Below are 576,716 nucleotides of genomic sequence, written 5' to 3'. Positions count from 1 at the left end.
TATTTCCAAATATTTTTATTGAATTCAAATTCCATCATCTGCTGTGGCCGGCATTCAAATCTGAATCCCTAGAACTTTAGTTGAGTTTCTGGAGTAATACTCCAATGATAATACCACTAGTTCATCACCTCCCCGATTGGTTCAGCAATATGCATAGGTGAACAAAGGCAAGATGTCGGAGAAGAGCTGGAATTATATCCAGAAACATATCAATGTCCACCAGGAGAGTAGCAATATTTTATTTTACAATCAAGCCTTTATTTTGACTTTCGAAGGTCAGTTTTGTTGCTGCTTTGTAGACACTCCCCAGGTATTCACTATTCTGCAGAAAATCGACCATAACTAATGAATTATTCAGCTTTTACTGCAGAGAATATTACACATTTATATGCAAGCATTGATTCAGATGCCAAAAAAGAGATGAACAGAAACTCACTTTTGCACCTTTGATACCTGGTTCACCATTTGCACCTCTTGGACCCTCTGGCCCCTACAGTAAAGAACACTAATTGATGATTTTTGTTTTGAAACTTAAAGTTGCTATTTATTAGCAGAAGGCATGATAACTGACCAGTATAACCTTACAACGTGACAAAAATGCTTGATTATCGCACGTAAAAAGACATGGTTTCTATTTAGTTTGCGACCTTTTCACTGGCTATCATCATATAATGATGATTGAAGAATATTTGAGTATTTGCCTCGGTCAGTGAGTGAAGGGAGGGTGATAATTCCCTGCATGAGAGCTGGTTTCATGGTCACAGATCATTCAACCTATTCACTAATATATGGTCCAAGATCAGTTTAGTTAAATGCTAAGTCACTGACTATCATCCCTGAGTGCCAGCCTGTCTTGAGTTTGCATCACTCTCAACTATGGATCTAAATGTGCTGCAGTTTTATCCTCCCATATTAAGACTCAAGCACATAATCTAGACTCACCCACGACCACCCCCTTCCCCCCAGTCACCACCCAGTGGCATTATTGTCAGCTGGTCTTTGGATGGGCAAGAAACTGAATTCCATTTACTTGTCCCACATGCTTATGCCAAGCTAGAATCTGCCTGCTCAAGGAGATATTTGCATGGTGGGGATGGGATCCAACAGACAAAAGAACCAGATATGAATCTGAATTTATTGTATGAAACCAGTGAGATGGAGCAAAGTAGCTCTTTATTTGGCCTAAACACAGGAATGGGAGTAGGCCATTTAGCCTGTTGAACCTATTTTGCCACCATTCAACTACATTATGGCTGATTTGCAACCAAACTCTATATATTCCACATGGTCTGCCCATTCAATGGATGCAAGCTATCCACAGTCTCATCTGTTGATTCACTGCTAAATTACTGAGAATATACAATATGTTTACCATTTATATAGATGATCTGGAGGAGGGGGCTGAGTGTAAGGTGACGAAATTTGCTGATGTCACAAAGATAAGTGGAAAAGCAAATTGTGCGGAGGGTGTGGAAAGTCTGCAGAGGGATCTGGATAGGCTGAGTGAGTGGGCGAGGACTTGGCAGATGGAGTATAATGTTAGCAAGTGTGAGGTTATCCACTTTGACAGGAGTAATAGTAGGATTACTATTTAAAGGGCGAAAAGCTGCATCATGCTACGGTGCAGAGGGACCTGGGGGTCTTTGTGCACGAGTCGCAAAAACCCAGTCTGCAGGTGCAGCAGGTGATCAAGAAGGCGAATGGAATGTTGGCCTTTATAGCGAGGGGAATAGAATATAAAAGTAGGGAGGTCTTGCTGCAACTGTACAGGGCATTGGTGAGGCCGCAGCTGGAGTACTGTGTGCAGTTTTGGTCGCCGCACTTGCGCAAGGATATTTTGGCCTTGGAGGGAGTGCAGAGGAGGTTCACTAGGCTGATACCGGAGGTGAGGGGGTTGGACAATGAAGAGAGACTAAATAGACTGGGTCTGTACTCGTTGGAGTTTAGAAGATGAGGGGGGATCTTATAGAGAAGTATAAGATAATGAAAGGGATGGATAGGATAGAGGTAGAGAGATTCTTCCCGCTCAGAAAGGACAACAGGACTAGAGGGCACAGCCTCAAGATAAGGGGGGTGCAGTTTAGAACGGAGTTGAGGAGGAACTTCTTCACTCAAAGGGTGGTGAATCTCTGGAATTCTCTGCCCGTTGAAGTGGTGGAGGCTACCTCGCTAAATATATTTAAGACACGGGTAGATAGGTTTTTGGTAGGCAAGGGAATTAAGGGTTATGGGGAGAAAGCGGGAAAGTGGAACTGAGCCACTTCAGAACAGCCATGATCTCATTGAATGGCGGGGCAGGCTCGAAGGGCTAGATGGCCTACTCCTGCTCCTACTTCTTATGTTCTTATGTTTATGTTATAGATGTGAAACCTACATTGAAAGGAGCAGACTCAAGGGTCTGGATGGCCTTTCCTTGATTCATGTTTCCTCATGATTCTAATCTCTGAATTAGCTACAGAAAAATTGAAATATAGATCACTATACCTTGAAACTAAACGGGCAAATCATTATGGATTACTTACAGTAGGCCCAGTTTGTCCTGGAGGACCTGGCAAGCCATTAAATCCTGGAGTTCCCTGAGTGGAGAAAAAAAACTACTTTAATTTTTGAGAAGTATTATACAGTACATTTCCTTCATGAACACTGCAAACAAACTAGAATCCTCTTCTGTTACGGGTTGCTTCATAATAATGAGTTTAAATGTATATTCCATGCTGTGATGTGCCATATGAAGGACAAATTACGCATTATGAGAGAACTTTAAAAAGCTGTATATAAAGACTGTATTAAAAGCTGAAATTACTGAATGAATAAAGACTGTTTTAATTCAGGAATTTTTCTCTCAATTGTAACTGACAGCGGGTTATGTAATTTTCATTGCAAATCACACCCAACTAAAGCTGAACTGTCACTGAAAGGTTCCTGAGCAAACCATGGGACACCATAATAAAACAATGGTAATGAGCAAAAAGGTTGAGTTCAAACATCTTTTAATTAGAGTAAAAGTAATTGCAATTAGCAGTTCCGGATAATTTAACACCCAGGTATTTCTTTCATCTTACGTCTGCCATACAGATTTGGCTTGGAGGCCTGGAAGTGGAGTCACATACTGTTATGTATTTTCAGCACCATATGGCCTCTTGTGGCTTCAAAAAGATGGGCAGGAACTGAACCATTCCCTATGTAGGATGACAGCAAGAAGACGCATGCTTTACCTACACCTGAAGTGGGAAAAGCTAACTTTCATATCCAGCTAAAGGGTTGAAAACATGTTTTAGGTCCCCACTATAACTTTTGTTTAACCTGCTTAAAGTTTATTTAGTAGTGTCACAAATAGATTTATATTAATACTGCATTGAAGTTACTGTGAAAATCCCCAAGTTGCCACACTCTGGCGCCTGTTTGGGTACGTTGAGGGAGAATTTAGCACAGCCAATGCACCTGACCATATATCTTTCGGACTGTGTGAGGAAACTGGAGCACCCAGAGGAACCCCATGCAGACACGGGGAGAATGTGCTGAATCAGCACAGATTGTGGCCCAAGGCAGGAATCAAATCTGGGTCCTTGGTTCTGAGGCAGTAGTGCTAACCACTTTGCCACCATACTGCAGCTCAGTCTCTGTGCACTCTCACTCCCTCCAATCTCTCTTTCTCAGGATGTAGCCGCTGACCTTCAGTCCTGCTCCCCGAGGCTCTGGTTATGACCCCCAGATCGAGCCTCTCCTGCCAGTTGCACCTCTCCTCTCGATACTGATCCCATCATCCCTCCCTGAGGAGATGCCCTCCCCAATCACTGCTACACTCCTACATACCTGTGCCACACCACCCCCCATCAGCGTACAAGGACCGATCTCCTTTGTTAGGGACAGCATTATGGGGTTGGCACAGTGGTTAGCACTGCTGCCTCACGGCACCAGGCATCTGGGTTCAATTCTGGTCTCGGGACACTGTCTATGTGGAGTTGCATGTTCTCCCCGTGTCTGCATGGCTTTCCTCCGAGTGCTCCGGTTTCTTCCCACAGTCCAAATATGTGCTTGATGGACTGAATGACCTCCTTCTGCACTTTAGGGAGTCTATGATACGCTACTCAGACCTCACTACTTAATCACAAGTAACAGCACTGAGCAGGTAGGGGAGGCCAAGTTTCTGGATGGCTAGCTTATGACACAAGTTGAAATTTACAACACATACCAGCTTACTTGGCAGCATCATCTGAAACACATCATCCAGATAGGTGATATTCCCATCACATAAGAACATAACAATCCCCTGGCCAATGCAGTGAATGCACATTGCCTGCTGGCTGATATAGTATTTTGAATCAGTGTATCAAGAATGTTATCAAATGCACAGCTTGAAATCATTGATATGACAGCTACCAGAGAAAATATTTCAGACACAATTTTCTCAAAGATTAGAGGAAAGCATCTGTCCACATAGGATGTGCTCAAAATGTCAGACTTTTTTCAACTTGAGAAACCTACATAAAGAACACAACTAAGCATTTAAAAAAAGAGTAGGCTGCAAGACGGGAAAATTAATGATTAGCTTGGCTTCTAAAAGGCCTCAGTTTGAAAGTTGAGGACAGTAAGGAGTTCCAAAGCTTTGAAGCAGTGGGAAAGCATTGAATTGAATTATTATTGTCATATGTATTGGGATGCAGTGAAAAGTATTTTTTCTTGCATGCTATACAGGCAAAACATACCATTTATAGAGTGCACACGGGAGAAAGAAAAGAGAGGGTGCAGAATATAATATTGCAGTTATTGATAGGGTATAGAGAAAGATCAGCTTAATATGTGAAAGGACCATTCAGAAGTCTGATGACAGCAAGGAAGGAGCTGTTCTTGAGTCGATTGGTACGTATTTTCGCATCTGTGGTTCTTGATTATGGTGGCTGCTTTCCCGAGGCAGCAAAGTGTAGATTGAATCAACGGATGAGTAGAGTCAATGGAAAGAATACGTTAGGAGTAGGATTTATTAATAATTTTAAATGTGCTTGTTAGTACTGGCTTTCGTGAGACCCTGTTTCATACAGGGCAGGGATTTACTACCCTGTATGAAACAGTGAATCTTGAGATGAAGATATGTGACTCCGTGATGCTGTTACATTTTGTGACTCAAGCTGGGTTGACCTCAGGGCAAACTTTTAATCTCACTTATAATGAAAGAAAACGGATGGAAAAAAATCCACAATTTTCAAGAGAGTTTTCCAGTATGCAGGGATGCAGTGACTGAATGATCACCCTCCCAAGAAGCGAGCACAGGATGAGGTGAGGTTGACATGCCTCCGATGAGGCAGAATCCTACAGGATTTAAGGAAAAGGATGAAAATTGAGGAAGTCACTTTGCTGGGTCATTGAGATGATGGATTGTGGAACCTTCTGCAAGAGTACTGCCTTATGATGGTGTTCTGGATTCACTGGAGGTTTCTCGAGCACGGAGGCCAGGAGGCTGGTGAGCGGTAATGTCAACCCATGGAACGATGGAGAGACAATTTGAATTTCAGCAGTAGTGAACAAGAGATAGGGACAAAAGTGAGCAGTGCTGTGCAGCCAGAAGAAGGTAATAATGGAGCCAGTGAAAAAAGCTTAGCTCGGGGATCAATCTGCGTGACTGAAACAGAGAGCAGGAGTACGAATTATGAATTTTGTTGAAGGCAGCACAGAAATTATGGAAGGACCAGAGAGATAGTAAACAGCACAAAGCAAAATACTTAAAAAGAATGCCACTCACTTTGCTCCCCTTCACACCGGATGCACCAGGAAAACCTCTGGGTCCTCGAGAGCCCTATACGATACAATAAAATCTCGGAATGAAATAAAAACCACCGTGGGTTGAAAAGCAAAAGGCCCAAAATTCTGTGATTACAAATCTGCTGGGGAGAGGGCGGTGGCTGTGAGACTTCTACTCATTCCTCGAAAGCCACTGATCCCATTCCACATTCTGGGAACAGAATCATTTTAGTACTTTTATTTAACCCATACCTGTAATAGGGGCACACCCAGATGGAGCAGTTGATGTGAAATTGGTGTAGCTTCATGCCGCTCTGATATTGAATTACAAACTCTGAAGGTCAGCAGTCAAAGATGAACATGAGGACAAGACTGGCCCTCTAATTCATAATTCTATTCTATTCTCAGCAGCCATGGGGTCCGCTGGACTGAAAGGACAATATAGTCTGTTGAGTTGACAATACTGTCTCTGAACTCTCCAATGGATGCAAAAGGATCATCTGTGAACTTTATTTCCTGCTCAAGGGTTTATTTTAACCCTACCCATTTGGTGCAAACTGAACAGACAAATAATTAAAGTCCATTGGCTAGGTTATATGATGGCACAGTGATTAGCACTGCTGCCTCACAGCGCCAGGGACCTGGGTTTGATTTGGGTCACTGTCTGCATGGAGTCTGCACATTCTCTCTATGGGTTTTCTCTGGGCGCTGTGGTTTCCTCCCATGATCCAAAGATTTGCGAGTTAGGTGGATTAGCCATGCTAAATTGACCCTTAATGTCAGGAAGACTAGCTAGGGTAAATGCATGGGTTTATGGGGGTAAGCCATGGGTGGGATTGTGGTTGGTGCAGACTCAGTGGGCCGAATGGCCTCCTCCTGCACTGTAGGATTCTTTGATTCTGTGACTTATTCACTGACGCCCCTACCAGATGATGCCATTTCTGACTTTGACTGATCAGCTCTTTTGAGTGACCAAATAGTTAGGCTTTCAGTTCCATGGAGAACTCTCACATCTATTACCATCCAATATATGCTTGCTTCTGCCTCGCTGTATATTTGTATGTTATATATTTGAAGTATGATGGCATGATGCTTGGAAGTTCTGTGGGACAAAGGGACCTTGGCATGTTTTTTCATATGTTTCTGAAGACTGAAGGGCACATTAGTAGATGATATCACATACATACCTCACTTCCAGGAGCTCCTCCAATGCCTTGTGGCCCAGGAAAACCACGATTCCCCTGTGTTTAGAAGCAATAGCATGAATTAAGAATGGAAGAGATAGGAGCAGGGTTAGAACTTCTGCTCCTTCAAACTTGTTCCAACCTCAATATGATAATGGCTGAACTTACAGTTGAACTTCACTTTCCTGCCCGTCCCCAATATCCCTCGATTCCCTGAATGTTTATCTCTCTTTCTCAGCCTTAAATATATTCAATGATGAAGAACCCTCAAGCCTCCGAGATTGTGGATTCCAAAGGTTCATAAGATGATGAATGGGATGGATAGGATAGAGGTGGAGAGACTCTTCCCGCTCAGAAAGGACAGTAGGACTAGGGGGCACAGCCTCAAGATAAAGGGGGGGCGGTTTAGAACGGAGTTGAGGAGGAACTTCTTCACTCAAAGGGTGGTGAATCTCTGGAATTCTCTGCCCGTTGAAGTGGTGGAGGCTACCTCGCTAAATATTTTTAAGACGCGGGTTGATGGGTTTTTGATAAGAGAGGGGATTAAGGGTTATGGGGAGAGGGCGGGAATGTGGAACTGAGCCACGACAGATCAGCCATGATCTTATTGAATGGCGGGGCAGGCTCGAAGGGCCAGATGGCCTACTCCTGCTCCTATTTCTTATGTTCTTATAATCCTTTGAGTGAAGACATTTCTTCTCTTCCTGTTCCTGTGCTGCATTGTTCTTTAAATGATCAGCCCTTATACTGAGTATCCCCATGTTCTTGATTCCCCAGCCAGGAATATCACACATCCAGGACAGATCCGACTTTGAGGTATTTAATGTGAACACTGGATGCTTAAACTCAGAAAGAATTTCATTCCTGAATAAGGAAATAACACCCTCACTTTGATTAATGTAACATTCATCAGAAACCTGAAATTAGTTGTGGAATTTTCTCGTCCCCCATCAGGAATTGTAGCTGGAGGGACATGGAAAATGCAAAGTTCCGTTGACATTGAGTGGAATTTTCCTGACTTGGGGTAAGCTTGGCCAGAAAATCCCACCCTGGAAGCCTGCTTTGGAAATGGTGTGTGACCCAGCCATTTGGTTCAGGAAGGTGCCCATTGTGTTCTCTGCTTCCTCTGGTCAACACTGTTCCAAACAACTTGCTCCACTGAATGTTACTTTCCTTCTATAAGGTAGTTACACAAGGGCCAAATATCTTTCCTTATCTCACTCCCAGCCGCTTTTCCTTATGCATGAGGCAAAACACTTAGTATTGCAAGGCTTTTTCACCAGGCAGTAATACTACAATAATTCTCGGGCCTGCTCACCCCTTGTATGTGAATTCTCCGATGTTTCCAGTACAAAAAGAGGCCATTCAGCCCATCATGCTACTGCTGTCTCAAGGTGGGATTTTCCAGCTGCACTTGCCCCAAAACCAGGAAATCGCACCCGAGATTGACGGACCTTTGCACAATCAGTCCCCCCTCTACCCCACCCCGCCTGCCCCCTACAATTCACATGGTGCATGAGACAATAACATTTTGCCGACAGTGTTAAAGCATAAGACGATTTGTGGCGATGAGCTGCACAGGGTCTGGTTTGCCTTTCTCTATCATTACACAGAATCAGCACTGTTATCTGCAGTACTACATGCACTCCAACTGAGATTGACTGACTCAGCAACAATCTGATAAAACCTGGGACATTGAGGATTATTATTCCTCAGCCACTCACGATCTTAATCAGTTACAGAGTGGCCTGCGCTGAGTTCGAAGAGCTCACCCCAGATAGAGGTGAAAGCACATCAATTGTCTCAGTGTCCTGACATAGACGCTAGTAATGCTGAGATTTGACTCGAGCAAGCAACAGGGAGAGCGAATATGGGCCTTTTCTCATCCTGATATATAGGTAACATTACATCAACTGAATATTTAACATCTTTTCTCTATAATTTAGAGGAACATATCAGATAGAATTTGACTTAGTTTACCTACCTTTGGACCCTCCTTCCCAGCCTCTCCAGCTGTACCTTTTTGACCTTTATGGCCCTAGAAGAAGAAAAGTAATTAGTTTAAGAATCGCTTTTCTGGAGCAGGCTCAAGGCACAGTGGGCTGGGGAGCCAAACGAAAGTGCACTGATGGAGAAGCAGAGGGTTGATTAACCTTGTGTCTGAGCACTCAGCGTCAGACGTACTCTTGCGATGGCAGCAATCAGACTTTGCTCCACAAAAACTGGAGGAACAATTGGCGTCACTGCTTTGCCACGATGATGTGCTTCAAGAGTTATAAGATGGAGATGTCAGTGTTGGACTGGGATGGGCACAGTAATAAGTCTAACAACACCAGGTTAAAGTCCAACAGGTTTATTTGGAATCAGGAGTTTTTAGAGCACTGCTCCTTCAGAAAGGAGTACCGCTCTGAAAGCTTGTGATACCAACTAAACCTGTTGGATTTTAACCTGGTGTTGTGAGACTTCTTACAGTGCTTCAGAACTGGCACTCTTTGATGGGACCATGGTGACAACCCAGTTATAGGAGTTTATTTATTTATTAGTGTCACAAGTAGGCTTACATTAATGCTATAATTAAGTTACTGTGAAAGTCCCCTAGTTGCCACACTCTGGTGCCTGTTTGGGTACACAGAAGGAGAATTTAGCATGACCAATGCATCTAACCAGCATGTCTTTCGGACTGTGGGAGGAAACTGGAGTGCCTGGAGGAAACCCACACAGGCACGGGGAGAATTTGGACTCCGCACAGACAGTGAACCCAGCTGGAAATTGAACCTGGTGCTGTGAAGCAGCAGTGCTAACCACTTTGACACCATTCCACCCTAGATCTATCAAAGTGTGTGCAAGTGACAAAACATGCCTCATAAAATTTGACTTTCAATACCCTCACACCATTGAGTGAAAAATCCTTGCATTAAGAAAGCAAAATTAGAGTCAGTCAACACAACGAAACTGGCCTTTAAATATCAGCTTGGTTCAGTTGGCAACATTCTCTGCCTTCAGATGCTCTCAAAGAACTGTGAATATAATTTAGGGTTGCCAGGTCAATGCAGAAGCAAGAGAACACACTACTCGAAGAGGATGGTCATTAAACTGAGGCCCATTCTAGTGGGTAGTAAAGGTTTCATGGCACTACTTGGAGAAGAACAATAAGTCTTCCTGTGCCCTATCCAATAAACCCCACTCTGAAAGAACCAAGAAACAGAACCTTCCCTCAAGGCCTCAAATAGTTGATGAAGGTTTTATAATAGGATAGATTGTTAATGGGCTATGGACAGAGGCAATTCATTTGATCTTCATTTCAGCGCACTTTTTAGGTGGCAGGTTTCAGGGCACCTACAGCAGCCAAAAGACTACAATAATTGCAATGATATAAGTTGGAGTAGTACAATGTAAATAAATTGTTTACCTTAAACCCTAGTAGGCCAGGAGGTCCAGGAGGGCCTGGAGGACAGGATATTTTACACTGAGAAATAGAATAAAGATTCTCTTAGTTATGTTGCACAAAGATATTAGTGTAAAGGAATTAAAATGAAAAAAATGATTGTTTGAGTCAGCAATTTATCTCTCAGAGGGAAGGTATAGGAAATAAATTCTCTTATAAACCGCTTCAACAGGTGGACATTATCCAATCTCCATTCTCTTTATCAATTTACAAAATAGAATGACCCAACAAATCAATAGTGCGATGCCCTGGTAAAGAGAGTTATCCACCGACAACATGATCCACTGACAGAATGATTCAGTGGACTAATGGAGTAATACATTGACAGATAAAGTGATTCACTCCACTGGAGTCATCAACTGACCAACAGAGTGATCCAGTTGATCAATAATTATCCAAGTGACCAGGAGTGCTCCACTTGACCAGTACAGTGATCTAATTGACCAACAGAGTGACCCACTAAAAAAATGGAGCAATGAACTGACAGAAACAGAGGGCCAGATTCTATCAGCACGTTGTGCTCTTTTTCAGGCGCAAAAATTTGGTAAAGTTGGGCATAAGATGAGTAGTGCGATCCGTGCACATCTCCGCACTGGTTCCTCTTTTACCAAGGCCCGAAAATGGCTGTGATCGGGACCGTGCCCAAAACGGGCGCAACAGCCATTTAAAAGCATTTGCATGCATTTAAATTGACTTAATAAGCTGCATGCTCAACTTTACCAGCCCTTGCCCTTTATCACCACGTTTGCCCATCCAAAATCAGCGCAAAACAAATATGCTCCAAGTGAGTCCGATTCAGGCATTCCAGTTAGTAAGGGGGTAAATGCCAAGCATCCGATGACTCTCTGCTTGAGATCAGTGGGGGAGTGGGGGAGAGGAAGGTTTGCTGACACTCTGCCTGAGAGGGAAAGGGGGGGGAAGGGACCTACAATCATAATAAGAACATAAGAAATAGGAGCAGGAGTAGGCCATCTAGCCCTTCGAGCCTGCCCCACCATTCAATAAGATCATGGCTTATCAGAAGTGGATCAGTTCCACTTTCCCGCTTTCTCCCCATATCCCTTAATTCCCTTGTCTGTCGAAAACCTATCTACCCGTGTCTTAAATATATTTAGCGAGGTAGCCTCCACTACGTCAATGGGCAGAGAATTCCAGAGATTCACCACCCTTTGAGTGAAGAAGTTCCTCTTCAACTCAGTTCTAAACTGCACCCCCCACCCCCTTATCTTGAGGCTGTGCCCTCTAGTCCTGCTGTCCTTTCTGAGCAGGAAGCATCTCTGTACCTCTACCCTATCCATCCCTTTCATTATCTTATACGTCTCTATAAGATCCCCCCTCATCCTTCTAAACTCCAATGAGTACAGGCCCAGTCTATTTAGTCTCTCTTCATTGTCCAACCCCCTCATCTCCGGTATCAGCCTAGTGAACCTCCTCTGCACTCCCTCCAAGGCCAAAATATCCTTGCGCAAGTGCGGCGACCAAAACTGCACACAGTACTCCAGTTACGGCCTCACCAGTGCCCTGTACAGTTGCAGCAAGACCTCCCTGCTTTTATATTCTATCCCCCTTGCTATAAAGGCCAGCATCCTATTCGCCTTCTTGATCATTCTGGATGGAGGGGAGGTTGGGGGGATAAAGGGGTCAGTAATGTGGAAGGTGTGGGGCAATGTCTGTGGGAGCCAGGGGGAGGCATTATCTGCCCTAGGAGGGATGTGGCAGGAGAGCAGCATTCGATCATTTATTTTTCTGCACGTGCGCAGTTAGAGGTGCCAATCGGAGCTGCAGGGTTTTGGGCGCATTAAGCCTTGCCCATAGGCTGGTGCAGCGCGATTCACAGTTGCTGATATTTTTCCAGACAGAGTGTGTATGGGGGCACCTGAGAACAGGTTCAAAAGTCAGAAGCACTTCTAGCTTCAAGTCTGCCCAGCACTTCGAATTAAAATGGTAAAAGAGGGCCAAGTGGTTCATTGAGAAAGAGAGAGACTCTCATCAACAAAATAATCCAACAGAGCAGTCGAGTGATCTGAAGACAAATTGAGTGATCCACTGACAGACAGAATGATTCACTATCAATGGAATGAATTGCTCACACATAGTGATCCAACATCAGATTGAACAATTGGAGTAATCCACTGATAGGATGATTTACTGATGATATGATTAATGGGCAGATAAAGAGATCTGCTCACCAGCAGACTGACAAATGAATAATCCACTGATAGAATGGTCCATCTGCCGAACAGGGTGATCAAACTGACTAATAGTGATTCAACTGATCAACAGTGTGATTCAATGACAGATAAAATGATTCTGCATTTATATCAGATGTTTTGTGATGAAAGCTCTTTGCAGCTAATTACGTAGTTTCAATCTGTTGTGACTCTTGCGATTTTGCTCATGCAACAGCCAATTATTGCCCAGCAAATTTCCACAAGAAGCAATGTGATAACACCCAGATAATCTATTCCTTTGTGATGTTGTTTGTGGAAAAATTTTTGCCAGGGTAATTGATTAATCCAACTGACAAATTGGGCAACTCGTGCGTACAAACCTTGTGATCCACTGGCAGATAGACAATGTCACATACAGAGTGAATCGTAGTCAGAGTAATTCATAGGTGGAGGATTCACTGGCCAATCAATTAATTCACCTGACAAGCAGTGACCATCTGACAGATAGAGTGGTCCACCAACCACCAGAATGATCCAACTGACCAATAGAGTGATCCACCAACAAAGGGCAATCCATTGATCAATAGAGTGGATCACTCTGTGCCAGTAGACTACTCTATTAATCAATTGATCACTCTGTTGATCACTAGATCACCCTGTATCAGTGGACTACTCCATTGATCAGTGGATCATTCTGTGCCAGTGGACCAATCTACTGATCAGTTGACCACTCTATTGACCAATGGATCACTATATTAACCAGTGGATCAATCTACTATTAATTGGATCACTTGATTGATCAGTGGACCATTCTATTGGTCAGTGGATCACCCTGTGTCAGTAGACTGCTGATCAAGAGAGTGGCACACTGATCAGTAGAGCAGTCCACTAGCACATAGAGTGATCAAATTGAGCAAAAGGGTAATTCAACTGAAAGAAGCATGATCTAACCAATAAATAGCATGGTCCTGTTATCAACCTCGACCTCGATCCACTTATTCAAAATACAGCATTGCCAGCCTTCACCACAGCTCTCCACCCCATCCCCCACACTGCCCCGACCACACCTCCTGCCATCCTTACCGCCTTACTAAAAGCCCAATCCAAATGAGGGAAACAGCTGCATTCATCCCACTTGCTCATCTTCTACAATTTGGTCATCTCCAAAGTTGAATTCCCCTTCTCTCATTTGACAAGTGAACGTGCAAGCGTGTTGTCAAAGATAATTGGATTCAGAATACATAACAGCAACAACCCCCTTTGCATGAATGGAAGCAATTAACCAGCTAATTTCCATCAATTAAACAGGTTGAATGTACACGTTCTGAGGTGTTCAATGGGTGTAGTTACAGGAAAACAGATATGGGAAGCGATGATGCCTCTTCTATCTCATTTGTACCTTTCTAATGGTATTGTACTCACCCCAGGACTTTCTATAGCTCTAACTTATGAAGAAATAGAACATAAGAACATAAGAACATAAGAAATAGGAGCAGGAGTAGGCCATCTAGCCCTTCGAGCCTGCCCCGCCATTCAATAAGAACATGGCTGATCTGTCGTGGCTCAGTTCCACTTTCCCGCCCTCTCCCCATAACCCTTAATCCCCTCGCTTATCAAAAACCCATCAACCCGCGTCTTAAAAATATTTAGCGAGGCAGCCTCCACCACCTCAACGGGCAGAGAATTCCAGAGATTCACCACCCTTTGAGTGAAGAAGTTCTTCCTCAACTCCGTTCTAAACCGCCCCCCCTTTATCTTGAGGCTGTGCTCCCTAGTCCTACTGTCCTTTCTGAGCGGGAAGAGTCTCTCCACCTCTATCCTATACATCCCATTCATCATCGTATACGTCTCAATGAGATCTCCCCTCATTCTTCTAAACTCTAACGAGTACAAGCCTAGTTTATTCAGCCTCTCCTCATAGCTCAACCCCCTCAACTCCGGCATCAGCCTAGTAAACCTCCTCTGCACTCCCTCCAAGGCCAAAATATCCTTGCGTAAGTACGGCGCCCAAAACTGCACACAGTACTCCAGCTGCGGCCTCACCAATGCCCTATACAGCTGCAGCAAGACCTCCCTACTTTTATATTCAATCCCCCTCGCTATGAAGGCCAGCATCCCATTCACCTTCCTGACCACCTGCTGCACCTGCAAGCTGGCACTTCACACTGGTAAAAGTCAGGACAACGTTAAACACTTGATCTCTACTTAAAACCACTTTAACTACCTTTCTTCATGTCACTAAACATCCTGGTTTCTTAAATAAGTTTCCAGCCCTTTTCAAATATCTTCATTTGACTCCCCGCCAATGGCGTTATGAGCACAAATCTCCACACAGTCCCAATTCTTTGTGCAAGTTTTTTACACAGAGGTTGGCGGATACCTGGAGCTCGCTGTGGGTGGGAGGTAGTGGAAGCAGTCACGATGGTAACTTTTAAGGGGCGTCTTGACGAATACATGCATAGAATGGGAACAGAGGGATGTGTTTCCCGGAAGGGTGGGGGGTTTTAGTTCAGTTGGGCAGCTTGGTCAGTGAAGGTTTGGAGGGATGACGGATCTGTTCCTGTGCTGTAATTTTCTTTGTTTTTTTTGAAATTCTCTTCAGCTGAGTTCAAATTTTAGATATACATTTTCCAGGTACGTTCTGATTTAATTTTGCTAGTTTCATTTTTAAAAACACATCTCCAACTCAGTCCTGCCAAATGATGAAGAAGCTCACCAGAATTTCTATTTGTCAGTGGATCATTCCATTTGTCAGCAGATCACTCTATTGCTCTGTTGGATTATTGATGAGTGTATCTGTCTTTCTCAGTAAATCACTGCCTCTATCAGTTCATCATTCTGTTTGTTCGTGAATCTCTCTGTTCTGGTGGGCAGTTGGATCCTGACATTGTCAGTGGATCACACTGTCTGTGGATAGCTCTCTCTGCTAGGGCATTGCGCTATTGATCTGCTGGGTCACTCCAGTCATGCTCCTTTAGCTGCAGGCTATGAATTTCATGTCTTCCCTTTGATTTGAATTTCTTCCTGGTCAGGCGGTTATCAGTTACATGTGGAAATCTATCACCACGGTCTCCAAACTAAGGTATGTGTTCATATTTAGCAGATATATTATCCACACCATCACAAACATGGCAGCAATGGAAAATGTTGGTCGGGATTGAGGATTTGGGCCCAAAACTAACTTGGAAGGACATGTGCGACCCATTTTCTGAAACAAAATTATTCAAAATGATGGCCTAAATTAAGTAAATGGTGATCATAGAATCCCTGCAACGCAAAAGAAGGCCGTTCGGATCATCGAGCCTGCACCAACAATAATCCCACCCAGGCTCTCTCCCTGTAACCCCAAATATTTACCCCACTAGTTCCCCTGGTACTAAGGGGCAATTTAGCATGGCCTAACCTGCACATTTTTGGACTGTTTGGAGGAAACCGGATCACCCGGAGGAAACCCATGCAGACATGGGGAGAATGTACAAACTCCACATAGACAGTGACCCAAGGCCAGGAATTGAATCCAGGTTTCTGGCACTATGAGGCAGCAGTGCTAACCACTGTGCCACCCTGCTGTCCTCATACACAGCATCACAATTGGGTGCCTAAAGCATCAAGTGATTGACAGACTGAAAGCTTTCTGCATCGATGTTCATCTTTGAATAACCTGTACACTTACCTTAGTATCTCCACGCCCATCTGCTCCTGGAATACCAGGTGGGCCCTTAGGCAAAGGAAAGAAACAGCATTTAACAATTTGCAACATCTGAAGCTTAGTTAACAATCAAATTATTTTCTGCAATTTTATTCCTACTGCAGATTGGATCCATGAACCTCACTGATCTTTTTGCACCTCGCTTAAGTAGGTGAAATGAATGTATTTGGATAGTGAGAGGATGGATTGGGGGGGGTTGAGGGGGTCAGGTTTTTGGGCACCATACAGATGAGATCCCGCTCACACAAAAAAGTTAATGTATATTTCCCATTTAAAAATTGGACCTCCATTTGGGACCCTTCCAAATGGAACCGCCATACAATTAATGATGAATGTATGTCTCAGGTAACTGCAAATGGAAATACCTACAGAAAGAAACATGGAAAAGTTAACACTGAACCTACCTGAGGTCCTGGAGGTCCAGGAATGCCAGATGCTCCTTTTGGTCCAGGGCCACCCTAACATTTAAAATAAAACACAAAGCTTTGATTCAATATTGCCGCAGTAAACACAATAATCTTCATTCTGAAGTTTACCAATAATGGATAGATTCATAGAATCGAATCAGAGAATCCCTACAGTGCAGAAGGAGGCTATTTGGCCCATCAAGTCTGCACCAATCACAATCCCACGCAGGCCCTACCCCCATAACCCAATGCATTTACCTTAGCTAATCTCCCTGAACACTAAGGGGCAATTTAGCATGGCCAATCCATCTATCCCGCACATCTTTGGACTGTGGAAGGAAACCAGAGCACCTGGAGGAAACCCACGCAGAAATGAGGAGGACATGCCAACTTCACACAGAAAATGACCCAAGCCGGAGTTGAACCCGGGTGCCTGGCTCTGTGAGACAATAGTGCTAACCACTGTTGCCCCCGTGCCACCCTATACATATGGTTACTGTCCAAACTATATACAGTGATAAGCCACTTCTGTGCTCTTTAATGACTGAACAACAAAAATCAAACTAGAAGGTAAAAAAAAATGCAATTGGTAAAAAAGACCCATGATAATCTCTGGACGATTACAAAATGTACCAAAAAAAGAAAGAAAAAGACTGACAATGTCATAGAATCCCAACAGTACAGAAGGAGGCCATTCGGCCCATACAGCCTGTACCAACAACAATTCCGCTCAGACACCATCCCCATAACCTCATGTATTTACCCTGCTGATCCCTCTGACACTAAGGGGCAATTTAGCATGGCCAATCATCCTAACCTGCACATCTTTGGACTATGGGAGGAGACCAGATCACCCAGAGGAAACCCACGCAGACATGGGGAAAACATGCAAACTCCACACAGACAATCTGACAATTTGAGAGTGGCTTTTGTGACCTCAGAATGACCCACAGCATTTTACACTCAATTAATTACTTTTGAAGTGAAGTCACCGCTGTTGTGGAGAAAATATAGGCAACAAGTTGTGCACACCAAGCTCAGTGAGTGAGAATGAGCAGATCATCTGTCTGTGCGCTGTTGATTGAGGGGCGACTCCACTGCTCTGCTTCGAAACATGCCATTGAAGCTTTTCTATCTAAGTGAGGGGGCAGAAAGGACCTTGGTCGAACATCTCATGTGAAAGGCAGCAGAGGAGACAAAATCTGTTTGTATTGCATCGCCATGTTGATTCCCTGGGAGCAGACAGCACTGTGAGCTGCTATGTGAAGAAAGCTGTGCAGGTAGCTGAAGGAAGTGAACACTGGAAGATTTCATTCACAGTAAAATTGTGTTAGGAAATAAAATAAAGAGATAACATTGGAACACTGAATCAAAAGAGAGAGAAATAAAAGGGTTGAAAACAAAACACAATTTTTTTAAAAAACCTCCAGAAATCTGAAGGAATGAGATTCCAGGCTTGCAAAATTAATTTTCAGTGATTGTTTAGAATTAATTAAGAATTTTCATGCCATTACAAATTATTTTATGATGTGGAGATGCATTGGACTGGAGAAGTCTCACACCAGGTTAAAGTCCAACAAGTTTATTTGGAATCACAGGCTTTCGGAGTGTTGTCCCTTCATCAGCTGAGTCTGTGGTGTCAATCGTAGCCATGACATGGAGATGCTCGCATTGGACCAGAGTGGGTACATGAAGAAGCCTGACAACACCAGATTAAAATTCAACAGGTTTATTTGGGATCTCAAACTTTCAGAGCACTGCTGCTGATGAAGAAGCAGCGCTCCAACAGCTCATGATTCCAGATAAATCTGTTGGACGTTAGCCTGGTGCTGTGAAATTATTTTATGATGTTGGCCTGTTGAGAGTGGTATAGAAGGTCAACCATATTACAATCACTTCAATCTACTCCACCTCTTAAGGTCAGCTGCTCCAGCACTTTTATACAGTCTCACAACTGTAACCTTAATCTGCTTCAGTTTCTTCTTAATCCTTTGCCCCTCAGCATTGGCAAATGCTGCTCCTGGTTCAGAGATGCTTTTGTGGCTTTCCAAAGGCTTTTATCATTTTTGCCCTTGCTTGGTGAAACTCTCTTCAAACCGTTCCATCTTTTAAACGTCATTCAAAGGACACTTTCTGCTCCCATTTCCAATTTGCTCAGTGCATCCACTGGACTTAGACTTATCACTTCAAAAATCTTGCAAAACTGGCTTTTGGACTCCTTAACTCCATTCTCTACAGCCCATAAATAATACTAATAAAATTAGGAATTATTCAAAGTTATCTGCTTACAGGCTTTCCCGGAAGGCCAGGTTCTCCAGTGAATCCAGGTTCACCAGGTGATCCCTGAAAATTGAGAAGATGGCAAACAATGAAAGCATCGTAATTGAGAAACATTTTGTGAATTCCTTCAGATTAAAGAGGTGTTGAAAGAGCTGTGAAGTAAATGGCTTGTCTCCGTTCCATAGTGCATTATTTAGTCCAGACAACAAAGGTCTCACTCAAGTGTTTCCCACATTATGCTCTTTCATGAAGACCCACCGTATTAATTGTCAGCCATTCAAATGGCCAGCAACAGGCCTTCTCCAGAATCAAGCTCTCACCCCTGCAACTCTACCCAATATCAGTTGCCTCAATCAGTGAGAGTGCCTGACAATGATGGACATCCAAAAAGCCCTCAAGCCAGGGTTTGTTTTCTAGGTTTCCCGCCTGTTGATTGTCCCAACCGCCACTGGTTCAATACCAACGTTGGCAGGATAAGGTCCTGAGTTTGGTATTAATTTCCCGTTAAAGGGCCTCAATTGCAGGCCAGGCAGGAAGACCATCCACAAGCCTTAATCAGGGCAGAGGATGTAAGGCAGTGGAACATCTCCACACCCTGCACCCTCGAGCCTAATTAAATGCAACCCACTCAAAAACTCCAAACTCACCTTGGAAGGATGGGAGGAATCCAAAATTCTGCGGTCTTACAAATTTCTGTCAGAAAATTATGGGACGGAAGAATCAAGTGGTATTCAGATGTAATTTTCAAACTCTCATGACCCACGAGGCCTCATGATGCAGGTTGTCTGACATTGCATTGGGAATGAACAAATTTAAAAACTATCACTACCAGGAATGGAATGTTTGACGTATGAGGAGCATATGAGGACTCTGGATCTGTAGTCAATGGAGTTTAGAAGGATGAGGGGGATCTCATTGAAACTCACATAATACTGAAAGGCCTAGGTAGCATGGACATGGGAAAGATATTTCTATTAGTAGATGAGACTAGAATCTGAGGGCACAGCCTCACAATAAAGGAATGACCCTTTAGAACCGAGATGAGGAGGAATTTCTTCAGCCAGAGGGTGATGAATCTATGGAACTCATTGCCACAGAAGGCTGTGGAAGCCAGGTTTTGAATATATTTAAGATACTCATAGATAACTTCTTGATTTGTAAGGTGATCAAAGGTTACGGGAAAAAGGTGGGACAATGGGGTTGAGAAAATTATCAACCACGATTGAATGGCAGAGCAGACTTGATGAGTCAAATGACCTAATCCTGTTCCTATATCTTATGGTCTTATAATAACAATGCCACAGGATTCAATATACTTTGAATCCTCCAAATGTTAACCTTTGCATTAAACTCAGTTTAATTACTCACAGTTATAGTGTGTATATTCACACTTATATGGAACTTATAGTTTTCCACTGTTCTGAATTCATGTGATTGTATGTCCTTAAAGAAAGTGATCAAATTGAACCCACTTGTTTATGGGTTTGGTTAAAATGACCCCCTGCAATGTCTGCACACGTGCAGTAATAATGTTGGGTTTCAGAGGAAACTGTAGGATCCAGTCTAAGTTCTATCAAGCCTGCTCCTCCATTCAATGAGATCAAGGCTGATCTTCAGCCCTAACTCCACTTTCCCATCTCATTTTTATATTCCTGATTCCCTCAGATTCCAAAAATCAAGTGATCGCAGCCTTAAATATAGTGAATTGCTGGGCATTCAAAATGCTATGGAATAGAGAATTCCAAAGATTTACACCTCGTCTGAAGATAATCGAGACTAAAATCGGGCAGAGCGTAAATCTGACAAGTAACCCAAACCCACCCACTGAGGGAGGTTGAAGTGATCCTCTAGTTCTTATCTACCAATATTTATTGGTTGCTGGACCTGCAAGGAAGAAATCAATTTGCATGAAGCCATGTGATTCATGCAACACTCTTCAATATTACCAGAATGATTCCACAATTTGCTTTCCCATTGCAATCAAAGGAAGTGGGAACAGTTTTGACACTGAAGCTCCAATATTCCCGATTCATCAGGTCCTTATGGTCCCTTGCTAGTAGTCTGGGATCTTAGAGTCAATCCTTAATCTCTATGCAAATCATGTCAATATTAATTAATTAATCTGACATCTAGGACTTATTTCCTTACCGGGAGTCCAACTTTTGCAGGTCCCTGTTGAGAGCAAAGAGGAAAGGCTTTGTTAAGCATAATTTTTTATAATCAAATGTTCAACTGCATTGTCAGAAACATTTGAACTGCAGTCAAGCATACAGTGTGCTAATATACTGTCTGTTGACTTCTTTAGATGTAGTCAGATGATTATGCTCAGACAAAAAATTCACAACTTAATTGTTGCTAGGGTAAGGCCGAGTGTATCCAGAAGCACAGTGCAGTTTCCATGCTGATAGATATACTGTGGACATGATTTTCTCTGTACGGCAGCTACAAGAGAACATGGTGTACCTGTTTATCTTACTCTTAGAGAACTCACTCAAGCATTTTGACACTGTCAATAAAGCAGGATTCAACAGGGGAGGCGATGGCCTAATGGTATTATTGCTAGACTATTAATCCAGAAACTCAGCGAATGTTCTGGGTACCCAGATTTGAATCCTACCATGAAATTTGAATTTAAATTCAATACAAAAAAAATCTGGAATTAAAAATCTACTGATGACTGTGAAATCATTGTTGATTTTTGGAAAAATCCAATGCCCTCTAGGGAAGGAACTCTGCTGTCCTTACCTGGTCTGGCCTACATGTGACACCAGAGCCACAGCAATGTGCTTGACTCTCAACTGGCCTGTGAAATGGCCTCGCATGCCACTCGATTCAAGGACAACTAGCAATGTGCAATAAATGTTGGCCAGCCAGTGACACCCATGTCCCATGGATGAATTTAAAAAAAAGATTTTGGGGAAAATTGGCTGTTGTCAAAGCTCCTCAGTCTTATCCGTTCTTTCCATGGTAGCATGCACAGTTTGATGGTTCCATGCTGGACAGTTTCAAAGTGCAGAATAGAGTGAAAAATGAATTTGAATGTCATTAGTAGACCTAGGACTGAAGTCTCCAGGTCCACTAGCATCTCTCCACCTCCACCCCCCACCACCCACCATGAGTAGTTCACTCCAGTGGGGTTTACTCCTGCTCCCCACTAATGGGGAATGGGCCAACCCCACTGGAGTGAACAGAGCCAATTAAGGCTCCCCCAGAAGGCTAGGGTTAAGTGGGAGTGCTCCCTGGGCAAGGCCTGGCTGGCAGAGTCAAACTGGCTCCCTGGCACTGCCCAAGGGGCAAAGTGGCAGTATCTAAGGGGCACCTTGGCACCGTGCACTGGGCATTGGGCAGTGGGGGGTCAATTGGCCAGTTTGGGGGGGTTGGTCCCACTGCCACTCTGCATTCAGGGTCAGTGGCAAAGGGAGAGGAGGAGGTGATTAGGGCTGGCCATCCAGATGAGGTGAAGGGATCAGGAGGGGCAGGAACACTGGGAGTGAGGGTTGGGGTGATAGGGGCTGGCAATAGTGGAGGAGGGGGGGTGGTTGATGAAGGAGACATCGAGGCTGGCCTGGAGATTTCCAGGAGGCCAGCAATTGGGGGGTGGGGGAGCTCGGTGGGGCAACGATGCAGGGGTCGCCAGCGATTGAGCTGGCCAGCAATCAGGAGCTGGCAGCACGGGGCCACTGCTCATGCACCGATCTTCGCTCTGACAGATCGGAACATGCACAGTTGGCCACTCAGCGCTATGTTACTAGACTCTCCAGTGGGAATAGGCCATGCCCACTGATTTTTAGTGTGAATTTTACTAGAGTACTCTGCAAATGTTCAGAATCTAAAAATCCCATGAAAAAGATTGATGGGACTTACTCCAGTTTTCACACAAATTTGGCACTTAGAATTTTTTAGGAGACTCCCCCCCGCCCCCACTTCTTTGAGGGACCTTATGGCCTTGCTTGTCCCAAAACTGTAAAATCCCAGCCGAGATCAACGGACCTTCCCATGGTTTGCCCCTTTCCATGGCAGGTGGGGTGATAAAATTCCAGTCTCTATGTTTATCTCACAGATCATTTCTGCTTGATCACTGGGAGATAACAGCACTATTTAAATACAAATTGCTGTCACGGAACAAAATTAGGGATACAGTAAAAAAGCAGACAAAGTGGATCCGGCAATCCATTTTTGTTTTTAAAAAAAAGTAGAGGGAACTGGAAGCAAATAATACGGTTCACAGACTTGTGTAAGTCCAATAGCACGTAAACAATCCCAGGGCTACACCAGCTTCTAAAGTGGTTTGGCAGAATATAAATTACATGGTATCTCTTTCCTTTTAATGCTAACTAGAAATGTCAGTCACCTTCAGTTAAATCATCTCACTTCGGCCCTCAGCTGTGTGCAGTCAAAACAATTGTAAAAGCCTTCAATCCAAAATAACATTACAAAGGTTAATACTTACGGGTGGACCTTCTGGACCAGGGATGCCAGGAGGTCCCTTCAAGCAAAAAATCATAAACATATTTTATTATATATTACAGATCACATTCATGCAAATCCCATCAGTTTACCCAATAAAGCAATTGTTGACTCTTATTTTCCCTCTGATTTAGGATAAAGGAGTCACTGTAATGTTACTGGCGCTGTGAGGCAGGAGTGCTAACCACTGTGCTGCCCCTGCTACATAAATGCAGTTAGTTTTTTTTTCAATTTAATAGCCTTACCTCGCTTTAGTCGGCAAGAATTTGTGATTTTCCTGAACCTAGTCCCTTGGTTTACAATTGTTGGAAGCACCTTTTAAGTGTGTGGGCTGGTTCAAGTAGCAAGTCTGACAGCATTTGGCTGGCTCCATTACAGGGATAGAAATGTTCTGATCCTTTGAAATTTCCACAGAGCTGGGCAGCTTTCCAAAATCATAGCTCATAGCACCTACCATGAGGTCAACTTTTGAAAGATAAGTTTAAAATGTCTTATTCACACCCTGTATGCCAAGGTACAACACCCAACTCACCCCTTATGGCCGCTTGTGCTCCTCCATGACAAGATAATGCCCATTCACACTCTGTGGGTCCAAATGCCCCCATGTCAAAATACATACCCTTCACCACCACCTATGGCCTCTCCTGCCTGCCAGTCAAGGAATGCCCACCCAAAAACACCTTATGGCTCTCATGACCTCCATGCCAAGGTATACCCCCCTCAAAGAACCCCAATGGCCATTCATGATTCCCATGCCAAGTTCTGACACTTCCAACGCAGTCACCCATCATACACAGTGCAGAACCAATGAACTCTATAGTAATTAAACAATGTGTTAATGAAGTGTCATTAATTTACAACTTTGGCCTTGGAGGGAGTGCAGAGGAGGTTTACTAGGCTGATACCGGAGTTGAGGGGGTTGAGCTATGAGGAGAGGCTGAATAAACTAGGCTTGTACTCATTAGAGTTTAGAAGAATGAGGGGAGATCTCATTGAGACGTATAAGATGATGAATGGGATGGATAGGATAGAGGTGGAGAGACTCTTCCTGCTCAGAAAGGATAGTAGGACTAGGGGGCACAGCCTCAAGATAAAAGGGGGGCGGTTTAGAACGGAGTTGAGGAGGAACTTCTTCACTCAAAGGGTGGTGAATCTCTGGAATTCTCTGCCCGTTGAAGTGGTGGAGGCTACCTCGCTAAATATTTTTAAGACGCGGGTTGATGGGTTTTTGATAAGAGAGGGGATTAAGGGTTATGGGGAGAGGGCAGGAATGTGGAACTGAGCCACGACAGATCAGCCATGATCTTATTGAATGGCGGGGCAGGCTCGAAGGGCTAGATGGCCTACTCCTGCTCCTATTTCTTATGTTCTTATGTTCCATTTCCAAATTTAATTTTACTATAACACAATAAAAGTGTCAATCATCAAGATCCTTTGATGTTTCAATAACAAACACTGCAAGTACTTGAAGACTCTTACTTTTTGTGTAAACAAACACTGTAGCATTGCTAGTGTATATGTAGCCAGAGCTATGAATACATTTATTTACTGGAGCTCATGGGTTTCAACAGACTAAGAGATTTCTGGGCATTCAGCCAAGTGTTCATAATGAGAAGAAAGCGAATTACTATGGATGCTGGAGTCTGAAACAAAGCAGGATGAAGAGGTCTTCCATTCTCAAAACGCTAGCTCTGCTCCCTCTCCACTAATGCTGTCAGGCTGACAGAGTTTTCCAGCATTTCCTGTTTTCCATTCAGAGTGAGAACGCAGAAATCCATTAAGGTGCTAAAACACTGAAGAACAGATCTGGGTTCAATAAATTAGAGTCAAGGGCTGACAGAGAAAATGGTCACTGAAGAATTGGCTACATGCACGAAGACATGGTTTGGGCACAGTGAAGGTATATTTCCTAGAAAACAAATCACGGCAGCACGGTGGTACAATGGTGAGCACTGCAGCCTCACAACACCAGGAACCTGGGTTCAATTCCAGCCTTGGGTGACTAGCAGTGTGCAGTTTGCATGTTCTCCATGTGTCTGCATGGGTTTCCTCTGAGTACTCTGGTTTCCTCCCACAGTCCAAAGACGTGCAGATTAGATAGATTGTTGAAGGAATCATCCCTTTGGATCCCAAGAAGTGCAGGTTAGATAGATTAGTCATGGTGGATAAATGGGGCTGCGGGGATAGCATGGGAAAAAGGGCCTGGGTGGGATACTCTGTCAGAGAATTGGCACGGACTTGATGGTCTGGATGGCCTTCTTCTGCTATTTAGGGATTCTATGATTCAAATCAGAGCTTCCCGGATGACAACAGGTTTAGAAATTAAGATAAAGTGAGCTTATGTCAGGTAGAAAATACAAATCAGAATCAGGTTGAATATAAAAGTGATAGATAAGGATGTCAGATAGTGGGAGCAGAAAGGAAAGTGGAATTGAGATCACAACTGGAACAGTATTAATCTTATCAGATGGCTGACAGGCTTGAAGGGCTAAATGGCCTACTCCTGCTCCCATGTTTCTAGAAAAGAAGCTATGGTTTTATTTATATACATTATGTGATGGCTGTTTTATTGTAAATGTCAGTACAACCATATGCTTAATCAAAGCCAACTGTAGTTTACTACTATACTTCAGTGTTACATATGTTGTTAGGTTACAGCAGGAAATTGCCTTATGTTGCCAATTAGCAGCTAATACACATGGGAGCATTTTGTTATAATCTTTACCATTCATCTTGACAAGGATTCATCATTTTCTTTTGAAAGAATGAATTTTAGCTTGGCAAGCAATTCTGAAGTTCAGTCTGTCGATGGGGCAAACTGTATTTTCCATTGCAATGTAACAAAATGAAGGAAGGAGGTTGCTTATCATTTGAATAATTGAAAGGTGAGCGATTACAATGAAAGTTATGCCGCTTTCTTGGTTATTGGCTTCTGTTTCTGATAAATTAATGTTTTCCAATTAAAATAAATCGTACTATTTGTTCATCCACTTTTTTTTCTCCTCCTGATTTTTCAAGGAGTGCTATGGTGGCACAGTGGTTAGCACTGCTGCCTCACAGTGCCAGAGGCTTGGGTTCTATTCCCGGCTCGGGTCACTGTCTGCGTGGAGTTTGTACATTCTCCCCGTGTCTGCGTGGGTTTCCTCCAGGTGCTCCAGTTATCTCCCACACTCCAAAGATGTGCAGGTTAGGATGATTGGTCATGCTAAATTGACCCCAGTTTTGGGGGGTGATTGGCAGGGTAGATATGTGGGGTTACGGGGATAGGGTGGGATTGGTGTCAGTGTAGGCTCGATGAGCCGAATGACCTTCTTCTGTGCTATAGGGATTCTGTGATTCTATGAAAGTGACATTCTACTGGAGAAGCAGTTGACCTACTTTGCGATTATGGGTAGTGTGGTGATGTAATTGTTGAAGAACCAATGCATAACACCAATTAATGGCTGGATCCAGACATGATTTCTACTTTCCCTCTTACTGAGTTCCTGATTTCAGCGATGCTGAGCTGTGATTGAAGGTCAAGCACATCTCCCTGCCTGCAGGAGGAGGTAAACTTGAAGGGAGCATCATCACAGCATCTTATTTAATGCTCCTTGTAGCCAGTAATGATCAACATAAGAAGACAATTGAGCAAAGGAATTAAATAGTCTGATGGAAGTCTAGATTAGTCACTCAACGGCATACAAAAATAGCTCAGGAACGACATCCAATTATTCTCCAGCTCTGAAAAATGTCTGACCTTCTCCCCAAGTACTGCCATTGAGTTTCTAAACTTATTAGAATGACAGAATAATTAAGGTCTTTGTGTGTTCCTTTGCAGGGAGGGGATGGCCTCGTGGTATAGTCCAGAAAGTCTGCTAATGTTCTGGAGACCCCGCTTCGAATTCACTATGACAGATAGTGGAATTTAAGTTTAAAATTATTTGTTCGTGTCACAGGTAGACTTACATTAACACTGCAACGAAGTTACTGTGAAAATTTGAAATTAACCTGTCCTTCTCCCTCAATGCTGACACCATAGTTAAGAAAGCCCGCCAACACCTTTTCCTTTCTCAAAAGACGAAGGAAATTTGGCATGTCAGCTATGATTCTCACCAATTTTTCCAGATGCACCCTAGAAAGCATTTTTTCTCATGTATCACAGTTTGGTATGGCTCCTGCTCTGCTCAAGACATTCTATCTTCCACTTCTTCCATTGGGAAAAAGATACAAAGGTCTGAGGTCACGTACAAACCGACTCAAGAGCAGCTTCTTCCCTGCTGCCATCAGACTTTTGAATGGTCCTATCATATATTAAGCTGATCTTTCTCTTCACCCTAGCTATAACTGTAACACTATATTCTGCACTCTCCTTCGCTATGAATGATATGCTTTGTATAGCACACGAGAAACAATACTTTTCAATATATACTAATACATGTGACAATAATAAATCAAATCAATAAAAAATATCTGGAATTAAAAATCTACTGATGACAGTGAAATCATTATCGATTGTCTGGTTCAGTAATGTCCTTTAGAGAAGGAAATCTGCCATCCTTGCTTGGTCAGGCCTACATGTAACTCCAGAGCCACAACAAAGCGGTTGATTCTCAACTCTCTCAGACAACTAGGGATGGACAATAAATGCTGGCCAGCCAGCAATGCCCATGCCTCACGAATGAATAAAAAAAAATTCTTAAACATTCTTACATGGACTTCGTTAACTGAAACTTTGACATTTAAGGGAAAGCTGGATAAACACACCAGGGAAAACCCAGTGAAAGAATATGTTGACGGTGTTAATTGCAGGGAGGTGGGAGATGAGGCAGGGAGGGGCAGCTCATAAGGAGTAAAAACACTGGCATAGACTAGTTGAGTGACGTGACCTGTTTGGGTGCTACAAATACATTGCAATACTTCGTAGTAAGTCTGCATACTGATAATTTATTGTCTACTGGTTCTCTGATGACCAATGAACCAAATAATTTTATAGAACCGTAGGAAGTCATCCGCATGGAAATTTTCCAGACCCACAGTGAATCCCACTCTCATCTGGCTCTCCTATATCTTCCCTTGCCTCCAATGTCTATCAGAATTTCTAATGCCCTCTACTGGCTATGAGCTCCAACAACCCAGTGCATAAAGAAACGTCCTCTCTTAGTGACAATGTTAAACTGATGACCCACAGTCACCAAATTCCCAGCCAAAGTCCCTTTTCCTTTTTAGCTAGTTAAAACATTCATAATTATAAAATTGCTTATTGAGTCCCTTCTTAACATTGGAGACAGTCAAAAGGAGATTGGCCAGACTAATTCCTGGGATGAGATCTTTGTCTTATCAAGAGAGACTAAATAGATTGGGTCTGTAATCTTCAGAGTTTAGCTGAGTGAGAGGTGATCATATTCAAACATATAAGATCCTGAGGGAGTTTCACAGGATAGATGGTCGGATATTTTCACTATTGGGAGCGAAAGAGTCAGTCATTTAAAACTGAGGAGCATAGAAATTTCTTCACACAGAGGGTGGTGAATCTTTGGAATTGGAGATTAGATCACTAGAAGCATTTAAAGTGGAGATGGATAAATATTAGATAGGTCAAGGAATAGAAGGCTATAGGAAAACAGCACAGAAAAGGAGTTGAGGCTAGCATAGATCAGCCATGATTTTGTTAAATGGCAGGGCAGCCTCAAAGGGCCTGGTGGCCTACTCCTCCTTCTATTATAGCGCTCTTAGATTTTTTCTGCTCCACTTGAAATTGTCTCAGCATCTCAGGTGTTTCCAAATAACAATAGTTTTCCTTTCATCTAGAATCCTGAAAAATCCACATTATATACTTTCCATGCTATTAATCATTCTTATGTGGAATTTTATCCATTATAGCTAGCTCAGACATTTAGGAATAAACAGCTGAGATGGACAGCAACAAAGAGGTAATGTCACAGAACTAGGAATCCAGAGGCTCAGAATAATGTCGTTCATTTTGGAATGGAGAACAAAAAAACAGAGTGTTATGTACATGGATAAAAACAGCAGAAAGCTGCAATACAAAGTGACTTTGTGGCACTTGTGCAAGAAACACAGAAAGCTAGTACACAGGTGCAATGGGTAACCAGAAAGGCTAGTGGAATGTTGGCCCTTATTTAAAGGGGGTTGGAGTATAAATACAGGGTATTGGTGACACCACAGTTTTGATTCCCTTATTTAAGGAAAGATATGGGGGCAATTCTCCCATCCCACTGCGCTAATATTTTAGCGATCGGGGTGGGCCGGTCTGGGATGGAAGGAGGTTTGGGGCTGGCCCGTGAATGGATGGGGTAGCTGCAATCGGGGTGTTGGGAGGACAGCAGTGATGATGCCCCAAGCTAGCTAGGATCAAGCTGACCAGCAGACGAGAAACTATCACTTTGGGGCCATTGCTCATGTCTTTCCAGTGTGAATAGATCCTGCCCCCGACACTTAATGATATTCATACTGGTAGCCTCTGCATTGCACAAAGTGTGGGAGATACTTCTCTGAACTCCCACTGAAAAACAGCATGAATTACTCCCATTTTCCTGAGAATTTGACTCCTAGAATTTTTTTGGGAGAATCATCGCCATTATTTCATTGGCGACATATCAGAGAAGATTCATTAGGATGATCCCTGGTATGGAGAGAGTGACTTATGAGGAAAGGTTAAATAGGTTGTGATTCTACTCACTGGAGTTTAGAAGGATGAGAAGTGATCGCACTGAAAGATAACTCTTAAGGGACTCGACAGGGCAAATGCTAAATGGATGTTTCACTCATGGGAGAGGCTAGTAACAGAGGGCATAGTCTCACAATAAATGGGTGTCAATAAGATGAGGAGGAATTTCTTCTTTCTGTGTTACGTGAGTCTTTGGAACTCCTTGCCACAAAGAGCTATGGGGCAGAAACTCTGTGCATACTTAAGGCTCAGATGGATAGATTTTTAATCAATAAGGGAATTAAAGGTTGAGGAGAAAGGGCAGGAAAGTAGACGTGAGGAATGTTGGATCAGCCATGATCCTGTTAAATGGCGGAGCAGGCTCAAGGGACCGAATGACCTACTCCTGTTCCAATTTCTTATGGTCTCTTATGGAATCAAAGCCCACCACAGCAACTGTTGGAATTTAAAGCCAATTAATAAAATCTGCAATTAAAAGCTTGCCTGAGCAATAGTTTATTGTCATAAATACCCACCAATGCCCCTTTGAAAGGATATCTGCCAGCCCTTCCTGGTCTGGCCTACACATGATTCCTGACTTGATGTCCTCTATAATGGCCTAGCAAGCCACTTAATACAAGGCAATTATGATGGGCAACAAATTCTGACCTTGCAGTGATGTCAACATCCCATGGCAGGATAAAAATAAACCTGACAAACATCTTAGATAGGATTCCATATCTACTATTATTGCTATTGGGTAATCACAACTGCCCTCAATAGCACTAGGTGAATGACTGCTCTTGATCTCTCTTCAATGCTCCTGTACTGGAAAGCCAGGATGTATGACTGTCAGATGGGGTCAAGTTCAGTGATGATACTATTCCTCTGCCATAGCCAAATGGTCTCCTGACACCTATAAGCTCAGGCCTGAAAAACTGCCAATTTGGCAAATAGCGAAGGGCTGGTCATACCCTAGGAATCATACCCATTTTCAGAGTAAGTAAGAAAAGAGAAGAAAAGTAGGGAAAGAATGAAATAAGGTCAAACCTTATGAGGGGTCTGAAGAGAATGGATAGAAAGGATATAGCCCCTTTCGAAGAACAGTCAATAATCAGGTGACACAGATTAAAAGTAAATAGCAAAAGGATAAGAAGGGGGAAGAAATGTTTTTCCTCCCAAGGGTGTTGGAGGTATGGAATTCACTGATTGAAAGGGCAATAATGGCACAAACCCTCTTTGCATTTAAAACTTGAAGTGCTGTAACCTCACTGGGCTACGGACAATGAGCTGGACAATGGGATTCAGCTTGATTTCTCCTTTTCGGCCAGCACAAACTTGATGAGTCGAATAGCCTCTTGCTGTGTTGTCCAGGTTTTGCTATATTTTTGTGGGTCTATATTCAATGTTGTCAGATTTCTCGATGTTACTCCTAAGTCTCATGAAACTTACTGGGGTAAGATTTCTGCTTCAGCATTCCAGTCACTTTGCATAGTGCGCATTTCAAGAAATTGTACACCTCCAGGCCACACGTTTCCACCCATTAAAATTTACCGTCTGCTTTCTCTCTCTCTCTCTACACCTGGGAAGCAGAGAATCCCCCACTGTCTTTAATATTGAAAGGACATGAAATGCCTTGGGATATTCAGCCACATTAATGGTGCTTTTTGAGCGTAAATTATTGCTGCAGCATTTCTAGATCCAAATATCATTCCAGTTTCCTTGTTAAAACTTTACAGGAACATAGTTTTGCTGATATTAATTGATAACAGACAAATACATATTCGGAAAGCTGGCATGAGGTCTCAGTCTGAGATTGCTAGGCTGATTCCCATAGTCAAGAGCTGCGAGTTTCTGCGGGACTTTTGCAAATTAATTATTTGTGCCTCTCACAGCACGCATTTAATAGCAGCCTGAAGATCATCAGCTTCCTTGTTTTATATATATATTAAAAAAGCACTGTTCAGCATCTGGTAAATGCAGCAACATGCTGCTGAAATCGTTAATTAGCTTAGCTTCTGGCTACTTTCAACATAAAGACAAAGAAGAATTTTCGTTCGCTCCCCTGCTGTGATTATCAATGATACATCAGGCTGTTATACCGAAGCAGTGATGCCAGAATCACCGCCTGTCCCGAGAACAATGAACCTTTTTCTTAGTGTCTGTCTGTTGCCTGATATTGCGTCTGAGGGTGCCAGGAAGTGGACAGTTTCCAAATGTCTAGCCCCTCCAACTTTTAGTGAGGTCTCCCAGGTGAGGGGCTGTAGCAGGGAGATGGACCTCAGTAAGGGGGGGAGAGAGAGAGAGAGAGAGAGGGAGACAGGATCCCAATCATATAATCATGGTAATCATAGAAGCAGTGCAGAAGAAGACCATTCGGCCCATCAAGTCTGCACCGACAACAATCCAAACCAGGCCCTATCCCCGCAACCCCACATATTTGCCCCACTAATCCCTCTAAACCATGCACCCAGGACCATAAGGAGCAATTTAGCATGGCCAATCAACCTAACCTGCACATCTTTGGAATGTGGGAGGAAACCCACACAGGCATAGGGAGAATGTGCAAACTCCACACAGACAGTGACCCAAGCTGGGAATCGAACCCAAGTTCCTAGAGCTGCGAGGCAACAGTGCTAATCACTGTGCCACAGTGCCACCCGAAGATGGCCAAAACTATCATTGACCTTCAGGATTACATCAGGCATGGGATGACATTGCTGAAACATTCAAGTAAATCATGCTCATTCATTTCCTGGTGGAAAGTGTGCTAAGAGCTTCACTGTGATAAGGGAAGGAACAGATGTAATAACGTCAATGTGGAATTCTGGATATTTTTAGTTATTGCAACATCCAGGAGGCTTACCTTACGAACATCCTTACCTTATAGCATCCCTCTACTAGATTTTATTTACGAGGTTTCTTCCAAATAACTAGAGGCAACATTCTCACACAGATAGTCATGAGAATATGGAATGAGCTCCCATAGGAGGTGATAGAGGTGGGTATAATTATAACATATTAAAGATATTTGGACAGGTGCATGGATAGGAAAGGTTTAGCGGGATATGGAATAAACACAGGCAAATGGGACTCGTTGAGGAAAGCTGCCTGGTATGGACAAATTGGGCCAAAGGGCCTGTTTCCATGTGGTACATCTTGATGACGCTAACTCTAGCTTTGTGATCATTTTAAGGTTAAATAATTGCTACCATTAATCAACAAATTATTAGCATTAGCTGCATCAGCACAATCTCTTCAATTTCAGGACCATGCATGCCATGTCCCATAAGAACATAAGAAATAGGAGCAGGAGTAGGCCATCTAGCCCTTCGAGCCTGCCCCGCCATTCAACAAGATCATGGTTGATCTGAAGTGGATCAGTTCCACTTTTCCACTTTCTCCCCATAACCCTTAATTCCCTTGTCTATCAGAAAACTATCTACCCTTGACTTAAATATATTCAGCGAGGGAGCTTCCACCACTTCAATGGGCAGAGAATTCCAGAGACTCACCACACTTTGAGTGAAGAAGTTCCTCCTCAACTCTGATCTAAACTGTCCCTCCTCCCCTTTTTTTGAGGCTGTGCCCTCTAGTTCTGCTATCCTTTCTAAGCAGGAAGAATCTCTCTACCTCTACCCTATCGAGCCCCTTCATTATCTTGTATGTCTCTATAAGATCCCACCTCAGCCTTCTAAACTCTAACCCATAGAATCAATGAACCCCTTCAGTGCAGAAGGAGGCCATTTGGCCCATTGAGTCTGCACCAACCACAATCTCACCAGGCCCTATTCCCATTGCCCGTCATATTTACCCTACTAATCTCTCTGACACTAGGGTTAATTTAGCATGGTCAATCAACCTAACCTGCACATCTTTGGACTGTGGGAGAAAACCAAACTACCTTGAGGAAACCCACACAGACATGGGGAGAATGTGCAAACTCCACACAGATAGTGACCCAAGGCCAAAATTGGGCCAGGTCAGCAGTGCTAATCACCATGCCACCCATGTTTACCCAATTTTTTGCCTTCCTTGCTTGAAGGTGGTGGCTCATTTTAAGGCTGTAATTCCAGTACTGGAATAGTGCTAGCACCTGTGAAATGGATCTGGTCTATTCTATTTTGAGAGACGTGTCAAAATTAAGTTGGATTTTCTTCTCAATAGCACTTGAACCAGAAAAGTTAATGAGATAGCAATTGGGTACAAGGCTCCTTTGCTGATGGCCGGGATTCTTTGACCTCGCCCATGGCTGGACTTCTCCAGTTCTACTGCAGTGAATGGAGATTTGGCTATGGGCCAAATTCTTTGTTCTCACTGGCAGCAGTGGCGGGGCATAGGACACTGGAGAATTCTGGCTGATATTTTTCCTTCTTTCCCTGAGCACACGGATGCTGGTGTTTCCTGACTGCTTCCCTCAGCACAGAACAACAATATTTTATCAGCTTGCTGTTAAAGAGCAGCATTTCACATCAAACGTAGAATCAAATTCAACAATAAGTCATCTCTGCTGAAATTCCAGATCTCTTAATCATCATCACTACATTGTTTAGTGTCTGTTATTTGAGCTGTGTGAAAAATATGCAACAATTCAGATGTCCATTTTTCAGTTTTTCCTTGGTATCTTTTCTTGAGGTAATTCTCTGCTTCCACCATGTTTTAAGGAGAATGGTGCAAAGACTCACAACCCACTGAGAGTAAAAAAAATCTCCTATACCTGTCTTAAATGAACAACCGCTTATCTTTAAATGGTGAAGCCAGCAGTACAGTGTTCCACACAGTTCTGTCAATCTGTTTCTAATTATGTGTCTGAATTAAGCCAGGCAGGACAACAGGACAATATTCCTTCCTTCAGCCCATTCCACACACTCAGACTCTTGATCAATTGAGTCGACTAACTTGATTAAGCTTTTTGTTTTACTCTTTTGATGAATGGACAAGAAGGTTGATAAGGGTAATGAGGTTGATGTCATGTACATGGAAATCCAAAAAGGTTCAGAAAGCTCCCTTTTGAACAGCACTGTGGCTGTACGAAACGGCAGTTCAAGTGGGTCACCACCACCTTCACAAGGACAATTAGGGATGGCAATAAATGTTGGCCCAGCCAGCCATGCCCACTTAGAATCCCTATAGTGTAGAAGGAGGCCAATCGGCAGATTGAATCTGTACTGACTCTTATCCAGGCTTACCCCATGACTCCCACAGTTTTTACCCACTTATCCCCAAACCTATATATCTTAGGACACTAAGTAGCAATTTAGCATGGCCAATCCACCTAACCTGCACATCTTTGGATTGTGGGAGGAAACTGGAGCACCCAGAGGAAACCCATGCAGACAAGGGGAGAATGCGCAAACTCCACACAGTCACCCAGTGCCAGAATTGAACCCGGGTCCCTAGCGCTATGAGGCAGCAAAGTTAGCCACTGTGCTGTTTCCCATTAGTAATTTTTTTTTAAAATCCTTGTCTGCAGTGTTGAAGCTCATGGGGAAAAAAAGAACAGTGGCAACATGGATATAAGATTGGAGGAGTGACGGAAAACAGGGGATAGAGGTAAACTATTGCTTTGTGGACTGGAAGAGTATATGCAGTGGGGTTTCCGAGATGTGAGGATGAGGACCACTGCTTTTCTTGATGTATATATTAAGACCTAGACTTGAATGGACATGGCACAATTTCAAAATTTGCAGAGGGCACAGAACTCACAAAGCTGAATCATTAAGAGGATAGTGATGGACTTTTGAGAAAACATAGACAGACTGGTGGACATATAACAGATGAAATTTAATACAGGAAATAATACATGTCGGCAGGAAAAATAAGGAGATGTAATATAAAAAATGGGTGCAATTCTAGACGGACTGCAGGAATGGTACGGTAGCAGGACAGTAGCACAGTGGCTAGCACTGCTGCTTCACAATTCCAGAGACCTGGGTTTGATTCCCGGCTTGGGTTACGGTCTGTGTGGAGTTTGCACATTCTCGTTGTGTCTGTGTGGGTTTCCTCCGGGTGCTCTGGTTTCCTCCCACAGTCCAAAGATGTGCGGGTTAGGTTGATTGGCCATGCTAAAATGGCCCCTTAGTGTCCTGAAATGCGTACGTTAGAGGGATTAGTGGGTAAATATGTGGGGATATGGGGTAGGGCCTGGGTGAGATTGTGGTTGGTGCAGGCTCAATGGGCCCAATGGCCTCTTTCTACACTGTAGAGTTTCTATGATCCTATGATTCTAACAGAGATATTGAGGCGCCTATGTGCATCAATTCTTAAAGGTGACAAGGCAGTTTGAGAAGCTGCTTAAAAAGGCATACAGAATCCTTGATTTTATAATGAGACACGCAGAATACTAAAGCAAGGAAGTTATTGCAAATCTTTATACATCACGGGCTTGGCCTCAACTCTAGTTTTGTGTCCAATTCTGGTGCTACACTTCAGGAAAGACATGAAAGCTTTAGAGACCATGCAGAAAATATTTATGAGACTTGTTCCAGGGATAAAGGACTTTAGTTACTTAAACAGATGGCAGAAGCTTGGGTTCTTCTCCTTAGAAAGATTTGAAAGGAGATTTGTCAACAGTGCTCAAAATCATCAGGGGCTCAGACAGACTAGATTGGGAGAAATCATGGCCAGGGTTCTGCTGGGCTAATGGGAGTTCCACCCACTGTTCAAAGAACTAGCAAAGAACCCCTGTCAGTATTGTGGGAACGTCTGAAGGAATCGAGGGCCTTCAGGCATTTAAGTGGCTTTCTCGACAAATGAGGACAAATGAGGCAGTAGAAGTCTTGCCCGCTGAGAGCTGCCAGCCAATCAGAGGCCAGAAGACCATCATACCACCAGCACTTTGAGCAGCAGTGCAAACTTACGACAAGGCACCCACCAGAGGCCTAGGATCATCATGGAACCCCCATCCCAAAGATGGGTGAATTACAGAGTGAGGTGTCATTGGAGAGAATTACAGAGTGAGGTGTCAGAGTTAAGAGCAAGGAGGTGATTTTGAGACACCCATACCTCCCCTCTCAATGCAATATCCCTTGATCAGATCTTCTTTGACAGGGTTTACTGGCTACTGGACACCCTTCTGAGAGTGCAGGAAAGCTATGTTGCCTCTTTACAGCCTCTCAGCCACCATTAAATTGCAGTGGACTCAGGAATAATGGATATCAACTGACTCCTTAATGTTTCTAATTGAAATCCCACCATTGGCAATCAAGAATCCCATTTCAACTCCTTCTAGCTTCTGCCTTTATTTGTGGAGGTTTTGCCAGCGCAGGGAGATTGATGCAGAGCCTCTCACACAATTCAGTGGGCCTGGCTGACATGTTCCCTGCTGCAATGAGTTGCATTAATTTCAGTCCCACATTATGAGAGCAGCCATGTTAGGGATCCTATTTCTATATCTAAATCATTGAGGGTGGATGTCTGTTTGTTGCTTCCACAGAGTAGCAAAGTAAACATTCAGAGCCTATATTCCAATAACACAACAAAGCACAGACAATACTATTTCCTTTGGACTTTCATACAGTAACCTTTTACAAATGTGGTTCTTGATTATTTTTCTTGAGTTTTTCATCACTTACCACTCGACCTTCGGGACCCATTGGTCCAATTGGTCCTGGTCGCCCCTAATTAAAATAAGGACAGCAATGGTGAATCAGTAACACTGGTCCTTGAAAAATGTAAATGATTCAAGATAAATGTTGAAGACCCTGGGCGAAGAAAGGTAGAGTTTTGTAGTGAATCTTTGTAAAGAGGACACAAAAACAGGCAGATACAAGTTTGGAGTCTTGAGAAAACAGGTTAAAGTGTTGCATTAAGTTTTCATTTCAATGCAGCGAAAAGTGTGAGGAGAAACCCAAGCAGTAGAGAATAGAGTCTTTGCAGGTTAGAAGGAACAAACCAGGAAACAGTGTTGAGTGAATAAAAATTGAGAAAACAGACAAAAGCATTTAAGAAGGAGCGAGGTCATGCTTGGGTCAGAGATGAGAGTGACTTTGACAATGAGATGAAAAGATTTTTCTGGCATGTGAGGTGAACATGTGCAGTCTCTACAGATCAGGATGCTACTGAAGTCTAAATTAATCATGAGCTTTATTGAGAGCTAATTGTTATTGAGAGGAATGTTGATTGTTTTAGGGAAAAAAATCCAAGCTTCTGGGAGCTCTCTTAACATGGGAAATGATACGAACTCCATTTAATTTCAGAGGAGATTGTGAAGATCAGGAATGTTAATAGATTAAGAAGGATCCAAGTTGGAATTATCCGTTTAATGAAAAACAGCATACACTATTCATATTGTTAAGATTCATGAAGGAACAGAATGAAATCCATCTAACCAGCACAAAGAAAACTCAAGAACCCTGACACAAGCTTTCTGGGAATGGCCCACGGTACTTACATTTATTCCTGGAAGGCCAGGCTTTCCTGGGTGTCCTGTGAACCCAATATCACCACGCTCCCCTTTCTGACCCTGCATTGGATGAAACGGGCATATGTTATGTAACGGCACTTCAAGAATCATCAAGAGATGAACGCTATTTTTGTTAGAGGGGAACTTGGTACAGGGGTTTGCAGCCCTAGACTGCCTTGAAGCGGCCTTGCCAGCTGCTCCAGTCTTTACATGCTTCCTACATGGCTTCCAGATATACTCTGCCCAAGAGAGAACTCCACCCTCTGGGGTGATCACTTGCTCACAGTTTCCATTGGTCCCTCAAGCGGGATGCGATGAAAGTCTGCAGATGGTATATATATATATAAAACTAGTGTGTTCCTTTATGTTCCAGGAGAATGTTTTAGAGTTCAGCTATTTTTCTACACGTCGTCAGCATGTCTGGGACGAATACAGCTCAGATACTGGAAGAGCAGAATAACTCTCTTTTCAACCATGCAAGTGGCTAAGCAGAGTTAATGGACTTTTGTTTACTTACGTTCTCCTGGGATTTCAGATTATAGTGATTGATAGGGCCATTTACTGTTGTGGTTTACATGCAGTCCTGGATCTATAGAGAAAGAACCAGGCTTTTTGCAGAAAGGAGTAGGAGTTTAGTTGTTCTGGTTGAAATTTGGAGAATTTTGCAGGCTTCTGAAAGCTCTGTATCTCTCTGAAAACTCCAAGGCTGTCTGAATTCATGATAACAAGTATATTTGAGATTGCTTACTATATTTAAAGTGGGTTTAATGTTTGTAAGAAGCATGTTGTTTCCTTGGAATCGAAACAGCAATAAGTTAGAAATTGTTTATCAAAGTTAGAGTGGTTTCTTTTCATGTTTAAAGATTGTCCAACTATTAAGAGTTAAACTGCTACATTTTGTTAGGGTTACACTGGAACTCTGTTATGAACAGAGCTTGTTCTGATAAAAGATCCCTAATTTGTCAGTGGAATTACTCCTGGAGTGAAGCATCCTTTCTTCACATTTGTACCAAAAATGAAAAAATACTGTTGAGGTCAAATCTGGCTTTATAGTGTGTCTTGGGGTTCTGGTCTAAGAACCTAATACAAGTTACCATCTTCTGCTATGTGTTCTGAGAGAGACAGACACAACAATCATTACAACATATTACTTAAATAGACCCAGTGCCATGGATTAATTGTCACCAAGAATATGTACAACCTCCGTACCTCACCGGTAAAATAATTTTTGATGATCTTTCAAACCGGGACTTGTGGATTTTACATGATAGTTTCCAAATAAGTGAATTCATGTGGACATTTTAAACTAAGAATGATAAAAAGGGAGAAGTGAGGCCAATGTAAGGGTAACAAATCATTATTTTCTTTGATAGAGGTCATTAATCTGAAAAATTGGACTGAATTTTCACAGAGTTGGGCAGATTGCGTGGACCTTGAGAAATGGGAGTCAGGGCCCCACTGTGCAAAACAAAAACCAACCTTTCCAAAAGCTTTCTCCTGAGGCGGATGCACTAAGCTGGGAAATGACCAACTTTCTTTTACTCATTTGTGAGATAAGGGTGTCGCTGACTGGGCCAGCATTTATTGCCCATCCTTAGTTGCTCTTGGAGGGCAGTTGAGAGTCAACCACATTGCTGTGGCTCTGGAGTAACATGTATGCCAGACCAGGTAAGGACAGCAGATTTCCTTCCCTAAAGGACATTAGTGAACCAGATGGATTTCTCCAACAATCATTGTCATCAGTAGATTCCTATTTCTAGATATTTTTCATTGAATTTAAATTCCACCATCTGCCGTGGCAGGATTTGAACTCAGGTCCCCAGAACATTAATTGAGTTTCTGGATTAATAGTCCAGCGATAATACCACTAGGCCATCGCCCCCACCACTGTCCCATTAAAACATTACATCGCTACACAGATGCAACTTAACATAGTTTTTATAGCGTGTTTATTAGTGTCACAACTTGGCTTACATTAACACCGCAATGAAGTTACTGTGAAAGTCCCCACACTCTAGCACCTGTTCGGGTACGCTGAGGGAGAATTTAGCACAGTCAATGCACTTACCAGCACATGTTGCAGACCGTGAGGGGAAGTCGGAATACCCAGAGGAAACACACGCAGACACGGAGAGAACGTGCAGACTCCGCACAGCCGGTGGCGCAAGGCTGGGATTGATCCAAGCTCCTTGGCACTGTGAGGCAGCATGCTAACCACCCTACCATCCTAAGTATTTCCAGCATTTCTGTTTTTATTTCAGACTCCCAGCAGCTGGCTGTCATGCAATATTGCTTTAATTTTAAGGATGTGTCAACCAAAAGTGGCACTATCTTTTACATATTAAAGCTATTGCGCCTTCATGCATTTTTTGTTACGCAACCCATTCTGTCACTGTCATGTTTCACTTATTGTGAGCAAGAAGATGCATTGGTATTGACATCATGCACTATAGGGACAGTTTTATCTCCTGCTGTTTAAAATATCTGTGACATCCTATGAATAATTAAGAGGAACAGTAAGTAGCTAATATAAAACTGGGTGCCCCAATACATCGTTCAGCATTTTTTAATTTACTTACTACTAGAGTCACACAGAGTTAACTACGTGAAGCAATGATTGGATTGGAAATCAGAAAGCCTATGCAATCCAAAGCATTATTTTAGTAATTTGAGACTAGACAAATGCTAAATGCAGCAGGCTTTTTTGGAATAGGTGACTTTAGATATGTGGTTCAATTCTCTACACCATTCGATCTTGCTTCTCCCTGTTTTTTATGTTTTCCTGTAGATATAAAGAAATATTGAATGGGATTGTCCGACCTCCTAGCTGTGTGTTTCTCAGTGGTGGGATGCGGCCCGCTGTTCACTGGCGGTGGGATTCTCTGGCCCCATCGCTGTCAATGGGATTTCCCATTGAAGCCACCCCACACCACTGAGAAATCCACAGGCAGGAGTGCACCCGCCGCTAGCAAACAGCCAAAGAATCCCACCTATTATATCTTCTTCAGCAGAATGTGTGCTAATCTCTAATTGCCCTTGAGAAAGTAATGGTGAGCTGCCTTCTTGAACCATTGCAGCTGCTGGGGACTTTGAGCAAATGACTGGGTCTGTAAGAATTGACTGCCTTGTTCAGTCAACAGCTTTGCCATCAGAGCATTATGTAACAAACATAGAAACTAGAAGCAGCAGTGTGCCATTCAGCACTTAGAGCCTGCTCTGCCATTCATTTTGATCATGGCTGATCATCAAATTCCATAGTCTGATTCCCCTCTCCCTCCCTTATCCTTTGCTCCTTTTAGCCCAAGAGCTATATCTAGCTTCATCTTGAAATCAGGCAATGTTTTGGCCTCAGCTACATTCTGTGGTAGTGAATTCTACACATTCACCACTCTGTGGCTGAAGAAACTCTTCCTCACCTCAGTTCTAAAAGGTTTACCCCTTATCCTCAAACTATGATCTATAGTTCTGGACTCCCCCACCACTGGGAACATTCTTTCTGAATCTACCCTGTCGAACCGTGGTAGAATTTGTCAGTTTCTATGAGATCCCCTCTCACTCTTCTCAACTCCAGTAAATATAATCCTAACCAACTTAGTCTCTCCTTATATAACCGACCTGCCATCCCAGGAATCAGCCTGATAAACCTTTGCTCTCCTCCCTCTGTAGCAAGGACATCCTTCCTCAGATAAGGACACCAAAACTGCAAAAGAGAATGGTGGTAAACAAACTAGACGTCTCTTGATTTTTTTTGTTCAGTAAATCACCTCCAGAGCTAGAAAAGCAGGGCACAGAGATTAAAGAGTCCAAGTTTCCAGTTGGAATTCTCATGGAGCACAATGTCTACAGGAATGAAGTCTTGTTAAATTCACCTGCAAATGTATGCATGAAACTGTATTGATAATGAGACACACAAATATACCCAGTGCTTACTGGAATTATTTTGTATGTTTGTGGGGAGATTTTTACAGGAAAGTAGACCGACAGCAATAGTTTTGCATGGTACCTGCTTTCTACATTATGATCAGATTTTGCAGAGTTCAACAACTTACACCAAATGTGCCATTACTCTTTATATAAAACTTCAGGGGGATGGAATTTTCCAGTCATTCTGGTTGGCAGGATTTTCTGGTCACATTGCTAGAGCACCAAATTCACCGGCCTCGTTTACAGCAGCAACAGGCTGTGAATGTCTGGAAAATTCCGGCCCAGATGTTTAATACTGATTTAACAACCTTTATAAACAACTGATACTTACTGGAAGGCCTGTTTTACCAGGAATCCCTGCTTGTCCCTACAAAAACAAAATTAAACATGATTACAATGTTTAAACTGTGGGGGTGATTATCCAACCTTGCCGCGCCTGGCGCGAATCACTCTGATCTCAGAAAATAGCATGTGGGCCCAAAAATCGGTCTCACACCTGGCGCCAAATGGTTCGCAATCATCCTGGCCCCTTTCTATTGGCACAAGCCGGATCATGCCCAGAAAGGGCACGAGGCTGGTTAGCAAGAGATTGACTTGATTTCCGTCTCATTTTCAAGTTCAACACGTAATTGTTTCCCCCCCCCCCACTCCTGGAATATTCCCACATTTCTGGTGGGAGGTCACACAGGCACGCATCAGTGCTGGTCTCCACGTGTGTAAGACAGGTGCAATGGCCCTGCTGGGGGGAATTGGAGGCCATTGAAGCCCTCAGGTGGTCAAGAGCACGGTTGGGCATTGCCCATCTGACAGTGCCTACAGGACATCATGGCAATGCCCACAGGACACAGTGCCAGATCAATAAGAAAGCCAGGTAGTTGAATATTTTATATCGACTCATTATCTAACAAAATATTTATATTTTATAAATTATCCATTTATACTCAGGTCACCAAAGCTCATGCATAGGCAAAGTGCTTCACTTTCATCTCAAACCAAACTGCATGTATTGCCAGCTCCAGAAAACTGTGGGTAATCCACCCTCTGCCACTCATCTTTAAGAAATCTGTCAGGTATCTTTGGACTTAATCGGTTTTGAACACTTACATCAGCTCCAACTTTTCCATCCAGTCCAGGTAGGCCTGGAAGCCCCGGAGATCCTGGAGGACCCGGTAAGCCTGGTGAACCAGGTGGGCCTGGTGGACCTGCCTTTCCAAAGTCAGGCCTTGGACCCCTGAATCCAAAATCAGGCTAAATGAAGAGAAATACATCAATCAGAATTAGTAAAACTCCCATACTTTTAGAAGTTAAGACTTCCCTAAAATCTGCCAGAGCAATTATGCCTCAATTCTACAGGAAGACCAACATTTGCCAGCCTAGACTTGGGGAAATGGTGAACGTTGAGCTTGAAGAAATGCTAAAAATGGCCTAATTTAGTTAGAAGGCTCGTGTCTATTCCATGGGAGTCTTTAAATTTGCCTTAAGAATTTTATCCTAAACTTGTTGAAGACATATGAGGATGGCCTACAATTTTTCAATGTCCAGAACGCATTACAACAACCAATTCCAATAGAAATCTTGAGCAGAAACCTTTGAGATCATGAAATTGGGTAGGTTGGATAAATTTAATTATTCAAGGCCACATTTCATTCTTGTGTTACTCAAAGCCCCGTTTGTTTTATTCTATTCCAATTGAAAGGAGCCAAATTCCACATGTCATTTTTTGAACCAGCTACTGATCATCAAAGTTTTCCTCGATAAGGCGTATGAGGTGGGAATATTAAATTAAGCATTTGCTTTTAAAATTTTTATAGTTTGGAGCAATTTTAGTTTTTCTCATAACTTTTTACATTTACGTCTTTATTTATCTAACCCTGCAGTAAAAAAGAACACGTCCCACGCACTGCGGTGAAGAAATGGATCAAAGTTGTTTCTCTTAAGCAAGCCTGTGGGACACCATGGGGAAGATGCCAGAATTTGTTGCCAACCACTTTGACTGGAGAAAGTAGGGATATACATTCATTGTCAGCTACCATGCAGGGAAAGTTTTCACAAACAAATACACACAGGGCTGGATTTTATGATAAGGTGGAACCAAAAGTGTGTGGTCCATTTGTTCCTTCCCCATTATTGCTTTTATGGTAAACTACATTTAGTTTAGATGTAGAAATGGGTAGCACAGTGGCACAGTGGTTAGCACTGCTGCCTCATAGCGCCAGGGACCTGGGTTCAATTCCAGCCTTGCGACACTGTCCGTGTGGAGTCTGTACATTCTCCGTGTCTGCATGGGTTTCTTGTGGATGCTCCAATTTCCTCCAAAAGATGTGCTGGTTAGGTGCATTGGCCATGCTAAATTCTCCCTCAGTGTACCTGAACAGGCACCAAAGCGTGGCAACAAGGGGATTTTCACAGTGTTAATGTAAGCCTACTTGTGATATTAATGAATAAATAAACTTTAAATTTAAAAGTAGAAGGATTAAAGTGTAGTTCAATTTTTACGTAAATTCCCCTCGAGGTAAAAGAGGACCACAGTGAGGGAATAATGGATCCAAATTTCTTCCGTTCAGACCAGATATAACTTGGTGAAGTGAAGTACACCTGCACTTCTGGCACAGGCTGAAACTGCATATCAGGAAAACTCTACACCCAAGTTCAAAATTCTACAGTTAATTTAATGCACATTAAAATGAACAGTGGAAAAAATAAAATCACCAGCCTGGAAGTGAACAGTTTCCTGAAATGTGCTTGCAGCCTCTGCCAAAGAACGGCTAATTGGGCTGTTGGAGGAGTGACCATGTCTATGTGTCCACCTCCATAAATCTATCAGCAGCTTAGGGAGCAAGAGAGGAGATTGTGGAAAAGGAAACCATATACAGCTTTCAGTCAGTGTATTATTAAATGTTGTCTTAAAAAATAAAAAAAACTTGAATCTTTGTCTAAAATCACCTTTTTACTTTCTTTTCTAATAATATTCTGGAAACAATCTGTGTCAGCATAAATATATGTGTAAATGTATACTTGACACAGGCCTGGCCTAATGACAGGACTTAAAGCTATAGGGATGAAAATTCAGATGAGGCTCATTAAAAAGTGATTTGTGAGATTAGCTTCTGTTTGCAGTTCTCCAATAGTGAGTCAAAAAACTTGGTCAAAGAAAAGAGAGAGGAATTACCAAAGCTCTCTAATGGCCCAAATGTCGGCAGTGAACAGAAGCAACAATAGTCTTTTCGTGCCAGGGTCAGGAAGTCCTCCAGGCATCTGCAGATTAGGCACTGGGAGGGCATCAATGCCAGAAGCATTTTTCCAAGATTAGTGTGAGTAAAGTTTATTTATTAGTGCCACAAGTAGGCTCACATTAACACTGCGATGAATTTACTGTGCAAATCCCCCAGCCGCCACACTCCAGTGCCTAATCAGGTACACTGAGGGAGAATTTAGAATGGCTAATGCACCTAATCAGCACGTATTTTGGACTGTGGGAGAAAAACGGAGCACCTGGAGGAAACCCACGCAGACACGGGGAGAATGTGCAAATTCCACACGGACTGTGACCCAAGCTGGGAATTGAAACCAGGTTCCTGGCTCTGTGAAGTAGCAGTGCAAACCACTATGCCACTGTTGCAAAGCAGAAAAAAAGCAGATCTGGCCAGAAGGGTGCCCTGATTCTTTTTCATTACAATCATAATAACGACACTCACAGCCACCACAACACTGCCATCCTTCACTACCCCTGACCGGTAGCCACTGCACCCTATTCCACTGAACATTTTCCCTCATACTTGTGCACTCAGCCCTCTCATATTTCATTCAGCTACAGATTCCGAACACCTGACAAGGCTTTAGCTTGACACGCTTTAATCTTTCTTTGGGCTGCACACAACAGAAGCGACAACTGCCAGAGGAGTGAGAGCATGTCTGCACCACAGCTCCCTACTTGAAGAACAATGGGAAGGGATACAGATATTGTGACCATTAGCCATGCTGGTGGTGACACCAAGCAGGACATTTATTTTATATATCTAATCCTCCTTGCCTCATTTTAGTTTAGTTTTCCCTCACACCAAAAACTGCTTTTCCTTTCAACATCCATTTCATTTTCTCTGCTCTTCTCAGCCCACAAGCAGAGACTTCTTTAATTATAGAATCACAGAATCCCTGCAGTGCAGAAGAAGGCCATTCAGCCCATCAAGCCTACACTGACAACAATCCCACCCAAGGTCTATCCCCATAACCCCATATATTTACCCTACTAGTCGTCCTGACACTAAGGGGCAATTTAACATGGCCAATCAACCTAACCTGCTCATCTTTGGAATGTAGGAGGAAACCCATGCAGACATGGGGAGAACATGCAAATTCCACAGACAGTGACCCGAGGCAGGAATTGGACCCAACGTCCTTGGTGCTGTAAGACAGCATTGTTAATCACTCTGGCAACATGCAGAGAACATCAATGTCCCTCAGCCAATGAAGGAACTGGAGTATGTGTTGATGACGATGCAAGTCACTTAATCTGACGTCAGAGACTTGACAGCAGACGGACCTTGGAGGTCAGGTTAGACATTGAGCAAGGATATAATTGGACTCACCTGGTACAAACTGAACAATAGCTGTCACAGCTGTCAGCAGAGGCTCCATCATGATGGATGCTGCTGTTTTATTCATGGAGTTAGCCAGGATTGGACAAGATTGCACCCATGCTCTGCAAAAAGCACGATAAGCCTAAAGCTGGACAGCTACCTTGGAACAATTCTGCACAAGCCTCACTATGGAAGCTAAACACCTGGCATTGACCTTCTCGGAGATCTACTCCCACTGGAAATGTCGCCTGGAGGGCATTCTACTTTCCAATGGAAACAAAGACACTCGATTTCCCAGCCTGCAAGGAGGCAAGTGTGCAATGAATCATAGAATCCTACAGTGCAGAAGCAGGCCATCTGGCCCATCGAATTTGCACCAACCACAATTTCACCCAGGCCCTATCCTCACAACCCCATGCATTTACCCCACTAGTCACTAGGGGCAGTTTAGCATGGTCAATCCACCTAATCCCGCACATCTTTGGACTGTGGGAGGAAACCGGAGCACCCAGAGGAAACCCAAGCAGACATGGGGAGAATGTGCAAAACTCAGCACAGACAGTGACCCAAGCCCGGAATCGAACCCAGGTCCCTGGCACTGTGAGACAGTGGTGCTAACCACTGTGCCACTGTGCTGCCTGTAAATATTGGGAGTGGCAAAGCATCAAAATCATTTTAATGAGGTCCCAGTGGAAATTTAATGTGTTAGTGAGGACTGTGCGAAAAGGTAGCATGTGTCCTGGTCCACATACCCATTTTTAGCCATAATCAAATGTTTGGGTCTTTATCCTTTAATCCCTCCATGGCCTTATGCCTCCTTCTCTCATTCACCTCTGAAGTGCTATACAACATTATCCATTACTTCCACCTAACCCTTCCCATTCACATCTGCAAGTCTTTGGCTCTGTGGCCATCTCCTTCAATGTACACTCTGGTGGCTGTGCTTCTAACCACTCAAGTCCCTCGCCCTGAATTTAATTCCTTAAATCACCGTCTGCCTCTACCCTTCGCTGAACCCTATCTCTTTCAGTCAGCTTTGGTCACATTTCTTAACGTTTCATTCTGTGGTAACCACTGATCCCCTCATCTCTGGGAAGAACCTAGGGTTTTTTTTCATATGTTGAAACATATTGACACATCATGAAGGATTGCAAAGTAGTAAAAATACTGTCAGTATTATCGCCATTTCTTTCTTTAAATTCAAACAAAAATAGTTCCACAAAGAAAAAGCGACTAAAACAATGAAACCTGGAATTTTCATTTTCTCCGATCGTCCATTGATTTGTGTATTCACATAAAAGTACTAGGCGTGATATTCTGCTGCAAGCTATATTTGAGTAAATGTTCAAAGAGACCGATTCACGTGATCTTAAACCTAAACTATGTTAAAATATGATAATCAAATGGCAATTCTACAGCACATGCAAGCAACTAGCTAAACTATGCTTGCTAATGGGGATTGTATGAAGGAATTTGCATGCACTCTATTCTATAAATACATGCACAAATCATGATGCAGCATGAACATTTATGTAACACAAACAGGGTCTAACAGCTGGTAAAACGATCAATTGTATCTATTAGAATGAATACCTCGGAATTAGGGATAATCCTCTGAGAGGGGAAAAGAAATTGGAAAAAATGGTTAGTCACATCTTAACAGTGTGAAATATAATTTACCCATTGGGACAAAAATGAGATAAACTTGCAAAAATACAGCAGTGAGGTTGGGAATTGGGAACACGCAACTATTTGGTGAACTCATCCTCCCAAAGGTAAGGTTTCTCCAATGCCCTCCATCCCCACCATTTCCAATTGATCCCTCAGAAAGTTTTAACAGTAATGTTGCACACAGCTCCCTTACTGACAACCTCCAACCTTCAACTTTGGAGATTTATTTCAGGCTAGCTAACAGTGTCTCACAAAGCCATCAGTCATGTGTCTTGCACTTGGTTAAAAAAAACTGCTAGATACAAACATATGAATTAGGACCAGGAGGAGGCCACTTGGTCCCTCGGGCTTGTTCTGCCATTCAATTTGATCATGGCTGATCTCATTGTAACCGTATTGCCACATTCCTGCCTATCATAGAATAGAATCAAATCCCAACAGAAGAAGGCCATTTGGCCCATTGAGTTTGCACCAACCACCATCGCACCCAGGTCCTATTCCCATAACCTGACATATTTAATCCCCCTGCTAATACCACTGACACTAGGGTCAATTTAGCATGGCCAATCAACCTAACCCACACACATTTTGATTGTGGGAGGAAACAGGAGCACCCAGGGGAAACCCACGCAGACACAGGGAGAATGAGCAAACTCTACACAGACAGTCACCCGAGGCCACAATTGAATCCGGTTCCCTGGCCCTGTAAGGCAGCAGCACTAATCACTGTGTCACTGTGCCACCTCTGATAACCTTTCACCCTCTTGTTAATCAAGAATCTATCTAACTCTGCCTCAAACATATTCAAAGACTTGTCTCCACTGTCTCTTGAGAAAGAGAGTTCCAAAGATTCACAAGCCTCAGACGAATGAATTCTCTTCAGCTCTGTGTAAATGACAGATCCCTTACTTTTAAACAGTGACCCCTCGTTCTAAATTCTCCCACAAAAGGAAACATCCTTTTCACATCAACCTAGTCAAGACGCTACAGGATCTTAAAGGTTTCAATCAAGTCAAATCTTACTCATCTAAACTACAGCGGATACAAACCTAATTTCTCCAACCTTTCTTCATAAGCCAACCCACCCATTTCAAGTATTTGTCCAGTAAACCTTCTCCGAAATGCTTTCAATGCATTTATATTTCTCCTTAAATTAGGAGACCAATACTGCACATAGTATTCCAGATGTGGTTTCACTAATGCCCTGTACAATAAACTCCCACTATGCATGCGCAGTGGCTTGCACTGTATTTACAAGAAATATTTGTGGCAGTTTATTGTCCTTGAAAGTTTTCTTACATCCCCTCTTCTTCATTCCACCAAGGGGCTGTGTCCTTGCCAGGATACATTTCACAGAGCAGCTATCGAGCCTTACAGGGCATTAACTGGCTGAGTCACTGCAAGAGAGACTGAGGGCCTTATTTTACCATTTTGATTCTAATTGCTGGGTGGACTATGTTTCATATCAGACTTTTAGACCCACCCCCATATGCACTCTGTCTGAAAAAATATCAGCGATTCCAAATCTTGCTGTAGAAGCCTGTGGGTGGGACTTAACCCACCCGAAATCCTGCAGCTCCAATCAGAACCTCCAACTGCGCATGCGCAGAGAAAAAAGATAGAATGCGGCTCCCCTGCCACATCCCTCCCAAGCCAGACAATGTCTCCCCCTGGGCCTCACAGACATTGCCCCAGCTCCACAACATTACTGACCCTCTTATCCCCCCATCCCGACCGCCACCCAGACTGATTGCAGGCCACTCCTCCCTCACCCTCCCCACTAATCTCAGGCAGAGTGGCAGTGGACCCCCCCCCCATCCCCTCACTGATCACAAGCAGAGTGGCAGCAGAACCCCCCTTCCCGTCACTGATCACAAGCAGAGCAGCAGTGGCCCCCCACCCCTCCTCCTTACTGATCACAGGCAGAGTGGTAGAGGCCCTCTCTTCCCCCTCACTGATCATAAGTAGAGTGACAGCGGACCCCCTTCTCCTCACTGATCACAGACAGAGTGGCAGCAGATCCCCCTATATGCCCCCACTCCATCAATCTCAAGCAGAAAGCCTCGGGCACTCAGCACTTCTCACTAACTGGAGCGCCCAAATCACACTTTTGGAGAGCATATCTGTTTTGCGCCGATTCTAGGTGGGTGAACATGGTAGTAAAGGGGAAATGCTGGTAAAATTGGGCGTGCAGTCTATTAAGTTAATTTAAATATATGCAAAAATATTTAAATGGCCGTCATGCCCATTTCGAGCATGGTCCCGATCGCAGCCACTTCAGGCCTGGGTAAAAGGCGAACCAGCATGGAGGCAGGCGGGGATCGTGCTACTCACCTCACGCCCAACTTTACTAAATTTTCGCACCTGAAAAAGGCACAACCTGATGGTTAAATTGGGCCCTGAGTCTCTCTGTGACTGACTGAGTTAGGATTATAATCGCTGGGTTTTAGAAGAATGAGGAGGGATCTCATAGAAATCTATAAAATTCTAATAGGTTTAGACAGGGTGGATGTAGGAAGGATGTTCCAGACAGTGGGGGAATCCAGAACGAGGGGTCATAACCTAAGGATAAGGGGTAAACTTTTTTGGACTGAAATGAAGAGAAATTTCATCATCCAGGGAGAGCTAAGCCTGAGGAATTTGCTACCACAGAAAGCAGTTGAGGCCAAAACATTGTGGGAGCAATTCTCTGGCCATGCATGTCTAAAATTCCCACCTGATTGTCAATGGTTTTTCACATTTTCCACAACCCATGGGATGGGAGAATTCCGGCCTCTATGTTTTGAAGGAGTTAGGTATAGCTCTTGGGGTGAAGGGGATCAAAGGAAATGTGGGGAAGGCAGAGTCAGGACACTGAATTTGATGAGTAGCCATGATCATAATGAATAGTGGAGTAGACTCGAAGAGCCGAGCGGCCTACATCTGCTCCTATTTTCTCTGTTTCTGTGGCTCAGAAAGAAAGTCACATCCTTCAGATCCTGTTTCATTGATCATTTGTCACAGAGGTGGTGACTCTCAGATACAATCCATACAAAAGACACCTTCACCAGTGAAAAAGGCCAGCTCATATCCACTGACATCTCACTGTGTCCTCAATACCTGCACTAATAGATGACAGTAACTTAGCTGTGTGGAAGCAATGCCCACTGAATTGAAATATTGTGCTTCGAGTAATTGCTTCATCCCAGGGTAAACAAAAAATCCTGTCAGAAAAACCGAAATGAACTGAATCATAACAAGTCATCGTATTAATCAATTGTACATGTTAGCTAAAGCTATATTCATAATCAGGCACAAATTAGTAATATGATGTTCCAACTGTCTTATAACCCTAACATACAAAGAGCAGAAAAGAAAGAAAGTTAGTGAGAGATATAAGTCTCACTGACATATATATATATTGTACAAACAGAGAAGTCTTCAGGAAAAATGATCCATTCTGTTTGTCTGGAATTGAAGACTCACGATAGATCAAAGGTGCAGAAATATTTTTTCCTCTGCTTTGAACATCAAATATTAAATTTAGTTTTTTTTCCAAGATTTCTCTTCTCTGGACAGGAGTTGACATGAACTGAGCTATAAAGCTCTCTCTTTGATACTATTTTTTATTGTAACCATTTTCATTTATAACACGCAGTAGTGCATTTATATTGTGCTACAGAAAAGGCAGCACAGCGGTTAGGATAGAGATGGTTTGGGAGTGAGCCTTTACGCAGTCTGTAAAGCTCCACCAACAAGCTCACCCTTGTGATCGATTTTCATATGTAGCTTTCAGTAGTGAATACTGGCAAGCCTTCAAAGGATACAAGCTACATTGAATCTAAAGCAATTTCCAAATTCTGAAAGGAAGTTTTAATGCCTCTAGTCCATTTGAAAAATAATTGAACACTATCTGATAATTACTGGCGGAATAAAATTGAAGGGAATGTCATCCTCAGTATCAGTTCTCCTGGACCTCTCAGCAGTTAGCTTCAAAGAGGTATTGACAGAGGCCAGGGCCCATGGGGATGGTCTGGGGATTGAAACCAAGGGTACAGGAAAGAAATTAAAGCATCTTATATCATCACTAAAAAGATTTTAGCTGCTGTATTTGCAATCATTTGTGTTTCAGATTGATTAGCAATTAAAAAATATCTTGCAATGTTATGAACAATGCAAATCCACCTTAGTTCAATCAATTTTATCTTCTTATCATGATTCAATGTTTTGTGTGAATCCCAGTCTAATTAGTAAAAAATATTAACTCAGAATTTTTACTGTCCATATCCAGTATATACTACCACAAGAATGAAGAGGAGAACAAAAAAAGAGGGAAACTGAGGAGGAAACAAAAAGAAGCATACAAAGAAAGTCAAAAGGGGGAGAAAGTACATGCAAGCAACAGAGAAAGAAAGATAGGCAAAGGATGGAGGGAGAGAAAAGACCAACAGATTGAGAGGGAAGGCATGCACAAGGATGCAAGCAGAGGGGACAAATGAAGCCAGGAAGTCAAACTCAGAGTGACATACATGAAGAAATAAAGCAAAAAAGGAGAGCAAGAGATGCACACACACAGAACAAAATAGAGACAAGTGTGGGGAGTGGAGACAGAGATATCAAGCAAATGAGCAGAGACAGGCTAATAAATTCACTGAGAAATCAGTGAGGGAGGGAGAAATCAAACCTAGATGTTTTAATAGGGACTGAACTCTTTACTTACCTGTTGTATGGAGAGTTCTGTGCAGGCCTCACGGTGTGCTCGCTGTGGATCACAATGAATCAGCATCCACTGCAGCTCAAACTAAATGAAAGAGAAAACTGTTACAATTCAGACAAAATGGATAGAGTGGTCCTAAAGTGCACTGCTGCTCCAATGAAGCATGTAAAATACTATCACATTTTCTTTTCCATTTGTACATTACCGGACAGTGGGGGCTGAATGTTGTGGCCCCGTTACAGAGGGGGTGGGGCTGGAAAATGAGGCGATCCTTTCAGGAGTCCAATGATTTTGACGGGAGTGGACCATCTCACCGGTGGAAAATACCACCCTCAGTTACTGATGCATGTTATACTGGTGGCGAGGGACATCAGCCAGGGTACCAAATATTTAGACTGATAACAGAAGATGTCTGTACAACAGTCATCATAGTCTGCAGTCCCACATATCCTTTCTGTATCTGTCACAGCTTGGTATGGCTCCTGCTCTGACCAAGACAACAAGAAACTACAAAGGGTCATGAATGTAGCCCAGTCCATCGTGCAAACCAGCTTCCCATCCATTGACTCTGTCTGCTTTTCCTGCTGCCTCGGAAAAGCAGCCAGCATAATCAAGGACCCCTTGCACTCTAGACATGCTCTCTTCCATCTTCCTCAATTGGGAAAAAGACATCAAAGTCTGAGAACATATACCAACTGGCTCAAAAACAGCTTCTTCCCTACTGTCATCAGACTTTTGAATGGATCTACCATGTATTAAGCTGATCTTTTTGTACACCCTATCTGTAACTGCTACACTGTATTCTGCACCCTCTCCTTTCCTTCTCCCCTATGTACTCTAGGCATAGTATAGCCCACAAGAAACAGTACTTTTCACTGTATCACAACACCTGACAAAAGTAAAAATCAAACCAAATATGTTCACTCCTGACAGGAAAATTATTCCAAGAACATGCAGCTGCATACTATTTTTAGCGTTTGGAATAAAATTGCCAGACTACGCAGTTTACTTCAAAGGGTCTATATTTTTCTTCCTTCCATTAAGGTAACAGGTCAAACAAAGCACAATAAAGTTGTCAAACAAGAACTTAAAAGTGATGAGTCCAAATATCAGTCATGTGTTGCTAGTTTTTTCATTAACCTTGTTACTATTCACTTCAATAACCCAGTGAGCATCTTGAAGTGCAGACCTAACTTTTCTTTGAACATTACAGCGCAGTACAGGCCCTTTGGTCCTCGATGAGGGTGACTTACTTACAAGCTCTGGACGAGCACTGTTTCTGTGGCCTATCTGATGATCAAAGGCACATTTTTTCAAAAGAACGAGTAATCCAGTAATACTGCACATTTTATTGAAAAAATCATAAAAATGGAAAATGCTGCACACAACCAGTTTCTGCTTGGAATAATTGAGTTGTTACTAACTCAAAGCAGAGGGGAAAGATGTGTCCCATTGGTGGAAGGATCAGGAATATGTGGACACAAGTCTAAGCGGCAAAAGAAGCACTGGCGACAGCAGGAAAAACCTACTCATATAGCAAGTGATTAGGATCTAGAATGCACTACCCAAGAGAGTGGTAGAGGCAGGTTCAATCAAAGCATTCAAACAAAATTGGTTTATTATCTGAAAAGGAAGAAAGTGTAGGGCTGCAGGAATAAGGCAGAGGAGGGGTACTAAGTAAATTGCTCCCTTGGAGAGCCAGCACAGATACAGGGGGCTGAATGGCCTGTCACCATCATTGTGTTGTTTCACTTGAGGACCTACTTCACCCCTCATTGATCAGATGTTGAGAGATCTTACATACTGGCATCACTTAGCATTCTTAAACCTCTGCAAAGCTTACAGATCTACCAGATTTTCTGAAGCAAACTAATTTGGCGCCTTGCTTCCAAAAACTATTTTCGTTTTCATATTTTTCTTTAGGCTGCTGGAAAACTTTAAATTCTGCAGTAACTCCATAGATCATGCCCTCTCAAATGGTGAGTTTCCAAAGAGCGGTGTCCATAAGTTGGTAGCTGCTTTATTTATTTATTTGCATTAAATTTATCGCAAAAATTGCAGTTTAATCAAATCATGTCAAGTCAGGCAAATACAAGTTATGGCCCATCATCTCAGGTTTAAGCTGAGCAGAAATTCTGGATTCTACTATTTAATTCAGTTTGACAATCAGCATGCCTCATGTTCATTCTCAAGGTAAATATGTCATAGTCACCCTTTAGGCTTCTACACACATTATAATCATGAGTATGAATCCACTGGTCAGTATATGTTGCATCATTGTAACCATTTTTGCAATAAACATAAGAACACAACACAAGGAACAAGAGGCGTAGGCCACCAAGCCCTTTAGTCCTGCCCGCCATTCAGTATGATCATGGCTGACCAATGCCAGTCTCAACTCCTTTCCTGGGCCATTTCCCCAATAGTCGTCTATTCTTTGATCTATCAAATATTTATCCACCTTCACTTTGAATACTTCTGATGATCCAGCCTCCACTATCCTTTAGAGCAGAGAATTCCAGAGATTCATCAACCTCTGCGAGGAGAAATTTCTGCTTCAGTTTTAAGTGACGGGCCCTTTTAGCTACACCCCCTTTCTGGAGACTCTCCCTCTAGTGAAACCATCTTACCATCTACCCTGTCAAACCCCCTCAGGATCTTACATGTTTGGATAAAGTCACCCCCTCACTCCTATAATGTGTTTAGAATTTCACCAGAACCATCAAACCAATGCAAATGTATTAGTATTCGTGATCCACATAGTATACGATTACAATTCTTTGCCAGAGGAAAAAGGTAAAGAATCCTGATTTAGGATTCTTTAGACAGCCCTGATGTCTGCTTCAATTATCAATAAAACATTTTATACAGGAGACTTCAACAGGCTTTAGGACCTTACTCAACAAAGTCAAATAACCTGTTTTAGGTGGACAGAAATTTAGAGTTGGACTCAACATCAACAAAGAGCAGGCATATGCTATCCCACTGTTTAATTAAAAATGCTTTGCACCTATTTTGTGCTGCGTTTAAACCAGGGGGTAGGGGTAGGGGGATTGAATTTAAGAGCCGCAGCGTCATGTTGCAACTGTACAAAACTCTGGTGCGTCCGCACTTGGAGTATTGTGTGCAGTTCTGGTCCCCACATTATAGGAAGGATGTGGAGGCTTTGGAGAGGGTGCAGAGGAGGTTTACCAGGATGTTGCCTGGTATGGAGGGGAGGTCCTATGAGGAGAGACTGAGGGATTTGAGGTTGTTTTCATTAGAAAGAAGGCGGCTGCGAGGGGACCTTATTGAAACATATAAGATGATCAGAGGTTTGGATAGGGTGGACAGTGATAGCCTTTTTCCTCGGATGGAGAAAGCTAGCACGAGGGGGCATGGCTTTAAATTAAGGGGTGGTAGTTATAGGACGGATGTCAGGGGTAGGTTCTTTACCCAGAGGGTGGTGAGGGATTGGAATGCCCTGCCTGCTGCAGTTGTAAATGCGCCTAGTTTGGGGGCGTTTAAGAGATCCGTGGATAGGTTTATGGATGGAAAGGGTTTGGTTTAGGTTAGAGGGTCATTGTTTTTTAACTGGTCGGCGCAACATCGTGGGCCGAAGGGCCTGTTCTGCGCTGTAATGTTCTATGTTCTATGTTCTATGTTCTATCAGTTACTCCAGTAAGCTTGTTAAGCTTGGTCCATTTACTTCTGAGCAGCACAGTCTCAGAGGCAATCTAATAGAGACATATAGAATAATGAAAAGGTTGGAAAATGCATTGCAAAGTGTGCAGAAGAAGTTCACAAGAATGGTCCCATGGATAAGAAACTTCAGTTATGAGGATAGTTTGGAGAGGTTGGGACTGTTAACCTTGGCGAGAAGGCAGCTATGAGAAGATTTGATGGAGGTGTTCAAAGCAGGAAATGGGTGGGGGGGGGAGGTGGCTGACTAGTTCAGCAGAAACTGTTCCTGTTCATAAATGGACCAAGAGCAAGAGGGCACAGATTTAAAGTGATTTGCAAAAGAAGCAAATGTGAGAAAAAATCTTTTTTCACACAGAGGTGGAGTCTGGAAGGCACTGCCTGGAAGTGTGGCAGAGGAGGGTTCATAAGAACATAAGATCATAAGAAATAGGAGCAGGAGAAGGCCATCTAGCCCTTCGAGCCTGCCCCGCCATTCAATAAGATCATGGCTGATCTGAAGTGGATCAGTTCCACTTTCCCGCTTTCTCCCCATAACCCCTAATTCCCCTGTCTATCAGAAACCTATCTACCCGTGACTTAAATATATTTAGCAAGGTAGCCTCCAACATTTCAACGAGCAGAGAATTCTAGAGACTCACCACCCTTTGAGTGAAGAAGTTCCTCCTCAACTCTGATCTAAACTGCTCCCCCCCCTTTATCTTGAGGCAGTGTCCTCTAGTCCTGCTATCCTTTCTAAGGGGGAAGAATCTCTCTACCTCCACCCTATCCATCCCTTTCATTATCTTATACGTCTCTATAAGATCCCGCCTCATCCTTCTAAACTCCAACAAGTACAGGCCCAGTCTATTCAGTCTCTCTTCATAGTCCAACCCCCTCATCTCCGGTCCAGCCCCCTCATTCTCAATCTTCAATTGAGAAACACTGTGTAGGGGTACAGGGAAAAGGCGGGGAAAGGCACTAAGTCATGACACCCATTTGGCGAGCCCGTACATACACAATGGACCAAATGGCTTCATTCTGTGCCTCCTGGCAGATTGGGAAGGTCCAGAGAATGCAAAAGTAGCATTAGTCCAGGTGTCAGGTAACTCTTCACTTTCTGGAACGGTGAGCCTCTGGAGTGCATTGTTGGCTAGTGTCATGTGTTCGGACTCTCTGATTACCTTCAAAACGGAGCTGGGTCAGTGGTTGTCAGGGACAGAGATGTAAAAGATAAATACATTGACAGATATTGAATGCATGGTCAATGGGATGTACTACGCAGGCACCTGAATGAGTCAGAGATGAATTTTATGCTGCAGAATTCATAGGCTTCCTCTAGCCTATCTATGAGATCCAGTACCAAGCTAAAAAGAGGAAATCACTCCAAAGTGGTGGACCACAGTCTTGGCCAATCTATCAACAAATCCCAGAGGGAATCCCTTTCACATGTAAACCATGACTAAGTACATAAATGGCAAATAAGCACGCTGCTCGACATTGAACCTAGATCTTTGAAAGAGGATGGAACTCCACAAAACTCCATCAAGCTGCAAAAAGATGGTTGTTATATAATCAACACAATAAAACTCCTTAAGCTATCGGGCCGAGTATAGGAAGGTGAGATTAGAAAGGGTACCTGGGTGTCCTCAAGCTCATGATGTGGGTATGCCGGCGTTGGACTGGCGTAAACACAGTGAAAAGTCTATATGCTCTGTCTGAGGCCAGAACTCTCCATTCACCTGACGAAGGGGCTAACCCCGAAAGCTTGTGAGTATATTGTCAAATAAATAGGTTGGACTAAAACCTGGTGTTGTCAGACTTTTCACTGTGTCCTCAAGCTGTCATGGACAAGATGGGTCGAATGGCAATCTTCTGAGCTGTAACTTTTCTACGGTTCTATGGAAAAGCTGAGAGTTCAGCCAACAGCTGCTGGGATGTAATACCTGGAATCTGGGAATGAGGACGACTCGTTGTATGTCCCCACCAGGTGTGGTTTCTGCGTGGGGGTGGGGGGGCGCAGTGGTCGATGAGCACATATATGAGGACATCGGCCCAAAACACCACCTTCTCACCTAGACCCAAGCTCACCCCTATAGTACGGGCTGTGGTTGGATGCTGAAAACGGTAGCACGCCTGCTATATTTAAATAGGTAATCAAAAGTCAACTAGCCTTGTTACCAATCAACTGACCCTGACAGTACGCTGAACACACAGTGGAATGGTTGACATGGGCAGTCAAACAGGAATGGGAAGCCCCATTTTTTTTTAAATGCTTCAAGGGACGGGAAGAAAGGGAGGATTCTATCTTTCGGGGATGCCCTTTGCAGATCAGATGCAGCCTTCCACTAAAGATGGAAGCCCATCTTTCTATCCACTTACTGCCTCCAGCCCCTCACTAATCTACCAAAACCCTCCCTACCCAAGGCCCTGGACTTATCCGTTTATTGCACTCCACTGGGCCAGTTTCTACTTCCTCACTACAGTCCCAGCAGCATCCATTTGAGGTGCTGTGGGGATGGATGCAGCTGTAGACCAATCAGATAGGCCAACAGCTCCCGAAGGTGGGACCTCCTCCCCAGTGAAGGGCAAAATTCCCACAGTGACCATGTTTAGCCCATCTGCTGCACTTCACAGCTGTGGCAAGGTGAGCTCTCCACGGTAACATCCAGCCCACCAGGGCCTACGGAATGCACACCAGAAACAGCTAGCCCTGAACAGTCACAATTATCAATGGGGTGGGAACACCAATCTGTGTAGTGTGCTGTATGGCCACACTGCATTTAGTTGGATGGATAATGCCTATGTAACTTATTTGGGGCTTCCAATGCCTTCCAAGACCCTAAAATTGCATTCAAATGCTTTCTGATGATGAATTTGTGACTAACTTTCTTGAATGGAACATGTTCTATTGGCATATTTTTAAAAACTTCTTTCACAGGGTGTGGGTGTCGCTGGCGAGACCAGCATTTGGTGCCCATCGCTAATTGCCCATGAGAATGTGGAACCTTCCCGAACTGCTGCAGTCCCTGTGCTGTAGGTACATCCACAGTGCTGTTAGGAAGGGACTTGCAGGATTTTGGTCCAGCAACTTGAAGGATTGCCACTCATTTGGCAATGGAAACTGGGAACCAAATCTCATTCCGTGACAAGCTCGTCTTGATCCTATTCTGAGCGAGGCAGGCGCACAGCAACTGTTAATGGCTGAGCAGACAGCTGGCTCCTTTCTCTCAAAACTCGCAGGCATGAATTCCTCACTGATGGTTGGGAATCTTCCCACTTGGCCTTCGATAAGCTGACAAACACAATCTGAGCCAGATGGAAAAAAGAATGGGAAGCTTCCCAGTGCTTTTTATTAGTCGATCATGTAATTAAAGCTAATTAAGCTGTCGAGTATAATCAGAAGTTGGGTGTAACGAACAAAGAAAAGTACAGCACAGGAACAGACCCTTTGCCCTCCAAGCCTGTGCCAATCATGATGCTTACCTAAGCTAAAACCGTATGCACTTACAGAGTCCGTATCCTTTCATTCCCATCCTATTCATGTATTTGTCTAGTTGCCCCTTAAATGCCACTATTGTACCTACTCCCACCACCTCCCCGGGCAGCGTGTTCCAGACATTCACCACCCTCTGTGTAAAAAACTTGCCTCGCACATCTCCTCTAAATTTTTCCCCATGCACCTTAAACTTATGTCCCCTAGTACTTGACTTTTCTATCTGGGGAAAGAGCATCTGACTATCCACTCTGTCTATGCCACTCATAATCTTGTAAACCTCCACCAGGTCACCCCTCAACCTCTGTCGTTCCAGTGAGAACAAACCAAGTTTAACTAACCTCTCCTCATAGACAATACCGTCCAGAACAAGGTAGGTGAAGTGGAGTCAGAGCACTCAATGTTGGGCTGAGGAAAATTACTCCAGCACAGATTTTTCAAATAATCTGATTTGAGATTCAACCAAGACAAATGAAATACAAAAATTATCTCACCACTACTGACACTTTTGGGTTTGAATCCAGTCGGCCTATTAGTGTGTCCCCTTCGACGTTGACGATGCCCTTTGGCTTAATGGGCTGGGAAGCTACCCGATGGCAGTCCACAAATAGGCTGACTGTATCCCTCTCCACACCCACCAGGATCTTATGCCAGTCAGTGTCAAAGATTTGAGAGACCCCTCGGAAGATGACTGACTGCAGGTTGCTATCCAGGCCAACTAAATAAAACTCCAAGGACTGGGTGTTGCCGTTCAGCCTCAGGCCTACTTGCTTGTAGCCATTTTCATCCACAATCTGCCACAAGTTCCATACTTTATTAATTGTGTTTTTTACCATCCTGAACGTGGTGACAAAGGAATACTCTTCAGGGAGCCCTCGTGGATAGATGATTCTGGAAGAAATTAAATATTCGATTACACTTGGTCAAGTCAAATCATTTTGGCCTTACAAACTGCTACACTCATTCAGTTAGTGTGATCAATGATTTGGATATTTATCCTTCTCTCCAATTTTGTTGTCCCTCACTATTCTTTTTCTCCTGCTGTCATTAGCTCATGCTGACATGCATTCCAGTATTTATCAAGGCAGTCTTTCTTTGTGTGAATTTTGACAGACTATATGCAAGAACAACATAGTGGCACAGTGGTTGGCACGGCTACCTCATTGCATCAGGGCCCTGGCTTCAATTCCCAGCTTGGATCTGTGTGGAATTTGCACATTTTCCCCATGTCTGCGTGGGTTTCTTCCGGGTATTCTGGTTTCCTGTCACACTCCAAAGATGTGCAGGTTATGTTCATTTACCGTACTAAATTGTCCCTTAGTGTCTTGGGATGCATAGGTTAGAAGGATTAGCAGGGTAAATATGTGGGGTTACAGGGATAAGGTTGGGGTGGGCTTGTTGTCAGTGCAGACTTGATGGGCTGAATGGCCTTCTGCACAGTAGGGATTCTATGATTCAATGGCCTTGGGTGACTGTCTGTATGGAGTTTGCATGTTATCTGTGTGGGTTTGCTCTGGTTTTATTCCCACAGTCCAAAGATGTGAAGGTTAGGTGGATTGGCCATGGTGTACGCACAAGGGTAGGCTGTGTGGGTGGGCCTCGGTAAGATGTCGGTGCAGACTCAGTGGACCGAATGGCTTCATTCTGCACTGTTGGGATTCTACAGTTCTGTATGTTCTCGGGTGATTGTGCTCTTGTCTAATGTTTACATTCTTGCAGTTCTGCCAGAGATCTCTAGATAATGATCACTATCAGGAACGCTAAAGATTTTCTTTCTGCTTGTTAGCCCAGGACCGTGGGATCACTTGATCAATTTCTTTAGAAGCAGAAAGCAGGAAGTCACCCCTTGTACCCTGGCCAATATTTATCTCTCAATCAATGTAAGGGTGAATGTATGGAAGAGGGGGATAGTACGAACACACCAGCATCAGAGTAAAGAGCACATGCTTTTTAGATAGAGTTTAATAGCGTCAATCGCTCTACCTCAAGGATCAGCAGAACTTGTCAGTATGGTTATTTATTCGTTACAAGAACACACGGTCCCCAGCAAGGAGATAATAGCCAAGCTCTTGGGTGAAAGGTTAAATAATAAAAGATTGGAAGTTTTAAACTCTGTTCTGTGTGCTGGCTAGCTAGAACAGTAGTCCATATCTGTGACAAAGCACTGTGTCCAGTTCTGATGAAACACCATCCTGACTCAGAATATTGGCTCTATTCTTTAAGACTTGAATAGCAGGTGAGCTGCAAAGACTTACATTCTAATCAGTATTCTGTAAACTGTGTGTGACTTTATATGCCTTTCTCTGATCAGAACCTTCCACACACCTGACAAAGGAACACCGTTTCTGAAAGCTTGTGGGATTACTATCAAATAAACTGGTTGGACTTAAACCTGGTGTTGTGAGTCTTCTTACTCTATTCGCTCTCCACATACAATGTCAGACCTGCTGGGATTTTCCAGCATTTTCTGTTTTTGTATCCGTGACTTGGTGGGAGAGTTTATTAGAGCTGAGAGCTGTATTAGAAGAGAGTGCTGCTTCAGTGGTTTCTCTGGTGTTTCCCTGAAGTCCACCACAACAATTCAGCAAGTCAGGCATTACAGAATGACATGACTATCTGGTCTTTGACATGTTGCCATCTGTCAGACTTTGCTGTGTGCAGACTGACTGATGCATTTCCTTAATTCCAACAGTAACTATAAATAGGAATCATAGAATCCCTGCAGTGCAGAAGGAGGCCATTTGGCCCATCGAGTCTGCATTGACCACAGTCCCACCCAGGCCCTATCCCATAACCCCAAATATTTATCCTAGCTAGTCCCCCTGACATGAGGGGTCAATTTATCATGGCCAATCCATCTAACCCACAAATCTTTGGAATGCGAGAGGAAACCGGAGCACCCAAATGCAACCCATACAGACACAGGGAGAATGTGCAAACTCCACACAGACAGTGACCCCAGGCCGGGAATCAAACCCAGGTCTCTGGAGTTGTGAGGCAGCAGTGCTAACCACTGTGTCATTGTTCTGCACTTCAATGATTGGAAAGCACTTGGGAATGGCTTAACATTATGATAGGTGCTACATAAATATAGCCATTAAAAAGTGATTATTTTTCCTTTTTTTCAAGAAATTAAACAAGGTTTATCACCAGAAGCTGAAAATATCTCACACGAAGCTTGTTAAATTTACATGCTATCTGCAGCAGCTTGCTAAACTCTATAACTGTGTAGAAGCATTCGCTGTTCAACAGAACTCCCACCCTGACTTTCTTCAGCCCTGGGGAAGGAAGCATCTAGGTTTTTTTCATCACTTATTTCAGGGCAGCGGAGCTGAGATTGGCAGCACAAGGAGGAATGTAATGGTCACATCAGTGAGCATAACTACTGGCTGGAGAGCTGGTGGCGACACTGTTATGGTAATTGCTGGGAGCCCTGATGGGATTAAATCCTGGTCAGGTATCCTATTGCCTGCTAGCCAGTTTGCCGGGCCCTGATTGGCAAATGTACCGCTGCTGAGAGGTACTGCCCAATCAGAGGCCTGCAGCTCTTCAGTATTTAGAGTATTGCGTCCGTCCTGGTCGCCTTACTACCAGAAGGGCGTGGAGACTCTGGAGAGAGTGCAGAGCAAGTTTACCAGGATGTTGCCTGATATGGAAGGACTGGGTTATGAGGAAAGATTGAGCAAATTGGGGCTGTTTTCCCTTGAAAGACTGCGACTGAGGGGGGATCTAATAGAGGTATATAAGATTATGAAGGGTATAGATAGAGTAAACAGAGGTAAGCTATTTCCTATGTTAGAGACATACAGTACGAGGGGCCACGGGCTTAGGGTGAGGGGGGAGTGGTATAACATGGATATTAGAGGGAGATTTTTCACACAGAGGGTAGTGGGGGTATGGAATGCTCTGCCAAGTAAGGTGGTGGAGGCAGGCACGCTGGAGTTGTTTAAGAGTTACTTAGACAGGCACATGAGTGGGTTGGAGATGGGACGATATAGGAGATTGTTTTAAATAAGGTTCATTAGCATTGGGACGTCCCTGGTAATGTAAAAGGATGTGGTATTATATTAATGTTTTTCTCTTCTAATTCATAGGTTTTAAGTCAGTCCGCCTTGTTGTCCAACGAGGGGCATACATGCGATGGGTCGTACTAGGGCTGCTCTTGGATGTTCGAGAGTAGCCTAGTGCTTTATGTCGTTAGTGTGTGCTAAACTGGACCAGATGCTGGGCAACATGACAGCTCAGTGACTATCACTGTTTGCTGTGCAGACACATGGATTTGGGCCGGTGTCTGTGGGAGTTTGCGCATTCTCCCCGTGCTTGCGTGGGTTTTCTCCGGGTGCTCCGGTTTCGTCCCACACCCCAAAGATGTGCTATTAGGTTGATTGGAGGTAATAAATTGTCCCTAAATTAGTTTCCCTCAATGTGGAATGCCATAAACAATAGATAAGGGTCATGGGTGGAGGGGGGACTGGTAATGTTAAAATGGCGGCGCGGGCTTGTTGGGCCGAAGGGCCTGTTTCCCGGGCTGTTTTTGTTCTTTGTTCTTGTTCTTAGTACAGGCAGTGCCTCAAGCAGCAGTGGCCACTGCCAGTTCCGCAGTAGGCCCGAGGGAAAGGGTTATTGTTGGAGCCCTGAAAGGCAGGTAAGTGGAACAGGCCTTGTTGGGGCTGGCACTGAGGCAGGGAGTGGCACTGGGTGCCCAAACAGGAGAGATCCTCACCCTGAGCCACAAGCCCATTAGGCTATACCTAGTGCCTTTCCCACATAGCGTGATCTCCCCCGCATCCCTGTGCTGGGTGAATATCAGCAGCAGCGGACTTGGATTTCTTAAGTGACCACTCAAGGATCCCAATTGCCCTGTGGGTGGGAAGGCCAGCCATCACCCCTCCTGTCCCAGACTTCATTTGGGGAACCTGAAGCCAGAAAAGCAAGAGGATCATAGAATCCCTACAGCGCAGGAGGTGGCCATTCGACCCATCAAGCCTGCACCGACCACAATACCATCCAGCCTCTATTGCAGTAACTGCACATATTCACCCTGCTAATCCCTTGACACTAAGATCAATTTAGCATGGCCAATCAACATAACCTGCACTTTTTTGGAGTGTGGGAGGAAATCAGAGCATGCAGAGGAAACCCCTGCAGACATGGGGAGAACGTGCAAACTCCACACAGACAGTGATCCAAGCCAAGAATCGAATCCAGGTACCTGGTGCTGTGAGGCAGCCGTGCTAACCACTGTGTCACCATGCCGCCAAAATCAACTGGTTATTATTCAGTTTACAATAGGGCAGGAACTGTCACTCACGGACTAATGGCACAGTGATAACCATTGCTGCCTTATAGCGCCAGGGACTGGGGTTCAATTCTCAACTTGGGTCACTGTCTGTGTGGAGTCTGCACGCCTCCCCCATGTCTGTGTGGGTTTCCTCTGAGTGCTCCAGTTTCCTCCCACAGTCCAAAAGACACACTGGTTAGTGCTTTGGCCATGCTAAATTCTCCCTCAGTGTACCCAAACAGGCGCCTGAGTGTGGCGACGAGGGGATTTTCACAATAACTTTATTGCAATGTTAATGTAAGCCTACTTGTCACACTGATAAATCAAACTTTAAACATTATAATGGCATTGTTGTGGGCTTGTCACATAGAGATTAATATTACATGTTCCATAATAGTGAGATTGTCACTCACGAAATAATGTTACACCTCCCACTATCGTGTGATTATTACATATAGTGTCATAGAGTCATAGAGGTTTACAGCATGGAAACAGGTCCTTCGACCCAACTGTCCATACTGCCTTTTTTTTAAAAACCCCTAAGCTAGTCCCAATTGCCTGCAACTGGCCCATATCCCTCCACACCCATTGTACCTATGTAACTACCTAAATGCTTTTTAAAAGACAAAATTGCATCCGCCTCTACTACTATCTCTGGCAGCTTGTTCCAGATACTCACCATCCACCGTGTAAAATAATTGCCCCTCTGGACGCTTTTGTATCTCTCCCCTCTCACCTTAAACCTATGCCCTCCAGTTTTAGACTCCTCTACCTTTGGGAAAAGATATTGACTATCAAGCCTACCTACGTCTCTCATTATTTCATAACCTTTATAAGATCACCCCTAAGCCTCCTATGCTCTAGAAAAGAAAGTCCCTGTCTATTGAGCCTTTCCTTATAACTCAATCCATCAAGTCCCAGTAGCATCCTAGTAAATCTTTTTTGCACCCTTTCTAGTTTAATAATATCCTTTCTACAATAGAGTAACCAGAATTGCACACAGTATTCCAAGTGTGGCCTTACCAATGTCTTGTACAACTAACTTCCAACAAGACATTCCAACTCCTGTATTCAATGTTCTGACCGATGAAACGAAGCATGCCAAATGCCTTCTTCACCATACTGTCCACCTGTGACTCCACTTTCAAGGAGCTATGAATATGTACCCCAAGCAAGGAAGGATCTTCTGGATTGAACATGTGCCCAAGTATATGCAATACAGGAAAATAACCTGTGCCAGTGGTAAGGGCAGGGCTTACCATTAACTGAGTAAGTCTTGCCCTGGTTCAATCTACCAAAATGCATCACCTCACATTTGCCTAAATTAAACTCCATCTGCCATTCGTCAGCCCACTGGCCCATTGATCAATACTGACTAATATTACATGCACTGTAATTGCAACCTGCATTGCAATTTCTGTAATATCAGGTTTTTTATCTCTCACGAACCAATATTATGCTTGCATTAAAATTAGCTCAGTACTAATTTTGCACATTGGAAAAGCAATCACTGGCTCTGGCTACTTAACAGAATGCGCATGGTTCACAAAACCAAAGTGCTTATCTACAAGGCCTGTGTCCTCAACACATTACTGCATGGTAGCAATGGCTGGACAAGCTACACACACCTGTGATACTGACAATACATCACATGAAAAGACAAAGTCACCAATGAAGCAGTCGTATCTGGGACAAACTTGCCAACTATATTAGCTCTAATCAAGCAAGAAAGGATCTTCTGGATTGAGCATGTGCCCAAGTATATGCAATACAGGAAAGTAACCTGTGCCAAGAGGTTGGCAGGGCACCCAAATTACTATCAAAAGACACTCGAAAAACCTCATCATCAATCACCAAAAGTAGAAAACTCTAGCTGACAACTGATGCAAATTGATGACACCAGCTGCAGGAAGGAATTTGCCAACAATGTGACATGTGGTTTCAGAAGCTCCAAAGCTCTGCCATCAAGCTGTCCATGATGTGGAGGTGCCAGCGTTGGTTTGGGGTAACACAGTAAGAAGTCTCACAACACCAGGTAACCTGCTGGACTTTAACCTGGTGTTGTGAGACTTCTTATCAATATGTCAGCAGAGATCACACTGCAACACTGGCAAGGAACAAGTTTATGTGTCACACCTATGATACATTGTGTGTCTTTCCAGCATTGTCTAGCTCAGCCTTCAAAAGAAACGCAGCAGATAGTCCCATCTGACCTCACTAAAGGTCAGAGGCTGCATTCCCATCATCCCTCACAGATGGATGGATGCCAACCAGTCAGTAAAATGAAAACTGAAAGCAAATAGGAATAGAGGCTAATTTTTGAACTGCTCATTATGAAGATGGGCAGTTTAATGGACAGGTTAATGACATGAAAAGGGTCATTGTGCTGTGCAGAGGAAATAGCTAATCTCTGGAATTTGCCCAAAATTACTCCAAGTCCACTACTGTGACTTGAATAAAAGCTACAGAAACCCTTCTCTTCATTGTTACAATCACAGTTGATGTCACTGTTGGACAAGTCAGAACCCAGGATGGAACTTGGCTTGATAGATGCTGACTTTTACTTCTTATTTAAATACATGGTCAGTCACAGGACTGTTGATGAACTTGCAAAAAAAAACTACATGATAAATGATTAACTATAATACGCTGCTCCTTCACCGCAGATATACCTTTACAGATGTACACAGATCTGTAAGGACAGTACAAGTTGCAGTATGTAGCTTGTATGCGAATGTTCTCAGTAAGTACACAGTCCATGTAAACCCACAGGCAAACTGTGGTCATCCACACCACACATTTAAAATTTGTCACAAGCAGGCTTGCATTCACACCTCAATGAAGTTACTGTGAAAATCCCCTAGTTGTCACACTCCAGTGCCTGTTCAGATACACAGAGGGAGAATTTAGCATGGCTAATGTACCTGACCAGCACATCTTTCAGACTCCAAAACCAAGTGACAGATGCCAACCAAAGCAACTTCTGGAGATTTCTCATCAATTCAACTTCCCCCACCCCATCCTGCCCCACTCAAGATGCTTATCACACTGACAGCTAGCAAGTCTCACTAAAACTCTGACTTCCACACAAGGGTTTTCAATTTCTGCTCTCAAAGGACATGTCTTGGAACCTTCTCTGAAACAATGCTTTCTCTCAGATACTTTCACCGAAAATGTACCTCCAGGATTTTAACCCCTCTTTTGGTATTCCTCTGCCCTGGATCACCAGGCTATATTAAGATGTCACAAACCTTTTGATTACTCAGAGACCTGACTTCCTCCTAACTGATTTTAACATCTGCTTTGTACAGCTATCTCTTTAATTCAGAGCCCTTTCTCTGCACCTTGCTTTAATACTGAACAGGACCTTTAAGCTTTGACTTCTCAGTCCTCCTGGAACATTCCTCTTTCCCATTCTCTGGGATTTTCTATTCTTTAGATTGGGACTGGTTTTCTGTCTCTGCGCATTGTCCTGCCTGTTCTGGGAGTGCTTGCTTCTAAGTTACCTGGTTCAAACTGAAACTCAAATGCTCCTGTTTCTCAGTGTGGGCCTCTGGTTGTTAAACAAAAGCTTAGTTTTTTAAAAAACCCTGTGTTTGCTTTAGGGGTCATAAAACATTATTGCAATGCAGGCAAAGTTTAAAGTGAAAGTAAACTATTTTTTAACATGAAGCTAAGTTGAACCTGAGTTTGTTCTTAGCTCACAAACACAGGAACACAAATTAAACCTATACCTTATTTCTAATTTACACAACAGCCAGAATTTTGCACCATCATTTGTTCATGCACTAATGGCGATATGGGCACACAATTTTTTGAAAGGCCAAAAACGAAGAGTCTCAGTGGCAAGATTTCACAACATGGTTGTCCTTTCCCCCTCCATTGGTGTATCACAGTTCATGACCAGCAAGGTTGGGAACCACAGATAAATACTTTACATCTCAATAGTGGGCTCCCCCATTGTATCTTCCCCCTGCTTTTGGATTTTCCCTCTTTCCGATGTTTGCAGCAGGTCTGGAGCAACATGGATCAGGTGACGAGATCGTATCATGGCTAAGCACAATCCCAAATTGGGAGAGGGACATGCCCAGGTAGTGCACTGGCAATGCCCCCTCACCTCCAGCAGGCAGTGCTAGGGTGCTTCCATGGGAGATGTCCATGGGGGATGGTTGCCTGCATCCATTGAGTTGTTTGCCTTGTGCATCAGTGGTTAGCCAATGTTTGTGAAGCAGAGATTCCCATTTGCATGGATGGGGGCTCCATGTCCATTGGGGGTTCTTTGTTTTTGTTTTTAGTGCTGGAGATTGGGGCGCCCCTTTTGAAAGGCCATGTTGAAAGAAATCTGAAAGAGCCTACCCACCAGCATGACGGGTGGGACACACGTTTTATCAAGGTGCTGAACACCACTTTACTCACAAGAGCCAGCACCTTGGGAAAAAAACTGGAAAGTTCCACTGCATACAAATACAAATTACTTAAAATATCTCTATTTCCCAAGCTCATGCATATGCAGTTTTTCCAACACACTTCAAGCAGAAATACAATGGAAAAGCAGATTTAGCTCCCAGGAAATGCTCCAATCAATGCTGTTGTGAAGCAATATTTTGTGTGTAAGTGGGCTGGAAGGAAAGTCTCATTTAACTTGGGTCAATAATGGCACCATAACTCAACTTGAAAAGAGGAATATTTCCAAATAGTAATCTCCAGTGTGGACTTGATTGTAAACACTGGAAAGAAAGATCGTTCTCTATTAATGCATTTTTTTTATCATACCCAGTTAACACGTTGCTGTGTATAACCTTTCTCTTTGAGGATTGTTTCTTTTTTTTTCCTTTTAAAATGAATTGTCAAGGGCCAGGATTGATTGCCGGGAGCTATGTAAATGAAAACTGATCAAAAGAGGCTCAGTGGTTAGTACCTCAGAGCACCAGGGACCCAAATTCGATTCAAGGCTTGGGTCACTGTCTGTGCGGAGTTTGCACGTTCTCCCCACATCTGCGTGGGTTTCCTCCAGGTGCTCTGGTTTCCACCCACAGTCCGAAAGATGTGTCTATTGGATGCATTGACCATGCTAAATTCTCCCTCAGTGTATTTAAATAGGTGGCAGAATGTGGCGACTGGGGGATTTTCACAGTGACTTCATTGTAGTTTTAACGTAAGCCTACTTGTGACAGGAATAAAAAAAAACTTAAAAAGAACCTGAAGACTTACAAACCCTCACAAATTTTTGTCTATTCTTGCATACCTTGTTGGAATTTCAAAGTTTGCCTCTCTATCAAGCCTGAAGGCAATCTGAAGTGGTGTCGATCCTTCCACTCTCCGCACACCGCGCAATGGAATACTATCCAATTGGAATTGCGTAATGAGATCAAATCCTGAGGGTGTAGGGAAACAAAAGAATAACAGATGGGTTTTTAATCAGTAAGTTGCATGTTTCCAATATCACCCTGCCAATTGAACTAAAATGGGTTGTAGAACATACATAAGTAATGTTTGGCATCATAACAAAAGAGTAACCATTACATTAATAGATGCTATAGTGCGTAAATGAAAGCTGTGTGAGCTTGTGGTTACAGAATTATCAGCCATCAGCATTCGCTGCCAAGTCCTCTGATTTGCAAGTTTTTAAAAGCCTTTGAATCACACAGGAAATCTAAAAACCTGCAAATTATGCGACTCCGAATCAAGTAATTCTGTCTTTGCAATGATTATTCATTGTTCATAGAATCATAAAATCCCTACAGTACATAAGGAGGCCATTCGGCCTATCGAGAATTCACCGAGCACAATCCCACCCACGGCTTATCCACATAATCCTCCCCCCTGCATTTACCCTAGCTAGTCTCCCTGACACTAAGGGGCAATTTAGCATGGCCAATCCACCGAATCTTTGGACTGTGTGAGGAGACTGGAGCACCCAGAGGAAACCCACACCGACATGGGGAGAACGTGCAATCTCCAAACAGACAGTGACCCAAGCCGAGAATTGAACACAAGTCCCTGGCATTGTGAGGCAGTAGTGCTAACAGCAGTGCCACCGTGCCACCCCCTCTATATAACACAGTGGCCAGGGCATTGCTCTGAGCCAGCCAGGTTTCTCTAACTTTTGGCAGCAACATTGGGTCCTGGGATCGGTCATGTTGGAAGATTTGAGGCAGACATCAATCCATATTGGAGAATCCAAATGAAACGAAGAGAGGGGAAAGATGCCAGAGCAGACCCCAGCAATGGAGTGAGCGCCTGCACAGTAACTGATAACTTCCCCATTAAGCATTTCTTAATAATCAGGCTTTCAAAGAGATTCAAACTATTTCCATTCTCCCAAAAAAATCCTAAGTGTTGAATTCACTTGAAAACTGGAATCATTCATGCTGTTTTTTACCCAGTGGGCGTTCAGAGAAGAATCACCCACACTCTGTGCACTGCAGAGATCAGTAGCGTATATATCATTATAATTCAATGGATGGGACTTATCCACGGGAGAGGCCGGGAGCATATCGCTGAGTGGGCCTCTGTGCCGATCTCTCAGCAACAAAATCAACACATGTGCCATGCCCCCCACCCCCCCCACTGTCAGCCTCCCACTTGCTGGCCAGCTCAATCGCTGCCCAGCCCCTTAATCCTGCAAAGTCAGCCCTTCCACAGCCCCGCACCCCCCCACCCCCCCATGGTCCGATCGCTGCCCCCACCCAATGATTCCCAGACCAGCCCCGAACTACCATCCTCCCGACCCGCCTGATTTCATAGTCACAAGTCCTCCCAACCATTGCCGCAATCCTGACTACCCCAGCCGGCTGACTCCCCCCACCACAATCACTGGCCTCCCTCCTCCCCCCACCAATCCCATGTACAGAGTGGCAGCGGGACCCTCTACCCCCACCAATTGGCCCACCAGGCCCTGCCCCATAGGCCCTGCCCCCTGGTATCACCCTATGGATGATGGGCAGTGCAAAGCTGCCCTTTGGGTGGCAACCCTCACCACCCAACCCTCTGGAGGACTCCAATTGCCCGCCCTCACTCCATCGGTGTCGGGCCACTAGTTCTCTGAAAATGGGGAGCTACTGTAATCCCTGCTGCAGTGAAACACTCCAGGAGGGGATGGAGAGGTTAGTAGGCCTGCAGACTTCAGTCCCAAACCTGATAACAACATTCTAATGATATAAAATAATAACTTAAATGGTTTTTGCGCCCCGCTGCCCACTTCTGGTACGGAGCTGATGCCACCAGAAATCCAACGCTGGGAGACACAAATAGGGTGTGAACACATGCATGAATCCTGCAAATCAGCTGACGCGAGAATCTCTCGGCCTGCTTCACTAAAAAATTAGCACAGCGGGATGGCAGAATCGCGGCCTAGATGTCTGTCAATATACGCAACTTGAATTGACGCACATGTTCCTCCTTAGATACGAGTCATATGCTCTGTTGCAAGTGCTATTCAGAGCATTTCTGAGCCAGTTTTTTAAAACTTAAAACTTGCCTGGCAAATCATCTTGTCCAATCCTAATATTAGGACACACAGTGCTTTCATCCAGACCATTGTAGTTGAGTCTGTCTTCCACTGCTGGATAAAGGAAAATATAATTAGTCCAAAGAATTGTTCATTAAAGTTAACATCTAGGTACAAATATATGATATTCACATTCAGTGTAATTGTAAAATTAAGAGGCAGAATAGCCATAGAATCCCCACATTGCAAAAGGAGACCATTTGGTCCATTGAGTGTGCACCAAGACTCTGAAAGAGCATCTAACCCAGGTCTACCTCCTGGCTCTATCTAGAAATTTGCAGGTTAGGTGGTATGGCCATGCTAAATTGCCTTACAGTGTCCCAAGATGTGTACATGAGATGGATTAGCCATGAGAAATGTGGGAGGTAATGGGGACAGAGCGGGAGAGAGGGCCTAGCTAAGATATTGTGAGTCAGTGCAGACTCAATGGACCAAATTACCTCTTCTGTACTGTAGGGATTCTATGATTCTATATCAGTAACCTCCCACATTTACCATGGCTGTTCCATTAAACCTCTACAATATTCTGCTTTCTGGTTCAATTGCAGGTAATTAATCATTTAATTGCGCGTTTGGGATGGCACGGTGGCGCAGTGGTTAGCACTGTTGCCTCACAACACCAAGACCCAGGTTTAATTCCAGTCATTGCCAGTGTGGAGTCTGTACATTCTCCCTGTGACTGCATGGATTTCCTCCAGGTGGTCCAGTTTCCTTCCATGCTCTAGAAATGTGCGGGTTAGGTTGATTGGCCATGTAAAATTGCCCCTTGGTGTCAAGGGGGTTAGCAGGGTAAAGTTGGAGGTTACAGGGATAGAGTGTGATTGCATTGGTACAGGCTTGATGGGCTGAAAGTGACCTTCTGCACTGTAGGGTTTCTATGATTTTTCCTTGTGATACTGAAGGACTGCTGCACTGTCAAAGATCTCACCTATGGTATGAGACATTAAACAAGACCCCAATCCACTTACCCACTCAACTGGATGTTAAAGGTTTACTATTTTGAAGAAAAGACATTTATCCTGGTTTGAATGGCTGTATATAAATGCAAATTATTTGTCTCTTTATTTAAATGAAATAGTTTTTTTAAAGAGGCTGAGAGGTGAGAGCAGTGCATATCCTTTGTAATTATTGGTCAAGAGGAATGTTTGTTGTGGAGAACGGAGGGATTATAATTTATGGAAAACTAGATGGGAATTAATGTTCTTTGCAGAAAATGGATGAAAGATTTGTTGAAAACGAGACTGAAATTAAACAAAGAATCTCAATGGGATAAAGTCACCAGCTGGAATTATAAAAAAGTGATTTTTTTTTTGCAGATTCATTAGTGAGAAAAAACTGATTAACAATCCAGATAGTATAGGGAAAGGTGAATTTGATTTGATTTATTATTGTCACATGTATTAACATAGAGTTAAAAAGTATTGCTTCTTGCGCGCTATACAAAGTATACTATCCATAGAGACAGAAATGAGAGAGTGCAGAATGTAGTGTTACAGTCATAGCTAGTGTGTAGAGAAAAATCAACTTAATGCAAGGTACGTCCATTCAAAAGTCTCACAGCAGCAGGGAAGAAACTGTTCTTGAGTTGGTTGGTGCGTGACCTCACACTTTTGTTTCTTTTTCTTGATGGAAGAAGGTGGAAGAGACAATGTCTGGGGTGCATGGGGTCCTTAATTATGCTGGCTGCTTTGCAAGTCGGTGGGAAATGTAGACAGAGTCAATGCACTAGCTTTGACAAAGGGTCATCTGGACTCAAAACGCCAGCTCTTTTCTCTCTTCGCAGATGCTGCCAGACCAGCTGAAATTTTCCAGCTTAGTCTCTTTTGGTTTCAGATTCCAGCATCCATAGCAATTTGCTTTTATGCAGATTACCAGATTGGCCATGGTAAATTGCCCGTTCGTGTCCCAAGATGTGCAGTTTAGGTGGATTAACCATGAGAAATGGGTGGTGTTGTAGGGATAAGATAGGGGAGAGGGCCTGGATAAAATAGTCCATCAGAGGGTCGGTGCGGACTCAATGGGCAGAATAACCTTTTCTGCACTGTCAGGGATTCTATGACATCTTACTTACTGCACAATACTGGAGACCAAAGCACTGTCTGTAAGGTTGCCAGAGTGAAGATACATAATTTCACCAAGAACTCCTGGTTTTTCCTGTTTCAAAGCAAAATTAGAAATAAAATGTCAATGTTCAGAAACCATATATAAGAACATCACAAGACACCTTAGCCTTATAAAGGGAAACATACCTGTAAACAAAAATACCTTCATCATATGGACTTGATGATAAAATATTATTAAAGGAGTTGGCTTAAAGGGAACAAGTTTAGAAAACAACTCTTTAGAAGAGTGGAAGAAAAGCAATTAGAGCTATTTATTATTTGCATCATGATAGCATTACCCACATTACCCCAGCTCATTTGAATCTGATTTAGGGCATGCTTGCAAACAAAGAAAAATAAGTTTGTCGAAAACATTCTCATGAAGAGAATATACATTTTTTTACAATAATGTTTGTGTAATAAATAAATGCTGTATCATTTGAAATTTAATCTACAAGCTACAAAGAGACTCCTATTTTTCATATACTGTTACTTTCTGCAAGATTATGGAGGGCCATGGATTTAGAGCATCTTGGGGCAATTCCCCTCTTTAACTTTCAAATACCAGTAGCCTTGTGAGAACAAACACGACAGAGCATCAGTATTTTATGTGGAGGCAAGGAATTGGATGGAATGACAATATGGTGGATAGGATAAGCCTGTCATTGAGTAGCTATATTCTTTGACAATTGACCAAAAGCATTTATTAAGCATCTCTCCCAGTGGGGTCAATGGGGACAGAAAATAAGCAATTTGTCCATCATTGTATGGTCGATACTTTCAAAGCTTACAATTGCCTTAATTAGGTCTTTATATACCTTCTTGTGTTGTTACACTCAACATCTGTCCAATACAATCAGAAGAGCACTTTCTTTATGAAACTACTGAATATTGTATACAATGCCAAACAATGAATTATTCAATATAGTGTTTCTCTATTTTATGAGCTCATTAAGTCTCTCAACTAATTGACAGTTTTGCAACTTACCGCTGCCATCTATTGTTCTGGAAGTAGCCGATTCCTCGCACTTTATATTTTTAGCTCTTGTATCAATCTGAGCTACTGTACCACAGCAAGGCCAATAAAATTTTAGTGAAGACATAATCTTCCCAATCTTGCGGAGACAGATTTGAAGGTGAGACAACTTTGACGATGGCATCCTGACACTTTCCAGCCTCTGAGTCATGTTGTAGGGCAGGTAACTATCATCAATTAAATGCACTTCTAAAAGCAAATTAATGACACCATTGAGATCTTCCCAACAATGGACATTGAGGCCGAAGCTCAGGACGTACCTACAGGCAGCGTCCCCAGCGTCAGGCTAGTTGGTGCCAGTGAAGCCTCCTTTAATTCTAACATCAAGGATTATTGATGCCAGAGGACCACAGCCGTGGTCAAAGGCCATTGAGTGGATGGACTGCCCCTCAATGACAGCCTAGCAGCTGTGGCCACACTCACTTTTAACAGCTCAAGAATTCTTCAGAGGGTACCTCCATCTTAAGGCAGCCTCGTTGTCTCTCATCTACATCAGCTGCACCCTCCCCTGGTAGGAAAATGTAGAACCAGAGGGCACAATCTCAAACTAAAGGGATGATCCTTTAAGAAGTCACACAACACCAGGTTAAAGTCCAATCAGTTTATTTGATAGTAAACCCACAAGCTTTTGGGGTTTGCCCCTTTGTCAGGTGAATGGAGAGTGGAGACCAGAACTCTCCACTCACCTGATGAAGGGATAAACCCCGAAAGCTTGTGGGTTTACTATCAAATAAACTGGTTGGACCTAGTGTTGTGATACTTCTTACTGTGTTTACCCCAGTCCAATGCCAGCATCTCCACATCATGATCCTTTAAAACAGAGATGAGGAAGAATTTCTTCAGCCAGAGAGTGGTGAACCTGTGGAACTCTTTGCCGCAGGAGGCTGTGGAGGCCAGGTCATTGAGTGTCTTTAAGACAGAGATAGATAAGTTGTTGATTAATAAAAGAATCAGGGGATTAATAAGAGAATATGGGGAAAAGACAAGGGAATGGGGATGAGAAAAGTATCAGCCATGATTGAATGGCGGAGCAGATTCATTGCTCTGAGGGGCCTAATTCTGCTCCTATACCTTATGGTCTTATGGGATTACCAGCTGCCCACAGCCTGAGCATTCTGATTGGCTCACTGCTTGTACAGTCCAGCTGTCACCCCAGAGCCAGCCTCTTGATTAAGAAGATTGCACTTGCAGTTGGCCCTTGGATGCCACTGGGGTACTGACCCATATCATGGTTTCTAAAGCTTATATATCCCAAAAGGAGAAGATTCTCCCCTCAGTGCCCACATCTGGGAGTCCGGATGGTACCTGATCAAGAGTGAACTTTTAACTCAAAGAAAATAGGGTCAAGTGGATGTTTAAAGTCAGAGAAATCTCAGGTCTACAAATAGTCACTTGGGAGTATAGAATTTGAGTGCTGTTAAAAAAGAGACATGCTGTCAAAGCTTTTCACCTTGAACTCAGCAGGACAGTTAAAAAAATGTTGAATTTCAAAGGGAGCAAAAATTTATATTGCATGAGGAAAGGGTACTGATTGTTTGGCAAGGCAATTCTGATTGGTCAAGGCATTGCAATAGAAAATGCACAATTTTCCCTCACGATCTTGTTTAATTCAAAAAAGTTGTAATGTCTGGGCATGTTCTTTCTGCTTGCAAAGGACAGGACACTAAAAATGTTTTGCCTACGATACAGGTGATTAATGTTGTATATGAATTTCAGTGCCAGTCCAATGTCAGATATATGGGCCATATTTCCAAATAATTAGTGGATTGTATAAAACAGCAGTTCCTTTCAGCTGTTCACAATAAGCAGAGTCTTGAACATACTCATGTTAGTATAACGCAGAATAACATTTAACGTTATATATGATTCCAAAATTGGACAGCACTCGCTGGACAATTCTGAGTGTCTTAGGAATTACACTAATGACCAGTTTACGATTATTAATCAGGATCACAGTGAAGTTTAGGCCTGCTAGAAGCTACATCAAGTCATATGCAGAGTTCTGTCTTCTGCATGTTAAAAAAAAGTCCCTGTATTGTGCCTTTTCGAATTAAACAAAAGCATGGAAAGCTGTTGATTCCATTGTTTTCTCTATGGCAAATTGACTTCCAAGCTCTCAGCTCTCTTTGAAATTTGACATTCATGCATCTGTCCTGAAAAATCCATGTTGAAAAACTTCTCTGGCATGTCCTATCCATTCAGTAATGTTCTGACAAATAGGTTTTCTGACACAAACCCTCATATGATTTACACATTCTGCCTTTAATTAAAGTTGGCATGAGGGTGGGTGACCAGCCATGCCAAGGATGTGTGGTGAAATATTAAATATGATAATGAAGTTGCAAGCTTCTAGGTCATAGCTGAGAAGTCTCCCACCCACCCCAACCGTAACCAACTACACCAACAATCTATATTTATACTTAATGCAATGTACATCCCAAAATGTGTTTATCACTGCATCCAACCCTGCCCTGAATCCTGGGGGCCCCTAGAGTTAAAAAAATTCACAGTGTACGGAAGAATCCCAAGTTGTGAGTTTTTCATGAATTTCTGACTGACCTGCTTCAGTTAAGTAACAATTCCCCCATGCAAGGCTCTGTACACTTAAAGTAACACTTCCACATTTTTGAATTCCACATCCCATTAGTCTTTTTGCACCTATGAAATACAGTTTGTTTCAGTGATATCCAAATCGCTTTGCTCCTCCACTATACCTGGTCTCTCACCTCTAAAAAAAATCCTGATTTGTCTTTCTCATATCCAAATTAGTTGGCCTCACACTTACCCACATTGAATGCAACCTGTCATAGTTGTATCCAATTCATTTGGTTATGATCCTTTTAAATTTCCTGCTCCCATCTATGTAACTTGGTGTCTCTAATTTAGAGTAATTTGCAGTTTGGATGTAAACTCTATTCTTTTGTCAAGTCTTTAGTATATTTGCTGTAAAGCTAAAGGCACAGATTGCTGAGGAACACATTCCACCAATTCCAGAACATTTACTTTGCCTCTATTCTTCAACTTTCATAGAATCCCTACAGTGCAGAAGGAGGTCATTTGGCCCATCAAGTCTGCACCAGCTCTCTGACAGATTATTATACCCAAGAACTCTGTCCCACCCATTTCCCATAAACTCCTATACTTAGCATGTTTAATCCATCTAACCTACACGTCTTGGGACAAAAAAGGGTAATTTTACCATGGCTAATCCACCTAACCTGCACATTTTTGGATTATGGGAGAAAGCTGGAGCACCTGGAGGAACCCCACGCAGACATGAGGAGAACATGAAAACTCCAAACAGACAGCCACCCAAGGCTGAAATTGAACCTGGGTCCCTGGTGTGGTGAGGTAGCAATGCTCACCATCGTCCCACCATGCCATCCACATACTGACCCATATAACAAATTCTCCATTGCTGCGTGTTTATTTTTACAATAATCTCTGTGTAGAACCTTATCAAATGTCTCTGGAATTCATGTAGAGAACATCTATAGATTCTTACTTATACACTGTTAGCACCCTCCTCAAAAACTCAACAGGAGTGGTGAGACATGACCTACACTTCATAAATCTATGCTGATCTGTTATTATTTGTCCAAATGCATAGTCATTCTAACAAGTCATAAATTATTAACTATTAATAAAAATAATAAACTATTAATAACAGCACTTTGAGATATATTTATATGAACAAGGATTTAAACTTTCTATGTCGTCCTAAGACCCCATTATACACACATATTCAACCCAGAAACATAAAAGCATGGATACCCCTGTTCCATTTGAGTCCTTGTCAGTATTATTTGTGTTATTCAATGTCCACAATTCATTACTCTCTACCAAATAACTTCTATTTAATAGATAGATGTTTCTCAAAAGGTGATGATGTTTAGTCTTTCCAGATCTTTTTGATTTGATTTATTATTGTCACACATATTAATTTATAGTGAAAAGTATTGTTTCTTATGCACTGTACAAAGCATACCGTACATAGAGAAGGAAAGAAGAGGGTGCAGAATGTAGTGTTACAGTCATAACTAGGTTCTTGATTATGCTGGCTGCTTTGCCAAAGCAGCAGGCACTGTAGACAGAGACACTGCGTAGGAGGTTGGTATGTGTGGGCTTTGTTCATGGCCCTTTGTAGTTCTTTGCAGACTTGGACAGAGCTGGAGCCATACCAAGCTGTGACACAACCAGAAAAAATGCTTTCTACAGTGCAACTGCATCTTCTACCAGCCAGGAAGGCTGATGTGATATATGACTTTAGTGCCAGCTGCTATATGTAAAAGCAGCATGTTTCGGAGGAAAGAAAAGGCAACTTTGTGACTATGGTTTCTAATGTGCTCTTCTAATCACTATTTTCATTATGTCACATTTGGGCCTGTTGCAGGTTAATTGATAGAAATCAATTACTAGGATTAGTTAACAATCCATTATGGTTTCTATATATCTATTCTGCAGCTACCAGTACAGTAGAGGGCAGCTAGCTGGACATGGACTTGTTATCTTTTCACAATTGCTCTGTTCCTGCGTGGTGGCCTACCATCTTTGCCATGACAACTGTCAATATAATATTAGGCATAAATTAAATGCACAAGGTTGCAAATGTCAGCTTCCTACCAATACTTAAAGAAATAGCAGGAGCACATACCAAGTCTTCTGAATCATTCATACAGAGAATTACATTGAGATCCACTGTTCATGACTAAATTCAAAGCCAGCCTCTCATGAAACAGAAGGTAAATGAGACAAAAAAAGATAAAGAAATAGTAATAACAAAAAACATGAAATTAAAAAACAAGCTTCCCGGAAACTAGCGAGACTATTAATAACAGGAAAATCTAATTGTCTGCAGTTTCTATTTTATAAATCAGTTTGATTCAGATGGTTTCATATAGTGATCCAACTCTAGAACTGTTCAGACTCAACCATGAGAGTTAGAAGTGAAAGATCATGACAGAGAAATAGGCCATCAAATCCTGGCAGTCTCAATAGCCGGCTTAACTTCCACTTGAACAAGTATCCCTGATCATACTGATCTGCTCTGTTCCAAAATCCCTTTCTCCCCTTTCCCTTCATCCAACTGTACAATGTAAATGAAAACCTGACAAAGTTTATGCCTCTGGAATTGATCTGAAATTGGTCTACAAACAGAAAGTTGGATTCAATACCAAGTCTATGGTTTCATCCAATCCTACAAAAATCCACCTGCTGTTGTGGAGAACCTTTAAACTTAAGATCGGTGGACTGTGTTGATTTCTTGAAACAGGAATGGAAGAAGTCTTGAGAAGTCGCAATAGTTTAAACACCAGCTTAGAACTGGACTCTTTTAACCTAACTTGCATTTTGCTTTGGGTTCAGATTAAACAGTCTGATCATAAAACATTGTTATTTATGGTCTTATTCCGAATTAGCACACGTCATATTCTTTATTATTTCGCATCCTAACGTTCTATATATTGCCTTTACCGGGTGTCCTTTCTTGTTTTCGATGGTAAATTAAATGTATATTCGATTATGGTGCTTTGTGAATTCGCCCCATATATTCTTTGTTGACAATACCAATTGTGATGGGTGAAAGCATCTCTTAGTCGAAAGATCTTTACGAAAATAGTAAATATTAAATCCTGAAATCCAGCGAACGTTCGTTGAATACGTCTATTTATGTTTCACACAGCATGTTTTCCCGCAATTATATATGAGGTCAAACGTATTAATTGCACTTGATCATCAAAACCGTTATGTAGCATAACCCAAATTGTTAAAATTGTTTGGAGATCCTACCTCGATCCATGGAACAAGCCCAAGCCCATTTTCCTCTCGAACTGGAAAACAGGAAAGCGGGTGAGAAAAAGTACAGCATCAGAAGGCGAGGCTTTGAGAAGCAACTCAGTTGCGCCGTGCAAAGTTGCGGAAGGACTGCAGTCGCAGGGTGATAGTTAGTTGAAGTTTTGCCACGCTGCCCCTGGCAAAAGCTGGGAGCTTAATGCGCCATCCCATTGGCTCTCAGTTTCATTAGGAGACTCGGCTGGCTCCAACTTTTCTCAATAAACTCTCCCTCCTCTGTCCCAACACGTTGAGTACAAAGGTAGCCAAGGGAAGGTTTTAATTTGCTTCCCTTTTATGGTACACTGACAAGGTTATAAAACAGATTCTTCGTCCACCCAGAAACCTAATTTCTGTTTAATGTATGGAAGAAATTTCCTTTTGATCAGAGACTAGGGGAAAATAACATTTGAGTAATTGGTGCATGTTGAAGAATGTAAGTGGAAAGAAAATTAGGTTTGAATAATTCGCAATTAGGTAGGGCATATTAAACTGAAAAAAGAACTAACTGCATTTATATAGAGGGGGTGACATGGTGGCACAATGGTTAACACTGCTGTCTCAGTGCCAGGGACTCAGATTCGATTCAAGATTTGGATCACTGTCTATACATTTTCCCTGTGCCTGCATGGATTTGCACATTCTTCCAATGTCTGTGTGGATTTCCTCTGGGTGCTCTGGTATACTCCCACAGTCCGAAAGATATGCTGGCTAGGTACATTAGTCATGCTAAATTCTCCCTCAGTGTACCCGAATAGACACCGGGGATTTTCACAGTAACTTCATTGCAGTGTTAATGTAAGCCTACTTGTGACACTTACAAATAAACTTTAAACTTTAGCAGGTTTTCCTGATTTCAGGATATCCCAAATTGATCCAGAGACAATTCCCATTAAGGTGGTTGTAGAATTTAAATTCAAACATAGAACACTACAGCACAAACAGGCCCTTCAGCCCACAAGTTGCACCAATCATATCCATTATTACCAGCCATAGAACTATCTGTAACTCCCAATCCCATTAAATCCCATGTACTCATCCAGAAGTCTTTTAAAAGACCCCAGCGAGTTCATCTCTACCACCACTGACGACAGCTGATTCCACTCACTCACCACCCTCTGAGTGAAACTTACCCCTAACATCTCCTCTGTACTTGCTCCCCAGCACCTTAAACCTGTGTCGTCTCGTAGCAACCATTTCAGCCCTGGGAAATAGCCTCCAAGAATCCACCCTATCTATTCCTCTCAACATTTTATAAACCTCTATCAGGTCGCCTCTCAACCTTCGTCTCTCCAGGGAGAAGAGACCTAGCTCCCTCAACCTATCTTCATAAAGCAAGCCTCCTAATCCAGGCAACATCCTTGTAAATCTCCTCTGCACCCTCTCAATAGCTTCCACAACCTTCTAGTAGTGAGGCGAGCAGAACTGCGCACAGTTCTGCGCATAAGTCTGGAATAAATAGTAATGGTAACAGTGAAAGGCCTGGCTTGTTTAAAAAAAATCACTAATCGTCTTCAAAGAAGGAAATCATCCTTACGTGGTCCCAACTACATGTGACTCAAGAGCCATTGTGGTGTAATTGAACCTGAGCTGCTCTCTGAAGTCGTCTAGCATGCCACTCAGTTGCATCGGGAAGGGCAATAAATTCTGGCTTTGTCAGTGATGCTCATGTCCTGTGAATGGATAAGCCAATTGCACCTGAGAGAGAGAGAGAGAGAGAGAGCAGAATGTCTGTTTAACATTTCAACTGAAAGTGACACTCTGATAGTGCAGCACCCGCTCAGCACTGTTGAAGAGATGTCCTGATTTAACATCTTGAATACCTATCAAATAAAGTTGATTGAATTTGAACAATATTAATCTTCTATGCTTTGCAGATTGCTTCCTGTCAATCTGCATACATGACCCCAATCTTCCAGTTGCTTACCATTTTAATTTGCTATTTTGATGAAGTCCCACATTGGAGAATGACTGAGAAGGTTAAAGCAAATGGAATTCAGGGAAACTTGGTGAGATGGATCCAAAACTGGCTTAGTAATAGAACACAAAGGGCAATGATCAAAGGCTGTTTGATTGACTGGATGCCAGTCTCCAGTGGCACACCACAAGGTTCAATACTGTGTCCCTTATTGCTTGTTATATGCATAAATGATAAAGATGATAATGTGGAAAGCATAATAAGCAAATTTGCAGATGACACCAAGATTGATAGGGTGGCTGATAGTAAAGAAGAAAGTCATCGGTTACAGGAAGATCCAGATGGGTTGGTCAGATGGGCAGAACTGTGGCAAGATGGTACTTAATCCTGATAATTGTGAACTGAGACACTTATCCATCACATTTAACCTCTCGGACTCTTTACCTTATGGGAGACCTTCATTTTTAATCTTCCTTCTCCTTCTTCCATCTCCACAGAACATAACCCATCACATCTCCGCCCTCTTGAATTCTGAAGAAGAGTTATTATTGGCTCAAATGTTAACGCTCTTTCTCCCTCTACAGATGCTGCCAGACCTGTTGCGCTTTCCAGCACTTCCTGTTTTTATTTTTGTGAATTTTTTGGGCTTTTCTATGATTTACTGTGGATATAATTTCAACAGTATAGAAGATTATGATGCACTAAAGCTCACTATAGAAAGTCCCAGTAAATGTAGGAGGAAGAGAAGTCTGGGGCAAAGGATTTGGGGAAGAGGGAAAACCCTCATGAAAACCCACCTAATTCACTAATGTTCTTGAGTGAAGGAAAGCTACCACCTGGCCTGTATGTAACTCCAGGCCCACAACAATGTGATCATTATATTTATGATCACTGATCATAAATATAATGAATCCTGACTGAAATATAATAACAAAGAACAAAGAACAACACAGCACGGGAAACAGGCCCTTCAGCCCAACGAGCCCGCGCCGCCGTCCCACTGTCTCAGTGACCTATTCATGATTTTAGTCTACGCCTAATGTGCGAGGATCAGGGAGGTCCAATATAGGGACAATTTGTTACCCAATCAATCAGCCTAAAAGCACATCTTTGGGATGTGGGAGGAAACCGGAGTACCCGGAGGAAACCCACGCAACCATGGGGAGAACGTGCAAACTCCCACAGACACAGGCCCAAATCCATGTGTCCGCACAGCAACAGAGATAGTCTCTGAGCTGTCATGTTGCCCTCGAGATGGTCCAGTTTAAGCACACTAATAATGGGAGGTGGTATATGGATCAGAGAATCTGGATCTGTGAAAATTCATTAAGATATTGTGGTGAATCTCTGGAATTCTCTGCCCGTTGAAGTGGTGGAGGCTACCTCGCTAAATATTTTTAAGACGCGGGTTGATGGGTTTTTGCTAAGAGAGGGGATTAAGGATTATGGGGAGAGGGCGGGAATGTGGAACTGAGCCACGACAGATCAGCCATGATCTTATTGAATGGCGGGGCAGGCTCGAAGGGCCAGATGGCCTACTCCTGCTCCTATTTCTTATGTTCTTATGTTCTTATATTAATGTCAGTAAATAAATTAACCATAAAATCGGTAGCAATGTGCAGATAAGAGCTGGGGTCTCAAGGTAGGCAAAAGGAATCTCTATCAGATTTATCCGACCCAGGAGGGAGAGAGATGTGTTGCAATGTATTCACATTTTGAACAGGTTGGAAATACAATTGAACTAAAAAAAATTGTTTAGAGTGACTGTCCTTATTAAGGCGGTGACTAGCTCAGCCACGCATTATAACAAGCTCGCAGATTTTGGTCCTGATCTGTGTTCAGTTACTTGACCTTATCTGAGTTGGTGCAAGTATCGTGTAATTAACTCATCGTCCATTATAATGAGACATAAGGTCAGCAAAGGAGGTCATTCATGAATGGTCTGTGGCCCGTGAAGAAAAAGAAACATGTGTGACCATCAGGTAGACAGGATCAACGTTAGCAGCAACTTGCCCTCCCATTACCCCTCCTGTAGCTCAACAATGTCACTTTTTGACATCACAATGTGGAATGGTAATTTGTGCGCTGTTCCAGAGGTGGAACTGTATCACAACAAGACTTTAATACTTTCAGGTAATAGGAAATAAAGGAAAAATACTCGCAGAAGGGAAAAGGATGCGGCTACAATAATCTCTTCAAACAAAATGAAGGAGATTGTCATCAACTTCTGGAAGCATAAAGGAGAACATGCCCCTATCTACATCAATGGGGACTAAGTAGAAGGAGTCAAGAGCTTCAAGTTTTTAGGTGTCCAGATCACCAACAACCTGCCCTAGTCCTCCCATGCCAACACTACAGTTAAGAAAGCCCACCAATCCCTCTAACTTTCTCAGAAGACGAAGGAAATTTGGCATGTCAGCTATGACTCTCACCAACTTTTACAGATGCACTACAGGAAGCATTCTTTCTCATTGTATCACAGCTTAGTATGGCTGCTGCTCTGCCCAAGACCGCAAGAAACTACAAAAGGTCATGAATGTAGCCCAATTCATCACGCAAACCAGCCTCCCATCCATTGACTCTGTCTACACTTCCCGCTGACTTGGCAAAGCAGCCAACATAACTGAGGATCCCATACACCCCGGACATTCTCTCTTCCAGCTTCTTCCATCGGGAAAAAGACACGAAAGTCTGAGGTCAGTACCAACCGACTCAAGAACAGCTTCTTCCCTGCTGCTGTCAGACTTTTGAATGGATTTACCTTGCATTAAGTTGATTTTTCTTTGCACCCTAGCTATGACTGTAACACTACATTCTGCACTCTCTTGTTTCCTTCTCTATGAACATTATGCTTGATCTGTATAGTATGTAAGAAACAATACTTTTCACTGTATGTTAATACATGTGACAATAATAAATCAAATCAAATCAGAATTGTAAAAAGTTTTTAGTATGAAAGAAAAGAGGAATTCAACATCATAGAGACAGTTTTATGCAATAAAGGGCAAAAAATTGAAGGCCAATAAGGGAAAATAATATAGGGCAGCATGGAGGCACAATGATTAGCACTGCTGCCTCACAGTGCCAGGGACCCTGCATTAATTCTGGCCTCAGGTCATTGTCTGTGTTGAATTTGCACATTCTCCCCATCTCTGCATGGGTTTCCTCCGGGTGTCCGGTTTTCTCACACAGTCCAAAGATGTGCGGGTTAAGTTGATAGGCCATGCTAAATTGACCATAGTGTTAGGGATTAGCAGGTTAAATACATGGGGTTATGGGAATAGAGTCTGAGTGGGATTGTGGTCGGTGCAGACTCAAGGGGCCAAATGGCCTCCTTCTGCACTGTAAGATTCTATCCATGAAAATACTCTGAAAAATTATTCTTGGCCCCCGTGGGAAATCAAAATCTGTTCAGAAGATCACACAGACCAAGTGATTTCTACAAAGATGTCTATTTTCCACATTATGTGATTTCTGCCCATTCACAAACTCCTCAGCTCCTCCTTGAAGTCACAGAAAGAGTTAACACCTACCACCACAGCCAGCATTGAATTCCAGAGGCTCACTTCTTCCTGGGAAAAGAAGAACCACCAGGCATTGAGATTGACACTGCTCTCACCCAGTATAATTCATGTCCCCTAGTCCTCCCAACTCATTGACCCATCCATCAATAGACAAGCTGTTTAATTATTTTATACATATCTTTCAGGTTTCCTCCAAGCTTAGACCACTGTCATAAATAAACCAAGATCTTTGAGTCTGTAACCAAAAGAGAAAATGCTGGAAAATCTCAGCAGGTATGGCAGCATCTGTAAAGACGGAAAAGAGCTGACATTTCAAGTCTGGATGAACTTTTGTCAAATACCCTTCTTTGACAGAGGGTCATCTGGACTCGAAACATCAGCTCCTTTCCATCCTTACAGATGCTGCCAGACCCTGCTGAAATTTTCCAGCATTTTGTCTTTCAGTTTCAGATTCCAGCACCTACAGTAATTTGCTTGTAGCTTTGAGTCTGGCTGGAATTTTACCAGCTACCAATTCCGGGGGGGGGGGTGGGGGGTGGGGCCAGGGGGGGCTGCGAGGCTCAAGAGCGGCATTCTCCTTTGGCTTTGAGCGGGATCGTATGAGCCTTGAGCGGACATGCTGGTAAAATTCCGTGCCCCGTGTCTTCGTTCCAACTTATTTGTTGACAAGTTTTCAGGGTGACAGAAATACGGTCTCAAACTGAGCTGCTGGTGGAAGAGCTTTTTAAAGCTCCATCAACCTTAGAGTTAAGTGTCCTGGACATTTTCCTCAGGTCCTCCCTGTAATTTTTAAAACAATCGAATTTCTTCAGTGGATTATTGGCATTCTAGACTGTTCATACCATTTCCTGTTATTTTGCTATTTTACCTCCTGCTCCCTTTATTATAGAAAGAAATCCCACAACACCAGTTTAAAGTCTTTGTTGAGACTTTAAACTGGTGTTGTGGGATTTCTTTCTGTTTTACCCCAGTCCAACGCCGGCATCTCCACATCATGACTACCATCGACACCCCTTTATTATAACCAGCAGGTTTGTTCCACATTTATCCTTTGTACTGACATGCCCAGAGCAAAAGAGGACCAGCAGAAGGATGCCACGTAGACCAAGAGGTACTCCGTGATTTCTCGTTTGCTGATGCCTTGCCTCAGGCCTATATTTGAAGAAGTCCCCAATAGGAGCTACATCCAAAGATTTCCAGTGTCACCATAATGAAACATGAAGCCTCCCGACCATTTTATGCTGTTGTATGATATTGCACAAAAGACAGTGTGGTGGTTTGTGGTGACTGACCCTTTCAGAGGACTCAGAAGAGTAAAGATCAACTTGCTTGGAGGACCAATTGGGACTGAGAGTGGGTAATCACTCCAGGGGCGAAGTCCTCTCTTAGAGAGAAGAAATGTTGGGATCTATAAATGGCCCCGTGTCTGCTGGCCTCTGTACAGCTCCATGCAAAACTATATTTGGAAGTGTACATAGGCGAAGCTTACCAATAAAAGTGTTTATGTTAAAACACACAAAATCTCATCAATGAGCCATCCCAACTGCAATATAAAAAACCCATATTAAGTACATTATATGACATGGTGTCATAAAATGAAACTTCAGTTGTGTATCAAGTTAGGTCCTGGAATTACTGTCTCTAAGATCTGGGCCCCTTTCATGCCAAGTCGTCAGAGATTGCTTGTAAACACGTGGACCACTTTTGAAGTAGACAGACACTCTAGCAGTCAGTGTTTTTATCAGAAAATGTTTTTGAATCTTTAAGCACTTTCTATACCTGATCAACCGGTTAAGGACATAATGTGAAGATGCTGGCGTTGGGGTGGGCAGAGTAAGAAGTCTCACAACACCAGGTTAAAGTCCAATAGGTTTGTTTGGAATCATGAACATTTGGAGCGCTGCTCCTTCATCAGGTGAGGACATAAGTTATGGACATAACTGATGGCTCTGTGGAAGCAAGGAGTAATGAACTGCTGCTGCCAGAGGGGCTACCTGTTATTGCAGTTCTTATTAATGTCGATCCTGTGGAAGTGTCTCAGACTATGGAATCCTGATCAATGGTGCACTTTCACAGACTTCAATAAAAACACAAAAGGTATTTATTAATAAGAAAAACTGTACGGAGCCTGGGTCCCTGCATGTCTACTGCCTAAGAGAGGGCTTCACCCCCTGGGCTGATTACTCACTCTTCATCCCAATTGGTGCCCCATGCCAGGTGAATCTTACTCTGCTCTCTTGCCCTTAAAGGGACGATCACCGCGGATGGCAAGGTGATTTGCAGTCAGCAATTCCTCCATTGACTTAACCTGCCAAGAGCTACAAAGCATTTACATGGATTCGGGTAAATTCAGCTGCAAATGAAAGCAGAAACCTATCTCTTCAGAGGTCACAGCTGCCTGTTCCTTTCCTTGTACATGTCCAAGATCTGTGTTCCATGGTAACCACTGTTGATGTTACAATGGGGAGCAAAGTACAGTATTTTTTAAGTTAAGGTACAGACAGTTTAAAAAGACAATAGTTAAGAAAGCCCACCAATGCCTCTACTTTCTCAAGAGGCTAAGGAAATTTGGCAGGTCAGTTGCAACTCTCACTAATTTTTACAGATGCACCAAAGAAAGCATTCTTTCCAGATGTATCACAGCTTGGTATGACTCCCGCTTTGACCAAGATCACAAGAAATTACAAAAGGTTGTGAACATAGCTTAGTCCATCATGCAGACCAGCTTCCCATCCATTGACTCCGTCTATATTTCCATCTGACTTTGAAAAGCAGCCAGCATAATCAAGATCCCATGCACCCCGGACATACTCTTTTCCACATTCTTCTATTGGGAAAAAGATATTAAAATCTGAGATCGCATACCAACCGGCTCCAGAACTGCTTCTTTCCTGCTGCCATCAGACTTTTGAATGGATCTACCTTATATTAAGTTGATCTTTCTTGACATTCCAGCTATGACTGTAACACTATATTCTGCACCCTCTCCTTTCCTTCTTGCCTTGTACTCTATGGATGGGATGTTTTGTCTATAAAGAGCGCAAAAACAATACATTTATTGTATCCCAATACATGTGACAATAATAAATCAAATCAAATAAATTTCCCTCTCAGCAATGGCTTCATTATTAAAACCTTTTGACTTTGCGCTTGGCATTGTGAGTAATTGTTTAAATAATAAAGGGATAATTGAATGATAGCAGCACTTGCAATGCAGGCAAGTCTTCAAGAACTGCATACCAAATTCAAATTGTTTTACATTTGAAGTACAAACTCATCCTTCTGTTAAGGGTTGAATTTGCTATTATCTTAGATCCCCTTTCAATTCACCTTTAATTATTTCTGAAACTTTTATGGGGTGTCTAGAACTTTCTTTTTGCCTTCCACTTATTTGTTTTATATTTCATTTATTTAGATTTTCTTGTAGGTACATGCCTGCTTCACTGATCTTATGTCCCCTCTCACTCACCCACTCCTCCCCTCCCCATGGGTTAGTAATATCTGAGAGCTTGACCAGTGGTGTTGAGAGTTTTTGCAGCTAAATTAGGGGCAGTATGAAGGGCTGCACTAAACCCAGCACGCCCTCTCTTTTTGACAGACACCAGGCAAACTTTACAAATGGAGAAGTGGCTAGAAGAAGACACACAGCCTTCTCTGACACAGCATCAGAAGCCCTGCTCTGAACAGTGAACAAGGCAAGTTCCTGGTCCCCCCAGGACTTAATGCCTCTGCCATCAGTGGAAAAGGGATGCTGAGGGGATTAATGTCAGGAGATTGGCTCTAAGCACATGTCTGTAATGCCAAAAGAAGTTCAATGGCCAATCCAGAGTCGCAAAGTAACAACCTTATCTCTTTCAGATTCATAGAATCATAGAATCCCTGCAGTACAGAAGGAGGCCATTTGGCCCATCAAGCCTACACAAACTACAATCCCATTCTCTGGACTGGAGGGAGGTTTATAGTGGGGTTCCCCAGAGTTCAATTTTGGGATCCTTGCTCTCCTAATGTGTAATAATGGTCTGTAGCTTTCCATACAGGGCATAATTTCAAGAATTGAGGATAACACAAAATTTGGAAGCATTGTGAGATGTGAGGCGGATACTGTAAAACTTATAGATAGGTTGGTGGAATGGGTGGACAAGTGACAGGTGAAATTTAATGCTGAGATGTATGATGTGATTCATTCAGGTAAGGGAAATGCAGAGAGACAATTTAAAATAATGGGTACAATTCTAAAGAAGCAGAGGGATTGGAGCATATATGTGTATAAATTATTGAAGGTGATAGGGATAGGTTGAGAGCAGGTTAAATAAAACATATCACATCCTCAGGTTTTCCAATCATTTTGATTTGGTTTGGTTTATTATTGTCACATGTATTAACATAGAGTGAAAATATTGTTACTTGCGCCTTATACAGACAAAACATACTGTTCATAGAAAAAGAAACGAGAGAGTGCAGAATGTACTATTATAGTCATAGCTAGGGTACAGAGGAAGATCAACTTAATGCAAGGTTAAGTACATTCAAAAGTCTGACAGCAGCAGGAAGGAAGCTGTTCTTGAGTCAGTTGGCACGTGACCTCAGACTTTTGTATCTTTTTCCTGAAGGAAGAACATGGAAGAGAGAACATCCGGGGTGCGTGAGTTCCTTAATTATGCTGGCTGTTTTGCCAAGGCAGCAGGAAGTGCAGGTAGAGTAAATGGAGGCTGGTTTGCATGATGGATTGGGCTACATTCATGACCTTTTGTAGTTTCTTGCGGCCTTGGGCAGAGCAGGAGCCATACCAAGCTGTGAAACAACCAGAAAGAATGCTTTCGATGGTACGTCTGTAAAGGTTGGTGAGAGTTGTAGCTGACAAGCCAAATTTCCTCAGTCTTCTGAGAAATTAGAGGCGTTGGTGGGCTTTTTTAAGTATGTCGGCACGAGGGGACCAGGATAGGTTGTTGGTGATCTAGACATCTGAAAACATAAAGCTCTTGACCCTTTCTATGTCGTTCCCATCATAAGGGATTTGAACAGAGAAAACTGTTACCATTGGTGGAAGAATTGACAAGAGGTATTGTGGCAAAAGATTGAAGGTACTCAGGTCTGTAAGTTGCAGGAGCAGAGACTTTTATTCACAGATATGATTGGGAGGCACAACCTGCTTTGACTGGGTATTAAGCCTGATATAAAGGCTGCATAACATATTTATATCTTTTGGCTTTCAGTCTTACGCAATACAATCCTAAAAAAAAAGCAGACTTATGCAGGCTGCTGTCATAATTCAATTAAGTGAAGGTTGAAACTTGTGGCCAGAAGTTACCACCATTCATGCCAGCAGAATTTTCCTATCCCGCTGTAGTGGACCGAGATTTGGCTGGGCAGCTAATTTTCCGAGCTCACTGTGGTGAGAGTGTGGCGTGAACAGCCGATAAGATCATGCCCTGTGCTTCTTTTCTTTTCACATTTTTGCTTCCCCATTTTGTTAAGGCTATTAAGTTTGTGATTGCTACTTTCCCACACCAACATGCTGAGAAAGGATTCTAATTAAAGGGCTCTTTTAAAGTTATTAATGCTCATAACGACATTTACCAACTTCAAAGCTATTAGTGTTTAACATTGAATTATTTCATTTACCACACTTCAATGGGCACCGATTGAAAGAAATTCATAAAAGAAGCAATGGCGACATGAGGAAAAACCTTCCCACGCAGTGAGTGGTTAAGTTCTATAGCCAGAGAGTGTGTTGGAGGTAGTTCAATCAAGACATTAAAGAAGAGAATTGCAAGAATGTGCAGGGATGTGGGAAGAAAGTGGAGGAATAATACGAGGTAAACTGCTCCTAATGGGCACTGGTGCAGACACAATAGGCCTAATGGTCTCCTTCTGTGCTGTGACAATTCTGTGATTCTATGGTCTCTCAGCTCAGCTATTCATTCCTCACATTTGAATCACCTGTCTGTACAATAGGTCCTCTCACTCTTCTAAATATGAAACATGACCTTCCTGCACTATGGGGGAATACATTTCAATATGGCAGCTGGTGCATTTTGCAGAATGAATATGTGTACATTTCCCACAATATTGGATGTTTAAATATCTTTTTATACAATGGACAATGTGCCATCAAAGTGCTTAGCACATTGAAGTGTGGAGTCACAAACAGCACTGAATGCTTAGAGTTCACGCATATCTTCAGTCTGAAGCCCCTTGTATAATTAATTTTGGGGGCTGAATGTCACTTTATTGATGACCCTAATAGTTGGACAATACAATTATACTTTTTTTTGTATTAGGGAATCAAACAAGATGTGCAACCCTGCCTGTGAATACTTAATAACTTCCTGATAAGTCCATCTGGGTGTCAGGAAGCTTGGGCAGAGCTGAACTGTTTTCTCAATGGACAAATAGTACATCACAGGATGCTTTGACTTGACCCGTGCTCATGCATCGCTTATTAGCATTTGCAAAGATCTGAGGGCAGGTTGTCAATAGTTGTTTTCGACATGCAAATGAGGAGAAATGGCATTAAAAATGACAGGAGTTACACCTCTCCAAACATTGAAAACAAGCATTCCACTCAGTCACTTAAAAATATACTCTGAGATGTTTGAAGATCTTTGTCATCTACCCAAAGGATGAAGCTTCAAGTTTAAAGGTCTGTTGATACCATCCCAACACTACGGGTGACCTCAAGTGAAGATGGAGTATTGCTGCAATGTAATAGTGCTGTACTTTGGAATGGTAGGATAGGGCATAGCTCTGCAACTTTCCACATTAGATCAGTACCTTCATTCAGCCATCCTGGTGAGGAGAAGTAATCAATTTCCATTCGGATAGCATTTGGAAGATCAATGTTCTTATTGATCCTCTAACAAGGGATCGTAGGATGTTTTCTAGTCCACTGAAAACATCAACCATCATTGGTTGCACAGTGGTTAGCACTGCTGCCTCACAGCATCAGGGACCCAGGTTTGATTGCCAACTTAGCTCACCGTCTACGTGGAGTTTGCACATTCTCCCTGTGCCTGCATGGGTTTCCTCTGGGCGCTCCAGTTTCCGCCCACAGCCTCAAAGACTGTGCTGGTTAGGTGCATTGACCCGAACAGGCACCAGGGTGTGGCGACTAGGGGAAATTCACAGTAACTTCATAGCAGCATTAATGTAAGCCAACTTGTGATTAATAAATTAACTTTAACTTAATATTTTGACTGGATCAGTATGGCTTTTAAAAGAAAGAATAATTGTGCATTTATAGAGTGGCTTTCACATCCTCAATCTGCATCAAAGCATCTCATATCTGGCCAATGTATCTCTGCGGCCCAAAATCTACTGCTTTTTCTTTCTATGGACCAATTGTAAATGTTTAGTATCATCACCTCCTTGAACCCTGACTGACGCTTTAGTACAGGTAGCTGTCTTGTGATTCACTGATTTGTCTCAGTTACACATACACAGGCTGTAATGACCTCAGAGAAACCCATGGAGTAGGTTTCTTGGAATATGAGTTCCATGATTGAGGTAATGACTGTCTGCCCAAACAGGAAGCCTTACCTGTACATATATATATATATAGAGGAATGTCAGGGCAATTGACATTTTGGATTCTGACTTTGTACCTGAAGCACTCTTAGGAGTGGAATTGAGTTTGTTATTAAAGGGAATCTGGTGAAGGGACACCAGCCTCTAAGGAGTTAATTCGCAGGCCCCATCTCCTTGTTTCCAGTGGGCACTGCTGGCACTTGCGTAGCTGCTTGTGGTAATATTATGGCACCTGCAATCCATTGTCACAGATGTTGCACCACAAAATTAGTCATTTCTTTCTGCCCACTGCATATGCAAATCTCTACCCTGTAAAGAACAGCAGTTAGAAACTCAGGAGGGCTCTTGTTGTAAGTGATGACAACATTTATTTGAACCATTTTATTTGATGTAAGCTCTGCAAATTCCCAGGAGGTGGAGTGCTTCTGCAAACATTGCTGAAGAATAAATGCACTTGACCTATCCTTCAGTAATGAAGAAACCTCTGTACCTTTTGAATCCTGCAGGAGCTTTCTTATCACATAACACAAGTACAATGGCTTATTTGTTTATTGGTGCTGCTGAGTATCAATAAATACAACATAAAACCCATGAGCCACACATACGGTCCAATTTATAACTTCTTCTGGTGTCAATTAAATTGTAAACATAATAAAATAATTTCTACTCTTTGGATAGCAAAATCTCTAAAACACTGTAAAATAATTGATTGATAAGTTCACAAGAAATATTGACCAGAGAACGTCTCCATTCCATGTTTTATTTTTAAAAATTGATTATCTTGGGTGTCATCTAAATTTTTTTAAGTTTATTTATTATTGTCACAAGTAGGCTTACATCAATCCTGCAATGAAGTTACTATGAAAATCTCCTAGTTGTCACACTCTGGCACCTGTTCGGGTACACTGAGAGAGAATTTAGCATAGCCAATGCACTTAACCAGCATGTCTTTCAGACTGTGAGAGGAAACATAGAGAACGCACCAACTCTGCACAGATATTGACCCAAGCCGGGAATAGAACCCAGATCCCTAGCACTGTGAGGCAGCAAGCACTAACCACTGCGCCACCTTGCTTTGAGGGCAGCATAGTGGCACAGTGGTTTAGGAGTATAGAGGAACAGCAGTCAACCATTAGTTCCACCGAACCCACTCTTCTATTTTTAGCTATGTCAGCTCTATTTTTTTATTCCAATTTCTTGCCCTCTCTCCAAACCCATTAATATGTCTCCTAAGTAATTTATAATTACCTTTCAAACAATTCTGCATCTGTGGCCATACAAGATTCACAATCTCTCACTTTTTTTGTGTTAAACACTGTTTTTTTCTGGAATCAATTTTAGCCAGTTTTATTTAAATCCTAAAATTCTTTTGTCTTCTTTTGGATTTTTCAACAGTTGTTTGCTATCTCTTTTGTCAATTCCCTTCATTTTTATCATCAGCTTAGATTGTTCCTTAATCTCCTCTTCAGAAAGGAGTATAACCTAAATTTACCCAATCTCTCATCATCACTGCCCTCCTCAGCTGAAGTATCATAACAGCAGTAATTAGTATTTCTACAGTGTCCTTAATCTAATAGAACAGCCCAAGATGCGCGACAGGAACATTATCAAACAAAGTTTGACACTGAGCCACACAAGGAGCATTAGAACAGACAATCAAAACCTTGCTCAAAACTTTGAGGAGCATCTTAAAGGTAGAAAGAGGGTCGGTGAGCTTTAGAGGGGGAATTCCAGAACATAAGGTCTCAAAATCGGGAGGCTCAAGAGGCCAGCATTGGAACAACAACTACATTTCAGGGTTGGAACAGATTTCAGAGACATAGAGGGCCAAGGCCATTGAGGGATTTAAAAACAAGATAAGAATCATAGAATCCCTACAGTGTGGAAGGAGGCCACTTGGCCCATGGGGTCTACACCGGCTACAATCCCACCCAGGCCCTATCCCCATAACCCAATTTATTTACTCTTTTAATCCCCTGACACAAAAGGGCAATTTAGCATAGTCAATCCACCTAACCTGCATACCTGTGGACTGTGGGAGTAAACTGGAGCACCTGGAGGAAACCCACACAGACATGAGAAGAATGTGCAAAATTCACACAGACAGCCAAGACTGGAATTGAACCTGAATCCCTGGCACTATGAGGCAGCAGTGCTAACCACTGTGCCACGGTGCCACCCAATAAGAATTTAAAATTGTTTAAAAGGGAGTCATTGTAGGTCAGTGAGCACAGGGGTGATGAGTGAACAGGTTCTAACAAGGACAGCAGAGTTTGGGATGATCTTGGAGAGTAGAATGAGGGACACCAGACTGGAGTGTATTGGAATAGTAAAATCCAAAGGTACCAAGGACATTGATGAGGATTTCAGCACAAAAACAGCTGAGGCAGGGGCAATGTCAGGGTCATACAGAGGTGGAAATAAGCAGTCTTAATGATGATGTGAAATGTGATTGGAAGCTCAGCTCAGCGTCACGTATGACACCAATGAGATGAATAATCTGGTTAAGCCTTGGACAATTCGTGTTTGAGAGGAACAGAGTCTATGACAGACACTAAAGGCAGTGGACGGGAATTTGTGGCTTTGTTCGACCCGAAACCATAAGATCCCCTCCAAGATCAATGGACCTTCACATGGTGCATCCCACATCCTCTCCGAGCCCTTGGTGGGTAAAATTCTGGCCAGTGGCTTGAGTATTCCCAAAATTTAATTGGGATAAATTTCTTCTCATCCAGTGCTGGCTAGTAGACAAACAGTCTGGCAATTTAGAGACCGGGGGAAGCACTGAGAGAGATTGAGGTGAATTGGAGCTGGGTGTTGTCAATTTACATGTGGAAATGTGGGAATCCCAAAAAAAGGCAGGCAATGCTCCAAATGTTGCCAGGCTTTTAAACTGTAGTTATTCTTGCAAAGTAGGGCAGATGTGGCAGCAAACCTATGCACAGCAAGATCCCACAAATAATAATGACAGAAATGGCCATGTGGTCGGCTTCAGTGGTTTTGGTTCAGGGATAAATGCTGGCCAGGCCCTGCTCCAACCAATACCATAGGATTTTGCACTTCTTTTGCATTGGTGTTCTCATTTTAGCATTCTCATTTAAAATACAGCATTGTTTCTTGGTACTGAACAGAACAGGGAGTGCCATATTATGTATTCAAGACTTGTATCTCCTTCTTCTGCTCAACTCTAGGATTCAGACTTGCCCTAAGTGCATTATTATTTAATACAATGATTGACTGGGATGCCTTACTGATATAACATACCTATTCATCCAGTTTGTCAGACTTTAATATAAACTCCAATGTTGGAGGTAAAATATCCACCAGTGCAGTTTCAGTACAGAACAAAATTCTGGATAATTGTACAAATTTGCAGAAGAAAATTGTTCCAGCAACACACATACAATGACTAATTTTTCCCCAAATAAAGCGAATGAGAAAAGAATTGCAATCACAAAATTGGATGAAAGCACAACAGAAATTCAAATGGAAAAACAGACAGAATGAATTGGCAAATATAGCATAAGAATAACTTGTAGCAATGCAGACTTAGCATAATATTCTTCAACTTGTTAATTTATATGTTAATCTCTTTAAAATAAAATCAAAAGGAAAAGAACAAAGAAAATTACAGCACAGGAACAGGCCCTTTATCCCTCCAAGGCTGCACCGACCATGCTGCCCTACTTAACTAAATCCCCCTACCCTTCCGGAGATCATATCCCTCTATTCCCATCCTATTCATGTATTTGTCAAGATGCTCCTTAAAAACCATTACCGTACCTGCTTCCACTACCTCTCCCGGCGTCGAGTTTCAGGCACCACCATCCTCTGTGTAAAAAATCTGCTTGTATGTCTCCTCTAAACCTTACACCTCGCACCTTAAACCTATGCCCCTCCACCCTGGGAAAAGCTTCTGACTATCCACTCTGTCCACGCCTCTCATAATTTTGTACAATTCTATCAGGTTGCCCCTCAATCTCCGTTGTTCCAATGAGAACAAACCAAGTTTCTTTAACCTCTCTTCATAACTAATGCCTGCCATACCAGGCAACATCCTGATAAATCTTTTCTGTACCCTCTCCAAAGCCTCTACACCTTTCTGGTAGTGTGGCGATCAGAATTGAACACTATATTCCAAGAGCGGCCGGACTAAGGTTTTATAAAACTGCAACATGACTTGTCAATTTTTAAACTCAATGCCCTGTCCGATGAGGGCAAGCATGCCATATGCCTTCTTGACTATCCTGTCCACCTGCGTTGCCACTTTCAGTGACCTTTGTATCTGTATACCCAGATCCCTTTGCCTGTCAATACTCTTAAGGATTCTGCCATTTATTGTATATTTCCTATCTTTATTAGACCGTTCAAAATGCATTACCTCAATTTGTCCAAATTAAATTCCATCTGCCATCTCTGCACACAAGTCCTCCAACCGATCTATATCCTGTTGTCTCCTCTGATGGTCCTCGTCGCTATCCACAAACCCACCAACCTTTGTGTCGTCCACAAACCTACGAATCAAACCAGTTACATTTTCTTACAAATCATTTATATATATTACAAACAACAAAGGTCCCAGCACTGATCCCTGAGGGACGCCATTTGTCACAGCCCTCCATTCAGAAATGCACCCTTCCACTGCTACCCTCTGTCTTCTTTGACTGAGCCAGGTTTGTATCCACCTTGCCAGCTCACCTCTGATCCCATACGACTTCATCTTCTGCACCAGTCTGCCATGAGCGTCCTTGTCAAAGGCGTTACTGAAGTCCATGTAGACAACATCCACTGCCCGACCCTCATCAATCATCCTCACCACTTCCTCAAAAAAACTTGTTCAAGTTAGTGAGACACAACCTCCCCTTCACAAAACCATGTTGCCTCTCACTAATATGTCCACTTATTTCCAGGTGAGAATAAATCCTGCCCGAAGAATGCTCTCCAATAATTTCCCTACTAGTGATGTAAGGCTCACTGGCCTGTAATTACCTGGATTATTCTTGTTACCCTTCTTAAACAAAGGAACAACATTGGCTATTCTCCAATCCTCGGGGGCCTCCCCTGTAGCCAATGAGGGTACAAAGATTTCTCTCAAGACCCCAGCAATTTCCTCCCTTGCCTCGCTCAGAATTCTGGGGCATATCCTATCAGGCCCAGCGGACTTGTCTACCTTTACGTTTCTCAAGAACTTAATCTAATTTGATTTATTATTATAACATGTATTGTTATGCTTTGAAAAGTATCGTTTCTTGCACACCATATAGACAAACATAACAAACATTGAGTACATAGAGGAGAAGCAATGTAGAGGGTCTAGGTGCATAGTAAGGGGCTGAGGACACAGTCTTGCGGGTCTTGTGGGAATAATGGTGGAGGAGGTGTTTTTGCCTATCTTTATTCATTGCAGTCTGGATGTTCAGAAGTCTAAGATCTAGTTGCAGAGGGTGAAGCCAAGCCAAGCTTTGGAGTTTGGAGGTGAGTTTCATAGGAATAATGGTGTTAAAGGCTGAGCTGTAGTCAACAAATTGGAGTCTGACATAAGTGTCTTTGTTATTCAGTTACTCCACAGTTGGGTGTAGGATGTTAGGATGACCCAGAGTGAGTGATGTTAATGAGGTGACCTACATAGTCACTTTGCCAGTTTCATGAGCAGAGGTATTCCAATACACTCTATCTGTAAGAGATACAGTGTTTGCACTGTATGGATGGCAGACATCAAGCCATCCATTTTATTCTGCCTTTACCAGTGAGCAACACAGCTGGAGATTAAGTAGCTTTTTTGAGCAAGGGAGACGACAAAACGAAGCAGGTAGCAGGAGGAAATGGGTTTCAAGTGGGGATCTGCTGTCAGAACTGAGAATGGAAAACAGCAGAACAGCCTTATAGAACTTGTCAAAACAAAGAGGAGACGAGAACTGATAAAAGGCATGAGTTAAAAGCAACAGACAAAAGGCTAGCTATGGGTACAAAGTGGGAGCTGAAACAAAAACAAGTCAAGCACAGCATCTGTGCAGAGAAGTGGCAGTTCAATGTTTCAGTCATAACACTTCATCAGGACTCACAAAGTGTTGATGAAGGGTTATGTGCCTGAAACGTTAACTTGTCACATCACTCCACAAATACTGGTGATTTGCTGTGCATTTTGAGCATTTTCTCTTTCTGTCTCAGATTCCCGACATCCGCAGTATTTTGTATAACAGCATCCAAATATGGGAGAGGTGATGACCTCATGGTATTATCGCTGGTCTATTAATCCAGAAACTCAGCTAGTACTTTGGGGACAAGGGTTCGAATCCTGCCAAGGCAGATGGTGGAATTTGAATTCAATAATAAAAAAAAACTGATGACAATGTTGATTGTCAGAGAAAACCCATCTGCTTCACTAGTGTTCCTTAGGGAAGGAAATCTGCCATCATTGTCCAGCCTACATGTGACTCCAGAGCTACAGCAATGTGGTTGACTCTCAACTATTCCCTGACATGGTCAGGTAGGTCATTCAGTTCAAGAGTGACTAGGGATGGGTAATAAATGCTGGCCAGCCAATGACGCCCATGTCCCATGAATGGAAAAATAAGAGTGGTAAAAAGTTGGAAAGAGGTGATAAGGTTGGATGCACACAATGGTCTCCTTTTTGGTCTTCCTGCTATAATACTCTTCCTTAAAAAAGGTATCCATGTGAACAAACAAAAATGTGAACAAAAGTAGGCCATTCGGCACCTGAAGTCTGCTCCGCAATTCATTAAGATCACATCTGACCTGTTTGAGTTCTGAATTCCACATTTCCATAAACCCCCAATAACCTTTCATTCCCTTGTTTAACTTCAATCTGTCTGCCTTACCAACATTCAATGACCCTGCACGCCTTCACCACATTTTGAGGCAGACAGTTCCAAAGATGCATAACTCCCTGAGAGGACAAAGTTCACCTCATCTCTGCCCTAAAAGAGCAACTTCTAATTTTAAATCAGTATCTCCTAACTGTGGCCTCAGCCAAAAGTCCAACTTGTCCAATTTGTCAATACCATTCAGAATCTTATGGAATTCAATCAAGTAACCCCTCAGTCTTCTAAACTCCAATGGAAAGAGCCATTTCCTTCTTCTAAGACAACTTGTTCATTCCGGACATCAGTCCAGTGAAACTGCTCTGAACCCTGAAATACAGAGACCAAAACTGCACACAGTATTAAAGATATGGGGTAGGATTCTCCAAAAAAAAATTCTAAGCGTCAAATTCATGTTAAAACTGGAGTGAATCCAGTTGGTTTCTTTAGCGGGATTTTCAAAATGAATTTCCACACCTGAGCGTCACAGAGTGCCCAAGCACGAATCTCATTGAAAAGCGGAGCCTATTTCTACTGGAGAGGCCAGTAGCATAGTGCTGAGTGGGCCACTGTGCATGTGGTAATCTGTCAGGGCCAAGACTGGCATATGCACAGTTGTCCCGCACTGCCAGCCACCTGATCACTGGACAGTTCGCTGGACAGCCCTGTGACCCTGCAATGCTGGCTGTGCGATCCCCCCACCCCATGATTGCTGGCCTCCCAGACATGTCCGGGCCAGCCTTGACCTCAACCCGCAGTAGTCCTGATCTCCCCACCTCCCCCCCCCAATCACCACTAGTGTTCCGATCCCCCGCAGCAGGCCGACCTTTCCCCGCACTGCGATAGCCATCCCAGATCACTGGTCTCCCTCCCTCAGTCACCACCGAGCGCAGAGTGGCAGTGGGACCTCCCACCCACACCGATTGTCCCCAGAGGCCTTGCCCCATACATGCTCCACCCCTTTCAGTGTCCTTCCTCTCTGGCCCTGCCCAATGCTCGGTGAGCAGTGCCAAAGTGCCCCCTTGGGCAGTGCCACTTTGTCCCTTTGGCAGTGCAAGGGGGCCAGACTGGCATTGCCAAGCTGGCATTGCCCAGGGGGCACTTACCCTTACCCTCAACCTTCTGGGGGTCCTCAATGGCCTCCCTTCACTCCAGCGGGATCGGGCCGCCAGCTCCCTACAAACAGAGAGCTATTGTAAACCCCGCTGGAGTGATACACTCCTGGCAGGTGGGGGAACTCGAGCAGGCCTGGAGACTTAAATCTCACGCACGCTAATTACATGTAAATTCAAATTGAAATAAATTATACAGCTCCATGCCAATTTCTGATGTGGGGCTGATGGCGCCAGAAATCCAGCACTCGGAGGCTAGTGGAGGCTGTGGCGCCTTGTAAGAAGCCCACTAAACGGGCTCCGCTTGAGTCTCCCAGCTTTAGCAGTGCCGTGGGCTGAAAGGATTACTCCGTTGTCTCACTAATGCCTGTATAACTGAAGCATAATATCTTTACTTTCATACCAATTCCTTTCATAATTCAGGAGAGTGTTCCATTCACCTTCTTAATTATTGCTGTCCCTGCATACTAACTTCTCATGACTCAAGCACTGGAACTTCTGGATCCCACGGCATCTCGAATGCTACAGCCATTCTTTGGTTACTTATGTCCCCTTCACAACATACTTTCCTATCTACCTTTGTGTTACCCGCAAATTAAATTATTTTCACCTTTTCTCATCTAAGTCAGTGATATAAGTTGTAAAACATTAAGGCCCCAACACAGACCCCTGTGGGGTTCCAGAAATAAAACATTGATTCATTTCATCTGCGATTTCCTTATAATCTATTATTAACTGCCCATTGTCAATCTCCAGAGGACCAACACTCACTTCACTTACTATTTTCCTTTTTAAATACCTATGGGAAGTCTTGCTGCCTGTTTTACATTTCTAACCTCTTCCTCCCATACTCAAATTTCTTTCCATGGGCTAACCTTCTTGTCATTCTCAGACATTCTTTGGGGATGATGCTACCAAAAAAAATCTAATTCTAAATGAGCATGAAAGCAGAAAAATCTTGTCAATTTTTTGGGCAAGTTACAAATCCAATCTTACCACACTCTGAGGAAAAAAATGAAGCAAGATCTGTTTCCCACCAGCAGGGGGAGGGGGCAGTGCCTAAACTTCCTCGAAAGCTGGAAGATTACAGCAGAGGGTGCCATTACGCAATGTTCTGTGCAATCGATGTGACGTAATACATGTCCCGCCATTGTTACTGTTGTTGATCAGTTAATTTAATTTAAGTACGCATTTAATACTTAGAAGAATTCCAATTTATGCCAGACCACTTTCCCCCAAGCACCGAATTTGTATGCAAATCTAATTCGCTACTCATACAGTCCTCTCTCAATCAAACATTGTCGCCTATCTGCTTAGGTGGTGCCCACAGCGCATCAGTCTTTACCAATAACTGGTTTGGTGGCTCAGTGATTAGTACTGCTGACTCACAACACCAGGGACCTGGGTTCAATTCCCGGCTTGGGTCAGTGTCTGTGCAGAGTCTGCACATTCTCCCTGTGTCTGCATAGATTTCCTCTGTGTGCTCTGGTTTCCTCCCACAGTCCAAAAGGCGTGCTGGTTCATTAAACTGGCCATGCTAATTTCTCCCTCAGTGTACCTGAACAGGTGCCGGAGTGTGGTTTCTCAGGGATTTTCACTGTAACTTCATTGCAGTGCTAATGTAAGCCTACTTGTGACACCAATAATAAATAAACTTCAAATTCTTCCCCAACCTCATTTTTAAATGTATTATAACACCAATCTCTATCTTCTGCCATCCCACTCCCACAATCTCCTTTCTTGACCCCCATCCTGCACAAACCCACCAACATCTGTCTCCTCCTCTCGCACCCTCTCCTTCACTATGGCCCCTCTCACATCTGCTACTCCACAGTTATCCCATTATCTTCACCCTTCCTCACTGCTCAATTTGAAAAATGTCAAATGCATGGATCAATTTCATCTCCCTTGGATCCTGGCCTTACGTTTGCATTCCTTTATTCCTTGAAGCCACTTTAATAGGTGCAAGCGAGAAAATCTTTAGAATGACAATTGATAGTACAACTCAGCTTTAAAATAATAAGCCTGCCTTGGCAATCAAAGCACTGTGTTTCCATGAATGGTGCATATGTAGCAGTTTGCACTGCTGATTAATCAGCATTGTGTATTGTTGAGAGTATTGAAATGGAACCAATACTCCTTTGAGCATTAACTCTATATAAAAAAAATCAGTGTATGAGCTTTTTTTGTTAATCCAATAATGCAAAGGCCTGGGATAACAACAGGGAAATTGTAAACACTTTCTCCGCTGTACAGAAATTTTCTGTAGTTGTCTGTTAGTTGAAGGAAGGCTATTTATTCATCCATGTCTTAAGCATCTTGACAAACTGTCAGTCACTGTTTATGGTACAAATATGTAAAGAATATGTAAAAATTCTCACTAGTTGCACAGACAAATTGAACAATCATAACATAGGATCCCTAAAGTGCAGAAGAAGGCCATTCTGCCCATCGAGCCTGCATCAGCAACAGGTCCTATCCCACATACCAATCCTGCCAATCAACTTATCATGGCCAATCAATCTAACCTGCATGTCTTTGGACTGTGGGAAGAAACCAGAGCATTTGAAGGAAACCCACACAGACACAGGGAGAAAGTGCAAACTCTGCACAGTTACCAAAGGTCAGAATCAAACCTGGGTCCCTGGCGCAGTGAGGCAGCAACACTAATCACTGTACCACTGCCCAAATCTTAGACACATTCCTCAGCAATGTGCATTATAAAATTGACTCTCATACTTCACAGTGATAAGTGTCTCACTAACAAATCTTTTCACTGCTTTTGAGATTTCATTGACTAACTTGCTGAATTTTTCAGTCCAAGTGGCTAGCTCATGTTCTGTTAACAAAACAGGAAACTTTTGACAATTTTAGAAAATGAATCAATACATTATTAATTTATAATTAGCAGAGGAAACATGACTGTGTAAACTGTATTCATTAATCAAGAAAAGATCAATGAACAAAGACATATTCTGCCTGTTCATCATAGAATAGAATCACAGAATGGTTAAAGCATTGAAGGAGACCATTCAGCCCATCATGTCCATGCCAGATTTCTGCAAAAGCAATTCAGGGAGCCCCTCTCCCCAGCTCTTTCACTATAGCATTGCAATTTTTTTCTCTTCCGGTCCCTTATCCATTTTCCTGTTGAATGCTACTATTGCATGTACCTCTATCACGCTTTAAGGCAGTGCATTCTAACTCCTAATCATGTGCTGCATGAAAAAAGATATTCTGATATCCCCAATCTCACCAAATGATTCTGTTACTGTGGTTATATGGTCCACTTAAGATCTTCAATCACATCAGTATCATAAACAGCGACCGACCAACAGTTTGTCAAGATGCTCGAGACATGGATGAATAAGTGGCTTTCCTTCAACTAGTCTTCTTTCACAAAATATCCCCTTACTGCAGAACTGAAAGTTCCTTTGATCAAAAGAGAAAATGCTGGAAAATCTCTGCACATCTGGCAGCATTTTTTCTTGTTTTTAATCCAATTCAATCAAATCAAGTTCAATTCCGAGTTTCAACAAGTTGAGACATTCCCAATCCAAGCTGACAAGACAGGGCTCTCACCTCCTGTCTTGGGCTTGATCTACATGTTCCAAGCTGATTGGAATAGGCATAGCTCCTCCTCCAAGGCTTGATCTCATTTGCATCTTAGCCACTTTTAAAAATTTCTTCAAATGAAGTTAAAATCTAACCTAATGACTTCAACCAAGCACAGCATGTCGATCTGTAAGGGGAAGAAAGAGCTGACATTTTGAGTCCAGACGACCCTTTGTCAAAGCTTTGACAAAGAGTTGTCTGGGCTCGAAACATCAGCTCTTTTCTCTCCTTCCAGATGTTGTCAGGCCTGCTGAGCTTTTCCAGCATTTTCTCTTTTGGTTTCAGATTCCAGCATCCACAGTAATTTGCTTATGAAAGCTGCGTTAACACTTTGTGTGCCAGTCCTACAAACAAGGAGGTTCTTGGGTAATGTTTCTTTCAAATTCTTTCAGAGGATGAAGGCATCACTGGATGGGTAAGCATTTGTTGCCTATCCCTAATTGCTTAAGAGAAAATAGTGGTGAATCTCCTTCTTGAACCGCTGCAGTCCATGTGGACAGCACAGTGGTATAGTGGTTACCATTGCTACCTCATAGCTTCAGGGAACTGGGTTCAATTCTGGCCTTGTGTGACTGTCTATGTGGAGTTTGTACGTTCTCCCGTGCCTGCATGTGTTTCCTCCGAGTGCTCCGGTTTCCTCTTTCAGTCCAAGGATGTGCAGGTTAGGTGGATTGGCCCTGGTAAATGTGTAGGATTATTGGGAAAAGGTGGGTCTGGATAAGAAGCTAAGTTGGTGCAGACTCAATGGGATAACTGGCACCCTTCTAAGTTCCAAAGTTCATGAGATATAAGAGCAGAATTAGGACATTCAGCCCATTGAGTCCACTCCGTCATTCGATCATGGCTGATATTCTCTTCATCTCCATTTTCCTGCCTTCTCCCCATAACCTTTCTACTCATTACCAATTAAAAATCTGTCTAACTCCTCCTTAAATTTACCCACTGTCCCAGCATTCACCACACTTTGGGGTAGTAAATTCCACAGACTCACGATCCTTTGGGAGAAGTAGTTTCTCCTTAACTCTGTTTTAAATTTGCTACCCCTTATCCTAAGACTATAATCTCTCATCCTAGAATGCCCCACCAGCTGAAGCATCACCTCCTCACCTCCTTTATCCATATCTTTTATCATCTTAAATACCTCAATTTGATCTCCCCTCATTCTTCTAAATTCCAGAGAGCAGAGGCCTAAGCTGTTCAATCTCTCTTCGTATGACAAACCCCTCATCTCTGGAATCAATCTAGTGAACCTCCTCTGAACTGTCTCCAACGCCACTACCCAAACGTGCACAATACTCCAGATGCAGCCTCACCAATGCCTTGTATAGTTGCAACAATGCCTTCTTACATTTATTTTCTATTCCTTTAGCTATAAATGCCAACATTCCATTCACTTTCTCTATTATCTGCTGTACCTGCATGCTAATTTTCTGTGACTCGTGAACGAGGGCACCCAGATCCCTCTGCACTGGAGCACCCCAAAGTCTCTCCCCAGTTAGATAATAAGTTACCTTCCCATTTTTGCGACTAAATTGCATGACCTCACACTTATCCAAGTTAAGTTCCACCTGCCACATTTTGGCCCACTCTCCTCATCAATCCATATCCATTTATAAGGTTGCATCTATTTTTATGTATCTGCAAATTTGGCTATAGAGCCTTCTATCCCTGTATCCAAGTCATTAGCATAGATTGTAAATACCTGGAGCCAAGGACTGAACCCTGTGGCACCCCACTGGTTACTTCTTGCCATTCAGAAAAAAAAACATTTATCCTAACAATGTGAGTAGTCTCACAACATGAGGTTAAAGTCCAACAGGGTTGTTTGGTAGCACGAGCTTTCAGAGCGCTGCTCCTTCATCATGTGAGTGGGAGTTGCAGATGCTACGACAATGGATGAATGTTCGGCAAACACCAGGGAGGAGTGCTCCCTTCCAGTCGGGGAACACCTCAGCAGTCACGAGCATTCAGCCTCTGATCTTCTGGTAAGCATTCTCCAAGGCGGCCTTCAAGACACATGACAAAGCAAAATTGCCATCCAGAAATGAATAGCCAAGCTCTGCACACATGAGGACGGGCTCAACTGGGATCTTGGGTTCACAGAATCATAGAATCAGAGAACACTACAGTGCAGAAAGAGGCCCTTTGGCCCATCGAGTCTGCACCGACCACAATCCCATCCAGGCCCTATCCCTACATATTTTACCCACTAATCCCTCTAACCTATGTCACATTATCTGTAATCCCCACAACTTGTCTGGGCTTGCAAAATTTCACTAACTGTCCTGGTTTGAGACAATTCACACCTCTTCAACCTGTGTTTAACCCTCTCTCCACTCACATTGTCTGTACCTGCAAAGACTTGATCACCTATTAAGACTCACATTCCATCCATTATCTTGTAATTGAGCTTGTGTCAATACATGCCCTGCTTGCGAACCCAACTCCCACTCACCTGATGAAGGAAGTGTCCCAAAAGCTCGTGCTACCAAATAAATCTGTTTTACTTTAACCTGGTGTTATGAGACTTCTTACTGTGCCTACACCAGTCCAACACAGGCATCTCCACATCTTGACACTGTAGGGAGTCTATGGATTCTATGGATGTAGTACAGGGAGGGAGGGATTTTGACTATCTTGACCAGTGAAAAAATGGTGATATATTTCCAAGTCAAGATGGAAAGTGGTTTGGAGATGAACTTGCAAAACTTGAATGTGAACATGTTCCCATAGCCAGCAGTATTTAAATAGGGACCTCAAAATAGGTCAGACCTCACGATGATGGGTAGGATTCAAAATGAGTCCTTCTGCAAGGCAGATATTGCATCTTCAAAATAAAATCTGTTCCTGTGGAGTATGAACATTGCCCTGCCCCTCTCTCCTCTACTCATTGATTTTAATGCACATTGTTATATTCCTAAAGAGTTGAGAAGTGATGGTTCAATCAATTCTTTTGAAATTTTGCCAATCTTTGATAACTCATTTAATTACCCTCGCTGGTACATCTATCTTGGAGAACACATTTTAATCAGAATGAATGAATGAACACCTAATTTGCGTAAGAACATTTTGTTTTTCTAAGGGAAGTAGTAATGATAGATTAAATATTAATCTTCAGCAATAAGAAATGGTCATATGCAGAGCTGAACAAAGCATATCAGTAGCCAAGAAGCATAAATCTGCTTTTGGATTTCAAGATCAAGAACGTTCCCTCCATATTAAAGAGGATCACTGATGACTGTTTGCCCACTCACCTTTCAACTTCCCCCTGTTACTAATGGTGGTGTGGTCAGAAAAGGCAGAACAGGAACATAGGAAATAGGAGTGGGCCTTTTAGCCTGCCCAGTCATTCATTATGATTATGGTTGATTATTCAACTCAGTAACCTGTTTGCGAATATTTATTTTTATTTATTAGTCACAAGTAGGCTTACCTTAACGCAGCAATGAAGTTACTGTGAAAATCCCCCAGTCGCCACACTCCAGTGTCCGTTCAGGTACGCTGAGGGAGAATTTTTAGTCCGGCCAATGCACATAACCAGCACATCTTTCGGACTGAGGGGAGAAACCAGAGCACCTGGATGAAACCCATGCAGACACGGGGAGAATGTATAGACTCCGCACAGTGACCCAAGCCAGGAATTGAACCCACGTTTATGGCGCTGTGAGGCAGCAACTGTGCCACTATGCTGCAAATGCATTTCCCCTATATCCGTTGATCTCTTCAGCCCCAAGGAGTTAGAGGTATATCTAACTCCTGCCAAAAAACATACAATGCTTTGGCCTGAACTGCTTTTCGTGTCTTCAGTGATGAATCTTCTGAGACAAGGGTGACCCACCGAAGATACTGCAACTCGTGCCTGTGGGGAATCCTCACAATGCAGCTAAGAGCAGGCACAATGTGTGTATGAGTGTATCCGAGTGACCATCAAACAGTCCTTTGACCTACTCAAGGCAAGATTCTCGTGCCTTGGCAATTCCTGTGAAGTTTTACAGCACATTCCAGCGAGGTCATTATGGTCTGTTGTGCTCTGCGTGAACTAGCATTGTAGATGAGGCAGCCCTTGAACCAGGAGGATATCACCACTCTTCATCCGATGGGAAGAATGCCGAGGATAGGGCTGCCCTGGCAGGACAGCATGATGACCAGGGGAAAGGGGCAGTGAAAAATACAAAAGGAAGACTTGGGATAATTATATTCATAATTTCTTCATGCAGCCATGAAACATGTTGACCAGATAGTGCCTCCATCATATTGTACACCAGTGTCAAGCACCCAGCCGCTCCACATACACTGCAACAGCTGAGGCATTGACCAAACTTAAGCTGCCATTATACTGGAAGCCTTTTGAGGAAGCAATGGTGTAAGTAACAACTGGCAGGGCAGCAAGAAATACATAACAATTTAACATCAGTAACTATGGAATATTTTTATTGAGAACATCCTATCAGATCTTAATATGTGTCAAGTTAAATACCTGGTCCAACCAGCCTGATGTGGAGATGGACTGTTGATCAGGCTGCCCTTTGACCTGGATGACCCTAGCAGTCATCCTTTGGTTACCCGAGGCTTGGAGAGCTTCAAATTGTTGAAGGTCTCATGCAGGACCTCCATACCATTCCGTCCCCCCTACACTCCCTGCACTCCCCTCCACCCCCCCCTCCCCAACCCCCCACCAAACACCACCCCTCCCACCACCACCACCATCACAAGTCACAACTCACCCCAACTCCTGGGGGCACTGAGATCACTGTCAGGGGGGCTGAGGAGCCTCTGTCCACAACTGGAGTACCCTGAGAAGTGCCACCAGGTGGCAGCCAGCTTTGTTTACAAGGCTCACTTGTATGTCACTGCTGACCAGAGAAGAATGAAGAACTGATTGGAATTCCATGCACCTTACCCCTCATCAGCTTGCCACTGCTATGTTGCGCTCATGGATAGGTGATGTTGTGTGGGTCAATACCCACCTCTGATGCCTATTAACCCATCTACAGGATCTGGTTCTCCATGACCAACCAATCGATCAATGAAATCTTGCACACACCAACCATGGTAGCAGTCATAGCTTCCTTTATCATTTGTGCATGGCTGCACATAAATTCTGGAAGATCTACCAGATGTTCCCACAGCCCTTACTGCAACTCCAGCAGGGTTTGTGTGGCTGACACCATAGGCCTACCATCAGTCTGGGGTTCAGCATGTACCTGACCTCCCACAGACTTCGAAAGTATGTTGTCTCAGCTGTCAACTGCTTATGCAAATCTACGATGAACTCACCAGCTTGTCACTCCAAACTTAATTGTGAGCACATACCCACAATGTAGAATCATTTGCCCTGGTGGAGGCTCCAAGAGAATGATGTCACACAGCATCCTCTGAAGGAGTCTCCTCCTCAGACATGGACTGCAGGCATCTGGTCTCAGGCTGTCCATCCATCCTGAGTCCCAAGACCTTCATGAGAGAGCACTAACAGTTAGAGTTTAAGAGCTGCACCCCTCCTCACAGTGCCCAGCCCAGTCCAACCCACCTCATCCCAGCCATGCCTGATGTGGATCTCCAGCTGCCCAGTGGTAAACTCCTCACTTTCTTGGGTTGACACATCACTTGTGCCACTCACAATTGCCTGGCCAACCAATTCCAAGGTTTCCTCCTCTGCCAGTGTCAGTAGTTGGATGTTGGAACTCCTCCATTGCTTTGGAGCTCTCTCAATTGTTGTGAATCCAGTTTGCTTGTCGGCAGAAGAAGAGACATTGTGACTTTCCAAGACCAGTACAACACGCATGGCTGGTGACATTTCGCTGGCTTAGGATGTGGCTTTCTGAATGCCTCCTCCGTATGTCCACTCTTAAGGGACATGGGGGGAGGGGCAAAGATGGATATCTGGCAGTTGTTGAAATGCAACTTGCATCATAAAGCAGCTGATACTGGCAATCCTATCTACCAGTGCCTGGTTGGGCACTCCCATCCCATGTAGCACTCCATCCTGCATTGCCAAGTGCAAGCCACAGTGAGGTGAGCGGTATGGATGCACGCCTGAGAGAGCAGAAGAGGTGATCAGGCTGCACTGCACCCAGGACCGGGGACAGGAGCTGAAAACTAGATCTTTCTGGGAATCCTGCTACTGCTGCTGTTTTCAAAAAAAGTTAATTTACCACGTGAGGCAAGTCATTCGTCAACACTGCGGCAGCAACGGCATTGACACTGACCATATCAGGAGCCAGGTTTGTGTAAGCAAGTTCTGCACACATGAGGATGGCCTCAGCTGGGATCTTGGGTTCATGTCACACTATCTGTAACCCCCATGTCTTGCCTGAACTTGCAATATCTTACTTACTGTCCAGCCTGGAGACAATACACATCTCTTTAAGCCATGCTTAATGCTATCTCCACTCATATTGTCTGCACCTTTAAGACTTGAATAGCAGATTAGCTGTAAAGATTCACATTCTAATCAGTATTCTGTAAACTGTGTGTGCTTTTATATGCCCTGTTTCTGGCCAGAACTCTCCACTCACCTGACGAAGGAACAGCATTCCAAAAGCTTGTGGCGTTTACTATCAAATAAACCTGTTGGACTTTAAACTGGTGTTGTGAGACTTCTTACTGCGTTTACCCCAGTCCAATGCCAGCATCTCCACATCACAGCAAACTACCCAGCCTTCAGGAGAACAGCAACCACAACTCCACACAATCCTGCCAAAGCAACCTTTGCAAGACTTGCCGGATCATTGATACGGATACCATCATCTCACGTGTGAACACCAACCACCAGATACACGGTACATACTCTTGTAACTTGGCCAACATTGTCTCCTGATAAGCTGCAGGAAAGGATGTCCTGAGGCACGGTACATTGGCGAGACCATGCAGACGTTACAACAACGGATGAATGGACATTGCTTGACAATCACCAAGCAGGAGTGTTCCCTTCCTGTCAAGGAATATTTCAGCAGTCAAGGGCATTCAACTTCTGACCTTCAGGTAAGCGTTCTCCAAGGCAGCCTTCAAGACACATGACAATGCAACATCGCCAAGCAAAAATTGATAAACGAGTACCTCATGTGTACAGCCTCAACTGGGATCTTGGGTTTGTGACACATGACATATAACCCCCACGATTTGCATGGGCTTATAAAATCTCACAAAATATCCTGGCTTGCGACAGTTCACACCTCTTTAACCTGTGCTTAACCTCTCTCCACTCGCATTGTCTGTACCTGTGAAGACTTGATTATTGGTGAAGACTCGCACCCAAACCATTATCTTACAATTGCGTCTGTGTCTGCGTATGCTCTGTTTGTTAATCCAACCCTTCACTCACCTGATGAAGCCGCAGTGCTCTGAAAGCTTGTGCTACCAAATAAACCAATTGGACTTTGACCTGTTGCTGTGAGAATTCTTATTGTGCCTACCCCAGTCCATGGCATCTCCATACAATCATAACTGGATTGTATGAACACAGGTAATTGCATTTGGCCATTACAGGGATCGGACCCATAGTCTTGGTGTTATTAGCATCACACTCTAACCAACTGAGCTAACCAAGGTCACTGATTTGACCCACTCACTCTTCTTGATCTTCATTGTGCTCATAATCAATAAGTAAGAAGCTAAGGGGTCCAACAGTGCATATGAGTAACTGATTACCAATTCCATTCATCAAATTAACATGGGGCTTGAAATGTTGCACAAATATTAGCACAATAGCATTTCGTCAATTTGTGTAAGATTGCTTCATCTATTAATTTAACAGAGGCACTAATCTCCCCATGGAAATTACAGAGAGAGGAAGTTCTTCCAAATTCTTGTTTCTAATGAGCCTGATGGCAGCATCATGACAAATTGGTCAGTGAACTTCAATTGTTTCATGCTGGTGAGCTACCCGAGCTTGTTGCCGCTTGTCAGTTGCAGAAGGAGAATGAATGGAATCGGCTAGGAAACTAATCAGTTGGGTCTGGTGGGGTGGGAGGCAATCAGAAAGAGGGAGTAAGCATTCACACTCCTACACCCCCTACAGACAGGTAGCAGACTAAAGACAGGGAATTATAGGCCGGTTAGTTTAACGTCTGTAGTTGGAAAAATGCTTGAATCCATCATCAAAGAAGAAATAGCGAGGCACCTAGAAAAGACTGGTTTGATCGAGCAGACGCAGCACGGATTCGTTAAGGGAAAGTCATGTTTGACGAATTTATTGGATTTCTGTGAGGATGTGACTAGTGCAGTAGACAGAGGGGAACTGGTGAATGTGGTGTTTTTAGATTTCCAAAAGGCATTTGATAAGGTGCCTCATAAAAGGTTGCTACAGAAGGTTAGGGTGCACGGAGTTGGGGGTAAGGTGTTAGCGTGGAAAGAGGATTGGCCGTCTAATAGGAAGCAGAGAATTGGTATCAATGGGGGCTATTCTAGTTGGCGGTTGGTAACTAGTGGAGTGCCGCAGGTCTCGGTGCTGGGGCCTCAACTATTTACCATTTATATAGATGATCTGGAGGAGGGGGCTGACTGTAGAGTGACGAAATTTGCTGATGACACAAAGATGAGTGGAAAAGCAAATTGCGTGGAGGGTCTGGAAAGTCTGCAAAGAGATCTGGATAGGCTGAGCAAGTGGGCGAGGACCTGGCAGATGGAGTATAATGTTAGCAAGTGTGAGGTTATCCACTTTGGCAGAAATAATAGTAGGAGGGATTATTATTTAAAAGGCAAAAAGCTGCAGCATGCTATGGTGCAGAGGGACCTGGGGGTCCTTGTGCACGAGTCGCAAAAACCCAGTCTGCAGGTGCAGCAGGTGGTCAAGAAGGCGAATGGAATGTTGGCCTTTATAGCGAGGGGGATAGAATATAAAAGTAGGGAGGTCTTGCTGCAACTGTACAGGATACTGGTGAGGCTGCAGCTGGAGTACTGTGTGCAGTTTTGGTCGCCGCACTTGCGCAAGGATATATTGGCCTTGGAGGGAGTGCAGAGGAGGTTCACTTGGCTGATACCGGAGATGAGGGGGTTGGCCTATGAAGAGAGACTGAATAGACTAGGTTTGTACTCGTTGGGGTTTAGAAGGATGAGGGGGGATCTTATAAAGAGGTATAAGATAATGAAGGGGATGGATAGGGTAGAGGTAGAGAGATTCTTCCCGCTTAGAAAGGATAGCAGGACTAGAGGACACAGCCTCAAGATAAGGCGGGGGGCAGCTTAGATCAGAGTTGAGGAGGAACTTCTTCACTCAAAGGGTGGTGAATCTCTGGAATTCTCCGCCCGTTGAAGTGGTGGAGACTACCTCACTAAATATATTTAAGTCACGGGTAGATAGGTTTTTGATAGCCAGGGGAATTAAGGGTTATGGGGAGAAAGCGGGAAAGTGGAACAGATCCACTTCAGATCGGCCATGATCTTATTGAATGGCGGGGCAGGCTTGAAGGGCTAGATGGCCTACTCCTGCTCTTATTTCTTATGTTCTTATGCTCTTATCATTATAAATGTAAGAAATAGGAGCAGGAGAATAAAAATAAATTACTGCGGAAGCTGGAATCTGAAACAAGAACAGAAAATGCTGGAAAATCTCAGCATGTCTGACAGCATCTGTGAAAAGAGAACAGATCTAAGGTTTCAATGTTGGCTCTGTTCTCGCTCCACAGTGCTGGAGTGGCGCAGTGACACAGTAGTTAGCACTGCTTCCTACAAAATTAAAGTTAGTTTATTTATTAATGTCATAAATAGGCTTACATTCACACTGCAATGAAGTTTCTGTGAAAATCTCCGAGTCACCACACTCCGGCACTGTTCTACATAGAACATAGAACATTACAGCGCGGAACAGGCCCTTCGGCCCACGATGTTGCGCCGACCAGTTAAAAAACAATGACCCTCTAACCTAAACCAATCCCTTTTCATCCATAAACCTATCCACGGATCTCTTAAACGCCCCCAAACTAGGCGCATTTACAACTGCAGCAGGCAGGGCATTCCAGTCCCTCACCACCCTCTGGGTAAAGAACCTACCCCTGACATCCGTCCTATAACTACCCCCCCTTAATTTAAAGCCATGCCCCCTCGTGCTAGCTTTCTCCATCCGAGGAAAAAGGCTATCACTATCCACCCTATCTAAACCTCTAATCATCTTATATGTTTCAATAAGATCCCCTCTTAGCCGCCTTCTTTCTAGCGAAAACAACCCCAAATCCCTCAGTCTCTCCTCATAGGACCTCCCCTCCATACCTGGCAACATCCTGGTAAACCTCCTCTGCACCCTCTCCAAAGCCTCCACATCCTTCCTATAATGTGGGGACCAGAACTGCACACAATACTCCAAGTGCACTGGTACACTGAGGGAGAATTTAGCATGGCCAATTCACCTAACCTGCACATCTTTGGACCGTGGGAGGAAACTAGAGCACCTGGAGGAAATCCATGCAGATACAGAGAAAACATGCACACCAACAGTGACCCAAGTCGAAAATCAAATGCCAGTCCCTGGAGCTGTGAGGCAACAGTACTAATCACTGTGTCACCGTGCCGCTCCAGAGGCCCTGGATTCGATTCCTGGTTTGGATCACTGTCTGTGTGGAGTTTGCACAGTCTCCACATTACAGCGTGGGTTTCCTCCACGTGCTCCAGTTTCCTCCCACAGTCTAAAGATGTGCGGGTTAGACTGATTTGTCACGCTACATTGCCCTTTACTGGATGCATAGGTTAGAGGGATTAGTCGGGTAAGTATGTGGCGTTTTGCGGATAGGCCCTGGGTGAGATTGTTGTTGATGCAAATTCAATGGGCTGAATGGCCTCCTTCTGCACTCCGGGAATTCTATGATCTTAGGCCTCAATTCCACTTTCCTATCTGAGGCAGCAGTGCTAACCATTGTGCCACCATGCTGCCCAGTGTGGATTGTGCCTTCGCACTCTATCCACTATATCAGATTGGCAGATCACCATTTTACTCCAGTAAAGCCGACACAGCACATTTCAATTTCCAGATCCAGAAGTGCAATCATGGCACATATTTGCTGGAACGGTTTTTGTTTTAGCAGAGCTGACCATTCATTAGCCTTTGGTTTCTAATGATCTACAGGCGTAGGTGCATAGCCAGAGTCATGGTTATTTCTCCCACTTCGATGGTTATGGTCAATGCTATGTACTCATTGTGCACTACTAATAAAGTAATTTACATATCAGTTGGTTTTGCGCACAGTTACTCATGGAAAGGGAGTGGGTGCCCCTCAGATGCTCTCTCAGTTGATTTTTGTACAGTGTGTGTCACTTTGCTGATAGTTTCCATTTGCTTAAGTAGACAGGTTCCATTCTCTATTTTGAAAAACATTGTTTGTCAGTTGACAAAGGAGCAACAGCTAATGCTCACAGACTGGTCAAGTGCCAATCATCACTGGAAAGGGGCCAAATGGGATTACTGCCTAATGGAGTAAACTGACCCTCCACACATTTCACTTGTCAAAATCATGTGGACCTGGAAGTTACAATCTAGAGATACATATGTGAAAACTTAACACCTCTGTGTTCAATTTCTTTGTCCACTGTTTGATTAAGATATTGACCAGTCAAACAGCAAGCTAAAATAATAAAGGAGTTTCAGAAAAATGTGTAATTATTTGTTGGCTAATAGTAACAAGCTATTATTTCAAGGCTGTTGAATCTGTAACTTTATGTGCTGGTTGTAAAAAGTACACTGGGCATCGGGAGTTTGAGGTTAATTTTTATCTACCCTAACTTTTGTCAAGGTCCTTGAGGTTGGAGGGGTAACATGAGATCAAATTTAAAGATTTGAGGTTTTAAGATCCAGTGAGGATGAGGCAATTGATGAACGTGACCTATATAGTCTTTAGGATCACAAGAAATAGGGACAGGAGTTGGCTGTTCGTCCCCTCAAGCCTGCTCTGTCATTCAATAGGATCACAGCAGGCACCATTTCCAATGTTTAAAAAATATTAACTAATAAAGTGGCTCCAGATTCCTTTGTTGCAGAAAAGCAGCTCTTTGTGTAGCACCTTTGTCCAACTTAAAGTCAGCAGCATGTTCAGCTGTGCTTCACACCTTGAAAGAACTACAGAAGTCACCCTTTTTAGCAATAATATCTTTTGGAGCCAAACAGCGAAACAGTACAAGGGGCAATCTGTAACTAGTTCAAGATGTGCCTGTTCTTTGGTAAAACTTATATGTAGTGTTAGATTGAAAATTAAACAATGTCCGTGTGCATGCAAGGCATGGTATAAATATATGCAGCTTTTTTGTAAACATTAGAGTCTACTCCAAAGGCCTTTCTCTGAAGTAGTACTCTCCTTGTGTGTGCTTGAATAAACTAATCATAACCAGTTCAAAGTCTCATGTGGTTGTTTTGTAAGAAATCAGAAATAACAATGCAATGGAAGGAGGAAGCTTCAAAACGGAGACACCTTCTCTCCCACACTGTCAAATTTAAACTAAAAATTGTTTTTTGCAGCCAGGCTGGCTGAGGAATCTGCCTCAGGATGGTTATGATGGCTGCTGCATCTGGCCAAGCAGGCAGGGCTCTGGGCCTGCTTCGAGTGCTATCCCTCAGGCCTGCTGCCAAGAGGCTGCCTCCAAGCAGTTCAACTCAGTGGTGCACCTGTTGAAATCTGGACACTGACTGGAAAATTCCAGCCTGCTTTCTTCAACCGATCTTGAGGAACTTAATCAGCAACCTCTGCAAATAGCCTTGCAGTCCTGACAAACAACTTAGGAAAAATGACCTGGGGTTGGGATGGAGCTGGAAAACTCTAGTGCCTGTCTGCTGCAATTCCTGCACTTGGCCAGAGCTAAAATTTAGAATCCTAGAATTCAATATAGGGTTCTTCATGAATATGGAAACATATATTGGCTATTATAATAGTCAGCTATGAAGGAACTGTGCTTTTTTTTGCACAAATGAAAATAAACAACATCACAAGTCTGTGGTGAACACAACAGGTCCCAGCTGGGATTGAAAGGTTAATGGACCCTCTCTGGGTCTTGCTTTACATAGAGTTGGTATATGAATTCTACCTGGTGGGCTAATTATCAGTCCACAGGGAGCTTTTATTCAATTAACTGGGGAGGTCAATTAATGATTCCTCACGCAGATCATGAGAGTTATCACAGTTATGTGACTGGAAGAATTTGAGACAGGATATCACAAATTTCGAGCAAATATTGATACAGAGCATGAATGCTTAGAACCATCCTAAGAATGAATGACAGCTCCAGATTCTCCTGCCATGGAGTCCCTCTTGAAATGGGCCTTAGTGCCAGCATTAACATCTCTCACTAATGCTTAAGCTTCTGTAACATAGACATTCTGTTTCACTTTGCCCCTCTCAAGGAACAAACTTGCTAAAATATGCTTGGCAAAATGAGGAGTGTGATCCAATGTTACTGCTGCACTGTGCACAATGTTACTGCTGCAGTCAGGTCTGTGCAGTCTCAGATCAGTGACGAGAGTTGCTTGGTGACTGAACACACGACCAGTTAGAATGAGCATTGGATACCTATATATATGTTCTATCTATGGATTGTTGCACATCCAAAACAGCCCTACCACCCCCTCCATAACCACCAACACCCTTGATTATACGAGAACCTGAAGAAAAAAGGCCAAACCAGATTGGGCCAGCGGCAGTGAGAGAGAAGCAACCGAATCAGGGCTGCCTGAGGGTCTTGCTCACTCAGTTCAAGAACCTCACTCCTTGTGACTCTCACCTCCAGATCATTTATTTTTACTTTATATTTGGAAAGCATTTGATCTTGTCAAATTTTAACGGTTGATAGATAACCTCCTGCCTCCAACAAACTTGTAGTGTTCTGTACATATGGATTCACTTCCTCACTGATTACCATGGACCCACATTCCAATCAAACTGCCCACACACAACAGGCTGGATTTTATGGCCTTTCTTGTCCTGAATCCATAAAATCCCACCTGAGATCAACAGACCTTTTCATGGTCCATCCCTTGCCCACTCCACTGCCAGTTTACTGCCCAGCTTCTAACATAAGGACTACGTTGAGAGGAAGGAGGAGGACAGTCAAGCAATTAGAACATGACTTATTGACCAGGACGGTGAGGGTGAGCACTGGTATGACACCCAATTCTGCCTTTGGTTATTAAATGTTTTCAAATTACAGTTGGTGCTGTGTGTAGTTTGATTTAGATTAATAAGGATGCGCCAGAATTTCGTTGAGAGAATAATACTGTTGAGCAATAAGTTAGAAGTTCCTGTACATATTCCCTGGAATTTTACCGTGCCATGGGGAACCGGAGCGGGCAAGGGGCGGACCATGAAGAGGTCTGTTGATCTCAAGTGGGATTTTATGGTTTCAGGGCAAGCAAGGTGGTAAAATGCCGCCCATTGTGTGTGGGCAGTTTGATTGGAATGTGGTCCATGGTAATCAGTGAGGAAATGGATCGATTTGTGCAGGACATTGCAAGTTTGTTGGAGGCAGGAGGTTATCTATCAACAGTTAAAATTTGACAAGATCAAATGCTTTCCAAATATAAAATAAAAATAGCCGCTGATTTAGCTGTGTCAAGCCCTCAGCATGGCTCAGGTCACCCTGCAGCATAGAATCCAATCTTATACTGTCGAAGGAGGCCATTCAGCCCACTGAGTCTGCAGCAGGTGGTATAACTCCTTTTTGAACCTGTTGGTTCTTGCCCAGGTGGGCATGGTGTCACATTGGAATAATATATTGTGCCAGTTGAGTGCCTCCTTGAATGTGCCCTCCATTTTTTTCATGATGACTCACCTTGAATCCAAAGGTACTTCCTGTACATCAGTTTTCCAGCAAGACTTTGTTTGCTTAATGATTTGGTCTCCCAGTGGAGACACAGTACAAAGTCTGTCGGCTGCTCGTTTTTCCTGTGAATTGTAACTGGGACATAAGAACGTTCTGAGCGCTGTACGCAGGAACATTAGCTATTTAGCAATGTGACAGCTCATCTAAATTTTAACTGTGGGTTAAGCACGAAATGTGTCCAAACTTTCCTATTCTCTAACATTTCCGGTGTGACTCATGGTAAGTTAATCAATATTCATCCCTCCCTTTATAGGGACAACTAATGCTCAATCTATGCTGTTACTCCAAATAAATTTATAATTATGCAATCCTTCTTTTCACTGCTACAGTACCCCAGTCAATCAATGCTTGGCTATGTTTGACTCAATCAATAATTTAATCCATTTCTTCCCTTACTGTGTCATTTGGCATCATGTCCCAATTTCTGCTGAAAATTGGTATAAGAAAAACATTGGTCAGGCATTCGCTGGATGATAAAGAGCCATTTAATTCTTATTAACCGTGAATTGGAAACCCTCTCTCTTTTCTCCCCAGGAGCAGAACCAACATTTAAATCTGTAATATTTTAGTTTGTGATAATATTATTGAATAATAATTAATAACAAATAATAATAATTGTAATAATATTTATTGTAATGTTACTTGTAATAATTTAAATCTGTTCAGTGATACCAAATAAACCTGTTGAAATTCAACCTGGTGTTGTGAGACTTCTTAGTGAGACACCTCAGTCCAATGCTGGCATCTCCACATTTTAAATTTGTAAAGCTTGGGGAAAGATGATTGCCTGCTCCCTTCCTGAAGTCACCAGTTGAACATAAATTTTGCAAGCAGAGAAACAGAGATAGGGAGATATGCAGGTCATTGAATAATGAATTAAGTTACAAGTATATTCAGTGGGGAAGTCAAGGTGAGGTTGTGGGGGGTCTCTGATCATTGCATGTAAAGCACGGGTGGAACATCAGGTGATCTATCTCATGGTCCTCGTTCTCTCTTGGAACTTGTTTTTTATTTATCTGTGGGACGTGGGCGTCACTGGCTGGCCAGCATTTATTGCCCATCCCTAGTTGCCCTTGAGAAGGTGCTGGTGAGCTGCCTTCTTGAATCATTGCAATCCATATTCTGTGGGTTGACCACAGTGCCATTTGGGAGAGAATTCCCTGGATTTTGACCCAGCGACTGCAAAGGAACGGCGCTATATTTCCAAGTCAGGATGGTGAGTGGCTTGGAGGGGAACTTGCAGGTGGTGGCGTTCCCATTTATCTGCTGCCTTTGTCCTGCCAGATGGAACACATTTTTGATCGCCGTTGAATCGGAGAGGGATTTTTCAAAATTTTTTTGCCTTGAATTAATCTAAGGATTTTCCAAATTTTGTTAGTGTTCCCAGGATATTACATGGCTGCTGGAAGGTGGAGAGAATCAAGGCTCATGGGACTCAGTTGAATGGGACAGGCTCAAATAAAAGTCTTTTTATGTCCATCTTTCATTGATGGTTGGATAATTCAATCCATGAGAATTGTGCATTTACATGTGGTTGGATTAGCTGCAATTGGCCAGCCAGTAAATGTCTCAACTGTGCTGTGACTGCATAAGGTCGAAATCACCAATATTTGCTATCTGCCAAATTTTCTTTCCTCTAAATAATTAAAAATTCAGACTGCAGCTCCTTTTCTCCTTGCTTGTAACCAGCTACCACCTTGATCAAAACTGTGATGTACCGCAGAATGAATGAGGAGAAACTTTCCTCGAAAGGTCACTAATCTTTGGAATTGTCTATTACAAAGAGCAATGAAGGCTAAACCATTGAATATGTTCAAGACAGAGCAAGGCAGATCTTTGACTCCAGGGATTTATGTCACGAGTGAGCAGTGGAGGTGGTGGGCAGGCAGCAAAATGGAGTTAAGACAACTAACAGATCAGTCACGATCTTACTGAACAATGAACCAGGCTCAATGGGCCAAAAGGTCGATTCTTGCTTCAATTTCTTATTGCCTTCTGAGTGGGAGGAGCTGGGGAAACCAGGGATCTGAGGGAACCCGGTGAGCTGGCTGAGCCTGGGGAGTTAGGGAAATCTGGGGAGGTTGAGAGTCAAGGGGAGCTAGGGGAGCAGGGTGAGCTGAAGGAATCTGGGGAGTCGGGTGAGCTGGGGAGGTAAGGAAATTGGGAGATCCAGGGCCGTTGAGTGAGATGGCTGAAAACTGGGGGAGCCTTGGGAGCTGGGGAACCAGGGGGATAGTCGGGAGGAAAGCCAGCAAGTCCATAGAATCAGAAATGTCAGGTATTCCAGGTGAACCTGGGGAGTTGGGAAGTCAGTGGAGATGGAGAAACTAGGAAGTTGGTGCATGGGAGCAGGGAGAGGAGCTTGGTGGGGAGGTTGCGTTCTTATTTGAATGACAGACGCTGGCTGACATTTAAAGAGTTAAATTATGTATATCTGTATAATAGTCGGGTCATAAATGTTTTAGAATATTAAAAATCCTCACCTGTCATCTAGCTGTAGACTGATCTTAAGGGGTGTGTCTTCACCAAGAGGTGTGGCCTCAGCACCAATGCGCCAAATTGGAAAAGCTCACTGCTCACTCTGTCTTGCTGCAGCAAGAAGAGAAAATTGTCACTGCAGCAAATGGACAAGGTAAGTATGAACGTTTCATTCAATCAGCAGTGAACACTTCAATGCTGACAGATGTTCAGCATCAGCTTTTCAATGCTGAATGCTGTGTCCTTTCCACAGGGAGGATTAAGGAACAATGAGAGGAGAGGACATTGATGGAAGATGGAAATGCTGGATAGCTTTCTATCTGTGACATTAAATGCTTTGCAAAGGGAGATGCTGGAGCCGCTTGACAAAGAGCAGAAAAATCTGTCAGGGAGAGTAATTGGATAAGGCCTGTAATCAGGCTTTGGATCGAAATGCACTTGTGCTGCTTGTTAATTTAAATGATAGCTGCTTGCAGCCCAGCGCAAAACATGTTGTTGCGCATCTCAGCAGGGACTCTAAGTGTTTGCAAGACCAGCGCCACTTACAGTCTAACCTGCAAGACTTAAAGCCAGACGCATTTCTTAAAACAGCTGCCAGAACTACTTAAAGAGGGGTTTGAAAGCAGAAAGAAGGTTTCAGCCTAATGGGTACTCATCAAGACACTGGCAAAGCCTGATGGTTAAAAAAATGATTAACTCTGTATCGGTAAAGAACAGGATATACAGTGAAGAACAGGCACAGGAATGTGTTTGGACAGTGGCTGTCACTATGCCTTGAATAGATATTGATTAAACACAAACCCATGTGTCGTGCTCCTGAGAGAAATACGGCACCCAGAGAGAGCATTCATAACCAAAGAGACAGCAATTTATTAGTGCTTGTCCTGTGAGTACATGACTGAAGGCACAACAGTGCCAACAGGCTCTCTATAAGAATGGGAAACAAAAAACATTGGCAACCTGGGAATAATCACTCGAGAAGAAGCATTAAGATCCCGAGTCTGAGATTCAGAGATACCGGAACAGAACCCATCAGGAGGATGTCTGATCATCTGGCCTTGCCCCAGTAGTACCTAAATCAAAGCCATGAATTTTGATATTTTTATGAAGCTTTTGACATCTTTTGACTACCTTGTGTATAACAAAGTCGGTCAGAAGTTAGATACTTTGGGCCGGATTTTCCAGCAGCATTCAGCCCAAAACCGGAAGATCCCACCCAAGGTCAACTGGGACCTTTGCATGGTCAATCCCATACCTGCTACGATTCCCATGGCAGGCAGAACGGGTACATTATCCACATTGTGTATAATGAAGTAGGTCAGAAGTTAGGTACTTTGTGAACAATGAAGTAGGTCAGAGGTCAGATACTTCGTGTATAATGGAGTAAGAAAATGGTTGAATATAAGCTTTGCCACCTTTTGTTGTGGAGTTTTGATACTTTTGTGGTAACTTGGTAAGGTATATTGACAGAGATTGTTATGCAATAATTTGAGTTTTGAGCATCTTTGTCCATAATATCAGTTGACCCCATTTCTGGGGCAACATTTGGCATCCCTGGGCGGAGCCAATAATCAACAAAGTTGGCCTAGAGCGATATTTAGATCGTGCCAAATCTTAAAGCATTACAGATGTAATTGAACCAGGGCAGGATTTACTCAGTTATTGTAGGGCGTTGGGGAGAGTTACAGAATAAAAAGATCTAGGGGTACATGTTTCTTGCTCCTTGAAAGTGGAGTCACAGGTGGATAGAGTGGTGAAGAAGGCATTTCAGCATGTTTGGTTTTATCAGTCAGAACACTGAATCCAGAAATTGGGATGTCTTGTTGAAGTTGTACAAGACATTGGTAAGGCCACACTTGGAATATTATGTGCAGTTCTGGTTACTCTATTATAGAAAGGATATTATTAAACTAGAAAGAGTGCAGAAAAGATTTATTAGGATGCTACCATGACATGATGGTTTGAGTTTTCGGAAGAGGCTGGATAGACTGGGCCTTTTTTTTCCAGAGCGTAGGAGGCTGAGGGGTGATCTTATAGAGGTCTATAAAATAATGAGGGGCACAAATCAGCGAGATAGTCAACAACTTTTTTGAAAGATAGAGGAGTCTAAAACTAGAGGGCATAGGTTTAAGGTGAGAGGGGAGAGATACAAAAGTGTCCAGAGGGGCAATTTCTTCACACAGAGAATGGTGAGTGTCTGGAACAAGCTGCCAGAGATAGTAGTAGAGGTGGGTACAATTTTGTCTTTTAAAAAGCATTCAGATAGTTACATTGGTAAAATGGGTATAAAGGGATGTGGGCCAAATGCAGGGGTTTAAAAAAATAAAGGGTTTAAAAAATAAAGAGCGGCATGGACAAGTTGAGCTGAAGGGTCTGTTTCTGTGCTGTAAACTTCTATGACTCTATGTCGAGTTTCGTACTCTGGTGATACCTAAGCAGGGGTACAGGACCCATAAAAGTAGATCAGTCAATAAACAAGATTAAACTCTATAATCAGCATTGAAGCGTGCTCAGAGCTTCTTCTGTGAATGCCATGGAGAAACTGGATGGGAAATTAGTGAGGAACATTGGAACTAAGAGCAGGAATAGGCAAATTCAGCCCTTCAAGCCGGTTCCCCATTCAATCAGATCATGGCTGATCTCTCCCTGACCTCTAATCCACCTCCCCACTATTCCCCATATCTCCTTATCCCTCTTTTTGTTAGAAATAAATCGATATCTTCCTTGGAACCATTCAATGATTCAGACTCCACTGCGGAATGGGGCGAGTTCCACAAATTCACTATCCTCTGCAAGAACTAGTTCCTTCTTATCTCAGTTTTAAATCTGCTGCCTCTCAACTTATACCTGTAGCCTCTTCTTTGAGGTTGCCCTATAAGAGGAAACATTTTGTCTACATTTACTTTATCAATCCATCTGTAAAATCTTTATATTCTCTTCACTGTCTGCTTTCCCACTTATTACAGTATCATCCACAAATTTTGCAGATCATAAGTCGTGAGGTCCAAGGACCCTTGTGGAACCCCACTAGTCACCAGCCAGAGAAGGACCCACTTATTCCGATCCTCTGCTTTCTGTCAGTCAGCCAATCCTCAATGCAGTCTATTACTTGATCCCCAGTCTACTGTAATCTCACCTTCGGGATGAGTCTTTTATGCGGCACCTTGTCAAACACCTTTTGCAAGTCCAGATATACCACATCCACAGGTTCCCTACTATCCACCTTGCTGGTTATGTCTTTAAAGAGGTCAAGCAAGTTTATCAAGAATGAGTTACCCTTCATAAAGCCATATTGACAATGATGGATTGAGGTTTTGTCTTTCCAAATACTCGTTCATCTCCTCAATGATTGATTCCAGCAATTTCCCCACCACAGAGGTCAAGCTAACCAACCTGTAATTTCCCACTTTTTGCCTCTCTCCCCTTATGAATAGTGGCGTTACAGTAGCATATTTCCAATCCACCGAGACCTTACCAGAATCCAGGGAATTTGAAATATCACACCCAATGCATCCACTATTTCTGCTGCCACCTCCTTGAATACCCTAGGGTGGAAGCCATCAGGTCCTGGAGACTTATTTGTCTTTAATCCCACCAGTTTATACAATGCCTTCTCCAGAATGATTATTGCACCAAGTTCTCTGCATTAATGACAGATTTTGCAAAATCTTCATTCTGTATCATGAAGACCGAGTTTAAGAGACTATCTTTCTCTTACACAAAGCCCACCATGGAGCTGAACTACCTGACTCCACATCTGGTCACTTGCTGTACCACTGACTAGGTCCAGAAGAAGGGAAAGGTTTTGTTACTGGTCACCTTGTGGAAGGTGGTCAGTGACAAAAGGCTCCTCAGAGAACCCTTTGTGTCAAAAGGGGGTGTGAGAAATGTGTAAAATGGTTAAGGTTGAGCAAGTAATATTGAGATAGTCAGGAATTATCCTCAGGAACTCCAGGAGGAAAATGATGTGAATCTTGATGCTTGAGTGCAATGAGTTTCACAAAAAGTCAGTGTGAGAATTGATGTCCTGGGAGTACCAGAAATCTACTGACCATACAAAGTGTCAAAGGGAGATAGACAAGTTAAAGTCTCTATTCTCAGTCCAAGGGGTATGATGTGCACCTTTGGGGATTGAGGGGTAGATGGGGATAGTGATAAATTGATTTGATTTATTATTGTCAGATGGATTGGGATACAGCGAAAACTAAGGTTTCTTGCACACTATACAGACAAAACATGTCTTTCATAGAGAACATAGAGAACACAGGGGAGAAGAAAAGGAGAAGGTGCAGAATATAGTGTTCCAGTCATAGCCAGGGTGTAGCTATGGTGAAGGATGGAGGTATGGCAGGCGAGTTTGGAAAAAACTAATTAACAATCTGGAAAAGAGCTTGAATTACCTCATTCTGCATGCACATTTAAAACATAATTTGAGGAGAGCTGGAAGCAGAGTTGATAAGGCAAACCTGTATTTGAGTAAGTTGCTGCCTGGCTGTTGCAGACTCTGTATCATTTATCTTGTCTGTGAGTCTGTGCAGTGCCTGTGCCATTGAATTGCATTAGTTAACTGTCTGTGGCATGGTTCTAAAGTTGATTATTTAACGTGTGTAGTTGTAATATTAATATTTGGTTAAGAAAGGAAAAGGATATGTTATTATAAATGGGAAAGGAGTTGTTGAAGAAGTTGCTTTGTTCTAGCAGGCGAGTGGTGATTCTGAGGCAATGAAATGGGAGCACAGTGGCTAGCTCTGCTGCTTCCCAGTGCCAGAGACCTGGGTTCAATTCCCGGCTTGGGTCACTGTCTGTGAGGAGTTTGCTCATTCTCCTCATGTCTGCATGGGTTTCCTCTGGGTACTCTGGTTTCCTCCCACAGTTTGAAAGACATGCTAGTTAATTGCATTGAACTGAACAGGTGCCGACTGTGGCAATTAGGGGAATTTCACAGTAACTTCATTGCAGTGTTAATGTAAGCCTTACTTGTGACTAATAAATAAAAACTTAGAAAAACAATTGGTGACTGTGAAAGATTGATTGTTAAACTTAAAACGTTGTTTATAATTTTTTGACAGTTTACCTTGTTGAGTTTTAATTAAAAATGTTGAAGGATAAAGAATGAAGACTGTCTTGATCTATTTCCTTTGTTTTCTTTGATTATTCTGTTTTCATTTCAGTTCAAAATTGCATGAATGCAAAGTTAAGTGCTTTGGTAATGATGTTTGGGGAAGCTTTCATGAGTGAATGTGTGTCCAATTTGTGTAGATTTTTCTTTGTTGTGCTGCTAGTGTTGTTTTGAAATCATCAGGGAGTTGTGAGCTGAATCATAAGTATGATTTGAAATAGGTAAATGTTTGAAATCTCTTGATCTTGGGTATACTTACTGGCCAGTGCTCAGGATATGTGTGTATGTGTTGTACATGTATATAAATTGGAAATTGGACGTAACTAATTTGAGCTTGCAATAATCCAATTTGAGGACAAATTGTTGAAGGAGTCCATTTGCTCCCTCATTTTGTTCCTTATTTTTAAGGGGCAGCAATAATGTAATTACATTTGAAAACCTCTTCTATTTTTCGACTGGCACAGATTTCACTGTTTTCTGTTTAATTCATTATAAATCTAATTTGCTAATTGAGAAATTGACAAAATACATCTGGACCAAATGAACTCTTTTGGCTCCAAGCCGAATGTATCTTTTTCATTTTGTTTTTTGTTGAAAAGGTAGATCATGAATCACAGACAAGAAGCAAATCTAGCATCTTCAGAATTGTTTCCTACAATATGATGATCAGAACCTTGTGTAGAAAAGTTAACTTGTTCAGACTTATCTGTTATCCTTGAGTTAGTGTTTGTGATTAGTTACAATTAACTTTCATACCACTTGCAGACATGACTGTCTATGATAATTTTATTCATCTTTTAAAACTACCAATGCCTGGATTTAATTGCTCTTGATACCTAATGGATTAATGAAATGAGTGCATAGAATAGCAACTCATATAAATTGGAAAGTTACCTAAAGTTTAAGGGAATAAATGATTTTTTAATTTTTTGATAAATGAAGGGCAATGGAAAGATAGTGCGAATGGGTTTTTGATATATTAAAAAAAACCTTTTTGTTGTTTAAAGGGAGATAAATGAAATGAAAGAGATGCACATCTTATGAGGTCAGATTGGGGTGATTTATATAAAAGCAATATTTGGTGCTGTTTTAATGTTATCTATACTGAGTAAATGTTAATTCAGGTAATGCATCCCTGAATATGTAAAATCTATGGGCTTAATTCTATGCACCAAAGTAATATAGATTAGGAATTAATGACTTAATGTAAGAAAGGATAAGGGCTGTAATGTGTCCATGGGTGAGGTGATCCGTAGGTGGGATGACATGGTGGCACAGTGATTAACATTGCTGCCTCACAGCACCAGGGACCCAGGTTTGATTCCTGGCTTGGGTCACCACCTGTGCACAGTCTGCATGTTCTTTATGTGGGTTTCCTCTGTGTGCCTCCCACAGTCCAAAAGACATGCTGGTTATGCATTGGTAATGCTAAATTCGCCTTCAGTGTGTCAGAGCAAATGCAGGAGTGTGGTGACTAGAGGATATTCACAATAACTTTATTGCAGTGTTAATATAATCCTACTTGTGACACTAGATTTCGGTTTTTTTTAAGTTTATGTATTAAAGTTAAATCGGGGAAGTGTCAATGAAGTTGCACAGAAAACATTAAGTTATCTGGGATAATGGATTGGAAATCAAAATTTCAGAAGAGGAATAAAACGCAGAATTAGCATAGATCATGCTATTCATGAACTAGGATGGCCAAGAACAATGATGAGCTAATGGAGGAGTTTCCTCTACAATTTGTTGAGCTGGCGTAAATTCAAGTGATTATTTACCAACATTGAGCCAATTAAGCTTTAAAGAACACAGTGTGTTTATGCCAATAGGAGACAAAAAGTTTAAGCTAAATTTATTGGGAATGTAAGTGGATTAAATGAACATAAAAACATGTTAAAGGCTAGGATCATATGCAATATTTATTTCTAAAAGGAAGGAACAAATGTTGTCTTGGACAGTATTAGTTAATAGAAATAATAGTTTAATATTATATGTGTAATGGAATGGCTGATAGTAATTGGACTTGGATTCAGATACAGAGCTGGAGCAAGTTATGAGAGGGCTATGACTTTGGGTAGTGACCAGACAAATGTAGGAGACCCTATTGATATTGCCACCCTCTGCCTAAAAGTCCCAAGTTCCAGCCACGATAAGTAAGATTGAATTAGTAAATGTCCACAAAGAGGAAGATACCACCATTAATATTACTGAGGAAATCAAATAAGATCTAGAGAAATACATTGAAGTATGAAGCCAATATCACTTTTCTCCCAGAACACCTACAGTGAAAAAAAACTAATAAAAGTTCACAGATATATGAAAACATTGCACATTGGACCAAGGGCAATAGGAAATAAATTGAGGCCATAAAATAAACCAGCTGTTGGGGCACAAACATTCAGATACATCCTTGGATAAGAATTATCTCTCAGATTGTAATCATTATAATTACTCTGACCCACCAAACGTATAATCCAATCATGTTTAAGTGTTGGATTAAAGAAATGGAAAGTAAACTGGAGATAGAATTGTTCATAAGGGAAAAGAGAGTGAATGTTAGACATGGACTTGGATACATACTTGTGTGAGAGATATAGTTATGATCCAATTTTCCAACACTCTACACATCCAAGGTGGGGTGGGTGGGGGGGGAGGGTTTAGGGAATGCTGTAGCCTGATTGTATCCATTGGCATCAGCAAATCCTGATGGTTAAAAATGGCTAACTCTGTATCAGCAAAGAACAGGATATGCAGCAGGAGCTGATTGGACAGAGATATGTCTTGAACTGACAGTGATTGAACACAGATCTCTTTATGTCATGATCCTGAGGGAAATACGAGACTCTCCCACCACCACCGCCCCCCGCCCTCCCCAACCACACCCGAGATAGATATGACTTTCTGAGCATCCGTGATTTATTGGTGTCTGTTCTGGGAGTACATGAGTTTATTTTATTTGTTCATGGGATGTGGGCATCACTGGCTGGCCATTTAGTGAGAGTAACATTTATTGACCATCCTCAAGGGCTTAAGAGTCCACCATGTTTCTGTGGATCTGCTGTCACATATAGGTCAAACCTGGTCAGGGCAACAGATTTCCTTCCCTAAAGAGAAGGCCAATCAACATAAAAACAATGGTTTCATGGTCACCTTTAGACTTTTTAATTTCAGGGGTGGGATTCTCCAGCCTCACTCACCCCAAAACCAGAGAATCCTGCCCGAGGTCAATGGACCTTCGCATGATCTGCCCCCAACCCATTGCAATTTCTGTTGCGGGTGGAATGGGAGAACTCCTCCCCCTTTCACCCAGATTATTACTGAATTCAAATTTCACCATCTGCCTTCGTGGGATTTGAACCTGGGCCAACGGCACAGTTAAGTCCATAAAGGGTGACTGGTATCTTCCAACTAATCATCTTTTCTCATATCCCATTTCCCCCTCATTCCACCATCTCTTCTGATTATTCTTTCAAATACCTAAGAACTGCTACCTGGTCAGGGATAGGTGCAGGAATCTAAGGGACTGAAGAAGAAGAAATACCACAACTGAGCCTGATACTTGCAGCTACCACTTAGATACACAGAGACATTGTGATAACTTTAAAGATTGGCATCGAGATGGAATCAGCACATAGTGAAATGGTGGGTATAAGTAGGCTGCAGCCACAGCAGCCAGGGGAAAGGGCCGCATGGGTGCCAGGTCCCCAGAGGGCAAGTTTTACCAAAGGAAATCTGCCATCCTTGCCACAGCAATGTGGTTGACTCTCAACTGTCTGCAGGCAACTAGGGATGGGCAATAAATGCTGGCCAGCCAGCAACATCCATGTCCCACATATAAATAAAAAAAACAGCTGTCATCTTCTCCGGTCTGGATGGGTCCAGGCACAAAGAAATTCAGGGCCCTGATCACCATGATAGCCATGAGCAGCTTGAGCCTTGCACTGATCTGAGGTTGCAGGTTTAGCTGCAAGAGGTGGCAGAGTCCTGTGCATACCTCTTTCCTAAAGATGTTGCGCACCTCTTCCTGGTTTAGGTGGAGGTAAGAGAGGTGCTGCTGCGAGATCCCAGATGGATAAAGCCTCACACTGATACTCCTCCTCCTCTTCATCTTACCTCTCGGAGCAGCTTTTCCTATATTGTGATTCTCTTACTCCATCTCCCACTCCAACGGCATTGCAACTATGGTTTCCAGGACTGGAAGGAAGTAAGTGGTCTGACCAGAATCCCTGCAATTCCGAAAAAGGCACCACCTCCTGTCAACTTGACCAAAAGCAATCAACTCTTCAAACCACCAAACACTTCCACATATTCCAATAAATTCCGTAGACATTAATAAGCAATAAAATTGCAAGACCATCTCCAATAGTAGAGGCACTAACCATTTTTCCTTGACATTCAACATTATTATCATCACTGTATACGAGAGGACACAGTGCTACAGTGGTTTTGCTACGAGAGGACACAGATTTAAGGTGCGGGGAGGGAGGTTCAGAAGTGATGTTAGGGGTAAGTTTTTCACTCAGAGGGTGGTGAGTGAATGGAATCGGCTGCCGTCAGTGGTGGTGGAGGCGAACTCGCTGGGGTCTTTTAAAAGACTTCTGGATGAGTATATGGGGTTTAATGAGATTGAGGGTTATAGATAGGTCTGTAGGTTGGTAGGTGTTGATGTGATCGGCACAACTCGTGGGCCGAAGGGCCTGTTTGTGCTGTAGTGTTCTATGTTCTATGTTCTATGTATCCCCATTATCAACATCCTAGGGGTTACCATTGACCAGAAACTTAACTGGACCAACCAGAGAAAGACTATAGCTACAAGAGTGGGTCAGAGGCTGGGAATTCTGCGGAGACTAACTCACCCCCAGAGCTTAACCACCATCTGTGAGACAGTCAAGAGTGTGATGAAATACCCTCCTCTTACCTGGACGAGTACAGCTCCACTAACACTAAAAAACCTTGCCATGATCCAGGACAAAGCAACCCACTTGACTGATAGCCCATTCACCATCTTCAACATCCCCTCCCTCCTTGGTGACAGTAGTGAGTACCATCTACAAGATGCACTGCAACAACAAAGTCTCCTTCAACAGCATCTTCCAAATTTGGGACCTCTCCCACCTAGAAGGACAAGGGCAGCACTACCACCTGCAATTTCCCTTTCAAGCCACACACCATCCTGACCTGGAAATATATCACCGTTGCTATGTCAAATTCCTGGCACTCCCTCCCTATTGAAACTGTGGGTGTACCTACACCACAAGGACTGCAGCTGTTTAAGAAGGAGGCTTGCCACCACCTTCTCAAGGACAATGAAAGGTGGGAAATGAATGCTGGTCTAACCAGTAATGCCCACACCCTGTGAAACAATAAAAAAATTACCCTTTGTGGGAAAGTCTGAAGAGTGGTGTGACAACAGACAACTGCAGGACTTGACAGGGAATAGAAAATGATGATAAATTCCAGAGTTCATTAACAATATTGTAGACATTTAACATGCAAATTAAGCTGTATTTGCAAATGAGTAGTCACTCATTTTCCATTTTACATCTTCAAGCTTTTTCTTCAATATATTGATTTTGTACATTTTAAAATTTTCACTACTGTGTAAAAAAAAGTTAAAGTAATACAGCTTGTCAGACAAGGTTAATTAGATTGAGTCCTGAATTAGTATAATTAGTATTGCTCCTTAGAGGGAAATAATTATCAGTTTTATTCTGGGCTCTCCCACCCTCTCTTGACTTATGCGCAGAGGAGAAAGACAATTTTCATAAGCAGGCTCTTGTCATTCAACGAATGCTTGGTGTCTTTTATGTGATGTGAATGGCACAGCATGCTACAAGATGTATATTTACTTTATTTTCGTATTTTGGGTCAGAGGATACATTGGGTACCCACCTTGCTTCTTGTTCACTTTAATGGTGACACCACATTGCCAGCTTGTTACATTGAAACAACGAGCAAGAGTAGGCCCTTTGGCCCTTTGTGCCTGCTGCACCATTCATTATGGTGCAGCTGATCATCAAATTCAATATCCTAATCCCACTGGAAAATCTCAGCAGGTCTGGCAGCATCTGTAAGGAGAGAAAAGAGCTGACATTTCGAATCCAGATGACCCTTTGTCAAAGGACATCTGGACTTGAAATGTCAGCTCTTTCCTCTCCTAACAGATGCTGTCAGACCTGCTGAGATTTTCCAGCGTTTTCTCTTTTGGTTTTAGATTCCAGTATCTGCAGTAATTTGCTTTTACCCTGATCCCACCTTTTCCCTGTATCCCTGATCCCTTCAGCCCCAAGAGCTATATCTAATTTCAAACCAAGAAGTAACCAGCTGGTAAAATGTAGGGTTTATCAAAATTAACGCTCGACTTCTTCCCACTGCCAGCCAAATTTCTTAGGAATGATCAGGCAGTTGGATCTGGACTGTGCAGTCTGGCAGTGGGGAAACAATGGAGCCTGATAAGCAGCCAAATCAGCAAGACTTTACTTCAATTTTATCATTTCCTTTGTTGCACCGGGGGTTCATAGAGGACCAACACAAATAAGGTGAGGATTTGTAGCAGGATTTTTCTGAAACTAATAAGCATTGGGTTCTACTGCGCTTACAATCAGGTAGGCTTGGGACTCAGTGTCGAAGGTTGAGACCTTTAGAAGCATTGCAGAATGCAAGGCTGTGGTGACGATGTATCTCCTTGGTCCACCTCAGCAGACATAGGCAATGCAGCAGGCACAAAAGGCATTCTTCCACGAAGGGTACAAAGCTAAATGAGCGCTCTGCTCTCAAAGATTGACTCCTGCAGGGCAATATGGTGGCACAGTGGTTAGCACTGCTGCCTTACAGTGCCAAGGTCCCAATTCTGGCCTCAGGTCACTCTGTGTGGAGTTTGCACATTCTCTCCATATCTGTGTGTGTTTCCTCCAGGTGCTCTGGTTTCCTCCCACAGTCCAAAGATGTGCAGGTTAGGTTGACTGGCCATGCTGAATTGACCCTAATGTCAGGGGGGTTAGCAGGGTAAATGTGTGCAGTTGCAGGAACAGGCCTGGGTGGGTTTGTGGTCGGTATAGACTCAATGGTTCGGATGCCCCCCCTTCTGTATTGTAGGGATTCTATGAGAAGGGTGGGAGAGAGATAATGCATTCGCTACAAGGAAAGGGAGAGGCAGACGAGTAACAATAACACATGGCACAATATACGTGAGGAGGGTGCCTTTCTCCATTTGTGTGACTACAGCAATGAAGTGGTGTTAGTACATTGCAGGAGCAGAATCAAGGGAGCTTTATTGTGCATCTTACTGTTGTACACTAGGGAATGTTTGGAAGTAATAAGTGGCCATCTTGATCAGGAAGAAATTAATTGCCCAGTTATACTATAATTGACTTTGACTACAACAGCTACAGGAAGGGATCTGCAAAGGTCATTGTTTAAAATAAGAGGTCAGTCGATAAATAAGGAGAATTTTTTCTCTCAGAAGGCTGTGATTCTTTGGAACTCTTTTTGTCAAAAGGCAATGGAACTTTGAATATTTTTAACGCAGAGTGCATAGATTCTTGATAGCAAGAGTATGAAAGATTATAAGGGGAATGTGGAGCTGAGGTTATCAGATCACCATGGGCTTATTAAATGCTGGAGCAGGCTCCAAGGGCTGAATGGCCTGCTTCTGCTCCTAACCCGTATATTTCTATGTTTGAATGCATGTAATTTTTAGAAAAATATTAATGAAGGGTCCCAAATCTTAGCAGGTTCAGTGTCTAAATCACATGGTACACTTTGTTGCTTCCTTAATCTGAGAGTAGCATCCCAAAAATGGAAACAAAGAATTTGGAAACCTTACTTAGACTGGTTCATATGTGATTTCAGACCTACAGCAATGGGCTCTCAGTTCAAGGTTAATTAGGGATGGGCAGCAAATGTTGGCCTCGCTGGTAATGCCCACTCAGATGGAAGTATAAAGGCAGCTAAATCACTTTCCACAAGCCATTAAATCACTTCAAATTTCCATCATGATTCCATGGCAAGTGGTCATTCACCTTTGTCACTGCAGGGGGCATTCTGTGGCTCACTGTGCAAGCTGGCCCTGGGTCATTCCCAATACATGAGCACCATAAAAGACATGCAAGGCTACCATCCTGCTATTATACACATCACTTATCTTGAAATGTCAATTTTAGATTCGACATGCATATACTGATGACATCAAGATCTATTTCATCATCACCTCTCTATTTCATCAAGACCCCCTGCTCTCATTAAATTGTCTGATTACTTACTCTGTTGCCAATATTGAAAGAGCACAGATTTCCCCCAACTATACACTGGGAAGACTGAAGCCATTGTTTTCACAATAGGGAGATGTTGGCCTGGTGGTAGTATCATTAGACTATTAATCCAGAAACTCGGGACCCGGCCCGGGTTTGAATCCTGCCAAGGCAGATAATGGAATTTGAATTTAATAAATAAAAATCTGGAATTAAGAATCTACTGATGACGTTAAAAAACTTGTTGGAAAAACCCCATCAGGTTTATTAATGTTCTTTAGGGAATGAAATCTGCCATCCTTACCTGGTCTGGCCTCCATGTGACTCCAGAGCCACAGCAAGGTGGTTAATTCTCAACTGCCCTTGGGCAACTATGGATGGGTAATAAATACTGGCCTAGCCAGCGATGGCTCTGTTCCACAAATGAATTTAAAGAAAAGATCCTGTCACATACTCCGTTCCCTAATGTTGTCCATTTAAGTGGTCAGCTCATTTTAACAGCAAAGATGAAAGCATTGAAAGGTTGACCCATGGTGGGTTACTTAACCAATTCACTGAGTGTTATCACAGAGGTGTTGCAGGGGCTGTGCTTGTGGAACAGATGAGAAAGTTATTTACTCTTTTGCCTAATGGCCTTTGATCCTTTGATGCTTTATTGGAATTCTTCGATGAATCTACCAACCTCTCCACCAATCCATTGGTGGAAGAATGGTAAGGTGCAGTTCCGATGTGCTCTATGCCAGAATTTCCGAGGGAGTCCACAAATTCCCTTGGCATGAACTGAGTCCCGTTATCGCTAACTAATTGCTCCAGTTTGCCAAACAGTGTAAACACCTCATCTAATTATTCTATTGTCTTTTCAGTAGTCGGTGACTTCATCATTATGGTTTTGGGCCATTTGGAATGTGTATCCATTAGGATAGGAAACATATATCCCTCCATTGGTCCCACAAAGTCAAGTTGAACTCTTTGCAAAAGTTGTGTCTGCCAATTCCAAAAATAAAGAGGTGGAGTATTTTGCATCCTAGCAGAAGACTGACACTGCCCGACTCTTTCTTCAATCTGTGAGTCTAGACCTAGCCATCTGGAATAACTCTTGCAAGTTCTTTCATGACTTTCATGACTCCTGGATGTCCTTAGTGATGTTGGCCCAGTATACAAGCATGGAGCAATGATCCCTCTATCCAACTCCATAAGCATGGAGAAATGAATCCTCTAATCCTCCATAGCAGTCCTCTGTTTTGTACCGTGAATTCAAGTTTCCTTGTTTGATGGAGCTTGAATTCCAGATTCCTCCTCTGTTTATCCAGTGGCATTCCACCTTTTAATTCCTTTCAAAATCATGTCCATGACCAATACAGTCCAGGATGGAAGAAAGGAAGAACCTTCCAAATGCCTCAATGACGTCACCACATAATGATATAAATAGGGTGGCACGGTGACACAGTGGTTAACACTGCTGCCCCACAGCGCCAGGGACATGGGTTTGATTCCTGGCTTACATCACTATCTGTACGGAGTCTGCACGTTCTCCCTGTGTCTGTGCAGATTTCCTTTGGGTCCTCCAGTTCCCTCCTACAGTCCGAAAGACGTGTTGGTTAGACACATTGGCCATGCTACATTCTTTCATAAGAACATAAGAAATAGGAGCAGGAGTAGGCCATCTAGCCCTTCGAGCCTGCCCCGCCATTCAATAAGATCATGGCTGATCTGTCGTGGCTCAGTTCCACATTCCCGCCCTCCCCCCATAACCGTTAATCCCCTCGCTTATCAAAAACCCATCAACCCGCGTCTTAAAAATATTTAGCGAGGCAGCCTCCACCACCTCAACGGGCAGAGAATTCCAGAGATTCACCACCCTTTGAGTGAAGAAGTTCCTCCTCAACTCCGTTCTAAACTGCCCCCCCTTTATCTTGAGGCTGTGCCCCCTAGTCCTACTGTCCTTTCTGAGCGGGAAGAGTCTCTCCACCTCTATCCTATCCATCCCATTCATCATCTTATACGTACCTGAACAGGCACTGGAGTGTGGCGACCAGAGGGTTTTCATTTCATTGCAGTATTAATGTAATCCTACTTGTGACATGAATAAATGAACTGAAAAACACATTAGACAGATATGCATTGGTCTGCAATACATAACACCGAGCTACCGGGTCCGTCCATCTGCCTGGCAACTGTCTGAGCTTGAATCAGACTGCTTACAAATTTGACGTCATATTGACCCAGATTCAAGCTTTCCACACATATACCATATCATCACTAAGAGTGGCTAATTCCACCTCCATAAAGTTGCCAGATTGTGACCTCGCTTCAACTCATCTGCTGTTGAAACGCTCATTCGTGACTTTGTAACTCTCGTCTTGACTATTTGAATAGACTTCTGGGTGGACTTCCAACTCTCCATAAATTAAGCTTACCAAAATCTCTGCTGCCCATATCCTAACTTGTACAAGCTTCTATTAAACCATCATCCCTGCACTCACTGACCTACACTGGCTCCTGGTTGAGCAACATCACGATTTTTGAAATTCTCACCCTTGTTTGAAAATTGCTCATGACCTTGCTTTCTCCCTATCCCTAGAGACTAAAAACCTTGCAACAATCCTAGTTAACTGCCAGGCCTTTTGAATATCCCAGAATTTAATCATTTCACCATTGGCAATTGTGGCTTCAGCTACTGAGAGCCTGAGTTCTGAAATTCTCTCCCTGTACCTCTTTGTCTCTACCCCACCTTTTCCTTAAAACCTCACTCTTTGAATTTTTATCATCCGCCCTTATTCCACTTTATACATTGTTGGGGTCAAATTTGGTTTGGTCGCATTCTTTTGCAGTTCCTTGGGATGGTTTTAATAGGTGAAAGATGTACAATGCATCTCATTATCTGGGAGAGAGAAACTGCACCAAAAATTGTTAAATACATTCCATTAAGCAGATTACTACAATTTGGGTTAATTGTTAAACCTGGACTACATTATTGTGTATGGTTCAAAAGTGAATGACTCAGATTTTAGATCAGAAAAAATGCAGTACAATTATATAGACTGTTTTATGTCAGCTATATTTTGGGATTTGGAAGCAATCTTTTTTGAAGTTACCAATCCTATTCCATTGGCAATAGAAAAAAATCAATAAAAAATCTATTATTCCTTATTTTGCCATGTGTTCAGTTCTGGAAAAGGCCACTAACATAGATAACCGAGTCCACTTCACGTTCCTTCTTAAAAGATGACCAGCTAAACATAGTATTGATTTTGATTTGATTTGATTTGATTTATTATTGTCATATGTATTAACAAACAGTGAAAAGTATTGTTTCTTGTGTGCTATACAGACAAAACATACCATTCATAGAGAAGAAAATGAGAGAGTGCATTGTCACATGTATTTAGCATACGGTGACAAGTTTTTTTTTGCACATCATACAGTCAAAGCATACCATACATAGGGAAGGAAAGGAGAGACTGCAGGATGTAATGTTACAGTCATAACTAGGGTGGAGAGAAAGATCAGTTTAATGCAACGTAAGCCCATTCAAAAGTCTGACAGCAGCAGGGAGGTCTATGTATTGTTCTGAATATCTGATTCATAATTCTATGTTTCAGACTATAACTTCAGGTTTTGGGAATTAAAATGTTAACTGTATGATAATTTAAGAAGCTGGTGTGCATCTAAGATAAATACAGAATTTTAGCAGTGAGCCCCTTTAAGGGGCAAGGGTTTGGATGGTCATTTGGCCAATTGGGCTGAAGTGTGCGAATCCTGGGGCATTTTTTAATTTATTCCTGGAACATGGATGTTCCTGACTGGCCAGTATTCATTGCACAAGCCTAGTTGCCCTTGAACTGAGTGGTTTGCGAGGACATTTCGGAAGGCAGTTGAAAGTCAACCACATTGAGGTGGCTCTGGAGTCACATGTAAGCCAGACCACGTAAAGATGGCCGATTTCCTTTCCTGAAGAATATTAGTGAACCAGATGGGTTTTTCCGACAATTGACACTGGTTTCATGGTCATCAATAGATTCTTAATTCCAGGTATTATAGAATTCAAATTCCACCATTTGCTGTGGTGAGAATTGATCCTGGGGCCACAGAACATTAGCTGAGTTTCTGTATTCATAGTTGAGTAACAATGCCATTAGGCCATCGCCTCACCGCTGAGTGTGGTCTCACCTGGGCAATCTGGAGACTGGAGTTGAAGTAATCGGTAGCATCTTTATTACTCTCTGTAAATTGTTATTCCCATTAGTAAATAGCTGTTTAGTTACTCCTCTCGGTGGTTGCCACTCTTTCCAAGATATTACACAAATCCAACAAGCTTGAGCTATTTTCACCTAAAAAATAACTTGCGTTTATCTTACAAGTCTGAGTTAGAAGTATAAACACCGAAGTGAGGAAGCCCCATCTCTGGACCTGTAGTGGAACTAGGGTGGCTATCGTTATTTCAATAGAATAAGATAACGCTAGCAATTCTGGGAAAGAGAGTCAGAAAGCACCATTATAGATATAAATTATTCATATAGAGTTGTGTTGAAGGTAAAAATAAGGAATTTGCATTTCTGTGTGGTACATTTATTTAAAATTTAAAGTAGATTTTATTAATGTCACAAATAGGCTTACACTAACACTGCAATGAAGTTCCTGTGAAAATCCAAGAGTTACCACACTGAGCTGCCTATTCAGGTACACTGAAGGAGAATTTAGTGTGGCCAATGCCCTAACCAACACGTCTTTCAGACTGTGGGAGGAATCCGGAGAACATGGAGGAAACCCACACAGGCATGGGAAAACCATGCTGACTTCACACAGTGATCCAAGCCAGCAATCGAACTCAGGTCCCTGACGCTCTGAAGCAGTAGTAATAGCCATTGGTTCACCATACCACCCATCTCTCAAATATGTCAGATTGTCAAAGAGATGTAATATAGGAGTCAGAAGGTTCCTTTGATTAATTTATCTGTGTCTTTCTCACACGAGGCGATGCAGTTTTTGGTCAGATGTAGGCCGCAGCTCCCTGAGTTGGGGAGCAAAAGGAGATGAATGCCAGTTAGGCCTGCACCATAAGCAGAGAAAATATGAACTTTATCATTCACAGCATGGAATGTAGGTGGTCCTTGAGCTCAGTTTGAAATATGTAAAGGGAAAGAATCTGGATGTTTTGTCTAGCTTGAAGCTAGAAATCTGCAGTGTCCTCACTGTGAACAATACTTAGCCTTATGACAGAAAACAACCAATTGAACAATTAGCTTAGCAGATCTGTACTGAGGACATGCTGTGGAAAAGCAGTATGCGTATATCCAAACCTGGACAAAGATTCCTTGGATGTGATATTATTAAGAGTACCTTCAGGATCACTTACCTAAAAGCTAATGGAGTATTGCTGGAGTAGTGAATATAAATTAAAATGAATGCTAGAGGGCTTCAGCATACTTTTGGGTTGGCTCCAGGAAAAGTGAATGAACCTTCAAGAATTTGTAATGTAATGTTGGGGGCCGGGTTGGGGGTGGGGAGAGGGGGGCAATTAAAAAGCAGAAATGAATTTATAACCTGTGTCTTTACAAACTATTGCATGAAGTTAGTCGCATCTACAATTTTTAACATACAATAAAGTTTGTATAAAAGTATGAAATCTTATGCACAATATATTTTCATTAATCACTGGATATCTGAATTTCTCTTTAAACACTGACAGTCCCTATTGGGATTGTAAAAGTGTGCATCCATTCCTTTATCAATGGTCATCAGTAAATTTATTTTACAAGCATTCGACAATTCTGCACCTCAGATTCTTCACTGTTAAACTGATCTTCAGCTTCAGCTTTCTTCAACACTAATTAGTCAATAGTATCCTTAGAATGTTGTAACTTTTGGGTAGACAATTAGCCATGGTGGCCAATAACTGAGAGCTCTTCTTACATCTTCAGTTGGCCAGTCATCCATTTTAGTTTGCCTAATGTGACCAGCCCCTAATTAACCAGTTCTAACGTCAGATACTGACAGTCTCAATGTCAGATACTGGCAGTTTAAGTCTGATTTTGCTATTTTCACTCTGGATATACAAATACGTGACCTTTTTTGTCCCCCCCCACCAGCACCACCCCCCCCCCCCCCCCCACCCCGGTTACCCAATGTACAATATTTCTACATGATCATATCTGTACAGTCTACAATTATATGATAGTGACTTTTCAACACCATTGTTAATAAAACAATAGTTCTGTTTGTTGATCGCTCGACTGCCCTGGCTTTCTTCTGTTCTGGCAACTCAGTATCAACATTTTAATATTGTAACTCAGGTGGTGGGCAATACCCACTGAGTCATCATTTATGTCTCAATAGCTTGGAGTAACAGGACTCCATTGCTATATTTAGACTGTTGCACCTGAGGGAGTCTGTGTAGTTGTGCAGTACTTTCAGTTCTATTTTGGCAGTCAGAGCCAGTACTCAGCATCAAAAAAAGGAAATGCAAAGGGTCATCCAAACTTCAACCACTGGCTCTATTCTCTCCCCACAGATGCTGTCAGACCTGCTGCGATTTTCCAGCATTCTCTGTTCTTGTTTCAGATTCCAGCATCTGCAGTAGTTGCTTTCATCCCAGTACTTAGCATGTTCGCAAGAAAATTAGGCACCTCAAACATTGATTGTACTGTCCACGGGTGTTGTCGTCTGACCTGCTGCGTGCTTATCGAATGTTTCTTTTCAGATTTCCAATGTTTTACTGCAAAAGAAAGAACTTATAAAGCACACTGCATGACTTTAGTAAATTCAGACCACATACAGTGGCCCTTTCACGGTGGGTATAGGAGGGCATGGTGGTACGATGGTTAGCTCTGTTGTCTCACAGCATTAGGGACTTGGGTTCAATTCCCGGCTTGGGTCACTGTCTGTGTGGAGTTTGCATGTTCTTCCTGTGACTGTGTGGGTTTCCTCTGGATGCTCTGGTTTACTCCCACAATCCAAAAGATATGCTGGTTTCATGCATTGGCCATGCTAAATTCTCCCTCACTGTACCTGAACAGGCGCTGGAGTGTGGCAACAAAAGGACTTTCCCAGTAACTTTATTGCAGTGTTAATGTAAGCCTACTTGTGACACTAATAATAAATAAATAAATCTTTCAGATGAAATAATAAATTAACACCCTCTCAGGTGAAGCTAAAAGATCCATGCATTTATTTGCAATTCTTCCTGAGCTCCTGGACAATATTTATTCTTCAACCGACAATATCAATAATAAACAAAAAACAATGTTGCATTACTGTTTGGGGGAGTTTTCTGTGTGGAAATGGGCTGTGATGTTTGCTATACATTGGAAAAAGGAGATATAGATATATTTCTGAATTCAGGTTAAAGGGAAACGGGGGGCAGGTAGGAATGTGATTTGAGATCAGGGAGAGATCAGCCATGATCTGACTGACTGGCAAAGGAGGCTTGAAGGGTTGAAGTTGCTGACTTCTACTTCTAATTCGGAGAGGCTGGTTAGGTACATTGGCCATGCTAAATTCTCCTTCAGTATACCTGAGTGTGGCGACTGGGGGATTTTCACAGTAACTTCATTGCAGTGTTAATGTAAGCCTACGTGTGACTTATAAACTTTAATTCCTATGCTTCTCCCCTGCTGCCATCAGATTTTTGAATGGATCTACCTCATATTAAGTTGATCTTTCCCTACACTCTAGTTATAACTCTAACACTACATTCTGCACCCTCTCCTTTCCTTCCCTATCTAGGCTTTGTTGAAATAGCATGCAAGAGATAATATGTTTCACTGTATACTAATACGTTATTAGTGATATTAAGAGATTCCTTTATGCAGGCTCGAAGGGCTAGATGGCCTACTCCTGCTCCTATTTCTTATGTTCTTATGTTAATGATTTGGATGAGCATATAGAAGGCATGGTTAGTAAGTTTGCAGATGACACCAAGACTGGTGGCATAACCTCACAAGAGGTTATTGCAGAAGGTAAGGGAGCATGGAGTTGGGGGTAGGGTGTTAGCGTGGATAGAGGATTGGTTGTCAAATAGGAGACAGAGAGTGGGGGTTAATAGGTGCTATTCGGATTGGCGGTTGGTGACTAGTGGAGTGCCCCAGGGGTCGGTGCTGGGGCCTCAGCTATTTACCATTTATATAGATGATCTGGAGGAGGGAACCGAGTGTATGGTGTCGAAATTTGCTGATGACACCAAGATTGGTGGAAAGGCAAATTGCGCGGAGGGTGTGGAGAGTCTGCAGAAGGATCTAGATAGGCTGGGCGAATGGGCCAGGAAATGGCAAATGGAATTTAATGTTGGCAAGTGCGAGGTGGTCCACTTTGGTAGGAATAATGGTAGGAAGGACTATTACTTACGTGGTGAAAAACTGCAGCAGGCGACGGTGCAGAGGGACCTCGGGGTCCTTGTGCATGAGTCGCAAAAACCCAGCCTGCAGGTGCAGCAGGTGGTCAGGAAGGCTAATGGGATGCTGGCCTTCATAGCGAGGGGGATTGAATATAAAAGTAGGGAGGTCTTGCTGCAGCTGTATAGGGCATTGGTGAGGCCGCAGCTGGAGTAGTGTGTGCAGTTTTGGTCACCGTATTTACGCAAGGATATTTTGGCCTTGGAGGGAGTGCAGAGAAGGTTTACTAGGCTGATTCCGGAGTTGAGGGGGTTGAGCTATGAGGAGAGGCTGAATAAACTAGGCTTGTACTCGTTAGAGTTTAGAAGAATGAGGGGAGATCTCATTGAGACACATAAGATGATGAATGGGATGGATAGGATAGAGGTGGAGAGGCTCTTCCCGCTCAGAAAGGACAGTAGGACTAGGGGGCACAGCCTCAAGATAAAGGGGTGCGGTTTAGAATGGAGTTGAGGAGGAACTTCTTCACTCAAAGGGTGGTGAATCTCTGGAATTTTCTGCCCGTTGAAGTGATGGAGGCTGCCTCGCTAAATATTTTTAAGACGCGGGTTGATGGGTTTTTGATAAGAGAGGGGATTAAGGGTTATGGGGAGAGGGCAGGAATGTGGAACTGAGACACGACAGATCAGCCATGATCTTATTGAATGGCGGGGCAGGCTCAAAGGGCTGGATGGCCTACTTCTGCTCCTATTTCTTATGTTCTTATGTTCTTATAATGGAAGGTGAAGAAAATTATCTCCAATTGCAACAGGATCTTGATCAGTTGGGCCAATGGGCTGACGAATGGCAGAATGGAGTTTAATTTAGATAAATGTGAGGTGATGCATTTTGGTAGATTGAACCAGGGTAGGACTTACTCAATTAATGGTAGGGCATTGGGGAGAGTTACAGAACAAAGAGATCTAGGGGTACATGTTCATAGCTCCTTAAAAGTGGAGTCACAGGCGGACAGAGTGGTGAAGAAGGCATTTAGCATGCTTGGTTTCATTGGTCAGAATGTAGGTCATAGGTGTTGGGGTGTCTTGTTGAAGTTGTATAAAACATTGGTAAGGCCACACTTGAAATAGTGTGTACAGTTCTGGTCTCCTTATTTTGGAAAATATGTTATTAAACTAGAAAGAGTGCAGAAAAGATTACTAGGATGCTCCTGGGACTTGATGGTTTGAGTTATAAGGAGAGGCTGGATAGACTGGGATTTTTTTCTCTGGAGCATAGGAGGGTGAGGGGTGATCTTATAGAGGTCTGTAAAATAATGAGGGGCATAGATAAGGTAGATAGTCAATATCTTTTCCCAAAGTTAGGGGAATCTAAAACTAGAGGGCATAAGTCTAAGATGAGAGGGGAGAGATGCAAAAGTATCCAGAGGGGCAATTTTTTTCACACAGAGGGTGCTGAGTGTCTGGAACAAGCTGCCAAAGGTAGTAGTAGAGACAGGTACAAGTTTATCTTTTAAAGGGTTTAGATAGTTACATGGGTATGATGGGTATCGAGAGATATGGGCCAAATGCAGGCAATTGGGATGAGCTTAGGGGTTTAAAAATAGGGCAGCATGGACAAGTTGGGCCGAAGGGCCTGTTTCCATGCTGCATACCTCTATGACTCTGTGACAATAATAAATCAAAAAATGTGTTCCAAGACTGCACTTGCAACATGTTTTGGTGGTCCTGGAGGGCTTTGGTTCCTGTGGATGGATGGGGGAAAGTGTTATGTAAATGTCATTCTCTCCCGTTTTGCTGCTATCCTACTCCTCCACGTTGACATGTCAAGTGGAAGCAATGCCTGGAAGGGACACAGCTTTGTGTGTGTGTGCGCGGCACCGACATGGAATGAACGCAGAGATACCTGGCAGCCAGCAAGGAATGCGAGGAACTCCGGGTGCTGGTGCAGTTGGCCGCCCTTTCTCTTCACTTTCTCATTAATTTTTTTTGGTTGCTGGGTTTTTTTTAGTTGTTGCTGTGACTGACGTGACGTCAGCAGCCCAGAAGTGATTTCCTCCACAACAATCTTCAGTATCCAGAGAGACAGGAGGATATCAGCGATATACAGAGAGAGAGAGAGACACACACACACACACATTCTGGAGGAGGCAAGATGTGAAAAAAAAATCTATATTCTGCAAAAAAAAGCAAAACCATGGCAACAGGAACATTAACCAACTAAGGGAGAAATAATAAAAGGAGAGAGCAAATCTTCCCTTTGGAAGAAGAGAAACTGCAGATCTCTGGGAACAGGTAGGAGGCATAGTAGTGATATATAATATATAGTAATTTCTACCACGTGTTAACAGGGAAATATACATCTGTGCCATGAATTGACACATTAAGAAAGCAAGATCATCACTGAACGAAGTTTTCACTGTGCAAAATGTGGGGTGTCAGGTTTGAGGTCAATCTGGAGAGACGTTTAAATGATATGGGAACAGCAGCAGCGGTGATTTCAGTGTAACCTGGAGCTGGCTGTACTCAGTGGCGTTGTTTGTTGTGCTGCGGGTTCGGCTACAGTGTAGGCGAATGGCACAGTATCAGCTCACGGAACAGATAAAGGAGCAAGGCTGCACGGTGATACTATGAAACGATTTGACTTTGGGCATTTTAATCTGTGCGTCTGTTTGCAATTCACAGTTCCAGTGATATATACATGCAGAATCCGAAAGCGTACAGGGAGAGAGAGAGGAGATAGCAAAAAAAAACAAGTCGGTGAAGCAGTTTGAGTAAAGTCATGTTTTATCACAGTCAGAGCTATCAAGTGTTTTTTTTTAAAGTTACGCGTTTAAATCATCTGGGCTGAGAATGTAAGTTAAAACGTAGAGGGACCCAGTGAGCTTTCCACAGAACAAAAAAGATTGAGGTTAAATATCAGCAGCGTCTCCCTGTGTTTAGATTATTTTTCTCCACAGCCTGGGATATGTATTCTTTCCTGATTGCTGATTTTTTAAAAAAATTGCAAGTTGCATATACATTGAATATATATTCACAGAATGATGAGAGATGTCTTAGGAGCATGTCTATGGTATCATTCAGACCACGTACCGTGCATCAAAACATGCCTTTAATATTTACGTCGTCCGTTTCGATCTTCTTCGCACGTAGTATATTAGCCTGTGATTCTTAAACTAAATATATGTTTATCATTATCTTGTCAATTTGTGCAATGCTTGGATATGCACATAATGCAATATGTATTATATATTTTATCAGTACATGCACATACTTATTAATGTGTTTGTGCATGTATATATGTATTTACATACATGCGTTTTTATTTATGGGCATATGCATTATCTCTGACATGTCTCCAAATGTCTGTATATGCGTATGTAAACATGGTATAAATGTATATGTGAGTATATGTTTTTCTATGGATGCATGGTTTTGTGTTAGGTGTAAATGAGTATGTACATGTGTGCTTGCATATATGGGTATATATATGTGTGGAAGCATATATATGCATGTGTGTATATATACAGTTTATATGCTGTTACATGTTAATGTGGCTTTATGCATCTTTGTATTTATAGGCATATATGTGCAAACATATGAATGTTTCTGTGTAAAAATGTACATGTGCAAACGTACGCATGCTTCTGTGTACAAATGCAAATGCATGAATGTTTCTGTGTACTAATGTATATGCACATTTGTATCTGCACGTGTACATATCTACTCTGTTTATATGTATGTATATACAAATGTATACACTCTTTAGGTCTATATATACATGTAGATACATCCATGTAAGATTTATATTTTGACTGAGAAACCCAACCACAGCATTGAGATGATCCTTGTTTCTGCCCTCATTATTATCTGCAGGGTGGCAAGCAACCAGAAAAACACAAAATAGTGACTCGATGCAGCTTAACTGGAGTGCTTGCCATTTCACTGTTGCATCTGTACTCTGTATTCGAGCAAAATTCGAACCTTTTTTCATTTCTTGTGATCTCCTAATGTTTACATGCCGTAAGTCACAAGTTCACAAATATCCTTTGCTCTGTTTTTCAAATGGATAACAGTAAAAGATGAGTCCCCCCCGCAACCCCGACATTGTTCCGTGAAAATAAAACAAGGCAGCCATGCTGCATCCACACTGAGCTCATCAAATACAGCATCACAGTTCAGCAACTCTATCTCAGTTCAGGATGTACTTGATTTGTACATTGATATTGATTCATTGTAAGAAAAATTGGACCCAAACTAATACACTTTCAGCGCTGTGCAATATGTTTCTTATTTGTTATGTGTTTTTATTCAACACCTTAAATTATTCATGATGTTGCTACCACTACCTGACAACAGAGGTCAAAATATTTTTTGAGGGCTTTTGAGATGATCTCAATAGCTACTTAAGGTGTTCCTTTTTAATTCTCATGACTACTTTATCAGGTGTTGCAGTCATATAGTAACATGATTTTCTGCATTTATGTTGATTTTTCTTTTTATCTTCTTTAAGCAAGTAGCACAAATAACAAGGACTGTATAATTAAACTTAATATCTTTTTTAACACGTCATTTATAAACAAGTTGTTTTTGTTCATTTATTATGAAAAATATCTCCCATATTCTGTTTCTGAAGTGATTTTTTAAAAAAAATATTTGCAATTACACAAACATGTCAATGCATTTAAAAAAAACTAGACCAGGAGTCTAATTTTGTCTTCATACTCTTTGGCGTTGACCTGGAGTGGATCAACCCACATTTCTTGGATTTTATGATAACACAGGGAGGTGATGAATGAGTCCTTTAATTTTTATATATTTTCTTCATAAAACATGAGTTAAAATTTGGGAGAAATTAGTAAGCTACAAACAGTCAGGAGCTGGAGTGGCATCAACACAAACTTAACTTATTAGGACATCACTCCTGTATGTAAGCTTCCCAGTTGATTATAAGTATTAACATTTTCCAAAACAAAACTTCTCATCCTCAATTCAAATGAAGATCGACTTTAAGTTGCCAGTATTTTTTAATAAATGTAAATAAGGTGAAAGAGGAGGTTAGTGAGAGAAGGAAAGAGAGTGATTGACTGATGTGCGGATGGTATACATTGGAGTGGTGGTAGCAGCAGCTTGAGAGAGAGATGTAGAGATGTTGCTGTCTGATGCGTGACTGGAGTCCAACAACTCCTGACCTCAGTGATTGACAGATTGGCAGACCACAACAGCCGCACAGCTGAAAGGGTGGTCCAACTGCTGATAAGACCAAAACCCAGCTTGCCCCCACACCCTCTAACTCTGACCACGACAATTGGGCAATCTAGATCTGTCTGATTACTGCTAATGTTTCAGTAGTGTGTGAGTGGCTTTACTTTCAGTGCTGATGGAGTGCTCCACCACCCACACCCACCCTCCCCTGTACCCTCTTTCTGTGTTGCTGGGGGAGCTTAGTGTCTCCCAATGGTCAGGTAAAGGGGCTGGGATGCCACAGCTGCTTTGATATTCAAGCTCATAGAATCATAGAAGGCCTAGGAGGCCATTTGGCCCATCGAGCCTGCACCGACAACAATCCCACGCAGATCCTATCCTTGTAACCCCACAAATTTCCCCTGCTAGTCCCCTTGATACTAAAGGGCAATTTAACATTTCCAATCCACCTAACCCACACATCTTTGGATTGTGGGAGGAAACCAGAGCATGGCGAGGTGACCCACGCAGACACGGGGAAAATGTGCAGACTCCGCACAGACAGTTATCCAAGGCAGGAATCGAACCCGGGTCCCTGGAGCTGTGAGGTAGCAGTGCTAACCACTGTGCCACCGTGCCAGCCATGCGCAGCACCATTCACTTTCCTGCTGGTACTCCAATCACAGGTTGTTTCTCTGCCGTGTTTGCTGCTGATAGGCTCAGCAAACATGGGAGAGAAACAGCTTGTGATTGGAGCAATAGCTCCACAATTTTGTCAGCGAGGGCAATTTTTATTGTATTGGTCACCCTTATGATTGAGTTTTTTGGAGGCTTTCAAGGGCAAATTTGTCCTCTGTCTCCATGTCTTTTGAACCTGATGTCCAAGCGTGCAACCAATAATAGTTCACCTAAATTCTGTATTTTGAGCTGCTATTCTGAATTAAGATTGTCTGATCATAGAATCCCAACAGTGTGGAAGGAGGCCATTCAGCCTGTCGAGCCTGTACTAATAATAGTTCCACCCAGGAAATTCCAACTTTCAGGAGTTCAATCTCCAGTTTGCAATTTTACTTTGTTCCAGTGGGAATTCTTGGTTAATTTGATTCCTTTAAATGCAGATAAACACAGCGTTCAGATTATTAGCCCCGTGTGACTGTGGCTGAAAATACTTTCTCAAATAACAAGTCGATTTGGAAGGGCAGGTTTTGTAATTGTACGACAAGCTGTTTGCTACATAAGTGGACATAAAAAGAACATTTCCTTTATCCCAAGCAGTTGTGCTTAACCGGAATTCTGTCATTGCAACATGATGGCAAGCCCTCGTAGGGGGTAGAAAAAAACTACATGTGTCAGTCTTTGAAAAACAAATCTTGAAACTGGTAGAATCCTTTAATCTGTTGCGTTTGGCTACCATTTGCTGTGTGACATGCTTAAGAATTTGCTTGAAGAAGCAGAGAGTCAGAAATGGATCCCTCATGAAGCTTTTATGTTCAAAATTTTATTTATTGATAGAATGTTGAATTTGTGGTGGAGCGGTGGTTGAGTGCAGATCCAAGCGTGCAGAGCTGTGGTTAAGCATGGCTCCGGTAATGGGCTTCTGCTCAGTCGGCACCCAGGGAGTCAAGGAATGAGGTGGCGTTGATCATTGTCCTCCCTTGTATGTAGTTTTATTCAAATGAACAATTCTGCTGATTTTCCTCTGCCGAGATGTTGTTGTTGTGCATTGCGGCTATAACACTGGCAACGAGATAATTTGGGACTACAGTTGCCAGCTCCTGGTATTGGGAGGTGGGCGGAGGCAGGATTGAGGTCTTGTCTTCAGTGTTTAAAAAGAAAATCTCTGCAGCAACAGCAAGAAATAAAAATGCCACTCTTTGAGAAATCGATCCTTTTGACTCAGAAACTGAACACTGGGTTCAGTACGTTGAAAGACTTCACTATTTATTCACCAGTAATATTCATAGAGGTTTATAGCATGGAAACAGGCCCTTTAGCCCAATTTGTCCATGCAGCCTTTTTTTTAAACCCCTAATGAACTTACAGGGAAGGATAAGCGAAAAGTTATTCTGCTTAGAATATATAGTCCCCAGATTTATAATCTCATTAGAAACTTAACATTCTCAGTAGCTCCAAATACTTTTAACCAGCTTGTAACATTGGTAAAGATTCATTATACTCCCAAACCATTTATCATCATGCAGCATTATATGTTTAACTCTGCTATAAGAGGGCCAGGGGAGACAATTATGGCATAAGCAACAAGCGTATAGTGGAGCCATGCAAATTTGGATCATTGCTGAGTGATATGCTGTGAGACAGATCAGTTTGCGGCATGAATAATTAAACCGGCAGAAAAAATCTGCTGGCACAGAATAAGATTTCCCTGGAGAAGGTCATGGAAGTAGCTCGGGCAATTGTGAGTTGAGAGGGAGAGATGCCCTCAAGTTAGAGTGAATGCAGGCAGGTCAAGTGAATTGCAATGGTGCAAAATCTTTGCAAATCGGGGTGCTAGTTTTGAGTGCGCAGAAGAGATAGAGCTGAAACTCACTGAACAAGGCAGGGGGCAGGAAAAAAATGGGCCAACAACCCAGAAATTCTGATGAATGCTATGGGTGTGGGGAAGGTCATCCTAGGAAAAATGTAAATTCTGGGATTCAATCTGTTTAAGTGGCAAACAGAGCGGCCACATCTGACTTAGGTACTGAGCCAAACAGAATACATCTGACAACCGAAAAAAGCTTGGACTCTAGTGGATAATCTAGAATGTGATTTGGAAGAGGAATCTAAGATTTACTAATTGATAATGTCTCTTATCGCAATGGTACCCCTGGTAAACGGGTGGCCATTAAGTATGGAAGTAGTTACTGATGCTTCTCCTACCATCATAGTGGAGTAGACATTTAAATACCTTTGGTATTTAAGTTCAGCCCCTAAAGTCAAACATACGACAGCTAAATTGGCCGCATATTTGGGGGAAACCCTAAAAACTTTGGGAACCGCATCTGTGCCAGTAATTAGTCAGCACCAGATGGCTCAACCACCCATCATTGTTACAAAAGGCCAGTCAGTGGTCTAGTCTCATGGGATAAGATTGGTTATGACAAATAAAACTGAATTGGCTAGAGATCTTCAGTGTAACTGATGGCAGTTTACAAGAAGTTTTGAGAAAATATCCCAAGGTCTTTCAAAATGAATTAAGCAGAACTTGCACCTGTAGGACTGGCCTGGCCAACCTTGGGCATGGTTGCATGTGGATTTCCCAGATTCTTCTGTGTGCACTATATACTTAATTATTGTTGATGCCCATTCCAAGTGATATTCATGAAATGAGAACAACAATGTCATCCACAACAGTTGAAAAACTACAGCAAACCTTTGCTATGTATAGCCTGCCCGAAGTTTTCATCTCCCGCAGAACTGCTGAATGAGAGGTGTTTCCAGATCAGATTTGACCTGGTGTTTCTCAATTTAGCAGGGAAGGTAGAGAGAGGCAAAATAGAGTGCACAAAAGAGTTAACACAATTCTGTTAATGGTGGTATGTCCTTTGAGATAAATGACTTAATATTCATCCAGAACTTTAAGGTTGTTCCAGTTTGAGTCCCTGGGAAGATCATAACAAAAACAAGCCCCATATCCAGTCCCGTTAACTTCCAAGGAAGAGAAGTAAGGAAACATGTCGACCACATGAGGAAGAAGCTTCTTCCCAGGGTGGAAGAGTCAATGATGAGGGGGCATAGGTTTAAGGTGCGAGGGACAAGGTTTAAAGTATGAGACAAGTTTTTTCACATGGATGGTGATGGGTGCCTGGAACTCAGTGACGTGGGAGGCAGATACAATAGTGACTTCTCAGGGGCAAATGCGTGAATAGGATAGGAATAGAGGGATGTGGTCCCCGGAAGGGTAGGGGGATTTGGTTCTGAGGGGCAGCATGATCGGTGCATGTTTACAGGACCAAAGGACCTGTTCCTGTGCCTTAATTTTCTTTTTTCTTTGAAGAGAGAAACCATAAAAAATAAAAACTAACACAGTACCAGAACAGCAGGCTGATTCAGCAGCACCTACCAGCATTCCCCCAATAGTGCCAAATTCACTTGGGCCAGTTGCTTCAAAGGGAGGGTCCCCTGGTGTTTCAGTGAGAGCTAGAGCGGATGTGTGCACGATCACATCTCCTCAAATTGCAAACCACCCAACTGCTGCTCATGACATTGCTACCTCAACTGAGGCAGAGCCAGCCAGTGAGCTGAGATGTTCTCAGAGAACTTGGAAGCCTCCTGATAGACTGAAATTATAAAACTGTATTGTATTAGCCCCGCCAGTTCCTCATTTCTTTTTTTTTAATTGTCTGTTGTTGCAAATCGTTGTCTGGATGAACATAACCAAAATCTAACTACAAACACTTCCTTCTGACGTATCAAGGGAAGCACTAGAAATTGTCTATGGGAGATGGGGTAGAATAAAAAGGATATGTGACTCCTGGCAGTTGACCAAGATGAGGCGCTTCAATGTATAATGAAAATCAGCAGTGGTTATGTTAGATCTTTCCCTCTTTGATCTTCCAAGATAGTTTTGAAGATCAAGTTTGGAAATATTTTTATGAAAACTAAATACTGCGGATGCTGGAGTATTTCAAACAAATACAGAAAATGCTGGAAAATCCCAGCAGTTCTGGCAGCACAGTAGAGAGAGAACAGAGCCAATGTTTCGAGTCTGAATGACCCTTTGTCAGAGGTCTGTTAGAGCTCTGACAAAGGGTCATCCAGGCTCAAAATGTTGGCTCTATTCTCTCCACAGATGCTGTCAGAGCTGCTGAGATTTTCCAGCATTTTCTGTATTTGTTTGAAATATTTTGGTACGCACATAAAGGCAGAATTGAGTTGGTAGACGAAGACCGCCTGAGGCAGCACTGTTATTTCGATTAAAAAAAAAATCTGATGCGAGAACTATCATCGTTGCATGCCCTTCTGTCGTGAATTTAGAGATCGGGTTGGTTTGGTGTGGACTTGAAGGGGTGTCACTCTGTGTCAGAACGCTGACTTGGATGGATGTGAACTGTGAAGCATGCTGGAATCTCAGCTGTTTTGCTTGTGGCAATGTTACACCACTGATGGTGCTATGCTATTGTGAGTGACACTGCACAGCTGAATTAATATATAGGGGACAACACTGTCAGGACTATGCTACAAGGTTGTAACACATTGGAGCATTGAGATGACTATCAATATCACTTCAAACTCAAGTTCTGTGAAATCCAAGGAACACATTCTTTGAAATAAGAAGAAACACAGCAGTGTTTTATTTTGCTGCAGGTACTGATTTTAGTGATGCTACAGTTGTAAAACGGGTGGCACTGTGGTATTGTCACTGGGCTAGTAATCTAGAGACCAAGGGTAATGCTCTGGGGACCCAGGTTCAAATCCTACCTCTTGGTTCACCTACGTCTTTTAAGGAAAGAAATCTGCCGTTCTTACCCGGTTTGGCCTGCATGACTCCAGACCCAAAGCAAGGTGGTTGACTTTTTGGGCGAATGGGATCAAACGTTATGGGGAGAAAGCAGGATTCGGCTATTGAGTTGGACGATCAGCCATGATTGTGATGAATGGTGGAGCAGGCGCGAAGAGCCAAATGGCCTCCCCCTGCTCCTATCTTCCATGTTTCTATGTACCGCTGAGGTAGGGGAGTACAATTTTATGTTCAAGTCTGCCTGTTTTCTAATTTGCATGTTTGCCACACTGTTTTGTGTTGTTGTGGGCAGTCAATTCCTACAACTGTCTGTTTAGTTGAACTTCACTTGAGAAATTATGAGCATTAAGCTAGATTGACACCTCAGTGCAGGATCAGGAAGTGCTACATTGTCATAGTTGCTGTCTTTCAAATAGGATGGCATGTCTGCTTGTGCAAGTCGTGAGAGACACCATTGCACTATTGAAAGAAGAAAAGGTGAGTTCTCTTTAACATTTTTTTAGTGGCAGTTACATCAGGACAGGAACTTGGTATTCCCTAAAATGGTGATTAAAGATCAGCATGTGATTGTGTTATAGAATGATCATTCATCGACTTCAGGGACAGTGTTTTTTAAATTTGACTTTGTATTGTCGCATGTATTGGGATACAGGGAAAAATATTGCTTCATGTGGGGTATACAGACAAAGCATGCCACTCATACAATACATAGGGGAGAAGGAAAGGAGAGAGTGCAGAATATAGTGTTGCAGTTACAGGTAAGGTGTAGAGAAGTACACTAAATATATGGTAGGTCCATTCAAAAGTCTGATGGCAGCTGGGAAGATGTGTTCTTGAGTCAGTTGGTACATGACCTCAGACTTTTGTGTATTTATCAAACAAGGTGGAAGAGATTATGTCCAAGGTGCATAGGGTTCTTGATTATGCTGGTTACTTTCCCAAGGCAGTGGAAAGTGTAGACGGAGTCAGTTGGATGGGAAGCTGGTTTGTGTGGTGGAATGGGCTATGTTCACATCTCTTTGTAGTTTCTTGTGGTTTTGGCCAGAACATGAGCCATAACGATCTTGAAGGACTGAATGAATGTTTGTTGCTTTGGATAATTTAATATTTTGCCCTCAATCAATACCACCAAAATAGATCCATTTTAATATTTCCTCATTGTTGTTTAGGGAATCTTAATGTGTGTAAATTGGCCATGTTTGCCTACATAACAGTGAATGCACTTTGAAGCACTTTACTTAAATCACTTTTACACCATCATACGATGTTAAAAAAAACTGTAAATCTTCTCCAGCCACTGTCTCAATAGCCCAGGTTAATGCAGTTTGGGAGATTGGAGATTTCTACAACCTTTCCTGAGGAGATGAGATGAATTGGTGGCGGCCGAGAGAAGGATAGTAGAAGATTCAATGAAATTGCTTCTTGTGACAGAGCCACTACAGATAGTTTAGACTGAGATCATTGGCTTGAGTTCAAGTTACTTTGCATGCACTGACTTGACTGCACAAGTCTGGGAGTAAAGCTGCACATTTAGTGTAAAATATAGTTTAGGTTTCAAGCATGATGTATAGCAGGACTATAGAATAGACATTGTAGATTAGTACTACAAGGGTTAGCTTCTCCTGTTTTCAGTACTCAGCTCACTGCCAAGCGCCAATGTTTTCTTATTTTGATTAAATTCTGTCAGAGATGTGATGAACCCGTCTCTTCTTCAACAGTACTTATTTTTCAAGTAGAATTGTGTGATGTGGCAGGTTAAAACACTTTTCTTGCTGTAGTGGAACCTTGGTGCAGGAAACTGATGTGAATATGGCTTGCTTATCTGCACCCAGTACTGAGGGTTAAAAACCCTTTTGGATTGTCTGGGGGTGTTTGGATTGGGGCAAGAATATCCTGAGAATTGATGACGACTACCCAGGACATCTTCAGCTTTTAAATTTCTTGCTTCCACACATGCTCTTCCTGCTTTGTTGCTTGCTGGCTACGACCACAGAGAGATATATAGGTGGCATTGAAAAGAGACCTCTGTTTAGTGATGGCAGGAGGCACCACCTGCTCCTATCAGCCTCAAATAATCGATTTCTACTTGGGGATTACCAGAAAGTGTGTGTGTGTGTTCTGTCATTTGGTGTGGGTGTGTGCTGTTTAGGTGTGGCTGTGTGTGTGTGTGTGTGTGTGTGTGTGTGTGTGTGTGTGTGTGTGTGTGTGTGTGTGTAGTTTGTGCTGAAAAAGGCCATTTGGCCCATCAAGCCTGCACTGACTCTCTGACAGGACATCTTGCCCAGTTCTAACAACCCCCTCCCCACCCCATACCCTTAATTCCACACATTTATCCTGTTAATCCCCCCACCTACACAATATGGACATTAAAGGGCAATTTAGCATGGCCAAGCCACCTTACCTGCACGTTTTTACTTTGTGGGAGGAAACCAGAGCGCCCGGAGGAAACACACACAGACATGGGGAGAACGTGCAAACTCCACACAGATAATGTGGACAAGGCTGGAATCGAACCTGGCTCCCTGGTGCTGTGAGGTGGCAGTGCTAACCAGTGTGCCACCATGCTGCCCATTATGTTATTCTGTGAAAATTCTCCTTTTGTGAATATGAACTGCAGTAATGTTTTATCAAATTATTGGCACTGAGCTTTGTTTAGAAAGACTTGACAAGAGTCCCAAACATTAATCCAGTACCCTGCATGTGGCTGGTTCAATTCAGGTCTGTCTCTGCTGGTTGGTTTTGATACGGATCTGGTGCGGCTTGATTTCCAGTTCAAAATTGTCACCAACTGACATCACCAGAGTTCAAGATGACCCTTAAAAAGAGGTTTCGGGACTAACTTGCACATTCATTCCAAGAATAACGGTACGAATGGTTGCTGCCTGTGCTATACGATTCCATGATTCTATTTGAAATGGGCAGTTGAATGTGTTTTCCAAGATCCTTGCTGTGTTTTTTTAGGGAGATGTTCACTGAAAGCCCAGGCTGATTCTATCTGTGATGCTCACCCACAATTGTCATCTAACCCAACACTTCATCTGTTGCAGCCCATATAGGATTGGAACATTTGCTGGAGGGGTGTGCAAATTTACCAACGTGCTTGGCCCGAGGGCCACCATAACATCTTTTTAAGCAGTCAGGAGTGGGAGAATGAAATACTTAGGCAGGTACATGTGATGATGTTGTAGGATCACCCACTTGGTAATTATTTTTAAAAAAGAAGCTAAACCATCCACCTTCTAAATAATGTGCTGAGTTATCAATATTGCAAGATGATGTTGTCACTGCTGAGCTGGTTCGTACAATTATTACCTGAGCAAGATGGACGAGGAATATGCCACTTTTGATTCCAGTTGAGATGGCTAAGTTCAGCACATCCAACACACTATGGATGCAATCTAATTCCTCCCATCCCCCTGTTCGGGAGCAGCCTGGGATGCTGTGGGAATGGGCTGTGGAATCAGGGAAGGTGCAGGGTGGAGTATCATTGCCTCTTGGCTCCTCCTCCCCTACCCATGAGAGCTGGATTATGCCAGGGCAGGGGAGGTTGAGGTGGTCTTACTGCCTGTAGCCCAACTGAAGTTCATAAGAGGTCAATTAATGGCCAGATAAGGGCCTCATCCGCCACTATGGGTAGTCTAACAGAGCGTGTGCGTGTGATGGGAGGGGAGGGAGGAGGGGTGTTGGCTGCTTGCAGGCTTGGTGGGGTCCTTATGATCGGATTGGACTCACCACACATCCTCTGGCTAAGGCCTGCCTGATTGACGGATTCGGGCGAGCTCCACAAACTGACCGGTACTCCAGCGTGCCCTGACTCAGCCTTGGCTGTAATCCCAGCTGTGGCCACCCTGTCCCAGTGGCACTGCTGGGACTGAATAGCTGCTGGCCCTCCCATTAGCCAGTCACTCTTTAGAGGTGGAAGCTTCACCTTAAAAGGGGTGGAAGCAGCCTCAACAGCAGGCATTTAACTGCCTGATTGCCATTGAAATCCATTGCGGCTCTTGGCAATGGCCCTGGCAGGGCTGGCCCTGGCATCCAACGCCGGCATCTCCACATCGTGACTATCATCGACACCGCAAACTGCTGGCTCCAAGTGGAGAGGATCTCCAAGAAGACCGTGCATATCGACACAGACATCAAGTTTTCACAAAGATGCAAGAAAGCAGAAAGTCCAACGCCTGGCATTCCAGACAGTGGAAAAGCCCATTGTTATGGCCTATTAAATCCAGTCCTACAATTAACATGATTATTAGATATTCAGAATTAAAATGCTGACATGGTCCCTCTTGCACCCAATTACTATCCATTTAACTCTACAGAAAGCGTTTTTCAGCTTGGGACACCAGCTAGGGAGAATACTATCTTCACGTGATTAACCTGGACAGTTGCTGCAGGCTGTAAGTTTAACAGATAAGAGACACTTTAGAAATGCAAGGCCTCGCACCTACAGGCTGAGCAGAAGAGAAAATAAAGAAGAGAAATAGAGTAAGAAGACTCACAACACCAGGTTTAAGTCCAACCAGTTTATTTGATAGTAATCCCACAAGCTTTCAGAAACGGTGCTCCTTTGTCAGGTGTGTGGAAGGTTCTGATCAGAGAAAGACATATAAAGACACACACAGTTTACAGAATACTGATTAGAATGCAAGTCTTTGCAGCTAACCTGCTATTCAAGTCTTAAAGATGCAGACAATGTGAGCGGAGACAGCATTAGCATAGGTTAGAGAGATGTGTATTGTCTCCAGACAGGACAGTAAGTGAGATTTTTACAAGCCCAGGCAAGTCATAGGGGTTACAGACAGTGCGACATAAACCCCAGATCCCAGTTGAGGCCGTTCTCATATGTGCGGAACTTGGCTATCAGTCTCTGCCCAGCGACTCTGCGCTGTCGTGTGTCTTGAAGGCCGCCTTGGAGAACGCTTACCCGAAGATCAGAGACCGAATGCCCGTGACTGCTGAAGTGTTCGCCAACAGGGAGGGAACAGATCCAGACCCCTATCACAGCCCCTCCCCCACCCACTCCCAACTGGAGAGCATTGGAGAATGGAATACACGTTGGGGGTGTTTAAAGGAGTACGATCGGAACCACCCCACTTTCATTCTGCCATTTATAATTCAGGCCATGGGTGAGGCTGCCACAAAAGGCAGGAAGAATCTTATCCATTGGAACAAACTCACAGTCTTTTGTCATCAGCAGCAGTGCAATATAAATTTACCAAAACCGGTGGGGAAACGCCTGACCTGTGAGATTCCCAGCAGCCAAACTGAGGCAGGAGCTGCTGACTCCCCATTGTAAGTGTTCAGTGAAAGAACATTGGAAACCAAGCCAAAGCCCAAAGGTCCCCAGCTGCTGCCTTCTGTTCTCTTCTGTCTGCTGGCCAGGCAGTGTGTTTAGTTGCTGCTGGCAGGAGTTAGAGTGTCAAAAATATTAGTAAGTCTCTCCAGTTGAGATCCTCATGCCTTCCACGTTCCTAGTTCTTTGATCCTTGTGGGCCTCTCCCCTTCCTGGTATATGTTGGAAGTCCCTGGCTGGAATTTTCCCGTCCCGAATCAGATTGGAATGGAGCCTGGCTAGCCAAAGAAAATGGCGTCAGGGGCTTGCATGCTGGGCTGTCACCTTAGTTTCTGATGGTTTTCCTGAGGATGAGAGGAGGAAAGGCGCAGGTGCGGATGGAAAAGTGAAGGCATCTGCCACGATCATTGGGTGACTGGAGGTCATCAGAGGGTTCGTTAAGAGTTTGTCTTCCCAGCTCGTGGGATTTTCACTGGTGAAGTTCACCCAGTTCCAGTCTGACAGGAACAGGGATCACCGCTCTGAAACAGTTTCTTTTCATGCAGAGAAATGGAAGTTTGGATGAAAAGTAATGACATTTTGGGAACTGATTTTCTCATATCCTATATAAAAGCAAATTACTGTGGATGCTGGAATCTGAAACCAAAAGAGAAAACGCTAGAAAATCTCAGTAGATCTGACAGCATCTGTAAGGAGAGAAAAGAGTTGACGTTTCGAGTCCGGATGAACGCTTGACCTCCTGAGATTTTCCAGCGTTTTCTCTTTTAGTTTCTCATATCCTATCCTGGGCTTCCAATTCTGTTTGCCCTAGCTACGGCAGACAAGAAGATCTTCCTATATTTTTAACAGTACGCATGGCACCCATAGCAATGGCTACTGGTTACTACAATAAGGCCCCCTTCCCTAGTGTCCCACCTGCTTTACTGTCCCCCAGTCCTTGGCCATTAATTGGGCAGTAGACCTGTTTCTACAGTCATTCGAACCCCAACTTTGTGAAAGCTGCACTACACAGCATGCTGGCATCAGGAATGGGTTCATGACTCTAAGTCAAAACTGCCTCCTAATTATTTACTTCAGTGGAAAAATCCAGCCCCTTGTACCAACACGATGGAATTTGCAGACATTTTATGCTAGTCCCAAACTGAGACAGCACCAACTCGTTCATGAAGAACGAGCACATTATACTGATATGTGGACAACTTGATAATTAAAATAAAGGTTTCAGATCTCATCACCGGGATGATCTGTGATTCTAATGCCATATGAAAGCATGTGGTAAATTCAAAACCCAAGGAAGGCAGCAAAATATAATGGCACTTCTGAGCGCTGCAATATTTAGATATAGCAAACAAGTTTATTCTACGATTTTAGTCTTTAAAGGGCCCCAGCCAGTGCTCCAGGGTCATTTTGCAAACAACTGGGGAAGAAACATTGTAAGAACATTGAAATTGTACTTAAAGTATTGGAGATGATGAAAAATTGGGTGCTGGATTCGATGGGCAAGTTGAATTGAGAATGTCATATGATGAAACTCCAGGAATTTGTGCAGACTTGAGTTGCTGAACCTAATATTGTGCTGTTCAAAGTGCCAGTGGAATCACTGGCCAATTAAAAGTGTTGTTGTTACTATTTATCAAAAGTCCAAGATAAAGACTAGGATATTCCACATCAACTGCAAGAGACGAGCCAATCAAAAGTCCACTGACTTTCAACGGAACCACTGGATCCTCGCTATAATAAAGCTTTGAAATTTTTCATTCTTATATTGTCTGAATTTGGGTCAAAATAGTTAAGAACGTTAAACATGGGAGCATGGGTCATGTGGGCTCTCGAGCCTGCTCTGCCATTCAACCAATTCCTTGACTGATCTTCAGCCAAAACTTTACTTTCCCACTTAATTCCCATTACTGATGATTCACTTTGAACCCAAGAACCTGTCAATTGTGTCCTTGCCTGTAATCTACCACTAAATACCCACACCTCTCTGGGGCAGGGAATTCCAAAGATTCACAACCTAAGTAAAGAAATTTCTACTGAATTTGGTCCCAACTGACTTATCTCCTATCCTGAGGGTGTGCTTCCTACTTCTAGTCTTTCTAGTCAAGGAAAAAAGCCACTCAACAGCTACCTATCCAATCCTCTCAGAAGCCAATGAGTGTAATTTTACAGCTCCCGCATAGCTTTGAAGGGGATGGGGGGGATGTAAAATGTAATGTGTGGCCTGTCTGCCAACTACTTGCCACCCCTGATCTGCCCCCCATTTTAAAAGGAGAGATGGGCATGTTTGGTGGCCCGCCCACAGATTTTCAAGTGGCCGATCGTTAATTACTTAAGGATATTATCCAACCTCCTATAGCTATTTTATACATGGCAGAAGAAGCTCAATCCAAGGAGGTAGCCCAGAAGCGTTTGCTGCAAGGACTAGTGTGCCTCCTTTGCTCCTTTGAGTCTCCTGTGCCCATTGGAGACACCCGTCCCACCCAAGCCATGTCTCCCTTTAACCCTCCACTATGTCATCCATCCCCATGCCCCTCCACCTACTCAGCATCTCAAACCCAATAAGGTGGCATAGAGGTTAGCATTGCTGCCTCACAGCGCTAGGGACCCAGGTTCACTTCCGGCCTCGGGTGTGGAGTTTGTGTTTTCTCCTGTGTCTGCATGGGTTTCCACCGGGAGCTCCGATTTACTCCCAGAGTCCAAAAGTGTGCAGGTTACATTGATTGGCCATGCTAAATTGGTCCGAGCGTCAGGGGGCTTAGTAGGGTAAATGTGCGGAGTACGGGAATAGGGCCTGGGTGGGATTGTGGTCAGTGCAGTCGCAGTAGGCCGAATAGCCTCCTCCTTTACGATAGGGATTTTATGATTCAGTCTCCTCACTATGATCACTTGAGCTTGCAGGCTAAGTCTCGCTGATACCCCAAGGCTTACCTTCAGTCTAGCTTCCATAACGACCCTTGGGATTGGCTGTAGCCCCACTTGTGGCCACCACTCAAACCTGGTGCTTAAGGGACTATTGAGCTGCTGATCATTTGTTTGGCTTAATGCTCTCAAAGGTAAGAATTCCCACCTGGCTGAGACAGTCATTGCCTCGCCAAATGTTAACTGGAAGAAAACCAAACCATCCGTAAAACCCTGCCCTATGTGGCTCAATGTAATTGCCCCCGCCATTAACATAAACTCCAGAGAGTAAAGGCCTATCCTATTCAAAGATATCTTGAATTCGAGGGAAGCTCTTTCTGAATCAAAAACGACACATCATTTGCAATCTGAGAAGTTTGCTCAGCAAAAGACAGTTGCAAGCAAATACAAAACTCTTAAATGATGAAGGATCACCAATTACTTTCTGCAGTGGTTGTAGTATCATAAATTGACAATGCAGAAGGAGACCACTTGGCCCATCGAACCTGCACTGACCACAATCCCATCCAGGTCCCATTCCCGTAACCCCATGTATTTACAATTCTAATCCCCCTAATAAGGGGCAATTTGGCATGGCCAATCAACCTAACCTGCACAACTTTGGACTATGGGAGGAAAGCAGGGCACTAGGTGGAAATCCACGCAAACACTGGGAGGACATGCAAACTCCACACAGTCACCCGAGGCTAGAATTGAACTCAGCTCCTTGGCACTGTGAGGCAGCAATGTTAACCACTGTGCTACGTGCCACCTGGTTGACATGCATCATTAACTGTATCTCGGCGTCTCCCTCGCCCCCAGGTTAAGACCTTCGTGTGTGATGCAGTAAACTGAACATGTTGCTGCTGCCTGAACAGAATGTTGCTCTACCAAATCAAAGAGAGCAGCTGTGTTCTCAATGTTGGACTGAGAAAACAGATATTAATGTTTCCAGGATTTGTCAGGCTTAACATTAATCTTGGAATTGGTGCTTTGCTCTTTAGTTGTTAGGTTTGATTGGGTTAAACCTGAAAAGAAGGCGGCTTACTGGTAATGCAAGCCACCACTGAGCTTGAAAGAGATACAACATAACTTCGGAAGATGCACAGGATTTGAGATTCTGACAATGTGTTTGAATCACGCTGTGTTGCATTAACTGACTGCTGTTGCATTAGAATGCTGAGTGTATTAAAGATACAATTTTTATCCTGTAGTGTGCTTCACATTGATTAACTATCACTTGGTAAACTTCCAGCAATTGCATTACATTTATTAATCCTTCAGGTTAGGCACCATTTAATGTTGAATTAATGGGCGTGACTGTACAACTTGGCCTTTGCACAAATGCAGAGATTTACTAAAATTATATCAGGAATGCAACGTGGATGAAACTAGTGGAACTGGGATTGATCTCCGTAGAGCAGAGAACAGGGGAGGTGAACATTGTGTTATGGGCCCACCTAAAATATCATGGTCATTTTTCCCCAAGAGCAGTCACAAACTACATCACTAATTATTCCTTTTTCATTACACAATACCCAGTCTAGGATGGCCTATTCTCCAATTGGTTCCTCAACATTTTGGCCCAGAAAGCCACCCTGTATATACTTTACTTCTCTACTGTACAATGACTAATTTGATTTGTCCAATCTGTATGCAGATTAAAGTCACCCATGATTACAGATGTTCCTTTATTGCGTATGGCTCTAATTTCCTTTTTAATGCCTGATTTGATTTATTATTGTCGCGTATTAACATACAGTGAAAAGTATTGTTTCTTGCGCTATATAGACAAAACAGCGTTCATAGAGAAGGAAATGAGAGACTGCAGAATGTAGTGTTACAGTCATAGCTAGGGTGTAGAAAAGGATCAACTTAATGCAAGGTAAGTCCATTCAAAAGTCTGATAGCAGCAGGGAAGAAGCGGTTCTTGAGTCGGTCGGTACATGACCTCAGACTTTTGTAGCTTTTTCCCGAAGGAAGAAGGTGGAAGAGAGAATGTCCAGGGTGTGTGGAGTCCATTATTATGTTGGCTGCTTTGCCGAGGCAGCGGGAAGTTTAGACAAAGTCAATGGATGGGAGGTTGGTTTGCGTGATGGATTGGGCTACATTCATGACCTTTTGTAGTTCCTGGTGGTCTTGAGCAGAGCAGAAGCCATACCAAGCTGTGATACACCCAGAAAGAATGCTTTCTATGGTGCATCTGTAAAAGTTGGTGAGAGTCGTGTCTGACATGCCAAATTTCCTTTGTCTTCAGAGGAAGTAGAGCGTTGGTAGGCTTCCTGAACTATAGTGACGGCATGGGGGGACCAGGACAAGTTGTTGGTGATGTAGACACCTAAAAACTTGAAATTCTCGACCCTTTCCACTTCGTCCCCATCGATGTAGATAAAGGTATGTTCTCCTTTACGCTTCCTCAAGTCGATGACAATCTCCTTCGTTTTGTTGCCATTGAGGGAGAGGTTATTGTTGCCACACCAGTTCACCAGATTCTCTATCTCATTTCTGTACTCTGTCTCATCATTGCTTGAGATCTGACCCACTACGGTGGTGTTGTCAGCAAGCTTGAAAATCGAATTGGAGGGGAATTTGGCTGCACAGTCATAGGTGTATAAGGTGGGCGCAGAAGATGTATCAGTTGGGGGCTGAGAACACAGCCTTGTGGGGCACCGGTGTTGAGGATGATCGTGGAGGAGGTGTTGTTGCCTGTCCTTACTGATTGTGGTCTGTGAGTTAAGAAGTTCAGGATTCAGTCACAGAGGGAAGTGTTGAGGCCCAGGCCACAGAGTTTGGAGATGAGTTTCATGGGAATAATAGTGTTGAAGGCTGAGTTGTAGTCAATAAATAGGAGTCTGACGTAGATGTCCTTGTTATTGAGGTGTTCCAGGTTGAGTGCAGGGCCAAGGAAATGGCGTCTGCTGTGGACCTGTTGCGACGGTAGGCAAACTGTAGTGGATCCAGGTAGTCCGGGAGGTTGGAATTGATGCCACGACTAATCTTTCGAAGCACTTCATGATGATGGACATCAGAGCCACTGGCCGATAGTCATTAAGGCACGGTGCTTGGTTTTTCTTAGGTACCGGGATGCTGGTCGTCGTCTTGAAGCAGATAGGGACCTCAGTTTGTCGTAAAGAAAGGCTGAAGATGCCTGTAAATACCTCTGGCAGCTGACCCGTGCAGGAGCTGAGTACTCATCTGGCTACCCCATCCAGGCCCGTCGCTTTCCATGGGTTGACTTTCAAGAAAGCTGCCCTGACATGTACAATGGTGATCCCGGATATAGGTTCATCTAGGGCTTCCAGGGTGGAGGGGACGCTCTTGTTGACCTCTTGCTCAAAACGGGCATAGAATGCATTGAGCTCATCAGGTGTATTGGAGCCGGCAATTGTACATGCCTTCATCTTGTAGCCTGTTATGTCTTGCAGACCTTGCCATAGTTGGGAGGGGTTTGGTATGGCTAACCTGGGACTCTAGCTTGGTCCGGTATTGTCTTTTGGCATCTTTGATGGATCTCCTTAGATCATATCTGGCTTTCTTGTACAAGTCAGTGCCGCTTGACTTGAACACTTCAGACCTGAACTTTAGCAAGCACTGGATATCCCTGTTCAGTAAGAAGTCTCACAAAACCAGTTCTGATCAGAACTCCCACTCATCTGACGAAGGGGCAAACCCCAAAAGCTAGTGGCATTTACTACCAAATAAACTTGTGAGACTTCTTACTGTGTTTACCCCAGTCCAATGCCGACATTTCCACATCATATCCCTGTTCATCCATAGTTTTCAATTGGGGAACACGCGGATTTGCTTCTTTGGTGCTTATTCTTCTACACACTTACTAATGAAGTCAGTTACTGTAGTGGCGTACTCATTCAGGCCATTTGCAGAATTTTAAAATACTGACCAGTCCACTGACCCCAAGCAGCCCCGTACGAGATCATCTGATTCCTCAGACCAACATTGCATGACTCTGATGGATTCTCCCCCTTCAGTAAGCTGGGAGAAGGCGCACAGCCTTGTGGCCTGATTTGCCAAAGTGTGGGCGTGCGATAGAGCGATAGGCATGCTTCATATTTGTGTAGAAGTGATTTAGGATGTTTGGGCCTCTGGTGGAGCAGGAGACGTGTTGGTGGTAACTTGGCAGTTTGCTCTTGAGCTTGGCCTGATTGAAATCCCCAGCCACGATGAACAAGGCCTCGGGATGTTTTGTCTCATTATTCGTGGTGGTGTATATTTCATCCAGCACGATCTTCATGTCTGCATGGTGTGGGATGTAAACTGCCACTCCCAACGTCACTACCACTGTTTGCGGTTCTATATACAACCCTCACTAAGGTTTCTTGCCCCTTAGTTTTTCTCAGCTCTGCCCACACGGATTCCTCATCGTCACAGCTAGTATCTTTCTTCACTATTGTGTTAATTTTCCCTTTAACCAGAAATGCAATTCCATTGCCTTTTTCTTTTTATCTGTCTTCCCTAATTACTGAATACCCTTGGTCATGATGCAGTCATGTCTCTATAATCCCGATTATATCATACTCGTTTACAAATAGGATTCATTTTTCAGTGGGATTCATGTTTTTTTTCGGTTTTAATCACCTGACCTCTTCAATCCCACCATGAAGAGGTTAAATTCAAGGCAATTCTTTTTCATTTTAATATGTTTGTACACTCCAATATATCGAGCTCATTCATTGGCTCGGTTCTGAGCCAGTCAGCCTACAGACAGGGAAGGGTTTGCATTAAATTCCACACCCTATGGTTTAGGGAGGCATACTCCAGTTGGCTTCAATGGCCTTGGGCTAGAGGAGAGGAACAATTAACCAGGGTTCCTGCTCTTGACTGCTATCCAGTGACCCATGTTATCAAGGCCACAATTAAGAACATGACTGGGCACGGACATTCTCCACTGCAACAGAATAGCCTGCGAACAAATTCCATTCTTGTGATGAATGGCCATTTGCATGACGTTCCCTTTGGCAATGGCATCTGTGACCATATGCAAGAATGAGTTGGCATGGAGAACCTGATTAGTTAGATATAAGTATGCTTTCAATGCTGTTAATAGAGAAGATGCAGCTTTGCTTCAGTGGTTAGTTGTTTTTCCCCATTATTTTAATATTAGTCTGCATACTCACCCCCCTGACGGTACCACACCACTCCCCCCCCCCCCCCACCCCCGCCCCATCCTCCTAATTCTGATGGGTTGCTTTCTCCATTCTCATTTTGTAGCAGAGTTTCTCGATTTTCCAGGTGAGTCTGAAGAGCAGCCAATCTAATTTTTTTTTCTTTCATGGAATGTGACTGTCCTAGCAAGCATTTGTTGCCTGTTGAGCTGAGGGAAGGGAGTGGTTAAGTTTACTGGGAGTCGCATGTAGGTGAGACTGGGTAAGGACAGCAGATTTCCTTCTCTAAAGGGCATTAGTGAAACAGATTTTTTTTTTCTAGACAGTCGAAGTCATGGTCACCTTCATTGGCACTAGCGTTTATATTCCAGATTTTGTTAATTCAATTTAGATTCCACCAGCTGTTGCAGTGGAATGTCAACCTGTGTCCCATTAGTCAGGGCTTCTGATTTCCCGGTCCAGTGACTTTTCTGCGAAGCCACCATCTCTCCTCAAAAGCTAAATGAGCAACAAGAGAAATTTGATTTGTTCTTGCGACAAAGGCAGCTATTCTTTTTGTTTAGCAGATATAAATGACTGACTGGGTGTACCAGACGCACATGAACATTGGAATGGGAATAAGCCATGACACTGCTCTGCCCTTCATGAACATGGCTGACCTGCACTTCATTTGCTTGCTTCATCTCGTTAATAGTTAGTTCAATGACAACTTGATTAATTTTGATTTGCAGTCTACTTAGATGTTTTTCCAATGCCAGTTCTCCTGAAAACATTGATCCCTTACTGAGACACAGCTCCACAGACGCCAGCTTTACGTGCTTCAGCACCTTTTGTCTGGCCCGCTATTGTTGTTAGCACACTATGTGTTGTAGAGTCATAGAGGTTTACAGATGGAAACAGGCTCTTTGGCCCAACTTGTCCATGCCGCCCGGTTTTTCCCACAAAGCTATTCCCAATTGCCCGTGTTTGGCCCAAATCCATCTTACCCACGTAACTGTCTAAATGCTTTTAAAAGATGAAATTGTACCCCCTACTACTGCCTCTGGCAGCTTGTTCCAGACATTCACCTCTCTGGACCCTTTTGTATCTTTCACCTTAAACCTATGCCCTCTAGTTTCAGACTCCCCTACTTTTGGGAAAAGATGTTGACTATCTAGCCGATCTATGCCCCTCATTATTTTATCGATCTCTATAAGATGACACCTAAAGCTCTAGATTTTCTCTTGTTGGAGTTGATCATTGCCCTTGTCTGGCACAATGTTACTTGCCAGTTGTCAGCTCAAGCTTGTATATTGTCGGGGCCTTGGTGCAATTGGGCACGGACTGCTTCAGTATCTGTGGAGTAACAGATGCTGCTGAATATTGTGCAGTCATCTGAAGTATTCAAAGAAAGAGGGAAGTATTCAAAGAAAGAAGGTGCAGACTTTCTCACCCAGGCTTCCGTTTTCTGACCAACCTTGGGAACTGGGGGTACATCAATGCTCCTGCATTCATCAAAAGTAGATAACTCAGAGAACATCAGGATTAGCACATCTGTAGTGAGTTCACAACTGGTTAAAAACACAAACGTACCACCTAATGGCTGTATTGAGTTTGGCCCAAATCTAGGCAAAAGAGCTGAACTCAAGAGATGACATGAGAGTAACTGCCCCTAACATCAAGACAGCATCAAAGAATCCTAGTAAGATTGAAGTCAATATGAATTGGGTCGGAGGGGGAACTCTCCATTGGTTGTAGTCATACCTAGCACAAAGGAACATGATTGCTGGGGGTCAGTAATTTCATTCCCAGACAGGGGTTCCTCTCGATGGTGTCCTGGGTTCAACAACTTTCTATTGACTCATTAATAGCTTTCATTTCATCATAGAGTGAAATGGTTTGATTTGAATTGATTTATTATTGTCCCATGTTGGGGTACAGTGAAAAGTATTGTTCCTTGCGTTCTATACAGACAAAATATACCATTCATAAAATACATTGGGGCGAAGGAAAGGAGAGGGTGCAGAATAAAGTATTACAGTCATAGCCAGGGTGTAGGGAAAGATCACTTTAGTATATGGGGGAATTCATGCAAAAGTCTGATGACAGCAGGGAAGAATCTGTTCTTGAGTCGGTTAGTATGTGATCTTAGACTTATGTATCTTTTTCCCAATGGATAAAGATGGAAGAGAGAATGTCTGGGGTGTGTGAGGTCCTTGATAATGCTGGCTGTTTTACTGAGGCAGCGGGAAGTATAGACAGAGTCAATGGATGGGATGCTGGTTTGCATGATGGACTAGGCCACGTTCAGTGCAGCAGTTCAAAATGGTGGCTTACCATCACTTTCACGAGGGCAATTAGGGATTGGCAATAAATGCTGGCCCTGGTCACCAACACCCACATTTCGTGAAAGAATAAATAAGGTAAAAAGTTTCTTCAATAGGTTATGTCGTTTGGACCTTGCACTGTGGACGGAATCAAACCCTGGTATGATTTCCGTGAGCTTTTAACAATGGTCAAATGCTGATGAAAGACATCGTCACTGCCCATTGATGAATAATGACCACCTGGATGCCCTATGGGAATGTAAATGGCGTCAATGGATCTATAAAGCAGCTAGAGATTAACAGTTTTTCAGGAGGAGAAAGGTGGGATAATTTGGACCCGAAAAGAAAAGGAAATGATGTAGTATAGAAGCCGGCTGTATTGAAGCTTTTAATTGCAATTCCACAGATATATGCTGGGATTTTATGTCCTCGCTCGGGCGAACCTTGTAAAATCCTATCCGAGGCCAATGTAGAACTCCGTTCTGCAAGCCTCGCCCGCCCTGATTGCGGGGAGGGTGTGGCAGTAAAATTCCAGTTATGGAGTGTGATGATACTTTAAGAAATGTATTTTAACCATGTTTCTCTGCAGGATGTTATGTGTTGTCTGTGACTGGTGTCCTTTAGTGTTACTGAAGCAGTATAATTGAGACCATGTTTATTTTTAATCCGACCAATGCAATGTTCTAGGGTTTTGATGTGTTCCCTAAGATTGCTGAGTGGAGTTTGATTGGGGTTGATGTGCAGGTTATGTCATGTGACTGAAGACAGCCTTTCTTCCTCAGAGCAGAGATGAAACTCATGAGAGGACTCTGAGAACAAAGAAAAGTACAGCACACAAACAGGCCTTTCAGCTCTCCAAGCCTGTGCTGGTCATGATGCCCTAGCTAAACATTTTAAAAAAACCTTCTGCCCTTACTTGGTCTATATCCCTCTATTCTCTCTCTATTCATCTGTCCATCCAGATGCCTCTTAAATGTTGCTAATCTGCCCGCTTCCACCACCTCTGCTGACAGCAGGCGCCCACCACTCTCTGCATGAAAAACTTCCACGCACATCACCTTTAAACTTCTCCGCCCTCTTCTTAAACCTGTGCCCCCTTCAATTGACATTCCAATCCTTGAAAAAGTCTCTGACTATTCACCCTGTCTCTGCCTGTAGACCTCTATCAGGTCTCCCCTCAGCCTCTGTCTTTCCAGTAAAAACAATTCTGATTAATTCAGCCTCTCCTCATAACCAACATCCTCGAGACCAGGCAACATCCTGGCGAACCTTCTTTGCACTGTCTCCAAAACTTCCACATCCTTCTGGTAGTGTGATGGCGTGTGCTGCACGCAATACTCCAAAGGCAGCCTAACCAAGCTTTTATATAGCTGCAACCTCTAAATGAAATGTTGGTCACCTTTATATTTTAATCCCTCATTACTCCAGTCCGGTGTTGAATTTGGTGTTAGTTTTTCTGCGAGTTAGTAAAAGTGGTACCTGATCTCAATACATCAGAAGCGCGAAGTGGAATGAGGGGGGTATAATCCTGTCAAAAGTAATAACTTATTCTCCTAGCCCCATCATTCAGCCTGATAGATATTGTAGATTTCTTCATCAGTCCAGTGTTTTATTGGTAGCTATCGATGATATTTTAAAAATCTTATGAAGTCTTCACGACTTGACTCCCTGTTATTGCAGATTTGCCACATTTTTTGTACACACTGTTCCCCATCATAGATTTCTGTATCCTGTTACATAAATTTTTGCAAAGATATAGCTATGTGAACCTGGCACAATACTGCACAATCTGCCCATCAGAATACTCAGAAATCCTTCAAACATCTTTCTGACGTAATGTTCATCTGCCACTTGTTTTCTTAGAAACTGAATTTTTCAACGTGCAAAACTGTAGAATCATAGAATCCCGACAGTGCAGAAGGAGGCCATTCAATCCATCGAGTCTGCACTGACAACAATCCCACAAGGCCCCATCCTCATAACCCCACATATTTCCTCCACTAATCCCTCCAACTTTTGCATCCCGAATCACTAAGGGGCAATTTAGCATGGCCAATCAGCCTAACCCACACATCTTTGGAATGTGGGAGGAAACCGTGGCACTCAGAGGAAATCCGTGGAGGCATGGGGAGAAAGTGCAAACTCCACACAGACAGTGACCCAAGCTGGGAATCGAACCCAGGCCTCTCAAGCTGTGAGACAGCAGTGTTAGCTTTTGTGCCACTGTGCCACCATTGTGTTTTACACAACAACGTGATTAAATTGATCAATTTAATTCTGGTTTCCATATTTTGATATCATTAGGGTTTTAATGAATGATCTATCTCAAACCCTGAGCTTTGACCTGGTATTTTTGCCCAGAGATGTGATTCTGAATTTTGATTGGGTAATTTGGGCCCTTGTATTACGCATAATTTGCCAGGTTGCATTACCATTTTTTAGTATGTTGTACTAATGAAATACGCCAGCAATTTCTCTCTCAAACATTTGAAGAAAAGCTACAAATCAATATTCAAAATCGATCTGTCTTTCATCCATTCTCGTTCTGAGAGTTGGCTGCACTGGGAGCAATCTTCCTCCATTGATTTCTATTCTCCACTACCTTCACTGCCTGTCTCATAGGCCAGTCTATGTTCTGATATTATACATCCGTGCCATTTTAGGTCTTTGTTGTGTATTGTTTTCCACATATTTTGCCTTGCATTACTTTTTTTTGCCAAATAGTTCCCTCCTGTTTGCACTGCATGCCCAAAATATGTGAGTTTCCTTATATCATTGCTTCAAACAAGTTTCTGTTATCATGGAGCTTTCTTGAGCATCCACTCTTTTTTTTGTTTGCTTGGCACTCCATGGTGCATGTGTGATCGTGTTATACATATTTATGTTCCAGGGGAATGTTTAAAAATTCAGCTTTTTTTTCTACAGAGAGTCAGTATGTCTGGAGGGAATGTAGCTCAGATGCTGGGAGAACAGGATCATTACTCATTTTTGCCATGTGGTGTTTACTTAGGATAGAGTCAGTGGATTTTTGTTTATAGATGAAGATTTTCCCTGGGGGTTTTAATTATCATATGACCCTGTGAATCAACTTAAGGTGATTAATGGGAGGAGCTAGGTCTGCCTGAGAGAAACAGCTTGTTAGTTCTGACTGAGGTACTACACGGTTTTCTGAAAATCATTTTCTCTGTGAAAGCTTCAAGACATTTGTTAGTCATGATGTGGGTATGCCGGTGTTGGACTGGCGTAAACACAGTAAAAAGTCTGACAACACCAGGTTTTAGTCCAACCGATTTATTTGATAATAGACTCACAAGCTTTCGGGGTTAGTCCCTAGCTCCCTAGACGAAGGGACTAACCCCGAAAGCTTGTGAGTCTATTATCAAATAAATCGGTTGGACGAAAACCTGGTGTTGTCAGACTTTTTACTACATTTGTTAGAGCAAGTATATTTATGGGTACTAACTGTATTTAAAGTGCTTTTTTTAAGTCTGTAAGAGGAATATTGCTTATTTGGAACTGAAACTGACATATTGGAAAGTGAAGTTGTTCCCTTTCATTTTTAAGCGTTGTTCAACCGTTAAGCTGCTTCATCTATTAGAGTACTGTGTTATTAAATTAAGTTTATTTTACTATTAAACATCCTTAATTTGTCAGTGGAATTACTCCTGAAGTACAGCATTCTATCCTCCCATTTATGCCAAAATAGTAATATTGTTGGGATCTAATCTGATTTCCTAATGTAATTTGTGGTTCTGGCCTGGAACTCTTATACATGCAATATCCTTTCATTTCAGATGTTATTTGAGCCTTGTCATCCTTTTCAATGATCCCGGTTTCACAGGACAGTGGGACGCAAGGTGGAACAAGGGCTTTCAGATTTTTTTATTATAATTGAAATGCTGTGGTTGCTCCATACTCTTTTAAATGAGCCCACAACACCATGCCCCTTGTTTAATCAAGCTTGAATTTCTTTAGTAAACTGTGCATCTTCCACGATGAGTGACCCAAGGTAGCAAAGCTTAATTCCGTTAATCAGAATCTTGGAAGATGTCCATTCATCCCCATCACCTTTTAGCTTGTCAACATTGATCTGGCGACTGTGTTTCCAGTTAGCTTGAGCAAAATGATTGAGCTGTAGCTCGCCCTCTGAGTTAGTGAGCAGAATATCATCACCATATTGAAGATTCAACAGTGCCTGTCAATCAGTATCTCATCTTTTTATCCATCAAGTATCCTCTCAACTGTTTTTGCTCAGATGTTGATAAAAATGGGGAGAGGACAAACCTCTGTCCAATACCCTTTTTGACTCTTTGCCATTTTGAGAAGTGCCACAACTTTGGTCCGAGTTTGCTACTTACGATAGGGCTAAGTGATTATTCCATGTGTAACACTGACGACCACAGATTTTTGTGTGAGGCCGAATCTCTACTGTAGTTCCTGTCTTGTGATCGACAAAGTTCAGAAGCTTGGAGGGAACTAAATATTTTCCACTTCATAACTAAGTTATTTTTCAGTTGAATTTTGAACAGCAGCCTCTGATTGTCACAACTGATATTTAGGGAATGAAAAGTATAAATATTTTACTTACAAAAAGCAGTCGGAGAGAGTAGCTCACTTCATTTAATTTGTTGCTTTTTTTAGGAAAGAAAATGAGCTCAAAATCAAAACTACATCATCTTGATCGTGATTATAATGTCTAGATTTTACATGTTTTTTAGTTGCAGCAGAGTTTGAGAGGGAGAAAGATGAAAGGCAAGTGAGTGCCAAATGCACACAAAGTGATAGATCCAGGAGTTAACATAAAACACCCAATTCAGGATGTGGAGATCCTTCAGAGACGCGCTAGAAAATATTATTGAAGCATGCAGGGATCTGGGTGAAACAGGATGACTTTTCCCCCATTTTTTGTGCATTTAATAGGATTGAAATTAACATTTGTGTTACCATCTGAATATAACCAATGCATCCACATTAAAGTAAGTACTTTTTAATTCTGTACAGCTACCTAAGCTCAGTGCACCAACTTTTAAAATAAGGATGCTTGGGCTGGTTTAACATTCTTCTTACACTCATGCTCGAAGCATCGCTTCCTAACATCTGCTTAGTAAATCATGGCAAGAACAGTCAGCAAGCAGCTTTTGCAAGCACTGGTTAAGTGAATCCTTGTCATTAAAGTTAGCCCATGAAGTCTTTTAAGGGCAATTTGGACATCTCTGATGCCATTTAAAGGCAGTTGGTACGTCTGAAAGAGGAGCTGTACTTTGACTGCTATGATCCATCTATCTACTTGAAAAATGTCAAAAGGAGCTGTTTGTGAGGGCCCGGAGATTCTCGGATGTTGCACTGGGAATCTCGATGAGAAAGTCCACAGGAATGAGGTGTTATCCTTGCCAAGGGCCAAAGATTGTCAATGGTAACAGTGCGACAGCAAGTGAAGGAATAGGTTGAAGTAATGCATCTAGTGCGTGGGTGAAGGAGAGCTGGTATGCTTTCTGTTTCTGTATGATAGTTTCCTCTTTAGTTTCAGCTTACAGGAACTTTACTGCAGTCTTAATGTAAGCCTTACTTGTGACGAATAATAAACTTGAAACTTTAAAACTGTACACTGCTGGCTGGTGGCGACGTGATAGAGGGTCAAATGTGTCAGTCTCTCCCTATCGATACATTGCCTTTCCTTCAGCAAGTCATCAACTGTGTTCCCCTGTGACCAAGCATGGAGACTAGCCACTCTCTCAAAATGGCAAAGAGTCAAAACAGGCATTTGGCAGAAGTTTGTCCTCTCCCCATTTTTATCAACATCTGAGCAAAAAACGGTTGAGGGGATACTTGATGGATAAAAAGATATTGATTGCCTGGTACTGTTGAATCTTCAATATGGTGATGATGTTATTCTGCTCACTAACTCAGAGGTGGAGCTACGGCGATTGGTGATTCGTTTTGCTCAAACCTAGTAGCTCGACTGGCTGGGAGACATCAGCGGAGGCCATGTAACAGGCTCCCCACTGGGCGCCACGGTCTCCATGTGATCCTGACCACCAGAATTCCAGCATCATCAGCTCTGCGCCAGTTTAAATTTGCATTTTACACTGATTTAAATCCTATTAGTGGGCCTGAGACTGAAATTCCCCCCTCCCCCCATCAGAAGTGGTTCACTCCAGCCGGGTTGACAACAGTTCCCCACTAACGGGGAGCTGGCGACCCAACCACGCAGGAGGCCAGGTAAGAGGAGGGGGTGTGCTCCCTGGGCATTGTCAGCCCGGCTGTGCCAACCTGGCCTCCTGGCATTGCCCAAGGGGCAAAGTGGTACTGCCGACTGGGCATCGAGCAGTGCCAAGGCGTGGGGCCAGAGGGAGCCCAGCCTACTGGGGATTGTGGGGAGATGGGTGGAGGTGCTGGGTCCTGCTGCCTCTCTGCCACTCTGCAGTTGGGATTGGTGACAGAGGGAGAGAAGGGAGCTGGCCATTGGGACGGGTGTGCGTGGTGGCCTGCTGGGCGGTCGGGCCTGCAGGGAGTGGGTGGTTATCAGGACTGCTGGGGGAGGAGGTGAGGACTGCAGCGGGCGGCAGGGGTTGGTGCTCCGTTATGATAGATTGATGCATGCACAGTGGCCCACTCAGCGCCGTGCTGCCAGCCTTCCCAGCGGGATTGGGCCATCCCCACTGATTTTTAGCATGATTCAGGCCAGCGTACTCTGCAGCATTCAGAGTGTGGGAGATTCATTTTGAAAATCTCGCTAAAAATAAAGTGGGATTTACTCCAGTTTTTGCAGAAATTTGGCACTTAGAATTTTTTGGGAAGAATTCGGGCCTTGGTCCTTCATGGTTCAGGCTAAAACTTCTGAGGAGATTGAACCCAAGACACGGTGAGTGGGAGTTTCTGTCTGCACTCGCCCCAAAACCAGAAAATCCTGTCTGAAATCAACAGGCTCACGCATGGTTCCTCCTCCTCCTCCCCCCGCCCCCCCAACCCCCCCGCCCCTGCCCCCTGCAGCACGTGGTCAACCTCTGGCACTCAAACTCTCAACTATAACTACATAGCTCCAGTGCCTTGTGAACACCTTGGGAGAGTTGAAGGTGAAAGTAGAAAAGCCTGACAAAGAAATCTGGAGTCAAGCCTAGAGATGTAAATATGTCATCTTTCTGGCAACTAAATCCTGCAACTAAACTGGTGCCAAATAGGGGGCTTTGAATTCCTTCCTGGGGAAATCCAGAGGGTGACCCTGATGTGTGGGCAGCTGTAGGTCTCCATAAGTTTTTTCTCAGATATGCATCCTGGACAGGAACGTAGGATTGATCACCAACCATGGCACAAACCATCACCACACCAGACGAAGGCTGTTAAAGAGAAAGACAGAATCCCAGACTTATTACAGCACAGGAAGCCATTCAGCCTACTGTGTCTCCACATGACCATCTGCTGCAGCACCATAAGTAACACACAGGAGAAGAATTAAGCCACTCAGCCTATCGAGTCTGCTCCGCCATTCAATCATGGCTGATATTTTTTTCATCCCCATTTCCTGCCTTTTCCCCATAACCCCTGATCCCCTTATTAATCAAGAACCTATCTATCTCTGTCTTAAAGAGAGTCAATGACCTGGCCTCCACAGACTTCATTAGGAAAGAGTTCCACGGATTCACCACTCTCTGGCTGAAGAAATTCCTTCTCATCACTGTTTTAAAGGATCGTCCCTTTAGCCTGAGGTTGTGCTCTCTGGTTCTAGTTTTTCTTTTTAGTGGAAACATCCTCTCCACATCCACTCTATCCATGCCCCATAGTACCCTGTAAGTTTCAATAAGATCCTGCTCATCCTTCTAAACTCCGATGAATACAGGCCCAGAATCCTCAACCGTTCCACATATGACAAGCTCTTCATTCCAGGGACCATTCTTGTGAACCTCCCTTTCCAAGGCCAGCACATCCCAGCTAGAATCCCGCACTACAGCATCGGCAGTACTGTGTGTGTGGCTCTTAAGGTCATCGTGGCCATGTCACTTTCCAGGCTACAACAGCTGCAATAAGCAACACTATCCAGTTTGCAGTTCCCTGCTGTATCAAGTGTACAATGTCATCCAGAATGAAGAACTTCATTTCAGTCAGAGCAAATGAAGCAGAACAAGAGTTTTGCAAGGATTGCAGTTTTCCCAAGAGCACACAGAATAATTAACTGCACACACATTACATTGCGGGCCCCACATTGAGACCTGGATATATACACGGACAGGCAGGAATTGTCAATTTGCGTGTGACAAGAGCATTAGGCATGACAGTGTCCTTCCTGATGAAGTCAAGGCCCACTCATTCTCTTATTGCTCATTCTTCGGATATGTCACGGAGGGGCAGCACAGTGGTTAGCACTGCTGCCTCATAGTGCCAAGGGCCCGGATTCAGTTCAGGCCTCGAGTCACTATCTGTGTGGATTTTACACATTCTCCCCATGCCCGAGTGGGTTTCTTCCGCGTGCTTCGATTTCCTCCCACAGGCCAGGATTAGGTTGATTGGCCGTGTTAAATTGACCCTCAATGTCAAGGGGATTAGCAGGGTAAATGTGAGGGGTCATGGGAATAGGGCCTGAGTGGGATTGTGGTAGGTGCAGACTTGATTGGCCGAATGGCCTCCTTCTGCACTGTTGGTAACCTCTGATTCCATGTCTTGTTGCAAAGGGCCTTTGAGACGGTGGTAATGCTCAGCCGCCTCCTTGAGTAGTTTTGATACGTCTGAGTGGCTTGATGAGACAAGTTAAGAGTTCACAATGTTCGCACGGAATCAGAGTCATGTGATGGCCAGATTGGGCAATGATGAGGATTCTTCCCCAAGGAGCTTCATGGTCACTTGTTAATTCTTTTATTTCCAGATTTAAATTGAATTCAAATTCTCAAGGCGCCATGGTTGTTGGCATTCTCTGGATTATTGGTCAATGCCTCGAATTACTAATCCCAACCACCATGACATTTCCAGAGTTGGAAGTCTCCTCAATAACCTGCTCCTTGCATTCAGGCCCTTAAGTTTGCCCTCAGGTTGCTGCTTTGGGTGGGAGTAACCCATGTACAGACTACGCACAGCTCCTGTCAGGAGCCCGTGCACAGAAACTGAGTGTTTCTATCAGAGTGATGCCTTCAAACAGAATTATGTCTTCACCTGATCTCTCTCTGAATGAAAAGTCAGAACTCAGAAACTAAGGGTTGTCTGCTTGGTTCATTCTGGAGGAGTTCTACTGGGCAGGCCTAACAATGTAGTGCAGTGAAGTAAGACTTGAACTTTGGTCAATAAATTAGCAGAGGCTTATTGGTAGAATAACTAGGCACATTACAGAGCAAGGAGGCAGGCCTTAACTCCACAGGCCCAAAACTCCGACTCCTGGAATAAACCCAGACAAGTCAAAATGATTGGACTTCTGACTGGACCAGCAGGTCATATGGTCCTTTCAGGGGAACACCCTTTAAACCATCCCTCCTATGCAACATCCCTCCTATATAAACAACAGATAAATAATTACATTAATTATGCAAATGTGGTAGGGTGTCAAATAGAGTCCATTACAAGTCCAGTCTGCTTGGCGATTTCTGAACTCATAGGGAGTGATAAAGTTCCTGGGCAGGCCTCCCTCTCACTGGAGCAATCTCATGCTGGATGGATTTATAGCCAGTGACGAACTGCTTGGGCCAGCGCCCTCTTCACTTGCCGACATCGCCAAGGTTGTTTCTCTTGCTAAGGGAAGCACATCACTCCCACTCACATCGAATGGTGGCAACGTTACCTGCACAACAATTCTTGACCGCTCATATGGAGCAATAATCTCTCGTCTCCCTTTAAATGACTGACATGTTTCCAAATTCTATTTCCTTGAGCATTGATGACTTACGACACCAGCCAAGTCTTTTCATAGAATCCCTACACTGCAGAAGGAGGCCATTTGGCCCATCAAGCCTGCACGGACAACAATCCTTCCTGTGCCCTGTCCCCTTAACCCCATGTATTTATGCTGCCAATTCCCCTGACTAAGGGGCAATTTAGCATGGCCAATCAACCTAACCCGCACATCTTTTCCACAACTTTTCCCGGGATCCGCAATGGACCTCTCCCAAAGCTCCTTGTGAAAACCAGGTTGTCCAACCTGAAAGCTCTCCAGGTTGCTTGAATCATGGTCTGCCTTCTGGGCTCACTTCTTTATCTCAACACTCTCCACTAAGTTTGGAAATATGAGCTCCAAAGGCATCTACCCTTCAACAGTTCAGCAGGGGACAACCCCGTGGTTGCATGAGGGGGCCATCCAGTCAGCCATCAGAACTGTGGTTTGCAGTGAGCCTGGACGACTGTTTTTTCATCAATGTCTTTAAGGTCTGAACTGCTTTCTCTGTCAACCCATTGGATGTTGGATGATAAGGTACTGTTTCAACACACCAAACTCCATTTGAAACTCGACACCAGGACCTCCCGCAACCTGTGGATGGCAAACGTCTGGTGTAACTTTTCTATCATCACCATTGAGGCTGTAGATCTCATCACTTGCCCCTTCATCCATTTTGAATGGGCGCTGACAATGATACTGGGCAAAGCACCTAGAAGGGGTCCCACAAAATCAATATGGATCCTCACCCATGCCAACCAGAACACTCCTATGGGTATAACTGGGATGACAGGGGAATTGTTGCTGCAGCTGATAGCATGGCTTAACTACACTCTGTGTCCTTGTCCAGATCCTGGCTATCAGATGTAGCTGCGTGCCAGCGTCTTCATCTTGGTCATGCCAGGGTGGCCTGCATGTAATCCCTGTAGCAAGACCACCCTGTATGGCGAAGGGAATGACCACCCTCACTCCTCACTCCAACCCTCTACCTTGTATACTTAACTCCTCAGCTTGGCTTTGAGAGGGTCAAAACCATTCAGACTTTTCATTAGTCCAACCGTGAAGGACCATTCTTTTTACCTTCACCAGTACTGGGTCTCACTGCATCCACATCTGGATATATGTATGTATGTATTTATTTATTAGTCAGAAGTAAGGCTTGCATTAACACTGCAATGAAGTTACTGTGAAATTCCCTGAGTCACCACAGTCCAGCGCTTATTAGAGTCAATGCACCTAACCTACACGACTCTCAGAATGTGGGAGGAAACTGGAGCACGGGGAGAAAACCCACACAGACAAAGGGAGAATGTACAGACCCCACACAGACGGGACCCAAGCTGGGAATCGAACACGGGTCCGTGGTGCTCTGAAGTAGCAGTGCTTAAACACTATGCTACCGTGCCTCTGGGTGGAAATCAGCAGTCTATCCAAAAAGTTCAGGGCGTGTCTGATTTATTGTGGCAGTGCCAGTGGTGAATCACTCTGGGACAAGGGCAGGCTTCTGCTTTTGAAATGTGAGTACTGGGTGTGTGCTGGAATCAGTACTGATAGACTGCTAACGGCAATGCCCAATGCTGGACTCTGTCTTTATCCTCCTCGAACAAGCCCAATAGTAATATGTGGTCTGTTGTGAAATGCGCCCATATATGTACTGGTGAATTCTTTTCATCACATACACCAGCGCCAAACACTCATTTTCAACCTGGGAGTAGCCTCTCTCTGCATCTGCCAAGGCCCTGGAAGCGAAGGTAATCAGCAGCTCCATTCCACCTCCCATTCTGTGTGACAGCTCTCACGCCATCTGATGACGCATCACACATCAACACTTCTTTTCAGGTCGAAAGGCACCAACTGGTCTGAAGATTGCAGGGTGATTTTGATTAATTTGAACGCCTCTCTCTGGGGCTCCTTTCAATACTATTGTTGATATTTTTCAGCAGCTGAAGTAAAGGTGCTAATAGTATTCATAGAATCCCTACTGTGCAGAAGTAGGCCAATCAGCCCATCAATCTGCACTGACCATCCAGGTCCTATTCCCATAACCTCACATATTTACCCTGCTAATCCCCTGACACTAGAGTCATTTAACATGGTCAGCCAACCTAACCGGCACATCTTTGGGCTGTGGGAGGAAACCCACGCAGATACGGAGAGAACATGCAAACTCTACACAGACAGTGACCCAAACCAGGAATCAAACCCGGGACTCTGGTGCTGTGAGGCAGCAGTGCTAAACAATGTGCCATTATGCCGCCCAATTGACAGACTGGGTGTGAAACTCCCATAATAATCTACCATGCCCAAGTAAAGCTTCAGCTCAAACATGATGCGAGGCACTGGTACACCTTTGATTGCTTTGACTTTGTCCACTAAAGGGTGCAATCCTTAAAGATCAGCCTTGAAACCCAGGCTCGTGACATTAGAAGCCTGAAAGTTACACTTCACTCATTTGAACTTTATTCCTCGAGGTTTGTCAAATGATCTTCTTGGAACATCCCTATGACCAACACATTATAAGGTATACCAATACCTGAGATATACCCTGCAGCAAACCCTTCATGGTTCACTGGAAAATGGCACAAGCTGATGAAATGCCAAAGGGCAACCAGGTGTACTGGTAGACACCCTTGTGAGTATTTATCGTTACCTATTTGCTTGAGTCTTCATTCAGCTCCAACTGTTGGTACGCGTGCCTTATGTTGAGTATGGTAAATCTTTCTCCTCCTGCTAACTTTGTGTATTCATCCTTAATTGGCATAGTGGCACAGTGGCACAGTGGTTAGCACTATGTCTTCACAACACCGGAGACCCAGTTCCAATTCCTGGTTGGGTCACTGTCTGCGCAGAGTCTGCATCGTCTCCTCGTGTCTGCATGGGTTTCCTCTGGATGCTCTGGTTTCCACCCACAGTCCAAAAGATGTGCTGGTTAGATATGTTGGCTATGCCAAGTTCTCCTTCAGTGTACCCAAATAGGCATTGGATATGACGACTAGGGGATTTTCACAGTAACTTAATTTGCAGTGCTCGTGTAAGCCTACTTGTGACACTAAAAAAAAAACTTAGGTTTGCGGTTAATTTGTGGTCTCTGCAGATGGGAGCAATTTTGTTTGGCTTCACCATGGGAGCAATGGGGGACACCCACTCTGAGAATTATTATTCCCAAGTCTTCTAACTTCTTTAGCTCCACTTTCATTTGTCCATGCAAAGCATAGGGCACTTACCAAGCTCAAAAAAAAATTTGTGAGTGAAGTCCAAATTAACATAGATCTTGGTTTTGATGCACTGCATTTTCCCCAGTTCTTTCCAAAAGACTTCTTGGTATTTCATTAAAACCTCTTGGAAACTATTGTCGGTTATGCTGAAGATCTCCAGCTAATTTTGTTTTAACTGAATTAATCAATCTTGTCCCAATAGGCTAGGCCTCTGGCCCTTCACAAAGATGATAAATAGGGTGAGCCAGTACATCATGGGCGCAGATGTTGTTCCCAATATTTTAAAGACTCTGCTATACACGTAGCTAACCTCACCAAGCTGTCTTTCAACTTTATGTCCGGGGAACTGCTCTTCAAATATTTATACGTATGCCCTCCAATCACATTGGCTTAAGCTCTAGTGTCTACTTCCATGGAGAGTGGAATTTAAACAAAAGCTTGGTAGTTAACTGTTTCCTGCTGAATTTTCCATGACACTGCCTTTCACCGATCAGAGGTGGCTTGCCAACCAGTCTCTCCCGTCTTCTCCTACAATATAGTTGTTGCATTGACCCTGATGAGTTCAAAGACTAAAAGATTTGACAGCATGTCTCTACTTTACAGCAATACTCAAGTTCTGTACTACCTAGCGGCTTACTTTTATTAATCCTACTATATGGATTACTCAGTAACTTATTGTAAAGCTCGAAGTTGCAATGTCAACCTATCAATTCTCTCTCCACATCGATCTCTGTTCATCTGTTGATGGCAGCAGCATCCCAGAGTTGATGGGTTACAGATGGGATCCTGGAGGCATTTGGAGTATCGGTCCTACTGAAGGCCGTTGGCTGTAGGAACACCATTGCCTATAGAAACTGTGTCCAATCCTAAGAGGCCAAGTCTTCAATAACTTTGCATTCCGGTAACTAATCAGCATGATAATGAATCAATTTGAAGCAAGTGTGACATTTATTGCTATGGTTTGATCACGGAAAGTGACTTGCATTCAAAATCAATGCTTTTAGTTAAATTATTTCTGCTTTGGGTACTACTTAATGTATGTTCTTGGCTTATAGCCATGCTTCCTATTGGAGTAATGAAATGTGAACTGCAAAATGGCTCGGGAGTTGTATTCTGCATTGTCACAGTAAAATATATTGGGGTTAACAGATGTACGCCTTGATTTATATTTATGCAAGCAAATGCTTAATGAGACATTTTAATAGAACCAATGCAGCAAAATGAGTGATGTGAAGCAACGTTTTTAGTGATAGTGTGCTGATTGTTTGTTGATTGAAATTGTAAAGGTTTCAGTAAAAAGTTCAGAATCCTCTGGTATATTTACTGTGTTGGCATGAGTCATATAGACCAGGAAGATCATCATTGTAACGTAGCTCAAGCAGACTTCATTATCAAGGTTCCTCTTTCCATCCGATTCTCCTTTTATTTATTATTTTGCCTCCTGAGATGTTGATGCTCTTGCAATATCTTTTTTTTGCAGCAATTATTGAGTTATTTCAGAGTATCTACAAAAGCAGGAAAGCCATGTTGGCATTGTAGTTGAAGTTGTGTAGGTTTGGGTTCTTTTAATTGGAGCAGAGAAGGCTGAGGGGTGACCTGGTTGAGCTGTACAAGATTATGAGAGGCATGGACAGAGTGGTTAAGGAGCAGTTGTTTCTCTTGAGTTGAAGAGGGACATAGGTTTAGAACATAGAACATAGAACATTACAGCGCAGAACAGGCCCTTCGGCCCACGATGTTGCGCCGACCAGTTAAAAAACAATGACCCTCTAACCGAAACCAAACCCTTACCATCCATAAACCTATCCACGGATCTCTTAAACGCCCCCAAACTAGGTGCATTTACAACTGCAGCAGGCAGAGCATTCCAATCCCTCACCACCCTCTGGGTAAAGAACCTACCCCTGACATCCGTCCTATAACTACCACCCCTTAATTTAAAGCTATGCCCCCTCGTGCTAGCTTTCTCCATCCAAGGAAAAAGGCTATCACTGTCCACCCTTTCTAAACCTCTAATCATCTTATATGTTTCAATAAGGTCTCCTCGTAGCCGCCTTCTTTCTAACGAAAACAACCTCAAATCCCTCAGTCTCTCCTCATAGGACCTCCAAAGCTGAGGGGCAGGAGGTTCATGGGGGATTTGTGGAAAATCTTTTTTACCCAGAGGGTGTAGAAGGTCTGGAATGCGCTGCCTGGAAGGGTGATAGAGGCGGGTTGCCTCACATCCTTCAAAAAGTACCTGGATGAGCACTTGGCACGTCATAACATTCAGGGCTATGGGCCAAGTGCTGGTAAATGGGATTAGGTGGGAGGTCTGGTGTTTCTCACATGTGAGGGCAGACTCAATGGTCTGAAGAGCCTCCTCTGCACTATCAAAGCCATTGGTAATTGTCCAGTTTTGTCTTAACGGTGTGAATGTCAACTTCTTTTCTCTCAATTATTTCTCTTGGATTAATTCCTCACAAAACCATATATCCAAGGCCTTGGTGCCTCACTGTCATCACTGGGCCGAAGCTCAAACTCGAACCCCGTTGATGCTGCAATGTGCAGTTGTGTGGAGTGGCAGCAAGAAGGTTTGCAACTGTCCCTGGGACTCTTTCCACAGGTGGGGGAGTGGGGGGTTATTGATCAGCTCGGAAATGTTTTAGCTTTCGGAAGTCAGAAAGTCCGTTTTTGTTATATGTTGCTTCATTGAGTGGACCAAAGCCGAATGGAACACTTCTTCAATACTGCTTCAGAGAGTCAGCCAAGATTATGAGCTCGGATTTCTGGAGTGAGGCTTGCAGCCAATGCCTTATGCTTCAGACTTCTGCAAAGCTGAAAGCCTGTTCTTTCAGAACCCACCAAATTAATTTAACCCTGAACTGCCCAGGACCTTTATCAATGGCTTTGCCAGTAAAAAGCGATTAGAAAAAGCACGCTGTACACTCACCGGTGCCAATCACAGTTCCGTGCAGCTGATGGAACACTGAATTTCATTTGAAAAAAGAAAATTTCCTGTCTGAGAAAACGGTAGGCACTGCAGTGTTAGGTTCTTGGAAAAGGATTGGTGACAACCAGAGTAGCAATGCAAATGAGAGTCCACCATGTATGTTTCAAAAACGTTACCATCGATTTTGGGCAAGTTTAAATCCATCTCGATGTGTCAACTGCCCCAGCATAACAAAACTGACATCTCTTAACCTGATTTATTAGACTTTATGGTTGCTTTTCTGACAGAAAAAGTGCTTCTATCCAGAGCTAGTAATTGTGAGCAAAAGGTAGCTTTCATTTAACAGTGCCCAGTTGAGAGAAAAGAAACATCCGTCTATTATTTTGTGTTCTATTGGCCTTCCATGATCAAGATTAAAGCGGGGGGGGGGGGGGCAGAAAGGAAAATAGATGTCACGCCACAAAATTGCAATCTGAAACTGAGCTGACCTATTTTGTCATTATGATACAAAGGTCAGCAAGTGACAAGGTTGCACTGTCTGTTTCTTGGCTTGCTAGTGTTCAGTTAGATCTGTTTTGTCTGTGCAGATTCATTAACAACAATGTTACAAAGCTATTTCTGGAACACTTCTGAAAGAAACGGCTCTGGAAGCTTTAATGACTATTTACTGTACTACAGATGATTTCATTGAGTCTAGAACTAGGGGCCAGAGTTTGAGGATAAAGGGTTAACCTTTTCGAAACTGAGGTGAAGAGATATTTCTTAACCAGGGGCTGGTGAATGTGTGGCATTCACTGCCACTGAATGTAGTCGAGGCCAAAACGTGTCTGATTTCAGAAGAAATTAGATGTAGCTCTTGTGACTAAAGGGATCAAGGGGTATGGGAGGAAGGGGGATCAGCTTATTGAATTTGATGATCAGCCATGATCAAGATGAGTGGCGGAGCAAGCTCGAAGGGCCAAAAGGCCTACCCCTGCTTCTAGTTTTTATATTTCTGTGTTCCAACCAGTAAGGGAATTGTGATTCTGGATGATCAACCTCCGTTGTTATAATTCATGCAGGTAACTAGATAAACTGGATTATGAAACATATCTTCAAATGTACCTGCTCGCCATACTTCCTGGAATTCTCCGACCTTGCCCGCAACTAGATTCTCCCATTCCGCTGCTGTGATTGGAGATGTGGCTGAGTGCCAAATTCACCATTCTGTCTGACAGCCACAGCAGGGTGTGTGACAGCAGAGAATTCCGGCCAAAGCCTTGTCTTCAAGTGACACTCCCAAATATTGCTATAATTGCATTTGGGCATGCACAGACAATGCATATACATTTGGGCATGCATAGACAATGGAGCAATGTTGGGCAACCTTGGCTAACGAATGGGCCTCGTGAGCGGCCCTCCATTTCAGTGGGCCACAAGATCGAAATCGGGCGTGTCCACTAACTATGACTCATGAATACCGATGACTGGGAAACTATTGTCGATTGTCAGAAAGACCCATCTGGTTCACTCACTTCCTTTAAGAAATCTGCCATCCTTACCTGGTCTGGCCTGTAGAGTCACAGCAATGTTGTTGACTCTCAACTACCCTTGGGCAACTTGGGATGGGCAATAAATGCTGGCCAGTCAGTGATGCCCATGACCCATGAACAGATAAAAAAAATTTAATGCATGCTGAATATTTCATGTTATAGAAAATTATTCATATATGAATAAAATCGTCATCAACATAAATTGGTAAAAATGAAACAAACATTTGTGCTTGATTGGAGGCAGAGCGCAGGGCTCTTACAGTCAGTGTTGTTTGCAATTAGCAAGTGCCTCACTTCACTTGCCCTTGCTTGACGTGTGTATTGTTTCAGTCAAACCAGTGGGAAAAATGCTACACGGATGGAAACCGGCAGAATGTAGCAACCCTGTGCATGGGCAACAATCAAGAAAATGTCTCATGGCCCACAGTCAGAGCCCTTATAGGCGGCATATGACCACCTGAAATGCAGGTTGCCCGCCACTGCCACAGAGCCATTACTTCATCCAGCTCAATAGGAGGCACTGCGACTCATCAAGTTTGCACCAGTAGAATAACCGAATCCTGCAGTGCATCAAGTCCAATCGATGCCTTCGGCCCATCGAGTCTGCACCGACCACAATCCCACCCAGGTCCTATCTCCATAACCACGTGCAATTACCCGAGCTAGTCCCCCTGACAGTAAGGGGCAATTTAGCATGGCTAATCCACCTAACCTGCACATCTTTGGACTGCCCAACTGGTCCTATTTCCCTGTTTCAATGTTAGTGATAGACAGCTACTTCAGAATGAATGAAGGGACCCATTCCAAAGGGCGAGTCTGTCATTTTTTTTGGCGATGACTGAGCTACTATGTACTTTCAATCGAATTGAAGTTTTCTGACCTCTGCTGTTACGATTAAATCTAGGCCATTTAAAGCTGTAATAGACAGCAAATCCATAGTTCACTTTATCGTATGTAACTCATCAAGCACTTTAATGACAAGAATGAAAATGAAGCTTGAAATAAAATAGTTTAAATGCACATAAAGACCGTAAGGAAAAACAACAAATTAACATGGGGATGATATATCAGGGGTGGCCATGTAGAAACTATCCACATGACAGGATTTATAAACAGCAAGATGAATCCTACAATTATGATAGGAAGAATTCAAAAATGGAGGACTGTGAAGAAAAGCCATTATGAACATGCAAAATAGGAGCAGAAGTAGGCCATTCAGCCCCTCAAGCCTGTTCAGTCTTCTGATAAGATCATAGCCGATCTGTGTGCTTTTCCAGTCTCACATTCCCCATCGACCACAACAGTCTCATTGTTGGAAATTCTTCAGCTTCTGACATGAGTGATAAATATGAAGCCAGGCAAGATTGATCCCATTCGTCTGATTATGGAAGAGAGGCTTTGGAGGAGAATGGTGCGCTCAACAACACAAGAAGCCGGAGACAAGTCGGGATGGGTACATTGCGATAATGGACCATTGCCACAATCATTTGGCATTAGACTTGCAAGTAGAGCTAGGTTGGATCTTCTTCTTTTCCCAGAGGATATTGAATCTGCGTATCAGTTGCTGACTTGTGTAGTGAACACTGATTTGCTCCATGACTTCAGGACAGAACAGGACCTCCTTCTACAGGAGCTAGTTAATATCCTGCAATATAAATCAGGGTCAGTCTGATCTCCAGGACAAGTTTCAACCATCCAAAGAATCAAAATTGACTTTCACATTTTTTCCACCAGTTGGCATGGATATTTTTGTATCTTCTAGGGAATTTTGTGGCTGGAGATGGGTAGGGATAACTCTATAAGCTCAGTGGACCAGCTGTACATCCTGTTTTTTGTTTGACCACAGGCTTACGTATTTCTTATATATAGTTACCATCAATTTCCTCTATTGCTTATTATCTTTTCTGGTTACCACATTCCTTTGTGAAACCTCAAGCAAAATACACTGACATTCATAGAATCATAAAATCTCTACAGTGCAGAAGGAGGACATTTGGCCCATCAAACCTGCACCAACAACAACCCCATCCAAGCCCTATCCCCGTAACCCCATATATTTACCTTGCTAGTCCCCCTGACACTAAGGGGCAATTTATCATGGCCAAGCAACCATCTTTGGACTGTGGGAGGGAACCCACGCAAACATGGGAAGAAAATGCAAACTCCATTGCTTCCAATTAGTTCCTTTTTTTCATTTTTATTAAGTCCTAACGTGTGAGTTGTTTTTAAAATAATGTATTTTATGATTTCAGGTGTCTCAAGCCCCACACTACCATTTTGGCTCACACAATAAGTGGCCTTTTTTTTCATACAGAGTGTTGCCATGTCAGCGTACCAGTGTTAGAATGCTTTGCTTTGATGAGATTGTAAATATCCTCACCCATGTTCCTGTAGACATTGATACATCCTATGTCACAACTGCAAGCAAAGTTCTTCTGATGTGTGAGCCAGTATTGCTCCCTCATCCAGTACCAGTGAAATAATTTATCTCTCAGCTGTTGCTGCTGTCGTATGGAATGGAAGCCTTGTTTGCTTCAAGAACAATGCTCAGTGCATTCCAAAGGCAAGTGTGAAGGTTTGAAATGGGATAATAAGTTACTTTCTAAGTGCAACGCTGTAATCTTTCCATTATGTTGTGGTACCAAGCAACCCTGAAGGTAGTACAATGCTCTTTTTGTAAGCCAATGTTGTTTACATCCTCAGAATAATCATGTGGCTGTTTGGATTGTTTCGGATTTAGTCCTTTTATCTAAATTTTGATCTATTTTCATTTAGTGTTAAGTCTGGGAATCAATGTTTCGGTGTAGTGTCTCTTTCAAAGATGCGTGCACCTTGTGAATGTGGTTCTCCTTTGCCAGCACAGGAGTGGTGTGTTTACTCCAATATGTATGATTTTTTAAATATCTTTCTTCTAAATTCTTCCTAATCCCATGAAAATGTTGACATGTGCTGAGCAATGTTGTGTCTGTATCACAGTAAAAGTCTCACAACACCAGGTTAAAGTACAACAGGTTTATTTGGTAGCACAAACCATAAATTTTTGGAGCGCTGCTCCTTCACCAGGTGAGTGGGAGTTCTGTTCACAAACAGGGCATACAAAGATAAAACTGCTATTTACCATTTATATAGATGATCTGGAGGAGGGAACCGAGTGTAGGGTGTCGAAATTTGCTGATGACACCAAGATTGGGGGAAAGGCAAATTGTGCGGAGGGTGTGGAGAGTCTGCAGAAGGATCTAGATAGGCTGGGCGAATGGGCCAGGAAATGGCAAATGGAATTTAATGTTGGCAAGTGTGAGGTGGTCCACTTTGGTAGGAAGAATGGTAGGAAGGACTATTACTTACGTGGCGAAAAACTGCAGCAGGCGACGGTGCAGAGGGACCTCGGGGTCCTTGTGCATGAGTCGCAAAAACCCAGCCTGCAGGTGCAGCAGGTGGTCAGGAAGGCGAATGGGATGCTGGCCTTCATAGCGAGGGGGATTGAATATAAAAGTAGGGAGGTCTTGCTGCAGCTGTATAGGGCATTGGTGAGGCCGCAGCTGGAGTACTGTGTGCAGTTTTGGGCGCCGCACCTGCGCAAGGATATTTTGGCCTTGGAGGGAGTGCAGAGGAGGTTTACTAGGCTGATACCGGAGTTGAGGGGGTTGAGCTATGAGGAGAGGCTGAATAAACTAGGCTTGTACTCGTTAGAGTTTAGAAGAATGAGGGGAGATCTCATTGAGACGTATAAGATGATGAATGGGATGGATAGGATAGAGGTGGAAAGACTCTTCCCGCTCAAAAAAGACAGTAGGACTAGGGGGCACAGCCTCAAGATAAAGGGGGGGCGGTTCAGAACGGAGTTGAGGAGGAACTTCTTCACTCAAAGGGTGGTGAATCTCTGGAATTCTCTGCCCGTTGAAGTGGTGGAGGCTGCCTCGCTAAATATTTTTAAGAAGCGGGTTGATGGGTTTTTGATAAGAGAAGGGATTAAGGGTTATGGGGAGAGGGCGGGAAAGTGGAACTGAGCCACGACAGATCAGCCATGATCTTATTGAATGGCGGGGCAGGCTCGAAGGGCCAGATGGCCTACTCCTGCTCCTATTTCTTATGTTCTTATGTTCTTATAATGGTTGGAATGCGAGCCTTTACAGATAATGTGAGTGGAGAGAGGGTTATGCACAGGTTAAAGAGATGTGTATTGTCTCCAGCAGGACAGTTAGTGAGATTTTGTTTAAATTTAAAATTTACATCTTGTAAAATTACACTTAGCACATCAGATGTACAAGCTTCAAGTATCATTTCAAACATTATACAAGTTCAAAGGTATCCAAATGCAGTCGACTTGAACCCAAGATCCCATTTGAGGCTGTCCTCACGTGAACAGAACTTGGCTATCTGTTTCTGATTCACTATGAACTTGCACAACATTTGTTGGAAACCATCATGGACATAATGTTCCCTGATGTTTCATAAAGTCAGTGTATCATGTGATATGGCAATGAATCTGACTAACCAGGGTCATGCCACTTATTTTCAGTGCAAGTTGAGTTACCATGGGAAAACACAATGCAAATTTGGACAAAAAAAAAGATACCTATGCAATTCTATGGACTGGTTGGATGCATGTGGATGCAGCTTATTACCACTTAAAAGATGGGTGGCATGGTGGTTAGCACTGCTGCCTCACAGCTTCAGGGACCTGGATTCGATTCCCGGCCTGGGGTCACTGTCTGTGTGGAGTTTGCACATTCTCCCCGTGTCTGCATGAGTTTCCTCCAGGTGTTCTGCTTTCCTTCCGCAGTGGAAAGATGTGCATTGGCTATGCTAAATTGTTCCTTAGTGTCCCAGGATGCATAGGTTAGAGGGATTAGCAGGGTGAATATGTGGAGTTACGGGGATAGGGCCGAGATTGTTGTTGATATAGATTGATGAGCCAAAACGCTTCTTTCTCCACTGTAGAGATTCTATGATTTTTTTGATTGCAATCCTGCTGCCATGCAGGATGCATTTCAGAATTTGGGCCCAGTTTCTTCAGGATAAAATATTGGAGGGCTAGCAAATCGTACAAAACCTTGGTGATAGTAACAAAGCGGCTGACAGCTAACTGCTCCCTGAAATGATCTTGCAAGCCAGATAGTTGCATCAAATCACTACAAGAAAGTTGAATAAGGTGGGGCAGGCTGACTTCAGGCTGTGGCATCAGGTCAAACATGGGCAAGGAAAATTATTGTTGATTCCCACCAATTTCCCTCTTTCAGCTGATGGATCAGTACTTCTCCATATGGAACACCTCTTTCAAAAGAATGGCAAGTGAACAGAATGTGTTCTGGGTATGGAACATCACTGTCCAAACCATGAGTAGCTTGGCTGCACCATGGCTGACCAATCTTTCATGTCCTGAAGGGCACATTTGCCAGACTGGACCTATGGCAGATAGTGAGACGACTAAAGTGAGGGAAAAAATCTGCTTGACACCATCCAGTTCGTATAACTGCATCTGCCTCTGACAACTTTCGTTAGAACCACAACTAAACAGTCCCATATTCTCACTGTGGACACCCTCAATTGAGTTTGCGGCACTACTGCCAAGGAATAAATTCTGAATAGATCCAAAGTTCAACACTGGACATCGGAAAGAATTCATGGGCCACCAATGGCAGAATTGTGTTCCATCACCATGAATAACCTCATGCTTGACATAGCTAGTACTCTACCATGACCACTGAGACTGGTTCATTGACTAATTTTAAAAAGCTTACCAGGAGCAGCACCAGGCAGACATAAAAAAGATTTGCCAACCTGGTGAAGCTACAAAACAAAACTACATGCAGACAAAAGCAACATGCTGTCAGCAGAGCCAAGTGATTACAAAACTAAATGATCAGAAAATCTGCAGTCCTTCCACATCCAGTTGTGAATAGTGGTGGAGGATCCATGAACATCTCTGTTCTCAGCGTGGAACCCAGCATGTGAATGCAAAAGACGTTTGCATTTGAAGCATTTGCAACTATATTCAGCCAAAGTGCCGAGTGGATGATCCACTGCAGCCTCCTCCTGAGGTCTCCAGCAACACAGATATCAGCCTTGAGTCAGTGCAATTTACTTTATATGCTATCAAGGAACAGCTAAGTACATGGATGGCATGGTGGCTCAGTAGTTAGCACTGCTGCCTCACAGCTCCTGGGACCTGGGTTTGATTTCCGGCTTGGATCACTGTCTATGTTGTGTTTGCATATTCTCCCGTGTCTGCATGGGTTTCCTCCCACAGTCCAAAGATGTGTGGATTAGGTTGATTGGTCATGCTAAATTGCCTCTTAGTGTCCTGGAATGTGTAGGCTAGAGGCGTTAGGGTGAGATTGTTGTTGGTGCAGACTTGAAAGGCCAAATGGCCTCCTTCTGCACTTAGGGTTTCTATGATTTTACATTGGATACAAAAAACACTCTGGGTCCTGACAATATCACAGCTACAGTTGTGATGACTTGTGTCTCCAGCAGGTTGTTCCTTTACATCTATAACACCGGCTCAACTAGATGGAAATTTGCCCACGTATGTGTGGAGTCAACAAAAAACAGGGCAAATCCCAACCCAGCGAATTACCATCCCATCAGTCAATGATCAGCAATTGGATGGAAAGTGGCATCAACCTGTTTAAAAATGCTCAGTTTGCATTCCATCTTGGGCACTCTGGCTGGGACCTAAGCACAGTCGTAAGCCAAAGATCTGAATTCCAGAGCTTAGGTCAGGGTGACTGTCCTTGATATCAAACTTGTCACTGAGTGTGACACCAGGGAACCCTAGCAAAATTGAAGTCAATAGAAATCCGGTGAAGGATTCTTTGTTGGTTTGAGTCATACCTACTGCAAAGAAGACGGTTCTAGTTGTTGGAGGCCTGTTATCTCCTCTCCAGGAAGTTGCCCCATGACTTGCTTGGACCGAACCATTTTCAGCTGTTTCATCAACGACCTCCCCTCCATTGTGTTCATTAGTGGCTTTCTCTCCATTTGGTTCAGTTCCATTTGCAGCTCCTTTGATAATGATGCAATCCATGGCCGCATGTAACAAGAGTTTTCAAGCTTGAGCCAATAAGTAGTAATATTTTCACTGAACCCATGCCAGGCAATGACCGTCTCCAACAAGAGAGAATCTGCCGTCTCCCTTTGATGTTCAGTGGCATTTCCAAATAACTGATTTTCCCCATCTGTCAACAATGGAATCACGGATGACCAGAACGTCACTGGGCCATCGAGTAAATACTGTGGCTATGAAAGCTAGTCAGAGGCTGGGAATTCTGCAGTGATAACTCCTTTCCCCAAAGACCATTCACCATTTACTCGGCACAAAGTCCACACTGTGACAAAATAGCCTTCACTTTCCCATTTTTAGTGCCGCTCCGACAACACTTAAGAAGCTCGATACAATCCAGGACAAAGCAGCCAATTTGATTGGCAATCTATCCACCACCTTTAACATTCACTCCCTTCACCACTGATACACAGTGGCAGTCAGAGATGCCATTCACAGGACGCACTGCAACAACTCAGCAAAGGTTACTTAAAAGCACCTTCCAGATCTGCAATATCTACCACCAAGACAGACAAGACTAGCAGACATATAGGAACACCACCACCTGCAAATTCCCCTCCAAGTCGCACACCTTCCTGACTTGGAAATTTCTTTAGATTTTTTTTCATCACTGCTGGATCACAATCTGGAATTCCCCCCTGCCCATAACAGCACTGTGGATGTGCCTACACGAAATGGACTGCCACAGTTCAAGGAGTTCATACTTCTCTAGGGTAATTAAGGATGGTCTACAAATCCTGGCCTTTGATAGACAGCCGCATCTCATGAACAAATAAACACAAGTTTTCATAACTTCAAAGTGATTCTGATAACAGGATCTCATGTTTTATTCTATGAACCAAATGTGTGCATGAAGTAGGATAATATATAAGGTTAATTTTTAAAATTGTTGTCTCACTACATGGGGAAAATAAAATTATTTTTGTGTTTATCACATTGAGAATAGTCAGTGCTGGGTAATGCACGTTTCAATCTACCACATATCAACATTAGAAATTCCCCAGTCTGGGTTGGACGTTTCTGTTGATACGGTGTTTAGGTGAGGGATATGCAGGAATTGGGCAGACAGAAAAGTTTGGACATCACTGCTAAAGGTTACACCAGTAGGAAAAGGTGAGGCTGCGAAGGGATTTAAACTAGAGGTTGAAGTGATGAGGTGGTGGGGGCCAATATAGGAGAGGCTGATGGGCAAGAAGAATGGGTTGGTATACGGATAGCAGAGTCTTGGATAAGCTTACAGAGGATGGAGAATAGGACGCTGGTCAGGAGAAAATTGGAATACGAGGGTGACAAACATCTGAACGGGGGTTTTAATGGGAAATGAACCCATGATAAGAGTTGAGGCTGTTGATGCTAGGATCGTAGGATGCTAGGATGTGACAGTTTTGTGATTGAAAGGACATGGTGTTGAAATTCAGCATTGGTTGAGTAAGATACTGGTGTTACTGTCAGTCTTGTTCTGTAGCGCAGAAGGAGGTCATTTGACCCATCGAACCTGCACTGACAACAATCCCATTCCTGTAACCCCAGATATTTACACTCCTAATCCCCTGACACTAAGCGGCAATTTATCACGGTCAATCAACCTAACGCACACATCTTTGGACTGCGGGAGGAAACCGGAGCACCTGGAGGAAACCCACACAGTCATGGGGAGGATGTACAAACTGCACACTGACAATGACCCAAGCCAGGAATTGAACCCAGGAATTCCCAAAGATTTATTTATGGTTCCTCTCTTCTCATCTACATAATGGGCCTTGATGATATCATGCACAGACAAAGAGTGAGCTTCTGCATCAATGTTGAGATCATTTGGATTCAATAATCCACAGTCACAAACTCTGCCAGTCTTGACGCTGACTCCACGCTCTCTTTCTGCCATTTCTTGGGGTGACACAGTGATTGGCACGGCTGCCACAAAAATGTGGTGAAGAACTTTGGGTTTGGGGAATGAGAGTTTTCAAGAATAGAAGAGCTGAATGTTTTGAGGTGGACAAAAAAGAAGCCACCTCTTGGCATGTAGCAAGAAGTGGTGTTTTAGGAGACAACCCATATTCAATACCTGCTGGAATGGGGATCAGTAGAGAAAGTCTGATGGTCAATCATTTATTGACCTTATGACAGAGATAAACTTGGAGAGAGTAACGATGTGATGAAGAAGTATTCAAGTGAATATATCCATTTTCCACTCACTGTGTTTCGTGCAGTGCCAGAGCAGACTTGGAAGGATGTAATGCAATCTGAAAGAGCTACTGCTGTTATCCAGCAGCCACCTCAGCCCCTTGACTTGCCCGCAAATATTCTCAGTGCTAACTCCACGATTTATTGTAATCTTTAAGGCTAGTGCTGGAGAGTTTGAGAGAGGTTGTTGATGGCATAATTGCAATGCATCAGTTCCATTGCTACAGTGCCTGCATGCTTTCATCATAGTTCAAAGAGATGGATTGTTGTTGAGTCTAATTGTGATCACTGAGGCAGACTGAAGATTGCTGTGGATTGTTTTATAAATTGTTGCAATATTCCATATAACCTGTGGCCCATTATAAAACTACTTGCACGTAAAATGATGAAAATCAGTCAGTTGTGTTGAGAGCAATTTTGTTGGAGGGTCTGAATTCTGTGTGTCTTGGTAACTTTCATATTTTACTGTTCTCCTCATGTGTGAGATTGGGAGTAGAATGGATTGAGGAGATGAAGAACTGAGACACGAGGCTGGGGGAATTAGAATTAGAAAACAGCAAATTTCAAAGCTGCGGGAAAAGCAATGGATAGAGCCTCTCTGGTAAGTGTTCCTCAAGCTGTAATTTAGAATAACACGTAGAACTTGACTTTGAAACTTTAAAACTGCAAAAGAAACTGTGAACGTGTTAAGATAGCTGGTTAAGAGTAACTGTCTGTCAGTAACTCCAGCAGTTAATTGTTAATCAGTTGAAGCCAGTTGCATAAATAGGTGTTAATTGTTGTAACAGGATCAGCAACAACATTTTCTTTTATTTTATATATATTAAACACCTTTAAGGCTATGAAATATCCTAAGCTGCTTCATTGGAGCATTAAAAAACAATGTGGTATGTGACACTGAGCCACGTAATGAGACGCTCGGTCACTGACTAAAAACTTGGGGCCCTATCTTACCAAAAAAAATTCTAAGTGCCAAATGAGCATGACAACAGGACAGAATTGTGCCCATTTTTTTTTTTCAGCAAGCTCTCAGGCAGTATCTTATGTCAATTAGTGCAAAAAATGAGATAAAGTGTGATTCACGCCAGTCTGGGGAGTGGACAGAGTCTGTTCTCGAACTGTCGCCCCCTTGGTCAAAGCAGTAGGTTTTATGGAGTACATAAATGGAGGAGAGCAAGGTGGAGAGGCAGAGCAATGTGAGGAAGGCACTCCAGAGCAATCAGAATTCTGTACGTGCACAAAAGTCCACAATTAGAGGTGCACTGATATCTCAGAAGATTGTGGGACTGGAGGAGATTACAAAAATAGGAAGATATGAGACCATGGAGGGATTTGAAAAGAGATGAGGATGCTAAAAAACAAGCTTGAGTGACAATCAATATAGACCAGCGAACATGGATGATATAGGCAGCAAAAATTTTGATTACCTCAGGTTTACAGAGGGTATAATATGGGACACCTCCAGGATTGCATTGAAACAGTTTGGCCTTAGGGTAATGAAAGCATGGATGGATGTTTAAGCAGCAGATGACCTGACTCAATGGAGAAGTTGGACAACATTGCGGAGATGACATTTAGGTGGTCTTGGTGACGACACTGATGAGATTGGAAACTCATGTTGGATCATATGTGACACCAAATCATCATCTTCCTAAGCAGGCCTTGAGAGTCGAGGATGACTTGCTTCCACTAAAAATTAGTTTGTGGATGACTGAGAAGTCCAGTGTTTGACCTGTCACAGGTGGGGCAGACGGTGATTGACAGAGTGGGTGGTTGGGGTGCCTGGGGTGCCACACTCCTTTCACCATTGACACTTGGCTTCAGCTTTCTCTTGACGATGAAACTTAAGATGCTCAGCTCCTTCCCGGATACTCTTCCTCTTCTTCAATTGGTCTTGGGCCAGGAATTCGCAGGTGTTTGTAAGGAAGCTGCACCTTTTCGAGGAAACTTTGCAGGTGTCCTTGAACTGTTTCCTCTGCACTCCTGGAGCTCGCTTGCCTTGTCAAAGCTATGAATAGAGTACTTGATTTAGGAATTTCAGGTGTGACGTTTTTGATGTTTAAGAGCGTTTTTCTTTAACCCATGATCTCTGGAGCTCTGACAGCTTCAATGCTTCTCATTGCTACCAAATTATCTACCAGATGTCCTTTCATTGCTCATTAAGTGGCTTAAATGAGGGCTTCAAGTACTTTCTGAGATTAGTTTTATAACCCTGCATTGTGAGGAGGAAACGTGGTTGGTAGATGAGGTGACAGGAGTTATTTTATTTTCAGTTCTAAGCTGCAGGTTAGTTTTTGGAAGGGACAGCAAGCTGAAAAGGAGTGTTTCTCTCTCTCCTGGTTTATTTGGAAATTCTGCTGGTTATCTGAAAACGAGGTATTGCCTTTCTGGAGGGGAGAATCTGCTGTTGTGGCTTGACCAGAGTCTCTCCCTGGTGTTCTGAGAAGAGGTTCTGACTTCAAACTGTTCTGAGTCCATTAAGTGAACTATAGAATTCATCCAAAGGACTTAATTCCAGTATTACATGAGCATCAGTCTTTGTTGTGTTGAACCTGTTTAAATGGTTGTTTATGGGATTGGCTTTGAGAGGAACATCTTAGGTATATTTGTTAAGGTTGTACACTATCATGGTTTTGTTTTTGTTTGTAATTGATAAAAGTTATTGCTAATTTTCTTTCTACATATGTTAACTATATTCATAAATAAACTTTGTTTGGTAAAGGCTCCCTCGTGAGTCATTTGAATCATATCTGAAGTGAAACATATCATGTTTAACCCAGCCACATTCAAGATGTAAAACTTATGATCCAGTCGGGCTCCATAAAATACTTTGGACTTTCTAACCTGAACCATAACACAGGCATGTGGACAATGTCGCACCCCAACAGAGCTGATTGAACACAGTGAATGCTTTGATGCTGGGGATGTTGGCTTGAGCAAGAACACCTATCCTGTGAATGGATTTGCAGCATCTTGTGTAAGCAGCACTGGTGGTACTTCTCCAGGGGTTTGAGGAACCTGCTGCACATAGAATCATAGAATCCCTACAGTGCAGAAGAGGCCGTTCTGCCCATCAAGTCTGCATCGACTCTCTGACAAGATATCGTTTCTAGACCCTCCTCCCTGCTCTACCCCTATGCCTCACATTTCCCATGGCTAATCCATTTAACCTTCACATTTTAGGATACTAAGGGGCAATTTAGTACGACCAATCCATCTAACTCGCAAATCTTTGGACCATTGGAGGAAACTGGAGCACCCGGAGGAAACCCACGCAGAGATGGAGAGAATGTGCAAACAACACACAGAAAGTCACTCAAGGCTGAATTGAGCCTCAGTCCCTGGAGCTGTGAGGCAGCAGTGCTAACCACTGTGCCATCCCTTGTCCACATAGTCCATGTCCCAGGGAGACATATAGGCAGGTGGATATTACTGCTGTGTAGATAATGAGTTTGATGTTCAGTCTGAGATTCTTCAAACACACTGTCCCTCAGGTGACCAAAGACTGGGTTGACTGAAGTCAGTGTTGAACCTTGTCATTTTTATTGACAGTAGGCTGATAAGGTATGGAAAGTGGTCAATGTTGCCCGAGCCCTGAGCATGGATTTGAATAACCCGAGAGCAGGACAGTGCAGTTCCAGAGGTGGGTTGGTAGAGTCTCATGGATGTTTACTGTCTGACCAATGCTCCCCTATGTCTTGGTGAAGGTGTTGACGATGACTTGGAGCTCAGCCGCTGATTGTTTACAAACGTGAGCCTTGTCTACATGTAAAGACTGAAGATGGGAATGACCTTGGATGTGGCCTGCAGGTGATGGAGACTGGTCTGTAGTTTTGTTCTCTGGTTTAGCACCACTCCAGCGAGGAGCTTGCTGAGGGTGAGATGGAACATTGCAGCGAGGAAGATTGAGAAAGGCGGCAATGCGATGACACAGACTTGCTTGACCCTTGTGAACTGAACCTGTGGAGGATCCTTCGATCAGAATTTTTCACTGTCAGAGATTATGGAGCATCCACCTCTGTGTCATCGTGGAGAAGGCAGAGGATGGCGACAAACATTTGGGGTCTGCTGAAATAGAGGAAGTTGCATAATCTCTGGTGGTTGAAAAACCACAAGCTGGTTTAATCTCATATTTTTTCCAGGGAGAGATTGCTAGCTGAATGGAGTTTGGAGTCAGGAACAATAACAATAACTTCAGCCTTGCCAATATTTAAGGAAGTTGATACAACTTTGCAACTTGGGTGTTGTTTATAAACTTTCTGTACAAGTAGACTCTGTTTTCTTCTGGATTGTGTGTACAGTGATTGGGAACTCAGTGTTTGTTTGCTGTTTGCTAAAGTTGAGAATTTGGTGCAAGTGGAAATTTTCTACCAAGGGAGATGGAGGTACTATTTTTAATTCATTTTATTTCACAGCAGTAGCTATTTAGTGTTTCTGTCTCCAAGCTAGAAGCTTGTTACTTACTGCCTAATGGTATCAGGCAGGAACTTTCAACATTAACTGGGGCAGTCGGTGGGAAGTGGGAGGCTTTCAAAAGTGTGTTAACCAGGGTTCAGGGTAATTACATTCTTCTTAGAGTGAAGGGCAAGAAGTAGGGAATCTTGGATGACTTGGGATATTGAGATCCTGGTCAAGAAGAAGGAGACATATGACATGCAAAGGCAGCTGGGATCAAGTGGATCCCTTGAAGAACATAGAGGGTGTGGGAGTAGAGTTGAGAGAGAAATCAAGAGGGCAAAAAGGGGACACAAGATTGTTTTGGCAGATTAGACAAAGGCGAATCCGGAGAGCTTCTACAAATACATAAAGGGCAAAAGAGTAATTCGGGAGAGAGAAGGACCTTTTAAAGATCAACAAGGTCGTCTAGGTGCAGATCCACAAGCGATGGGTGAGATCCTAAATGAATGTTTCTCATCAGTGTTCACTGTTGAGAATGGCATGAATTTGGAGAAATAAATAGTGATGTCTTGAGGAGTGTACACATTAGAGAGAAGGAGGTGCTGGAAGTCTTAAAGGCATCAAGATAGATAAATTCCCGGGACCTGATGAAGGGCATCCCAGGACATTGTAGGGGGCTAGGGAGGAAATTGCGGGTCCCCCAATCGAGATATTTGGATCATCAGTAGTCACAGGTGAGGTGCCTGAAGATTGGAGGATGGCAAATGTTGTGCCTTTGTTTAAGCAGGGCTGCAGGGAAAAGCCTAGGAACTACAGGCTGGTGAGCCTTACATCTCTAATGGGTAAGTTGTTAGAAGGCATTCTGAGAGACAGGGATCTACTGGCATTTCGAGACACAAGGACTGATTAGGGATAGTCAGCATGGTTTTGTGAGTAGAAAATCATGTCTCACAAATTTGATTGAGTTTTTGAAGGGGTAACCAAGAAGGTAGATGAGGGCAGTGCAGTTGATGTTGTCTACCTCGATTTTAGCAAAGCCTTTGACAAGGTACCATATGGTAAGTGGTTGCATAAGGTTAAATCTCATGGGGTCCAAGGTGAGGTAGCCAAATGGGCACAAAATTGGCATGATGACAGAAGACAGGGAGCGGTTGTAGAGGATTTTTCAAACAGGAGACCTATGACTAGCGGTGTGTCAAAGGGATTGGTGCTGGGTCCATTGTAATTTGTAATTTATATTAATGATTTGGATGAGAATATAGGAAGCATGGTTAGTAAGTTTGCAGATGACACCAAGATTGGTGGCATAGTGGACAATGAAGAAAGTTATCACTGATTGCAATGGGGTCTTGATCAATTGGCCCAATGGGCTGACGAATGGCAGATGGAATTTAATTTAGGTAAATGCAAGGTGATGCATTTTGATAGATTGAACCAGGGCAGGACTTATTCAGTTAATGCTAGGGCATTGGTGAGAGTTATAGAACAAAGAGGTCTAGGGGTACAGGTTCATAGCTCCTTGAAAGTGGAGTCACAGGCGGACAGAGTGATGAAGAAGGCATTCAGCATGCTTGGTTTCTTTGATCAGAACATTGAATACAGGAGTTGGGACATCTTGTTGAAGTTATACAAGGCCACACTCAGAATATTGTGTACTGTTTGGTCATCCTATTATAGAAAGGATATTATTAAACTAGAAAGAGTGCAGAAAAGATTGACTGGGATGTTACCAGGACTTGATGGTTTGAGTTATAAGGAGAGGCTGTATAGATAGGGTTTTTTTTTTCCCTCTGGAGCATAGGAGGCTTAGGGGTGACCTTATAGAGGTCTGTAAAATAATATAGGGCATAGATCAGCTAGATAGTCAATATCTTTTCCCAAAGGTAGGGGAGCCTGAAACCAGAGGGCATAGGTTTAAGGTGGGAGGGGAGAGATACAAAAGTGTTCAGAAGGGCATTTTTTTCACACAGTGTGTGGTGAGTGTCTGGAACAAGCTGACAGAGGTAGTAGTGTAGGTGGGTGCAATTTTGTCTTTTAGAAAGCATTTAGACAGCTACATGGATAAGATGGCTATCGAGGGCTATGGGCCAAACGCGGGCAATTGGGACTAGCTTAAGGGTTAAAAAAATGGGTGGCATAGACAAGTTGGGCCTGTTACCATGCTGTATACCTCTATGACTCTATGACTAATTACTCTACCAGACCAGTGACTATTTAACTCATAAATTACAGCAATAAGCTGGCAGGGCTGGTGGTATGCATTCAAGAATGAAGCCTGAGGCGTGAAGAGTGGTGTGGGCAGATAGGGTTTAGGTTCATCGAGCACAGATACCAGTACTGAGGGCAGAGAAAGCTGAAGTGAAAGACACTTAAACTGGACTGGCATCAATATCCTGGGGGATCATGTGACTTGCCTGTGAATAGGGCATTAAACTCAAAAGGTGTGTGGGAAGACATCAGGTGACAGAAGATCTAGAATGTTAAATGAAAAATCTATTTTTGGGTGGGTGTAGCTGTTACCAGGGTGCATCACGACAAGGTTTGTGGTGGGGCTTATAGGAGGGATGTCCGAGGTAGGTTCTTTACTCAGAGAGTGGTTGGGGTGTGGAATGGACTGCCTGCTGTGATAATGGGGTCGGACACTTTACGAACTTTCAAGCGGTTATTGGATAGGCACATGGAGCACACCAGAATGACAGGGAGTGGGATAGCTTGATCTTGGTTTCGGACAAAGCTTGGCGCAACATCGAGGGCCGAAGGCCCTGTACTGTGCTGTACTGTTCTCTGTTTCTATGTTAAAGGTGAGGCAGTAGAACAGTTTCAGTATATGTGTAATATCTAATTGAGTGGGACAGGAAGGGACAGAGTATAAGCCAAAAATCGCAGCAGCCATAAAGGTCCATGCTCACAGTAATAGTGGGAAAGAAAAAGGCTCTTTATCTGAATCCGAGAACCAGAATAAGATAGATGAGCTAGGAACACAAATCAAGATAAATGATTGCGACCATTACAAAGATATGGCTACAAGGCAGCTAACCTTGGGGGATAAATTTTCCAGGAGACTCAACATTTCCAGAGGACAGACAGAATGGAATAGGAGGAGGAGTAGCTCTTACAATAAAGGATGAGTTATGCACAGCAGCAAGGAAAGAGCTTTAGTTCAGAAGATCAAAAGATAGAATCGGTATGGGTGGAGGTTAATGAAAATGGTCAGAAAACATTTGTGTGAGTGCTTATGGGGAGGCAATGGCCTCGTGGCATTTTTGCTAGACCATTAATTCAGAAATTCAGCCAATGTTCTGGGGAATCCCACCATGGCAGACTATGGAGTTTGAATTCAATAATAAATATTTGGAATTAAGAATCAACTGATGATCATTGTTGATTGTCAGAAAAACCCATCTGGTTCACTAATGTCCATCGGGGCTGACCTGGTCTGGCCGACACTGGGCAGAGCGTTAAGCAAGAAATAATTGGAGCATGTGAGAAAGGTTATGTAGTACTTGTGGGGAGCTTTAATCTTCATTTAGACAAATCAAATTGGCAAAGTTGGTAGAATCATTGATGTTTACAGCAGAGAAAGAGGGCACATGGTTCATTCTATGTGTGTTGGCTGAAAAATCAGCCACCCAGAGTAACCCCACTTTGGCCCATTACCCTGAAGGCTCTCGAGGTATGGTCTGTAAAATGCTTTTGCAACTGCCTCCTGGAATAATGCATGTCGAACCACCTCATGATACATCTATTTTCAATCTAGCATCATGTATGCAGCAGGTTTAATTCTTAATTTCAAATCAAAAGATCCACTGTAGATAAAAATAACAAGGCAATGGAATTCCACATAAAGTTTGAGAGTCTAAAAATGAAAGCCAAATTCATAGGTATGAGGGGAAAATTGTGGCAAATAAATAGTTGCTGGCATGTAAAGTAATGATTTAAAATGTTCAGCAGGAGTACATTCCATTGAAAACCAAAAACTTGGCAAGAAAGATTCCATCCATGGCTTACTAAGGGAGTTGAGGATAGTACAAGACTAAAATGTTGCAGTAGTAAGTAAATGACAATAAATTTAAGGATTGGGAGAGTTTTGGCAATCAACAAAGGCAGACTAACAAAAAGGGAAAAGAGTAGAATAAGATATCAAACTGGTTTTATGTTCCCCCTTGTGGGGGGAAAGTAGGTGGGGAGAGAGGAGGCAGCGGGGGCAGAGAAATGGAGGGGGGACTGTAAATCAAAACAACCAAATTTACCAAATGACCTCCAAGAAAGATTTACCAACAAGATTTCATCTTTTGTAACTTTGACTTCAACAAGAATCAGTGTAAATTGTGAACGAGCAAATGGAGATACTTCAAATAAAAAGGTTAATTTTACTTTAAATTGTTGAAACAACAAAAATATGTCTTACAGCGCCACAAGCATCTGAATCATTTCCCACACAAATATGGCACTTTGAAGACGCACAGTTTCACAATATGTTGATATTTATTCATGCAGAGTTCTTTAATTGTGTCAAAGTCTGATCCAACAACAGCTTCCACCTTTGGGGTTCAGAGCTACAATTATCATCAGCAAGACACATTTCTACAAATCTTCTCTCCCTTGGGAGACAATAGTTCTGATGGTGCAGCTTTCCAGAATTCTTATTAGCCGACTAACCAGTGAAAAACCTGAGTTCAAGGTTTGGCCACCCAGGAACCATCCAGCTCTTTAGTGGATTTGAGTATTCACACAGTGTTCCATGTTTTAAACCTTTTTATAAAAAGTCTCACAACACCAGGTTAAAGTCCAACAGGTTTATTTGGCAGAAAAAGCCACTAGTTTTCGGAGCGCTGTTCCTTCGTCGGGTAAATGGAAGTTCATTTAGACCTTTTTAGCCAGCTCACACTATGGGTGGGATTTTACGGCCTTGTTTGTCCTGAAACAGTAAAATCCTGCCCGAAGTCAACGGATCTTCCCATTATCCACCCCTCCCCCACTCCAATTCCTATGGTGGGTGGAACAGTAAAATTCCACCCATTGCCTCCTAGAACACTTCTTCTTTCTACAAAGTAGAAAAAGTGACCTCTTCATGAGAATTTTCTTCTGTCAAAAATTCAGGATGTACCTCCTTCTGTCTATGTCTGCAACTGGGCCTTCACCCTTGAGTTAATCCATCATTATGAAGTGCTTCGAAAGGTTAGTCGTGGCATGAATCAATTCTGGCCTTCCAGATTGCCTGGATCCGTGACAGTTTGCTTACTGCTGCAATCAGCTCACTGCAAACACCATCTCCCTAGTCCTGCACTCAACCCTGGAAGACCTAGATAATAAAGACACTTTTGTCAGATTCCTGTTTATCAACTACAGCTCAGTCTTCAACACCATTATTCCTATGAAATCACCTCCAAACTCTGTGGCCAGGGACTCAGCTCCTTCCTTTGAACTGGATCCTGAACTTCCTAACACATCGCACTCAGGAAGGATAGGCAACAACACTTCCTCCACGATCATCCTCAACACCGAGACCGCACAAGGCTGTGTCCTCTTCATCCTACTTTACTCCTTATACATCTATGAATCCCTCCAACTTGATTTTCAAGTTTGCTGATGACACCACCGTAATGGGCCAGATCTCAAACAATGACGAGATGGAGCACACGAACGAGGTAGAGAATCTGGTGAACTGGTGCGGCGACAATAATCTCTCCCTCAATGTCAACAAAATGAATGAAATAATCATTGACCTCAGGAAGCACAGTGGAGGACATGCCACTCTTTACATCAAAGGGGATGAAGTCAAAATTGTCGAGAGCTTTATGGTTTTAGGTGTCCTGATCACCAACAGCCTGCCCTAGTCCCTCCATGCCGATACTCTCGTTACGAAAGCCCACCAACAACTCAATTTTCTCAGACGACTAAGGAAATTTGGCATGTCCACTATGAATTTCACCACCTTTTACAGGTGCAGCGTGGGAAGCATCCTTTCTGGTTAAATCATAGCTTGGTATGGCTCCTGCTCTGTCCAAGACCGCAAGAAACTACAAAGGTTGCGAACTAATCCCAGTCCATCACTCAAACCAGCCTCCCACCCACTGACACTGCCTACACTTCCCACTGCCTCGGAAAAGCAACCAGCATAATTAAGGACCTCACACAGCCCAAGCATACTCTTTTCCTTCTCCTTCTGTTGGGAAAAAGATACAAAAGTCTGAAGACACATACTAACTGACTCAAGAACAGCTTCTTCCCTGCTGCCATCAGACTTTTGAATGGACCTACCTCGCATTAGGTTGGTCTTTCTCTACACCCTAGCTATGACTGTAATACTACAGTCATAGTAGTATGACTGTACTACTATGTACAGTCATTCTCCTTTCCTTCTCTATGTACAGTATGCTTTGTCTGTATAGCATGCAAGAAACAATACTTTTCACTGTGTACTAATACCTGTGACAATAATAAATCAAATCAAATCAAATTGACTATCTTTGCTTGTAGTTCTCCTTTGTGCCTGCCAGCTGAATGCTTTTTGTGTTAACATCCTTCCTGGTGCTCTTGGCTTCAGGTCAAAGGTCCCCAGGTCCCAGGGAAATTCCAGTTGATCCCATATAATTGATGCAAAGTTACTTTCAAACATTGTCACAGCCAATTGTAGATTCTGCAGATATTCTAATTAAATTGCATATTTTCCTTAACTGTTTTGCTTCTGAATCAAAGATTGTCACAATAGCCTTGAGTATAAAAACAGATTTTGACAATTTTTATGAGTATATGAATAGAAGGACTTTGGCTGAAATAGATGTTGGTTCCTTAGAGACAGCGAATGGGGAAATAGTCACAGTAGAAGACATAAATCATAATCCAGAAATAGAAGGTAACCTAGGGACTAAAAAGAGTATAGTTCTTATGCTTTTTAGTAGAGAAAAGGTATTGGAAAGACTTAAGTGACTAAAATTCAACAAATCCCCAGATACTACTTGTACTGGTTATGATTTTTTCCAAAGACCCCTAGATTCTAAATTGCATTCCCAGTGCATTAGAAATGAGTACCTGCAACACTGCAGTTTGAGAAAGGAGAGGGACTATAGGACAGTGAGCTTAACATCAATCATCAGAAAAATGCTAGAATGTATTATTAAGGAAGCCTTCATAATGTACTGAGAGAATCATAGTATGATCTTAAAATGTCAACATAGTTTAATGAAAGGGAAATTATGCTTGGCATTGGGTAAAAACACTACTTGGGCAAATAAAAGGGGAACCAGTAGATGTGATGGACTTAAATTTCCAAAAGGTATTTGATTAGGTGTCACATGAAAGGCCAATACATAAGATGATGGTGCACGGAGTTGGGGTGACGAATTAGCATGGACAGAGGATTGGTTAATAAACAAAAACCCGAGAGTAAAGATAAACAGGACATTTTCAAGTTAGCAGGTTTTAAGTAGTGGAATACTGCAGGCGTTAGTTTTGGAGTCTCAGCTGTTTCTGATCTTTATTAATAATTTAGACAGAGATATAGTGAGTGATGTATCTAAGCTTACTGATGATATAAAGCTCGGTGGGAATGTAAGCTGTCAAACACAGAGGGAGCGGTTCTCCCCGCCTGGAGACGGGCTGGGAGACATCACCGGAGGAGGTTTCATGGGCTTCCCATCTCTGTGACCAAAATTTTGAGAGTAATCAGCTCCATGCTGGAAATTGGCACAGAGTTGGTTACAGTATGGAAATTGGGATTTCCATATCATTAGCGGGCCCAGAACTGGAGTCTCTGGGCCTGTTAGCATCTCCCTTCCCCACCAAGAGAGGCCCCCTCCAGCAGGGTTTACAACTGCTCCCCGTTAACTTGGAACAGGCATCCTGATCCCACTGGAGTGAATAGAGGCCATTAAGTCCCCCCCAACTCCCCTGAAGGTTGGGAGTAAAGGGGAGTGCCCATTGGGCTGTATCAGTCTGGCTATGCCAACCTAGCCCAAGAAGGAAATTGGCAATGCTCAGCAACATGGCAATGCCCACTGGGCACTGGGGGACAAAGTGGGTGGGGATGCTTGGTGGCAGTGGGGGTGTCCCACTGCTACTCTTCATAGGATTATAAGCAGGGAAAGGGAGGGCAGTGTTTGGAGCTGGCCATCAGGGTGTCGAGGCTGTGGGAGGGATGGGGGGTTGGGGGTTGTTGGGGACATCAGGGGTGGCCTGTGGGGGTGGGAACATTGAGGCTGGCCCGGAGAGAGTCATTTTATTCATTTTTGGGACAAAGGCATCGCAGGATGTGCAGCATTTATTGCCCATCCCAAGTTGCCCTTCAAAGTCAGTTGAAAGTCAAATGCATTGTAGACTATATCGGGTTAGGACAGCAGATCCTCTTTTCCTAAGGGACATTCGTGAGCCAGATGGGTTTTTCCAACAATCGACAGTGGTGTTATGGTCATCAGTAGATTCATAATTCCAGATATTTTTTATTGAATTCAAATTCCACCACCTACTGTGGTGGGATTCAAACCTAGGCCCTCAGAACATTCACTGAGTTTCTGGATTAATAGGCTAGCGATAATACCGCTCGGCTATCACCCCCTACTATTGAATAGTGGAGCAGGCTCGAGGGTGCGTATTGATCTCCTTCAATTCTATTTCTTGTGTTCTTATTATCAAGAACTAATGAAGAATAGAGCTGGGAGACTCTGAACCTGGAAAACAATAGAGAGTGAAATGAGATGAAAGAACAGAATTGGTCAGTGATGAGTTTGGGGATGGCATACAGGAAGAAGAGAATTAAGAGATGCCATGGGTAATAAACAGCTAAAGAAGGAGCAAGGATATCAAATAAATAGAAAAATAAAAGATTGAACGGGAATCAGAATTATCAAATCTATGCATTGGGGAAAATAGCACTGGAAAATAAAAAAAAACAAAATAGCTCATTAAAAAGGAAGATAATTGTGGTGTAAAGTAGAAATAGAACAGAGGAAACAAGAATTGAGAAAGGGTGAATTAAGTTAGCAGAAGTATTTCTTTTCTTAGCAATTAACAAGAAAATGGAATCCGTATTGTGGATTCATTGTAGTTAGATGCTTTCCTGCCTGTGAATTGCTGCCTTTTTCAACAGCAAACATGACTGACTTATATAAATGCAGCACTCTTCACAGAACGTGCTTTGTCTTTGCATAGGAAGTTCTCATCTGGATTTGTAATTTTGAACACTTATGTCATTAATTGTATTTGAAAGCCAAGGGAAGTCTTAACTGCCCTCTATTATTTTTATTCATTCTGAAATGTGGGCGTTGCTGGCAAGGCCCTGCAATTATTGCCCCTCCCTATCTGCCTGTGCAAAAGTGCTGGTCTGGTGTACAGCTGAATGGCATGCTCACCCATTTCTGAGGGCCATTGCCAGTAAACACATTGTTTTGCATCAGGAGTCACGTCTAGGTCAGGCTGGTGAAGATGCATATTTCCCACGGTAATCTGAATCTGTTTAAGTTCAAAGTTTATTTATTAGTGTCATAAGTAGGCTTACATTAACGCTGCAATGAAGTTACTCTAAAAATCCCATAGTCGCCACTCTCCAGCACCTTATCGGTTACACTGAGGGAGAATTTATCCTGGACAGTGCACCTAACCAGCACGTCTTTGGGACTGTGGGAGGAAACCAGAGCGCCTGGTGGAAACCCACTCAAACACGGAGGGAACATGCAAACTTCCTGCAGACAGTGACCCATGGTGGGAATTGAACCCAGGTCCCTGGTGCTGTGAGACAGCAGTGTGCCATTAATCTGGTAGTTTCATGGTCACCATTACTGATACTAGCTTTTAATGCCATATTTATCTAATTAATTGCACTTGAACTAATTTCTCCCGATTATTACTCCAAGCCTCTGAATTACGAGCTCACTATCTCTGTGACACGACCTCAGAGTCCAGGGCATCTTTCCAAAGATATATTGCGACTGGAACGATCTATGCATACAAATACTGTTAGCATCTTTCATGAATTCTGCTTTTTTGAATGATCGGCCCTCTGCAGAGAAGGAAAGTATCTTAAGACTGCTTGCGTCATAGCAAAGAAGAGGCATGATATGTGGTCTGACTTGTTTCAATGGGCATAAAATAAAGCACAAACTGAAAATGAGATGAATTCAGACATCTGAGCTTCCAGTGAAAGTGAATGGTGATGACAGGCTATCTTTATGACACTCATCTGTTCTTTAGCACAGTCAAATGGTCACAGAATAATCTTGTGGCTGCAGCTGCTTTCAGGCTACGAAACCCAGCTAGTTTTTTTGGGGGTCACTCGATTAAAAATTCCATAAAGCATCTGGAGCTGCTTTCTCCTCTCAATTTCTCTCCGTCCTTTTATATTTAATTGTTGGTCGTTGAAATATTTACTTCTTGTCTGATCAGATAAATCATTTGCTTGGAATTTTTTTTTTCTGAAACTCATTATGCCAGTGATGCAAGAAAGAAATCAGTTGTCAATAAAACCATTCAATAAAGAGCTCCAATGAATGATCTAAAAGGCACTGGCTGCACCACTGAAGTTTAAGCAATTTTTTTTTGTTAAGTATGACACCAACTGTTTTGTTTCAGCCCCAGAGCATGTTGTGCATTGTTCCACGTCTCTTTATTTAGAGCTGCCATTTCACTCTGAAATGCTGGGCGGATCCCAAATCCACATATTTTGCATTCCTGAAGGATTGCACTGTCATGAGTCGAAACGTTGTTCCCAGCTACATGACCAAGAATAAACTTCCATTTCCGAACTCACAGCATGTGCCAGAAACCTTCAGAGTAAGTTCTTGTTTGAGTTGCTGCAGTGCTGTATTGGCCATTGTACAAAAGTGGATTTATGTCACCACATGTTTTTATACCTAGTATGAATACCATATGCATCAGTTCCATAGCTAATACTCAATCATTTTCTTCTGAAATGGGTATAATGTCTTGTCAGATGCATTGAGGCTGCATCAACGTTGATGACAGCATTATGCCCTCTTCTTTTCTCTTATTGGCCAGAGTTTTCCAGCCGTTCACACCCCGCTGCTGCTGCAAGCGAGGACAGAGAATTTGGCGCTCAGCCAAATCTTTGCGACCAGAGCGACCATAAAATCCCGCTGCCATAAACAGCTGGAAAATTCCACCCATTGTGTTTCTTTTGCATTCAACTGACTATTTATTGTATTTTACTCTTTGTGCATTTATTTAAAGATCTGACAACACGCGAAGTATGAGGCTTTCAGTAATATATACATCACTCCACATCAACCAAGTAAATAAAGTTAAATGGTAGCAGGCTAAGTTCATGATATGAACCACAAGGTATGGACAAGTGCCATTAATTAACTTGTCTTCTTTTGTAAGCTGCTCTGTGTGACAAAAGTGAAGGATATTTGTCTTATAATTAGGTTGGCTATGGTTGCATTGATTCTGACACAGTACTTGGACATGGTACAATACAGGATATTATAACAAAGTAGAAAGGAATAAGCCTTTGAAAATTTGATTTGATTTATTATGATTATCACATGTATTAGTATACAGTGAAAAGTATCATTTCTTGCACGCTATACAGACAAAGGATACCATTCATTGAGAAGGAAAGGAGAGAGTGCAGAATGTAGTGTGACAATCATAGCTAGGGTGTAGAGAAAGATCAACTTAGTGTGGGGTAGGTCCATTCAAAAATATGATGAAGACCATAAGACATAGGAGCAGAATTAGGTCACTCAATCCATCGAGTCTGCTCCGCCATTCAATCATGCTTGAAGAGGGTAAATGACTGAGCTAGATGATATTATGTTAATTATTCAGAGAGCAATATTTGTATTGGGTGTGAGGCCATTTCATTAATGATTTGGTGGATTAACATTCACAAAAATCCCAAGTTTACCCATTATATAAAATTAGAAGGCATCTAATTAGTGGGAACAGTTGCTGGAACATCTAAATGTGCATTTGTTCAAAAAGGGTGTATAATGTAGAAAACTCCAATTATAAAGCTGAAACGAAAGGTGTATAAAATAAATAGGGGCCATGTTCAAAAAATTTGATCGAGCAGTTTAGTAGAAAATCCCCTCATATCATTAAATCAATGTGCATGAATGGTGAACAAATACAGATATGTTTGGGAGGTGTATATCTTCAGGGATTGAGAAGAGTTCCCAAGAGCTGATAAATAATTTGAACAGAGGCCCTGCTGTGTGATACTTATACTATCATCTTGAGGACACATTTGACTGTCTGTGATAGCTGAAGTATTTCGAGTGATGCATTATGAGTAACCCTGGTTTGCTGGAACTTTTCTTATCACCCTTGTGGGGAGAGAAGCTATTTTCCAAAGTTTTTCCTGAAGTTAGTGTCTCCTTGTATTTCAGGAGAAAGTATTACTAGTCATTGGAGAAAGTGATGCATGAGGTTACATTACCTTAACAGAGAAGATAATCATTGTCTTTAAATTTTACAGTTATAATAATGGAAAAACTATCAATGTTGGCTTTCATTAATTTGTGAAACTAGCAGCAACTTAAGGTATCCATAAATGTTCACTTAAAGATAGAAATACAGAGGTTGCTGTCAGGGATGGTCCACACTTCCACAACATGAACTATTGCAATCTTCACAGATGCAGTCAGCATAGAAACCCTGAACTGAACTGCAATTTTTATTTACCATTCCCACAATGTAAAAAAGCACATCAAAGTGTTGTACATTGTTATTGTCTCACCTTATCCAACAATGTACTAAACAATAATTACTGCTGAACAACCAGTCTGGCCTTGAAAAGCAAAATTTTTTAAGTGTATTTATTAGTGTCACAAGTAGGCTTACATTAACACTGGAGTGAAGTTACTGTGAATATCCCTTAGTCGCCACATTCTGGCACCTGTTCTGGTACAGTAATGGAAAATTTAGCATGGCCATTGCATCTAACCAGCATGTCTTTCGGTCTGTGGGCGGAAAGTGGAGCACCTGGAGGAAACCCACGCAGACATGGGGAGAACATGCAGACTCCGCACAGACAATGACCCAAGCCTGGGAATCGAACCTGGGTCGCTGGCATGGTGAAGTAGCAGTGCTAATCAATGTGCTATATTGCTCCTTTCATTTTGTGACTAAACTTGCATAGATTTTTAAAATAAAAATTTACATTTTTGTTTGTGATGTATCAGCTTCTACCCATAAGCCTTCATCTTTATTTGGCTCTTTATAGAATGATGAAAATGTGAATAGTCCATACTTTGTTTGCTGCCTGTGAGAAATTGTCTGTTTGATTGGTTGCTTGGCCTGCATGAAGATGTTACTGTTTCTGGAAATCAGAAATCCCCATCAGCTGACAGCAGAATTAAATTAATTTGATAGGGGAAATAGCTCAACAAGACTCAAGATTCTTGTGGGCAACATCTTTCGAGGACAGTAACAAGCACTGCTGATTAATTGTTAACTACAAAACCATTGACACTCCTCGTGGTCATTGTTCAACATTGTTTCATGTATTAGTAAGTTGTTGCAAAACCCCATCTATTCCCACATTATAATACCACATCAATGCCCATGCTGTCTATCCAAAGTATTGGGGCAGAGTCAAAATGGTGTTTTGAAAGGGAAATAGCGTTATCCAATTTATCGGAGTTGTTTGAGGAAGTAACATGTGTTGTAATCAAAGGGGGACCGGCGGATGTCCTGGACTTGGATTTCAAGAAAGCATTTGATAAGGTGCCACATCAAAGGTTATTGTGGAAATTAAAAGCTCATCACTTGGAGCTAACATATTGGCATGCAGAGAAGAGAAGAAAAAGAGATCTTTTTCCCAGGGGGAAGAGTCAATTACTAGGGAGCATAGGTTTAAGGTGTGAGGGGCAAGTTTTAATAGAGATGCACGAGGCAGATTTTTTACACAGTGGTGGGTGCCTGGAACTCATTGCTGGGGGAGGTAGTGGATGCGGAAACGGTAATGACTTTTAAGGGGCATCTTGACAAGTACATAATTGAGATGGGAATAGAAGGATATGGTCCTGGGAAGCGTAGGGGGTTTTAATTAAGTTGGGCAGCATGTTCGGTGCAGGCTTGGAGGGCCGAAGGGCCTGTTCCTGTGCTGTAATTTTCTTTGTTCTTTATTAGCTAGCTGGTAGGAAACAGAGTAGGCATGAATGAGTTATTTTTTGGTAGGCAAAATATCATGAATGGAGCGCTATACGGATCAATGCTAAGGCCTCAGGTTCTTACAATTTATACAAAAGATGTGAATGAGGGGACCCAAGGTATAGTGGCTAAATTTCCTGATAACACAAAAAGAAATAGGAAGGTAAGTCGTGAAGAGGGCATATGGAGGCAACAAGGGGATCATTATTGATTAATTAAGTGAGCAAAAATCTCAAAATGGAGTTTAGTGTGGGAAAAAGTGGAATTGTCTGTTTTGGCAGGTAGATTTTAAAAAAAAGCATATTCTGTAAATTGTGAGAGATTGCAGAGCTCTGAGATACAGAAGTATCCTCGTGCATGAATCACAGATGGCAAATATGTAGATACATTAAGTAATTAGGAAATAAAATGTTATTGTTGACTGTGAGGTGATTTGAATACAAAAGTTGAGAGTTTATCCTCCAGTTATACAGAGCAATGTTGCGACCACATCTGGAATACAATGTACAGCAATAGGGTTAGGTTAGGGTCTCTTTATTTAAGGAAACACGTCAATATATTAGATGCAGTTCTGCAAAGGTTTGCTAGATGAATACCTGGAATGGGCGTGTTGTCTTATGAAGAAAGGTTAGACAAAATGGGCTTGTATTCATTGGAGTTCAGAAAGTAGCTTGATTGAAATCTTTTTGTTCCTGAGGGCATTGACAAAGTGGATGTAGAAAAGATGTTTCCTCTTGTTGGAGAATGCAGAACTAGGAGTCAATGTTTAAAAATAGGGGCTCGCTTATTTCAGGTAAAGATGAGGAGAATTTTTTTCACTCAGAAGGCAGTGAGTCTTTGGAACTCTCTTCTTGAAAAGGTGGTGGAAGCAAAGTCTTTGAACATTTTAAGACAAAGCTCAATCAATTCATGATAAGTGGGGTGCAAGGTTATCGGGTGTACATAGGAATGTGGTGTTGCGGTTGGAATCAGATCACCCATTATCTAATTGAATGATGGAGCAAGCTCGAGCAGTTGTATGGCCTACCCCTGTTCCTAATTTGTATGTTCATATTCATGTAAATATCTCCACATTTATATGGTCCTTTACGTTGGTGAGAAATAGGGTTGTAAGAACACTGGGAACAATCAGTAAACCTTGTAAGCAAGCTTATCCTAGCGTCTTTGCACAAGACAAATCTTGAACTCTTTCATGTTATGATTAACTCTTCACCATAAGAACCATTGAGACCTAACCATCCATTGGGAAGTTTTTTTTTCATTCATGGGCATTGCTGGTTGGCCAGCATTTATTGCCCAACCCTAGTTGCCCTTGAAGGGTAGTTGGATCTGGACTCACACATAGGCCAGACCAGGTAAGGATGGCAGATTTCTTTCCCGAAAGGATATTAGTGAACCAAATGGGTTTTTCCCAACAATCAACAATGGTTTCATGGTCATCAGTAGATTCTAATTCCAAATTTTTTTTTATTGAATTCAAATTCCACCATCTGCCGTGGCGTGATTCGAACCTGGATCCCCCAGAACATTAGCTGAGTTTCTGGATTAATAGCCCATCAGTAATGCCACTAGGCCACCGCCTCCCCATAAGTATCAAATGTTTGAATTTAACTTCACAAACTATTTTCCATAAACAGGCCCAAACTACATTACTATTTGCACTTGCAGCCCTAATTGGCAGACCCACAAGCTACTTAATAATGATTTTATCCCTTGCCATCAGAGTCAGAATGTGTAACCATGAGTTAACATTTTTGTATTAATCTTTATAATGCAATTAGCAGAATCTCGATGGTAAACAGTAAAAGAACACAATGTACCTGCATTGATATTAGCAACTGACTCATTCAAAATCTGAGGTTATTATGCAATTCAGTTTTAGCATATAAATTCAACATCTAATGGGTTCTCCTTAATAAAAGCTGACTGTATTTCAACCCTGGATTTCATGGAGTCATGGCATTTCCAAAATGGTGGATGGACACCAGATCTCAAAGGTCCTTCCCCATATCTGGCACAAACAATTTTTTTCTGGTGTGCGGTGAGTGTGGGGGGAGGAGAGGAGGTGGCATGTAATTTCTGCATTTGGGAAACCTGAACTCAGCAGGGCCATTTGAACTCAATGCTTTGTTCAGACAGAGCTTTGCTGCAACAGGGGTCATATCTTTAGTACAGGTGTAAATACGCCTGGAGGGCAGATCAAGTATGTCGGACTCTCAAGTTTTTTAAATGGTCTGCCTTCTTATAAATTGAAGAGAAAGCAACCAGCATGTGACTGAAAAAAAACTATATCAGTTTCAATGGATGTGTGTTGACATAACCCAAATTGCTATCATTAGAGCATTATTAATACTTGGTTGTTTTCCAAAACCTACAATTATTATATTGTTCAAACTATTACATCAGCAGGAGGCTGGTTGACATGTTCACAATTTGATCAACAGTACAAAGAGCTTATTAAAGGATTGAATGTCTGAGTTCAAGTCCATTTGTCTTGATAAGGGATTAGGTACTTGACGATATTTCAATATTACATGGATAAGAACTTTGTAATAGGTGGACTTTAATTTTATTCCATCTCACCATGAATCCGAAGGTCTGCCCATGTTAAATACTGGATGATTCAGCATGGGGCGGGGAGGGGGGTGGTTTGTAAGGGAAGAGTTTGTCAGTTGGGTTCTTATATTGGTATGATATAGCACAAAGTTGGTATAGGGGCTGTAATGGACCATACGGGTGTGTGAAGGCATGGGTTAGCATGGTGGGTATAAGGGATCATAGAAGTTGGTTGGTGACATAGGTTGGCACAGAGGGTATGGGCAATATGGGGTGTGTGGGAGAGATGGAATTGCATGAGTTGGCATGGGCATGGGGAGGTATTGAGGTGTGAGGGATGAAGGCTAGTGGGCCTAATATTTAAGAAAACAAATGGGATTAAGTTAGCATGGTTGGTTAGCACTGTGCCTGGCATAGTGCCAGGCATCCAGGTTCAATTCCAACCTTGTGTGACAGTCTGTGTGGAGTTTGCACATTCTCCCTGTGTCTCTATGGGTTTCCTCCCATGGTCCAAAAATGTACGGGTTAGGTGGATCTGTCATGCTAAATTGCCCCTTAGTATCAAGGGGATTAGCAGGGTAAATATATGGAGTTATGGGAATAGGGTCTAGGTGGGATTGTTGTCAGTGTAGACTTGATGGACTGAATTCCTTCTGCATTGTAAGGATTCTATAGATTCTAAGTCTTAGATAACTCCCACCTCCTAAATAGTCTACCTTGATGCTCGGTAGTCCCCGTGTATGCCTCCAGTCTGTGTCTGGGGACAGCAGGCCCAAATCCATCCTGCAGCCAACCCCCCCAAAAATAAAAACGTGGCCATTCAGGACACTTTTTTCTTGGGTGGGTGTGACAAAACTAACTGCTGCAAGCTGACTCGATGTGAAAATTCAGGCATCAGTGTTCAAAACTGTCTTCATATCAGCAAGGTTAGTTTCGATAAGCTGTATGTACACATGACTCAGAGAGTAACATCTTTAAATAGTTTATTGAATATATTTGGAAAAAAACACAAAGTTCATCTTGTTGTGGTCAAGCATGTAACTTCAGCAACAAATTCTGCATCTTGTGTGATCTTATCCTTCTGAGTGAGTGCAAAAGTTGGCTCTCCTCTCTCTTGAATAGCTGCCCTTGCCTCCAGGACCTTGGCGTGATAAATCTGGCATTGTGGTAATATGACCTTCAAATGTTGCCAATCCGCTCACTTTATCTGACTGCAGATTAGTGTTGCAAGACAATGCAGATAAGAATTAGATTTAATTACCGAAACTCCTTTCACAGACCCTGACCTGAAATAATGTCACAAGATGAAACGAGATAAAAATAGCCCTCTTAAATCATCCTGGACAATTCATAGGTTGGTGAAACAATATGACCAATTATTCAATCTGGAAAAGCTTGGATGCAGCTCTGAGAAATCTCTTATTCTTCATTATGTGTACATCTTAGATTTACTCTTGTTTTCCCAGAGTTTATCACTAATGTACGTACAGGTTACTCCTGCAGAATAATTAGAGAGCAAAATCGCACGACAATGGTTATTTTCTGTTGGAAAACAATCTGTCTGGTCTGACTTTCCTATAACCAGTGGAGAAATCTTGTATAACAAAAAAAACTTTTATAATCTCAATGTCTTTCTAATTCTAACTTTTTAGTTAATCAAGCAGTTTCAAAGTGTAGCCAAAGTCGGAAACGTCACTTTGCGCACAGCAATGTCCCACTCGCAGCGATGTCCTAGTGGCCAGTTGATATGTTTTAGTGATGCTGGAGAATTTGCACCTGGGTCTTGGTCATCCTGTTACAGGAAAGGCATCAATAACCTGGAAAGAGTGCAGAGAAGATTTACGAGGATGTTGCCAGGACTAGTGGGTCTGAGTTATAGGGAGCGGTAAGCCAGGCTAGGGCTTCATTCCTTGGAGTGTAGGAGAATGAGGGGTGATCTGATAAAATCATGAGGGCCATTGATAGTATGAACGCACATAGTCTTTTTCCCAGGGTAGGGAACTGAAAACAAGCTGGCATAGCTTTAAGATGGGAGTGGAAAGATTTAAAATGGACCTGAGGGGCAACTTCTTAACACAGAGGATGGTGTGTATACGGAACGAGCTGCCACAGAAGCTGGTTGAGGCAGGCTCAAAAGCAACATTTAAGAAGCATTTGGATAAGTACATGGATGGGAAAGGATTAGAGACAGTGGGCCAATCACAGGCAATTGGGACTTGCTGTGAGGACACCGTGGTCAGCATGGAACGGTTGGGCCGAAGGGCCTGTTTCCGTGCTGTATTGCAGTATGAATCTATGATGTTGGTTGAGGGATGTGTATTGGCCAGAGTTCGCCCGCCCTTCCTGTAGCACCAAGTGATCCTGTAAGTTTACCCAAGAGTTTTTAGGCATTCTCATCAGGAAGGTGGAATCTTCAACAGCCCAGCGCTCCTCCGATACTGCACTGAAGTGTCTGCCTGGATTATGTGCTTGAGTAGTTTTGCTGTGTTGTGACAGGCTTTGAATCTTCAGCATGTAAAACAAGACCTCAATTTGCACATAAATATTGATTGTACAGAATCCCTGTTGGCCCTGAAATAACATACTTGCCTATCCACCACTGCATTAGCTCGATGGGGATATTCAGTTTTATGAAAAAAAGCTCCTTAAATACATCACAATTTTGACTGGTAAGAGCACTCCCATCTCATTTGTTATGGTTCCGGTGTCCTGTTCTAAAGAGCAAAGCTGGCTTAATCTTTCATTGGGAAACTCTTCAACAAAGTTATTGCAGGCAAATTGAATATGGCTTTCCAAAACAGAGAAGGGGAAAGAAAAGCTGGCTTCTCTCTGCTCTGCTGGGCCTGCTGAGTATTTCCAGTGTGTTTTAGTTTCAGATTTGCTGAACAACATCTTGCTGTGGCTTTTCCTGATGTGCATTAATAACAAACTCAGGCATATAGAACACAATTTCAAGATTTGTAGATGACACAAATTCTGGAAGCTGAACAAACTGTGTAAAGGATATTGATAAATATCAAGAGGATGGAGATGGATAGAGATAAAATTTAACCCAGCAAAGTAGAGAGCCATATATTTTGCCTGGAAGAGTAAGTAGAGGCACTATTTAATAAAGGGGACAATACTGACAGGAATGCAGGAAGAGAGAGAGCAAGAGGTGACTGGGGTAGATGTGCACAAACAGTTGAAGGTGATAGGTTGAAAAATGAGGTAAAAGCCATTTGGGATGCTGGCCTTTATAAATAGAGGCACAGAGTGCAATAGAAAGGAAGTTATGAGGAGCCTTCACAGTAACACCATGTTCTGCTGCTGGCATTTTTGCAATGCTCATTGCCCTTTCCTCCACAGGTTTGACAGCCCAACCCCCCACCCCGTCACTCCCCTGAAAATGTGGGCCCTCTTCTGTTGAAAGATTCCGCTGGCGAAGGTGAAATGTAGGCTCATCAAGGCTACTTTGATATGTCTCCAAACTGTCTCAGATGCCTGTCCACCAATTTTCTCATTTTACTTAATCTAAGTTGTTTTCCCTTTGCAATGGATTTCTGTCACTGCTCCACTGCAGAACGTTGTACGCAGGGTGTATACAGGAGACCAGCCTGCTGTGTGCTGCAAGTGCAGGCTGCAAAAGTTAGAGGAGCGACTCACTCACCTTGCCGAGCTGCAGAAGATACTGGATCCGGGCTCCCTGCTGCTGTCCTGAGGCACTGACCACCTCAACGATCTTGACCCAGGCTGACTTGGTGGAACTGGGAGACTGCCTGGTCTGAAGGACGAGACGGCGGCACAGTAGTTAGCACTGCTGCCTCACAGTGCTAGAGACGTGGGTTCGATTCTCGCCATGGGTCACTGCTTGTGCGGAGTCTGCATGTTCTCCTTGTGTCTCCATGGGTTTCCTTTGTGTGCTCCAATTTCCACCCATAGCCTGAAAGACATGCTGATTAGGTGCATTGGCCATGCTAATTCTCTCTCATTGTATCCGAAAAGGTGCCGGAGTGTGGCGAATAGGCAGTAACTTCATTGTAGTGTTAATGTAAGCCTACTTGTGACACTAATAAATAAACTTAAAAAAAAACTTTAAACTTTAAAACTTATGCGTCTCGATCTGGTAGAGGAAGATCTCAAGGTCATATTCATTGAACTGTGGAGCAGCTTCTTCCTGTGGCTCTTGGCTGCTTTGGGCATTGGTCATTGTGGAATAAGTTAGGATGGGATGTAAAGCTTCTGTGTATGTTTCTTTGTCTGTTTGTTTCAGACCTGGAGAATTTATTAATGTTGCTTCCACTTTTCCATCCCTTCCTCACTTTCACATGGCCCATCTTTGACTTTCTTTCCCTTCCATGCCCTCTCTGTCTACATTACCACTATTAGACTGACCACCAACATTGACCTAAATGCAGACTGGGTACTGTCTTGTGGAACACCTCCACTCGGTCCACCCTGTTGCTTTGTCATTTTAACTCAGCACCTTGCTCGCCTGCACAAGTTTTTCTTTAACTGCGCATGCGCAGTTGGAGGCTCCGATCAGAACAGCAGTGTTTCGGGCGCATAGTGCAATTTAGATTCACAATTTTTTTTTCAGGCTAAGTGCGCATGGGGCACTGAAGAACAGGTTTCCAAATCGGATATGAATTATGCCCAGAATCAGCACTTAGAATCAAAATGGTAACGTCTGTGGTAGGTAAAATGTTAGAATCTGTCATTAAGGAGGAAATTGCAAAGCATCTTGAAGGGAATTGCTTGATAGAGCAGACGCAGCACGGTTTCATTAAAGGGAAGTCGTGTCTGACAAATTTACTGGAGTTCTATGAGGATGTGTCTAGGGCGATGGATAGAGGAGAGCCGGTGGATGTGGTCTTTCTAGATTTTCAGAAGGCGTTTGACAAAGTGCCTCACAAGAGGTTATTGCAGAAGGTCGAGGGACATGGAGTTGGGGGTAGGGTGTTAGCGTGGATAGAGGATTGGTTGTCAAATAGGAGGCAGAGAGTGGGGGTCAACGGGTGCTATTCAGATTGGCGGATGGTGACTAGTGGAGTGCCCCAGGGGTCGGTGCTGGGGCCTCAGTTTTTTACCATTTATATAGATGATCTGGAGGAGGGAACCGAGTGTAGAGTGTCGAAATTTGCTGATGACACCAAGATTGGGGGAACGGCAAATTGTGCGGAGGGTGTTGAGAGTCTGCAGAAGGATCTAGATAGGCTGGGCGAATGGGCCAGGAAATGGCAAATGGAATTTAATGTTGGCAAGTGTGAGGTGGTCCACTTTGGTAGGAAGAATGGTAGGAAGGACTATTACTTACGAGGCGAAAAACTGCAGCAGGCGACGGTGCAGAGGGACCTAGGGGTCCTTGTGCATGAGTCGCAAAAACCCAGCTTGCAGGTGCAGCAGGTGGTCAGGAAGGCGAATGGGATGCTGGCCTTCGTAGCGAGGGGGATTGAATATAAAAGTAGGGAGGTCTTGCTGCAGCTGTATAGGGCATTGGTGAGGCCGCAACTGGAGTACTGTGTGCATTTTTGGGCACCGCACCTGCGCAAAGATATTTTGGCCTTGGAGGGAGTGCAGAGGAGGTTTACTAGGCTGATACCGGAGTTGAGGGGGTTGAGCTATGAGGAGAGGCTGAATAAACTGGGCTTCTACTCGTTAGAGTTTAGAAGAATGAGAGGAGATCTCATTGAGACGTATAAGATGATGAATGAGATGGATAGGATAGAGGTGGAAAGACTCTTCCCGCTCAAAAAAGACAATAGGACTAGGGGGCACAGCCTCAAGATAAAAGGGGGGCGGTTTAGAACGGAGTTGAGGAGGAACTTCTTCACTCAAAGGGTGGTGAATCTCTGGAATTCTCTGCCCGTTGAAGTGGTGGAGGCTGCCTCGCTAAATATTTTTAAGACGCGGGTTGATGGGTTTTTGATAGGAGAGGGGATTAAGGGTTATGGGGAGAGGGCGGGAAAGTGGAACTGAGCAGCGACAGATCAGCCATGATCTTATTGAATGGCGGGGCAGGCTCGAAGGGCTGGATGGCCTACTCCTGCTCCTATTTCTTATGTTCTTATGTTCTTAAAATTGCCCCCAAAGTGTCAACTCTGCTTTCTCTCATTACAGATGCTGCCAGATCTGCTGAGTTTTTCCAGCATCCTCTGTCCTTGTTTCAGTTTCCAACATCTGCAGCATTTTGCTTATTTTTGTGGGAATGAAAGGATCTGAACTGGAGTAAGGGGTGCAGCAGGTGATATCTGCTGCTGTGGCGATTTGTCGAGCTTTTGTGACTTTCTACGTGACATTTGTTCATAAGTCTAATACTGTGAATGGTTTTGGTCCCTTTATCTAAGGAAAGATGTCCTCGCATTGGAGGCAGTCCAGAGGAGATTCACTGGGTTTATTCCGAGTATGGAGGGATATTCTTTTGAGGAGAGGTTGAGTAGGCTGGGTCTCTACTCACTGGAGTTTTGAAGAATGAGATGAGACCTTATTGAGACATATAATGATCCTCAGGGGGCTTGATAGGGTAGATGCTGAGAGGTTATTTCCACTTGTGGGAGAGTCTAGGACCAGACGGCATAATTTCAATAAAGGGTCACCTATTTAAGACACAGATGAGGAGGATTTTTTTCCTTGAGGGCAGTGAATCTGTAGAAATCTTTACCACAAAGAGCTGAAGAAGCTGGATCATTAGATATCTTCAAGGCTGCGATGGACAGATTTTTAGTCAGTTAGGAAATTGAGGATATGGTGATAAGGCAGGAAGGTGGATTTAAGGATTATCATATCAGTCATGTTCGCAGTGAAAGGTGGAGCTGGCTCAGTGGGCCAAATGGCCTCCTTCTGCACTCATGGTCTAATGGGAGGGGTTTAAACATTGCAACACTGATGCAACAAGGAAATTATAAAGTAGGATAGGGTGCCAGTATTGGTCTCAAGGAATGAAGAAGTGGATACCAGTAGGTTAAACAGTCAATGGGCCAAGTCACACACGACCTAATTTATTAGTCAGCAAACAAATACCAAATATATACACTCCAAAGGTAATGGGCCACTTAAGCAGTATGTCCAGGGTGTGTTTAAATAAATAATTACACAATCCGTGACGTGGGGTGCGGACATAGGATACCTAACTGTGAATTACAGTCACATTTCCAGCTCAGGTGACATGGATTTTTCTTACATTGTTTTGAAAACATTTGTAGTGTGTGCTTTCCTGCATTAGTATAAAAGAAATGTCAGAAGTAAGTTGTGTTTGGTCCTTTGTGTCCTTGGGATTGGGGTTTGGAGCCTTGAAGTGAAGGAATATATATGTGTGGTGAACCAATGGTGAAGACAGATGACTATTTTTGCTTGAGTACTTCTGGAGATTGTGGAGTATAATATACAACTTTACCTCAGGGGAGTAGTGGGAGATACATTGTGTAACAATCTGTGGAAGAAACGGGGTTGCTTGATTCTCTTTTGTTCCTTCCATGACCAAAATATTATTCAGGGGGCACTCAAGATCCCTGATATTAGCTCCCTTGAAAAAAAAACTGCAGTGAGATAAATGATAGTAGCCCAGGGTGATTTACTGTCTGAACTTTCTTTTCCATTTTGTCACTGTTCAGCTTTGCTTGACAGCTCACCATGATAACACCGCCAACGCAGGTTGCATGAACCATATTCTGTTCTGCTGCTCTGTAATGCGTCCCATTGATCTACCATCTCATTGTCACTGACCCGGTGCGGTGAGTTTGAAGTTTATGTCGTCTTTCTTTTACTCTTGCTGAAAGGATTTGACATGGTCAACCTTTTGGGATTTTCTGCAGATTCCTTGACAGAAGCAGTGGATATAAACGACAGCAAATAAAGTTGCTATGGTGATATTGAAGTCTCTTGACACTGATTAGACTAAAATAGCATTCCTATAGCACACTTCACCAAGGCATCATGTAAATGGAAGATTTTTCAGAAGGCAAAGGCAATCACTCTGCCCCCTCTTTTACAGGCCAATCACTCTTACCTCCCACCCATTGAAAATGTCAATTCCTTCATTCTCCACAAACATATCTAATTCCCCCCTGACCCAATTTATATAGTTTATTTTAGTGACTGTCCACAACTCTTATTACCATTTCTGTGAAACAGCTATACTTGACTCCTGTTTCACTCTTCCATTAAGTTTTAACTTATCCTCTTGTCTTTGAAGTTTCACCATGGTGAGTAATTTACTCGAGATCAGTTCTTTTAGTTGCCTTTGTGATATCTAAAAATTGTAATTAGATCAGGTCAGTTATCAGGCCCAAACACATATCTCAAATTCTTACTTTCCAAATGACTTTTACTTTTGGTAATGAATACATTTGCAATTGGTACCCCTGCCCAATTTTTACCTGAAGTGTCGTCAGTGTTATGTAGGCAAACATACCCATTTTCACTCACCAAGATCCCACAAATAGAAAATGAGATGAACAAGGAATTAATTTGCTTTTGGAGGAGGAAGGCGTTATAGTTCAGGCCTTTCTTCATCAAATAACATGGTGGCACTGCTGCCTCACAGTGCCAGGGACCCAAGTTCGATTCCCAGCTTGGGTCACTGTGCAGTCTGCGTGTCTTCATGAGTTTTCTCTGGGTGCTTTAGTTTCCTCCCATAGTCAGAGAGGCGTGCTGTTTATGTGCATTGGCCTTGCCAAATTTTTCCTCAGTATATTGGAACAGGGTGCCAGAGTGTGGTAATTAGTGAATTTTCACAGTAATTTCATTGCAGTATTAATGTAAGTCTAGTTGTTACAATAATAAATAAACTTAAAAAAACTTCAAAAATAGGCTTTCATTACATCCAGCTGAACAGAGAGGTGGGGCTCCAGATTAATATCTTACTTGAATGGTGCCATTTCAAATGATGTGGTGTTCCCCCAGTATTAGACTAATGTGTCAACCTTCTTTTTGCCCTCAAGTGCTGGAATGGGGTTTGAACCCTCAATCTTCTTGATTCTTGAGAAACCAATGCTACCAACTGAACCAGACTTGCAGGGATAATTTAACCCTCCCGTCCCTCTCTACCCCTACCCTTCAATACCCATCCCCACAAAAAAAAAGAGTAGTTAATGTCAGGTAAGTTGTTAACATTTTTGAAATCTCAACTTAAGTCCACCCACTTCTTTGTTAAACAAAGGCAGGATGGAGGCACATCAGCATGTGGAAAAACAAGGGTTCACACACACACTCCCTAATCAACATCCAGACCTTAATTTCTGATAAAGGAGGTTAACCAGCACTGTTTTGCAGCTGATCGCCACTTTGAATTGTTAGGAAATAGAGGTAATTTAATATTTATTTTTGTGGGTGTGAGAATTAAGATAGAACTTTAAGCATGTTTAATTTGTGTGCCAAGAAAGGATTAAAACTTAAGAAGGTTTCCAAACTCCACTCTCAAAAGAACATACATTGGAATCTTCTCCCAAACAATGATTTTCCTCAGATGCTCCCACCAAGGACCCATATCCATGATTTCAACTTCTCCTTTTGGTATTCCTCTGTCCTGGATCATCACATGTTGTAAAGCTTTCATGCAATCTGTCGGGCATCCAACCATGCCAACAAAAGGTTGTTTTACAGTGTTACATTAAGGTGTCATTAATGTTTGATCACTTCATATATCTGGCTTCTTACAAGCCTTCTTGAATTAGGTGTCTGCCAACTGTAGTGTTAGTTTCACTTTAAAATTTGCCTGCATTGTAATAAGGTTTTGTGGCCCTTAAAACAAACACAGGATTTAAAAGAAAAGCTGTTAATTAGGAATAAGAGGCCCACCCAGCAAAGTAGAAGTACTTGCGTTTTAGTTGGAACCAAGTCACTCGGAGGCAAGGCACATTCTACAGGCACTGTGCGCATGGGCAGAACAATGCACAGGGAAAGAAAGCCAGTCCCAATCTAAAGAACAGAAAGTCATAGAAATCAGTGAATGGGAAAGAGGCAAATGAAGTTAAAGTCCGGAACCAAGAGAAGTTCCCAGTTAAAGACTGGACTGCAAGATGCAGCTGATGGATGTCGACTTCCAAGAAGCCAAATACATGAGACGATCTGTTGGCCTGGCTGGGTGCCTGAGAGATTGCATGGAAGCTTTAATGCACATGATGATACAGGACAGAGGAATACTGAAAGGAAAAGTTGAAATCCTGGATATAGATCCTTGGTGGGAACATCTGAAAGAAACCATCATTATGGAGAGGATTCCAAGGTGTGTTCTTTTGAGAGTGGAGTTTTGAAGCCCTCATATAGACGACAGAGTTCCCTCATATAGACGAGCAGAGACCGTATTCTTTTACTCCCTGTCCAATCCATAATCTGTCCATTTCCAATGATTTCTTCAGCCAAGTCTATAATCACTGTTGTCATGTCCCTTTATGCATAATTCTAAACAATTCTTTATTAAGGGATGGCAAGGTGGCACAATGGTTAGCATTGCTGCCTCACAGCACCAGGGACCTGGGTTCAATTCTGGCTTTGGATCACTGTGCAGAGTTTGCACATTCTCCGTGTCTGCATGGGTTTCCTCTGGGTTCTTTGATCAGTTGGCTTACAGTATGACACGTGTCTGCAGGGGAATTGATTAGAAGCTGACCGAAGTTGCTATGGGGTGGCATCTATCATTTAGTTTTGGAATGTAGGGTTCTGACCACATTTTGTCTATTGGTTTACATGGACAGTGTACCTACTGAGAAGATTAGGTTATAAGATATAACTTCTAACTAGTGTTATCCAAAGGTTTAGCTGAAGTGGTGTATAATAATTAATATTTTCTTGTTTAACTTGTTAAATTTTATTCTTTCTTTTCTTGTTTAATTTTATTCTTTTGTTAAAGTTCACTGGCGGGTCTGTGACTCTGTTCGTCCTCAACTCTAAACTTGAAAATTAAAGATTGGGGCCTAACGAACCAGGTTCAATCCTTGGATTGACTTGTCCAATAATAATATCAGCTAGGACCGTAACAGGAAGAAAAAGGTGATGAGAGTGTTCTGGTTGGGAGGCGATCAGAATTTCAAGCTGTACTTCAATGCATCATTAGAGAAACATTATTTTCATGTATTTTCTATTAAATGATTATTGACAAAGTACGTCAAAATAGTAGTGAATTATCTATCCAGTGCTGCCAAATTGCCTTTGAGCATTGCTTTTCTGATGAATGTAGTTGTTTCTGCTATTGTAATATAATTCTTGTTGACTTATAATGGTGGTGAAATTGCAGCTTTTTTCTATCTTAAGGCTCAGAATAGTGATTAAGTGTGTAAGAAGGTATGATTAAGGAAAGACCACTAAACCTTTCTCACTCATCCAATGTACTGATTGGATTTCAGAACCACTGTTCACACTTTTTTGATCATGCTGCTGCTTTAATAGAGACCGTATTCTTTTACTACCTGCCCAATCCATAATCTGGCCATTTCCAATGATTTCTTCAGCCAAGTCTATAATCGCTGTTGTCATGTCCCTTTATGCATAACTCTAAACAATTCTTTATCAAGGGGTGGCAAGTTGGCACAATGGTTAGCATTGCTGCCTCACAGCACCAGGGACCCGGATTCAATTCTGGCTTTGGATCACTGTGTGGAGTTTGCACGTCCTCCGTGTCTGCATGGGTTTCCTCTGGGTTCTTTGATTTCCTCCCATAGTCCAAAAGATGTGCTGGTTTAAGTGCATTGACCTTGTTAAATTCTCCCTCAGTGTACCGGAACAGGCGCAGGAGTGTGGTGACAAGGGGATTTTCACAGTAACTTCATTGTAGTGTGAATGTAAACCTACTTGTAACACTAAGTTTAATTTTTTTTTAAATTTATGTTTTAATGTTAAATCTGGGGAGTGTCAATGAAGTTGCCACAGAAAATTGGATTTTCCCAGCATTATGTTATCTGGAATAATGGAATAGAAGTCAAAATTGAAGTAGAGGAATGAAATACAGAATTTGCGCAAATCACGCTACTCATGAACTAAGGAAAGGATGATCAAGAACGTTGATGAACTAGTGGAGGAGTTTCGTCTACAATTTGTTGGGCTGGTGTAAATTCACTTGAGCTAATATTTACCAACATTGAGTGAATTAAGCCTTAAAGAATATAGCGTGTGTATGCCAAAAGGAGACTTGGGTCAGTATCTGTGCAGAGTCTGCGTGTTCTCTGCGTGGCATTCCTCGGGATGCTCCGGTTTCCTCCCACAGTCCAAAAGACATGCTGGTTAGGTGCATTGGCCATGCTAAATTTGCCCTTCATGTACCTGAACAATGGCGACCAGGGCATTCTCACAGTAACTTCATTGCAACGTTAGTGTAAGCCTACTTGTCTGATGATTCAATCCACAAACCTTGCCTCTTTTATTGTGGTAGGAACATAGAAATATTGGAAATGGGAGCAGGATTAGGTCATTTGTCCTTTAGAGTCTGCCCCGCCGACCATTCAACGTGATCATAACTGTTCCTCTATCTCAACACCATACTCCACCACTCTCCCCATAGCCCTTGACACCTTTGGAGTCTGGAACTTAATTTCCTTCTTAAGTAGCCTTAGTTAGTCATTTGGCCTTCACAGCCTCCTGTGGTCGAGAATTCCGTAAGTTCACTACCTGTCCAGTGAAGAGGTTTCACTTCATCTCAGTACTAAATGGCCTACCGCATATCATAGAATCAATGATAGTGCAGAAGGAGCCTGCACTGCCACCAATCCCAGCCAAGTCCAATCCCCGCGACCCTTATATTTTTACCATCCTAATCCCCCTGACACTAAGGAGCAATTTAGCATGGCCAATCAACCTAATTTGCACATCTTTGGACTGTAGGAGGAAAACAGGGCACTCGGAGGAAACCCATGCAGACATGGGGAAAATGTGCAAACTCCACACAGACAGTTCACCCAAAGCCGGAATTGAACCCAAGTTCCTGGTGTTGTGAAGCAGCAGCGCTAATCACTGTGCCATTATGCCATCCATGGTGCCACCATGCTACTCGTATCATGAGGTTGTGACCTCTTGTCCTAGACCTTCTCATCCCCAGTGGAAAAAAAGCACATCTCTGCATCCAGTCTGTTCAGCCCTCTCAGGACTTTTGTTATCATGTTCAATCATGCTATTGCACTGTTATGTTAACTAACCGTGTGCAACTCTCAACTATACAAACACCTTCAGTGTGGAGGGCAAGATAACTTATCCACCTGACCATGAATACACTATTGCAATAATATTGCTATATCCTTCTTTATTTATATCTTTTCTTTCATGTAGATATTTGCCCAACCACAGGATGGATCCCACTCAGCCTGTTCTACCATTCAGTTATATACTGGCTAATCTTTACCCTAACTCCAGCTACCTCCCTCTATTCTGTAACCCTTAGTACTCTTGACATAAGCTCGACAATATTTTGGGGTCGAAATTCCAGATTTTGCATCTGACATTTCTCCAACAAAGGAATCTTCCTGTTGTGTTGATAATGATTGTCACAATTGATGTGATTTGTGAACACAGTGTAGTAGTGCTCAGAGGGTGCTGCTGATAATTGTTGATCTTTTAAACACTGCACCAGATCTGTGTTGTACATCCTAATATTATGACAACCACTTTTCAGGTCACACAGGGGGAAAATAAAACACTGACACTTGCATGCTGAAATCCACAGAGCCAAACATTCCATCCTATTTTACTTTCTTCCCCTCACCTCCCAAAGAACAAATAAAAATACAACACAGGAACAGGCCCTTTGGCCCTCCAAGCCTATGCAGGTCATGATGCCCTAAGTAAAGTAAAAAAAATCTTCCATCCTTATTCGATCCATATCCCTCTATTCCTTACCTGTTCATGTACAGACCCAGATGCCTCTTAAATGTTACTAATGTGGCCACTTTTGCCACCTCCCCTGGCTGCACGTTCCAGGCACCCACCACTCTCTGCGCGAAAAACTTCCTCTGCCCATCTCGATTAAACTTTCTCCCTCTCACCTTGAACCTGTGCCCCATTGTAATAGACACATCCATAGAATTCTTACAGTGCAGGAGGAGGTCATTTGGCCCATTGAGTCTACTCCAGTAACAATCCCACTCAAGCCCTACCCCCTTAACTCCACATATTTGCCCTGCTAATTCCTCTGACACTAAGGGCTCAATTTTGCATGGCCAATCAACCTAATCTGTACGTCTTTCAACTGTGGGAAGAAACGCATGCAGACACAGGGAGAACGTGCAAGCTCCACACAGACAGTGACCTGAGGCCGTAACTGAACCCAGGTCCCTGGCTCAGTGAGGCAGTGCTAAGCATTGTGAGGCAGTGTTAACCAATGTGTCACTCTGGGAAGAAGCCTCTAACTACACACCCTGTTCATGCCTCTCGTAATTTTGTAGACCTCCATCAGGTCTCTACTCAACCTCCATCTTTCCAGTGAAAACAACCCTACTTTATTCAACCTCCCTGTATCTGGGCGGCACAGTAGCACAGTGGTTAGCACTACTGCTTCAGAGCTCCAGGGACATGGGTTTGATTCCTGGCTTGGGCCACTGTCTGTGTGGAGTTTGTGGGTTTTCTCTGGGTGCCCTGGTTTCCTCCCATAGTCCAAAGATATGCAGGTTAGGTTAATTGGTCATGCTAAATTGTCCCTTAGTGTCCTGGAATGTGTAGGTTAGAGGGATTAGTGGGTAAATATGTAGGGATATGGGGATAGGGCCTGGGTGGGATTGTGGTTGGTGCAGACCCGATGAGCTGAATGGTTTCTTTCTGCACTGTAGGGTTTCTATGATTCTCTCCTCACAGTCAACATACTCGAGACCAGACAACATCCTGGTGAACCTTCTTTGTACTCCCTCCAAATCAACATTCTATTCTATTTTACTTACTTTTTCCCTCTTGTAATCTATGCTTTTTGTGCGGCTGAATTATGAGTTACTTTGGAGCCCACAGTGTGAGGACCGCTGTGGGATGATGCATAACTGGATGTATTGGAAAAGAACAAACAGTGCCCTGGGAATCAGAATCTCAGAGGCAGCACTAATGGAATCAATTTTGCCTGGTGACCTCAATGAATAGATCTATAAATGACGCTACTAATCGTGGGGTCAATGAAATGAAATGATTGCGCTCCTTAGCTGATATCTTGAGTGAACGAATGAGTGCTCAGCTGAAACCATCCTCAGTCATAAAGGTAGCTTCAGTACTAATGGATTTCCCACTCACAGCATCTTCTGCGGTCTTGCCAAGTAACCTTTATGTGGGCTCGTTAGGGTCCGTCAGTCACCTCCCCCCTCCACTTGTCGGTAATGTAATCATAAAATTATACAGGGACAGAAAGAGACCATTTAGCTGTGCCTATGTTGGCTATTTGTTAGAGCTAACCAATTAATCCGACTCCCCCACTCTTTCTCCATTGCCCCGTGGATTTTTTCCATCTTAGGTATTTATCCAGTTCTGTTTTGAGTGTTGTTACTGAATCTGCTTCCACCCCCGCCAGGTAGAGCACTCCGGATCACAGCAGTTCGCTGCATAAGCAACTCTTGTTGTTTCTCATTCTTTTGCCAAGTACTTTAAATCTGTTCTGGTGAAAAGCAGTAAAAAGTCTGACAACACCAGGTTTTAGTCCAACCTATTTATTTGATAATATACTCGCAAGCTTTCGGGTTAGCCCCGAATTCACCTGACGAAGGGGCTAACCCGAAAGCTTGCGAGTATATTATCAAATAAATAGGTTGGACTAAAACCTGGTGTTGTCAGACTTTTTACTGTGTTTACGCCAGTCCAACGCCGGCATACCCACATCATGACTACTGGTGAAAAGCCGCAGACCTGAAATGTTAATCCTATTATTCCCTCAACAGATGCTGCCAGACCTGCTAAGTATTTTCTGTTTTCATTTCCAATTTTTTGCATCAGCAGTGTCTTGCTTTTGTGATATCCTTGCCCACTGGTTACTGATCCTGATAAAATGTTTTGATGTGGTAAGCACGAAGGAACTGTTTCTAGTGACTTCAATGATTCCAACATTTTCATTGATTTTGAATAGCTTTGTTTAATCTCCCCTTAACCTTCTCTGTTCTGAGGTGAGCATTGAATCACTAAAACCCCAACAGTGCAGAAGGACACCATTTAGCCCATCAAGTCTGCACCGACCCCAATCCCATTCCGGCCCTATCCCCACAATGCCATGCATTTATCCTACCTGGTCCCCCTGCCACTAAGGGGCAATTTGGCACACCAGTCCACCTAACTCGCACACCTTTGGACCTTAGCTCCTTCAGCCTCTGCACTTTACTGAAGTCCAACATATCTGGTGCCATTCTAGTAAGTCTCTTCTGCACCAAATCCAAGGCTTTGACATCCTTCTTTAAATTGAAAACAATGCTCCAGCTGAGGCCGAACTGTTTTTTTATATCAACTGTTGACATGGCATTCTTGTTTTTGAATTGTAACAATATTCATGGGGTATGGGAAAATGGCAGGGGAATGGCTTATAGTGCTTATTTGGAGAGCAGCGGCACACATCATGGGCTGAATGGCCTCCATCAACGCCATAGCAATTCTATGATTACGAAATTCCCTGCCCACCCAAATCGATATTATTAATTTCAAAAAGGCTGTGGCCGTAACAGATGAGCATCAGTGTGTACTTCCTCCAGTCTGAAATACAATTTATCCCCAGTGCTCTTTGCTTTCCATCCCTGAGCAGCAGAATGGCTGTTTGAAAGCTACTGACTCCAGTGGAGGTGGTCAGATGCACCATAGAAAGCATTCTTTCTGGTTGTATCACAGCTTGGTATGGTTCCTGCTCTGCCCAAGACCACAAGGAACTACAAAAGATCGCGAGTGTAACCCAATCCATCACACAAACCAGCCTCCCATCCATTGACTCGGCCTACACTTCCCACTACCTCGGCAAAGCAGCCAGCATAATTAAGGACCCCACGCAACCCAGACATTCTCTCTTCCGCCTTCTTCCATTGGGAAAAAGATACAAAAGCCTGAGGTCACATACCAATAGACTCAAGAACAGCTTTTTCCCTGCTGCTGTCAAACTTATGAATGAACCTATCTTGCATTAAGTTGATTTTCTCTGCACCCTAGCTTTGCCTGTCACACTACGTTCTGCACTCTTGTTTCCTTCTCTCTGAATGGCATGCTTTGTCTGTATAACGTGCAAGAAACAACACTTTCACTGTATGTTAATATATTTGACAAATAATAAATCAAATCAAATCAAAAACCTAGAATAGCTCTGATCCTGGATGACCAGACTTCAGACAGTTCTGTCTTTTTTTGTGGGTGTCAGCGGTCTGGGCTAGTTAGCTGGTGGCAGTAAGGACGCTGGTAGAGTGGCAAGGGTGGAATCATGAAAGATGCCTTCCTGAGGAAATTTGTGGCCTCTGGAGCCAAGGCGCTGTCCTGGGGCAATGCTGTAGCAAGCATCATGAAAGGCTGGACTGCAGTGACAGACTGGAAGCCCCATCGCACACTTGTCATCCACGGCCGCCGTGACTGCATTCTCCATTTGCATAGCTGCAAGCTGAGGTTGCATAAGAGCAGTGTGAGCTTCCACTGTAACACACAGGATGGGCTTGTTCTGCAGTGAAATCTGAGACTTTGCCTATCAGATACTTTGTCATGGTTGGACCCACAGATGTATTGTTGGAGTTGTCACCAGTTCCATGTTGGAAAGGATAGGCTTCAAGCTTTGGAAAACCTCTGTAACACTTGGTGCTGGATTCCTCCATGCTGCTTAATATTGATGGCAGGCATTTCAGTGCATCACGCAGTTTGGTATGTGTATCCACTACCACTCATTGTAGCCTGGCACATTGAAATCCTGGTCGGAATCCTCAGCAGCAGAACTCATGTATACCCTCACCCTCCTGCAAGCTGGCACTTGCACTATCCTTGCTTCTACCCGATTGCATTGTACTTGTATCCTCAGAATTTGCTAATATGTCTGAATTATATCCTGTAAGGTGCATGCAATGTGAGTATCCAAACTGGAGGCTGAGAGTGTGGAATCAGGTGATGGTGTGTTTTCATCAACACTGCCATCTTGGTCGTTCCCCACTGCCCAGACAGATTCCAGTTCTCAGGATCTGAATGAAGAAGAGTGTAGGCTTAGACTGTGTGGGAGGGGAGAACACAGTCTCCTCTCTAACCTGTCAAATGGTTTCTCAATTTATCCAACCAAAGTGCACTCTCTCATATTTATCAGTGTTGAGCTCCACTTGCCAATTACTTGCCCAGTAAAGATATCATATTCCTAACTTTCAAGATACGGACTGTAAGTTTATTAATAATCTCCTGTAATTGGTTGCAGTCCTCCTCAGTTTTGACTATCCCACCCTCACCAATTTGTTGTGATCCCAAAATTAGAAATTGTGTTTCTGGTTTCAAAGGCCAAATCTTAAAGTCAATTGTGAATAATGGTCCCAGCGTTGCTACTTATCGGAGGTCACTTCTCACTTTCTGCCACTCCGAATAACTGTCTTTTATTGTCACACTCTGCCTTCTGCCTTGAAACCGGCTGGTAGTCCATTCTGCCTCCTGCCCTCTGACTCCATATTCTCTGTTGTTACTCATTAGTCCATTATGGAGCATCTTACCACAGACTTTTAGGGAGCTGTGCAATTTAGCCCTCTGCATCTTCAGAAGGAAACTTTGAGAGACAGCCAGCACTGAGCACGCCTTGGAAACATTCAGAGCACAACAAACCATTTTTGTTGGCCTTTAGAAGCTGTAGGAGTACTTGGGAGGGCAACAAAGAAAAACACGTTTGAGAGACGTAACAGGCAGGATGAGATCTCAAACTCATGCAATTTTTGATCAAATTATTTTGTTGTCGGCCATTTGCTCAGCGGTAACCCTCTTGCTCAGAGTCAGGGGATTGCGTGTCTGTTCCACTCGAGAGACTTGAGGGCAAGATTGAGGCTGAGACTTGTGTGCAATTGCTGAGGGAATGACACACTGTTAAAACCGCTCCCTTTCGAATGAAGCCAAATTGCTCTGTCAGATGCATCAACCCATAGGCTAATAATATTCCACTTCAGTGCAGGCAGCTGAAGGTTTGAACGCTTGGCTGCCTTCTGTGCATGCCCGAACACCAGCCCAGCTCCATTTCCACCCCTGTGAAACAAGGAAGTGCCATTTCCAAGGGTGGGACTTCAGCTTTCCAGGTTCATCTGCCATTTTCCCCACGATGAAGAGGTTCTCAAGTCACGGCCAAGACCCAGGCCGAGATGTTTAGTTCGAGTCCCAGTCCAGGGCTTGAGCACAAAGAAAAAATCACACTGATGCTCCAGTACAGTGAAGAAGAAACACTGCACTGTTGCAGGTTTGCCATCTTTCAGATGAGATGTTAAAGCAAGCTCCATCTGCTTGCCCAGGTTATTAAATAGCTCCCATGGGGTACTGTTTCAAACAAGAGCAGTGGACAGAGGCCTGTGATGGATTAGCCATGAGAAATGTGTGGGTTATGGAGAGAGGGTGGGAGAGAGAGCCTGGTGAGATGCTCTGTCTCAGAGAATCAATAGGAAGTCTTACAACACTAGGTTGAAGTCCAACAGATTTATTTGGAATGCGAGTTGCATTCCTATCAATATTTTGTAAATTGAGTTTGCGTCTTTATATGCCCTGTTTGTGAACAGAACTCCCACCCGCGTGATGAAGGGGCAGTGCTCCAAAAGTTTGTGGCTTGTGCTGCCAAATAAACCCATTGGACTTTAACCTGGTGTTGTGAGACTTCTTACTGTGCTTATCCCAGTTCAACGCTGGCATCTTCACATTAGGGAATCACTGCAGACTTGATGGGCCAAATGGCCTCTCCTGCCATGTAGGAATTCTATGATTCTATGAGTTGCCCATGGTATCCTGGCTAATATTTACACCTCAATCAACATTACAGGAAAAAACGTTATCTGGTCATTGTTATATTGCTGTTTGCGGAAGTTTACACAGATTGTCGGCTGCTTTTCCTGAGTTCAGTCAGTGCATTTCACAATTACTTAATTGGCTGTAAAACATATTTCGACATCCTGAGATCACAAAAGGTGCTTTCTAAATGTGTGTCTGAATCGTTTTTCTTTCATGCTTACCGCTGTCCCAGAGGAAAGTCAGAATGTTGGTTGTGTCCTCAATAGTGGTGCTTTCAGTTCTGCAAACTGCAGCTTCCGAAGATCCATCTGGTGGTCAGGTTGTGGAGCTGCAGGTTTGACTGGGGGCTAGTGTTACCTGGAGCTTGTTGGCTTAATAATTGTTCACCTCGGAGGCTGTCAGAATGGTGGTGCCAAAATAAGGAGTGCATGTCTGAACAGAATAAATTAAATGTAAGGTAGATTTAACAATCTGAGAGAATGATTATAACTCACTGATAAGTGAACAGGTACAACAGTAAAGTGCCAACTCAGTGACATACAATTTTCCTTTGACATTCACGCTGCAGTTGGAGCTGGAGGCTCTACATCAGGAGGACTGCATCAGGATTTAAACAGAAGATGGCTAACTCCTTCTAAAGGATAGTGCACTTATACATTATGATTCTCACCAGTTTCTGTCCCTGACGCTCACTGAGGCTTACTGATAGGTAAGTAAGATTTTAATCCATAGAATCCGTATAGTACAGAAGGAGGCTATTTGCCTCACTGAGTCTGCACTGACTCGCTGAAGGAGGAGTCTACCTAGGCCTACTACCCCACCCTATCCCCGTAAACCTGCATGTTTACCATGGCCAATCAACCTAACTTGCGCATCTTTCCAGTATCTGCTCGTTTGGTTGCACATCTTTGGACTGTGGGAGGAATTCTGTAGAGACACTGGGAGAATTTGCAAGCTCCACACAGTCACTCAAGGCCAGAATTGAACCCAGGTCCCTGGCATTGTGAGGCAGCAGTGCTAACCACTGTGTCACTGTATCTTTTGTTCTTTTTGTGAATTTGAAATGTTTTCAGTTATATTCCTGTTCAAATACTCATGTGTGCAGAATGTACTGATGATTGGCACCCAGCATACTTTTGAACTTTTAAGGTGCTTTTCCTTTCTAATTTACAACCGGTTCTGAAGGCAGTGACACATTAAGTTGCATATTAGTGGTCCTCCAATCTTTGAAAGAAGCTCTAGACTAAGGCTGGACTAAAGACATCCTGATTACTTGAGTGTGTTAGTTAAGTAATATTATCCTTATTTGGGATTCACAAATGGAAGCTTCTAGAAGATGCCGTAGTACGATTACTAGGAGCAGGAAATGCTACTCCCCTAATTCTGTTACCTCACATCACCACCACCCCAACCTTCATCGACTTGCTGTAATTCATTTTATTGCCTCAGCCACAAGCCAGGCTGAGATCTGCCTATGCAACACAAACCCAAGCATCAAAATTCCGATCTTGCCAGTGTGGCTTGGTGTTACATTGTATGACCCCACCGCTGATGCTCCCATCACTTTGCAAGAACGGACTTGAAGGGACAGTTCAGTGAAATGTCGGAGATGCCATCCTTCAAAAGTGATACAGGAACATTTAGTCCCTTCAACATTATCCACTGAGATCATGGATGTTCTGTGATCTAACTGTGTATACTGTAATACCATGGTTAACGCAAAGCTTCCAATCCTAGATTTGAAATTAACAATTGGCCCCAGCAATAGCTGTCATTTGTGGGAGAATGTTTCAAACCACACCATCCTTGAACCAATATTCTTGTTTAGCTGGAAATTAAAGTTCCTCTGGAACTATTCAAAGACACTGTCAACATTCCATCCTTGTGCAAAACCATAAGGAGTAGAATAACAGGTCATTCCTGTTTGCGTAATATTCTTGGAGTTCAGAACAAACTAATTACACGAAGGGCTTTGTGATTTTCTTTGCATTGTTCACCATATAATTGCAAGCTTTTTTTTGTAATGCATATAAACCACAAGGATGTGGGATTGCTATATTTAGCCTTCGGGTGGCAATGCACCTGCAGTTCTAATGTTGCTTTGGTTTATGCTTCAAGAACAGAGATTCAAGGCCATTTAGATGGTTCAAGATCCTTAACCCATAATTTTGAAGTCACCAAGGTGATGAAGTAGATGTAAATGCTCCTGATGGGAGGATAAGGTCCACTTAAGTGTAATAATCAGAATCCAACACTTGGTGAAAACAAGCTGAAGGTCTCAGTGAGAGTTTAAAAAATCTTTTGGACTTTGACAGGCCAGCTGGTGTCGGGAAGGAAAAAAGAGCCATCTGTTCATATTGTTTCAAAAGAGATCTTTGTTTACCTTTTCCAAAGGCCATTCTTATGTAATTATGAATGTTTGGTTGAGTTTCAAAAGCTACAACTTTCTCACCAGCGGACTGTGAGTTCACAACTTTATTGAAATTTAAATAGGCTACTCAATAGTTGTGAATGAATGAGAGCTGTATTAGTTTTAGGTTTTTTTTCCCTCTCCATATAGATCCTGAGGTCTAGCCATAGGTGAAGTTATTTTTATTCTTTCGTGGGATATAAGCATCATGGGCAAGGCCAGCATTTTTTGTCCATCCATAATTGCTCTTGAATTTTATGGTTTGCTTGGCCATTTCAAGGGTCAGCTCAGAGTCAACTACATTGTGGATCTGGGCTCACTTGTAACCCAGCCAAAGTAAGGATTGCAGATTTCCTTCCTTAAAGGACATTCATGAACTAGATGGGTTCTTGCTGCAATCGACAATGCTTCCATTGTCACCAGACTAGCTCCCAATTCCAGACTATTCCTTGGATTTAAATTCCATCAGCTGCTGTGGTGGGATTTGAACTCATGTCATCGTGCATTAGACTGGATTGCTCCAGTGGGATTGTCACTGCATACTGATTACACTAAAGTGTCAATGGAGGGGGCTTTGGTTGGTGGATAGGGACATGAGATAGTATATTTGGCCTTGGGATACAAGCAAGTATGGGGATATATGAGGGATATGGGTTTGCAGGGAAAGGTCATGGGCTATGAGGGGCATGTGGGTGGGTGGAGGGCATGAGTTGGCATGGAAGAACTATGAAGAGTTTGTCAGGGGTAGGGGTGGGTGGGCATTGAAGAGTTGAGTGGTAAGGATTAGAAGTTAGCTGCTAGGCACAACCCTAACCTGCTGTACTCCCAGAATAAAATTAGCATGTAAAAGATCACTTAACATTGAGGTAGGTCTTCTGGAGATGAGCTGCCCACCTCTGTTGTGAAAATCCGGCCTTGTGAGTTTGTCTACAATTGATATACAACCAAACATACTGTTATAAATGTGTGCGTTTCTCAGTCCAGAGTAATGAAATTATCCTGGCTACTTGCCATTGCAGTGGCATGATTTTCATATTTCACAAAGATCAAGAATTTGTGGCCTGCATCACTACAATCCCCTCACTGATTTCTTTCAATAGCAGAGGAAGCGTTCAGTAATGCTCCAGTGATTTGTCTACCTTAAGGTTGCCTTTTATTTTTCAGATCCAATTTATTTTTTATTGTTGTTTCTGGCATTATTCCACATCCTCCTCAAGTGCACCATTGTTCTCAATTCCATTGTCCTTTGTTTCCAAACAAAAACAGAATATTTATTTAATATCTCTCGTACATTCATCCCCTATAATTTGACTTCTCCTTGTCCATATGTAGACCTAACTGTCTCAGAGCTATTCCAAAGATACAAAGAACAACACAGCACGGGAAACAGGCCCTTCGGCCCAACGAGCCCGCGCCGCCGTCCCATTGTCTCAGTGACCTATTCATGATTTTAGTCTACGCCTAATGTGCGAGGATCAGGGAGGTCCAATATAGGGACAATTTGTTACCCAATCAATCAGCCTAAAAGCGCATCTTTGGGATGTGGGAGGAAACCGGAGCACCCGGAGGAAACCCACGCAACCACGGGGAGAACGCGCAAACTCCCACAGACACAGGCCCAAATCCATGTGTCCGCACAGCAACAGAGATAGTCTCTGAGCTGTCATGTTGCCCTCGAGATGGTCCAGTTTAAGCACACTAACGACATGAAGCAATAGGCAACTCCCGAAGCAACATCCAAGAGCAGCCCACTACAACCTGCCGCATGCATGCCCCTTGCTGGTCTTCCATTACTCTCCATGTGTTTATCAAAGCCCCTCCTGTCTCCCATCTTCCAGTGTTTTTCGCTGTTCACTATCTTACTGCCCTTTCTATATTCCTCACAGTGATATTTTGTATCAAAGAAAACAAAGAAACACACAACACAGGAACAGGCTCTTCGGTTCACCAAGCCTGTATTGATATGTGGTTTCTATCCCTCTGTTTGCCTCTTGTTCATGTGTCTATCAAGATACACCTTGAACGTTGCTAACGTGCCTGCTTCCACCTCCTCCAGTGCTAATGAGTTCCAGGCACCCCCACCCTCTGTGTGAAAAACTTTCCCTACACCTCACACCTAAACTTACCACCTCTCACCTTAAACCTATGCCCTCTTGTAGTTGATTCTTCTACCCTGGGAAAAAGCCTCAGACTATTCATCTTATTGATGACTCATAATTTTGTGGGTTTCTATCTGGTCGTCCCTCAGTCTCTGTCTTTCCAGTGAAAACAATCCAAGTTTATCCAACCCTCCTCATATCTAAAACCCTCCACTGTTCTTTGACACAATGTCACTGTGTCAAAATCCTGCAACTTTTTGCTTATTAGCACTGTGGGTGTACCTACACCACACTGACTGCAACGGTTTGAGAAGGCAGTTCACCATCACCTTCTCAAGGACAATTACGGATGGGCAGTACGTGTTGGTTTAGCCAGCGATGCACAAAGCCAATGAATAAATAAAATTGAAGAATGAAAATATCTATTCATACCTCTAATTTAGTTTTGGCTCTTTTATGTATTTGCTTAAATTCCATTCAATCCCTGATTTTTCTTTTGCAATTTTGGCCCTTATTATTTTTCCTGAATTTTTCATTTAATTTTTAAAAACTCCTTGCCTTTGCACTCTTTTTTGCAATGTACATTTTTTTTAACTTACTGCTTTCCACTTTGTTGTTTTTTATTTCAGATGAGCCTTCTGTGATTACAGTAGCTTTACTAATTCCATTATGCACCTCTATTCCCAAGCCTGGATGGTTCACCAACCTGCTGCTTTTTTGAGCTTTAATGAAATAGTATTATTTTGAATAATTTCAAAGTACACCTGCCAGTGCTTGTAATTTCCTGTTTAGCAAACGTAATGTGCAATTGAACTATGTGAAGCAACAGGGTTAGGTCCAGTTTTTGGGCAGTGTTGGATTCGATAACCTTAAATAGACAACTGGAAGATCACCACAATTAGCAGCATCCAGACTGGGTTAGGGTGAAGGTGAAAATCAAACCAGAGTCTCTACTCCCACTAACTATGTAATGACCGCTGCTGAAAGTGCAGTTACTTGGATTTCATGTTTGGATCATGTTAAAGTTGAATAGTGTGCTTAACAGTGACTGTTTATGCTGACCCCTGTGCAAATTGACCTCATGAGTAAGTTATAAAAGGTCGGAGAGCAGTACAGCACCGTAACATGCCCTTTGGCCTGATCGGTCTATGCTGACCATGGTGCCCCCCCCCCCAGCTAGCCCCAGTTGTCCGCGTTTGGCCCACATCCCTCTAATCTTTACCCATCCATGTACTTATCTAAATGCTTTTTAAATGTTGCTATTGTACCTGCTTCAACCACTTTATCTGGCAGCTCATTCCATATACGCACCACTGTGAAGAAGTTGTTCCTCAAGTCCTTTTTAAATCTTTCCCCTCTCACCTTAAACCTATGCCCTCTAGTTTTTAATTCCCCTTCCCTGGGAAAAAAGACTAGGTGCATTCATCCTGTCTATGCCCATCATTATTTTATACACCTCAACAAGGTCAACCAACATTCTCTTATGCCCATGAAATAAAGTCCTAGCCTGGCCAACCTCTCCTTAGAACTCAAGCCCAATAGTCCTGATTGAGAGCTTCAAGTTTCTAGGTGTCCAGATCACCTGTCCTGGTTCCTCCGTGCTGACACTATAATTAAGTAAGCCCACCAATGCCTCTACTTTCTCAGGAGACTAAGGAAATTTGGCTTGTCCACTACGATTCTCTTCAATTTTTATAAATGCACCACAGAAAGCATTCTTTATGGTTGTATCACAGCTTGGTATGGCTCCTGCTCTGACTAAGATCACAAGAAACTGCAAAGGGTTGTGAACGTAGCCCAGTCCATCATGCAAACCATCCTCCCCTCCATTGACTCTGTCTATACTTCCTGCTGCCTCAGAAAAGCAGCCAGCAAAATCAAGGACCCGTTGCACCCCGGACATTCTCTCTTCCACCTTCTTTCTTTGAGGAAAAAGATACAAAAGTCTGAGGTCAAGTATCAACCAGCTCAAGAACAGTTTCTTCCCTGATGTTGCTGGACTTTTGAATGGACTTGCCATATGTTAAGCTGATCTTGCTCTACATCCTATCTATGACAGTAGCACAATATTTACAGTCATGAAATTCCTCAGTGCAGCCCCTCCAGAAGCAGTTTGCCAAATTCCAGTCAACCAGTTGAGTTCCAATGCAAGATTCTGCTTGAAGCTGCTGCTCCAATCACTGTTTCTTTCCTGTCAAGTAATGTCAAGGCAGAGCCCAGGGAGCCAATCAATGGCAGGCCAGTTCCTGGGGAGCCAATCAATGGTGGGGCCAGAGGTGGGCAGCCAATTGATGGCTGACTGGTTCCTGGGGACGCAAGCGTATGGTCAGAGCTGATGCCTGGGGAGCCTGTCACTGGTGGTGATGAAGTCCAGGTAGCCAGTCAGTGGCAGGCCAGAACCTGGGAGCTGACCAATAGCAGGGCCGGTGCTCAGGGAACCAATCGATGGGGGGGCCAGAGCTTGGGGTGCTAAGATGCAAAGGGTAGGAATATGGGAAGCATGTATGTCAGGGCTGGGGAGGGCAAAGCCACATTGGATCCAGTAGGGTTCAAGTTTTGTCATTTTGATGGGGCCAGGAAGAGGATGGTAACTGAGTGGATGAATATGTGTGGGAGTGAGTGATTGAGTAAGTAACTATGTGGGGCTGAGTTTGAGTCTGCCATGCCCAGTTTTGGTTTTCACATTCACTCTCACTGCCGCATTCCAGTAATATTTATTGCTTTTTCATTCTTAACCCAACACGTTACTGTCACGACATTCCTTTAAATTTGTTGGGCAATTCTTTAAAAAAACGCAACTTTTTTCTGAAATTCAATTTATTGTTTTGCAAACCTCATCTCTCTGAGACTTGCTCATCAGCCCTGGAGTAAGGAAAGTATCTAAATGTGGCCCTTGGAAAGAAAAGGTTGGACAAGCGTGCTGTAGGAAATTGCAGATCAACTGCTGTGGTGCAATTTGTCAAAATGTGAGCAGAATTTTCTGAGCAGGTTGTTGAAAGTGGATTGGCCTGAAGGCTGCTCAGTGAGAGGGATGCTTTTAATATAAAGGTTTATTTTTTCAGCTTTGCATTCACAGGGAATCTACCAGGCAGGGAAAAGCCTCAAAGATAGACTATGTAATTGTAATAACTTGAGTCATTACAGTTCTGAAGAAGGGTCGTATTGGATTCAGTGTTGACTCTGTTTCTCTCTCCACAGATGCTGCCTGACCAGCTGAGTTTTCCAACACTTTCAGTTTTTATTTAATTGTAATGATGTTGAGCTAAACAACACAGCAGAGACATGGGCTCTACTGACTGCCATCTTTACCTGTTAAATGGAGTCTCTTTCCAGTCAACTTCCTGCTGAATTGAGATTGCTACTTACATTTACAGTGTGTGAAGTCTGTAGGTGGTGAAGAAAAGTATCTTCCTGGTGTAGACTTCACAGTGTTACAGTGATGTGATTTATACCCCAGTCTTAAGACCGATTGATGAAAAATAACAGTGACAAATTACACTTTTCCCTCTCTGCCCAGGCATCTCACTGGCCCATTCATCTTCATCAATGCAGAGGACAGGCAAGATACCAGCTTCCATTCAGCACCACCCCTCTTTTATCACTGCCATGGGGAGTGGGCCATTCTTAACAGAAGCACCAAGATTTTGGTATTGGAACTGTAATTTGTCTTTCTTTAACACCCCCATCACTTGTGAAGTAAGAAATCCATATGCAAACAGTGATGGTTGGTCTTCATTTTAGATTCATGACTGGGCAATAGGTCCTGGAGCTGTTGCAGTATTGATCTGTCAGCATCCTCTGGAAACATTAAATACATAATGTATCTCCAATGTTAACACACTGCAAGAGCTATAATGTTAATGGATATTTCTAGTATACTGAATTGACATGCATCTAAAGTGTGTTTCTTTTATTGGCTGAATCAGAATTTAGGTTCATTTGAAAGCAATCCATAGTAAGCAGCTGGATTATGCTGAGGCTGACATCTCTGCAACTCATTTTAACACCCTTTTACTATTACCCTTAAATTGCATGATTTAAAATAATGCTTGCTGGTATAAAAGCTAGCATAAGGGCATTTCATTTGAATGCTCATAGCATTCGAAACAAGGTAAATGACCCGATGGCAGAAATCATTATGAATGAGTATGATTTGATGGCCATTACAGAGACATGGTTGTAGGATGGTCACGACTGGGTGTTAAATATCCAAGGATATCAGACTATTTGGAGGGGCTGACAGGAAGGTAAGGGAGGTGGTGTAGCTCGGACATTTAAGAATGACATCAGGGCAATAGTGAGAGATGATATAAGTTCTATGAGAAAAAGAAGGTTGAATCCATTTGGGTGGAAATTAGAAATAGTAAGGAGGAAAATCCACTGATAGGCATAATCTGTAGGCCACCAAATAATAACATCATGGTGGGGCGAGAAATAAATAAGGAAATAATTGATGCATGTAAATCTGGCATAGCAATAATTATGGGGGATTTTAATCTACATGTTGATTGTTCAAAACAGGTGGTCAAGGCAGCCTTGAGGAGGAGTTTGTAGAATATATCCACAATAGCTTCCTTGAACAGTATGTAATGGAAACTACGAGGGAGCAAGTTATCCTAGATATAGTGCTGTGTAATGAGACAGGAATAATTAATGATCATGCAGTTAGGGATCCTCTTGGAAGAAGATTTATATTTTAAATTCCACACTATGGTGGAATTTAAAACATAGATAGAGCGTGAGAAAATAAAAATCCAATCCTAGTTTCTTGTGCTTCAACAATGGGATGAGGGAGCAGTTGACTAAGGTAGACTGGGAGCAAAAACTTTATGGTGGGACAATTGAGGAACAGTAGAGGATTTTCAAAGTGATTTTTCACAGTGCTCAGCAAAAGTATATATTAGTGATAAGGAAGTGATAAGGAAAAGAAAGAGATAGTCAACCATGGATATCTAAGGAAATAAAGGAGGGTATCAAATTGAAAGAAAATGCATACAAAGTGGCAAAGATTAATGGGAAACTAGAGGATTGGGAAAAAATTAAAGGTCAACAGAAAGCCACAAAAAAGCTAAAAAGAAAAGTAAGATGATTACAAGAGTAAACTAGCTCAGAATATAAAAACAGAAAGCAAACGTTTCTGCAAATATATAACGAAAAAGAGTGGCTAAAATAAACATTGGTCATTTAAAGGATGAGAACAGGGATGTAATAACTGGAAATGTGAAAATGGCTGCGGCATTAAACAGGTATTTTGTGTCGGTCTTCACAGTGGAAGACACAACTAACATGCCAAAAATTGATGACAAAAAGGCGACAGCAAATGAGGACCTAGAAACTATCATTATCACGAAAGAGGTGGTGTTGGACAAGCTAATGGAGCAAAAGGTAGACAAGTCTTCTGGTCCTGGTCCGGGGGAAATAGCAAATGCAGTAGTGGAAATTTAACAAAATTCGCTGGACTCTGGAATGGTTCCCACAGATTGGAAAACAACAATGTGACGCCACTGTTTAAAACAGGAAGCAGACAAAAGGTGGGCAATTATAGGCCAGTTAGCTTAACGCCTGCAGTAGGGAAAATGCTTGAATCTATCATCAAGGAAGAAATAGCAAGACTCCTGGATATAAATTGTCCCATTTGGAAGACGCAGCATGTGTTCATGAAGGGCAGGTTATGTTTGACTAATTTGCTGGAATTCTTTGAGAACACTACATAAGCAGTGGACAATGGGGAACCTGTGGATGTGGTGTATCTGGATTTCCAGAAGGCATTTGACAAGGTGCCGCACCAAAGGCTGCTGCATAAGATAAAGGTGCACGGTGTTATGGGCAATGTATTAGCATGGATAGAGGATTAGTTAACTAACAGAAAGCAAAGGGTGGGGATAAATGTGTGTTTTTCTGGTTGGCGATCAGTGACTAGTGGCCTCATGGATCAGTGTTGTGACCATAATTGTTTACGATGTACATGGATGATTTGGAGTTGGGGACCTGGTGTAGTGTGTCAAAATTCGCAGATGACACTAAGATTGGTGGAAAAGCAAAGTGTGCAGAGGACGCTGAAAGCCTGCAAAGGGATAAAGATAGTCTAAGTGAGTGGGCGAGGGTCTGGCAGATGGAGTACAATGTTGATAAATGTGAGGTCTTCCATTTTGGTAGGAATAACAACAAAACGGACTATTGTTTAAATGGTAAAAAATTGCAGCATGCTGCTTTGCGGAGGGACTTAGGTGTCCTCACGCATGAATCATAAAAAGTTGGTTTGCAGGTGTAACAAGTAATTAAGAAGACAAAGGGAATTTTGTCCTTCATTGCTCGAGGGATGGAGTTTAAAAACAGGGAGGTTATGCTGTTGCTGAATAAGGTGCTGGTGAGGCACCGCGGAGTACTGTGTACAGTTTTGGTCTCCTTACTTGAGGAAGGATATACTGGCATTGGAGGGAGTACAGAGGAGATTCACTAGGTTGATTCCGGAGTTGAGAGAGTTGGCTAATGAGGAGAGATGAAGTAAACTGGGGCTATCCTCTTTGGAATTCAGAAGAATGATAGAAGTAGAAACATATAAGATTTTGAAGGGAATAGATAAAATAGAAGCAGGGAAGTTGTTTCCACTGGCAGGTGAAACTAGAACTAGGGGGCATGGCCTCAAAATAAGAGGGAGCAGATTTAGGACTGAGTTGAGGAGGAACTTCTTCACTGAAACGGTGAATCTGTGGAATTCCCTGCCCAGTGAAGCAGTTGAACTTACCTGTTTTTAAGGCAAGAATAGATAAATTTTTGATCAGTCAAGGAATTAAGGGTCAAAGTGAACGGGCGGTTAAGTGGAGTTGAGTCCACGAAAAGATCAGCCATAATTTTAATGAATGGCGGGGCAGGCTCGAGGGGCCAAATGACCTACTCCTGCTCCTAGTTCTTGTGTTCTTATGCCTTTTCTAGCCCACATGGTTTATTTAAGATTACTTAAGATAAATGAATCTGCATGATGCAGCACAGTGTGTATGTGTACGTGTGTGCATGTGTGTGTGTGTGTGTGTGTGCATTCTCTTTGTCCACAGTTTTATATCAGTTCCATATTAGGTCCCCTGTACCCCACCCACACTTCCTAGATTTCCTCAAACTTTTCTTTCTAACCCTGGAAAGACAATTAGCCGATTGTTCAGGACATGCACAGAGATTGCATCATGATATTTGATTTACTAATGCAAGTGGACATTTCTCAATTGTTGATTAATGTTAAACTCAACTTCAAAACAGGTGTCTATAGTGTGCGAGATATGACTGAAATTTATCAGCTTTTAAAGTTTTTGCTGGCTAGACTCGCATTTGCTGCTCATCCCTAATTGCTCTAGAGAAGGTGGTGGTGGTGTGCTGATGTCTTAAACTACTGCAGTCCATGTGTTTTAGGAATCCCCTCCAGGATTTTGATACAGCGATAACAGAGGAATGACACTATCGTTCCAAATCAGGGTGGTTTGGAGGGGCACTTGATGGTTGTAGTGTTCCAGTGTATCTACTGTCTTTGAAATTCTAGGTGGCAAAGGTTGGTGAGTTTGTTGCATTCTTTAAGACTTCACTTTAGGTTTCACTTGAAAGACTTCCTCTGACTGTCTATTGTGCTTCCAACCATCAGCAGTCCATGGAATATTGTGCGGAAAAGACCTTTTTCTTGCATGCAGATAATATTGGGAGATTGCAAAACAAAAGGGAAGATGTAAACCAAGCAAAGTGGGCAAAGAGGCGACATCTCTGTGAACCCACCTGGTTCACAGATGTCCTTTAGAATCATAGAAACCATACAATGCAGAAAGAGGCCACCTAGCCCATCGAGTCTGCACAGACCACAATCCCACCTAGGCCCTGACCCCATATTTCTACCCATTTACCCACTAATCCCTCTAACCTACACATCTCAGGACACTGAGAGGCAATTTTTAGCATGGCCAATCAACTTAACCCGCACATCTTTGGACTGTGAGAGGAAACCCTCACCCTAAAAGGAAATCCTAACCCTCAGGCTGAATTAGATCTAGATCATACAGGTCAGCTGTATGATACGTTGACATTTTTGGTGTAGTTGTTGGGGCTAGGACACATTTCTTCAGCATTTCTACTCCTGTCATCCCTGATAAGATTTCAGTTGGGACTTGGAGACAGATTCGATGATAGTTTTCAATGGGGAATACGATAAGTACCTGAAGATAAAAAACGTATGCAGAAAAGGGAGGGGAATGGGACCAGCTAAATTGCTCTTGCAGAGAGCGGAATAGCCTCCGCCTGTTCTCTGATCAGTTTATGATTTGAATGACATGCAAATATGAACATAGATCATTTATGGCTGATTTCTCCCGATAAGATGCATAATGCTTATTTCAGTAAGTTATTATGATGGGTGCAGTAAGCTTCTCCTGGAAACAGTTGGCACCTTACAAATATTATGGGGCAGTAGAAGTAATAGTTCCATGTTAATCTCTGATACTCTTGCAAAGTATAGCAAATCACTATGGAAAACGTGCTACCAGATTGTCAGGTAGCTGTTGTTTAAGTTTACTTAGATTGTCACAAGTAGGCTTACATTAACACTGCACTGAAGTTACTGTGAAAATCCCCAAAAATTGCCACACTCCGACTCCTGTTCAGTCACACTGGGGGAGAACTTTGATTGGCCAGTGCACCGAATCAGTACTTCTTTTGGATTGTGGGAGGAAACCGGAGCACCCGGAGGAAATCCACACAGACACAGGGAGAATGTGCAAACTCCACACGGACAGTGACCCAAGCCGGGAATCTTACATGGGTCCCTCGTGATGTGAAGCAGCAATGCCAACCGCTGTGCCACCGTGCCACCCCAATTGGATGTGGAAATGATGACCCAAGGGGGAACACAGAGCACTATTTGCGAAGGATCTTTGCAAGTAATTTTGTGCATTTGCCTTTTCTTATATATGTAAACGTCCACTGCCACTGTTCCGACATTGCCATATTTTGTGTTTGCCTTTGAAAATTGGGGACAATGGATTTCTCATGGGAACCCGGCTCTACTCATTGCCTGCAGGAAGAGGAGGAGAAGCAACAGTGGGATGTAAGATCGGTGAGGTTGCACCCTGCGTAGACTGCATTTGTTTGTTGCTGGTTTTCCAGCTGGAAATTTAGGCAGAGGAGCACTTCTTTAGATTTGTCCACTGAACTCTGTTCATTGCTTCCAGTTTACCAAGGAGATGGTGGCAGAATTGGGCTGCAATACTGTAATTTAATTCATAACCAACAGATCTTGATATGAGATCATGCCAGCAACATAATCATGTTCGTGCCCAGAAAGAGCATGGACCTGACTACCATATACTTAAATATTTCCATTGAATCATTATAGTGCAGAAAAAGGCCATCTGGCCCATCGAGAGTGCACCGTATCTACAAAAGGCAGCCTTTAAAAATGGAACTTCAATCTCTGGAGCCTGCCTTGTTGGTGGCTGGCTATATCAGGCCCAGCCACACCAGAGTTATGGTATAACCATGTAAATTCACATTGCAGTTCTCCCAGTGGTGGGTTGGTCAACCCGCCGGCAGGTGCTGCAAACCTTGTTTGCATTAATTTGCATTAATGAATGCTCATGAAGACAGCTGCTCACTGGCATCCCGTCAGGATTTTCAGCCTTCCACCACACCAGCGGGGAACTTCATCAGTGTCAAACCCCATTGTTAAAGAGTGAACATAAGAACATGCAGTGTGACCATTTGTGTCATGGAACATTTTATCAACTACAATAGAAAGCAATTGAAAGCTGCTTCCCAGTAGTGGTATGATAAAATTGTGCGTCTAGCTTTCCATCTTCGTATACATTAAGAAATCAATTCAGTTACCGATGCAGAATCTGATGTACGACCTGTGCCCTGTCAAAAAATGATACGTTTGATACAACAGCAGAAATGTTTACAACCATTAGAATCAATCACAAGGCGGTCCTCAGTTCACCAGAGACTTTGCTGCACTTCTCCACATACTTTCTCCAGCACATTGCCCACCATCTTTGTGCTGCGGGATTCATGCAGCCATTGTAACAAAGGTGTGAAGTTCCAACTGGAGGTGGTGTGTGAGGTGAGGCCGGGTGTGGGGGTGACCTCATGAAAACAAGAGGGACAATTTGGAGGAGGGCTGTGAAAGGAGCAAACACAAGATGGCATTGTGGGAGAAGGGCTCTGCAAGGTGGAGGTGGGGGAATGGTGAGGGCTTGCAAAGGCAGGCAGAGGGGAAAATGAAGAAGGCAAGCAAAGTCAGACAGAGGGAAGACTGAGGAGAGAGAAACTGGACCCGGACAGGCCTGGATGAAAAGCTCAAGAACGAGAAGTTCAAAAGGATGCCCCTTTACTGGAAGGGGATGGATGAAGACTCGCAGTGAGTAGAGGTCCAAGTGGGGCATCGATTCGACTGAGGGGGAGGGGGACTGAGGGGCTGTGGAGTCATGTGTAGGCCAGGTCAGGTAAGGGTGGCAGATTTCCATCCTGAAAGGACATTAGTGAACCAGATGGGCTTTTCTGACAATCAACAATGGCTTCACGGTCATCAATAGATTCGTAATCCCAGACTTTTTTTATTGAATCCAAATTCCACCATCTGCCATGGCGGGATTAGAACCTTGGTCCATAAAACATCAGCTGGGTTTCTGGATTAATAGTCCAGCGATAATACCTGTAGGCTGTTGTTTCCTATCAGTTGGTCTCTGGTTCTCCTAACTCCTAGTGCAAAAGCACAAGCAGAGGTAATCAACTACAGGAGATTCAATAGCCAGAATTCTCTGTCTGATCATGCCAGAGGGATTCTCCAGTCCTGCTGGGAGCGCACCTCTGCCCGTGGGTTTCCTGCTGGCATGGGATGATGTCAGTGGGAATTAGTGTCGACAGCGGCAGGATCAGAGAATCCTGCCACTAGCAAACAACGTGCCACCCCCCCCCCCCCCACCCTGCTGGCAAGGAGGCCAGAGAAACTCGCTCAACATCTCTAATGCAGAGAGCTCAGGACCAGATAGCATGTGACCAGACATCGCAAGGCCAGATGTTGTGTAGTCAGGGTGTCACATATTGAAACTTGCAAGAATGCTATCAGAGGTGGCAACCCAATGGTACTGGCTTAGAATTTGAGTAAGATCAGATGAAATGTAACCATGCCAAAAGCTGGATGTCTAAGCCTTACTTGAAACTGGGATGTGTGACTGCATATTGTGCTTCTGAATGGAGCTTGGTGCTCTGCTCCGATTTGGACCAGCTAACTCGCTAGCAGCAGCCCTAAGATATGTCTTCAAGATAATGAAAAAATAGAAGTGTCTGTTTTGGTAATGGCTTGCAACTGTCATCTGAAAGAGTTTGCTTATGGTCCAAGGGGCCCATGCATCCAGTGTGACCGTTTGTGTCATGGAACATTTTATCAATTACAATAGAAAGCAATTGAAAGCTGCTTCCCAGTAGTGGTATGATAAAATTGTGCGTCTAGCTTTCCATCTTCGTATACATTAAGAAATCAATTCAGTTACTGATGCAGAATCTGATGTACAACCTGTGCCCTGTCAAAAAATGATATGTTTGATACAACAGCAGAAATGTTTACAACCATTAGAATCAGTGTAGAGCCATAGAATCCCTACAGTGTGGAAAGAGGCCATTCGGCCCAATGAGCCTGCATCAATAACAATCCTACCCAGGCCCTATCCCCAAAACCCCATGCATTTACTCTGCTAGTCCCCCTGACTGTCAGGAGCAATTTACCATGGCCATTCACCCCAACCCACACATCTTTGGAATGTGGGAGGTAACCGGGGTATCTGGAAGAAACCCTGCAGACGCACAGCGAACATACAAACTCCACACGGACAGTTACCTGAGGCTGGAATTGAATCTGGGCCCATGGTGCTGTGAGGCAGCAGTGCTTGCCACTGTGCCACCCACTACTGTGCCACCGTGCCACCCTAGTTTATAAAATGCATGTTGAAGTAATTTAATGAAAAGCAGCACTAAGTTGGTAAATACACTTTCTGAAGATTCACTTGAGCCAGGAATGTGATAGTTGTGATCTGAGCCTGTGCTGAATTAGCTGATCTATGTTCAATATGTATTACTTCTCTGAGCAAGTAAAGGAGATGTGGAAAACCAACCAGGCTTTCTGCTCCTGATCAACGATCCATATTAGAAAGTGCTTGTGTGTGGACATTGACTGATGGCTTGTTTCACCACAAAGCTTCCTATTGCAGAATGTATTGTGCTGATCCTCTCCATCTGACCTCACCCAAGAAGGACGGCTATTTCCTTGAGGTGTAGAAAGTCTACTAGTTCCCACACCATAAAGGAAGAAAATGTCATAGTGTGCTCTGAGCAAAAATTAGAGAATTAATACAGATAGGATTACGGTGGTAAAATAGAATAAGGTAATATAAGGAACGCCTTCAGGTTTATTAAGTACACCATTTTCTAATGTTACCAAAACAATTCCTGATTGTGATGTAACTTGCTCTTTGGTTTCTTTAATTCCAGGTGATGCACGGGGACAGATCATGTCTGAAGTACAAGGAACTGTTGAGTTTTCAGTCGAACTGCACAAGTTCTACAATGTTGACCTCTTTCAGCGAGGGTGAGAATTTTAAATGCTGCATTCCCATGTTTATGATAGTTTTGTGTTATTTGCCATGAGAAAGGCACATCAGTTGGATGCTGAATATACTGTTCGTAAATAATGACATACATGTTGTGGAGTTCAATGATCCTGGCCTTTTCCGCAGGTGATCTTGCATTCAACTTGGTATCCTTACGACTCATTGTCTGGTAATGCAGTGTTATAATCCATAGGTGTAATGGTTGGATCCCCTTGTGATCAGAAATGGATAGTTTGTAAATTCCTCTTAACATTGTGACTGAATTCCTGAAAAGTAGAACTTTAAATGAAACAATGTTAAGCAAATCAGATTTTGCCATTGCAACCAAATTGAAAACTTTAGTCAGGGCCTTCCCCCAAAATTTTTTTAAAACATGTTCTCCAATGCTTGCATTTTCTTCCTTGTCAATTTGGTTATCATCAATCAAACACTTCCTGAAAGCATAAATGGATTTCAATCACTTACAGTATATAAGCATCTGGTGAACATTGATATAATCTGGTAAGTTGTACAGATGAAAAACAATTTCAGATGATCTGTGGTATCACCATTTGTATTTTAATTGGGTTGGTTCAGCCATGAGAAGGAACAACTTTGACCATTATAAATGCCATGATATTTCTGATTTTCCTATACTGCCAGCAACTGTTTGATGTCTCCATAGAATCCATTCATAGAATCCATTGGGATGGCATGGTAGCAAAGTAATTTGCACTGCTGTTTCACTGTGTCAGGGACCTGAGTTTCATTTTGATCTTGGGTGACTGTATGTGTGATGTTTGCAAGTTCTCCCTGTGTCTATGTGGGTTTCTTCCAGTGTTCTAGTTGGCAGACAACCCCTATTGGAAGTGCACATAGGCTGAAGGAAGCAGAACTTCGATCGCATTCCTTGAAATTTAGAACACCTATGCTCTTCTGAGATTGCATATTATGTTTAAGGTGTGTTGTTTAGGCAGTATTTAATCCAAGAGTGGGTGGTTTAGGCTTATACTGAGGATGAAATTTTAATTCCCTCAAATCTCATTCATTAATCTAGCCCTGCGTGTCAGTGAGAGACAATTTTTAGATCTGATTCTTGCACCTTATATAAAAAAAAGGTTCCTTTAAAGCAGCCCTTCAACTTTGTCAAACATGACATTAAAAAGAGCTGTTGACCTGTTATTGAATGCAAAGTATTTTATATGGAAAATGGCAGCTGCCAGGAAACGTCGTGAATGTAGCCCAATGTATTGCACAAACCAGTCTCCCATCCGTTGATTCTGTCTACACTTCCCACTGCCTCGGCAAAGCAGCCATCATAATTAAGATCCCACACATCTTGGATGTTCTCTCTTCCATCTTCTTTCTTCGGGAAAATGATACAAAAGTCTGAGGTCACATACCAACCGACTCAAGAACAGCTTCTTTCCTGCTGCTTTCAGACTTTTGAATGGACTTACCTTCCATTAAGTTGATCTTTTTCTGCACCTAGCCAAAAATTTAAGACTACATTCTGCACTCTCTTGTTTCCTTCTCTATGAACAGTATGTTTTGTCCGTATAGCATGCAAGAAACAATACTTTTCACTGTATGTTAATGCATGTGACAATAATCAAATCAAAGATAAGGACATTATGAATGAACTACAACTAACATTTCCATGTCTGCGTGGATTTCCTCCGGGTGCTCCGGTTTCCTTCCACAGTCTGAGGGACGTACTGGTTAGGTGCATTGACCATGCAAAATTCTCCCTTGGTGTACCCGAACAGGCGCCGGAGTGTGGCGATTAGAGGATTTCCACAGTAACTTCATTGAGGTGTTAACGTAAGTCTACTTGTGACACCAATAAATAAACTTTAAACATCAGGAATTTACTTCCAAATACATAGAATTGTACCTGTTCATTTTTCTATTCCTACTGTGTTTACTATTGCTTGTAAATGTTCTTTATTTATCTTTATGATGAGGATCTCTTGCTTACCCATTTGATTTGATACTGGGATAAGAGGAGAGAGAGTGAGCATGATGACAATAATGAATGTATCTATCAACTCTCAGGTACATCATGCTTTGCATTTTCCTCCCCCTTTGCCAATTCAATTGCCGCTCACATCAGCATTTAATTCTGGAAAGAAGCCAATTTGAGATATGAAGTGCTTGGATGGATGAACTGGCAGTGCAATGAGAAGATTGTTGAGACAGTGTTTTGATCTGGTCAATTTGATTCACTATTTAGCACTGTGATCAAGTGGACATTCTTTTTCTGTGAGACCGCTACCATATTATGCCAGTGGCAGCAATTGGGGAAAAAAAAACACCTGAAAGCTGTGGATTGCCATATATCCATGTCTGGTTTCCTATAGCCTTTCAAGGAAGAGAATATGCCTCTTTTTGCTGGTTTTCTTTGTAGTAGACTTGAGTCGACATTCCTTAGTTGCTCATGGGTTGTGAGGGGAACAGTGGAGGTGTTGGCAGTTGGCAGTCAGGCTGAATGTGCCCTGAAGTGACCTGAAAGCCACTGACCAGCACACACATCATCAGACAAACAAGGGTTCAAAAGTACATGAAATTTGGCCAATGTTACCCTGATTCTTGAAAATAAGTTGAAGGAAAAACCCTTAATTAAGGGTTTGCAGTTGTCTGAGGGCAGTTAGCCAATATTTAATAGTAGAAATGTAACAATGGGTTCATATTATTGAAATTTGTTTAATTTATCTTGAGAAATGTTGATTTAGAATTTACCTTCATCAATCAAAATGTGCCAAAGAGTTTATGTAGTGGTTTATACATTGGACGGTAGGCTTGATGAAGCAAAAGTTCTTTCATAATTTCATGTTTTCTAATGTTCTTATATCTCTGCTTAATAGAATGTAAACATGGGACTGTATTTCACATAAGAATACAAAAAATAGAAGCAGGAATCAGCCACCAAGCCCCACAATTCAATGCAATCATGGCTAATCTATGCTGGCCTCAACTCCTTTTTTTGTGCCATTTCCCCATAGCCTTGTATTTTTTGATCAATTAATTATTTATCCAACTCCCCTCTAAATACTTCTAATAATCCAACCTCCTTTCCTTTTCGGCAGAGAATTCCAGAGATTCACTACCTTCTGTCAGAAGAAATTTCTACCTCAGTTTAAATGATCAGCCCTTTATCTTGTAGCTATGTCCCCTTTTTCGAGACTCTCCCACTCACCATCTACCCTGTCAAGCCCCCTCGGGATCATATATGTTCGAATAGGGTTACCCCCTCGCTCTTCTGAACTCCAAGGAACACAGACCCAGACTATTTAGTCTCTTGATGGGCCATCCTTCTCATGATGTGGAGATGCCGGCATTGGACTGGGGTAAACACAGTAAGAAGTCTCACGACACCAGGTTAAAGTCTAACAGGTTTATTTGATAGCAAACGCCACTAGCTTTCGGAACGCTGCTCCTTTGTCAGATGAATGAGCCTGACGAAGTGAGTGAGTGAGCGCTGCTCCTTCGTCACTCACCTGATGGAAGGAGCAGCACTCTGAAAGCTACTGGCATTTGCTACCAAATAAACCTGTTGGACTTTTACTTGGTGTTGTAAGAACATAAGAAATAGGAGCAGGAGTAGGCCATCTAGCCCCTCGAGCCTGCCCCGCCATTCAATAAGATCATGGCTGATCTGTCGTGTCTCAGTTCCACATTCCCGCCCTCTCCCCATAACCTTTAATCCCCTCGCTTATCAAAAACCCATCAACCCGCGTCTTAAAAATATTTAGCGAGGCAGCCTCCACCACTTCAACGGGCAGAGAATTCCAGAGATTCACCACCCTTTGAGTGAAGAAGTTCCTCCTCAACTCCGTTCTAAACCGCCCCCCCTTTATCTTGAGGCTGTGCCCTCTAGTCCTACTGTCCTTTCTGAGCGGGAAGAGCCTCTCCACCTCTATACTGTCCATCCCATTCATCATCTTATATGTCTCAATGAGATCTCCCCTCATTCTTCTAAACTCTAGCGAGTACAAGCCTAGTTTATTCAGCCTCTCCTCATAGTTCAACCCCCTCAACTCCGGTATCAGCCTAGTAAACCTCCTCTTGTGAGACTTCTTACTGTGTTTACATCCTTCTCATCCCAGGAATTAGCCTGGTGAATCTCCTTCCAACTGCCCCCAGTGTTACTGTATCCTTTTTAAGATTAGGGGAAAAAACTATAAATTATTGCATGTGAGGCCTCACCAAAACCCTGTACAATTGCAACAACATCTTTCCCCATTGACATCATTTATATCCTAAACGTAAGGGAAAGCACTTTGTTTCGAAATTGGATCATGCTTGAATTATTAAACCCAATGATGCATGATATGTTTATGTGACAAACAACTGTCCACTACTTCGGTGGAGATATTAATCAATTTAAAATAAATGTGTTTTAATAGCTGCATTAAACTACTAGTCAGAACTTATGAACACATTGAATATTTATCTGCTAAATTTTATTCATAATGTCTAGATTGTAGTTGTTAAAACATAGGAACATTTTAGTCCCTTGAGCCTATTTCATTATTCAGTGAGATCATAGCTGATCTTTGAACTTACTCTGAAATACTCGCATTTTCTCCATATTCCTTATTACATTAGGTTAAAAATATCTATCAATCACAGAGTTAAAATGAACAATTAATCTACTTTCAATTGCTGTTTGCGGAAGATAATTCCAAACTAATGCCACCTTTCTCAAGGCATGTTTCTTGATTTCTCTCCTGAGATGTCTGTTTCTAATATTTAAACTATGCTGTCTAGTCTTAAGCTCCGTCAACCACTGAGCATAATTTTTCTTGATAATTATTCTAGCCCCTTAATATCTTGAAAATTTCCAGCGATTTGTCTCTGAACCCTCTTAATTCTAGGAATGTAGTCCTGGTTGTAATCTCTTCTCATACTTCAACTCGAAGGGTTAAATTGTAACTCCAGTAAATTTATTCCTGCAGTCCCTCCAAGGCCAACATATCCTTCATCAGGAGTGATGGTCCAAATTTGCTTAAAGTATTCCAGCTTTCTATAGCTATACTCCTCTTGGTATAAAGGCCAGTATTCCAAAAATCCTGTATCTTATTTTCTGCACATGTTCATAACATTTTAATGATCTTTACACATCTTTCCCCCGAATAAATTCCGCTGTTCCTGACTTTCCACCCATTTCAAATGTTCCCTGTTCTTTTTTTAGGGCTATAGTGGATGACAACACTTTTACCTACATTGAAATCTATTTGCTACAGCTTTTCCCAGTCGCTTAATCTATTAATATCTTTATAATTTATGCTTTCACTGACACTGCTTACAAAGCATTATGTCAATGCAAAGGTTGGATGTGATGCTTTCTATCCCACCATCTACATCGTTAACACATGCAGGGAGTAATCAGAGCCACAGGATTCAATGAGTCACATGCTGTCAATCTTAGCCATTATCCCTACTCTTTGTCTGCTGTCACAGCCCATTTCAGGTCAATAATTTGTCTTCAGTTCGTTGAGCTGCACCTTTAGCTATCACTCTGAACTGAAGGACTTTCTCAGCTGTCTTCTGGAAATCCGTATACATAGAGTATGTAGACATGTTGCTGTTCGGTACTTCAATGACATCTTCAAAAACTTAAAATCACGTTTGCGAACATGACCTACCCTTTAAAAATCTGTGTTTACTTCCTCTGATTAGCTCAGAATTTTACAGGTGTTTATTCACTCTCTCCTTAATGATCGATTTGATTAATTTTCTGTCAACAAAACAGAAACATTAGCTGGTCTCTAATTTTCTAGTTTCCCCTTCTCTCCTTTCCAATCGAAACGAAGGGAAGCTGTGGCAGAGTGGTATTGTTACTGGTCTAGTAAGCCTCTGGGTAATGCTCCAGGGACCCAGGTTTGAATCTCGCCATGCCAGATGGTGAAATTTGAATTCAATAAGAAATTGGAATTTTAAAAAAGTCTAATGATGATCTTGAAACCATTGTAATGTGTGGAGTTTGCACATTCTCCCTGTGTCTGCGTGGGTTTCCTCCAGGTGCTCTGGTTTTCTCCCACAGTCTGGTGTAGCTTAGGTTGATGGCCATGCTAAACTGCCCCTTGCTGTCAAAGGGATTAGCAGGTTAAATACATAAGGTTATGGGGATAGGGCCTGGGTGGGATTGATGTTGGTGCAGGCTTGATGGGCTGAATGGCTTCTTTCTGCACTGTACGGATTCTATGTGATAGTTGTAAAAACCCGTCTAGTTCATGAATGTCCTTTAAGGAAAGAAATCTGCTGTTCTTACCTGGTCTGGCCTACATGTGACTCCAGAGTGACAACAATGTGGTTGACTCCCAAATGGCCTCTGAAATAGATGGGCAATAAATGCTGGCCCAGCTAGCGACACCCACATCCTATAACATTAATAAATAAATAACAACTTCCTGAATTGAGAACATTTTATAAGATAGTTATGAGTGCTGAACCTTGTTTTCACTGACTTGCATTAAAACCCTAGAATGTGAACTGTTTGATCATGGCGAACTGCTACTCTTCAGCACCATTATTTTCTCCATTGCTGTTATTTTACTGACATTAATTTGGTAAGTTCCTGTTCCTGATTTAATATTAGATAGCTAGCAGGCGATTAATTTGACACCAAGGCAGTGTTGCTACAGTTCAATACATAATTAGGGATTCAGGCCTGGAAGTTGTGTGAGTCACAATTTTGTGCGCAGTGACTTCATACTTTATTTGGTTAAAACTTTGCACGTAACATGATAAGAAAATCTAATTGATTTTTCAAAAAGAACGACATCAAAAACTGATTATTTGAATACTCGAAACACACCAAGAAATTTATTTGAATACCGCTATTCTATCTTGGCAGAATATGTCTGGTGATGTAGACTACAGAGGCTTGGTGAGCAGTGAATTTTGTAGTCATGTGATGTTAGTGTACCTTTAAGAAATTTCTTTTTTCAGTCATAGTCTTCGCAGCTGTAAGCAGGCCTTTTGGTTTCATTGTTGCTGGGTTGCCTGCTAGAAGTCATTTTATTGCTGTTTCAATGGTTTAAATGGGGTTTTGTTTATTTTTACTCTGGGCCTCAGGTACTTTCTGGGATTTGTTTTACGGTCCTTCATTGTTAGGATGATGATGCGTCAGGCTATCTTTGTCAATTTGCTTTGTCCCATCTATATGAAGAATAACATCATAGAATCACTACAAGGCAGAAGGAGGCCATTTAGCCCATCAAATTTGCACTGGCTTTCTGACAGAGCATCCCATCTAGGCCCTATTCTTGTAACCCCATACATTTACCCCACTAATCCCCCTGACCTACACATCTTGGGACACACAGGGGCAACTTATCATGGCCAATCCAAATAACCTGTACATCTTTGTGGGAGGAAACCAGAGCACCCAGAGGAAATCCATGCAGACATGGGGAGAAGGTGCAAACTGTACACAGACAGTCACCAAGGCTGGAATCGAACCAGGGTCCCTGGAGTTGTGAGGCAGTCGTGCTACCCACTGCTACACTGTGCCCCCCAAAATATCACCCACAATTATTGTAGTGTCTTTCCTACGAGTACCCATTATTCCTTGAATTTGTACCCTATCCTAAACATTGTAGCTCCCAGTGGTACAGTACCTGGTGCCAGTGCATCATTTCTCACACAGCAATCTTGTGAACCCCACAAACAACTATTTGATCTTACTGATACTATGCCAATTTATTGGTGGCTATAGATATTAATCTAGAGATTGCTACATTTGTTTTCCTGCTTATCCATTTAGTCTCGCTGCTCACACTCCACCAGCAGAGACTCTGTCTTAGTCCAACCTATGTTGCTGCTAACAAGGTGGGTCATTACAACTGGACCCTTCCCCTCGCACTCTTTCTCCAGTTCTGAGGGGATAACAATAAGCCTGACAACAAGCAGGCACGCTGCCTTTGGGTCCCGTGCTCTCAGCTGCAGAGAACACTAGCTATCCTTATGCCAAAGGTGTACTCTCATTCTTGTGGCCTTCCAACATTGCTCCACCTCCTCTTGCAAAAAGCAATGATAAAAGCAAATCCACACTGGGAAACCAATGAAACCGTACCTTAAAAAGTAGAGGGCAGGTAAAGGGTAGCCCGGCAGCAATGGCACAATATCGAATCACTGTCTGAAAAATAAGTACAGTTGATAATAATTTCTAAGTCCACAGCAGGGAATGTAATTAATCCTATGGAATAACGAGCCCCAGTAGCCAGACCCAACCACATAGCCTCCAAGTTAGCAGAGAGTTCAAAAGGACCTCATGACAAGAATATCAACAGAGAGGTACAATGTCAACCAGTCTGGACAACAAACTCGAGTCCTCCTCAAGCTCCCACCCACATCAGCATGGATGAGGTGAAGGAAGGGTAGTGGCAACGAGGGAAGGGAAAGCAGCTCACAGAGATGGAATCTCCCCCAGAATTTCTTCAACAGATAGGCCTAAAGGGACTCCAGTGGTTTGCAAAACTGACACCAAAGCCACGGAATCAGGGTGCATCCAAAAAGCACGGCAGGAGGCGATGATCTATTTGAGCCTAAAACCTACAAAGCTGATCGATGACCCAGCAAGATATCGGCTGATATTCCTGTGCGTATCATCAAGTTCTGAGATGGTACCATTCTACTGAGAATCAGCCCTCCCGTGATCATAGAATCCTACAGCGCTCGGCCCATCGAGTCTTCACCGACCACAATCCCACCCAGGCTCTTATTCTTGGACAATAAGCAGGCCTCTGTCCTAAATCTCTTATCCACATAATACACATTGGGGGCAGTTTTCAGAGGAAACTCCAGACTGGTGCAGCCTTCATTGACCTGTTAATGGCCTCTGACATGCCTTGAATTAACGACCTGATGCTGAAACTTGGAAGGATTATCCTCTTGCCCCAAAAGATTATGCCTGCTTTAATTGATTTCTGAGCAGTTGAAGGGGACACAGTTAATTCGTCTCGATCCCTCAACAGTGGATTGCTCCAAGGATCAGTACTGGCAATGACACCTTCCAACATTTACTTGCGCAACATGCCACCAACAAGATGGCGCAAATTTGAAAATGTGGATTATCTTTCCCTGGCAACACAAGCATTTGCCTTCGATGAAATTAAGTCTACTTTGAACTGTGGCCTCAACAGCATGTCTGACTACTTCCAGCAATAGAGGCTGAAACCAAACCCCCACAAAACAAGTCACCACATTTTATCTTGATAACAAGAATGCTAAACGTACCCGGAATGACCTTCTGTGGCAACCTTTTGTGACGTGGCTCCACTCTGACCTATCTCAAAGTGAAGCTGGACCACATAATAGTCTTCCACAGCCGCAAGAAAAAGGAGCCACCAAGATTAAATCAAGAGTCAACCTGATCCAGAAACTGGCAGAATCATTGGAGAGACTCCAGTTCACTGGAATTTGGAATACTCGTACTATAAATCTCAGCAATGGCTTTTGTGTACGCTGTGTTACGACACCAGATCAAAAACCACAATGTATGTTATGAAGCCAGACACCAACAATTTTCTAATTTTGACATTAGTGTGAGGATAAGATTTTTCAATCAAGGCGCGATTCTATTGACAAACTGGGAACTCTTTATCCAAACAAACTTTATTTGACAACACTGTTTAACTAGAATAAATTAATTAGCTTGACCTTTAATAATTGAACAATAATTAAACATTCCAAGATACAAACCTTAACTTCTAACCTATCTTTATGAGTTCCAATTCAAGCAATATCCCTCTTATAGCCTTAATGCCTTCTTTAAAATTAGTCAGCAAAACACAGGTATACCTGCTCATATTATGTTAACAGTCCTGGAGCTTCCAGAACACCTCTGGGCAGAGAGGAACAGAGAGACACCTATTTGCTCCCAGCAGCCCAAGCAGCAACTGCACATTTTAAAATGAAACTGAAACAGCATTTTTGTCCTTATAAGCTTAGCTTTGTCCCTATCAATCAACTCTATCCAACCTCGACATTTAAGTCTCTAGGGGACGATCCACATAAACACAAATGCATTAGTTCTGCTGAAACAACATGTTTAAAATTAGTATTTATCCTGTGCTCCCAGCTGCCAGTTTAAAGGTTTTGCTAGGCAGATTGGCACCCTGCAAAACAGATCTGAATTCTAAACATACCTCTGACAAGAAACATGACATACATGTCTTTCTTAAAGGCACAGTATCATCATGTCTGTAGCTGCACACTGTGCATCAGTTAATGTTCAATTGAACACTGCAATGAGATGCATTACTGGGGCCTTCAAATCAAACCTAACACCCTGGCTATCCTGCTGACTCATATACAAACGCCCACCCCCAATTCAATTATCCATCATGATGCAATGATACTCCATGAAGCTCAGCGAATTGGGGTAAACAACTGCCTCCCCATTACCAGGACCTCACCACCACTGTCCCTCACCTCTGCTTTGTAGCCCTTTTGGACCCTTACATTTAACCTCAGACAATCTGATTTTCATGCTGCATGAGCTTGGAAAAATTAATGGTCCTGACAAGAGGTCACAAGCACTTTGTGAAACACAGAAGATCCCTGGTTTCAACCTCCCACAGACATTTTAGGCATCCCTAAGATGCACAAACCATGGCAGATGCTGATATCTGATGCTCAAATGAAAAATTAAAAACTCTTTTGTGTGTGACTGTGCTCATGGAGGAGATCACGGAACACATAATGATTCAATGTCTCACTCATAAATATGGAGCAAAGAACAGCACAGCACAGGAACAGGCCCTACGGCCCACCAAGCCTGCACTGACACATGATGCCTTTCTAAACTAAATTCGTAGAGTCGTAGAGTAGTAAAGCATGGAATCAGGCCCTTTAGCCCACCTGGTCTAGGCCAATTATAGTGCCCTCACCACTAGTCCCAATTGCCCACGTTTGGCCCATATCCCTCTAATCCTTTCCCATCCACGTACTTACCCATATGCTTTTTAAATGTTGCATTTGTAGCTGCCTCAACCACTTTCTCTGACAGCTCATTCCATATACGCACCATCCTCTGGTGAAGAAGTTGCCCCTCAGGTCCCTGATAAATCTCTCTCATCTCACGTTAATCCTACGTCCTCTATCCTGGGAAAAAGGCTATGGACAGAATTCTCCCAAAAAAATTCTAAGTGTTGAATTCGCATGAAAATTGGAGTAAAACATGTTTTTTTTTCAATGGGAGTTCAGGAAAGAATCTCCTGCACTCTACACTCTCTCCAAAGCTTCTACATCCTTCTGGTCGTGTGGTGACCAGAACTGTACACAATATTTCTAATGTGGCTTAACTAAAGTTCTATCCAGATGCAACATGACTTACCAGGAGGAGGAGGTATGTCAGCAATACATACTGTCACATTTGATATATCCTGCTCGACCATCCTGATGTAAATTTTTTAAATTTATTTGTGGGACATGGGTGGTGCTGGCTGGCCAGCATTTATTGCCTATCCCTAGTTGCCCTTGAGAAAGTGGTGGTGAGCTGCCTTCTTGAATCATTGCAGTCCATGTTCTGTGGCCCACAATGCCGTTTGGGAGGGAATTCCAGGACTTTGGCCCAATGACTACCAAGGAACGGCAATATATTTCCAAGTCAGGATGGTGAGTGGCTTGGAGGGGAACTTGCAGGTGGTGATGTTCCCATTTATCTGCTGCCCTTGCCCTTCTAGATGGAAGTGGTCGTGGGTTTGGAAGGTACTATCTAAGGACCTTTGGTGATTTGCTGCAGCGCCATCTTGTATTTAGTACACACTGCTGCTACTGAGCGTCATTGGCGGAGGGATTGAATGTATGTAGATGTGGTGCCAATCAAGCAGGCTGCTTTGTCCTGGATGGTGTCAAGCTTCTTGAGCGTTGTTGGAGCTGCACCCATCCAGGCAAGTGGGGAGTATTCCATCATGCTCCTGACTTGTGCCTTGTAGATGACAGATAGGCTCTGGGGAGTCAGGAAGTGAGTTACTCGCTGCAGTTACTTAGCTTCTGCTCTTGTAGCCACTGTGTTTAGGGAGTTTCTGGTCAATGGTAACCCCATTCTAGCTGTTGCTCTGCTGCCAGCCAGAAGAGAACAATGGGCTCATGTTGTTGTTGCCATATTTAACTGTGCCAGCTCAAAAAATGGCCATTCTGAGAGGTAGTTAAACACTGAGGTGGGGCGGAATATTCTCCTTCTACTTAAACACCATCGAAAATGCTGAAGCAAAGTGGCTGAAAATGTCCGCTGAATGTTAGGTTCCAAAGGTACAGTGCAACTGAATAACCGGATTGGAGAATAATTTCAGCAAACGAGAAAACTGATGAGATTCTGAAAAAGCCAACCCCCTTCCTGGTCCCCTCCATCAGCAAACGCTTATTGGCAAAAGCGAAAAGCATTTTCAATGTTAAATGAAAGTAACTGGAGAAAATGGAATGACATGCCACAAGCAAACCTTAAGATATTAGATTGCAGCATTTAAATTGATTGATTGCTTTTAAACTGCATTACAGTACCATTTTAGCCAGCAAGTTTCTTGTCAATTTTACTTTCCATTCTCTCAAATTCTAAATTAATATCCTATCTCTCTGCACTTAATTAAATGGCGGCTGTTACCGCAGCTTGCAGGCTCAGCCAGGCAGGCAGTTGTGGCGCTGACGCTGGCTCCAGTGTCCTTGGGCTGGGGAGGGCAAAGATTAATCCAGCCACGTGGCCTATTCAGGCTCCCATTTCTTATGTTCCAAATTTCCTGATCATCGTTCATTGTTGTCTTCTGGAAAAGAATCGGATAGACTTGGCTGCGATTCCTTTCACCATTGAATACCCAAGTACAAATTTGCCTTCTGGACTCGCATATTAAGAATGGCTAATTGTGCCTCAATGGAATCGAGCTCCTGTACAGTGCAGAACACTTTGCATTTTTTTTATATTATTTTACAATCTGTTGCCAGCTGATTCACTGTGAAAATAGTTATTGCATTTGAACCCTTGGCTCATTCTCTCTCCCTCTTTGTCTTCCTGGGGCAATTCTGATAGTATATTACAGGCTGTTGCAGTTTCACAACCATGTCCTTCTGAATATGATAGATCCAGGATAGGAGATGAAGGAATGGGAGGGGGAGACAAAAATAAATGTTGTTAGATTGCAGTGTACAGAATCCATATATTAGGTTTATTACTTTTCTGTTGCCATATCGTTTGCTGTCACCCTTGAATGATCTATCCAGTTTTTATTTGCTTCTATCCTAAAGTTGTTCTAATCCAACTACCACCTTTCAATAAGGATGAATTAATGTTGGAACTGATAACTGTATATTTTCAAGTGCTGCACACCTTCTTAGCGTCCCAGAATTACATTCTGTTGAAAAGATGTCAATGTGGAATCATAATATTGTGCCTTGGAAACAGAACAGTACAGCGCAGTACAGGCCCTTTGGCCATCAATGTTGTGCCGACCTGTGAAACCAATCTAAAGCCCGTCTAACCTCCACTATTCCAATATCATCCATATGTTTATCCAATGATCTCTCTCCCTTAGAGCACAGAGATGAGAATTTTTAAAGCCAAGGGCAATAATTAGTCATATTGGGGATAATGTAACACTGGGGAAAAGGTTAAGTTACCTCATGCTGAGTCAGCTGCTACCTCACAGCACCAGGGACCGGGGTTCAATTTCCAACTTGAGTCTCTGTCTGTCTGGAGTTTGTACATTCTCCCCATGTCTGCGTGGGTTTCCTGCGGGTGCTCTGGTCTCCTTCCACAGTCTGAAAGATGTGTTGGTTAGGTGCATTGGCCATGTTTAACTCTCCCTCAGTGTGCCCAAACAGGCATTGGAGTGTGCAGATGAGGGGAGTTTCATAAACTTCATTGTAGGGTTAATGTAAGCCTATATGTGACACTAATAAATAAACTTTAAAACCTCCCCAGATGGTTCACCTTGCACTTCTCCAGATTGAATTCTATTTTCCTCTTTTCTACCCACTGGGCCAGTCCATTGATATCTTCCTGTTGTCAACAACTTTCCTCCTCACTATTAATTATGTAGCCAACTTTTGTGCCATCTGAAAACTTCTTGATCATGCTTCTTGATATTTAAGTCCAAATCATGAATAGATATTACAAAAAGCAGCGAGCTTAGTATGGAGCCTCGTGGAACCCCACTGCAAAGCCTTCCAGTGACAGAATCATCCATCATCAATTGCCCTTTATTTCCTGCCACTGAGCCAATTGTGTCTCTAGCTTCCTACATTCCCTGGATACCATGGGCTCTTTTTTAGCTGATCTGTCTCAGTGGAATCTTGTCAGAAGCCTTGCTAAAATCAACAAAGACCATATCGCCAGTACTGCCCTCATTAATCCTCCTTGTTACCTTCTCAAAAGATTAAATCACATTATAGTCAGTCATGATCTTCCCTGAACAATTCCTTGCTGACTGACGTTGATCACTTTGTGCCTTTCTAAGTGACAGTTTTCATCCTATCTCTCACAAGTGTTTCCAATTAGGCTGACAGAATAACCTAGGCCATGCTGAGAAAATAGGGAGGAAAGTGAATATCTATCATCCTTAATTTCGCATGTAGCCAACTGTACGCCAAGGCTCTTTATTCTGCAGCCTGAGAAAATTTTGAGATTTTATTCCCTGTTGCGAAATCTATATATTTCAAGAACAAAAAGAACAATTGTTAAGGCAGAGCATTTCCAATTATTCAGACCGAACAACAACCATTTCCTCAAACTCTGCACGTTAATCAACTTTCTATCCACGCTGCTACGTTTCTAACCGGTCTCTTGTGAAACACCTGCTTGAGCACTTTTTCAAAATCCATATGCAGTACATCAAGCTACATTTCCACTCCAACCAATCACTGCCTCAAAGAACTCAATTAAATCTGTCAAACACAACTTGCCTTTGATGAATCAATGGGTGCTGTCCAAGGATTCTCTCCCTTGGCGTTTCAATTTTGAGTTATGGGTTCCAAGAATTTCCTTACAAGGCAATTAGGGTGATCCTAGTAGACGATGCAGCAGGGGGTTTGCTAATTCTTTGTGCTTTTAGTTGATTAAGACACAACAGTACCTCATGCACAAGTGGATGTTCCTAAGCCTTTTGCCAACTTGCACTCAGGCTCTCGTAAATCAAGGTGTGTTATTTGTCTTTTTGAGGGACATGCATGCAATCCACTCTCAAAAGAAGGAAATAATTTGTTGTGGTGTTTTTCAGTGTTGTTGCCAAGGGTTAGTGAGGCTTTACTAATCTCATGCTTTGTAACCATACAGAATGTTAATAGGGCTTTGACGGACTTGAGTAGTTGGTGGTTTAGCTTCCAACCTTTTATTAAGAACTATTTATAAGGACGTCAGGGGAAGCAAATGATGTGCAGAAGACAGACATTCTTGCTCCTCGCTGTCTTTGAACTTCTTTCTCGTCTGGCTACTGATGTCACAGTTACATCATTAATATCATCATGGTCTCATTACATCCCAAACATCCATTAACCCATTACTCTGCACAATTTAACAGAGACCTCCATCAGAAACCTATTTCCAGCATCACTAATATATTGCTTTTGCAGAAGCTATCTTGTTTTAAACAGTGAATGAAGGGGTGGCAGGTAAGTTTAATGTGCAGGAATTTGAAAGTCAAAATACAAATCTGATTTGGCTGAAAAGTGGAAGAGGATAAAGGTTGATACCAATTAATAATCAGTCAGAAAATGGGGTAAACCAACAAGGTCTGAACATTATGAATTTGGTCTCCCTACAGTTGGCTGCAGTGTTAGAAACCAGATTAGAAACCCTAAACTATATTATGAAGTTAACCTGGACCCCCAACTTCTGTTTTGATTTTCATATTAGTGTGAACATAAGGTGTTTGGCTCCAGGGGTGATTCTATTAACCCGCTGGGAAGTTTTCATTACAAACTTTATTTAACAGCACAATTAAAATATAACAAATGGAATTAGCATAGCTTTTACCGATTGAAATACTTAAACATGACAATGTGTAATTCTTAATGACTAGCTATCTCTATAGTTCCAATTTAAGCAATATCTGTACAGACATACATTCTTCTTCAGAATCAATTAACACAAAAACCATATAGGCTCACAAGGATGCTAGATTTCCAGCATTTTAACCCCTCTGGACAGACTCAGAAAGGCATCTGTTTTATGATTCCCATATAATAGCTTCCAGAGAAAGACCTATCTTTAATCAGTAGAACTTCAGAGACCTGTTTTCTGGTAAGCCATAGTCTCCGATTTCCAGAGAGAAAGGAAGAGACAGAGAGCTACATTTCTCTAAAGCTCCAAAGCAGCAACTGAGCTTGTTTTTCTGTGAAAGCCCAGTCCTGTACAGCCACATGATAATTCCTGTCAATCAACCTAATCAAGCCCTACTCCGAAAAAACCCAGGGGAAAACATTAAAATAACAACACTGCATTAACCCAGTTTAAAACAAACATTCCAGCAATTAGGATCAATTATGCTTCTGCAATATAAACATGGGCTGCTGATTGTAGATAAAGTGGCTCCAGTAAATAGAACCGACTGCTAAAAAAAATTACGCTTATGAAACAGGACATAAATACATTTCTTAAAGACACAGTATCACCACAGGAGGGAAAATGAGATTTTGTTCCTGGGATGTGCTTTGCACGTTGAAGGAAATGAGAGATTGTTGACTGGCAGTGCTAACAGCAATTTTAGCGGGTTTTCTAACTTCTGGACCAAATCCCAACAAACACTTGCCTCTTCTCACCTGGTGTTCATACAAACACTTTGGCAGCAGGCATCACTGACTTGCAGTTGAGGGGGGAATCGTAAACCAGCTTTATTTCACTCTTTCAAGGCTAACATACACTCTAATTTCTGTCACTGTGATTGGCTAATTCAGTAGAGAGTGTTGACCAAAAGGGGAACCTTCTGCTTTACATACCATTTGCTGCACCTTTTGGGTTTGCCTTGGATATCCTTTTGGGCACAGTATTACGAGTCACTTCTCTAAGCATTCTTAGCTCCTTACATCCTGACTGGACTGTCAAGTAACTAATTATACAATAGCATAGCATTAACACTGGATCCATTTGTGAGATGGGTAGGATTTCATGGGCCATATCTCCATGACACGGAGAGCCTCTAAAAATGGTGGATGGGACCCAATTCTAGCATTCTCACCCTCCTCGCTGCCCTGGCAGTTTTTGACTGCCTGGGAGAAGTACACCCCACATTCTTCACCTAGTCAGTTCCATTGTGAGGGTAAGTATCTTACCTTCAACCTGCTTTTGTGTTTGGCCAGCTTCAGTTACTTGCCCTCAAACTGAATTTTGAATTCTATCATACTATGATCACTCTTCCCTCGAGGATCCTTAACTATGAGGTAATTAATTAATCCCTGCTCATCACACAATGCCAAATTTAGAATTGCCTGCTCCCTGGTTCGTTCCACAACATATTGCTTTACGAAACAATCTCTAATCCATTCAATAAACTCTCCCTCAAGGCTACCCTTGCTAATTTGATTAACCTAATCTATGTGCATATTAAAATCACTCATGATTATTGCTGTAACCTTCTTACAAGCCCCCAGCATTTTCTGGTTTATACAGTGCCCCACTGTGGAATTATTATTTGGGGATCTATAAATTAGTCCCATTAGAGACTTCTTTCCTTAACTATTTCTTATTTCTATCCAGACTAACTCCATGTCTTGATCTACAGGGCTTATATCATTTCGCACTGTAGCCCTTCTGGCATTTTCTGCTCCAAACAAAGTCTCTTCAGTAAATCTATCAATGAAACTGGCTGTTTAAAATAGAATTGGTCGCTCAATCCAACTGAACTATGTTGATTTTATTCTCCACACGAGCTGTATTGTTAATTATTTTTAAACTTATTTACTAGTATCACATGAAGTCTTACGTCAACACTGCAGTGAAGTTACTGTGAAAGTCTCCTAATCGCCACACTCGGTCGCCTGTGCGATTACAGAGGGGGAATTTAGCATGGCCAATGCACCTAACCACTATGTCTTTTGGACTGTGGGTGAAACAGCAGCACCCGGAGGAAACCCACGCAGACACCGTGAGAACATGCAGACTCTGCAGTGACAGTGATCCAAACCGCAAATCGAACCTGGGTCCCTAGCACTGTGAGGCAGAAGAGTTAGCCAGTGTGTCACCGTGACAAAGTGCCTACCTTATTCCCAAATCCTTTTGTTCCTCTTCTTCTACAAAACATTTATCTTATTCTTACTTACTGACATGGTGGCTGCTTGGTTGTAAAGAGTAACATAATGCAGGAGAGTTTTTTTCTTTTGGCACATGAGACCATGAAATTCTTGAGTTCTGCAGTGGATTTGAGAAGTTTTCAGCTTCTTATTTCACACAGCATTGTATTTCTACATTGCAAACAAGATCAGGTAATTCAACAATTAATAGTTTGGTGATGCTGACCTCATGTTTAAATGGCCTGCAAATTTTAGGAAGGAAAGGAAGATTGTCAAAGCTGCAGTTTTGATGAATTGTGGCAGTGATTGTGCAATGAGTCTTAATTTCAACACAGTCAGAATGTAGGAAATAAAATCATGTAAAATGGCTAGTTTGGACACCAGAGGCAAGTTCAGTGAAGCTACGCCAGCTATAGTAATACGAATAATACAGTGAAATAAGGAAGGTCAAAATATAGAGAAGGAGACTGGATACTGCAGACAAAAGAATGCTTCATCTTGACTCCACCATACTCTTTAGCGGTCTATTATAAGACCATTCTGCTGAAAGTTCAGGGCATTTTTCATTGTTAAAGCAAAAAGATGTGTTGCCAAAACACCAGGTTTCTCTAATTTTTCTTTCCTGTTCTGCCTGCCAGGTATTACCAGGTGCGCACAGCGCTGAAAATCCCACCTCGAATTCCTCACAGGCTGACAGCAACACTTACGGGACCCACAGGTAAGAATGCAAAGCACTGAGGTGCTATCGGTGAATTATTGTCCCAAACCCAAGCCTGCCCCACAAGTAGCAAAATTATTGTGAGAACTTTCTCTGCTAATTGGATGTCTTCCCCACAGATGTTGAGATATAATTTCAAACAATCCCCCTGAAATTTTCTTTATCCTTCCTGAGTCATTACTGCCTCATGCTGGCATCTCGTGCCAGAGTTTCTGGGGTGCCTTCTGTATGCCTATTCTTCTTGTGTGAGCTTGCATTGTGAAGATTTATCCCATTCGCATCTGATGTCTATGCATTTTTCAGAAGGAGTGACTGGGCAGTTCAGCAGCTGTGGTCTGTGGTGGCTATGCTCAATTGTGGCATTACAGCCACAATCCTGTGGGTAATGTACATTCCTTGCTGGGCTGAACTGGTAAGAAGTCTCACAATACCAGGTTAAAGTCCAGCAGATTTATTTAGTAGCATGAGCTTTTGGAGCAGTGCTTCTTCACCTGATGAAGGAGCAGCGCTCCGAAAGCTCATGCTACCAAATAAACCTGTTGAGCTGAACTAATGCAGCACATATCTATATTCCTGTTGAGCTGTCAGTCAAACCTCGACCATCAGCACAGTCAAACCTCAAGGCAGAGTTAGGACCACAGGCTGCAGACAATCTCCTGTGTTGGTCTGACCACCGGTGAGTTGGCCCAGCAGATGTTGCAATGATCAGGAATACATTGATGTCGGAAAAGATCTGGAATTTGTGGGTAGCACTTTGGCACAGTCATTAGCTGTGCTGCCTCACAGCGCCAGGAACCCAGGTTCAATTCTGGCCTCGGGTGACTGTGTGAAGTTTGCACATTCCCCCCCGTGTCTGCGTGGGTTTCCTCCCACAGTCCAAAGATGTGAGGATTTGATAGATTGGCCATGCTGAAATGACCGTTAGTATCAGGGGGACTAGCAGGGTAAATACATGGGGTTACATGGATAAGGCCTGTGTGGGATTGTTGTTGGTGCAGACTTGATGGGACAAATGGCCTCTTTCTGCACTATTAAGATTCTATGATTTCTATGATTCTATGAATTCATCGTTGATCAACCCCAGAGCACAGTCGAGCCACAAAACTGTCTTGGTTTCAGTAAGGTGCAGGATGTTCTGGCACAGAATCATAGAATCCCTACGGTGCACAAGGACATCATTTTGGTCATCGAGCCTGCACTTGCAATAATCCCACCCAGGCTGTATCCCCAAAACCCCACATATTTAGCCTGCTAATCTCCCTAACACTAAGAGGCAATTTAGCATAATCAATCAACCTAACCCGCATGTCTTTGGTGTGTGGGAGGAAACCGGAGCACCTGGAGGAAACCCACGCAGATATGGGGATAATGTGCAGTCTCCACACAGATAGTGACCCGAGGTCAGAATTGAACCCAAGTCCCTGGTGCCACAAGACAGCAGTGCTAACCACTGTGCCACCGTGTCGCATAACGAATTAAAAGTTAAAACTAGTGGGTGGAACACACAGCCAGTGCATCATTAGAAGGCAGTTGTACCTGCAGCTAGCATTTGTAATTCTGTGGGCATTATTGCAATTAGTGGCGTTGGCAGGATGAGGTTTTAAAATTCCAACTAAGTCAATCTTTGAAGACGTTTAATTAGGTTTTATGAAGTCTTGCTGTTACACACTGAACCTGCCGTGATTGTCCTATGACATGTTCCTGCAGTGTGTTGATAGTTGCTGACAGCCAGCTGTTAGGGTTATTTAGCAGAAGGAACTGTTACAAGCATTTACCAGTAACCTGCTGCTTAAGAGGAAAGTAACATTGCTGGACAGATAGAAGAACAAATGTTAATGGTGTCACGTTGGGAATATTTTTGACAAAATAAGGAAAAGGGTATGGTGAAAAGAGAGACTATGGCAACTGGATTTCTCAGATATTTACATTGAATTGTATCAGATATACAACACTGTGCTAAGGGCCAAATCAGAAAACTCCAAAGTATAATCCTATGATTCTATGTATGTTGTGAGGTTAGCCTAGGCCGTAGCCTTTTTTGATTTTGGCATTATGGTGAGCATAAGATGTTTCACTCCAGGTATGATTCACTTAACCCACTAGGAAGCTTTTATTAAAACAAATGTTATTTAAGAACACAGTTAGAATATAACAAAAAATGAGCAGATGAGTCTTACACCTTGAATTGTAGCAGTGGAGATATCCCACATCTGATCGTGCAATTAGTGAGGTTGCTTTGACACATTAGTGATGCAGTGTAAGGGCATACGACTAAGTGGGTAACACTTTGAGAGTTGTCAAAGCCACATTTGGTTAACTGACTTCCTCTTAGATTATAATATTCTACAATGTGGAGATGCCGGTATTGGACTGTGGTGGGCACGGTAAGAAGTCTCACAACATCAGATTAAAGTCCAAAGGTTTATTTGGAAACACAAGCTTTTGGAGCGCTGCTCCTTCATCAGGTGAGTCACCTGATGAAGGAGCAGCACTCCGAAAGCTTATGTTTCCAAATAAACTTGTTGGATTTTAATTTGGTGTTGTGAGACTTCTTACCATAGTATTCTGTGATTGTTGGCAGTGCCCCCTATTGCCAGCTGCATGGAGAGGTGACTAGTTTGTGCAGCTCGGTGCTCTCAGACCAGCCACGGGCCGATTTCTCCCCGTGTTACTGAAGGGAAAATGCTTGTTATTGAAAATTACCAGAGGTTTTCAGTAATGGGCAGCAAATTAAAGTCATCAGCATCATCTCTGCAAGCACCTTGCTTAGTATTGCTCCAGGAATTCAGAATTATACACTGCAACTGGTTATCTACACCTTGCTTTACCCTCTGACTTTGGAAACCTAGAATGATGGGGAAGTTATTTTTTGCTGCTAAAAACAGACGTGCTGTCTGGCACTGATCAGGACAGATGCCAGAGTACCAAATTTCAAAGAGAGCAACAATAGTTCTGATTGGTTGGCGAGTGCCTCAGATTGGTTGGGATGTTGCCATGGTGAATGCACCATGGTGTTAAAGTCCACCTTGTCTTGATTTATTCAAAAAAAGATGCCAAGTCTAGACATATTCCTTTGCCTGCATATCTTGTTTTTTCAGATACATTTAAGTTCTGTATTAGCATTAAGCATTTTTTTAAAAAAACTCTTTCTTGGTATGTGGGTGCCGCTTGCAAGGCCAGCATTTGTTGTCCATCCCTAATTGCCTTAATTACTTTGCAGTTAAACTTGAATAACATTTAAAATTTTTTTTTGTTTGACTGAAGTATTTCCACAAAGACTGTTGGACCTTATCTCACACTATTCATGTGCCTTGCTTCTTCCGAATGACCTCCGCCATAAAATTCTGCTTGCACTGTTGTTGCTGAGGTTGAGGATGGTTTTGCTCTACTAACGGAAAGGGTTGGGAGTTAAGTGGCGAAGCAAAAACTAAAAACTTTTCTAAAAGGAAGTGAATAAATATTTGGGGGAACGAGGTTAAATGGATCACTCTTTGAGATCTGACGCAGTCATGATGGGCGAACTAGCTTCCTCGCATTCTCATAACATTCTATAAATGTGAGTGGTGCCCTCTGTAGCCAGCTGCCAAGAGATAGTTTGAGGCTTGAATGAGGTCAATGGGCACGTGAGATGGGTGTAATTAGTGCTGTAGCTGTGTGCCATCTTATGCCTAACAAAGCTCAGCCGTTGGATCAATCCTGTGTTTGTGCCACTCAAGCGCAGGTTTAAACATTCGGTAGAGAGTGAGGTTTGGATGGATTGTGCAGCTTATATTTGGCGGCTCCCCTTGAACCCTTCTCATAGACCTCTGCCCCCCCTCACCCCCTGGTGGTTGTTGATCCCAGGATGTGGGATCTGTGCAAGGATACCCTGTCAACTCTGCCTGGTGTCTCAGACTGGACACAAGTTTTCTGTCACTGCCACTTGCCTGTTGTGTTCTAATCATAGAATAGAATCAAAGAATCCCTATACCGCAGGAGGCAGCCATTCAGCACATCTAGTCTACATTCATTCTTTGAAAGAGCATCTTACCCAGGTTCACCCCGGCCCCAGCCCCACAATCCCACACATTTACCCCCCCTTAACCTACACATTTCAGGATACTAAGAGGAAATTTAGCATGGCCAATCCTCCTCAGTCTTTGGACTGTTGGAGGAAACCAGAGCACCCAGAAGAAACCCATGCAGACATGGGGAGAACGTGCAAACTCCACACAGACAGTCACCCATGGCCAGAATTAAATCTAAGTCCATGGCACTGTGAGGCAGTAATGCTAACTACTGTGCCATCGTGCCTCATATGCATGCATACAGCTTATCTGAACTCACCTTGCTGACATGAAGTCAGTCTTGAATATGGAGGCCTGCATTTTCACATTTCACTGTGTCACACTGCTACCCTAAGTAGGGGTTGGTGGGGAGGAGGTGGATGGAGGGGGTGCAGAGGAGTGACAGGAGAAGTGAAGGGGGGGGGTAAGGGGATAGGGGAGAAGGGGAAGGGGTTGGATTCCGTAGGGGAAAGGGGAGTGGGGGGGAAATGAGGTGGGGGTGGGGGGTAGGGGGAAGGGGGTAAGTGGGTGGGGGAGGGAACGGAGAGGAGGAGACAGCCTGGCCCCTTCATTTTAACCGTGGATGTTAAAATTTCTCGAAGTATTTGTACCTGGCTTGTTGAAGAAGCTTTGTATTTAAAAAAAAGACAACAAGTTCCCTATTCAATGCGATGAACACTGCTTGAACAAATTGTCAGTCTGGAAAGAATTAATAAAGCTTAGAACGCTGATGGTTTCCTTCTGAAAAAAAACCACGAAGACCATCCTTGTAGACCCAGCTCATGTTGCTCAGTGTCAGCAGGTGGTCGCACACTATAACAAATGGAATGAAACAATAGCTCCAGCCAGCACCAGGGGAAGCCTCTAAATTAGCTTCAGTCACCGCAGTGCTGATGCTGGGGCATGCTGTCACTCACTTGATGCTGTGTAATACTGGAGCTGAATGATTAGCAGCAGTAGCAAACATTGTGCTTGTAAAATAAAAACAAAGCCTGCTGTACAAATTGCAGATGTTTGCTCACAAGTAGACATGCGACACAGCAGACATGAGACGCTGCCAGTTCTCATGTTGAGCAAACCTAAAACAGTTCTTTTGTTTTTATTCTTTTCTCACTTTATTTCTTTGCAGACCAGTGGCAAGAGTGGTTGGATTTGCTACTCCATTTTCCTTTCTGTTAATTTTGACATAAATTCAGTTCTCATAATCAGTATGGGCAAGTATCTGCGTGGAGCACTATTCATCTAAGTCCATAGGTTTCCTGAGGTTTTGTGTCATATCATCCATTTATAGCAAATTGCAGCTTCTTCACCTTTATATTAGGCTGCCGCCTCCAACCCATGACGTGTTTTGCGGTGGCAAAGGTGGCACATCATTGGGCAGCAGTGGGATCTTTTGATCAACACGGTTTCCTGTTCTGCGCACCCCCGCATTGCCGGGAAACCCATGACAGGGGCTCGTCGTGCTCAGCGGAACCAGAAAATCTTGCAGTCAGCCAGAAAAACAAAGAATTGGCAACAGAAATGCCAAGATTCAACTGATTGTTGAAGGAATGTGGATTAGATTTGAAATAGTATCAGCCTTTATCCTGCATGTCTCTTTTGGTAAATCTCTGAAAGTTTCACAGCCCCAGGAACTCTATTTGTAGTTCTAACTAGATCCTCTACCCTCATCAAAAGCTGAGCTCATCGAAAACCTGAGTGACTTGTATCTTGACTGTATCTTGACCAAAACCCTAGTGTTTGTATCTTGACTTGCAGCAAGCCTTATTCATCCATCACCCCTGTGCTTGCCACCCCAACCAGGACTTCAGCTGCCTAAACAATACAATTTTCTCCTTCAACCTCGCCACTTCTTTCTTCTCTTTCACATTTGTCTAAAAACTTACCTTTTTGAACAAGCTTTTGGTCACCAAACTAATATCTTCTGATGCATCAGGTTTTGTTCAAGGCAGTTTCTGGGAAGCACCTTGGGTCATTTTGCTGCACTACAGGTGCTACACAAATGCAATCTGTTGCAGATCAAAGACTAGAACAGGGGCTAAATAGGACTCGTGGGTGCGCTAAGGGAACTGGCTCATCTTATGGCTTTAATGAAGCACTAGTTTTGCCCCAGTTTCTTTGGACTAATGAGGTCAAACTGATATGACCTCCAGTCCCAATGGTTATCCAGTTCTCCCTGTGAAAAATCTTTGGCCTCCATAAATTTACATTTATCTAATCAAATTTTCCTTAATTCTTTTGTCTCTCAGTTTAAATTGTGAACAGCAATGTCAGGGAGTAAACAATACTGCAGCATAATGTGAATCTGAAATGTGTCACGGAATGGGGAGGGAAGGGCTGGTGTGGTGGTGGACATGGTAGCACAGTGCCAGGGATCCGGGTTCAGTTCCGGTTTCGGGTCTGTCAGTATGGAGATTGCACATTCTCCCCATGCCTGCGTGGGTTTCCTCTGACAGCTCCAGTTTCCTTCCACAGTCCAAAGATGTGTGAGCTAGGTTTATTGGCCATGCTAAATTGCCGTGTAATGTCGGAGGGATCAGCAGAGGAAATCATGGGGTTATGAGCATAGAGCCTGGATGGGATTGTTGTCAGATTTGATGGGCCAAATGGCCTCCTTCTGCACTGTAGGGATCCCATGTGGTAATAATTCTTTGAATAATACAGCTGTCTGATGTTTCATATTGAATTCGTACAACGATAGTAATAATGGACATGACCTCTCTGAACTCCTTCATGAACCTGGGACATTGTAACGTGGCACAGTGTGCCATGATATCACAACATCTGTCTTGGTGTTAAATTCCTGTTTGTACACACACCTGCGTTCCATGATTACCTGCAGAGAGTTTGAGTTCACTTAAAAAAAATTGACCTCCAACTAGGAACAGCAGGAGTGCAGGTAAACAGAACAAAGTGACCCATAAAGGTTGTGTGTTTTCATTGAAGCATTGTGCCAAGTGCTCTACATAAAAGCAAATCAGCTTATTGAAACCAATGTGTTGATTTTTTAGAACACACTGTGCCGAGGCAGCCATGGACATACTATCAGATGTTGCCTTAATCCAGTTGTGACCTGGATCTACTGAAAGACAATAAAACCCACTAAACAAATTTAACTGCATCCTTGCCTTACCAGACTTGTCCACAGTGGCATAAAATTGCCTGATGCACTGATTGCTTTTTGATCATTACTTTTTTGTTTGCACTCTGCCCAGGGGTTGGAAGTTGGTTAGTGGCTTAGCTTCAATCATGTATGACAGACATAAAGCCAGGATTCACTGAGCGTGAGGTTCAGTCTATCCGGAACATACAAAAAGAGAATACGCGTAGAGAGAAGTTTGTAATAAGAATACAACTGTATTCTGAACATGTAGAATCATTTCTGTCTGTGCACCTCCACAAAAGTCTTTTGGACACAGTTGACGCCAATATATTAGTTTCAGTTTTCGAATCATAGAAACCCAACAGTGCAGAAGGAAGCCATTTGGCCCATCAACTCTGCACCTACAACAATCCCACCGAGGCTCGATCCCCATCACCCCACATATTTACCTTGCTAATTCCTCTAACCTATGCATCCCAGGACACCAAGGGGCAATTTAGCACGGCCAATGCATCTAACCCACGCACCTTTGGACTGTGGGAGGAAACTGGAGCACCCAGAGGAAACCAACACAGACACAGAGAACGTGCAATCTTCACACAGATAGTTACCCAAGCCGGGAATTGAACCCAGGTCCCTGGAGCTATGAGGTAGCAGTGCTAACCACTGTGCCATCGTGCCACCCTTGTGGGAATCTGTATGGACTCCTTGCCATGAAGCCTGGGACATGTTAACCCTCATTTGAATCATTCAGTTCAGTGGTATTACCGGGTAATGCTCTGGGGACCCAGATTCAAATCCCATCACAGAAATTGGTGGAATTTAAAAACTCAATGAAAAGAAACATCTGTAATTAAAAGTTTGTGATGTCCATGAAACTATTGTCAATTGTAATAAAAGCCCAGCTGGTTCACTAATGCCCTTTAGGGGAGGAAATCTGTTAGAATCATAGAATCCCCACTGTGCAGAAGAGGCCATTCGGCCCATCAAACCTACACTGACTTGCTGATACAGTATCTTACTGAGGCTCTATCCCCCATCCTATCCCCGAAACCCCACACTTTTCCCATGGCTAATCCATCTAACCTAGACATCTTGGAACATTAAGGGCAACTCAGTATGGCCAATCTACCTAACCTGCACATCTTTGGACTGTGGGAGGAAATCGGAGAACCCAGAGGAAACCCGTTTCAACACATGGAGAATGTGCACTCATATCACACAGTCACCCAAGGCTTTACTTGAACCCAGGTCCTTGGAACTGTGAAGCAGCAGTGCTAACCACTCTGCCCCCATGCCAGTCATAAAGATTTAGTAACTGAATGTAAATCCCACCAGCTGCTTTGGTGGAAATTGAACCCTTATCACCTTGGGCCTCCAGATTACCCATCTAGTAAGATTACTACTACACCACAATCTCCTCTCTTATTCTTACCTGGTCTTGCCTACCTGTGACTCCAGGTGCAAAAGGTAATAGGAAAGACAAGTGCAATACTAGATTTTATTTCAAAGAGGCTGGAGTATGAAAGTGAAAAAGTGATCAAAGGGGTTGGCACATAAAAGTGAAGAGATGTACTAGTGGGGCCACATTTAGTTTTGCTCCCCTTATTTACGGAATTATGTATTGTCATTGGAGACAGCACAGATGAGGTTGACGAAGATGACACTGAATATGGAGGACTGCCGTATGAAGAGAGATTAAATAGGTTTGGTCTGTATTCCTTGGAGTTCAGAAGAGTGAGTGAAATACATAAGATTCATAGGGTAAATGTTGGGAGGATATTTCCACTTGAGGGAGAGTGTAGGACCAGAGGGCATAGCTGCAGAATAAGGTGGTGCTTATTTAAGACGGATTTGAGAAAGAATTTCTGCTCTCAAAGAGTGGTGAATCTTTGGAATTCTTTACCCCAGGAAGATTTAGAGACTGAGCCCTTTAACATTTTCAAAGCTGAGATCAGTATGTTTTTAATTAGTCGGGGAATTAAGGGTTATGGAGGGAAGGCAGGAAAGTTGACTTAGCGAGTGTTAGATCAGCCATGATCTATTTAAATGATGGAGCAGGCTCAGAGTGCTGAATGGCCAGTCCTGTTCCTATTTCCTCCAGTATTATAGTCTTAGAATGGAAAAATTTGTTTTCTCGTTCATAACTCCATCACGGAACTTGCCTGTGGGCATTTACAACGGGATTATAGAGGGGATTCTCTGATCTTGTTCGGTGAGAATGGCACTCAGCCAGATGGGCACTGTCCAGCCATGGCATCGGCCAATTAGGAGCTCCAGTGGCTAGCCGTTCCTCCCCCCTGGCATGTTTGCACAAGTGGAGAGCAGTAGTAATTCTCGCCAGTCTCATGCCATGCCCGAAGGTTAGAGATTCCAGGAGCTGGGAGAACCCAAGATCGAATGGGCTGTACATTTTTAAATGCCACTTTAAATATGCTAATTGGGCCTCACGCCTTTTTCTGGGTGTGATCTGGTTTGTGCCAGAAGAAAGGGACTGGGATGATTGCAAACCATTTGGCGCCAAGCATGAAACCGATTTTTAGGCCCCCACACAATTTCCTCGGATCAGTGTGACTTGTGCCAGGCACAGAGACGTCAGAAAATTGCCCCAGCATGATTCAGTGCTGAATGGTTTCCTGCAGCACCACGGTACATAACCATTCTGAAGGGTCACTACCTAGCCTGCATGTGTACTCCTCTCGTGTTCAGGGCAGCTGGTGCTCTTGGGCACTTCAACTAATATTGGAGCACATATAGCCAGAAGGCTCAGGAGGAGCCTGTCTTGAGGATTAGGGAGTAACGCACACATTGTCAGGGCATATCAACGCATTGAACTTTTACCTGCATTGGTTCCAGAATCTTCTGGGTGCTTTGGCTGGTGATAATGGCAGCGATTCCTCCTCAGGCCTATTTTGATCTGTATGGGTGGCCTCCATTCAACTTCTTCTGGGCAGATGACCTTACTTCTCTCCTTTGTGGACTTGAGGAGGACCACCAGGTTCACGTTCATTGAACGATGGGCTGCCCTGCAATGAGTGCCCAATATCATTGAAATGAGTGATCAGGCCTGAAGTTTAGGGCGCCACGATGGCATAGTGGTTAGCACTGCTACCTCACTGCACCAGGGACCCGGGTTCAATTCCGGCCTCGGGTTGCTGCCTATGCGGAGTTTGCACATTCTCCCCATGTCTGCTTGGGTTTCCTCCGGGTGCTCCTCCCACAGTCCAAAGATGTGCGGGTTAGGTTGATTGGCTGTGCTAAATTGACCTGAGTGTTAGGGGGGATTAGGAAGGTAAATATGTGGGGTTACGGGAATAGGACCTGGGTAAAATTGTAGGATTAATGGGCCGAATTATCTCCTTCTGCACTGTAGGGTTTCAATGATTCTTCACTGACCACTTGCAGCACTCAAATGACAGCCATGCTGAGATTAAATCAGGTCCACTCTTGAGTTGACTTGTCTCCTTACCCATCTCCATGGCTGCTAGCTGGGTGCCAAATCTGGCCCAGATATGAAACTTGGGATTTATTTCTGTTTCCCATGGAAATATTTCCTATCCCTGACCCGGAATTGATTCCATCTTCTGTTCACAAATTCTGGGTTGGCTCCAGCCACAATTATACTCAATGTCTGGCAATTTTCAGTCTCGTTTCATGACTTGAATATCTCATTAACATTGCCTAATTACCAAAAATATTAGAGTTTTTCATTTATAAGTAGATGTGATCTGAATTGTCTGTCCATTTATTCATCCATCTGCTTCATTGTCCACATATATTAACATCACAAGGTATCCTGGAAGGCACATTGCCATGGTTATAAACAGCGGAGGGCACCAGGAAGTTTATCCTGGAACAGATGCATTGTCTTCTTGTATTTCCTCAAGTCTGGATAAGTGTGGAACACTTCAAGTCCCTTGTCATGCTCTTCCCCTTACAATGAACAGGGTTTAGAACTTAAGCATTGAGTCATGTAACCAACTCTTCCCTGATTTACACTGTCTGTTCTTTTACATCTTTTTTCTCAACCACAGAGTTATCCTGCATGGTGGCTGACACCATTCACCTCAGCTTGGCTGATTGGATAGCCTTTGAGTAGGGAGGTTATGGGTTCAAGTCCCGACGCAAGAGACATGAGCACAAAATCAAAGTTGATGTGCTAGTGAATTATCAGAGGTGCTGTGTTTTGGATGAAACATTAAAATGAGACCTGTCGGGTAGATGTAAAACTTCCCACTATTTGAAAAGGAGCGGGGCTGTTCTCTTGGTGCCCTGACCAATATTCATCCCTCAACAGAGGTCACTATTTTTTAAAGAAAAAAAGAGAGATGATCTAGTCATTATCACATTGTGGTTTGTGAGAACAAGCAGTGTGCAAGGAGATTGTTGTGTTTCCGGTGTTAAAAGTGAGTGCATTTCATTGGATGTAAAGTGATTCAGAACGCCTTCAGCCTGTGAAAGGTGCTGTACAAGTACAAACCAAATGCACCCTGGGTTTTTCAATTTAAAAGTTATCTAAATGGAACTTAAGGGTGTTACTTCTGAAAAATCATTTTATGCAGAATATCATCCATTTTCCATATCGTCAATTTTCTTGTCATCTCCCTGAAGGCAATGAGTCATGATGAAGTGTGATCCCATGGTGGGGGTGGATGTGGGTCTATTCTGGTATCTGGCTATTTGAGAGGGGCTCATTTGCCTCACTTCATATTCATATCCATACTTCTAGCAAGGTTCACTGGTTTGAGTTCAGGACTGAGACCCCTGAAATTTCACTTGCATAAAATTAGGCTAATTGCAGTGCCTCTGTGCTGTCCCAAATGAGGTGAACTCATTTAATGCAGATCAGAGATTAAACCTGAAGCTTTCTCATGATCTGTCAGGCTCATTGGATAAACTCCATGACATTCAAGGAGCGGTTTCCACCTTTTTTTAATTCCATTAATTAAATACACCAGTGGGAATTATCATTCTATTTTTAAATCCGTGGTCTATAACAAGTGTTAATTTTTTGGATTAAGCATGCTCAGAATACAGCGCATTGATTTCATTTAAATTGTTTTGTGTCCAAGAATCCCTCTTGTTTCGAATAGCCAACAATTGATTTGATCCACTGCTACCTATGCAGTTGCTCATTTGTACGCTTCAAGTCATTTCAATTCCAAGTCGCACAATAACAGGTGGTGGTGAAATGAGTCAAGCAGCATGAGTGTTGATCTATCAAAACTGATCAGCCTTCCTTTTTCTTAATGCCTCTTGTATTTGTGCTTGATCAAAGAGAATTACGTGGTTTGCACTACTAGTTCACCGTACCATAGAATATTGGAGCTAAAGTGGATTCTCTCCCACAGACTGCACACATGCCAAAAGATGATAGACCGATCACTCAGATAGCAATGTTCTCTAACAAAATGTCCCATTGTTTCAAATACAGCTAGATACCGATTGTTAGAACTGTTTTCAAGGGTTTTTTTTAAATTATCATTAAGGAAGGCAGAAGCACAGAGACAAATCAAAATGGCAAGGCGACTTCTTGTGAGCTGTCCCCAGCTCTATTTCCCTCTATTTCTTTCCTTTACATTACACGTCTTCTACTTTCTTTCATGTGGCACACTGGTTAGCACTGCTGCCTCACAGCTCTAGGGACCCAGGTTCGATTCCCAGCTAGCATTACTGAGGGGGGCGATTCTCCCAAAAAAATGCCAAGTGTCGAATTCATGTAAAAACTGGAATGTATCCCGCTGGTTTTTTTCAACAGGATTTTCACAGTAAATCCCCCGCAGTCGGTGCTCAGCAGAATGCACTAGCGTGAATCACGTGAACATCCAGTGTGTGAGCCTATTCCCACTGGAGAGGTTGGCAGCATAGCACTGAGCGGGCCACTGCACATACACCGATCTGTCAGTGCCGAGATCGGCACATGAGCAATGGCCCCACACTGCTGGTCTCCAGCTCACTGGCCAGCTTGATTGCTGGCGCACCCCATGATCCCACGTCACTGGCTATGCGACCCCCTCCATGGCCCAATTTCTGGCCTCTGCTGCCTCAGAGCACCAGGGACCCAGGTTCAATTCCGGACTTGGGTGACTGTGTGCAGTTTGTACATTTTCCACATGTCTGCATGGGTTTCCTCTGGGTGCTCTGGTTTCCTCCCACAGTCAGAGAGATGTGCAGGTTAGGTGCATTGGCTATGTTAAATTCTACCTCAGTGTACCTGAAAGGCGACTAGGGGATTTTCACAGTGACTTCATTACAGTGTTAGTTTAAGCTGACTTGTAACTCTGATAAATAAACTTAAAACTTAAATATGGGAGGAGGAAATGAAACCAGACTGAGATGCACCAATTGCTGCAGTACAGAGAGAGCACAGAGCATAGAGTCCCTACAGTGCAGAAAGGAGGCCATTTAGTCCATCGAATCTGCACTGTCCATCAGAGCATTTTACCCAGGCCCACACCCTGCCCTAAGCTCAAAACCTCACACAGTTATCCCACTAATCCCCCCTAACCTACACATCTTTGAACAGTTGGAGGCAATTTAGTGTGGCTAACCTGCACATCTTTGGACTGTGGGAGGAAACTGGAGCACCTGGAGGACAGAATACTTCCCAACAGATTGTGTGCACAGAACTTTCTGGTCTTTTGAAAATTGAGTTTAAAAATTGGCAAGTCATGTTATAGCTTTATAAAATCTCAGTTAGGCCGCATGTGGAATATAGTGTTCAATTCTGATCGCCACACTATCGGAAGAATGTGGAGGCTTTGGAGAGGGTACAGAAAAAATTTACCAGGATGTTGCTTGGTATGGAGGGCATTAGCTTTGAGAAGAGGTTGGAGAAACTTGGTTTGTTCTCACTGGAACGATGGAGGTTGAGGGACGATTTGATAGAAGTGTACAAGATTAGGAGAGGCATGACAGAGTGGATAGTCAGGAGGTTTTTCCCAGGGTGGAAGAGTCAGTTACTTGGGGGCATAAGTTTAAAGTGCGAGGGACAAGGTTTAAAGGAGATGTACAAAGCAAGTTTGTACAAAGCAAGAGGGTGGTAGGTGCCTGGAACTTGCTACCAGGGGAGGTAATGGAAGCAGATACGATAATGACTTTAAGGGCCATCTTGACAAATACATGAATAGGATGGGAATAGAGGGATATGGTCCCTGGAAGGGGAAGGGGTTTCAGTTCAGTCAGGCAGCATGGTTGGTGCAGGCTTGGAGGGCCAAAGGCCCTGTCCCTGTGCTGTAATTTTCTTTGTTCTTTGTTTTTAAAGTGACCATGTTCCAACGAAAACAAACATGAATACGCAAAATTTTGGAACTTCTTCCTCATTTGTGTCAGATTTTTCACCGGAAGAAGCGTCTAAATCAGGGGAGGTGATGAAGGAGCATTGCTCTAAAAGCTCATGATTCCAAATAAACCTGTTGGACTTTAACCTGGTGTTGTGAGACTTCTTACTGCACATTAATTCAGAACAGGAGGGTAAAAATTGAAGAGAGAAGGAAAACAAACTTTTTTTTGTTATTCGTTCGCGGTAAATGGGTGTCGCTGCATTTGTTCCCCATTCCCAGTTGTCCGACGGCTGTTGAGAGTCAACCACATCACTGTGGCTGTGGAGTCATATGTAGACCAGACTGGGTAAGGACGGCAGATTTCCTTCCACAAAAGAAAATTAGTGAACCAGATGTGTTTTCCTGACAATGGTTTCACAGTCATCAGTAGATTCTCAGTACCAAATTTTATTGAATTCAAATTCCACTATTTGCCGTGGTGGGATTTGAACCCAGGTCCCCAGGACGTTGACTGAGTTTCTGGATTAATAGTCTAGCGATAATTCCACCTGGCCGTCGCCTCCCCATTGCTTGAATGATAAACCTGACTAAATAGTGTGTATTTTGCTGTTGAATCTGAGGCATTGTGACTTGTTGTTAATTCCCTTTCTCTCTCATTATCTGAAATCACCTAATGAGATATTCTGCCTGTAAAATCAATGGTTAATAATGGTGATGGGATCTGCAGGAATGAGGGACATTGAAAAATTGGTAAACAAAATTAAATGGGATTAATTGTTGTTGATCACAAAAAATACCAATGTGTGGGAACAGGCCCAAACATATCTTGGAATACAATTAAAGTCATAAACCACTCCAGCTTTGCCTTTGGATGTTCCCTTGCATGTGTTAATTGGATACTGACCAGTCCCTAAACAGCAAAGCACCCGGAGCCACACTGGTGATCAGGCTTGAAGCATTCTGCTGGAACCTGTGCACGTTCTCTTTCCGCTCGTTGTGGCTGTTGGGGTTTTGTGTTCAGCCTCCAAATGCACTTCATTTCCCTAGATGCAAACTTGTTTCCGTGAGCTCCAATTATCTCCCACATAAACGATGACCTTTGTACCCTCAGACTAACGCCAGCTTAGGGAGAGAAGCGAGAGTTATGGCTCAATACTGAGCATTTGCTTTCTGATATAACAGCTTGCCTCTGCGTCATCACTGACAGCAGGTCCCAGTGCAACAATTCACTTGTGTACTCAGCTGCAATTTAAAATATTTAATCGTGTGGATGTAAATACGTTGGAAGAAAAAGTGTTCCATTTCCTCTCTTTTTCTCCCGTGTGCATGCTTAGCTAATTCCCTACTCCAATTAATATTCATTACTGTTCCCCACTTATTATTTCACATGCTGGGAAGCATCAAGGGCATTAAGTTCATGGAGAAAATGCCCTGAAGGGCAGAAACACAGTGTAGAGTGATCCTGTGATATTCAGGAGAAGGGGAGCGGTAGTAGAAGTTGCAATAATCTTCTTTCCACCCCCTCCTCCCCGCCTTCTTCAGGCTAACTGCTACATTATTCAGGTAGTCCTTTACCAAACTGTACCTTTGTTTTGCCATTCATGCATTCTGACCACTTAATGGACAGTTTCAACACCTTCCCAGCCTTCTGCATGCTCATTTACACTCTCTTTGTCTAACTCCACCACCCGTCCCTACCCTCATAGTGGAGATCACTGCTAACTCTCTTTCCTGTCGGCTCTGACGAAGGGTCATCTAGACTAGAAACGTTGGCTCTATGCTCTCTCTCTACAGATGCAGTCAGACCTGCTGAGATTTTCCAGCATTTTTCTGATTTTGTTGCAGTAATACACTGCCAGTTGAACACAGACAGCCGCATGTGTTTGTGACTCAAGTGCCACCTGTATCTTTCTGCCGGCACTGACAAATATAATCTTAACACTGTTTGATCAGCTGGAAACAGTACGGAGATTCATTTTCCTTTGGGTTCTCTTATTGGCTGCAAGTGCTACCGTTTCCCGCAATGATTCTGAAGCAGTTCAAACAGATTCGAAGCACTTGTGTCCTGACCTAAAATTGTTTACGCTGCTGGCCATGAAGTTGTAATTTGATGCAGTGAAGTGACGCACTTTGGGAGAATTAAACCAGGAGCTAACAGATATATGGAACGGAAAAGTGCTGGAGGATGTGGAAGAACAGGGAGACCCATGGGTGCAAATGTGTAATTCCCTTATTGCGAGTGAAAGTGGTTGAAACGCTTCCATTTCTCACCCAACCTCAGCCAGGCAATCCATATGCTGCCTGCTTTTGCGAGGGCTGAATCTATCTCTGCACAGGTGTAGGTGGAAGAGTCTCTGGTCTCCAACTCTCTATAGACACTCTGCAGGCAGGGATGTGTAGCAGCCACACAGGAGTAGCAGAAAAAGCAAGAGTTTGGCTTTTCAGTTGAATAAAAGGTGTGCGCACTTGCGTGTCTGAAGATGCATGCTCTTAATCAGCTTTAGTTCTTTATTTAATGCATGTAAATGTTATTCTTACTTCCCATCCTTTTCATTTTGGGGTGAAGAAGTGCTTGGCTGTTTGAAGGACTATTTTGTCCCTGTTCTTTGGGCATTGGCTGGGGGGGGGTTTGGTAACGTGGGCAGGGGTGATGAAAATGGAGCAGGCGAAGTGAAATTTCTCACTGAAGTGAGTATTGTCACTGAACTGGTAATCATGGTGTGGAGAAGCCGGTGTTGGATTGGAGTAACATAGTAAGAAGTCTTAAAATACCAGGTTAAAGTCCAACAGGTTTATTTGGTAGTAAATGCCACTGGCTATCGGGGTTTGCCCCTTCGTCAGGTGAGTCACCTGACAAAGGGGCAAACCCCAAAAGCTAGTGGTGTTTACTACCAAATAAACCTGTTGGACTTTAACCTGGTGTTGTGAGGCTTCTTACTGAACTGGTAAGCCAGAGATCCAGGGTAATGCTCTGGAGATCCATGTTCAATTACCATCATGACAAATGGTGAAAATCAAAATCAGTAATAATCTGGAATTAATAATCTAATAATAAATGTGAAACTATTGTCATAAAACCCCATCAGGTTCAGTAATGTCCTTTATGGAAGGAAATCTGCCATCCTTACCTGGTCTGGTCTACATGTGATTCCAGATCCACAGCTATATGATTGATTCTCATGTGACTCTGGTCCAACGTCGGCATCCCCACCTCATGGTTACCATCGACACCACAAATCGCAGGCTCAAAGAGGAGAAGATCTCCAAGAAGATTGCGCGCATTTCTTAGTTACTCCACTGCAAACATGTCAACCATCAACCGCAGACGCATGGTAATCTGGACAGATTCAGAACAGTCAAGGAGATCCATCAACCACCAGGGCTTCCAAACCAGCTGATCTGTTACAAGAAGTACAACTACAAATAGATCATCATGCAAGAGTGTGAAAAATATTTCCAGTGGTTGCCATGAGGTGGTGAATGAGGTTTAGACATAGGTTGATCTAACTGAATGGCTGAATAAGCTACTTGTATGTCTGTATTCCATCTCTTCCAAAAAAGATAAATTAAACTATGCACAATTCATTGCATTGGTCAAATACATTGATCTATTTCATTGTGGTTACATTTCTTTAAGATTTAGTTTATTTATTAGTGTCACAAGTAGGTTTACATTCATACTGCAATGAAGCTACTGTGAAAATCCCCTAGTTGCTTGTTTGGGTACACTGAGGGAGAATTTAGCATAGCCAATGCACTTAACCAGCGCATCTTTCATCCTGTGGGAGTAAACTGGAGCGCCTGGAGGAAACTCATGCAGACATGGGGAAAATGTGCAAACTTCTCACAATGACCCAAGCCAGAAATTGAATCTGGTCCCTGGCGCTGTGAAGCTGCAGTGCTAACTACTGTGCCATCATGCCGTCCCTGATAATGCAGAATAATTTGAGGTGGTTGTTAATAGCATGAAGTGACTTGCATGAGGAGAGGTTTTGTGGAAAGAAAAGTTCAATTTCTTTAACAGCAGTCAAAACCTGTCACATCACAGCTTCCGCGATGAAGATCACTGTGACACTTCCTGTCAAAAGGATTCAGACTAATATCTTCCTTTTTGATTCAAATACATTTTCTTTTGAAGTATAATATAAGCAATTCCAGCTTTAAGAATACATCAAATATCTGTATCCATTTCAATGAGTCAAATGCACTAGAGTGGCATAGATTATTGAATACCCCTCTATTGCATTGTCATGATGAAGGATCTTTCTGTTCAGATATCCTTTTGCATTTTCTAGTACTGATTTAAGCTGTTGTACAGTTCTGCGTTCTTTTTGATTAACTCTGCAAAAATGAGACCATTTATGGTATTCTTTTTGGAAGTCCTCTTTATCTCTCCCTGCAGTGTATTAATTTATCTTTTGCTTTACTGAGTTCTGATCCAAATCATGTATCCATAGCCAGAGTGCCATCCACAACTGCAATGATTCTAGGCTTCTGGGGCAGTGATTTGTTTTATTCTTTTATGGGACATGGATGTCGCTGGCTGGCCAGCATTTATTGCCCATCCCATTTGCCCAATGGCAGTTGAGAGTCAACCACATTGCTGTGGCTCTGGAGTCACACGTAGGCCAGACTAGGTAAGGATGGCAGATTTCCTTCCGTAAGGACATTAGTGAACCAGATGGGTTTTTCTGACAATCAACAATAGTTTCACAGTTATCAGTAGATTCTTGATTCCAGTTTTTTTAAATTGAACTCAAATTCCACCATGTAACATGGTGGGGTTTGAACCTGGGTCCCCAGAACATGAGCTGAATTTCTGGATTAATTGTCTGGCAATAATACCACTGGGCTATTGCCTTTCCCCATTGCAGTGGAATCTCTCTTCACTCTGCTGTTGTCTCATTAAGGTGCATAGAAACGGGCCTTAACAGATGAATGGCTCAGCTAATTGCGTCCCAATAGACACCTGGAGTAGAAACATAGAACAGTACAGCACAGTACAGGCCCTTTGGCCCTCAATGTTGTGTCGAGCTATGTTCAAACCCAAGATCAAGCTATCCTGCTCCCTATCATTCATGTGTGCTCCATGTGCCTATCCATAACGGCTTGAAAGTTCCTAAAGTGTCTGACTCATCACAGCAGGCAGTGCATTCCACACCCCAACCCCACTCTCTGAGTGAAGAATCTACCTCGGATATCCCTCCTGTATCTCTCACCATGAACCTTATAGTTATGCCCCCTAGTAACAGCTACATCCACCCTAGGAAATAGGCTCTGCATGTCCCCTTTATCTACCCACTCATCATCTTGTAAACCTCTATTAAGTTGTCTCTCATCCCCCTCCACTTGAAAAAGAAAAGCCCCAGCTCCCTCAGTCTTTCCTCATAAGACCTACCCTCCAAACCAGCATCCTTCTTATAGTGAGGTGGCCAGAACTGCACACAATGTACAAGGCCACAATTTTACAAGAGCTCCATAGACAGCATTATAAACCTTTAAAATCATTTTAGGTTCAAAGATTATCATTTCATTATAGGGAAACAATAGCCATTGCATATTAGAGAATATTTGAACAAAGATATTACTTTGAGTAACTAAATCATAGGAAATTGAATGGTATATTCGCCTGCATGTTCCATGCAAGAGATTTTATAACATGTCCCAGTAAATGATGTGGAGTTTGTGATGTGCGATTATCCTGCATCCTTTGTTTGTGGATTGGCCAAATTCACGTTGTCTGCTAATTTAAATCATTTCAACATTTGTTCAGCGCTAATCATCCTGTTGATTGGCAGGATGTATTACCAGAAACCAATAATTAGAAGCAGTTAAAGGCAGTTTCGTTTGAGGCATTATATAATTACTTGATTAGAAACAATACACAGGGCTATGGGTGAAAAGCAAGGGGAAAATGGCACTAAGTCATGACGCACATTGGAAGAGCCAGTGCAGACTCAAATGGTCTCCTGCTGTGTCGTAACAATTCTGTGATTTTGTTAAGTGAGCCTCCACGCTTAACATCTTCAAATTGAGATGCATGGTGCTTAGAGCAGGTGCTGGGAGTCATACAGGAAGCAGGTCTGACCTGGGAAAGATCGAAAAATGACACAACAAGGGAGAGATCGTGCTGTAATGTCCTTTGTAGAGGAAGTGAAAAGGAGGCCCTGCAGGCCCAAGCTCAGAAAGCCGATAGCCGTGGCGGTCAATAGCAAGAGTCAAGCCCCGAGGACTGGCTTGTTGTGTCACAAGAAACTTGGTGCACTCCATTACAAATAGTACTTTGGAAAATATAAACAGAATATGGTGATCCTGTGAATACCATTCTTGCACTTCCACTGACACCGAAGAAGCGCGCCCATCCCTGAGGCGCACCGCTGGTCGCAGGCCTCCAGTTTGATAAACAACCCTCTACAACCACCCTCTGTCTTCTGTCGCCAAGGCAACTTTGCATTCCAATTGACTACCTCACCCTGGATCCCATGAGATTTAAATTCCATGGTATGGCAGGACTCCAGGAAATGTTATTTTTAATGAAATGCTGTCTTTGTGGTTGGCAATGCCTACAAAGCACCAGATTCTCTGGGCATGGCACCCACTTTGGGTTCCCGCCCCACTTTTATAATCAGGACCCACGATCCAAAGGTATTCCATTCACTGTAAGGTGCTTCAGAGTGTCTTAAGCTTGCGTTTGGAGCCGACGAGGGAGCGAGCTATCTTGGATCTGGTGTTACGTAATGAGGCGGGTAGAATTAGGGACCTTGTGGTGAAGGATCCTCTTGGGGAGAGTGATCATTGTATGGTGGAGTTTCTGGTGCAGATGGAGGAGGAGAAAGTGGGTTCCCGGACATGCGTCCTTTGTTTGAACAGAGGGGAGTACGGTAGGATGAGAGAAGAATTGGCGAATGTGGATTGGGGGAGCGCATTGGAAGGAAGGTCTGCTGAGGAGCAGTGGAGGATCTTTACGGAGATCTTTCTTGGTGCTCAGCAGAAATTTATTCCGATGGTCAAAAAGGACAGTAGGAGGAGAGGTAATAAGCCGTGGATAACGGAGGTGAAGGAAAGTGTTAAATTAAAAGCGGAGGCATTTAGAGTAGCTAAGAGTAGTGGGCGAGAAGAGGATTGGGAGAGGTTTAAATGTCAACAAAGATTGACAAAGAAGTTGATAAAGAAGGGTAGGAGAAACTATGAAGCTGGGCTAGCGCTTAATATAAAAAAGTATAGCAAGAGTTTTTATAAATATATAAAAAGGAAGAGGCTGGCTAGGGTGAACGTTGGTCCCTTAGAGGATGAGAAGGGGGACTTAGTGGTAGGGGATGGGAATATGGCTAAGGTCTTGAATAACTTTTTTGTTTCTGTCTTCACGGAGCAGGACGTGAATAATTTGCCGGGTGTTAGAGCTGGAAAGGTGGTAGGACTGGAGGGTCTTAATGACATTACTATTACTAGAGAGGCGGTGCTTGACAGACTGGAGGGGCTGATTGTGGACAAGTCGCCAGGACTGGATGGAATGCATCCGAGGGTTCTGAAAGAAATGGCGGAGGTGATAGTGCATGCCTTGGTGGTTATTTTCCAGACGTCGCTGGATTCCGGGGAAGTGCCGGAAGATTGGAAAACGGCTAATGTTACGCCGTTGTTTAGGAAGGGTGCCAGGCAAAAGGCAGGAAATTATAGGCCGGTTAATTTAATGTCTGTTGTAGGTAAAATGTTAGAATCCGTCATCAAGGAGGAAATAGCGAGGCATCTTGAGGGGAATTGCTTGATAGAGCAGACGCAGCACGGTTTCGTTAAAGGGAAGTCGTGTCTGACAAATTTACTGGAGTTCTATGAGGATGTGTCTAGGGTGGTGGATAGAGGAGAGCCGGTGGATGTGGTCTTTCTTGATTTTCAGAAGGCGTTTGACAAAGTACCTCACAAGAGGTTATTGCTGAAGGTCAGGGGACATGGAGTTGGGGGTAGGGTGTTAGCGTGGATAGAGGATTGGTTGTCAAATAGGAGGCAGAGAGTGGGGGTCAATGGGTGCTATTCAGATTGGCGGATGGTGACTAGTGGAGTGCCCCAGGGGTCGGTGCTGGGGCCTCAGCTATTTACCATTTATATAGATGATCTGGAGGAGGGAACCGAGTGTAGGGTGTCGAAATTTGCTGATGACACCAAGATTGGTGGAACGGCAAATTGTGCGGAGGGTGTGGAGAGTCTGCAGAAGGATTTAGATAGGCTGGGCGAATGGGCCAGGAAATGACAAATGGAATTTAATGTTGGCAAGTGTGAGGTGGTCCACTTTGGTAGGAATAATGGTAGGAAGGATTATTACTTACATGGAGAAAAACTGCAGCAGGCAACGGTGCAGAGGGACCTCGGGGTCCTTGTGCATGAGTCGCAAAAACCCAGCTTGCAGGTGCAGCAGGTGGTCAGGAAGGCGAATGGGATGCTGGCCTTCATAGCGAGGGGGATTGAATATAAACGTAGGGAGGTCTTGCTGCGGCTGTATAGGGCATTGGTGAGGCCGCAGCTGGAGTACTGTGTGCAGTTTTGGGCGCCGTACTTACGAAAGGATATTTTGGCCTTGGAGGGAGTGCAGAGGAGGTTTACTAGGCTGATGCCAGAGTTGAGGGGGTTGAGCTATGAAGAGAGGCTGAATAAATTAGGCTTGTACTCGTTAGAGTTTAGAAGAATGAGGGGAGATCTCATTGAGACGTATAAGATGATGAATGGGATGGATAGGATAGAGGTGGAGAGACTCTTCCCGCTCAGAAAGGACAGTAGGACTAGGGGGCACAGCCTCAAGATAAAGGGGGGCGGTTTAGAACGGAGTTGAGGAGGAACTTCTTCACTCAAAGGGTGGTGAATCTCTGGAATTCTTTGCCCGTTGAAGTGGTGGAGGCTACCTCACTAAATATTTTTAAGACGCGGGTTGATGGGTTTTTGATAAGAGAGGGGATTAAGGGTTTTGGGGAGAGGGCGGGAATGTGGAACTGAGCCACGACAGATCAGCCATGATCTTACTGAATGGCGGGGCAGGCTTGAAGGGCGAGATGTCCTACTCCTGCTCCTATTTCTTATGTTCTTATGTAACTTGATACATAAAAGCAAGTTTGTCATATTCTGTCCTTAATTTGCTCTCAGCTATCTGTATTGTAAATAGTCAGTCTTTTTGATTTTGAATTAAAGCTCACTCTCTGGTGTCATATTTTAAGCATAAACCTGCCAAATTTCTCAATTAATCCCTGCTTTACAGTCTTCCCTAGATGCTAATTGAATGTTTTTATTTGTTCATGGGATGTTGAATTGCTTCGGTATCTGAAGGGTCAAGATTTGTGGTGAACATCCCCACGTCTGCCCTTATGATGGAAGGAAGGTCTCTGATGAAACAGCTGAAGATGGTTTAGCCTAGGACACTATCTTGTAGAATTCCTGCAGTGATACCTTGAAACGGAAATGATTGACCTCCAACAAGCACAACCATCTTCCTTTGTGCCATTATGATCCAAGCGTGTTTTTCTCCAAGAGAATTTTCCCCCGATTCCTATTGACTCTAGTTTCTTCCGTGGCTGCTTGGTGCCACTATCAGTCAAGTGCTGCATTGATGTCAAAGGCAGCCATTGTCAAATCACCTCTGCAGTTGAGCTCTTTTATCCAGGTTTGAACCAAGTTGTAATGAGGGCAGGTGCTGAGTGGCCCTGGCAGAACACAAAATGAGTGTCAGTGACCAAGTTATTGCTGAGTAAGTGCTACTTGTTAACTCTGTCAATGATAGCTTACATCACTTTTCTGAAGATGAGAGTAGACGGAGCTTCAGCCATTGCTGGATATCAAATGGAGTAAATCAAACTGGCATCTGTTATGCACCATACCTCAGGAGGAAGCCAAGATGGATCATCCACCCCACACTTCTGGCAGAACATTCAAAATATGTCAGCCTTGCACTGATCTGGTGGGCTCCCAATTATTGAGTTTGGGGATATTTTTGGAACCTCCTCCTTGTTAGGTGTTTAATTGTGGACTCTATTTTTATTTTTTATTTTTATAATTGTCTTGCTTGTTTGTCTGTTCCCATACATGACTGGATGTGATCTGACTGCATGGCTTAGGTCTGATCCATCTGTGTTTATTGTATTCTGCTTCCACTGTTTGGCCTTCAAGTAATCTGATGTTGTAGCTCCAGTAGGTTGACACCTCATTTTTAGGTATGCATGGTGTTAGTCCTAGCATGCCCTCCTGCACTCTTCATTGAACCAAGATGATCCCTTGGTGATAATGGTAGAGTGGGGGATGTGCCAGACTATGAGGTTACAGATTGTGGTTGAATAGAATTCTGCTGCTGATGATGCCTACAGCACCTCTTGTTTGCCCAGCCTTAAGTTGCTAGATTTGTTTGAAATCTATCCCATCTAATACAGTGCTAGTACCACACAACACGATGGAGAGTGTCCTCAATGTGAGGGTGGGTCTTTGTCTCCACAAAGACTGTGCAGTGGTCACTGTTGTGTTATTGGAAAGATATGGGAAGGCAGCGGCATAATGGTATTGTCACTAGATTATTAGTCCAGGGACCTGGAGTAAAGCTCTGGGGAACCGGCTTTAAATCTCACCATGATAGATGTTTAAAAAAATCCAGAATTATAAAGTTTGATAATGACCATGAAATCATTGTCAGTTGTCCTAAAAACCCATTTTGTTCATTCATTTCCTTTAGAGAAGGAAGACCACTGTCCTTACCTGGTCTGGCCTACATGTGACTTCAGACCAACAGCCCACATCCTGCAAATGAATAAGGAACCTTGGGCTTTGTTACTTAACAAGACACCAAATACTCATCAGGAATTGGATAAACACATGGGTTTATTATTATGACTAGGCACACGGGAACAGTTATACATCTGCTCAAAGAAAAAGTCAAAATAAGATGATCTTATGACATGTTTCCTTTCTGATGATGTCATACTGATATCCCTTAAAGGCGTATGGCAACAATTACTCCTGTCATGGTCAGATCATGGGACAGGTAGATTGGTAAGGACGAGGTGAAGTAGTTTTTTTCCCTCTTATTGGTTCCCTCACCATCTGATACAGATCCAGTCTACCAGCTCTGTCCTTTAGGACTCAGCCAGCTCAGACAGTGCCACCAAGCCACTTTTAGTGATGAACATCGGAGTCTCCTATCCAGAGTATGTTCTGTGCCCTTGCCATCCTTCAGTGCTTCCTCCAAGCAGTGCTCAACACAGAGCTGATTCATCAGCTGAGGGGGTGAAGTTGGTGGTAATCAGCAGGAGGTTTTACTTGCCCATGTTTGGTCTGCTGGCATGAGAGTGCATGGAACCCAGTCTCAATGCTGAGGCTGCCCAGGGCAACTCACTGTTGTGCCACCTCTGGGTAGGTCTGACCTGCTATTGGAACAGGAAATACCCAGGGATGGTGATAATGCTATCTGGACATTGGAGTAAGGTATGTTTTGCTGAGTATGGCAAACTTAGGGCACAGCTCTCCCAATTTTTGGGCAGCACGGTAGTACAGTGATTTGCGCTGCTGCCTCACAGCATCAGGGACCTGGGTTCAATTCCTGGCTTGGGTCACTGTCTGTGCAGAGTCTGCACATTCTCCTTGTGCCTGCATGGGTTTTCTCAAGCTGCTGCGATTTCCTCCCACACTTAGAAAAATGTGCTGGTTAGGTGCATTGGCCACGCAAAATTCTCCCTCAGTGTTCCTGAACAGAAGCCAGAGTGTGGTGATTCAGGGATTTTCACAGTAATTTCATGGCAGTGTTGATGGAAGCCTGCTTGTGACACTAATAAATAAATTTTTAAAACTTTAATTTTGGCGCAAGGCCCCAGATGTTCGCAAGGTGGACTCTCCAGCATCATCAGGGCTGAGTGTGCCTTTGTCCTTTCCGGTGCCTAGGTTGATGCAGTTTCGTTCCTTTTAGACTTTATAGTGAATTGACACAGTTGGCAGGCTTGGCCATTTTAGGAAGCATTTAAGAGTCACTTGTGGGCAGATTTCCTTTCCTAAAGTACATTAATCCTTTACCTGACTCCTGGGAGTCACAAACACTCAGCATCTGACAGTGCGCCAGGTAGGTTTTTATGAAAATCGCTGATAGTTTCATGACACCATTACTGAGAGTAGCTTTTAATTCCAGATTTATTTATTAAATTTAGATTCCAGCAGCTGTCATGGTGGGATTGTGCCTGTGTCTCCAGAACCTGCCAAGATACAACGCCACTGCCTGCCCCTGCTGGTCAAATTTTATGATCCAGCATTTGCCAAGCAGAGTGCTAAATTGTAACACCCACCCAGTATTTTGAAAGAAATCCAAAATCACCTGCTGCGCTTAGTAAGGTGACAGCTTTCTAACTTATTCACAGGTATCCATTATACTCTAACTGCCCTTGCAACAGCTTTTGTTTCAAATTACTTTCCACTTACACACAAATATAAATTAACCGAACCCATGCTTCCAAGCTCCAAGGTTGTATGATTTCACAGATACATCTCCAATTCATGCTCCTTTTCAGTGTAGCTCTCTGATGGGGAAAGTTCAGCAAGTTTATCACTTGACAGAATAATCGCGTACTATTAGATATTATACTGGCAAAGCAGTTAGTGAGAAGAGCATGTTAAATGGTTGCATGAGAAGCTATAATTATAACAATAATAAATGGAGCACACTTTGAACCCTCCGCTGGAGAACGCAATACAATGATTTCCCTCCAGATAGAATCGGAATCTATAATGTCCTTGGGATTGTGTATATTTTGCAACACTCTCAAGGCAATTGGTCTTTTATCATTGGCTCAATATCCCCTGGTCTGTTCACTGAGATTGTTGCATTTACTGTTCCTTGAAAACAATAGCTTAGGGAACAATGTAGATTCGCGACTTAAATTGAAATGGAAAGAAACATCGAGAATATTATTGGGAGTTGAAAAATATCATGGAAATGTATATGAGAGGTCAGTCAACATCTGAAGAAAAAGCAAGGTTAATGGATTAAAAGCTATCTTTCATAGGAAGTGTAGCAGCTAACTTCACGATAGAACAGTGATTGAAATTTGGGCTTCGATTTAACTCGAGTGGGGGGATTGCAGCTTCTTGGGCAACTGAGCGTGCAGGCAAAAGGAAAGCCCCTCTGAGAACAGCAGCATAGAGTTTCTTAGGGTAGTATACAAGGCCCAACCACCTTCAGATAATCTTATCAGTGACCTTCCCTCTATTCTGAGTCAGAGGTGGAGATGTTCATTGATGTTCAGTACCATCCACTACTCCTTCAATACCGAAGCAATCTGTGCATTCGTGCAGTAAAACTGGAACAACTTTCAGGTTTGAATTGATATGTGGCAAGTAACATTTGTGCAGCACAAGTCCCAGGCAATGGCCACCTCCAACAAGGGAAAATTTAACTAACTCTTCTATATTCAACACCACTTCCATCACTGTATCCTCCTCACCATCAACATCCTGAGGTCACCACTGACCAGAAACCTAACTAGATCAACCATGTAAGTATTGTGGCTGCAAGAATATGCCATTGATAAAGCATACCATTTTAACTATACGGGCTGATTTCAATATTGGAACACTACCTTGCTCTCAAAGCCAGCAGTACAGCCATCTGAATCCATTATCAGGAGCCTTGCTACACTGGGAATTGAAAAGAGCTGTCCATAATCTCAATACTGGGCAAGGGCTTTGGAAACCACGGTGTCAGTGTGCACAGGAGGAGCCAAAGGTGATGTTGGGATGGCCCAAGTACTTGTCAGACCTGAGGCAAACACTGGGGCATATGTTCTCATGAAAGCAATTTTTCAAAACTCAGGTTGGTCTTTGCTAGCTATCTTGCATCTCCCATCATGATTTGGTTGTTGAATTTTAAATAGTATGGCCTATTTCGATGCATCACTAACATCATGTTGTTGCTTCAGTGATGTTATTGGGCCATGACGTATGAATTTAAATTTGTCCCTCAGCCGTCTGTAATGAGACCCTTGACTGATTTGAAAGTCAGCAGAGATGAACTGGCATCAAGCTGAAACAGAGCAAGCTCAGGCCTGTAAATGGGTCCAGCTTAATTCCAATCCCTTTCGCACAGCATTCTTGCTAGGTAAGGACAGTTAAAACTGAGGCCGAGGACTTTAGGTGAACAGGTACTGTGCCATTCTAATACATTAATTCCTAAATGCTTGAAATCATTTCTTAAAACAATAATACAATCATCGTCTAGTGAGCACAGTGAGCTGTTGTACGGTCCAGTACAGGAAGATTTTATATTTCACCCTTGCTGAGCTATCGGAGATTCACTGAGGCAGCAGGAGGTAAATTGACTTAAATGGCCATTGGTTGGAGAGGGCTGTCTTGGCACACTTTCCAACTTATCTTAGCTGGCCAGTGACTGCAGCTGAAGCGTACATCCGTGGATGTTACCTGCAGCGATTTTGACTGAGGAATGGTAATGCAGTTCCAAGTCAGGACGATATGAGGCTTGGAGGAGAACTTGCAGGTGGTGGTGTTCCTCTTGTTGAATATAAAGAGGAGTTAGTTTGATTTCCTCTTGTAGGAGATGGTCATTGCCTGGGACTTGTGAGCTTCAGGGCCACATGAATTCCTCAAATCCCCTCAACTAAGCATGCCTTTAAACGTGCTGATGATTAAGAGTACATTGATGAGGTGGTAATTTTCCAGAGTACAGTGATGGGGTTAAAATTTGCCAGGCTGTGATTATCCCATTTTTTTTGTGGCCAGGTTATTCCTGGGCTAAATTTTACATTGTCAGCTGGATACCATTGTAACAGCTTTACTGGAACAGTTTGGCTGAGGCCGCAGACAAATCTGGAGTCTTCACTACTACAGACTGGATGATGCTATGTGCAGTGAATCAAATTGGCTGAGTGCCTTCTGGGATGTTAGCAATCTTAGCTGGAAGCTGCATTTCTGGCTAAAATGTTCTTAAATGCTTCAACCTTCTTCTTTGTGCCGTTGTATAGACTTCACCATCATTGAGGATAAGGACGCTTGTAGAGCTTCCCTTTATGGTTGTTTAACCGTTGACCACCAATCATAACTGGACATGGTGGGTGTAATAAGCCTGCAGAGGCAGAAGTCCCTTCACTAAAACCCCTTTATTTATAACTCTAACAGCAGTACACAGAGTGCTATCAGTTGATAGTCTGTCTCCGGGGTATCAGAGGAACTGACAGTCCCAGTTAATTATAAGGGAAAGATTCCCTTCTTGGCCCATCAATTGGGTCCTTAATCAGGGAGTTAATATTCCAATAGGCCAACCTCAATGCCTGATTGAAGTCATTGCAGCAGGACTACAGATCTTTGATTTAATCTGTTGGTTAGCTCTATTGTCCGGCCTTTCCACTCTTTAGCATTCATGCAGTGCTCGGCTGTAGCTTCATCAGGTATACATCTCTTTTTTGACATTATGCCCAGTATTGTTCCTGGCATGCTCTCCCACGCTTCACATTGAACCAAGGTTGGATCCCTAGATTGATGGTAAATGTAGAGTGTGGAAGAAGTCAGGTTATGAGTTTGTAGATTGTGGTTGAATACAGTTCTGCTACTGCTGATGATCTCAACAACTCAGGGATGCCTAGATTTGTGTTCCTAAATCTGTTGAAATTGAGCACGGGGGTAATGCCACACAACACGATTGAAGCTGTCCTGTGTGAAGATGGTCTTTATCTTTACAGGAATTGTGTGGTGGTCACTCCTATCAATACTGTCATTGTCAAATGCATCTGCAGTAGGAAGATTATTTGGGGCAATGCCAAGTAGGATTTTTACTCTTCTCAATTCCCTTTGCCACCTGCCGCAGGTGTGGTCTGACAGGTATATCCTTCATGAATCAGCCAAACCAGTCAATAACATTGCTCTTAAGTTACTTTTGGTGATGGACATTGAAATCTCCCATCTGGACTATGTTCTCTGCCCTGGCCACCCTCTGTTTTCTTTTCAAGTGATGTTTAACATGTAGGAAGACTGATTCATCAGCTGAGGGAGGGTGGTGTGAGGTGGGCAAACAGCAGGAGTTTTTCTTGCCTATGTTTGGCCTGATGACATGAGACTTCATGGGATCCAGAGCCAATGTTGTCTCTATACCACTGTGCCATCCATTCTGCTGGTGGGACAGGATATACTCAAGGTGTCTGGGACATTGACTGTAAGCTATGATTTGATCAGTGTGACTCTGTCAGGCTGCTGCTTGACAAAGGCGTGGGACAGCTCTCCCAATCTTGGCATAAGTCCCAGCTGATAGTGAGGCGGACTCTGCATGGTGGCTGGATTGATGTTGAGTGATCTATCTGGTTTTATTCTTCTCCAACTTTTCTGTAGCACTTTGATATAGCTGAGTAGTTGCCTCAGAGCAGTCATCCACGTTGCTGTGTGTCTACATCACGTGTAGGCCAGGCGAAATGAAGACTTTCCCCCCCGAAGGACATTAGTGAAGCAGATGGCTTTTTTAAAATCACGATTTTGGTAGTTTGATGCTCACCATTGCTAACTATTTTTAAAAATGTCCTGGATTGATTAATTAATTGAATTTAAATTCGTCCAGCTGCTTTAATGGAACCTGAGCCCTTATCTCTGGAGTATTAGTCTGCATTACTTCTCCAGCCACCATTTTCAAAGCCTACTATCACCTCAGGGCGGTCCTGTTTATAAACATAAGGAAACGCACGGATCTCAATAAGAGGTTATTGATTTGCATTTCCTGGAAATTGTGCAACTGACAGAAATACTTTCAAATGTATGTCGGAAGAATTTCTTTCCTCGTGGTAATATTTAGGACCAATTTTAGCTAGATTTTCTGCAGTTAATTATGAACAGATAAAATAAGGGGGCAGCACGGTGGCACAGTGGTTAGCACTGCTGCTTCACAGCATCAGGGACCCAGGTTAGATTCCCAGCATGGGTCACTGTGTGGAGTTTGCACATTCTCCCCGTGTCTGCGTGGATTTCCTCTGGGTGCTCTGGTTTCCTCCCACAGTCCAAAGATGTGCAGGTTAGGTGGATTGGCCATGCTAAATTGCCCCTCAGTGCCAGAGGCACTAGTTTGGTTAAATGCATGGGGTTATGGGGATAGTGCCTGGTGGGATTGTGGTCACTGCAGACTCAGTGGGCTGAATGGCTTCCTTCTGCACTGTCGGATTCTATGGTTCTAAGAGAATCATTTATGTTAATCATTCACTGGAATTTAATTTTGTTTTTAAATAAACTTTTTTTTAGAAAAATAGAATTATTTCTGACCCAGACATTCTGACTTGTAGCCGCTTTCTGAATTGTTCCCTCCCCACTGTTTTACACACAAATAAACCTCTTCAGGAAGCTTTTCAAGTCAGTGGTACTGCTGTTCTGCTATGTTTTTCTTCAGCCTCTATGAATGTTAAATCATGTAACCTGGGAACAATAATTAATAATGTCGGAAGTGTGTGGGTTTAAACTCCATCCTGGAGTTCGGTGTATAACCTAGACTAAACTTTATTGCAGTGGCGAGACACAGTGGCACAGTGGTTGCCACTACTGCCTCACAGCGCCTACCACTACTGCCTCACAGCGCCAAGGACCTGGGTTCAATTCCCAGCTTAGGTCACTGTCCCTGTGGAGTTTGCACATTCTCCCTGTGTCTGTGTGGGTTTCCACCGAGTGCTTTGGTTTCCTTCCACAATCCGAAAGATGTGCTGGTTAGGTGCATTGGTCATGTAAATTCTTCCTTTGTGTACCCAAACAGGAGTTGGAGTGTGGTGACTAGGGGATTTTCACAGTAACTTCATTGCAGCGTTGATGTAAGCCCACTTGTGACACTAATAAAATGAACTAAACAAAGTGTCAGTATCAGAGCTTCTGTCTTTCGATTTGATTAAAAAAAAGACCTCTTGCCCTAATAATAAACTCACACCACCAGAAATAGTTTGGCTGATAATTTACCTCTTCACTGTTTTTGGGGATCTTGTGGTTGCACAGTGTCTACGATGTTCAAAGTGCCTACCCTTTAAAGTGCTAAATTGTGTGTCAACGGTTTTGGGATATCCTAAGAAGTATGATAAAGTTTTATATAAATGCAAGTTTATTCTGGTTAATATCACTGGGCACTTTATTCTTGAACTGCTGATTTTTTTGCTGCAGAGAGAGGTGCTGTAAAAAGGTAGAAAATAAACAGCAATTATTTGGTGCTAAATCCAGACTCAAACATAATCCTGGAGGTAATTGTGCAAGCACAGACACCGAGTGATATTTTGAAGTATTATATTATTATAAAATTCCAATGTATGTTTAAATGCCCACATTAACTGTGCTGAGTGATAGCCATATTAATGAAAATGCAGAACAGGAATCACCTTATTTAACCTTCACGTAATGGGTGATTTTATATAAGGTCAGACCTTATGTGTGTGAGCTCATCCAGCTATAAATTGCTAATGCCATCATGAGTCACTGAAGGCAAACATTAATTAAATTATCAGCACTGTACGCGTGGAAATCCAATTTCAGCTTGTGATCACTGCGGTGCAGACGTTCTGTATATTATGACTGCATTGGAAAATTCAGCATTTCCTTTGTGTTATGAATTCTCAGGACGTAGGTACCACTGGCAATTCTAGCATTTATTATCCATCCCCATGGCTGCCCTTGAGAAGGTTCTTGAGCTGCTGCAGTCTCTGTGCTACAGTTACATCCAAAGTGCTGTTAGGCGCAGGGCAACAATGAAGGAGCAGTGACAAGTGCCTCATTCACAATCTTGTGTGACTTGGAACTTGGTGAAGGTGGTGCCTCCATCTGCCTGATGCCTATGTGGTGGAGGTGGCGGGTTGTGGATGTGCTATCAAAAAAGCCTTAGTAAAATGCTGTCGGGCATCTTGTAGATTGTAATCAATCGGCAACGGTGATACGGGAGGTGACTTTTCAAACTCATTATTGTTTGCTGATCAAGAAGATTCTTTTGTGCTGGATGGCAATGAGCTTTTCAGGTGCTTTAGTAGCTGAACCTAAGTAAATGGGGGGTATTTACTTTGTGGCTTGTTGGTGATGCCGAGTTTCAGTAGTCAGGAAGAGAGTCACACGCTACAGTATACCCAGCATCTGACCTGTTGTAGTCATTTATGTTACTGGCCCCTTTATATTTCTGGTCAGTGGTGATCAGAAAAATGTATTAGACAGGGGTTGTTTTTCAGACTGGAAGAATTGTCTCCCTCTCTCTGGGCCTTTTGTTTCCCCGTCTCTGGGTTATTTGTTTTCTTTTTCTATGTTGGTACATTCAAGGTAACCAGCCCTGGCTTTAGACTTGCCACAGCTGAGAGGAGTGGCCGTTGCATCCCATCTATGATCTGGAACTCAAAGTCTTCCTGTCATTGGATTGGCCTACCTAATTAATTTGTCCCCTCTTATGCAATCATATAGACACAATCTTTTACTTTAGAAAGCTTCATTTTCTTTTTGTCATATTGTTCCACTTCATATAGGTCTATAAAGGTCATAATGTTGAATGACGTACCAGTGTCTATGTTGGCACTTCTTGTTTGCTTGATACTATCATCTTTGAAATAGTTACAAACCATTTGACCTTGTGGACTTGACTGTGTATCATTGTTCATCTGACTCATCTGCAGAAACCTCTTTAGTGGCCATCTGTATGGGCTTGTTTTGTGTTTTCTTTCTGGCCAAGCACTCACGTACAACATGACTTTGCTTCTTGCAGGTAAAACACTCCTTTCCCCATACTAGCTAATCCTTCTTTTCCTGCGTATGCTGCCCGCCATTGTCCTAATATCTTGCCATTTCTCTGCGATTGCTCAACTCTTTTGGCTTGGACTGACTCTCAGCGATGTGTATTTCTTGATTGCTCTACAGTAAACCACAAGATGATTGCTGACCATGTCTACAGGAAATTGTTCACATCAGAACTGAATTGGAAGAGTTGAAGGTCAAGATTCCAGCTGAGTCTATACCTTTGAAAATGCACAAAAGACTGAAGTCTTTAATTAATTCGGTCTGATGAGATTGGAACAAACAAATTTCATGGACAACACAAAAATACCAGGAGGAAAGAATGACCCACAATTCCACAGTTGGTAATTCAAAGAGGGGATGATAAAACTCAACCAGATTGACAGGTGAAATGTAGACATATCCACACAATTTATGAAGCTGCTCATTCACAGCAATCAGCTGAAGAAATTTCATCAGCTGTACTGATTACAGAACTAACATCAATCCCATAGGTCCATGAGTCCACAACAATGGCAGTGGAACAACAACAGTTACCAAACAGCAAGGGCCACGGAATGACACTCTGTGGACAATGAACATCACCCAGAATGACAGCCAATATCAACGCAGACATGGACCATTAAGAGATCGGCGCGATTTAGGGAGGTGCGCAATACATGTGCAGCAATTGGCTAGTCGAACAAACAGTGTCGATGGATGAGAACAGTGGGTGTAAAGTGGGAAACCTGGGTAACTTACTGTCACACAGAATTGCACATTGCAAGTATGTCTTTTGTTTGCTAGTAATAAGTATCTTCTGTTCAATGGGAAAAGGGGGATATTTAGTTTTTGAAATGTAAACAGTCTAATTGACACCTTGTGTTTTCCATAGTCATGTGATCATGTTTTGATTCTACCTCTGGAGGCAGATATCTTAATATCAGTCCAGTAAAAGCCACAGAAACATACTGAAGAAATACAGTTGTTTGTATACTTGCAACAGCATGGTTGAACCTGATGCTATGTTGGTACAATAGCTGCATGTTCACACTCTTTGTAGCAAGGATCACTGAATCATGATTCGAGCTTCAGGCAACTGAATCTACAATATTCTTGACTGTAGGCTCAATACAACTTTACCTTGATTTACATTAACATCTGCTTTTGCATTTCTGACTTCTTTATGCAAACTCATCAATCAAGCACACAGGGTTGGTAAATTATCAATAGGTTTGATTTATTTCAAGACCATACACACACGCACATCTATATAATTTATATATGTGTCCATGTTACAGGATAGTTCAACAAACAAACCCACTTGAGGGGCATCGCAGCAATTGCACTTAGACTATTGGCCACTAGACACTGGACACATATACTTTACTTCCTGGTTCCTCGATGATACGTATATTACATTCTCATATTTTAAAGTGATATCACAACATTGGCAACTTTTACAATGTCGTTACCAAAATTTTGGTAATGCATATGGCCATTGCATGATCTTTCATGTCCTTATAACCAGAAGAAACATTTAACCATCTTAGGTTGTTCTGGAGACAGGCACCTTGAGTTTGATAACAATGGCTTGGAAGGAACACTGTTTGGATACATGTCATCTGCACTGTAAAATTGTATGCTATTGTATTCATCTTCTGGGAGCCAGATTCTGTGGGCCAATTCCGAATGCTTACATGATTAAATCTGTTTCTATTGCCCTACTAGTCTGCCAGGAAAAGATTTAGCAGCATAAATGTCAGGATTCAGCTGATGAATCCAGAATTTTTGGATCAAATTAGAAGATCAGTCTCAGTGCAGCTTTCATCTCCACCACTAGAGATATATTTGGTAAATTTTAGAACAATCCCTAGCCTTAGTAGTTATAATTTACTTTTACTTCGGACGAAATCTTCCATTGTCCATAAACTTGAATTCGCCCAAAGCTCTATTCGAATATTGACTCGCACTAAGTTTCCTTCAGCTGTCATTGTCGATCTGTGCGTTCATGCGTTCCTGGTTGTGCCTTCTGCTGCCTAGGCTCTAAACTCTGGATTGTCCTTTCAAACTAGTCAGCCCCTCTCTCTCTTCATAGTTTCGCCGTAAATCCAATATCTTGGCCCAAGTTTGTGGCCACTTGTTCTGAAATCTGTTTACGTAGCTAGGTGTCAGATTTCTTGATAGGCATTATATAAACTGCACTTCTTTTGTTACTACAGCTACCAGCGAGACAAATAAGAGCATCAGAGAAGAAATGCATTGTGTTTAGCAATCTGAATCCAGCTCCTGAAAAGCTTGGTAGGGGCTATAACCTTTGACCGGGATATATTATGGACTGTTTGCACTCAAGGTCACAGAATGTTGGAAAATAACTAAAAATGATGCTGCCATTGTTTGGCTGATCTAATTTTCTGAGATTACGTAACTTTAAACTGAGGTAACTGTTGGCGCAGAGCATGGGGAGTTTAGTCACCATTTGACAGTGTTGTCAGGGACCTAATAATGCCTAAAATTATTACTCCAATCACAAATGCTATGATTGCTTGATGATCACAAAATATAAGTTTGAAAAAGATGGTGAACTGTGTTTGCACCCCCAACAGACTGTTACGAAAAGTTTGTTTTGCAGGTGGGGTTCCTTTATGGATAGGGAATGACGATTAAACATTCTTATTTAGTACTTCTTTCTACTTTCCCAAACACGTGCTTGGAACCAAACTTAACTTGCTTAGCTCTATGGAAATCAAGTTGAGAGTACACATAAACTGTATTCTCTGGAGTGTCTGGAACAAGCTGCCAGAGGTAGTAGTAGAGGCAGGTACAATTTTATCTTTTAAAAAGCATTTAGGTAGTCACATGCATACGATGAGTACAGAGGGATATGGGCCAAATGCAGGCAATTGGGATTAGCTTGGGGGTTTTAAAAAAAAATAAAGGTGGCATGGACAAGTTGGGCCGAAGGTCCTGTTTCCATGCTGTAAACCTCTATTACTCTATGACTCTAAGCTGGTAAATGCAAACATGTAGATCGATTCACGTGATCTGCTCACATGTGTTGTTGAGCTCCAAGACCTCTGCTGTTTTGTCAGTCATTTTATCTCCAGGTACTGGTCATTTCTTCCTTGCATCTTTTAAAGTTTAAAGTTTATTTATTAGTGTCACAAGCAGGCTTATATTAACACTGCAATGAAGTTACTGCGAAAACCCCCCAGCCGCCACACTCCGGCATGCCTACAAGAGCGGAAGGAGGAAAATTGTATGTGACTGTGTGGGTGGTGGTGGGGGAACAAGGGGGAGGTGGAAGTAGGGAATGATTGTTGTCGCATTATTTCATCATTATGTAAATGAACATTTAATTTATCCGTTTGGTTTTTAAACTGATATTGTTGGAAACTGTTTCTGTTTTATCTATTGAAAAATAAATACAGCCTACCCATAACACACATTTCACACAAATGCATATTTGGGTTGGGCAGGGGTTGAATGATCAGTGTGCTTTGGAACATAAAAGAGATACATAATTATGATTAACATTCAAAATGTTTACAATGCGTGAGTTAGGGTTGGGTGCTGAATAGATGAGCTAAGTACTACACTTGAACAATCATCGCAAAGCTTGACAACTGGAATTTAGATGGTGGCACAGTGGTTAGCGCTGCTGCCTCACAGTGGCAGGGTGCTGAGTTCAATCCCTGATTTGGATCACTGTCTGTGTGGAATCTGTATGGTCTCCCCATGTCTGTATGTGTTTCATCCAGGTGCTCTGGTTTCCTCCCACAGTCCGAAGGACATGTTGGATAATGGGATTGGCCAAGCTAAATTCTCCCTGAGTGTACCTGTACATGTGCTAGAGTGTGGTGGCGACTAGTGGATTTTCACAGTAATTTCATTGCAGTGTTAACGTAAGCTTACTTGTGACACTAATACTTCAACTTGAAACTAACCTTTACCCTCCTGACACAAAGAGAATTAGCATCGGTGCAGCGGCTTTCATTGACTGAGATCAGTTCAATTAGAACTGAATGTTCATTCAGTCTGTAGGATATTCAAGCCTCTATCACATATGTAAGGCTTGGTTGTGTTTTTGGCCATGAAAGCATTTGTACCTGCCATTTTCCACACACTGAGTTCCCGTTCCTAGCTGTAACTTCAGGGCAGGGTACCAAGCAGAGACTTGGAACTTCCCTGCAGGGGAAGAGGGGAAGCAGATTCAGAGTGTGAATCAAGAGAGTTACTGTTCCATATCTTTGAACAGATGGATTAACAGTAGTGTTAGCAAAGGTTGGCAGGAGATCATCCATCCTTGAGTCCAGGAATAGTTTGTACGCAGTTGGGAAGATCGAAAGAAGAAAATTAGAACAAGAATCTCACAGAAACACAGGAGCTGAAATAAACACTTCAATTTTTTTTTCTCGAAAATTCCTTTCTCCACTTGTAATTAATGGTTTAACACCTTTACTGAAATAAAGGAGAGACAAAATTTAATGCCTGGTTCATTACAGTGAAATAATCTTTAATATTCTTTAGTTTATCCTGTCCATCTGGTAAACAGCTTGAGTTGCTACTCAGTAAAGATAACAAAACATTTAAGTTTCAAAATTTATCCCTGCCACCCCTTGTTTTTTGGTGCTATGAGTTTTATTTTGCAGCCAATTGCGGTTATGATACACATGATATGTTCATGCGAAGTGGGTGTCACTGGCTAGGCCAGCATTTGTTGCCCATCCCTAATTGCACTTGAGAAGGTGAATCGCTGCAGTCCATGTGGCGTAAGTACACCCACAGTGCTGTTATGAGGGAGGGAGTTCTAGGATTTTGACTCATGGCGGTCAGGTGACGTAGTTCCAAGTTGGAACTATGTGGTTTAGAGGGGAACTTGCAGGTAGTGGTGTTCCTATGCATTTGCTACCCTTGTCCTTCTCAGTGAAAAGTAATTGATTTGGAAAATGCTGTTGAGAGAGCATTAGTGAGTGTGGAAGTGCATCTTGCATATAGTGCTCACAGTTGCTATTATGGTAGAGGGAGTGAATGTTGAAGGTGGTGGATCAGGTGTTCATCAAGCATATTGCTTTGTTCTGGATAGTATTGAGTGTTCTGGGATCTTCACTCATCCAGTCAAGCGAAGAGTATTTATTCACACACCTAACTCTCTCAGAATTGACATAGTGCAGAAAGAGATCATTTGACCTGTCATGCCTGTACAGGCTCTCTGTGGGTGGCATAGTGGCACAGTGGTTAGCACTGCTGTCTCACTGCGCCAGGGAATCCAGGTTCAATTCTGCTTCAGGTTACTGTCTGTGTGAAGTTTGCATGTTCTTCCCATGTTTGTGTGGGTTTCCTCTGGGTGTTCTGGTTTCCTCCCAAAGTCCAAAGATGTGCAGGTTAGGTTGATTTGGCCCTGCTAAATTGCGATTAAGAGCGATTAACAGGGTAAATAAAAATGGAGTTAGGAGGATAGGGCCTGGAAGGATTGTGGTTGATGCATACTCAATGGGCTGAATGGCCTCCTTTTGCACTGTAGGATTCTATGGATTCTGTGAAATGAGGAACTCACTTAGTACCATTCCCTGGCCTTCTCCCCGTAACTATGCACAATCTTCCTTTTTAATTAATGTTTCCATTTTGACTGTTTCAGCGGAACCTGCCTCTCCCACAGTGACAGGTCGTGCATTTCAGAACCTAACCACTCACAGCATAAAGAAGTTTCTCCTCCTATTACTTTTGCTTCCTTAATTAACTACTTTGTAACTGCCCTCTAGTTCTTGATCTTTTACTGCAATTGTATTGGGCATTGGTGAGACTACACCTGGAGTATTGTGTGCAGTTTTGATGTCCTTGTCTGAGGAAGGACTCCCTTACTATAGAGGGAGTACAGCGGAGATTTATTACCAGGCTGATTCCTGGGATGACAGGTCTGCCATATGAGGAGAGACAAAATTGGTTAGGATTATATCCACTGGAGTTTCGAAGAGTGAGAGGAAATCTCATAGAAACTTATATAATTCTAAGAGGGTAAGACAAGATAGTCAGGAAGAAGTTCGTAGGAACCTAAACACTTTATTTCTGAGTCCAAAGTCTACCATGCCCTGAAAACTGGGCTTGCTTAGACAGTGAATGGCACAACTCTCAAGCTGTGCGAGTATCATGTGTAACTGTAAATATTGTTGGATCTATTATGTTGCCAATTGTACTGTGAAGAAAATGTTCCCAATGGTGGGGTAGTCCAGAACTAGGGATCATAGTTTGAGGATAAGGGATAAACCTTTTAGAATTGAGGTGAGGAGCAGTTTCTTTACCCAGGGAGCGGTGAATGTGTTCACTACCACAGAATGTAGTTGAGGCCAAAATGTTGTCTGATTTCAAGAAGAATTTAGATGTAGCACTTGGGGCTAAAGGGATCAAGGAATATAAGGGGGAAGGGGGATCAGGATATTAAATTTGATGATCAGCTATGATCAGCAAGCTCAAAGGGCTTCTAGTTTGCATGTTTCTATGTTCCCATGAACCTTATGATTTTGAATAAAATCTACTCTCTGTCTTTTCTTGGCAGAAAACAGTTCGAACTTCTCCAATTTATCTTTATAATTGACAAGAAGAACAACTCTCATGAATCTTTTCTGCACTCTCTCGAATGAATTTCCATCCTTTCCAAAGCGTAGCACCCAGGAATGCCCAAGATAATCTAGCTGAGATTGAACTAATGACGTATACAAATTTAACACAGCCTCCATTGCTTAGTCTGTGCTCCTGTTAATAAAGCTCAAAATATTGTATGGTTTATTCAATGCTTTTTCAAGATAATGGTAAGCTGCTTTCTCGAATAACTGCAGTTCCTGAGATGTAGGTACACCCACAATGTTGTTATGGAGGGAATTTCAAGATTTTCTCCCAGTAACAGTCATGGGGTGGGTGATATATTTCCAAGTTAGGATGGTGAGTGACTTGGAGTGACAGATGGTGGTGTTCCCAGGTATCTGGTAGCGGTCGTGGGTTTGGAAGGAAGTAGCCTTGATGAGTTCCTGCAATGCTTCTTGTAGATGCTACATCCAGCTACCATTGTTGGTCAGTGGTGGAGCGATTGAATGTTTGCGGAAGGGGTAGCAATTAAGTGGGCTGCTTTGTCCTGGATGGTGTGTCAAGCTTCTTCAGTATTGTTGGAGCTGCACCCATCCAGACAAGTGGGGAATATTCCATTATAGTCCTGACTGTGCCTTATTGATTGTGGACAGGCTTTGGAGGGTCAGGAAGTGAATTACCTGCTGCAGGACTCCTAGCCTTTGACCTGCTCTGGTAGCCACAGTATTTATATGGCTAGTCCAGTTCAGTTTCTGGTCAGTGGTAACCCCCCCGTCAGGAAATTCACTGATTGTAATATCAAGGGACAATGTTTAGATCCTCTCTTATTGAAGACTGTCACTACCTGACACTTGTGTGGTGTGAATGTCCCTGTCCTGCCACCTTCAGTGACTTATACACATTGACAGCCAGGCCCCCCTGCTCCTGCACACTCTTTAGTTTGTATTGTCATTCCAAGTTCTTTCAACCAAAATGAATCACTTCACATTTCTCTCCATTGAACTGTATCTGCCACCTGTCTGCCCATTTCATCAACTTTTCAATGTCCCTTTGAGCATTTACTCTATCATTCTCACAGTTCACAATACATCCAAGTTTCCTAACATCCACAAAACTTGAAATTGTGCAGTGTACATCAAAGCCCAAGATATTCATATACATCAGCAAGAGCAGGGCTCCCAACACTGACAGCTGGGGAACTCCATGACAAATTCCATTACAAACCTTCCTCCAGCTCTGGTTAAACCCCAATTGAACATCAGTGAGCAGGTTATTGATGGAACATAAGTCTTCAGTTGTATTGCTGGAAAGTTGTCTTCCATGATGCTGAGGACCTCAGGCTGCGACTGCACTTTTGGCTGATGACCTTTGCAAATGTCTCAGCCTTGTTCCCTGCGTTGATGTGCAGAGATCGATCGTCACTGGGGATGGGAATATTGATGGAGCCTCCTCCTCCAGTTTGCAGTTTAATTCTTCATCATAATTCACCACTGGATGTGACAGGACTGCAGAGTATAGATCTGATCCATTGATTGTGAGATCCCTTAGCTTTATCCATTGCATGCTGCTTATGCTGTTTGGCATGTGATTAACCCTGTTTTGTAGCTTCACTAACTTGGCACCTCATTTTTGGGTATGCCTGGTGCTGCTCCTAACATAACTTCCTGCCCTCTTCATTCGACCAGGGTTGATCCCACAACTGGGTGGTAATGATAGAGTGATGGGTGTTCTGGGCCATGAGGTTACAGAATACAATTTTGTTGCTGCTGATGGCACACACTGCCTCAGCAATGCCCAGTTTTAAGTTCCTTGATCTGTTTGAAATCTAGCCCATTTTGCGCATTGGAGGATATCATTAATATGAAGATCAGGTTTTGTCTCCATTGTCTGATGATCACTTTTCCCAATAACTGTCATGGACAGGTTTGATCTGATTTATTATTGTCACAGTGTACAGTGAAAAGTATTGTTCCTTGCACACTAAACAGACAAAACATACTGCACATAGGAAAGGAAAGAAGAGAGTGCAGAATATAATGACTCAGTCATAGCTAGGGTGTAGAAAAAGATCAACCTAATGAGGTAGAGCCATTCAAAAGTCTGATGGCAGCAGGGAAGAAACGGTTCTTGAGTCGGTTGGTACGTGTCCTCAGACTTTTGTATCTTTATCCTGATGGAAGAAGATGCATCTCCGACAGATAAACTGGTGAGGTCAAGGTCAAGGAGGTTTCTTCCCTTTTGATAGCTCCCTCACCACCTGCTGCAGATTTAGTCTGGCAGCTATGACTGTTAGGAATCAGCCAGTCCCATCAGTAGTGGTGCGACTGAACCTGTCTTGGTGAGTGACATTGAAGTTTTCCATTTAAAGTACATTCTGTGCCCTTGTCATCCTCAGTGCTTCTTCCAATTGATGTTCAACATGGAGTTCTGATGCATCAGCTGAGGCAGGGGGATCTGTCGGAGGTTTCTTTGCCCATGTATGACTTTATACCATGAGACATCATGGGGTCCTGATTCAATGGTGCATCAAAAGGAATGGGTGTTGGATAATTATGCATCATGATCTGCACAACTGTTTTCATAGGTTATTGAATTTCATGGTCTTAGTCTATTGATGGTTATTATACATTTAATGAACTAAATGTCAATCAAATATTTAAAAATAATTGTCAATTTTCTCCCTTCACCCCCCCCATGAGGTACTGACTCATATCAGGTCATAGTTCTTCCCAAAAACACAAAAGAAAGACTTATGTTTGTATAGTGCCTTTCACAAGTACACATTTAGGATGTCCCGAAGCACTGCAAATAAAGTACTTTTGAAGTATAATCACTGTTTTAGTGCTCTTCTTTGTGTAGTGCCTCTGCTCTCCTTTTGTTAATGAATGTCTGCTCCCACTTGATGATTCAGAAATATATTTTATTTGCTCTTTACAGCACAGTGGATGGATTCAATCCTGCGAAACTGAGGCATACTGACTAAGAGTGTGCCTAGTTTAATCCCTTCTCTACTTAACATGACCTTTCTCTGTGTGTGATACCAGGCAGAGGATGGAATTTTCCCTTCCTTCCTGTGGCAGGTTTCGGGATGGGCAGGAGTGGAAAATTTGAAGCAAGGTAAAAAATCAGATCCTTGCTCGCGGAAAAACAGTTTGAAATTTTCTCCTCACTGCTTCCATGGTGAGTTGCATTTTGTGCTGATCCATGGCGGTAAAGCCATTTTTATGCATCACCATGCCCTGATTTCTCATTAAATATGCTACTCGCCGGAATCACGCAGCCCTTCCCAATCTCGTGCTACATTAGCAGGGAACGAGAGTGATCTGAAACACATTTGGAAGTAAGCAGTGTGTATCTGCCAACCCTCATTCCACTCCTGACTTTGAGATTATTACAATATTGATTGTCTGCTGCAGCGTTGCTCTGGCATTTTACTAATGTAAGAAGTCTCACAACACCAGGTTAAAGTCCAACGGGTTTATTTCGTAGCACAAGCCACAAGCTTTCGGAGTGCTGCTTGTGGCTTGTGCTACCAAATAAAATGTTGGACTTTAACCTGGTGTTGTGAGACTTTTTACTGTGTTTACCCCAGTCCAACGCCAGCATCTCCACATCACGCTCATTAATGGGCCATTAAGACGTTGCACAGGTGAAAGTGAAGGGTCACTCTGCACACTTAAAAGAACAAAGAACAACCCAGCACGGGAAACAGGCCCTTCAGCCCAACGAGCCCGCGCCGCCGCATCACCCTACACCTACCCTGCCCCGTGTGTATTGAGTGGAACCCCTAATGTAGCCAGTTGCTTCCTCTGTTTATTGGGAGAATGTGGGGATGTGTCCGTGTGGTGTTCCTTAGCAAATTCAAGATGGCGCCGGAGTGTGGCGACTTCTTGCAAGCTGTGCCCAGCATACCTTCTAATTCTTTTACTCTAAACTTCTATACTTCTAAAACTTCATTCTAACTCTTCCAAACTCATTAACAATGCTCTAGTTCAATCTCTTACATTAAGTTGATCTTTCTCTACACCCTAGCTATGACTGTAACACTACATTCTGCACTGTCATGTTTCCTTCTCTATGAACGGTATGCTTTGTCTGTACAGTGCGCAAGAAACAATACTTTTCACTATGTTTTTACATGTGACAATAATAAATCAAATCAAATCAAAGGAAAAGAATGTGCACTGAGCCTACAGTGCAACAGTGTGTCTCTGAGCTGCTGCAGGTGAATGCAGTGAGGGGTCATCTTTGAATGACTCCTTTAAGGTGGCCTGGGAACTGGAGCTTATGTTGGTTCTCGAGGTGTGTCTGGACCTGTTAGTGCCTGTAAGAGAGAGCAGACAGATTTCATTCATAAGCAGCTGAATATAACATTGCATGTCACTCACTTTGAATGTCAGGATGTGATCAGTTCATAGAGAGATCATCCATCCTTGCCGGCTTGCTGGGCAAGGCTGATCTCACCTTTCCCACAGGAGTGATTCCTGTCTTCATTCGCCAACACAGCGGCATCCTTCTCGAATATGTTCAGCTCCAGTATGTCGGCCCTCCCTCCTCTAGTCTGGTATCTCTCCCTCTTGCTGTGGACTAACTTGCCCTGCATGGAAACAAATGGAATATGAAGAGGAGAGATTGAGGAGAGTTTGGGAAACATGCATGTCTGCTGTGTGTGCTGTGGCTGTCCTGACGATGGGTGAGGATGGAGTTGGTGCAGCACGATAGATACGATGCTGATGGTGTCTCCCGGGCATTTTAGCAATCAAGGGTGATGTGTCCCCCGCTAATACTGTGTGAGACCCCTGATCATTGTAAGCCTTTGTGCGCTTAATGCTATCATGAGAGTGTGAGATTGCAGTGAGCTGAAGGTTGGTATACCCTTGCAGAGTAGGTGAGATCATTCATTCTCTCCTACACTGATTACTTTTCTTGGATGGTTGCCTGAAGCACTGATTGCCCTTGTTATTGCCTCCCAGGTTGGCGAGGTGAGGCTGCTGGGCTACTTGGAGCCATCACTGGGTAAGGGACATCCCAGTGTTGCTGCACACCATTAGCGAGAGGCTCGAGGGGAGTCATTAGTAAATTAGAAAGCTTTCTTTCCTCATGAGTTCATCTGGAAATGTCTGTTGCACAAAGCTGGGTGGGAGAGAATGAAGGTGCTGTTTAAATACAGTGGCCAGAGCTTTGACCGTATGAGGTCATGGCACAATGGTCAATTCAGTTCTAAACCCACCATGGGATGCGGAGAGAAATTCTTCTAAGGATAATTTATGAGCTTCCAAGTGCGATTTCCCACCATGCATCCAGGGGGACCAGTTCGCCATGGTACTTGGTTTCAAAGAAGTTCTTCTTTGGATGTGGGCAGGCTGTTTGGGAGCAGACTAGGGAACATCAAAACCATTTCTATTTTTATTTTCATTTGACATCCATAAAACTGCACTTGTGGCAGCTCACCACCATCTTCTGTAGGACCATGAGGGGTGGGCAAAAATCTTCTTAACATGTAGAGCCACTGGATAAAGATCAGTAGCAGCAGGGAGCTCTGTTTATTTTTCCCTCCCCCAGCAGGGTTGTGGCCAGGTGTATTGTTCGTACAGTTATCCCCGGTGAGAACTAATTTACTGAATGACAGGGTACGAACCACATACATTAGGACTGAGATGAGGAGAAACTTTTTCACCCAGAGACTGGTGTATGTGTGTAGTTCATGACCACAAAAAGTGATTGAGGCCAAAACGTGGTGTGATTTCAAGAAGAAATTATTTTTATGATTTTCCTGGGATGAAGGGATATGGGGGGAAGGTGGGATCAGGACATTGATTTTGACAATCAGCCGTGATCAAAATGAATGGCAGGGCAAACTCAAAGGGCCAAATGGCCTACTCCTGCTTCTAGTTTCTGTGTTTCTGTTCCTAGGTTTCAGGTCTGAGCTTCGCAGAAGGGAGTTTATAAGATGCATTTTTTGAATTGTCAGATACTTTTAAGTTCATCTTCAAGAAATGGACATCGTTGGCAAGGCTTGAATTTATTGCCTATTATTTCAACGCTCAGTACAATGAAACATGAGCAGAAGAACTGAATTGCAGGGATGTGATGTGGCATCAATGAACCTTAATGAAATTGAAGTCAGTGGGAAGCAGAAGGGATCCCTCCAAGGATTGGAGTTTTACTCACCATGACCACTTGCAGCTAAAAGGACAAGGGCAGCAGATACATAGAACGCCACCACCTGCAAGTTCCCCTTCAAGCCACTCACCATTTTGACTTGGAACTATATCACCATTCCTTTACTGTTGCTGGGTCAAAATCCTTGAATTCCCTTCCTAATAGCATGGTGGGTCAACCCATAGCATGTGCACTGCAGCATTTCAAGACAGCTCACCAACACATTCTCAAGTTCGATTCCTGGCTTTGGTAACTGTGCGGAGTTTGCACATTCTCTCTGTGCCTGTGTGGGTTTCTTCTGGGTGCTCCGGTTTCCTCCGAAAGACACGCTGACTAGATGCATTAGCCATGCTAAATTTTCCTTCAGTGTACCGGAACAGACGCCGGAATATGGCAACTAGGGGATTTTCACAGTAATTTCATTGCAGTGTTAATGTAAGCCTACTTGTGACACTAATAAATAAACTTTAAACTTTGAACCCCTATTGCTGGTTCTACCCACAATTTGGGAACTCTTGACTGAAAGATGCTGTAGAAGTGGTTTACAGGGAATATGGACTTTCACTTGCATGCATGGACTGAAGAAGCTGGGATTGTTCTCCTTAGAACAGAGATGGTTGAGATGGGATTTGATAAGAGATGTTATAGGTCTTGCTGTGTCTAAACAGAGTTGGTAGAAAACATTTCCATTAGCAGCAGTGATGAGAACTCTAGAATGTAGATTTACAGTGATTGACAATGGAATGAAAGGTGAAATAAGTTTTCTTTTTGTAGAACAGTTGTTTATGACATGGAATGCACTGCCAGAAAGGGTAGTGGAGACAGATCCAAAGAAGGTTTTCAAAAGGGAATTGGATATGAATTGAAGGGAAAATAATTTCTGGGATCTAGGGAAAGGGCGGGGAACTGGGAGTAGCTAAATTGTTCTTGCACCATGATAGCAAGTTATGTTCCTTCACCCAGATTGAGGTGTTATTGCTGACATTCGCTGTCTGCATCTACACCTGTGGAGTGACTACTCATAACCAGGGTGCTGCCAGCATTCACAGAATTTTTTGAGAGACCGCCTTTAGGGTGGGGGAAACAATTGTCCAGGTCCAATAGAGAGAAAGAGGATGGTAATTTTCAAGCTCACCGCTCGGACTGCAGATGTTTGCAATCATTTGATGTTTGCATTAAGAATAGCTTTTTCAATTAATTAAACGTTTTGCCTTGAAATGGAAAACAAAAAACGCTTTTTCAAATTTCTAATTGGAACAAAATATATTGGAAGGTTACTAATTGCTTTTGTTTGTTCATTACCTAAGTCTTGGCAAAAAAGGTTGTATTTTTTCGTGAATGTAGATGCAATGTAGTTGTAGTCCTTTGAACTAGTTAATCATTAATTGCATCAAGAACTTGGAAGAAAAACACTGAATACAGCAGTCTCACTGAACCTATAGTGATGCATGCAGTAGTATGAGGTTTCCAAGTGTTACTTGCACAGAGGAATTCTTTTCTCTGTCAGCAAGTACATTTTTGTACTTAATGATCCATAATTTCTGTTGGAGTGGCAATTGAGTTGGATTGGCACTTTATTTGCAATTACTTACCTTTAAATCATCTCCTAGTTTGCATGACCATCCACCTCAGGCCAGGTGAGATCTGTGTAGCGCAGTCTCTTCCTGGTGGGGGGATTGGTTGGTTGGTTGGTTCGAGTTAAGGGCAGCTCAATTGAAGGTAAATGAGCCAGAACATGAGTAAATTATTTCATTTATTCATTTTAAGTGATGTGAGCATCGCTGGCAGGGCCAGCATTTATTGCCCATCCCTAATTGCCCTCCATTTCAGCACATTTGAGAGCCAACCATATTGATGTGGATCTGGAGTCACATGTAGGCCAGACCAGGTAAGGATGGCAGATTTCCTTCACTAAAGGATGTTAGTGAACCAGATGGGTTTTCACAACAATTGACAGTGGTTTTATGGACATCTAATTAGACTTTTAATTCCAATTTTATATTGAGTTCAGACTTCACCACCTATCACACCAGGATTTGAACCCAAGCCCCCAGAGCATTACTGTTGATCTCTGGATTACTAATGATAATACCACTATGCCACCACCTGCCTGAATTGATCTCATAGATAGAATTTCAGAGTAGTATTTGAGGAAGAGCTGCATTAGTAGAGGGGCCATCTTCTTATAAAATGTCATAATGAGGTTCCAATGACCTGTTAAGTTAGGTATGATAGGAAAGTAGCAGGATTGGTATTCCAGCAAATGGAGTCTCAAATGGACTGAAGAAACTCCTGCACCTAACTCCATTTTGTGAATTAATCTTTCTGCTGTGCGTTATAGTACCCTGGAAGTTTCATGCATTCATCCTTTACCACCTCACAGCATCACCGGCTCCACTGGAGTCAGATAGGAATGAGAATTGCTACAAAATGACCGCGAGCACTCCGCACACTTTCCTAAATTAATTGCCCACCTTCATTTTTTAATTATTTATACGTCTGGGGAAGTGGTAATAGTTTGATGCTGAGGGGAATAATCCATCCAATGGCTTCTGCTGGTGCAATGTGAATGGTTGTGACACCACCAGGGCAGAAGTTAGAATGAATTGCGGATAGCGATAAGGACCATCAGAGTATACAGCAGGATATAGATCAGTTGGAGACTCGGGTGGAGAGATGGCAGATGGAGTTTAATCCGGACAAATGTGAGGTAATGTGTTTTGGTAGATCTAATACAGATAGGAAATATACAGTAAATGGCAGAACCCTTAAGAGTATTGATTGGCAAAGGGATCTATGTGTATAGGTACACAGATCACTGAAAGTGGCAATGTAGGTAGAGAAAGCAGTTAAGAAGGCATATGGCATGCTTGCTTCATCAGCTGGGGCATTGAGTTTAAAAATTGGCATGTCATGTTGTAGCTTTATAGAACCTTGGTTAGGCCGTAAGTGGAATATTGTGTTCAATTCTGGTCGCCACACCACCAGAAAGGTGTGGAGGCTTTGGAGAGGGTACAGAAAAGATTTACCAGTATGTTGCCAGGTATGGAGGGTGTTAGCTATGAGGAGAGGTTGGAGAAACTTGGTTTCTTCTCAATGGAACGACAGAGGTTGAGGGGCGACCTGATAGAAGTCTACAAGATTATGAGAGGCATGGACAGAGTGGATAGTCAGAATCTTTTTCCCAGGGTGAAAGGATCAATTATTAGGGGACACAGGTTTAAGGTGCGAGGGACAAGGTTTAAAGGAGATGTACGAGGCAGAATTTTTACACAAAGAGTAGTGGGTGCCTGGAACTCGTTGCTAGGAGAGGTAGTGGAAGCAGATACGATAGTGACTTTTAAGGGGCATCTTTACAAACACATGAATAGGATGGGAACAGAGGGATATGATTCCCGGAAGGTAGTGGGTTTCAGTTCAGTATGGTTGGTGCAAGCTTGGAGGGCCGAAGGGCCTGTTCCTGTGCTGTATTTTTCTTTGTTCTTTTTTCTCTGTTGTTCTTTGTTCTTTGAATCATAGAACCCTTACAGTGTAGAAAGAGGCCATTCGGCCTATCGAGTCTGCACCAATCACAATCCCACCCAGGCTCTTCCCCCATAACCCCACTTATTTACACTACTAACCCCCTGACACTAAGGGGCAATTTAGCTCCTTGGGTGGGTGATGTGTGTGATGGTCCTGACTTGGAGCTGTTCCTCGAGTACCAAGGCGGGTGCATTAGAAGACCAGCACCAGTTCTCTGGGACGTTATCCCAGTTGTCATAGAAATTGTTGGGCCTTTTCCCTCACCCCTCGTGCCCCTCACACCTTCCTCTTTGGCCCTTCACGCTCTCCAGGCCAACTGAATACCAACTCATGATCCCCATCAAGTCTCCCCTGACCCTTCTAACCTCCATAGCCACTTACCAAGTGTGCACCATGGAAAGACCTCAAGTCAGGTAAAGGTTTAAAAAAAACCTTTTAACAATCAAACATAGTTCTCACTACTACACACTTGATAATATAAAAATCTCTAATCATAGAAGCTATTCAGAATTTTTAAATTGCTTCAAATGGCTAATTGCTTGTGCGAACAAACAAACTTATATACGCCCTCACAAATCAAAGACAACTAATTGTCTAAAGCCTCTTTAAGCTGCCAATCAAACTGTGAGCTCAGAACCACCTGCTGAGATAATTGTAGCTTTTGAAACTTGGCGCTGGGAGAAATATCAATAAAGAACTCTATTGAAGCTGCAGAAGCAGATGCTTCTTTTTAATTCTAACCTGGTCCCATCAATTAGAAAAATACAGAAGAGTTTTTTTTTAAAACTTGGTGTTAGCTGCAGTCTGATTTTCTTAAGGTTCAAAGAATATGTGGTTTCAAAAACTTTAGATCAGGACCGTTATCTCCAAGAGCTATTGGCCAGAATTCTCTGTTGGCCTTGGCAGGATTTTACGAGCCTTGCCCGAGCAAGGTCGTAAAATCCTGCCTCTTTTGTCCGCTCCATCAATTGGTGACTCACTCATTATAGGTTGAGGATCTAGCATCTGCCAAAATGGGGTCTGTTTCAAGTCTCAACCAACAGATTTGCGATTTGCGCCCTTGTGAATCTCGTCATGCTCCCCCCCCACCCACCTCCTTTCCGCTGCAAACGAAAATGTTTTTTTGTCAGGATTGGGATGGGGGAGGGGGTCGCAGATTTGAAAGCCCTGTGGAATCCTTCCGACTCCACTACCATTCTACCCTGTGACCCAAATTCAAAAACTCATGACACAGGAATGGCAGATGTGAACCCACAGACCTGCTGCTATGCACCATTACATAATGAATCACAGTGAGTCACACCACTAAATCCTTATAAATTCAAAACAACCTCGAAACCTTATCATTATTTAAGTCGCGTTCCTGTGAGTGATTATTAATCAGCGTTCTCATCAAGGAGATCATATGGTTCGGCAAGGGATTTTACAAGACTATAATTTAATGGAAGGTTTGTTTACAAACAGGGTAATGGGTGCCTAAGAGTAACCACACGCTGGAATTTCATTGAGTTCAGATGGCTTCACTTGCTAAGATGCAAAGCTGGAATAGTTGCATTAAACACATGAAATTACTAGGCACTTACTCATATCGTTTGCTTTGGGAGCTCCTTTAGGATCTGTTGGCCATACATCAATTGATGCATTGTTTGCAGTTCTGGTAGCCTTCATAGAGGTATTGTTGTCCCCAGATAGGTGGAGAGATGACCAACAGTGGTACCTTAAGTTATAAGAACATAAGAACATAAGAAATAGGAGCAGGAGTAGGCCATCTAGCCCCTCGAGCCTGCCCCGCCATTCAATAAGATCATGGCTGATCTGAAGTGGATCAGTTCCACTTACCCGCTTGCTCCCCATAATCCTTAATTCCCTTATCGATCATAAATCTGTCTACCTGTGACTTAAACATATTCAATGAGGTAGCCTCCACCACTTCAATGGACAGAGAATTCCAGAGATTCACTACCCTCTGAGTGAAGAAGTTCATCCTCAACTCTGTTCTAAACTGACCCCCCCCCTCCTCCTTATTTTGAGGCTGTGCCCTCCAGTTCTGGTTTCCTTTCTAAGTGGAAAGAATCTCTCTACCTCTATCCTATCTAGCCCCTTCATTACCTTATATGTCTCTGTAAGGTCACCCCTCAGCCTTCTAAACTCCAATGAGTACAGGTCCAATCTACTCAATCTCTCCTCATAAGCTAATCCCCTCATCTCTGGTATCAGCCTGGTGAACCTTCTCTGCTCTCCCTCCAAGGCCAATATATCCTTTCGCAAATAAGGGGACCAAAATTGCACACAGTACTTTAGTTGCGGTCTCACCAGTGCCTTGTACAGTTGCAGCAAGACCTCCCTGCTTTTATATTCTATCCTCCTCACTATAAAGGCCAACATCCCATTCGCCTTCTTGATCACCTGCTGCACCTGCTGACTGAGTTTTTGCGATTCACGCACAAGGACCCCCAGGTCCCTCTGCACAGTAACATATTGTAATTATCAGAAATATAGCATTGGAGAAAAATTACCAGGTGCCTAAGCGCACCCGGTGGCACAGTGGTTAACATTGCTGCCTCACAGCTCCAGGGATCTGGGTTTGCTTCGTGGCTTGGGTCAATGTCTGTGTGGAATTTGCACATTCTCCCCATGTTGGTGTGGGTTTCCTCCAGGTGCTCCAATTCCCTCCCACAGTCTGAGGATGTGCAGGTTAGGTGCATTGGCCTTGCTAAATTGCCTCTTAGAACATAAGAACATAAGAAATAGGAGCAGGAGTAGGCCATCTAGCCCTTCGAGCCTGCCCCGCCATTCAATAAGATCATGGCTGATCTGTCGTGGCTCAATTCCACATTCCCGCCCTCTCCCCATAACCCTTAATCCCCTCGCTTATCAAAAACCCATCAACCAGCGTCTTAAAAATATTTAGCGAGGCAGCCTCCACCACTTCAACGGGCAGAGAATTCCAGAGATTCACCACCCTTTGAGTGAAGAAGTTCCTCCTCAACTCCGTTCTAAACCGCCCCCCCTTTATCTTGAGGCTGTGCCCCCTAGTCCTACTGTCCTTTCTGAGTGGGAAGAGTCTCTCCACCTCTATCCTATCCATCCCATTCATCATCTTATACGTCTCAATGAGATCTCCCCATATTCTTCTAAAGTCTAACGAGTACAAGCCTAGTTTATTCAGCCTCTCCTCATAGCTCAACCCCCTCAACTCCGGTATCAGCCTAGTAAACCTCCTCTGCACTCCCTCCAAGGCCAAAATATCCTTGCGTAAGTGCGGCGACCAAAACTCCAGCTGCGGCCTCACCAATGCCCTATACAGCTGCAGCAAGACCTCCCTACTTTTATATTCAATTCCCCTCGCTATGAAGGCCAGCATCCCATTTGCCTTCCTGACCACCTGCTGCACCTGCAGGCTGGGTTTTTGCGACTCGTGCACAAGGACCCCGAGGTCCCTCTGCACCGTTGCCTGCTGCAGTTTTTTGCCACGTCAAGTAATAATCCTTCCTACCATTATTCCTACCAAAGTGGACCACCTCGCACTTGCCAACGTTAAATTCCATTTGTCCGTTCCTGGCCCATTCGCCCAGCCTATCTAGATCCTTCTGCAGACTCTCCACACCCTCCGCGCAATTTGCCGTTCCACCAATCTTGGTGTCATCAGCAAATTTCGACACCATACACTCGGTTCCCTCCTCCAGATCATCTATATAAATGGTAAATAGCTGAGGCCCCAGCACCGACCCCTGGGGCACTCCACTAGTCACCAACCGCCAATCCGAATAGCACCCATTAACCCCTACTCTCTGCCTCCTATTTGACAACCAATCCTCTATCCACGCTAACACCCTACCCCCAACTCCATGCCCCCTTACCTTCTGCAATAACCTCTTGTGAGGTACCTTGTCAAACACCTTCTGAAAATCAAGAAAGACCACATCCACCGGCTCTCCTCTATCCACCGCCCTAGACACATGCTCATAGAACTCCAATAAATTTGTCAGACACGACTTCCCCTTAACGAAACCGTGCTGCGTCTGCTCTATCAAGCAATTCCCCTCCAGATGCCTCGCTATTTCCTCCTTGATGACGGATTCTAACATTTTACCTACAACAGACGTTAAACTAACCGGCCTATAATTCCCTGCCTTTTGCCTGGCACCCTTCTTAAACAACGGCGTAACATTAGCCGTTTTCCAATCTTCCGGCACTTCCCCGGAATCCAGCGACGTTTGGAAAATAACCACCAAGGCATCCACTATCATCTCCGCCATTTCTTTCAGAACCCTCGGATGCATTCCATCCGGTCCTGGGGACGACTCCACAATCAGTCCCTCCAGTCTGCCGAGCACCGCCTCTCTAGTAACAATAATGTTATTGAGACCCTCCAGTCCTACCACCTTTCCATCGCTAACACCCGGCAAATTATTCACGTCCTCCTCCGTGAAGACCGAAACAAAAAAGTTATTCAAGACCTCAGCCATTTCCCCATCCCCTACCACCAAGTCCCCCCTCTCATCCTCAAAGGGTCCAACGTTCACCCTAGCCAGCCTCTTCCTTTCTATATATTTATAAAAACTCTTGCTACTCCCTTTATTATTGGGACATCCCTGAGCCACCCATTCACTTCCTTAATCTTATCAACCTTACGCCCGTCTGCACTCGGTTCAGGCAGTAGCCCAGAGATAACCACCTTGTCGGTTCTACTTTTTAATTCCATTCCCAGCTTTTCATACTCCCTCCCCAGATCCTCAGTTTGCATTTTGCCTACGTCGTTGGCACCCACATGTACCACAACGACTGGATTCTCACCCTCCCACTCCAGGTTCCTCTGCAGCCCAGATGCGACATCCCGGACCCGAGCACCAGGCAGACAACACACCCTTCTGTGGACTTTGTCATTGTGACAAAGGACAGTATCAATACCCTTAACCCCACTATCCCCAATTACTACTACGTTCCTTTTCACCTTCTCTTTGCCTATGTCCTGCGTCTGCATCACTGTACTGTGTGCAGTTTGCTCACCAACCTCACCTCCCTCGTTCTCGTCCAGACTGGAAGCAAGAACCTCAAACCTGTTATGCAGATTGAGAGGCTGAGGCCTCCTCTCCCCACCCCCCTTCCTCCTCTCCCCACCCCCCTTCCTCCTCTCAGCAGCCCCCTCTTGTTCCTGACCCTTAGAGTTAGCCAGTCTAGGGGGGGTGGATGTCACTTGCACCCCATTGACAATGGCACCCTCTCTCCCCCTGATGAGCCTCAGTGTCTGTAGCTCAGAGGCCAGCTCATCTACCTTGAGCTGGAGCTCCTCCAGCAACCTACACTTACTGCAGACATGGTCACTGGGAAGGACCCTGGGGTCCACCAGCTCCCACATCATACAGAAACAACACATCACATGCCCCTCCATTATTCACTGTAGTAATATTGAAAATTTCAACACGAACTTACCTGGCCCTTTTTCTCCCCAGCCCTTTTGCTCCTAAGCCCTAGTAGCTCGCTCTGCTTCCCTCTCACTCCGCTGCCCGCTCCGACACTGCCCGCTGTCTACACCAGGCCTCCTTTTAAACCTGGCGCTGTTTTAAAGCTTGGTCCCCCACAACTCCCTGCAATCCACTCCCTTAGAATTCTTAAAGCGGTCGATACAAAAAGCCCGCAAAAATGCTTTTAAATGATTTAAACAGTTTTACAAGGTAAGTTCTTACTACGAAAGTGCTTTAAACTTATTTAAACAGGCTTTTAACAGGTAATTTCTTATCTGTCTCTCTGCTCCTTCACTCGTCTGCTCCAGCAAACAATGGAAGGCTTCACCATGTGAGCACCTGATAATTAAAGCCTACTCCCCCACAACTCCCTGCTATCCACTCCCTTAGAATTCTTAAAGCGGTAGATACAAAAAGCCCGCAAAAATGCTTTTAAATGATTTAAACAGTTCTACAAGGTAAGTTCTTACTACGAAAGTGCTTTAAACTTATTTAAACAGGTTTTTAACAGGTAATTTCTTATCTGTCTCTCTGCTCCTTCACTCGTCTGCTCCAGCACTGGAATACATAGGTTATAGGGATTTGTGGGGTTACGGGCATAGGGCCTGGGTAGGTTTGTGGTCGGTGCAGAATTGATGGGGTGAAAGGCCACCTTCGGCACTCCAGGAATTCTAAGATTCTTACCACATTGAAGTAAGTACCTGCTTAGAAATGATCTGAGTAAATATCTTGAGATTGCAAAGGCAGTTCATAATATTTTAAGGAAATTACCCAATAAAATGAGATATTCAACTGCAAATGGACACAAGTTTAAAATGGATAAATTAAAAATTAGAAGATAATTCAAGGAAATTTTTTTTCCACTCAAAAGAGAATAAAAAGATGTGGAATAACTTACCATGAAGGTAGTCACAATTTCGTAGTACTCTTTATTGTAAAGAATTCAGTGGCTCTTTTCTAAGGATCAAGCTGAATAATAGGCTAGAAGTGAGGCAATTTGATGAGGGAAGAGAGATGAGGGTACAATAATACAAGAGGGCAGGTGGGTTTTTACAGAGACTTTTGAAGGCAGGGAAAAACAGTATGAAGCATGTTAGAATATTTTAGGGAGAGAAATATAGAGCATAGAGGTTCATTAGAAAAAAGAATGATCTCTTATAGTCAGCGGTAAATCTAAATCACAAATACAGAGGCCATGGGCTGAGATAGTTATACAAGGATCACATGGATTTCGGCAGCACTGAGATAGAGATCATCCATTAAGCTTCTTCTGTTGCCTTCCATTTCTCTTTTCCTCTCTTGCAAAGTCGACCATTTCCTTTTCTCCTAACTCTCGTCTCCTCCCTCTTCTAATTTCTTACCCATTGCCCCCACAACCGTTCCATGTTCATCTCCTCCATTACATCCGTCCACACCAGTCAGACTAAACTCCTGGCCACTGAGCTTCCCAACCCCGCTGCGAGCTGACAACATATACGGTTACCCTTCATCAGCGCTCACCACCCAATCTTTCTGAAAACTGTCATTATCCTCGTCTTCTCGACAAACCATGGGTGGGATTCTCCAGCTGTTTGCTGGTGGCAGGATTCTCTGATCCCACCGGCAGCACACCCTCACCCGTGAGTTTCCTGGTGACATGGGGTGGCTTCAATGAGAAATCCCATCGTCAGCGGCGGGACCAGAGGAGCCTTGCTAGCGAACAGTGCACTATTTCCTACCATGAATCACATGGCTGGGAGGCTGGAGAATCCTGCTCCTCATCCATGTTAAGTGGCACTTCTGCGACTATCTACATTCCTCTGAAAGATACTTGAATGTGTTCTCACACTTCCTGATTTGTGCCTAGTTTAAATCTCTTCCAACAGCTTTTTATCCCTCCATCGGCACTGAAATAATTCTAACTAAAGGTATGAATGCCATTCTCTATGACCGTAACCACAATACGTTAATCCTCCTCATTCATTTTGGACATGGTTGATCGCTGTTCCAGTACACCAGTGTTTTTCAATTCAGCTTGGCAGTGTTTTCTCATTTGACTTAACTTTCTGACTGTGTTCAGAATGATTTTGAGCACTACTTTCTTTTTTCTAGTTTGCACCGTCACCATAATGATTATGAGGGGCATTGGCAGAGTGGATAGTCAGAAGCTTTTTCCCAGGGTAGAAGAGTCAGTTACTAGGGGGAACAGGTTTAACGTGCGAGGGGCAAGGTTTAAAGGAGATGTACGAGACAGATTTTTATACACAGAGAGGAGTGGGTGCCTGGAACTTGCTGTCGGGCAAGGTAGTAGAGCAGATACGATAGTGACTTTTAAGGGGCGTCTTGACAAATACATGAATAGGATGGGAATAGAGGGATATGATCTCCTGAGGTGTAGGGGGTTTTAGTTAAATTGGGCAGCATGTTCGGCGCAGGCATGGAGGGCCGAAGGGCCTGTTCCTTTGCTGTGATTTTCTGTGTTTGTTGTTCTTTGTTATAAGAAGCCCCATGGACTCTCACTTCCTCACCTATACATTGTCTTTAGCGACATAATCCATGGGCACGGTATCCACTTCAACTTCTGCGTAAATGCTGATGGCATGCAGCTCTACTTCTCTGCCTCTGCCAACCTTTCCATTATCTCCATATTGTCGGATTACTTGTCCAATATTCAGCTTTTGTTGGGCTATAATTTCCTTGGGTTAAACCTTGTCCCTTTCAGAAATCTTTGCCACTGACATTATCTACCTCCCCGGCAACTGAATCAGACTGTTTAAAACTTTGACATCCTGTTTTACACTGAGCTAAATTTCTAACTCCACATTCTCTTTGACACACCCACTTCCAACTCATTAATATCATCTACCTCCGCAACTCCCTCAACCCATCTGCCAGTGAAATCTTCATTTATGCTCCTGTTACCACCGTTCTTGATTATCCCTGCATTCTATTGACTAGAGTGCCAATTGCCTCTCAAAACCTCAGCTCATACTAACACTGCTTCAGATTCCCTAGACTATACCAATCCCTACACCCATTGACCTGCCCTTGCTAATGGATATTGTGTCCTGATACCCAGTACCTCAGTTTTAACATTCTTTCCTTGTATTTAACACCCAGTGTCACCCTGCTCTCCATAAGCTTCAGCCCCACAATTTAGTTTATTCTTCAATCTGGTCTCTGGGGTATTCTTTTCACTCTTTTCCTCTCAGCATTAGTGGCTATTCGTTTAGTTACAAACCCTAGAAGCCCTTCTCTAAATCTCTCTACTTCTTAATATTCCTCTATTTTGAAAGTTCTCCTTAGAACCTATACCTGGCACAGTGATTAGTATTGCTACCTCACAGCGCCAGGCACCTGGATTCGATTCCCAACTTGGGTCATCCTTATGCAGAGCCTGCAGGTTCTCCCTGTGTCTGCGTGGGTTTCCTCTGGGTGCTCCGGTTTCCTCCCACTGTCTCAAAGATGTGCCGGTTAGGTGCATTGGCAGTGCTGCATTCTCCTTCAGTGTACCCGAACAGGGGCCGGAGTGTGGTGACTAGGGGATTTTCACAGTAACTTCATTGCAGTGCTAATGTTAGCCTACTTGTGACATTAATAAATAAACTTAAACTTTAAACATCTCAGACCAAGTTTGTGATCAGTATTCTTTCTTTGTTTAGATTGGCATCTGATTTTCCTTTAGTTTTGCTTCCTATGTTAAAGTTCAGAGCAGACTCATGGAGCCGAAAGGCCTATTCCTGGCTCCTAATTTGTATGTTCGTAAAGGCGATATGTATGTATAGTTTTAGTAGTAGTAGCAATGGTGGTAACAATATTATAGGAACCATCACTGATGGTGTTAGAGTTAGTTTTACCTTGCACATGGAAAGTGGCCATGCTCCTATTAGTAATACTTAAAGTTTTTAAATTTTATTTATTAGTGTCACAAGTAGGCTTACTTGTAATAAGTAATACACTGCAATAAGTTAATGTGAAAATTCCCTAGTTGCCGCACTCCGGCGCCTGTTCAGGTATACTGAGGGAGAATTTAGCATGGCCCGTGCAACTAACCAGCTCGTCTTTCGGGCTGTGAGAGGAAACTGGAGGAAACTCTCACAGACATGGAGAGATTCGCTGATTAAGTAATTTGACAATGTTAATGAAGAGGAGCTGAGCAAGGATGGAGTCCACCAGGGGTACATTGCAAATACGAATAACAGGACAAAGAACCAATAGACGGAATGGCACCAGAAGAGCAGAATAACATCGGGTCTTCTGGAAGTACAGTGTTAGTGGAGTGGCTGATAGTGTTAAAGCTTGAGAGAGAATAGACAATATAGTTACAGACAAACTGGAAACCAGTGTTGACTCTGATTAGGATGGTTCAGCTGCTGTGGCCTAGTCAGAACTTCAGTTGAAGAGTCTGGAATGAGGAGTGGACAGAAAAGTGAAAGAGAAGCTCAGGAAAAGTCACTGAAGAAGAGAAAAGTAAACTAGAGGTGTTTTTGGAGAGAGAAAGGATAAGTTAACTATGGGGGAAAAGTGGCAGGCATGCTGATCTGAGGAAACGAATTGTCATGTCTTTTAGCCTTTTCCTGTTCTGAAGAATTCTCTGAAGTTAGGTTATTCTGGTAATTTGAAAACGTGATGGTAATCAGAATTGCTTTACATGGCGATTTTGGACAGTAATTTTTTTTTTTCTTCGTGCATACTCAGTGATTGTTTGATTTTTTTTCTGTAGGCGATTCAGGCCCCAGCCCACCCTTCATTCACGACAACACAGTTTACAGCAAGATATTCCAGATCCTGTACAGAAATGAAGAAATTGTAGTGAATGACCCCAGCCTTTTCAGAGTTCACCTCCTGTTGGACGGAGAAAGGGTAAGTTGTTTTACTGAATACTGTGTTCTTGTTGCAACGGCCCTGCAAAAAGGGCAGAAGTTTATTGTCGGTGGTGATGGGAGTTGCTTTTGGAGTGAGTTTGGGTCAGATCTTGAGCACGAGTGGCCTTATCGCCACTTGCAGACCTGTGCTTTCGTTGTGCACAACTGTCTGCTGGTAAGATTGGATTGCTGCATTCACTCTGCAATTAATCCTCTTCACAATTGTCTCAATAAACAAAATGGAAAGTGTACATTTAATATGTCTTGTTGGATCAGCTGCCTCACTCTATAAACTCTGTGGTCACAATAAACTTTAGAAGTTACCTTCAGAAGAAATGCACATATAAAAAAACTGGATCAATAAGAGGAAACAGGCCAGTTTAATGAACTGTTAACTACTCAGCAAAAAGATCAAATGAATGAGGGAATTGAGCACATCGGAGGCAGTCGATATCTGTTGTAAATAAACTCATCCTCACGATATTTACTTTAATCACCTTACTTACCATAAAATTCTCAGCCTGTTTTGTCTTTACCTATGTGATTAGTATTTTGTAATTAGGAAAGTGATTGACAGGTGAGCAATCAATGCAGTCACGGTCAAGGTAAGCTTTTTTTGGCGCAGAAATGCGGAAAGAAAATATCAGCACAGATCAGGGATCTTGGATGCTCTTTAAATGCTGGGATCACTGAGCAAGACCCAGATTAGTCATTGACAAGACGGTGAGTTGACCTTGCTGAATGCTGGTAGGTCAGATCATACACTCACAGCACAGTTTGAGCTGTGCAATGGAAGAAAAATGAAAGATGCTCAATAGACTATGAAGAGCATTCAGCCTTTAAGTTTAATCGCCGGCTCTTCAAAGTTAAGTAGCTGCGCACAGGAATACAAATATTGTGCTTTTCTTTTGAAGGGAGATAGGGAAGCAATAACCAAGAGCAATGGGAATAATACTCAGTTTAGAGTCTGCATGCAAGTGTTGTATAGGACTGCCCCAGCTCCAGTTCTGTGCTAGCAAAATGGATGCAGAAATCAACTAATATGAGGATAGTGTGGCAGAATAGAATTGAGGTGGAGGAACAACCATAATCTTATTGAAAGGTGGAAAAGTCTTAAAGGGCCAGATGACCTATTCCAGGTCCCATTTCTTTATGTTCTTACAGCTGTTGCATGTAGAGTATGTAAGTATGCTGAAGTCTCCAATTCTTTCTCCTTTTCATCCCCCCTCTTTCTGCACCCCAATCTGTGGAGGTACAGACACAATGGGCAGCCTTCTCCCATTTTGAGACTAAGTGCGATGGCAGGCGGCTCAGGCAGTGCCTGAACGGCCAACCAGAATGGCAGGATCGCGTGCCAGATTTAGTAGTTAAACCTCATTAATTATGCACAGATTAAACCCCCTCTGACTCCCCTCACGGGCCAGCAGCTGATTCTTCCAGTGGGTTAGAGATCCCACTGCTATATTTAAACACCAGTCCTACACACTCTCATCACTTTCACCTCAGTCTCAACTGTCTCCGCCAGACCATGCAGAATGTCAGCAACTTTGTCAGGACGGCACAGTGTCACAGTGGTTAGCGCTGCTGCCTCACAGTGCCAGGGAATTGGATTCAATTCCCAGCTTGGGTCACTGTCTGTAGGGAGTTTGGACATTCTCTCCGTGTCTGCGTGGGTTTCCTCCAGGTGCTTTGGTTTCCTCCCACAGTCCAAAGATGTGTGGGTTAGGTAGATTGGCCATGCTAAATTGTCCCTTAGTGCCAGGAGGAGTAGCTAGGGTAAATACATAAAGCCTGGGTGGGATTGTGGTTGGTGCAGACTTGATGGGCCAAGTGGCTTCCTTTCGCACTGTCAGATGCTATGCTATGACTCTAATTGAAAATACTCGTAGCCTCAAGAAGAAGTCTGCTCCTCGATTCAACCACCTTCCCTCAAACATATCTCTGGAGTCTTCACCAATCCCTGACCAGTAAATAATGTGACCCCCATGTTTGTGAGCTTCTCACGCAGCCTTGTCATAGTCCTGCTTCCTTTTGCTCGGTCTTCCTTATGCCTTCCATTGTTTGCCTCCTTCATCTACTTCTTTGCCCCTCTGCCTGCCTTCATGAGCCCTTGCTCTATCCTTCCCCACTGGTTTTGATCAGGCCGTACCTTGCACTCCACCCCCATCAAACTTCGGACCTTTATTGCATTGGCTGCATAAGCTCCGCAGCATAGTATGTGCAGGGAGACTGGTGCGTGTAGCACCAGGGAGGAGACTCTTGTTCTCCCCAACCCCAGGTGCAGTACTGAACAGAGGCAGTGACACAGGAGGGCTCATAGGTTGGGCAACATGGTAATGTCAAGGGAGATCAGCTCAGCACGGCAATGGAGGATACAAACTGCGTGTGGTGTGCAGAGTGGTGTGCAATGCGTTAGGGACAGCATGGCACTATGGTAGAAAGTTTTATTGCATTCACGGAACGGTGGCACAGTGGTTAGCATTGCTGCCTCACAGCACTAGGGATCCAGGTTTGATTCCCAGCTTGTGTCACTGTGAGGAATCTGCACGTTCTCCCCTTGTCTGCATGGGTTTCCTCCGGGTGCTCCAGTTTCCTCCCTCATACCTAGAAATGTGCTGGTTAGGTGCATTGGCCATGCTAAATCCTCCCTCATTGTACCCAAACAGATGCTGAAGTGTGGCGACTACAGGACTTTCACTATAATTTCATGCAGTGTTAATGTAAGCCTACTTGTGACACTGATAAATCAAAAAAGTAACTGAAGGCCACTTTGTGCACACCATTTTTTAGCAGTCGGGTTTGACACTAACATGATTTCCTGCTCGTGTGACACAAGGTTGGAAGGCCTGATGGAATGCTAGCAGGCAGCTATTTGAAAGAGCATTCATGAAATACAAATGAACATAAATGGCATTCGCACCACCTGTCTTTTAGAAGAAAGAAAAATTGGTTTAGTTTAAATTTATTGTAAATTTAAGTCAGGCTACTGGAGATTTTAAGTTTATTAGTATCACAAGTAGGTTTACATTCACACTGCAATGAAGTTACTGTGAAAATCCTCTAGTTGCCACGCTCCAGTGCTTGTTCGGGTACACTGAGGGAGAATTTAGCATGGCCAATGTGCCTAACCATCATGTCTTTTGGAATGTGGGAGGAAACCAGAGCACTCGGAGGAAACCCATACAGACACATGGAGAATGTGCGAACTCCAGACAGAGACCCAAGTTGGGAATTGAACCTGGGTCTCTGGTGCTGTGAGGTAGCAATGCTTACCGCTGTGCCATTGTGCTATCCCGGCTTGAGTAAGGCAAAGAATTACACATTAAATGGAAGGATACTGAGAGGTGTAAACTAAGTGAGGGACCTTGGAGTTCATGTCCACAGATCCCTGAAAGTACAGGGTAGGTCACCAAGGTGATTAAGATAGTAAGTATATGGAATACTTTCCTTTTTTCCAAGACAGAAAATACAAGAGCAGGGAGATTATGCTGGAGTTATATAGAACACTAATTAGGCTACAACTTTTGAGTACTATTTGCAGCTCTGGTCACTTCATTTCAGAAAGGATAATATTGCACTAGAGGAGGTACAGAAGAGACTTACAAGGAATCAAATCTGGGTCCCTGGCGCTGTGAGGCATTGATGCTAACCACTGTACCACCGTGCAACGGGGAGAATTGCGATGTAATTTTACAGCTTTGTGTTTTGACTTTTTGGATCAACAAGTCTGCCCACCACCAAGCCCACCATGGGCTGGTTGTAAGAAGTTCACCCAATGAAAAGTCTGAAAACACCATAGTGCAGTGCATTGCAATATTCCCGTGCACAGAATTTATTTGCCAACCTTTATACCCCTGTATGATGTACCACCGAGTCAAGAGCAATTAGGAATGGGCAACAAATGCTGGTCTCACTCGAGATGCCCATATGCCAAGGACAATTTATGTTCAGTACATGGTTTTGCTAAGCTGCAAATTGCAAATGATCAGCAATTAGAAAGAAAGAGATGGGCACAGTGACTCTTGGCTGTTTTGTTGAAAATTGTATATAAATCTATGCAGCATTTTTAAATGACATTTGAAAAGCAGCATGAAAATTCCTTCAGTGAGGAAGTTCAATTAAAAGAACATTAATTTCCCTGGTGTTATCTGCCTCCTCGAAAAGGCTGGAATACAGCAGTCCTATTTTGAGCGCTGGGAGGTTTTGTGAGATCTCTCCTCGCCTCCTTGTCACTGCAGGACCCCTTCCATCCTGTGGAAGAACTCCTCTGTGTGGACTCTTCATGATGACAGATCCGCAAACCTCTTCCCTTTGCTTCAAAATCAATTCCAATACGATTTGCAGCAAAAATATTAAACAGAAATAGAATGGTGACATTTGCAGAGACGCGTTCCCGCAGTCAGAGCACTCACAAATGATGTCTCACTTTGGAAGAATCTGTGGCAGCTGGCCAAAACGCAGCCCGGAGGAAATATCAGTGCGATTTTCTGGTCTAAAATCAAATTGTAATTCAGCTAAAACATAAATGCTGGTGATGTATCAAAGGACTTGTTCAACCATTTAATATGCATGAAATGTATACATCAGTTTGGACTGCAAATGCTGTGGTGAAAAATGTGAGTTAGTTGCAGCTACAATATGAGCAATATGTTTAAAAAAAAACTTTGACCTGTGGTGTTTGTACAACACTTATGTGTTAGAAGTACATATTCTGCAAAGAGATCTCTTCTTCACAATATTTCCCCTTCTTCTTCTCTTCATTCTGCTTCATGTTTGGTTCCTGGTGGCCATTGAAATCATAGAATCCCACAGAGAATCCCTACAGTGCAGAAGGAGGCCATTCTGCCCATTGAGTCAGCACTGACCACAATCCCACCCAGGTGCCATGCTTGTAACTCCATGCACTTAGAACATAGAACATAGATCATTACAGCGCAGTACAGGTCCTTCAGCCCTTGATGTTGCGCCGACCAGTGAAACCAATCTAAAGCCCATCTAACCTACACACTTAGAACATAAGAACAGAAGAACATAAGAAATAGGAGCAGGAGTAGGCCATCTAGCCCTTCGAGCCTGCCCCGCCATTCAGTAAGATCATGGCTGATCTGTTGTGGCTCAGTTCCACATTCCCGCCCTCTCCCCATAACCCTTAATCCCCTCGTTTATCAAAAACCCATCAACCCGCGTCTTAAAAATATTTAGCGAGGCAGCCTCCACCACTTCAACGGGCAGAGAATTCCAGAGATTCACCACCCTTTGAGTGAAGAAGTTCCTCCTCAACTCCGTTCTAAACCGCCCCCCCTTTATCTTGAGGCTGTGCCCCCTAGTCCTACTGTCCTTTCTGAGCGGGAAGAGTCTCTCCACCTCTATCCTATCCATCCCATTCATCATCTTATGTGTCTCAATGAGATCTCCCCTCATTCTTCTAAACTCTAACGAGTACAAGCCTAGTTTATTCAGCCTCTCCTCATAGCTCAACCCCCTCAACTCCGGCATCAGCCTAGTAAACCTCCTCTGCACTCCCTCCAAGGCCAAAATATCCTTGCGTAAGTACGGTGCCCAAAACTGCACACAGTACTCCAGCTACGGCCTCACCAATGCCCTATACAGCCGCAGCAAGACCTCCCTACTTTTATATTCAATCCCCCTCGCTATGAAGGCCAGCATCCCATTAGCCTTCCTGACCACCTGCTGCACCTGCAGGCTGGGTTTTTGCGACTCATGCACAAGGACCCCGAGATCCCTCTGCACCGTCGCCTGCTGCAGTTTTTCGCCACGTAAGTAATAATCCTTCCTACCATTATTCCTACCAAAGTGTACCACCTCGCACTTGCCAACATTAAATCCCATTTGCCATTTCCTGGCCCATTCGCCCAGCCTATCTAGATCCTTCTGCAGACTCTCCACACCCTCCGCGCAATTTGCCGTTCCACCAATCTTGGTGTCATCAGCAAATTTCGACACCATACACTCGGTTCCCTCCTCCAGATCATCTATATAAATGGTAAATAGCTGAGGCCCCAGCAGCGACCCCTGAGGCACTCCACTAGTCACCAACCACCAATCCGAATAGCACCCATTAACCCCCACTCTCTGCCTCCTATTTGACAACCAATCCTCTACCCACGCTAACACCCTACCCCCAACTCCATGCCCCCTTACCTTCTGCAATAACCTCTTGTGATCCTAGCTGTTCCCTCTTATCCTAGCTGTTCCCCCTGACAGCCATGGGTAATTTAGCACGATGTGGAGATGCCAGCATTGGAGTGGGGTAAACACAATAAGAAGTCTCACAGCGCCAGGATAAAGTCCAACAGGCTTATTTGTAGCAAGTGCCACCAGCTGTTGGAACTGGTTGTTCCTTCATCAGATGGGTGAGAGTTCTGATCACAAATAGGGCATATAAAGACACAAACTCAATTTATGTGAATAACGATTGGAATGTGAGTCTTTACAGGTAATCAAGTCTTAAAGGTACTGACAATGTGAGTGGAGAGAGCATTAAGCACAGGTTAAAAAGATGTGCATTGTCTCCAGACAGGACAGTTAGTGAGATTTTGCAAGTCCAGGCAAGTTGTGGGGATTTCAGATAGTGTGACATGAACCCAAGATCCCGGTTGAGGCCGTCCTCATGTGTGCGGAACTTGGCTGCCAGTTTCTGCTCAGCGACTCTGCGTTGTGTGTCGTGAAGGCCACCTTGGAAAACGCTTACCAGAAGATCAGACGCTGAATGCCCATGACCGCTGAAGTGTTCCCCAACAGGAAGAGAACAGTCTTGTCTGGTGATTGTCAAGTGAGTTAGACTTTAACCTGGTGTTGTGAGACTTCTTACTGTAATTTGGCACAGCCAATCCACCTAACAGACATCCTTTTTGGATTGTGGGAGGAAACCGGAGCACCCAGAGGAAAGCTACGCAGACATGGGGCAGACTCCACACAGACAGTGACCCAAGTCGGGAATCGAACCTGTGTGCCTGGTGTGTGAGGCAGCAGTGCTAACCTCTATGCCACTGTGTCGCCTTGGTACACCAATCCGGATATCAATCCAAAATGGGAATTCTAACTAATGCTGCATACTCACCCTATTCTCAGCTGAGGCTAGTCACAGGAAGTCCCTTATTGACTGCCTGGTCGCCACACTACCAGAATGACGTTGAGGCTTTGGAGAGAGTACAGAAAAGATTTATCAGGATGTTGCCTGGTATGGTGGGCATTAGCTATGAGGAGAGGTTGGAGAAACTTGGTTTGTTCTCACTGGAATGATGGAGGTTGAGAGGCGACCTGATAGAAGTCTCCAGGACTATGAGAGGCATGGACAGAGTGGATAGTCAGAAGCTTTTTCCCAGGGTGGAAGAGTCAATTACTAGGGGGCACAGGTTTAAAGTGCGAGGGGCAAGGTTTAAAGGAGATGAAGGAGGCAGATTTTTTACACAGTGGATGGTGGGTGTCTGGAACGCGTTGTCGGGGGAGGTAGTGGAAGCAGATACGGTAGTGACTTTTAAGGGACGTCTTGACAAATACATGAATCGGATGGAAATAGAGGGACATGGTCCTCGGAAGGGTAGGGGGATTTTAGTTAAGTTGGGCAGCATGGTCGGTGCAAGCTTGGAGGGCCGAAGGGCCTGTTCCTGTGCTGTACTTTTCTTTGTTCTTTGACTCCCTGAGATTAGGTAATTTATCATTGCTGAAGGATTGTCACTGCAACGTTCCTGCTGTTTAAATCTGACAATATCACTCGGCAGTGTATTTACCAGTTAAGTCATCATTGAAACTGCTTTCCAGAATTGACGCTAATTTTCAGTTAGGTGTAGGTTTTATAGTCAGATTTTCTGCACAAAATTTATTTATTAGTGTCGCAAGTAGGCATCCATTAGCACCTCGATGAAGTCACTGTGAAAATCACTGATTCATCTGACCTGTGGTGATTTCTGTGTAAGGTCTTCTGAAACATCCTTAAATGTGTGCACAAACCTTTCTGAATTTAAAATCAAATGTGTTGAGTAACATCTCATGACATTTGTTACATCGAGCAAACATGTGTGCTGAAATTGTTCTTTTCTAAAAAAATGTATCAACTGATCTGTGACATTGCAGGTGTGTGATTTAGAACACACCTTCATTGCTATATTTAACTGCGTGGCGACTAGGGGATTTTCACCGTAACTTCATTGCAGTGTTAATGTAAGCCTACAAGTGACACTAATAAATAAACTTAAAATAACCCTTTCATTTCTTTGTTAATCAAGAACCTATCTACCTCTGCCTTTAAAATATTCAAAGATTCTGCCCCAACTGCCTTTCAAGGAAGAGAATTCCAAAGTTTCTTGAACCTCTGAGAGAATGTTTTTTCCTCCTCTCTGTCCTAGGTTGATTGGCCATGGTAAATTGCCCCTTAGTGTCATAGAATCATAGAACACTACAGTGCAGAAAGAGGCCCTTCAGCCCATCGGTCTGCACCGACCACAATCCCGCCCAGGCTCTACCCCCCCCCCCATCCCTATATATTTTACCCGCTAATCCCTCTAACCTATGCATCTCAGGACACTAAGGAGCAATTTTAGCATGGCCAATCAACCTAACCTGCACATCTTTGGACTGTGGGAGGAAACTGGCGCACCCGGAGGAAATCCATGCAGACATGAGGAGAATGTGCAAACTCCACACAGATAGTGACCCGAGCCAGGAATTGAACCTAGGTCCCTGGAGCTACCGTGCCACCCAGGGGGACTAACAGAGTGTCAGGGGGACTAACAGGATAAATACATGGGGCTACGGGGATAGAGATGGGTAGGATTGTGGTCGGTGCAGACTTGATGGGCCAAATGGTCTCCTTCTGCACTGTAGGGATTCTATGATTCGATATGGGCAAAGCTTTATTTTGAAACAATGATTCTAGATTCCCCCACAGGAGGAAACATCCTCTCCATACCTACTTTGCCACCTTGTCAAGTCCCTTCAGGGATTGTTTCAATCAAGTTGCCTCTTACTCTTCTAAACTGCAGTGAATACGAATCTGTCCATGAGCCTTTCTCATAAGAGAGCCTGCCCATTTCAGATATTGATCTTGTAAATCTTCTATGAGCTGCTTCTAATGCATTTCCATCTTTGCTTTAAATAAGGAGACCAATATTGTGCACAGTACTCCAATGCCCTGTGAAGCATAATCTCCCTGCGATTAATATTGTACTAATTCAGGACAATGTGAGGGATTTCCACATTCATACAGGAAGGATCCCAGCTGGAGTGAGGCTTCAACATCACCACCTTGTGCACTGAAAGAACGACACAGCACAAAAGTCAACTGTTAAATAAATTCTGCTGGTGAGGATTCTGAGGACTCTTTGGAGGAGTGGTGCACTGCACTGGGATCGAGTGGAGTTGGGGACAAATAAAGGAATGCCCAACTGAACCTTACACTCCTAAATTAGGAGAAATGCACAGCTGAGACATATTTGGAACCGTTCAATGACAGTGCAGGGAATCAGAAGAGAGAGGCAATAAAGTGAATCCCAGGTCATGTCATTAATCGATCTCCTTGTGTTAACCTCTTGTTCCAAATGTGCCAATCGCTCAGAGCGATGAGGTTGAGAGTATTTGGGTGACTAGATAAGCTGGGTATGCGCCTTACATAAGAACATAAGAAATAGAAGCAGGAGTAGGCCATCTAGCCCTTCAAGCCTGCCCTGCCATTCAATAAGATCATGGCTGATCTGAAGTGGATCAGTTCCACTTTCCCGCTTTCTCCCCATAACCCTTAATTCCCTTGCCTACCAAAAACCTATCTACCCGTAACTTGAATATATTTAGCGAGGTGGCCTCCACCACTTCAATGGGCAGAGAATTCCAGAGATTCACCACCCTTTGAGTGAAGAAGTTCCTCCTCAACTCTGTTCTAAACTGCCCTCCCCTTGAGGCTGTGTCCTGTAGTCCTGCTATCCTTTCTAAGCGGGAAGAATCTCTCTACCCTATCCATCTCCTTCATTATCTTATACGTCTCTATAAGATCCCCCCTCATCCTTCTAAACTCCAACGATTACAGACCCAGTCTATTTAGTCTCTCTTCATAGTCCAACCCCCTCATCTCCGGTATCAGCCTAGTGAACCTCCTCTGCACTCCCTCCAAGGCCAATATATCCTTGCGCAAGTGCGGCGACCAAAACTGCACACAATACTTCAGCTGCGGCCTCACCAGTACCCTGTACAGTTGCAGCAAGACCTCCCTACTTTTATATTCTATCCCCCTCGCTATAAAGGCCAACATTCCATTCGCCTTCTTGATCACCTGCTGCACCTGCAGACTGGGTTTTTGCGACTCGTCCACAAGGACCCCCAGGTCCCTAGGTGTTAAGAGCAGGAACTCAAGGGTTGGCACTGGCTGATTCACAGAGAAGAAGCTTCTGCCTCTCCCCCACCACCACACCACCACCCTCCCCAACCACACCACACCGCCCACCCTCCCACCACTCCTCAAATACTTTCAGTTTCTCTATGAACATCATATCTCGTGTTTATTCCAAAGAGTGTGGTATTAGAATGCAGTGAAAGAGGATCCCAGAGCCTGGCCACGGCAATCTCACAGTAAACAGTCATGTAAAGGTGGGGATGGGACAATGTGAGGAGAGGAGGGGCGGGGGTGGGGTGAAGGGGCAGGAGTTAAGGAGAGGACCACCTTGAAATGTGCCTTTTACTGGCCAGAATTTTGTTGGCCAGTGATCTTGACAGTGACACTGATGTGACTCAATTGGAGCCAAAGCAGCAGAGGGGATTCTGCAGGTTTTATTTCATTTTGACACAACTTAGTCACCTGCGTCAGTTTCTACTCGATCACATTGCCATTTGACATTTCCACGGATGTGGATCATCAGAGGATCGCAGTGTTCACACACTTGCTTGCCATACATTCAAATACATCCTCTTCACCACAGTTCTGCGCTCGTGACCAGCCCTGGCTCCTGCAAGCTGCAAAATGCAAGGAGACCATGAAGCCCACAAGGTCATACTTTATTAGCAATACAGAGCCCACGTCAGCTTCATTACCTCCTTGCTCCTATCCCATTGCTCCACTCAGCATTGTCCAAAGCTTATCCAGAGAATGCTGAAATGCTCCGCTAACTGTAACACAGCACCATTTGGAGTTATCATCACTGACCTCAATGAGGGTTTCAACCAGGACAAACTGTGCAGAACGTAGCACAGCGCTGAACCCCCTACATAGTGCTGAGAGCCTTGTAGCTGCAATACTGGCAGCTATAAGGTGAGAAAGGCTCAAGGATGTTGTGTCAAGTACCAGCATAATCATGTGGCTTCTGGGGACAGAGATCTAGCACATCAAGGTTGAAAGATGCTCACAGTTATCAGTGAGCTGAGCATCAGTGCATTCAGAGAGTCGGCAATGCACAAGACAGACAGGACTGGGCACAAGCTCCAAGTACCGGTTTATGGATGGAAAATCCTGCTGGACACCATTGAGTACATGAACACCCCCCCCCCCCACCCCCCACTCCCCCACCCAATATATGACCTTTCTCCATGTGTTCAAATGTCTCTCCCTGAACACAACACTCTCACCTTTCAGTATTACAAATGACGTGGATGAGTACCTCAGCTTCAACCTTAAACAGCCAAGAATTAGCACGACCTGGCCCAGCAAAGCATGAACAAGATTCCTTCCACAAGCACACTATGGCATCACTGATCTCGGGAATGATCTGACAATAGACACACACTTGTAGTGAAGTAGAAGCGGACTGCATCGACAAATGATAGCCCCATCAGTGATAAGTGGAGGGAGGGACCATGGTGTCACAGCTGATTAACAGCAATACAGCACATCATAAAGAGGAGGTCATATACAAAAGATGCATTGCATCCTGGGCAGATCCTGTTGTCTGAAGGGCAGAGATTTGGAGTGAGATTGATTTGCCCTGTGCCTCCACTCACCAGCACCCCTCCGCCCCCTCAATGCCCCAGCATAGCCACTGATAGAACATAGAACATTACAGCGCAGAACAGGCCCTTTGGCCCACGATGTTGCGCCGACCAGTTAAAAAACAATGACCCTCTAACCTAAACCAAACCCTTTCCATCCATAAACCTATCCACGGATCTTTTAAACGCCCCCAAACTAGGCGCATTTACAACTGCAGCAGGCAGGGCATTCCAATCCCTCACCACCCTCTGGGTAAAGAACCTACCCCTGACATCCGTCCTATAACTACCACCCCTTAATTTAAAGCTATGCCCCCTCGTGCTAGCTTTCTCCATCCGAGGAAAAAGGCTATCACTGTCCACCCTATCTAAACCTCTCATCATCTTATATGTTTCAATAAGGTCCCCTCGTAGCCACCTTCTTTCTAACGAAAACAACCTCAATTCCCTCAGTCTCTCCTCATAGGACCTCCCCTCCATACCAGGCAACATCCTGGTAAACCTCCTCTGCACCCTCTCCAAAGCCTCCACATCCTTCCTATAATGTGGGGACCAGAACTGCACACAATACTCCAAGTGCGGCAGCACCAGAGTTTTGTACAGTTGCAACATGACGCTGCGGCTCCTAAATTCAATCCCCCTACCAATAAACGCCAAGACACCGTATGCCTTCCTAACAACCCTATCTACTTGATTCCCAACTTTCAGGGATCTATGTACACCAACACGTAGATCCCTCTGTTCATCCACACTATTCAGAGTCCTACTGTTAGCCCTATACTCTACACATCCGTTATTCCTGCCAAAGTGAATTACCTCACACGTTTCCGCATTAAACTCCATCCGCCACCTCTCGGCCCAGCTCTGCAACTTGTCCAAGTCTCCCTGTAAACTAAGACACCCTTCCTCACTATCTACCACACCTCTGACTTTGGTGTCATCAGCAAATTTACTAATCCACCCAACTGTACCCTCATCCAGATTCATTTATAAAAATTACAAACAGCAGTGGCCCCAAAACAGATCCCTGAGGCACACCACTCGTAACTGAACTCCATGACGAATACTTACCATCAACCACCACCCTCTGTCTCCTATCCGCCAGCCAATTCCTAATCCAATTTCCTAAATCACCCTCAATCCCATACATCTGCAATTTTTGCAGAAGCCTTCCATGGTGAACCTTATCAAATGCCTTACTAAAGTCCATATATACCACGTCAACTGCCTTACCCCCATCCACCTCTTTGGTCACTTTCTCAAAAAACTCAATAAGGTTAGTAAGGCACCACCTACCCTCCACAAAACCACGCTGACTATCTCTAATCAATTCATTACTCTCCAAATAACTATAAATCCTATCCCTAATAATTTTTTCTAAAACCTTGCCCACAACAGAAGTAAGACTCACCGGTCTATAATTCCCGGGGAAGTCTCTGTTCCCCTTCTTAAACAATGGGATAACATTCGCTATCCTCCAATCTTCTGGCACTATACCGGTGACCAACGACGACCTGAAGATCAGAGCCTGAGGCTCTGCAATCGCCTCCCTTGCCTCCCAGAGAATCCTAGGGTAAATCCCGTCCGGCCCAGGGGACTTATCTATTTTCAAACCCTCAAGAATATCTAGCACATCCTCCTTATCAACTGCAATACTGTCCAGTTTACAACCCTGTAACCCAGTGTTCTCCACAGCTACATTTATGTCCCCCTGCGTGAACACCGAAGAGAAATATTGGTTCAATGCCTCTCCAATCTCTTCCGGTTCCACACATAAATTCCCACGGCTGTCTCTAACTGGCCCTAATCTTGCCCTAACCAACCTTCTGTTCTTAACATATCTATAGAACGCCTTAGGATTCTCCTTAATCCTATCAGCCAAAGTCTTCTCATGTCCTCTTTTAGCCCTTCTTAACTCTCTCTTTAACTCCCTCCTAGCCAATCTAAAGCTTTCTAGTGCACTACCTGAGCCCTCAAGTCTCATCCGGACATAAGCCTCCTTTTTCTTTTTAACCAGCGAATCAACTTTCCTAGTGCACCACGGTTCCCTAGCTCGACCAATTCCTCCTTGCCTGACAGGGACATACATATCAAGGACTCGCAGTAGCTGCTCCTTGAAAAAACTCCACATTTCGGACGTTCCGAGACCCTGTAGTCTCCTAGTCCAACCTATGCTTCCTAATTCTCTCCTAATAGCCTCATAATTACCCTTCCCCCAGCTAAAACTACTGACCCGAGGTTCGTGCCTATCCCTTTCCATCACTAAGGTGAACGTAACCGAATTGTGGTCACTATCACCAAAATGCACACCAACTTCCAAGTCTAGCACCTGGTCTGGCTCATTTCCCAGCACCAAGTCCAATATAGCCTCACCTCTAGTTGGCCTATCAACATACTGAGTCAAGAAATCTTCCTGCCCGCTTTGTACAAAAACTGACCCCTTTAATGAGCTAGAGCTATATTGATGGAAGTCATCAATGTTAACATTGATGAAGTGCAGCTTCTGGTGTAGTACAGGACCAATGACCTGGACCAAGATCTCCATTACAGCCGCTATCCTACCAGGGTTGAGCTTGGTGCATTGGTATGCCAGCGCCATAACCTCAGAGTGAACATGGATGGGCTCCACTGTCATACTTTGGAATCCATGGAAATCAGATGTCAAACCCTCCTGATATTCTCCTGATCTTCACTGCAGCTGAGTTAGGACTGAGTCTGGAGGCTGGTCATCAGACTGGGATTCGGCAGAATCCTGTCCCCCAGCAGTCGCCCATGTAGCGGAGAAGTCATAGGTCCCTGCCTGTTCCTGCGGTGGACCAGATTGTGTGCTGTGATCACTAGATGTGAGCCAGAAGATATTCTCGAACTAGTTCCCACCAATGCATTTGTCTCTGCACTGCTGCAGTGTGTGGGTGAGTGCTGTGACAGTTCTTCAGTGGCCCTATCCCCTAGATCCTCATCCAAGGTGTCCTCAGGCCTGGTTTGTTGATTTCGTTGGACACTTTTCAGAGATGCCTCTGAAAGAGAGTAGGGATAATTAGTGCATGACAGGTGAATGAAGAACATGACAGTGGCCTCACAGTATGGTTGTCTGAGGGATGAGGTGGTGTGATTCTGACTTGGGAATGTACCACCCATCTCACCATTGCCACAGGCATGATCCCAGTCCTCTCCAGCCAGTCTGATGGCATGCCCCTTATTGAGAGTGAGGGCCTTGATTTTGGCCAGTCCACCCATGGTCATGGAGCTCTGACTCCTATTGTGTGCCAGTTTGTCCTGCATAAAGTGAAATGGAGATAGTGTGAGCAGGACATAGGCCAAGGCTGAGGATAACTGTGCCTGTCTTGTGTGCTGGTGAGTGGAGCTGTGCTTAGGATGAGGTTGTGAGGTACATATTGGAGATGTGAATGTTTTAGTGAGTAAGTGGTGATATCCCTCGAGCTAGCAGTTTGTGAGATCCCTATGAAGAGCCATCCTATGATGGGTTTTGTGAGTGTGGGAATTAAGAGTGATCAGATGATTGACTTACCCTGGAAAAATTGATGAGATTATTTATTCTCTTTCTGCACTGGATGGCTGACCTTCCCTGTGCACCGTGAGCACTTGCAGCCACTGCCATAGCCTCCCAAGCCAGATTGGTGATGCTGGTGGACTTCCTCCCATCATGATGGAGTGAGAGGACATTATGGTGGTCCTCCACAGCATCGAGCTGGTGATCCAGTGAGGCACAACTAAATTCAGGAGCAGCATGCTTCCTCTGTTTGGAAACCAAACATTCCATGAGGCAGTCCCCTGCTGCACACTTTAGGAATGCTGTGTGCAAGCGCAGCTTAAATGCGATGTCCTGGAGAAAGAACCGCGAGGCGGGCGAATTGGAGGTGATCGGAATTGTTTCATGTTGATGCATAATTAATAAGATGGAAAGCAGACAATACGGCACAAAAACCCACCATTGTGCTTGGCGGGGAAAATGCTGCTCGTCATCGCAATTAGAATACAGACGGGAAAATCCTGCCACTTCTCATCTTGAAAATTTGTAGACACGTTTCTCACTGGTGTTCCTTGGGGTCCTTATTCAATGAATTGACCAAATGTTGCTCAAGCATTTCAACACAGCAGAGAAGAATTTCTTTTGCCGGGTCCTTCTCTCACACCGTTGCAGCAAATCCATTCTTGTTTCTCTCTTATCCTTTAATATTTTGCTGATTGGCCTTGACTGCAGTTCCCACTACCCCACTCCCTCGCGGTCAGCCATGGAATGGGTCAGGCTTGAGTGACCATACGGTCGACTACTGCTCCGGTTTCTTGCGTTGTGCTTTTGTGTTAGTCTCCTATTTTTCCTAAGCACAAAGTACACGATTCTGCAAATGCGTCCTTTTCAATAAATCGTCTTGTCTATTGAAGTAAATATTCATTGTAGTATCTTCTATTCTAACACACTTTTTCCCTCAATCTCTATGTGGAACTCCCCACTCTAGAATAAATATTTCTTTCTTATTCTGCATGTGGAAGGCCATGGACAAATCAAGGCATTGTAGTTCTTGAATTTTAAATAATTTAATTTGCCAAGGTGACAGTTTTTTTGTTACTAGGAAGGCATTGTCTAACCTTTTTCAAGTGAGTGTGACTCACTGCAAAGAATAAATGAAAGTCTTGTTCTGGAATTCTTCATCTGAGTGGCCGTCATCAGATGTTGCGTGTGGTCCTTGACAAGCCTTGTATTGAATTGCCTCTTTTGCATGACTTTTCTTTCAAATCTCCTGTTTGATCACCATGCATTATATCGGTTGATTTCAATTGGTAATTTGCAGGCTTTGCTTCCTCAACTGTGTTATTTCTTCTTAACAGCTCTTTTAGGTCTTACAGCAAATGAAGGCAGCATTTCATCTTGTTGACACATTCTAAAAATCCGAGACAACAAGGACCATCACACATCCTGATTTTCATAGAACCATAGAACACTACAGCAGGCCTTTTGGCCCTTCTTGGCTGTGCCGAACCATTTTTCTGCCTAGTCCCACTGACCTGCACCTGGACCATATCCGTCCACACCCCTCTCATCCATGTACTTGTCCAAGTTTTTCTTAAATGTTAAAAGTGAGCCCGCTTTCACCACATCATCTGGCAGCTCATTCCATAATCCCACCACTCTCTGTGTGAATAAGCCAACATTCCCTTTAAACTTTTCCCCCTTCACCCTTAACCCATGTCCTCTGGTTTTTTACTTCCCTAGCCTCAATAGAAAATCATCCTGATTTTCCTTTGCAAAGAAATTGCAAACTCCCAATTCCATTATTTTACTGTTCCCAAAAGCAAGTGTCAAACGTTCATGATGAAATCCTTCTTTCCCTCTTTCTCGCTACAATGGAAACAGACCTTTAAAATTAAAGGTTGATACTTCCTACCTGCTATCTCCTGAATTAAAGGGGTGAATTTTCTCATTCCGCCCACCAAGAGTATTGGAATGGGCGAGGAGTGGACCATGGAAAGGTCCATTGACTGCAGGGGGGGGGGGGGGCGGTGACGACTGGTCCACGCCACACAAGGGGATGACGAGCTGGGTCAGGCCGGGGTAAGGAGCAGTGTTCCGAAAGCTCGTGCTACCAAATAAATCTGTTGGACTTTAACCTGGTGTTGTGAGACTTCTTACTGTGCCTTTTGAGACTGTTAATTAACTACATAGAAAAAGAGAAACATTTGACTTGAAATAGAGACAATGGGTTGGAGGAATAAATACAGATTGGGATGATCAAATAGTCCATGAGATACAATAGTTTCTGTGTTATGGCAACAAAGAAAGAATTTTGTTGCTCAATCCAACACTGAATAATGAGAAATCAGAGAAACCAGGAATGTTCCGGAATCAGGGAGCAGTTACAAAGCTTCCCTTCAGATGATTCAATGGGTGTATTTGAAGTCCAAATCAATTTTTTTTCATGTGGCGTGAGAAAGCACTGGAACTTATAAGGCAACTTAACTTGTTTTTTTACATATAATTTTTAAGTTTCTTTTATTTTCTACATTCACATTTATGCCTTGTTCCTCCTCTAAAGAATTGCCCATTAACCAGGAAAATTTGGTTAGCAGAACAGCAATAAGGCCATCTGGGTGGCACAGTGGTTAGCACTGCTGCCTCACAGTGCCTCACAGCGCCAGGGACCCGGGTTCAGTTCCAGGTCACTGTCTGTGTGGGATTTGCATATTCTCCCCGTGTCTTTGTGGTTTTCTCCGGGTGCTCCAGTTTCCTCCCACACTCCAGAGATGTGCAAATTAGGTTGACTGGCCCTGCTAAATTACCACTCGGTGTCAGGGGGATTAGCAGGGCAAATACTTGGAGTTACGGGGATAGGGCCTGGGTGGGATTGTGGTTGGTGCAGGCTCGATGGGCCGAATGACCTCCTTCTGCACTGTAGGGATTCTTTGATCTCTGGATATCTGTGAACAATTAAGCATGACCTCTGAGAAGGACACTCAAACATACAAATTGGAATCAGGGGTCGGCTATATGGCCATTTAGGCCTGCTCTGCCATCCAATAATCATGGCTGATCCTGGCTATGTCTGCTTAAAAATATTCAAGGAATTTTTTTTTATTGCCCCTATCTAGGGGCACCTTTGTTATACGGTCATTTATTAAGCTTATCGTCTAGCACAATACAAAAGCCTGTTGTATCACTCAGGAACTTGCTAAGAACTAAGAAACAATTCTGAAAACATGATATGAATTCCTCATCTGTGCTACTTTTACCCATCAGATTTTTCCAGTCTGTCCTTTTTTAAATCCGTTCTTGGGACATGGGCCTCACTGGCCAGCCAGCATTTATTGCCCATCCCTAGTTGCCCTTGGAGGGCAGTTGAGAGTCAACCACATTACTGTGGTTGATGTGGTTGCATGTCGATGAAGATACCTCATGATTATTTTTCATGTACTTACCCGTGTTGAAGTAATAATTTTATTTTGTATGTATGCAGTAATGACACAGCTGACTGCAAACAACCTAAAGCAGTAAGATAACGGTTTTAAATGCCTTCTTCCAAAATACATTTATCATCTTTGAGGGCCTGGCCTTCGTGTTTACATGTACAGGATATCAGTAGTAGTTAATATCCAGGCATTGCAGCATATTCTGAAGCTTTCTAAGACGGCCTTTATCTCGTACTGTGGTTGTTGGAGTGTTTCTTTTTCTCTGTTCTAATTGTCTGCAAAGTAGGCAAAGCACTTCAGAAAGAAATTGCTTTAGTAAAATAGCTGTAGCATGAATATTTCTTCAGTGTGCTTGACAAATGGCTTTGACATGCACATGAATTTTTTGACAGGAATAACATTACGAAAGTGCAAGCATTATTTATTTTGTATTACTAATTCGTATCACTAGCAGTGTGGGGTAGTTTTAACATGGGTAAAGCAGATCGGATGAGGTGTGGGTTGAGTTTAAATACAGTAAAAAGTCTGACAACACCAGGTTTTAGTCCAACCTATTTATTTGATAATATACTCGCAAGCCAGAGTTTAAATAGCCAGAAGAAAATGGAAGCATGTGGGTCCAACCCACTGACCTCAGATTTTGGGGATAATGTCTGGTTCACCAACTCACCCCTAGAAGGTGGGTTGAACATAAGAACGTAAGAACATAAGAAATAGGAGCAGGAGTAGGCCATCTAGCCCTTCGAGCCTGCCCCGCCATTCAATAAGATCATGGCTGATCTGTCGCGGTTCAGTTCCACCTTCCCGCCCTCTCCCCATAACCCTTAATCCCCTCTCTTATCAAAAACCCATCAACTCGCGTCTTAAAAATATTTAGCGAGGCAGCCTCCACCACTTCAACAGGCAGAGAATTCCAGAGATTCACCACCCTTTGAGTGAAGAAGTTCCTCCTCAACTCCGTTCTAAACCGCCCCCCCCTTTATCTTGAGGCTGTGCCCCCTAGTCCGACTGTCTTTTTTGAGCGGGAAGAGTCTCTCCACCTGGCATCTCAAATACTGAAATGAAGCAGAGTATCTCAGATTTGACCCTACTTTGCAGTGTCCCAGGTCCTTAGGAAACTAGCTGCTGCAGTAGGTGCAAATAGCCCTGGGGAGCACCATGAGGAGCAGGAGTGCTCCCTCCCTGATTTCAATCTCCATTCTGCCATCAAAACCCACCAAATATATCCCGTTCCCTCACCCTTGATCATATTCATCCAGGACTGTCTCCGAGGACCAGAGATAGGATCACCACCCCTGGAGCAGATTCCCCTTCAGGGTCAGGGATGAGACCACCCTCTCACATTTCTGCCACAGGATAAGGGTGTAGAATTCCTCTGGATTAAACTTCCTTCCTGGTGTCAGAAACCACCCCCACCTCCCCCCACTCCTCCATTCCACCCCCAACCACTCCACTCCTTGAGCTGACTTTGGGTTCGGGTTCATATCACACTGTCCCTCTCCACCACCCACCCGACCTTCCACCTGCATTGGTCCTACATGGTACATAGTCTCTCATCTCTGTCCGGCGGAAAGCCAATCAGGCCCCTGGGTGTGGAAACTCTAATTGACTTAAGACTCCACAGCATGTGGGTAAACCCAGATTAGTTGTGTCTACCCCCACATTATGGGCATGACCTGTTCGCTGTGTGTAAAACCTTCCCTAGTATTCTTGAATTATTGATTATTCAATACGATGGTTTTCACAATTTGCTTTCACGTAGGTTGTACAGGATATGTGACTGTCCAAGCATTTGCAATGTGAATACCTGGACAGGGTTTTCCTTCTGGACCTCAGGACCCATTCATCAGGCTCATATAGAGGTCAGTAGGCCGCACTTTGTGGGGAAAATTTCCACCAAAATTGGTGGAAAGGCAAATTGTGCGGAGGGTGGGGAGAGTCTACAGAAGGATCTAGATAGGCTGGGCGAATGGGCCAGGAAATGGCAAATGGAATTTAATGTTGGCAAGTGCGAGGTGGTCCACTTTGGTAGGAATAATGGTAGGAAGGATTATTACTTGCGTGGCGAAAAACTGCAGCAGGCGACGGTGCAGAGGGACCTCGGGGTCCTTGTGCATGAGTCGCAAAAACCCAGCTTGCAGGTGCAGCAGGTGGTCAGGAAGGCGAATGGGATGCTGGCCTTCATAGCGAGGGGGATTGAATATAAAAGTAGGGAGGTCTTGCTGCAGCTGTATAGGGCATTGGTGAGGCCGCAGCTGGAGTACTGTGTGCAGTTTTGGGCGCCGTACTTACGCAAGGATATTTTAGCCTTGGAGGGAGTGCAGAGGAGGTTTACTAGGCTGATGCCGGAGTTGAGGGGGTTGAGCTATGAGGAGAGGCTGAATAGATTAGGCTTGTACTCGTTAGAGTTTAGAAGAATGAGGGGAGATCTCATTGAGACGTATAAGATGATGAATGGGATGGATAGGATAGAGGTGGAGAGACTCTTCCCGCTCAGAAAGGATAGTAGGACTAGGGGGCATAGCCTCAAGATAAAAGGGGAGCGGTTTAGAACAGAGTTGAGGAGGAACTTCTTCACTCAAAGGGTGGTGAATCTCTGGAATTCTCTGCCCGTTGAAGTGGTGGAGGCTGCCTCGCTAAATATTTTTAAGACGCGGGTTGATGGGTTTTTGATGAGAGAGGGGATTAAGGGTTATGGGGAGAGGGCGGGAATGTGGAACTGAGCCACGACAGATCAGCCATGATCTTATTGAATGGCAGGGCAGGCTCGAAGGGCTAGTTGGCCTACTCCTGCTCCTATTTCTTATGTTCTTATGAAAAGTCACTCACCTGGATTTTCCCTAAATTAGCCAAGTAATGTCCTGAAGACAGACTGATTGCCTAATGAGGGACACTTGGAGGGCTCTTGAAGATGGAGAGCAATAAGCTCCTCTCTAGCTAGGAGCAGCAGAAGGTATAGCTTGGCTGACAAGTGAGGTTAAAAGCACCTTAAGATAGAGGCACCCCCTTTCAACTTTTTCAAATTTAAAATCAAATAAAGACCTTTGCAATCAGCCAATCATTCTAGAGCTGTGAAGGAGAGCTCCATAGGGTGGTCATTGCCTGCAGGAGGCCACTTCCAGACAGTGCAGGGACCTGACGGCTGATTGGAAAACCCTCTGGAAACTAGCGTTGGTAGGCTGCTAACAGCTTGGTTAACTTATCCGTCTCTTGTGGGAGTGGGGCTAAACACAGTAAGAAGTGTCACAACGCCAGGTTAAAATCCAACAGGTTTATTTGGTAGCAAAAGCCACTAGCTTTCAGTAGTGTTACACAGGGATCAGTCTTCAGTCCCTTGCTGTTTGTAGGATACATTAATGATCTGGACGTGAAAGTGGGGTTATTGATCAATAAGGTCGCAGATCACACAAACATTGGCAGTGTGGTGAAAAAAAGAGGAGGAAAGCTTTAGATTACAGGATAGTAGAGATGGGCTGGTTAGATAGTAAGAATAGTGGCAAAAAGAATTCAGACTTGAAAAATGTGCATATACAATGAATGGTAGGAAGCGGGGAATTACAGAGGACCAGAAGGAACTTTGAATGTATGTCCGACAATCCCTGAAGGCAGCAGGGCAGTAGATAAGGTGGTTAAGGAGGCATAGGAGACACTTGCCTTTATTAGCTGAGGCATAGAATATAAGAGCAAGGATATTCTGATGGAGCTGTATAAAATGCTTGTTAGGCCATAGCTAGAGTAGTGTGTGCAGGCCTAGTTGGCACACCATAAAAATTATGTCATTGCAGTAGAAAGAGTGCAGAAGAGAATCAGTAGGATGTTGCCTGGCTGAAGCGTTTCAGCTTTGGAAAAAGGCTGATTAGGCAGGGGTTGTTTTCTTAGAGCACAGAAGGTGGAGGGGGACCTGTTTGAGGTGCACAGAATTATAAAGGACATAGATAGAGTAAATAGGAAGAAACATTTCCCCTTAATAGCGAGGTCAATAACCAGAGGGCATAGATTTAAGATAAGGAGCAGGAGTTTTGAAGAAGAGCATTTTTCACCCTGAGGGCTGTGGAAATCTGGAACTGACTACTTCAAACGGTGGTGGTAGAGGCAGGAACCCCCACAACATTTAAAAAGGATTTAGATGAGCAATTGAAACACCGTAGCATACCAGGCTATGGACCAAGTGCTGGAAAAGGGAATTTTCTTGTGTTTGGAATTTGGAATTTTTTTTTTGTGAGATCAACCCTCATGACTCTGAGATCGGGATGGTCAGGTAAATGGTGGGCGGGTCACACGCTGCACTTTATGAGGCATCCCCGCCTTCAAACCTGTGGGTTAGGGAGTGTGATATCCAGCCTTCTGTCTTTGCAGATCTTTCAAGCAAACAGCAATCAAAAATTTCTCGGAGAGTGCCTGCCTGATTCTGATAGGTTGCGGTCTTCGAATTCCATGGACATTCCTACCTAAACTGCCACATCTTGTGCAATGTGCTGTTTGATAATAACTGTATTTTTAAGAAAGCTAAGGTACCTGTGCCTGAGACCTGTAAATCCCATTGAATTGCAATAACATCTTTGTGAAGTCAGTCAGGAAGACAGTGCCAATTACTTACTCATGGTAGCCATGGATCAAGTGCTGGCATGTGGGATTAACTGAGCAAGTCAGGGCATTTCATGCATCGATGCACACTTGATGGGCCGTAGGGCCTCTTCTGCAGTGTAGGATTTTGCGATACTCAAAAATGAATACTTCGACACACAAATTCTATTTATTATTCATAAGGCTTACATTAACATGGCAATGAAGTTATTGTGAAATTCCTCTAGTTGCCACATTCCGGCGCTTGTTCAGATCAATCCAACACATCTTTCGGACTGTGGGGGGAAACCTGAGCACCCAGAGAAAACCCACACAGGCACAGGGAGAATGTGCAAACTCCACACAGACAGTGACCCAAGCTGGGAATCGACCCCAGGTCCCTGGCGCTGTGAGGCAGTGGAGCTAACCACTGTGCCACCATGCCCCTCCAATTGGCTACCTTTGATACCTCAGAAATGTTGCCAGCACTCAGATTATAGTTATTCTTACTTAAAAGCCAGTTATGTTGGTTGATTGTTTCAAGCACTTGGGCATGGTTGGTGAATATTCTCCCAAGGACTTCCTGCAATTAATGATATTGAAGTGGTGAGGTTCTTTCTTCTAAACATAAGCTGCATCCAAAAGAACAGAAGCCATTTTAACAGCATGCACGATAGACTCTCTAAAAGTAATTAATTTTTAAACAGGAAAGCTTATTTTAAAAGAAAGCTCACACCCTCATGATTTTGTTGTTGTTGTGTTTGTTTCATTTACTGATGTTCTGAAGCCAAATATAATTCTGCCTTTCCCAGGAAAAATAATTTCTGCTGGACTAAGGTTCATTGTGCTGATAAAAGTAATTGTATGAGTTTCACATCATTTCACAGGGTCCAGTTTATTTTAATAAAATCTAATGGGCAGCATGGCGTGTGGGTTAGTTTGATTGGCTTTGCTAAATTGACACTAGTGTCAAGGGGATTAGCAGGGTAAATATGAGAGGTTATGGGAGTAGGGTCTGGGTGGGATTGTGGCTGGTGCAGACTCGATGGGCCAAATGGCCTCCTTCTGCACTGTAGAGATTCTATGAAACATTTTCCTAGACACACCATGGTCATGTATGAAGTAAAACCTTGTATGACACATGACAACTTAAAACTAGCTCAGTGTCACATCAATACCTATCCTTGGCTCCATGGTTTCCTAAAGATTGCACAGCGGTAGCACAGCGGCACAGTGGTTAGCACCGTGGCCTCAAAGTGCCAGGAACTTGTGTTCAAAACTGGCCTTCAATGACTGTCTGTGTGGATTTGCACATTTTTCTTGAAGTGCTCTGATGCCCTCCCACAGTCGCTGAGCAGAGACTGATAGCCAAGTTCTGCATACATGAGGACAGCCTCAACTGGGATCTTGGGTTCATGTCACACTATCTGTAACCCCCATGACTTGTCGGGACTTGCAAAATCTCACTAACTGTCCTGGCTGGAGACAATACACATCTCTTTAACCTGTGCTAAACTATCTCTCCGCTCACATTGTCCATGCCTTTAAGACTTGATTACCTGTAAAGACTCACATTCCAATCATTATTTTGTAAATTGAGCTTGTGTCTTTATATGCACTGTTTGTGAATAGAACTCCCACTCACCTGACGAAGGGGCAGCAAGCGCTCTGAATGCTAGTGGCTTTTGCTACCAAATAAACCTGTTGGACTTTAACCTGGTGTTCTAAGACTTCTTACTGTGTCCCTTCCACAGTACGAAGTCTGACAACACCAGGTTTAAGTCCAACCAATTTATTTGATAGTAAACACGCAAGCTTTCGAGGTTTGCCCCTTCATCAGATGAATGGAGAGTTCTGGCCTCAGACAAAGCATATAACAGCACAGACAGTTTACAGATTACTGATTAGAATGCAAATCTTTTTACCTAACTTGCTATTCAAGTTTTAAAGTGGCCAACAATGTGAGTGGACATTCACATTGTTGGCCACTTTAAGACTTGAATAGCAGGTTAGGTGTAAAGATTCACATTCTAATCAGTAATGTGTAAACTGTCTGTGCTGTTATATGCTCTGTCTGAGGCCAGAACTCTCCATTCGCCTGACGAAGGGGCAAACCTCAAAAGCTTGTGAGTTCACTATCAAATAAGTCGGTTGGACTTAAACCTGGTGTTGTTAGACTTCTCACTGTGTTTACCCCAGTCCAACACCGGCATCTCCACATCAACCCTCCCACAGTCCAGAGATGTGCGGGTTAGGTGAATTGGCCATGTTAAATCACTTTTTAGTCTTCCAGTATATATAGACTAGGGGAATTAGCAGGGTAAATATGTAGGGTTACAGGGAAATGCCTGGGCTTGACCAGTGCAGACTTGACTGGCCAAATGGCCTCCTGATTTAACTATCTGGAGCAGCTAGAGGAGTGATAATAGTCAATTGCGTTCATTAAAAGAAAATCTCAGACATGATTGTGAATGAGGAAGCATCAAAATATTAATTTTTCAATATATTTTACTTTGTAGATGATAACCTGTTCTAAATGTTAACATTTCTGTCTTTAAATTTACTAAAACCTTCATAGCTGAGCGTAGATTAATTGGCTGAACACTGAATAGAGGTTTCAAGTGCTTTAATTCTAAACTCTCATTGCGAACTAAGCCGTTGTGTCAATTTAACATTCCTTTAACTTAAGACAGCAACTTTCTAAGTTTTTATAACTCACTTTACAGGTGGAAGAAGCATTGAATGAAGTAGACTTTCAGCTGAAACTCGACCTGCACTTCACTGATTCTGAGCAGCAGTGAGTAATATCTTTGTGTCTCATTGAAAACAGTGTAGATTCTAATGAAATATTGATGCTAAGTGGAATAATTGTCCATTGTGCCATGACCTATTGTTGGCAGTACATCACTGTTAGTTCAAAATTATTACTTTCCCCCTTTCAGTCATCAATCTGAACACTAAGGGTGGGATTTTCCAGCTGCACTCACCCAAGGTCAGAAAATCCCACCCGATGTCAATGGACCTTTGCATGGTCCGTCCTTGCCCGCTGCGACTCCTGTTACAGGCAGGATAGGAAAATTCTGCCCTAAGTGTCAGGAGTCAATAGCAGCATTCTTGCCTTTTTTAAAATTTCTTTGCACCATTCTTTAAGTTACGAAACAAATTCTCAGAATGGACTGGGCAGACCCAAATCCATTCCTTGCTTGCTCCAAAAACCAAATTCAAATTCCAATTGAATCCAATTCACGGTCCCCACGGGAGCAACAAACAAGATCCAAGCTGACAAGATAAGGCTTTGCACCCCATCTTGGGCTTGATTCAATACACTTGATCTTGCCAAAAGGCTGAGAAGCGATCATTCTCGCCTGTCTTTTGGACTTAACCACACATCGAGACTGACACTTCACTAGAGTTCTGAGGATGTTTGCATCATCTGAAGATGTTGGACAAATAATGAATACTAGTGCGCTATTGGGAGTTCAAAACAGATTGACTCATTATTTGGCTTAATCCTCTTTGTGGGAACATGCAAATGATCGCACTTCAAAAGTAATGGCTGTGAACTACTTTGTGATATCCTAAGGATGTAAAGGTGTAAAATAAACAAGATTTTTTTATTGCTTTCTTTGATAGAAGCAGACCCAAAAGTAATTGAGCTCAAACACGCTTGTTGGCACCTTAAAGATGTCCAGTTAATGAACTGAGGATTTGACAAAGCCATACATTTGTCCAATGTTATTCTTCCACGTTTATTGACTAAATGTCTGGCAATTAATGTCCTCATGGTTTCCAACATTAAGAATATATAAAGAAGGGGTTAGTTGTGTCCAGTGATGTCTATCTGGAAACTTGTTCATAGTTCTCCAGAATATTTGCAATAAGCATTCTGAAATTCTTGTCAACCTATCTTGTTTAACAACAGCATCGACTTACAGCAATTCAAGCAGTGCTTTGAATGGTGAGTTAACAAACCAAACTGTTTAGCCATCTCTCAAAACTTGGCCAATTTGAAGCCAGAATGATAAGAAAGCTCGATCAGATCAGAGCAGGTGAAAAACTCCATGGAAGAATTGTAAAATTGTGTGTGTGAACTTTTCATTGTTATCCATCCATCCACATCAAATAGTTAATTCAGTTCTTTAGGGGCGGCATGGTGGCACAGTGGTTAGTGCTGCTGCCTCACAGCGTCAGGGATCCAAGTTCAATTCCTGGCTTGAGTTGTTGTCTGTGCGTAGTCCTCCCCTTGTCTGTGTGAGTTTCCTCTAGAAACTCTGTTTCCTCCCACAGTCTGAAAGATATACTTGTTCCATGTATTGGCCAGGCTAAAATTCTCTGTCAGTTTACCTGAATTGGCACTGGAGTGTGGCGACTAGTGGATTTTCACAGTAACTTTATTACAGTGTTAATATAAGTCTCCTTGTGACACTAACAAATAAAATAAATAGTGAAATCAACCTGTTTATCTGGATAGATTGAAGCTGTTACTTTGTTGCATATTCATTGATGCTGTGAATTGGTATGTAAACGAGGAGTAAATATAAAAATAATGGAATGCACATTGATGTGTACATGGAATTTAATCCATCTGCCTAATGTAATCAAGGTCTGGAGTACCGCTTGTCTGCTTCATTCCTGAACATTTAGCGTTCATTTCACCCGATTCTCTTCCCTCTCCCCTAAAGTGGTGGTGAACATTAGGGTTCGCTCTCCAAATAGTGATAGACTCCTACAAGTTCTGCTATGTGACCATTTTGAGTCTCAACTCTTAGCCAAGACTGCTGAGCGATGGAGGAGGACAGTGTCACAGCAATATAATTCAGCGCTCACTTACTGTTGAAATGTAGACTTTCCAGAAAAGATGCTTGAATGGCATGTCACTGCTGGAGCCCTGGCTAGTTTTTCACTTCAGCTTGTCACTGAGACTAGTTGTAGGGACTTACTGCCATCCTGGCTCACTTAATGTCAGCAAATCTATGTGACACATTAACACATTGTATAATTAGTTAACCGACTGAGACATCATGACCATCCTTCTATTTACTTTTTGACCAAAATATTTATCGAGATGAAGAGGGACCCAAATCAGCCAATTCCATAACAGATCCAAATTCTTTGTGTGTGTTTGCTTTTTCATTTAACACACATATTGATTGTGAGACTTCATAGTCATGTAGACATTAATTCAATGTGGTGATCACCTGATTGATGTGAAGAGGCACCTACCTCTGGTTTGGATTCTTCATAGGACTAAACATCCCTTCTCAGTCTTTTGGCTAAGATCAAGCCCAAGGTGGGGCATAATGCCCTTTCAAGTCAGCTTGGATCTTCTTTGTCATTTTTTGGGACCATAAATTGGATTCAGTTGGATTTTGAATTTGGTCTTTGGAACAAAGTGAGGAATGGATTCAGATAAAAGGAAGTGTAAATGCTAAATACGGGGTTTAAAGTTTGGATCAAATGCAAACATTAAAGATGTCAGGATCTGAAGAGCAAGCAGCTTTAATCCACTCGTGTTTGTCAAAGAAACAGACTTATTCAAGATTTAATATTGTTCAGTTAATTGGACAGTATAGTACAATAATGAAATTTATGGTGGAGGTAAAGAGGTTGACTTGGCATCAAGTACATTTGGGACCTGCATGTAATTATGCTGAGAGATGTCTTCAATAAGTGAGATAGAAAATACTTGTGAAATTTACTTCTGGTGATTATCCACGAATTGATACTTTGGTGGTGTGCAAGATGGAGGACAGGTGACACTGAGGAGAAGTGATAAAGATGGATGCAAGGTTAATTTTTGTTGACTGCTTTGCAGAACTTGAGGCAGAAGGAGAGCTTGCCATAGACACATTTACTCCAAGTCTTATTGCTGTCTTGTCTGAAGTAATTCAGTCCATAATTTTCTATGTTTAATTTCCACTCTTGCTGGAGTCAATTGATCTTAACAAGATCAATAGTACAGATTTTGCAACCAAGCTCAGAGGTTCTAAGATGAAACATTCGTCAGAGTTCTCACTTCTGTATGTTATGTAATAGACCCTAGTGCAAAGTGAAAAGATAGCTCATCCTTGAAAAAATAGCCCGTCAACACTTATTGGCTTGGCACCCACTTGAGAATAGCTGTGAACACAAGCTACTTAATGGCTATTGAGGCTGTCCGCAGCAGCACTGCAGCAATAGTGTCTTAAGGAAAGGAGAGAGAAAATTTGGAAGGGATGGATCTCCCTCTTCGTTGGTGTATGCTGCTGTCTAGCACTTGTAGCACTTCTGCCATTGGTGATGACTACAATATTACAATATTCAAATCATCCTTTCGTGCTGTTGAAATAGTTCTGAGAGTGGACTAGATGTTTCTTTTACGAAGATGGCACATGGAATCTAAAATGGATAATAGCACGAGAGAAACATGTTACCATGCTTTTTGGCTTGGCATTGACTCCTCCTAGTATAGTTTGAACATTTGTCTGCAAGTAATCCCTGCTGAGAATACCAGGTTATGCTTGTCCCTGGTGGAAACTTTAATATGAAGTTGAGAACAAAAGCTAACGTACACACCAGTGTTGTTACTTACGACTGAACAAGAGGGAAGCAACAACAGATTTAGATCAATACTTTTATTTAATGAGGAAGGAAACTATATAAAATCCTAAAAGAAATGTTCACATTTAAAATTCATTTGTGTGGGGAATGAGTGACTTTGACAGATCTCTGGATCATGGGTGTAGACTGGTGGAATTAATGTCTTTTTGTTTGCTGCCTGTGAAATCCGTAATCATCAACCAAGTTGCTGATGGACAGACATTTCTGCCACATTACTGCCACTAATTGGGCTCTAAATTGGCCATCTAATCCAAAGAGGCCACAAAATGGCTGTCAACTGTTTACAATGAAAACAGGGAACTACAAAAGGTCGTGAATGTAACCCAGTCCATCAGCCTCCCATCCATTGACTCTGTCTACACTTCCCGCTACCTCTGCAAAGCAGCCAGCATAATTAAGGACCCCACACACCCCAGACATTCTTTCTTCCACCTTCTTCCACTGGGAAAAAAAACAAAAGTCTGAGGTCACGTACAAAATGACTGAAGAACAGCTTCTTCTCTGCTGCTGTCAGACTTTTGAATGGACTTATCTTGCATTAAGTTGACCTTTCTCTGCACCCTAGCTATGACTGTAACACTACATTTTGCACTCTCTCAATTCCTTCTCCATGAATGGTATGTTTTGTCTGTAGGGCGCGCAAGAAACAGTATTTTTCACTGCATGTTAACACATGTGACAATAATAAATCAAATCAAATGAATACATATAAACACTGATTTTTTTATCCATTATGAATATTGTTATCGTCCCTATTGAGAACAAAAAGCTAAAAAAAGCATACTTGCCAAGGTATCCTAACAAAGCAAAGATAGACGAGGACTGGAATTTTACATTGTTCATGCCAGCATGATCCTCTGGTCCCGCTGATGGCGCGTCTCTACTGCAGAGTTCCCAGTGGTAGGGTGTGCAGTCAGTGGGAAATCCCATCCACAGCGGCACAACCAGAAGATCCAAAGAGGAAACGGTGTGCCGTTGCCCGCCACGAGAAATATGCCACAGGGAGGCCAGAAAATCCTCTCCCAGATTTCACTTTTTGCAATGTTCATGCTGACAAATCAAGATCAATATAAACTAAAGGTAAAGTAACAGGAAAATTGTATTCAATAGAAACTATAAATTACACTTTAAATAGTTGATACAATAAAGATTTTGCTGATTTACTGACCCCTTCATACATGTGCAGCCGCAATTCTATCATCTTCAGGTAGGATTATACCCCCTTTCCTCAAACAGGACTTGGTGATTGAGTCACCCCTGACAACAGATTCAATCCAGCCCAGTTCCATAGATACAGTCACCACCAAAAGGACACACCTCTGCAGAACCTCCTTAGCTTTGTTGACAACATTCCTGATGGTGTACATTCCTCAGAGTCACTTTCACTGTAGCATTCAATAGCACCCTGGTACACTCTACGAGATGGCTATCAATAACTGAAACAGTAGCATTAACTTTAGGAATATAGTAATAGGACTAGCCCATCAAGTCCGCTCTATCATTCAGTTAACTCATGGCTGGTCATCTACCTCAGCTTTCCCCTGCTCTCCCCAGGTCCCATTATGTTATTAGGATCCTGAAATCTATTGATTTTTGTCTGAAACATACTCAATGATTCTCCCTCCACAGCCCTCTGGGGTAGAAAATTCCAAAGATTCATCACCCTCTGAGTGAAGAAATTCCTCCTGATCTCAGTCTTAATCTGTCTGTCTTTTATTCTGAGACTGTGTCCCTTGGTTCGAGACTCAGCAGACAGGAGAATCATCTGCCCTGTCACACCCCTGGAAGAATTTCTAATGTTTCAGTGAGATCAGCTCTCATTCTTCGAAGCGCCACAGAATATAGGCCTAGTTTTCTCAGTCTCTCCTCATGAGACAACCTGACCATCCCTATTCACCACCCCTGTTGCAAAACCCAATCTTTGAATTTTCATTCATTTCAACTATCTTACACACACAACTCTTTGCAAGCTGCCTGCTTCAACCCCTTGCTGAAAGCTAATCTCTGAAAGTTTCGGGTGTGATTTTACTGCACGTTCTTGCCATGCCCTATTCACATGATAAGCCAAATCTCTGTTCACTGCAGCAGGAAAATCGGACTTTGTGTTTTACTTCCCAACCAGCTTCAATTTCCTAAGCAACCTGAGATCACAGTCTGACTTCCCGGAAGTCTAATATCACAACCAGAAATTCAAAGTCACAACCACCCTTTCCCTGAAACATGACATTTTATCTTTATTCCAGGCAGGAACTGTCTCAACAAATCTGTCAACGTCCTTGGGGCTACCAGTGTCCAGAAGCTCAAGTGGACTCCCCAAGTAAACACAGTGGCTACAAGAGCTGGTCAGTGGCTAGGAATACTACAGTGAGTAACCCACCTCCCTAAAGCCTGCCCATCATCTACAAGGCACAAGTCAGGAGTGTGCTGGAATACTCCCCACATGTCTGCATGAATGCAGCTCCAACAACACTCAAGAAACTTGACACCATCCAGGATAAAGCAGCCAATTTAATTGGTACCATATCCACAAACATCCACTCCCTCCACCACTGACACTCAGTAGCAGCAGTGTGTACTATCTAATGATGCACTGCAGCAATTCACCAAAGATCCTCAGACAGCATCTTCCAAACCCATGACCACTTCCATCTAGAAGGACAAAGGCAGCAGATACATGGGAACACCACCACCTGCAAGTGCCCTCCAAGCCACTCACAATCCTGACTGGAAATATATTGCTGGTCCTTCACAGTCGCTGGGTAAAAATCCTGGAATTCCCTCCCTAACGACATTGTGGGTCAACCCACAGCACATGGACTGCGGCGCTTCAAGAAGGCAGCTCACTATCACCTTCTCAAAAGCAGTTAGGGATGGGCAATAATGCTGGCCAGCCAGCAATGCCTTTGTGCCACGAATGAATAATTAAACAAAAATCTAGCCTTTGAACTTGAAGTCAGTGAAGATAGTGGCTTGCAAAACATTTCACACCTTGGTCTTGCAAACAACAGGTTTTGTCTGAATATGTGAAGGGGAATAAAATTACATCAATGTAGATGTGAACACCTCATATGCAGCCTGTGACTGAGCAGAATTTGCTGCCAGAGTTGTTTGATCGAGTTATCCTACTGTGCACTGAATGCTAATTATAGCAATCATGGTAAGAAGTCTGACAACACCAGGTTAAAATCCAACAGGTTTATTTGGAATCACGAGGTTTAGAGCGCTGTTCATCCACCTGGTGAAGGAGCAGTGCTCCGGAAGCCCATGATTCCAAATAAATCTGTTGGAGTTTAACCTGGTGTTGTCAGACTTCTTATTGTGCCCACCCTAGTCCAATGCCAACATCTTCACCTTATACTAGTCATGAATTAGCATAGCCCTGATACGCCATTAATACTGTAACTCTGAGTTTAACTGTACTAGGTGTCATTTTAAATAATGTGAGGTTCACATTTTAATTGAACAAAATCCAAACCAGAGACTTGTCAGTATAACAGAATTAAGGCATCACAAAGTGTGACTGTCTATTAAGTGTCATGAAGATATGAAAATCTTATATTCAGAAATCTTAATGATACTAGGGACAGAAGATAATTTACAAGAATCTGTTTATTTATTCATGTCACAAGTAGGCTGACATTATCAGTGAAGTTACTGTGAAAATTCCTGAGTTGCCATACTCCAGCGCCTGTTTGGGTACACTGAGGGAGAATTTAGCATGGCCAATGCACCTAATCAGCCCATCTTTTGGACTGTCAGAGGAAACCGGAGCTCCCGGAGGAAACCCACATAGACACAGGGAGAACATGTGGACTCCACACAGACAGTGGTACAAGCTGGGAATCAAGCCCTGGTCCGTGGCGCTGTGAACACTGTAAGAAGTCCCACAATACCATGTTAAAGTCCAACAGGTTTATTTGGTGGCAAAAGCCTGTCGCTGTGAGGCAGCAGCGCTAACTACTGTGCCACCGTGCCACCATTCCATCCCTGCTTCAGTTAGGTACCAAGATTGCATTCAGGAAATTAACAGATGTGAGTTTGAATTGATTTTACTACATATGTAATGGTGCTGAAATGAATAGGATTCTGGGAATACAGTTCATTTTCTCTCTCAACATTAATTGACACCAAGCAAAGATTCTATTATTGTTGTGAGACTCGTTGATAATACAAGGCATAGTTTCATTAACAAGAGGAATAGGAAGGTTGTACAAAATGGACCCATTTATTATAATTATTTGTCTGAAGAAAATTTTCTAAGGTATTTGTGCTGCATTCCACCTTTTGTCTTCCTGAAAACTCATCATAGAAAAAGAATGATGTACTTGCAAGTCGACAATGAGGGGAATTTTCCTCTCAAAATGGCAAAGTGTCAGGTTCTGACTGAAAACCAGTGGACATTCAAACAAAGTTGAGGAGAAACTACTTCTCCCAAAGGGTTGTGAATCTGTGGAATTTGCTATCCCAAAGTGCAGTGGATGCTGGGACTGTGAGTAACTTCAAGGAGGAGGTAGATGGATTAGTAATGGATTGAAGAGTTATGGGCGGAAGGCAGGAAAATGGAGATGAGGAGCGTATCAACTATGATCGAATGGTGGAGCAGACTTGATGGGCTGAATGGCTTGATTCTGCTGCTATACCTTATGGACTTATGTTTCTCCCCAGAGAAGCAACCTGGTTTTCTCTCCAGATCTTCTGACACTTCATCAAAAAAAAAATCGGGGGGGGGGGGGCATGTTTCATGCCATCATAAGAACATAAGAAATAGGAGCAGGAGTAGGCCATCTAGCCCTTCGAGCCTGCCCCGCCATTCAATAAGATCATGGCTGATCTGTCGTGGCTCAGTTCCACATTCCCGCCCTCTCCCCATAACCCTTAATCCCCTCTCTCATCAAAAACCCATCAACCCGCGTCTTAAAAATATTTAGCGAGGCAGCCTCCACCACTTCAACGGGCAGAGAATTCCAGAGATTCACCACCCTTTGAGTGAAGAAGTTCCTCCTCAACTCTGTTCTAAACTGCCCCCCCTTTATCTTGAGGCTATGCCCCCTAGTCCTACTATCCTTTCTGAGCGGGAAGAGTCTCACCACCTCTATCCTATCCATCCCATTCATCATCTTATACGTCTCAATGAGATCTCCCCTCATTCTTCTAAACTCTAACGAGTACAAGCCTAATCTATTCAGCCTCTCCTCATAGCTCAACCCCCTCAACTCCGGCATCAGCCTAGTAAACCTCCTGTGCACTCCCTCCAAGGCTAAAATATCCTTGCGTAAGTACGGCGCCCAAAACTGCACACAGTACTCCAGCTGCAGCCTCACCAATGCCCTATACAGCCACAGCAAGACCTCCCTACTTTTATATTCAATCCCCCTCGCTATGAAGGCCAGCATCCCATTCGCCTTCCTGACCACCTGCTGCACCTGCAAGCTGGGTTTTTGCGACTCATGCACAAGGACCCCGAGGTCCCTCTGCACCGTCGCCTGCTGCAGTTTTTCGCCACGCAAGTAATAATCCTTCCTACCATTATTCCTACCAAAGTGGACCACCTCGCACTTGCCAACATTAAATTCCATTTGCCATTTCCTGGCCCATTCGCCCAGCCTATCTAGATCCTTCTGTAGACTCTCCACACCCTCCGCACAATTTGTCTTTCCACCAATTTTGGTGTCATCAGCAAATTTCGACACCCTACACTCGGTTCCCTCCTCCAGATCATCTATATAAATGGTAAATAGCTGGGGCCCCAGCACCGACCCCTGGGGCACTCCACTAGTCACCATCCGCCAATCCGAATAGCACCCATTGACCCCCACTCTCTGCCTCCTATTTGACAACCAGTCCTCTACCCACGCTAACACCCTACCCCCAACTCCATGCCTCCTGACCTTCTGTAATAACCTCTTGTGAGGTACCTTGTCAAACGCCTTCTGAAAATCCAGAAAGACCACATCCACCGGCTCTCCTCTATCCACCGCCCTAGACACATCCTCATAGAACTCCAGTAAATTTGTCAGACATGACTTCCCTTTAAGGAAACCGTGCTGTGTCTGCTCTATCATGCAGTTCCCCTCAAGATGCCATTTTTGAAGGGTGGGCCCTAAAGACGCCAGCAAGGTTGGCTCCACAAAGATGGGGGCACCATTTTTTAAGGATGCCCTGATTGCATCATTAATATGACAGCCTGCATCCTCCCCCCTACAGAAATCGGGGATCTCCCTCCAAACAATCATCACTGGCGATCCGCCCCCCTCTCCTCCCCCCATTAGTAATCTGGCCCTGCTCCTTCGCTTGCTCCTTGGCAGTGCTAATCTGGCAGTGCCAGGCCACTGCCCCACGATGTCCCTGACCACCATACTGGCCTCCATACCTCCAGCTTGGTCATTTCCACTGCTGACTCCATAGAACACGGTAAGGAGTCTCACAACATCAGGTTAAAGTCCAACAGGTTTATTTTGTAGTAAAACCCACAAGCTTTTGGAACGCTGTTCCTTCGTCAGGTGAGTGGAGAGTTCTCGTCAGGTGAGTGGAGGGTTCACCTGAAGAAGGAACAGCGTTCCAAAAGCTTGCGGGTTTTACTACAAAATAAACCTGTTGGACTTTAACCTGGTGTTGTGAGACTTCTTAGTGTGTTTACCCCAGTCCAACGCTGGCATCTCCACATCACAATTCCATAGAAACCCTACAGTGCAGAAAGAGGCCATCTGGCCCATCAAGTCTGCACTGACCACAATCCTACCCAGGCCCTACCCCCATATCCCTGTATATTTACTCACTAATCCCTCTAACCTATGCAGCTCAGGACACACACTAAGGGGAAATTTTAGCGTGGCCAATCAACCTAACCCGCACAACTTTGGACTGTGGGAGGAAACCAGAGCACCTGGAGGAAACCCACGCAGACACGAGGAGAATGTGCAAACTTCACACATGCAGCGACCCAAGCTGGGAATCAAACCCAGGTCCCTGGAGCTGTAAAGCAGCAGTGCTAACCACTGTGCTACCATGTCGCCCTGATTCTCGCCGGTGTAATGTCATGTGGGGAGTTGGAGGGACATCCAACATCTCCAGAAGATACAGCATTTTTAAATTGGCGGCGATGTAGTCAGAGTCACGCTCAGTGAGGGCATGAATCAGATTATTTGCTGGTCTTCAGCGCAAATCTCATCATGGCCCTCTCGTGGAAGTTAGCGGCCATAACGGGATAAGCTGCCGTCAAAGATCCTGGCCATTATTTGCCATTTTGGATGTTGACATGGCTGAACAATGATTAAGAAGTTAAGCAAAGAGGCTTATCAACATTAGACAAACTGAAATCAATCATAATTGTGCAAAATCCAGTGCTCAATCTCCCATATTGCAGACTTTCAAAACTAAGATTCACCACGCAACCACAGGGTTTTTGATTTATCATGATTTCTTTGCTACTCCTTTTGATCTTGCTGCCATGTTGTAATATGAGATTTTTAAGTTGATTTGATGTATTATTGTCACATGTATTGGTATACAGTGAAAAGTATTGTTTCTTACATACTATACAGACAATGCATACTGTTCACACAATACATAGGGGAGTAGGAAAAGAGAGAGTGCAGAATGTCGTATAACAGTCATTGCTAGGGTGTTGATAAAAAATCAACTTAATATATAATAGGTTGTTTCAAAAGTCTGTTGGCAGCAGGGAAGAAGCTGTTTTTGAGTCGGTTGGTATGTGATCTCAAACTCTTATGTCTTTTTCCGATGGAAGATGGTGGAAGAGAATATGTCAGGGATACGTGGCATCCTTAATTATGCTGGCTGCTTTAGCCAGAATCAATGGATGAGAGGCTGGTTTTGAGTGATGCCATGCGCTATGTTCACAACCCTTTGTAGTTCCATGCAATCTTGGTCAGAGCAGGAGCTATACCAAGCTGTGTTATATCCGGAAAGGATGTTTTCTATGGTGCACCCAGAAGAATAGCTGAGAGTTATACTGGATATTCCAAATTTCCGTAGCCCCCTGAGAAAGTAGAGACATTGGTGCGTTTTCTTAACCATAGGCCTGAGTCACTGAAATTCCTTATACTTCTTTCACTATTGCTTATGCTTTCTGTCAGCAACATCTCAGCTGAAACAATGTAAGTGTGCATCTGAAATAGCAGAAATATCCTCAGTGGATTCATTTCAGATTTCCAAAAGGCGTTTGATAAGGTGCCTCATAAAAGGTTGCTACAGAAGGTTAGAGTGCATGGAGTTAGAGATGTTAGAGTGGATAGAGGATTGGCTGTCTAATAGGAAGCAGAGAGTTGATATCAATGGGTACTATTCTGGTTGGCGATTGGTGACTAGTGGAGTGCCGCAGGGATTGGTGCTGGGGCCTCAACTGTTTACCATTTACATAGATGATCAGGAGGAGGGGGCTGAGTTTAGGGTGACGAAATTTGCCGACACGAAAATGAATGGAAAAGCAAATTGCGTGGAGGGTGTGGAAAGTCTGCAGAGAGATCTGGATAGGCTAAGCGAGTGGGCGAGGACCTGGCAGATGGAGTATAATGTTAGCAAGTGAGAGGTTATCCACTTTGGCAGAAATAATATTAGAACGGATTATTATTTAAAAGGCGAAAAGCTGCAACATGCTACGGTGCAGAGGGACCTGGGGGTCCTTGTGCACGAGTCGCAACAACCCAGTCTGCAGGTGCAGCAGGTGATCAAGAAGGCAAATGGAATGCTGGCCTTTATAGCGAGGGGGATAGAATATAAAAGTAGGGAGGTCTTGCTGCAACTGTACAGGGTACTGGTGAGGCCGCAGCTGGAGGACTGTGTGCAGTTTTGTTCGCCACACTTGTGCAAGGATATATTGGCCTTGGAGGGAGTGCAGACGAGGTTCACTAGGCTGATACTGGAGATGAGGGGGTTGGCCTATGAAGAGAGGCTAAATAGACTGGATCTGTACTCGTTGGAGTTTAGAAGGATGCGGGGGGATCTTATAGAGACATATAAGATAATGAAAAGGATGGATAGGGTAGAGAGATTCTTCCCGCTTAGAAAGGATAACAGGACTCGGGGACATAGCCTCAAGATTAGAGGGGGGCAGTTGAGATCAGAGTTGAGGAGGAACTTCTTCACTCAAAGGGTGGTGAATGTCTGGAATTCTTTGCCCGTTGAAGTGGTGGAGGTTACCTTGCTGAATATATTTAAGTCACGGGTAGATAGGTTTTTGATAGACAGGGGAATTAAGGGTTATGGGGAGAAAGCGGGAAAGTGGAACTGATCCACTTCAGATCAGCCATGATCGTATTGAATGGCGGGGCAGGCTCGAAAGGCCAGATGGCCTACTCCTGCTCCTATTTCTCACATTCTTATGGATCCTGAGCACCAGAATTAAGCAAATCCAAGCTCATTCCGTCTCTGTAACTGTGATTCTCTATTTGCACAAACTGAATAATTATAATTTATTTGCTAACTTAATTCACAGTGAATATAGTATTTTTTTTGAATACTTTTGCTTGGACATAGATCATTGCGGGATTTTTATGAACACTTTTGCCCAATGCAAAATAATCCTGATAAGAACGATGTCTCCCAATGGCATCTGAAAATCTTTTTCTCTGTTTGCTTGCAGATTGAATGACATTGCGGGAATACCTTTGATCAGCAGCCGAAGGCTGGGTCTTCACTTTCATCCCAGGAGGGGGTTACACCATCATGTACCTGTCATGTTTGACTATTTCCATCTCTCTGTCATATCCGTTACAGTGCATGCGTCGCTTGTTGCTTTGCACCAGCCCTTGATAAGGTACAGTAGTGACCTTGACTGTGTTACCTTCTGCATGTTTTAATGGGGTGTCTCAAACGAAAATTAAATAATGATCACCTAGTGCTCCAAACAATTCTCAGTGTAATAACTGAAGTGTGAATCTTTCTGAAGGAGTATGCCATTTGATATAACTGCTGCAGGAAAGAGGTTGACGTACTTTAACTATCTGTTTTGCCAAGAAGTAGCAGAACTGTTGAGAGGCGATGGCCTCGTGGGATTATCACTCGATTATTAATCCAGAAACTCAGCTAATGTTCTGGGGACCTGGGTTGGAATCCCGCCATGGCAGATGGTGAAATTTGAATTCAATAAAAAAAATCTGGAATTAAGAATCCACTGATGACCATGAAATAACTGTCAATTGTCAGAGAAACCCATCTGGTTCACTAATGGCCTTTAGGGAAGGAAATCTGCCATCCTTACCTGGTCTGGTCTACATGTGACTCCAGTACGGTGGCATAGTGGTTAGCATTGCTGCCTCACAGCATCGGGAACCTGGGTTCAGTTCCATTTTCGGGTGACTGAGTGGAGTTTGAACATTTTCCCTGTCGGCGTGAGTTTCCTCCGGGTGCTTTGTTTCCTCCCATTATCCAAATTAAGTTGATTGGCCATGATAAATTGCCCCTTAGGGTCATGGAATTAGTGGGACAAGTATGTGAGATGACAGGGATATGGCCTGGCCGGATTGTTGTTGGAGCAGGCTTGATGAGCCAATTGGCGTCCTTCTGCACTATAGGAACTTGATGAACTTAAGGTCATACCTACTTATACCATCATTGTAAGAATCTCACCCGATCTCCAAGCAGAAACAATACTTTGTCCGTAAGTACCTGACAGAAGAAATGCAGCCTTGGCTTATGTCAGACTTTGTGGATAACTGTGGAGCAGTGTTGATTGAAAAATCAAATCATATCTCTGATTAATTTGCCGAAAATGTTAGGAAATTTCTTTTTAAGACAATCAGGCAAGATCTATGTTTGTTTAAGCAAACCTACAAAGCTTACACCCTCTTTCCCCACCAAATCCTGCTGTTCGTGACACCAAAATGTTGTTGCAGAGTTGAAGAAGCTGTGCAGCATCTGCCTCGTGATGTATCTGACCTGGGGGAATGACAGAAGATGAAACTTTCCCAGTCTTACCACTCCGATTTAAGGAGCAGAAACAGAATATCATTTCCCCCTCACTCACACAAACCTATGGCTCAGAAAGTGGAATAAGTTGTATAAATTCTTCATTTCACTGGAAATTTTTCTGTCTCTTAGTTTCCCTCGACTAAGCAAGGGGTCGTGGCTTGGTAAAAGTGGTCCAGAGATGGAACCGGATGTATCAAATCTCACCCTTGAAAACCTCATGTTTGGGTCTAGCTACTACAAACAACTTACTGTTGAGGTAAGAGAGTTTTCACGTCAGCTTTTGCTGGAGGATGTTTTTGAATGCCTTGTTTAGTGCTGGATCTACAAATCACTTCTCACTTATGCATTCGCCTTAACTGATCGGACCTGGGTTCAATCCCCGCCTTGGGTCACTGTCTGTGTGGAGTTTGCACATTCTCCCTGTGTCCGTGTAGATTTTGTCCAGGTGCTCCAGTTTCCTCTTACAGTCTAAAGATATGCAGGTTAGGTCTATCAGACATGCTAAATTGCTCCTTAGTGTTCCAGGATGCATAGGTTGGAGGGATTAGCAGAGTAAATATGTCAGGTTACAGGGATAAATCCTGGGTGGGATTGTTGACAGTGCAGACTCAATGGGCCGGATGGCCTCCTTCTGTACTGTAGACTTTCAATGATGCCATGATTCTATGATTGTTTTTTGTGGGATATCGTAAGTATGTTCAAGTCGTATTGTGATTGATTTGATTGAAATGCTTCCCACTTACCTATCAAACTCAAAGAAACCAGGGTTTAATGAGCATGAGGAACTTAAAGCAATTAATATTAGTGAAGAAAAATGTTCTGGATAAATTAACAGGATTAAAATTTCTTGGACCTGATCGTTGACATACGATTCTAAAAGATGGCTGCAAAGAAAATGGACGCATTTATTTTTAATCTCCCAGCATTCCCTTAAATTAGAAATGTTCTCATGAATTGAAAGGTAACAAATGTACCACAGCAATTCAAGAAGGGAGAAAGTGAAAACAGGAATCTATAGGCCAGAAGCCTCACATCAGTAATCTGGAAAATGTTAGCAGCTACAGTCAGGGATGTAGTAAAAGGACACTTAGAAAATCATAATCTAATTAGCAGGGTCAACACTGATTTAAGAAAGGGAAATCATGTTTTGCAATCTATCTTTGAGGATGTAACTAACAAAGTGGATGTGTGGAAACTAGTGAATGCAGAATAGTTAAATCTATTGAAGGTTGAAGTTGAAGGTTGATGAGATTGGGGGTTATATATTAGTTTGGACTAAAGATTGGTGAACTATTATCAAAAAGAGAGTTGGAACAAAAGAGTCATTTTTGATTGACAGCTCATAACCATTGGGATATTACAAGGATGACACTGTTTCCGATTTCATTGTGTCCATGAGACACACACCCTCCCTCAGCCCTCATCTATTTAAACTGCTGACCATCGAGCATCACCTCCTGGTCCTTAGGTTAGCTGATACTATTAATGTCTCTATCTTGATCTTCAGATGCTGTCCACATTTCCTTTATATCTGTTGCCATCACTTTTTTTTTCAAATAAACAGCACTTGACCCCAATATCTCTGCAATACCATCCTTTCTCCTGCCTCTTTTTCCATCCAGTGTCATGAACCTTCCAGTGACCTATCCATCTGTTCCAGAACTCCATATCTGAATCCCCACAGTCAGGTTTCTGCTCTGCCACAGTACAAACATGGCTTTGATAAAATGATATCCTATGTAATTTTGACAAAAGTATACATTTCCTCTTCCATCCTTTCTAACCTATCTGCAGCTTTTGACACAGCTGTCTGTGATCTGCTCCTCCAATGCCTCACCACTGTCATCCAACTGGCAGAGACCATTCTTGCTTTGTCTGTTCTTACCCATATACTCACAATCATAGCCAAGACTATCAATTGTAATTACTTCTCTTCCCACTGCTGCATGGTGTCAGGAAAATCAGATTTATTTTTTGCAATATCTCTATCATGTTGTCATATACTGGGAAACAAGCTTGTTGCGGTCTGACTGGTTTAATTGAATTGGAATCCAATGAACTGCAAAAGTCAAACATCAATATAAGAGATTTGAGGCAATAATGTCAGTTTGGAGCCGATGGGTTGAAGGGCCTCTTCTGTGCTGTATGATTAATGTAGTGATGAACAGAGAGCCAGGAGAGCTTGAACAGGAACTTACATTAGGCAAATAACAGAAGTGGCTTAAAGTTAGCTGTTGTATTTCAAAGGAACATGTAGAACTGAAACATTGTAAATAGATAATGCAAAATAGTGTGAAATTAATTTTAATGTTGAACGCATGGTTGATCAAAGGGAAATAAACAGATTTTAGAAAAGATTGAAGATTGTGTGATGAGATTTTGAACAAGACAGATTGTGGATGAAGCCAGACCTGTGAACATGAGTTTGCTGTTACCCTCAAACATCACACGAAGAGACATAGGGCATTATGTGGTAATATTGCAGGAATTTTATGGTTTAGAAAATATGTAAGGACTATTGTCATCAAAAGGGGTTTTAGCCCTTGAGTTTATTTTGCAAAACATGTTTAGAAAATGTTTGAAAAGTGCTGTTAACCGTATAAAGCTGTCCTTTGTTTGAAGTGTTTTTTTTTCTGTGTTGTTGTAAATGTTTAACTTAGACCAATCACGATAATTTTATGTTAAGAGTTATTTATCTTGACTCCAGGAAAGATCCTTGTAATACACAGATTGCAAAATTGTTCTGGCAGCTGATTCTAGTTTCTCTTTGGGATTTAGACAACCTGACACCTATCATCTGTTGCGTAATAACAACTGTTACTTCTGGTGCACCCTCTTGTTTCTCATGACAACGCCATCCAAAAGCATAGCATTAGTTTTCACACATATGCTGATCACACCTCACACTACCACATCGCACCTCTCTCGACTTTGTCTCTGTTGCTAAACCTGCTTATCCGGTGCTAGAATAGCAGAAATTTCCTCAATTGAATATTGGAAATACCAAAGGCATTCACTTTGGTCCCTGATCCAAACTCCATTGCCAAGATTCCAAATTCACTCCTTTGTCTGCCGACTATCTGAGATGAAACTAGATTGTTTTCAAGACTGGTCTCATATTTGACTCCAAGAAGAGCTTCCTGCATCATCACCAAAACCATTTATCCACCTCCATAACATTGTCTAACTTCATCTTTGTAACAACTCATCCACTGCTTAAATTCTCATGCATGCTTCTGTTATAGCACCAGAGATAGTACTTAGGTGAAAGGGATCAAAGGATATGGTGGGAAGGCGGGTTCAGGCTATTAAGTTGGATGATCAGACATGATCATAATGGATTACAGAACAGGCTCTAGGGCCAAATGGCCTCCTGCAGCTACCATGTTGTATGTTATCCCAAGACTTGGCTGTTCCCAATGCAGTCTTGGCTGGCCTTCCACATGCTACTGTCTGTAAACTCAAGGTCCTTCAGAACCCTGCTGCTCATATCTAGTCTCTTTCAAAAGATCCAACACATCAACCTTGTATTTGCTGAGCCACTTTGGCTCCTGGTCAAGTATTGCCTTGATTTTAACATTCCCATCTGGGTTTCCAGATCCCTCTAGGTTCTCACCCTCCCCCTCCAAAATCTAGTTCTAAGATGTGGTGCTCATCCAATTCTGACCTTGTGACTATCCTGAAATGTAGTTTTTCCACCATTGTTGTTCCTACAGCTGCTTCGGCTGTACGCTCTGAAATTCCCTTCCTAAACCTCTCTGGCTTTTTATCTTTAAGCTTAAAGTCTACCTCTTCCACCAAGCCTTTGGCCACCTGCCTCATTTCATCTCATGGCTCAGTAGGCAAAATTTTCCCATTTTCTTTGAAAAACTCAGATGGGAAAGTGGTGTTTAGTTGTTGGCTGCACTGCTGGCTTTTCCAACTATAATTGCTGACACATAGTCAAAAAAAAAATCAAGGAGGTGGGTCTCATAATGTCATGCTGGCAAGGTGGGGGGAAGGGCTTTGAATGAGCTATTGGAAAGACTGATTTATGCCCCCATTGTCACTTAAACCCATTGAAAATGGAGGTGTAAAACCCTGGCTGGTATCTAATTTTGCCTCATAGCGCTCCCATGAAGTGCCCTGTTGTATTACACTAATGTAATATATAAGTGGCCGTAGTTCAATGCTTCAGCCTCTGTTATTTGCAATCTGTATCAATAATTTCAATGAGAGGCCCAAGGAGTATATAGTTACTGACAACACGTAGCTAGTGAGGAGGATGCAGAGAGATTACAGGAATATAGTGAGGTTAATGTTGGACAACAAGGTGGAAAATCAAGTAGAATATGGGGAAATTAGATCACTTTGGTGGGAATGGTAGAAGAGCAGTTTATTTTGAAAAGAGGAGAGGCTGGTAAGTACTGTAATGCAGTTGATTTGGTTCTCCTTATACATGAATCATAGAAACTCAACATGCAGACACTGGAAGCAATTAGGAAGGTAAGTAGTGGATGCAAATTTTTGGCTCTTCGCACCAGTGGGATTTTCTGGTTCCAATGACAGCGCAGCACTGTCACATATTTCCCGTGGCTTGAGGTGGATTCAATGGGAAATCACAATGACAATGGTGGCAGCAGATGCCACCAGCCAGCCAATGGCCCTGCCACCGTGAAAAAATTCTTTCTGCTTGTATCAAAGGCTTGGTATGGCTCCTGATCTGCCCAGGACCACAAAGGACTGCAAAAGGTCATGAATGTAGCCCAATCCATCACGCAAACCAGCCTCCCATTCATTGACTCTGTCTACACTTCCCACAACTTTGGCAAAGCAGCCAGCATAATTAAGGACCTGACGCACCCCTGACATTCTCTTTTCCACCTTTTTCCTTCGGAAAAAAGATACAAAAGTCTGAGGCCACGTACCAATCGACTCAAGAACAGCTTCTTCCCTGTTGCTGTCAGACTTTTGAATGGACTTACCTTGCATTAAGTTGATCTTTCTCTGCACCCTAGCTATGACTGTAACACTACATTCTGCACTCTCTCGTTTCCTTCTCTATGAATGGTATGTTTTGCCTGTATAGCACGCAAGAAACAATACCTTTCACTATATGTTAATACATGTGACAATAAAATCAAATCAAATGAAAACGGCGGGGAGAGGCCAGAGAATTCTGGCGACTGTGTCAGCCTGCATTGTAAGACAGTTGTATAAGAGCAATTGGATGTCTTGCTGCAATTGTACTTTTATCTCCTTATCTAAAGAAGTGTATACTTGAGTGAATTGGAAATGCAATGGAAGTCCTAGGATGAAAGAGTTGCCACATTAGGTGCGATTGAGTAAAATGGGATTATGTTCTCTGGTGTTTCACAAAATGAGACATGGTCACATTAAAATATATAATGTTTTGAGAGAGCTTGACAGAAGAGGCTACTTCCCCTGGCAAGAGCGTCTAGTTTACGTTGGTACAAATGGTCAGCTATTTACGATCAAGTAAAATGGGAATGTGGAATTGAGGTTGAATATTAGCCATGATCTTATTGAAGGCAGAGTAGGTTCAAGGAGCAGAATGACCTCATCCTGTTTTGATTTTGTATATTCTTTTGCCCGATCTTAATTCCCCGATGTTATTGACAAATATCTAAGGTGATGATCTCTCCACATTGAGATCCAACTGCCATAATTTCGCCTATTCACTTAATCTATCAAATGCTCTTTGCAACTCCCGTTTGTCAGCTGAATCACCTATTATGTGACCTAACACAGTGTTGTTAGTGAACATAGGTGCTTGGGTTTCCTTCGGGTGCTTCTAGGAGTGCGGAAAACCAAACCATTGGTAAGTGGATGAAAAGCCTAATGCAAATCACTGGAATCACTTCTAGTCACAGACTGCCAAGTGGAATACATGCCCATGACTTGTACACCTCTTGTCTCCTGAACCTTAACTAAATCAGGGGAGTTTGTTACCTTCTGGGCGGCATGGTGCCACAGTGATTAGCACTGCTGCCTCACAGTGCTAGGGACCCGGTTCAATTCCGGCTTTGGGTCACTGTCTGTGTGGACTTTGCACATCCTCCCTGTGTTTGCAAGTGTTTCCTCCGGGTGCTCCGTTTCCTCCCACAGTCCAAAGATGAGCGGGTTAGGTTGATTGGCCGTGTTAAATTGACCCTAGTATCAGGGGGATTAGCAGGGTAGATATGTGGGATTGCATACGGGAATAGGGCCTGGGTGGATTATGGTCAGTGCAGATTTGATGGGCTGAATGGCCTCCTTCTGCACTGTAGGGATTCTGTACTTCTATACTAAATCACTTCCCAGATCATCCAATTACTGTTTTTGCTAATGACTTTTTACATGGAGCCTTACTGATGTACCTGTAAATCCATTTAAATCATAGAAATCCTGATAGAGCAGAAGGAGGCCATTCAGCTCATCAACTCTGCACCGACCTTCAGACAGAACATCTTACCTAGGCCCTATCCCCGTAACACCATATATTTACCTCACTAATGCCCTCACCTAAACATCTTGGGACACTAAGGGGCAATTTAGCGTGGCCAATCCAGCTAACTTGCACATCTTTGGACTATGGAAGGAAAGTGGAGCACCCGGAGGAAACCCGGGCAGAGACAGGGAGAACATGCAAACTCCACAGTCACCCAAGGCCGGAATTGAATCTTGGTCCTTGGTGCTGTGAGGCAGTAGTACTAACCATTATACCACTGTGCTGCCCCACATTTTGTTATTCTCCATGTTAGTGACCTTCTCAAAAGAATTGATGAGGCTATTTTCATTTACCGTTTACAAACCCATTTTGTTTCTCTGATCAGTTAATTTTTGACGAAATGTTCAGTCACTCTGAGTGGGATTTTACAGCCTTGCTAGTCCTGAAACCATACAATCCCTCCTGAGGTCAGTACATCTTTCCATTGTCCGCCTCTCTCCCGCTCCAAACCCCATGGTGGGAGCGGCGGTAAAATTCTAGCCTCTACATCTAATGACAGATTCCTTTACTTCACCGCAATAAGTGTTACACTAATAGACCTATGATTTCTTGGCTTCTCTCTCCCACACTCTTGTTTAATACTTGATTGACTTTGACAATTTTCTCATCCAAGGAGACAATTTCGGAATTAGTGAATTTGTGAATGATCATGTCTGAAACATCTGCTATTTCTTCACTTACATTTTTTCACACCTTGGGTTACAAACCATCAAGTTCAGGAAATGTGCCAATTTTTGGCTTGCTTCTTTGTTCCATTTATAAGAACATAAGAACATAAGAAATAGGAGCAGGAGTAGGCCATCTAGCCCTTCGAGCCTGCCCCGCCATTCAACAAGATCATGGCTGATCTGTCGCTGCTCAGTTCCACTTTCCTGCTTTCTCCCCATAACCCTTAATCCCCTCTCTTATCAAAAACCCATCAACCCGCGTCTTAAAAATATTTAGCGAGGCAGCCTCCACCACTTCAACGGGCAGAGAATTCCAGAGATTCACCACCCTTTGAGTGAAGAAGTTCCTCCTCAACTCCGTTCTAAACCGCCCCCCTTTTATCTTGATACCAAATCCCAGGAAGTTGAAAAATAAGCCCCTTGACTTTGTTATTCTTTGTTATTTCACTGGTACTTCATCGTCTTCCTTCACCATGACAATTAATTCTCAATAATCCATCAACAAGTCTGCCACTTCTCCACTTTTAATTAGAGTAATGCATGCAACTATCATTAAGGAGTCAGAGCTAGCCTTAGCGATAATTTTTCTGGACATACATGCACAATCCTTTAATGTTAGTATTGATTTCCCTTGTATCCATTTTTGCAGCTCTTGCTACTTTCTTTGCACCTATCTTAGTTGGGGGGGGATTGTCACTTTTTTTTACTCTTGACTAAGACCATTTAGTTTTATACTCTTTTGAGTCTATCAAATAAACAAATAGTCAAATTAACAGATTAATTGATCTTTTTTGCTGAATGTAATTGCTTAAAGCTTCAGTACATGTAGGTGCGTAAATATTTCAGCTGCAAGTCGAAGGAAATCAATTTTTCAAAATTAATTTTGATGGGATGTGGGCATCGCTGGCTGGGCCAGTATTTATTGCCCATCCCTAACTTCTTTCCATTTCAGAGGACATTTGAGAGTTGCTCTAGAATTGCATCTAGGCCAGATCAGGTAAGGATGGCAGATTTCATTCCCCAAAGGGCATTAATGAAACAGATGGATTTTTTTTTCACAAGAATCAACAATGGTTTCATGGTCATCATTAGTCTTTTAATTCCAGTTTTTTATTGAATACAATTTTCATCATCTGCCATGGTGGGATTCGAACCTGGATCCCTAAAGCATTACTCTGGATCCCTGGTTAGTCCCGTTATAATTCCACTGTAACACTGCTTCCCCTAATCAAAGAAATAATTGCCTCTCTTTCTCATGCTCTCCCTCTCACTCTCTCTCTTTTTATTTTATTATTAATGCCTCATGCACTATGATGAGGAGAAAGTTGCAAAGAAGTATTGATAGTTTAAGTGAGTGGACAAAGCTGCGACAGGTGATGTTTAGTGTGGAGAAATGTGAAGTTATCTAATTTGGACACATGAACTAAAGCTTGCCCAACAACTAGTTCTGAATGAGCCATAACTCCATTCAGCTAAACACTAGAAACAACCTCCTATCCCTGTCACAATGTTGGCCTCTGACCAATGTCATATGAGCTAACTAGCCATGGAAATTCTCAGTCTAGGCTAGTGGTGGACAACCTACAGCTCAGGGACCGTGTGTGGCCCATGGGACATTTTGTAAACCTTTGCCCATGCGTATTGTTGCCACTTTCTGCTGACTTCCATCCATGTAGTTTTTCTCCAACCTTTCCAACTTATATGACTAAAATGAAACACGTAAAACAAGGGCACTTGAAGTGAGCTGCCAGCTGGTAACACACAACAACATTGACTGTGAAACCTATGCACTCCCTCTGTGTCCAATCAAAGCATAAATATTTCTCTTGCTTTCACCATTTGAAGTTGATGGTTCTATTTATATGTAAATGATTAAGCATTTTCTATAACTCATTATGAAAGTAAATTAAAAGAGTGAGGTCAAGAATGGAGATTGGAGATAAAAGGGTGCGGGAAAAAGTGAGAATGGGGATTGGAGGTAAAAGGGTCCGGGAAAGAGCAAGAGTGGAGAATGGAAGAAAAACAGCGCGGGAAAGAGCAAGAGTGGAGATTGGAAGTAAAACGGCGCGGGAAAGAGCAAGAGTGGAGAATGGAAGTAAAACAGCGCGGGAAAGAGCAAGAGTGGAGAATGGAAGTAAAACAGCGCGGGAAAGAGCGAGAGTGGAGATTGGAAGTAAAACAGCGCGGGAAAGAGCGAGAGTGGAGATTGGAAGTAAAACGGCGCGGGAAAGAGCGAGAGTGGAGAATGGAGGTAAAAGGGCGCAGGAAAGAGCGAGAGTGGAGATTGGAGGCAAAACGGCGCGGGAAAGAGCGAGAATGGAGATTGGGGGTGAAAGGGTGCCCCCCCCCCCACCCCCCTTTCACCCCCAAAAGGAAAAGAGTGAGGCCAAGACCAAGAGTGGATCCTGGGGGTAAAATGGTGCGATAAAGAGCGAGAATGGTGATTGGAGATAAAGGAATGTGAGAAGGAGCAAGACTGAGAGCAGAGTGATTGGTAGCTGATTATTTTATTTGTTTTTCTCATTTATCTTAAATACTTTCACAATTTATTGCTAACTGTAAGAGCAAAGAACAGTGCAGCACCGGAGCAGGCTCTTTGGTCCACAAAGCCAGCACTGATCACGTTATCCTATCTAGACCAAACGCTTATATCTCTCTATTCCCCACCTATTCATGTGTCTATCCAGGTAAGTCATAAATGTCGCTAATGTGTCTGCCTCAGCCAGCTCACTAGGCAGAGCATTCCAGACCACAACCTGTGTAAAAAACTTCCCCTGCACACTTCTACTGAACCTTCCTCACCCCCCCTCCCCCACCTTGCCTCTTGTAATTGTGATTTTTGCCCTGGGAAAAAGCTTCCAACTGTTCACCTTATCTATGCTCCTCGTAATTTTATAAACTTCCATCAGGTCGCCCCCGAGCCTCCATCTTTCCAGTTTATACAATCTCTCCTCATAACTTGTACCCTCTATACCACGCAGCATCCTGGTAAACCTTGTCTGAATTCCCTCCAAAGCCTCCACATCGTTCTGGTAACGTGGGGGCCCTTGATCCCATGTGATTTAACCTTTTGCACCAGCCAGCCATGAGAGACCTTGTCAAATGCTTAACTAAAGTCCATGCAGACAACATCCATGGCCCTTCCCTCTTCAATCATTTTTGTCACCTCCTCAAATTAGTGAGACATGACCTCCCTCATACAAAATCATGTCTGTCGCAAATAAGACCATTTGGTTCCAAATGTGTATAGATCCTATCCCTAAGAATCTTTTCCAACAATTTTACAATCACTGATGTCAACCACACTGGCCTATAATTACCTGGGTTATCCTTGCTATCCTTCTTAAATAATGGGGCAATGTTGGCTACCCTCCAATCCTCTAGGACCTCATCTGTAGCCAATGAGGAAAGTAAAGATTTCTGTTCAAGGTCCAGCAATTTCATCTTTTATCTCCCTCAGTAATCTGGGATAGATGTGATCTGGCCCAGGGGATTTGTCTACCTTAATGCTTTTTAATACACCTAACACTTCCTTGTAATGATCTTGCTCTAGAGGGTTTATATATCCCTCCAAGACACCATCAATCAACATATCCCTCTCCTTTGTGAATACCAATGCAAAGTACCCATTAAGATCTCACCCACTTCCTTTGGTTCTTTAGATAATCTCCCTTCTTTGTCCATGAGTGGACCAATTCTTTCTCTAGCTACCCTCCTGTTCCTAATATATGTACAAAATGCCTTGGGATTTTCCTTAATCCTATCAGCCAAGGACATTTTGTGACTCCCTTTTTGCCCTCCTAAGTCCCTGTTTGAGTTCTTTTCTGTTTTCCCTATATTCTTCAAGTGCTTCATCTGTTTTTAGTTGCTTAGACCTCATGTATGCATCCTTTTTCTTTTTGCCTTGACTCAATTTTCCTGGTCATCCATGGTAAGGTTTTCTTCTTAGCGTTTATGACAGCAGTTGTGAAGGTTATTAACAGCAGTAGGGGTTATCAATGCAAATAAATAAATGTAAATAAATATGAATAAATAAAAGTAAAATAAATACCAGAAGCACATTTCTATGTACTTAATAAAATGTTTCATTGCAGCTGGCCCTTACTTTGTTAAGCACAGTGCAAATTGTAATAAATGTAAGGTGAGTGTAAATATTTCTCCCACTTGAAGTTGATGACAGTTCTATTAATAAATGAACAATTTAATATTTTTCTGCAGCTCATTATAAAATATATCATGTGGAATACATGTATTCAATCTTATTCATGAATCTTTGTTAAGTGCACATCACCAAGTTCAACTTTGCTGCCCCCTGAAAAGGAGGATCATACAGCCTACTCACGAGTCAAGGTTGCGCATCACTGGATAAGACTGTCATTAATTCACAGCAAATGGAAGTTCTTGGCAATTGTTTTTTAATAAAAGCTTTGCTTATCAACAGGCTGTCATTTTTAAACATTTACTTGATAGAAATATCTATTAAGACTTTATTTGTTGTTCATTCATTGAGTGTGGGCATTGCAGGGAAGGACTGCATTCATTGCAGAGCTGTTTTTTAAACTGCTATATTCTGAATAGTGTAGGTAGGTCTATATGTTGTTAGGTAAGGAGGTCTAGGTTTTTGACCCAGTGACAATGATGGAATGTCAACTACGTTCCAAGTCAGGAAGATACATGCCTTGGAGGGAAACTTGGAGGATGTTGGTGTTCCCACATCTGCTACCCTTGCCTTCTGGATGATAATTGCATATTAATTGTGCTCAACTGTAGATAGGCAGTGAGCACTAAATGGGGATTGACATGCTGTTAGAAACAGATAATGACTTAAACTATGGTTGTAAGGTTTGCGATGTTTGCTTGTAATCAGGTAATGTAAATAAGTGCTTATGGAAGTGTGTATAGATTGGCTCCAGTTATATCTTTCTTCAATTGGTTTTCCGGAATGGAACATTGGATGTTAAAGATCGGCTGTTTGGGATATGCTGCCAAAGAAGGCTTTTATATTAGATACTTCACAAGCAAAGATTCCTTGTTTTGTTATTTCTGAATGTGGTTGTCCCTGGCTGGGCCTGCATTTGTTACCCATCCCTGAAGGCATTTTAAAAAAGTCATTCACACTGTTCTGGAGTCACATGTAGGCCAGACCAGGTAAGGATGGCAGATTTCCTTTCTGAAAGGATATTCGTGAACCTGATGGGTTTTTAGACAATTGAAGATGGTTTCCTGGACGTCATTACACTTTTGATTCCAGATTTTTATTGAATTCACATTTCATCATCTGCCATGGTGGAATTTGAACCCGTGAACACTATCCTAGGTTTTCTGATTATTAATCCAGTGACAGTATATCTGCACAATCGCCACTAAACCTCCTTAAAGTTTATTTATTCATTACAGGTAGGTTTACTTTCACATTGCAATGAAGTTGCTATGAAAATCCCCAAGTCGCCACACTCCAGCGCCTGCTTGGATACACTGAGGCAGAATCCAGCATGGCCAATGCACCTAATCTTTCCTCCCATCTTTGGACTATGGGAGGAAACCGGAACACCCGGAGGACGCCCACACAGAAACAAATCTGTCACAGGAAATATTGTAAAATGTCTCACAGCACCAGGTTAACGTCCAATAGGTTTATTTGGTAGCACAAGCTTTTGGAGCACTGCCCCTTCATCAGGTGAGTTTTCACCCGATGAAGCAGCAGTGCTGCAAAAGCTCGTGCTACCATATAAACCTGTTGGACTTTAACCTGGTGCTGTGAGACTTCCTTACTGTGCCCACCCCAGTCCAATGCTGGCATCTCCACATCATAAGAAGTATTGGTGAGAGCTTCAGTAAGGTAGACTGCTGCACACTCCAATCCTTTGGTGGAATTCACAGGACAATTAACTGCATGACTGAATGACTGTGCAACACAAACTCCACACAGACAGTGACCCAAGCCGGAAATTGAACCTGGGTCCCTAGCCTGTGTGGCAGCAGTGCTAACCACTGTGCCGCCGTGCAACCCCTTGCAACTACAATAAGGCATCAACATTATTGGATCTAAATGTGCTGCAAACTTCTTGCTATATTCATGGTGCATCTCTGATGTTTGTTATTATTATGGTGCAGAAATTTCAGCAAGGTGTGATGTGACTGATTTTGTTCATTATTTCGAACATTATGCCAGCTCCAAAAATGGCAAAAATTACTTTGGCGCAGGATCGATACAATAGTCGTGCTGCCTTTACATTCACCCTCTCTTTGATATTGCACAGGCATGCAGTCATGCAGTTAATTGTCCTGTGAATTCCACCAAAGGATAGGAGTGCGCAGCAGTCTACCTTACTAAAACTCTCACCAATGTTTCCTAAGAAGTGAATCCTGGCCCATTGTACACGGAAGCTTTGACAAGAAGTGAGTGTGCGCAGAGACACATGTTCTGTACGGTTGTTTAAACAGTTGCCATAACACCTGCAAGCGTATTGTTCAAAGACGCAATTAAGTGCTAGTTGGAAGTGTTTTTTGGTTCTGTTAAGATTACACATTGTCTCCACTGGCAATCTGTTCCTAATTGATGTTTTGCAAATCTTTTAATCTGCATGTTGTCGTTGTAGTGTCTTTCTTATGGCTGTTAGTAACTGATAATCATCCCCAAGTGTCCACTTCTCTTTTGTTTAACCATAAGGATCACTGATCAACTGTTCAATTTTATTTAAAAAAGGGCCCTTCGACATAACTCAAAAATATGTCAAAATGCTCCCTTGAAAATTAATTACTCTGAACTGGAGTGAGTGCACAGTAAGATCCCACGAGCAGGAATGAAATCAATGACCAGTTGTCCTGCTTTACTGTGGTTGGTGTTGATTGATGACTTGGACACTGTGTAAGAAAACGGAGGTCAGTACCTTGACATATTTGCTCCTGTCTATCTCACATTTCTTTTTTGTATCCTTTCATGCGCTCTCTGAGATCACCTTGCCCATGATACCAACCTGCTCTACTGACCTCATTTTCAAAGTTGCTGTGCACCCAGTTTCACTTTCTTTCTGAACCCTACGCGAAATGATATTGCATTGTCTGTATTCCCTTTCTGCTTCCCAACCTTTCTTCCTGCATTGTTTGAACCTGGAAGAAAATTTTCCTTGAAGTTATTTATATTTATTAAATCCCACCCATCTATCCTTTGGACCACAATTCAGCATGTCATTTCTGCATCTGCTGGTCTGTTAATCACACCCTCTGTCATAGAGTCATAGAGGTTTACAGCATGAAAACAGGCCCTTCGGCCCAACTTGTCCATGCCACCCCTTTGTTTAACCCATAAGCTAGTCGCAATTGCCCACATTTGGCCCATTATCCTTCTATACCCATCTTACCTGTGTAACTGTCAAAACACTTTTTAAAAGACAAAATTGTACCCGCCTCTGCTACTACCTCTGGCAGCTTGTTCCAGACACTCATCACCTCTGTGAGTGCAAACTGCTGTTTTGTACCTCTTCCCTCTCACCTTAAACCTACGCCCTTTAGTTTTAAACTCCCCTTCCTTTGGGAAACAATATTGACTATCTAGCTGATCTATGTCCCTCATTATTTATAGACTCTACAAGGTCACCCCTAAGTCTCCTACATGCCAGAGAAAAAAGTTCCAGTCTATCCAGCCTCTCTTTATAGCTCAAACCATCAAGTCCAGGGAGCAACCTAGTAAATCTTTTCTGCACTCTTCCGAGCTCAATAATGTCTTTCCATAAAAGGGTGACCAGACTGTACATAGTATTCCAAGTGTGGCTTTACCAATGTATTGTACAACTTCAACAAGACGTTCCAACTCCTGTATTCAGTGTTCTGATCAATGAAACCAAACATGCTGAATGCCTTCTTCACCACTCTGTCCACCTGTGACTCCACTTTCAAGGAGCTATGAACCTGTACCCCTCGATCTCTTTGTTCTATAACTCTCCTCAATGCCCCACCATTAACTGAGTAATTCCTGCCCTGGTTCGATCGACCAAAATGCATCACCTCACATTTATCTAAATTACACTCCATCTGCCATTCATCAGTCTACAGGCCCAATTGATCAAGATCCCGTTGCAATCAGAGGTAACCTTCCGTAAGACCATAAGACAAAGGAGCAGAATTAGGCCACTTGGCCAATGAAGTCTGCTCTGTCATTCAATCAAGGATGATACTTTTCTCATCCCCATTCTCCTGCCTTTTCATCATAACCCTTGATCTCCTTATTAACCTATCTATCTCTGTCTTAAAGACACTCAATATAAGACCATAAAATATAGGAGCAGAATTTGGACAACAGGAGCAGAATGTTGACTGTCCACTATGCCACCAATCTTGTTGTCATCTACAAACTTACTAACCATGCTGACTAAATTCTTATCCAAATCATTAATATAAATGATAAATAACAATGGACCCAGCACCGATCCCTGAGGCACACCACTGGTCACAGGCCTCCAGTTTGAAAAACAACCTTCTACAACCACCCTCCGTCTTCTGTCATCAAGCCAATTTTGTATCCATTTGGCTACCTCCCCCTGGATCCCGTGAGATTTAACTTTATGCAACAACTTACCATGTAGTACCTTGTCAAAGGCCTTGTTAAAGTTCATGTAGACAACATCAACTGCACTGGCCTCATGTATCTTCTTGGTTACCCCGTCAAAAAACTCAATCAAATTTGTGATTTTTCCATTCACAAAACCATCCTGACTATCCCGAATCAGTTCTTGTGTCTGAAAATGCCTGTAGATCCTGCCACTCAAAATACCTTCTAAAAGCTTACCCACCACAGATGTGAGGCTTACTGGCCTGTAGTTCCTGGGCTTTTCCCTGCAGCTGTCCTTAAACAAAGGCACATTTGTCATCCTCCAATCTTCAGGCACCTCACCTGTGACTACCGACGATTCAAATATTTTTGCTAGGGGACCTACAATTTCCTCCTAGCCTCTCACAATGTCCTGGGATACACTTCATCAGGTCTGGGGGATTTATCAACATTGATGTGCTTTAAGAATTCCAGCACCATCTCCTCTCCTTGTTAATCCTTAAGAGGTCCTATTCTCTCCCGAATTACTCTTTTGGCCTTCATATATTTGTAGAAGCTCTTTGGATTTTCCTTTGCCTTATCTGCCAAAACAATCTCATGTCCCCTTTTTTGCCCTCCTGATTTCTCTCTTAACTGTACTCCTACACCCCCTATACTCTTCAAGGGATTTGCTTGATCTCAGCTGCCTATGCATGTCATGTGACTCCTCCTTCTTCTTGACCAGGACCTCAATATCCCGAGTAATCCAGGGTTCCCTACTTCTACCAGCCTTACTCTTCATTCTAAGAGGAATGTGCTTACACTGAACCCTGGTTAACACACTTTTGAAAGCCTCCCAATTACCAGATGTCTCTTTGCCTTCCCACAGACTCCTCCAATTAACTGTTGAAAGTTCCTGCCTGATACCATCAAAATTGGCATTGCCCCAATTTAGAATTTTAACTTTTGGGTCAGACCTATCATTCTCCATAGCTATCTTAAAACGAATGGAATTATGGTCACTGGTCCTAAAGTGATCCCTCACGAATACTTCTGTTACCTGCCCTTCCTTATTTCCCAAGAGGAGGTCAAGTTTTGCCCATCTCTAGTTGGACTATCCACATCCTGAATGAGAAATTCCTCCTGAATATACTCAACAAATTTCTCTCCCTCCAACCCTCTAATATTATGGCTGTCCCACTCAATGTTGGGAACGTTAAAATTCCCTATTTTACCACTCTATTTTTCTTGAAGCTATTTGTAATCTCCTTAGATATTTGCTGCTCAATTTCCCACCGACTATATGGGAGCCTATAATACAACCATATCAAATAATTTCCCCCCTTCTTATTTTTCAGTTCACCCCATATAGATTCAGTGGGCGAACCCTCTGATATATCTCCTCTCAGTACTGACATAATCAAAAGTAAAACTTCCCCTCCTCTCTCTTACCTCCTGTTCTATCTTTCTGATAACATCTGTACCCTGGAACAATGAGCTGCCAGTCCTGTCCCTCCCTTAGCCATGTTTCAGTAATTGCTACAATATCCCAGTCTCATGTACCCATCCATATCCTGAGTTCATCAGCCTTGCCCGTCAGGCCTCTTGCATTGAAATAAATGCAGTTTAATCTGGACTTCACTTGCTCTCTGTCTTGTTTTTGCCTGATTTGTCCAATACTAGGAATACTGACACTGCCTTTACTATTTAATGTGCTTTCTTTAACTTCTATGCTGTCCTCAACTTCCTTTTCTGTCTCCCCACAGCATTGGGTACCACCTCCCCGTCAAGCTTGTTCAAACCCTCCCAAGTGGCTCTAGCAAATCTCCTCGCCAGGATATTGGTCCCTCTTGAACAAGTCAGCTCTTCCCCAGAAGAGATCCTAACGATCCAAAAATCTAAATCCCTGTTCCCTGCACCAGCTCTCAAGCCATGCGTTTGTCTGCCTAATCTTCCTATTCCTATTCTCACTAGCACATGGCACCGGTAGTAATCCAGAAATTACTAGCTTTGAGGTCCTGTACTTTAGCCTTCTGCCTAACTCTCTATATTCACACTTCAAGACCTCATCATTTTTCCTACCTATGTCATTGGTACCAATATGTACAATGACTTCTGGGTACTCACCCTCCCCCTTAAGAATGTCCTGCAATTGCTGAGAGACATCCTTGACCCTGGCACCAGGGAGGCAACACACCATCCCGGAGTTTCGATTGCAGCCACAGAACCGCCTGTGTGTGCCTCTAACTAGCGAATCCCTTATTACTACTGCTCACTTGCTGTTTGCCCAACCCTGCTCTACAGCAGAATCAGGTATAGTGCCACACAGGCCTGGCTGCTGCTGGTATCTTCCCCTGACAGGCCATCTCCCTCAACAGTATCCAAAACAGTATTCCAATTTGAAAGAGGAATAGCCACAGGAGACTCCTATTTACCTGCCTGCCTCTCCTGGCAGTCACCCATCTAGCTGACTGAAACAGTGAAGTGACAACCTCCCTGTAACTAGTGTCTATTACATTCTCTGCCACCTGTACGATCTGCAGTATGTCCATCTGCTGCTCCAATCAAACAGTACACTCTGTGGGGAAGCTGCAACTGGACACACTTCCTGCAGACAAGGTTGTCAGGGAGACTAGATTGCTCCCTAATTTCACACATCTGGCAGGAGGAGCATATCACTGCCCTAAATGCCATACTACCCTTATAAAGGTAAAAGGATGAAAGAATCTCAACTCACCTTGCCTCTGCTTGTGGTCATCCAGTGACTTTTTTTTGATTAGCAGAGGAGGTAGGGAGGGAAACACTGAAGTAGTATTTGGGGTTTAACTGTCCCTTTACAACAGCTCCTCCACAAACCACCTTCTGGTAGCAGTGACTGTGCCTATGCAAAAATCTTAGCTGAAACAGCCAATCAGCATCGCTGTGCTGCTGCCCTCACCTGGACACTTGCATTCATATGAAGATGGAGGGTGTTTTCTGGAGGTCCACCTTCTTGACTGCGCCTATGCACCATCTTCACTGCCATTGAAATCATTGCTCTGTCTCACCCGAGACATCCTCTGGTGTATACCCTTCACCTTCACTTCCTGAAGTGCAAGGATCCGAAAACCTATGGCAGCCAACTGATTTAACCATGCACTAGTACATCTGGCTGGGCAATACGCATTGTTCTTCATTGCTAAACTATCACTGTTCACAATTCAGTCTCATATCAAAGGTAACGCCTGGCTCCTCTGCATCACAAGTGTTATTAAATCTACCGCTGAGCCTTCTTTACCCTCACCTCCAACAATAAGGACAAGGAAGTCAAGGATTCTTTATCATAAAGGTTGAGATAATTCATTCAGCTGTAACTGCCACCTTCCTCCCTTCACCTAGCTCAATAGGAAATATTCTGCCTATTAGTTATCACTATCCCAGCTCCTAATGCAGACCTTTCTTCAAATACTTTTCCATCTCCTGCCTAATCTTTTGTCATAGAATCATAGAATCCCGACAGTGCAGAAAGAGGCCATTCGACCCATCGAGTCTGCACTGACTATAATCCCATCCAGGCCCTATCCCCATAACCCCATGCATTTACGCAAGCTAGTCCCCCTGACACACGGAGACAATTTATCATGGCCAATCCACCCAACCTGCACATCTTCTGACTGTGGGAGGAAACCCATGCAGACACAGGGAGAATGTGGAAACTCGACACAGACAATGACCCAAACCAGGAATCGAACCTGGGTCCCTGGCGCTGTGAGGCAGCAGTGCTAACCGCCATGTCAGCTTATACCGTGCAAGAGACCAATGTATTGCTCTCTCAACCCTACCCTGATTAAATTTGCCAACTTCCCTTCCCTCACAACTCTCTTTTCCCTACAAGTCTCTCATGATTAATCCTTTCTTCAAAATATTGACCCTTAAACATTCCCTTCTGTCGCCCTCCAGAATCTAAGAAAGTGGTGTCCCATCTCCAATCTCCATGTCCTCTGCTGGGTCCTTGAATCTGTTGTCATCTCCCAAATTTGTACCCATTTGTCCTGCCAATTCCAATCGTGAATCCCTCTAATCAGATTTCTGGCACCATGCCATGGTACCGAAGAACCTTTCATCAGAGTCAGAATTGACATTCCCATTAGCTCACGATAGAGCCATGAGTTTCTTTTTAAGTTGAGAAGAAAGTTAAAGGAAAACATTTAAAATCTTGAAGAAAGCGCCAACTAGTGTCCGTATGTCCAGTAACTCCAACGTAATTTTTGGAACTGGATCAAAGTCCTGCAGGGAAGTGCAGTTAATGGGAACTTCCAATGGTGAGGTTACGGCCTGTTTCCAGCAAAATGTTTATAAAACTTATACAAATGATTGTGAAAATTCATTGCGCTGAATGCAGTTTGTTCTTGAAAGATCACCATCTTTTTGTATCGGTTATGCTGATGCAAGTGGAACAGGCAGAGCAAGATCGAGCAGAATCTCCGCACCACTGCATACAAGGTGGTTGTAGAATAGCTATGTATTGCCAGTAGGAAACTACATTTTCCGGTAGACAAGTTCATGATAGAGTACTCTCCTCAAACACTGCTCAAGGCTGAGAGCGGAATTCTTTAATTTACTGAATCGCTTCTCGGCCTTTTGGCTAAGATCAAGTGTAGTATTGACATGCTGTACTTGGTTGAAGTCATTAGATTACATTTTAGCTTCACATGAAGCAATTTTTAAAAGCGGCATCTGGGCCTTTTGGTTAAGATGCAAATGAGATCAAGTCTTGGAGGAGGAGCCATACCTACTCCAATCAGCTTGGATCATGTAGATCAAGCCCAAGACAGGAGTTGAGAGCCCTGTCTTATCAGCTTGGATCGGGAATGTCTCAACTTGTTGGGACTCTGAATTTACAGGTTTTTAAAATCTGTTGAAATTATATAATAGGTAACCCGTGTAGCGTGATAACTTTTCATTAGGTTAAAGTTTGCAAGTTTACTTATTAGTGTCACAAGTAGGTTTACATTGTAAGTTACTGTGAAAATCCCCTGGTTGCTACTCTCCACCCTGTTTGGGTACACTGAGGGAGGATTAGCATAGCTAATACACCTAATCAGCACATGAGAGGAAACCGGAGCACCTGGAGAAAACCCATGCAGACGGATAGTGACCCAAGCCGGCAATCGAACCTGTGTCTCTGGTGCTGTGAGGCAGCCGTACGAATCAGTGTGGCTCCTTTGTCAGTATGTTCCGAGCCTGTAATCTCCGCCATCGAGAGGGACAAGGGCAGACACGTGGAACAGTTCCTTCAAGCCACACAGCGTCCTGACTTGAAACTAAATTGCTGTTCCTTCACTGCCACTCAGACTAAATCCTGGAACTCCCATCCTAACAGCGCTGTGGGTGTACCAACACACATAAACTGCAGCAGTTCATAAAGATGACAGACTGTTAACTTCTCAAAGATAATTAGGGAGGTGTGATTATAGCCAATGATGCTCACACTTCAGGAAAGACTAAATAAATAAATGGTTTGTTTTTAAAAAGATATTGGCCAGGATTCTCCCAAAAAAATTCAAATGCCCAAAGGGCAGGAAAATGGGAGTAATTCCTGCCAGTCTTTAGCGTACTTACCAGAATGAATCTCTGACACTTGGACTGCAGAGTGCCTCAGCCGGATTCACTTTGAAAAGTGGAAGTGGGTGGGGCCTATTCGTGCCCAAGAGGCCGGCAGCACAGTGCTGAGGCAACCATCGCTGATCTCCTGATCATTGGCCTCCAATCCCCTCCCTGTTTGACAGTCCAGACCCACCCCATCCTGATGCCAGCCCCAGTATATCTCATTCACTCCCTCTCCCACCAGTCGTTTTGCAGAGTGGCAGCCGGTCCCCCACCCCCCCCTTCACCCCCCACCACCAATTGTGCCAGTAGGCCCCAGCCCCATGAGCTGCCTGGTGCCCAAGGGCATTGCCAAGGTGCCCAGTGGGCAGTGCCAGTTTAACCCCAGGGCAATGCCAAGGTGCAGTCTGGCATTGCCCAGAGGGCCCTTGCCCCTTACCTCTCGGGGGAGGCTGAATGGCCTCTGTTCCCTTCAGCAGGGTGGGATGCCTCTTCGCTGTTAGTGGGGAGCAGTTGTAAATGCTGCTGGCGTAAATCATTCCCGGCGGGGGAGGGAGGTGTTAGCAGGCCTGGAGAAAACCACCCTAGGTCCACTGATCATATGGAAATGCAAATTTCCACTAGATAATCAGCTCCATGCAGATTCCCGGTCTAGCGTTGATGACGCTAAAAACTTAGCCAGGGAGATGTATGGAGGCCAAGGCACCCAGCGTGAATCCTGCTACTGAAGAATATAGTGGGCTGCCACCATTTTGTTGTTTCCTGTAACTGTGTTTTTGCAATGGCTGGGATTGCTTTTATAGACTTGACATGTCTTCCTCTGTCTTTTGCAATAATTTTGCTCTGCAGAGAGTTTAAACTTGCAGCTACTTCACTCAGGGATCCTGTTTGATCGCCAGTTAATGGGCCAAAGATGGCAGGTTTAGTGGATTGGCCATGTCAAATTATCCCTTAGTGTCCCAAGATGTGTAGGTGAGATGGATTAGTCATGGTAAATTTGTGGGGTTACAGAGACAGGGTGGGAAAATGACCTGTGTAAGATACTCTGTCAGAAAGTTAGTGCAGACTCAGTGGGCTGAATGGCCACTTCTGCAATATAGGGATTCTGTGATTCCATGAAACTGTAACAGCTGCAGACCTACCATCAGAAGTTTGTTCCAAACCATGAGGCTTCACTCATTTAAAATGTCTCTATTATTTTTCTGTGACTGCAGTACTGCAGAGTGGTTTATATTTCTAAGCTGGCCGCCTTGATTTAATTTAGAAAGTTGGAGGAAATGCTTTCTTCTGAACTCAAAGATTGCCAGCGTGAAGATTTCCATCTTGTGGGAGGTGGGTGATGGATGCTGGTATAAAGGAAAGTAACAAATCTAATTTAATTGAGCCCTGGTGAATTGGGGAATGGTATAAAACGAGAATGCATCTGAGAACGATTGTGTTATTCCGTCATGAAGAGAAGTACTGCACCACTGGGAGCAGAAGGGAAAATTATTTTTCCTCTACCTTAAAGCTCCAATTTTCTGCCCCTCAATCCTGTCCTGAGTCATCTGCCATTTAATGAGATCATAGAAGTGCTTATGATTTTTACTCCAAATGATGATTGCTTGTCCTTCCCTGCTAACCTGATTTGATTGAATATTTTCCACAGGCTTATTCATGCCTGCCTCATAGGGCATCCTGCAAACAGTCCAAGTAATCCACCCCTTGCAGTACCAAGAGAAACTGATCTGGTGCAAGTCAACTTATTAAATTGCACCTGCTAATAAGGCATAGAGTAGCAGGAGAGAGGTCAATTTGTGAGATTGTCCAAACTTCCAGCCCTTGGGCAATGGACTTGATAAATGTTTAATGAGGTTCAACTCCTGATCACTATTTTAGGATCCTTATTGAAATGTATGATGGAGAGGCGATGGCCTAGTGGTATTATCTCCAGACGACTAATCCAGAAACTCAGCTAATGTTCTGGGGACCCGGGGTTCGAATCCCGCCACGGCAGATGGTGGAATTTGAATTCAATAAAAGAATATGGAATTAAGATGAGCATGAAACCATTGTCGATTGTCGGAAAAACCCATCTGGTTCACTGATGTTCTTACCTGGTCTGAAGTCAGCTACATGTAACTCCAGAGCCACAGCAATGTGGTTGACTCTCAACTGCCCTCCAAAGGGCAACTAAGGATGGGCAATAAATGCAGGCCAGCCAGTGACAGCCATGTCGCATGAATGAATAGAAAGAAATGCCCAGATGCAAGTAGGCCATTGTCTAACTAAGCTGTGGTTACACCACGTCCTGCTGACGAGGCCTAACCTTCGTCTTCACTGCCACTGACACAAAATAATTGTCCGGGGATATTCATACAAGACAGTCAAACAAGGAGGTTTGTACTCTCATGCTGCACCCTACCCAATCTCTTTTAACGACTTTTGCTGGATTGCCCTTTGTACACTCTTCCAAATAGCCCCACCTCATTCCCGACAGACAGGACAATGGATGAGGAGCCATCACTGTGGGAGGGTAGGCAGGGCTGTCAAAACTGCACATCAGCACAAGGCAGGACTGTTAGGAAAGCGAGCAGAGGGGGAAAACAAAGAACAAAAAAGCCAAAACAATCGATTGAACCAAAAATTAGCATAAACCCTGTTTAAAAATAGCATGGCTTTCTTTACTGCATTTTACAAATGTCACATTCAAATAGCGGGAGTGATTTCTGAAGGAGATCAGAGACACAAGTTCTTTGAAGTTGACCTGTTTAAAAAAAATTGTCACTTTGATCACACAAATCAGGTCATCTGACATGATTACTTCCTGCATGAATAATCAGAGAAAACTTGCAAAAGCGAGATTAAGCAGATGTGATAAAGATGCCTTGCAGTAAGAATCTTTTGAGGTAGCTCATTCATTAAAAGTATTGAATTATCCAGCAAGTCTGCATCAAACGTTTCTGCTGCAGGAGCGGATAAATCGTTATTGTCTTGTATTTTTAAAGTTTATTTGTTAGTGTCACAAGTAGGCTTACATTAACACTGCAATGAAGTTACTGTGAAAATTGCCTAGTCACTACACTCCAGCACGTGGCCAATCTGCAGCTTGGGACCGTGAGAGGAAACCAAAGCGCCTGGAGGAAACCCACGAAGAATGTGCAGACACTACACAGACAATTACCCAAGCCGGGAATCAAACACAGGACCCTAGCGCTGTGAGGTCCTGGGTTTGACTGTGCTGTCTTTTACTATCTTCCCTGAACCACTGTGCTGTCTTTTACTATCTTCACTGTGCTGTCTTTTACTACGTGCTATCTTTTACTATCATTCCACTGTGCTGTGTTTTACTATCTTCCCTGAGTATTAAAAATGCATCCACCTCTACTTTTCCACTTAAATTCCAGTGGATTGTCTGCAACAGTACTCGAGTTTTGTAAGGATAAGAGCATTCTTCTTAGGCAGTGCCTTGGGATTGAGGATGACTTGCTTTCTAGTTTGATAGGTTCTGAAATGAGGGGTTTGTAGTACAAAGAGATTTCGGCCTATATTCTCTGGAATTTAGAAGAATGAGGGGAGATCAAATTGAGGTATGGATAAGGTAGACGCTTCCTCTTATGAGGCATTCCAGGACAAGAGGTCATTGTCTTAGGATAAGGGGTAGCAAATATGAAACAGAGTTGAGGAAAAACTACTTCTCCCAAATGATTGCGAATACATGGAATTCGCTACCCCAAAATGCGATGGGTGCTGAGACAGTGAGTAAATTTAAGGAGGAGTTAGATTTTTAATTGGTAATGGGTTGAAAGGTTGTGGGGAGAAGGCAGGAAAACTGGGATGAGGAGCATATCAGTCATGATAGAATGGCGGAGCAGACTCGATGGGTCGAATGACCTAATTCTGCTCCTATATCTTATGACATGGACGATAAGTCCAGTGGGAGATCTGCAGAATCTAGGGAGCAGTTAGAGCTTGGAAGGTTGGAGTTGTAATGTAGGGGAATTCAATTCTTCACAGGACAATCTTTTTTTATCCCCTTCTGTCTATGCACTGTGTATATTATCGTTTTTCTAAAACCCCCTCAATTTCAGGTAAATATAATCAATTTCAATATCTTGAGTGAGATTTTTCAGCCTCCCTGCCGTGTGTTTCCTGGCAGCGGTAGGTGGCACATTGTTTGCCAGCAGCGGGATTTTCTGGTCCCACCGCTGTCAATGAAAGTTCCTATTGATGTTACCCCATGCCGCCGGGAAACCCACGGGCGGGGCTGTGCTGCTGGCAGGACCGGAAAATTTCGCCGGGGTGAACAGCCGGAGAATTCTAGCCCTTGTGTGCAGGTTTGGTGCTTTTATACAGTCTGATCCTTGCTGGTCAGTATGTTTACGTCAGATCTCCTGTTCTTAAACCAGTGGGATATTCCCATGTTCCCTAATGGTTAATGGCAGACGAGAGGGGAGAATGTGGTGGAGGATCCAAAAAGCTGACATGAATTAATGATGGGATCATCTGCTACCGCCCTTTATAGCGGGTCACGATTCCTGCCAAAGACAGGTGTGAAACTGATCTGCATTTTGCTAATGAGATGCAGATGTAGACAGACTAGAATACCAACCCGCCCACCCCTCCAGCTTCCCTCCAACCACTCAGTCATATGTGCCGAAGGTGGGAAACTGTCTGGACTAATTTGGCGTGCAAGAGTCTTGGGAAGCTCGCAGAGATAAGGACAAGATGGAGTCTCCCAGCAACCCTGGAACGCCACTTGCAGCATTGGGTGGAGCATCAACAACGTAGAGCTTCTCTGTACAGCGGCGTCCAGGAGGTTGTTGTTCTTGGAAAAGCAACGCGACCCAGGGATCTGAAATTTATCCTGAAACTTGACCCAGAGATGGGAATTTCATCACGAAACGTCACTCAAGGATCAGAAATTCATCCTGAAACTTCACCCAGTGATAAGATATCCTGAAACTTCACCAAAGATGGGGAATTCATCCAGAAGCTTAGCTCAAGAATCGGACCCTCCAGTTGCAGATAGATGGTCCTGTTGACTGGCGAGTGTCGGTTGGGAGATTGGTTAGAGGTGTCAGGGAGGCTGGAGTAAATGTCAGGAAGCAGCAGAATAAAGAGATTGGTGCCTTTTCAGGCTTAGAAGGGGGAGGGGAGGCTGGAGATGCAGAGGAACGAGGGAATCAGAGGGGTCACTCAATGTTAGCTGGAATGGAGCATGAGGATGGGAAGGGCCATGGGTTGCGGATGGGTGTGGGAGCGGTGAGGTGCAGGTACTGAGGCATATGGTGGCGATGAAAAGTCTGAAAGGGTTCACAAGGAGGAGTCATTTGAGTCTATGATAGACTCCTGGGTCCAAACTCAAGGTAGCCATGGCAGAAGGATATGGTGAAGGTTAAATGGGACAGAAGGAGCTGATTGTGTGGGAGGTCCAATAATGTGGCGTGAAGCATTGCTGAGTGGAGTTGGTGGGGATGCTCACAGATTGACGGGGGACCGCAGTGGGGAGCAGGATGAGGGAGGGCAAATCCATCGTAACAGGGTAAGACTTTAGGGGAGGAAGGGAGCTTTCAACGTTAACCTAAACATTTCTCATGGTGATGGGGGCAGGTTAAAGTGGCCAAGGAAGGTGCACTGCCCCACAGCAGGAGATGTAAAGCAGGCTGCGGCCCTTCAGGCCTCAACCCTGCAGAGGACGGCCCCCCCCAGGCCACCATCACAGACAACAGGGAGTGGCAGTCAGCAGGCTATCTATACCTGTACTGCAGATGTTGGGGAAACACCCAGTCATGGTAAGAAAAAAGTAAAAAATTTTCAGATGTGGAGGGTTGGTATGGATGTTTACAATTTATAGTATATACTACACACATTTGTTTTTGCACTTCGTTTTTCTGAACTCTTCAGTTAGGGCAGCACGATGGCACTGCTGCCTCACAGCGTCAGGGATCCAGGTTCAATTCCGGCCTCAGGTCACTGGGTAGAGTTTGCACATTCTCTCTGTGACTGCATGGATTTCCTCCTGGTGTTCCGACTTCCTCCCACAGTCCAGAGATGTGCAGGTTAGGTGTGACTGGGCATGCTAAACTGACCCTAGTGTCAGGGGGATTAGCAGGTTAAATATGTGGGGTGACGGGAATAGGGTAAGGCTGGGATTGTGGTCAGTGCAGACTCGATTGGCCAAATGACCTCCTTCTGCACTGATTCTATAATAGTCAGTGGCCCCCCTACCTGATGAAATGTTCTGAAGTCATAAAAGTGTAGCAGAGGCCACCCTTCTCACGTATTTCGCATTGTGAGCTGCAAGGTTATGTTTTCTTGCATCATCGCATTACAGTACACCACCTTGCTGTGCACATCAGGGACAAGAGAAAGGCATCAAATGCTGGTTAGACAATGCAGATCTGAGACTTGTGTCAGAGAATCACATCGCAAGGTCTCAGGAGTATAGATGTTGCAGTCTGATTTATTCACCTGATGTGCCTGCACTGTAGAGTGGTCCATATAAGTTTTAGCATTGAACCTCACTGGTGCAGATCTTAGTTGGTGCACCTTTCAATGGCTTCCATGTAATGGCTGTCAGGTTTGAGTGTTGGTTACACATATACCAATATTCGGGGATCTTATGCGTTCCTTGCAGTATTATATTGCGACCGCGTTTGCAGGTCAACATCAACCCTTTAGTCATTCCCAATTCTCTACCTGCATAATAAACAGCTATGGACCTAGCTACCTCTTGATGGCTCGAACTGCCTGTTAGAGGGCAACCACCCATGCAAGATCAGAGGTGTGTGTCAAGGCCTCAGATAACATAAGAACAGAAGAAATAGGAGCAGGAGTAGGCCATCTAGCCCTTCGAGCCTGCCCCGCCATTCAATAAGATCATGGCTGATCTGTCATGGCTCAGTTCCACATTCCCGCCCTCTCCCCATAACCCTTAATCCCCTCTCTTATCAAAAACCCATCAACCCGCGTTTTAAAATATTTAGCGAGGTAGCCTCCACCACTTCAACGGGCAGAGAATTCCAGAGATTCACCATCCTTTGAGTGAAGAAATTCCTCCTCAACTCCGTTCTAAACCGCCCCCCCCCTTTATCTTGAGGCTGTGCCCCCTAGTCCTATTATCCTTTCTGAGCGGGAAGAGTCTCTCCACCTCTATCCTATCCATCCCATTCATCATCTTATACGTCTCAATGAGATCTCCCCTCATTCTTCTAAACTCTAATGAGTACAAGCCTAGTTTATTCAGCCTCTCCTCATAGCTCAACCCCCTCAACTCTGGCATCAGCCTAGTAAACCTCCTCTGCACTCCCTCCAAGGCCAAAATATCCTTGCGTAAGTACGGCGCCCAAAACTGCACACAGTACTCCAGCTGCGGCCTCACCAATGCCCTATACAGCCGCAGCAAGACCTCCCTACTTTTATATTCAATCCCCCTCGCTATGAAGGCCAGCATCCCATTTGCCTTCCTGACCACCTGCTGCACCTGCGAGCTGGGTTTTTGCGACTCATGCACAAGGACCCCAAGGTCCCTGTGCACCGTCGCCTGCTGCAGTTTTTCGCCACGTAAGTGATAATCCTTCCTACCATTATTCCTACCAAAGTGGACCACCTCGCACTTGCCAACATTAAATTCCATTTGCCATTTCCTGGCCCATTCGCCCAGCCTATCTAGATCCTTCTGTAGACTCTCCACACCCTCCGCACAATTTGCCTTTCCTCCAATCTTGGTGTCATCAGCAAATTTTGACACCCTACACTCGGTTCCCTCCTCCAGATCATCTATATAAATGGTAAATAGCTGAGGCCCCAGCACCGACCCCTGAGGCACTCCACTAGTCACCATCCGCCAATCCGAATAGCACCCATTGACCCCCACTCTCTGCCTCCTATTTGACAACCAATCCTCTATCCACGCTAACACCCTACCCCCAACTCCCTGTCCCCTGACCTTCTGCAATAACCTCCTGTGAGGTACCTTGTCAAACACCTTCTGAAAATCAAGAAAGACCACATCCACCGGCTCTCCTCTATCCACCGCCCTAGACACATCCTCATAGAACTCCAGTAAATTTGTCAGACACGACTTCCCTTTAACGAAACCGTGCTGCGTCTGCTCTATCAAGCAATTCCTTTCAAGATGCCTCGCTATTTCCTCCTTGATGACGGATTCTAACATTTTACCTACGACAGACGTTAAACTAACCGGCCTATAATTCCCTGCCTTTTGCCTGGCACCCTTCTTAAACAACGGCGTAACATTAGCCGTTTTCCAATCTTCCGGCACTTCCCCGGAATCCAGCGACGTCTGGAAAATAACCACCAAGGCATCCACTATCACCTCCGCCATTTCTTTCAGAACCCTCGGATGCATTCTATCCGGTCCTGGCGACTTGTCCACAATCAGTCCCTCCAGTCTGTCGAGCACCTCCTCTCTAGTAACAGTAATGTCATTAAGACCCTCCAGTCCTACCACCTTTCCATCTCTAACACCCGGCAAATTATTCACATCCTCCTCCGTGAAGACAGAAACAAAAAAGTTATTCAGGATCTCAGCCATATCCCCATCCCCTACCACTAAGTCCCCCTTCTCATCCTCTAAGGGACCAACGTTCACCCTAGCCAGCCTCTTCCTTTTTATATATTTATAAAAACTCTTGCTATCCTTTTTTATATTAAGCGCAAGCCCAGCTTCATAGTTTCTCCTACCCTTCTTGATCATCTTCTTTGTCAATCTTTGTTGACATTTAAACCTCTCCCAATGCTGGACTATTAGCTGGGAGGATGTTATTCTGGACCTGAAGGTGTTGCTACCATGGCTTGTCTGAATCCCTGACCAGCTCTCCAATGGACAATCAACATGGTTCTGATCAGGAGAATGCGATCAGTGTGTCTGGCTTAGAGTCATAGAGATTTATAGCATGGAAAAGGCCCTTCTGCCCAACTTGTCATGCTGATCCTTTTTGTTAACCCTTAAGGTAATCCCAATTGCCTGCATTTGGCCCATATCCCTCTATACCCATCCCACCCATGTAACTGTCTAATTGCTTTTTAAAAGACAAAATTGAACCTTCCTCTACTATTACCTCTGGCACCCTGTTCCAGACACTCACCGCCCTCTGTGTGAAAAAATTGCCCCTCTGGACACTTTTGTATCTCTCCCCTCTCACCTTAAACCTATACCCTCTAGTTTTAGACTCCCCTACTTTTGAAAAAAGATATTGACTATCCAGCTGATCATTATTATACAGACCTCTATAAGGTCACCCCTCAGCCTTCTATGCTCCAGAGAAAATAGTCCCAGTCTATTCAGCCTCTCCTTATAACTCAAACCATCAAGTCCCGGTAGCATCCAAGTACATCTTTTCTGCACTCTTTCTAGATTAATAATATCCTTTCTAGAATAGGGTGACCAGAACTGTACACAATTGACCAAAACTGGCTTCTGTGTGCATCTCTCAGACACCAAAAATGAAAACGTAGAAGCCTTAAATAGGATCAGCGATAAGCTCCACGAAAGCTGATGTGTGCTGTTTATTCTCAAACAGTTAGCTAATTAATATCAAAATGCCTTGTGTGCATTCTCAAACTCACAGACGGAGAGGCTAGGCTGTAGGGAAAGTTAAGACATTCCAGAAAAAGGCACCCAGTGATTGTCAGTCATCAGAGAATGCTGTTGCACAAGCTGTCACATGTATAAAAAGGTGACCTGACTCACAGGCATAGTATCATAGAATCCTACAGTGCAGCCCAACGAGTCTGCTGACCGCAATCTAACCCAGGCCCTCTTCCCCATAACCCCATGCATTTAATCTAGCTGGTCTCCCTGGCACTAAGGGGCAATTCAGGCCAATCCACCGAATCCGAGTATCTTTGGATTGTGGGAGAAAATTGGAACACCCAGAGGAAACCCACGCAGACACAGGGAGAATGTGCAAATACCACACAGGCAGTGACCCAAGCTGGGAATCGAACCAGGGTCCCTGGCACTGTGAGATGGCAGTGCTAACCACTGTGCTGCCACACGTATCCATCCATGAGAGGAACGGATCACTGCAACCTAAAACCTGTGGTGGACTCACAATGATGAGGCCTGAGCACTAATCTTGCATAAGAGATTGCCTGTGGAGAGATTACACATCAAAATGAAAATCAAACCAAACCAAACCAAACCAAACCAAAGTGCCCTTCCTGAGACGTCTGACAACACAACAAGCATTCTGCCAAAAATGCACTGAAGTTTGCAGTGCTGCTCCTGTCTCTTGAAGGCTAACATAGGCAGTATTTGCTGCACTGCCTCTTGCTTAGCTGCAGGTACGAGAAGTGTCCTTGGTACATTCTTGGTCGTGCTTCTGTGCAATGGGTGTCAGCCTTAGCGTCTGAGTCTTCATGGGGCCCCACTGGCCAATTTGTATCAGGGTAAGACTCTTCCTCTTGCCCTGCCTGATGATGGGCCCTCTCCTCAGTTGCCTGAGAACCAGGAAAAAGGCAACATTGCCTGCTACACCCACCCTCCTATCTTGCTCATCTTTGCTATGGACACATCAGCTCCTATTAGCTGAGGTTGGAGAGGTTGGCCGTGAGGCACCATTTGAGAAGGGCCTTCTATGTGAAATTTTTGGGGTCTTTAATATTAATTTTATAGAATTGTGCTAACCCTAGAGTGCAGAAAGAGGCCATTCGACCCTTCGAGCCTGCATCAACAATAATCCCACCCAGGCCTTATTTCTGGAACCCCATGTATTTACCCTGCTAATGCCACCAACACTAAGCAACTTAATTTTCTTGTGGAATTGTTTCTCTTGTCTCCAATGCTGGTACGAGGCTAAAGAGGATGGTGTATCAAATAATGGGCAATAAGACCAGTAGTTGTCAGTACCTGTCATGGCACTGATGATGTGGAACTCTTAGTGGTACCTTGCTCAATGGGTACAATCGTCAAGCAAGCGTCAGTACTTGGACCATAGGTGTTGCCACGAGGTCTGACTGGTTTGATGTTGGTTATGGCATGGTTATATTCCAGATGTTTCATCAGAAGGATGGTTTTGCTGAAGTTTTCTTTCCCTTCCTCTTCCTTGCCTATCTCACCCTTTTGGAGATTCAAATCTTTCCCAACTCTGCCACTGAAATCTGATGGAGGATCAGTTTGCCATCTGCTGGGACGCAGGCTAGCAGTTACTCAGGATCAGCGGTGCAGTCCCTCTTTGGTCTTGTCTGTTGCAGGAGTTTATGTGCTGATGACATGTTGATTCCTCAGTAGGGTGTGCTGGGCAGTTTGATAGATTGACAGAGGCAAAATCCATCACTGCATTTAAAAAAAATACTTGGATGTTCAGCAGAAGCACTGTAAGCTACAGGGTTACTGATCAAGGGCTGGAAAGTGGGTTTAAACTGGATTAGCTCTTTTTCAGCCAGCACAGACACAATTGGCCAAATGTGCCCTTTCTGTGCTAAGACTTTACATTTTCTAAAATTATGGGAACATTTCTGCTTAACTGATGTAATCTGTGAGGGTTTGATTTTGACAGTAAGAGCTCTCATTCAGGGTGCTAATGAAGAAACATATTTTTCAAACAGGCTGATAAATTATAGCATAAACATTCATTCCAAATGAATGCCAGGACATCAACAGTGATTTATGAAGTTATTAATTGCACTCTGTGTGTGGGGAGTTGGTTAGCTCCGTTGGCTGGATGGCTGTTCTCTGATGCAGGGCAACACCAACAGCGTGGGTTCAATTCCATATTGACTGAGGTTATTCATTCTCAAACTTGCCCCTTGCCTGAGGTGTGGAGATTGTCAGGTTAAAATCACCACCAGTCAGCTCTCTCTTTCTCAAAAAGGAGAGCAACCTATGGTCATCTGGGACAATGGTCACTTTACCTTTACGGATGTGCGGTGTAGATTTGTATCTCATCTTCTTGTATGAGGCTTTTGACATTCCCATTGCATTCCCAAAGTTGACAAAGTAAATATTCTGGTTGAATGTATCTTGATACCGTTTTCCTACCCAGTTTATCCATTTCATTGTAAATCACTTTGGTCAGAGACACTGTTCAGTGACCTAAAGCTCTGGAAAGAATCCTCAAAATTCTGACTGCACATTAAGTTAGTGCAATCAGCCTTGATATGCTTTGTACAAGACCAACTGCAGATTCAATTACACAGCTTGCCACAGTTTGTTGGAACTCTTTTAATATGAAGGTCATTACCACAACCACTGCACTAACTATTGTTAGCAATATTGCCTAGTAACAAATGTCTCTTTTATTCAACTGTTGACAGAACTTGAGAGGTACTTCATATATTCAGCAATAAAAACATTATAGTGCAGCTCAAATCACCAAGTACAATTCAGCTTGCCTAATCAAGCTATGCAACATAATTGTTGGATGTGTTTTAGAAATTCTCACTTTTCCAAAAACATCTCCAATTTCTCCAATATCAAACCCAAACAGTAAACCTACGGGCATGCTTCTCCAAAAAGAGTGGAAACTTAGTCCCAAAGTGCGATGGGAATGTTTGGTGGTAAAACATTCTACTGGCAATAAATGGGAAAACATCGGATATTCCAAATGGAATGGGAGATGTAGTAGGTGAGCCCCCTTAAGGGGTGAATGTCTGGAGGGTCATGTGACCCGACTACCCGAATCCTGGGGTTGAGCATGGATTTTTACCAATTGAATGGAGCCTAAAGCTGGATGGAGAAGACACATATGGAAACACACAGTTTGAGTTGTTCAATGAATTGTTATTGTCGTTGTTAACCTGGTGGCCTCCACTTGTTAGCGATAATCATATCAATGATGAGGAAAAAGGATGTGCCTGAAATCGCAGTAAAAAAATGCGAAGGAGACCTTGTTTAAATTTAACAATCCTGGGTGCTCCTGATACCAAAAACTTTTGCAGAGCTTGTGAACTAGGACGAGGGCATCATCATCCCAAGTCCTCAGTAATACTGCAAAGGTACAAATCTAACTCGATGAGAGAGCCCCAGGAGACATCACGTGGCCTTTGTAGCAATGTTAAGACAAATATTGGAGCAGTGTGAGTTTTGTCAACATTGAATGGTATGTTGAGAGATCGTTTGGTATGTGGTGTAAACAATATCGCAATACAGAAGAAGCTACTGACAGAGTCTGAACTAACTTTTAAAAAAGGCAGTAAAATGGCCCTGGCAATAGAAAGTGCAGAGAAAGGGGGGCTTTAGAGCTGCGAAGCAAAGCAGGTCTGGCGTGCTCATCCAGCAATGAGGATACTTCAGTTGCAAGCGATAGAAGAAATAGCATCTCAAAGTAAATTGAAGAAAAAGGTTTAATAAGAAAAAACATCATTACACTAACTCTCGGGCCATGTCCTGGACCACACAAGCTCCTCACAATCCCTGTCTGCTTTCTATTTATACCGGGTCAGCTGACCACCTCAACATTTTGCCATTAGTTACACTGTCCACTGGGTCAGCTGATCAGCTGATCATCATAGCATGTTACTATTGGTTACATTATAACAGATTCCAATGTTATAATTGGAACATGATGGGAAGCTGCTAGCAGCAGTGGCACCAAGAGTAAAGTTGGTTTCAGTGTGCATCCCGTCTTATGGAATGGAAACTGTGCTATCCCATAGGATGGATGATGGGTCAGGCAGACCTATTGGAAATGTATCAAGAACTGTTTCAGATAGAAGGAAAGAAAACTCTCAAATTGGAAAGGAAGGCTTAGCCGTGCTTTACAGTATTAAAAAGTCTCATCAGTACATCTATGAGAGACATTTCACCATCATAACCGATCACAAGCCTCTGGTAGGGCTTTTTAAGGAAGGCGAAGCAGTTCCCCAATGCGTTTGCTAGAATACAACGATGGGCATTGTTATTGGCAGCTTCTGAGTCCACATTTGAACACAAGTTAGGGGCACACGGTCCATGCAGATTCTCTAAGTCATCTCTCATTACCAGAAAGCGCGCCACCTTCTCCAATGTCTCAAGGGGGATTGTAATGGCTTTAAATTTTTTTTATATGCATTGCCTGTGACGGCACAACAGATAAAATTCTGGACCAATCAAGACTTACTGTTATCACGAATTAAACATAGATACTAGAAACAGGAATAGGCCATTTGGCCCTTTGAGCCTGCTCTGCCATTCACCTTGATCATGGCTGATTACTGAACTCAATATCCTAATCCTACCTTCCTCCTATATCCCTTGATTCCTCTAGGCACAAGAGCGATATCTAATTTTTTCTTGAAATCAGACGTTTTGGCCTCAACTACATAAGATTGCATTGTTGGTGGAATGAAACAGCTACAGAACACATGAAGTTTTATCAAAGGAGAAAAGATGAACTTACTTGTGAGGATGGTGTCATCCTGTGGGGAATGAGAATACCCGGAAGAAAGTAATTGCGAGAAGAATTACATAATGTCCAACCGGGAATGCCAAATCTGAAGATGCTAGCTGGAGGCTCTGTTTGGTGGCCTGGCATAGATCTTGACATTTGAAAGATGGTGAAACAGTGTGACCAGTGCCAGCTACAACAGAAGTTACCTGCTGTAGCCCCTTTACACCCCTGGGAATGGCCAAGGCGGTCATGGATGAGAGTTCACGTTGACTTTGCAGGTCCATTTATGGGTACAATGCTCCCTTCACTAGAGGATGCCCACTCAAAATGGCTGGGAGGTGAAATTTACAAATTTCTATGCAATGACTGAGAAACTGTGCCAGTGTTGTGCCACCCACAGATTACCAGAAGGACTTGTTTTGGACAATGGAATGGCATTCACAAGTGCCGAATTCCAAAACTTCACGATATCCAATGGAATTAAGCATATCCAAACAGCACCATATCAGCCTGTTGTCAGGTGAGCTTGCGGAACATGTGGTACAAACCGTCAAAGCTGTCATAAAGTCATTATCATTGGCATCCCTTGAAACCAAGTTGGTAAGAATCCTACCTACAGAACCACCCTGCATATAACCACTGGAATAGCTCCTGCTGAGCTGCTTCATTGTGCTGGCTGGTAGTGTTGTCATTAATTAAAGGAGTGAAGAGGCAATTCAGCCTGTTACAGAACAAAGTGCTGATTCCACAGAAACCCAGGAAATAGTGAAAAGCGATAAGTCTGCTCAAGAAGAGAGTCAGACTCGAGAAAAGTCCAACCGAGTCTATCCCTGCTGTTGAATCACATCCAGTTGAACTAAATTGCTCCCGGAGAAAGCTGAAGTCCTCTAATAGACTGAGTTTCTGACAAACTGTGTTAAAATATTTATTGTTGCTCATATTGTGTAAGTAGTTTAACTTCACAACACAGTATGGACTAAGGGACTTTAAGGAGGAGGACATAATAAGCTCCTTTTAGGTTGGTCATGCACAAATTTGATTGGGTTTTTTGAAGGTGGCACAGTGGCACAGTGGTTAGCATTGTTGCCTCACAGTGCCAGGGACCCAGGTTTGATTCCCGGCTCGGGTGACTGTCTGTATGGAGCTTGCACATTCTCCCCATATCTGTGTGGGTTTCCTCTACAAAGTCCAAAGATGTATAGGTTAGGTGGATTGGCTGTGCAAAATTGCCCCTTACTGTCAGGGGGAATAGCTAGGGTCAATATATGGGGATAGGTCCTGGGTGGGACTGTGGTCGGTGCAGACTCAATGGGCCAAATGGCTTCCTTCTGTGCTGTAGGATTTTACCAATTCTATGAAGGGATAACCAAGAAGGTAGGTGGGGGCTGTACAGTTGATGTTGTCTATATAGATTTTAGCAAGGCCTTTGACAAGGTACCGCATGGTAGGTTGTTGCATAAGGTCAGATCTCATGGGATCCAGGATGAGGTAGCCAAATGGATACAACATTGCTTTGATGACAGAAGAGGGTGATTGTAGAGGGTTGTTTTCCAAACTGGAAGCCTGTGTCCAGTGGTGTGCCTCAGGGATCTGTGTTGGGTCCGCTGTTATTTGCCATTTATATTAATGATTTGGGTGAGAATTTAATAGGCATGGTTAGTAGGTTTGCAGATGACACCAAAATTGGTGGCGTAGTGAACAGTGAAGAAGGTTATCTGGGATTGCTACTGGATCTTGATCAATTGGGCCAGTGGGCTGATGAATGGAAGATGGAGTTTCATTTAGATAAATGTGAGGTAATGCATTTTGGTAGATTGCAGCAGGGCAGAACTTATTCAGTTAATGGTAGGGCATTGGGGAAAGTTATAGAACAAAGAGATCAGGGATAAACGTTCATAGCTCCTTGAAAGTGGAGTCACAGGTAGACAGAGTGTTGAAGAAGGCGTTCGGTATGCTTGGTTACACTGGTCAGAACATCAAGTACAGGAGTTGGGAAGTCTTTTTGAAGTTGTACAAGACATTGGTAAGGCTTGGAATACCGTGTGCAGTTCTGGTCACCCTATTATAGAAAGGATATTATTAAACAAGAAAGAATGCAGAAAAGATTAGCTAGGATGCAACTGGGATTTGATGGTTTGAGTTATAAGGAGAAGCTGGATAGACTGGGACTTTTTTCTCTAAAGTGTAGGAGGTTTAAGGCAATCTTATAGAAGTCTATAAAATAATGAGGGGCACAGATCAGCTAGATAGTCAATATCTTTTCCAAAAGGTAGGGGAGTCTAAAACTAGAGGGCATAGGTTTAAGGTGAGGGGAGACATACAAACTGTCCAGAGGGCAGTTGTCTCAGTCAGAGGGTGGTGAATATCTGGAACAAGCTGCCAGGGGCAGTAGTAGCGGCAGGTACAATTTTGTCTTTTAAAAACAGTTACATGGGTAAGGTGGGTATAGAGGGATATGGGCCAAACACAGGCAATCTGGACTAGCTTAAGGGGCAGCATGGACAAGTTGGGCCAAAGGGCCTGTTTCCACACTGTAAACCCATAACTCTAATTGCCCAAAAGGTTGGGAGCACCTGAATCCTAGGGCTTAGTGCAGACTTTTACTATCAGAATTGATTGAAGGGCTGAATGGAGAAGACACACATTGAAGCACTCTGAACATAGTTTGAGTTAGTTAATAGATAGTTGTTGTTACTAACCTGAGGGTTGCCATTCATTATGATGATTAAAGGAAGTTATTGTGAAAATCCTCTAGTCCGCATACCCCAACACCTGTTTGGGTACACTGAGGGAGAATTTAGCGTGGCCAATGCACCAATCACAGAAGGTTTTACCTTTTAAGCCAGCACCAAATATATTAATGTGCAGGAGTAATATGTTGGATAATTCAATGAACTCAATAGAGATACATTGGATATAAAAACATAACAAGTAGAAACAGGATTAGACCCCAGTAACCTGTTCTTCTATTCAATAAGATCATGGTTGATCTTATGGCACCCCATCCACCACCCTAAACATTCAATCACTCCATCATCGATGCACGGTGGCAGCAATGTATACCATCTACAAGATGCACTCCAGCTGCTCACAGAGGCTCCTTCAACAGCACTTTCCAAATCCATGACCTTTATCACATAGAAAAACAAGAGCACCAGATGCAAGGAAAAACTACCACCTGCAAGTTCTCTTCCAAAAAAACTACAAAACACCCTGACTTGAAACTATATCACTGTTCCTTCAATGTCACTCTGTCAAAATCCTGGAACTCCCTTCTTAACAGCACTGTGTACCCTACACCACATGGACTGCAACGGTTCAAGAAAGTCTCTCTAGGGCAATTAGGGATGGGCTTGTCATTTGTCTAGCTCAGCCCTGAAAATATTCAATCACCCAGCCTCCACTGCTCGTTAGGTATAGAATTTCAAACACTTAACAACCGCCTGAGAGGAAAAATGTTTTCCTCCTCTATCTGAAATCAAAAACCCCTTATTTTGAAACTATGTCCCTAGTTCTGCATTTCTCCAGGAGGGAAACATCATCTCCGTATCCACCTTCCAAACCTTCTCACAATCTTGTGTCTCAATGAGACCATATCTCATTTTTCTAAATTCATAGAATCGTGGAATTGCTACAGAACATTTGGCCCATTGAGCCCACACCGACAACAATCCCACACTCCATCCCTGTAACCCCACACATTTACCCTGCTAGTCCCCTGACCTTAAGGGGCAATTTAGCATCAACCTAACCTGCACATCTTTGGAGTGTGGGAGGTAACCAGAGCACCTGGAGAAAACCCACGCAGACACTAGGAGAATGTGCAAACTTCGTACAGACAGTCATCCAAGGCCAGAACTGAATCCCTGATGTGAGGCAGCAATGCTAACCACAGTGCCACTGTGCTGCCCTGTGATCTGGGCCCGATCTGCTCAACCTTCCCTCACAACACAAACCATTCATCACAGGAATCAACCCAGTGAACCTTCTCTGAACTGTTTCAGACTAAGTCGGGAAGGATTTTCATCTAAATAAGAACTACATTCCTTATTTACTGTTTGTAATCTTCTCCTCAGGGTACAGTTCAATAAACAGAGTCAGGCGGTATATCAGCAGATTGCCTTTAATTAAGAAACGACTCAATGCAATGATTCCTCTGATGGTTGGTTTCTGACATTATGTCCTTTGTAATCCACAGTGTAACAGTTTGTCAATACACTGCAGTCAGTCTTTACAAAATATGTCATCGTCAAATCCTTAGAGGAACAGTTGTGAATCAAGGTCATTTTTGGCAGTATGAATGATTCATTCTTGGGACATAGGCTTCGCCGGTAAGGCTAACATTCCTGGTTGTCTTGAAATGTGTTGGTGAGCCTTCATCATGAATTGCTGCATTCTATGCCATCTGTAAACTTGCTTATTATTCCCCCCAAATTATCACTGATATCATTAACATATATAGCAAACAATAAGGGTCCCAGCACTAAACCTTGTGGTATGCCACTGGACACTGTTCTCTAGTCACTCAAACAACCTTTTAACTCCACCTAATACTACGCCATCTTGCCAAGTTTTCCTGAGTTCCATGTTGTCTAATATTTCTAAAATCCAATGATCTAGGCCCAATCTGTAGGGTGAAGGTACTTCCACAATGGTGTTTGGTAGAGGGTTTGTGGGTCTTGATCCAGAGATGATGGAGAAATTGAGATGTATGTCCAAGGTGCGATGGTATGCAACTTGGAGGGCATCTTGGAGGTAATGGTGTTCCCATGAACCTGATGCACTTATCCTTCCTAGTGGCTGAGGTCACAGGCTTGGGAAATGCTTCTGAAGGAATTTAATGACTTTGCTGCATGCATCCTATAGATAATGCACACTGCAGTGTGCCAGTGATGGAGAGAGTGCATTTTTACACAGGCTGTTAATTGTTGTGGCTGCACCTTTTCAAATAAGGAGCACATACACTGTGACTCTCGAGACTTGTGCCTTTTAGGAAGTGGAGAAGTTCTGGGTAATCAGGGATGAGATAATCAGGGATGAGATAATCAGAGATAAGACATGCAGCATATCTAGGGGTGGCATAGTGTCACAGTGGTTAGCACTGCTGCTTCACAGCACCAGGGACCTTGGTTCAATTCTGGCCTCGGGTCACTCTCTGTGCGGAGTTTCCACTTTATCCTTGTATCTGTGTGCATTTCCTCTGAGTGCTCCAGTTTCCTCCCACAAGCAAAGCATGTGCAGGTTAGGTTGGCTGGCCATGCTGAATTGACCCTAGTGACGGGAACGGCAGGGTAAATGTGTGGGGTTACAGGAATGGGGCCAGGGTGGGATTATTATGCACAAACCCAATGGGCTGATTGGCCTCTTTCTGTACTTAGGGATTCTACATACTGCCTGACCAGCTTTAGCAGCCATAGCATTAAGGAGGCAGATCCAGTTGAGTTTCTCCTCCACTGTGACTCTGAGGACGTTGATGATGGATGACATGGTGATGATGTTACCAGTGAATTTCAAATGGAGGTGGTTAGACGCACTCTTGTTTGAGATAATCATTTCCTGACACCTCTCTATTTCAAATATTTCTTCCAATTTGTCAACCCAAACCTGCTGCAAATGAGAAACTTCAAATCGAGCTCAACCCGGTATTATGAGGAAAGACTTGAATTTACATAGTGCTTTTCACGAGCATCGGACATCTCTTAACTGATCTGCTCTGTCTCTTCATGCATAGTGGATTTGTTCAGGTCCAGTCTTCAACTGGCTGAAATGAAAACTTCCTGCCTGGTCCTGACCTCTTCTTGCAAGATTACCAGATAGATTTGGAAAAATCTAAGGGCCTGCCTAAAATCACACCAATTTGGTTTCTTCCTCCTGCAGCCTTTCTGGGTCAGTGCATAGGTTTCAAATTGCCTAACCATCCACTGACACAAAATCCACCTGCAACAGGCCTGCTGCTTAATACGTATGCTCACAACAAACACACACAAACATCCGCACACACCCACACAGACACACACATATACACACACATACACACACACGCACAGATACACACACAGACACACATGCATAGACACACAAACATATAAACACACACACGTACATATACACACACACAGACACACATAGACACAGACATACAGACACACAAACAGATACAGACGCTCATTCACATGTTAAAATAGCAAAATATTCTGCATAAAATATTTGTGTATTTTGTAACTAACATGGAAGAGAGTAAAGTTTTATATTTGTGGCACATTTTATCCAGTTCTTCAGGACAGAAGCCTAGCTCCAATTATCTCCAGCTGCTTCAACAATGATCTCCCACTTCCTTAAGGTCAGAGGTTAGGGCTATTCGTTCATGGTTATCTGGTCATAGTCACGTTGGTGTTTGTGGAAGCTTGTTGTGCAACAAATGGCTGCTGTGTTTCCTACATAATGAGAGTGATCAAACTTAACAGCTTTGAGATGATCTGTGTTTGTGAAATGTGCTAGATAAATGGAACGAAAACAGAAAAAGCTGGAGATGCTCAGCAGGTCTGACAACATCTGTGGAAGGAGAAACGGATTTAATGGCCGCGGTTCTCCCCAAAAGTGCTGAGTTGGCAGCAAAGCTGGTCTAGTTCGTGCCAGTTCTGACAGGTCAGCTTCTCACTGAATCTCCGCACTCTGAAGAGATCCCAGTTGGGAATCTCAGTGAAAACCCGGGGGTCGGTGGGGGGGGCTATTCATGCCAGAGTTTGACAGTTCTGGACTCTGTGCATGCGCAGTGGCCCCAATCTGCCAACCTCCCGTTTGCTGGACAGCTCGATCACTGGCCAGCCCAGGACACCCGCAGTGCTGCCCCAACAGCGACACCCCCCTCCCCCACCCCCCCTTCCATGGCCTGATCGCAGTCCCACAGCAATTCCTGGGCCAGCCCTGATCCACCCCCCTGTTCCTGAGTGCCCTGTTGCCCAGGGTGATCCCAGCAGTGGCGATCACCCCTCCCCCGGCAGACACCTCCATCTGTTCCCCCTCCCGCCCACTTAACCCTGCTGGGATCAGACCTACCCCTGACAAACCAGTCCGCATCCCCCAGCCCGCCCCAATGCCTGCCCTCCCTCCATCCCTGACCAATTCCAATGCAGAATGGCAGTGGGACCCCCCACCCTCAACGATTGTCGCTAGGCCCTGCCCACAATAGGCCCTGCTCCAATGGGCAGTAAAAAGTCTGACAACACCAGGTTTTAGTCCAACCGATTTATTTGATAGTAAACTCACTAGCTTTCGAGGGGATTCCCTCTTCTTCAGGTGAATGGAGAGTTCACCATTTAACTCTGACAACACCAGGTTTTGTCAGACTTTTTACTGTGTTTACCCCAGTCCAACACCGGCATATCCACATCATGCCTATGGGCAGTGCCAATGTGCCCCCTGAACATGAATATGTTGCCCTTTGGACAGTGCCAGAGGGCACAGGCTGGCACTGCCAGGGTGCCCATGCCCGGGGGCACCACATCCCCACTGTCCAACCTCCTAGGGATCCCCATTGCCCCCTCCTTCATTCTGGCAAGATCTCCCACCAGCTCCCCAAACATGGGAAGCCAGAGTGAACCCCGCTGGAAGGAAATATTCCTGGCTGGGTGGGAGATGCGATTCGGAAGCCAAAAGGTCCCAATAATTAACTAATCTACATATTTAAAATAGATTTAAAAAAAATTTAAATTACTTCCCTGCCTTCCTGCCTGTTTCCAGCATGGTCTGGCGAGTGACTTCTCGTCGATTCTGCGAGATGCGCAGATCCACATTCAAGGCAGCAGGCGTGCGTCCCCCGCCCGGACCCGCCAGAGAAGTGGCGGACGCGCATCGGAGAATCGCGGCCAATATTTCAGGTGAAGGTCCTTCTTCAGAACTCAGAAGAAAGGTCCTTGACTTGAAAAACATTCGCCATTTTGTTCTCTCCACGGATGCTGTGAAACCTGCTTAATATTTCCAGCATTTTATCTTTCAATTTCCAGCACCGTAGTATTTTGTTTTTGAGAATATAGAAGTCTTTCTTTCTTTCAATCTGATCACTCATTTTAATCTGAATACAATGGCTTCACTGCTTGTATTTAGTGCCTTTTCGAGATGCGATTGAAAATATGGTTGGACAATCCTCGTCAATTCAAATGCAAAGAATGGTGTTGAGTCCTGCTATGTGCTGTCACAGTCACATTATACACACAGGATATGTGGGTTGTTTATTAAATTTGTCTTTTTACTTACAACACAAGATACAAGTATTGGAAAAGATCTTGAATTCATTCTGTCATTTACATGTATGGAACAACCTTGAGTTTCAATCTATACAACAGAATATTGAATATCCCAGTGCAAAATCTACAGTCCTTTTCCTCCGGTCCCTGCGTTCCCTGATTCACTTGTCCCCACACTTAGTTACTGTGTTTGATTTAATTAAGAAACTCATAAAATGTTTTCTGCTGATTAATGCACTTTGATCCAAGAACTGCCTCTCACCTGTTACTACAGGTAAAAACTCATTATACGATATCATTAATCAGGAATAGCACAGTTTGCTTTCCTTGCCTCGGTTAACTGAGCTTTGAAGAGGTGTGCGATACACTTTGGTTTAATTAGATTCCTACTGAGATGTTTTACAGTATTATGCCACGTCTGTTAGCTCTGATTATTACAACGAGTCTGAATGGCTGTTGAGTAGAGCAGCCTGAGAATATATAGTTATGGTTTTCTGGATGACTGTCAAGACATGAAAATTGCATTAATGAGGAGACTGACCATCACAAATCGGAGAGAATACCATCTGCTCTTCCTATCCTGCAATTTTATTGACGTCAATGGAGGAGTATTGCAGGAAATTGTTCTCCCATTGTTAAATAGGGGCAGCACGGTGACACAGTAGTTAGCACTGCTGTCTCACAGCGCCAGAGACCTGGGCTTGATTCCAGCCGTGGGTCACTGTCTGTGCGGAGCCTGCACATTCTCCCCATGTCTGCATGGGTTTCCTCCAGGTGCTCTGGTTTCCTCGCACACACCGAAAATGTGCGAGTTAGGTTAATAAATTGCCATTCAGTATCAGGGGAACCAGGAGGGTAAAAATGTGTGGGATTGCGGGGATAGGACCTGGGTGGCATTGTTGTCGGTCCAGGCTCGATGGGCCTAATAGCCTCATTCTGCCCTGTAGAGTCTGTGACTCTATAAATATATCAATTTATAAAAAAATGTGATGCTGAAATCTTGCTGCTGTTCATGCCAGCGGGATCTTATGGTCCTGCCAATGGCACACTCCTGCCACGGATTTCCCAGTGGCGAAGGATATGCTCATTGGGGAAGCCTATTGACAATGGCAGGACCATAATATCCCATCCCTCCTACCACCATGAAACACATTGTGGGGAGGGAGAAAAATTCCCCCCTATATATTTTTCTCTACAATTTTATTTGATTTAGTATTGTCACATGTATGACATACAGTGGAAAGTATTGTTTCTTGTGTGCTTTATAAACAAAACATACCGTTCATAGAGAAGGAAACAAGAGAGTGCAGAATGTAGAGTTACAGTCATAGCTAAGGTGTAGAGAAAGATCAACTTAATGCAAGGTAAGTCCATTCAAAACTCTGACAGCAGCAGGATAGAAGCTGTTCTTGAGTTGTTGGTACGTGAACTCAAAACTATTATATCTTTCTCCCAACAAAAGAAGGTGGAAGAGAGAATGTCCGTCGTTTTTTTGGGCCCTCAGTTATGCTGTCTGCTTTGCTGAGGAAGCAGGAAGTGTAGACAGAGTCAATGGATGGGAAGCTGGTTTGCATCATGGATTGGGCTACATTCATGACCCTTTGTAGTTCCTTGCAGTCTTGGGCAGAGCTGAAGCCATACCAAGCTGTGATGCAATCAGAAAGAATGCTCCCTATAGTGCATCTGTAAAAGTTGGTGAGAATCGTAGCTGACATGCCCAATTTCCTTAGTCTTCTGAGAAAGTAGAGAAGTTGGTGAGCTTTCTTAACTATAATGTCGACATGGGGGGACCAGGATGGGATGCTGGTGATGTGGACACTTAAAAACTTGAAGCTCTCGACCCTTTCTACTTCGTTCCCATTGATGTAGACAAGGGTATGTTCTCCTTTATGCTTTTTAAGTCAATGACAATCTCCTTCATTTTATTGACATTGAGGGAAAGGTTGTTGTTGATGCACCTGTTCACCAGATTCTTTATCTCATTCCTGTAGTCTGTCTCATCATTTTTTGAGATCTGACCGTTTTCTCCCCTTTGCTTGTTGAGTTCGAGTCTCCTGATGGTAGATTAGGCTCCAGTGATGCTGGAAACCCATGAGTATCTTCCCCACATTCCTATCCATAATTTTTAAGCCTAGACAATGGCAACAGGTTATTGAGGGAAGAGAGCACTGAAGTTTAGCCTGATTCTTTCCTCACTCATTTTCCACACAATCACAGGACACGGAGGGAATTCAGTGGCTTCCAATTGGTGTCTCCCTGTTTGGTGTGACTGGAATTGATAACTTGGACTGGCTTTAAGCCATGCTGTTCCCGCTTTGTGATGCTGGGCATTAGTGAGCAGACATTTTCTTTTTAGATGGTCTAACGAGCTCAGCGGTTTGCAAATTATGCTTTTCCATTAGCTTGTGCAATTTTCCAAAATCAAAACTTTTTCCATCGGACTGAGGTAAGCAATTTATTATGTGCTTGGTTTGCCTTTCGGTAGTGTTTAACAAGGTTGCCTACGTGTTTATGAGCTATTTTCCATAGTTGCAGCACTTTGCCTCAATAGTGGTATCATGGGGAAAACAAGAAATATATGTGTACATACGGTCTCCTGTTATAGTTTTTGCTCTGAAAACCGGTAAAACACAACCGATGAAATTCAATGTTCCCATATCAGCTTTTTTACTCTTCCTTTTAGGGGAACACTAACGTTACCTCTGAGGGCTGTATGCAGCACGCGTACCGATGGCATGAAAGCCTCTGTCGAACTTTACTCTCTGCCTACAAAGGACTCCTTTGCTACTTCAGTGCAATCATGAAACAGATCCCAGAATTGCATCAGATTCAACTAGGTAAGAGGTGTGACTGTTTCAAAAGTATATTCACTGTGATCTTTCAACCCCCCACCTCCCTCCTTTTTCAGAAAGTGAAGACCGTACTCTGTGGATAGGTAGCATAGTGGTGATGTTACTGGACTGAGAGAGCAAGGACTGAATTTTTACATCATGTTTCGGACAGTTCCTGACTCTGCCAACCTGAACTTGTCACTTCCTCCCATGCCCACCATATTGTCATCCCTTTTGGGTCCATTTTTAATTGTGAAAAAGGGTGGTAGTTTTACTCCAGATTGCCTGTGACTGAGAGTAGATGTGTGGTACCATACAGGAGTGGAAGGTTATGGCAAACGGACCGTGTCTGAAAGACGAGAGGGTTGCCATTACAGGTTAGTACAGATTGCCTGTAAGTGGCCTCGAAATGCGTTACCTACTTGACGTCCAGTCCTGAGGTCTGGCAGCTGAGAAAATCCAACAGTGCATACAAGTGGCATGGCTTTTTTCAAAGGCCAGGTAAAATGTGTCATATGTATTATGTTTTAAGGGGAGGCAGTGGCCCAGTGGTATTGTCACTGGACTAGTAATCCAAAGACCCAAGATAATATTCTGGGGACCCTGGTTCAAATCCCGCCACAACAGATGGTGAAATTTGAATTCAATATTAAACAAATCTGGAATTAAAAGTCTAATGATAACCATTTGGTAGAGGAGTCTAAATCCAGAGGGCATAGGCTTAATGCAAGAGGGGAGAGATACAAAAGTGTTCAGAGGGATAATTTTTTCACAAGAGGGTGGTGAGTGGCTGGAACAAGCTGCCAGAGGTAGTAATAGAGGCGGGTATAATTTTGTCTTTTAAAAAGCATTTAGTTACATGGGTACGATTGGGATAGAGGGATATGGCCCAAATGTGGGCAAGTGTGATTAGCTTAGGTGTTCTAAAAAAACAGGGTGACAAGGACAAGTTGGGCTGAAGGGCCTGTTTCCATGCTGTAAACCTCTATGACTCTATGACATTGTCGATTGTCACAAAAACCCATCTGGTTCACTGATGTTCTTTAGGGAAGGAAATCTGCCATCCTTACCTGATTTGGCCTTCACGTGACTCTGGAGCCATAGCAATGTAGTTGGCTCTAACTGCCCTCTGAAATGGGCAATTAGGGATTGACAAGTGCTGGCCCAGCTAGTGACACCCACATCTAATGAAGAATTTTAAAAAATTGAAATGTTATTATTTGATTTCAGTGTTAAGCCTACCATAAAGCAATGTGCTCCTTGTTCAGATACGCACGACAAGTAATGATTATAATTTATATCCGATTAGTGCGCTAATCCGTTAATTTGCAATTGACATAATAACAGTTGTGTTATGATTCGAGTTAGATGGAAATAATATCTTACAACTCTTCACTCCATAATCTGTTTTTCCAGGCAAGTTTAGATAGAATGCCGCAAGTTCGTAGAGTCCCAGAGTACAGAAGGAGGCCATTCGGTCATCGAGCCTGCACTGACAATAATTGCACCTTCTCCCCGTAACCCCACATGTTTACCCTGCTGATCTCTCCAAATTAGGGTCAATATAGCATGGCCAATCAACCTGACCCGCACATTTTTTGGGAGGAAACCGGAGCACCTGGAGGAAACCCACGCAGTCATGGGGAGAACATGCAAACTCCACACAGACAGTGACCCAAGCGGGGAATTGAACCCGGGTCCCTTGCACTGTGAGGCAGCAACGCGAACCACTGAGTCACTGTGCACAGGATATACATTGCTTTTAAACGTGAGCTATGGCATCACTCTGAAGAGAGAGTTTTGGACCTGTGTCACTGCAAAATTTACCGACTGATTAAATCTCCATGAGAAATGCTCTGAAAGATAATAGTCCAGAGACCCAGGGTAATTGGACCTTGGTTTGAATCCCACCCTGACAGATGGTGAAATTTAATTCAATAAAAATCTGAAATTAAAAGACGACTGATGGCCATGAAACTATTGTCGATACCAGGATGTCGCCGGATATGGAGGGCATTAACTATGAGGAGAGGTTGGAGAAACTTGGTTTGTTCTCACTGGAACAATGGAAGTTGAGGGGCGACCTGATAGAAGTCTACAAGATTATGAGGGGCATGGACAGAGTGGATAGTCAGACAGTTTTTCCCAGGATGGAAGAGTCAATTACTTTGAGGCACAGGTTTAAAGTGCAAGGGGCAAGGTTTAAAGGAAACGTACAAGGCATGTTTTTTACACAGAGGGTGGTGGGTGCCTGGAACTCATTGTCCGGGGGGAGGTGGTGGAAGCGAATATTGGTAGTGACTTTTAAGGGATGTCTTGACAAACACGTGAATAGGATGGGAATAGAGGTATATGGTTCTCAGAAAAGTAGGGGGTTTTAGTTCAGTCGGGCAGCATGGTCAGTGGAGGCTTGGAGGGCCGAAGGGCCTGTTCCTGTGCTGTAATTTTCTTTGTTTGTTCTTTGATATTTGTTGTAAAAACCCATTGAGTTTACTAATGTCGTTGAGGGAAGGCAATCTGTTGTCCTTTTCTGGTCTGGCCTACATGTGACTCCAGATGTATAGCGATGTGATTGACTCTTAGTGACCTCAGGCATGGACAATAATTGTTGGCCCAGCCAGCGATTTCCACATCCCATGAATTAATTGAAAAAAAAAGCTAAAATAAAGGCAGTCAATGAAGATGTCAGCATCTGTGTGAAAGGGTTAACATTTTGGCCATGTGTCCTTCCTCAAAATGCTTCTGACAAAATGCCTACACTAGAAACATTAGCCTGAATTTGGTGTCTCAGATACTGATAGACTTGTTGTTTATAATGGAAAAAGATAAAAGGTGCAAAGGGGAGTGTACAGGAAATAAACATGATGGACCACATTGCTGCATATTGACTGTTATTTATGATTCTGAATCTATTTCCAGCTTTCTCTGTTTCACGTTGCCAAACATTGCATTATAGCTGTTTTGATGTTGTGGGATAAAACTCTTAAAGACTATATATTTTTATTGCTGCCAGAGGACTGCCTCATTGAAGAAACACTGTCCCAGCTCCGCATTAATTTGCAGGTGAGGAGTTTAATTACTTATTTTTTTAAAAAATACCTGCTTCATTCTTGGGAGAAACACTGCAGGGGTGAATTTGAACTTTCGCAATTGAGTTAAAAAAAGGTCAACAGTGAATCACCGCCCAGTACTACCCATTCAGCATTCCCTGCTAAAGTTACGTTTCAGCCCTTGCCGTGCCTTGAATCAGACAGGTCGGGATTGAAGGGTCAGCTGGAAACAAATAAAGAGTGGAAAGCGGCCAGTACTTTCTGCTTGAGGTTAACCAAAATGGTGCCAGAAATTGCACTTAGGTTAACATTTCAAAAGCTGTTTTGTATAATTTTCTTTGACTATAGGTATTCTTTCAATGAAGTGAGACTGCCCAGACACCCAGCATGACGTTGCAGAAGACTCTGTTTATCACATACAGCCCTTGCTTTGTTTTCATTAACTTACTGCATGTGGGCATTGCTGACTAGATCGGCATTTATTGCCCATCCCTAGTTGCTCTCGAGAAGGTGGTGGTCAGCTATTACCCTGGACCACTGCACTCACCTTTGGGAGGAAGTTCTAGGATTTTGACCCGGCGATGGGAAAGGAACTGGGCGATCTTTCCAATTCAGGATCTGAGTGTCTTGGAGGGGAACTTTCAAGTAATGGTGTTCCTATGTATCTGCTGCTTTCTAGATGGTTGCTGTTGTGAGTAAATTAGTGTCGGGGGACTAGTTGTGGGTATGGAAGGTGCTGTCTAAGGAGCCTTAGTAGGTTCCTGAAGTATATGGTAAACAATGTTGCCACTGTGTGTCGGCACTGGAGGGAATGAAAGTTTGTGGACGGGGTGCCAATCAAGTAAAAATGTTTTAAATCATAGAACCCCTACAGTGCAGAAGGATGCCATTCAGTCCATCAAATATGAACCAACCACAACCCTTCCTAGGCCCAACTTCTGTAACCCCACCTATTTACGCTGCTACTAGGGTAAGCTTAGCATGGGCAATCAACCTATTGGACTGTGGAAGGAAACCTGGAGCACCCAGAAGAAACTCACGCAGACATGGGGAGAATGTCCAAACTCCACAGAGATAGTGACCCAAGCAGGGAATTGAACCAAAGTCCCTTGTGCTGTGAGGCAGCAGTGCTAACCACTGTGCCACCGTGCTGCCCCAAACCTCCAGCGAAGCACTGAAGGGGGCAGTCCGATTTGAATCAAGTACCTATTGATCTGCTGTCCAATGCTCTACCACTGAGCTATATCCCCTTAATGTTAGAGAAACAAGGGAAAGGAGGAGTGAGTGGAGTAACTCAGGAGTTGCTACCAGTCCAAGTGCTGTTTCTCATTCACGTGAGCAGTTCAGATTTAGAAATTTAGTGTTAACTGATTATATTTGCAGGCAATACTAAATGAGGAGTAATTGTTGAATCTAGGGATCTCTGGGACTGGAATAAAGGTGAAAAATATTTCAGATGTCTAACTGTGAAGTTGAAAAAATATATGGCTAAATATAAATACCTCTGGTGACCAGCGTTAAATTTTTTTAGGGTTAATTTGATAGAGATGTCTTAGTTGTCTTGGCGCTCAATATGTTCAGTAATCTAAAAAGCTATTGGAATACTGAGTTGAGAAACAGCAAAGTTTATATATTAGTGTCACAAATAGGCAATGAAATTACTGTGAAAATCCCCAAGTTGCCACACTCTGGTGCCCGTTCAGGTATACTGAGGGAGAATCTAGCATGGCCAATGCACCTAACCAGCACATCTTTTGGATTGTGAGAGAAAACCAGAGCACCCAGAGGAAACCCACGCAGACACCGGGACAACATGCAGACTCTGCACAGACAGTGACCCAAGCCAGGAATCGAGCCCTGCTGCTGTGAGACAGCAACGCTAACCACTGTGCCACCTTGTCACAGTACAAGTCGGAAGAAGCCTGCTTAAAATAGTACAGTAACACTATGAGACCACAGCAGGAAATCTTTACCCATTTCTCGTCACTTTGTCACAACGAAGCTATTCAAGTCTTGGAACATATGATAAGAACTACTGGACCTAGGGGATTGGATTACAAAGGAAAAAAATGAAAAGAGGATTCCTAATATTGACAGGGGGTGGTGACAAGAGAGGTGAGTACTGATTGGTCCTCTACACCAAACAAACCTGATATCTATCACTATGGCTTTCTTCAAAGTTATTTTCACCTCAAAGATTTCCAAACTGCACTCTGTAGACCTTGGGTTTCCAGAGCATTTTGAGGATTGCCCAATATCTAACCTTTTGGCTATTCACAATGGCTGGGAATTTGATGGCCTCACTTGGGCAAGACCGGAAATTTTTGCTTGTGGTCAATAGAGATTTCCATTGCTAGACCCTCGCCCTCGCTGATTCCATGGCGGATGAAGTGGTAGGGTTCCAGCCAATGTGTGCTACAAGGACAGTGTTTAAGGAATTCTGTGCTCTTTATTTTTTCTCCATCTTTGTTTTACCAGTAGGTTTTCTGTTGGTAGGCATGTTTCCAATCTTGTTTGGATGGCTTCTCTTTCAGAAGTCTCAGGAAACTGGTGAAATGTTTATCAACCATTGTTTCATAGCATAGAATTATAGAATTCCCACAGTGCAGAAGGAGGATATTTGGCTTACCCAGTCTCTACTGATTCTCCAACAGACATCTTACCCTCTCTCCCACCCTAACCCTGTAACTCCACATTCTTACTCTACTAATCCCCCTAACCTGCACATTTTGGAACTGTGGGAGGAAACCGGAGTACCCAGAGGCAACTCATGCAGATTTAGGACGAACATGACAGTCACCCAAGGCTGGAATCAAACCCAGGAGCCGGGCACTGTGAGGCAACTGTGCTAACCACTGTGCCACCATGCTGTCTCACATTTCATAATGTGATTGTGTGCTATTGGCTGCATATGTGTGTTCCTACTGCCAATGCTGACAAACTATAATGTAAAGGAGAGAAGCATCTTACCTTCCTAGACCGAGGACCCAACTATATCTGTGTCCTGAAAGTAGAGGATACAACAGCAACTCATTACCATTGTTCCAGGACTAGAATCTTGAAACACACAAAAATAAATTGCACAAGGGAAAAGAAGAACAGTTTGAATATTTTGCTGGGACCTGTTGAGCATTTTGAGCAACCTCAAAAGTATTATGTTCTCAATACAACAGTTATATGCCATGGAGAGTGGCACCTACAGGAATAAACGGTATTGCAAGTTAAAGCCATGGATTAAAGTCTTGCATCCAGTTTATAATTTATTTTTGATACGCTGCATGTTATTACACTTGTCACATTTTTGGCATTCCATGTTGTTAATTAGTTCAAAGCAAATGCAGCAGAGTGGAAGTGGTGATGTGAGGGAATCAAGAGTAACTAAAGCAGTCAATGAAAAACTGCGAAATATTTGGAAAGGCAACGAATCCTGACAAACTATAAATAAAAAGAAAATTAAAAAATTGAAAACAATCAAATCACTCAATTTAAAAAAAAACCTCCACTATTTTGCCCACCCAATTAAAATTTCTTATGTCCAGCCTCAGATTTTGAACAAAACACAAAAAAATAGATATTTTACCATAGCAGGTTCTGTTAATGAAATGTTTCCCTCTAAGAAAGACAGTGGCTGGAATTCTTCGACCTTGCGTGTGGCTGGGATTTTCCAGTCCCGCTGCTGTGAGCTGCACATTCTCCGTTCTCACCAGCATTGGTGGTGGGGTATGTAGTGCTGGAGAATTTCAGCGAGTATGTTTGAACGGCTCTCCTAACCGTTCTTTATTTAAAAATGAATGTTTCTGCTTCTTCGCTGTTTTATCCTTTCTCCTTTTCCCCATAATACAGCACCTCATGTTACAGATCTGAAGTTTATTTATTAGTGTCAGAAGTCAGCTTACATTAACATTGCAGTGAAGTTACTGTGAAAATCCCCTGGTCACCACACTCCAGCACCTGTTTGGGTACATTGAGGGAGAATTTTAGCACCTGACAAGCACATCTTTCGGACTGTGGAAGGAAACTGGAGGAAACCTACACTGACACCCGGATAACGTGCAGATCCACACAGACAGTGACCCCCAGCTGGGAGTTGAACCTGGATCCCTGGCACTGTGAGGTAGCAGTGCCACTGTGTCGCCCACAGTGTTAGTAACACTGTCAGTGTGTGTATTCTGACTGTAAGTTGTAGGGTAAGTTGATGAGTTGTAAAACATTTATGATCTTCTTGCAGATGTTCAACAGCCCAGACAAAGTGGCAGAACAGATCAGCAGGGACTTGGCCCAGCTCTGTTCCTGTCTTGCAGCACTGTGGAGCCAATTTCTAGACAGCATGACACTCCAGCCAGATGTTACAGCATTCCTAAGCCAAGACCATCATAGTCTGAGGGTAATGTAATAAATGTAAAACATTTTGTTTTATCCTTAATAAATGTTACCATACTGTGAAATAGATTGTAAACTTCCAATATGGGGGATTATTAATAATTAAAAATGCATATATCATTGGATAAAAAAGAGCTGAAGACTGGAAGAGAAGTCTTGCCAAGCTCAGACTGAAGCAGTGAGGTTTCTGTGTGTGTTCTTGTGTATCCAGGGCAATAAAAGATTTTCAGGCCCATAGGAGAACACATCCATTACACCACTTCCTGAGTTGAAAAGAAAGGAACCTGTAAGCATGGATTTGCCTGTCAAAAATTCTCTCTGAACTGCTTGGTTGATCAGAAAATCTCTTTGAGGCCCTTAATCCCTTCAGTGGTTTTCCAAAGTTCTTTTCTTGTTCATAATCTGTTTTTCTTTTAAAAAAATCTAGAATCACCATGAAATATCCACTGCTACTGTAATAAAGATACATCAGAAGGTTTGCGAAATGATGGCTGCACTTGGCAGGGGAGAGTCAACAATCAGGCAGGGGACGAGGCTAGCCCATTGCACTTGGGAGTGTGCTGATGCCTCCGCTCGTGGTTTGTCTAAGCTAGGGTAGAGTAAAGGATCGGAGTAGCCAGTAAGGTTAATACTGAGGCTTTACCTGATAGAATTTTTCAAAGCCATCTCGGCCTTTTGGAGAAGATGAAGCATTAGATCAAGCACAGAAGGGGGTGCAATGCCTCATCCTGCAGCTTGGATCTTGTTTGATTGAGTCCACCAAGATGGGATGCAAAGTCTTGTCAACCTGGACCTTGATTGTCCCTCATGTGAGGACCCTGATTGGACCTAATTTGGATTGGCTTTTTTGATTCGAGCTAAAATACCAAAAGGTTTCAAAAAAACAGAAATCTGAAGTTATACTTACCTGCCAGGGGAGTGTCAATGATCAAACAGGTTCATCCCCAGGTTAAGGCAGAGTAAACGATCAGGGTTGCTGATGAGGTTTAACCGAGGCGTTGCCTCATGCAATTTTTCGAAGCTCACCTTTTGGCTAAGATGAAGCATCAGATCAAGCCCAAGATGGGGGGTGTAGTGCCTCATCTTGTCAGCTTGGATCTTGTTTGTCTCCCTTGTGGAAACAACCTCGAATTTGATCCAATTTGTGTTTGATTTTTTGGATAAAAAATAGGATCTTCTTTGACTTTCACCACAGTTGAATAATTTGCCAGCACACTCTGCTCATATGCCCACTGGATAAATTGTCAGAGGTGACTGGGTGCCCTTGGAGCCTTACCCCAGTGAGCATCCCTGGTCCTCAAGGGATCAAAAGGGGAATGATACATTCCCCAGTTAACATTGAAAAAAAACGTGAAAAATACTGCACAGTTTAATTGCAATTTGTCAAAGATCTATAAAGTATAGCAATAATTCTGGAAACCAGATCCTAATTAATATTAGTCTGCCATCTTCTCGCCTACCGCTGAACTTCTCCCTCAGGCCGATTGAGACTAATTAACTGCCACTTAAAGACCTCGTTCCACCTGTGATGCAATTTTCCAGTCTGCGGGGAATGGATGAACATTGTGGGCAGACTGACGGCTTTGACAATGTGGACTTCCTGTGGACAGGAAAGCGGGTTTACCTCCTTTGGGGAGAGGTCTTCTGTGCCTGTCAGGGAGCACCTCCCCACAAGACAATGACTCCTCCCCCCCACCCCACCCTTGGTTTCTCCATCTGGCCTGCCTAACTGAAGCCCCACTCACCTTGTCACTCCCTTCTTGGGATCTCCCATAAGTGCCCACTCAAAGTCTGGAGACTTATCTAAAGTCTGAAGGACATCTTCACTTCTTCATGGGGACTGGTTGCAGTTCCAGCAATGGCCACTATTGCCCACTGATACTGCTGGCATCACAAAGCTGCCAGCCAATCAGATTTACTGGCAACTCTGGAGGTTGGGACTTTCTGTCCTTCAAGGGCAGCAGTTACACTCTGCACTAGTTAAGGATGCCCACAGCCTATTATCTCTTTGAGGAAGCCTGATTTCACATTGGCTAGGTGCCAAGCAAACTTCAGGTCAGGATGTGGGTAATCCATACCCCTCTTAACATCTACCCTTGGGCATTATCTGGAATGCGATTGTTACCAGAACATTCCCTTTTAAAATTGGCCATTACATGTACCGCATACAGGAAGGAAAGCCGAGCTGTTATGTGGTGCAGCATCTTGTAAATGTCATTGACAAACTGTCAGCAATCCATCTGGAATGGTGAGTGAAGATGACCTAAGGATTCATTGTTTGACTCTTCTGAAACTCTTTTAAGCACTGATCCACTTATGACACATTTCCAGTGTGTAATCAGATTTGCTTAATAGGCACAAACCAAGTTATTTCTCTTACCAGAGATACAATAGTAATGGCCTGAATTGGAATATGTGGAGAAGGGACTTAAAATATCGATGGTGGCTTGGTCCCAATAGCAGCCACAGCGAGGATGTACCGTCAAAACTATTTAGGGACTATTGCTGGAGCTATTTAATCAATACTGTTACACACAGTCTCACCTTATGTGTTGGAACTCCTGAAATAATTAATTTTTTGGTGTTACACAGAATTAATTAAAATTTTTATTTTTATAACATTTCTAATATACAGCACACTGTATATTAGGTACTCTGCTAATTCAAACAAAATACTTGAAGACCTTACGGGGCAACTTTGAGCCCATGCCCTGCGTCTGTAGGATTGGCAACAGTGGCCTTAACATCTAGGAAAACCCCAGGAGTTGCAAATCTCACTGGTGAGATCACGATCTCTGATTTTATCTGCCTCTCGATGGTGATATAATCAGGTTCTCACTACCTAATGATGCATGGGGAGGGAACACACTTGGTACCGGACAAACGTTTGAAACTGAACCTGATCTTCTCCTGACCGCCTGGCTCCTCCTGTTATTGTTCTGTTATCGGGCAGCAAAATAAAGCAATATTCTCCCTGTGGTGAGGTTAAAAATAGGTTGCAGTGCCATTGGCATCATTGGATCTCGATTTTTGCATTTTAGGAAGGCCTAAATAACCACTACAATTAACCTCTGTCCTATCTCCAGTATCACAGCTTGGTATGGCTCCTGCTCTGCCCAAGACCACAAAGAACTGCAAAACGTAGCCCAATCCATCACACAAACAAGCCTCCATCCATTGACTCTGTCTACACTTTCTGCTGCCTTGGCAAAGTAGCCAGCATAATTAAGGATCCCACACACCGTGGACAATTCTCTCTTCCACCTTCTTCCATCGGAAAAAAGATACAAAAGTCTGAGGTCACATAGTAACTGACTCAAGAACAGCTTCTTCTCTGCTGCTGTCAGACTTTTGAATGGACTTACCTTGCATTAAGTTGATCTTTTTCTTCACCCTAGCTATGACTGTAACACTACATTCTGCACTCTCTCCTTTCCTTCTCTATGAACGATATGCTTTGTATAGCGTGCAAGGAACAGTACTTTTCATTGTATGTGAATACATGTGACAATAATAAATCAAATCAAATCAAATCTGATGAGGCTTACATTTCAAATTTGTTGAAGGCTCTTTAGAAAGAAAATGAGATACTGTTATTCCCATTGATTTGATTTATTATTGTCACATGTATTAGTACACAGTGAAGTGTCTTGTTTCTTGCGTGTTATACAGACAAAGCATTCTGTACGTGGAGAAGGAAAGAAGAGAGTGCAGAATGTGGCGTTAGTCATAGCTAGGGTGTAGAGAAAGATCAACTTAATGCAAGGTAAGTCCATTCAAAAGTCTGACAGCAGCAGGCAAGGAGCTGTTCTTCAGTCAGTTACTACGTGACCTCAGACTATTGTATCTTTTTTCCAATGGAAGAAGGTGGAAGAAAGAATTGTCTGGGGTGTGTGGGATCCTTAATTAGGCTGGTTACTTTGCCAAGGCAACAGGGAGTGTAGCCAGAGTCATTGACAAACTGCCAGCAATGCCACTGGAATGGTGAATGAAGGTGACCATTGGTTGATGCTGCTGCCATTGACACCTATAATTGCAGATGTCAAACCTTGTTTTGGAGAACATAGAACATAGAACATTACAGCGCAGAACAGGCCCTTCGGCCCACGATGTTGCGCCGACCAGTTTTTTTAAAAAAAAACACTGACCCACAAATCTAAACCAATCCCTTTTCGTCCATAAACCTATCCATAGATCTCTTAAACGCCCCCAAACTAGGCGCATTTACAACCGCAGCAGGCAGGGCATTCCAATCCCTCACCACCCTCTGGGTAAAGAACCTACCCCTGACATCCGTCCTATAACTACCACCCCTTAATTTAAAGCCATGCCCCCTCGTGCTAGCATTCTCCCTCCGAGGAAAAAGGCTATCACTATCCACCCTATCTAAACCTCTAATCATCTTATATGTTTCAATAAGATCCCCTCTTAGCCTCCTTCTTTCCAGCGAAAACAACCCCAAATCCCTCAGTCTCTCCTCATATGACCTCCCCTCCATACCAGGCAACATCCTGGTAAACCTCCTCTGCACCCTCTCCAAAGCCTCAACGTCCCTCCTGTAATGTGGGGACCAGAACTGCACACAGTACTCCAAGTGCGGCCGCACCAGAGTTGTGTACAGTTGCAACATGACGCTGCGACTCCTAAATTCAATCCCCCTACCAATAAACGCCAAGACACCGTATGCCTTCTTAACTACCTTATCTACTTGATTCCCAACCTTCAGGGATCTATGTACACATACACCTAGATCCCTCTGCTCCTCCACACTATTCAAAGTCCTCCCGTTAGCCCTATACTGAACACATCTGTTACTCCTACCGAAATGAATTACCTCACACTTCTCCACATTAAACTCCATCCGCCACCTCGCGGCCCAGCTCTGCAACCTATCTAAGTCACCCTGCAAACTATGACACCCTTCCTCACAATCTACCACACCACCGACTTTGGTGTCATCAGCAAACTTACTAATCCACCCAACTATACCCTCATCCAGATCATTAATAAAAATTACAAACAGCAGTGGCCCCAAAACAGATCCCTGAGGCACACCGCTTGTAACCGAACTCCATGACGAATATTCACCATCAACCACCACCCTCTGTCTCCTATCTGCCAGCCAATTCCTGATCCAAGTACCTAGATTACCCCCAATCCCATACATCTGCATTTTCTGCAGAAGCCCACCATGGTGAACCTTATCAAACGCCTTACTAAAATCCATATATACCACGTCAACTGCCTTACCCCTATCCACCTCTTTGGTCACTTTCTCAAAGAACTCAATAAGGTTAGTAAGGCACGACCTACCTGCTACAAAACCATGCTGACTGTCTCTAATCAATTCATTACTCTCCAGATAACTATAAATCCTATCCCTAATAATTCTTTCTAAAACCTTGCCCACAACACAAGTAAGACTCACCGGTCTATAATTCCCGGGGAAGTCTCTGTTCCCCTTCTTAAACAGTGGGACAACATTCGCTGTCCTCCAATCTTCCGGTACTATACCAGAGACCAACGATGACCTGAAGATCAGAGCCAGAGGCTCTGCAATCACCTCTCTAGCCTCCCAGAGAATCCTAGGGTAAATCCCATCCGGACCAGGGGACTTATCTATTTTCAAGCCCTCTAGAATATCCAGCACATCCCCGGTTTCAACTGCAATACTTTCTATTTTACACACCTGCACCCCAGTGTCCTCCACAGCTACATTCATGTCCCCCTGCGTGAACACCGAAGAGAAATATTGGTTCAATGCCTCTCCAATCTCTTCCGGTTCCACACACAACTTCCCTCTACTGTCTATAACTGGCCCTAATCTTGCCCTAACCAACCTTCTGTTCTTGACATACCTATAGAACAGCTTAGGATTCTCCTTAATCCTATCAGCCAAAGTCATCTCATGTCCTCTTTTAGCCCTTCTTAGCTCCCTCTTCAACTCCCTCCTAGCCAATCTAAAGCTTTCTAATGCACTACCTGAGCCCTCAAGCCTCATCCGAACATAAGCCTCCTTTTTCTTCCTAACCAACGAATCAACTTTTTTAGTACACCACGGTTCCCTAGCCCTACCAAATCCTCCTTGCCTGACAGGGACATACCTATTGCAGACCCGCAGTAGCTGTTCCTTGAAAAAATTCCACATTTCGGACGTTCCCAGTCCCTGTAATCTCATAGTCCAACCTATGCTTCCTAATTCTCTCCTAATAGCCTCATAATTACCCTTCCCCCAGCTAAAACTACTTACCCGAGGTTCATGCCTATCCCTATTCATCACTAAGGTGAACGTAACCGAATTGTGGTCACTATCACCAAAATGCACACCAACTTCCAAGTCTAGCACCTGGTCTGGCTCATTACCCAGCACCAAATCTAATATAGCCTCACCTCTAGTTGGTCTATCAACATACTGAGTCAAAAAACCTTCCTGCACACTTTGAACAAAAACTGACCCCTCTAACGAGCTAGAGCTATAGCAATTCCAATCAATATTAGTAAAGTTAAAATCCCCCATAACAATTACCCTATTACTTTCACTCCTAACCAGGATCGTCTCCGCAATCCTTTCCTCAACCTCTCTAGAACTTTTTGGAGGTCTATAAAAGACTCCCAGCAGGGTGACCTCTCCTCTCCTATTTCTAATCTCCACCCATACTACCTCAACAGACAAGTCCTCATCAAACTTCCTCTCTGACACTGTAATACAGTCCTTGACCAATAATGCTACCCCACCCCCCCTTCTACCTCCTTCTCTACTCCAACTAAAGCATTTGTACCCCGGGACCTGCAACATCCATTCCTGACCCTGCTCTATCCATGTCTCTGAAATGGCCACAACATCAAAGTCCCAGGTACTGATCCACGCTGCAAGTTCATCCACTTTATTGCGAATACTCCTCGCATTAAAGTATACGCATTTCAAACCCTGCTCCGCCCCACCCCCACAATGCTGTGCATTGCAGTCCCCAACTATGCCCCCCTCACTTTCACCCCCTCTACTCAGGATCCCACCCCCCCTCTGAATCAGTTTAAACCACTCCACATAGCCTTCACAAATTTACCCCCCAGGATATTTGTTCCCCTCTGGTTCAGGTGTAAACCATCACTCTTATAGAGGTCCCACCTTCCCCAGAATGAGCCCCAATTGCTCAAGTACTTGAACCCCTCCCTCCTGCACCATCCCCTCAGCCACAAGTTCAAACTTTCCCTCTCTCTATTCCTCTCTAAACTATCCCGTGGCACGGGCAAGAGTCCAGAGATAACCACTCTGTCTGACTTGGCCTTTAGTTTCCACCCCAACTCCATGAATCCCTGCTTAATATCCCCTTCCCTTAGCTTCCCTATGTCATGTGTCCCCACATGAATTATAACTTGGGGTTGATCTCCCTCTCCCCTAAGAGTCTTGAATATCCTCTCAGATACATCCCGGACCCCAGCCCCTGGTAGGCAACACACCAGCCCTGAGTCCCTACCATTACTACCGACTCTCCTATCCGTCCCCTTGACTGTGGAGTCCCCAATCACAAGGCCCAATCTTTTGCATCCCCTAACCACCTGAGCTTTTTCAATAGGCTCACCCCCAGAGACCTGCTCCCTTTGGCTATCCCCAGTTGATTCCTCCTCAACTGTAGCCTCCAGGACCGAAAACCTATTTTGGAGGGGAACAGCCCCAGGGGATTTTCCCCCCACTTGCCTCTTTCCCCTCCTCTTGGCAGTGACCCAAGACTGATTTCTAGGAGTGACTATCTCCTTATAACTCCTATCTATGTCCTCCTCTGCCTCCCGAATTATGCGGAGTTCCTCTAATTCCCCCTCCAGCTCCTTTACACGCTCCTCCAGAAGCTTCAATCTAACACACTTCTTACAAGTAAAATCCCCTGAAACACTACTGGAGTCCCTCACCACATACATCCCACAGGAGATGCAGCACACTGCCTGAACTGCCATCCCTGAAACAATTACCAGCAGAAAAAAAACAAACAAAAAAAAAGGTAAAGAAATGGTAAAGCGACAAATTTTAGTTGAACAATATCAGTGGAAAAACGCAAAGTAGAAGGTGCACCCTCAATGTTTGCTTCTTTTAGGAACAAAAATCACATTTGCACTGCTTGAAAAGTCAGAATGAAGAAGCCCAACTGTGCCATCTGATTTTTGCCTCATCTTTTGCTGCCACTTCTCTTGGGGTGCTTTCTGTCGTCAGCAACTAGCCAGAAGCTGGGCAACTTACTTCCAGACCTCAGCCAATACACCCCTTCTTCCGGACATTGGGAAATGCTGACTGTTCGTGCTTTTTGCAACTTTCTATCACTGTTATAGAAGCAGATGGCTCCCCAAGTGATAGAATCACAATCAACATTGAGATTCTGTGGCGTTTCATACGTAAACTGAAATTCTAACTCGATGAAACAGTGCACATTGACAATTTACATGTTTGCAATGCAACAGTTTCATTGGGAAAACTGACTCCATTGCATGGTTTAGTTCAATTTCTTTAGTATCGTGTTCAGGGGTGATAAGCAAGGAGTGGGCACAGGGAAAAAGGCATAAAATTATTGATTCAGAGTTTTTAAGTGCGTGCACAATCAGGGCTAAACATATCCAGTGGTTGTCGCTTTGGGTTTTTTTAAAGAGTAATGCAAGTCAGATCATTATCCATCCATTTCTGGTTTAAATAATGTGATGAAAGTGACCTTTATTAATTAGAGAGGATGGTGGGGAGTGGTTCTGCAATGCATTACATCTCTGGGATGACTGTCTACAGATTAAAAACAGTCATTAATTTGTTAATAAATTTATTGGGCCACATTTTGCTCCAGAGGGCATAGTCCTTGTCCTTGTGTAGTTCTGTTTTAGAATTGTTTGCATAATGTATTGCTGTAAGTGAAGCGAATAATGTCAAAATGAAGGAACGGGCATGTTGGATCTTTGTAAACAGGAAAGCCTTTCTGCTTAACCAGTCAGATTGAAGTACTATGGAATCAACAACACAAGGACCAAGAAGGGAGTGCAATCTTGAGCGGGTGAAATCAGGTACACGAAGGGTGGCACGCTGGCACAGTGGTTAGCATTGCCTCACAGTGTCAGTGACCCTGGTTCAGTTCCAGCCTTGACTGATTGCCTGTGAAAAGTTTGCATGTTCTCCCTCTGTCTGCATGAGTTGCCCTCAGGTGCTCCAGTGTCCCCCCATGATCCAAAGAGATGCAGCTTAAGTGGATTGACCATTGGTTGATGTTGCTGCCATTGCTAATTTGCCCCTTTTTTGTCCAGAGATCTTCAGGTTAGGTGATTTGGCTACGATCAATGCACAGAGTTACGGGATAGGCCGAGATGGAGTGATCTTTCAGAGGGCCGGTGCAAACTTGATGGGCCAAATGGCCTCCTTCTTCTCTGTAGTGATTCTATGGCCAGAATTTCCCTCCCTGCCTCCCACAGGAATCAGAGCAGGCAAGGGGCAGAATATGGGAAGGTCCATTGACCTCGGATGCGATTTTATTGTTTTGGGGCGAATCAGGCCATAAAATCCTGCCCTTAGGTTCTAGATAGGAGGGAAGAAAAAGGGGATTGAGAAGGAGGAAGAACAGAAAGGAAAGTAAAACAGAATTATTTTTCTTTTAATCACATCAGTTAAATCCTGGGGGAATGAAATTGCATCTTTGGAATAGTTCATTTTCAGTGCAAGAGAGAGAATGACTGGTAATGATTATCACCAAGTCATTAAAAGGATCCATAAACTTGAAATAACCTGATTTAACATTATGTGGCAAGTTTATTTCATGCATAAATACAGCAATTTCACGCCAGTCAATGCATTTCGACAGTAGATAACAAGATGCCATTTCACAAAGCTGATAACAGAGCTGTGCAACTCAAACAACTGCTGACTATTTGAGTTGAACTCTTTGTCTGAAGCTGCTCTACCATTTGCACATAAATTACAACCATTACCCTCACTGTTAGTTTGAAGACAAAATCTGTGTGATTATCATTTAAGGAGGTTGAAATATAAAATGCTGATTTTACTCTGGTACAGTAGCTGGTGTTTTCGTAAAGTTGGGTTAAGTAATATAGCTGGGTCAGGGCAGCAATACTTTGAGACATCCTCCATTATAGAATTCCCACAGTGCAGAAGGAGGCCATTCAGCCCATCGAGTCTGCATCGACCACAATCCCACCCAGGCCTGATTCCCATAACCCTACATATTTACCCTGCTAATCCCCCCAATACTTGCGTCAATTTAGCATGGCCAATCAACCTAACGCACGCATATCTGGACTCTGGGAGGAAACTGGAGCACTGGAGGAAACCCACAGGCAGAATGTGCAAACTGCACACAGACAGTGACTCAAGCCGGGAATCAAACCTGGATCCCTGACGCTGTGAGGCAGCAGAGCTAACCGCTGTGCCACCGTGCCGTCCTGTGGAAGAAAATAAGGCTTCATGTAAATCAAAAACAAGATGAAGAGAAAATTGGAATTAAAGAGAAATGTGTCTGTCCATACACAGGTAAGAAGATTTTCAGAGGCCTTCTTCTACATGGAACACCAGAAACAGATGGCAGTTACATTCCAGGAACACATGTGAGTCTTTCCGTTACTTGCCACTGCATTTTGCCAGGTGATTGATTCTCTAGTGGACAAACCCTCAAGTGCTTACATTAATCATATTCTACATTTTACAATGGACAAAATCTTGTGTTGCTTCCCTTCATGGTTGGTTTGATGACGGGGAGAATTTAATCAGGTGGGAGGACAGCAGGTTGGGGGGAAATCTGCCACTTCCCACTTCCACCCCAGTTAGATCAGTAATGGGGAGGCCCCTGGATATGACCCTGAAGTGACATTGATACCCACTACGGCTTGCCATGGGGAAGCACAACAAGCAAATCCTGTGGGTTTACACCAGGCTACTGGGATGGGGGGAGGGGGCATGCGTGGATTCACTGAAAGACACTCGGACCCATGGGGTTCTTGATCCCAGAGGAAGGCCTGCTTCTGGCCTTATAAGTCCCTGAGTGGCCATTGATGTGGCGGGCCTCCTTGAAAAGAGGCAACACAGGGATCTCGCTGGCTCTGTAGCCAGCAGCCGAAGTCCCCATTGCCTCTACAAGATTGTGCGTAATGCCAAGCCCGTGTGCCAAAAATGCGTTAGTGTTTATGCATTTAACTTACACTGTCGTGAGCAGTTCACCAGCTGGAGGTAAGACTAGAACAAGCAATGCCACAGGCCAATGTTAATAATTCTCATCAACCATCTTAAGTGGAGCATTAAGCAGAGGTCTGGGAGAACAGCAAACATTGGGCAGAACTATGCGTGACTAAAGAGATATTTATTAAAAAGAAAGGAAAGAGGTGCTGTTTGCCATTCAAACTCCTACATTTGCGATTTTCAAATCCGTTTATACTGCTTGAATCAATGGCTTTTCCAGTTAGATTTTTCGTAACTATGCAAACCTACAATAACAATTTGGAAACACATGGAATCTTTAACTTAAAATAAAGCAATGGCACACAACATTTCATAGTGGTATCAGACCCAGAGCCAAAGAGAGGGGGGAAGGACTGAGGGAGAGGAGGGAGTTGGAGAGCCAGGGAGACATAGAGAACAACAAAGACATGGGGTGAGATTTTCTCGCTGCGCTTGCCCCAAAACCAGAAAATTCTGCTTGGGGTCAATGGACCTTTGAGTGGTTCGCTCCACCTGCTGCAATTCCTGGGGTGGGCAAGATGGGAAAATTCCGTCTATGGCCTTGAAAGACATGAAGGTGATTGGAGTCAAAGGAATGAACAGTTGAAGAATCAAAAGACTGGTTAAAAGTCACAAAGAATTAAGAAGTCACAAAAGGTGCAACAATGTCAAATTGTGGAAGAGTTGATCCAGGCAAATCTTTCATTATGGTAAAAGGGTCGAATGCAAGTCTGTGACTCTGGTGTCTGCAGAGGACATCACTGAGAGATAGCATCTAGATCTTAAAGAGAATTAATCAGGTGCCATCTAGTGCTTGCTTCTTAATTTTAATATGTCACTTGCATTCCACCCTTTTACCAGAATGAAAGATTTGCCTCGATCAACTCTTCAATTACCTAAATATAAAAAATTCAATTAGGCCACCTTGAAATCTCCTTTGGAAGAGAAGGAGGAGGAGGAGAAATTGCAGCATAATAAAGATGGTGAAATTACCTGTACTGGAGATTTAATAGCTATACATTTGGTCAGCCTTATTAAAAATAATATTTGATTTGATATAATTTCCAATTCTGGCAGAGAATGTTCTCTTTGAATTAGTCAAAAAGAATTTTTTTTTTGGCTTGAGGGGAAATAGCGCAGCTTTAAATTACATGAGATAACTAAATGTCTTTTTTTAAAGTCATTATTAATGACTCTATCGAGGTATTCCTAGAAATGATCATCTTCTGGTGCACTGAAGAGCTCTGATCAATATCTGTTTTATTAATTTTTTCTCATATTGGCATTAAACTTCAAATTCTTTTTGATATATTTTTCTTTCAAAACATCCTCCTCAATGTCACCCAGTGTGGTGGCTGAAGTGAGTGATGTCCATTAGATACTGCCTGAGATGCTCTGGACAATTGGGCTAGGAAACAAGACTGATCCAGACTGTGGACCTGATTTTTATCCAGTGCACCCTGCTGGAATTTCTGTTGTTGGATATTAGCTTGTAGGCAAGGAAGGAGCAGGTTGGGTGCTGTTGTGATGTTGGAATACAAGGAAGAGCATGATGTAACTTCTCCATCATGCCCAACTCCCCATCTCCTTCCCACGGCACCATTCCTTGCATTTGCAGAAGACGTAACATCTGCCCCTTTATCTCCTTCCTGCTCATCATTCAAGGTCTCAACACTCCTTTCAGGTCAAGCAGTGTTTCACTGGCACTCCCTTCAGTTTAGTCGAATATATTCGCTGCTGCCAATGTGGTTTTCTCTAACTTTGAGGATGACTAAATGCAGACTGGGTGACCGATTTGTGGAACACCTTTGCTCAGTTTGCAAACAGGATCCCAACCTTCCTGATGGTTGCCATTTTAACTCAGCATCTTGCTCTCATGCCCACATGTCCATCCTTGGCCTGCTGCAATGCTCCAGTGAAGCCAATAGAGCATCTCATCTTCCGATTAGGCACAGTACAGTCCTCAGGACTCAACACTGAGTTCAACAATGTGAGATTGTGACTTTCTCTTCCATCTTAAACCTGTTTTTTAAAAAAAATCCAATGTATTTATTGTCTCAATGCAAAAAGCCTCCTTCCCCCTCCACAACAGGCCTTCTGTAACTTGTTCTTAAGGTTGCTACATCTTGTTGCAATCTCTCCCAGCTGGAGTTTAATATCCAACACATTTTTCCTCTCTTTAGCCTGATGAAGAGTCAAATGGACTCGCAATGTTAACTCTGTTTTCTTCCCCCATCTGATGCTGCCAAACTTACTGAGTTTTTCCAGCATTCTCTGTTCTTGTTTTTGTTTCAGATTTCAACATCCACAACATTTTGCTTATTTTTTGATATAACTAAACATTATTTTTAAATCAATACCTACATTTAGGCATTGCTAGTAATAATTGTGCTCGAGAATACTCGCCAGTATGCCTGTTTAATTCGAAAACAGATCTTGGGAAACCAATTGCAGCTTGACATATTGAAAGATGGTCTGACTGCTAGACTGGGGTCTATCGGCAGTAGACCATGGCCAGAGGACAGAGTGGAGGGAGGGATTGGAAGCCTTCAGAGATTGGAAAGATTGACAGAGGAGGATCCTTGATGAGGGAATATGGAGGAGGAATTGGTACGGTTAATTCAGTGGTGGCAGAGTAGATATGGGGGTGAGACTTGGGAAGAGTTCATATTGAGGAGAGGATGTAGATAGGAAAAATCTGTCTGAGGGGCAGATCAGAAGCTTTGAAAGGAGAGAGATAGGAAATGCCTGATTTCTTTTTTTAATCTTATTGCATGCCACCCTAAACCCACCTATATAAATCTTCTTGAGTGTGTGAATAATTTAAAATTATACCCCCCTGCCACCCCGCCCACCCGTCCCAAACAATCAACTGCGATGTTTGTTGCATGAGTGCAAAACACTCACAGTCTGGACTCAATGATCAATAATGGGTACCTTGGCAAGGTGCCAGAAGATCTGCCAAATTTGATGTATCTCTATTCAAACGTAAGTCAACAGAGGAGAGGTAGGAGAGAAAGAACAAAGTCATCAGCACCATAGCATTTCTACACACTGGAAAATCTTACTTTTGGCAGAAAATCTGGTCAATTATTAAGATTAAGTGGACCTTGATGATGCAGACTGTGAAAATTCAATTGGATTATTGAATCAGTTAAGCTAATAGCCCAACTACTTGGGTTTGCGAATGTAACATTGAATGTTTTACTTAGCAACAAGGGGTAAGAAATCCTTAAAGCAAGAAAAGATTGACATAAAGGTGTTTCATTTCGGGTAGATCGGTCACAAAAAGAATTAGCGTAACATTTGTCAATTAAAATATTTAAATATGACAAGGCATTATTCTTATCTCTACAGTTCCAATTTAAGCAATATCCCCACAGACATAAGTCCTTCTTCAGAAATCAGTTAGCACAAAAAAAAATGGCTCACGTGGACGCCAGATGTCCAGTTTTTTAACCCTTCTGACAGAGATACAAAAAGACACCTGTCTTCTGACTCCCACATGCAGCCTCTAGGGAAAGATCTATCTTTAAACAGCAGATCTTCAGAGGAAGAGACCTATTTTCTGGCAGGTCCCAATATCTAATCTCCAGAGAGAGAAAGAATGAGACAGAGAGCTATTTCTCTCTAAAGACTCCAGCAGCAACTGAGGTTGTTTCTCAGTTTAAGCCTAGCCCTGCCCATTCACATCATTATAGCTGTCAATCAACCTAATCAGGCCTCACTCTGAAAAATCCCAGGGGGAATTCCTAAAGTAGCAATACTGCATTAACCCAAATTAAAACAAACATTCCAGCAATTAGGATCAATTATGCCTCTGCAGCATCAACATGCACTGCCAGTTACAGATAAAGCGGCACCGGTAAATAGAACTGACTGCTAAAAAAAAATCCCGCACCAGAAACATGACACAAATACATTTCTAAAAGGCACAGTATCAATGCACTAGAATGTTAGGGCATAATACCCTGCTTTACACAGGGCAATACAATGGCCACTCTTGACTGTAAGGAGAAGGAGGATTGATTTTTTTTTCCTTGGCCACTGTCCTCAGATATTAACTGAAGGAAAACAAAGGTCCAAGTGAGGATGCGTCTGCAGGTACAATGAGTTTTAATGCCTCTGTTTTTATTGTAAGTCCAGGCTGGGGAGACAGATCAACTTCTTTTGTTGATAGTAATGGGTCCACACAATGCGATTCAGCAAGGGTGAGGATTGAGATTTGTCCCATAATTACTATTGGAAGTGTAGCCAACTTGAAAATCATGTGACCTGCAGCAGCCATGTTGTTGGTCCAGCAAAGTCCATTTATAAAGAAGCAAAAAGTAAGGTTTGATTTGGACATTTTCTGATCTCTTCCATGTATCATGGACATGACTTACCCCCATGGATCTATCCCTTTGCATCCAATCCTGGAACATCTTTGCCAGGGATCAGATGCCCTTTGGAATTGCTGAATGGAGGCATAAATTTGCATAAAATATGCAAAGACTCAGTGTTGTCAAGTTCATGGCAACTCTCAACAGACCTGTCAAAATTCAGCTCTCAAAACTTCAGAAGCACCTGTCAAGTAAAGCTGTCAGTCAAGCTGTCAAGTCATTTAAAAGTCCATCCTTTTTAAATATTTGAAAATAATAGCTGGAGGGTGTAAAAGAATGCTTGCTCACTTACTCAGTCTATTGACGTACACCTGAGTGTTTCCATTACTGGACCAGTGCTGCGTGATTGATTTCACAATCATCACAGTAGGCTGTGTGGGTGAGGGTGGGAGGAGCAGGAAATTGATTTGGTTCGCAATAAGTTGGCACAGGGTCTGTAAAGGTCCATGGATGTGCATGGAGGGGCATAGGTTGGCTCATGGGATATGAATGGACATTGGGTGGATTGCGATCATAGGTTGGAAGAAAGGCTGTAAAGAGCCATGGGTGTGAAAGGAATTGGTGTGCATTGAAGGCATTAGGAGTTATGGGATGTTGCGGCGGGGGGAGGAGGAATAATGTGGCATGGGTTCTGCCCAGTCTGTCCGGGTACTAACAGATGTCAGGTGCATTTTCCAGTTTCTAGAAGGAGGCTCAATATTGAGAATTTGAAACTCATGGTATGGTGTTTCTCTTGTGAGCACTGATTATTCAATCTGTGTCAACCAGCCTTATCCTCAGACCTGCACATCTCAATGCAGCTTTGTAAGCATGAAATGTCTCTTCTACTCCTAGAATCCAAAGGCACAGTCAGATTGCAGCAGCTATCAGAAATTCACCCTACCTCACCAGCATGCCTCCATTGCCTGTCGAGTGTCTGGATATAGATGGCGACTGGAGTAATCTCCCTATTATATTTGAAGACAGATATGTTGAATCCGTTTCCACAGGTTGGTTCTAATTTGTGACTGTTTCAATCTCAGCCATTATATGACATGGGTATTATATTACAGACTGATTATTTGTATTTCATTATGTTACATTATGGCCTAACAATAATATTGTCACATTTCATTAAAACAAAAAAAAGTACAGCACTGGAACAGGCACGTCACCCCTCCAAGCCCATGCTGATCATGATGCCCTAACTAAAAAAAAATCTTTTGTTCTCACTCAGTTGCTATGCCTCTATTCCCTCCCTATTCATGTACCCATCCAGATGCCTCTTAAATGTTGCTAATGTGACTGCTTCCACCATCTCCTCTGGCAATGCATTCCAGGCACCCATCACTCTCTGCGTGAAGAACTCCCCCGCACATCTCCCTTAAACTTCGCCCTCTCCCCTTCAACCTGTGCCTTTTTGTAACCGACACTTCCACCCTAGGAAAAAGCCTCTGACTCCCCAATGTCTATGTCTGTCATAACTTTCTAGACCTCTATCATGTCTCCCCTCAGCCTAGTTATTCAACTTCTCGTCATAGTTAACACCGTTGAGGCCAAACAACATCTTGGTAAACCTTCTTTGCACATTCTCTGCAAAGCTTTCACCATCCATCTGGTAGTGTGGTGACCAGAACTGCACGCAATACTCCAATACTTCCAGTTTTATGTCGCTGCAACATGATTTCACAACCCTTGTACTCAGTGCCCCGGCTGATGAAGGTAAGCATGCCATATGCCTTCTTAGTTACCTTGGCCACCTGGGTTGCCACTTTTCGGGAATTGTGGACCTGCACGCCCAGATCCTCTATATATTAAACTAATCTCAACACAGATTAAATTCCTAGCATACGGTGTGTGGAGATCATGATTAGGATTTAGTCAAAAGGAGTTACATCCTCCTGAAGAGCTTGTCCATGATTGTGGCTCTTACTGCAGCAGTTATGAGCTACTGCGGGTTTTGAACACATCCCAGGTGGTTCTCCTGAGGTTTGGCTTCATTCAAATGAGCCCAGGCAGGACATCCTTCTGAGGACTTAGCAAAGTAGTAGCCAGTTTGATTGGCAACTGAATGAGTCAGTCCTGGGACACAGAGGGCAAAATAAACAGGAAAAAGATAATAACATGACAGCTCTGGAGTCCAGTCATTAGCATAGCCAAAACCTTTGGTTCAAATGGATTGACAACACAGTTGAACTAGTGAACAGCGGAATGTCAGGAAAGGACATTCAGTCATTCCCTAAAATGGCCAACAGCCTCACAAATCTAATAAGTAATTTATAATAACATCTAATAAACCAGCGCCTGCTGATAAAGAAAAATTTCTGGTTGTGAAATATCACACTCCTAAGAGAAGAGAGACACCAGTAACAAAGTTTGAATGCCAGCTGGATTGCCTTTGGTAACCAAAATGTTCCAACTATTCTCACTCAGTGTTAACTCCAGATATTATTTCCCCTAAGTAGCAGGTTGTGCACTCAAGTCACACGGTAGGACTTAAACACATGGGGTGGGATTCCCTTCCACTGCTGTGTTTTCTTTGGTGGCGGAGACGGTTCACCATTGGCCGCCGGGGATCTTCCAGTCCTGTTTATCCCTCTCTATGCTGTTTTGCATTTCTCACCCATTTGACCACTGGGGAAGCTGCCACAGGGGTTGTCTTTGGCAGGACCGGAAGACCCCACTGGCTGGAAAAACCAGAACATCCCATCCTCAGTTAAGTGTAAGACTTCATATCCGTGTGCTAATACTGCCTGATGTAATTTGCTTTGCTCTTACGCCTCAGACTCATTGACCCTTCCAAATTGTGAGCTAGCAAGGTGTCAGTGCTGTTCTCATTTGGAATTGGCATTAATCATAAAAGAAGAAAAGTTTACAGGAGATCTACAGTAGGTTATTTATTTATGTGTTTATTTATTAGTGTTACAAGTAGGCTAATGTTAAGACTGCAATGTGAAAATCCCCTCTTCACCATGCTCCAGCGCCTGTGTGGGTACACTGAAGGAGAATTTAGCATAGCCAATGCAACTAACCAGCACACCTTTTGGATTTTAGGAGGAAACCAGAGGAAGCCCACGCAAACAAGGAGTGAGCGTGCAAACTTCGCATAGTGACCCAAGCCAGGAATCAGACCTGGGTCCCTCGCATTGTAAGGCAGCAGTGCCACCATGCTGCCCATGTTACCATTCTCTTTTAGTTTCTCATGTTGGTACCAATTTCATATTCAGCTGCTTTTAATGGAGTACATGATTCTGCTTTTTACTGTAATACTTACATATTATATGACTGTATACATTTGAACAGTAACAAATATTGGTCTGACTAGATTCCTTCTGGGTTACTATGCTGTAGTCATTGAAACATAAAATCCCTACAGTGCAGAAGAAGGCCATTCAGCCTGTCGAGTTTGCACCGACAACAGTCCCATCCAGGCCCTATCCCCCCAATGTTGGGTATTCACCAGCTAATTCCCCTGACACTGAGTGGCAAGTTTGCACAGCCAATTAACCTATCCACGCGTTGGACTTTGGGAGAAACCAGAACACCCCGTGGAAACCCATGCAGACACCGGGGAAACATACAAACTGCTCACACATAGTCAACTAAGGCCGGAATCCATAAATTGCCTGAGCATCTTATTTTTGCAAGCTGATTACACACGTTCATAAATCTGTGCAAAGGTGTGACTTGATCCGGGTATTTGTATTTTTCATTTTTTTCTTCAATCTCTCTGAGGGAAGACCAATAAACACTTGGTGAGATAGTGTTTAACTTCAGATTAAGGTGGAAATACTGTCATGAAATCCCTAGGTGCTAAATTAGAAGTCTGTGGAGATTGTGACATTTAAGGTACAGGATGTCCCAATGTTTGTTACATTCGCACCTTCCCAGTAACAACAACTGGAAGTGTTTTGGTCGATCACTAGAACAGATCAAGGACCATTGAACATCTTTTTTTGAAGCTCTCAATTTCAAGAGATTCAGAACCCAGGGAACAAGCTCCTTGCAGCTCAAAGTGTTGCTGTTAGCTCTGAGATGTTGGGAAGATGGCCCAGGGGATGCGCTGGTAATCAAATGGGGCTCAGGGGAAGCTTTGGTAATCTAAGAGGGCTCAGGGGAAGCCCAGTAAAACAAGTATTTCTGGATACAGCAGACAGGAGTTCAGAGAAACGCAGGGCATTTCCAGCTAAGAGCTGAAATTATTCTGATCAGTGCGCAGATTCAGGAATCCAGGGAACTGGAATCTCAAAAGACAGGATTGAAGACCTCTGAGTTAGGTCGTTGTTAAAGTTATCTAAGTGGGAGTGACCTTTGGAGAGAATTCCAAGGAGAGATCTTCAAAGGTGAAGCTGGGAATCTCTCATGAGAAAGAGTTTCAACAAGGCTGTTTGACTTAGCATTTCAAGTAAGTAAAGGTTGAGGTTCAAGACACCTGTTTCTGGAATAAAGCCACAAGATTACAGGGTTTTGAACAAACTAAAACAAAAATTACTATACAAGTTGAAAAATATAAAACAATTTGCAACATGTACCTTACCCTGACATTCAGGTTATGTAAGTAGCATCATAGAATAATCCCTACAGAGCAGAAGGAGGCCATCATCCCATCGAGTCTGCACCAACCACAATCCCACCCTGGCCCTATTCCCATGCATTTACCCTAGCTAGTCCCCCTGACGCTAAGGGGCAATTTAGGATGGCCAATCCGCCTAACCCTCACATCTTTATGGATTATGGGAGGAAACCGGAGCACCCGGTGGAAACCCACACAGGCACGGGGAGAACGCGCAAACTCCCCACAGGCAGTGACACAAGCTGGGAATCGAACCCAAGTCCCTGGAGGTGTGAGGCAGCAGTGCTAACCATTGTGCCACCATGCTGCCCATTGTGCTACCATGCTGCCTGTGTGAATTAATGCATGCGAATTAACAGATGGACTGTGGTCAAACATACACTACTCAATGAATGACAGCTTCAACCAAAACAGAGTCCATGGATTTCTCAAGAACCCACCTAGATATCAGTGAACACCCCTGAGTTTCTCTGACACTGTTCCCAGCTGTATCCAGCTTTAAATAATTCCCAGGGTTTTAGAACATAGAACATAGAACATTACAGCGCGGAACAGGCCCTTCGGCCCACAATGTTGCGCCGACCAGTCTTATTTATAAAAAAAAACAAAAAAAAACATTGACCCACTAATCTAAACCAATCCCTTTTCGTCCATAAACCTATCCACCAATCTCTTAAACGCCCCCAAACTAGGCGCATTTACAACTGCAGCAGGCAGGGCATTCCAGTCCCTCACCACCCTCTGGGTAAAGAACCTGCCCCTGACATCCGTCCTATAACTACCCCCCCTTAATTTAAAGCCATGCCCCCTCGTGCTAGATTTCTCCATCCGAGGAAACAGGCTATCACCATCCACCCTATCTAAACCTCTAATCATCTTATATGTTTCTATAAGATCCCCTCTTAGCCGCCTTCTTTCCAGTGAAAACAACCCCAAATCCCTCAGTCTCTCCTCATAGGACCTCCCCTGCATACCGGGTCTAGTCCTAGTTAATTAATCATTGGAACTTCTCTTGAGCCTTCTTTGACAACTGCTCAGACTCCATTTGGAGTATTGTGAGCAGTTTTGGGCCCCATATCTAAGGAAGAATGTGCTGGCCAGAGGAGGTTCACAAGAATGATCCCTGGAATAAAGAGCTTGTTGTATGAGGAACGGTTGAGGGCTCTCGGTCTGCACTTGTTGGAGTTTAGAAGGATGAGGGGGGATCTTATTGAAACTACCAGGATACTGTGAGACCTGGATAGAGTGGGCATGGAGAGGATGTTTCCACTAGTAGGAAAAACTAGAACCAGAGGGCACAACCTCAGGCTAAAAGAATGATCCTTTAAAACAGAGGCGAGGACGAGTTTCTTCAGCCAGAGAATGGTGAATTTGTGGAACTCTTTGCCACAGAAGACTGTGGACGCCAAGTCATTGGGTGTCTTTCGGACAGTGGTAGATTGGCTCTTGATTAATAAGGGGATCGGGGTTATGGGGAAAAGGCAGGAGAATGGGAATGAGAAAAATAACAGCCATGATTGAATGGTGGAGCAGACCTGATGGGCCGAGTGGCCTACTTCTGCTCCTATGTCTATGGTCTTACTAGGTCTTTCCCTGAGCCCTCTTCAATTATCCAAACTTCTCCTGAGCCCTGTTCTCAGCTCTTCAGAGCTAATAGCAGCACGTTTGGTTACATGGAGCTTCTGATCTGCGTTCATGACTCTCCTGAAACTGACCACCTCAAGAAGAGTTATTCACAGACCCTTGAACTGTCTACTGACCCATCAAAATTCTCCCATAGGGTCCCATCCCGTAACTAGGCATGGAGCAATGTAACAAGCACTGGGACATTATGTCCCTGAAATGTTAATTTTTTATTCATTCATGGGACATGTGTGTCGCGGGCTGGTCAGCAATTATTGCCCATACCTAGTGGCCCATGAGCTGAGTGGTTTGCTAGGCCATTTCAGAGGGCAGTTGAGATTCAGCCATATGGCTGTGGCTCTGGAATCACATGTAGGCTAGACCAGGGACAGCAGATTTCCTTCCCTAAGGGACACCAGTGAACCAAATGGGGTTTTTTGACAATTGACAATGGCTCCTTAGTCATCAGTAGATTCTTTACTCCATATCTTTTTTATTAAATTCAAATTCCACCATCTGCTGTGACGGGATTTGAACGTGGGTCTCCAAAACATTAACTGAGTTTCTGGATTAATGGTTTAGCAATAATACCGGTAGGCCGGCACCTCACCATTATCTCCACGAATGTCTAATTTAGCACCCAGGAACACACAAATCAATGGATATCATGGCAATGCATGTTATAGTTCACTTAATTCAGTCTGTAAAGCTCAACTGATAGTGACAATGTAAAATAAGGAACACACAATGGTCCCACACATCGACAGGCTACCTTACTCAAACAGGGTGGCTTCTGACTATTCTGTATTTCTCACCTAGTCAATTTTGGCAACAGTCTTCATAGCTTTCCCTTTAACAACCATATCTGCCTTTCTGTTCCAAAAAAAACCTAGTAAGAAGTCTCACAACACCAGGCTAAAGTCCAACCAGGTGTGTGGAAAGTTCTGAACTTCCCACACACCTGACAAAGGAACAGTATTTCCAAAAGCTTGTGGGTTTACTGTCACATAAACTGGTTGGACTTCAGCCTGGTGTGAGACTTCTTACGGTGTTTACCCCAGTCCAATGCCGGCATCTCCACATCAAAAAAACCTGCCAGCTTTGTTTCCAGTCTCTTTTATGATATATTGTTTACAGGGTTTAGAAAGGATCAAAGGTTTTGAGTACAAAGGACGTGAGGTGTTTGCCCATGCAGGCTAATAAATTGGCTGTTTACAGTCCACCAACGAACAGGATCGCAGCTAGCTCATTAACATTTTAACTACCGCTTGCCTCAGCCTCTTGTTAATTTGCCTCTAAGACCATGCTTTTTTTCCCCAGATTCTCTCAGTGGAAAATGATCCAGAATTATTCATTCCTGATCAAGCTGTGTCACGCCCATAGATTTGGGATTAATTTAGAATCCCGTTCTGAGTGGTTACAGTTTAACTGGTGTGAGAAATGGAAGCACATCTTAGTTGTAATGAGGCAAGCATTCTGAGGCTAGGACTGCGGCATCTTGAAAGGCTTGAGGCAGAGTCAAAAAGGAGAGAGAGAGGATTGGAGATATGCGTACTGCTTAGTAGTAAATGTACTCCAGAGATGCTAGTTTGGTTGACGCACACACTTCTGCTGTGGGACAAGCACGTACTCTGAAGCATAAGTCTGTATTTACATGATAAATGATCACCAGAATATTCTTCAAATAGAGTCCTTGTGTGCTGTTTAGACTGTTTATAAGTGGGCGGCGGGGGGCGCGGGGGAGAGTCAGAATTTAAGGTGAAGAGAAGCTTAGATCAAACAAAATCTTGTATTGTTGATGTGGTCTGCCACCTAGTGGTGCCAGGATGAATGAAAATTCCCAAGAAACTGTAATCCAAAGGAGTTCACACCAGAGACAGAGCTCGTAGATAAATAATCTAATAATAAAATTAATATTACTGCCCTGCCACCCTTCCATAACCCTGAATCATCATCTTATTTCAACATTTTTCTGCTCTTGCCTGCAAGGAAGCTGTGGCATCTACCTCAATTACTACCGGTGACAAAACACTCCAATAACTGAATTTATAATGGCAAACAAACATGTAAAAACTTGCCATTCTTTTAAACTTGGTTAAAATAAATGTGAGAGTTCTTCCTTGGTGGAAGGAACTTCAAGTATGGGCAGCACGGTGAGACAGTGGTTAGTGCCAGGGGCCCAGGTTCGATTACAGCCTCAGGTGACAGACTGACTGTCTTTGTGGAGTTTGCACATTCTCCCCATATCTGTGTGGGTTTCCTACAGGTGCTGCGGTTTCCTCCCACAGTCACAAAAGATGTGTGGGTTAGATTGATTGGCCGTGCTACATTGACCCCTATTGTCAGGATGATTAGCAGGGTAAGTATGTGGGGTTATGGGAATAGGGCCTGGATGGGATTGTGGAGTTTGCATTGTAGGGATCCTGCGAAGTGCTAAGTTGGAGCTCACTAGACAGAAAATTACCAGAAAACAGTCAGCAGACCAGGCAGCACCGGTAGAGGGGAAAATGATTAATGCTTCAGGTCAATGACTTTTGATCGGAAGCCTATGCTTGTATCTTGTAGCCTCATTTCAAAGTCTAATCTTTTTCACAGGTAAGCTTTCTTCCCTTTGCCATTTTTAGATTCGAGTATAAACTGATGCACTTATTAGTTTCTTCGTTTCAGTTCATGACCACAGGAAAACACTTATCATCATGATGATTCATTGCAGTGTCATTGGACAGAAGAGTTGTCTCTGTAGACTAGTGAACCTGTGAACTCACCAGCTTGAAGTGTTTCCTTAGCTGAGGCTGTAGGACATTTTTATGTGTTTTTCCTTGCACCCAGGACCAGCATTGGGTGCTACCAATTGAAGTGATGGAAGGTAAAGCCTTTGTTAGGAACTCGCCCCCACCCCTCTTGCCCAACTCCCACCTGACCTCTTCACCTTTTGAGTGGTCCGGTGGAAGCATCATTTCACCAGAATGCCAAGTCATGTTCACCTGAAATACATTCAGTTTCTTCTCGAATCCATATGTTATTCCTTCTTGCAAATAAAATTTGTTCATTACCTCCCTTCTACTTCACTTCACCTCGGGCCAGATTTTACCGATCGGAGGCTAAGTGCTAGATCCGGATGTAAAACGGATCCAAGCCCGGAATCCTCGTTCCAGTGCGCCCATACGCTTTTTGCCGGCTCCAGTCTGGTCTGTGCTGCGGGGCGGGGCTTAGCGCTGCCAGAACGATCAGAGCTCTGAACTACACATGCGCAGTTCGAAAAAAAACTGAAATAGCGCGCCTGGGCGCGATAAACAAAACCAGAGAGACCGGGGGTGGAGGGGGGGAATGAACCGCGATCGGACCCCCATGGGAGGCAGCCTGTTCCCCCCCCCCTCGCTGCAATCAGACCCACCACCCCCACCCCTGTGCCCTCGGCAGAGCACAACCCTAACCTACCTGGATTGCTGCTGTCCCTCCACCATCTTTCTGACCTGCACTCGTTGATGTGGAGATGTCGGCGTTGGACTGGGGTCAACACAGTGAGAAATCTCACAACACCAGGTTAAAGTCCTGTTGGACTGGTTTTTGTGAAGCTTCTTATTGCAGTCATTGGACATCCTGCAGCACCTTCCTGGCCTTCCGCTGGCGTCTGCCAGAGGAGGGGGTGGACTCAGATGCATCTCTGGTTGGGGGGGTGGTGGAGATTCTCCCAAATCCGTCCTCCCCCCAATTGTCCACCACACCTACCCCACGGGGGGGGGGGGGGGGGGGGGGTGGTTCTGATTGCGGGGAGGTCTGCCTCCCGGGGGGAGGGGGCTGATTGGGGGGGGCCTGCCTCCCGGAGTGGGGGCGGGGGGGTTGATCGTGGGGAGGGGTAGATCGTGGAGGGGTGTGCTCTGCCAAGGATGGCCTGCTTCCCAGGGGGTTTCTGATTGCGGGTGAGGGTGGGGTGGGGGGTGAGGGTGGCATCTGCCTCCCAGGGAGTTTGGGTTGCGGGGGCGGGTCTGCAAAGGGTGTTCGAGGAGGATGGGCTTCGGAGATTCCCCTGCAGAATAGGAATCTGCTTCGGGTTTTTATTCTGCAGATGGATAGCAGCACAGATCCAAAACGGATCCGAAGACGGTAAAGTGGGATTTGGCGCAAGAGTTGGGCACGCGGTTCATTAAGTCGATTTAAATGCGTGCTAATGCATTTAAATCGTCGGGCCGCCTGATTGGGGCGCAGACCAGATCCATGCTCAAATCGGATGTTGGCAAAGGCATGTTCTACTTGGTTTTGAGTGCAGATCACGTTACAGGCCCAACACCCGAATTTACCGCGATTTCACCCATTTCCGGGCACAAATTTTTCGTAAAATCGGGCCCCTAATATCTACATTTTGAATTTGTGAGATGTTAATTTTGAGAAGCAGTGGAAACATCCCTCAGCTCTTTGTTTTATTTAGCCCAGGCCCACCCGTGTGACAGTTTTACTTCCACATTTCACACCAGACATCCCAGTTGTTTCCTTCAGAATGCTGACTTTGTTTATGCTGTGTCCACACTTGGCCTGAGATGGTTGACTATTCTATTGGCGGGTGGTATTTTTGTGCTCCATTGTAAACTGTTTGCTTTTCCCTTCAAAGCTAACGATGGGTTTGAAAGCGGCACGTCTAACAAGGAGGTCGGCTCGAAGCTGAACCACATGTTTGAGACTCACCCTATAGAGTTTGGAAGCTTACCGATTGACGTGAAACGGTTCCAGCAGATACAAGATGGCCGTTTGACTTCGAAGGCCTTGTCGGTGCTGACAACCGGGACACCTGGAGCACAGTCGCTGAATGAAACTGTTTCCTTGGAAACGATATACAACTCTGTGGATTTGGCTGCTTTTGTCAGCCAAGAATACGATGAGTTCGGTGAGAATGAAGTCAAGAGCGTTCAGAGCTCAGATGTAGAAAGGTTTGTTGGACAGTGTCAAGGGGAGCTCTCGACAATATACGAAAATCATTCTGAATCACTCAGATTGAGTGAAAAGTCACTGAATTCTGAGCAGCAAGACACTTCCCCTGAATCTAACGACGCAGCATTAATCAAAAAGGCTAATTCGACCTCAGGATTGATGCACATTGAGGTAAAACCCAGCGCCAAGGATCCTTACCGTGGTGAATCGGTGTTGGTAGTTTTTTCTTCAACTGCAACAAATACCAATGAATCATCTATCTCCAGCAGCTGTGAAATTAGTGAAAGAGAGGAGCTGAGCGAACTGGGTCTGGACATGTCACATTCTATTGTGAGCTCTGAGCAAGTGGATAGTGAATCTGTTGAGCACGAATCTACACAGAAAAGAGTTGAGTGCGCTGACTATCCTGTGATATCTGGGGCCATGAAACGATCTCTTTCATTAATATCTGACTCTGGAATAGAGAGCGAACCCAGCTCTGTGGCTTGGTCAGAGATGCGTAAACCTCTGGATCTGTCGAGTGACCGGGACCTTGTGCAGCAGATAGTCAGAGCGCAAGCCATCCATAGGAACTCGCTGGAGGGTGGCCAGACTGAGAGTGGCACCAGTCTACCAAGTGGAATCCAGGCCTCTTTAACCTCCATCAGTTCATTGCCTTTCGAGGACGAGGAGGAGGTGGAGCTCAGCAAACTAACTAAGTCTGTCTCGGCCCCGCAGATCAGCAGCTCAGATCAAACAGGCGAAACTCCCGAATCTTTAGAGCAGCACCAAACTGTCGATGAGAAACAGGGGGATGGGGGGCATCCCCCAGAAAAGTCGGAGGAAGGGAAAGATGAGACAGGTTCGGCTGGAAGGGGCGGCAGTGATGATTTTGATTCCCCTGCAGATAAAGAGATCCTGCAAGGGTGTTTAGAAGATTCGACGCTGAGCAGTGACAGTGGAACAGGGGCTGCTGAAAAGACCACCATTCCTGCAGGGGATCAGTGGTTTTCCTTGGGATTGGACAGTGACAGCCACCATCACACAGATGTATTCGATGCTGAAAACCTCAACAATTCAACAAGTCTCACTGTTAAAGAGCTTGTGTGTAAGAAAGTGGGTTTTAATCGATTATTAGACACAGACGCTGATACTTCTAACTGTGACAGTCACCTGGAAGAGACTAAATGCTCGCAACCTCTTTCTGCCGAGCTGCAAAATGACCAATGTGGATCATTTGGTGACACATGGCCAGATGCTGAGTATGTGCCAAACAGTGATGCCGAGGCAGCAATGTGCAAATTGACTGCACAACCTGACCTGTCAACAGAACCTTTGGAGCTGAGCACAGCTACGTACAGTGACGTCCTTTTGACAGATGGAATGCATCCTGAAGATGTTCCCTGCCAACACAAAGGCAGACTAGAAACTGGAATTCAACCGGAGCAGCATTCTGACAGCTCTACCCCATCACAAGATGGGGGTGAGAAACTATCGGCTGGGAACAACAATGCTGAACTTCAACCTCTAGTTGACGATGGGACGTCTGGTAACTCAGGCATGGCCTTTGAGAAGAGGAACATGGTTGAGGTGGTGAATCTTTCTGTTTCCTGCACAGCTACCTGTCTGCCATTTTCTTCCATGCTCAGGGATTCTCCAGTTGCCTTTCCTTCAAAACAGCTGGCGTCTCCCATTACCAGACAACCTATCGGCTCTTTTGGAGTTGTCACAGCTAATTCACAGGATGCTGATGCAGAAACCAATGAGAGGATGGTGAGGTAAAGTTACTGATTGATCACCTTTTGCATTCTGTGTCTTACCACTTGGATTTGCCAGGCTTCAGTTCCCTACTAGACCTTGTTTAGCTGATCATAATTGGCCATCAGCATGGCAGTCAGAACAGGCCAAAATAATACCGCTGATGATAAGGAACAGAGAAAACATTCTGAATGTTCCTGCATCACTGGAATAGGATTAAGCCTGCTAAACATAATAAGTTATCACTGCGGAGGAGCATAATAAGACTAAAGATTGGTTGGTTGTATAAAGTGCAGGAGGGTTGCTAAGATCCTAAGAGACTGTATCATAATGTGTATGTGCTTATAGAAAAGGAGGGGAGAGAATGAACTGGGTGAAAGTCTTGTTTTTAAAAAGGACGCTTGTCCTGTCCTAATATCAGCTAGCAGCCCAGGACTGGATACACCAGATGAACATGGTGCCTCTTATGCATGAGGACTGAAGGTTGTGGGACTGTGTTCAAAGACAGTGTATATGGGTAATCATTAGCGAATGCGATTTTGTCTTTCCACTGCATAATGCAACATGGGAGATGCCTACTGGCAATGTCACTGGATTCATAATGCAGGGACCCAGGCCAATGACACCATGACAGCTGGTGGAATTAAAAAGTATCCAGAATTGAAAGCTGGGGCGGGATTTTCTGGCCGTGCTCACCCCTAAATTGGAAAATCCCACCTGAAGTCAGCAGACCTTTGCATGATCCAGGGACTTAGAAGGACAAAAAGGGGCCATGAAATGTCCTTGGCAGGTAACACTGAGGAGAATCTCAAGGCTTTTTATGCATATAAGGAGGAAGGGGGTAGCTAAGGAAAAGATAGATCCACTCAAGGATTCCCGTGACAGATGGGATGGGAAAATTCCTCCCTTAGCCTCAGTAATAATGATCATAAAACTATTATTAATTATTTTAAAACCCATCTCGTTTGCTAATGCACTTTGGGGAGAGAAATCTGTTGCCTTTATGTGGTCTGGTTACATCAGACTCCAGGTCCACAGCAATGCGATTGATGCCAGATTGCACTGTGAAATTTCCCAGCAATAGTAACATAAATATATACATGGTCAAATCTGCTTGAGGGGAAATCGTGGGGCAGACTTATTATGATTCTTAAGAAAACAAACTTCAGCACCTTTATTGTCCGCTTTTAGCAATCCTGTTCTGCATATAAAGAACAAAGTCAGGACTTCCCAGAACGGAGCAACAATATTTGTAAGAACATAAGAAATAGGAGCAGGAGTAGGTCATCTAGCCCCTCAAGCCTGCCCCGCCATTCATTAAGATCATGGCTGATCTGTAGTGGTTCAGTTCCACTTTCCCGCTTTCTCCCCATAACCCTTAATCCTCTTGCCTACCAAAAACCTATCTAGCCGTGTCTTCAATATATTTAGCTAGGCAGCCTCCACCACTTCAATGGGCAGAGAATTCCAGAGATTCACCACCTTTTGAGTGAAGAAGTTCCTCCTCAACTCTGTTCTAAACTGCACCCCCCCCCCCCCCTTATCTTGAGGGTGTGCCCTCTAGTCCTGCTGTCCTTTCTGAGGGGGAAGAATCTCTCTACCTCTACCCTATCCATCCCCTTCATCATCTTATATGTCTCTATAAGATCCCCCCTCATCCTTCTAAGCTCCAACGAGGATAAGCCCAATCTATTCAGCCTCTCTTCATAGTTCAACCCCCTCAACTCCGGTATCAGCCTAGTGAACCTTTTGCATTCATGACATTACCTAGGTGACTTCTTCCTTTGATTGGAGTGCAGAACATAGACTAGGAAATAAAGTAACAAACAGGGCTACAGGCAAAGTACAATGCCCAGCTACACCACTTCAAATGAAAGTGAGGACATATAGCACAATTTGCCTATATATCTGAAAACAGTCATCTTGTTCAATGCCCAAGGTGACTGGCACTGCCCAAACTTCAAATAACACAACACTCACGAGGCGGGTATCTCTGTATAAAGACCTAACTCTATTTCAACTAACGGCCACCAGGAGTTCATCAAAGGGTTAAATAGCTCTGACATAGAGCAGCAAAACTTCTCGGATGAATCTCACATATACAATCAAAAACAGATCAATTGTAGTTTCTTCTTGTCAATCATTCTCACCTTTCAATAGCTTTATAGAAAAATCAATCATTTACGGGATGCACAAGTCAACAATAATACATGTCAAATACTTTAACCAATCGAATTCCACCCCTCAGCACAATGGTATTTTATTAGTCTGTGAAGTCTGGAAGCTGACTCCTCTCCCATACCGTGGTTGCCTAGTAGCCTAAGACGCTCAGTTCAGAGTTCAAATAAACGTTCTCACAGATTCTCTCAAGGTCACTGTCTAACCAGACAAACTCGTGACACCAGGTCTAGGCACCAGTCCATCTTGTCTGGATAGTGAATAAACCTTATGAAATATGATAAAGTGTTCTAAATGTTCTCCCATCCGAAATTTTACTGATAAAACTTGCATATTTCCAAGACCTAAATATACTTTCAAAATATGGCTTTGCCCTGATGACTTTTAGCATAATGCCTTGCAGTAAAATGCTTTTTATTAAAGAACAATATTTCTTAAAATCAATAATAATACTTTCAAAATATCAGCGAAGTGTTTTACAATCAGAATTACTTGTTTGAATCAATTGCTGAATTTAATTGAATGCTGCTCATCATGTCAGTGCTACTAATCTAAAAATCTTACCACCCCACTGGGGTCCCATTTACAAATGCCTGTGGAGAATTACTTCTAGGCCTAATTTGAGTTATCCCTAAAAGTATCCCTTGGATGTACCATTTAGTTTGTCGCTCAGAACTGACAATTGTTTTGAATAATCCAGACTCACTGGCCAGAATTTTCCAGGGACCAGGCAATCCTGCTGGCATGAACGGCCAGAAAATTCCGACCATTGTCTGCCACCATATCTGTACAGTCCGACACCCTTACACCCAATTTATAATTCCAGATTACTAAAATACATTGCCTGAACAATTTATCTATCTCTTAATTTCCCGATTTTTGGTGTTATTGCTTTAAATACATTATTAGTTTGTTTACTTATCCTAAGGGGTATTTTCTTTCATGATTGTAAACTTCACGATACTTTCATGTGCATCAAGGAACTCATTAACTTGGGGAATGCCAGGCTTATCCTCTTTTCAAGCAATCCCAGGCTAGGAAGAACACAATTTAATTGTTAACACGCTGATCAGCTGAATTTCACAAGTGACACTTTCATCGTCCTAAAACTACATGGACTAACAAAAGGTTTGTTGCACAATGACGTTATAAATAAGTTGCCTATGTAGACGTTACATTTCTGATTTGAATACCTGCATCATCCCTTCTTGATTTCATTTTGCAATAATGTTACATTTAAGAGTTTAAGAGAGAAAGCAATTTTTCATTGTAGCCTTACTGGTTGGCAGTCAAACACTAGCTTTGCCCAGTGAGCTAATGGTCATTCATGCTATTGAATAAAACCAATTCATCAGAGGTCAGGGAACCAGAACTCAATTTGGGCAGAGACAATAAATAGACGGTGGCACATTAACCATCTGTTATACGCCCAGCTTTATACTCAGTTCATTAACCTCAATGGAATTGACATTACAACATCACAGCCTTTGCACTACTAAATGAGCTGGACTTCTAGAATTCCTGTCATAGGAGCTAGGAATTACTAGGAGCATTTTCAAAATAATGCTCTTGGTGTGTCTGTGTCCTGATGCCTCCGAGAAGAATCAGAATTTTCAAAGCGAAGGTGAGAGCTGGGAACCTACTTGCCTCTATTTAGAAGTTGTTAAGCTCCATGAGGAGTCTGTTCTTGAGCTTGAGAGGGTTAGAGGGCAATACTCAAAGTGCAAATCAGCAGATCCGAGCAGGATGTTACACGTTGGTGCACAGCTGTCGGGTTCAGTGCAGGGAGATGAGGAAATATTTTGCCCCAAGGGACTATTGCATGAGGTTTGGCGCAGTAACTTTTAGTTGGCCGTCTATTCACTTTGCTGTGTTGTGAGGCTGCTGATCCTCTGATATGCTATCTTCTGTTCTGCAATGCAGCAGCAGACCCCCATCGTGGCTGGCATCTGGCTTCGACAATCATGCTAAGCAGGCAGCTCTCGCCACTATGTAATGCTCGGCATCACTAATTGTATGCTTAGTTTGACGCAGGCCTAATTAGGGCACCTACCTTTAATAATTATCTTGTGTGAGTGGCACAGATATGGTGCAGGACTGGGATCAGGAAATTAGTTGGACAATGGGTTCCTGATCCCAGACTGAAAATCAAGCCCTCATTACCTCCCTTTCCTAATCTGGAGAGTTAATTTGTCATAGAAACATAGGAATTAGCCCACTCCACCAATTAAAATGACCATGGCTGATCTTATCCTGATCGCAACTCCACTTTCCTGCCTGCTGCCCATAGCCCCTTATCCCGTTTTTCATCAGAAATGTTTCTTGAATCTGTTGATTCTGCCTTCACTGCACTCTGGGGCAGCGAGTTCCACAGATTCACAACCCTCTGAGAGAACTAGTTTCTCCTCATCTCAGTATAGAACCTGCCTCCTCTCATTCCCTATCGATGACCTCTTGTTCTAAATGGTCCCACAAGAGACTGTCCAACAATCGCTGAAAATGTTTGAAAGGTATAAAGGGATATTTAGCCTGTTCAAATAGTGATTCTTTCTACTAGGTGTGAAAGCCAAGGGAATGTGCCATTCAGCCCCTCTCTCTATGCTATGCACATATATAGATCTCAACTTTGTAACTTTTTATTGCAGTTTTGTCCAGGCCAAAGAAGAGCTGCTAAAGGGATTGAAGTTTGATGGCTTATTATACAGTGACCTGCCCTTTCTTGCTTCTGACATCCCTTACTTCACCCCAGAGGAGGAGGAGGAGGAGGAGAATTTGGAGGAGGGAATCCACCTGATTATTTGTGTTCATGGATTGGATGGTAGGTAACGACTGTGGAGTAAGATTGAGAATTATATCCACCCACTCACTCAACAGGAAAGAGGAGATTTGTAACAGCTTTGTCTAGCCACGGCTAGACCATCTCTAAACATTTCATTGTATTGCTCATCCCCCTCCAAACCCTACTTCCTTCTGAAGCCACCACAAATAAAAACTCTCCTCATCTCATTCCCAACTGCCTGCCCTATTCAATATCTTTCACCCAGACCCTTCAGCGCCACTACATTTCTGCAGATGTATACGAGAGCTGGATTGGCTATGCTAAATTCCTCCCTGTTCAACCCCATCCTCATCTTGGACATAATCCCCAACTATTCAGTTGCACCATTACTGTTCCCCAGTACGACTCATATCTCTGCTTTCTTAAGTATAAAGAAAGCAGACTTGAACGGACATGGCAAACAACAGATGTAGCAATTCATTGCCAGATTTGGCTGAATCACGTATGTCACCGTCAAAAATTGCTCACTACTCCTGGATCATCTTGGATTGTGGGGATAACGCCCAACATCTTTCCTCTAATACAGACCCCTCTCTCCTGTCTCCTCCATTTTCACTGCCAATAACAAGCTTGGGGGACTCATGGATTCCTTTGTTGCTAAGATGGAAAGCGTCCAATCAGCTGCTATAGCTACTTCCCTCTTCCTTAGCTTACTGGGCCAAACCTCCTGTAAAACTCCTCCTGCCCTCGCCCTGAACTTGGGGAGTGATGGGGAGAACAAATTCTTCATTCTACTTATTTCTAATCTTGCTTAAGCCATGTAAATTTTATCATAAATGTTATGTTCTCAGTCATATAGTACGCCTACCTCTAAATGTCCTGATACTTACCCAGGACCATGAATAGTTAGCTCCAAGAGAATGAGCTAAAATTTTGCATGGCATGTCGCCATTGCCAAGGTGATCAATTGTCCAATTTTCCCTCTGACCTTGGCTCCATGTTCTCTGGTTGTTACATGGGAGAACATAACTGTAATGAACACTGATGTGGGGCACTTTGCATGTGTTCTGCAATCTCTGGTTGCATCTCTGCTGAAAACAATTTATAAATTGTTGCCATCGTTAGAATTTTGGTGTCCTTGCATTTGTTCTCCTAGAGTCCCTACAGTGCAGAGGGAGGACATTTGGCCCATCAAGTCTGCACCGATTCTCCAAGCATCTTACCCATTGCCACAATCCTGCCCTATCCCCATAATCCTGCACATTTACCATGGCCAATCCACCTAACCTACACATCTTTGGACTCTAAGGGGCAATTTAACATGGCCTAACCTGCAGATGTTTGGAGTGTGGAAGGAAACTAGAGCACCCGGAGAAAACCCATACAGACACAGGAAAAATGTGCAAACTTCACACAGTCACACGAGGCTGAAATCGAACCTGGGTCCCTGGTGCTGTGAGACAGCAGTGCGAACCACTATGCTACCATTTCACCCTGATGAGTGCAAGTTGAAAAGATTTGTTAACATGTCTCTTTTTTCAGCAATATTCAAATTCTGTGTTATCAAGCGGCTGTTTGTTGTTTTCATAGTGGAAATTGTGTTTCCTGAGACAAATGTTTAATCTCTGTTCATGATGTTAGTGTTTCATGTTGTAGTATAGTTACATTAAAGATAACAAACCTTTAGCAGCCAAACGTTATACATGATAAGTGTCAAGCCAACCATTTTATCCATGAACGCCATATGTAAGATCAACTGGGGACTTGCACTGGCTCTATAGATATTTAAGGACACAATGCAATCAGGAGCAGAAAGTTAATTGATGGCCATCCTTTTCCAGCTCCATGTACTGAGACCAGATAATGAATAGTTGTTCTTTTGCAGGTAACAGTGCAGATCTACGACTTGTGAAGACTTTCATTGAGCTAGGGCTTCCTGGCGCCAAACTGGATTTCTTAATGTCCGAAAGGAACCAGGTGAGGAACGATGAGATTTAACCGGGTTCCTCATTTTAACTGTGGGGAATAAGCACGCTATTCTTTGTTGATCATGAGGTCTCTTAAAACAGGAGATTTTAAAAAAGGGAAGACTCAGAAATAAAGATAGACAAATCTGAAAATGCATTTAATAGGAAAATGTAAGTTAGACATTTTGTTTCTGAAACATAGTCCTGCCTTTCTCTTTTAGCTGCTGGATCAGCCTGTAGAGCTTTTCTGTCATGTTCCCCATTGATATGTTCGAAGGAACCTGGATCCACAACAGTTCTAACTTATAGTTCAGGCTCTACGCTTGTGTGGGACTTTTTAGTGAATTCTATATAATTATGATGGGCCAGATTCTCCGATCTCACCCACGGCTGAGATTCTCCGGTCAGTATAGAAAAGATTTACTAGGATGCTATTGGGACTTGATGGTTTGGGTTATAAGGAGAGGCTGGATAGACTGGGACTTTTTTCTCTGGAGTGTAGGAGGCTGAGGAGTAATCTTGTAGAGATCTATAAAATAATGAAGAGCATGATAGTCAATATCTTTTCCCAAAGGTAGGGGAGTCTAAAACCAGAGGGCATATGTTTAAGGTGAGAGGGGAGAGATGCAAAAGGGTCCAGAGGGGCAATTTTTTCACACAGAGGGTAGTGAGTGTCTGGAACAAGCTGCCAGAGATAGTGACAGAGGTGGGCGTAACTTTGTCTTTAAAAAAGCATTTAAACAGTTACATGTGCAAGATTGGTACAGAGGGATATGGGCCAAAAGCAGGCAATTGGGACTAGCTTAATGATGAAAACTGGATGGGATGGACAAGTTGTGCCAAAAGGCCTGTCTCCATGTTGTAAACCTCAATGAGAATCTGGTGAACTGGTTTGGTACCAATAGCATCTCTCTCAGTATCACCAAAACAAAGGAGATTGTCATTGACTTCAGGAAGCATAAAGGAGAACTGGCCCCTGTTTACATTAAAGGGGACGAAGTAGAAAGGGTCGACAGCTTCAAGTTTTTAGCTGTCCAGATCATCAACAACCTGTCCTGGTCCCCCCATACTGACACTATAGTTAAGAAAGCCCACCAATGCCTCTACTTTCTCAAAAGACGAAGGAAATTTGGCATGTCAGCTACAATTCTCACCAACTTTTACAGATGCACCATAGAAAGCATTCTTTCTGGTTGTATCACAGCTTGGTATGGCTCCTGCTCTGCGCAAGACCACAAGAAACTACAGAAGGTTGTGAATGTAACCTAATCCATCATGCAAACCAGCCTCCCATCGTTTGACTCTGTCTACATTTCCTACTGCCTCGGCAAAGCAGCCAGCATAATTAAGGACCCCACGCACTCCGGACATTCTCTCTTCCATGTTCTTCCTTCGGGAGAAAAATATGTAAGTCTGAGGTCACGTACCAACTGACTCAAGAGTAGCTTCTTCCCTGCTGCTGTCAGACTTTTGAATGGACTTACCTTGCATTCAGTTGATCTTTCTCTGCACCCTAGTTATGACAGTAACACTACATTCTGCACTCACTCATTGCTTTCTCTATGAACAGTATGTTTTGTCTGTATAGCACGCAAGGAACAATACTTTGTATGTTAATACATGTGACAATGATAAATCAAATTAAAAAGGAATCAATTGTCCTGTGAGGGCATTGGATCCTTTATTGTCCATTCAGTGTAATTTTGGAGAATTTCAACAGCAAGCATTACAGGAGTGATTTGTATGCAGTTTAAAAGCGAAATTTTTCGCAATGCAATAGGAACAGAGGATACGGGAAAATCTCAGCAGATCTGCCAACATCTGTCAGGAGAGAAAGTATAGTTACTGTTTGGAGTCCTTTGACTTTTCATCAGAACTGAACATAGAACATAGAACATTACAGCGCAGAACAGGCCCTTCGGCCCACGATGTTGCGCCGACCAGCTTTTTAAAAAAAAACAACACTAACCCACTAATCTAAACCAATCCCATTTCGTCCATAAACCTATCCACAGATCTCTTAAACGCCCCCAAACTAGGCACATTTACAACTGCAGCTGGCAGGGCATTCCAGTCCCTCACCACCCTCTGGGTAAAGAACCTACCCCTGACATCAGTCCTATAACTACCCCCCCTTAATTTAAAGCCGTGCCCCCTCGTGCTAGCTTTCTCCATCCTAGGAAAAAGGCTATCACTATCCACCCTGTCTAAACCTCTAATCATCTTATATGTTTCAATAAGATCCCCTCTTAGCCGCCTTCTTTCCAGCGAAAACAACCCCAAATCTCTCAGTCTCTCCTCATAGGATCTCCCCTCCATACCAGGCAATATCCTGGTAAACCTCCTCTGCACCCTCTCCAAAGCCTCTACATCCTTCCTGTAATGTGGGGACCAGAACTGCACACAATACTCCAAGTGCGGCCGCACCAGAGTTGTGTACAGTTGCATCATGACGCTGCGACTCCTAAATTCAATCCCCCTACCAATAAACGCCAAGACACCATATGCCTTCTTAACAACCTTATCTACTTGATTCCCAACTTTCAGGGATTTATGTACACATACACCTAGATCCCTCTGCTCCTCCACACTATTCAAAGTCCTCCCGTTAGCCCTATACTCAACACATCTGTTATTCCTACCGAAATGAATTACCTCACACTTCTCCACATTAAACTCCATCCGCCACCTCGCGGCCCAGCTCTGCAACCTTTCCAAGTCACCCTGCAAACTATGACACCCTTCCTCACAATCTACCACACCTCCGACTTTGGTGTCATCAGCAAACTTACTAATCCACCCAACTATACCCTCATCCAGATCATTAATAAAAATTACAAACAGCAGTGGCCCCAAAACAGATCCCTGAGGCACACCACTCGTAACTGAACTCCATGACGAATATTTACCATCAACCACCACCCTCTGTCTCCTATCTGCTAGCCAATTCCTGATCCAATTACCTAGATCACCCCCAATCCCATACATCTGCATTTTCTGCAGAAGCCTACCATGGTGAACTGAAGGGAGGGAGACTGCATTAGAGCTGTGTGAGATTGCAACAAAAAGTTACAACTTTAAGAACAAGACAGATAGTGAGACGGGGCGGGCAGGGAGCAGGCTGTAAACTCAACGTTGAATTTGGCAACTTTATATCGTGACCTTTTCCTCTATGATCTTAAACCCCTTTTTTAAAAAAAATCCCGTACACATATTAGCTCAGGGCAATATTTATTTCAGCTCCAAACAGGCAGACAGCATTTGAAAAAGCACAGAGTTCAGATAAAGGCACACAGTGTGCAATGTTTCAAAACTCTGCAGAATATTTGGGTCATAGGGCAGGTAAAGGTAGGTTGCATCTGACCAAGAATAGGTAATCAATGAATGCACCATGCTCAAAATGTCTCTGGGCTGGGTTTATTTTTGGGTTTATTCACACCAACTTTGGGAGTGTGGTGAGGCATTCCAGTTGTGCAAAAGCAAATAGGCAGATGGTAGATGGACAAATTCTTCTGAACAAATCTTGGTAGATGGTACAATGCAAGTACAAGAAAATGTGTCCAAAGAGATTAAGCTATCAAGTACTGCCTCTCCACACAGAGAAGGTGTCACGATCTTTCACATGTTGTGGAGAGATAAAGACAAGAAAAAACTTGATTGCATTTGCCTCATGCAGCCTCTCAGTTCCAGTGAGTGAATTCATGCTCAGACAGAATTATCTTTGATTTTTGGAACAAGAAGAATTCATAAAAACCTGACAGCTATTTTGAATCCAAAGTCTCCAGTACCTGCTTTAGTTCTAGGTGAATTCATTGATAGGCTTTGATTTTATGTATTCACCAGTGCGACATTAAGTACAGACAATCGGAAGATCATTGTACTGGTTATCAGGACATGGTACCAGAATTAACCCTAATGTTAGGGGGATTAACGGGGTAAATATGAGAGCTTATGGAAATAGGGTCTGGGTAGGATTGTGGTTGGTGCAGGCTCAATGGGCCAAATGGCCTCCTTCTGTGTAGCAGGGATTCTATACTGTGAAAATCTCCTAGTTGCTACACTCCTGCGCCTGTTTGGGTAGTAAAAAGTCTGACAACACCAGGTTTTAGTCCAACCTATTTATTTGATAATGTACTCGCAAGCTTTCGAGGGGTTACCCTCTTCGTCAGGTGAATGGAGAGTTCTCTCCATTCACCTGACGAAGAGGGTAACCCCTCGAAAGCTTGCGAGTATATTATCAAATAAATAGGTTGGACTAAAACCTGGTGTTGTCAGACTTTTTACTGTGTTTACGCCAGTCCAACGCCGGCATACCCACATCCTGTTTGGGTACACAGAGAGAATTTAGCATGGCCAGTGCACCTAACCAGCACGCCTTTAGGAGTGTGGGAGGAAACCGGAGCACCTGGAGGAAATCCACGCAGACAGAGGGAGAACATGCAGACTCCTCACAGACAGTGACCCAAGCTGGGAATCGAATCCAGATCCCTGGCACTGTGAGACAACAATGCTAAGCAGTGCCTTGTCTTGAGATGACTGTATTGTAAACTGGTTGCTAACGCAGGCAGTCAATGGAGAAATCAGGACATTTTCTTAATGCTTAAGAGTGAGTTGTAAATTGATTAAGCTTATATATGTGGGGAGCCAGAGTTGTAACTTCTGCAAGCTATGGCCTGCCATTTCAACATGACCTTCATGATCAACACTTAAGAGGTGAGCTTGACAAAGGGCCAATTGCAAAGCTACCTTTAGTAGCCAGAGTTGGATAAAGATAGAAGACACAGTCAATCAGTATAAAGCCTGTCAAGCAATAGAAAATAAGTCTTCATTGATATCTTTGCAAACACGAAATGGCTAGCTCCAGTGTGCCAGACGCTATGCGTAGAGTTTGCTGAATTTGAAGGGGCATTCGCTATTCATTGTGATAGCTAGCCATTTGAAGTGGGTTGACGTTTTTCCAATATATGGAATAACAACTACAAAAGCTCTCAATTTTTTTTTGCTTAGTTTGTTTGCTGCTTATGGGTTCCCAGAGGAATTTGTGTCCCACAGCGGAGCTCAGATATGCTCAGAAGAGTTTGCAAATTCCATGAGAATGAACAGGGTGAAGCACACGAGAGTTCCAATGTATCATCTGCTTCAAGTGGAGTAGCAGAGTGCACAGTGCAAATTAATAAGCATGCTCTTGCTAAACAAATGTTGGGTACACATTGGAAGAAATATCAATTGTCATTGAATCTCGAGAATGCTGATTTTTTTCTGTTTACTTATCATAACACATAAACAACTATGGCAAACAGAAAGTCAGTGGAATTATTTCTGAGAAGACAGCTCTGAATGAGGTTTTCATTGCTGAAGCCACATTTAGCACAGTGAGTGGAAGAAAAATGATCCAGACAGAAAGAGAAATGGGGGAGAAAGAATTGAGAAGTCAAAGCAGAAGATTACAGCGAGAGAGCTTTGTCATAAGTGGTTAGAGAGTCATAGAGGTTTATAGCATGGAAACCGGCCCTTTGGCCACCTTGTCCAAGCTGCCCTTTTTTTTAACCCCTAAGTTAGTCCCAGTTGCCCACATTTGGCCCATATTCCCCTATACCCATTGTATCCATGTAACTGTCTAAACGTTTTTTTTAAGACAAAATTGTAACCACTTCTACTACCATCTCTGGCAGCTTGTTCCAGACACTCACCACCCTCTTTGTGAAAAAATGCCCCTCTGTAGACTTTTGTATCTCTCCCCTCACCTTAAACTTATGCCCTCTAGTTTTAGACTCCCCTACCTTTGGGAAAAGATATTGACTATCTAGCTGATCTGAGCCCCTCATTATTTCATAGACCTCTATAAGATCACCCCTCAGTCTCCTACGCTCCAGAGAAAAATGTCCCAGTCTCTCCAGCCTGTCCTTATAATTCAAACCATCACGTCCTGGTAGCATCCTAGTAATATCTTCTGCACCCTTTCTGGTTTAATAATATCCTTTCTATAATAGGGTGAACAGAATTGTACACAGTATTTCAAATGTGGCCTTACCAATGTCTTGTACAACTTCAACAAGACGTCCCAACTGCCGTATTCAGTGTTCTGAGCAATGAAACCAAGCATGCTGAATGCCTTCTTCACCACTCTGTCCACCCATGACTCCACTTTCAAGGACCTATGAACCTGTACCTCTTGATCTCTTTGTTCTGTAACTCTCCCCAGTTCCTACCATTAATGTCCCTTTGCCTTCCCGCAGACTCCCCAGTTAACTTTGGAAAGTTCCTGCCTGATACCATTAAAATTCGCCTTGCCCCAATTTAGAATTTTAACTTTTGGGCCAGACCTAACATTTTCCATAGCTATCTTAAAACGAATAGAATTATGGTTACCAGGAAGAGTTGCAAAACCATCTGGCCTTCCTATCTATTTGGTCAAGATGTTTGCTGGTGGGAAGGTTAGGTTTGTAAATTCCTGCCCTGGTTCAATCTACAAAAATGTATCCCCTTTCATTTATCTAAATTAAACTCCATCTACCATTCGTCAACCCACTGGCCCAATTTTTCAAGAACCTGTTGCAATCCGAGATAACCTTCTTCATTGCCCACTATGCCTCCAATCTTGGTGTGATCTGCAGACTTACTGATCATGCCTCCTATATTCTCATCCAAATCTTTAATATAAATGACAAATAACAATGGATCCAACACCAATCCCTGAGGCACACCGCTGGTTACAGGGCTCCAGTTTGAAAAACAATCTTCTACAACCAAGCTCTGTCTTCTGTCATCAAGTCAATTTTGTATCCATTTAGCTACCTCACCCTGGATCCCGTGAGATTTAACCTTATGCAATAACCTACTATGCAGTACCTTGTCAAAGGCCTTGCTAAAGTCCATGTAGACAACGTCAAGTGCACTGCCCTAATCTACCTTCTTGATGACCCCTTCAAAAAAACTTAATGAAATTTGTGAGACATGATTTCCAGTCACAGAGGCATGCTGAATGTCCCTAATCAATCCTTACGTCTCTAAAGCCTGTAAATCCTATCACTCAAAATATCTTCCAACAACTTACCCACTGCAGATGTGAGGCTCACTGGCCTGTAGCTCCCAGGCTTTTCCCTGCAACCCTTTTTAAACAAAGGCACAACATTTGCCACCATCCAATCTTCAGGCACCTCATCCGTGATTATCGATGATTCAAAAATCTCTGCTAGGGGACCTGCAATTTCCTCCCTAGCTTCCCACAATGTCCTAGGATACATTTCATCAGGTCCTGGGGATTTATCTACCTTGGTGCACTTTCAGACTTCCAGCATCTCCTTCTCTGCAATGTGTGCACTCCTCAAGACATCACTATCATTTATCCCAAGTTCACTAACATCCATGCTCTTCTCAACAGTAAATTCTGATGAGAAATATTCATTTAAGATCTCACCCATCTCCTGTGGATCTGCACATAGATGACCTTGTTGGTCCTTAAGAGGCCCTACTGTCTCACGTGTTACTCTTTTGCCCTTTATGTATTTCTGGAAGCTCTTTGGAATCTTCTTTGCCTTATCTGCCAAAACAAACTTGTGTCCCCTTTTTGCACTCATGATTTATCTCTTAACCGTACTCCTACACCCCCTGTAATCTTCAGGGGATTCACTTGATCCCAGCTGCCTATGCATGTCATGGGCCTCCTTCTTCTTCTTGACCAGGGTCTCAATATCCCAAATCATCCAGGGTTCCCTACTTTTACCAGCCTTGCCCTTCACTCTAAGAGGAATGTGCTTATCTTGAACCCTGGTTAACACATTTTTGAAAGCGTGCCGCTTACCAGACGTCCCTTTGCCTCCCCACAAACTCCCCCAATTAACTTTTGAAAGTTCCTGCCTGATACCATCAAAATTGGCCTTGCCCCAATTTAGAATTTTAACTTTTGGGCCAGACCTATCATTCTCCATAGCTGTCTTAAAACAAACAGAATTATGGTTACCAGGAAGAGTTGCAAAAATATCTGGCCTTCCTATAAATTTGGTCAAGATGTTTGCTGGTGGGGAGACTAGGTTTGTATATATTTTTTACTCTTTTATTAGTGTCACAAGTAAGCTTACATTAACACTGCATCAAAGTTACTGTGAAAATCCCCAAGTCGTCACATCTGTTCGGGTACACTGAGGGAGAATTTAGCATGGCCAACGCATCCAACCTGCACATCTTTCGGACTGTGGGAGGAAACCGGAGCACCTGGAGGAAACCCACATAGAGGTGGGGAGAATGTGCAGACTCTGCACAGACGGTGACCCAAGCCAGGAATCAAACCCAGGTCCTTGGCGCTGTGAGACAGCAGTGCTAACCCCTGCACCACTGTGCTGCCATAGATCGTGTATTTCCTTCAGAGGTTCATGAAGGAAGTTGGGAAGAATCAGAAGAGTCTGATGAATTGAATAGTTGAGTTTTGAGTAGGGTGCCAATAGTTACACAGTTAGTGCCTGAAAGCATTTGAGATCTGAGTCAGAATCTTGACTGACATATCTGATGAAGTGAATTGAAGGCCATGATCAAAAGCAGTCTTCGTTGGAGAAAGTATCTCCTCTATCTCAGATTAAAATGGGACAAGATCCTTTGGCAAATTCTGGAAGTAGGGGTCAAGAAAGGTGGTGTCCATTTAGGCAACGAAACCAGCGGTTAAGTTGGATTTGTTAATAAATTGAAAAGAGAAAGAAATGCACCTTGTTGCATGGAATTTCAAAGTTCTGCAACTTTTTTACTAAGGAGGAAGGAGAATAATGGGACCACCTGTTGGCCAAATGTATATATCTTGCCAAACCAGCATGAACTAGTTTCAGTTGGGTATTTTGATCTACATGTGCTGCACAGTCTTTTCTGGCCTGTAAAGATATTATACCCCATGTCCCACAATGATACATAAGATGTTATAATAGATATTGGAAAATAGCTGCCATTTTAAGATAAACATAGTGGTTGATTAAAACAGAAGAGATAGTTTTAGCTGGTGTGCAACATGGCCTACTGATGTAGTCACTGACCGCCCACCCTCAGTGGATACAATTCATGTGTATGAACATCAAAACTACAGATATTGTGCCTTTAATGTAGGAAATTATCCCAATGCACTTCATAGGAGCATAATCAGATGAAAATAAATACCAGGCAAAAAGTAGATTATAATAACTCCAGGAATCAGCTGTAAAGGAGCAGTGCTTTATTGCACAAAATAAAGTAATAAAGTGACTAACCCAAACATGTCCCAGCCAGGATAATGCAATTATGGACTCACTCAGGGTCCTGCTTAATACAGGGCTCGGTATACGACCTTCACATGGTGAGTTAATTACCAAACCACAGGGAGTTTGTATGCAATGAGTCCTTCAGCAGGGTCAATCAAAGATTCCCCATGCAAGTCTTAGGGATTATCACAGAGACATAAGGACAGACTGAGCCAAAGACGAAGGGTTAATGGAACATCTTTATTTTGGAGAAGTTTGAGATTAATTTCCCAACCACCTTTTGGTGGTGTATGTGTAGGCAAACATTACCAATGGAATTGTGTTGGCTTTATCACATTTTCAGAGGAGAAGAAGTTGAGAAAATTGGAGTTGGGGGGGGTAAAGAAAAAAGACGCAAAGAGGAAAAGCATAAATACTGTCAAAGAAAGCTAGCAGAGAAGGAGACCATAATAAGACTATAAGATATAAGAGCAGAATTAGGCCATTTGGGCCATCGGATCTCTTCTGCCATTGAATCATGGCTGATAAATTTCTCAACCCCATTATCCTGCTTTTTCTCCTTAACCTTTGATCCATTTACCAATTAAGACCCTATCAAGACTTCGCACCTACCTTACAATTCCTTTGTTTCAACTCCTGCAATGGTACAGTAAACACAGTCCTAAACTAGAATTACAGACTCGTAGAGCCAGGAGAGGCCCTTCGGCCCACCGAGTATGCACTGACATGTTCGAAACACCTGAACTCCCATCTGTCAACACTTGACGCATAGCCCTGAATGTTATGATGTGCCAAGTGTGCGTCCAGATACTTTTTAAAGGATGTCAGGTAACCCGCCTCTACTACCCTCCCAGGCAGCACATTCCAGACGGAGACCATCCTCTGGGTAAAAAAGTTTTTCCTCACATTCCTCCCAAACCTCCTGTCCCTCACCTTGAACCCATGTCCCCTCATGACTGACCCTTCAACTGAGAGGAAAAGCTAGCTGCTCACTATCTGTTCTGTCCATGTTCCTCAGGCACACCTCAGTCAGGTTGCCCCCTCACCTTCTCTGCTCCAGCGAAAACAACTGAACCCTCTGCAACCCCTCTTCGTAGCTTAAATGTTCCATCCTAGGCAGCATCCTGGTGAATCTCCTCTGCACCCCCTCCAGTGCAATCACATCCTTTCTATAATGTGGTGGCCAGAACTGCACACAGTCCTCTATCTATGGCCTCACCAAAGTTCTATTCAACTCCAACATGACTTCCCTGCTTTTGCAGTCTATGCCTCGATTGATAAAGACAAGTGTCCCCTGTGCCTTTTTCACCACCCCACTAACATGTCCTTCCCCCTTCAGAGATCTGTGGACAAACACGCCAAAGTCCCTTTGGTCCATATTTCTAAATACGTTCTCTCACATTGCACTCACCGAATAGTGAGTAAAATTGAAGGCGTGGAATTTTCACGAGGACCCTCGAGATCTCCTGTCACATCTTCAGCAGAAAATGGACAGACGTTATGTGAGACAGTGAAAGCACAAGGCATCGCACAAATAATTTTGGTAACTGGGAAATAGCCCATACACCAGTCAACGCAAAAGGAATTTCAACTGAAGTTGACTTAGACAGTGAGTCATAGAGTCACAAATTAAGAGTAGTCACCCAGGCCAGGAACCTGAGGGTGGTTGGTGCCTATGGAACCTTATCATAGCGGAAGGTAGATGAGATGAAAGCTAGGCAGGCAAAAACAGTTCAGCAATTAAACACCTGGTGTGAAAATAATAAAACCTACAGGCTCTTATCAATATCAGTCTCTGATGGATTGCGAATGTCTGCAGCTGATTTTTTTTAATAAAAGGAAAGTAACACCTCGTAAATTAAAATCCGCAGGAGGCCAATGGGTTTTGAAAGCAGCTCCAGTTTGACAGTACTGGCACAATGCAGTAGAGGGAGCTGTTACCTCACAAATGAACAAACTGGACAAAGAAGTGCGCAGTGACGCTTGTTCTGGATTGTCTTTCATATTCAATAATCACCTTCAGTGTGGACGCTATAATACCAAATCCTTGATTATTATGGGAAAACACAAATGAGATCAAACCTTGGAGGAGGTGCAATGCCTGCTCAAATCAACTTGGATCATGTATTATAGAAAGGATGTTATTAAACTAGAAAGAGTGCAGAAGAGATTTACTAGGATGCTACCGGGACTTGATGGTTTGAGTTATAAGGAGAGGCTGAATAGACTGGGACTTCTTTTTCTCTGAAGCGTAGGAGGCTGAGGGGTGATCTTATAGAGATCTATGAAATAATGAGGGGCACAGATCAGCTAGATGGTCAATATCTTTTCGTGAAGGCAAGGGGAGTCTAAACCTATAGGTTTAAGATGAGAGGGGAGAGATACAAAAGTGTCCAGAGGGGCAATTTTTTCACACAGAGGGTGGTGATTATCTGGAACAAGCTGCCAGAGATAGTAATGCAGGTGGGTACAATTTTGTCTTTTAAAAAGCATTTAGACAGTTACATGGATAAGATGGGTTATAGAGGGATATGTGCCAAATGCGGGCAATTGGGATTAGCTTATGGGTTTAAAAAAGGACGGCATGGACAAGTTGGGCCGAGGGCCTGTTTCTATGCTGTAAACCTCTATGTAGATCAAGCCCAAGACAGGAAGACACTGTCATGTTAGCTTGGATCTGGAATGTCTTTGAATTGGACTTTGACTGGATTGAATTGGGTATAAACAACAACAAAAAAGGGAAAACAAAACTGCTTCAGCTCAGTGGAAACTGATATTACCTGGCATGAACAGACATATGAGTGCACAAGTTAGGAGCAGGAATAGGTAAATTGGAACCTGCTTCGCCATTTAATAAGATCATGGCTGATGTGATTGTAGACTCTACTTGCCTGTCTACCCTCTGTACCTTTGGACTCCTTTGTCAGTCAAGAATTTACCTAACTCAGCCATAAAAATATTCATTGACCTTGCCTCGATTGCTCTCTGAGAAAGAATTCCACAGACTAATGACCCTCTGCAAGAAAAAATGTCTTGTGATGTAGATGCTTATTTCTAAACTGTGTCCCTGAGGCCTAGTCTCTCCCACAAGGGGAAACATCCTTTCAACATCTGCCCTGTCAAGTCCCCTCAGGACCTGATGTTTCAATAAGATTACCTCTTAATCTTCTAAACCTAAAGTTTGAGTTTAAAGTTTATTTATTAGTGTCACATGTAGGCTTACATTAACACTGCAATGAAGTTACTGTGAAAATCCCCTGGTTGCCACACCCTGGCAGCTGTTTGGGCACACTGAAGGGGGAATGTGGCATGGCCAATGCACCTAATCAGCACATCTTTCAGATTGTGGGAAGAAACAAGAGCATCTGGAGGAAACCCACGCAGACACAGGGAGAATGTGCAGACTCTGCACAGACAGTGACCCAAGCTGGGAATTGAACCTAGGTCCCTGGCGATGTGAGGTAGCAGCGCTAACCACTGTGCCACCATGCCGCCCCACTGGATGAAGTTCCAACTTTTCCTCATAAAACAACTACTTCATCCCAGGAATCAATCAAGTGGACTTTCTCTGCACCGCTCCTAATGCAATTATATTCTTCTTAAATGAAGGGGTAACAACTGCAAATTAACTAAATGAAGTCACACCAATTCAGTTTGAAATTTGGATGGCTCGACTTGCTCTGTAATGGATGTGCAGGTCTCTAAGCAAGTGTGACTCCCTCAGTCAACTATGCTGACTGTCATCTCTGAAAGTCCCATGAAAAACCTTTAAAAACCCTGACTCTAGCTGCACTACTGTTGCACAGCCTCCAGGGGGAGACCACACACTACCATTTTGTAGTGAGGCGTATCGATGATCTGGCAGTAAATTGAGTATTGTATATTATTTACAGTCCCTTTTAAAAATAAATCATTCCCAGGTTGTGAGCATTAGAAAGGGTGCAGAGGATGTCGCCTGGGCTGGAAATGTTTCAGCGATGAAGAGAGGCTGGTTTGCCTGGGTTTTGCAGAGAATGAAATGTACAAAATTGTGAAGGGCACAGCTAGGATGCACAGGAAGAAACTTTACTCCTTAATAGATGGGGTTAATAGCCAGGAGGCATAGATTTAAGGTAAGGGGCAGGAGATTTAGAGGGGATTTGAGTAAAGAGGGTGTTTGTACCTGTAAAGACTTGATTACCTGTAAAGACTCGCATTCCAACCATTACCTTGTAAATTGACTCGCTGTCTATATATACCCTGTTTGTGAACCCAACTCCCACTCACCTGATGAAGGGACAGCGCTCTGAAACCTCGTGATACCATATAAACCTGTTGGACTTTAACCTGGTGTTGCTCATCCCAATCCAGCACTGGCATCTCCACATCATATATAAGACCATCCCTTCTTCATTGCTGAGTGAAAACCAGAAACTCCAGTGGGAGTACTTTCACCAATATAGACTGGTAGTGTTTCTAGCAGAAAGCTCACCATCCCCCCTCTTAATGCTTTTAAGTCATAGAATTTTACAGCACAAAAAGAGTCTCCTTGACCCATCATGTCTGTACCAGTCATCAGGCATCTATCTGTTCAAGCTTATTATTGTCACAAGTAGGCTTACACTAACACTACAATGAAGTTACTGTGAAAATCCCCTAGTCGCCACACTCCGGCACCTGTTTGTGTACACTGAGGGAGGGCCAATGCAGCTAACCAGCATATCTTTTTCTCAGCTGTTGGAGGAAACAGGTGAGTGGAGAGTTGGGTTCACAAACAGGGCATTGACACAGAGTCAATTTACAAGATAGTGGTTGGGATGCAAATGTTTACGGGTAATCAAGTCTTTACAGGTACAGACAATGTGAGTGGAGAGAGTTTTAATCACAGGCTAAAGAGATGTGTATTGTCTCCAGCCAGGACAGTTCGTGAGATTTTGCAAGCCCAGGCCAAATGATGGGTGTTACATGTAACGTAATTACATCAGGATGGTGAGTAATCCAGAGAGCAAAGTGACGATGTTCTAATGCACAAGCTTCCCTTTTGGATGGAGGAGGTGCTATTGGATGAGGTGGTTCACGCACAGGTTATATAGCTGGAGTGATGTCAGTCTCTTATTTTGTGAGGCTGGCACCAGATTAACTGTTATAATAACAGGAAGAACTCTCACAACACCAGGTTAAAGTCCGATGGGTTTAATTCAGTAGCACGAGCTTTTGGAGCGCCACTCCTTCATCAGGTGAGCAGGAGTTGGGTTCACAAACAGGGCACATTTAGACACAAACTCAATTACAAGATAATGGTTGGCATGCGAGTCTTAACAGGTGATCAGGTTTTAAACGTACCGACAATGTGAGTGGAAAGAGGGTTAATCACAGAATGAAGAGATGTTTATTGTTTCCAGCCGAGACAGTTAGTGAGATTTTGCAAGCCCAGGCAAGTCGTGGGGGTTACAGATAGTGTGACATGAACCCAAGGTCCTGGTTAAGGCTGTCCAGACGTGTGTGGAACGTGGCTATGACTCTGCTCAGCGATTTTGCGTTATCGTATGTCTTGAAGGCTGCCTTGGAGAACACTTACCCGAAGATCAGAGGCCAAGTGCCCATGACCGCTGAAGTGTTCCCCAACAGGTGTTCCATTTTAAAGTGTAGCAGACCAGTTCAGACTAGTATTCTTATTTCCCCACTTCATCGTTTGCTCCCTCAGGGTGGCAAGAAAAGCAATAGTAACCTGAGGAGAAGCATTTTTTTCCCCCATTGAGTGGTTGGGATCTAAAGTATAGCCTGAGAATGTGGGGGAGGCAAATTCAACCCAGGCATTCAAAAGAGAATTGGATAAGCAGCTGAAAGGAAAAATATTGCAGGAGCACAGGGATAGGAACGGAGAGGGGGACAAAGTGAGTTAATCTTGAAGAGAGATAGCACTGACACGACAGACTGAATGGCCTCCTTTAAAGTTTATTTATTTACTCGTCGCAAGTAAGGCTTACATTAACATTACAATGAAGTTACTGTGAAAGTCCCCTAGTCCAACATTCTGGCGACTGTTGGGTCAATGCACCCAACCAGACTGGGGGAGGAAACCAGAGCACTCAGAGGAAACCCACACAGACAAGGGGGAGAACGTGCAAACTCCACACAGACAGTGACACAGGTTGGGGATTGAATCCACGTCCCTGGCGCTGTGAGGCGGAGGTGCCAACCACTGTGCCACAGTGCCTCCTGTGCTGTCGCCATTCTGGGATACACGTGAAAAACTTTGTTGCTTTGGGACAGGCTGAAAGGTGATGCATTTGTGAGCGTTCTTGACCCTCCTGCTTTTTGCATGAGGCCATTTCCGAACCTCACCTGCTCGACTTAGCAATCCGTTGCAGCTGTTCAACATTTCTCCATGTCAAAAAAAAATGAAGATAATAGATTATAGAGATGTTAGTAAATCACTGTGTCTCCAAATGTATGTAACTTGGATTCATTGCTGTCGAATCAGACAGGATTACACACATGTATAGATGAAAAGCAATTTAATCTTGATTTATGACATGCATCAAGAATAGCAGCACAGCAGCAATCTTACTGTCGCAGCAAGCCACGGCAAGGCAGTTATAGCAGTCGTTATATAGTTGTTATTTCTGTTCTGGAAGCGACATCAACTGAGGTTTCTTTCCCGAGGAATAATTCACCAGAGCTTCCCTTTTTTATTTCTTGGTGTTCTTTTCTCATCACTGCCACATGATTGCTCTGGCCACAGCTCCTCACTGTTACCGAGCCTTTTATGTAAACTTTTTCTCAGTCCTTTGCTGAATTAACACTGTAGTGTCGAACCATTTGGTCTGGGCAGTCTAGTCCAACAAAGATCTAGTCCGAAGATGTGCTGTTTGGGTTGATTGGCCGTGCTAAATTGACCCTTTGGCCTGATTTTATCAGCACGCCCGCCCCCATTTCGGGGCGAGCGAGGCTCGGAGAACGGAATTCTCCGCTGGCCTCAGGTACGATCTTGTGAGGCTCGGGCAGGTGTGCCGGTTAAAGTCCGGTCTGAGTGTCAGTGGGGTTAGCAGGATAAATATGCGGGGTTACCAGCATAGGGCCGGGGTGAGATTGTTGTCAGTGCAATATGATTGTAGAGGAATTCAGGACATTGTACAACCCATTGTTGGGAGCTATCCAGCATTAAATGTGTGACTGTTTGGCAAATTGCCCTATCAGGAATTATTACTTTTAGTCTCATTTCCAAACGAGATTGTGTGTAAATTGGGAGGGAGTAGATAGGCAGCAGCTGGAGTTAAGGGTGGGATTCTGTTTTTCCTTATTCATTGGTGGGACATTGGCATCACTGGCTGGCCAGCATTTATCTCCCATCCCTAGTTGCCCTTGAACTAAGTGGCTTGCTGGGCCATTTCAGAGGGCAGTTGATTTGATTTATTATTCTCACATATATTAGCATGCAGCGAAAAGTATTGTTTCTTACGCGCTGTACAGTCAAAACATACTGTTCATAGAGAAGGAGATAAAAGAGTGCAGAATGTAGTGTTACAGTCATAGCTAGGGTGTAGAGAAAGATCAACTTTATGTGAGGTAGGTCTATTCAAAAGTCAGCATGGAAGAAGCTGTTCTTGAATCAGTTGGTACATAACCTCAGACTTTTGTATCTTATTCCCAACGGAAGAAGGTGGGAGAGAGAATGTCCGAGGTGCGTGGGCTCCTTGCTTTGCCGAGGCAGCAGGAAGTGTAGACAGAGTCAATGGATGGGAGGCTTGTTTGCGTGATGGATTGGGCTACATTCACAACCTTTTCTAGTTGAGAGTCAATCACATTGCCATGGCTCTGGAATCATGTGTAGGCCAGACTAGGTAAGTATGGCAGATTTCCTTCCCTAAAGGACATTAAATCTGGGAGTATAATGTGGATATGCATGTATCTGTTTCATTGCAGATGTACATGATTGAATATGTTAACTCTGTGCCTTACAAGGAATTATTAGTTCAGGAGAAAAGTAGAATTTAAAAAAAAGAAATAATAGTTATGCTATCATTGCAAAAATGTAGGTACAGCTAAAATGAGGTGGACAGTATTCTTAACTCTGACCTGTTTTTCTGTACGATACTAGTTAATGCTTTGTTTTGACTGCATTTAATTGCAGAGTGACACCTTTGCTGACTTTGATGCAATGACGGATCGACTCTTAGACGAGATTATTCAACATATCCATCTCTACAATCTGACAATATCCAGAATAAGGTAAAATATTCACAATTTGAAGCATTTGCTGTATAATTAAGGCAACTGCATGTTACCTATTAAACAGCATGATTCTAAATTTCAATGCATTGATATAATGATAGCACAACCGTGATGCAGTGGTCCACAATTTACACCCCCGTTGCTGTCTGGGGACATGCTGCAGGTAGCCATGGCTTGTCAGTCTAATATAAATGAGGCTCAAAGCTCAATTTTATTCAGGCCTCCCTGCTGCTGTGCAAAATTGACCCAATTTTCATCAGTCGCCCGCATTATCAAATTTTATTTGCAATCTGTGCTTCTTTTATCTTGCCACTGCATCACGGTTAGAAGCTTCAAAGAACAGTACGCACAGGAACAGGCGCTTCGGCCCTCCAAGCTTGCGCCGATCATGTTGTGCTATCTAGACCGACCACTTTTATCTCTCTATTCCCCATTTTATCATATGCCTATAAATGTGACTAACATAACTCAACCATCTCACTTGGCAGTGCATTCCAGGCCCCCACCACTCTCTGCGTTAAAAAAAAACTTCCCCCGCACATCTCCACTGAACCTTCCCCCCACCCCCCGCTTATCTTTAACTTGTGACTTCGGATAGATCTCGGGAGTGGGAATTTATGATCAGGGAGGAGAAGAGAATGTGGTTGATTGGGTGGACGGAAGGATTGATTGGGGAAAGCAGTTAAGAAGGAGGGAGAAGGAAGAAAACTGAGGGAGGAAAGGCAGTGCAGAAAAATTTGGAATGCGCTCTTTATCCACCCAGCACCACATCCTGGTTATTTTTGAGTGTGCACCAGTTATGCCATATAGCGATATAATAATTCTTAATGCGACAAGCCCAGAGGCAGAAGAATATTTTGCCTTTTGGTCATTCCTGTCTTACGATGCCATTCTGAAGCATTTACCAATCCAAATTTAAGTTACTAAATAGTTGTAAAATCCCTAGCACTGGTGGATATGAAAATGAGTGATACCAAAAGAGATTAGTTATATGAATAAACTACTCAACTACGCACTAAATCAAGAATTACAAAGGCACTGTTGTTTTTATGGGGTCCGAGAAAGAGAACAGCAAAAAAAGAAGTCATGACACAACGTGAGTATGTTGTGTAAAATATTGTTTTCCTGGAGGACTAGATGCGGCATTCAATCTTTATAATGTAGAGCTGAATCACTGGGGACCTGGAGCTGCTGCCTGCTGTGGGAATTCAACAATCTCAATCCAATACTTAGTGGGCAAAGGAAAATGTTTATAACTTGGCACTGGTTGATGATCTGAGAGACATCTGGTGTTGGAAATCTAAACTTGTCACTCTGGAATTCACCTGAAGTTTGGAGCTCTGTCAGGTGAGAACAGGAGAAATAGTGTTATTTTGCATATATAAAAGCAATGCAAGTAATGCAGTGTGTTGCAGAAAGTTTTCAAGTCAGCGCAAAAGTACTTTTTTTGCCCATCATTCCCCCACATGCCTGCACTACTACCCCCCCACCCCCCACCCCCCACACCACCCCCTCCCTCCCCACCTCCCTTTTGTTCCGGCTGCAGTTCTGGGACCTGTCCCATGTCCTTCCCAAACCTATTAAGGAATGCCACACCAATAGAGGAGTTCCTCGGGATAGGGGCTTCAGCTGCTTCATCAGGGACGCCAGTTCAATTCCGTCCACCGGTCACTGTCTGTATGGAGGTTGTATGTTGTCTGTGTGTCTGCATGGGTTTCTTCCAGGCGCTTCGATTTCCTCCCACAGTCCAAAGATGTGCTGATTAGACATGCATTGGCCATGCTAAATTCTCCCTCAGCATACTTGAACAGGCACCAGACTGTGGTAACTAGGAGATTTTCACAATAACTTCATTGCAGTGTCAGTGTAAGCCTACTTGTGACACTGATAAACTTTACTTTTACAGTGACCTTCCTTCCATCATAGGGTCAGAAGTCGGGATGTTCACTGATAATTGCACCATGTTCAGGATCATTTGTGACTCGTCAGATACTGAAGCAGTCCATGTATGCAGCAAGAACTGGACAATATCCAGACTTGCGCTGACACATAGCAAGTAACATTCACACCACACAAGTGCCAGGTAATATGAGCAGCTCTAACAAGAGAGGATCTAACCATCATCCTTTGATATTCATTGTCATTACTATCACTGAATCCCCCACCATCAACTTGCTGGATTATCATTGACCAGAAGCTGAACTGATAAGCCATATATAATACCAGGTCAAAGGCTAGGAATCCTTTCCTAGCCTTTGATGAATAACTCACCTCCTGACTTCCAAAGCCTGTCCACCATCCACAAGGCACAAGTCAGGACTGTGATGGAATACTCTCCACTTACCTGGATGAGTGCAACTCGAATAACACTCAAGAAGCTTGACAACATCCAGGATAAAGCAGCCTGTTTGATTGGCACCACATCCCACAAACATTCAATCCCCTCACCACCAATGTAAAAAGGAGGGTGTTGATATTCTAGGACATGTTGAGATAAAAGGGAGGAGGTATTTGGAGGTTTTGAAAAACGTTAAGGTGGACATGTCTCCAGGGCCAGATAGGGTCTATCCCAGATATTGAGAGAGGCAAGGGAAGCAATTGTTTAGGCCTTGACTAAAGTCTTCCTCTTTAGCCATGGATGAGGTACCAGAGGGTTGGAGAGTAGCTAACATTGTTCCTCTCTTCAGAAGACCAGAAGAAACAATCCGGGAAATTACAGGCTTGTGAGCCTTACATCAGTGGTGGGAAAATTATTGGAGAAGGTTCCTAAGGACAGGGTGTACTCAGATCTGGAAGAGAATAAGCTTATTTGTGATACATAGCATGGTTTTGTGAATGGGAGGTCATGTCTCACTAACTTGATTGAATTCTTTGAGTAAGTGACAAAAAAAATTGACCAGGGCAGGGCAGTGAATATTGTATACATGGACTTCAGTAAGGTTGCTCATGTCAGGCTGATACAGAAGGTGAAGTCATATGGGATCCAAGGTGAGCTGGTAAGATGGATGCAAAACTGTCTTTGGCGTAGAAAGCAGAGAGTAGCAGTGGAAGGGTACTTTTCTAACTGGAGGTCTTTGACAAGCAGTGTTCACAAGAATCAGCGCTCAGCCTCTGTTGTTTGTAATATATATAAATGATTTGGAGGAAAATATAGGTGGTCTGATTAGTAAATTAGCAGATGGTACAAAAATTGGAGGAGTAACGAATAGTGAGGATTGTCAGAGGATACAAAGTGGCTGGAGACCTGGGCCAAAAGATGACAGATGTAATTTACCCCAGACAAATGTGAAATGATGTGATTTGGAAGGTCTACTGCAGAAGGAAAGTATACAGTAAGTGGTAAAGTCCTATTAGAAATATTAGCATACAGAGGGATCTAGGCGTGAAGACCTAGTTTCCTGAAGATGGCAATTAGGTGGACAAGGTGGTCAAGATGGTGTGTGGCATGCTGGCCTTCATCGGTCAGGGTGTTGAGTATAGGAATTGGAAAATCATGTTGCAGCTGTATAAGATTTTGGTTGGACCACATTTGGAGTACTGTGCACAATTCTGGTCGCTACACCACCAGAAGGATGTTGATGCATTGGAAAGGATGTAGAAGAGATTTACCAGGATCTTGTCTGGTTTGGAGGATATGGACAATGAAAAAAGGTTGAACAAACTTGGATTATTTTCATTGGATCGTCGGAGGGTGAGGGGGACTTGATAGAGGTTTACAAGATTATGACAGGCTTGGATAGAGTAGATAGTGTCTTTTTTCCCAGAGTCAAAGGGTCAATTAGTCGGGGGCATAGGTTGGAAGTGAGAGGGGGAAAGTTTAAAGAAAATGTAAGGGGCAAGTTTTTCACACAAAGGAAGCAGAATGCCTGGAACGTGCAGTTGGAGGAGGTGGTGGAAGCAGATTCTATAATGACATCCAACAAGCATCTGGATAGGTACATGAATAGGCAGGGAATAGAGGGATATGGACCACGCAGAAGCAAAAAAAAAATTAGATTAGAGAGGCATCTGTGTTGAAATGTTCCTATGCTGTACTGCTCTTCGTTCTTTATTCTTTGATGCATAGTGGCTGCAATGCGTAGCACCTGCAAGATGCCCTGCAGGAACTCTCCAAGGTTCCTTAGACAGCACATTCCAAATCCACAAACACTACCAACTAGAAGGACAAGAGCAGCAGATACCTGGGAACACCACCACTTGGAGGTTCCCCTTCAAGTCACTCACCATCCTGTCTTGGAGATCTGCCACCATTCCTTCACAGTTGCTGGGTCAAAATCCTCAAACTACATAACAGCACAGTGGGTGTACCTACACTGTGTACACTACATCGATTCAAGAAAGTAGCTCACCACCACCTTCTCAAGGGCAAGTAGAGATGGGCAGTAAATGAATTATTTTTTGTAATTCCATCTGATGGGTCTCTGATGGACTCAGTGATACCAACACCTGCTGAGTGGGTTCCATTCCCGGGAGCCCAGGAAGCTTAGTCAGCAGGCTTGAGGGTGCTAACCAAATTGCAAACTCTCTTCTCCCTTGAGCTTATTATGTCTGTGATGTGAACACCATTGTTAGCTCAACTGCTCCTATTTTTGAAAAAATCTTCTCCCACTCCCCCACCGTCCCCAACCCTCTCAATTATTTTCAAGCTCCCTCTGAATGGGGTTGCGCTCAGAACATAACGTCATGTAGACATTCTGCCCTGTTTTTAACTAACCTGGAGATGATTGTCTGCTGAAAAGAGAAGTGTTCCAGTTCCTCAGGATTACAATTCCTCCACTTGATGAGCACAAAGTTCAGATGAAAAAAGGAAATAAGGGGAAGCGAAAAAAGCACAAAGATCTGCAGCAGCTATGCTTTGTTGGGCAAAGCAATATATATAAAAAGAAATTAACTGCACTAATGCCTTTGGGAAGAACTGCCATCAAATTGTAGCGAGCCACCATGTCCTTCATCATGAAGTGATGGATAACTCATAAAAAATCATTTCATGTTACAGATTGTCTGAAATGCTCTTCCCCGCAAAATGTTTGGCTCGATTTACAGACCATTCCCTGCCTCTCCTCCGCGTCTCTCCAGAGACAATACCAAGCGGGCATAATAGATCATATCCAATTCACTCAGCAAATGATACTTTCTCTGTAATTGTTGAATGCAGACCTGCATGAAAGGGAAGGGGCAAGCTTCGCAACACAAGCAATTATCTTGCTCCCAGCAGTAACTCATTTCTTCCTTCCCTCCACAGAGGAAAAGAACAAGTTTCAAAATGGGTTGTTTCTTTTCCAAATGGCAGAGTAATTGTCAGCAACTGCTTATTGCCAGGAGATTACACCGGTGCTTGTTCGTGCTGATTGTTGTCAATTGCAAGTCAGAGAACATCCTCGGTTTAAAATTTTAAGAAGGGGGAGAGTACATTTTGTTCACTATGCTGCCGGCTTTTTTATTGAAAATCGATGTAAAGCTATCCTTTCATAGCTATACATACAGGCCAAGACATTCGGAGGCACCATACTCGTTTTTTGGGAGCTAAACTGGCACCTTAGCCTCCAGCTTAATAGGCAGGAAGCATTCCTTGCCTTGCAGGAATATCAACCAAAGAGTCTGGCCCACCAATCAGCATTGCACCACCGCCCACCCTCAACATCAACTTGAAGGACATCATGGGGGAGGACATGGGTGCCAAGTGTCACAACTATCACTCATCGCAGAGACACACAACTTGGGAGTGGGGGAGGCACCTTGACCAGATAGGGTTCTGAGTCACTCTCTGATGAGCACCCAGATTCAGTTTCAGCTTCGGGTCACTGTCTGTGTGGAGTTTGTACGTTCTCCCCGTGTCTGCGTGAGTTTCCTCTGGGTGTTCCGGTTTCCTCCCATTTCCAAAGCTGTGTGGGTTAGGTTGATCGGCCATGTTAAATTGACCTTCAGTGTCAGGGGGACTAACAGAGTAAATGTGTGAGGTTACAGAGTTAGGTCTTGGGTGGGATTGTTGTCGATGCAGGCTCGATGGGCTGAAAGGCCTACTTCTGCACTGTAGAGATTCAATGATTCTATGAGGTGGGGGTGGGGGTGGGGGTGAAAGTGGTTAGTTGGGGTTGAGAAGCCATAATGCGGAGAAACCGGCATTAGACTGGGGTGGGCACAGTAAAAAGTCTCACAATATCAGGTTGAAGTCCAACAGGTTTATTTGGAACCACGAGCTTGCGGAGCGCTGCTCCTTCATCAGGTGGGTTGAGAAGTACCAAGATTGTCCTGGCTTGTTGACCTTAATAGCCATTCCTGTTCCAAAAAGTTCTCATTATTTGTGTAATCTTAGCAAAATTTCTTCCTTTATTCATTACGTATAATCTAACTCATTGTAAAGTTCACACGAGTAATTTAATCTCCTGTGGGGAAATGCTGCATAATTATTCACTAATCCTCACACATAAGGAAGTTAACCTCCCAAAATATCTATTAATCATCTCTGTGAAAATTCTAGTGACCAAAGAAGGGAACGTAGATTAATATGGCCAAAGGAATGGAAAACTGTTAAAGAGCTTTGATAGCAATTGGTTAGATAGAATCTAATTGAACATTAGAATGATACAGAACAAAAACGATAGTTCTAAGCTGATGCTTTATGATGCATCAGATACTTAAGTTAATTTCTTAACTTTTAATGTTCATCTTTTGCAAGTAATTACCTAATTCTTGTTAATGGAAAGCATGAAGATTACTTTATCAGGAACAGCAACAACTTGAATTCACATGACGGCCGGAATTCTCCCATCCCACTCGCCACTGGAATTTTACTGGGCAGGCTGCGGACGCAGTGAAACCCCATTGACAGTCGGGCAGGAATTTCCGCTTTTAGATCAGCGCAGCTGGGGTATTCTGCCTGACAATGCTGACAGAGAAAAACATCTCAAAAAGCACTTCACACAATCCCAAGGGAAATGATTTTTGGAGGAATTACCATAGACTTAGCCAAAAACCTGGGTTTCAGGGGAAGTTTAAAGATAAAGGAGGAAGAGGGAATTCCACAATTAAGGCGTCTGATGCAGAGGCACCAGTATTGAGGCAGGAGGAGGGAGAATGTGCAAGGAGTCAGCGATCGAAGGGCAGAGAATTCACGACCCCATCCTCTTCTGATAGAGTTACGTCTCTGTAATCTCTGTAAATTCTCACTGACTGTCCTACCTGGAGACAATACACACCTCTTTAACCTGTGCTTAACGCTGTCTCCACTCACATTGTCTATACCTTTAAGACTTGATTAGCTGTGAAGAATCACATTCCAATCATTATTCTGTAAATCGAGTTTGTGTCTTTATGTGTCCTGTTTGTGATTAGAACTCCCACCCAGCAGTGCTCCTAAAGTTAGTGGCTTTTGCTACCAAATAAACCTGTTGGACTTTAACCTGGTGTGAGACTTCTTAGAGAGCTACATCTAACAGTGGCTTTCTGTCTCAGGCCGGAGTTAAAATGGCAGCTGGTGTCAGATGAATCCATCAGATCTTGGTTTGCATGTATGTGTTTGAAGTGAATGTGTGTGTGTGTGACACAGATCGGGTGTGGCCAGGGTGCGCTTGACAACAGTGGGTATGCCCATGAGTGAATATTCCACTTCCCATCAGGCAGGTTGGATTACAATACTCCCTTTTCACAGTACCAGTTAACCAGGATTAATATATACTTTAGAACATTTCCGAACTTTTAGATGAAGAAGGAAAGTTTTTTTTAAATTTTTAGTCACAAGTAAAGCTTACATTAACACTGCAATGAAGTTACTGTGAAATTCCTTAGTCACCACACGGTGGCGCCTGTTTGGGTCAGTACACCTAACCAGCATGTCTCTGGACTTTGGGAGAAAACCAGAGCATCGGGGGAAACACACGTAGACGCAGGGAGAATGTGCAAATTCTACACAGTCACCCAAGCCGGAAATCGAAACCCAGTCTCCGGCGCTGTGAGGCAGCAGTGCTAATCACTGTACCGCCCTTAAGATTGACATCCTAAGCTTTGTGTTGCAGTCTACCAATTCTTGAAAGTGCAGAATGAGGAAAGGCCTCTTCGTCCATTGAAAATATTCTATCCACTCACTCTAAAAGCAAGAAAGTCACAATTTGTTTACTTTCAATAGCCACTGAATGAGCACCTCGGAACATTATGAGCTACTCTGTCAATGTTCCCATTCATTATGTCACTAACAAGCCGTGGGAATCTCATTTACGCACCAGTGAGGCTGTGGCACTTAAAACAGCCCTTTACAAATCTGAAGGACCACAAAATGTAAGCATAAACCAGCACATCAGCAGTATAGGACCAATTTTCCACTGCTGATTGACTGGAGCTTCATCTGCCTAACGGCTATACTCACACTGAGCTAACGCTCTGTCCTTTTCACCATCAGCCTACTTGCTTCATTGGCAAGAATTTCCAGTGTAAAGTTCTCTTGTTGCTCAGAGCTTGCCTGATTCAGGCGAGCAGGAAAACCTGACTAGTGTGAAACTCCTAAACGTTCAAAAATTTTAAATGGATAAAAGGAGTGGCCATATGTGGAAATGAGTAGGAAAGGGAATAAAGGGGCAGTGTGGTAAAAGCTAAGACTTGTGGAATTAACTTTAACTTTCTTTAATTCTCTGAAAGGCTCCAATTTCCATACAGACACGTGTGCAAGCGTCACTTGCAGAATCTTAATGAGTGAGCTGTGCTTGAATTTGTGTCCACAAGCTGGCATCTGTTACTCCAGGCTTGGAAAAGTGGTCTGCTCGCACTACCACTGACCCATAGCCATACAGTGTCACAAAGCACCGCGCACCTCACACAGAGGTTCGTAACCGCCGACACAACGACAGTCTTCATGAAAAATCCAGTCATTGAAGATGAGTCGCATTGGCAACAAGGAAGAGCAGGAACCTGCTGGACAGATGATCACAAGAGTTCCCTCCGTTCGCTTGCATGGCGGTGATGTTGACAAGCGGCGTCATGCTTCTTTTCATCCGTAAAAGAGACAAAAGCGTTATGATCATAACTGATGCTTCTCTTGCTTGTTGGATGCCATGATTGTCGGCACATTAGTTGACAGCGCGGTGCTTGGCTGAAATGAGCTGCAGCCAAAAGATATTGAGCCCTGCAGTGCCATTGACGGAACTGCCAGGCTGGCTGCAGATGGCGTAGCATATGGTGGAGCTCTGTAATTGTCTCTCTGCTGACTTAGAACCTGTGGAGACAATTGCCTCTCAGCATCGTTGGTGAGGTGCTTCAAGGGGTGCATAATGGGAAAAGTAATCAGTGCAGTTCGGCTGCCTGTTGATCTGCCTTGGAACCATCAAAGTCAATAGCAGACGAGAAGGCCATTTGTGTCACTTTTTCTTTTCTCTCTGTGAGAGCAATCCAAAACTCATCCCACAACCATGATTTCTCTCCACAACCCTTCATCTTCCGCTGCTATCTATCCAATTTCCCCTTAAAAGATTTCTGTTTGAACTATTCCCTGTGGCACAGCATTTCATTCTCCAACAACTCCTTCACGTAAAGAAATTTCTCAGAACCTGTCATCCAGTTAACAGCCACCCAGTCCCTGCATTGCAGGAGCAAGAAAAGCTTCATCATTAATTTAATTTTGACTGGCAGCCCACCATGCTCTGCTGTATTACTTTGTAGCTTTGTAACTCAGCCTGCTTTTGTGAAAACTAAAATCAGAGGAGATTCTTTCAATGTATTCCTTTTGCTTGCATCCACTACAATTGTCTGTTTGTCATAGATGGTCCACTATCAGGTGACTTGAATAGCAGTGATGGAACATATCTTTGGGATAGAAAGGAAGCAGTCGGCGGCACGGTGGTTAGCACTGCTGCCTCACAGCGCCAGGAATCTGGGTTCGACTCCTGGTTTGGGTCCCTGCCTGTGTGGAGTCTGCACATTTTCCCCGAGTCTCTGCATGTTTCCTCTGGGGGCTCTGTTTTCTCCCACAGTCCAAAAGATATGCTGGTCAGGTGCATTGACCGTGCTAAATTCTCCCTCAGTGAACCTGAACAGGCGCTGAAGTGTGGCGGCTAGGGGATTTTCACAGTAATTTCATTGCAGTGTAAGCCTACTTGTGACAGTGATAAATAAACCATACAGCTCAATGTGGTGGAAATAAATACCGTAACAACATATGGTGTTGAAAAAGAATCTCACCAATAAGGCCCTCACAGTAATCAAAAGGAGAAAGGGAAAATAAATTTAAGGAGAAAGATGTTTCCTGAGAAGATGCCAAACCTAAACTTAAGGAGAGACCTAATAAACCTAATTTATTACCTAATAAACAAACCTAATAAAATCCTCAGTTCAAAAAGTCATAATTCATGCTTTGGAAGCCTTTGATTCTATTGCTTATAATGAGGGCTGGGTAATAAATCGCAGAATCCTACAGTGTAGAAGGAGGCCATTCAGCCCATCGGGTCTGCACCAACAACAATCCCACCCAGGCCCTATCTCCATAACCCCATGTATTTACCCTAGCAAGTCCCCCTGACACTAAGGAGAAATTTAGCGTGGCCAATCCACAAAACCTGCACATCTTTGACCTGTGGGAGCACCCGAAGGAAACCCATGCAAATATGGGGAGAATTTGCAAACTTCACACAGTCAATGACCCAAGCCAGGAATTGAACCCAGCTCCCTAGCGCTGTGAGGCATCAGTGCTAACCATTGTACCACCGTGCCACCACCCATAGCTTTGGGAAAGAAGTGAGCAGTCAGCCTAAGTATCAGGGCACATTGGCCTAAGGCTTGTGGCCTAGTTTACCAATGCTTGGAAGAAACCTACATCCTGAGCACGGATAGAAATTAATTTGTATCTTGGGCTGAACTGCAAATGCTGTTGGACCTCTTCTGGCCCTCTGATATAAGTAATGCCCTACCAAAAGCTCATCCACTTAAAGGAAAGTTAGGAGTCGGGTATCATACTGGGAACTCAGGGGTTAACTGGTGGCAAAATATAGAAACAAAATACAATGGTAATGATTTCCAGCAATGGGTATTAACCAACAAATGATCGCTAGGAGGTTTTCACTGTAGTACTTTATAGGTTTCAGATCATAACACTGTAACACATTTTAATTTTCCCTTCCACTACAGACATCGGCCATTTGCCTCAATTTCTCAGCGCAATTCTCAGATATGCTGTCGTGCTTTGTAATGTCGTCCGACCTTGATATTTGCTCCTGTCTCTGGAGCTAGTGTTCTTCATGTTAAACGTCAACAACCACTTTGATATCTTCCACTGCCGAGATGGGACTTGTCGCCCAATGTAATCTGTGAGATTTTAATTTGCCTTCTGTGTGTTTCCGTGCAGTTTCATTGGCCACTCACTGGGTAACATCATCATTCGCTCAGTGCTGACACGGCCAAGGTTTCGATGTTACCTCAACAAGCTGCATACCTTCCTGTCACTGTCTGGGCCACACCTGGGAACACTGTATAATAACAGCACGCTGGTGAGCACAGGTAAGTTACTGCAGAGTCAAGAGTTTGGAATGGTGGGCAATGCACTGCATGAATTATGGATTTTATACAGTGTTGATGGCAGAAATATGACCATTGTGGTTGATTGTTTTAAATTACTGATTAAAAAAAACAGTGGTGTTTCTGTTCCTAATGTATAAGCCAAACAAGTTCCCCACCCCAGATAACATGACCTTGCTTTCGTCCCCTGTGGATGAGTCAATATTTCTTCCAACTGAAATTGCCCCCACAAAAAACTGTACTTAACATTCTCCTCAGCCTTTATTGCAGGCTAAACAAAACCATGGAAATCCCTCGCGTCCTGTATTCGAACACCACGTTTTTCATTACCAAAGTCGTTTAATGTTTACGTCCACATCAGTGTCTCCCACTTCCCACACCACATTCCCATCTCCCAACTTCCTCACCACATTCCCATCTCTCACCACATTCCCATCTCCCAACTTCCTCACCACATTCCCATCTCTCACCACATTCCCATCTCCCAACTTCCTCACCACATTCCCATCTCCCAACTTCCTCACCACATTCCCACCTCTCACCATATTCCCACCTCTCACCACATTCCCAACTCCCACCTCTCACCACATTCCCAGCCCACATCACATTTCTATCTCCCACCTCCCTTGCCACATTCCCACCGCTGCTGAAAACATTATCCTTGCTTTTGTCCACTCTTTTTAGCTTCACATTCCCCCAACCATAAACTCCAACTTGTTCAAGCCTCATGTACCTCTATTTTGTCCCACACTAATTTCCATTTGCCCATTACCCCTATTCTCAATGACCTACATGGGCTTTCTGTCTCTCATCATATTATGTTTTTAATTTTCATCTTCAAGGGTTACATATCGGGCAGATGAGATATGACCAGTCAGTTCCCTTAACTGAAGAATTGTACAACGCAGAAAAGGCCCTTCAGCCCATTAAGTCTGCACCGACAATAGCTACCACTAGGGGCGAGCTAATCCCATTTTCCTGTACTTGTCCCATATCCTTAAATGTTATGTTTCAAGTGCTCATCCAGATATTTTTAAAGGTTGTAAGGTGCCCAGTCTTCATTATGCTCCCAGGCAGCACATTCCAGATTCCCACCACCCTCGAAGTGAACAATATTTTTCTCAAATCCCTTCTGAATCCCCTGCTCCTTACCCTAAAACTATAGCCCCTTGTAATTGACCCCTCAATCTATATAGGCATTTATGATAGCCCTTCAGCTTTCTTGATCATTTTTTCAGATATCAGCCTATTTATTCAATAAGAAGTCTCATGACACCAGGTTAAAGTCCAACGGGTATATTTGGAATCACGAGCTTTCAGAGCGCTGCTCCTTCATCACCTTCTGAAGAAACAGCACTCCTTCATCAAGTAGTGAAGGAGCAGTGCTCTGAAAGCTCATGACTCCAAATATACCTGTTGGACTTTAACCTAGTGTTGTGAGACTTCTTACTGTGCCCACCCGAGTCCAATGCCGGCATCTTCACATCATATTAATTAAATTCATCATTTAAAAATTGCTGTGGTGCATTTGAGCTTTCAGTTTCTGGGAAGTTAGTCGACCAGGTGACTGGGGTCATCCTTGAATAATGCCACATTTTTGAGGTACCAGAAAATGAACAAATGATAGTCCAGCAGGGGGACACCTTCACGGTCAGGGATCGGTAAGAAATCTTGGCTCGATTCAACCATTTGACATCTCAGGAATTAATCATATGCAACAAGCAAGTCATTCATGGCAAACAATGTCACTAAAAAGTCCTAATTATAGTTACCAAAGGTTTCTTTTCACATGCTGACATTCCCTCTGATATTTCAAGTGGGTACTTTTAGTAAATCCAAGTCTCTTTGAGAAAGATTTCTTTTTAAAATCCCATGTTTCTTCTTGAAAATAGAGACTTTTTTTTCCTCCTTTTAGCCGGAAACAAATGCTTGCTGATGAAAGGCACTGGAGGCAGTGACAGATTACCGAGCATACAGCAGTAGTTTAGTTGTGAATTTAGACAGCAGCTGTTCCCATAGTTTAAGACTAAGACATGTTCTGCTCAATTCAAATCTACTCAGATGCTAATCAGATCTAAACAAATCTTTATCAAGACTCAATTTGTTCACAGAGAGATTTAAAGAGTCGCTCCAGCATTAGCATGCTGCCTGTTCACCATGGGATTTGTAGTTATAATCCAGCTCAGATTGATGAATTTTATCCGTTTCTGTGTCAGTGTGTGGGCCTCACACTTTATCTCTGTTTTTTTAGCTTTCTGGATCTCTCCCTCCCTCTCTCTCTTTCTCTCAATACTTTTTGCTTTCTGTCTCTTTCATGCTCAGTTTAATTATCTCTCTCTCTCCCTTGCTTACATCTTTTCTCATGAAAGGCTGCTACGTGAAGTGAATTTGGCTGCCCTGCCCAATTGCCAGTGATGAGATTCACAGCACACACCTGCCGACAATTCTGCACTAATTGGCAATCTCAATCAGATAGCATCTGGTGTGAGGAATAGGAATGTCACACTGATGCAGCAGGAGTCGAAATCATTTTCTAGCGAGTCTGAGCCAAGACAGGCAAAGAGGTGTCTGTTGTAACACATTTCTAATCCTGGTGCTTAAAGACTGACTTTAATTATAGTGGAAGCCCCATTACCTGCCGTAACAGTAGAACACTCGGCAGTCTGTCAGAAAATGCTCTGTCAGGTGCAAAACTGGACAAATGACAAATTTAAGCTGCAACTCCTTTGAGGGAGAGAAAGTAATTTAACAAAAAAAAAACAGGCTTGGTATGGCGTTATCCCCTGCTTTATTTTCTTTCCATCCCTGAATGTATGAACACCCGCAAATCACTTCCAATGTTAAGCTGGCCTCTATAAACTGAACAAAAGAACCTCACAGAGAGAGGGGGAGCCCTCAACTCTCAATTAACATCACTCTCATCTTATGTCTCTCTTCTCTCCTAACTCATCAAATACATGAACCTCATTCTCATCCACATGTAGGAGGTGTAGAGAAGCTTGATTGCCGTATAGGAAGTTCGCCAAGAACTGATCAACCAGTGGGAATACAAGCAATGCAAGTGCAACCCCTCAAACTGTAATCAAAAGGATTCAGACGTGAACATTTCACCTGCCTTTCAGATGCCATTTCATCATTCATCCCTTCCTACACCATTTCCATACCTGTCTTGCTCTCTTTGACAGAACACAGTAAGGTATGAGACTGCATCCTCTTTCATTATAGTCTCCAAACTCCCTTTGTTGATTTGTCTGTCATGTTTCTTCTGTTTTGTTGAGTCAACTCTTCACTGCTGCTCTGAACTTTATTCTCCTCCAAACACTGTGACCCTTTTCAAGAGCATTTGCATCACATCTCATTCTTGCCTCATTCCTTCTCAAGTCCTCGTGGGGATTTTCACAGTGTTCATGTAAACTTACTTATGACTAATAAATAAATAAACTTTCAATGTGGGGGTGGCACGGTGGCACAGCGGTTAGCACTGCTACCTCACAGTGCCAGGAACCCAGGTTCGATTACTGGCCGGAGTCACTGTCTGTGTGGAGTTTGCACATTCTCCCCTATATCTGTGTGGGTTTCCTCTGGGTGCTCCAGTTTCCACCCACAGTTCAAAAATGTGCACATTAGGTGGATTGGTCATATTAAATTGTCTCTTAGTGTCCCAGTATGTGCAGGTTATGGGATTAGTGGGGTAAATACGTAGGGTCATTCCCTTAGGGGTTAAGATGCTTTGTCAGAGAGTCAATACAGACTTGATGGACAAAATGGGCTCCTTCTGCACTGTAGCAATTCTATGATTCCACGATAACTGCTTCAGACTTCTTTCACAATCTATGTGCTTGAAAATCAAGGTAGGCATCACATTATTCCTTGACTTAGCCTGTTTTCTATCCTAGTGTTTTAATCATGTGAACCAGATAGAGGGAATGTTTGTACTTGAGCAGTTATTAGTAGCTAATTTTGCATTTTTCACCAATCCAGGCCTCTGGCTCATGCAGAAGCTGAAAAAGTCTAGCTCGCTGTTGCAGCTAACCTTCAAGGATCAGGCTGACCCTCGCAAGACCTTTCTGTACAAACTCAGCGAAAAACCAGGTGGGTGTTGTGTGAATTTTCTGTAAAAAGACCACCAGCTATTTGGTAATATACCCTACTGAAGTATACGCTTGACTTTTACCCTTTCTCCGCCCCCACGTTCCTCACTGCTTTGAAAGCAATGACTGAAGCAGGCTACTAATGAATAAATGCGAGCAATCATTTCAGCATCTCACTCAAATGCATGTTTATCACATGTCGCTGCTGTTTAAGTTCAAGTTTATTTATTAGTCACTTATGTTAGGCTTATGTTAACACTGCGCTGAAGTTACTGTGAAAATCCCCCAGTTGCCACACTCCGGCGCCTGTTCGGGTACACTAAGGAAGAATTTATTATGTCCAATGTAGCTAACACAGCATGTCTTTTGAACTGTGGGAGGAAACCGGAGCATCCGGAGGAAACACACACAGGAAGAACTCCACACAGACAGTGACTCAAGCCAGGAATCGAACCCAGGTCCTTGGTGCCGTGAGGCAGCAATGCTAACCACTGTGCCACCGCACTGTTCTAGGTGAAAGCAAGTCAACTAAAGTGAGCATCATAACCAAGCCTGTCTTACCTGATGTCCACTTCCACGAGTTCAGGAGGAATCTATGACAGTTCTATCAGTCTTGGCACTTTCTTCCCTTTTAAAGGCCTGATAGTTTCACATTCCCTCATGCTCTTAAAATTGCATCTTCTGTCTTGCGGAAATAACTTGGTTCGAGGCTAATGATTAATTCTGATTGTGGTAAACAGCCAGCTGAAACCCATTTAGAATTTCCTCTGGGTATTCGATGTATTGATTGGCAGAAAATACGACACACTAAATAGAATCACAAGGGCTAAAACAATTATCTATACTTTTCTGTTTAAATAATACACAGAAACAAATCCATTAGATTTAGACTTTATCCTTTGAAAGGTTTATAACCATAAATAGTTAATCAAATAATTCTTCCGTGAAATCTTTCAGTTCTTCCCTCGAAGTATGTGTAATGCCAGCTATTGATTTTAGAAATACAACAGAGTTAAAGACCTTGAGGCACAGTCTATTTGTTTTGTTCCTTTGATAGGGCTGTCAATCAATCATGATCAAAGCTACAATATATTTTGGCATGATACAACGCAGGTTACACTATAGCATTGTGAAGAAAATCCATCGCAATGCTAATAAAAAGATAAACACACACTGTCTGGAATCAGAATCGCAACTGGTACAGCATTCCAGAGCAAGTGGCCAAAGAATAGTGGCAACTGCTAACAAACTCCGTACCTTAGCTGGAAAAGATGCACAGCTCAGCCCATGTATCATGTACTCAATCCTGAAGACACGGTGGCACAGTGGTTGGCACTGCTTCCTCATAGCTCCAGGGACCCGGGTTCGATTCGAGGCTTGGGTCAATGTCTGTGCAGAATCTGCACATTCTGCGGGGGGTGGGGGGAATTCTTCCGATGCTTTGGTTTCCTCCCACAGTCTGTAAGATGTGCTGATTAGGGGCATTGGTCGTGCTAAATTCTCCCTCAGTGTATCCGAACAGGCGCCAGAGTATGGCGACTAGGGGATTTTCACAAAAACTTCGTTGCAATGTTAATGTAAGCCTACTTGTGACAGTAATAAGTAAAAAAAGCTGAATATCTGTCATTCTTTGAAAAACTCTCTGATACCTGTTATTCTATATGTAATCGCGCACATATCTATTATTTTACTAGATATATTTAAATCACTATCTATTGTGTACTTAACAGAAAGTTTAGCATTAGTAATAGGGAGTTGGTTAGTTGGGATCTGAATGCTTGGTTCGGCTCAACTTGATATTGCCTTATGTCAATAATTTCTTTTACCCTAAAGTGGCATTCGTTAGGCATAGAAAACACTGCGTTACTTACTTGTTTCCTTTATTCTGTGCTCTGTCTTTCAATGCATGCTGTGATCACCTCAGTTCATATATTTTTTTCTTTTCCTTCTCGCTGTCCAATGCTAGGAGGAGCTGGAACATAGAACATAGAACATTACAGCGCAGTACAGTCCCTTCAGCCCTTGATGTTGCACTGACTAGTGGAACCAATCTAATGACCCTTTAACCTAAACTATTCCAATGTTATCCATATGCCTATCCACTGACCATTTGAATGCCCTTAAAGTTGGCGAGTCCACAACTGCTGCAGGCAGGGCATTCCACGACCTTACTACCCTCTGAGTAAAGAACCTACCTTTGACATCCGTCCTATAACTACCACCCCTTAATTTAAAGCTATGCCCCCTCATGTTAGTCATCACCATCCGAGGAAAAAAGCTCTCACTGTCCACCCTATCCAATCCTCTGATCATCTTGTATGGCTCAATTAGGTCACCTCGTGACCTTCTTCTCTCTAATGAAAATAACCTCAAGTCCCTGAACCTTTCCTCATAAGACCTTCCCACCATACCAGGCAACATCCTGGTAAACCTCCTCTGCACCCTTTTCAATGCCTCCGCATCTTTCTTAAAATGCGGCGACCAGAACTGTATGCAATACTCCAAGTGCGGCCGCACCAGAGTTTTGTACAGTTGTAACACGACCTTGCGGCTCCAAAATTCAATCCCTCTACCAATAAAAGCTAACACACCGTACGCCTTCGTAACAACCTTATCAACCTGGGTGCCAACTTTCAGGGAGCTATGCACATGTACCCCGAGCTCCCTGTGCTCGTCAGCACTACTAAGAGTCCTTCCATTAGCCCTATATTCTGTACTCCTGTTACTCTTACCAGAGGGAACAATATTATTGATATCTCACTGCCATGAATTTTTTTTGTACATTTTTGAAATTTGGACATTGCTGACTAGATCAGCATTTATTGCCTAATTGTCCTTGAGAAAATGGTGGTGAGCAGCCATCTTGAACCATTGTGGCCCATGTGGTGTAGGTATACCCACAATGCCATTAGAAATGGAAATCCAGAATTTTGACCCAGCAACAGTGAAGTTGTGGCAATGATGTGTGGCTTGCAAGGGAACGTCCAGTGGTGTTCCCATGAATCTGGTGCCCTGGTCCTTCTGAATGGTAGTCCTTGTGGGTTTGGAAGGTATTGTCTAAGGAGACTTGGTGAGTTCCTGCAGTGCATCTTGGAGATGGTGTACTTGACTGCCACTGTACGCCAGTGGGGAAGGGAGTGAATCAGGTACCAATGGAGTGGGCTGTTCCATCTTGGAGAGTGTCAAACTTCTTGAGTGTTATTGGAGCTGCTCTCATCCAGGCAAGTGGAGAGTATTCCATCACACGCCTGAATTGTGCCTTGTAGATGGTGGACAGGCTTTGGGGAGTCAGGAGGTGTTGCTGCAACTATACAAAGTATTGGTGAGACCACTCATGGAATATTGTGCACAGTTTTGGTCCCTTTATTTGAAGAAGGGTGTAGTGGCATTCCTGTTCTTTAAGACTCAGCCAGCTCGTCTGTGATGGTACTACCATGCCATTCTTGTGATGAACATTTAAGTGCCATACCCACAGTACATCCTTTGCCCTTGCACCTTCAGTGCTTCCCCAAAGTAGTGTTCAACATGGAGGAGCACTGATACATCAGCTGACTGGGAATGGAAAGTGGTAATCAGCAGGAGGTTCCCTTGCCCTTGTTTAACCTGATGCCATGAGACTTCATGGAGCCCAGAGTTGATGTTAAGGACTTTCTGGGCAATGCTGTGCCAACGATGCTGCCACAACTACTAGGTCTGTTCTGCTAGTGAGACAGGACATACCCAGAAATGATAGTGTCTGGGGCATTGCCTGCAAGGTATGATTCGTGAGTATAGCCACCTCAGAATGTTGTTTGACCAATCTGTGAGACAGCTCCCCCAATTTCAGCACTTGCCCACAAATTTAGTAGGGAGGACTCTTTGCTGCTGTTGTTTCTGGTGCCTAGGTTAATGCTGGGTTGCCCATTTAGTCTAATTTCTTTTAGGCTTTGGGTGGCTTGCTAGGCTATTGCAAAGGACACTTAAGAGCCAAACACATTGCTGTGAGTCTGGAGTTATATTTTTTAAAGTTTTTAAGTCTATTTATTCGTGTCACAAGTAGATTTACATTAACACTGCAGTGAAGTTACTGTGAAAACATGTAGGCCAGACAAGATAAGGATGGCAAATTTCATTCCCTGCTGAAACTGATATCTGATCACTGCCACTTGCCTTCCCACTGCTCATCCAATCACAAGAATGTTTTCTCCTCACTGTTTCCCCACTATGCACCTGTCAGAAGCAAATCTGGGAAGGAAACAGCCAGGGATTAAATGAGCAGCTCCACAGCATTTTTCGGATCCACCTAGCTATTCTTCGAGGGGGATTGAATATAAAAGTAGGGAGGTCTTGCTGCAGCTGTATAGGGCATTGGTGAGGCCGCAGCTGGAGTACTGTGTGCAGTTTTGGGCGCCGCACCTGCGCAAGGATATTTTGGCCCTGGAGGGAGTGCAGAGGAGGTTTACTAGGCTGAGGCCGGAGTTGAGGGGATTGAGCTATGAGGAGAGGCTGAATAAACTAGGCTTGTACTCGTTAGAGTTTAGAAGAATGAGGGGAGATCTCATTGAGACGTATAAGATGATGAATGGGATGGATAGGATAGAGGTGGAGAGACTCTTCCCGCTCAAAAAAGACAGTAGGACTAGGGGGCACAGCCTCAAGATAAAGGGGAGGCGGTTTAGAACGGAGTTGAGGAGGAACTTCTTCACTCAAAGGGTGGTGAATCTCTGGAATTCTCTGCCCGTTGAAGTGGTGGAGGCTGCCTCGCTAAATATTTTTAAGAAGCGGGTTGATGGGTTTTTGATAAGAGAGGGGATTAAGGGTTATGGGGAGAGGGCGGGAAAGTGGAACTGAGCCACAACAGATCAGCCATGATCTTATTGAATGGCGGGGCAGGCTCGAAGGGCTAGATGGCCTACTCCTGCTCCTATTTCTTATGTTCTTATGTTCTTATTTGGCAGCCCAGGTAAAAGCATACCTGCCTCCTCCATTGAACTGAAAAGGTTCATCATTGTCACCTGTATTGTAATACAGTGAAAAGCATTGTTTCTTACGATCTGTTACAGACAAAAAATGTCATTCATAGAGTACATGGGGAGAAAGAAAGGTGCAGAATAGAGTGTTGCAGTTACCAATAGGTGTAGAGAAAGATCAGCTTAATGTGTGATAGAACCATTCAGAAGTCTGATGACAGCAGGGAAGAAGCTGTCCTTTAGTCAGTTTGTACGTGATCTGAGACTTCTGTATCTTTTCTCCCACGGAAGAACATAAGAACATAAGAAATAGGAGCAGGAGTAGGCCATCTAGCCCTTCGAGCCTGCCCCGCCATTCAATAAGATCATGGCTGATCTGTTGTGGCTCAGTTCCACTTTCCCGCCCTCTCCCCATAACCCTTAATCCCCTCTCTTATCAAGAACCCATCAACCCGCTTCTTAAAAATATTTAGCGAGGCAGCCTCCACCACTTCAACGGGCAGAGAATTCCAGAGATTCACCACCCTTTGAGTGAAGAAGTTCCTCCTCAACTCCGTTCTAAACCGCCTCCCCTTTATCTTGAGGCTGTGCCCCCTAGTCCTACTGTCTTTTTTGAGCGTGAAGAGTCTCTCCACCTCTATCCTATCCATCCCATTCATCATCTTATACGTCTCAATGAGATCTCCCCTCATTCTTCTAAACTCTAACGAGTACATGGAGGAGAGAATGTCTAAGGTGCATGGGGTCCTTGATTATGCTGGCTGCTTTTCTGAGGCAGCGGGAAATGTCGACAGAGTCAGTGGATGGGAGGTTGGTTTGTGTGATGGAATGGGCTTTGTTCACGATCCTTTGTAATTTCTTGCAGCCTTAGGCAGAGCAGGAGCAATATCAAGCTGTGATGCAACAGGAAAGGATGTTTTCTATGGTGTACCTGTAGAAGTTGGTGAGAGTCATAGTAGATATGCCAAATTTTCTTTGTCTTCTCAGAAAGTAGAGCCATTGGTGGGCTTTCTTAACTATAATGTCGATGTGGAGGGACCAGGACAGGTTGTTGGCGATTTGAACACTGAGAAATTTGAAGCTCTTGACCATTTCCACTTCATCACCTTTGATGTAAACAGGGGCATGCCTTCCACTACGTTTCCTGAAGTTGATGATGATCTCCTTCATTTTGTTGACATCGAGGGAGAGATTATTGTCATCTCACCATTTCACCACATTCTTTATCTCTTTCCTGTATTCAATCTCATCGTTGTTTGAGATCCGACCCACGACAATGGTGACGTCAGCAAACTTTAAAATGGAGTTGGAGGGGATTTTGGCTACACTATCAAAAGTGCATAAGAAGTGCAGTAAGGGGCTGAGGACGCAGCCTGGCCAGATTCTGCCCTGCAGGCTGTCTGTTGGACAAGCCTGTTGCAAGGAATCATGCCTAACAGCCCATGTGTCACCTTTTGCTTACGCTATTTGACTTTCAGTGCAAGCCTTCTCCAGATTTAGTTTAAATGGATGGTGAACATATCTAAATTGAAGTGTGTGGTTGAACTTGGCCTAATCTGTATTGTTGCAAAACGAGTGTGACCAACTTTCAGCGGGAAGGGAATTAAGAGATACTTCAGATTTTGGTTGGTGGAAACATAGGGAGGGGGGTGGAGAGGTGGTTTGTTGGTGCTGGGAGACTGTCCTGAACATGGGAGTGGTAGGGATGCAGCAGGGGAGACTATGCAGAATGGGTGGATGTGCCATAGAAATTATACAGCACAGAAGGGGGCCAGTCAGCCCATCTTGTTCTTGCTGACCCAAAGGCACCCAGGTGCTTTTCTAATTTCATGATGTCCATAGTCCTGCAACTTATAGTACTGAAGGTGCAGATCCTGGTACTTTTTAAATGAGTTTTGGGTCTCTATCTCCTCCACCAACTTGGGCAATGAATTCCTGACACCCATCACCCTCTGCAGAGAAAAGTCTTTTTGCATGCCCCCTCTAATCCTTCTGCCACTTAACATGAATCTGTGTCCCCCTGGTTTTTGAACACTGCCAAGGGAATCATGTTCCTCTTGTCCACTCTATCTCTACCCCTCAAAATTTTTACCTCCCTCACTTACGTCACCCCTCAGCCTTCTCTCTTCAGAGAAAAACAATCCCAGCCCCTCCAGTCCCTCCTTGGAGTTACAATTTGTCAGCCTGGCAACATTCTAGTAAACCTTGTCTGCACTATCTCCAAAGCAATTACATCTTTCCTGCAATGTGGTGACCGCAACTGCACACAGTGCTGCAATTGTGACCTCACCAGTGTCTTGTACAGTTTCATCATTATATCCCTACTTTTGTATTCTATACCTCTGCCAATGAAGGAGAGCATTCCACATGCCTTCTTTATAACCTTACCTACAAATAGATTGTTTTTAATTCGTGGGGGTGAAATGTTAGGGGAGCAGGCAGGAAGATGGAGTTGAGAGGAGGTCAAGGTGAGATCAGCCATGATTGTAGCAAATATTGGAGCAGGCTCAAGGGGCTGAATTGTATTCATTTTATATTCCTGCTCCTAGTTCTTGTGTCCAAATCTTGTTGGGGAGGGGTGGAGAAGTGTTTTTTTTAACTTTTGTTATTTAAACCGCGGACGTGGGACGCTGTCTAGACCATGGAATCAGGCCACTTCACATGTGGGGAAATAAAAGATGTTCAGAGACTAGCAATAATTGACTCACCTACAGTCTTAAATTTGTTGTTTCAAAAATACTGAACAAATGGCAACTAAAAACTCAGAGCATAGAACAGTGGCCTCAGATAAGACATAGCCCCGTAAAGTCTGAGGTGGCTGCTCACCCTGTGTAAAATGATCCAGACATCCATTGCTTACAACTTGTAGGGCGGGATTTTACAGCCTCGCTCATCCTGAAACCGTGATATCCCATCCAAGGTCAACGAACCCATGATGAACCCGTCATCCACTCTGCTTCCCGTGGCAGGTGAGGCAGTAAAATTTCCACCGTAGCGTTCAATGGTTTAATTGATCTGTATTTGATTATGTTGCTCTGTTCAGTGATCACTGTGCTTAATTGCTTAAGCCTGCTGATGGAGCTAGAAAGCTTAATACAAAAGGTTCCAGAATGTGGGCTAAGAGCGTGAGTGTAGAAATCCTGGAATTGCTGAGGTATTTTAACCCACTGTAAATAAGCCTATTGTAGATTTGAGGTAAATTAGATATATAAAACATATAACTGATAAATACACAACACAACTAACACCCGCAAAATTGTATTACCGTAGTAGTTGAAACAGCCAAAAGAAATACATTGGCATTTTTTCCCCTCCTGCATCTCTTTATGGTGCTTCTGCCTTCATATTACACACAACTGTGAGACATCATCAGGTGTTGTCAGACTTTTTACTGTGTAGACATCATCAGTACAGTTCTCCTTCAAGGAAATAAAGGAATAGATAGGAAGTACAGTTGTTGGAGCACATACCAAAAGACAGAGTAGAGAATGATTTTGTGAGAGCATTAATGTTTTCATTACACGCTAATGCCAGGCAAGTTCTTGTAGAATTCCTGTCACAAGTAGATTTCTCCTCAGTATGTACAAGTGGAGTAACAGCATCTCACATTATGGCTGGAATTCAATGCTGGCATGGCAGGAATCTCCATTTCTGCTGCTGGCTCATCTCCGCTAGCAGTTTCCTGACAGCGTGGGATGGAATCAGTGGGAAATCCAACTGACAGCAGCAGGACCAGAGGATTCCACCACTGGCACACAGCACAGAGCCTCCCGCCACGAGAAACACGCGGCCGCAGGGCCACAGAACCCACCCTATATATCACCTTTAACATAAGTGAAAATCACAGGCATCATTTATAGAGTAAAATATGACAGCAAGCCCCTTAGAAGGTCAGGCAGGTAACGACCATAACCTTGGCTTGGCTGTATTTTAAGGAGCCTCTTAAAGGTGAACAGGAAGCTGGCTAGGAAAAGAGGTTTAGGGAAAGAATTTCAGACTTAGAGCTGGGACAGATGAAGCAATTAAAACTGGGAATGCACTGGAGGCCAGAATTAAAAGAGCAGATAGGGAGTTGGTTCAAGACAAGATATTGGCAGCAGAGTTATGCATAAGTTCAAGTATATGGAGGATAGACTTTAGCAGGCCAAGCCAGAAAAGCACTGGCATAGTCAAATGTATAGGTAATAAAAGCATGGATGAGTGTTTCAACAGCAGATGAGCAGAGACGGGATGGAGTCGGACAATAATACAGTCCAGTGTGAATTTTCAAATATATATTAGCCATATCAAGGTGTACCTCAGCGCCATCTCCCTCTTCCACTCTGTCGAAATTATCTGCTTATCCAACATCCAGTCTTAGGTGAGCAGAAAACTCTTCTAATTAAGTATTGGGAATGTTGTCTTTGGTTCCCACTACAAGCTCCGTGAGCCAGCTGCTGACTCCAACTCTCTACCTAACAGCTGTCTGAGACTGCACTAGATGGTTTGCAACAATGGTTTGATCTTCCAACCACATACGTGCGCCAACACTAGGACCTATTCCGTCCAGTGGAACAATACCATATTCCTTTGTTGTCTCTGGGTTTGACCATTCCAGTACAGTCCTTGCTGGCCTTCCACCATCTGTAAATTTGAGGTCATTCAAAATTTTGTTGTGCACACTTTAACTCACAGTAAGCCCCATTTGCCCATCAGCCCTGTGCTAAGTGATACATATTGGGTCCCAAAGCAGAAATGCCTCAATTTTTAAAAAATTTCATCCTTGTTTTCTAATCCCCATCACCTCATCACTTCCTATCACAGCCCTCTGGGATCATAGAATCATACAGTGCGGAAGGAGGCCATTCGGCCCATCAAGCTTGCAGTGGCCACAATCCTGCTATGGTCCTATCCCTATAACCCCAAGCATTTACCCAGCTAATCCCCCTAACACTAAGGGGCAATTTTAGCATGGCCAATCCACTAACCCACACAATTTTGAACTGTGGGAGGAAACTAGAGCAGCCAGATGAAACCCACACAGACACAGGGAGAATGTGCAAATTCCACACAGACAGTGACCCAGGCCAGGAATTGAACCCAGGTCCCTGGCGCTGTGATGCAGCAGTGCTAACCACTGTGCCACCATGCCGGGATATGTGCTGTCCTCTAATTCTAACCTCTTGAACAGTCCTAATTGTGAGTTAGAGGTTATGCATTCAGTTGCCAAGGTCCTAACCTCTGATATCCCCTCCCTTATTCTTTCTATCTCTCTAGCTCTCTTCCATCCTTTGAGACCCCACTTAAAGCCTCTTCTCATTGACTTTAATATTACATGACTTCATAATCAAACTTTACGTTACCTCAATGTACCTGGTAAGCTCTGATGTACCATAGGATATTATGTGAAAGGTGCTGTTTAAATACAAGTCATTTTGTTGATGCTGTGGAGTACAATTGCCTTGGTGATGGAGTGAACAGTTGCAGTGGGAAATTTACATTGAGTTCAAATATGACACCAAGATCGTAAATGGTCTGGTTCAGCCTGGGACATTTTTCAGCAAGAAGCACAATGACAACGGTTAGAAACATAAAGCTGGAGGAAATGTCTGCCCCTCCAGCATTAGAACATTCCTAAGAGTAATCCTGAGCAAAATATTGTTTGGCAGTCTAGTCTCTGATACAAAGCTTGCAAAATAAAATTGCTGGCCAAATTGCTATCAGGAACATAAGTCAACATGAAAAATGTGCAATATTTATGTGATTTGAAGAGTTTGATGTCATTGGCAGCTGTGTTTATTAACGAGCATATGTACAAATATTAAGTGGGTTCTTATAAAGTAGAAACATCTGTCAGAAATGCTGAAACAGATGTTCCTGCAAGCCATCGTGCCTCTGTAAATATTGCGCTGAAGATTTTATTAACTGCTCTTCGGCAAGAAATAATGCAAGCTGCAAACCAAACTCAGTGCTGCTGATGACAAAGTCAGAAAGTTCCATTCCCAAGTATGTAATGTGAAATCATCTGAAGTTCTGTTATGACTCCGAGGGCAGCCTTCTGAGAGTCTATGATGCACGCATAGTGTGGGCGAGCATGCAATCTCAATTGTCTCCGAGCGCCTGGCAATTTGAGCTCAGCGCCTGTTTATTGATTTGCTCTCTGCGAGATGAATGAGGATTTTTAAAATAAAATTTACAAGTGTTCATCATAATCAAAGTGAAAGTTCAGGTATACCAACAATAAACGCTGTGAAAGGCTTCCAATTATCCCAGAACATTGCCACTGCTCTCAGAAATTTCTCAAAGAACACTGTCTGCAGTGATTTACTCTGAAGAGCAGAGGTTGTTATGACAGCAGATCCAGCACCCATTTTATACGCTGCAAGGTTCCCTGACCAATAATGGGGTGAACTACCTATTTTACTGTTGACTGAAGCAAGAAACTTGGCCACGTTCTCAGCACTGCCAGCTCTACAACAATTGGCTGAAAGTGGGCGTTAGCGAATCATGGTGGTGGCTGGAATCTTATCACCGTTCATGGCAGTGGAATTTTCCCATCCCTGGCCAACACATTCTCTGACCTCGCTGCAGCGTGGCGTGGACTGCCAGTAAGATCGCGCCCAATGCTTTTCTCTGATTGGGAGTTGCACCTCCAAAGTGGACAGGTCAGAGAGCGAAAAAAAGAAACCAAGTGGGATCATTTTTAATTTTAAAAAAAGACATATGATTTAGGAGAGTTTTAATAAGGGTTGTGAATTATAAGTTAGATGAAAGTCAAGTCGAGAAAAAGGTGAACAAGATGGGTTAACAATTTTTATCAGTTCTTCAGTGCCAAAGGCCTTATGATGAGAAATTAAATGATAGCTTGAGTCGCATAGTTGAAAGTATTTATTGATTGGCTTGTTAGAGGTTTACAGCATGGAAACAGACCCTTCAGCCCAACTTGTCCATGCCACTAAGCTAGTCCCAATTGCCCATGTTTGGTCCATAAACCTCTACAGCCTTCTTACCCATTGTAACTGTCTAAACTATTTTTAAAAGACAAAATTGTACCTGCCGCTACTACTATTTTTGTCAGTTTGTTCCAGACACTCACCACCCTCTTGTTCTTTTTGACTAAGTTCTTTCTGCAAATCAGTAAACCTTAAAGCTGGGAAGCGTGTTGATTTAGGTTGAGAACATGATTAGTTTCAGTCTTTTTTTATTGGTACCTTTTGTTACTTGAATTCTAATCAAAAAAGCCTATTCAAATAACATCCAATCATGGTCCCCACTTGGGGGACAAAGCAAATCCAAGCTGACAAGACTTTGCATCCTGTCTTGGGCTCGATCAAACAAGATCCAAGCTGAAGGGATGAGGCATTGCACCCCCTTCCAAGCTTGATCTAACGCTTCATCTTAGCCAAAAGGCAGAGACTGCTTTGATAAATTGCATCAGGTAAAGCTGTGATTTAACCTCATTTGTTTTCCTGATCCTTTACTCTACCCTAGCTTAGGCAAACGATCGCAGGCACCAGCACACTTGATGCCATCAAAGTCAAGCAGCCTTTTGGTGATCACTGTCAAAGCTAGAATCATGGAATCATACAGTGCAGAAGAGGCCCTTCAGCCCATTGAGTCCGCACCAACACATTAGGAACACCTGAACTTCCATCTAATCCCATCTACCAGTATTTGACCCATAGCTCTGAACGTTATTGTTAGCGCGAGTGGGCGAAACGACCACTATGGACTCAGGGTGAAGTTCAATAACAGCACAGCTTTATTTTCTTTTTACGTCAACGGAGAAACAAAGTCAGGACATACAATCAGACTGTCCCGAAAATGCTCGAAAGACTCCCCCACAACGGGCTGTAGTTATACCTGAACTTCGCGTTTCAAATGCTAATCCTTTATTTACAGTATTTGATTTCAGCCATCCTGTTTCGATGTTTTCGAGTGTTGGAGCAATTGTTTTAAGTGTGTGTTAATCGTTTTTGTCTGGTTGGTTATCAATGGTCTAGAATCTCTGGGGTTTGAACCATAGGTTTGTTATTGATCTCAAGAGTTTTGAGGGGCCAGGGATGCTCCCTTAACTGTGTTAATTTTAGGTGTCTCCATGGGTTGTTTGACTGGTTTAGAAGTGCTGATTTTGATGGGGTGGAGATGTGTTCTTTAATTTAGTTCCTGTAGGTGCCATCCTGTCCAATTTCCCTTATGTGCTAGCCCTCATTTGCATTCTAAAAGCATGCTCTTGCCTACTGATCAGTGTCTGTTACTTTGTGATTTTAGTGGAAGGCTCTGAGGATAACTTTAGTTTGCTTCCATTTTGTGTGCCCAATTTCATAAAATTTGTTGTCTGATAACATTATGATGTGCCAAGCGCTCATCCAGGTACTCGTTAAAATATGTGAGGCAACCCTCCTCTACCACCCTCTCAGGCAGTGCATTCCAGATCGTCACCACCCTCTGGGTAAAAAGAAAATTCATCACATTCCCCCCTAAACCTCCTGCCCTTTACCTTGAACCTATGTGCCCTTGGGACTGACCCTTCAACAAACCTGGCTCCCTAACCACCCTGGTCCATGCCCCTCATAATCTTGTACACCTCAGTCTTCTGAAAACAACCCACGCCTTCCCAGCCTCTCTTCATAACTTAAATGTTATAGCCCAGGCAGTATCCTGGTGAATCTCCTCTGCTCCCCCTCCAGTACAATCACATCGTCCCTATAATGTGGCGACCAGAACTGTACACAGTGTTCCAGCTGTGGCCTCACCAGCTGTGGCTCACACACAAAGAATGGACTTGTGCACAAGACACCTGAAGGCTGCTGGTATTTCATTTATTACTTTTTAACCAATAGTGCTGGTGTCAGTGTTAGTATTGAAGATGAAAATACATTTCTAAAAAAAGCTTCGCTCAGGGAGCTCGGAACATTGATAGATCCATGATGTTTAAAAGTAATTGTTTGTTTATCCCCGGGACTGAGTTTGAGCATTAAATGTTAGTAACGTTCAGAAGTTCTGAGATCGATTAAGTACTTTCCTTTATTTCAGTAGACTGCCATGGTCCTAAGTGAAATTCATTTTGGGTAGTTTCGACTCAATTTCAGTATCTTCAAGCCCACAACAAAAGAGCCACATTATTACGCATTGAATGGCACTAAATCTCGAAGAGGTCTTTGTTGAGATCATAAACGTGTTTGATGTGGAAAGTAGAAGTGTTGCACTAGAGCGGTGAAATGTGAACTGCAAGGATTAGCGCACAACACAGGAGCAGAGCAGAGGGGAAGCTGGCTGTACTGTGCAAGGCCTAGGGATACTTGCTGCTGCACAGGCTGCTTAACAAGCTGGAAAGTGTCCCCAGCACCAATTTTAGTCCATTCAAAGAGCACAAAGGCAAATTGTGAAAAATAAATAAAATCTATCTGTATGGAAGATGCACATTGTTCAAAGCAATGTGGAGCTAAATATCACATTCAGTAGAAAGTTACAGCTTCGAACTGATCTGTGAAAGAAAGAGGCCACAATTCAATCAGCCATGTAATGTGACAAATGCAAGGTTGACAAATAGAAACATTTGTTATATTACACATCTCATGACATATGTTCCATTTACAATGCTTGTAGAGGCTTTTTTTTTAAGTAATGCGTTTTGCTTTTTATGGACTAGTCAAAATTGTGCCTTCATTCCATTGGAAAGATGATTGCTTTTTTCTTTCTAAATGTTCCTCTCTTTTCCTGAAAGCTCTGTCATGACTGGAACAATTCCAGAGATAGCAGCAGCCCAGAGATACCTCAGCCAAAGTGGTCTACTTTACTTAGACAATGATTGTCTGAGGATGGGGGAAATAATGCAGGCATTATCCAGCCTGATTCTCCTCATCCAACATCCTGTGCATTTGCTGCCCAGTGGGTGTCATTAGATGATGATCAGTTCAGGGATACTGAGCCTAATCATAAAGTTGCAAACCTTTTATTCTTTATTTTCTTTCATAGGGATATGAATATTGCTGACAAGGCCAGCATTTGTTGCCCATCCCAAATTGCTCTTGCGAAGTTGCTGAGTTGCCTTATTGAATGACTGCAGTCCAGCTACAGAACTGTTAGGAAGACAGTTCCAGTATTTTGAGTCAGTGGCAACAAAGCAACAGCAATATGTTGTCAGGATGGTGTGCGACTTGGAGGGAAACTTGCAAGATGTGGTCTTCCCATGTGCGTGCTGCCCTTGGCCTCCTGGATGGTAGAGGCCGCAGGTTTGAAAGGTTCTGTGGAACCTTTCAGACCTGTAGTGAGTTGCTACGGTACATCTTGTATATAGTGCACGCAGCTCCCATGTGTATCAGTGGTGAAGAGAGTGAATATTTACAGAATACAGCTCAAGCGGGGTATTTTGTGCTGGATTGTGACGAGCTTCTTGTGTGTCCTTATCCAAACAACCCTGCAAAAGAAATGATTAAACTTGAGATGTTTCGGTCTGTAAGGTTTAATATCAAGTGAGAATTTGGACATTTTTTTTGAGTATCACAAATATCTATTGAAATCAGAAGGGGAAATTGTAGCCATCCGTTGTAATGGGTTAGATGGAATTTAGTATTTGCATGTACATTATGATGGAGAACCAGCGGAAAAAACTGGACTTGGTTATTCTTGTACACACCATGTTTTTCAAAAATCAAATAAATGAGCATAAGCACACAGTTTTCAGATTCCACTCTGTTAGGTTAACAGTTCCAGCTGAGTCGCTTTGAAGGACCTGATCTACATTAGTGCTTCGTTCATCCCAGTGGATGGGTGGAGGGTGTGGCTGAAGAAATTGTGTCTCTGGATGCCATTAGCCTCTTGTCGCTTTGATGGAGGTATGAGAATCTGTCACCACCTTCCCTCTCAGGAGCAGGGGACTCAGAGAAGAATGGGAAGAAACAGAAACTTAAAATAATCGGAAGATCAGAAGTTTTATTTGGATCTCATTTCTAATTGCAGTCTGTTATTTTGATTTAGGTCTGCAGTACTTCAAGAATATCGTGCTGGTGGCATCAACGCAGGATCGATATGTTCCTTTTCATTCTGCCCGGATTGAAATGTGCAAGACAGCACTGAAAGATAGACAGACTGGTAAATGTTGTCTTCATGGCTTATTTCGTTATTTTCTTTCGTCAAGTGCCTAAAGATAACACTGTACCTTTTTAAACAGCAAGAAACCTACATGAAGGGTCAGGACTTATATTTCAGGGCAGCAAAGGCATTGCAAAGATTAAGAAAGAATTAATAATTAGACTTGGGTCTAGATTACAGGAGTAAGAGATGACCGATTGAGAGAGGGAAGATCACTGAGTGTAGATCATAGTCACCTCTTACCCAATGCCAACCCTATTACCACCTTCGATAATAGGCAAGGATCATTTTCATCCATTTCTTCCTTAATTTCACTAAAGCTCTAAGCAGCATGACACCATTTTGTCTTGAAATCATTGCCAGGACATCAAAGCTTTGTGTCTCATGATACTAATTATCCCCCTTTCTTCCACAATGCATTGTGTTTCAAACAACATGTTTGACATTAGATAATCTAGTTGATCTTACCTTCTTTATTATTCGGTTCCATAAGACATAGGAATAGAATTTAGCCATTCAGCCCATCAAGTCTGCTCCAACATTCAATCACGGCTGATACGTTTCTCAATTCCATTCTCCCTCCTTTTCCTCATAACTTCAGATCTTCTTACCAATCAAGAACCTGTCTCTTTCTTAAATATACCTCAATGACCTGGCCTCCACAGCCTTCTGTTGCAATGAATTCCACAGATTCACCACCCTCTGGCTGAAGAAATTCCTCCTCATCTCTGTTCTAAAGGGTTGTCCCTTCATTCTGAGGCAGTGACCTCAGATCCTAGTCTCTCCTACTAATGGTAACATTTTCCCGCAACCACTCTATCCAGGCCTTTCAGTATTCTGTAAGTTGCAATGAAATTCCAACCCCCCCACCCCCCCATCCTTCTAAACTCCATCGAGTTACAGTCTTACAGTCCTTCTATATCAAGCTTTTCATTCCTGGGATCAAGTTTGCTGATTTCCTCTACTCTATACTTTGGCCCATGGTTTCTCGGTAAGTGATAACTGTTGGCTGGGAAGGGAAACTGAATGAGAAGAATCCACATCCAACACATTCCCGTGGGAAACAGCAGAGCCAATCTGCGATAAAGCAGCTCAGCCAAACAACCACTTCAGGAAAATTAAACTGGACATTTCACAAATGTTAAATGGTAAAAATATATTCAGGAACTTGAACTCCAAACAAAAGAGATATTAATCAACATTGTGAGAATGACGGCTTAAAGATCTGACAAGAGAGTGTTTGTAATCTGGATGTTGGCTGACCCCGCACTGAATCAAGAGCAGTAATGCAACATCACCTTCATCTGGATTAGAATCATAAAATCCCTACAGTGCAGCAGGAGGCAATTCAGTCCATCGAGTCTGCACAGATAACAGTCCCACCCAGGTTCTATCCCCAAAACCCGACATATCTAGCCTAATAATCCCCCTGCCACTAAGGGGCGATTTAGTATGGCCAATTCACCTAACCTGTACATCTTTGGAGTGTGGGAGGTAATCGGAGCACCCGGAAGATTGGGCAGTGAGTCGTCAGAGGACATGTTCGCTGTCCCAAGTGAAGACACAGGCAGGTTTCCAAAGTTCCTATTGAGGAACTGCAGCTGCTGTTGCAGGAAAGGAAACTAAGGAGCCTCCATCTTGAGGTACCTTGTCAGCACTTTTAACATGCTTAGAAGGAAAATGACCACCACTGCAGCTAGATAAATATGTGGCTGCAGGGGGACCCCCCCCAAAGTGATCCTGGAGCACTCTCCCTCTCTGGCACCCCTCCCCTCCTCCATCGCACCCCACCCTCACAGCCCTGTTCTACCACTGGGAGAGAGCCTCCATTCAACTAATAGGCTCCAGGGGTCCCATAGGCCAAAATCCTGTTCATTAACAAGTGATAAGCTGTGGAATAGCTTTCCAAAGAATAAGTTAGTATCAATTCACTCAAATGCAATTTTGCCTTCTTTCAGAAAAGTCACTACCTGAATAGGCAGCGCAGTGACACAGGAATGGCACAGTAGTTTGCACTGCTGCTTCACAGCGCCAGGGACCCAGGTTCAATTATGACCTTGGTCACTGTCCCTGTGGAGTTAGCACGTTCTCCCTGTGTCTGTGTGATCCTCCAGGTGCTCTGGCTTCCTCCCACAGTCCAAAGATGTACGGGTTAGATCGATTGGCCATGCTAAATTGACCCTAGTGTCGGGAATAGCAGGGTAAATGTGTCGGGTTATGGGAGTAGGGCCTGGGTGGGACTGTTGTCAGTGCAGCTTGATGGGCTGAATGGCCTCCTTCTATACTGTAGAGATACTATGATTCTATTCTACGAATAATTTTGAAGCATGCTGCAGCATGTTCTGAATGAGCATGAGATTTTGGGCCTTCTGTCGCCAAAGCTCATTATCATTGAAGTTTTACTTACGTTGTGTCTGAGTCTGTTGTAGACTAATTGGTAATAATTAAATACTATGATCAGTCACAGAATCATAGAAGAATCATAGAATCATTTAGTGCTGAAGACCAGTCCATTAATGCATCAAGCAAAATATCAGCACAGTAGAAGATGAACTAGATGAAACTTTGTAGTTCTTTGGTTACCATTTCCTTTTTTCTGATGCTCCTTTGCTTTCCCAGCCTTTGTAAACTTGATCTTGTTAATTGATTTTGATCATTTTGGAATATTACATTTTCAAAACATGAAGTGACAGAGTGATAGAGGTTTACAGCATGGAAACAGGCTTTTCGGCCTAACTTATCCATGCCATCCTTTTTTTTAAACCCTGAAGCTAGTCCCAGTTGCTCATATATGGCCCATATCTCTCTATACCCATTTTACCCATGTAACTAAATGCTTTTTAAAAGACAAAATTGTATCAGCCTCTACTACTACCTCTGGCAGCTTGTTCCAGATACACTGTACTCTCTGTGTGAAAAAATTGCCCCTCTGGACACTTTTGTGTCTCTCCTCTCTCACCTTAAACCTATGCCTGTTAGTTTTTGACTCCCCTATCTTTGGGAAAAGATATTGACTATCTAGCTGATCTATGCCCCTCATTATTTTATAGACCTCTATAAGATCACCCCTCAACCTTCTACTTCCAAAGAAAAAAGTCCCAGTCTATCCAGTCTCTATAACTCAAATCATCATGTCCTGGTAGCTTCCTAGTAAATTTTTTCTGCACTCTTTCTAGTTTGATAATATCCTTTCTATGATAGGATCACCAGAACTGTGCACAGTATTCTACGTGTGGCCGTACCAATATCTTGTACAACTTCAACAAGACGTCCCAACTCCTGTATCCAATGTTCTGACCCAGGGAACCAAGCATGCTGAATGCCTTCTTCATCACTCTGTCCACCTGTGACTCCACTTTCAAAGAACTATGAACATGTATCCCTGGATCACTTTGTTTTGTAACTCTCCACAACTTCTTACCATTAACTGAGTAAGTCCTGCCCTGGTTCAATCTACCAAAATGCATCACCTCACATTGATCTAAATGAAACTCCATCTGCCATTCGTCAGCCCATTGGCCCAATTGATCAAGATCCCATTGAAACTGGAGATAACTCTCTTCCTTGACCACTATGCCACCAATCTTGATGTCATCTGCAAACTTGCTAACCATGCCTCCTATATTCTCAACCAAATCATGAATATAAATGACAAATAACAGTGGACCCAGCACTGATCCCTGAAGCACACCACTGGTCACAGGCCCTCAGTTTGAAAAACAACTCTCTACAACCACCCTCTGGCTTCTGTCATCAAGCCTGGATCCCATGAGATTTAACCTTATGCAACAACCTACCCTGCGGTACCTTGTCAAAGGCCTTGCTAAAGTCCATGTAGGCAACATCAACTGCCCATATGTACCTTCTTGGTTCCTCCTTCAAAAAATTCAAACAAATTTGTGAGGCATGATTTTCCACTCACAAAGCCATGCTGACTGTCCCTACTCAGATCTTGCGTCTCTAAAGCCTGTAGATCCTGTCTCTCAAAATACCTTCCAACAGCCTACCCACCACAGATGTGAAGCTCTTTGGTCTGTAGTTCCCAGGCTTTTCCCTGCAGCCCTTTTTATTAAAGGCACAACATTTGCCACCATCTAATCTTCAGGCACCTCACCCGTGACTATCAATGATTCAAATATCTCCGCTAGGGGACCACAATTTCCTCCCTAGCCTCCCACAATGTCCTGGGATATACTTCATCAGGTCCCGAGGATTTATCTACCTTGATGCACTTTTAGACTTGCAGCACATCCTTCTCTGTAATATGTACACTCCCCAAGTTCCCTACCATCCATGGTTTTCTCAACAGTAAATACTGGTGAGAAATATTCATTTAGGATCTCACCCATCTCTTGTGGATCTACACATAAATGACCTTGTTGATCCTTAAGAGACCCTACTCTCTCCTTTGTCACTCTTTTGCCCTTTATGTATTTGTAGAAGCTTGTAGCACATGTAAAGGCAATTACCACCATCTGTACTTTAGTGCCACATTCTTGGGTGAGTGAATTGATTTTGGCACTTAATGGTGGTCGTCACAAAAAAGCAGAAGAAAACATGTTACAAACGATGTGTTGTTGCTCCACCAACATAAAGCACACAGGTGGTGGCTGTGACTTCCACATACAGTGAACTCCTTGTAACAGACCTTGCACCATGGGGGTATGGTGGTTAAGTACCGCCCACTGAGAAGATGGAAGATTAATGAAGCAGTGCTTATTTTTTGTTTGCACAGCTCCTTCCTCAAGGTTGGCATGTCCAAAGAAATTAAGTAGCAAACAGAAGGGTGGAGGAGTCCAAACTGGAATGGTTGCAGGCTGCCAGAAATGAATCTGCAGCAATCAAGGGCCAATATGCTAGCAAATTGCTCCTCTTGTGCTGATAAATTGGAAGTTGTACTACCAGGCACTGTGGGCGGGATTTTCACAGCCAAAAGTGGTGGGTTGGCGTCGTGACAAATGTTCCATTTTTTTGAAATCTGAAGCTTGCCTTCTTCCACGGTGAACAAAGGCAGGAAAGAGCACAGCCTATTCAGTCCCACGAGATGGGTTGGCAACTGAAATATTTTAATGAGGTCTTTTAATGCGTAACTGAGTTTACCACCCCTCAGGAAGCTGAGGGGAAATGAAAAGCGCTTTAGGAAGAGCTCAAGTACATTTACAGCACTGTTTGTGGGCCAGGAAGGTGCAAAATGATTCTCCATGGCTTCTTGACCTCTCCTCTTCCCCTGCCACACAAACCAAACAAAACCTCTTGGAATTGGAGACTTCCAGTAACCCCCGTCACTACCTCCCAGCATTCAAGAGGCTCTGTTTCAGTGGGGGAGAAATTTCCAAGCTTATCAAGAATCTAGTCACCTCTGTCTTAAAAACGTTCAAAGACTCTACTTCCACCACCATTTCAGGAAGAGAGATCCAAAACTCACAACCCTCTGAGAGAAAGAAATTCACCACATCACCATTTTAAATGGGTAACTCCTGTATTTTTAAACAGTGAGGCCTAATTCTTAGATTTTCCCACAAGAGGAAATATCTTCTCCACATCCATCCTGTCAAGACCCCCTCAGGATCTTAAATGTTTCAATCAAGTTACTCTTCTGTAATCCAGCATAAAGCATAGCCTGTCCAATTTTCCTCAGAAGGGAATCTGCTAGTTCCAGGTATTCGTGCAACTCTTCTCTGAGCTGCTTCCAATACATTTACATCCTTTCTTAAATATGCTGATCAATGCTGCACACGGTACTCCTATTGTAGTCTTACCCGTACTCTAAATGAAGCATCCGACTTTTGTGTTCAATTCTCCTTGTAATAAGTGGGAACATTCTATGAGCTTTTCTAACTACTTGCTGTCCCTAGTATTTTATGATTCATACACCAGGACACCCAGATCTCTCTGCACCCCAGAGCTCTGCAATCTCTCACCATTTAGATAATATGCTTCTCTTTGAGTCTTCTTGTTAAAATGAACAATTTCACATTTTCCCATATTATACTCCATTTGCCAGAACGTTGCCCAGTCCCTTTGCCTATCTTTTTTTTGTAGCTCCATTATGTCCTGTGCACAACTTACTTTCCTACCTTTCTTTGTCATCTGCAAATTTGGCAACCATGCCTTCATCCAAATCATTTATATAAATCTTAAACAGTTGAGGTACCAGCACTGAACCCAGTGGTGTACCAATCATTAATTCTTGCTAACCTGAAGGAGACACATTTATGGCTACTCATTGCTTTGTGTTAGCCAGCCAATCTTTTATCCATACTAATATGCTACCATCTATACCATGAGCTTTCACCTTTCACAATAACCTTCAATGTGCCACTTTATCAAATGTCTTCTGGAAATCTAAATCCAGTCCATAGAAAGCATTCTTTAAGGTTGTATCACAGCTTGGTATGGTTCCTGCTCTGCCCAAGATTGCTAGGAACTACAAAAAGTCGTAAATGTAGCCCAATCCATCACGCAAACCAACCTCCCATCTATTGACTCTGTGTATACTTTACGCTGCTCCGGCAAAGCAGCCAGCATAATTAAGGACCCCGCGCACCCCAGACACTCTCTCTTCCACCTTCTTCCTTCGGGAAAAAGACACAAAAGTCTGAAGCCACGTACCAACCGACTCAAAAACAGCCTCTTCCCTGCTGCTATCAGATTTTTGAATGGACTTACCTTGCATTAAGCTGATCTTTTTCTATGCTCTAGCTATGACTGTAACAGAACATTCTGCACTCTCTCATTTCCTTCTCTATGAATGGTATGCTTTGAATAGTGCGCACAAAACAATGCTTTTCACTGTGTGTTAATACATGTGACAATAATAAATCAAATCAAATCAAAATCAACCGTCAGTTTCCTTTTATCCACTTTCACAAAGCCACGTTGACTTTATTTGATCACCTTGAACTTATCCAAATGCCCTGCTGTAATCTATTTAATAATGCCTTCTCACATTTTCCTGTGAGAGATGTCAAACAAGCTGGCCTGTAGTTTTCCACTTTCTGTCTCCCTGTCTTTTTGAGTAATTTGCTATTTTCCAATCTTAATCCAAAATTAAAACCAAACTATCTACTATGTGACTAGCCGCTTCTCTTAATGGAATACAGGATGAAGTCCATTAGGCGTGGGCACTTGTCAGTCCACAGCTCCAACAACTTACTCAGTATCAGTTCTCTGGAAATATTAATTTTCCTGAGTTTCTCCCTCCCTTCCATTTCCTGATTCATCAATGCATTCAGGAATTTATTTATATCCTACATTGTGAAATCTGATTCAAAATACTTGTTCAATCCAATATTTTGTTTTCCGTTATCAGTATTTCAGACTTACTTTCTATCGGACCAACACTCACTTTGTTTCCTTGTTTCTTTTTTAAATACTTAAAGAAACTGTTTTTATACTTCAGGCTAGCTTTCTCCAATATTTTCTTCCCTATTAATCTTTTAGACATCCTTTGCTTTCCTTTACATGCTGTTCAATCTTCTGACCTTCCAACTATCTTTACATGATTGTATGTTTTTTTCTTTAGTTTGATACTATCTCTAACTTTTTGAGCTAACCACAATAGTGGTTTAATTTTCCACCCTCCCTCCCCCCACACCCACCCAATTCCAGCAGTGTGCTTTGTGGCAGCATAGGTCTTTGGGATCTTCCGGTCCCACCACTGTCAATGGGGTTTCCCGTTGTTTGCACCATCTGCCACTAGGGAACCCACGGGCAAAGGCTCACCGTCAGCAAGAACGGCTTGAAAATCCCACCTAGTATGTTTGTCTCATGGATTTTTCTTTTACTTTTTGGACTGTATCCATTTGATACACTCTGAAATCTCCACTTAGATGTTTGCCAATGCATTCCTGTTGACCTCTCCTTAGCATTATTTTCCAACTCACTTCAGCCAGCTCTGATTCCATGATCGGGCAGCACTTTCTGATCAAACCCAAGTGCACTATTGGCGACATTTATGACCAAGATCAGTCAAGCTTATAATATGGCTTATTTAGGCTTGTCAGAAGTGACAGACTTGTTAGGAGTGACATACATTTATATGAAAGAACCTGTTCTCTGCAAACAAAAGGACTATGTTCAAGCTTTGCACCTTCTTTGAGTTACCCAAAGGCTTGGGAACCTATAGCTCCCTGTTACTTTCCCCATGTCGTGCCTCAGTTAATCAGAATCCACCTGCCAATAAATCAGCATCTTATCCTGTTTTTTTTTCTTATCTTGTCGTGATTGTTTGAAATTTCTCATTCTTGTGTTTGTCCTGATGAGTGCAAGGTGAAAAACTTCAGCAACATATCTCTTTTTAGCAAAATTCAAGTTATGTACCACCAAATAAGCATAGAAATTGGAATTGTTCACTTCTGTTGTGAATATTACTTGCTTCTTTTTCTAATGTTTCGTTGTTTTCCCCCGGGACAGGTTGTGTCTACACCGAAATGATCAACAATCTTCTTCAGCCAGTGACAGAGACCGAGGACTGTACTCTGCTCCGCTACGATATTTTCCACGCACTGCCAAACACTGCCAATGCGCTGATTGGAAGGGCAGCTCACATTGCCGTCCTTGATTCTGAACTGTTCCTGGAAAAGTTCCTGCTGGTGGCGGGATTAAACTACTTCAAGTAGCACACCCGGTTTCCACTCCTCGCTCAGAGCACCCCAAAGTGTTCCAACATTGCCAGGTGTTTTCTTGTAGGAAAGCACTGACTGAGTCGGTATTGATTCTTTATTACGAATATCCATATATTAACCCATGTGATCGATATGATTGTATTGTAAATAGTACTAAAAATAATTTACATTTCAGATTAAATCTATCTAAAAAAAAATACTTTTCCTGCCTTAAAATACACAAGAGAAATTAAGCAAAGGCTTTCTATGAAAAAACAATTGAGTAGGCAATTCTGATTTATCTTTTTATTTATTGTTTAACTGTCACATGTCTCTCTCTCCACCTGAATGGATGTTGGTTGCGCCCCTCTGGAATGAACATGGCACTGCACTGGTGTCTCAGGTGAAACTCACAACTTTGGGTAAAACCAAAATGAAATCTGTGTCCTCTGATAATGCATGCCCGCAATTGGTGCCAGTTTAAGCCCGTGTACCTCCACAGCAGCACTTCGATAAGAACCACCTCATGCAGTGAAGAGACATGCGAAGTGATGGCTTTTGCAGAATAATCACTAGGGGAGCAGGCTTATTGTAGGGTTTGGGTGACATCAAGTAGTGAGCAAACATTACCTGAAGTCCCTTAACAAGTTTGGAAAATGAATCACATCTGTGCATTGCCATTTCTTATATATTAGTACAAAAGTGACAATTAGGATTTTTGGATTAATTTTATTCATGTCCTGAAAGATACAGACACTCATGTAGCCTAGCTTATCCATGTTGAGTATCCATGATTAAATCAAGCTTTAAGTATTTATGTGCTTAGGGATCGGGATGTGTCAGGGATCTCTGTACTGGGAATGGGATACAATTTCAGTGTGGCCACCAGTGTGAAGTACTCTGAGCAAAGTTCTAACATGGCTTAGAAACAGAATGAACCCAAGGCCATAGTTTTGGGGGATGGAGAGAAAGGAATCTAAGTTGGATGTATATTTGAAAGGGAAACATTTTCAGGGGATGAAAAAAGAGCAGGAGAATGGGAGTGATTGGTAGTGATTCAGAGAGCTGGCATAAGCATGATGGGCTCATTGTATCTGTCCATGGTTGTCTAAAGATGAAGATAAGCAGGTGATGTTGTGGGTTGGGGAGAAGTTGTGTACTTGATAGAATTAACATACATGGACTTTATTTCTAACTGTGATCTATGCTGTAGCTCCACTGGAAGTGCTTGGAGGTAAATATTCACTTTGAAAGGTTCAATAAGATGGTTTTGTATTGCAAATATCCATTACTTTCCATGAAACTAAAATTGGGGCAAGTTATGAAATGAGCTTAAAACTTGTTATCACCCATTTTCCACAATCACATAAAATCAAGATTAACTGCTTGACTCTGAGATTGTTGAACCAAATTAGTGATTCCATTTCCAAAGCATTGATGTGCAAAAACTAATTACCACAAAAAAAAGTTGAAATCATTCAATCAGATCCACAAAGAATTAGAGGAGAGGAAAAATATTGACTTTGCTTGTTTAAATCCTCTTTGACACTCCCAGCTGAACACACACTTCCTCTCTTGTTCCCCCTCCTGCACATGCATATACATGACCCCACTATTTACAAATGGAAGGTGTACGACTATATTCAGGCTGCAGTTAAAGTGGGTACTGGAGATCTGTTTTCCAGATCAGGGAACCCAGAAGGACATACTTCCGGCATTTTGGCAAGACCAGTTTACTATTTTAGAGATCTGTCTCCAAGCAACAGCTGCCAGATTGTAAGGATGGATGTTTGGTAGGTGTGTTGGCTGCTGGTCGGGAGTTTGGGGAGGTGTGGGGGTGGCATAAGGAGACAATTGCACATGTATTGATCTTTGCAGGACAACAACATTGCTGCTCACAAATGGAGTTCCAATTGAAACTATTTTATTCTGGTTTGCTTGTATACGCAGATACACAATGCCCACAAGAGAGTGCAATTATACTCTTTCCTCCTGAATGAAAAAGTTACAAGGAGTTCAAATTCCATACAATTTCTGTTCCTTTTGTGTTTTTCATTTATTTACAAATACAACTTAACCCTGATTTCCTATTCCAAAAGGATACTTCCTTTCTTGACTCAAAGTTTTAAAACTTGGGGAACCTTGGATTTGGGACCTTGCCCCATTTTGTTCTGAGCCTGTTATTTGTCCAACAAATACTGTATTTTGTCTTCAATTTAGTTTTTGACTTCATTAGGTACGTCAGCCTGACTCTGACTCAGATTTGAACTAGGTTCAAGCACAGCCTGTATTGGAATAGCTATTGGAACTCACATCCCAACCATTCAATTCACAGAATCACAAAATTATTACCACGCACAAGGAAGACATTTGGCCCATTGTGCCTGCACCGACTCTTCAAATGAGCATTATGACTTAGTGCCATCCTCCTGCTTTTTTCCTGTCACCCTGCACATTGTTTCATTGGAACATTGGAGTTAGGAGCGGGAGTAGGTAATTCAGCCCTCTATTCTGCCATTTAACATGATCATGGCTGATCTCATCCTGGCCTCAATTCCACTTTCTTGCCTGCTCCTGTTTTTCATCAGAACCATAACTGTATTTTTGTTGATTGATTCTGTTTCCACTGCACTGGGCCAATGAGTTCCACAGATTCACAACCCTCTGAGCTAAGTAGTTTTTCCTCATCTCAGTTTTGAACATGCCTCCTCTCACTCCATTTCCATTCAGATAATAATTAAACACCCTCTTGAATGCCTCAATTGAACCTACACATTTGATTCTTCCCACCTTCTTTCTCCTTCATGAACTACTGAAAGTATAACATAGTCTGAAGTGCAAACCTAACCTTTCTGCTACCAAAACACTTTGATAAAATATGTGTGAGACCCAGATATGTTCATGACTCTTCCAGGTAGCCCCTTAGGATGTTATTCATTTGCTCTAACCTACTAGTTCAGCTTCAGATATCTTCCCTTCACTCTATTCCTATCATGAAACACCTTCTAAAATCAATCATTTTCTCTCTGTCTCTTCAAGCTCTCTGGATCTGATTTAATGATTTCAACTCATTTGTTTTGGTGGTAATGAGTTTTTGCACATCAGTGCTTTGGGAACAGAATCACTAATTTGGTTCAACAATCTCAGAGTCAAGCGGGTGGATTTTGACTTTCTGTGCTTGTGGTAAATGGGTGATTATGAATTGTAAGTCCGTTTCATATCTTGCCACAACTTTAATTTTATGGAAGCTGACGGATACTATTCCTTCAGCTGACTTTGCTAAATTAGCTTCAGCATGAAATCCTAGGCCATCTTCTGAGAACCAACTCAACCAGCCAGTGTCAGTGGGAGGTGTATTACGATAAACAAAAAAAAAGTCAGCTGAGATTCACTGGTATTTCTTCCAATTTGTATCTAAAATTTGTTTAATAATAGCATGCTTAATAATTTGTACTGTGCGCTCTGCTACTCCACTTGAAACAAGATGATAAAGTGGAACTCTAGTGTGTTTCACCCTGTTCATTCTCATGAAATTTACAAACTCTTCTGAATAAATCTGAACTCTGCTGTGGGACACAATTCCCTCTTGGAAACCATAAGCTGCAAACAAACTAAGCAAAAAATATTGAGAGCTTTTGTAGTTGTTATTCAACTCATTGGAAACTCCTCAACCCACTTTGAATGGCAATCTCTCTCAATGAATAGCTGATGCCCTTCAAATTCAGCAAAGTCTATGTGTAGTCTCTGTGACACTCTCGCTACATATTTCCATAGTTTCAAAGGTACCAATGGCAGCTTCTTTTCTACTAGTTGACCTCCTTCAGGCTGTTTCACTGTGTCTTCTTTGTCCTAACTCTGTCTATCACCTTTTCACCAGATTTTTTTCTCAAGGTCATCCCTAAACATTGATCATGAAGATTACATTGAAACTGTGATCTGTATTGTTCAGGAATTACAGCTCTGGCTCACTGAGTGGACCATTTGTCTACTGACACACTCTTCTACAAAAGAAATGGCCTGATTTCTAAACCCATTATCTATGTTGGCCATCGGTTTGTAAGACAGTCATCCACCCTTGTCAATTGGGGTTCCCATGACTTGTCCTGCCGATGCTATCTACTGTGAGTGGCAACTTGTCTACCTGTGAAAAGCGAAATGTGACTGTTTGGCTCTACCTCTGCTGGTGTTGGTAATCTAGATTTTGCATGGGCATTAGAATGATCTTCTGATTGTCTATTGTACTGATAAGCAGACAAAGTCCATCTCTGCATTTGGGCTACAACTAAAGTGGGTACTGGAGATTTTGAATTCAAAATAGCCGTCACTTATACTAAGTTTTGATTATGAAACTGTTACCATGAAAGTATTTATGAAATCTTCTTCCTCCAAAAACCAAAGATGTTTTCAGGTTCACATTCTATCTGAGCGTAAATTTTGCTAACTAATGCTAAGAGTATTTTCTGTCGCTTGAACCTTACTCTAAATTGGATGTAACTCATCTTTGTCTACCCTGTGACCAAATATTCTACCAAGTTTTGAAACAGTGTGCTCCTTTCTTCTGAACTCCATGCTTCTGCAAACATTTGAGCACCTTATTCAGCCTGTCACTTCTTCAGGTCTGCCTGGCTGGAGCTGAAATGAGTACGTCATCCAAGCAGCATGCCACTCCCTGAATTCCTCGCAAAGTTTGGCTCATTACCCTTTGAAAAAATTCAGGGACGGAAGAAGCTCCAAACGGCAAATGGCTCCAATGAAAAAGACCCATGTGTGTATTCATTGTCAAATATGAGTTAGATTCATTGCCTAACTTAATTTGAAAGAAGGCATTTGTCAGATCTAATTTTGAAAACAATCTGGCTGTCTGACAACATTGTGAACACATTCTTCAAGTTTGGCAAAGTATTGGGTGGGATACATTTCAGTACCTGATTTACAGTAATCTTGTATATAGTCATTTGGTACAGATCTTGAGCATTGCTGAAAAAAGATTTTTTGTTAAATCTTTTAATCTTGTAGTTATTAGGACATTTGTGAGAATATAATGCAAGAAAAATCAAAATTATATTGTATGAGAGGAGAGTGCTGATTATTTGGCAAGTGTTGATTCCCTTAACTGTACTCTTGCGAATGTCTTGATGAGTGCAAGATGAAAAGTTTCAAAAAAAAGTTTTTTTTCCCTCAGCAATACTGAAGTTACCTAATGATCCCTACATATTCTTCTACAATTATCTGACTTTGGTACTTCCACTATGAGACTAGCCCTATTATTCTGTTCTACTTTAGAGATAATGTTCTCGGTCTCAATTGCTTTCAGTTCTTGTTCTACTTTCTCCCTTAATGCAGAGGTTACCAGATGAGGTCTGCAGTAAATTGATCTAGGCTTCCTCTGAACCTGTAAGTTGGCCTTATATCCTTGAATCGGTTTGTCGGTTTCACTAAACACCTGAGGGTACCCAGAAACCACATTGTTTGGTGTTGTCAGTTTTGCTTTTACGTTCCAATTTAACTTAATCATTGTTAGCTAGTTTCTTCCTAACAAGACTGTTTTTTCACCTTCACTATAATGATGGGTGATTTTGCACATTGCTTCTTGTATATGACTGGGACTGGCACACTACCCATTATGGACATTTTCTTTCCTCCACCATTTTGCAATTCTCTGTGTGATTTCTCCAGTTGCAGTTGACTCAATTTTTCATGTTGCAGCAATATAGGAATTACGCTAATTGCCCCATTGTCAACCTCCTTGTTCTATGGACTCCATCCAACACTCTTTGTGTTACTACTCCCAGCGAATTTCCACTGGACAGCTTGTGCTTTGAATCGTATAGATCTCAACTGATTGAACAACAATAATGCAGTGTCTGCCATTTCCTTCAGCCAGTGTTTTGTCCATTGACATTATTTTGATATGTTTTGGCAAGATGACTCTTCTTCTTATACCTGTAGCACTCTGTCTTCAGCAAAGGGCAACTCTGTGCCCAATGTTGGCCTAAGCACCAGTAACAGGACATTTTAATAAGTCTGCTACTACTCTCTGCTGTCATTGGGGCCTTTACCTTACTTAGGAGCAGCTTATTTCCTTTAGCAGATGATTGGGAGTTGTTACTTGGCTTCTCTTGAGTCACATTCTGCTACGTCCATAGCCAATACTGTTTGGCAAGCTAAATTGAAAAATAATTTTGGCAGTGTTAATAATTTACTTCGAATGTCTTCACTTTTTAAATCATATACAAATCTTTCCTGCAACGCTTCCTCTTGAAATTCTCCAGAATTACATAGAATGGACAGCTTTTTCAAAGCCACAATAAAGTCTCCGATGTCTTCACTCGGTGATTGATTCCTTCTTCCAAATCGATAGCTTTCAGCAATCTCCAATTGCCTGGGACTATGTTTCTGCCCAAGCAACAGCAGCCATTCTGCAGGCTTAGCAGAAGCGAGCAAATTCTTCAGCAATTTCATAAACTTCTGGGTCTGCTTCCATCAAAACAATTGCCCTGTTACTGCCTGATTAACAGTTGGATTGTCAAGGTTCTCAAGGAGATTATTAGTAGCGAAAACCGTCTCAAGCCGTTCTGCATATGCACAGAAAGGCACTTGGTCACAGCTGTTCTCTCCCAGACACCCTATCATACTGTTAATGCAGCCACCTTCAAAAGTCAGTCGACCAAGTCTACAGCAGCCTTTTTGCTCCAGATTTTTAAGCATATTTCTCAGCAAACAAAAAACAGTTTCTCTGTTGGTTTATACTGATTACATTTATTCAGTAGAGAATCCATAGTTCAATTCTCATTACCAGACTGTGCTATCACTGTAGGACTAAAGAACTGCTGCTTATACATGGAGTACTAATACCCTACTGACACTGGTTTATTCCAGTTTGCTTATATTCATACATAAATGGCCACATGAGAATTCAGTTATACTGGGGAGATTGGGACAGGAGGGAATAATATTTTGGAAGGGGTCAGAGATATGAAGTGGGGGGAAGGAGAGAAATGTGTCGAGGGTCAGAGAGATAGAGGAGCTAAGATGGCAGAAGGCCTTTTTAAGGATTTAGAGAATTTGGGAGGGCCTGGGGCTCCTAGAGAAGACCAAGAGAGCATAAAGTCGTGTTGCTGGAAAATCTGATCACTGCAGAGGGTTAACAATTTGTTTGGCTCCTGGGATGGGGTATGGAGGGAGGTAAGCACTCCTCCACTTGTTGGCCCACAAGCTATGCTGTTTAGCCACTCATCCATTCCATCCAGAGGTTCTCACCACCCTTTAGTTGCTACATTTTCTCAGCTTGGAAAATCCAGCCAGCTAGTTTTAAAGCTGGAACTGTCAAAAACCTTACATGGGAGACCCGTCCCCCACCCGCCCCCACCCCCGCGCCCCCCATCCCGCCTCCAGTAAAACTAGAAGTGGGTGGGTTGAATTTGAAATTTTTACCTCCCATCTGATCTCCAAAACCACCCACTTTGGAGGGTTTAGATTCCCCTCCCCCCCTCCCCTCCCTCCCTCATGCAGGCACTGTGATGATCTGATTTCCCTTTCAATCTCCCATTATTGAACAAGGGACTTTTTGACCTGTGCGGTTCATTTATCAGCTGGCTTTACCAATCATTCCTTTGACGAAGTAAGTTCTTAAATAACATCTTTGCGAAATTATGATGTCACTCAGAATACAATATGCGACACATTGTTTAAATGTTCAAGCTTCTGGGCTGAAATTTTCTGGTGGGCATTGGCAAATTGAATTTGGGACCATTCACCAGCGTAACCTGAACATAAGGCAGCTGCTCATTGGTCCAGTTAAGGATGGTGGATGGAACAGGTTCACAGGAGGCCAATGGCTGCACACTGCTTGGCCACCAGCCTCACGGGGACAGTTGGTTACCACTGAGGCAGTAGATGAGCGCAGTGGCACCTCAAAATGGAGCTGCTCTTGAAAAGCTGCAGTGGTTTCCACCAGAAGGAATGCTCAGAGTGGTGAAGGTCATCAGGGGATATGGGGGAGAGATGGGGGGAAGGTGGGGGGTGCGGAGTCGGGGGGGGGGAGCACCTTCACAAGCATGATCTTGGCCTCCACAATGATCGTTACAGCCTTGCAGCTCCATCATTGAGGCAAGGAGAGGTTTCCATGGCCCTCTGAGTTTCTGCCAAGAAGCCACCTCCAAATTAATGCTAACACCAAGATTAGTTGGGGGGGTGCAGGTGGGGGGGGGTGGCGTGGGGGAGGGTGGTAGTGCTCAGTGGCTGTGTGATGCCGGGAATGTTCCAAAGTTCCATCAATGTTGGAAATTACCATTCCACTGAGACTTGATTTGCTGTATGGGGCAGATTACCGTGGCATCCACCAACTTGCCCTGGGAAAGTTGGCCTGAGCTGGACAGCCACCCTGACGCGAGTTTCCACTACCTTCCAGGCCACCTCCAGAGCTGTGTCCAAGAGGCCAGGAATATTTCAGTCTCTGTCTCTATGTGAACTACCAAGAGGGGCCAAGAATTACTCTGAAATTGGTGGGGAACTGAATTTAACGTTAGGATTTTGTTTAATTATGTTGTGTTTTGGATCTCCTTCCGTTAACTGTAAAAGTGCCAGATCCTAATACAGTGTGTTATTTGTTATTAATAATCCCGTATCATGATAGTGTATTGTAAGGGCCTATATGCACCATTTATCTTTCCGTAATCATTAAAATTTACATGATGTGGTATTCTAATCCTGACAGTATTTTGGATTGTACACGCAAGAGTATAAAATCTAGTTTATAATTGCACCTTCAAGTGTGCTCTTTATTGAAATAACAGGGTAAAAGTAAAAATAATTTCTGCACTGGTACAATCTGTTACCTAGATGTTAGTTACTATAAATATAGGCCCATCATATATGTGCAATATGAGTCCATGGTTAACTGATGCTTGCAACTGACATTTCAAAGCGGCATCCATCTCTGGGTTAATCAAAATGCGTAAAATATTTTGTGACTTACAAAAGCAATGTTCTGCAGCGTGACATTTTTGCCAGTTGTCTGTCACCCACCGCCACCCCCCCCCCCTCCCCACCCTCTTCCAATCCAAGGAATCTGGAAATCTGAAAAGGAGCAGAAAATGGGGAAGATAATGCAAAGGGCCGGTCAGCATTTGAAAGAGAAACTCCAATGGTGCACTTTTTGTCTTCCCTGACAGTTGTTAATCCGTCAGAGGGTTTCAATTGTAACGCCATCCCAAAATAAGTGGAGTGAATGGACCTGAATGGAAACTGTAAAGAATAGGCAGTTCATTCTATCTGAATACTGCCCTTGAGGTGAAGAGAAAAATTTACCCCAATATTTCTAACACAACACTCCTGAAATGTGCTTTTCTTTCCCGATCAATCTACAGTAAAATGAATGAGGTGCTCACTCCTCCCTGTCTTTGCTTTAATCATATTTCAGTTGGATGCTGTCTGTTGTTCCTATTCCTTTTGTTTTCTATCCTGAGAAAAGACTTGCGTTTTGATGATGTTTTTTAATTACATTCCCCATTTTCCATTGTTACCATCTAGGCCAAGCAATCTCTACGGGAACTTTGATTTATTTTCTTCCCAGGCACACTGAATCCCAGTATATAATCAAGAGACCCTAAATGAAAGAAACTAGTCCCCTGTGTCTTTCATTGAAATCCTTAACCAGACAACATATTCTTAGATCACATTTTAATGTGAAACATAGCTGATGTTGACAATCTGCATGCCTCAACTTGACTGCATTCATTCCTGCAATGTAGAAACTCCTTAACAAGTGATCAGTCCCTCTCTGTGGTATCATTTGAGACACAAGCTTATGGCCAATGTCTCTGAAAGTCGCAGGATCAATACTGCGTACGACAGCATTTTGTCATTACAAGTGTTTCTTTGCCTTTATGAGGGATCATGATAAAATTTAACTTCTTTCCTTATTCTCCAATTTCTGTTCATTTTTGTGCACAGATGCAATTATGACTGCATCATCAGACACAACTCTCTGTGCAAGTGTGTGAGGGAGCTCAATTACTTGATTTCCAGTTGACATGACAAGGCCATTGAGACAGTGTTGGGAATGGACTGTATCTCTTGTCCTTCCAAATCAATTATGGCAACGTGCGGACTCAATAATAGCTCTGCTCCAGCATCATCCTCTCAATAACATCTTGACAAGTGTCTGATTTCCCATATGACCAGGCCACCTCAGTTCCTGCCACATCTAAAACTAGTCTTAGAGCATGGTCAACATTATGAGGACTTGAGAATCATATAGCGCAAAAGAAGGTCATTCAAACCATTATGCCCATGCCAACTCTTTGAAAGAGTTATCCACACCCTTGCTCTTTTCCCAGAGCTGTTTTCAATGAGGAAATTTACAGCAGGTCAGGCAGTGTGGGTTTCCTTTGGGTGCTCCGGTTTCCTCCAAAGGTGTGCAGGTTGTATGGATAAGGAATTTGCAAAAATAGAATATGTGAGTAGCTCCAGCGTACCCTGTTTATTTTACATAATGCTGTGATCACAAAGATATTTATTTATTAACAAGTGTGTTGGACTAACATTTCAAGATGGCTGCTCAGGTCCACATGCACAATACATTTGTGCTTTTATTACTGTCAATAGAAATAATAAGCAGCCTTAATGCACTCTTTGTTAACAGTTTAAATATTAGCATTAGATGCTTTAGTACCCTGACCTTTCTCATCGTTCATTTCATTAAGCAGTTATAGATAGATTCATGTCTCTCCTGGGTCTGTGTCACACAGTGACATTTTGCTATTAGTTCATTTAAATCCTGAATTTCTCTCAGCCTTGTCAGATTAACAAGAAAATCCTAAGCCAACTTGCCCCAGGATCAGGTGCCGAATTTGAGTAAATCATGTAATAAATGTGCTTCTCTGAACCAAATCCAAATCAGCAGCCAGAAGAGTGATCTTTACATACAAATTATTTTTAACCTGTGATCAAATTATCGGCGGAACCGGATTCATCAAGTAGAAAAGGCCATTATAATTTAAACTTGCTAATTAAGAGTCCCACATGACATGGACGAATGAACTAGTTTGTTATTCTGTTCATTTGCCTCTTTTTTTCCTCCCACAGGTTATGCCATGTACTCAAGGGCAGATATAATTGTACAATTTCCCACACCACCTTTGACTTTCTGCACTTTATCAGATACACAATACTCATTTATTTCCCAAATGTTCCTTTTAAGTTTCTTCCAGTCCCAAATTCACTGTTCTATATAATCTGCACCCAGGCTGCTCTGCTCAAATCGTGACACATCACATTTCTTTCAGTAAAACTTCCTGCTTCTCAACCTCACTTAGTTAGCCTCTTCACCCACAATTTCCCAGCTTCTAAAAAGCAAAGCTTGCTGTTATCTCACCAGCTCTCCTCTTCAATCTTGGTGGTGTTTACGCCCAGAGACCTATTACCAGTACCTAGATTTAGCAACAGGATTGGCATGGCTGTAGAGTCTTCCATCCCCAAATAAAGCAACCAGACACCAATTCAAGATGCACACAAGATATTTGATCACGCTGAAGTTGAAGAAAAAAACTCCCTAATCATAGTATCATACAGCGCAGAAGAAGGTCATTCAATCCATTGTACCAATGTAAGCTCTTTGAAAGATTCCTCCACACCCTTGCACTTTTCCCTTAGCTGTTTTCAATCAGGAAATTCTTTCTGTACAGGTCAAGCAGCATGGGTTTCCTCCTGGTGCTCCTGTTTCCTCCCACAGCCCATAGTTGTTCAGGTTAGGAGGATTGGCCATGCTACTTTTAGTGTTCCAAGAGGTGTAGGTTAGTGGGATTAGCAGTTAAATGCATGGAGATAGGTTGGGATGCTCTGTCAGAGAGTTGGTGCAGAATTGATGGGCCAAATGGCCTTCTTCTGCACTGTGGGGATTCTATGATTAAGTACCCAGAAGATTTCAACATTTTGGGATGGAGCCTATACAAGAACAAGTTAAGTAATATGCCTATTTTTATTTCTGGTTCAGATGCTATTCAACCCTTGTGCCAGTTTCTGTTTCAGATTTCCAATATTCACATCTTTTTAATCCAGGGTTTACAGATGTTTACACGGTGCTCTGGTAAGCTTAAAATGCTATCATCCCTGGACCCATGTAATAGATGATATCACCAATTCATTAGCAACTCCTCAGATTTTGACATCTCAGTGGTCAGCCTATGTATTTCTACTTTGAACCGAACATCAATCTACCCTGGTCACAGTTACCAGTGCTGAATGGTTTGACTTTGGGGCAAGTACGCAAACATACACAGACAATTTAATGGGTGTCAGAGACAAGCAGGGTGGGACGCCTTCAGACTTTGGCTGGGAAGTTCCTCAGAGCTGCTGTACTTCCAATGTAAACGGGATTTCTGCTGCACTTCAGGCAAAATAACATTGGAGGAGTCCAAGCAGAAACTGAGAGCCCTTTATAATTATTCATGTAAATGAAAGCAGAACTTTATTGTGTACATGGATGCCATTGCAAGATGGAAATCTTCTATTTATTTTGACTAAAACTGTGTACAGAACAGATAGTCGTCAGTGCCAATATGATTCTACTATTTTTCTACATTTGCTTTTGCATCATTCATGGTGGCTTGTGTTCTGTGTACAAACTGAATAAAATTCCTTGATTTCCTTTATTTGAAGCTGATGTTGTCTTTGAGTATGGTGGAATCAGTCTAGGCCTAGTGATCTTTCCATAGCATATGTGTGTTCTCTGGAAACCATCACTATTAGATATGATCAGGATAATGAATTCAATGATCAACCATGATCAAGATGAATAGTGAAGCAGGTTCAACGGGCCAAATGGCCTACTCTTGCTTTTAGTTTCAATGATAGCTAATATACGAAGATATGATTGATCTAAGGGTTGGATTTCAACCTCTGGGTATGCGTTGTGTCTATAAATTACTTCATTGGAATTATCTGTTGATATGATTCTTTCCCTCCCGCCACCTTATTTAAATTGCTTAATGCAAAATCGTGGATAATTTTATCTTTCTACAGACCATGAGGAGGACTTTCGTGCCCAGCCTATGGTAAGCTTGTAGCCAGTAGATATTTCATCAGGTGGGAGGGTGAAGATCTTTGGATGACCTTCCTTCCCTAGCACCAGTTAAGAATGTTAAGTGTGCAATTCATGCTCCCAGCCAGTGAGCTAGGAGCTCGTCATGCGGGGAACACGAGAAACAAGTCAGTACAGAGTTGCTCGAGGGTCCCTGGAGGTGGTGGGGGACATCTCATTCAAAGGCAACCAGTGCCTGGCCAAGGATGTGGCACAGTAAAAAGTCTGACAACACCAGGTTTAAGTCCAACCGATTCATTTGATGGTAAACTCACCAGCTTTCGAGGTTTCCCTCTTCTTCAGGTGAATGAATCAATTCTTCAGGTGAGGGAAACCTCGAAAGCTAGTGAGTTTACTATCAAATAAGTTGGTTGGACTTAAACCTGGTGTTGTCAGACTTTTTACTGTGTTTACCCCAGTCCAACGCCGGCATATCCACATCAAGGATGTGGCATCAGGAAGGGGAGCCCCACAGAAGGACACACCCTTTCTTTGCTGTTGAACCCCACATGCACCCTCCCCTATGACCCTGACTCTGAGCTCCCCACCAGATCTTTGTCAGAAATACAGAAGGAGTCCAAGGGTCCATGATCCGAAAGGAAAGGCTGCCGATGGCCTGGTGAATACAAGTGGCACAAGGTGCGGCAGGCCTTGCTGTAAACGTGGGGGTCTTGCTCCTCTCCAGCTAGCGGCCGCAGCCGAGACCTCCATCACCTTTACTAGATTCCGCACTGAGTTCACCAACTTAGATCTTTTACCATCACGTTGTGCCCATTTTTGGAGCCGAAAACTTGGTAAAGTCGGGCATGGGGCCAGTAGAGTGATCGGCGCCCACCTCTGCACCAGGTCCCTCTTTACTTAAGGCCCAAAAATGGCAGCAATCGGGACTACGCCCGAAATAGGCGAGACAGCCATTTACATGCGTTTGCTCGCCCAACTTTGCCAGCACTTCCCCCTTTACCACCACATTCGCCCGTCCAGATTCAGCGCAAAACAGGCATGCTCCATAGAAGTCCGATTTGGGCGGTCGAGTTAGTGAGGAGGTGGGTGCCAGGCATTCCCAAACAGAAGGCTGTCTGCTTGAGATTGGTTGGAGGGGTGGGAGGGGGCGAAGATGGGTCCATTGCCACTCATCCTGAGATCAGTGGAGGAGAGGGCGGGGAGGGGGGGCTGTTGCCACTCTGCCTGTAATCATAAGAACATAAGAAATAGGAGCAGGAATAGGCCATCTAGCCCTTCGAGCCTGCCCCGCCATTCAATAAGATCATGGTTGATCTGTCATGGCTCAGTTCCACATTCCCGCCCTCTCCCCACAACCCATAATCCCCTCTCTTATCAAAAACCCATCAACCCACGTCTTAAAAATATTTAGCGAGGTAGCCTCCACCACTTCAACGGGCAGAGAATTCCAGAGATTCACCACCCTTTGAGTGAAGAAGTTCCTCCTCAACTCTGTTCTAAACCGCCCCCCCTTTATCTTGAGGCTGTGCCCCCTAGTCCTACTATCCTTTCTGAGCGGGAAGAGTCTCTCCACCTCTATCCTATCCATCCCATTCATCATCTTATACGTCTCAATGAGATCTCCCCTCATTCTTCTAAACTCTAACGAGTACAAGCCTAGTTTATTCAGCCTCTCCTCATAGCTCAACCCCCTCAACTCCGGCATCAGCCTAGTAAACCTCCTCTGCACTCCCTCCAAGGCCAAAATATCCTTGCGTAAGTCCGGCGCCCAAAACTGCACACAGTACTCCAGCTGCGGCCTCACCAATGCCCTATACAGTCGCAGCAAGACCTCCCTACTTTTATATTCAATCCCCCTCGCTATGAAGGCCAGCATCCCATTCGCCTTCCTGACCACCTGCTGCACCTGCAAGCTGGGTTTTTGCGACTCATGCACAAGGACCCCGAGGTCCCTCTGCACCGTCGCCTGCTGCAGTTTTTCGCCACGTAAGTAATAATCCTTCCTACCATTATTCCTACCAAAGTGGACCACCTCGCACTTGCCAACATTAAATTCCATTTGCCATTTCCTGGCCCATTCACCCAGCCTATCTAGATCCTTCTGCAGACTCTCCACACCCTCCGCGCAATTTGCCGTTCCACCAATCTTGGTGTCATCAGCAAATTTCGACACCCTACACTCGGTTCCGTCCTCCAGATCATCTATATAAATGGTAAATAGCTGAGAGGGGAAGGGGTTTTCCGCTGCCACTCTGCCTGAGATCAGTGGAGGGGAAGGGGGTGCCTGCTGCCACCCTGCCTGTAACCAGTGGAGGGGAAGGGGGTATCCGCTGCCACTCTGCCTGTGATCAGTGGAGGGGAAGGGGGGTGTCCACTGCCACTCTGTGTGATCAGTGGAGGGGAAGGGGGAGTCTTCTGCCACTCTGCCTAAGATCAAAGGGAGGGAGAGGGGATCCGCTGTCACTCTGCCTGTGATCGGTGAGGGGGAAGTGGGGGTCCACTGCCACTCTGCCTGAGATAAGTTGGGGTAAGGGGGGGGTCCGCTGCCATTCTGCCTGAGATCAGTGTGATGGAAGGGGGAGGGGCCCCGAAAAGTCTAGGTGGGGACGTGGGGGGATAAGGGGGTCAGTAATGTTGTGGGGGTGGGGCAATATCTGTGGGGTCCGGGGGAGGCATTTTCCGGCCCCAGAAGGATGTGGTAGGGGAGCAGCATTCTATCTTATTTTCTGCACATGCGTAATTGGAAGCACTGATTGGAACTGCAGGATTTCAGAAAAGTTAAGCCCCATCCACCAGCTTCTGCAGCGTGATTCGGAGTCACTGATATTTTTGTAGGCAGAGCACAGAGGGGGACACTTGAGAATGGGTCTAAAAGTCGGATGTGTAACATTCCCAGTTTCAACTCCACCCAGCACTCAGAATCAAAATGGTAAAATAGGGCCCTTTCTCTCAACTTAGGTGTTTCTACATTAGCTTTTGAGCTGATCCAACTCGCCAGCTCTCATTTGGATAAATGGCCATTGAAGTCTCAATGTGTGATCTGAAGGGGTTGAGGAGCTCTCCTAGTGTCCGGTGGTCTCGGTGGCAGCATGGTTATATAGTGGTTAGCATTGCTGCCTTACAATGCCAGACATCGGGATTCAGTTCCTGGCTTGCGTCACTGTCTGCACGGAGTCTACACGTTCTCCCGATGTCTGTCTGGGTCTCCTCCAGGTGCTCCGGTTTCGTCCCACAGTCCAAAAGTTGTGCTGGTTAGGTGCATTGACCATGCTAAATTCTCCCTCAGTGTGTCCATACAGGTGCTGGAGTGTGACAACTGGGTGATTTTCACAGTAACTTAATTCTAATGTTAATGTAAGCCTGCTTGTAACTTTAAATGAATATTGCTCTCTCAATCATAGCCATGGAACAGATTAACAGATCATTCATCTCATTGCATTGGTGCATGATGTGCTGTGCCTGGCTATATAACAGTCACAGCCTTTCAAGAATAATCCTTTTTGAGGAGGTATTTTCACTTTGATATTGTCAGCTATTGTTCAGGAACAGCACTCTTGCCTTGAGTCAGAAGGTTAAGGGCCCCAATTCCACCGTAGCGACTTGAGCTGATACTCAAGTGAAATATTAAGCGCTAAAATATCGGAAGTGCTTTCTTTCAGAGAAAACGGTAAACGAAGGCCATATCTGCCTCTTGGTGGGATGTAAAGTATCTCTCAGAAGAGTAGGGAATCTTTCTCCGATGTCCTGGCCCACAATTGTCCCTCAGTTTGAATCATTTCAATAGATCATTTGTTATAACATTTCTGTTTGTGGGATCTCACTTTGTGCAAAGTGGCTGTTGTGTTTCCTACATTACAAAAGTGACTACTAAACACCGCCAGGTCTCTGTATGTTTTAAACTTAATCAATGTTTTTAAAAAACTGGACGTGCATTTCAAACTGACCATTTTATACCATGTGACCTTTGGCATTTTGAGATTCAGACAGTCCTAAGCCCGGGAATTATAGACCGGTGAGTCTTACTTCTGTTGTGGGCAAGGTTTTAGAAAAAATTATTAGGGATAGGATTTATAGTTATTTGGAGAGTAATGAATTGATTGGAGGTAGTCAGCATGGTTTTGTAGCGGGTAGGTCGTGCCTTACTAACCTTATTGAGTTTTTTGAGAAAGTGACCAAAGAGGTGGATGGGGGTAAGGCAGTTGACATGGTATATATGGATTTTAGTAAGGCGTTTGATAAGGTTCACCATGGTAGGCTTCTGCAGAAAATGCAGATGTATGGGATTGAGGGTAGTCTAGGAAATTGGATCAGGAATTGGCTAGCAGATAGGAGACAGAGGGTGGTGGTTGATGGTAAATATTCATCATGGAGTTCGGTTACGAGTGGTGTGCCTCAGGGATCTGTTTTGGGGCCACTGCTGTTTGTAATTTTTATTAATGATCTGGATGAGGGTACAGTTGGGTGGATTAGTAATTTTGCTGATGACACCAAAGTCGGAGGTGTGGTAGATTGTGAGGAAGGGTGTCATAGTCTGCAGGGAGACAGACAGGTTGCAGAGCTGGGCCGAGAGGTGGCGGATGGAGTTTAATGCGGAGAAGTGTGAGGTAATTCACTTTGGTAGGAATAACAGATGTGTCGGGTATAGGGCTAACGGGAGGACTTTGAATAGTGTGGATGAACAGAGGGATCTAGGTGTATGTGTACATAGATCCCTGAAAGTTGGGAATCAAGTAGATAGGGTTGTTAAGAAGGCATACGGTGTCTTGGCGTTTATTGGTAGGGGGATTGAATTTAGGAGTCGCAGCGTCATGTTGCAACTGTACACAACTCTGGTGCGGCCGCACTTGGAGTACTGTGTGCAGTTCTGGTCCCCACATTACAGGAAGGATGTGGAGGCTTTGGAGAGGGTGCAGAGGAGGTTTACCAGGATGTTGCCTGGTATGGAGGGGAGGTCCTATGAGGAGAGACTGAGGGATTTGGGGTTGTTTTCGCTAGAAAGAAGGCGGCTAAGAGGGGATCTTATTGAAACATATAAGATGATTAGAGGTTTAGATAGGGTGGATAGTGATAGCCTTTTTCCTCGGATGGAGAAAGCTAGCACGAGGGGGCATGGCTTTAAATTAAGGGGGGACAGTTATAGGACGGATGTCAGGGGTAGGTTCTTTACCCAGAGGGTGGTGAGGGATTGGAATGCCCTGCCTGCTGCAGTTGTAAATGCGCCTAGTTTGGGGGCGTTTAAGAGATCCGTGGATAGGTTTATGGACGAAAAGGAATTGGTTTAGGTTAGTGGGTCATTGTTTTTTTTAACTGGTCGGCGCAACATCATGGGCCGAAGGGCCTGTTCTGCGCTGTAGTGTTCTATGTTCTATGTTCAAGAAAGTATCTAATTAGATATGGACATTCATAGCTATTCCAGGAATTCGCACATCCCTTTGTTTGCGGATAGATCAACGAGAAAGGACTATAGAATTTCAGACAATCTGACTCTCTATTTCACCCTGGGGACAAAATGGGACATCAAAACTCAATGTGTGCAAAACAGATGGAATTGGATGCTATTACTGCTTCATTATGAATTATGATGGTTCATTCAGACTAGACTGAGTTAATTCCAAAGTGTCAAAGCACAACTCAGGATGATTAAAATCAACACATAGAATCAACCTTTTGTTTGGAAAATTACTTTGAACTTGTGGAAGTCACATGACAGGCAACCATTTTGAATCTGCTTTTAAATCAGAAGAAGCTTCTTGCAAACAGAATGTTCCACTATTAACCATTGAATTAACTGCAAGTCACCCAAATAACTGAGGAAATAAACAGCAATTCCTTGAAAGTAGGAGATCCTACCAGAAAGAATTCCCCAACGTGTTCTGTTTAAAGTTCACTTGAGGACCAACTCCTAGATATTTGACTGCAAGAAACCTTATAAGTTACTTAGAATCCCTCACTTTACAAGAACTTTACTTCAACTTTAAAGCCTCAACTGCATCTAAGGAGCTGCAGGCAGGCCACAGAAGTAACTGAAATAATTATAGATTACCTGCAATCCCATGTGCTTTAACTTTACATAATAGTCCGTTCTTGTCAAAGTCTAAATAAACCACAACCACACGTTCTCCTCGGTGAACTCTACTCGTTACATCCTCAAAAATTTCTAATAGATTCATCTAGCATTATTTCCCTTTAATAAATCCATGTAGACTTCGTCTGATTATACCACTGCCTTCCAACTGCCGAGTTATGAAATTCTTGATAGTAGACTCTAGCAACTCCCCCAGTACCGACGTTAGGTTCACTGGCCTATAGTTCCCTGCTTCCTCTCCACCTTCCTTTTTGAATAGCAGGCTTACATTAGTTCCACTCAAATCTGTAGGGACTACTCCAGAGTCCAAAGAATTTTGGAAAATAACCATCAATGGATCTATTACTACTTCCTTAAGTACCCTGGGATGAAGATGATCAGGATCTTGGGATTTTTCCACCTTCAATTTTCCCAAAGCCATTTTGCTACTAATGCTGATTTCCTTCCCCTCCTCACTGAAACATGTTTCTCTCAGCACTTCTAGTACATAATCCATGCCTTCCTCTTCCAGCAATCAACAATGGTTAAATCGGTAGATTTGTAATTCCAGATTTTTAAAATTTAATTGAATTCAAATTCCACCATCTGCCATGGCAGGATTCAAACCCAAGTCCTCAGAATTCCTCAGCTGAGTTTCTGGATTACTAGTCAAGTGATAATGCTATGAGACCATCACTTTCCCTGTATTCTGTGCACACTTCTGTATTCACCACCTGCTTCTGTCGCTACATGGAGGTCCAGAAGCCACAAATATCCACACTTCAACTCCTCCCATCACTATTGTGGGCTAATGGACTTTCTCTTCACCCTGGCTTCCTGTGGGCAAAATCATAGCAAATACATTCATCGGTTTCTGTGAGTGGTTTCTGGTTAAAGAAACCAAAGACAAACAAGTTACATACGATGATATATTTTTAATGAGAAGATTAGTCCTGTCAGCCACATCATCATCATCTCTGTTTCATGTAGACAACCTCCATATTTCCCAGATAGTAACCTGATATCAGTGCAGTTATTCTTAATCAGGCTTTCAGCTACGGGATATCTCAGTAATGATGCCCATAATACGGGGGACGTGGTGCACAATTGCAAGATTGATCTGAGGTTTTTAATAATAAATCCATATTAACGTGGAGTTTTTTTTGCAAATGCACATACGTAAGACCATAATAATGTCATAAATAACTCAAACCCTTCCACTGCCTTCCTTTGAATTCTGTAAGCAAAGCTGCTTATTTAGAATTAAGACTAATCTCATGTTTTCTAAGCAGATGCGATGTGGGTTTAAAGTTAATCCACAAAAATAAACAGTCAATGAAAATGTTCGAAGATGAGATGAAAACGGCTTTCAGAACAGTGCATTAAATACTCCACCGTCTGCCAGATCACTGGCAATGGAATCCTGTCCTGTGCTGAGTATTTGTTCTATTCACTTTTTTTTTCTCATCACCTTGTTGTCGCCTATGATTAGGTTTAAGAATAAGCCCAAGAAGTTATGTAATTGTGACTCTTCACCTCTGATTTACCCTTCTACCTATCTGAAAAGATTGCAGCCCTTTTCCATGTACCACCCCCACCCCTCAAATAGACAGAGCTTAGAATGGAAAATTGCTAGGTGCAATTCAATCTTGCATCTTCCCTTGCCATGATATTGCCACATGTAGCATTGCTACATTTCTACCCATCAAGTCGTTGGCCATTGCTTCTTCAATTCTTTGCCAAAGAGGCACCCAAATCCTAGCAATGTTGGCTGGTGGGGTCAAAGCTGGAGCACCAACAGAGGAGCTCTATCAGCAACTTAAACAAATAAGAAAAGACCGGGCCACCATTATGAAAGGTAAACCCCTTCCACAGAGCTGGTGTGACTAAGTTGGCCAGGATGTATGTTGGTTTCAAAGGCATTCTCTAGTGCTGACTGGATGGTTGAAGATTCCAGTCAGCCTCTGCTAATTGGTCTCAATTGGGTTTTCAATTACCTGAACCAGTTACATGTTGCTTGCGGGCAGGGAAATGTTCCATTCTTGAATTGGCCCCCAGCAAAATGGTTCAGGGATGGACTGGTGCCAGGAAACTGGCATAACCGTCGACAAAGTGAAATTATGTGCCTGCCCATCCCTGTTCTCACCCCCATATCTGAGGGAAGATTCCACCCTCTGTGAGGAGATCAAGGAAGGACAAGGCTAGCTTGTGAATACTCCTACTATAGACTATAGGTTCATCTATAAAGTTGGTTGGTGAGGGGCCTTTGTAATGTACTTGCAAGATTAATGCTACAAGTTAAAGAAATTAACTCACTGACTAGACTTACACTTGATTGAGGTTCTGTAATTCAGTTGGTATTTTTCTTTAGGTTCTTTGATATATGAATGAATTATCTTTTGATTATTCAATTAAATTCATCTATTGGTGTTGAATTTTCAGTAGAATCTAAAATTTTCATCCTGTGCAATTCTAAGTACCTTGCAGAAGGGTATCTTCAGATGCAAACTAACCAAGGCCACTTCTGAGAGGGAGTTTTCGCTGGTGTCTTTGACCATTGTGTGCCATTGGGATCTGATCCATTATGAAGCTTCCCACAGCACTGAAAAGACCAAATGAGCATTGTCACAAACACAATGTTGCATCAGTTTTGTTTCAAGTATCTACAGCTCCCAATCATGTCATCTTTGCCTCTTCAGAGAACTGGAGAATGCAGGAATTCCCATTCTCCTGCCAAAACCACCAGATTATCTTCCAGCTCCATTTCCATATGAGATTTTAACCATGAGAACAGGAGAAGTATCTGAAGGTAAGCTGTGCTAATTAACTTAATCCTCCTTCTTTTGATAAATTATCTCATTAAACCTTTCTGGTTTGAGGCTTTCCCAGCCGTTTACTGCTTTATGTGAATTAAGTCAGACTGATGAAGAATTTTCAGTATTCAATCCTTTCCATACTGAATTAACATAACTGAACAACAACCAAACATAACAAAATACCCCGAGGGCTTCACAGGAATGTTATCAAGCTAATTTTGACACAGAACCACATGAGACATATTAGGACAAGTGATAAAAATGTTGGACAGGGATGTTAAGTTTTCAAAGAGAGTTTCAAGAAGAAATTAGATATAGCTCTTGGGGCTAAAGGGATCAAGGGATATGGGGGGAAGACATGTTCAGAATATTGAATTTGATGATCAGCCATGATCAAAATGAATGGCAGAGCAGGGTTAAAGATCTGGACGACCAACTCCTGCTTTTAGTTTCTATGTTTTATGGTGAAGGGAGAGGGATAGAGTCCAGGTGATTTAAGGAGAAATACCAGGCTGAAGTAACTGAAGACGTGGAGGTCTAGATTGCTGTCCAAGAAAGCATATGCATATGGATATTGGATGGAAACAGCGTAGGCTGGACTGTCCACTCTCAGATATCTTGATGACACCCATCTCGGTTTATCCATGGAGTATGAACACCAGTAATCCTCTGGGCAATACTCTGGAGACCCAGGTCCGAATCCCACAATGGCAGATGGTTGAATTTGAATTCAGTCAATATACATCTGGAAGTAAAAGTCTACTGATGAGCAAGAACCCATTGTTTATTGCTATTAATCCCATCTGGTTGAATAATGTCCTCAGGGAAAGAAATCTGCCATCCTTACCTGGTCTGATCTCCACGTACAGACCCACTGTGCTGTGGTGATTCCTAAATGCCCTCTGAAATGGCCTAGCAAGCTAGTCAAATGTATCAAACTGCTAAAAAGTCAACAAAGAATGAAATTGGGCAGACCACCGAGTGTCAAATTAGGCACCAGAAATGACAATGACAAACTCAACCTTGTCAACTCTGCAAAGTCCTCCTTCCTAACATCTGGGAGCCAGTACCAAAATTGGGAGAGCTGTTTTTCAGATTAGTCAAACAACAGCCTGACACACTGTTTCTTACTCAATTATACCTTATAATAATGTGCCAGACACTACTATCGCCATCCCTGGGTATGTTTTGTCCCACTGGCAAGACAGGCACAGCAGAGTTGGTGGCACAGTTGTATACAGTGGGTAAACAGTTGCCCTGTCATCCCTCAACATTGTCTCTGGTACCATGAAGTCTCATGGCATCAGGTCAAACATTGACAAAGAAACTTCCTGCTGATGAGTGCACTGCATCCCCTCAGCACTCCTCCATGTTAAGTACTGAGGGTGGCAAGAGCACAGAATATACTCTGGGTGGAGGCTTCAATGTCCATCATCAAGTCTGACTCAGTTACACTATTTCTGACTGAGCTGGCCAAGTCCTAAAAGACATAAATGCTAAACTGGGTTTGCAGTAGGTGATGGGGGAACCAATAAGAGGCCTCATCCTCACAAACCTGCCTGCCACAGATACATCTGCCCATGACATTATTGAGGGGTGACAATCCTCGTGGAGACCAAAATCCTGTCTTCACATTGAGGATATCTTTTGCCCTAAAAGAGGCACATTGAGGATACCTTCCATTGTGTTGTGTGACATTACCACCAAATCAGATACAGCAACCCAAGACTGGGCAGCCATAAGGCACCGTGGGCCATCAGCAGCAGCAGAATTATACTCAAACACAATCTGTAACCTCATGGCCCAGCATAATCCCTTTTCTAGCACTACCACTAAGCCAGGGGATCAACCCTGGTTCAATGAAGAGTGCAGGAGGGCTTAGAAGGAGCAATGCCAGGCATACCAAAAACTGAGGTGTCAACCTGGTGAAGCTACAACATTGGACTACTTGCCTGCCAAACAGTATAAGCTACAGGCAGTGGAGACAAATGCTTTGGACTCTGACAATACTCCAGCAACAATACTGAAGATTTGTGTTCTAGAACTTGCCCTTATTACAGTACAATACAGAACATGCATCTACCTTTCATACTAAAAGAATTTTACCACCCTGCCCTGCCCGCATGGGAATCAGAGCAAGTGAGGGGTGGACAATGGGAAGGTCCATTTGACCTCAGGCAGAATTTTACGGTTTTGGGATGAGTGAGGCTGTAAAATTCCACCCAGAGAGTTTTACAGCACAGAAAGAGGCCATTTGGCCCATTGTGAGTTTGTCAGCCATTGAACACCTACGTATCCTGATCCCATTTTTCATTAGTTGGTTCATAGCCTTATATACTATGATGTTTCAAGTGCTCAACTAAATGTTTCTTAAATGGCTATACTATCCTTTCAGGCAGTGAGTTCCAGATTTCTCTCTGGATGAAAAAGTTTTTCCTCAAATTCCCTCTAAATGTTCTGCCCCTAACTTTAAATTTATGTCCCCTGGCTATTGACTCCCCTACAAAGGGGAAATGTTTCTTCCTATCTGTTCTATCTCCCCCATAATTTTTACCCCTCAGCCTCCTCTGCTCTAGTGAAACAACTCAAACCTGGCCAGCCTCTCCTAAAAACTGAAATGCTTCAGCCCAGGCAAAACCCTGGTGAATCTCGTCTACATCCTTTTTGATGTAATCATTTACCTCCTATAATGTAGCCTAATGGGTGTTTTACACAGCTCCATCATAAATCCACCTCTTATATTCTTAAAATGCAGCAAAGCATGAACAACATCCAAGTTTGGGCTGCCAAGTAACATTCATGCCACACAATTACAGGCAATAACTACCTCCAACGAGAGAAAATCTAATTATTGTCCCTTGACATTCAATGGCAATACCCTCACTGAATCCCTTCACTGTTGATGCACAGTGACAACAATGTGCACCGTCTAGAGGATGCACTGCAGCAAGTCACCAAGGTTCCTTTGACAGCATCTTCTAAACCATGACCACTATTATCTAAAAATCTAATTAGAGCAAATGCATGGTAACATCACCATGTGAACGCCCCCTCCAAACCAGGAACCATCTTGACTTGGAAATACACTGCTTTTCCTTCGCTGTCACTGGGTCAAACTCCAGAATCCCTCCCTAGCAGCACTGTGGGTATAGCTACACCACTTGCACTGAAGCAACTCAAGTAGGCAACGCATCACCAAGGGCAATTAGGGAGGGGCAATCAATGCTGGTCTAGCCAGCCATGCCCACATCCCACAAATAAATAAAATTCACAGTGTTTTACTCTGTTTCCTAGATCTCCCAAAGTGCTTCACAGTCAATAAATGAATTCTCAAAACAAAGTTACAATTATTTGTGTAAACACAACAGAAAGATTATGCACGGGAACATCCAGGAGGAAATAAGTTGAACAATCCGTAAATCTGTGTTAACCAGTATTAAGTGCCATAGTGGCACAATGGTTAGCATTAGTGCCTCATAATGCCAGGGACCTGGGTTCGATTCCTGGCTTGAGTCCCTGTCTGTGTGGAGTTTGCCTGTTCCTCTTATGTCTACGTGGGTTTCCTCCAGGTGTTCTGGTTTCCTCCCACAGTCCAAAGATGCATGGATTTGGTTCATTGGCCAAACTAAATTTCGCCTTGGTGTCCCAGGATGTGTAAGTTAGAGGATTAATGGGATAAATACGTGGGGTTACTGGGTTAGGGCCTGGGTGGGATTGTTGTCAGTGCAGACTTGATGGGCTAAATGGCCTCCTTCTTCACTGTTGGACATCTACGGTTCTTTGGATTGAGGGAATGATGTGTCCAAGTTCCACGATGATGACAGGTGCAAAAAGACAACTGGTGCCTGTAGACCAATGCCCCAATTGCATCAGTACCTTCATAAAAGGAGGGAGGCAAAATAGAATGGAAAGACTTCCATTTTGTAGCAAAGCTGCGGCTTCAAGATCTGTTTTTTTTAAATAGACTTTACCATTTCACTGAATTTTGCACAGTTCAGGCTTTCACTGTTAAAATGCGCAATTACTGGTAATGGATTGTGTCTACATGTGACCCTGGTTGATGTTAATAAAGCTGGGCTTTTCAAAGGTTACAAAGAAAGCAATTTTCATTTTCTCTTCTTTTCCTGCTTAATATTACTTTTAACAATATAGACTCAAGAACAAGGTTAAAAAATGGCACGTTTGTTACCATTTGAAAGCATGGCCATTTTAGCAGCTGATGGACGGTGCAGAGAAATGGGAACAATTAATGTAATTGCGAATTTCAGCCAAGACAGGCTTATTATCCCTTTTGTAAATTGATCCAATTTCTGGATCAATCATTGATTGCACAAAAGGGTAAGTCAATCATTTTAACCTCTATTTCGAATAAAGTGAGAGATTTAGCATTAAGCTTTCTTTTCAAAGGGCAGTGTTGCACTCAAGACCCTTTTAAAGGGGATGATTCACACGTTAGATCGTTGTTAAAAATCAGGGCCCAGATTTTAACTCAAGCGATGGGAGGGTGGCAGTTAAACATAAGGGCTGCATTTCATCCACTGCAAACTTGCTCCTTTTCTCCCCGATCCCATTGATAACCTGTTCTTTTCAGCAGACAAGTAGATCAAGCCTCAAAAAGATAGCAGGGTTCTGACTTAAATATTCTGATAACATCATTAGCAGGAGTAATCAGTTGGAATACTGGGTGTAATTTTGGAACCCACACATCGTTGAGCTGAAAGAGGGATTAGAACCCCTACAGTGCAGAAGGAGGCCATTTAGTCCATCGAGCCTGCCCTGCCAACAATCCATGCAAGACGCGGGGAGAACGTGCAAACTTCACACAGGTCAGTGCGGGGTGCCTGACCCTGTGAGGCAGCAATGTTAACCACTGTGCCACCATGCCAAACCTGGATACTGATCAATATAGAATCCCTGCAGTACAGAAGGAGGCCATTCAGCCCATCGAGTCTATACTGACCACAATCCCAACCAGGCTATCCCGTATTTACCCTGCTAATCCCCTGACACTAGGGTCAATTTAGCATGGTCAATTCACCTAACCCGCACATCTTTGGACTGTGGGAGGAAACTGGAGCACCCGGAGGAAACCCACACAGATACGGGGAGAAAATGCAAACTCCATACAATCATCCAAGTCGGGAATCGATCCCGAGTCCCTGGCACTATGAGGCAGCACGCCTAACCACTGCAGCACTGTGCCATATCAGGAAATATTAATTGAACTATATTGAAATATTACTTTAAGCATTTAAAATTTTTGCCTGTCTTGACACTCGATTTGAGGTGAAGGGGTAATTTGTGGGCGTATTTAAAATTTAGAAAGGATGGGATAGAGTTGTTGGGAGAGGCTGCTTCCAGCAGTCGAAAGGTCCAAAATTTAAGGATGTGTATATTAGAGAGCATGTTAAGAGATTCAGGACAGAGAGCAGGAATGAGCCTTTATAAAAAACAGAAGGTGGTGAGGCTGTTGAATTCACTCGCTCTAGCAATTGAAGCAGATTCTTGTTAACATTTGAAAATACAACAGATAGGTGCTTTAAAGAAAAGAGAAAGGAACAGATATAGGAATAAGTGAATACTTGGGATTAAGGATGACTGTTCCAGTGGTATAAATACCAATGTGGACTGGTTTCAATCTAACGGCTTGATTCAATGTTAACATCAATTAGTTGTCTTCACAGACTGATAATTAGTTTTAAAAAAATCCCAAATAACCCTTTCAAAAGATACCTTAATAATACCTTATGGATGACATGGTGGCACAGTGGTTAGCATTGCTGCCTCACAGCGCTAGGGATTTGGGTTCAATTTCAGGGTTGGATCACTGTCTGTGTGGAATGCATGTTCTCCCCATGTCTGTGTGGCTTCCTTGGGTGCTCCGATTTTTTCCCACAGTCCAAAAAGATGTGTGCGTTAGGTGAATTGGCCATGCTAAATTGCCCCTTTGTGTCAGGGGGGCTAGCTAGAATAAATGCATGGGGTTGTGGGGATAAGGCCTGGGTGAGATTGTGATCGGTGCAAACTGAATGGGTTGAATGGCCTCCTTCTGCACTGTAGCGGTTCTGTGAAAAATTGCTTGAAGTGCATATGCTTATTTACAGGCATATGACACTGTTCTAGTGGAGAAAATCCTTCTTTTCCTAATAAGTTATTTACATTCCAAACTGTGAGTTTTGAAAATTTGGGGAAAAATTAGACAGTTAATATTATTTTCAAGGAGGTTTGGCTTCTCAGCGAAGTATTATGCATGGGCACAGTCATTCACAATGTCCCTTCATGGAGACTTGAGTCGAGAAGCCTAACAGTGAATTGCTTTGTTGGCGAAGATCAGCCATAAACTAAAGGCACATTCGATGTCTATCTTCAGCTCAATGTCAGTTAAGTGTTTCTTGATCCTTTGCAATGATTTAGTTGATGTTGTTTTACTTACAGCTCTCCACCCTACCCCTATGCATCACCAACTTTTTCCCCTGCCCAGCACTTGCCAGCAACTGGCCTAAGAAATTACAATGGGCCAATTCTCCTGGCCTTTGGATTGACTTTGGATTATTCATTTCAACTTTTAATGCCTCACCTCCATTTAAGAAGCTAGCGACCAGCCATGACAGGGACTGGGATAATTATTAAGTCAAACCATATTGTTTTTACTTTTATTTGTACCTAATCTTTGTGTATGTGTGAGGTGAACAAGTGAGAGAAATGAGGGGCAAATATGTAATAATAAATAACCTCCTTTATTTATAAGGTCACAAAAATCATGCTGCTGGAGTTTTTTCAATTGGGATTCTCACCCTGAGGTTAAGAAAATAAACCCCTCTTATAGTCTGTTCTTTCACAGTCCATGGTTACTGACCAGGGGCGGTGAAAGAAAACACATGTGCTATGTCCATGTGACGACTTCAGTCAGGCTAATGAGGCTGGCTTGCTAGAGTATGAACTACCTGATGAGTCCTCCCTAAGTTAATTTGAGTTTATTTGTTTGGTATACAAAAGAGATACTTGATGAGTCTCAGAGCTCCCTGGTTGTCTAGTGGTTAGGATTCAGCGCTCTCACTGTTGCAGCCCGGGTTCGATTCCCAAATAAGGAACATGATTCTTTGACAAAATAGCAGTACCTGATGAGTGTTAATTGATGGTTAAATCAGGAAGTCTCATGTTCCCTATTTAAAGCAGGTATATCAGTCTCCCAGCCTGCATTCAGCAGGGAGCAACTGGCTGTGTGCAGATGTATGGTGTAAATTAAGTAACTTGGTGATGGGACTTTTGCCTCTGTGGAGTTATTACAAGTCCATGATAATATTTATTTGACTATAGTACCAATGAGCTCATATCTAACAAGTTTACCTGAATATTATTCAGTCTCTTCTGGGGAAAAGAGGAGATTAGATGGAAAGAAAATGTATTTAAAAAGAGCATCTTTTCTCTCAAGGGACAATATTAGTACAATGACTACACCAGCTCTCCAAAGAGTTTTTTAGTAGTTAGTCAAGATGCATGCTATTAAAAGAATAACAGAGCAGATCAAACACTATTCTACAACAACTTGTGATGAAGGAGATCAGATGACATAACGGAGAAAGCTAACACTTCCATTATTGTGAGAGTGGCAAAATGTCAGTGTTTTGACAACAGAGTTTTAGCATTTCAGCAGCTGGATCAATTCATCAAACTGTTTCTTTTTGTAAAATTGGGATAACTGAGGTAATTTGCTTTGATATGTTAGCAACATTATAAACACAGCAGGAGGATGGTGTCTCATTGCTATTTCTGGAGAGGCCAAAAAGAAAGCATTCTAAATGATTGTGCTTGTAATTTCACTGAGAGAATCTTCCTGTTATGATTACAACATTGTTGAGACGCAGTAAGCAGAAGATATGTCTTCCAAGAACCAAGTCGCTTCTCCTATCCCCCTCCCCACTGCATCCCGGATTACTTGCAGCATAAGAACTAAGAGCAGGAGGAGGGCATCTGGCCCCTTGAGCCTGCTCCGCCATTCAATAAGATCATGGCTGATCTTTTTATGGATTCAGCTCCAGTTACCCGCCTGCTCACCATCATCCTTAATTCCTTTACTTTTCAAAAATTTGTGTATCCTCGCCTTAAAAGCATTCAATGAGGTAGCCTCAACTGCTTCTCTGGGCAGTGAATTCCACATGTTCACAACCCTTTTGTGTAAGTATAGAATATTCAGAAAGTGGGCAGAGAGTAGTTGGAGGGGAGAGGCAGCATAAAACCCACTGCTGTGTTTATAATACCAATAACAGTATGGGAGGTAACAGGTCCAAAAGCAGAGCAACTCAATTTAATGTTCAACATTCCTCTTTATGATAATCAGAGTATAGCAAGTGGGCTATGCAGAGTTTGCCAATGCCAACAGTGGGCTGTCTCCACCGCCAACAAACACGCCATGGGGAGATCAGAGAATCCCACCCAATCTCATTAAAATCTACAAAGTACTTAAAGATGTTTCCACTGGTTAGAGAATATAGAACTGGCGGACATAATTTCAAACACAACAGGGGTTGGGAGGGTACTTTTCAGGCTTAAAGTCCATGACTAGTGGTGTTCTGCAGGGATCCATACGTGACCTCTGCTGTTTGTGATATATATATAAATGACTTGGATAAAAGTGCAAATAGGTGGGTTAGTAAGTTCGCAAGATAGGTGTAGTTGTGGACAGTGTAGAAGGTTGTCAAAGGATAGAACGGGATATGCGTCAGTTGCAGATGTAGGTGGAGGAATGGCAGATGGAGTTCAATCTGGGCAAGTGTGAGGTGCTGCACTGTGGGAGATCAAATGTTAAGGGTAAATATATAGTTAATGGCAGGAACCTGAACAGCATTTATGTACAGAGGGGTCTTGGGCTCAAGTCCATAGTTCCCTGAAAGTGGCTACATGAGTAAAGAGGGTAATAAAGAAGGCATATGGCATTCTTGCCATTATTAGTTAGGGCATTGAGTACAAGAGTCAGGATGTCATGTTACAGTTTTATAAAACTTTGGTGGGCCGCACTTACTGCGTTCAGTTCTGGTCGCCACTTTACAAGAAGGATGAGGAGGCTTTGGAAAGAATGCAGAAGAGGTTTACCAGGATGCTGCCTGGATTAGAGGGTATGAGCTATAAGGAGAGATTGGACAAACAAGAGTTGTTTTCTTTGGAGTGGCTCAGGCTGAGGAGAGACCTGACAGAAGTCTATAAAATTAAGAGAGACATAGATCGGATTGACAGTCAGAATCACTTTCCCAGAGTTGAAATGTCTAATACTTAAGGCGAGAGGGGAAAAGTTCAAAGGAGATGCGAGGGACAGGTTTTTTGCACAGAAAGTGGTAGGTTCTGGAATGTGCTGCCGGGGTGGTGGTGCAGGCAGATACGATAGGAGTGTTTAAGGGACTTTTAGATAAGCACAATACTATGCAAGGAATAGAGGGATATGGACCAAGGGCAGGCAGAAGGGATTAGTTTAATTTGGCATCATGTTCAGCACAACATTAAGGGCTGAAGGGCCTGTCCCTGTGTTGTACTGTTCTATATTCTATTTCAGGGGGAAATACAACACCAAGGTTGCAAACATTCTGGTGCAGCCTCAGACAATTATTTGGGAGAGGGCTGGAATCAGTGGTGAAGGAGCGTGGTTTGTGGCAGGGTTTGAAGACAATGAAGATTATCTTCCCAATATTTATTTGTAGAAATTGCTACTGATGCAGTACTGGATGTTAGGTGGGCACTCTGATAATTTTAGAGGCAAGGGAGGCGTTAAGAGAGGTGATAGTGAGGTAGAGCTGTCATCAGCATCCATTTGGAAACTGATACTGTGCTTTCAAATGATGTCGCTGAAAGACAGCATGTGAATACGAACGAGGCGTGGGGGCTAGTGATAGATCCTTGGGGCAAACCAGAGATAATGGTGTGGGAGCTGGAAGAGAAGCCTACAATCAGATAGAACCCAGTGAGAGCAGTCCTACCCAACTGGACGACAAGACAATGGAGAGAGCTCGGATGCAGGCAGATCAAGAGGATGAGGAAGAATAGTTTATCCCATCGAGTCTGCACCAACAACAATCCTATCAAGGCCCTATCCCCGTTATCCAGTGCCGGACTTAGGCATGAGCTAAACAAGCTACAGCTTAGGGCCTCACAATCTGCAGGGGCCTCACAAAATTTCAGAAGGTTTACAATGAAGAGAACATTTAAGAGCGGATACCAGAAAAGAAAAAGAAAGCAGTTGCTTGAAGAGCAATTCAAAAAAATTACTAAAGATTAATGGATACTTTAGTCCAGAGACAGATAAGGATCCACAAATCCAAAATGATCCGCAAAGTCTAAAACAGCCACAACCTAGTGCCTCTGCTACTGAGACAACAGAGTCTAGAATCTCAGCTGAGGAAAACACTGGAAGTGATGCAAATGTGAGTGTTGCAGTGCCAACATCCACAGTTGAAGCAACAAAATTCACGAAACTCAATGATGTAGGTCAATGGGGTGTCTTAACCGAGGATGAACTCTCATACTGGATCCTTAAGGGTCCTTCAGAGTGTCAACACTGGAACAGCCCATTTGAAAACTCAAAGCAGTCATTCAAAAATCAAGATAGATATTGTTCAAAAGGTCTTTTTCAGTCCAGAAAAGTTAATGGTGAAATATACGATCAGGAATGGATCAGGATTGTTAATGGTGAAATATACGATCGGGAAATAAGTGAATGGGAATGTTTTAAGTTGTATCTGATATCAGTTTTCTGATTTTGCGAACGATTTCATTATTACTTATATTAATAAAAGTGATCCTGATTACTTATTTTGTCAGCATTTTGTATATATATTAATGTATCTAAAATGATTTTAAAAATTACATTTGATTATTGTCTCCAGGGTATACTATATTATAATCTATGAGAGAGATCAAGCCAGCCAAATGATAAATATGTAATTAGTAAATGCATTCATTTAAAAATAATTAGCATTTTTCACTTTAAATATTTTGCCATTAAATAATTAAAAGGTATAATTATGTTTTCAATTTTTTTGTGGTGACCCAAGGTCCTGTTTTGGTATGCACCTTTGTGAGAGCTTTTGGTGTAACTTTTTAACAAGGGGCCTTCAAGCTTTATATAGCTTAGGGCCTCACCAAGTCTAAATCCGACACTGCCATCACCCCACATATTTACCCACTAATCCCTCTAATCTATGCATCCCGGGACACTAAAGAGCAATTCAGCATGGCCAATCAACCTAGCCAGCACATCTTTGGAGTGTGAGAGGAAACCAGAGCACCCGAAGGAAACCCACACTTTCCACACAGACAGTGACCCAAGGCAGGAATCAAACCCAGGTCCCTGGAGCTGTGAGGCAGCAATGGTAAAAGCTGTGCCACAGTGCCGCACCAAAAACGGTTTTAATGTCACTGTTTTACTTCCTCCTCAGGTAACTTTCATCTCCATTATCACAAGCTACAGTAAAAACTGAGGCAAAGTTCTCATTTAGCATCTTCCTTAAATGTTGTCTTGTCATCACTGATCAGTGCAAGCCTTTCCTGACTTAGGTATATGGTAGCTTAGTGTTAATCTTACTGAACTTGTACTTCAGAGGCCTGAACTTATGATGTAGGGACATTTTGATGGGGGAAACATGCACACCACATCAGCCATAATTTAAGCACAATACAATAAATCTGGAATTATAATCTAGTCATCAGTAAAGGGGATCACAAAGGTACCAGAATGTGGTTCAAAAAAGACATTTGAATCATCTATGTCCTTTAAGGAATGAAATCTGTCTGGAATTGTACTATCACATCTGCCATGGAATCAGGACAGGAGAAGCTTGTAGAATGGCATTCTCCACTGGCCTCGGGCGGGACCTTGTGAACCTTGAGTAGGTGTGCTGATAAAATTCCAGCAATGGTGCCTTACCACATCTAGCCCTTACATTAAGTTTATTTATTAGTGTCACAAGTAGTACATTAACACTGCAATGAAGTTACTGAGAAAATCCCCTAGACGCTACATTCCAATGCCTGTTCAAGTACACTGAGGGAGAATTTAGCACCTCGCTAGCCACGTGTTTTCGGACTGTGGGAGGAAACTCACGCAGGCCAGGGAGAATGTGCAGATTCCACACAGACAGTGACCCAAGCTGGGAATTGAACGCGGGTCTCTGGCATTGTGAGGCAGTAGTACTAACCACTGGGCTACTCCAGATATACAGTAACATGGTCGGTCATTAACTGCTGTTTATGAACTGGCTTAGCAAGCCACTCAGTTGTATTCAAGAAGCCCCAGTTCACCACCACCTTCTCGAGGGCAATTAGGAATGGCCAGTAAATGCTAGCAGCACTCATAAGCTTTGAAAGGATTTAAATCAAGCTCCTTCTTTATTTGTAAAACCCCTGAATGTTTTCTTTTCTGCCACCTGTCAATCTCCCTTCAAATCTCCTCTTCACTTCTCTAATCTCCTTTTTCTCACCTCATGGATTTCTTTTACCTTTTATTATTAGACCTGAATTTGTTGTGTGCCTCTCAAAAACAATCAGATAGAATCATAGAATGTAGCAGAGACCCTTCGGCCCATTGAGACTGCACCGACACATTAGAAACACCTGAACTCCCACCTATTCCCATCTGCCAGTATTTGTCCCACAGCCCTGAATGGTTTGATGTGCTGAATGCTCATCCATGTACTTTTTAGAGGATCCACCCACCCAGGCAGCGCATTTCCCCTAAAACTTCCTGTCCCTCACCGTGAATGTATGTCCCCTCGTGACTGACCCTTCAACTAAGGGGAACATCTGCTCCTTATCCACTCTGCCCACTCCCCTCATAATCTTGTGTACCTCAGTCAGGTCGTCCCTCAGCCTTCTCTGTTCCAACGAAAACAATTCAAACCTACGCAACCTCTCTTCATAACTTAAATGTTCAATGCCAGGCGGCATCCTGGTGAATCTCCTCTGCACCCTCTTCAGCGCAACCATATCCTTACTGTAAAGTGAATATTTCTGCTCATCCAAGGAATTCCAGTTTGAGCTTCATCGCCTGTATTTCTTATGGGAATACGTCTCGTCCGCTTCCTAATGATTTCCTGTTTGAACAACCATTATATTGATCCAGCGGAAACTGTAGCTGGTTGAATATTTTCACTGTTCCTCTGCAGTTAATTAGTGTAATAGCTCTGATATCGTTTGAATGAAATCTCATGATTCTCTGTTCTATTAAAGCCTCTTGAGTTGTTTGCTAGATAACATGCCAGCAATGATTTTGCTGGGAATCATACACTTTGGATGATAACACCACGGAACTGGTCACATTTCCGGCACTTAGCATTTTAAATTTCCATTTGGAGTGATTTTTTTCATCCGATACAGTCACATTGAGCAGGAAGCAGTCAAACAAAAACAGGACAGGATCTGTCTTTGATCAGTTTAGAAGAATTTGATGACTTTTTAGCTGAAATAAAATGTGGAGCTGGGTGGGGGTGGGTGGTGGCAAGTGTCTCACTGAGGAACATGAAGGACAGAAAAGAAGAAGTCATTTATATTAAGTCACAACCTTAGAAAGTTTCTGATCTGCAACTTCACAGGATCCCTGCTGTGCAGAAGAAGGCCATTTGGCTCTTAGATTCTGCACCAACTCTCCAACTGAGCATCCTAACCAGGCCCTGCACCCTAACCCCACACATTTACCTTGTTAATATCTCAGGTGAGTGGCATGATGGCACAGTGGTTAGCACTGCTGCTTTACAGCACCAGGGACCTGGGTTCAATTCCGACTTCGGGTGACTGTCTATGTAGAATTTGTACATTCTCCCTGTGTCTGCATGGGTTTCCTCTCACATTCTGAAAGACATGCTGGTTAGGTGCATTGAACTGAACAGGTGTTGGAATGTAGTGACTAGAGGAATTTCACAGTAACTTCATTGCAGTGTTGATGTAAACCTTACTTGTGACAAATAAATAAAGCTTTTAATTTCCCCCTAACCTATACATCTTGGCACACTAAGGGGAAATTTAGCATGGCCAATCAACCTAATGTGCAAAGCTTTGGAGTTAAATACAGTTGGTTACAAATGTGTAAAGTCTGGATAGCATGGTAGCATGGTGGTTAGCACTGCTGTCTCACAGTATCAGGGACCTGGGTTCAATTCTGACCTTGGCTGACTGTCTGTGTTGTGTTTGCAAATCCTCTCCGAGTCTGTGTGCGTTTCCTTCAGGTGCTCTGGTTTCCTCCCACAGTCAAAAGATGTGCAGGTTAAGTGTTTTGCTAAATTGACCCTCAGTATTGGGAGACTAGCAGGGTAACTATGCAGGGTCACAGGAATAGGGCCTGGGTGGGATTGTTGTCAGTGTAGACTCAATGGACCAAATGGCCTCCTTCTTCAGTGTTGGGATTCTGTAGTTCTTCGTAGCTTAAAACTATGGTTCTACATTTCTGTGCAATTTTGAAATGGCTTTACAGGGTGTTTGACTATTTTTAAATTATAAGGGCATCTTGGAGTTTTGCAGAAACAGAAAGATACAATATTATAAATAAACCACCATTATATGCAATATTAAATGCATTCCGAATATGGTGCAAGTCTGGCAGCATCTGACACCAACATTATACATTTCTCTCAATGTTATTTTTTTGCTTTGCCATGCTACGTTAAATGGGACAATAACAAAGAAAGGGAAGAAATTGATTTCAGCATTTTGTGATAACGTCATCAGTGGTCATTTCCACTATCATATCTCCAAACTTCAATAGCTTTTTCAATATCGGTACATGTCTAACTTAATCTAACATCTGTATCTGTCTTCATAGTTGCAAAAAAAGCTGTTATCTATGGCTCAACACAATGTCTGTATAGCCCTACATTTAGCGACTTAGAAAGTATGTTTATTTTCTTCCTTCCAGCAACCATTTTTCAGGCAAACACTCATTGAGCATGAATCATGCAGTGCTAAATTCTTTTCAACCAAGCATTAGATAAATCCAGCCGTGCCTGTCATGATATCAATGTCACTTAATTCTCAGAAAGTTCAGAAAGTGAGCGCTGAGTTGCTTCAGCAATGCATCTGTTAACTCATTCCTCTTTACGTGCCAGGATTGGTTGGCCTTTTTGAATTATTTCAGAATGTGTTTATCTAACAACCCATGGCTAAATGGGGGAAATAGGGTGTTGCAAAATAGATGGAGAAAGAATGAGGTGGAACAAAGAACAAGGGAAAGTACAACACAGAAACAGGCCTGTCGGCCCTCCAAGCCTGTGCCGATCATGATGCCTGCCTAAACTAAAACCATTGGGTATTAAGGGTTATCATGTGGGCAGCATGGTGGCACAGTGGTTAGCAGTGCTGCCTCACAGTGCCAGGGACCCAGCTTTGATTCCTAGCTTGGGTGACTGTGCGGAGTTGGCATATTCTCCCCATGTTTGCATGGGTTTCCTCTGGGCGCTCTGGCTTCACCCCACAGTCCAAAGATATGCAGGTTAGGTGGATTGGTCCTGTTAAATTGCTCCTTAGTATCAAGCTAGGGTAAATGTATGGGTTTGTGAGGACCTGGGTGGGATTGTGGTCAGTGCTGACTCAAAGGGCTGAACTGCCTCCCGTGCTGTTTAAAAAACATAGAACATAGAACATAGAACATTACAGCGCAGAACAGGCCCTTCGGCCCACGATGTTGCGCCGACCAGTTACAAAAACAATGACCCACTAGCCTATACCAATCCCTTTTCGTCCATAAACCTATCCAGAGATCTCTTAAACGCCCCCAAACTAGACGCATTTACAACTGCAGCAGGCAGGGCATTCCAATCCCTCACCACCCGCTGGGTAAAGAACCTACCCCTGACATCCGTCCTGTAGCTACCCCCCCTTAATTTAAAGCCATGCCCCCTCGTGCTAGCTTTCTCCATCCGAGGAAAAAGGCTATCACTATCCACCCTATCTAAACCTCTAATCATCTTATATGTTTCAATAAGATCCCCTCTTAGCCGCCTTCTTTCCAACGAAAACAACCCTAAATCCCTCAGTCTCTCCTCATAGGACCTCCCCACCATACCAGGCAACATCCTAGTAAACCTCCTCTGCACCCTCTCCAACGCCTCCACATCCTTCTTGTAATGCGGGGACCAGAACTGCACACAGTACTCCAAGTGCGGCCGCACTAGAGTAGTGTACAGTTGCAACATTACACTGCGACTCCTAAATTCAATCCCCCTACCAATAAACGCCAAGACACCGTACGCCTTCTTGACAACCTTATCTACTTGATTCCCAACCTTCAGGGATCTATGTACACACACACCTAGATCCCTCTGTTCATCCACACTATTCAAAGCCCTCCCGTTAGCCCTATACTCGACACATCTGTTGCTCCTACCAAAGTGAATTACCTCACACTTCTCCGCATTAAATTCCATCCGCCACCTCTCGGCCCAGCTCTGCAACCTATCTAAGTCTCCCTGCAGACTATGACACCCTTCCTCACAATCTACCACACCTCCAACTTTGGTGTCATCAGCAAATTTACTAATCCACCCAACTATACCCTCATCCAGATCATTAATAAAAATTACAAACAACAGTGGCCCCAAAACAGATCCCTGAGGCACACCACTCGTAACTGCACTCCATGATGAATATTTACCATCCACCACCACCCTCTGTCTCCTATCTGATAGCCAATTCCTGATCCAACTTCCTAGATTACCCACAATCCCATACATCTGCATTTTCTGCAGAAGCCTACCATGGTGAACCTTATCGAACGCCTTACTAAAATCCATGTATACCACGTCAACTGCCTTACCCCCATCCACCTCTTTGGTCACCTTCTCAAAAAACTCAATAAGGTTAGTAAGGCACGACCTACCCGCTACAAAACCATGCTGACTATTTCTAATCAATTCATTACACTCCAAATAACTATAAATCCTATCCCTAATAATTTTTTCTAAAACCTTGCCCACAACAGAAGTAAGACTCACCGGTCTATAATTCCCGGCAAAGTCTCTGTTCCCCTTCTTAAACAATGGGACAACATTCGCTATCCTCCAATCCTCCGGGACTACACCAGAGACCAATGACGACCTGAAGATCTGAGCCAGAGGCTCTGCAATCACCTCTCTAGCCTCCCAGAGAATCCTAGGGTAGATCCCATCCGGACCAGGGGACTTATCTATTTTCAGCCCCTCAAGAATTTCCAGCACATCCTCTTTATCAACCGTAATACTGTCTATTTTACACCCCTGCAACCCAATGTCCTCCTCAGCTATATTCATGTCCCCCTGCGTGAACACCGAAGAGAAATATTGGTTCAATACTTCTCCAATCTCCTCCGGTTCCACACACAACTTCCCCCTGCTGTCTGTAACTGGCCCTAATCTTGCCCTGACCAACCTTCTGTTCTTGACATACCTATAGAACGCCTTAGGATTCTCCTTAATCCTATCAGCCAAAGTCTTCTCATGTCCTCTTTTAGCCCTTCTCAACTCACTCTTCAACTCCCTCCTAGCCAATCTAAAGCTTTCTAGTGCACTATCTGAGCCCTCCAATCTCATCCGAACATAAGCCTCCTTTTTCTTTTTAACCATCGACTCAACTCTTTTAGTGCACCACGGTTCCCTAGATCTACCAAATCCACCATGCCTGACAGGGACATACCTATCAAGGACTCGCAGTAGTTGCTCCTTGAAAAAACTCCACATTTCAGACGTTCCCAGTCCCTGTAATCCCCTAATCCAATCCATGCTTCCTAATTCACTCCTGATAGCCTCATAATCGCCCTTACCCCAGCTAAAATTGCTGACCCGAGGTTCATGCCTATCTCTTCCCATCACTAAGGTGAACGTAACCGAATTGTGGTCACTATCACCAAAATGCACACCAACTTCCAAGTCTAGCACCTGGTCTGGCTCATTTCCCAGCACCAAATCCAATATAGCCTCACCTCTAGTTGGCCTGTCTACATACTGAGACAAAAAACCTTCCTGCACGCTTTGTACAAACACTGACCCCTCTAGCGAGCTAGAACTATAGCAACTCCAATCAATATTCGTAAAGTTAAAGTCCCCCATAACAATTACCCTATTATTTTCACTCCTAACCAGGATTGTCTCCGCAATCCTTTCCTCAACCTCTCTAGAACTTTTAGGAGGTCTATAAAAGACTCCCAACAGGGTGACCTCTCCTCTCCTATTTCTAATCTCCGCCCATACTACCTCAACTGACAAGTCCTCATCAAACTTTCTCTCCGACACTGTGATACAGTCCTTGACTAGCAATGCTACCCCACCCCCCCTTCTACCTTCTTCTCTACTCCGACTAAAGCATTTGTACCCCGGAACCTGCAACATCCATTCCTGACCCTGCTCTATCCATGTCTCAGAAATGGCCACAACATCAAAGTCCCAGGTACTGATCCACGCTGCAAGTTCATCCACTTTATTGCGAATACTCCTCGCATTAAAGTACACGCATTTCAAACCCTGCTCCGCCCCACCCCCACTATGCCGTGCCTTGCATTCCCCAACTATGCCCCCCTCACTTTCACCCCCTTTCCTCACTATCCCTCCCCCCCTCCGAATCAGTTTAAACCTTCCTGCATCGCTTTTGCAAATTTACCCCCCAGGATATTGATTCCCCTCTGGTTCAGGTGTAGACCATCCCTCTTATAGAGGTCCCACCTTCCCCAGAATGAGCCCCAATTGCTCAAGTACCTGAACCCCTCCCTCCTGCACCATCCCCTCAGCCACGAGTTCAAACTTTCCCTCTCCCTATTCCTCTCTAAACTATCCCGTGGCACAGGCAAGAGTCCAGATATAACTACTCTTTCTGACTTCGCCTTTAGTTTCCACCCCAACTCCATAAATCTTTGCTTAATATCCCCTTCCCTTAATCTCCCTATGTCATGTGTCCCCACATGAACTATAACTTGGGGTTGATCTCCCTCTCCCCTAAGAGTCCTGAATACTCTGTCCGATACATCCTGGACCCCAGCCCCTGGTAGGCAACACACCAGCCCAGAGTCCCTACCCTTACCTCCAACTCTCCTATCCGTCCCCATAACTGTGGAGTCCCCAATCACGAGGCCCAATCTCTTACCCCTAACCACCTGAGGCTTGCCAATAGGCTCACCCCCAGAGACCTGCTCCCTTTGGCTATCCCCAGTTGATTTCTCCTCAACTGTAGCCTCCAGGACCGAGAACCTATTTTGGAGGGGAACAGCCCCAGGGGATTGTCCCCCCAACTGCTTTTTGCCCCTCTTCCTGGCAGTGACCCAAGACTTATTCCTAGGAGTGACTATCTCCTTATAACTCCTTTCTATGTCCGCCTCCACTTCCCGAATTATACGGAGCTCCTCTAATTCCCCTTCCAGCTCCTTTACACGCTCCTCCAGAAACTGCAATCTAACACACTTCCCACAAGTAAAATCACCTGAAACACTGTGGGAGTCCCTCACTACATACATCCCACAGGAAATGCAGCTTACAGCCTGAACTGCCATCCCTGAATCAATTACCAGCAGAAAAGTAAAAATATAAAAAAAAACTTCCCTCACACTTATAATTAGGTTTAATTCTATGATTCTATATGAGGGACCACAGGGGTGGGGGTGGGTGGGAAGGTATAGCTTGATGTAGTGTTTATGAGGAGTGTTACAATCCCAGCTGATGAAAACAATGAAAAGTCAGATCCCAAAGTGAAATGTAGCTTGATAGATCAGTTTTCCTTTACAGAAACAGTGGTGGAAAATTACTGAACAAATTCACATGAGTTTGCTGATGGTCTTTCAATACAAAGAATTTATTTATTAAAACAAGAGACGAGAACTACATTATATCAGACAGAAAGGTTGGAAAGACAGCAATACAAACCCAAAGAGATGATTCAGTTTCCCAATATTCTTTGACCCAGAAATATCTTTACAGACACATACATGAGTGGCATTACCACTAGCTTTACACAAAGGCAGCTTGTTGGAATGGGCATACATGCAATGCAGTTTTCTTCCTGTGAATTCTTGAGCATTCACCTGATGTTTCTTATTCAACTTATATTTCTCCTGAAGATCTCCAAAAATAACAGCACTTGAAACTCAATGGGAGCGATTTTCCCCCAAAAATTCTAAGTGGCGAAATTGCAGGAAAACTGGAGTAATTCATGCTTTTTTTTACAGTGGGAGTTCAGAGAAGAATCTCCCATACTCTGTGCAATGCACCAGTGTGAATACAATTAGGTTTCAGGGGGCTTATTCACACTGGAGAGGCAGAAACTAGCAGGCTTCTGCTCATGTGCAGTGGCCTTGCACTGTCAACCTGCAGTCTGCTGGTCAGACTGGGACCCGCAGTGCCAGTCCCCAACCCCATCATGGCCTGATCGCAGTCCCCCGTCCATTCATGGGCCAGCCCCAAACCACACTGTCCAGCCCAAACTGATTTCCAGTGCCCCCCACTCCCCAGCAGTGATGACTTCCCCCCCCACTTCTGGCAGACCCCCCACAGTTGACCCTGCCCACCCTAAGCACTGGCCTCCCTCCAGCCCTGACTATAGACCAATGTAGAGTGGCAGCAGGAACCCCTAGCCCACCGATCGCCCTCTCGGCCCTGCCCCCAATGGGTCCCACCCCCTACAGGCCCCACTCACTGGCACAGCCCTATGCCCGGTGGGAAGTGCCAAGTCGCTCCCTGGGTATGAGCACTTTGCCACTTGGGCATAGAATCATAGAACCCGACAGTGCAGAAAGAGGCCCTTCGGCCCATCGAGTCTGCATTGAACACAATTCCACCCAGGCCCTACCCCCATATCCCTTCATATTTTACCCACTAATCCCTCTAACTTACGCATCCCTAGACACTGAGGGGCAATGTCTTAGCATGGCCAATCAACCTAACCCCGCACATCTTTGACTCTGGGAGGAAACTGGAGCACCTGGAGGAAACCCACACAGACACGAGGAGAATGTGCAAACTCCACACAGACAGTGACCCGAGCCGAGAATCGAACACAGGACCCTGGAGCTGTGAAGCAGCAGTGCTAATCACTGTGCCACCGTGCCGCCCCATCAAGGCTCATTAGAAACTTAAGTGAAACCGGAACCACTCTACGTCCCTGAACACAAAAATACACATATATATTAAATTTAACTTAAAAACTACATGTTGTTCATCCAGGGGCCATGGAATAGGGGCATGGCTTGGCATGGGAGGAAAGGTTAAGACTTTTTAAACTTGTGTCTCAAGATGTTCCCTGATGCAGACCACAAACCCTTTTAACATTCACCAGGTGCGATGAAAATTGGGAAGGACTAGGATTAGCCTATCCCTGCAATGGAGTCAGGAATGCAGGGTGTGTTCTGGCTACCAGAAGGAGCTTGCACCTTTAACCAGCACTGGTTAAAATTGGAAACCAAAGGGATAGGATGAGGAATCCCAGAATCAGGTACCAGCCCAATTTTCACACCTCCATGAAAACTCCCTGAGTCCACGAAAATCTCACCCTTTATTTGTGTATCGGCTGAGCTCTGCGCATCACATTGATATATAAAATCTCATGAAGGTGTATTTATATGTATATAAGTTATCAAACCCAAAAGGCTGACTTTCAGCCTTTTTAGATGAATCAATGGCACAAATTGGTACACATGGGTATGATATGATTGCGATGATGGGGACATGGCTGCAAGGTGACTAAGGCCAGTAACTGGATTCTCAGAGTATTTGCTATTCAAGAAGGAGAAATGAAAAGAGAAAGAATTTGGGGTGGCATTATTCATTAAAGGTGAAATCAATGCAGGAGTGAAAGAGAAAATGGGCTCAGAAAATTAAGATGTAGGGCGAGGTTTTCCAGCCCACTTGCCCCAAAACCAGAAAATCCCACCCGAGGTCACAGTCCTTTGCATGATCCGGCACTCCCGCCCGCTATGATTCACATGAGATAGGAAAACTCCCCTAATAGAATCAATTTAGGTGGAGCTAAGGAGCACCAAGGGGCAGAAAAAAATTACTATAAATCATTATAGGCTCAAATCAGTAGTGGTGAGGTAGGGAATGACATTAAACAGCAAATTAGTAATGCATGTACAAAGGTGCTACAGTAATTGTTAAGAACCCCACTGATGTTAAATGTGAGGGTATCCCAAAACTCAGAAAGGTAACTTGGAACATCGGTACTTAGTTGTGAATACTTTCAATTTGGTAAAGAGATTCAATTTCAGAAAAATTTGTGAACCAGGGAGGAATAGTGTCGTTGTTGCATGAACAATTAATAATGAATATTTATTAACATACAAGGAAGAAAAACATATGACAATCAGGACTATAATACACCAAGAATACATTTAACTAACTGATGGCTATACACACACAATATTACATGAAGTTATCTTCAATGTCCTAGCTTCCCTGAACTCTGAGCTGCCCCTTAGTTCCGAAAAAACATCCAATATTATGTAACTCTAAGAGCTAAACCCAGCAAATAATTACCACACACAGGTTATGTGGCCACATTTGGGGAAACCACCTCCAGTTTCAGCAAAGTTGAATCCTGCTACTTCTTTTTGGGAGACTGGCTGGAATTCTTCATTCATTCATGCTGGTGTGATTCTCGGCAGCATGGGATGGCTTCAGTGGGAATTCCCACTAACAGCGGCAGGACCAGAAGATCCCATTGGCAGCAAATAGTGCATTGCCTCGCTTTGCCAAGAAAAAGAGCTGAGGAGAGGCCAGAGAACCTTACCCACTGTTTCTGCAGCTGGGTGTGTGGCTGATGTTAGCTGTACTTATCACTTTTTCATCTCCCCAGTCACTGTGCTATAGATATATATATTTTTTCCTTTAATGTTATCCAAAAGTTGACTTTTTGGATATATGTGTCGATTTCCTTTTCTCTCCACTTTGAAGTTACTTCTTCCATAACCACATGTTTTCCTCCAGTCACCGAGGTAAACAATTGCTTTTCTCACTGATACACTAATTCATACTTTGGTATCTCTTCAAACATCTGCCCTTATCAACTTCCTGCTTTATTTTCCTTTATCCCAATTTCATTTCATAATCTTAATTTTCCCCAGTTCTTCACACAAGCATGGCTGACTTTAACCTCCGTATAGCTTGGGCAAACAAAATTAGCAACAATACTGTGGCAAATGAATTCCTGGATAGTGGATGCCTTTTTTTAGACCAGTATTTTGAGGAACTAACTAGAGAACTTGCTACCAGAAATTTGGTATTATACTGTTTAACCAGTGACCATAATAGGATAGAATTCTTCATTCAGATGGAAAGTGAAGTAGTCTGATCTGAAACTAGGATCCTAAATCTAAACAAAGGAAACACCAAGGGACGAGATAGAAGATATGCTAAGTTAGATTGGGGAGCTTCATTAAAAGGCATGAAGATGGATAGATCATGACTAATATTTCAGGAATGAATGCACCCAATAAAACAGTTACAAGTTGGTTGAGAACATAAAACTTGGTCGGGATGTGAAAGGTGAGGAGGATGTTTGCTTTGTTTTGTTCTTTCAATGATCCAGGAGAATGTTAAATAAGAGACAGGCTAAAATTATAATCTCTAGACTATTATAATGGTTTATTAAAAAAAACTAAATTATAAAAGAGAAATACAAGCAATGAGTCTTACTATCTTCTGGCCATGGCTGGTCTGGAGCTCGAGTGGTCTTGGCACCATTTGTGATCCTGGTGTGAGGTGAAGTCCAATGTACTCAGAGCAAAGCCATCCCCCCAGTCCCCCACCCCCCCTTGTAGCACAGCACAAACAACTTCTGTGTGAGATTTGGTATAAACATATAAGCTTGGAAAACAATATACTTAGCTGACAGTAACAGATCAACTTGATCTGTGATTACACTGATACTATCATATGGTGCAAAACAGAGCTGCATCTTTCGCAGCTTGAATATTGTTGAGTTGATTGGCGAATATCTTAACTCTTTACTTTCTATACAATGTTGTAATGTCCTAATTAGGTTACAGTAAGAAGTCTCACACCACCAGGTTAAAATCCAACAGGTTTATTTGGAATCACAAGCTTTTGGAGCACTGTTCCTCCATCAGGTGGGTGATTCGTCTGATGAAAGAGCAGCACTTCAAAAGCTTATGATTCCAAATAAACCTGTTGGACTTTAACCTGGTGTTGTGAGACTTCTTACTGTGCCAACCCCAATCCAACGCTGGCATCACCACATCATGGCTAATTAGGTTAGAGGTTGTGGGTTTTAAACAAAAAGAAATATTTGTGTTTTGCAAACATAGGATCAAACTAATAATAATAGATTTATTCTGTGTAATCATGTCCATACAAAGTAGGAAATGAAACTAAACTGCAGCCTATATAATACTAGAATGACAGCACCATCAAATCATGAGATCAACTCTTAAAGCAATCATGAAACAGACATTATAGGGTTTCAAGGTGATTTAGACAAGGTGGGTGAATAGGCAAATACATGGCAGGTGCTGTACAGTGTGAATGATTGTGAGGTTATGCACTTCAGATGGAGAAACAGAATGGAAGAGTATTGTTTAAATAGTGATAGATTGGAAATGATGACATACAAAGGGATCTGGGTCTCCTCGTACACCAGTCACTGAAGGCAAGCATGCAGATACAGTAAGCAGTTAGGAAGGCACATGGTATGTTAGCCTGTTTTGCAAGTGGATTTGAGTTCAGGGGCAAGGATATCCAACTGCCACCATATAGGGCCTTAGCGGGACCACACCTGAAGTATTCAGTGCAGTTTTGGTCTCCTTAGAAAGTCTTTTCATAGATGCACTTGCCATAGAGGAAATGCAGCAAAACTTCACCAGACTGATTCATGGGATGGCAGGAATCAGGAGGGAATAGTTTGACTGGGCTTGTATTCATTGGAATTTAAAAGAATGCAAGGGCATTGAATTGAAATATACAAAACTCTGACAGGGTTGGACAGACTGGAGGCAGGAATGTTGTTTCCTCTGGCTGCGGGATGGAGGGGCTAGAACAGGGGGTCACAGTATCAGGATATGAGGTAGGCCATTTAGGACTGAGATGATTTAATAGAGGTTTATAAGATGATGAGAGGGATTGATAGAGTGGATGTGCAGAGACTGTTTCCTCGGGTGGATGTAGCTGTTACTAGGGGGCATAATTATAAGGTTCATGGTGGGAGATATAGGAGGGACAACTGCAGTAGATTCTTTACTCAGAGAGTGGCTGGGGTGTGGAATAGACTGCCTGCTGTGATAGTGGAGTCAGACACTTTAGGAACTTTCAAGCAGTCATTGGATAGGCACATGGAGCACTCCAGAATTATAGGGAGGGGAAAGCTTGATCTTGGGATTGGACATAGCTCGGCTCAACATTGAGGGCCGAAGGGCCTATACTGTGCTGTAATGTTCTATGTTTCTATGTTTCTATGAAAAGAAACCTCTTCACTCAGAGGGTGGTGAGCCTGTGGAATTCTTTACCACAGAAGATTGTGGGGACAATACATTAAGCAGTAGCACACCAAGGATCAAGTGTTTAATTATTTGGGGAAAGCCAGAATTGGCCTTTACTGTGAAGCCTTTTACTTTCTGTAGCTTTAAATAGAAGTGATAAAACAATTCAAATTTGGAGTTGGTCATTCCTCGGTTTAGCTGTTACAAGTCATTTCACTTATCTGACCTTGTGAAACTGCATAATATTACAGAGGATGACATTACATGGAATTACAAATATGAAACAGGATGCTTCATCCGAGTGGTCTAAGCTGCTATTGAAGCTTGAATTGAGCCTCCTTGTAAACCTCTTCATTTAACCCTATCAACAATATCTCCAGTGTTCCTTAACATGATCAGAAACTATAACCCTTCATTCAACTTGGAAAAGCCTGAGTACACCTAACTCAAGCCACTGATAGGCAGTTGTTGTCAATTGTGAATAATTCTTTGTCCTGACAATGATGCCTTGGGGTACACATGGTCCTCAGTAGAAAACCCTTTCTGTTCTTGCGCTGTTCTTTAGGATAGATCTGGACATTTTGTGACACATTCTTACAGTGCAAAGTACGCAAGATCCCTATACGCCTGCTGAAAACACTTTCTGCTTGAATTCCTGATGAAAATGATATACTCTGTAAAAATAATTTTATTCAGAAGGTGCTGCCTCACGACTTATGTAGAATTCTGAAGTCAACCGGCATGCAGTTACTCATTGCTTACAAAACTGCAGCCATCTCTTGTGGTGTTGCAATAGTTTTAAATCATCCTTGCACAGCTTAACTGCCTGAAGTGTGAACATTTTCCAACATGTTGCATCATTACTTTTCTAATGTAGAGACAGAAGCCCTTGGGAAAATGAGGTAATTTTTGAAAAGAATTCCAAGAGGTGGGTATGCTCAATGGTTGAGAGTGAGGGTTGGGTGAAGGGTGGTGTGGGTTTGGGTGACCAGAAATTCAGAGTGCTTAAAAACTGGAGCTATGCTGCCCATTCCCCTGAGCAATGTGGAAAAAGACAGCGCATTCACAATGTCTCGGGATAAATTGCACTGAAAATGAAATGCCCCTTGAATGCAAAATGGACAAGTTCTTTGCCCAGCATCATTGGTTTCCCATTACACTTACAGTATGGAGATCCCTGGTGCGAAGATATGAAGCTCCAGCACATGTCTAAATTTGCTCATTACACCATTCCATTTGACACTTTCGAATAACAGAATAATTAATGAGTTCATTATAATTAATTTCTTACAATTTTTTTGTCAGCCACGATTGCTCAACATCTAATTTAGGATATCATTAGCGACTGGAGCTGAGAGTTACCCCGAGTGACCTGCAATCTCCCCTGAGGACAGAATCGAGTCGGAAACTTAATAATCTTGTAATAGCTGCCATCACAACTAATAGTTTATGGAAATTGTTTTTGTCTTATCACTTGGAGGTAGTTTTAATACACATTTTTACTTGTATTCTAATTCAAAAGGAAATCTGCACAACATGTTCTTCTCATATACTTACCCTGTACAGCTGGCTGCACCTATAACAGACGCATGCAGAGAACTGCAGAGAGCATCAAATGGTTTCCCACTTGTTGCCTGCATTAGAATTCTTACTGAGAAGGGTTGGATAAAGTGACCCTAAAGTCTTTGTGATAAAATACTGAAGTGCTCGTGACTTTAAAATTTTACATGTCTTTCTCTGATGACTCAGCTGATAAAGGCTGAGTTATGCAGACCTTTCTAAATGATTTTTAGCCAGAACTAAGACAGTGCCAGTTTAAGTTGAAAGTTTATTTTTTTTAGAGTCACAAGAAGGCTTACATTAACACTGCAAAAGTTACCGTGAAAATCCACTAGTCAGTACACTCCGGCGCCTGTTTCGGTACACTGAGGGAGAATTGGCCAATGCACCTAACCAGCGTGTCTTTCAGACCCTGGGAGGAAACCCACACAGGGAAAATGTGCAGATTCTTCGGTGACAGTGACCCAAGCCAGAAATCGCAACCAGGTCCCTGGTGCTGTGAGGAAGCAGCGCTAGCCACTGCTGCCTGTGTTAGGAAGGTGAAAGGAATACAGTCAGAGGTACCCATCCCACTCACTCTCATGTGCTTCCACCCAAAGAGGGGCTACCTGTGGACCCTATAGTCCAGCATAGGTCAGTGATAAATTCAGCATAGGTCAGTGATAAAAATGCAGCATAAAACAAAAGAGGAGACAAGGAAGAAAATGGAGGAAGGTACAGTGTCAGAAACCTTTTGTTTCATCTTCACAGGCCAGTTAAAATGTTCCAGTCATGTTCATTCACAACTTAACTCATGAACGTCCACTGTTGTAACTCTGTGCGGAGATGTGAAGTTGGGCTGAGGTGCAACTTTTCTGGTTTTCTCACTGCCCTTTTTGAGAGAACTAGCACTGTTACTTCTGAATGGCTGAGCCTGATAAATGATAAACCACAGTCACAAACCTGGCTATATTTTTGGACACCGCAGCTACCAAAAAACCAGGATGTGTTTAGATTAACAATACAATGTGATCTGATGAAGACCTGAGCAAAGCCACTGCAGCAACCATTGCAAACCACTCTGTCCTTGATCATTTTTACTTTATTGACTGGAGTTGAAGCTGCACCTTCCTAGGTGAGTGATGAGTAGAAATATTGAAACAGGAAGCGGTCATTCAGCTTTTTGAGTCAGTTTCACATTCCATTAGACCATGGCTAATTTTTGCTTCACTCCATTTTACAAGCAGCTGTTATTGCTACCTTTGTCGGGCTATCAACTCAGTCTTGAAAACCTCAACTGATCCAACAGTTTCAGCCCCTTTGAGATGAAAATGATCTGGATTTCCTGCTCTCATTTAGACATCTTACAACGCTTCCTCACATAATGTTAGCTGAAGATATGCAATTCTACTCTGTAATTCGATTAAGATGCATTCTGAACAGCTGCGGCCCCAGTATCATTCACTGGAGAACATTGGGACGGCACTGTGGCATGGTGGTTAGCGTTGCTACCTCACAATGCCAGGGACCCAGGTTTGGTTCCTGGCTTGGGTCACTGTCTGTATGGAGTTTGCATGTTCTCCCTGTGTCTGCATGGGTTTCATCCCACATTCTGAAAGATGTGCTGGTTAGGTGCACAGATCTGAACATGCACCGGATTGTGGTGGCTAGGGGAGTTTCACAGTAACTTCATTGCTGTGTTAATGTAAGCCTTACTTGTGACTAATAAATAAACATTTTTGATTCTATGATTCCCTATATTCCTACTCCCTTAACCAATTATTACCCCATCTTGCAGGAAGAAGGTTCAAGGGACTGAATGGCTTATGCATGCTCCTATTTCCTATAACCTAGTGTTACGTGCAATTCCATATATTTTCATTTCTCTAATCATCTTGTTCCAATACAAAGTGGACGAGGAGTAGCTGTTCCCCTTAGTTGAAGGGTCAGTCATGAGGGGACATAGGTTCAAATTGAGGGACAAGAGATTTAGAGGGGATGTGAGGGAAAACATTTTTACCTACAGGGTAGTGACAGTCTGGAATATGCTGCCCAGGAAGGTGGTAGAGGCAGCTTGCCTCATATTCTTTAAAAAGTACCTGGATGAGCACTTGCCATGGTGGCACAGTGGTTAGCACTGCTGCCTCACAGTGCCAGGGATCCAGGTTTGATTCCTTGCTTGGGTCACTGTCTGTGTGGAGTTTGCACATTCGCCCTGTGTCTGTGTGGATTCCTCAGGGTGCTCCGGTTTCCTGTCATACTCTGAAGATGCGTGGGTTAGGTTGATTGGCCATGCTAAATTGCCCCTTCATGTCGGGGACACTAGCTAGGGTAAATACATGGGGTTCTGAGAATAGGGCCTGGGTTGGATTGTGGTTGGTGCAGACTCGATGGGCCGAATGGCCTCCTTCTGCACTGTAGGATTCTATGATAGCATTCAGGGCTATGGGCCAAGTGTTGGCAGATGAGATTAGGTGGGAGTACAGGTGTTTCTAATGTGTCGATGCAGATTCAATGAGCCAAAAGAGCTCTTCTGCACTGTATGGTTCTATGGATCTATGAATACCGTATCCTATATTTTTGATGTCTATATTGATAACATCTGTTGACACCCCCTATCCACCATGCTAATTCTTGTGTTTTCCTTCTCCTTGTGCTTATTTAAGGCTGAGACGACACAGAAGAATTAGTTAATACAAGAATATGTAGATCCATTTACTGACGATTGGAGAAGTTGGTAGCAGCATTACATAATTGGAGCACTCGTACACATCTCCGAGTTGCTGATTTCCTTAAAGCAAACAGGGGCAGAATCACATGATGCATTGCATCATTTCCCTTCCACTGATGAATATTTGATGTGGAGTTGCTGGCATTGGACTGGAGTGGGGACAGTAAGAAGTCTCACAACACCAGGTTAAAGTCCAACAGGTTTATTTGATATCACGAGCTTTTGGACCGCTGCTCCTTCATCAGATGAATGAATCACGTGGTGAAGGGGCAGCATTCCGAAAGCTCGTGATAGCAGATAAACCTGTTGGACTTTAACCTGGTGTTGTGAGGTTTCTTATTCTTACTGGTGAATGCAGAAAGCATAACATCACCCACTTAAAGACATACCACAACACTAATGATTTCCTCAAAAAATTCGAGTTTAGTCAGACATGATCCATCATTTACAAATTGCCTCTCGCTCTCTTTGATTGGCTGACACTTATCCATGTGCCACCTCACTTTGTCTGTAGCAGCACCACATTTCAGGATGGAGAATGTCTTCATTGTAGAGATGAACAATTTATCTTTTCCAGGATTATGCAGGAATCAATTATTCAACTGCTATCTTGGACAAATATAAAGTGGTTAAGGGCAAGGTTAAGTAGTTTCCTCATGATTCTTCCCTCAAT

At 43.3% G+C, this 576,716-nt stretch overlaps 1 protein-coding gene, 1 long non-coding RNA gene and 1 pseudogene across 4 annotated transcripts; 2 read left to right on the top strand and 1 right to left on the bottom strand.

Moving 5' to 3' along the window:
• Window positions 1-16,209: 16,209 nt before the first annotated feature.
• LOC145347078 (uncharacterized) lies at window positions 16,210-18,987 on the bottom strand. The gene is made up of 3 exons (XR_013887763.1): window positions 18,942-18,987; window positions 16,650-16,703; window positions 16,210-16,254 (listed from the first exon to the last, which is right to left on the bottom strand). It is a non-coding gene; the product is annotated as an uncharacterized LOC145347078 (long non-coding RNA).
• Window positions 18,988-124,144: 105,157 nt separating this feature from the next.
• Window positions 124,145-525,739, top strand: fam135b (family with sequence similarity 135 member B). Of its 3 annotated transcripts, XM_080194585.1 has the most exons (21): window positions 147,798-148,008; window positions 240,219-240,359; window positions 256,673-256,769; window positions 275,634-275,713; window positions 336,286-336,425; window positions 362,569-362,639; window positions 376,044-376,217; window positions 377,501-377,627; window positions 423,887-424,040; window positions 427,048-427,097; window positions 431,313-431,468; window positions 441,972-442,045; window positions 447,869-448,023; window positions 457,816-459,889; window positions 464,693-464,865; window positions 466,712-466,803; window positions 484,122-484,219; window positions 495,546-495,697; window positions 499,697-499,807; window positions 515,715-515,828; window positions 524,244-525,739. In XM_080194585.1, exons 3-21 carry the CDS (start codon window positions 256,693-256,695, stop codon window positions 524,447-524,449), a joined length of 4,278 nt encoding a protein of 1,425 aa, XP_080050711.1. In that variant the 5' UTR covers window positions 147,798-148,008; window positions 240,219-240,359; window positions 256,673-256,692; the 3' UTR covers window positions 524,450-525,739. The 3 variants fall into 3 exon arrangements, with proteins under 3 accessions (XP_080050712.1, XP_080050711.1, XP_080050710.1); XM_080194586.1 differs by lacking the exons at window positions 147,798-148,008; window positions 240,219-240,359 and adding an exon at window positions 124,145-124,173; XM_080194584.1 differs by lacking the exon at window positions 240,219-240,359.
• On the top strand, window positions 397,661-397,828 carry LOC145347167 (U2 spliceosomal RNA; annotated as a pseudogene).
• Window positions 525,740-576,716: the final 50,977 nt, after the last annotated feature.

This window comes from Carcharhinus amblyrhynchos, chromosome 8 (assembly GCF_965287045.1).
Source record: "Carcharhinus amblyrhynchos chromosome 8, sCarAmb.v2.hapA, whole genome shotgun sequence".
In the NCBI taxonomy this organism is placed as follows: Eukaryota; Metazoa; Chordata; class Chondrichthyes; order Carcharhiniformes; family Carcharhinidae; genus Carcharhinus; species Carcharhinus amblyrhynchos.
This window is presented reverse-complemented; position numbering and strand designations above follow the sequence as displayed.

Excerpts from the sequence above, each read along its gene's own strand:
- fam135b (XM_080194586.1), top strand. The coding sequence starts at position 256,693 with ATGTCTGAAGTACAAGGAACTGTTGAGTTTTCAGTCGAACTGCACAAG. Across the intron at positions 256,770-275,633 it reads GTTGACCTCTTTCAGCGAGG|GTATTACCAGGTGCGCACAG; the intron begins GTGAGAATTTTA and ends TCTGCCTGCCAG. Across the intron at positions 495,698-499,696 it reads CAGCACGCTGGTGAGCACAG|GCCTCTGGCTCATGCAGAAG; the intron begins GTAAGTTACTGC and ends TCACCAATCCAG.